The sequence below is a fragment of the Alligator mississippiensis genome, chromosome 6 (assembly GCF_030867095.1).
Source record: "Alligator mississippiensis isolate rAllMis1 chromosome 6, rAllMis1, whole genome shotgun sequence".
NCBI lineage: Eukaryota > Metazoa > Chordata > Crocodylia > Alligatoridae > Alligator > Alligator mississippiensis.
In genome coordinates this window covers 21303903-21880618 of record NC_081829.1, presented here as the reverse complement: position 1 = coordinate 21880618, position 576716 = coordinate 21303903, and the positions used below count along the sequence as shown (strand labels likewise).

Genomic DNA, 576716 nt, shown 5'->3' with positions numbered 1-576716 from the left:
CCACTCTCAGTAGCAGGTTATGAGTGCCAGCTGGTCCACAGCATCTCAGCAAGACAGACAGCTGATCGGCTGCAGTCAGGTTCCAGGCCCTTGAGGGCTGAGCACTTCCTTACACATCCTCCTACTCAAGAGCGGAACCTGAGAAACACTCTTCCAAGTCTAGGCTGCCCGCTTCTTGGGAGAGGAAACTGGCATTTGCATGCACTTTTACAGCATGGTGGCAGGCAGAAAATGCATATAGTTGCTGGGACAGATACCACTGTGTCAACCTGGGGTTTGCCTCCTATGTGTCATGAAGTCACAAGAGTGAGGCATGGTCAATGACGATGATGAGGGGAGCCCCTCTGGAGGCATTTAGCTGGGTTGGTTGTAAACATGCCAATCTGAGTGAATGCAGTGCTGCTTTCATTCCCTGGATGTGGTTGTCCCTGCTGCTAGTGATTATTACCCCATCATCCAGATACATAGCTGCATATGCCCAATGTGGACAGAGTTAATTGAACACTGGAAGGTGGCAAGGGCCCTGTGGAGTCTAAAAGGCAAAATTTGCAACTGATAAATTCCCCTCTAACGCCTGCTTGGCTGGACTGGGATCAATCAAATTCATCTCAACCTTCCAAGCCAACCATAACAGTTTGGTCATTGAGCTCCAATGCTGACCTATCCATTAGAGCAGGCCACAGTGGTGAATATCCTAACTTATTTCTCCCCAGTAGTTAGGTTCACGTTGGTTGTAGGTACTGTCTGATATTCGCAACACGTAGACATGTTGCATCCTTTGCAGTTCCTCAGGGTCCACACCATTCATGTGTACCAGACTCATCACCTATCTTAATTGACACCACATAACTCTTCAGATCTGGGCATTCCCTTGATGCCCCTGATATTTAAGCTTGGACATACTCATAGTCCATTTGGAGACAGTCCCTGTACTGATGGTCCTCCTGACCATATTTAAAACAAGTCAAGTAACCACTCCATTTTACTGTGAGGCTGCTAGCCTGCTCCAAGTTTCCCTCTACCCCAGGCAATCCTACAAGGGCAGTCCACTGAACCATAGTCTTGAAGGAAATCAAGATAGAGACTCAGATAGTGGTGTCCTAAGAAAAGTTCCTTTTTGTTGCAGGTGGTCTCTTCCATGGTCCCAGTCTCATAAAACTTGGGCCCTGCTGAGCTTCCAGGGAATTCTTACAGTCCAAGTCCACCTCCATAGCAGTGACCTCAGCATGGACCGGAAGTGTTCTAAAGCCACCAGCTCCACTATTTCTGAGGTTGAACTTTACCCAGGTTTTTAACCAGCAGGTGCAGAACTCTTTCAATCTTTGGACAACAGCTCAGGGCTGAGAGTCAGAATTAAATGTCTCCTGTTTAAATCTGCACCAATGTGCCTCATCCATTAAACAGGAGTCCAAAATAACAGCCTTAAGAGTCTTATAGTCCTGGGCTGAAGCAGCCCCAAGGCTCCAATAGACTGCCTAAGCCTCCCTGGTTAAAAAAGAAACTATTTCAAGAGCCCAGAATTTCTGTGGCCACTGGTAGACCTTGGCCACTTGCTCAAAGTTCTCAAAGCAGGCCTCTAGGCCATCTGCCAGCCCCGTCTTCATAAGTACCCCACCATCCTCCATTTGAAAACAGGGTGACACACCAACTACATGAGGGTCTTCTCGTGCTCCAAGAGATGCTGCATAAACTGATGCTGTTCCTCCTCTCACTGGCACTGCTGCCTCTAGAGCTGTAGCTGTTGGTATAGCTGCTGCTATTACAGGTCTTCTAGCCATTTTAACAGAGTTTCTGACTCCATGGTTCTAGGTAAGTGTACAATGCCCAATTTCTCCACCACATCTAAGCAGGTCACGTACACTGCTGACTAAGGCAAGCCAGCTCCAGTTTCAGGTTCTCAGGCCAGTTTATTCTACATGGAGCAATTTTTTATTCTATGCAATAAACACAACAAATAAACAAACAAGGAAGCAAACTACCAAACCCTCTGTCTTACTTCAGACAACAGGAAAAGGGCATTTTTTTAACTCTGGGCTTCTCACCAGCACAGCAACCTGCCTTCTTTTCCTCTACCATTCCCGCCAGGAGTTCTTAAGCCTCCTAGTGTTTATTGTTCCAGCTGGCTACTAGTTTCCCAGCCAGGCAGACTACTATCCACTGATCAGCTGCAGCTAGGTTAGAGACTCTTAAGCTAAGGACAGAAATTACACATAAACTGGTATAATCAATCAGAAAGCAGTTCACTTCTATAACACAACAGAAGTTCAGTAAACATAAACTGCTTTCAAACTAGGTGAAACCAGTTTTAAGATAAACCTGGATGGATGTAGTATCAGACTTAACTGATTTAGGTTATATCAATTTATTGAACTTCTGTCCCAGATCCCCTCCAGATTCAAGTTAACTCAAAGTCCCCCGGAATCCCAGGATGCTTTGCACCTCCCCTGCAACCCCCACCCCCCTTACAGAGTGGTCTGCTTAGCCTTGCACAAGCTGCCTGCCCCAGCCCACCAGGGAGCTCTAGCATCCCTGGCTTCTGGCCCGAGCCACTGCAGGCATGTGGCTGCATTTCCAGAATCAAAAGTGAATGTCTCTCCACTTGCTTATCAGTTCAATCTGTGCAGCTTAACAGGAGTGATGCATAGGGGGTGCACCCCCTGCAAAAAGGCACTGCTAGTCAGTGGCATTTGTGGGTGGTCCACGATCACCCCTGGCCACCACTGCCGCTGGCACCTTCAGGTGGTTGCCAACCCCTGGTTGGCGCTTGCCGCCCACCCGCCCCTCCAACCTGCTACTGACAGTGCCTGCAGCATCTGCAGGAGTTCCCCCGCTTACTGCCGCCATGCTCCCACCACCACTGCCGTGCTCCCGAGGCCGCCAGCGCATCCGTACCCCCGCAGCTGCTGGGGGCATGTGCCATTCATGCATGCAGCTGAAATTAACCTGTGAAGATTGAATCAATTCAATCTCGCATTTTTTGACTGTCTGTACTTAGCCTTGAGAGCTAAACACATCCTTACAGAATCACTGAAGGAAAAATTGGAGTGGGCAAGATTGTCAGGTAAAAGCCGCATCAGAAATCTGTGTGTCTGCTGCATATTATGGCCCCTTGGACTTTAAGGTTGAAAGAGACAGGCATATTTGATTTGCAAAAAAAGATGATTAAGAGGGAATGTGATAGCAGTATTCAAATACATGAAGGGCTGCCATAAGAAGAGGAAGAAAATCTATTTTCCCTGTTACAGAAAGGAGGACACATGCCATGTGCTTGAAGTTGCAGCAAAGTTTATATTGGATACCAGGAAAAATTTCTTCACTATTAGACTAGTGAGGCAGTGGAACAGACTGCCCAGGAAAGTTGTGGAATCTCCATCTTTGGAGGTTTTCAAGAAGAACCTGAATAAACATTGGTCAGGGATGATGTAGGATTAGCTATGCCTGGAATGTGCTGTAAAGTATAACAGTTGGAACCAAGCAGTGTCCCTCAATCTTCCCCTCCACACACAGATTAGTGGGAGATAATGAAAGAGTTCTACAGTCAAAAGCCCATAGATATTAGAGAGGACCATGCTCAGCAGCAGGAGAATGAAGCATAGCTCCACAACTTGTTCAGTTATGAAAAAAAGATTAAAAGAGCTGGGGTAAGTTTATGGAGGGATACAGAAAGCGGAATTCTGGCTGTCCAGTTAGAGGGTGCGATGTATGAAATTATGCTTGCTGTTACCAAGCTGTAGAGCACAATGGTGGGTGTTTCACTCTTCCCATACAATATCCCTTGTAGTTCTATGACAAGGTTGATTGTTTCATTTTAGAAATAGGTTAGACAAGCACTTGTATGGGATGATTTGGATGGGGATGATCTAATCCAATCCACCACTTGAGGCAGGATGACCTCTGGAAATCCCTTTCAGCCTTACTTTTCTATTCTGATTCCTATGGCTGGTAAATCTAGCCTCTGAGGGAGCCTTTCTGACTCCCAAGTGGTGCCAACATGTGGGGAGATTAAGTTAAACTCATAGGGCATTTTTACACATGCTGCAGGACATGGCACTGGATGCTTTAATTAGTGAGCCACGCTAATAAAAAGTGCCTGCACATCATGTGAATCAGCATCACCGCATATCCCCACGCTGAAAAAATGGAGGTGGGGCACTTTGAACTAAAGCTCATCAAATATGTTTTATTTTTCACAGTGCACTGCCACCATTTTTTTAGCACAGAGACACGCAGCAATGCTGATACATGTGACATGGAAGGCTGCTGAAGCACATCAATGTTTGTGCTGCAACAGACTACATGTGTATAGGAGCCCACAGAATTCTTGGTCCTCCAGTCCAAAGAGTACAGCAGAAGATAGGGTAAGAGGGATTTAGTAACGGATGGGGTTTCAGGTGAGTAGGATTAGTCCCTATAACCTTTTGCCTAGGCAGTTGGAATCCGGTGTGTCTCAGCCCATTAGGAGTGTGCAAAGCAGGCCCTATTCTATTCAGGTTCAGATTCAGCCTGAATCAGGGACAGTGATTTAATTTGTTGATTAGGATCACTGTCCCTGATTCAATTCGGTTGAATCCAAAACTGAAGATTCGATGCTGATTCAGAGAATCAGCGATTTGGGCATAGACACAGCTTTAAATGTCTTTTCTACACACCTTGACATAGCAGGCATGGCTCATGATCGCTGTGATGCTGGGGTGCATGGAGCAACCCACAGGATTGCAGGGGGGCCCTCCATGTGCTCAGCGGCAAGCCCAGAAGTGGACTAGAAGTACTTCCGGTCCACCTTCAGGTTTGCCAGGGAACATGCTGGGGGTCCCCCCGCACGTCCCTGGCTTAGCGATTGGCCGCAGGGAGACCCCGGGTGCCCCCCCCCCGACCCAGGAGGCACCAGTCACCGAACCGGGGGGGGGGGGGCATGAGAGGAACACCCCCACCCCACAGCGCGTTCCCCGGTGGACCCAGAAGTGGACTGGAAGTGCTTCTGGTCCACTTCCAGGTCTGCTGCCAAGCACGCTGGGGAGCCCCCCATGCTCCAGTGGGATACTCCATGTGTCCCAGCACTGCAGCATTCACAAGCCCCTACTACCTAGAGGCATGTAGAAAAAACATTTAAAGCTGTGCCTGTGTCCAAATCTTTCCGAATCTCTCTGAATCAATTCAGAGGGTTACGATTTGATTCAGAGAGATTGAAGGGTCCTTTCATCAATTTGGATTCGGAGATTCAGCCACCGAATCAGGCCGAATCTCCGCTGAATCGAATCAGGGACCAAAGCTTCACGTAGCCCTACAGTCCATGCTACAATACAGTCCAGAGTTATGCAAGCTATACCAGAGTCCCTATGCCTGCTGCTCAGAGGGGACAATGAAGGCAAGGTTCTCCCCCTCCAGGGGAGGAAATTCCAGGCTGATCCTTATGGGAATTAAAAATCCCTACCAAAATGTGCTTTTGAGATTCAAGAACAGATGCATCAACTCCTGTTGCCCTGGGCTCCTTAATTTCTGTAAAGGTTAGTCAAACCTCTAACACTAACCTCCCTTCCACCCAAAGTTCAGACCTGATCCAGGCTGGCTAGGAAAATTAATGACTAGATAAACAAGCAATCAATCTATCCTAATCTCCTGAGCTGTTTCTCTCTCCTCTAAGCTGTTTAATTCTCCTCAGAAATTCAGTACAGAGCAGAGTGTGCTGCTCCACACTGAGCCTAGGACCTTCTTTGTCTTTCTTAGAGGTCCATATTACTCCACTGACAAAATCTAGATTGCCCTGACCCTCCTGGTATAAATGTTCTGGTCCCTCTCTCAAGTTGCCCTCTTATTCTCTGGAGCTGTAGCTTTCATTACTTGTTCTGACACTGAAGGAAATCTACAATATGTGACCAAGTGTAACCGATGCAGACACCTAGGAGCTTGCAGAAAGCCTGACATAACAGCTCAGAGAGCCATGACCCATGAATCACAATTGCCTGTTGATTCTGATACCTAACGTTGACTAATTTAGGACAGCCCCTCCCCACAAAGACACCCATATCCACTGTTCTAAACTAGCTTCCTTTACCTGTCCAGGAGCAGCTTATGGCATGGCCTCTAAAGCTCTGCATGATCTGGAACCCAACGGTCTGAGTTTCTGGGCAGAGGCGAACCAGGAAATAATGGAAATAGCATGGAAAGCCATTCCTGTTAGAATTCATGCCCAAGCAATTTGGTGAATTTAGGGAAGCTTTCAAACTCCTAATGTTTGTCCTTGAACATCCAGCTCAAGAGAAATTCTAAGTGTGCTAGTAATTTGTGTTTAGCACAGATAACCCAGTCATATCACCACGTTTAGAAAAAAACTCCCTTCCCTTACAGGGGTGTAAGTGGGGGGCAGTAAGTGGGGATAACAATTATGAAGTTGTTATAATCTGTACCAAATCAACAGCGTGCGGTAGGTACATCTGTCACTGTCTGCTGAAACGGCCCAGTAAATAGGCCATTACACAGAACCTTTATGGATTAGTTTTCTAACCTCACGTCTGTTCAACAGTCTTTCCCATGCTGTCTATAAAGAATTTACCAATATAATCATATTAAGTAGATAATCAGTATTAATTAACTATTGATAACCAGCTACTTAATACATTCCTCATGCCTTGATAGTGAGGCTATTTTATGGTTATAATGTCTTTGAGTACACAAAAGGAGGACAAAATTACATAGCTTTCTAGTGGTTTTTGTTAGACTACAATTCTTTCCCAAATTAAATCTGCTGATTACAAAGATCAGATGTTAGGGGAGTTCCCAGTTTCTTACCTTATATTCAGGGACTCTTCTGTTATTCCTTTTGCCTTCAAAACAGATTGGAATGAACAAAACCTAAAACAAAAGAGAAAAAAGAAATCTTTTTGATCCTTAAAAAGGTCATCACCAATAAAAATAATAATATAAGTTTCTATAGTACCTTTTGTCCTGAAGGGTGGTGATAAAGCATTTTATGAATGGAGGCCTGCCCCTATTCAAGACACCACTTCAAGTCACTGGGACACTTAGCCTGTGGCTAAGGTCAAGTATACATTTGTGTGCAATGACAGCTGAAGAATAACTTCAGCAAGTGCTTTCCTGAATTGGGGCCTCAAAATGATGTACAACTAACAAAGATAGGAACCACTTTGCCCATAACTAAAAAGCAGCTACTTCTTGGGGGGGGGGGAATGTGGCTGCTGATTAGCTGTAAATGGCAAAAAGAGCAGGAGCTTAGGAGAAGTTTATCTTGTCTAATTGAAACCACATTTACATTTTGATTTTAAAAAGTGGGACAAATCTGTATTTGTTATTTAGGCCAGGGTCCATCTATATCTATTGATAGACAGTCTGAAGAGACTATTATCATCATCTAGAATAATAACCAGTCTAAGGTTATAAAATTTCACCTAGCAATTCTGTAGCATGAAGATTTGTTTTGGTGAGGACTGTAGTGAGATTAATCCCAGTGCAACTGCTGGAACTGCAGTTTGGTGAAGGCAGGATGATTAAATTAAACTGACTACTAGAGAACAGTGTGCAAATTATCCACTTTATAGTCTAACTTCAGGAAAGGGAAAATGTCATGTACACAAGGCAATAAGAGGGTAAAAACTCTCCTTCCTAGACAAAAATTCTACTTCTTAAAGTCTGTTAGCTCTGTTTATGCTAGAGAAAATCAAGGTCTGAGAGCCAAAAAGATCTTATTCTTAAAGCATCATGCCACCTCAAATATTGATGGTAAATATATATACATACATACATACATACATATATATATGCTCAAAAAAAATTATAGCTCAACAAGGGGAAAAAAAATCATACCGACTGTGAGTAATTATGTCTTTCTTGCTAAAGGGAAGCTGTTTGAAGAGGAATGATATGCAGTTTTAGAATAAATGATGGCACTGTTTGGGAGATGTATGCACACAGGAAGGACTGGCTGCACAACAGTAATAAATTCCCAGCTGCTGGATCCCTAGTGCCATGTTAAAGAAGGAACTACCTCTTGAAGACAAGTATTTCATCAAATAAAAAACAAGCTGATCCATTAAAAAATATCACCCACAAAATCTTTGCCTCTCACATTCTGTGGACTATCACAGGTACAACATCACTCAATACTACCTCTTAAAGACTTTATTCCTGTCACTGTCATGAAAGACAAGAAACTTGGAGTATCCATTTTTGAAGAATATTTCTAAGGCGATCTCCTGTAAGAACAAACAATTGGCAAGGTGAAGATTTGTATAGCAAATGCTGGACATTTAACTGATGGGTAAATTTGGCACAGGGAGAGAAGGGTCATTAAAAACCTTTTTGCAATGAAAACATGCCTCTTGCCAAAGTTAGAATTAGACTGAAAAGAAATCTTATCACACACCTCTGTCAGAGTAGGGGAAATTTAGTCCATCATTTAGTGAATATTTTATATGATTAACTAAATACTCTCCTCTTATTATGTTGGCAATTTGTCTATAACCTATTATTTATATTGGGATGAACTACCTCGTTTTTTCCAGTCATTCTTCAAAGAGCATCATTTTTACTTGTTATCTGTATTTTGGCTATACCCTGGAGACCCAGTTATAGACCAGGACCACACCGTGCTAGGTGCTGACGAAGCACAGAATAAAAACTGGCCACTACCCAAAAAGACGACAATTGAAGATGTGAAGCAAAAGAAATACCAAAATTGTAGCAAACAATTTGCAACATTTAGTCTAGAATTTTGCACATAATGGACCTTGCAATTTAATAGCTGAATGAGGTTGGGGGGGGGCGGGGTTCATTCTGGGTTAACCCAAAACCAATTTTTAAGCATTTTTCCTGTAGAAAATAATTTATTTTGGGTCAAATCAAACATTTTGATTCATACTTTTTTTTAAGTCAATTTTAAAATAAAGGGCTGGACTCACAAAGTGGACCTAAGTGTTATTTGGCAAGTTGGGAAAATAGAAACAGTTGCTCTGTTTTATAGCACTTACCCAGAACAGGGATGATCCAGGTTCAACATTCCTTTCTCATGGCCCTGTGAATGACTGAAACTTGGATCTCTCATCTGTTAAGAATGTGCCCTAACCACTGGACTATACAGTACTCTGCATTAAATCTCTGCTATTGAAATTGTTCCAATTTGTAGAAGTAATTAAACAGCTATTGAAGCAAGGACTGGAATCTGGATGTCCCTCTCACAGCTGAATGCCTGAAGATAAAGAGACTTGTCTCCCCCTGCTTGGTTTAATGAATCTAAGTGTCCTTGTGATTTTAGTCCAAAAAAGAAAAACATTCCACTTTGGAAATACCAACATGAACTATTCGCACATGTCCAAAATAGGCTTTAAATCTTTTTAACTGAATCTATATGCTGAATTTGTAAAAGGAGCTGCATCCTTCATCAAATAAATGACTCATCTTTTTTTCTTTTTTGTATGAGTCTAATTAGCTTCCATCGCCCTGCAAAGGCCTAGTCCAACGTTCTCTAAGAGGCTCTGTCACAGCTCCAGATGGGATTGTTTGTGATTCTCATTGCAAGAACACTACATAAAGACTAAGTGGGCACCCTTGATGTAACTCTATGGAAGGCAATTATCCTGAGAGTGCAAGGGGAAAAAGACTGCATACATTGTTTCTTTGGGCCTGATCCAATTAATGACTACTAAAGTCTATAGGGTCCAGGCATAATTGAAAATCAACCCACATATTTGGGAGTTTTAACTGAATTCAGGAGAGTCCATTTCTCAACATTTTGTCCCAATAGTATGGAATTCTTTCCATTAACAATTCTTTCATGGAAATATCAATATGATTCCCAGGGAACCAAGCGCCTCAGTAAGGATGCCAAAACAGGGGTGGGACTGTGACTGCTAGTAAAGGGCTGAGGGAAGAAATCCAAGATCCTGAAGATCTTACAGTACAAAAAATTCCTAGCCATATTTTATCACAGAGCTTGTGGCTCTCGTACCAACAGCATGGTTTATCAATTCCTACCTGCAGAAGAAAGCGTAGAGGGTGTATCTCTTTAATGTCACTGTATGAATAACGAGTGCATGCCTGACCTCCCAGGCTCTGATCTTTGTGGCACAAGCTGAAAATAAATGGATCGCTGATGCTGAAAGACAGAACAACCAGAAACGTGTTTGAAAAGGACAAAGAGTAACTAGCTCTTTGTCACCTCTATAATAGCACAGAGGAGAGCTCCAGCCTTTAGCCTATGAACAGCTACCACCACATACTCCAGGAACATCCTTTGTGAACCTATAAGCAGTTTTATGTGCATTTCTACAAGGCCTTGTAGAAAGCATGTCAGAAACACCAGTAGGTCAGTGACAGCAGCCAGAGCACTCCGTGTTTCAAACTACTGCAGGTAATTTTGTCCTGGACCCTGAAATAAACAGGAAGCTGGTGCAGTCTGAGGGTGAAATTAATGTGATCAGGCCTCGCAGTGCATGCACACAGACTGGCAGCAGCACTCTGCACAGGTAAAAGTCCCAAAGACACTGACATGGGGAAGGCACAGAGAAAAGGGCTGCATCCATGAGGGCAGGAGAACATGAAGGTCTGGATGAAGTACGGCCATAGCCAGGGCACGTTGCTGAGTGTAAAGGGCAAAGTGTGATATCGTAAATCCCAATTTGCAGCATTTTATTCCTCAAATAGTCCCATTGGTGACAAAGGCGAGGTACCATGAGGCAAGCTCGGGTATGAAATTAAAGCACATTAGTTGCTATGCGATAATTACTTGTGTACATGCTTTTACCTATGATAAATGTAAGGCAGCCTACCCTATCTTCACGAAGAAGCAACTATCTCGCATTTGCTATGGGGTAAGAGAACAACATGAACACCCAAAGCTGCCCCATGGTAATCTGCTTGTTTGCCTATTCCCTGACTTCTATGGGGCCTCTCTTATTACTCAGTGAGCACATTTACACATGCGATTATCGTGCAGAAATAAACTTCAGAGCTCATTACTCCAGAGATTTTTGCTCCTGAGTGAGCAGTTTGAATGTGCTCTTGGGAGCAAAAATCTCTGGGCATATTGCTATGGAGTTTATTTGTGTCTGGTAGGAGCAGCCTGGGGGGTCAGCCTGCCAGCTGAGGGCTGCTCCGATGGGGCTCCATATGTAGTACTTGTATTTTACAAGTACTACCCTCTGCTGTGGAATTTATTAGTTTCATGTGCCCTAATTGAGGCGCACAGAATTAGTCTGTAATGTAGACATGCCTAGAATAAGTACTATGTAGAATCTGATCCAAAGCAATCAAACTTTAAAAAAAAAACAACAATTATTGCATAAGACAGAAGCCAAACCAGTCACTCTCTTATTCATCTGACCAGATTAACAGATACAATCACTAAAATTTGATCTAGTGAGAACTGGATGTAAAAGCAGACTGTCACTAAGTAAAAGTATTAAGTTACTCACTTCCCCATGGACTTTGTGTTTGTGTGCATATACACACATGGAGTATAAGCAGAAAGCCAAGACTACAAGCCCATTTTCAGTATTGATCAGCATCAATAAAACATGAGTCATAAAAAGGTATCAGTGTGCCAAATATTAATTATGATTCCTTTTCCCTTGGAGAAACAAACAGGAACTTATCAGCCAATGAAACAAAAATCTTTTATAATGAATGTTCTTTATGAATAAAAGATGGAAGTGATACAGAAGAAAATGCCAACACTTAAACTATAAGCAAAAGAGAACAATTTCTGTCTATAGTGGGACTGAGTTTTCCTCAGTGTGTCTACTATAACTAACATATTTTGGGTGCTCTTGCAATACATGTGGTAGCCATATTCTTTAAAGCCACTGTATTAGTTGTATGCTCCTCCATGTAAAAGAAGTTTGGAAAATACTTGCTATTGATAAGCAGGTAAAGGTGAACACAGCAGAACTCCAGTGTAGGCATGAGCCCTTCAGGTTAGATTGTGATGGTTTAACTCACACTGAAAGTAGCATTGAGGTGAACCTTACAGCCTGACAGACTCACACTGAGCACGTCTACATGAGACACTAAAGGTGAAGTAGACTAATTCTACTGCGTATCAGCATAAACAGCAAACACCATGCTAATGTGCTAATGCACAACAGAATTAGTTTACTGTGCATTAGCAACACAAAAAAAGCATGCACCAGAACTACTGCGCAGTAGTGCCAATTACGGTGCATTAAGTTAGTACTTGTAAATACAGGTACTAAACTTCATGGTCTGTAATTATGGCACGATAATGAACATGTAGATGTGCACACTGAGTGCCAAGTACCTGATTCCCAGAGCAGTCCTGTTGACTTCAGTACAACTAGCTCTAGTGTATGTAAGATCCAATTCAACATGACTAAGGATATCATTATCGGGCCCCTAATAATCCAAGGCTGTAAACTGCTATCCTTTATGCCCTGTTAAACATCTAATATAAACCAGGGCATCTTTGCTCACTGCCCAAAGGTTTGTGAGTGGGACTAGAATATTTCCAGTGGCAGGGCATGAGAACTCCCAGCAAAGTCTATCTATGGATTATTTCAAGACACAGAAGTCCTTCCTTTTCACATTATTTTATATCAATTCTTCCTTCTTCTGAATCCAGATGAGGGTTGAGCTAATGGGAGTCTGTGCTGGGGTTTCATTCTTGGCCCACTGCACTAAATTAATGAAGTGCTGCATTGAACAGTAGAGAGCCCTGTGACTTTGCTGGCCACAGCCACCCAAAAAGTATGTTGACTTCAAGCCCAAAGCAGAGTAATCACTATGCTGTGTCTCATGTGAATCAGAAGGATGATGGGAATGGTGAGTCCAAAAAAACCCAATTTTGTCCACACTGGCCACATCCAGATGAGCAGGGACATGAAGTACAGACCTCTTTGTGGCACCACAAATCACATGCATGGAATAATAAAACATGTCCCACATGGCAAATCTGCTGCAAGCACACGCCCCTGCACATCTGGATGCAGACACTCATCCAGGCAATCCTACCTTTCTGTTAGAAGAAAAACACAGCGGGCTCCACACTATGCTAATGTAGGCCTTTAAAGCCTTCTGAAGTTAGTGAGGGTCTGAAGGCCTTACTGACTCATACTGAATCTGACCAACTGTACCCACTGGTAGGAAAACATGACTCACCTCGATAAGCAGTGCCGGGTGCAGTAAACTTCCTCCAACTGGGACAAGGTAAAGTGTTCGCAGATGTAAAAGTGCTCTTTCCCAAAGAGAAGCACCCCCTCTGATGCCACATGCCCTTGCACAATTACAACAGAGTATTTAGATGTAACCTAACATGAAAGGAAAGAAAAAATGTAGCCAGAATGTGCTAATACACTATAAACCTACAGTGTCTCCAGTTACTAGAACCACATTGGGCAGTCCACTTTTGCTTTGAATAACTAGCAATTCTAACTAAGTAAAGAGCCCATGCAGCCTCCCCTTGAAACAGTCTATACAGTTTTGGTATTTCACTGGATTTCAATAGCCAGAAGGAAAAAAGCTTGTCCTCACAAATTCTAGTTTAAGATTTTTATTCTAATAAAGGGCTGGTTCTATAAAGATACTAATACAATGACAATGTTTTTGGAATTTGGTTTTGTGGTTTTGATTCTAATATGAGATTCTAATAATGAGCAGACACTGCATATGTCTGCCTCAGTCATATCTGGCTTCCTTCTCTTGTATCTGAAGACCCTGAAAACAATAAAAGCTTCACAACATTCTTGTGAGGGAGATCTAAGTAACAGAAAGATGAAATGATTTACCTAAGGTCATACAGGATGCCTGTGACAGAGCTAGGATTAAACCCCCAGATCTTTTATGCCTTAACAAGGATGCCTAATAGATCTTCCTTCCACCATAAGCAAAATCAGCTATTGTGAGAGTGTATGTATATTGAGTGCTGGTGAAAAATGATGCATAGCCTGAAGGCTGAAGTCTTCTGTTCATTCAACTGAACGGATATAGCAGATATTGCCTTATAGCAGGCATCTCCCTCAATGCCCAGCTAATGTTCCTCACCTTTGATTTATAGGAACCATCTAAAAAATTAAGAGTAAAGTTCTGTCTATATGGTCCATTTAATCCCTGGTCTTCCACTTTGGACTGTCAATAAGGGGATCAAATAGCTTGTGGCACTAATTCCTGCTCTATAGATAGCCATCTACTGGGCACTGATCTGAAACCACTTCCTTTCATCAGGACCTCCAAAGAGCAACTGGATGGTAATGATTCCTGGTAACCCTCAAAGTAATGTTTGGCATGCAGTGCACTCATATGTACTGTATGAATGAACAGACTAATATTACAAAAACATAGCGGGGAAAATCTCTATGAAAAATGTGTTTTAGTTCAGCATCTTTAGATGGATGGGCCAACAGAACAGGAAAACAAAGTTGTTCATGTCTCCAGAACTGAAGCCAACAGTTTTCTATGAAATTTAACATGGATCTGACCCAGTTGTTACAAAGGGTACAAAGGGCAATTAGCCACATACTCCACCGACACAAATGTGAGTTTCACACAGAAATCCTTGAGAGTTGTGCCGAGGTTATAAATCATTCTCATTCTTATTTATATCATAGAGAAAAGGTACACACTCCCATCTGGATCAGAGTGAAGTACATTACTCAAAAAACATTGCAAAAGAATTCCAGCACACAATAAATTAACAGCAAAAGGACCAGATGTTCCAGATAAGTATTCCAACATTAGCCAAATGGCATAGCTGCCTGAGTAAGGAAACCATGGATGGAAATCCTAGGAGTGCAGCTTTCCCTACTGTAGTGTAGCATACCTTTAGGTGTGTTATGTACAGAGCCAAACATGATGATCGTGCTGACCTATTCCAGTCACACACAAATAAAATTTTAGCCAATCTGGAGCGTTTAAAAAGCTTGTTTGAACTTGGTTCTAAAACTAGGCAGAATGTTTTGTTCTCTTTTCTTTTCAACTAAACCAATTAATTTGGCCCTCATTTTAACCAGAAGAGGTCTTCACACACAACTGGAGGTTGTTGGGATTTTGGGCACCTCCCCATGAGCACACACGTGCATTACCCTGGGGACAAATAGCAGCAGTACACAGTGCACTCTGGGGCACAGCAATTTGCCTGGGTGAGGTAGGAGAAGCTAAGGCCAGCACCTGGGCTGGCCTTAGCAGCCTTACCTAAGATCCTGGGGGCCTCCTGGGGCTGAAGTGGCAGCAACCCAGGCATGCAGAGCCTGGCTGGCAGCTGGAGTGTGGTGCTGGTCGGCTAGGCTCCGGTTTAGGACAGAGCCCCACTTTTTTTTTTTGAAGCGTGTTTTTTTAGACACTGGGATTTCCCCATATCTAATTTTGGCTCCCCACTGCCAGTGTGCAGTGCAGAAAACCTTTTCACATGCGCTGTGTGCATTTTGAGGCACCTCAAAAGCCTTTGAGGCACCACAAAGTGCACGTTCCCATTCTTGTAGATGCAGCCTTTTTGGTGAAATAGTTACTCATCAAAAAATGCTGACCCACTGAAACTTTTCATGGGAATAGATCAGTTTCAATCCAACTTTCATTGGAAACTATTTTTTGGGGTCAGGACAGACTTCCAGGTCAAAATGAGAGAGGGATCCCTGCCAAACCAGAACTGCTTAACGGATGGGACACTTACATAAAATGTGGGAAAACCAGGTATAAGTCCCTAATTCAGTTACAACTTTTGAGTTTTGCTTAGGTGTTTATGCATATGTGAGTCAGCCTGGGCGGAGTAGTTGAGTGTATGAGAAGTTAAAAGGTCCCTGAGCAGCATTGGGGGAACAGTTGTAGCAGACCAGAAGGAGTAGTAGGCAGAACTGGGACACAACAGGAAGAGAACTGGGATACAGGTAAGGAGGGGACAGGAACATGACTACGCTTTGGTAAGTGATGATTCAGGAGTAAGGAGGGTCAGGTCTGAAGCCAAGGGGCAGCTGGAGCAGTGGATGACAGAATGGAAGCAGATGGTGGGACATTCAGAAAGGTGTCCTGCACGGTCAATACTTGACTGTTGTGTCAGTAGAGCTGTCAGTGAGGGTGCGAGCACATTACTGCTCTAGTTTTACAGGTACAAGTTGTAGCAGGGATGCATCAGGGCCTCTGATCAGGCAGGCCCAGCCGGGCTGAGCTTTTGAGCTTCCACACCTGCCCTTCATCCTGGGGTAATGTGACTGTCCCAATTCTCTGTACCTGGATTGGCTGCTGAGAGCACCACTGAGCCCTTCTAAACATATCTGCAGTTTTAGGCTGCAAGCACACCTTAGCAACAGCCTCAGTCTGCTCTTGCGCAGCAAGCCTCACAGTCGCTGCTTTTTTTGGTTCTCCTGGCTCCTGTCTTAGCTTTGGCTTTTTGTGACTCTGATCTTGGATCACCCCTGGAACTCGGCACCTGCCTCTCTGACTCTCCTGGTTTTTGACCTCAGTTTGCACTCCAAACTACGTTTCTCAGATCTCCATCTTAGCTTTCCTGGAACCTGATCCTGCGTTCCCCGCTCTAATGATCCAAAGCCTAACCTGACACTCCCATAACCATATCTATCTGACCTCCTGGCTGCCCTTCAGGGCCTGGCCACCTACATTCTGGCCAAACCCTCACAGGATGCAGCTCCCTCTCTGTAAAAGTAAATGAAAATTTATTTCCATTCCTACATCTATTCTGGTATAAGACACCAGTCTAGGTGCTAGGGTTCGAATACTCTGGTGGTGCAGTTAAAGTGGTGCTACTCTCTTGCGTAGGCTTATCCTTGGACAAATGGAAAGAAGTGAAAGAGCTGACTGGCTGGCATAAGGAAGACACTACAGTTGGGTGCCAGTCAAAGCTGGGGTGGGAACAAGAGACAGGAGAGGCCAGCTGGCAGCAGACACATGCAGAGCCAACCTGTGAAGATCTGAGCATTGTTTAACAGTGGCATCAGGACTGAACCCACTGGGAGTGCTGCATCAGACAACCAAGATGCATCCCTGCAGGCAAAAGGGCAAAAGCTGGAATCCTCTGGAGCTCTGCCATGAACAAATGCCTTCCCACTTATGCAGGCAGGTCAGTGTGACACATAAAGAGGCTCAGTCTGCAGGAGGTCAACTAAGAGATCCACCCTGAAGCATGGGGCAGGCTCCATGGCCTCCAAATTGTCCCCAACTTCCACTTGAGTAGTAAGTGGATGCAGACTACAGAAATCACAATTACTTGTGCATGTGCATGCATGTGCTATGAGGGTTTACTGGTGGTCTCTGATTTGGCGTACCTCTACACAATTGCATCTAAGGTAGGACAGAGGCACACTGGCCAGCCAGCAGGATGGCATGCGATAGAATGGAATCTTCCTCAGGCACTGGGCCTGTGTTACAACTTAACGCGTGCATTCTGCCTCCCTAGCTCTCCAATGCCTGTCACAAATGTTAAACCCACTTCATTTAGAACAGTGGGTCCCAACCTCTGTGCCACAGCACACTGGTGTGCTGTCACACACACCCAGGTGTGCCGCAGCATTTTGGGTTGGAGCCACGCCCCCTGCCTGGCTGCAGCCACATCCCTCCCCCCATCACCTGTTGCTGCTGCAGACACAGACAGATGGGGAGTGTGGCTCCAGCCCAAAATGCTGTCCAGCTGGCTGTGCGCCACCCCCCACCATCGGTGTCAGCTGGCTGCATTGCGTCCAGTGTGCCGCGGTGCTTTTTTATTTAGGTAAGCGTGCCATGGGGCAAAAAAAGTTGGGAATTGCTGATTTAAAACAAGTGCCCCCTCTCCAGGAGAAAAACATATATTTATAGACAACTGGAAAGAAATCAAACTTGTTTTTTTAACTCAGTTGGTTAGTGTATAATGCTAATGACACCAAGGTTGCAGGTTCAATCCTTGGTTGGACTAGATGAGCTCTTGAGGTCCCTTTCACCCTTACTTCTCTATGACTGTGTTAGCCCTTCCTATTCTAAGCTCAGAATGAACCTCATTCCAGCTGAGTAGTGACAGTCCAACAAACAGAAAGTGTACAAGAGACTCTTCACCAAGCCACTCCGTACCTACAGGGTCTCAATCTACTGAGACACCAGCCAACCCAAAATTAACATAAATTAAATAAGCTCTTCCTCTGTCAGAACAGAACAGATTCCAGTTCACCGGTTGCTAGAATCATTAATCAATGATGAAAGGTGACATAAAATAATTGAATAATTACCTTCTAAGGTATTGCCTAAAGCAATATATTTCTGGATTGTTCTACCCATTCAGATGCAAGAAGGAATTGAAGTGAATGCCATTTTCAGGATGAAGTTTGTCATCTTACTTTTTTGGAGTAGATTTATTTTTCAAGTGTATCTTTTCAGTTTGAATAGACACCCACAAAAGGATCCCTCATTGCAAACACAGGGGCTCACATTTTTTGCTGCTGTGACTCCTCTTCAATCAATGCGGATCCCCCAAGGTCAGATCTGGCCCATGGACTTAGCTCTCCTTCCTCCCTTTGCAATGTAGGAGACTTTGGAACACCCAGAAAACTACAAACTGGGCATGTCTACTCAAGACACTTACTGTGAAGCTACCTAATTAGCTCCACAGTAAGGCTAGGGACAGACATTCAAAAAGCCTGAGCCTGAATTGATTCAAGCTTTGCAGGTTAGTCTAACCTGGCTAGGCTAAATCAGTTTTGTAACCAGACAGACACCCCAGCAATGCAGGCACATGCCTGCAGTGGCTCAGGCTAGAAACCGGGGGGCGCTAGAGCAGCCCTCAGTTCCCCAGGGCTGAGCTGAGGGGGCATGGCCAGGCCCCAGCAGGAGGCTGTGATTAGGCTCTTCTTAAACAGCTTTTTTCCAAAGGAAGGAATGTAGGGACATTACCCTCTGAGCTGTCGATTACCTCCAAAAAGCCCTAAGCAGACACTGGCCTATGTGCCTTACACAGCACTAGCTAGCATAGCGTATGTTGGCTACAGTCCGGGCTGTGGGAGAGAGGAGGAAAGGATTTCTACTTAAGCAGCAAGTGGTGAGGCTGAGGGAGGGGAGCATGGGGAAGCCAGCAGACCCTGGGGAGGTCTGTTATTCAAATTTCTGTTATTCCAATTTGGGGGTTTTTGAGCCTTAAGAAATTACAGAACTAAGGTTGCTTATACAAACTTACTCAAGTTTTCTGGTGTAGATGCATCATGAGACACTTCCTAGTTTTGTGATCAAATGCTAGTTTTTCCAGAAAACCTCCCTCCTATGGTGTGCAAGATGCACCTGCTCTGGGGATGAATTGGGTTTTGCAGTGAAAGAGGCTGTGGCTTGCCAGATCCCTGTCCTAGTTTCTACAGAAGTTGAAAGATGTATAGGCAATGAGGCAAGTGACTATGAGAAAAGACAGTATCATGGTCCAGGCATTAAAAAATGATGGATTGGGAAACTGGATTCTATCCCTACCTCTCCCTCATAATTATTGTGGGAAGCCAGACAAGTCCCTCAACCAAACTTTTCATATGTCAGCAGGGGTCATACGATCCCAGCAAGATAGACATCCAAATGTCTCTTGAAGGCATTCAAAGAAGGTGCTTGAAACATCTCCAGTGGCAGTCTATTCCAAACCTTGGGGGCTCGGACATTAAAGAAGTTCTTCCGTATGTCCAGCCGGAAATGGTCACAGAGGAGTTTGTGACCGTTCGATCTTGTCATCCCTTGGGGGGCTCTGGTGAACAGATGTTCCCCCAGATCCTGATGAGCACCCCGATAAACTTATAGGTGGCCACCAGCTCACCCCTGAGCCTAAGGTTTTTCAGGCTGAAGAGTCCCATGGCTCTCAGCCTGTCATCGTAAGGTCTGTTTTCCTGACCTCTGATCATGTGTGTGGCTCTCCTCTGCACTCTCTCAAGCTTTTCCACATCCTTTTCGAATTGTGGAGACCAAAACTGGATGCAGTACTCCAGCTGCGGCCTCACCAAGGCCGAGTACAATGGGAGAATGGTGTCCTGGGATTTGCTCGAGAAGCATCTATGGATGCAAGCCAGCATTTTGCTTGCTTTACTAGCTGCAGCATCACATAGAAGGCTCATGTTCATCTTGTGGTCAATGATGACCCCCAAGTCCCTTTCGTCCGAAGTACTAGTCAGTGTAGCACTGCCGAGCCTATAAGCATGCTGTGGGTTTTTCCTCCCAAGGTGGAGAACCTTGCATTTTTTGGTGTTAAACGCCATCAGGTTAACATCTGCCCATTTCTTGAGCCCGTCGAGGTCAACCTGGATTGCCCTCCTGTCCTCAGGTGTGGACGCTTTACCCCAAAGTTTGGTGTTGTTGGCGAACTTGGCCAGTCCACTTCTAACGCCAATGTCCACATCATTAACGAAGATGTTGAACAATATAGGCCCAAGAACAGAGCCTTGAGGGACCCCACTGGTTACAGGGCGCCACAATGATTGTCTTCTGTCAACCACCACTCTCTGGGTCTGACCACGTAGCCAATTCCCCAGCCAGTGGATCGTGGAGAAGCCGAGGCCGCAGTTGGCCAGTTTTGCCAAGAGGTGATCATTGGATACCAGATCGAAGGCTTTTTTAAAGTCAAGATATCAATCTCTTCCCCCTCATCCAAGTGGTAGGTCACCTGGTCGTAAAAGGAAATAAGATTGGTCAAGCAAGACCTACCTGCAACAAACCCATGATGGCTATCCTTCAGGATTTTGCCATCGGCCAGTCTGTTGAGAATGGTCTCTTTGATAATCTCTTCTAGGACCTTCCCCAGGATAGAGGTCAGGCTGATGGGCCTGTAGTTTGCTGCATCCACTTTCCTCCCCTTCTTGAAGATAGGCACCACATTGGCCTTCTTCCAATCTTCAGGCACTTCACCAGAGCACCAGGAGTTCTAGAAAATCCATGCCAGGGGCTGGGCTATGATGCTCTGTAGCTCCTTGAGTACCCTGGGGTGTAAGCTGTCCAGGCTGGCTGACTTGAAGGTGTCCAGCCTCTCAAGGTGTTCCTTCACAAGGTCAGCATTGATGGAGGGTAAGGAATCTCCCTCACCCAGGCTTTCCCATTCCATAATGGGCAAGGGCATCCCTTGGGACTGGTGAAAGTACCCGTTTAGCAAGTTGGCTTTTTCATTGGTGTCGGTTGTCAGTGGACTCCTGCTAAACCAGGTGGGACAAATGTTGCCCTTGCTTTTCCTCTGGCTGCCCACATATCTAAAGAAGGACTTTTTATTGTCCTTGATACTTGTAGCCAATTGGAGTTCATTCGCAGCCTTGGCTTTCTTTGGTTTGGTCTCTGCAGGTCCGGATCAGTGCAGAATATTCCTCCTTGGAGGTGGATCCCATCCTCCATCCTTTATAGGCCTTTCTTTTTAGACACAGGAGATCCACTAGTTCCCTGCAGAGCCACAGGGGCTGCTGTGCCCTTTTGCTACCTTTCCTCTGAGATGGGATAGACTTTGCTTGTGCATCGAGGATCATTCCCTTGAGGAGCAACCACACATCCTGAACTCCCCTCCCCTTTGGGCTGAGTCCCTTTAGGGTTCAGAAACATGGACTATGTATGCTAGGGACATCAAGAGACTGAACAGCTTCCACATGAGATGTCTGCATAAGATCCTGACTATAAAGTGACAAGACAGAATATTAAACACAGAGACACTAGAGTGTACAGGACGGACACACTTAGAAACCACTATCAAAAAGAGGAGGTTGTGATACATCAGACATGTCAGGAGAATGGGAAAAGTCTCTATCCCCAAGAATATTTTATATAGTGAGATTCAAGATGGCGTTAGAAAGTGGGGTCACCTTCTATGGCAGTACCATGATGTGTACAAAAATTATATGGAGTCATTTGACATCAAGGTAGAAAGCTGGGAGGAGCATCCTCGTCTGATCTGAGGGGAACATCTGGCACTGGGTGCAGCTCAACATGAAGCAACTTTGAACCAGAGGATAGAAGCAAAGTGAGAAAGAAAAAAACAGCACGTGTAGTGTTAAGCACTATGAAAAGTGAGGTCCTAACTTTCCCAAATTTGGGTGCCCCAAATTAGCGAATACTAATAACTTTAACTTCTCTAGGCTTCAGTTTCCCATCTAGCAGGGATCCAGTATTGACCCACCTCAGAGGAAGACAAAGTAATGCCTGAGGCACTCAAATACTAGTGCCATACACCTTTGGAAAGCCCATGAGGAAATTAATTGTTCTTTTTTAAGTGCAAGGCTTGAATACTGTACAGTTAATAAGGCCTGGCAACACACAATAAACAATGAGAGGAAAGCAACATACTGAGTTAACTATCTATTCAGTGAGCACCAGTTATTCTGTGTACTGAATGATGCCAGGGACCTATGGAAGAAACAGCACATTATAATTTAAGCACAGACCACAGTATGAATATGAGTCAGCAGTGCAATGCTGTAGCCAGTAGGGCAAATAATACACTGGCATGCATCAATTGATACATCTCCAGCAAAACCAAAGAAGTCATTCTTCTGCTATACTTAGCATTGGTGAGACCACAGCTGGAGTACTGTATCCAATTCCGGGTGCCACACTTTAACAAGGACATGGACAAGCTTGAGAGAGTCCAGCAAAGAGCTACCTGTATAATCAGAGACTTGCAAGGCAAGCCATACAAGAAAAGGCTGAGGGATCTGGGACTTTTCAGCCTAAAATAGAGAAGGCTCAGAGGGGACTTGCTAGCAGCTTACCGCTACATTAGGGGAGTACATCAAGGGCTCAGTGAACAGCTTTTCACCAGGGCACCCAAGTGGAAAACCAGAAGTAATGGCCACAAACTCCTGGAAGACTGTTTCAGACTCAACGTTAGAAAAAACTGCTTTACAGTCAGGGTATAAAGACTTGGAATAAGCTCCCTCCAGAGGTGGTGCAATCGCCTACTCTGGACATCTTCAAGAGGAGACTGGATGGTCACCTTGTTGGGGTCACTTGACCCCAGTTGTCTTTCCTGGTTGGTACAGGGGGCCAGACCTCATGATCTTTCAAGGTCCCTTCCAGCCTTACAATCTATAAATCTATGAATAAACACTTGATCATAATGCATATGGATAAAGGGGGTGAATTAAGGCTGAACAGGTGACCTCAATTTTGGAATTTCCTAGCTTTGGGATACCTAACTTTACAACCTTAATAATGCTCTTTTAATGTAGTTCCTGTGTTTCATTTAACCTACCTATTACAGTAGTGTTTAGAAGCCAGTTAGATTCAGACCCTATTGTGCCAGGTGCTATACAAAGGCCCTATCTCAGACAGTTTACAGCCAATTCTCCTCCCTCATTCTTCCTTCCTACACAACTGCTGACACACCACCCCCATCTGCTTCTATTCCATGTCCAATCCTCATCCATCGGGTTTTTCCTATCAGGTTCCTTCCTCTGGGCATTCTGAATGAGAAAGCCATGTAAGCTGTTCATGTAATTTATTTTAACATGTACAATTAATTCACATAATGCATAATAGCCTCAGCAATCTGTGTGTTGTATGCAATTTGACAACAGGATAAAACAACAAATCAGACCTAAGGGAGAAGATTCTGCTTTCAGCTACCCTGGTTTGACAGTTCTGTAACTACACTGACTTCACTGGTTTTCCTTCTGATCTGAACCAACAGAAGCAACATCTGAATGACCAGGCTAACTGTCCTTTGGGAGTAATATCATTCACTTTGTTGGTACTACATCAGCAGAGAGTTTGTCAATTTATCTCTCGGTAAAACCAGTACATGTAACTGGATAGTTACAAAGGTTTTTCTTTGATTGTATTGCAGTAAAATCCTATGCAACATTATAAAACAGCAAGTACTTTCCAGAGCCCTGGCAGTCTTGTGCTACGGAAATCAATCTACTAGCTGCCAAGGCATCGCAATGACATCTCTGTTCAAGGCATTAGGTAAGCGGGTTCCAGTTGTGTGGTTAGAGTGCAAACAGCTCACGAGGCAGTCATTTACAAGGCAGGACTGTGGTGCACTAAGTGAGCACAGGACAGCTAATGTCACCCCCTACTGCTTTTTTAATACTTCTGTCAGTTCAGCAGTACAATGGCTGCTGCTGGAAAGACGTGTCTGGTATTTCTGACAGCTTCCTGTGGAGTTACATGGAAGACAGAGAGAGCCTGAAGACTCGAAATGAGACCAGGGCTATGTACGGGAAATACATGTCACATTTTCATGCCCTTCTCTTTCTGCTGGGGTTTGAAGGAAAGGAGGCAGAAGTTTAATTATGATGCCTTGTTGTACACAGTATCAACAGCTCTAACGGGACAAGGAAGCCATCATGTTCAAGATAAAGAATGCGACCCCTGGACATTGGAAAAGCACCAAGCAAATCTGGCAGCACTAATAAGACATAACAAATAAAAGATAGAGCTCACTCTCTCATACGTTCATGCACAGCAATTGAAGCATTGTGAGGACAGAGACCGTAAAATGATGTTCTCACTATTAGAGTTCGGTGGAATGCTAACCCTTGGGGTTCCCTATGGCCAAACACTCTGATCATGGACTATCACCCTTCTTAGGGTTTGGAAATGACTTTTGTGAGAATGATCTAGCAAGAAAGTCCCTCTGGCTGCTGGCAAAAGGGTCAGGTCAGAACTGCTGGAAAAGCCAATTCTGCCTTAATTCTCCTCTGCCACAACTTCATGTTTCCAGTCTATAGGCCCTGATTCCCTTGTCTTCTGGGTTTTACTGCAGGAAAACACTATAGGGGAAGGTCAAGATTGGAAGCAAAGCCATGTGAAGAAAGCAGGTAACACTCGGCACTCAGAGGGTGGGAGTCTGGTCCAGTGATCAATGGAAGGAGAGGAAGGGCAGATGAGAGCAGGGGAGAATAGAAAAGTCTCCTATTGCATCAGAAGTAGAGGAGAGCATTTATAGGGACTGTCACCTCTACAAAACTGGTGGGTTCTTATGGAGGTGGTGAGTGACATGTACTGAGGACACTGCTCAGGAGGTCAGGAAAGGTTTCTGGCAGTGGAAGAAGAGGGCAGGAGCCTTGAATGAGCCATGTCTGGACCTAGCCCTGACCATCCTATCTTGCAGCTTTTGGAACCTTCCTTGACTCCTGAGATGTACACTCCAAGTCCTTGGTGCTGCCTCAAACATTGTGGAACCACACACTCTGCATTTGGACTACATCTAGAAAATTGTGGATGCTGCCAAAATGCAAGGGACAGATCAGTATTAACAATGCTGCTTGCTGTATACTCCAAGTCCTTTGCAGATTAAAAGAGCAAATTTCCCTGCCCCTCTTCATCCTGAAATGCCACCTCCACAAAAAAAAAAAGTTCACTGTATGCTACCTTTTCACTCTCCACAAATTCCTGTAGGATAATTTGTCTTTCTATACACAGTTCCAAGAAGTCTTCGGAGTGGAAACTTTCATGTAGGGCAGGGAAGAATGTTAGCTGGTTACAATCCGTTTCCTTCTCATCCATCTCCCTTTCTGCTTCATTTACCATCAGCTCCTCTACATCAATATAAAAGAGAGCACAGTGTTAGCAGCAGCCAGATGACATGAACAGCAATGAACAGCAATGAACAGCAGCAACTGAGACTTTTACCCAATTTGTACTACCTTGGGGAATGGTATAAATTACTAGCAAAAAGATGAAATTGGTTAAAACTCAGGAAGAACAATGTAAAATCTGCTAATTTTTAATTTCAGTAAAATCTGCTAATTGCTAGGACAGGGTGAACCCATTCTGATAAACTAAAACCTGGCCCTAGTATTCAAACTTTAGTCACAAACTGAGCTCCAATATTTGTCAAGAACTGAAAAACACTGAACAAACTGGATTATTTTGCAGGTCTGTATGAGTCTGTGCTGAACAAGTATAAGAAATAAATAAAAGCTGTTCACATGCACAGATGAGATGAGGAAGAATTGGAAACTGTAGTGTCTGGGGACATCCCAGTGTCTGGATAAGATTTTAAAACAGCCACAGAAGGGTCAATACCCTGATTATTTATCCCAGCACTGAGACCACTATATGCTACTGTGAGACTTTAGGAGGTCACGTCGTGGTATGCTGATATTCCTGCAGTGTAGATGTCATCTGCTGTTGTCACATTCCCTTTGCCAATTCTGTCCAGCTTGCCTGTTTCATCTCTAAACAATTTGATGCACAGGCTAATTCATACTTTAGGGTTTTTTTGTATTTAGATGTAGAAACTATTTAGTACCATTTTTAAGCATTTAGCTTGTTGCAGAAACTAGTTAGTACCATCTCCAGCATAGTAAGGCCCCATTCTCAGCTGGACCCAAGACCCTACAATAATAAAAGTGATTTATAAATAAGGATCTACCTAACTCAAAGAAGTGACCGGATGATTTCATGGGGAGATGCCATATTCGTAAGTTGATCGCAGCGGGGCCTCCCCACACCTCTGGTTGGGTGCTGATTAGCTGCAAGAGCTGTTCATCAGATGTCCCCTCCCCCCCACCCCGCTGATTGGCTGCAAGGGCTGTTTGATATGTGGCCCTGCCCCCTCCACCTATTGGCAGTGAGGGGCAGGGCCACATGAGAGACAGCCCTCAGCCAATCAGCAGTGAGGGACAGAAGTGGCAGCCATCCTGGGCTGCCCTTGGTGCCAGCAATCCTCCCTCCCCACTTTGCCTCCCAGCAGTCTGTAAGAAATGCTGTACCCCCTGGAGAGCCAACATTTTATTTTCAATAAGTTGTCTTTTTCGTTGTTTTGTTTGGTTTGGTTTGGTTTGGGGTTTTTTGCAGATTTTGTAGACATTGCAGGATTTCACAATTTCAATGACATTGCGATTTTGGTAGGTCCCTATCTATAAATGTAGTTTTCCCTGATCTAAACTATAGTTTTGCTACAGTGTAGCTGAATAGGTGGCTAAATTCATAGCCTTAGAACTGACTTAGAAATCAGAAGTTCTTTACAAAAATATTTCTGTAAAAAACAGTTCATTTTGTCCCTTTTTGGGGGGGTTCTTTTGATACAAAAAAGTCTAATTTTACTAGGCAAATTTGCTTTTTGGCAATGAAAGATTTTGGGAAAGAAATTAAGGACATAAATAACTCTTAAATGTCTTTTTTTTTTTCCTTCATTCTTTCCTACTCTTCCATTTTTTTCACCAGTTTATTGAAAGCTATCATATATATCACATTAGCCTTAGTCTCTGCCCCCTGCTCCCCTGGTTTTTTTTAATAATAATTTCAGAGTATGTCCAGAGAGTCAGAAGTCTGGGAAACAGGTTGAGTGCAACACAAGAGCTTCTGCACAAGATGGGAAAATTGTGCAGAAGATTCTATGTTCTCTTGTTGGGTACATGCCACAATAACATGCTCTCCAGTCTTCTCACCAAGGCATCTAAATGTTCAATGTAATGGCTTGATTTTTTGGCCTCTACTTTTTTCCCAATGGCAGCAAGAAAATAATGAAATTAGAGACTTAGTATATGGTACAGAGATATCCCCAATTTGACCCTAAAAACATAAGGTGATCTGTAGTCTAGAACACTGTCAACATGTGCTTCCTGGGCTAATTATCACTTGAAGTTATATTTACTTACTCCAGCTGTTTCGTCAGCCCTGTGTACCCATTTTCTCCTATGAAGCATTTTAACTCTAAACTATTACCTTGATTTCCTTCCTGACTTGAAGTAGATTCATTTCTGTGAACCTGAAAAGAGAAATTACATGATTAAAACTGCATGCCAAGGCAAAACATCAACCACCGCCCTGCTGCAGTGGTAGTTGTCTCAAGATATATCTATGCTGCACTGTCAGCCCTCCCATTAAGCATCGCTATCAAATACACCAGACCCATCAACTCTCACTCACACATGCCAAACCTAAAAATGTGGCAGTGAAGCCCTCCAGGAGTGCCTTCCACAGCTGCTCTTGAGCTCTCAGTCTCTTCTGTAGTTACCTGGATAGGGTAAAGATATACCCTGAGGCCAGACACACAAATAATTCATTGGAAAGGATCCCAAAGGAGCAAAATAACAGCTATATGTACACTTTAACATTATAAAAGACTAAGTTTGTCTCTCTCTCTGTCCAAAATACTTTATTTGCGTTCTGATTGGCTACCAAACAGCCAATCAGAGTGCGAACAAGCATTCCAAAATGAGCTGGCAGCGGTGGAGTGCCGCCATGATGGTAGGGATACAGGGGATGGAGTAGGAGGGAGGCCCAGGCCAGCCCAACTGGCCTGGCTCCCCCCTGCCCTGTTCCCTGGAGGCAGAGGCAATGGAGCAGATGGAACAGGGGTTCTCCCCTGTCCTGCTCCTTGCAGGCCATGATGATGCAGTGTGGGGGGCAGACCACTGGAGCTGGCCTCGTCCCCCCACCTTACTCCTTGCAGGTGATGGTGGCGCAAGGGGGAGCAGGGTCGGGATGCCACAAGGGGTGTTGTGGCCACCAACTCTGGCCTTGACCTACCCCTCCTCCTTTCTATCATCACCGCATACAGGGCCCGAGGCAGCAGCAGTGGTGGGAATAGTGGGCACACCATGGTGGTGGCAGTGGGGGATGGGGAGGAGTGGGCCCAGGCCTGATGCGGGGCAGGACCGGGACCAAGGGTGGGCAGAAGCCGGGATACCACGGCAGTGTGGGCAGTGGGCCGGGGCTGACCTAGCAATGGCGGGGGGATGGGAGGAGTGGGCTCTGAGCCGATGTGGGGGAGTGGGGGGTGGAGGAGGAGTGGGACTGGGCCTGAGGAAGGGAGAAGGATTGAGCCCAAACCGGGGGAAAAGCCAGCCTGCCATAGCGGTGGGGGGGGAGCAGCAGGCCTGGCCCGACATGGCTGCAGCAGGGGGAGGGGAGGAGCAGGCCTCCTTCTGCCCATGGGCCCAGTCCCACTTCTTCACCCCCCCGGCCGTGTCAGCCCCAAGCCTGCTCCTCCTGTCCCCCTACTGCCGGGTCGACTTGGGCTCGGGCTCACTGCTCCCCCCGTGGCAGTGGCCTGGCTTCTACCCAGCCTTGAGCCCACTCCTCCCCTCCCCCCACTGCTGCCACGGCAGGGGAGGATGCAGCAGGTCCGGCCCAACAAGGCCTGACATGGCAGCAGTTGGGGGGAGGGGAGGAATGGACCTCCTGCCCCGCATTGAGCCTGGGCCCATCCCCCCCTCTCCCCACGTTGCCCCTCCCTCGTTCCACCCATCCCCCGCCCACTGCTGGTTTTGGCCCAGGTCTGCTGCTCCCTGCCCCCACTGCAGTGGCCTGGCTTCTCCCCACCCTTGGGCCCGGTCCTCCCCTGCACTGAGCCCAGGCCCACTCCTCCCTTCCCCTGGTCACTGCAGTGGGGAGAGGGTAGGGAACAGTCCCAGATGGGGAGGGTCATGGGGCTCCATCCCCACCTGCTCCTGCCCCCTGTCATTCTTGATGGGCAATTGGCTAGAATATATATAAAAGCCATATTGGCTGATACCAATCTGATTGCTGATATGCAGCCCGGCTGCTTGGAGAGCTGCATCTGGGCAGTAAGTCTGTGGGGGGAAGAGGCATAGGGGAGGGAAGGAGTGGGGCTGGGGCAGGTGCAGGCACTGCACAGCTGAGGCGAGGCACAACATGGGATAGAGCTGTGGGTGGCTTGTCCAGAAGGCATGGGGGGGCTGCGAAGGGAGGGAGGCTCCCACCACTGCACACACCCCTGGGGGAGGCATGGGGGGCATATGCCCCATGGATTTGTGCACAAGGTGAGGGCAGACTGCCTGTTGTGGGCTGGGGCCGGGGGCTGCACCAGCCTTTCCTTGGTGGTGGGGCTGGGCTGGGGCTACACTTGGGGTGAGTAGCGGTGGGGAGGGGTGGGGTGGGCAGCAGCAGCAGCAGCACTCACAGGGGGCTACAGGGTGGTCTACACCCACCCCAATATTCACTGTAACCCCCCCAGTAGCTCCCACTCCCACTGCACCACTGTCTGCCCCACCCTGCCTGCCCCAAGCACAGCCCTGCCCCAGTCTCCCCACCAGAAAAAGGCTGACCCCCAGCCCCGAGCCCATAGCATGCAGCCTGCTCTCGCCCCATGTATAATTCCAGAGGCCCACACCTCCCGCAGGGTGCACACAACCCTCCCCCGCCCTCCCCTCCCCCCCCGGGATGAGCCACCTGTGGCTCTGTCACATGCCCCATTCCAGCTAGGCAGTGCCTGCCCCTGCCCTGCCCCTGCTCCACACCATGGGGGCCCCTCCTCACCATGAGGGCCTTGATCTGCCCCCACATGCCCCTCCCCCACAGACTTGTGTCTGTGTGTGTGTAATATAGATAGATAGATAGATAGATAGATAGATAGATAGATAGATAGATAGATAGATAGATAGATAGATAGATAGATAGATATTCAAAGGGGAAAGAACCCTGCTCTTCCTAAAAGAGAATCTTATAACTTTACCTTAGATGAGGCCAATTCCAGGAGAAAAAACACATGATCTAGTGCAGTGAAGGAATTCTGAATTTGAGATCCATTTATAAGTCAAGCAATGACAAGCAGGGCCAATCCTGTTTGATACTTATGCTACTGAGAAGAGTTGCCTCTCAAACCACAGTGATAGGAATCAGTATAGAGTCCTAAAATAAGACAGCTGGACTCCTGGTTGAACTGCTCTTCAGCAGATTAGTCTAATACATATATAAGATAATACTGCAGGCAGGAAACATATCTCAACTGCAAAGTCTCGTTGAAAAGGAATGCGAGTACAGCATGGGCAGAAAACTATCCCATGACTACTAAACAAGTAACAGTCTCTTATTCCATTTATTTCCCCTATTTCCCTCAGTAGTCTTCTAACCTCAAGGACCATGGTCCAGTGGGTCAGTGGGATCAGGAGCTGAGAACAAGTGGCAAGATGATTAGAAAGCCACAGAACTCTGCAATGTGGGCAGGTGCTATTGCTGGAAGTAAGAATGAAGGATACAGAATTTGTACCTCATGCAAATATTTGTTACCTCGCTCATCATTCGCATCATCGTCCTATGGGCACCCTGCTGCCGAATCCTCTTCCTCATCCGTGCAGGCCCTTCATACCAATCAAGTTCACTGTGTGGGGTAGACAACCCTAATACGGACCCCCACAAGCCTCCTCTGGAGAAAAGCTGCTCCTCGAGTGCTGCCCAGTCCTTTGCTGCTTTGCTATAACTGCACTGTAGCATCTGTGGGACAGAACCACTCATGTCACTGCCAAACACTCCACTACTGCACCGCCCCCCCGACAGTTAGTCCAAGATCTCAGTAATCCTAACAGATCTAAATCACCCTGCTGAGTCACAGCCAGGAGAGCTCCCACAAAAGGGAGAACCACCAATCCAGCAAATGGTGCTCCTTACTGAGCACAAGAGGGTGCTGTGCTGCTAGAGGTACCATCAAAGAGACTAAACATGGAGTGGGATTTTAGGGATCCCAACACCCACTATTTTCCAGTGAAATTGAAGTGCCTAACTCTCTTAGGCTCTTCTTTGAAAATCCCAACTGAGTTCTAACACTCATAGGTGTTCTAAAACTTCAGACTGCTTATAAAACTTAAAATGATAAAATCTAAATACTGAGATGTCAGGAAGATACCCACGTGGAAATATTTACAGTGCATTTAATGTCAATATTCATCTGCATATCTTTGATATGCTCTTCTGCAACACACCAGAGGGAACTAAAATGCAAAATAAGTTCACAAGAAAAAAAAACTACGTAATATGGAGCAAACTGGAGAAACTGACATGCCACAATTTCTCTCAATCCCCTTGAAGGTGAGTGCCTTGCTTGGAGGACTATGGTCCAGACCAGGACCTCGATTGATAGTTCCATGATAAATGTCAGCATTTATAAACCTGACTCTGTCCCAGTTAGTGTTTATCACAAATGAAAGCAAATTATTACATTCTGAATGACTCATCAGAAATGTCTGGTAATCTCTCCGCTGTGGCTATGGATTTAAGTACATTAGAAAAAGAAACTCTACCTTTCTAAAGGGCACATGAGGTTAGAGTTCCAAGGGAAAAAGAAAGACTCTTTTGACCTTTGCTTAGTTTATCAGCAAACAGACATTTGTATGTAGGATTCTTCTGATTGTAAATCTGAGTGTCATGAAAGCTAATATTAACTGATGAAGAAAATAGCCAAATTCTCACTCTCATTTGCACTAGAATATTTCATAGATTCCATAGACTTTAGGGGCTGGAAGGGACCTCATGAGATCATTGGGTCCAGCCCCCCATAGGGAGGAAGTCAGCTGGGAGCAAGTGATCCCAGAAAGAAATAAATCCACCTGTTTTTTGCAGGAGTCCAGAGTAGGTGCTTGCACCACCTCTGGGGAGAGTTTGTTCCAGACTCAGGACACACATACTGTAAAGAACTTTTTTTCTTATGTCTAGTATAAATCAACCTTCCTGGAGTTTATGGCCACTGGACCTTGTTATCCCTTGGGGAACTCTGGTAAACAGGTGTTCTCCCAAGTCTTGATGTACCACTCTTACGTAATTCTAGGCTGCCACCAAGTCCCCCCTGCACCTTGTCTTCTCAACACTGAAGAGTCCCAAGTTCTTCAGCCTCTCCTCATACAGCCTTCCCTCCAGGCCTTGGATCATACAAGTGGCTCTCTGAACTCTCTCAAGCTTCTCCACATCCTTCCTGAAGTGGGGGGCCCAATACTGGACGAAGTATTCCTGCTGCGGTATCACCAGGGCCGAGTAAAGCAGGAGGATGACTTCCCTGGTTTTGCTTGAGATGCATCAGTGGATGCATGCCAGAGTTTGGTTAGCTTTGCCAGCCACAGCATCACATTTGTGGCTCATATTCATCTTGTGGTCTATCAAGACCCCCAAGTCCCTTTCAGTCATGGTGCTAGCGAGCGTTGCGTATATCTGAAGCAACTTCACTGAAATGGAAATCAGGATTCCTTGAGGACAGAACTAGAGATATGCAATCCAACTGACTGATAACATTGTTCTGCAGTTCATGGATTAAATATACAATAGGAACAAATTACTGTTTCCACCTGATTTTAACAGAGGATTTTTACAAAAATATCTCAAAATCTGTAGGTAGAACAGGGGTCACTTAATTCAAGCGTGAGACAATGCTAAATTGTCAGAGCAATCTGGCAAGTTAAAACAATGTTCTCTTCATGATAAAAGGAAGTCATGAAGTCTTCAACTCTTACCTGCACGTGATCCTTGTATAAAGATGCATACAGCTCCTGCCCACTTCTTCTGTACTTTTCCATACATGGCACAAACCCCTAAAGAAAACATTGCAATGTTCAGTAATAAGCACTGCATTTGCAGACTTGAGCAGTGGGCACAGTTGCCAACTGTCAGTATATTTCCTGACTGTCAGGAAAAAAATCAGGTTAAAACACCTGCCAATGAAGTCAGTAAAAAACTATAGTTATCAGTCAGTGGTCACGTCTACACGAAACACTAGCTGCACAGTAGCAATGAGCTACTGCGCAGTCAGTATCACCAAGAAGTTACTCAGGGACACTAGTGCACAGTAATGCTGGTACTTGTATCAGCAAGTAGTAAATGACTGCACAATAATAACTGCACAGTGTTTCATGTAGATGCAGCCAGTAAAAAAACAAAATAGACAACTGCTTGATGGCAGCTCTGACAGACAAGGCACAGCAGCACCACCCGGTGTCCAAGTGGGAATGCAGCACCCTGCAGGGAATGTTCTCCTAGCCATGTGCTGCTGCTGCTCCTGTGTCCTAAGCTGCCTGTAATACTGCTGGGTCACAGGGTTATTTGGGGGTCCATGCCAGAACAGGGGGAGCAGGAACTGCAGAGGTAAGGCGGGGTGGGGGGGAATATAGTAGAGGGTGCAGCTAGGGACATCATGGCATGAAGTAAGTAGGTGGCTTCTGGCAGGGGGCAGGGGACACCACAGTGTAAAATCTTCAGTGCAGTAATGCAAGGTTGCTAACCGAAGAAGATTTTTTTTCCTGCAAACTTTACTGGCAACCAAACTTTTTGTTTTTTTACTATAGTTTATGTTTATACTTAAATTTGAACCCATCCCTTTTAACTGGGGTCTGGAAGTAGGACAGGACCTGGCAGAAGAGTTACATTTACATTATGTAGGCACATAACAGTGAAAACTTGCATCATTAAACAAGTCTGGCTCTTAGTAAAAAAAAAAAAAAATGTCCTGGGTTGGCAGGAGGGCAGGAGCAGAGTTTAACGGCCATTGGTTACCCTGGCTTTTGGAAGTACAGAAAGGATTTTAAAAGTCAGCTAGGATGGGCTTGGCGGGTCCCTGGGATGTACAGTGATGAAGTGATGAAATGGGCTGTAAACAGAACTCCTGAGAAGTAACTGCAGGCACACCAGTCAAAGGATCAAAGGATCTGAGAGGGAATTAAATACAGTCATAAACTTGGCACAGGGCATTGGCTCTGGAATCTTTTTTTTAAGGAGAAAATAAATCAGACACAGAAACTTTTAAACAAAACACACACATGCACACACCACTGTGTGGGGCTTCATACATTTGAAAAGTGTTAGATAATAGTGCAACTATAGTATAAGACCACTATTTTTTTCTATTTCAGCAGCACCAACTGAAGTCACAAGGGTGACACTTTGCTAAGGAGCAGTAAATACAAAAGACAGTCCCTGCCCTGGAGAATATACAGTCTAAGAACAGCAAGAAAGGCTTATTGCTGCCACTTAACAGACTGAAAGTTGAGAGACAAACGGTAAGATTTGCCAGAGCACCTTAGTGATTTAGGTCTATTGTCTAACAATGATGTCAGTCTTAGGAACCTAAATCTCATTCGAAGTCAACAGGACTCAGATCCTAAATGCCAAAGTTATTCTTATAATATATAGTGCCTCTGAAACAGAGCTGTCTGAAGGTTACATGAGGTGTCTGGTACTTGAGAAGGGAATGCACACTTCCAGGAAAGCTTACCTTTCAATTTGCACTAGGATTTTGCACTCCAATATGCACTAGGATTGTGCATATGTAGCAGTGAATCCAGATAATGTATACATATTTCATATGAACAAGTATCTTACACTCAGGGCTCTGTGCTAGTCCTATGAAAGGACAAGTACAGTCAAGCAATACAGACTGCATTTCCAGGTCTTTCAATGGGTTGTCATGTGACCTTGAAAAAGGCATGTTACCACTCTGAATCTCAGTTTCCCTGTCTATAAATGGGGACAGGTACCAGCATCACACCAGATCGTGATTCTAAATTCAATAACATTTGTCAAGTGCCATGACAGCCTCAGATTCAGGGCGCAAGAGAAATACAATGGGCCTAGCTCTCATTTCACTTACTCCACTCTAAATCATACAGGCAAAATGCACGAGGCAAGAGAAGACTACTATATTTATCTAGACTAGCCATCTGTATACCACAGACACAGAATTTCATCCAGTGATTCTTGTTTAAGGTACAGGATCTCTTTTAGAAAAATGTAGGAAGAAGAATGCCTTGAAGAAGTAATGCCTTGAACTTAGTGGAATTACATGGGTGGAAAACTGGTATCATATATAGAAGGCAACAGAGTTATTACTATTATTGCTATTATTACAAAAACTCCTCAAACTTTTGTATTAAGCTCAAACCAAATCCAAACTTCCAGCTGTGAAAAAGCTAGGTGAATTTTTTCCCAATCAACCACTGAAGTTCTGGCACCCAGAACAGACTAAAAAGACTGCCTCCACTACATTTCCCATCTGACCAGAAGCATTAAGTACATTAGATTTCCTGGGGAAGTGGATCTAGGGTTTAACACTGAAGAGTCAGTGGGAACTATTCTGGAACCTAGTGGCTTATTTTCCATATCTGGTGAAAACAAACAATTGACCAGATGAGGGTTCATATTTAATAAGCCCCCACAATAATCCTGGAGCTGTTTTCAAAGGAAGGGCTAAGGTTGTGACTCCTGCCTTTGAATGAGAATGAGATGGCTTCCCTGTTCATTTTCATTTCTTAGTCAACCTCTTACCATATGATTCCAGCAAAATTCCAAAGTTCCTGTAGAACAGATAACTGTATTTGCCAGTCACATAAATAGAATTGATTGTAGATTGTTTTACGCAACTGGAGATTTTTTTTTTCTCTACTTACCAATTATAAAAGTCAGCTTGGGGCTATGAAATAGCATGGAAAGGAAACAGGGATTTTCTGAGAATCAGAAGAAATTGCAGAGAGTACTACAAGCATCAACTTATTTGAGAAATCTCTGGGGATCAATGGTAGAGAAATGTGGAATAAAATCTCAAGAGATCTTTCTTTTAGTTTGGAAGGTACAACATGCACAGACATTATACAAATGGGGTTAAGGTGTGGTCCTGGCTTTCACTGTTGTAAAAATCAATCACTGTCTGTCTGTAGGAAGAACCACTGTCATGCAAAAACCTTCCTCCAATCAGAATCCATAGACCAGAGTCCAGGTAGGTCAGATTGCCATTATCCAAGGCAACAGAAGAGACAGCTGTGAGAATCTAGTGCCTCTCTACCTAGGGCCATGGATCAGATGGGTAATCTTTAAATGCATTGACTCTGTGCCATGCATGCCGTGATTGCTCACAGCAAACTGCCGAGTTGCTGCTTGTGCTGTGCTATAATTAAGTTAACACACAAGGTCTATGTGGTGTGCCGATTGCTGCTGGCTGACAGCCAGCTCTGCACCCCTGCCGTGAAGTCACATTTATTGGTGTTTCCCTGCAGGAAGCTCCTGTTTTACACTGATGAAAGTCATTACATTTTGTTTGTTTAAAGCATCATTAAACCTGTAATCACAGTTGTGGCTACACAAAGCTATTCCATAATTCATATAAAAATCCCATAAAGACTGACCTACAAAGCTAGTAGCAACCCTCTGCTGGTGAGTTGGGCTCTGCACAGAAGTGGAACTTAGATTCCAGCTTCATAGCAATAAGCCAAAAGTTGCTTGGAGGAGACAATAACCTGCTTCAGGGATGAGCCCCAGGTACAGACACCCAGCATTTCAGAACCCCTCAGCTCTAGCCAGGTCAGAGCACCAGTGGCAGCAATTTCAAAGTGTTCCATGCTGGGCATTTTAGTTGTCAGCAATTAGATCAGACCTTACCAATTTTTGGCAAGCTGTCGAGGGTCGCATGGGTAGCCCCACCATTTGACAGGTGCCCTGCCCCCTGGTTGCCATCTTGTAACTGGAAGTCCTGGCTCTAACTCCACAAGTACTCCTTTCAGCAAGGGGTTTTGCCATCTCGGAACCAGAAAAATACCAAATTATATTCTAAAAAATGAACATCTAAAACATTCATTAATTTGATTTCAAAAAATATTTTTGTCCTGATTTACATGTGTTTGTGTAGTGTACATAGAGGTGATTGCAAAATAGCTTAAAATGAAGTCTTACTCTTGTATATTGTGGGAGGGTATATGTTTGTGGGGGTGTGTGGGTGTGTCTGTGGGGGTGGATAGGTGTGGGGGGTGTTGCTGGGTGTGAGATTTGTGAGGATGGGGGGCTGGAGGGCTGGGGTGCGTAAGGGGATATGAGTATGGCAGTGAAAGGGGGGTGTGGGTGAATGTCTATGGTGGGATGTGTATGTGGGACACCCTACAAACACACACATACAGTCCCTCCCTCCCTCCCTTCCTCCCTCCACACACACACACACACACACACACACACACACACGCAGAGTCTCTCCCTACACACACCCACACACACACAAACAGGCAATGCGTGGGGGGACACAGAGGGGCATGTACCCCCCTGGAAGCACTGGTTCCCCCCCAACAGTGAGCACTCTGGCTGGTAGGGGGGCATGGAGAGCACTAGTGCCCCCCTGAAATTGGCTCCACCAGCAGCATGTTGGCAGCAGAAGCACTTCTGCTGCCACTGTGCCACCAGTGCGCTTGGCGACTGGCCACTGGGAAACCCCCCACCCCCTCCCAGTCACCAGCTGGCTGGGTGACGCCCCCCCCCTCCCCCCAAGTTGTGCCCCCTGACACTCGGGAGGCCCCAGTCACCCATGCATACACACTCCCTCCATATACCCCTCCCACCCTGTGTACTGGCGTGGGCCCCATGTTTCCGCAGTCCAGGGATGCAGCCGGGAGCCACGTAGTCCTGGAGCAGTGCAGAGGCAGGAAGGCAGGGAAACAGCTGGGGGTGGGGCAGAACTGGGCTTCTGTACCCTGCGGCCAGCTCCCCTTGGGTCCTACTGCCCCTGGCTCCTGTCATTTTTGACAGGCAGTCAGGAGGAGATAAATACTAATTTTCTAATTTTTTAGGGTCCCCATGTGCTGGACAGAAATGCCTTAAGGGCCAGATCCAGCTTGTGGGCCATATTTTGCTCACCCCTGGCTTACGTTCTGCTTTTCTTTAAAAAATATTTCTTATTTCCCCTTTGCTGTGTGAAGAGTCTGTGGAAACAACAGGAGAAAGTGACTATTACAAAGGAAAGGTAACACTGACAGAACAACAGGGGCATGTCTATCACTGTGGCCAGGTCTGCTGGCAAGGAACATCCTCCTCTTCCCCTGCCCCCTCCATCACACCTACTCAGCAGGCACCTCTACATGTTCATTAATTCACCACTGTTACTGTGCATTAAGTTTAGTACTTGGATAAACAAGTACTAAGTCAATATGCAGTAACTTGCACGACTGCACAGTAGCATCAGTGCACAGGTTTTTAGTGATGTTAACTGCAGTAGCCTAATACTACTGCACAGTAGCATATTAGCATGTTTTTTACCCAGCATGCTATTGTGCAGTGTTATTAAGCTACTGTGCAGTTAGTGTCTCATGTAGATGCACCCACTATCTTCATTTTTGTGCACAAAAGAAGGAAATGGAGAAACAAAAAGGCTGATTTCCCCTCATATCTGTTTTAGAGGAAACTGAGATGCTACTTGCAATAATATGTAAAAGTGTTCAGAGAAAAGTGAGGTTTTTAAGGTAAACTGTTGAACTCTGGAATGTTTTAAGTCCGATTCTTTTTATATATAGATATGACTTTTACCACTACCACATTCTGTAAAATATAGGCCCTCCATAATACTCTGACACAGGTGATACATCATTTTGTTCCTAAAGAAACATCATGCTACTGCAGGACTGCACTTCAAAGTTTTCTTTAAGGAAGTTATAGGCCCAAGTATTATATAGCGCACACATACACAAGAATGCATGCATACCTTTGGCCCCTGTTCTACCCCACACACCCCTACACACACAAATTAGGTCCCAAAGTTCTTCCTAAAGAAAAATAACCCAGAAGAGTTAACAGAAAGAAGCCCCACATGAATTAACTCCCTGGGAGATGTGCCAGGTCAACAGGGCAAAGAAGCCAAAATCCCTTATTTGGGCTAATCCCACAAAATGCTGAGCATTCTGGCCCCAGCCAGCAAAGTACCAAGGCAGATATCTGACTTTGCACATGAGCAGTCTGACTGAAGTTAATTGAAACTAATTATATCCTCAAGTGCTTTGTTGAATGAAAGCCTCAAACTATTGATATGTCTCTGCAATTTTAATTCTTTTTTGAGGGAATTTGCACAGCAGCTTCACATCACAGTACTAACCTAAGTGCAACACCACCACCATTATGTACCTTCTGTAGGCAGTCTCACCCATAGATCTCAAAAAGCTAGAAAAATTGATACCAGCATCATTATCTCCACATTACAGATAGGCATAGTGAGACACAGTAGCTTGTGCCAGAATTCACCCAGCAGGGTAGTAGCATAGCCAGGAAAAGAACCCATAACACCTGAATACCAGCTCAGTACTCTACTGATTGGAGCACATAGCCTCCCTTGTGTAGCATTCCCCGCCCCCCAATAGAGCAGCACATTTAACACACCGCTCGATATGGAAACTTTGATCAGGTTCTGTGCAAATGCCCTGCTTTTCTGAAGAGTACAAGGGGACCTCTCAGGATATTAAAGATCTAAGAGATCATTTGAAACTCTCCAGATCACCTGCTAGGTAAAACTAGATCTGTGTGAAAGGGTTTTTTCCCTTTAAAATTTCAGGGAAACCAAAACATATTTGTTTTACCAAAGCTTTGATTTTTCATTAAAAAAGACAAAAAACAAAACCTGACAGCTGGACACCAAAACTTCTGAGGAAAAAACTGGGAAAATGTTGCTCTCAAATCAGGGAAACAAAGGTCTAAAACTACCAGAAAATGAAGGGGGAAACAAAATCACATTTCAGTCAAAAATTTGCTTCTCAAATATACAAAGTAGCTTGTGATGAGCAGTGAGTTGCCACAACTAAACAGCTGCTGATCCCAAAGTTAGCTGATTTAAAAACTACTTTGATCAGTTCTACCTTCCCACTAAAATGTCCGGTATAAACACATAACTTGAAGAGGTTGTCTTGTTTAACATATCAAAGCGAAAGCTGAGCAGATGCAAGGGCTCTATCAATACATCAGAAGGAAAACAGTAGGGAAGATGAAAAGCTATCAGGCTTAAGAACAATGTTGGCATTAGAACAAATAAGGATAAACAGGCCATAACTAAATTCAGACTCAAAATTAATAAATGATTTCTAACTATTTGAGTAGTGAAGTTCTGGAGTAGCCTTTAAGTGAGAGTAGTGAGACCAGAAACCCTAACCAGTTTTAAGACTGGAGAGGTAGTTAGCTGTGCTAGGGTATTGTTACTTTACACTTAGCATATGCTAGCTGCACTTACAATGCCAGTGTCTGAGCGTTCAAACAGTGAAGCATGTGCTGTGCCCTTGTAGTGTAGTAAAGTTAGGCCTTTTCTGGCAAGAAGCATCTCCAGAATGCATTACTTACCAGGTGTTGAGCTAAGGTCAGACTGCTCCAAAGAGGTAATTCAAATCAGTTTTGTTGGGCTCCCATCCCCCACCACAACAGAGCCTTGCAGGTTCGAGGCTCCAGTGCAGTGCAGGGGCCAGGAGTGACATCAACACTGCATGGGAGCTTGTCCCAGACCTCACAACATACAAGAACCAGTTCAAAGCTCTCATACAGAGCTGTGCTGTTGCTCTTAGCCCCCACTCAGCACTGGAGCCTTTGAACTGACTCCCATGAGATGCTGGGGCTGGATGCCCATGTCAATCCCAGCTACTACACCTCACCAGAGCCTTGAAAATCAAGTGATTTTTGCTCTCAGCCCTGGGACTGCACCAGAGTCTTGAACCAGCTCAGCGTGATCCCAGGGCTCAGACTGAAAATCAGCTGATTTTTGGTTTCACCCCTGGGACTTCACTGGAGCTCAAGGTGCAACAGCAGCAACTAGGGATATTTTTGAGTCCTCAAAGCAAGTAAAAGTTCCCTGATGCCCCCTCCCCTGCTCTCAGCACCCCCTTCCCTCTAGCGCTCAGTGGCACCTCCCCTCCACCCTGCCAATTACACCTGAGTGCAGGAAGGTTGGATCTGCCTGCCACCACTGCTGTCCTCAGCTTACCCAGGGGCTCCAGGTGCAGAGACCAGCTGCACAAGTTGCTGAACTTTGCCAGGGACAGCAGCAGTGATGAGAGTTCCCCCTCTTTTTGCATCGTCTCCCTGCCTGGTCCTCCCAGGTGTCCCCTGTACACCAGAAGCAGGCACAGGAAAGATAAGCCCACATACAGGCCCCATCCCAACCATCCCAACCAAAATGAGCACCCTGAGCTCCAATACAGTCTGCTCCAGAGCAGTTCCTACAGCCCCCAGCGGGAGTGGGGCAGAAGCAGCCCTGGGGTTCCCCTGACCACCCTGGGAAAACCCTGCTGGAGAAAGGTGAAAGGAGGGAAGGAGAGGTGCTGCTGAGTGCCAGAAGGGAGGAGATACTCAGGGAAGCGATGATAAAATTTTTACCTGCTTTGGAAACTCAAAAAATCACCAGTTGCTGCTGTGGCACAATATGAGTGCAGCAGGGGACCCAGGTGACTGGGGCAGTGAGGAACAGGAGACATGGGGACAGGGGTTCTGCTCTATGTTAGTTGCAGAGCTTATGGTGCAAACTCAGTAAAGCCCCAAAGCACACCTGTATATACATTCCCAACAATAAAAGCGTTTAAGCATACAATTACTATTAAGAATATAACAAAAATATTTTGTATTTGAGTCTGTCTCTGGAAGAATTCAAATATTAAACTATTGTCTAGATTAACTGATCTGGTTAGGCATAAAACCTTTCTAATAGTTGCTGATATGCTTGAAAATAATATATACCTCACCTACTCTTAGATTATAAACCACAGCCTAGCCTACAGCTTTTCTGAGATTTAAATTATGGTTGCATGAGGTCTGATGAGGCAGGTGATGAGGTCTATCTGGGATCAACAGAGTATACTGCAGCTCAGGCATGTGTTTCCGTGTGGAGTAGGTGGCACTGGATTTTTTATTTGGTCTGCGAAACACTGTTTATGCCGCTCCTGCTTTTCCGTCCCCTGTTGTTATTGTGAGGTTTCAGAGTACTTAGATATCTGCAGCAGACTCTTCCTCCATTTGGGACAGTCCTGAGCAATAGTCTCCCATGAGTTAACATTGATATTGCATTTTTTTAAATTGGTCTTGAGGACATCCCTGAAGCGCTCTCTGCCATCCTTCTAAGCACATGCCTTGGCCGAGCAGTGAAAATAAAACTTGCTTCAGGAGTCTAAAATCAGACATCTGCATAATATGGCCGGCCCAACGAAGTTGATGTCGGATGATAATTGACTCACTACTCACGGTGTTTGCTTGCAGGAAAACACTAACGTTGGTACATCTGTCTTTCCACTGGATTCAGAGGATATTCCATAGGCAGCACTGACGGTACTTCTCCAACAACTTTAGATGTCTCCTGTACCTTGTCTATGACTCATCTCTGTACATCAAGGTGTGGATCATAACTGCTTAATAAACAATGAGCTTGCTTTCAGATCTGATGTCATGATCTTTGAACACCCATTTCTTCAGGCATCCAAAGGCTGCCCTTGCACATTTGAGGCAATGTTGGATTTTTTCATTGATGTCAGTCTTCTGTGAGATGTGGCTTCCTAGGTATGGGAAATACTCAACACTCTCCAGAGTCTCACTGTGGATCTAGATTACCAGAGCTGGGGACTGTTCATTAGGAGCTTGTTGGTAGAGGACCTTAATCTTCCAAATTATTAAGCATCAGTCCCATTTTCTTGTATGCCTCAGTAAACACATTGATTACCTGAAGGTCTGCTTCCAAGTGAGTACACACTACAGCATCATCAACATACTGGAGCTCAATGATTGTGGTCGGGGTGATCTTGGTTTTGGCTCAGAGTTGGCTGAGGTTAAACAGCTTATCATCCATTTGGTAATTTAGTTCCACTCTGGCTGGAAGTTTGTTGGTGGCCAGATGTAACATCGCAGCAAGGAATTTTGAGAAGAGTGTTGGAGTGATGACACACTCATCTCATTTTAACCTCAAAGAGATCTGTGAGAGATCCATTACCAATAACCACAGCTCGCATACCATCATGGAGCAGGCAGAGAATGCTGACAAATTTCAGCAGGCATCCATATTTCAGAAGGATCCTACACAACACTTCTCAGCTGATGGAGCTGAAAACTTTTTTGAGGTTAAAGAAGGCCATGTAGAGAGGTTTACGCTGTTCCTGACATTTCTTGTGCACCTGGCAAGTTGTGAAGATCATGTCAGCTGTGCCTCTTGATGCCCTAAACCCATGCTGATCCCAGGAGAAGCTTTTCATCAAATGGAAAGAGATGGTTCAGAAGGGCTCTCGCAATGATCCTGTGGTGGATAGCAAGGCAGTCCCCATCTGTAGTTTCCAGTTGGACTTGTTTCCTTTCTTGAAGACTGTCACAACCATGCCATCCCTATAATCATCTGGGATTTCTCCGTCATGTCAGATCTCTAAAATGAAGGCATGAAGCTGTGAGGTGAGCTCCTCTCCTCCCTGTTTTAAGATTTCAGTGGGGATTCCATCCACTCAAGATGCCTTGTTGTTCTGCATCTGCTTAATGGTCTTCCTCATCTCATCAAAGGTTGGAGGGATTCCGATATCATCTCTGACTGGGCGTTGTAGAATGGAGTTGAGAATACTCCCATCAACAGCAGAGACTTGATTGAGAAGGTCTTCAAAATGCTCCTTCCAATGGACATTGGTGGCTCCCCTTTCCTTGATCAAAAATCCTCCATCCTTAGGTCTCAATGGGGTTGGTTCCCAAGTGCTTGGACCATAGATGGCTTTGGTGGCACTGAAGAAGCTGCACAAATCATGGATGTCAGCCAGATGTTGAACCTCCTTAGCCTTGTCTTCCCACTATTTGTTCTTCATATTGAGCGTTTGTCTTTGGACCTCTGCCTTGGCTTGCTGGAGATTCAATTTATTTTGCTTGGAGTTGGTTTCATTTTGCCAAGCACAAAAGGCCTTGCACTTGCAATCAATCAACTCTTGGATTGCCTGGTCATACTCATCAAACCAGTCTTGATGTTTCCTGGTCAAGAATCCAAGCATCTCTTCACAGGAGCTGAAGATGGTGGCCTTGAGGGCACCCAACATACTGCTGATATTCTCCCATTGTTGCTGATTGGAATTCATCAGTTTCTCATTGAGGTACTAGTGGAAGAGGTCTCTCTCGCTTGGGTCCTTGAGGCCTTCAACACTGATCTTCCATCGTCATTGCTTCTGCTGCAGCCATCATTTGGGAGCCAATTTGAATGACATAATCAAGTGGATTAGTCAATGATCAGTTCAGCAACCATCAGCTCCTAGCATAGCTTGGGTGATGCAGACATCCTTGTGATCCTGGGAACGGATGATGATGTACTTAAGCAGGTGCAATGCTTGGATCGTGGGTGTTCTTATGATGTCTTGTGCCTTTTTATCTGATGAAACAAGGTGTTGGTGATGGTAAATCCATGTTCCACGCAATTGGTCAAGAAGAGGATGCCACTGGAGTTAACCTTTCCTACTCCTTTGCTGATGGTTCCATTCTAGGGGTTAGGTTACAGTCCTTTCCGACTCTGGCATTGAAATCACCAAGAAGAATGAGTCTGTCTCCCTCCAGAATGTCAGAAAAGACTTGGCCAAGGTTGGCATAGAATTCCTCCTGGGTTTCATTGGCAGCATCAAGAGTCACATGCTGATGACAGTGACATGTTGGCTCTCTACCAGTTTAGGATGGAGAGTCATGAGGCACTCATTAATTCTGATAGATTGAGTTGGTTTATGAGTTCATTCTTAATGGCAAAAACCAATCTTGTAAAGTCAGCATTCTCCTTCCTGTTTACCTTTCCAGAAGAAGGTATAGCCATCTCCACATTCTTTGAGCTGCCCATCTCCCTCTCACCAGGTCTCGCTCAGTGCAGCTACACTGATGCTGTGTTGTCTGAGTTCTCAGGCACTGATTGCAGCATGGTGCTCTGGGCATTCACTATTATGGTTGTCCATGAGTGTCCTGATGTTCCAAGTCCTGAAAATAATGGTCCACTTTTGCTGATATTTTTGACCATCATAAACGTGATCCCACTAGATGCGGTTATCCAGTCAGGAAGAAATACAGAATACTGTATTAGACAGGCTATGTTTAGGACACCTTTTCTAGCCCCCTCCCCATGTGGGGTAAGCAGAGTGGATCCTGAAGAGGGCTGCTCAGTTACAGTTACAGCTGCCCAATTGCACTCCTGTCTCACCCAAGTGCTAGATGACCTTCTTGTAACTGCCGCCTTTGTGCCAATTCAGCTTTCAGACCTTGCAATCCTGCTCCTGTTGCCATTAGCTGGTCACCAAATGGCTTGAGGAATGTGCTAGCATGGAAGACACCTGTGCATGACTTCTTTTGTTTTGGAGAAGCTGCTGCACATCAGCTCTGCCTCAAAGGGTTCTCCTAGTAATTTGCATGCTGTAGCATGCCATTTAAGTTAAACAGAGGCTTATACATGTAAATGAGAAAAGATTTTGGTTCTAACCAAAACTGTATCCTGACCATTACTGGGGGGGGGGCATTGCGAAGAGGCACAGGGGAGATCAAATTTACTGTTCAACTAATCAGTGTATAGTCATTTCTTATGGTCTCTAAATCCAACTAACACCTTCACAGAATCATAGAAAAATAGGGCTGAAAACCACTGAAAGAGGTCATCAAGTCCAACCCCCTGCTTAAGAGTAAAGTAATCTCTAACATGTCCCAAGGAGATGACAAGGGGAAGCTAACCAGGAGGTCAGTAGGAAAAGAACCAGAATTTTAATTAGCAACATGTAAGAGTTGTGAATGTAAGTTTATAGTTTTAAATGGAACAAAATGAAGATTTCTGCCCAGAAAGTAATACTGATATTTCATCTTTGTTTTCATCTCAAATCAGGCAATACAAATAAAAAATATCAACATTTTCCATGGAATAAAATAGTTTGAAAAATATCAGTTTGAAGATGCAAATTTTGGGCCAGATCTATTCTACTTTTTAGGCACCTAAGCAGATTTAGGTAGTTAAGTGTGATTCTATGCCACCCTATCCAAGTCCATAAACATTAATTAATACATCTACTTTTGTAACACACCATTATCTGACACTCAAGACTGCATTATAAAAAAGCAGTGAGGAAGGAGAGAACTCACCCACCACTTCAATTACTTTTTTTTCAAAGACTCAAGCAGGGTGGAATACAATGACACTTAGGAAGCTAAGTTCATTTATTTGCCTAATAGGAGGAACAAAATGGGTGTGTCTACACATTGCCATGCCTTACTACTTCCTTTTGGAAGTACTAACGCACAGCACAGTACAGGTGGTTACAGCGCTGTGCATGTGGCATGCGGTTAGATTTTGCCACTATGCTGCCATAGCAGCATGCTATACCCATGGAGCATGCTGCTACAGTGACATAGCTGGTGACCATGTGTAGAGACAAATGATCGCTACATTGCCATAACATGTCATATGGCAACATAGCGCATCAATACATTGCCATAGGGCGACATGTAGATGAGCCCAATCTGGCCCAAAGTACCACCAGAAGTGCATTAAACAAGATGCTGATGACTACTGGACTGATTCTCCATTCTCTTACAGGAGTTTTATGCCTACATAAGCCTCGTGACTTCAGTAGAAGGGAAAGCAAAATCAGGCATGGGCACAAAGCTGATCTAAACACTTCAACAAGGAAAGCTCGTTGGATTTATATTGAAGACATAGTGACAAAGAATCTTCAGGCCTTGGAAAGATAATACTATTAACTCAGCAGGATGCAATGGGTAATTAGACACAAAGTTGCAGGAGAAAATAATTCCAAAGACAAAGGTGAGAGGAGAACTATTTGCAAACATGAAAATGTGGGAGTGACCGTGGCAGCTCTAATCCTAAAGTTAACTGACACTCTTTAGGAAATATCACTGCAGCTGATGGGGTCATCTGTGTGAGGAAGGGGTGCGCAGTGAAGAAATGCTTTGTAGGACCAAGGCCCATTTCTTGATTTTACTGATGCATCAGGAATCTGTCTGAAAGTACATAGCGCTAGTACTTCAGAAGGATTGGCAACAGAGTATCCTTTAAATATACCCTACACTGCCTTTTTTACTGTGGATTGTGCTAGTCCTCTATTTGTTTGAGAATTTTTGTTGTAAGGAATTATTTTAGTAACTGGTCCATGAGCAATGTAGCAATGCCTGAAGGCAGAATAATGCTTAGTTTTGTGGTAGAATAAGCATTTCTATTCTAAAGCCCCTAAAAACCTACACTATGTGTTTGCCTTACCTACTTAGGGGCAATCAACATAGGTTCATTAGAGGCAGGTCCTGTCAGACCAACCTGGTTGCCTTCTACGACCAGGTCACAAAATCCTTGGATGCAGGTGTCGCGGTGGACATAGTCTTTCTGGACTTGAGGAAGGCCTTCAATACTGTCTCTCACCCCATTCTCTTTAAAGAATTAGGCGACTGTGGTGTCAATGCCTAAGCAGTCAGATGGGTCACAAATTGGCTGGAGGGCCACACCCAGTGGTGGTGGAGGGGTCATTTTCAACCTGGAGGGATGTGGGCAGTGGGGTCCCTCAGGACTCGGCCCTCGGGCCCACACTGTTCAACATTTTTATCAGCAACTTGGACAAGGGGGTGAAAAGGACCTTGTTCAAATGTGTGGATGACACTAAGATGTGGGGCAAGGTGGGCATGCTAGAAGAGAGGGACAGGCTACAACTAGATCTGGATAGGCTACAGGGGTGGGCGAATGAAAACAGAATGGGTTTCAATACTGACAAGTGCAAGGTACTGCACCTAGGGAGGAAGAACCAGCAGCACACCTACAGGCTGGGGAACTCCCTTCTCATCAGCACAGACACAGAAAAGGATCTTGGAGTCATTATAGACTCCAAGATGAACACGGGCCACCAATGTGAGGATTGTGAGGTCAGGAAGGCTAACCGCACCTTGTCATGCAGCCACAGTTGCATCATAAGCAGATTCAAGGAGGTGATCCTCCCCCTCTGTGTGACATTGGTCAGGCCGCAGTTGGAGTACTGTGTCCAGTTCTGGGCACCGCACTTCAAGAGGGATGTGGTCAGCATCGAAAGGGTCCAGAGGAGGGCCACTCGCATGATCAGGGGGCAGTAAGGAAGGCCCTACGAGGAGAGGCTATGGGACCTGAACCTGTTCAGCCTCCACAAGAGAAGGCTGAGAGGGGATCTGGTGGCTGTCTATAAACTGGCCAAGGGAGACCAGCAGGCAATGGGAGAGTCCCTGTTCCCCCAAGCACTACCAGGGGTAAGAAGAAATAATGGCCATAAGCTGACTGAGAGTAGATTCAAGCTAGATATCAGGAAACACTAGGGTGTTAGGGATTTGGAACCAACTTCCAAGAGAAGTGGTGATCGCTCCTACCCTGGGGGTCTTCAAAAGAAGGCTAGATAATCACCTTGCCAGGGTCATCTGACCCCAGCACCCTTTCCTTCCCACGGCAGGGGGTTGGACTTGATGATCTGCTCAGGTCCTTTCTGACCCTACCATCTATGAAACTTCAATATTAAGTGCTTAATGGATAGGATTTTTAAGGGCTACAGCCAGTGAATAGCATGGAGGCATTGTATAGTGATGTTGGACATCAGACATAAATCCTTCAGTGGGAGTTAGGCATATACATAGCTTCAAAGATCTGTAATTGCCTTTCTGAACAAGAAACTAAAGGGCCTGCCAGTCCTCCTTTCCATTTTAATCTTTTACTTATATGCTGACATCAGAAACACTTGTTTCCAGCCTTAACTACTAATAAAAACCATGATATAGATGCAAATAACTGTGAATAGCACTTGCATCACAGTTTTGGTCCTTTGGTCACAAGCATATATTTTATTGGCCTCAAAAGCTAGTTGGACTTGTCAGCACTGTAACGAGATTCCTGACGGCTGCAGGCGAACATTTAGTGTCGGGCCCCGCTTAGCCAGAGATAATGATAATAATAATTTTAAAATTACCATTTTCAGGCCCCCTTTCTGTCCAGGCCCCAGGCAACCCTGGTACTTGTTCAGAGTTATACTGATTTTAAAAGATGCTTTAGCCATGGGGATACCTACTTTTGTAATATTTTTTAAAAATTACAGTATCCTATTGGCTTTCTGCATGCTTTAGATATTATAATTACTCTCTATGTATATGGGGATAACACCTTGATGTCTCAATCATGCAGCAGAATCCCACTGTGTTAGGCACTGTTCAAACAGAAGAAGACAACAGCCCTCCCTTAAATGTTCCTTACAATTATACACACATACATATGCATATATTAACCAATTACTTCTCTGCCATAGTAATGTCCTCATCTCCCCTGCTTGTTTCCTATGGTTAGGAAACTACTAAATACATAGAGGAAGTGGGCCGCACAGCAGCTCCATTTATTTTGCAGGTTCTCCCATGCTTCTCTCCTCCCCTCCTATTGCTAATTGGCTGAGGGGTCCTAGTGGCTCTGCCACTTATTGCAGACTGGCCAGGAGGCAAAAAAGAAGCCATACTTAATACCATGGTTTTTGCCTCCCTGCCAATCAGGAACAAGCGGCAGGGCCCCTCTGCCAATTGGCAGGGGGGGCACATGTGGGAACCTGCAAATTTAAAGAAGCTGCCACACAGTCCACTTCTGCTGTGAATTCAGTAGGTCCCTACCTATGGCATAGTATAGGTGTTCTTGGTGTTTTCTGGCTTTGTGATTTATGGTTATGTGTGAAGGGTTGAAGTTGTGATTTTTAGGAATCTCTGGGTACATGGTTGCCTGAAAATGCAAGGGACTGGATTCAGTGGGCCAGGAGACCCCTTTTGGGCCTACATTCCTAATGACTAAAGGAAATGACAGCTTCTTTTAGCAGATCACATTGCTGCTAGCTCTACTCCAAGTAGATACACTAATCACTGAGAGCTGTTTGAATGTCCTTATTAATCACAACCTTGTCGCTGCATAGATTTCAGTGTATGTTACTTAGCTAAAATTCATTTAGCTTTTCAACAGGGTATAGTTCAGCAGTTAAGTGTTGCGTGCAAGCCTTGTGCCTCAACCCTCTAGGAGGCTAATGTACCACCAACTGCTCCTCTGGATCATGGATAGATTCCTGGCATCACAAGTTGGTTGGGGAATAGCAAACTTAATGGGAAAAAGCCCCATATTTCAGTGCACCACACACCCAGGAGCAATTTTTGAAAGAAAAAAACAGAAGCATGGTGTATGTGTGACCTTAACTGAACAGAATTTCATAGCATAATGCACAGCTAAACACAAACAGCATAATATCAGCAGTCCCTTTATAGCAATAAAAATCACTAAGGAAATGAATGCAGTGAGCAAGGAATAGGTGTCCTTCTACTAGGAAGAGAACAAGTAGGAAATCAAGAAACCTGGGTTCTCTACTCCTGGCTCTGACAATGATTTCTTATGATTAAGGGGTGGTTGTTAAACCTCATTTTCCCAATTCTGAAATAGGGATAATAGCTCTCACCCCTTTCTAGCAGGTAGAAGTAAGTCTTTTGATATTCTTGGGACTAGAAGTCAAGTCTCCTGAGTTTCTCATTCATGCTTTTTCATCACATAATCCTTCCTATTAAAGACAGTGGCTTGACACAAAACACTTCAAATAAGTAGGGCTGCACAATTTGATCATGAGTCTAATGATACTCCAATTTTTTCTTAAAGACCGTGGTCCTGGAATTCTCTAAATACATGAACATCTTTCCATTCCTACTCCTCCTTGTTGTGGGAATAGGCCTAAAAATGGTGACCCTAAGGGTGGGTCCCAGGTGCAGCAGTGTGCAGTTTGTGCTGCCACAAACCACATGTGGGAAACATGAAAACATACACCACACTGAAAATTTGGAGCGCAGCAGCAAATTTTCTACCAGGAAATACTAATAGCAAAAAAAACTCCTAGGAAAAAAGTGGTGTACAGCAGTAGCATGGACCACAACAAATGGAGGGCAGATTAATGCTCTGGCTGCTGGCCAGGCTCTAGGCTGCTGGATCTGCACCCCTGCTGCACCAGGACACCATGTAATACTGCCTCCAGTAATTACACCAGATAATACCCAGCCTCCCTACCCCTACTCTGGACAATTTGCTGCACACAAAGAACACATGCAGGGGGATGATATGGGCACAAAGCAGTGGCACAAATTTGCCATTGTGCCTCTACAAGCACACCCCCCTGCACATGGAGATCTGCATAAGGGTTCAAAAACCAGAAGGCAAAGAAAAAGAGCCCTAAACTTATCATTTCCTAAAATACCTTATAATCTCAGGACTTTTTGAGCCCTGTTTCCTAGTTTTTGAGTGTGTGGGATGGGAATAGAGCATAGGCAGCATAACTCAGACCATTTCTACACAGCAATCAGAGATGCAATTGCAAGGATTGGCAAAAGCAAAGTACATAATTTAATCTAGTTAGCAGGAGTAACAGCAGCAGCAAAATCACAGTGGCATAGGCTTCAGCAATGGCTAGAACCCTGAATACATACCCAGGGTGCTCAGTGAGCCTGTAGAGCCTTCACTGAAGTCTGTGCTATTGCCTCTTCCTTGCCATTCATACTTTTGCTAGCTAGATTAAATATAGATCAGATATGACTACCAAAATGTACATGCACCTTCAGTTGCATGTAGATGCACCCTGAGTGAATGATGTCGGTCAGATTCTTACATTACAACCATTGTTGTGGTATTTAAGAACTGTAAGCCCTTTCACATTGGGATTGATGGAGTTCTGTGGATTTAGATTCTCCACTTTAACATTCCATTAGTGGGATTCTTTTAATTGCACTTGGCACAAACTTCAGCAGTCATCCTAAAATCAAGCACTTTCTTGTCTCTCCTGATGGCTCTACTCCCCATCTGATCAGCACATTCATTGCCAACCTGTTTTCATTTCCCAGGCTACTTCCAGCTCCCTCACAGTCCACTGCAACTTTGTGTCTAGGTCTTGTGACAGCACCAGATCCTACATACTCTTGGCATAAGGCAAATGCACCCACATACAAACCAATATCTTCCCCAGATCAAACTTCTGCCACATGGAAACATTTTTTTCCATGGCAAAATGTAAATTACAACATAAAATATTATAAAGAATACCAAGGAAACAACATTTTGAAATAAAAAAAAAATAGTAAGTTTCATTTTGACCTTAAAATATCATTTAGTTTCAATTTTTGGAAACCTGAACAGAAAAACAAAATTATATTTTAAGTCAAAATGAAAGCAGCTACTTCCCCCTGAAACATCAATTCAAAATGAAACCAGTTCAAATTTTCCTTAACCAAAATGAATATTTCCTAAGCAAAAAAAGAAAAAAAGAAAAAAAAAGAAAGTCAAGCAATGAAATTTTGACATTGTTTTATTTTCTAAAATACTTCTAAAAATTGTGGTTTTCCAACCAGTTTATCCACAGCATAACATAAGTATCAGTACATTTCCTGAAGGGAGGACTTTTCTGATCTGAGTAGGATCTGCTGTTATTTGCACAAACACTATTCGGCTCATCAGGCATGATTCCTGCCATCTGGGACTAAAAGGGAGAGCAACGTTCAAGATTTCAGCAACATCAGCTCTGAACTTTAAGCTCAGTTTGGCTCAGACCTTGAATCTCAGACTAATCCTGATCCAAACACAATCTGTGGCTTAAAAATAAGAATACTCCTGTGGGGAGGGGGGAAATGCCCCGCAAAATAAAAATAAAAAGGACTGCATATTGCAATGAAAAACTTAATAAGATTGAAATGGGTTTGGATACTTATGAATAACAAGCATATACAGAACCTATTACCATAATTAAGGACAGCAATAATTTTGCTTTAGGGCTTAAGCTGATTTCTAACTATTCTGGATCAGGACAAAAAATACATCAGAGGCAGATTATGCCACATTTTCTGCTCCGTGGATTTTAAACATTTCTCTAAAGCAGTTAGTGTTGGTCATTGTCAGATCTGGAGGCTAGCTAGACCTTGAGTCTCATCCAGCATGATGACATATATGCATTTTAAATGCAACTTGCATATAATCAGGTTCTCAGTGGGTGCGTCTACACAGGACACTTTTCTGCGCATTAGATTAATCTAATATGCAGTAAAACATCACCATCTATACATGCTCAGGACTAACTGCGCAGTAAATTACGCTAATTTGCCATTTGCTAGTACCAGGAAATACGGATGCTAAATTAACGGCACATTAACTAGTGTAGATGCTGGCTGAGAGCAATTTGCTCCTAGTCAGCCCAGATAGCAAGGGGCCTACTGCTGCCTGGCTTAGCCACGATGTGTGGGGAAGCTGCAGAGGTCTGGACCCAATTTACACATGGCTGGGATGCAGTAATCCCAGCTGCTGAGGAAGCTCTCCCACCCACATGGAGATCAGGACCAGCCCCAATGCTCCCCACCATCCCTGGGCTGGCACCTGGGGGAGCCTGGAGCTCCCCCTGGCTGCTGTAGAGAGACAGAGCCGAGTAGGAGCAGCCCTGGAGTGAACTGCTCCTGCTGGAAGCAAATTTGCTCTCAATGGTCACATGTTCACGTGTGCAGGTACACAATTTAATACGGGGGTGACATGTAGGGGGTGCATGTGGGTGCACGTGCACCCCAAGCATGGTGGTGCACCCCCTACAAAAAGGCACCGCCAACAGTGTCAATGGCACCTGCGAGCATATGCTGTTCACCACCATGCCCCCCTCCCCCTCCTGCTGCTGACACCGTCTACAGGCGGTATGTGATTACCACTGGCCACTGCTGCCAGCGACATCTTCAGATGGTCGCCACCCTCTGGTCAGTGCTTGCCACCCCTCCCCAGTGCTGACAGTGTCAGCGGAGTCTGCAAGAGCTCCTGCTTACCACCACCATGCTCACACGACCACCATGCCCCCCAGCAGCCAGGGGCACACGTCATTCATGGTTTCATTCGCCTGAATTTTCTGCAAAGAAAATCCAACTGCATTAAGTGTACATGTAGACACATCCAGTGTTGCAAAGGAGACTTAGTACATGGTAAATCTGTGGATGTTATCCAGTATTAAATTTAGAATGTGTTCTGAGCAGTTGCATGTTTACTATGAACCTTACATGCACAGATTGCACTCCACCATTAGAAGGTCAGCAAGCAGGCCTCTCAAATGCAGACAAAAGTGTGGACTGGCAGAGGTGAGGTGAGATGAAGATGCAAGTTCCAGTCCCTCCTTGACCAACCATTGCAGCTGGCATCAGTTCTCCAGGGGCTTTCTGGACATAACAAGTGGTAGAACTGAGCAAATCTTTATCCTGGCTGCTCTAATCCATAGGCACTTCATACTTCAGTGACATGAACTCCTGGCCCTGGTGAGGCACTACTTTGAGGACTATAATGATGCCATGGGCATCATGCTAGCCCACTTGCAGGTACAACACCAAGTAAGCCAGGTGCTGCAGGCCTGGTATCGAATGCCACTTTGTTGCTCCCGGACACTACCAATGATCTCAGACTGGTGGGAGCAGCTCATGCTTAGAACCTAGGATGATGAACAGTGGTGGGAAAACTTTAGGATGTTCCATGGCACATCCATGGACCTGTGCTGGCAACCCTGCTCCAGCACCAGGCTTTGGACTTTGGTGCCTCGCGTCCATCAAGAGACACCTAGTGATTTAGAAGGTAGTGAACACTTACAGCCTCCATTTCATTGCCAACCAGTTTTGCATGGGGTGGACAATGATGATGAAAGCTGTACAGAAACTGAGAGACATCATACTTGAGGAGCTTGGGCCTTAGTTCACCCAGCTAGGAACCCAGAGGAGGTCATCACTGGGTTTGAACAGCTGGTCCCCACATGCTCATTCTGTGTCCCCATCACCATGACTCTGATTACATAAATCATAAGGGATTCGTTTTAGACATGTTCCAGGGAGTTGTGGACCACTAGGGATGCTTCACTAACACCAGTGTTGAGTGGTTGGGCCAGGCACATGACATCTACATATTCAGGAACTCCAGTTTCCCAGAGATGATAGAGTGGAAAGAATTTGTCCCTGGCACTCCCACTGTAGATTTGGGCAGGCTGATCATTCCCACACTTGATTGAGGACCCAGCCTACCCACTACTCCTCTAGCTCATGAAGCCATATACCAGCCAGCTAGATCCTGGCTAGAAAGGAGTTCTTCAGTTACTAGCTGAGCAACTTTAAGATGGTAATAGAGTGCACCTTTAGACACCACAGGAATGCTAGAGGTCCCCCAGGCTCCACTTCGTTTCTCAGCCTGAGTTCATTCTCAGGTTCATGGCTGCCACTTGCATCCTCCACAATATCTGCAAAGTGAAGCAGGTAGCCTTCCTGGAAAATGGAGCTGGCTGTGGTTGGACCCATGCTGGTGGACACCCATGGCACTTCGGATCATGCCCAGGCTGAAATGGCACTCCCAGCTGAAGAACCCAGACAGAACCGTGCAAGCTTTATTTCTTCAACTAAAGTTAAATGTTCTGTGGTGTAGTTCCACCCAAGTCCCTTATCTCCAGGTGTCTTTGCTGGCTGGGAGAGTCCCTGGTGATTCTGTGGCATGGAACATGGCTCCCCCAGTCTGAGCCAGATAACTCCAAAGAACTTGATAGCTGCATCTCCATGGGCAGGTCTGAGTCCACACTGCTGGGGAGCTGGCTGGGGATAAATAGGCCCAGGGACAATCCTCTCATTTTGTCATCAAAGTTCAGGTATCTTTTTGTGGTGCTGCCCTTTGCTGCTGGAGTGTAGGTACTGGGGAGAGTGGAAGCCTTTCCCACTGGCTGCAGGAAAAGGAAATGCCACCCCTGCCATGGCATCTGGTTGGACCTGACACTCACACCTCCACTCCCTGCTTGGCATCCAGCCACTCCAAGGGGTGCAAGACTCCAGCCAGCCAAGGCAGTTGGTGTATGGGGTGGTGTGCATGTGGAACACCTGGCCAGCTCCCACTGGTCACCTAGCAGTGCTTGCTACCCAGGAAAGGGTAGGAGAAGAGAGGCAGAATGCACGGTAGCCCAAGCTAACATGATATTGGTAACATGGCCTCTGGTTTGTGGGGGTAAGTGACTATAGGAGCCTGCTGCCTCTCTATTGTGGCATGGACATACTCCTTCAGAGTGGTGACCACACTGTGCAGAAAGGACTTTCATGACTCCATGGCAGACTAGAAAGATGTAGGGATATAGAGGATCAATTCTTGGACCCTCTCTGAGCCCCTCACCAGTCCTTGCACCAGTTCCTGTGTTACACAAGTCTGCTGAAAGGGGTGTCTCTTCATGCCCTTGGGGCAACATCAATACTGGAATCTCCCAGGCAACAGGCTGCACCTAACTGAAAAGTAAACATAATAGAAACAACCTTGATTGTGTTTCCATAATTAGCCAATTTTGTATCTTGGTTCTAGATTTCTTCACATTCTCTGCAGCTGTCCATTCTCTACGGTCTGCCTCAAAGATCCTTGATAGCTTCTTGTGGTACAGGACCATGTTCCTCATAGTGCTTGAGACTTTGTTGGCTTCCTTGCCCCAAATATACTATGACTTTATGTACTTTAGTGTATATCTGATGCCAGTCCCACTAGAGCCCCTGAGTCACCATCTAGGCTGCAATGCACTCATAGACTGCCTGGTTTTGTCAGCTGTCCATCCCAGGTGTGACATAGTTCTTTCATTGCTCTAGATCACAGTGAGAGCCAACACCTCACCATGGGACCAGTTCACAAACTTCTTGCGGAGGTCTGAGGAGGACACTCTCTGGTTTAGTTTTGTTCATGAAACTAGGTGTTCACTGGAGCACTCAGGCGAAATTGGTAGATCTTAGTGAACCCTGAGGCTTTCAATGAGTGCATGGGGAGATGTCTTGAGGACTGGGATCATGCCCCACAAGGCAGGGGTGTTGTCTTGGGGTTGGTGCCACATCCCTGGGCAGTAGAGTTCAGGTGGATATACAGACCAACCCTTGGAGCAGGAATGAGAGTGCTGGGAGCAGTGCATCCTGGGATGCAGAAGGACTGCAAATTGCTTGTATTTTTTCTGTGGAGTAAGCCAATGGTAGCCTATAAATTTGTTATTCAATATGATCTGAGATAATCCATGCCCAAAAAGTTGTAGGTTTGCGACAACACAAGTGTACTTAACATAGCTGTTTTGCTGTTTGAACGCACAGATGCTCACATTCTAAGTGCATTTAACATGTACTAAGTGTCCCATGCAACATAGTCCCTAAAAAAATTGTTAATTTAACTGAATATAGAGCAACTTTCTAATATTTAAAATGTTATTGCAATTGATGTTATATCAAAACTAGAAAGCCAGATACCTACATATATACTCTATTAACCTATATAACATATCGAACTTGAATTATTGCCCTGAAAATAATTTCTGAACACAGAGAGACAGACATCTCTTCCTTAAAGAGGGCATGAAAACTTTTCTTGGTTCAAAGTTAAAGAAGCTTTCTCCAGCTTGCTACAGACCAGTTTAATTTAGCTGTGAAGCACTTATCAAACAAGACAATAATATTATAATGGAAATTGTTTAATACACATCATTAATAACAAAGTTCCTGCTTTCAGGGAAGGAAAAAAGTATGTGCTAGAAGCAGTTTTGAAATGAATATCTGATTTCAAACTTCCCTTGTGCATTTAATGGCATGCTAATTTACATTTTAATTACTTCCTAAGAAATCAAAGCATTTGTTGACAGTAGAACATAATGTCAACTTCACGGTGCACTGTTGGTGGATGCTTAATGAACTTAATTAGATAATTAGTGATGTTAATTATCCTTCTATTATGAAGATAAAGATGCTACACAAATGATGCACTTCACAAAGAAATACCATCATTTTATGTTTGCTTATTTTAGTTTGGTTTACTTGAAATAACTGTAAAAGAACAAGGAGAGGCCCCCTCTACACCTACAAATACAGCGCAACTAACTGGTTAACTGCACAATTTCCTTGAGACCAGCTACCTGTGAAAAATAGCTATCATACCATAAAAAGCTCCAACCAGCTATAAAGTTACACATCAAAAAATGCATACCAACTTTATAGCTGGTTGCTATCAAGCTTTAATGTAGCAGGGTCACCCCTGTGGCTGGGAGTCCTGCAACTGAGGGGACTCAGCCCCAGGAACCAGCTAGCTCAGTTTCCCTGCAATACAGGGAACCCAAGTCCTGAAGCTGCAATCCCCCAGCCTCAAGGGTGCATGAAACTCCCAGAGCTGGGAGAATCACAGCAGCCATGATCTCTCAGCCCTGGGGGTGCATGGATGCTGTCAAGGCTAGGAACCCCTCAACTAAGGGGGCTCCCAGCTGCAGGAACTTGCTTCTTGCTGGGCTACCCCTGCACTAGCAATAAGGTGCAGTAGGATCTAATGTTTCAATACGGACAAGTGCAGGGTGCTGCACTTGGGCAGTAGTAACCGGCAACACACTTATAAGATGGGAAACTCCGTTCCTGAGAGCACAGAGGCAGAAAGGGATCTTGGAGTCATCGTTGACTCCAAGATGAACATGGGCCAACAAGCGAGGTCACGGTCAGCAGAGCTAACCGGACCCTATCGTGTATCCACAGGTGCATCTCAAGTAGGGCCAAGGAGGTGATCCTCCCCCTCTGTGCGACACTGGTCAGGCCACAGCTGGAGTACTGTGTCCAGTTCTGGGCACCCCACTTCAAGAGGGATGTGGACAACATTGAGAGGGTCCAGAGGAGGGCCACCCGCATGATCCGGGGACAGCAGGGCAGACCCTACAATGAGAGGCTACGGGACCTGAACCTGTTCAGCCTTCACAAGAGAAGGCTGAGGGGGGACCTTGTGACCGTCTATAAACTCACTGGGGGGACCAGGTTTGGGGGAGACCTTGTTTCCCCTAGCGCTCCCTGGGATAACAAGGAATAACAGCCACAAGTTGTTGGAGAGTAGGTTTAGATTAGACATCCGTAGGAACTACTTAACAGTTAGGCCGGCGAGGATCTGGAACCAACTTCCAAGGGAAGCAGTGCTGGCTCCTACCCTGGGGGTCTTTAAGAAGCGGCTCGATGCCTACCTGGCTGGGGTCATTTGAGCACAGTTTCCCTCCTGCCCAGGCAGGGGGTCGGACTTAAAGATCTACAAAGTCCCTTCCGACCCTACTTCTATGATTCTATGAATGTGTGATTCCACAATCATGGTTCCTGCCATGCATGTGTGATATGGCAGAAGGCATAATTGTATAGATTACGTTTAATTCCTTGGGGATGCTGAGGCAAGACACAGGGTCTCCTTCTGTGTCCCCATCTGTCAAGTGAGAAAATAGGTATCTCCGTAGTGGGATGCTGCATGGTACTCAGATGCTATGACAACAGCAGACAATGTAGCAGGACCAGGCCCCAGAGAAGGCTGTAACACCCACTGGTGGCCGCATAGCTCCTGCACTCACCCCAGCTCCCTGGGTCTCCTTTCTTCCTTCTTTCCTGCCATGCCTTATTGCATTTAGTCAAATTGATAGAAAGAGAGTCTGACCTAAGATCGCAGAGCGAGCCCTTATCCATGCTCATCACCAACAAGTCCCTCCTGGATTCCACGGGTCTCAAACTCGCCCCTCAGGTGCTAGGCGGGCTCTCCTTGCCCATCGGTGCTCTAGTACAGTAATCATCTTAAGGGCTAATTCTATGGTCTCTGACCTTCCCTACAGCTACACCCAGTCCCACAGGTGTTACCAGTCATCACAAAGGTGGGACATTTTGTCCCCTAGTCAATACCTGACTTTGTTTGGGCTTTGGCCTGCTCAGCTTTCACCCCTTTTCCCTTGCTGGTCCACTTTAGTCTTGGCTCAGTGCCAGACTTGGCTGCTGGGTTCCAGCCCTCATCTTGTCCTGATGGGCTCTGCTTTCACCCTTCTTGGCCTGCAGGCCCCTGGCCCTGGCCCTCACCCCCCTTTAGCTATGTTTCCACCCTTCTTAGGCTTCAGGCCACCCCTTGCAGGGTTGTGGGCTGGCACTCTTAGCCTCAGGACTGCTGTTGCCCCTCTCAGGCTTGCGCTGTGGGCCTCTCTGCCCGACGCTCTGACTGCCACAAGTCCATGCCCCTGGTAGGACTCAAAGTTGACACATGCCTCTCAGGCACCACTGGGACCTGCAACTTTCCATGACAGTCACTTTGGGTAAACCAGTATAACTTTCCAGTCCACTGGCATAACTTAACCAAATAAGTTTTGGCCCCCTGGCTCTCCAGGGACCTAGCAGACCTCCTGAGGCTAAAAAGAAAGGCCTACAAAGGATGGAGGATGGGAGTCACCTCCAAGGAGGATTATTCTGCACTGGTCCGGTCCTGTAGGGAGCAGACCAGGAAAGCCAAGGCTGCAACTGAACTCCAGCTAGCTTTGAGCATCAAGGACAATAAAAAGTCCTTTTTCAGATATGTGGGGAGCCGGAAGAAAAGCAGGGGCAACGTTGGACCCCTGCTGAACCAGATGGGGCAACTGACAACTGACGCCCAGGAAAAAGCCAACCTATTAAATAGGTACTTTGCGTCGGTCTTTCATCAGCCCCATGGGACGCCTGTGCCTGCTACAGGGCCGGGAAGTCCGGGTAAGGGTGATCCCCTGCCCTCCATTAATGCTGACTTTGTGAAGGAACATCTTGAGAAGCTGGATACCTTCAAGTCAGCCGGCCCTGACAATCTTCACCCCAGGGTACTCAAGGAGCTGGCGAGCATCATAGCCCAGCCTCTAGTGCGGATCTTTGAAAACTCTTGACGCTCTGGTGTAGTGCCCGAAGACTGGAAGAAGGCCAACGTGGTGCCTATCTTCAAGAAAGGGAGGAAAGTGGATCCGGCTAACTATAGGCCCATCAGCCTGACTTCTATCCCGGGGAAGATCTTAGAAAAGTTTATTAAGGAGGCCATCCTTAATGGACTGGCCGACGCCAACATCTTAAGGGATAGCCAGCACGGGTTTGTTGCGGGTAGGTCTTGCCTGACCAATCTCATTTCCTTCTACGACCAGGTGACCTATCACCTGGACAAGGGAGATGAGATTGATGTCATATATCTTGACTTCAAAAAAGCCTTCGATCTGGTGTCCCATGATCGTCTCTTGGAGAAACTGGCCAATTGTCGCCTTGGGTCCCCCACGATCCACTGGCTGGAAAATTGGCTCCGGGGTCGGACCCAGAGGGTAGTAATTGATGGAAGTCACTCATCGTGGTGTCCTGTGACCAGTGGGGTCCCCCAGGGCTCTGTCCTTGGACCCATACTGTTCAACATCTTCATTAACGATGTGGACACTGGAGTCAGAAGCGGACTGGCCAAGTTCGCCGATGACACCAAACTTTGGGGCAAAGCATCCACGCCAGAAGACAGGCGGGTGATCCAGGCTGACCTGGACAGGCTCAGCAAGTGGGCGGATGAGAATCTGATGGTGTTCAATGCCGATAAATGCAAGGTTCTCCACCTTGGGAAAAAAAACCCGCAGCATCCTTATAGGCTTGGCAGTGCTATGTTGGCTAGCACTATGGAAGAAAGAGACTTGGGGGTCATCATTGACCACAAGATGAACATGAGCCTGCAATGCGATGCTGCGGCTAGTAAAGCGACCAAAACGCTGGCTTGCATCCATAGATGCTTCTCAAGCAAATCCCGGGACGTCATTCTCCCCCTGTGCTCGGCCTTAGTGAGGCCGCAGCTGGAGTACTGCGTCCAGTTTTGGGCTCCACAATTCAAAAAGGATGTGGAGAAGCTTGAGAGAGTCCAGAGAAGAGCCACGCGCATGATCAGGGGTCAGGGAAGCAGACCCTACGATGACAGGCTGAGAGCCCTGGGGCTCTTTAGCCTGGAAAAGCGCAGGCTCAGGGGTGATCTGATGGCCACCTACAAGTTTATCAGGGGTGATCACCAGTATCTAGGGGAACGTTTGTTCACCAGAGCGCCCCAAGGGATGACGAGGACGAATGGTCACAAACTACTACAAGATCGTTTCAGGCTGGACATAAGGAAGAATTTCTTTACTGTCCGAGCCCCCAAGGTCTGGAACAGCCTGCCGCCGGAGGTTGTTCAAGTGCCTTCATTGAACGCCTTCAAGATGAAACTGGATGCTTATCTTGCTGGGATCCTATGACCCCAGCTGACGTCCTGCCCTTTGGGCGGGGGGCTAGACTCGATGATCTTCCGAGGTCCCTTCCAGCCCTAATGTCTATGAAATCTATGAAATCTATGAAATAACAAGCCATCTAGCTGTAACACAAACCTTTCAATCTGAGCAAACAAACACTATGAAAGGAAAAGCACACTCCCACTTTAAGAAGAAAACTTCTTTCTCTGCCATCAGAGCAGCCATAACTCTAGGGGCAGCTAGAGGTTTCTAATCAGAGTCCTAAAATAGATCAAACTGTAATCTCCCCCTTCTCTCTCTCTCTATATATAGAATCACCTATTACAATGCTCCCTGCTCTACAGTAGGGCATTAGGGCAGAGCCCTGTTACAGGCAACAAAGGCACCAACAAAGCCAGAACAGTGGTTGTAAGCTGCTCAGAGACCTATCCATCAGACTCTGATTAGAAACCTCTGTGGGTGGCTGGGGAACCATCTCACCAGAAGAGGTGGGGTTTGGGGAGGTTTATAAACACAGGAGCTAGAGCCAGGGGGGCAGTCTGGCCATGCTGTGACCAGGGAGAGGAGCTCCCTGGACGGAAGAGCTACCTGAGGGACCCTGAACCAGAGCAGAGCAGCAGTGAGTGGTGAAAGCCCAGGGTGGAGGCTGCCCCCAGAGTAAGGGCTAGAGAGAGAGAGATTACTATATATGTATATAGCATTCCTCATGTAAATGCAAGCAGACCTTGGTCCGTGTATTCACCTGGAGTTCCAAAATGTCCTGGGCACAATCTGACTTTTCCCCACAGACACAGTTTTGGATGCCTTATGTCTGTTTGCCAACACAGATTTGGGCAAATCATAAAAAGAGCATACACAGGAATCCACGGGAAGTCTGAACTTTCGGCATCAGCAGGACAGCTCTGTTTACAGGTTTTAGTTGTTAAACATGCCTACAATTGGGAAAGGGCACTTAAAAAATGTATAGAGAGTCTGATCCAATGCTCATTCAAAAAAATAGAAAGACTCCTATGGGATTAGGATCAGTCCTTTGTATGTCAAACAGCATAAATACAATTATACCCCTCTGAAGTGCTCCTTTTTAATGCCAATTCTATTGCTATTCTAGGAAAGAAAAATATCCTAGGATATTATTTCAGTACTCCCTTTTCCAAGGATTGAATCTGCCTCTAAAATGGCACCTCTTTTCCTAGTAATCTGAAAGTAAATGCAAACCAGTGCCAGAAGGTAAGGTTTTGTGCCCCACTAGGATTTGTTGAGCCCCTGCCACCCTTCTCAATGGCATATTTGCTTTAACGCTTATGTTTTAAAAAGCTTTGTGCCTGCTGCTGAAGAGCTGGTATTTTTGTAAATGTTTACAAGGCTGAAATTTTGGCTTTCCCATCTTTAAGGCTTCTGCTTGTTGCAAAGATAGTGAATTTGTGTATTTGCCCTACACTTTTTAGTTCTGGGCTGAAAACATTTTTTTGTTTTCTAGTTTACTTTTCCCCACAAGTGAAATACAAGGCAAATCTGAGGTGACAATTTGAGACAATGCAACAGACAGATAGCAGTGTATGTGGCACCAAAGCCTTCTATTGTATAGAATTAAATTTACTTATTCATGCCTCAGTTTCCTACATAGTAGGAAAGGATGCTCCCCAGTAAACTCTAACACATGAAGTCCTAGTTGGTTCTGTGATTGTGATGCATTGCCCTCTCATGGCTGAAGGAGCTACAGATAGCATTGTAACTAAGATGCTATGGCACACAAATCAAGGATCTCCTAGAACTCATCAAGCACAGAAGAAATGTTAGTCCAGATCCTTAAGGGAATTTATGGAACTTACCATCATTTATCTCAAATACCTTTAAAAATCTGACCTGTAATTCCTGTTATACAAGTAAACCGATATAACTTTTGAGCTTGCTGGTTACATAGTCAGTAATTGGTATAACAGATAAAAATAATGTCCTGCCTTTCTGACAGCTGTGACAATTTTACAAGAACTTTGCCTTGGTAAGTCAAAGTATATTTGTGCAGTAACAGCCCATCTGGCAATGGGTCTAGAAGAAAACCCTGGATGACTAAGACTAGCATGGAAATACTGACAAAAAGTTTCTGCATGTGTGAAAAAATGGGGCAGAAGGGAATTCAGAATTTCAGGCTGTTTGAAAAGCCAGGTTCACAGAGGCAGGCAAAAATTCCCAGTACATGTTTTAAATGCAGCAGCCTTTGAATTCCCAGGAATTTAGGATTCCAATTAGGTCAAAAGAAAGAGATAAGTAACTACAGCTAGAGCCCCAGAGAAACTTTCTGCCATCTCAGTGCAAGAACCCCGCATTGGATGATTAAACTGATCTCATGTTGATATATTTTTTTCCAAACTCAATTTCATTAACTCCCAGATATGCATATTTCCCCACAGATGGCCCTGAAAGACCAAGATTCTTTCCTTGAATGACAAAGGGAAAATATATAACTTGCTAGTACTGATTTACAGATGTACTTATGTACATGCACTTTGGGTTAAAGTAGGCAACATCAAAAATGCTGAAGACATGGATAATACAGAAACTTTAAATATATTGAATAAAATTAAAAAATACAGGATTTTCAAAAGGATACAAAGCATTTAGGCAGACAAGGTTCCTTGGGTGAATTTGATATCTTTTATTAAACCAACCCAAATAGTTGGAGAATAGTTATTAAGCAAGCTTTCGAGTTCAAAAACCCTTCGAAAGCTTGCTTAATAACTATTCTCCAACTATTTGGCTTGATCTAATAAAAGATATCAAATTCACCCAAGGAACCTTGTCTGCCTCTGTCCTTAGACCAACACGGCTACAACCTACACCCCTAAAAAGCATTTGTGCCTTTCAACAGAACTCAGAATCCTAAATCATACAGATGTTTTAGAAAATCCCTTCTCCTCTGTAAACTGAGTCCTCTGAATTGTAGGAAGCTGTCCATTGTTAGCACACTGATGGAAACAGCTTGTTAGCTTGATTTTGTTTTATTATTATCCACCTGTTGCTTGCAAAAAGAGGTTTGATGGCTGTCTTCATACCAGAAAGCCAGCCAAAAGAAACTGATCCATCTGAACATAAACAGATTAGCAGCTGGAACTCCTCTAAACACTTTTCTACCTTCTGACCTATAAGGTTCTAAATGGCCTGGGCTCTAAAAGGGACTACTACATTTTGAGGGCTCCCTGGAAGCTCAAAAATATCCTGCAAGAAAGAGAATGCAGTGTTTATCCAGAGTACTAGATAAACCTTAGCGTTTAAGGGTTTAATGCTCGTCTCGCAAAGACCATACATTCCCTTGCATTTGATGCAGTGATAACACTACTACAAGTGAGATCAGAGTGCGTTTTAAAATGGCCACAGGGGCACTTTATCTAAATTTCATTGAATGAGGTTTAGATAAAGTGTCCCACCACCATTTTTAAATGTACTGGGGTTTAATGCACATGATGGTGAACTGTTTTAATTAGAACAGTTGTCCAGGAACCGCTATAATTAAAATGCCCCACCTCCAGCACATGTATAGGCAATCTAGATCTTCAGATTCCTTTATATGTGCTGATCCAAATGAACAAAAACATCTGTTGTATCAGCTTGCTCTCAGCCATGTATGAAAGCAATGTTCATCTTATGCCCTTCATTCTGTAGCTTAGAATTAAAAATAAATCTTTTATTTCCATCCTTTCAAGGCATGTATGTACCACAGAGAAAAAAAGATGTAAACAATGAACTAGCAAAAAAGAGAAAAAAGATAGGAAAGTCTAACTGTGAAACTTATTTTCTGTAACACAGAAAAATTTACTAGAACATATACCACAATGAAAGCATGGTGTTCTCCAGCAGCGAGAAGCTCTAGTGGCTGAGATCTTTGTCTACCCTGCTTGTCTCCTGAAAGCATGCCAGTATGCTTGCTTCCTAGCATGTTTGCATAGGTGACCACATAGGGTGACCATATGTCCTGGACTGGCTGGGACAGTCCCAGATTTTGGAGGCTGTCTCAGTATCCCAGCTGTTGGAAAAAAATAAAGAAAAAGTCCCAGATTGACAGGAATCCGCCCACACAAGCAGCTCCTGAGTCAGGAGCCAGACACATGTGGGTGGGTTCATGTCAGTCCAGGACTTTTGCTTCCATGTCCTCTAGGGACCCCAGTCAATGAACTGTTCCCTGGTACAAATCCAGCTGGGCTGCAAGCACAGTGGCTCGTGTGGTAGATTTGGGGTTGGAGGACGGGTATACACATGGAGCCACAGGAGTTAGGGCTCTGCGTGCGTGTGTGTGTGTGTGTGTGTGTGTGTGTGTGTGTGTGTGTGTGTGTGTGTGTGTGTGTGCGCACGCGTGTGCACTGGTGCCCCCCAGTATCTACCCCCCAACCTGAATTTCCACCAAATTATTATGGTCTTCGTAATAATAGGTGTTATCAGTCAATTCCTGATTTGCCAAAATAAGACTAATACAGTAGTCTCTGAGTGTCCATGCACTTCGTTTAAGCAGCCAGATATAGTGAACTGATTAATCCTAACCCCAAAATCAAATATAAATGTAACCTTTGTGTTACTTCCACCAGCAGCAAAATGCTGAGAAAAGATACACTAAGTGTCAATAAGTGGGATCTGACAAACAGAAAGGACAGTAGAGGAGATCCCAGAGGAACCATGCATGGTAGATAAGCACTCATCCACCACTGCCCTGGGAAAATTGTCTTGTCACCCCTCCAGTTCAATGTGTATATAAGGACACTGGGTTATACTGTTCAAAGATTTAGAGTGAGGTGCTATCAGACACTTAGCTCTATCTCTTTTTCTCATCTGACCTATGCCTCACAGTCTCAGTCCTTTCCAAACAGCTGGATGAATCTGGGGATTGGATGCAGGTGAGCCAATTGAAAATGAATCCAGAAAATATGAGGTGATGGTGGTGGACAGACTGCTTGAAGTGGGGGGTAATGGGATACCGATGGGATTCAGCATCCCCTTGTCACCCAGGTTCACAGCCTTGGGGTGCTCCTGGATTCTCTGCTGCATCTGAATCTTCATATGGCAGCAATGGCTAGCAGTGCCTTTCACCAACTCCATCTGCTGAAAAGGCTTTGACCCTTTTTTCAGATTCAGTTCTGGCCACCACCATCTATGCCTTTGTAACCTCAAGTCTATACTACTGCAATGTGCTCTACATGGGGTTGGCCTTGAAGACTGTCTGAAAGCTGTTCCTGGTGCAGAATGAGCAACATGCCTTCTGATCCCAGGACTGGGGGGAGGGGGTTGCAAAAGGCATATAACTTCAGTGCTCCAGAGTCTTCACTGGCTCCCAATAGCTTTCCAGGTGAAAACCAAGGTGCTGGGTTTGACCTATAAGGTTCTAAATGGCCTGGGCTCTATATACTCAGGGACTGCTTTCTCCCTTGTGCCCCAATGTGATCCCTAAGGTCAGTCAAGAGCAAAATCCTGCAAGTATCATCAATGCACCAAGTCTGCTTGGCAAAAACACATGGGAAATCACACTCCAGTCATTCACCAGCTCTGGAACTCCATCCCCCATGAGGCCCGCAAGAGCCCAGGCCTAGACATCTTTTGGAAGCGCTGTAAGACCTTCCTATTAGAGCAGGCATTTAGCAAACAAAGCTAGGCTGGGATATTGTTTAGGAGTGTCTGTTTTATGTTGATATTTCAGTTGCTTTTTAAAGCTATTTTGTTCTTGTTCATTCCCCTATTTTATAAATGCTTCTGTTTTCTTCTTCTAAACCATCCCAGGCCATTTCAGTAAGGGTAACATATAAATCAAATCAACTTAAATAAATAAATAAATAAATAAATACATATTATTTTTTCAGCTTACATTGGCTACTTTTGAGTCAGCAGGGGAATAGATTTAATGAACCAAAAAAGAGCATTTTCACCTCTGATGTTTATGGAGCAAAATCTGAGCTTGTTCTGATTCATCCAAATCATCCCTTGATTGCAAAAGAGTTTTATTCAGTTAGGGACCACAGAATTTTGCCCTTCACGAACACATAACAGTACTTTTGTATTTGGCCCTGGGAATCTAGGGTTTTTCCTCTACTATTTAGCAAGAGAAGCAGGACTCTTGATTGGAGAATATTTTCTAGAAAACAGGAAGAGGTGGTTGGCTGTGCTAGTCTGAAGTCAGGCAGAGGGTGCCACAGGGTGCCACCCTAAAGACAAATTCATTCAGAAAAGCATAAGCTTTTATAAATTTAAGTAGCCATTTTTAAATAAAAATATGACCCTAAATTTAAACTGTTGGCTTAATTCATTGCATCTTTAAACCAACCAATCAGTCAAAACCAGGTTTTGAACACATGCAGTTTCCTTGAACCTTGATTTCACCTTCATAAAGTGCCATATAAACCTATTAATTTCAACACCTTAGGTGGCAACTTATCATCCTGACCAATGGGCTTCCCAGACTGAGAAACGAAGTTCATTTCACTTATCAGGAAGTGAAGGACTTCACCTAAAGCAAAACACAGTAATGAATAAAGTGCCAAGATAGGCCATTCACCTCTTTTCTTCTCCACATACTTTATTTGTCAATACAAAGAAAAAGCCCAGAGGTTGGAATCTGACTTAAATTCCAGATACTGTCTTGACAATTCTATTTTTCCCCATGCAATATTTTGATAGTATTTAAATTAAGCCTTAATAATTCCCATTCACAAATATTTATAATCACAGGCTAAGTACACATGTTCAAAAAACCCCTCGTGGAATCACTCTAACCATTGTGCTTTCCTTAAAGTGCTATACATTAGAGTTAGAGTGAACTAAACAGATGTTTGCTATTCAGTGGGGATGGGAGCAGGGGGCTCGGAGCCTGCCCACACTGACTGAGGTCATCAGCCTGGGTGTACTCCAGCACGGCTCCCAGGAGGCTGTCCCCTCTCCCCAGCCCCACCTCCACCAACTGGCGACTGTCAGCAGTGTCCGGGGGGAGGAGAATGGAGCCACCATGTTATGAGGGCCCCCACAAGCTTGCTGGGCCAGGTCTTGGGGGTGGAGCTGGGCCAGGTCCACATGGCAAAGGGGCTCCTTTCTCCCACCTCCAGTTCCTGGTGCAGCGAAAATCTGTGTGTGACTCGTGCTACAGCTCCACCCTCCCACCTGGTCATGCGGAGAGGAAACAGAGCCTTCTCTGTCTTCTCTCTTGACAGGCGGGGGGAGGGGGCTGAGCTGGTGAGCTGAGGCTAGCAAGATGCTCAGCAGCCCCTGGGATACCAGGGGAGTGCAGCCTACCTTAACTCAGGATGAGATGTGGTACAGATATTTGATAAAGTGCTCTCATCTAAAGCACATTAGTCTGATACCACATCCATCCAAGGTTAACTTAGAGTAGGACCCACCATTTTTAAAGTGCTTTATGCTCCATGAACATCTGTTCTGTTGCAGCTAGAAAGCGCATTCTATGCACTTAATGCATGGTAATTGTAACTTCTGTACAGGCCCATAAATATTTTGGCCAGAAAAGAAAGGCAAAGGAAATTGTGAGTCTACTGTTATATAGCCAGAGTCAGCTTTTAACTGAAGATGCAAAGAAGGCAGAGCTGCTCAATAGCTGCTTTGCCTCAACTTAATGTGCAGCAGCAAAAGCACATTAATGAATGTGTAGACATGCCCCTTGGGAATAATAATCAAAAACACAAATACAAAATGGATGACAACTGGCTGGATGGCAGCACTACAGAAAAGGATCTGGGAGTTTTTGGTAGATCACAGACTAGGTGTGTCTACATTGTGAGAGAACCTGGAGAACAGGCACAGGCAACAAAAATGATAAAGGGCTTGGAAGGCAAACCATATGAGGATATATTGAAGGAAACAGGCATTCTCAGCTTGCAGAAAAGGCAATTAAGAGGGGATATGACAGCAGTCATCAAATATCCAAAATGACTGTTATAAAAATAGGGGAAATATCTTTGTTTCTGTTGCTGCAGAGATAACACATACCAGTGGTTTGAAGTTATAGCAAAGTAAGTTCAGATTGGTTAGCAGGAGAAACGTATTCATTGTTAGAACAGTGAGGCAGTGAAATACACTGCCCAGGGAAGTTGTGGAATCTCCTCCTTTGGACGTTTCCAAGAGGTTGGGTAGGCATTCATCAGGAATGATCTAGGAGTAGCTATGCTTGGCATGCTCTGTAAAGAACAACAGTTGGAAGCCCAGGAGCTCACCCCATCTGAACAAAAACACAGGTTACTGGAATACAGCAAGAAAAGCTCTGCAGCCTAAAACAGATAGATACTGAAGAGGACAATGCTCAGCAGCAGGAGAATGAAATACAGCTCTATAACTGGCTTAGTTATAAAAGAAGATTAAAGGAGCTTGGATAAGTTTATGAAGGGGATGCAAAAAGAGGAGTTTTGGCTGTCCATTTAGAGGGTGTGATATGTGGAGCTATTCTTGCTGTTAACAGATTGCAGAGTGAATGGAAGCTGTTTGGTTTTTCCCATGCTACTGAGCTTTGCTGGCTGCCACATGGGGCAAGGAATTTTTCCCTTCCTGTTGCTAAAGATGTCAGGGAGTTTTTTACCTTCCTCAGAAACACTGGGTGTTATCTGTAGCCAAGGCTGGAGATTTTGACTGGGGAGTGCCAGTGCTCCTTCTGGGACTAAAACCCAGAGGTTACTGGTTAAAGGGTCTTGCTCTTCCATACCATGCAGTTGGGATCAGGAAGAAATTTTACCTTCTGGTTAGACAGCTATAGACTGTGGCAGTGTTTGCCTTCCTCTGTAGCAGGGGAATGGACCTCTTCCTTGGATCTCTGAAGCACATTTTAACAATTCTTGCAGTGGATGCTAACAGCCCTCATCCCCCTGCTTTACCTGTGGGAGGTTAAGGTGCTTTTGGTGTCTTTGGGCAATATGCCTTGTTCAGCAATAATTGTGTAATTTTAGGAATAGGTTAGACAAGCACATATATGGGATGGGTTGGACAGGGATGATCCTGCCTTGAACAGGATTTTGAATTAGAAGACCCCCAGAAGTCTCTTCTAGTCCTACTTTTCTATGATTTAGCTAAGCCTGCAAACTTGAATTGTCATTCCAATCAATGGCCAAATCCTGCATATCTTATTTATTTGAGTGATACCACTGGAGACAGCAAATTCCATTGAGAACAATCTAGGCCATGAAAAGTGTATCATATCTGTAGAAAACCACCTCCTCCACTTAATGAAACCAATGGGCACTTTGTCAGTGCATTCGAGGGAATCAAGTTCATGGATAGGATTTACAGAAACATCTAAGTTTGTTTTGAGTACAAGTCTCAATGACTTTCAATGCAATTCATACTTCCAATTCACTTAAGTGCTTTTGAAAAGTCCCTCATTTAGGGACTCCAGGAAGTCCAGGCTGAAGACTAAGGACAAGCTAGGAAATTGGTTCCCTCTCACCAAGATACATCTATCTAAAAAGTGTTGTTCACTCTTACACTCAAAAGAAATGCCGGGTAGAAGGGAGGAGGGAAGAAAAGAACATTTGGAATTGTAGTTTTGCCTCTCACTGAGAGGAACAATTTATCAGAGCTGCAAAGCTGTCAGCTGCTGACATGATAAGGAATAACACCAAATGAGTAATGTTTCCTCCAAACCCAGCTCCTTTAATTACAAGCCGCTCCCTTGCAGAAGAGAGACAGAAGATGCAGAAACACCAATTTCATGCACTTGTGCCTGAATAATATCTCCGTGCTGCCTTTTCCAGATGGCAACCTTTTCACTGGAGGAACTAATGATGTGGGCATATTTAGGGAAAAACCAATAACGGAGTCTTTAACCTTCAACAGCAAAAAGCATGTTGTACAAAATGTTCCTTGGGATACATTAACAAATATCAATTACATTGCTCACTGAGGTGTAATCAGCTGTAATAATCAAAATTAATTTTAAAAAATAATTAAACAGACCCCAGGGCAAATAGTTGATGCTCTTGCAGTATGACATCACAGTCTACACATGTACCTGTAAAGAAGTCGCTCACTTTGTAACCACCAAAGGGATCTTAAAGAGCAAGGAGGATGCCATAGGGTATTTAAAAAACCCTTGCTATACAATAGGCTGAGGTGCAGCTTCCACTGCTGGTGAGACAGCTGCCATCTGGGTCAATGCACCAGGGAGCAAACTACTGACCTACAAAGCCAAAGACATGAGCTATTATAGTTTGAGTTAGAAAATGATAAGACTCTCCATCTGGTTACGTGAAAAACCCATGTTGTCCCCAGATCTGGACAGAGAGAGCCCTGTAGCACATGCATCAGCAAGTTAAACCCAGGATGTCTTAAGGCTGAAATGGGCAGAGATGGCCTATGCATGCTCCAAAGCAAAATAACCCACATTTTACCTATAAGCTGGGGACAGACATTACACATAACCCGGTTTAAGTGATCAGAAACTGGTTTAAACATGTAATAGAATATAAGTTCAGTGCATATAAACCAGTTTGAAAATGGCTGAAACTGGTTTCAGATAAACCTGGTTGAATGTAGTATCAGACTTAGCTGATTGAGCTCAAACTGGTTTATGCAATGTCTGTCCCAGACCCCTACCTGGTTTAAGTTAAACCACAGTACCCAGCATCCTGGCATGCTCTCTGGACTGGGCTCTCTGCTCCAGTCCAGCAGGGCTGTCCCCACCCTTCTGCTCCCTAGCTGGAGCAGGAACAGGCAGTGACAGGGGCCTGGCCAGACACTAGCCCCAGAAGGGAGCAGGAAAGAGGTCCATTCCCCACCTCCCTCCTCTGTCCCATAAGCACAGACCTGCATTTCTCCACTGGCTTCTCCAGCAGCAGGGGCATGGCCAGCCCTGGCAGTATCCTGGGTGAACTGGCCAAGGAGGGAGTTGAATTCCCCCCTCCCTGTCCCACCGGCACAGACTTGAATCAGGTGCTTCTCCCTCACTGCCACAGTGGTGGCAGCACGGCTGGCCAGCATGGCCCCCTTAGGCCAGGGGGAGGGGGTGGAGAGAGAGGTTATTCTCCCCTCTGTTCTCTCTGCCCCCAGGGAACTGCAGCCAGGGTCTGCCTGCCCCAAACACTGCTGCCACTCACTTACTGCGCAGGGCAAGCGATGGGACAAGCCCCCTCCTGCCCCCTCCATCAGATGCCAGAGGGAGGGGAATACCCCACTTCTTGCCCCCTGCCTAAGGGGGCAATGCCAGCTGGGCTCTGGCCACACCCCTGCCCTGCTGCAGGAGTGGCGAGGGAACAGGGCCCTTGATGAGGGCAGCAGCCTCTACCATGGTGTCCGGGGAGCGCGAGCCTCTTCCCAGTGGTGGGGGCTGTGAGCAGGGGGTCAGAGCTGCCATGGACTATGGGGGGTGAGCAGTGGCACCAGGGCTTGAAAAAGGCCATAGCCCTGCAAAACCCTCTAATGCTGTTGCTACTGCTCCCCCCACAGTGTCCATGGTAGGTTTTCCTGCCCCACTCCAGCCCACACCACAGCCCCACCACCAGGACGAGGCTCGCGCTCCACGACACCATAACAGGGGGTGCCACCCCCACCTCAGTTGCTTCCCCCTCACTGATCCAGCAGGGACAGAGGCTAGCCGAAATGGCCCCTTATACAGGATGGAGGGTTATTCCCCCCTCCTTCCAGCATCTGGCAGAGGGGGCAGGAGGGGGCTCATCCCATGGCTCGCCCCACGCAGGGAGTGAGTGGCAGCAGCGGTAGTGGTCGGGGCGGGCAGACCCTGCTGCAGTCCCCCAGAGGCAGAGAGGGGGAAGTGGTACAGTGACTTGGGTTCCCTCCCTGCCTCCTCTGCTTCAGGGAGCCATGCTGACTGGCCTCTGGCCACACCCCCGCCACTGCAACAGCAAGGGAGGAGTGCCCAGCAGACCCCAGCTTGAGTCTGTGGGACAGGGAGGAGGGAATTAAACCCTGTCCCTGGCTAGCTCACTGCAGGCTACTGCCGGGGTTGGCCACCCCTAGCACAGCTGCCCTGCAGCCAAGGGCATGCTCTAGTGCCCCTCGGCTCCTGGCCTAAGCTCTGCAGGCACGTGCCTGAATTTTCTTAGTCCAGAGGGAATGTCTTGTCAGTTGAAAACTGGTTCAACCTAGGCAGATTAGACTAACCTGCAAAGATTGAATCAATTCAGGCTCCAGGAGCTTTTTGAATGTCTGTCCCTAACCATACTGACCAGCAGAGCCCACCTCTAGTCTGGCCCTGTTCAAAAACTGATTGCTCATAACAGAAAAGTTATGCTCTTTATTCATGCTATGGATGAACGTCCACCAAGGATCTGAAAGAAGCCATCATGTTCATCCAGAAAGGAATGGGATATTTGGCTTATATGGGGCTTTTTAAATTAAACCAACTCACTCTTCTTGGGGACTATATGGAAAAAGACAGTTTAGCTGCATGGTCCCTGTCAGGGAATACTTATGGAACTAGTGGGGCACTGCTAGGCCATCCATACTCTCTCTGCACCCAGCCCTGCTTTCTGCACTCTTCCTGCCAGCCTACCCAGCCCTGCAGCCTGAACTCTCCACGGTAGGCAGAGGTAGTGAGGACAGAGCCATGGAGACAGCTCACCATCCCAGAGTCCATGGCAGAGGTGGGAGATTAATATGTGTTCTTCAAACCCTGGTAATGCAAATAGAGCTCAACAAGCAACCTCAAATATTTCTGCTCAGCTTATAAGATGTGTGTCGCAAACATGCATGACAGGCTTTGCTCTGAAGACTTTAGTTTTATCACACCCTGACTTTTGTGACCTTAGCCCTGCCATCAGAATGGTGCAATTTTATTTTTATTTTTCCACTGGCCCCCTTTTCAGTACGGTGCTTAACTATAAACCATGACCTTACTTTAAGGCCATTTGCTTAAATTGGGGCCTTTTAATAAAGAAATGTTTCCTACAAACAGGATATGTACCTAAGTCTCCAGAGAGGAAATGAGAGCACAAGGATCAATAGCAAAAGGTGTGCTTAATCTCTACAGCAGCAGTGTAAAACCCAATTAATTGGTGGGCCAGATCCAGAACATGAGCTGGATGACACACCTCCATATCTGGCCCGTGAGGTCTTCTCTCTGTGGCTGTCAGTATTGTTGTGTCAGTACTGGCAGTCAAGGAGCTAATGCTGTCACTGTGGCCGCAGCTGCTGGAGCTGCAGCATCAGTGCAGCAGCATCCAGGGGATGAACACCACTGATTTTCATTGCCAGCAGTGACTGAAACCACTTAATTCAGTGGCAGAATTCATCCTCTGGACGCTGTCCATGCTGAGAGTGTAACTTCAGCAGTTGTGGCAATGGGGCATCACCAACAGTGGTATTAACCCTTGGCTGCTGGCAACTGCAGTGAAAAGCCCTGGAGACTGGATGAGCCTCCTCCATGAGCCAGATTCAGCCCACAGGCTGTGTCTGACACCCCTCTTCTAGGGTATCTATGTGGTACAGTGACTTGGGTCCAGAAGTAGTTTAACTTAATTAGTTCTTCTAAGAAGCAGGATATTTTAGTGTGGGTAGAACAATGACAATTTTAAAATTGAGGTTACCTCAGATTTGCATCCTGTTTCCTTTGTATTTCTTCCAGGTATCAACCTCATTGCTGATGACCAGCTTTCTGTCCAGGAATTGTGCTTGCTCTGACCTGACATTGTTTTACTTTGGAGTGCTTTCTTTTCAGAGGCTGTGGAACAGAAAAAAATGCTTAGAAAGTAAGAATGAATCCTTGTCCTGAGTGTGGGTGGGAGGCTAGCATCTGTTTTAGACATCAGCCAATACAGTGGTAGAGACTCACTACATCTGGTCTCTGCATTTGTGAGAGTGGGAATGCATCCATATGTGCTTTGGAGTTGTACTACCTGCCTTTACAGGTCCTATAACCCTGGAAGCATATTATCAGTTCTCCCCACTACCTACTCACAAGCAAAGTTGCTGTCCATATCTAGTGTAATGCCATATTTTAGTACCTATATAATGCTGGTTTGGCTAAGTATCACCTCACCCCTCCAAACCCCCATATTACTCTATTTATAACTAAAATAATGGGGTTTGAGGAATCCCTTGAGTACCTCCATTGACCTCAAAAGAGTTAACTCAGGGCAAACTTAACCCAGGTTCTCCATGTGTTGCCTCCCAAGGAGGCAGGGAGTACTACGAGTAAAACTGTTAGATAGACTCTTCAGGGTTTTAGATGCTGCAGCAAATGGCAGAAATCAGGTGTTGTTTGTGTATACCAGATGCTTGCCCTACTTACTTCTTATGGGGATTTTTTAGTTCAGCCCCTTTCCAGGTGTTAATCTAGGAAGCACAGAAGGTGCAGCTTGACATGGGAGATAATGGTAACTGTAAGCCACCTTCATGTATTAAAGGTTCTGGGCTTCTCCAGGTGCCAAAATATCCCCTTGGAATGAGTTAAAATGATCTAAGAATACTCTAATGGATGGTAGCTGCAGTATAGTCCATCAGTAGCCCATGGAAAATCAGGAGAAAGCCTGAACCTCTGCTACTGAGGTTCCCTCTTCCAACCAGGACATGCACCATTCTTCCCCTCCATACTAGAGCTTGTGAGGGTCCTGTGCTGCATGGCTGTGCCAAGGAACTTTTCTCCCAGCAACTTGCAACAGAAAGTCAGACTTTACACACCACTAGATAAGTGTGAAGTACCTAACGAAATAGGAATGTAGGACTGAAAGGGGCCTTCTGTGCTGTCAAGCTCAGTCCCTGGAACTGGTGGGACAAAATTTGCCCTCTAGGGCTACGTCCAAATGAGTGTGGATGTTTGGCTTCCTGGGGACAAGCAGCAGCAGCACACCTTGTGCCCCAGATATTTGTCCCCGGGGAATGCCCAGGTCATGCACGCTTTGGCATGTGGCAAGTTACCCCAGAAGTGGTCGGGGAGGCTGGGGCCAGCACTGTGCTGGCCCCAGCAGCCTTACTTGGGGTCCTTAGGACCTCTCAGGGCTGCAGCAGTGGCAATTCTTCCAGGCACAGCTTGACTGGCAGCTGCAGCGTGGACCTGGGCAGCCTGGCTCCGCTTTTTAGCAGCGTGTGCTGCCCATGCATGCACTGCTCCAGTTTTTTTTTCCATGGTTTTTTTTGATCCCTGGTTATGGGGTCAAAAGAATCCACGGGAGGAAAAAATAGAGTAGCGCATGTACCGGCAGTGCACCCTTGCAGTGCGGAGAACACTTGACTGTGCGGTATGTGGTGCTGCAGACATGTTTGTGATGCTACATACCGCATGGCTGCACTTGTCTGGATGTGCCCTAACTGAGTAATTACAGAGTAAGGGTCCATAGTGTCTGGGCTGGAATGTGTAGTAGGAGACTATAACTAAGAAATCAGTGCCCTTTCAATAAGTGTTACAGTTACTGCAGTGCTACTGCTATCTGTGGTAAGCACTCCATTAAAGATCAGAGACCTATGAAATTCTGCCAAGCCTTTGCCATCATTTCTTCCCACAGAGGAGTGATCTCTAGTATCTTCACTTCCCTCTCTCTGTCTCCTGCCTTTACAGAGAGGTCCATTTTGTAAGTGTCTTCTAGAACCTGCTGCCTTTGGGAGATGAGCTGCCTCCAGATGACATCAATGATTTTCAGAATCTCTTGCTGAACTAGAAAACAAAGAAAACTACAAATGAGGAAAGGGCTTTTTGCTTGATAAAAGTGAACAACCAGTAATTGAAGCAAAACCTTCACTCAATTATATTGTGGCCAATCTGAAATAATTCTATGGTATGCAAAGGAGCAGCGTAACAGCAATCCACCACTGTTAGGGAGGTAACTTTTGGAAGATAACTCTGGTAAAGTGGCTTGGTGAGTGGGCAAAAAAACCCAAACAAACCCTGTCAAGTTTCCTTTCTGATGTTGAACCATGTTAGAGTAAGGTAGTTACTGGGGTATGTCCAGCTCTCTCAGTATGCTGGACTGCCAAACTGCTGTTACAATACTGTCATTTTGCAGAAATGATGGCAGTTGGCAGCAGGAAGCTCCCAAATGCCTATTTTAATTAAAAACCTCATTTTCCATTGTAATCCATTTCCCAGCCCCATGCACAGGGAGAGGTGCTACTGCACAGGGAAAGCTGCTACTCTCAGTGGGAACTTTCATAGACTACTCTGTGGTTCAGAATGAGTTGCCTACCATATGGTTACCTACCATAGGGAGCAGAAAAGCTCTTCAAAGTGAATTGCATTGTGAAGCTGCTTAAAATACCAAATGAATGATTGTGAGCCTTAAACATTGCAGATAAAAGTTAGACCTCCTGAAAATCCCTATCCTTCCTGGATGTCAGTAGGGGGTCAATAGAGAATGAGGTGCTTTTCTCCCCACCACCCAAGCTACCTCCTCCATTTCTGCTCTAGGATGATACTGTGAAAGCTGCAGACATACCCTTTCTAGTTTACTTATAGAACCATTTATATATAAAATATTCCCATAATGAAAAGTTATTTTCCAGCTCAGAACAAATGGAGTGAGCTCTAATTACTAGAAAAGGAAGCCAGCCCTACTTTGCCTGCTACTTTAGTAACAGCAACAGTAAGATTTTATATTAAACTTCTACACAAAGCCACTCACACACTGATTACTTACAACTAGCGGGTCCCTGTGAGTGGTATTCATTGCACATGTAGAGAAATTAAGGCATAAGAAGACTAATAATCTGCCAGCACAATCAGCATCAAAAGAACAGATCAGAAAACCCTTGCTCTCACCTTCATTCTCTGGCCGTTAGATTAAATGTCTTGCTGGATTTTGAGATGGCAGCTACACAAAAAACTCTTTGTAAGTCTAAAAACCTGTCTATCCTGTCCTGAAAAGATTTCTTTTGGACGAGGGATTGTTTTGCTTCTCTAAGAATGATGGATCCCATGTGCCATGCATTACCTTCATCTGGAGCAGGGAGATCATCTCTTCTACACTTCTCCTCTTCACTTGGGGCCAGGAAAATTTGGCGATAGGATGCTAATCTTGGTTTTGCATCCACTCCAAAACCCTCTGGATAGCTGTTAGCAAACAGAATAGCAGAGTGAGTTAGAATTCAAACACTCTCCATATTATGTCAATGTAACTGAAATAAACAAGAGCAAGGTATTTTTACCCAATCTTTCATGCTTTAGTTATTCAAAACTCCTAGTCCCTGTAATGACCACATTATCCTTGGTTCTATTATTAATACAGAACCACAATGCTGAGTTTTCACTGACAGATCATGGACTAACAGGGTTTTCAGCCATCGTACTGATCTCGCTGCTTCTGCGCTATATCTGTGGCTCTTCCCTTTCTTTAGCTTATGTAGACTAATACCTTGTGATGGTGACTGTCTACTACTTTGTTTATATAACACCTAGAACAAAGGGGCCCTAATCATGGTGGTATCTCAGGGTTATAGGATGATTATGGTTGGCCCATAACAACTAGTATTCATAGGATTAATGGCAAGGGTGCCAAAAATACTGAGACTGTGAAAAAAGGGCCTCTGATTGTAAACTTTTGGGTAGTGTGTTTATCATCATATGGGCAGAAGATACCAGGACATTCAGAGTTAAAGTTACATTTAAAAGAATCTCAAACATGGATATGTAAGAAGTGTCTGGTTACAATACCCATCCAACCTTAAGCCTGCCTGATCATGATGCCATACAGAAAAAAATAATGAAAAAAAACTCTAATCTGTGTAATAAAACTATTTTAATTAAATGTAGGACATAATCACTACAATGCTAAAGCAGCCACGGCAGGGTTTTTGCCTGGTACTACTACATGGCAAAAGGAAAGCTTCTTGGGTACCTTTAAGAGTGAATTTATTTTTTATAAGTGTAACATGAATTCTGAATTTCCTGGATTGTGGTGCTTGCTTTCAGAATAACTGTAACTACACTCTAATTTTTTTAGGTTTACATTATTGCTATATATACTCAGCCTTAACTCCATCTCAACAGCTTTTTGTTTTTGAATTATTGTTTGAATTGGAATAAGAATAAATGCAGAGCCAGCTCTGGAAGAGTGGTATATCTTAAACAGAATCCTGTTTCTCTGGATCCAATTTAGAAAGAGTACATTAATGGATTCCTGAACCTCAAGGGAGCACAGACGGATTTCACTGACCCAGCAAACACAATTCTACTGACTAAAGCTCTGCCAAGCAGTCACTTCTTTTGCCAAAAAACCTCCAAAATTATTCCATAACTAATGCCAGCAAGAATGCCCCTGATGCGTCACCTGTGATAAAAGCCAATATATGTGGGTGGAAATTCTGGCCCAGTTGAAGTCAGTGGTAAAATTCCAAATGATCTCAATTAGCACCAGGATTTCACCCTATGTGCCTAAAAAACAGCTATAAATAGCAGCAACCTTCAGAAACATTTCAAAAGGTCCATGTGTAGCTTATCTCCTTTAAATCTAGCCTCAGAAAAACTGCTCTGCTGGATCAGAACAGTGATCCATCTAATGAAGCGGTACATCTAATGAAACTTCCCAAACTGTACCAGATGTCCCAGAGAATGGCCACCCACATGCATATGTAGTGTATCTAAGTGATACTACTATATCAGAGGGAAAAAATATTTCCAGGCCCCCATGTACTGGTGGTCTTGTAGGCCAACACCTATGAAGCAAACTCAAGCAGCTGTTATTCTTACCTGCAGAGCACAGCAATGATGTTGTTAGGCATGAACAGTGGATGTTTGAAAATGCTTAAAGCTACTTCTGAATAACAGTTAAAGAATGTACTGTTTCCAGCTCTACAGGGTATTCTCTATGTATCCTCAAAAGCCATAGCTGTTTCTTCAAGTATCTAATCCAGTTTTGCTTGCTAAACTGTTTGCCTCAATATTATCAAGCAGCAGTGAGTTCCTCAGATGAATTGTATCTTGTGTGAGAAAGCATTTCCCTTCACCTTGCTTTAAGTGCTGTGTTTTTAAATTCCACCCATATTTCATTAAGGTCCTTGCTGTATAGAGAGTGAGTGATGATACAAATGATGTGGTACTCTGCAGCTTACAAGATTTGCACAAAGGAATGGAAATCAGAAAAATGACTCAACCTGTGCAAATCACTTTACCTATTTGGGAAAATTCCTCATCTGTAAGTTGGGGTTCTTACACAACCATTTCTTGGTTCCAGCTCCCCTACCACGCCAGTCTCCTGACTATATTACCTCCCTAGAGCAGCCTGACATTAGTTTAAGCCATGGTGGGTGTGTCTGCATGTCACCCTACACACTACCTACACACTACTTGCCATATGGTGCGCTATGGCAATGTAGCGATCATGTGTGTCTACACATGATTGTCAGCCACATCAGCATAGTGGTGCGCTTCACAGGTATAGTGCAAAGCTATAGCAATGTAGCGGCGAAATTTAACCACGCGCCACATTCACAGCACAGTAACTGCTCATACTGTGTTGTGCTTTAGTACTTTCAAAAGGTGTAGCAACGTCGCTGTACAGTGATGTGAAGATGTGCCTGTTAGATAATAGAATGTGGAGATACTCCTTGCCAGACAAGTCTTAACTTTGATACCTAAAATGGTACTTGGCACATTTTAAGACTTGAGACACTCAGAGGATAGCATTTTAAGTGTAGTTAACATGTCCTAAGTGTAACATGCAACAGGGCCCTAACAATGCTCATTCATGTAAAATATCTAGACCAAGGTCTGACTTGTAAGAGATTTCAGACAGGCCAGATAACATTCAGATCACTTTGTCTGAAACCAATTTTTAACTTTACCCATACATTTTCAAATTAAAGAAAATAAAAAGCTGAATTAGTAACATCTGGTGCTTACTGTACACTGTATACATAAATACTTTCCTCTATGGCTGTAGGGGACAAGACTAGGGCAATGGACTCAAACTACAGCAAAGGTAATTTAAATGGGAGATTAGGTAGAACTTTCTGACTATGAGGATGGTCAGGCATTGGACCAGGCTACCTGGAGAGGTTGTGGAACAGCCATCCAGAGAAATTTTCAAAGAGTACGTTTGACAGATACTTGGCTGGAATGGTTTAGTCAGGGATGATCCTATTTTGAGCAGGAGACTGAGCTAGATGAACTCATGAGGTCCCTTCCAGCTCTAATTGTGTAGGATGTAACTATCTGATGATACCTTTATGCAATCTGTGTAAGCAATATGGCTAGTGGAAACATTTTAATCTAACCATCTTTCTGATTTAAAAGAATTCTTTGGTGGGGGGATGTTTTAATTGACAGTGAAGGTTCTTACTGAGAAAACAAGCATTTTTGGTTTTCAATATCACAAAAACCACACTCCCCAAAATGAAAAGAAAATGAAAGTAACATATTTTGCTTCTTTAGAAACTATTTGAGGGGGAAAATGAACATTTCGCAAACAGCTCTACTTAGCAAACTTAACAGAAAGCAAATCAAGAAAGTTGTTTTTTTCCCCTTTTCCTATGTGGAGCAGTGCTGTCCAATCCCTGAAGCGACAGGTGTAGGTCAAGAACCTGTTTGTTTCTGGTATATGCTAGCCCTCATTCTTCCTGAGTCCTCCCAGTTTCTACCAGCCACGAGGGAGGGTGCTTAGCACTTCTGAAAGATCTTGCTGAATCTTTCTCTCTTCTACACGCACTTTCCATTGAAGAAACTACCAGGAGCAAGTGAGATGATCAGATGTTACACCAGGAGAAATAATACATATACCTTCTTGAATTCAGCTGACATAGACAATGCATAAGACAGATGATGAAATTAATATTTGAGTTGTAAGTTGCGCAGGTGACATCCCATTTTTCCTGAAGGACCTTGAGGATGTTCAGGAGACTAAGCTGTTCAGGCAGCAACTGCTGTGGTCTGGACAGGCAATACAGAATCACTCGGTTTAGACTGCTGTACAGGGTGTTGAGGATGGTTTCCTTTTGAGAAAAAGTGTGCTTCATGACCTGTTCAAACACAGCAAAGCACAGTCTAGTATTTTGTATTGGCCATGACATTCTCCCTATTGTCTACAGTTCTCCCACTTAGGCTGTGAAACAAAATCATGTTGACTCCCACTCAAGTCTCTGGAATTTGAGAATTATTGACTCTGTTAGACACTGCAGACTTCAGCATAAGGTAGAGATACCCAAGTTAGTTGCTGTCTTCACTGGACTTGGAGTCTCAGACCAGCAGTCTCCATATGCCTGAAGAAGGGTGTCTCCGCCCAAAAGCTTGCCAAGAATTTTTTTCCAACTACTCGGTCTAATAAAAGATATCACATCTATTCAAAGAACCTTGCCTGCCTATATTCTTAGACCAACACGGCTACAAGCAAAAACCCAGCTGTCTTCAGTGGAGACATTTTGAATGACCCCTAGCAGACATTAGATTTATCACAAAGATTAAAACTTTAATAGCACCAAAAAAACTGTAACACGATACATATTCAGACAATATATCACGTGATAAAAATGGCAAGTCACAAAAATGGCAAATCAGCCTCAAAGATGTTACTCCTTAAATGTGAAACAACCTTGTGGCCCATTTGTATCATGCTTTAATTTGAAGGTGTGGCAACTTACACGTTGACTGATAGGGCTTTCCCAGGTCCTAAGGTGCACTGCCTCCTCCCTCCCCCCACACCAACCCTACAGCAGCAACCTCAGCTGCCTGCAAGGGGGAGTGGGCATATTCTCCAGTCCCTCATTCCTGTGGGTGAACTGGGGCTATGTTCACAATTCTAGCTATTGCCCTGGGTCTGTGACTAAGTCAGTCACCCTCACTCCACTTCTGTGCAAGGAGAAAGATCCCTAGCTCCTGCATAAAACTGGGTCACCACATGCTGAGCAAATGGGAGGAGATGGCATTCCTCCACCATTCAACATGGCACAGGGATCCCTGGGCCAAGTACAACTGAACCAGCTCTCCCAGACTTGGTGCAAGGGCTGGGGGGCATTACCCTGCTGCTTGACCTGGGCAGTTCCCAAGCCAGGTCCAGTAGCATCAGATCTTTTCCAGTGCAGCTGGACCCAACCTGGGAAATCTCTGGTTCTTTGCAAGGGGTAGGAGGGCAAGGAATGCACCTCTCCTCCTCCCCCGGCCTTGTGAGCCTACAAATTATCTGATTGGTGGAAAAGGAGAAATATCCACACTGCCAAAGGGAAGAGAGGATTACACCAGCTCTCCAGCTCCCCTACCTGGCAAGCACCAGCAGCACAAACCAGTGAACTGCCTTTCTTCCCCCCTGGACAGCATGGCCCTTGAACAGGCTGCTCCAAAAACTGATCTGTCATTTGGTTATTTTGGGGAGTTATTCAGTAATATTGTTAATTTTTTCAGAGACTGAGAAAGCTGCAGATGAGCAAGACCATGGTCTCTCTGGGAAAGAAGCTTGCATTTTCTGTGCAATTCCTTTACATTTTTGTGCAGTACCTTGCACTACATAGCTGTATGCCATGACTGAAGCCTTTAGACACTGATACAATACAAACTGTAAAAATAACAACCTAATGAAACATGCCTTTCTGTTTGGGATACTCCAATCTCAGAACTAGCATGAAACAAGGAACATCAACAACAGCTGACGTACCCAGGGACATGACTTACCTCCATGATTTGCTCTGCAATGAAGATCAGGACTTGCTTAGACTCTTCAGCAAACATTCCACTGTAAAGCTTATCCACCAATTTCTGAGTAAAACAGACAACATTCACCACAGAAGTAGGTGCAGCTGCTTCCAAACCACTGCGAGGATCACTGTTCCCTGCAGGGAATACAACAGTGTGGTTCTTTAACCTGTTGCCATTTAAGAGACACTGCCATCAAGCTGTCCCTAGCTCCATCTGTGATCCATTCAGGTCTCATAAACTAGGAAGACAGAAAACTCAGCCTTGAGACCTGACAAAATGCAGGTGCTGTAGCAATGAATGCCTCTGGATCAGTAGTAGTGCAATGCCATGGAGCAACTCCATGTGATGTTGCTCCTTAACACAATGCCAAGTTTCTCAGAAACAAAAGAAACAACCATGGTCACTAATATCACTTCCTAAAGGACTCAGAAGCTTTAAATTACTTCCTTTTAATACCTAATTTTAACCTTTCAAATCTCTTTATAACAGGGTAAAAATGGGGAAAGAAGGCTTCTGGTAATGCTGCAAAGCAACAGTGGTTCCAGCACATGTGCCTTTAAGGCAGAAGTGGAATACACTATACTGACTGACCTGCTAAAACAGGGGTAGGCAACATTTTTGGTCAGAGTGCCAAAAAAACCTCAATGTCTACCTTGTAAGGTGCTGGAGTCCCAGCATTCCAGAAAAACAAAACCGGGGCAGGGAGTACATGGCAGGACACACTGCATTTTAAAACAGTTAATAATAAAAATATTGCATTTTTTTTTTACAGTAAATACCAGGTTTTCTAAAAATTCTAAACCTGGTGACAATAAATACAACTTCATATACTACCTTTGTTGTTGTGTATTCTTTTTTTGTTAAGCATGTTGTGATGAGAAAGAGAAAAAAAAGAGAAAGAAGAGAAAAAGAGGTGAGAAAGAAAAAAGAAAAATAAAAGGAGAGAAGACAGAGAGAAAAAAGGAGAGGAGAGAGTGAGAACCAGACACATATGCACACACATAGAACCACATGCATCCAAACACAGAGAACCAGACACAAACACATACACAGAACAGACACATGCACATCCAGAACCAGACACACATGTGCACACCCAGACACGCAGAACCAGACACAAACAGGCAGACAGAACCAGGTACACAAAAACACATACACACGCACACATGCACACATGCATGCGGCCAGGCTCCTGGGCCACAGGACACAGATTGACCCAGCAATGCCCTGGGCCTGCTGCAGTCCTTGTGCTGCCCTGTGAAGCCGGCCCCCTGGCTGCAACCCCCAGAGTTGGCCCATCAGCCAACTGCCTCCTGCCTGGGGCAGGGCCAGGGTGACCTGGGCTGGGGCTGCAGCCATGCTGCAGTGGAAAGGAGGCAGCGAACAGGCTGGGAGTGGGGGCTGTGCAAGCTGGGCCCTGCTGCTCTCACACCTCAGGCTCTCCTCAGCCAAGCGGCTCCAATGCAGCTGCAGCAGCCGCGAGGAGCCAGGGCGCTGCTGCTGCTGCTCCCTGCCATGTGGCAACACTACGGGAAGGCTTGGGGTGGGGGGGAGGGGGCTATAGTAACCCTAAAATTCACCTTGTCCCCGCCCTGTAGCCACCCCTCCCAGTGCCATCATGCAGCCACCTGCCCACCCTGTGCAGCTGAGCCCGCAAAGGTGCAGTGCTCCTGGCAGAGACGGCGCCAGCCTCTTCCCAGTGTGGGGGCTGGACCAGGGCTGGGCTTGGAGTGGACAGAAGCAGGGCAGGCTCAGTTGCATGGGGTGGGCATGCAGCAACAGTGGCGCTGGGAGGGGTGGAGCCTCTCAGCCCAACCAAACCCAGCCTTGGCCCAGCCTCCCCACTGGGAAGAGGCTGGCCCCGCCCCTGCTCTGCAGCCCTGGCCTCAGCTCTGTACCGCCAGTGGGTGCACATGGATGGTGGGGAAGGGGCAAGGGTTCCACTGCCTCAGGCCTCTCCCCTGCCATCCACTCTGAGGCAGCCATGTACCCGCCGGCAGTACAGAACTGATGCCAGGACTCAAGCCTCGCACAGCTGTTTGCAGCCTCCCAGCTGAAGCTGGCCCAGGCTCTGGGTAGTTGCTGCCAGCCACGGAGCCCAGGATGCTTGCAGCAGGACTTGCAGTCTCCCAGCCTCCTGCTAGGAGCAGCCCAGGCTCTGTGACTGGCAGTGGCATGCTGAGCAAAATGCCCTCACATGCCAGGGATTGCCACCCCCTGTGCTAAAACATCAGGCTGATGTTTCACCTAGTGTTTCTAAATCCCTCCCCTAGAGACAATGGTATATCCCATCCTAAATATTAACTGGTCCATGGTCTGATCTGCACTGCTCACCTCTTGGTCTTGTTTTCCCAGCTTCCTGGCTGATAACGTGGAAGATATCCATAGCAGACAGTAAGACCTTTGTCTGGAAATGTCTCTTCTGCTCGCTGGTGGAGTCTTCTGAAGAAGCCTGCAGAATCACAGCAAATTAAACATGAGTACAAAAAACAAATATTTTCTTCAGTCCATGCTCATGCCAACCTTAACCTTACAAGAAACAGACCTCTTTGATTGTTCTGATGAGGCTCTAGGCATTTCTGTTGTGACCTCCTTATCCTGAAACCAAACTGGTAAGAGAGCCTCAAGAGAAGACTGCCCTTTCAGTGAACAAATTTAGATTCATGGGAGCAGAAGAAAGACTCTCAGATAGCTCCCAAGAAAACCTGTTCTCCAGATCCATCAGCAGATTCAAGAGATTCAGATAGGCCAGAGAAGCATCCTCATTTATGATTTCTTACCTAAATTAAAGCCAAGCTACTATGTGAGAGCCTGGACCTCTCATGAGTTGATCTGACCCATGCAACATGGATGACAATCAAATTTATTTTGCCCTTTTCTACCTGTCTTAAAATGATGTCCTTTACTACTTGTCTTAAAAACAGAAGTACATCTGAACCAGATATAGATACACTAGGACTTTGGTGTGGACTCCAAAACTTGAAGTCAGATCCTAAACTTGTAATTGCCTTCATTTTTATAATGAGCTTATCTAAACAGTCTTGTTTTGGAATCTTTGAACACTGGGTCCAAAACTGTCCGCTGCAGGTGGCATCTATATGTGTTAAAAACATGTTTTACTTTTTTTAGATGTACATTAAAGTGAAATTATTTCTTAAGTACTAATCAGCACACAGGAAAATCCACTGTGGGTTCTTACAGTATTTAGAGAATGACCTGCATACATTGCAAAGTGCAAAAACTCACTCCAGGATTAGGCATTTCTTTGACAAGTTATCATCACTGTTGCCTATGGATGGCATCTTGCCCTTGATTACCTAAATACAGAACAAGCCACAAAGAGCTTCCTCCACACAGGGCACCTAGGATTTCTACTCTAACTGGTTTATCTGGATAACACACCTGGGAGATGCCCTATAGCCCCTATAAGGCATGAACTGAAACTTTTGGGGTGAATCAATACCTCAGGCCCTCCTGATCTTCTGGTATCTTATATGGAAGGACTGCTGGATATAACCCTTTAGCAGCAATAGGGTCATTGCAGAAAATGTGGGCTGCAACCTCCTCTTTAGTCCTCCATGTACTAGGTAAGCAGCAGGATGTCTCCTGGCCCTTCCCCCCACCTCCTGACCCCACTGCAGAGCAGAGCAGCTATGCCTGGATTTTACAGCTATACAGAGACCTCAAGAAACAGTTCAAATGGGTGCCCCTGTTTGTTTGCTGGGATGCTGAGTAAACTCTCCATGAGAAGGATGCGCACGAAGTCCCACACTTGCTTCTTGGCAGGGTGCGGAGGCAATGGGGCTGCTGAGGGATCACCACAGCCATTTTCTTCAGCAGCAACTGAACCATCAGAAGCTGAAGAGCTTTTGCAGGTGCCCTATAAAGAAAGCAGGCAGCAATACTCAGGGGAAAGTGCTTTACTTTCATCTGTCCTTACAGTCATATTCACTGCTTACTGTAAATTCCTTTCCTGCCATAATTAAACAGAAGTGCTACAGGAAACACACGGGCAGGAACACAATCTGGCCTTGAGAACAGGGGGTTGAAAATGAGAGCTCCTGGGCTCAATTCCTGCCAATGTCACAGACTCACTAAATATATCTAAACTGAGCTCTAGAGCACACCCTTTCCACCCACTCCTATTGACATGCTCATAACTAAGAACACTACTCTGAGTCTGTCTTCCTTGAGCTCTCAGTCCCCAGTTGCTGGAGTGACCGTTGTGGGGTACCAGAGCAGCTTCATTGCTGCATTAAGTGCTTGGGATATGTAGGTGGCAGGGGAACGTTCAAGAGAGTCCTTTCTGGGACATGCTACCACTACAGAGTAGGCATATCCACTGCAACCCTGGGCAAATCCTTTCACTACTTTGTGCCTCAATCTCCTCATCTCTAAAATGAGATTCATACACAAAACTTATATCAACATTTCATGAAGCCACACTACTCCAAGACTCAGGGATAGAAGAGATTGGATGTAAAAACAATAAGAGCAGCAGAGAAGCTGGACATCTAACCAAGAGGTCTGGTTATAATTTGTATATGCGCAGCACTGTTAACTCCCTCTCCTCCAGCTGCTTTAAAAGTAGGAATGCGAGAAAGTGCTGGCAACTGAGTGTGGTTGGTGACAGCAGCAGGACTAAGTGTAATTTCTGGGGGAGGGATGGACAGTGATGGGAGAAACAATGATGAAGATGGTTTTCTGTGGGGGTAAGGGGAAATGACAACTGCATGCTTCAGCCGAGATATGAGAGTAGCCTGAGGCGGGAGAAGGAGGCTCAGAAGTGGGCAACAGGAGGCTCTCATTCTTGCTGAGGAAGCAAGGCAATCAGTTAGCTAGCTCAGAGGTCTGTATATGAATGCGCGGAGCCTGGGAAACAAGCAGAAAGAATTTGAAAGTCCTCACAGTCACAGAGCTATGATGTTATTGAAGTAACAGAGACTTGGTGGGAGCTCATGTGACTGGAGCACTGTCATGGATGGATATAAATTGTTCAGGGACGACAGGAGGGGAGAAGAGGGGGAAGAGTTGTGCTTTTGTAAAAGAGCTGTATGGTTGTTCAGAGCTCCAGTATGAAACTGCAGATAGGTCTGTTGAAAGTCTCTGGGTTAGGATCAGAGGGGAGGGCAACAAGGGTGATGCCATGGGTGTCTGCTAAAAACTACCAGACCAGGAGGAGGAGGTGGATGAGGCTTTTTTCAAGCAGCTAGTGGAAGTTTCCCAGCCACAGGCCCTGATTCTCATGAGGGACATCAGTCCCTCCGACATCTGCTAGGAGGGCAATACAGCAGTACACAGGCAATTCAGGGAGTTTTTGGAGAGGGTTGGGGACAACTTCCTGGAGCAAGTGTTGGAGAGACCAACTAGGGGCAATGCTCTTCTTAACCTGCTGCTCACAAACAGGGAAGAATTGGTGGGGAATGTAGTAACGGATGGCAACTTGGGCAGCAGCAACCATGAGATGATTGAGATCAGGATCCTGAGGAAAGGCAGGAAAGAGAGCAACAGAGTATGGACCCCAGACTTTACAAACGCAGACTCTGACTCACTCAGAGAGCTGATGCACAGGATCCTCTGGGAAGCCGGTCTGAAGGAGAAAGGAGTTCAGGAGAGCTGGTTGTACTTTAAAGACACCTTTCTAAAGGTGCAAGAATGAATCATCCTGATATGCAGAAAGACTAACAAGTATGGCAGAAGACCAGCTTGGCTTAGCAAAGAACTCAGTAAGCTAAAACACAAGAAGAAACATTACAATAAGTGGAAACCTGGACAAAAAACTGGGGAGGAGTATAAAAATATTACTAGACAAGCCAGAGATGAAATAAGGAAGGCTAAAGCACAACTGGAGTTGCAATTAGTTGCAAGAGACAAGAAGGGTTTCTGCAAGTATGTCAGCAACAAGAGGAAGATCAAGGAAAGTGTGGGTCCTTTACTGAGGAAACCTAGTGACAGATAATGTGGAAAAGGCTGTAGTATTCAATGCCTTTTTTACCTTAGTCTTCACAGGCAAGGTCCGTTCCCAGACTACTGCACCTGGCAGCACAGTTTGGGGAGGAGGTGAGCAGCTGACAATGGTGAAAGAACAGGTTAAAGACTATTTAGAAAAGCTGGACATGTCCATGTGGCCAGACACAATGCACCAGTGGGTGCTCAGGGAGATGGCCAATGTGATGGATTCACCAAGATCAAGTCATGCCTCACCAACCCAACTGCCGCCTTCTATGACAACATGACTGGTTCTGGGGATGCAGGAAGATCAGTGGTCATGATATACCTTGACTTTAGCAAAGCTTTTGATATGGTCTCCCACAACATTCTCACAAGCTAGTGAAGAAAGTACAGGTTGGTTGGATGAATGGACTGTAAGATGGACACTGGCTGGGTTGTCAGGCTCAAACAGTAGTAATCAATAGCTTGATATCTGGTTGGCAGCCAGTATCAAGTGGAGTGCCCCAGGGGTTGGTCCTGGGGCACATTTTGTTCAATATCTTCATCAACGACCTTGAGGATGGGCTAGAGTGCACATTCAGCAAGTTTGTGAATGACAGCAAGCTGGGTGCAGTAGCAGATATGGTGGAGGGTAGCGTTCAACAAGGACAAGTGCAAAGTCCTGCACTTAGGACAGAACATCCCATGCACCAGTACAGACTGGGGACCAACTGGCTAAGAAGCAGCTCTGCAGAAAAGGACCTGGGGGTTACAGTGGAAAATAAGATGAATATGAGCCAACAGAGTATCTTTGTTGCCAAAAAGGCTAATGGCATACTGAGCTGCATTAGTAGAAGCGTTCTTACCTGATCAAGGTAAGTAATTATTCTGCTCTATTCTGCACTGGTGAGGCCACATCTAGAGGATCATGTCCAGTTTTGGGCCCCCCACTATAGAAAGGATGTGAACGAATTGGAGAGAGTCCAGTGGAGGGCAATAAAATTGTTAGAAGGCTGGAGCACATGACTTATGAGAAGAGGCTGAGGGAACTGGGCTTATTTAGTCTGCAGAAGAAAAAACTGATTGGGGGGTGGGGTTTATAGCAGCCTTTAACTACCTGAAGGGTGATTACAAAGAGAATAGAACTAGACTAAACAGTCGTTGTAATACTTGGTTTAAATAAAAGGGTGAAGAACATCCTACCAAGTGTAGTTTGATTACACAAAACTCTTCCCCCTCCTCCTCCCACCCTGACTCCCAGGGCAGTATGGGTTGATTCTTACATGCATTCCCGAATAGAAGACAATCATTGCCAAGGCCTTCAGGAAGTCGGAAGAACACCATACTGGGTCCTGAGGGTAGCTGTGGTATATCAGGCAAAGGAACTGGATGACATTCCCAGGATAGACCATCTCCCAGGAGTTCTCTGTACCTGCACCAGGCTAAACACAAACATGTGTGCATGTTGTTGGAGCTATGCTTTACTCATATGCATCCTTTCCATTGCTACTGTCAGCTTGTTCACAAAGACTTGAACAGCCTCAGTATGACCATTCCTGGAGAAGCCACAAATAATTGTTCCTAGGCTCACAGAAGTCACTCCTCTTCTGAGCCAGAACTCTACTGCAATGTCCATACAGCTGGTACATCCTCACTACCAAGAATGAGCAGGGGCAGGAGGGATGGGAAGGATCTAGCTCCAAACATGCAGATCCTGGCCACAAGCCCAGACAGATATAATCTGAAGATGCCTCTTCCCCAGCCATAACAGCACAACCAGGCCAACAGACATGTTACCATCAACTCTGGCTGCCACCATCCCTCCACCCAGCATCATCACTTAACAGACTGTAGCAGGCTTCAGTGCTGCCTCAAACAGAACTAGTTCCTTCCCTTCCTCTACAGTTCCCCCAGCATACGCAAGCATGTGCTCACCTCGTTCACCATGCTCTTCACCATTTCCAGCAACAAGGCTGCTGCCTCCATGCACAGCCCAGCCGTGAGGATGTTTTCTCTGCAGTGGTTCTGCAGGAGCCACTGCAGCATGGAGTCAAGATCTGACTAAAAAAGGATGAGATGAATTGAAGAAGAGGACACTGCCAGGGACACAGCTGGTCTTAAAATCTTCAGGAAGGTTTCTGCTCTCTTCATCCAAGGATATGAGTCAGTAAGAGCTTTAATCAGCACCACCTTCCCCTACCCAGGTTCCTGAATTTCCCATGATGGAAGCCAATGATTGCCCCTCCTTGGATGGTTGAAGCAATTAGGAAAAAGAGGCTTAGGGACTGTCTAAAGAGGGACACTCAGGAAAGTTATTTGAGATTAACTTTTAGAGTTCATTAGTTAAACTTGATTAAAGCAGTATGTGGACAGTCTTAAAGTGGCTTTTGTCTGGTTTATATCCAAAGTGACGTTTAACTAATCTACTTTAAACATTAATTCAGATTAGTTTTCCTGAGTGCTCTTGTGTAGACAAACTCTTAGGATGTATGAGGGGGTAAGCAGCATTATTCAGCTAACACATACGGCAAACTCATTCACATTACTAGCCTTTCCATGTCCTTACCTTGGCTGCTTCGGGTGGTTCACACTGTGGGGTTGCCAAGAACAGACCTGCCACCAGGAGGTAAATCTCAGGGATGTGTGTGTGTTTACATAGAGAGGTCTGTAATACTGTAAACCCAAAAATCAAGTAGGGGCCTGGGTCAGGCATTGGAGACCCAGTTTTTAGATTATCTAAAAGCAAAGAAAAAAAATCATGCTTAGAAAATCTCAGACTGATTCCTGCATCAGGATGGGACAGGGATCAGTGATGACCAAAAACTACAATTCCTCTGCACCATAAGCCGTTCTGTTGTCCCCTCTACTATAATGCCAGTTGCTTAAATAATTCCTCAAAATTATAAAATAGAAAACTGCTTTCCATCATCACATGTACTGCAGGAAATTTTCCCTCCAAGCTCCCCACACTACATAAGATAATGAGACAAGAAGGATTTGAAAGATCTCAGAAAGAATATAAAGTGATGACCAGAGCAAAAGCTGACTGACTGTAACAGGGAGCTTAAGGATCCTGTTACTTTAAGGCAGTGATTTCCAACCTTTTTTTCTGCGCCCCACTACTAGGAGTGGAGTGCAGGGGCAGTGGTGGCACCCCAGGGGTGACGGAGCTCTCGGCACATAGTGCAGCTCATCTTTTCTGTGCAGCACCACCGGCATTGTCCCCACGACCCTCATTTGGGTCACCACCTGTGGTTGGGGACCGCTGCTTAAAGAGAAAGACTGCAGCAACTATAGCCCAAGCATCTAAACAGGGGCCAGCTGTAAGAAGACCCCTGCCTAGGCAATGAACTGGGTAGCAATGTAAAGGAGCACACCTGCAGCCAGCCCAAGGAAGTCACCTGATCATAAAGGGGCAGGGCTTAGGGAACATATAAGCCTAGGGCCTGAGCCAGGTTAGGGTAGTCTGATCATAAAGTCTGCAGGGGAAAAAGCTCCTGGGCAGGAGAGCTGCAGAGGAGCCTCTAGCTGACACCTGGCCTACCCTATGAATAATACAAGTAGAATACTGCTGATTTGCAAGGGAATGTGACCCACGGCAGGGGGAAGGTTTGTGATGCAGGCACTGTATGTAGACCCAGTCAGGAGTTTGGATTATAGCCTGAAGGCTTATTCCTGTGTTACAGTTCTGTGCCGGTGGTTTGAGGCAGAACTAAGGGGTGATGGAAGTCCCAGCAGAGCCTGAGAGCAGGGAAGGACAGAGACAGTGCCCAAGAGCAGAGTAGAGACAGAGGCTGAGAGCAGGGCACAGTAGGCTCAGTGCCTGGAAGCAGGGCAGAGACAGAGCCACAGCTGGCTCAGTGCCCAGGAGTAGGGAGGAGGCTGAAGCCCAGAAGCCAAGTCTGATACAGTTGGCATGGGCTAAAAGGCCCAGTGAGAGGAAAGGAGCAGAGGCTGAGAAGGCCAAAACCCTTACAAAGCAGACTGATTGGATGGTAACATCTGCAAGGCATGAGTGTGGCTACAGGGGAGGTCAGAGGCTATGAAAGCAGCCCTTAAAGCAATTAGTGCCCAGGGGCCACAGATAGGCCAGGAAGGCTCACCTAGCACTTGAGGGACAAGACTGAGACCAGCAGGATCCAGGAGTGACCTGCCAGTTGGCAGATAGATGGGGGCTCATTCAGGGACTAGCACGCATCCTCCCTTTTTACCAATTAACCAATTACATCAAGGTGCAGCAGATAGAAGAAAAGGGAGGGTACCCGTAGACCCAAAGTGGGGTAGGCACCACGTGGTCAGCAGGGGACATCACAGCCACTGCTGGGGCCTGGTGGATGCTACATGATGACTGAATATCTAATAGACTTTAAAGGCCAGTGTGACCTCTGATAAAACACAGGGCAAACACCATCTTCCCTCCACTGCTGACCCTGGAATATGATGCAGAAAGCAACACTTCCCTTCCACCAGTGCAAAAGAGCCTAAATACCAAAATCCCAGCCCTTCCCTTTCTTCAACCTGCCCTTCATTTCAGCCCACACTAAGTTCCAGTTAAAGTCAGTGGGAGTTTTGCTATTACTTACAAAGGCAACTGGATCAGGACTTTTTCATACTATGGTCAATACCTTTTTCAAGAAACTCCCCTGCTGGAAAAGAACAGTTTGGGAACAAGTCTTATATCTGGGACATACCCATTAGGATATCCAATCCCTTGGAGCTGTTTTCCAGCCAATGTCCAGCTACCACTCCCTCCTTGAACATGTTCAGCAGGGTGTGGTTGTGGAGGAAGCAAAGAAGCAGCTTCACTCCTAGGACTACTGTGCTTGAGTGCAGATGGCTTTGTGTGAACAACAGGAACCAGTCTGGCCCCAGTGTTGAGAACATCTCCTCTTGCAGCCTGGAAGAAATAAGGATATGAAAAAATACACACGTTAAAAACAAAGGACATTTTTCAGAAATGTTCTAAGTGATTTAGGAGCCTAAGTCCCTGAGGGGAAATCTTAATTGAAATTTTAAAATTTGACCCATAGGCTCAAAACAGGGATATTAATTAGCATGTTCATTCAGCTAAATAAAAACATCAAATCCCTAGCAGGCCCCAGCTATCATTTATTCCCAGATAAAAAAATTTAACATGAAATTATGGTTGAGAGGATGCATCAATAATTTAGTGTAAAATGCATTATGGGGATATTGTAATTACCCCAAGCATTCTTAACCCAGGACACTCAGAATAAAGGCTTAAATTTAAAAGAAATCCAAACCTATTAAGGGATAGAAATGCACAGTTTGGGCACTTAAGTTTGGGCACTCAAGCAACTTTAACCCAACACTACAATGATGTAAACATCATATGGTTGATATTAAGTGACTGTAGTGTTTATAACTAGAGTTTGGATTCAACTCATTTTTAAACACACAACAGATTTATTTTCCCTGCGCAATGTAGAGGAGACAGCCATCATCTCTCTGAACTTGGCCTTTAATAAATGCAGAGAAAATATTGCATTTTTAAAAGGAGATCACTGTAACCCTGAAATACATTCACTGGAAAAGGTCTTCAATTCCAGCCTCTCTCACTGACTGATGAGATTCAGATATTAATAGTGTGTTCAATGATGGTCAATCACAGACAAAAAGGCATTTTAAAAGACCTAAACCCTACTCTACTCCACTCTGAAATGGCCCTACTTACTTTGAGGACAGATGAAGTTTGTCTGAATGCATTACATCTAACAGCGTCTTCAGTAACTGATTTCGGAGCCAGATTGTCTTTCCAGATGTTTGGCTTAAGGCTACAAAAATCAGAAGAAAATATAAAGTAGAGAAGAGACAAAACATGTGTTTCAGTGCTTTGATGAACAACCTTGTTTGCATGAGACTTGCCCAGGAAAAAGAAAAATCTCACGGGTGTTTAGCAGGCTAGAGAAGTTCAGACAAGAACATCTGGACATGGGCTGTATGGTGCTATAAGCACTAGTAACTTCTGACATCTGTTCCCCAAGCCCTTTCTTTAGAGAGATTTAAATCTAGACTGGGAAAAATGCTGAAGAGTAATCCATAAGGAACAATCCTGGACTCACCAGGAGAAATAGTTAGATGGAATAACCAAAGAGATGTTTTCAAACTCCAGTTTCTGTATATGGAGATTCAAGCTGTATCAGTGTATATAATGTATTACAGTGTTTACATATGTGAGATCCAACAAAATTGCTGTCAGGACCAATATAAGATTTTAGATTGCAAGAAATCTGGACATCCAACTCTTTCAGCAGCTATGTCAGGCTCAAATAGCTTAAGAGTTTAAAAGATGCTTAATTTAACTCACTAAGGTGTACACACTCTGTAGGACTAGACTATAGGGTTTGCTGTCATAATCATGTCAGCTGAGATGTGAAAAGATCATACCCTGTAGAAAACATTGCTCTGTCAACAAAAATCATAGTGGACACAATTCTGGCAGCAAGAAGCAGCAACTACAGATAGTGCTTTTGCATTTAAGTGGAGTCATTGTATCTCTGGCAGCAGAAAACCTACTTTTGCCAGTACAGCTGCACCTACAACAGGGGGCTGGCTGCCCCCAGGTATACCCTAAGGAGACAGACAGAAGTGACAATTTTTCCCAATCTGGCCCCTGAAAGCACTCTACAGCTGTGACCAAACAGAAATACATGGCTGCAAAGCACTTTGAAATGGCCTGATCCTGCAAAAATCTGAACACTCATTGCAGATGAAGACATTTCAAAACATAGCATCTATTGTAACTTGTGTCTGTCTGCCTGCCAGCCTCTGACCTGTTGCTAGAATAGGCGGTGGGGAAAGGGAGCAGAGGGAGTTTTGTCTGGGGGTTTCTTCAGTTCCTATTGGAGAGTGAGTGTATTGGAGCCCCCACAAGGTGGAGAGGTTTCAATCCACCCACCCCATCCTCCAGTGCCAGCTACGGAACCCCTAAAATGAGTTCCCTCCACTCCCTTTCTCCCCTCCCAATCTGAAAACAGCAACAGGCTGGGAGGGAGAGCCTGGGAGGCAGGGGGTGCCATTGCTAGGGGAATCCCAGCAGCTAGATTCCCACCCCCTGGAACCAACAGGGAACTTCTGTTTGGTGGGGGTACTGTTGTAACTTAGAAAGTTTCCTGCAAAGCATTCTGTGTTATAGCAGGGAGCTGCACTTCTGTCTGTGCCCTTAGAGCATTTAACCTGAACTACATGGGTATTTCCACTTACATCCCATGAAGATCTCCCACTGTGTCCCCTGAGGCATCCAGCCCTCCCAGTGCCTCACAGCAGTGCTCTGTAGCCTCTAGGAAGAGGGGCAGTAATTGGCCATCCATCAGAAATTGTTCAGAGGGGCTCCTTACCTTCTTCCTGCCCATCAAAAGCACCTTCCAGACCAATCTGATTTTCATCCACAGAAGATGGTTTTAAAGTGTAAACAAGGTACAATCCAATCCTTTCAGAGAAAGGAAATTACCTTTGGTTAGCAGTGTTAACAACTCTCACAAATGCACAGTATGTTCATAATATTCTGACTTTTTTTAAAGCCTCAGTTCCTGAAACCTTTCAATTGTGTGAGAATCTCTACTTCCATTCAGAATACATGTAAGCTGTAGCCCTCATGATTTCAGGGACACTTGAAACATGAATCCTAAAGGCTCATAAACCAGAAGGCAAATAAAAAGGATCTTTCAACTTTGGTTTTAAAATTCTGTAGTTAAAAAAAAACCCTCAAAATGTTGAGATCCTAACCTATGTTTGAACCACTAGGGTTGGCAACTCTAGGGTAGCACTGCTACATATGTCAGGTCTGTATCTTCTTGGGAACTTTATTCCAAGTGACCCAACACTGTGATCACCATCTGGTCTCCAGGCAAACCAAGACTGGTTAAGAATCTGCAGCAGCTAGCCATGAGACAGCCATGGCAAACTCATTTTTACCTATATTTTGCTCAAATATGTTTTCCAATTTTCATAAAAACTGGATAATGCTATGCACATAAGTGGCATTTCAGTAGTGTAACCATCATTCCCACAGATTGAATGGAGTTCTTTAAAGGATAAAATATCACATGTTTTGAATGATGGCTCAGAAGCTGTGATGTACAATAGTGTCACCCAAGTTATGGGACTAATGAGGGTCCTGAAAGATTTTAGTGATGATGAAAGCCATGGACACAACAGGTCCCAGCATATAATGCTGCACCTGGAGCTGGGATTATGTTAGGAATCAAGATGGCACTTTGAACACTGGGATATATAATCATCTCTGTAGCCTACATCTCCATGCAGGATGGCTGCAGTACTGTCTGGATTACCAGTACTCCACAGGTTGGCTACTATGCTGACCAATCTTGATTGAGCTACAGAATACAGCACTATTAAATTTCAAGATGTTCTTTTATTAGCTCATAATTAATGCTTTAAATTTTCTGAGCCAAGAGATCCCTGCAAAAGCCACAAGTGGATTCAAGAATAAAATGGGCAGTGACTTAAACACTGACCAAATAAGGCATTCAGATAACACACTAAACTGGGGCAGGTAGTGATACATTTATTTACCCTGAATACTACCTCAAACTTTGGGTAGACCCATTTAAGTTAAGTTATCCATACCCACCATGAGTATGGATCACAAGTCTGGGCTATGGTAAGTCTCATTCACATGAGCAGGGCTGATCTGAATGCTGAACTGGCTTGTAATAAACAGCTTTCCCTTTCGGTTTATTGGCAGGAATCAATCTATACTCACTCAAAAATGCAAAGATAGGGCCAGCAGAATCCCACATAAGCACACCCCTGTGCTTGCATGGGAACAACTCATTTACAAGTTGAGAATATATTGCAGGGTTGTCTACCTTAGAATATCTTTGGTGTTGAAGCAGCCCTGCAGCAGATGGGAGATGATGGAACAAACAATGGTGACTCTTGAGCAACTTATCTCAGTGTCGTTGAAGAGGAAAATCAGCTTGGGCACCATCTGCACTTGGTAGGCAACTTCAGCGTTCCAATTTCCATCTCTGCATGAAAGCAATGGGAACATTAAAAGCTTTTACTGGAAAAAGCCAAATCTGCTGAGTTTCTGCTAAAAGGATTCTCAGATTGCGCTTACAATTTGTACCTTTGACTTCTAATATTGTCTTGGCAACTGATCAAAACACTGTCAGAGAAATTGAATATGTGTCAGGGATAGAGATCTGAAGCCTTCTTCATGTGTTTACCTCCTTCCCCCACTGCTCCCTTCCCTGGAAGCTGCCATGTTTCAGACAGTTCAAAGGAAACAAAGTTATTGACTTTAAAAGTGGTGCACTGGTAGAAATAAATACTGTTCTTGTAAAACTCAGCAAGAAACACCAGACAGGATTATGAGTGTCTTCCTAGTGCCAGAAGAGTGGAATCCATAGGCTTGCTGTAGGCAGCCACTTCAGCCTTGCCAGATCTTTCCAAATCTACTTAACTTTATGTTGGAACTTGTTACCAATATTCTTTTCCCTGCACAAGTTTGAGGGCTTTAAGGGGTTGAAAATCAAAACTCTTTAGTCTAAATTTCAATTTAAGTCTTACATTTTTCACCAAACATAATTTTCTTTCAAAATATGTAATCCTCAATTTTTCTTTTACAAAAGTAATGTCATACCATCCCTGATAAAGGAATAGAAAATGAATAAACAAAAACCTTTTTTTCAAGTTAACTTTCTCTGTAAAGTACTCAGCATGATATAAGCAATGAATAAACAATTAATAAATTACAACAAATCATCCTCAGCACAATCTAAAGGTTGAATACCAAAAGGAATTCCAGACTAAATTCCTCTCACCAGTGAAGAGACTTGTCTGCCCAAGAGAAGAAACTGTCTACCCACTGTTCCAGTCAGCTCTTCTAGACTCCTCATTGCTCTAGGAAAAAGGCGTACATAGAGCTAGACTGCAATTCCAACTCTAGTCAGTCTGGACTTGTTCTCATGCAGCCCACAAAAAATGAGATCTGGTCAAATCACTAAAAATGACTTAACAGGCCTTTTCTTTCTCTAATACTGGGATGTTCAACTTCCAAGTGACCAGAGTTCACATGCTGCATGAGCTAAACTAAGGAAGGCTGCATCAAGGTGAGCTGTGGGCCCCTAGGCCACAGACCATATGAATGCCTTTGCTGCTGCAGCCACCTGGGCAAATCTCAATTCTACACTGAACACCCACACAGGCACTGCACCCCACACTGGTGGCATTGGGATTTACCCTCCACTTCTCATGCTGCGCAGCACTGACTGCCCCTACAGCAGGGGTAGGAAGTCACAGCTGGTGGAGAAAGGAAGAACCCAGAGCCCTTGGCTGCTGTTGCAGCTGGAACAATAGGAGGAGCAGCAGCCAAGCAGGAACCTAGGGGGTTGCAATCAACCCAGTCAACTGATCAAATCTTCATGTGGTGAGTGAGGTCTTTGCATCACTGGCAACACGTAGGGGGTTCACACGAGTGCACATGCACCCTCTGAGATTGGCCATGCACCCCCTGGAAGTGCCAGCCACGAAGCCGGAAGTGCCGGTGGAAGTGCACTTCCAGTTTCACCGTTTTTGCCACTGGTGGTTCTCCACTTGGCAACTGGCTGCTGAAGGACAACCCCCCAGTCTGTGATCAGCTGTGGGCCCCCCCCCCAGATTCTCGATAGGCACCAGTCACCCAAGTTTTGGATCCTGTTACTTAACTAACAGGATCAAGTAAAGAGATTTGGTTAGCCATGTTAGTCTAAAGCCAGGCAAAAGGCAGGGTGTGATAGCACATTAGACACTCACTGCAGAGAGGTAGTAAGATGTATTAGGGACTAACTGGTTCACAGAGCCACAGGCTTTTGTAGGAAACATCCTACTTCCTCAGATGCTATGAATGGATTTGCAAAAAGCAGAGGTTCTAAGTAGAAGGAAATGTAAATACAGAGGACAGAGGAAGGGTACACTCCTGAGAGAGGCACTCCTGAGACAGGCAGTTAACCCACTAAGGGACAAAGGGAATAAGAATGCATAGTCTCTGTAGAGACCATAGTTTGCAAAGTCCAGTCTGTGGATGATTTCTTGTTCCACAATTTCACATCCAAGTCAGTTTTTAAAGTCTTGTTGTTTAAGAACAGCTCCCCGGAGGTCAGTGAAGGAACATTCAAGGAGGTTGAAGTGTTCTGCTATGGGTTTCTGTGCCTTTCTGGAATTAATGTTAGATTGGTGCCCATTCATTCTTTCATGTAACAATTGTCCCATCTGTCCAATGTAGACAGGAGAGGGACGCTGTAATCTGGTGGTGGCACATAACATTGACAGAGGAACAGATGAATGAGCCCTGGATGTTATAATCTGTGTGTTTTGGTCCAGTGATGATGTGGTCTGTGTTGATGAGAGAACACAGCTGGCACCTGGGTCTCTGCCAAGGCCTGGTGGCTTGGTGGATGTAGCCTATGAAAGCTTACACCTCTAAACAGTAACTAAGGAACAATCTTACCTTAGTCTTACCTTAGTATCTAAGGTACAATCTTGCTCAGGATCAAGGAAGTTAGGGCTTGGATTTTCAAAGGAACACAGAAGATACAGTTGCCTTTGTCTCCCATAGGTTTTAAGTATCATTTGGACATGCAATTAGATCCCTTTGAAAACCCCAGCCACAGTTAATGATAATTAGTGATAAGCATAATTCATCCCATCTCAGTCTTAGATTTGGGTATATACCTGGAAGACTTCAGAATCTCCATGAGATGTGAAAAGACAGCCAGGTCGAGATTTTCTGGTGCATTTAACCAAAGCTGAAAGACAAATGAACCACGAGATATCAAACTTCTTGAGTTCAGCTTCTTTATTAAGATAGGACAAAATAAGTTATTTCTTTTTAATACATCTTTACACTTTTGCAGCATGTTGCCCTCACCCTGGTCTCTCAAAGTACTTTTCATACATTTGCTGGTCCTCATACAACTTATGGAAGGTATTAGAAAATAACCCTTTAAAAGGTAAGGGAAACTGAAGCACATTGAGACTGCCCCCAATGACTTGGTAGCAGAGGCTGACAGAACCCAGAAATCTGATTCCCATTTCTTCTGCTCTGAGCAGTGACAACGTCCTCACTAGCTCCTTCACATCTGAAATAACAAGAGAGGGAATGTGCAATGCAAACAATGAAGTCTGAGCCAAATGGCTTGGGGCAGCATGGGTCAGGGGTTAGAGCACTGGACTGAGACTGAGCAATCTGACTATGTTAGTCCTCTTCTATGTCAGCACAGGCAGCCAAGTGTTTTCACCTCAGTTTCCCCTTTTCTTCCCTGCAATGGAAACAATAATATCTTCCCTTGTAAAGCCTTATGGCTGAAATTAAATAACACTCCTTTGTGGCTTGCTGCATGCAAGCATAAGGAGGAACTCTGGAGAACTTTTGTATAGGCTCAAGCCATGTTTGAAACCACATTGCAAACAGCCCCAAGTCTGAAAGGTTTTAGTTCAGACCTCTCTCTGTTAAGTTCAGCTTTGCACCAGACAGCAACACAAAAGGTATTTCCACAGAACTATGTACATACCCTATCATCATCTTTAATCACACAAGCAGCTAAAGCATATTAATAGGTTTACCTCAAAGTTGCAGAGAACATATTGGAAGGCACCACAGTTCTTGATAGCTGAGGACTCAAAGCCGAGCTCAGCCGTGCCTACTATGGAGAGCACCAGCTGTAAAATCCTGTTGTTTAACAAGTGTGTCTTCCTCTTAAGTAAGTATGCCAGCACCTGGAAAGTTATTAATGACTTCTTTTAATTCAACAGATGTAGTGAGCACAGGAGAAAAAGTCTTCTCCATTCAACTTATTGCATGCTTTCCTGTACAACACTATCAGCTAACAGGATTTACATATGCACGTGCATCATCCAGACATGCACAGTACTTGATGCTTATAAGTGAGCTTCAAGCAGTGACTGAAGTGTTTAAAGTACATCTAAAGCTTGTGGGAGCTATACTTGACAAAAAATTATATATAATTGACGTTTCTTGGTTGCATTTGAAAAGAGCAAAATGAATGTCAATTTGTGGAGTATGAAAATTATAGTATCTGATGTCTAAATGTTATGAACAAGCAAGAAGGGTTCACTGCACTATTACTCATGGAGTTACACTGAGTTATTTGTGCATGGAGCTGGTAAAAACCAATTGTTAATCTTTTTGGATGAAAAAAGATTAATAATAAAAAAGATTACAATGTAAAAACTATGCTATTAATGGCATAGTTATTACATTTTTGTAAAAACTATGCCATTTCTCAAGTAAGGTCTATTAATGAGACAACTGCTGGCTGATTTGCAGAAGTGTCCAAAACTCACCATGTTTCACAAATGGTAGAAAGAATAATTTTTCATGTGAAAAATATGTCAGAAAACAGCTAAGTAGGAAGTACTCTTGAAATGAGTCTCCTGGTTAAAAGCCTTAGCCATCCAATCAGAGAACAAAACTACCCCCATATGACATAGATAATTATATGGACTGGAAAAATGTATAGCAAAGAATCAAAGGATGCATCTAAGCTGCTTGCTCAGCCAAGAAGTGCATCCCCATCAAATTGCTCTAGCACCATACATACAAAACTGGAAGTGAGGTTAATGAAGCAAGTCTGGGGGCAGCCCCTGCTGACACTCTGGCCTGCTCTGTCTCGTGTATGCTTGAGTTCCCAGGTAACTATACTCACCAAAAACAAATTATACCTATCCTCCTTAGTTTGCTCAAACCTGGTACAGGTTTCCCCCAAAGTCTAAGCCAAGTAGAGTTTCAAGTGTGAATGGTAATGATAGCCAAGTTTGGGATAGACCGAAGTCAGTATACATTTCAGAATACAGACTGTTCAACTCAGTTCCCAAAAGACAGCATTAAAAACCCATCACTGTCAATTACTGGAAGCCTCAGCACAAAGGAGTCACAAGCTGGGTGGGCCATGTGGACCATGTGCCCTGCAAAGTAGTTTCCTGGATGAGAGTTAAAGAGCTTTGGCAGAGAGATATGCATGAGGGCAGCTTGCACATAAACTACCCTCTCTGTCTGCTCTGTGGCTAAGGTCTTAACAGAATGGCCAATGAAGTACCTTCCATTATTAGAATGTGTAAAGAAAGGCTTCTTGTGCCTTGCTAGCTGTGTCTGGAAGTAAGTCTTCTCTGGTCACTCTCCATATCATTAACTGAGCTGTTGTGGCATATTTGTGAGGTTATGGGCCGAAGATTTAGAGCCCACACCTGCAGCCCTCATTCTCAATTGTGTTACAACTCACATGGGACTACATTAAGGGCTACTGGACTGGACTTTTAACATTTTACTCCCAATGGCTTCCATGGGCCAAGTCCTCAAAGGAGCTAAACACACACAATGTAAATGAGGTAAGTGGCAAAAGCAGGTTGGCTTGTTCTCACCTGGTATCCTCCTATATGCCTCATCAGCTTTTCACTCATCGGGTTGCTATTCAAGACAGAGTTCAGGACTTTGACAGCAGCATACATAGCATGGTCATCACGGCCCATGGCAATGAGACCTAGTAGAATGGCAGGGCCCCCAATGAAGTTCAGGCTGTTAGCTGCTGGAGATGACTGGAACACTCGCACCCCTGAAGGCAAGTCAAGAGTTAATAAACCCTGAAACAGCATGGGCTAAATCTGCTATAACATGGGGAGGGACATTACTGGAAGCATGACTGCAGTACAGACAGGCAAAATTACAATATCCTGTTGATATGTGTGATCTCATCACAGGAAGGGCATTTGTCCTGGAAGTGGAAACTGGGAAATCTTTTATTTCTCTTGCATTTAAAAGTGAGTCTAGAGCAGGATCTGAGCAGCTATGCTGGAATCTGGGTCAGAGCTTGGAGAAGTCTAATTTGCAATCTGAATCTTGGCCATTACTGTTAAAATAAGGCCCAGCCACAAAGGTCAGTTAGAGGACAGAACCTCTCCAAAATTTAAGGCTGTTCTTATCCAGGGTTATGGTTTAGGATCAGTTTGAAGACATCTACAATATTTACATGAATCAAAAAGTCCAAGAGCAGTGAGCATTCCCATAAGACAGATGAACAGAAGCAGAACTACAAGAGGAAAATACAGTCTTAAACAAGGACTCAACTTCTATAGCACATTTCTGATGTCACCTACAATTATACCAATTGATATACACACACAAATATATACACACATACTTGTGCGCGCACACACAGGAATAAAATAACAAGTGCCTTGAAGCTTAATATATCAGAGGCAAGTTATGCCCTCAGACACATATACATGTGGGTTTACTACTTATCAGGTTGGAAGCCCTGTAAGTATTTAAGGACAGAAGTCTTAAATATATTTATACATCTTAAAAATATCTTGGTACTGTCCTTTATGCTCCATTTTTCAGTTCCACAATTTGCATTTACCATATTGTCCCACAGCGACCGATCCAATAGTTCGTAAGGGACCAGAGAGGTGCCCAGTGACATTTCTAGCCAGGAAAACTGGTGTTGAGCTGTCACGAGACATGATCCCCATCTGAAATAGACCAAAAAGACTTCCTATGAAGAAATTGTTAGAAAGTGAGTAGGAAGCAAATAATCAGGTGTTTTATTTGTTTGGGGCTCTATCTTTTTTTGTTTTTTTGCTTTGGTATTGTCAAACTATTTGTCCTTGCAAGCACAGACATGTTCTCAAAGGGCGTTGTCTACACGAGATGCTTTACTCAAGATTAGCACAAATTCTGTGCAGTGTCACCATCTACCCATGCAGACACTCACTGTGCAGTAATTTGCTCTATCACGAGTAAATTTGCTACCTGGAAATGCAAGTAGCAAATTTACTTGAGATTAGTTACTGCATAGTACGGCATGTGTAGATAGCCAAGCAGCAGCATATTTGCTCTGGTCAGCTGGGCAGCAGGAGACAGAAGATTGCTCCTTGCCCCTGGGAGTTGCCTACTGCTGGGGCAGGCTCCACCACCAGAGCCTGGGCAGGGACAATGTCCCCCTGCCCTGGCAGCATAAAGCATCTAGCCACCAATCACAATTGTGGAACTGGGGCTGGGAATGGACTAGGAACAGGCTGTGGATTCCCCACCCAGCTGGGGGCTTGCTGTTAGTTGCCCCACTGGCAGATCAGAGCAGGAGACTGGGACCTGCCCCTCTCCTGAAGCTCTTTCCAAGTCCCCTGCCTTCGACTGGGGAGGTGGGGACAGGAACTCCCTGATGCTGGGACAGAGGGACGTTGTCCTGGCCATGGTTCTGGTGGCAGAGCCCGCCCTGGCAGCAGGCAGCTCCTGGAGGCAGGGGCAATCTCCTAGCCCTCACCATGAGACAGCTGTCTCCTGGCCTTGTGCTCCCTGCCAGCCCCTGTGCTAGCACCCAGGGGAGGCCCAGAGCTCCTCCTGGCTGCTGCAGGAGGGGGTGCAGGACAGGAGGGTGTGGGAGCAGACTACTGCCAGGAACAGCAAATCTGTTCCCATATCCCCACATGTATAGATAGCTGCCTGGGGTGGGTTTACTCTAGAGTAAACCCCACAATTAATCGCACATGTAGACATACCCAAAAGTGATCCAAGGAAATTAAAAGTCATAATGGGTCATCCATCCCCAATGCCCTCATGTACCCCCATCACACACACACACACACACACACACACACACACACACACACACACACACACACCACTTGTTGTATATGCAGCAGGTACTGCACTGGCAGAGGTTTTGGAAATATGTGTAGATGGGGACTCAGCTTTTGTCAAGTTCCCTAATTACTAGACTAAAGATGGGAAAGGCCTCCTTCATCCTCAGTCAGACACAAGCAGAAGGCAAAATAGGATCACGTACTGTGTGGAAATGTCAAAAACTATGGTTATGTTGCCACATATGTGCCATTTAGGCTCCTACCACATGATCGCTTAATGGTGTGATGGAATCTGTTTCCTGATTCTAACAAATTGCACCACTACTACTTGCCAGTGCATGGTGCACGTGGGATCATGATCCCCAGCTCCTTCTGAACCAGAAAGTAGAAAGTCAGGTACTGAGTGAACAATCAACTGATTGGCAGTCCCAGCCCTGGGAATTCACTGGAATGCCACCCTGATGCAGTCATTCTGATGCAGTCCCAGGACTGGGACCACCCATCAGCTGACTTGTTGATCTCAGCTTTGGGACAGCACTGGAGATGGTTTCCAGGACTGGGACCAATAATCAGCTGATTGTGGTTCTGAGCCTCAGGACCCTGCTGGGGCATGTTCCAGATTCTACCATGCAGCTTGCAACAGGCTGCATGGTTGGGACCCTGCCACATGATCAATATAACAATGTTTCTTAACCCATGGGTCATGATCCAAAAATGGGTCACAAGAATATTTCAAACAGTTGTAAACAAGTGCCAGAAAAATGCACAGAAGTGCACATTTCCCCTTGCGGGCTAGCAGCATTCCAGCCTGCAAGTGGCTGCTTGGGGCATGGCCATAATGCAAGGTCATGGGAGCAGCCCCTGCAGCTAGATGAAGGTATGGGGAACAGGGGTTGGAGGGCCAGGGCTTGGGAACTGTTGGTGTGTGTGTGTGCACATCTGTGTGTGCATGCATGTGTGCATGTGCACACACACATACAGAGAGGATGGGGAGGCAGGTGCCTGCTGGCACTGGGGGAAGGTGGCCGGATGCCAAGACTGTGGCAGGGCAGGGAGGATGGGACATTGTGGGTCAGGCATTGGCAGGGCCAGGGGGGTGTGGGTCGGGACAAGCCATTGATCTTTGCAAATGGTTCTCAGTATGAAAAAGGTTGAGAACCACTGCAATATAAGGTGTGACTGAAACCAGCCACAAAATTATTACATATTTTGTGGAATAATGTTGTGGCTTATTTCCCATTGAATCATGCTATTAATTGCATGAACATGTGGCTGGGTAACTATTTCAAGAATCAGTTAACTAGTTAACCAAATCTTAAGTGTAATGTCTGCCAAGGCCTTAGGCAAAGAAAGCAAAATATGGCTCACAGCACCCTTGGAGCCCCAACTGGAGTTCCAAGGGTAGGGTGTGGCTCATCCGTTCTGGGGTGAATTGCCCTTGCTGCATTAAAGTGTTTCCCATCAGAGGGATGGAACTACAGAAGTTGAGTCCATTGTAGGGCATTGGATATACACTGTTGCTCATGGTGTACCAAGTGCATGGTCTTATAGATTGGCAATTAGTTGGAAAAGAGAGTAAGAAACCTCTTTGGCAATCAGCCGGCCATCCACTTCATTGTAGCAGCACTTTATATCTTGGATTGTTGTGACGGAAGAACACACAGCATTGATCCCAAATGAAATTTTCTCTTCTGCCATCAAGGCCATGACATGAGGTTGGCTGGACTGATCCTCACCTAAAATGAGAAAGCCTTTAAACCTCAAAAGAGTTATGAATTCTCAGTGCATGATAATAAGACACACAGATGAATGACAATTAGGGGCAATTATTTTAAAAAGAAAGGGCCCATCTATAGGTTAACTAGAACTGAACCTGGACCTTAAACCTTTGCAACCCAGTGACAGCAACATTCCAGCAAGTGTGTTTCTTGAGGATGTGCTCAGCTGTCTCCATTAGATACTGTTCTATGCAGCTCATATAACCTCCTAGTATTTCCATGAATGATGAGTCCATAGCCACAGACACAGGGAGGAGGTGCCTGTTGTTAGCTAATTGCTATCAAAGGGTGAACTTTTGTCTGCACACATACAACAATCGAATAGTTGAGCCACATTAACAAGACCTTCCCATATCCACATGATGACAGGCAGGGGATGGTTTACCCCAGTGTGTTTATACCACTTTCTCTATGGTTTCTCAAGCCTTGTCCCAAAAAGCCAATGCAGGTTACTGAATATAAAGCAGTGGTCAGTACTCTACAGTGGCTGCTATCCTGCTGTAAACAGATAACTGGAGTACATCGCAGGAATGAAAGGCCAGCTGGGGATCCCAGGACAGACAGGAGACACTGACATGAAATACCTGAACTATAACTTCTGCAAGGCACTATAGCAGTATTTCAAAACCAGGCATCCTGTTTGTCTTTGAAAAGCCAAAGCTTTCTATAGCAAGCAGACATGTCACATCCAATTTTCATTTAGCAAAGACCCCACGTTTTCAAGTTTGGATAGAAAACTTTCAGCTGGCCCTAGCCCTTTTGCTTTAGGTTGCAGCCTCAGCAGATAGATTTCATTTACTCTTTCCAAGTGGGAGATGACCCCCGCCCCCACCATGTCCACCCCTCATCACCTAATACAGAGGTAGATGGGCTTGTTTGTTGAACAAGCAGCAATCAATAAATAAAATGTACTGGAGATGCTTTATCTGGCTGTTTAATAATTGAAGCTAACAGTATGCTTTAGTTAAAAAGCTTCTTCATTAAATGGAATGTAATGTAGTTTTCCCTTCTTCTCTCTCACTCTTTCTCCCACCCTGTATTGCACTACCCCAAAGTCCTCTGCAGTGAAGCATATGTCTGTTTCTTTTTCTGCTACACTTTGAGTAGCACCATAAATATGTATTATCTGGTCACATCTACATGTGCACTTTATTGTGGAGTAGACTAATTAGTTCTAAAGTATCATTATTGGCACATGCAATGGCATTAGGCCACAGTGAACTAATTTACACTGGTGTAAGATAGTACTATCTCACAGCAGGGTAATTTACTTAAAGTAAACGCATGTGCCAGGCACATATGTAGACATTGCACCAGGAGTAGTTTACTCTGGCTCAAAGTACTCCAGAGTTTATTGCTTCACATTAATTGCATGTGTAAATGCACCCTCTAGGTACTAAGATTCTTCCTTAATGTCTAGCCCATGGAGATTTCAGCTTTCATCAATAACTTGATATCCACATAAAATAAAGACAATTGGTCTTGTGATTAAATCACTATGTTGGGACTCAAGAGATCAGGGTTTCAGTGTTGGCTTTGCCATAGATTCCCTGTGTCCCTTGGGCTACCTACTCAGAAACAGGTCCTTAAAGGTATTTAGTTACCTAAGGTGCAGACAGATATCAGGGGAGAGTTTCAAAAGCACCTAGGAATCTAACTCCTGAAGGACATACACCTCCTTGCCTCAGTTCCCACCTATAAAATGAGGACACTATTACTTGGTTTCTCATATCCTTGGTCTGCCCTATAAGGCTATGCAGTTTTCATGGTAGGGACAGCCTCTAGCTGCATGCCTGGATGCTGTCCAGCAAAATGGGACACAACTGAAATATTAATAATACATATTAGTAACACAGTAAAACACAGCCCTGGCAGATGCATAATGTTGCAGACCTGAGCCATCACGTACCTTGAAGCTGCACTGCTTGGAAACTACTGCAGTATCTTGGGCCAAGCTTGTTAATAACCTCAAGAGTTTCCAGACAGACTGGCTCATCAAGCAAGTATGTAGGGCCAAGGCGCCAGGTCAAGGAGGACTTCTGTTTCCAAACCTGTGGGGTCGCTATGTATCCATAAACATCGACAAAGGATGATGATTCCATGGAAATACAGCCACCAGGTAAGGGTTGTAGGTACTGCATCTGTAACAGAGAGGTTCTCTTCTTGAAGCAGTTGTGTCTGGGAGCTTATTGACTCCTCCTCACAAGGTGCTGGCTACCCTCTTCTACTGAAATCAACAGATGCTAATGGCACCCATCACTTTCCAAGTTCTAGTCCTTACTTTGTGAAAATCCCAGTTATGTAAAGACTAAAATTAACAGGAGCAAGCTTTCCTATTACACAAACATTAAATTCATTCCTTGTGAAAATCCAATGACAGGAAGTGATAGTACCACTCTACTAAACAAAATCACTCCTACCCTTCAATTGGATAATCCAGAGTTGGTTGCAAGGTGCCGTTTGATTGCCCATTAGGTCAAATAGCATTCTGCCCTAAAACTAGTTATTTAACTGCATGACTGTCCGCATGTCCTCACCAGAACTAGATAAGAAGTAGATCTCTAACAGGGAAAGTGGTGCCCAAAATGTGCTCTTGTGCTTGTAGTCTTGGACTACTGCACAGTAGCATCGTGCAGCAGCAGCCATAAGGCAATGCTACTCTGCAGCAGTCTCAGGCTACTGTGCAGTCAGCATCACGAAAAAGCCATTTGACAGAGCTACTGTGCAGTAATGCAGGTTACTGCCCAGTCATTTAGTACTTGTTTATACAAGTATGCTGTCTGGTAATGACTGCATAGTCAGCATCTCATGTAAATGCAGCCTTTGAAGAGCATCTTTCTTACTCCCTTTTTGTAGATGTGCCACAAAATCACCTCTCTATTCACAGATGCTAAAAAGCATCAGAGGCAAAATCTAGGTTAAATATTTTCCTACTGCTGCTTTATCATACAAGTATTTAATATAGTTGCAATAGTGCCGTTTAAAAATGGAATTTGGGCTTCTCTCTCACTTAGCGTCCTTTGATAATCCCACCATCAGCAATAACCTGTTACACTGTAACTAAAGTTCCAATCCCACAGTTTACTCAATACGGCCAGATCCCTGCACCCCTAAAGACTTCAGATAGGGCTTAATGCAAGGTCATGTGAACGAATTTTCAGGACCGCTGCCTGCCATTTAATAGCCCATCTTTTTTTTTTATTTAATTTTAATTAAATCAGCCTTGTGGCTAGTTACTAGGAAAATCTAGTAAACAGGGACTGTGTCAGGAATATGACCAGGATGTAAGAGCAGCAGGACAACAGAAAAAGCTGCCTGGGGAAGTTGGGAAATTTCCTTCATGGAAATTTTCAAGAAGAAGGTAGAAAGGCATCTGTCTGGAATGTCTTAGAATCAAAGCCTTAGAAGAGACCTCAAGGGTCATCTAGTCTAATTCCTAGCACAGGTGCTATTCCTATGTTAAATGGATGAAATTTTCAAAAGTACCGAACTCAATTAAGCATTTTTTTTTAATTCCCACCTACCCAAGTTCCTATCTAAAGAACTCCATGTCCAGTTCATTTCAAATGTAGTATAAATGAATTCTATTGTGACCCTGGGCTTAATCTTCCATGCCCTTCTCCCCCTTCCCCCGCTCCCGCCTTTTTTTTTAATTCCCTTCCTTTTTTTTAAATTTTTTTTAAGAGGGGCTCAGACTTATAATGTGAATCCAGCTGCATGCTTAACTATGGAAAAGATACTGCTCTATGGCCTTCTAAAAACAAAAGCCTAAATGTAAAAGTCATCTTCTGAAAAGTGTGGAGCACTGAGCCACTGCAGTTGATTTCAATGGGAGCACAACATTTTGAAAAATACAGCTACCAATTGAAGAAATACAGATTTAGGCTCCAAACTTCAGCCTGCTATTTCTGAAAAAATGTCTTAAATTATAATAGAAAATATGTTTACATTAAATTTGGAAGAGATATGTTGCCCTGCACCGTAATGAAACAGGGATGAGACATTCATGGGGTAGATCTCCCTTCTCCTCCCTCCCCCTTGGCCTGTTGTGGGATTCTTGCACCTTGTCCTGAAGCAACTGGCTCTAGTCACTGGACAGTATGTAGGGAGTGTTATATAGGGAGTGATGGGTCTAGCCCACCAAGAAAACAATAAGCCTCCCTCAGTTAGGGAGGCCACTAGGTACATGACAAGTGATTCCTTAGGACAACAAAAGAGGAAACAGATGGGTGTGATTGTCACAGGACCATAATAAGGATTCTGAAGAAGAACACCAAGCAGAACACACCAATTAGTGCTCACTGCCTCTCAAACAAGGCCAAAGACCCTGTGGACACCACCTAGTAAAACTCTGCACAGAGACATGAGTGGAGGAGTGACAGGAAAAAGGCCCCACAATTGCCTGGGTTTCTCACAGCCAGAGCTTCCTTTCTGGTCTGGTAGATGGCAAGTTTGGCCAGAGCTAGAAGGAGGTTGACCAGGAGGTCCTTGGTGGGGTCTTGTCACTGGACATGGGACTGGATTGGATGGAATACAGGTTCTGCATTCCTGAAATCCTACTCCTAGATGCATCCTTTGCCCCGGTGCTTTCCACTTCCCTTCCTGTGTCAAGAAAAAAATCCTACAGCATTTTCTTACATAAGAGACAATGACTGGGATGATTTTTATTTACTAAAGGCTTGTTTTATTTATTATGGGTTGTTTCACTATATAATAAACACATTTGCTGTGAATTCTGTAATCAATTTCAGTGTTCAAGTTTTATTGATGACTTTCAGTCTCATCTGAATGAAATCTTAATTTAATTTGCCTTCATTCATGGAATAGATATAGGTCCCACAAGGCATTAAAGAGACTGATAGTATTGGGAAAAAATATTTGGAAGTGAACAGATTGCTTTTGCAAGCATAACTCAGAGCACTTCACATGCATTACAACTGATTTAAAATTTAAGAAGAAACCAAAGTTAGGAGGACTACATGACAGTTCAAAGGGTCTGCATTAGAAATGATTTTCATTTTCCATACTGCCAGCCTGAAAAACTCAAAAATCAAATGTGCAGCCTGAAAGCATCTTGAAGTGACTAAAAAGCATGAAGTGAAAAACATAATACATTTAAGGCTTTCTTTATTTGCCTATAGTATCTGTTTTTGGGGTGTGTTTGGGTCACTTTTCGAAAATTTGTCTCACAATCAAGCAATCTAGAAAAAAGGAAATTACTTACCATTAAGTATGTGAAAGGCAAGAACTTCTTAGGGTGATATCTTTTATTGGACCAGCTATGTATTGGGATAAAGCTGGGATAAATCCTTGCATTGCACCTAATTTCTGGACCATCACAGCTACAACATTACTCTTACACTGCAATAACCAGTACATGGAATTCTTTGAGATGTAGTGTCCACATAAACAGTCTCCCTTGTGGATGTGACTCAGCCCCCAAGCCCTGGAACAGATATTTTTTGTCTTAGCAGTACCGATATGGCACACACTGGCCCTATCTTCCTTCCCACCTCGTGCTGAGTGAATAAAAGACAGAACACACGTCCCGCTCCTTGGTTTCCTCTCAGCTACAGAGTCCTCTCTTGCATTTGACTCCAAGGAAAAGAGTATTGCAGTCAGAATTTGAATGTTGGGACATCACATCTCAAAACACTCCAGCTACTGACAAGTAGGTTCATTTTCTCTTTTGAGTAACACTATACAGACACATTTGCTCTTGTAGGTGACTCCAAGCCAATGTCCATATATACCTGGAGGTGGCCATTGGAGTCCTGAAACAAATAGCAAATGGAGTGTCCACCTGCATATGAGAAAGAATCTCATTCTGCCCTACCTGTTGATATAAAATATGACAAAGGTGTTATCTGCCTTCATCTGGACATGTTATCTTTGACTGTACAAACTCTCAGCACCACTCCAAGTTCTAATACATTGATATAAAGGCTCATCTCCTCCAGCAACCAGAGTCCCTGCACCTGGTGATCACTGGAATGTGTTTTGCACCCTCAGAGAGACATATTCATCACTATATTAACAGACAGGTGAAGAAAGGTGAACAGCATTCCTCGACATGGGCCCATATGAGGGAAGACAGTGCCTAGATTAGAAGTGTGATAATTTTGTCCAAGGAGTCACTGGAAAGTAAATTTCATACATCCCAGCTTGCAAGCCCCTAAAGTGAAGTCTAACATGAGGTGTCACAAAGTTACAAGAGGCTATGTGCATATGGATGGACAGGCAAGATCTTACTATCTTCATAGGATTCTTCCTGACTCAAGGGATGAGCTCTGTTGGCAACTGGAATCAATCCTCCAGGAGGTAAGCCTTCATTTTCAAAGAATTCAGAATAGCTCCTATGAAAATGTCTCTGCCTTGGGACTAAGGAGTGGGCTCAAGTATACTAGGGGTGAAACAACTAAGGTAACTAACATCATTATAAGAATGATACTCTGCCAATGCCAATTCTAAGCTGGGTACCTACAGAAGCTGTGCCAATGGGCTGGGTGACAGCATGTCAGGAGACAGTGCTGAATAAAACAGGAAAATAGTCTTCATTTGAGAAAGAGAAGGATGTGCAGAACTTGACAGTGTATCAGCCATGGGCTCTTACACTGAGGTCAGCAAGTACCAAAGAGAAGGACATGAGGAAACTACCCTACGAAGGACAGACATCTTTTAAGGTCTCAGGAAGCTTCAGACTTAGCACAGAGGTGAAACACTGCTTGGGTGCAAGAGGATGAAGGGACATGTGTAGACAAAATGAGAGGTGTGTGCACACGACACTTTAAAACAGGTTAAATGCTTTTGCACCGCTTTAATGGTGTCAGTGTTTGCACGTGTCAGCAGCATATTGCGCATTAATTCCAGCTGCTATAGGAAACTCGGTGGCGTAATGCACCTTAAATGACTTGGGGCACAGCAAACTAAAACTCCTTTCTAGGAGTTTTAGTTTGCTGCCCCTACAGCTGCAAAGCAAAGCACGGGGCTCTGTGCAGCTCCATGGCTCTGCAGGAAGCCCTGCAGTCAGCCTGGCAGCGGCCCAGGAAGACAGGCTCCACCCAAGAAAAGCAGCGATCCTGATCTCTTGCTTTCCCCCGCCCTGGAGCCTTCTGCCTGACTGAGCTGCTCAGGGGCCCGGTGCTTCCCTCCACGGCTGCAGTGCCCCCCAGGACCATCTGAGCCAGGTGCCGGTGGGCAAGTGCCACCTTGGGGGGGAGCCACCGCTGCCACAGAAAGAAGCACCAGCCTCCCTTGCAGCCCAGGGGCCACTCTGCCCGCCAGCAGCTTGCCCTCCCCTCCCCGCGGGAGAGGCAGGTAAGTCAGCAGGGTGTGTGCATGACATGGGGTTTTAATCAGCCCTAAATTGAAGTGGTGTTTTTTAAAACCCACCACTTCAATTTAGGGCCCCTGTTTCATCTACACATGCCCAAGACCCTCTTCTTATTCACAGCTGATAAGGGGCTCAGACCTATTTTCCTTTGGCCTTATGATGGCCTGTGAAGCTAGTGCAAAACCAACATATCTGACTCCTAGATTATGTGAGGTTCTGCATTAAACCCATGGGTCTGAGAAAAGAACTTCCTGAGGCAAGATAGTGTGACAGTCAAAGCACCCAGGTCTTTTTGAACCTCAGCTATCCATCCTGTCAGCATTAAGGTCTCAGGCCCTTTTCTCTCCTTCTAGAACCTGATGGGTAAAGGAAGTCAGCTACGAATCAATGAGCCAAAGATGAGCCGATTGCATTTTGGATCTGCTTCCGATTGGCAATCTCCCTTTGAAACACTGGAGGGAACTTTTCCAGTATCAACTTTTCCAACACCAAGGTTGACTCAGGTCAGCACAGGGATCCAGCGCTGGCTGTTCAGTGCTACAAGGAAGATCTTGACCATGGATCTAAGGTCAAACAAAAAGGACCTCTGCAGGAAGATCCTCAATTACTCCTCCTTGTAGCTTTGGTCTGAAGGATCAACATGAGTCTTTCCCAGACAGAGGAGACATCTCATACAGCCATCTGTTGCCAGAATCAGACTGTCACAGGAGGGTCACGGAGGAAATCATAGAGAACATGAGGAATCAGAATTCTTGGTTGAGGTGATCTCTTTTATTAGACCACCTAGATATTTGCAAAAAAACAGTCTTTATTTGCAAGCTTTTGGACACACGCCCTTCTTCGGGCATAGCAGAGTACAAAGATTGTAAAATTTCTCCTAGATGGAAATAAAATTCATATTTTACAGGAGAGCTGAAAGGTGTTGTAAGCTCTCCTGGCTGGAGAAGTTAATTTTGTGCAAATTAGGCTCAGATAAAGGTTAGACCAGTCTTCTATTTACCTCAAAGTTGTCTGATGGCAAGCAGGATACTGACTTATGCTTCCCTCTGGTTATGATGTTTCATATTTCACAGGAGGATGGGCTGATGGAAGGCTGTCCTGGGCAAGGAATTTATCTTGTGTTGAGGCAGCTCTGTGAACTTGCAAATTTGGCTCAAAACAAAAGGCTGGAGCAGCAGTGTCAGCTTTTAGTTTTCAAGATGTTGAATTTTGCTTCCTTCTTGTAAAATTATGAAGTTTATGAGGAAGCTTAAGATGAAGACAATGTCAAGATCAACTCACCATATGCTCAGGAAGACTGGTTCCAAAGTGGAACCAGAAAGCAGTTAGGACACCAGCCTGAAATGGTGGTGCCCTGTGGCATTGTTAGATTTACATGTTTATGCAAAAAGTGATGGGCCACCTGGTTACAAACTTGAGGGAAAATTCTCAGTTTTTCTTCCTAGGATGGTGAAGCAGAAGCATACAAACTGAGTAAAAAGGGAGGGCGGGGGGAACCTTACGATTTAGAGAAGGTTTCTTACTACCTGGGTATCTGCTTTGACCTAAGCTGCTCAGAGTCTCACCAGCACTCTGTCTTTCACAGTGGTTGAGAATAACTGAGAAATAGGAACAGTGTACTGCCTTTTGCCCTTTTAGCATGGGGCATGAGAGCAAGAGCTAGAGGACACCCTCCCAATACTGCTAAGGCAAAGTCTTGAATTGAGGACCCAAGATGCGAGAGACACCCACAAGTGAGAATGACTCTGTGGACAATTAATAGAAAGAGAACTTACTTTTTTAAATTAAAAGCCAAGATTCTAATATAACATCAAGACTCCAGGAAGTGGTGACCTATTAAAAACACTAAGCACTGCAAGTCTTGTAATGAAATTACGAGAATTAGTACTTGGGAAGTTTGTAAACCTCTTTTTGAGTAATCTGACACTATAGCAGACTGTTTCACTGCGAGAAGCAGGCAGAGGATGAATGGAAATCACTGGTGAAGAGATTTGATAACCTCAGCACTTGAGGATCTTGATTTTCAAAGCTCAGGTGCTCAACAGTCCCAAAGATTGTCCACTCTTTTTAAGATTTCTCACATTTTACACCCAAAAATCACTGCACATTTTTTAAAAATCTGGACCTAAGGGTACATCTACACTGTAATCCAAAAATGTGGCTGCAGACCATACCATACCCCTGGCAGCTTTATGCTACCTAGCATGGGTGCTGCTAACACAGTAGTCAAAGCAGCACAGGGCTCAGCATGGGCTAGGTGCCTAAATATCTGGCTAAGTTCTTGGGAGGATTTTTTGGAGTCTGCATTGAACCCCATATTGTTGTGACTACACTGCTTTCAGTACCCAAACACGCCAATGTACAGCTAATTTGGGTGTAGTATGCTCATTCAAACTGCAATGCAGGGATATCCTAAGGTCCTGGACAGATGAACACAGCTCCCAGAGTAATTTACAACAGTTTTGTACTTCACTGAAAATTGCAACAGGATAAGGAATAGACAGACATGCAGCCACTATTCAGTAGGTGGTTATAACTGTGCCTGACTGCTAGGTGGCAGGGAGTAGGTAAAGATGCATTGGCCTTAAACTGCTATTCTGGGATAGGTGCAGACAGACTAAGCCTAAACCAGTATAAATTATACCAGTGCAGTTTTACCCTTGATTCTTTGAGGGAAAATTCTCTCCCATTTTGGTTAAAGGGGATGCATCATATTTGCTACTTGAATATGCTGGCATATTACTGATTATATCAAAGTAAATGCATTGTCTAGCCAAGCCCAAAGTGTCTAAGTATTCAGGCAATTGCCAACTTTAGTTTAATACCATACCCTCTGGTGTATATGGAGAGCATACAAAGCACATGGAGTTTCCTAGCTGGAGCAACCAAAACAAGAAAATTCAAACAATCACCTGTCAAGAATATTTACCTTAGCAGAGCCAAGCATCTGTCCATTTATATAAGCTGATACAATGCAGTTCCTCTTCATTTCCTTAGCAACGGTCACTACAAGGTGATGCCATTGCCCAGTGACTAGCAGTTTGCCACAGCCAAACTGGACTTGGACTGGGACCACAGAGGGAGCTGGGACTTCACCTTCAGGTTCCATGATATCTGCAAAAACCAAAACAGGGGCTGTCAGACAAATCAGGGGCTGCCTCTTATTGTGTGTTTACCCAAGACCTGGCATCACTGGACCTCAATTCTGACAGGTGCCTTTGGCAATTAATGGTGGTAATAATAATAACAGTGAAATCTTTTCATTTGTAGAGTTCAAGATTTTTTAAAAATAAAAAATAGATGTCAATATCTTTTTCTCCATTTCACAGTATCATTTTCCCCTTTCTCTATGGGAAACTGAGCCATAAAAGTGACTTGTCAAGGTCACCCAGTGGACCAGTATCAAAGCTAGGAGCAGAGCACATTTGCAGACTCCCAGTCAACATTGCATTCACCAGACTACACTGACTATGGAACACAATTAATAATAAAATTGAGGCATAGAAAATCGATGCAACTTGCACAATGTTGTATATGGATTGAGCAGAAGAGCCAGAAGTAAGACTGGGACATTTCTCTTAAAGTTTGCTAGGAAAGGGAAGGGATGAATAAATATACACACACACTAAAATACTGGAGTTCTGTCATCAAGACCTGAGACTTGGATCTGAGACAGGATCTGCCTAACAAGAGGCTATTCACATGCCATATATTCAAAGTGTTGCTCAGTGCTTTTCTAGCAAATTGAGGAGAGGAATACAGATACTGTAAATACACAAAATACCCATTTCATTTGCAATGACGTTTCACTCCAAACAACACAGAGTACTACCAATTGCAATTAGTGCTGCTGTTCTGCAAGTACAGCTCTAAAAATTATGTACAAAGACTATAAATGGAACACCAAACAGAATCGATATAAATTTTCGTGTGAGTTCCCATCAATCAGAGCTGGACAGGTGATAATTCTCCAGGTTTTAGGATATTCCAGCTGGTGAAGTATAGTGTGCTTGGCCTCTGCACCAGCTCTGGTACAGGAACTGGGAAAAGGGGTTGTAGTACTTCCATGCTTGTATTAACCCGGTTGAGAGGTACAATGATAGTTGAATACATTACTGATTACCATCAGATAGATACTCCTTCTACAAAAAGGGCTAACTTTATGCTATGAGTGCACTTAGCACATGTTTTACTGCTTGAATGTGCAGCTACTCATGTATTAAGGTAGTTAACACATCCTAAGTATCACATGTGACAGAACCCTGAGTGTTGGACAGCAGTGATCCCCTACCTACCCCACTTGCTATATCATCTCACAAAGCAGATTGTTTTAGTCCACTCTGCAGGACTGGCTTGGGGATCTGGGAAATATCACTGATTGGGGCACATGCCAAGTTTCCCTAGCCCATATGACATATCCCAGCTAGTAATCCCAGCCCATATGACAATCCCAAGGGGTGATTTGCACTCTGAGCATGCCCCTCTCCCACCTCCTATACCAGGGCTGAGCTGGAGCTAACACACAAACCAGACATTCCAGTTCCACAGCAGTGGGTAGTTACCTCACTCTGAGGAACACTGGCCTATCCAGTTATTGCTATTCAGATGACATATAAGATGCTAAGATACTGTGTTACTAGGTGGCAGCATGAAACCCCACAATAGAGAGACAATAAGTTGTAGGAGGGGGAGCACAACAGTAGAAGAGGTCTTTCATCTCCCTTACCTTCTCCCTATTTGTCCCTTAAGATCAAAAGTTTTCCACATTTTTGACTCAAGGAACTGCTCCATAACTTTTTCTGAATTTAGCAGCACCCTCTGTGGATGCAGGCAAATGGAGCTGCTCCTTTTCTGCATGCAAGGGAGACATACCCCCCACACCCTTTGTCTTGATGCATGAAGCCCACCAGGCACCCCTCACCCACCAGGAAACAGAGGCAGTGAGGACACTTACTTTATCTTGTCTGCAGTGGTAGCATTGCCAGTATGGGCTCTTAGGCAGACCAGCAGCAGCCTCATGGCAAGCATTCATTAGGGCAGGCTGCAGCAGAGTGCCCCTTCCTGCCACAGCCACCTCCAAGTCTGGCCCCACATGGTGTCTCCCAGTAACAGAGGTGCAACAGGGCAGTTCCACTTGGTGGCACTGGGAGGGCAAAACCCTTAAAAGGATCTTACGACACCCCAGTGTGTCACAGCACCTCAGCTTAGGACCACTGTTTTAGACCACAGCAACTAGTTCATAGTAGCTCTCAATTCCCAAGGTTCTTTGCAGAAAAAGAGGCTGCAATTTCCTTTTCAAATCAAAGTGGAAATTCAATCTTTAGAACCTCTACTTTTTTCTCCAAATGATTGAGACCCTGTAGGGACCACAGAATGGCTGAGGAACACCTTACCCAATGGCTGGAACGCCGTTTCCTCTGTAGAGATGATTAAGGAACGGTTTTGGGGAGAAAAGCTCACTGAAAAACATACAAACTCCTGCTCTGTCCTTGACATATGTCGCACCACACTAAGGAACCGGATTGGGTGGGTATCATATGCCAAACCAAACCTGCTGACCAGGAACCAGGAGGAGAAAGTCAGGCCACCAAGAGGAGGAAACAATCGGGCACCTGTGGTCAAGAAACAAAATCGATATAAGGGCTCTGGTTCCCCCATTCCCAGCAAGACCTTGCCTTTTTTATCTGAAAAACTCAAAGAATATTGGTCCAGTCTCACTGCAGAAGTTCAGAAGTACCAAGGCATGTTTGTGGAAGAAACAACCATGAAATCTATAAGTGCTTCAAATCCTATTTCCCTGCTCCAGTAATGAGCCCTTTATCCGAGACAATACTGGAAAAGTATCTCACAGAAGCATCCAGATCCAAAACTGAAAATAAGCATTCTCTAATTTACCAAATCCAGATGTTCAGAGATGGAAAAAAGGTTCCTACCCACATTTCCAATAATGTTGTCCTATCTGGTTCTAAATGTCTCAAGAGATGCCTGGTTCTAAATGTCTCTTTTCCCCTGGGACACTACTGTGCAATTTAACAAAATTCACTAGGTAGGACATTCATTTATCCTTTTAACAACTGGCTCTCATGTTGCAGCTTGGTCCATAGTAGAAAAAGGCTCAGAGCTGGGTCTGAGCACAGAGGTGGAAGACCGTCTGTGGCCACCTCTGGCTAACACTGAATGCCTGAGGTTCTCAGAGGGGCATAAATGAAACAGAAGGCACTTACCTTTTCCAACTCCTCCTGAGATGGATTGTTCGGTATTGGGGCCCAAAACAGTGGCAAGCGTGGGGAGGAATAAACAACTACAAAAGACAAAAAACCTGCTTAGCAGAAATTCAAACACTTCTTAATGGGCCTCCACTAGCCTGGTCCTGAACTCATTTTACCTGCAAATGTCCCAATTAACACAATCCAGTAGGACTGGATTCTCGGAAAGTAGGGCTCTAAATGGAAAATTTTAAGAACATGAACAAATTTTCATGGTAGGGTTGGAGTGTTGTTGTAGCTGTGATGGTCCAAGAAATGTCCAAGAGGCAAGGCTTTATACCAGCTTTCAGACATAAGGGCTGCCTATACATATGTCAGTTGGTGTTTTAATTAGAACACTGCAGCATCACATGTATTAAGCCCCCACTCATTTAAAAATGGCCACAAGGTACTTTAACTAAATCTCATTGAATGAGGTTTAGATAAGGCATCCCATGGCCATTTTTAAACGTGTGGGGACTTAATACATGTGGCGTTGCAGCATTCCAATTAAAGTGGGCACCAGGGAACTGCTCTAATTAAAATGCCCCTCTCAACCCCCCCACCCCTGAGCATGTGTATAGGCAGCCCTGGTGCCCTTCCTCAGATCTAAAGAAGTAGCAGACACAGGCTATGCTAAATTTAGATCAGCCTTTGTCTGCTTCCCTTTCAGAACTGAGGAAGGATACCAGATGCCCAAAAGTTTATCCAACAGCTCTTCAAACTTTCTGTGCTATCACTGAAGTGACAGTGGGCAGGCAGAGTTGTGTACCACCACTGAGGCCACATGTGGAGTGTGGATAGGGGCATAAGTTCAGCTCAGAGAACAGCTGAAGGACTCTCTTTAGCCCAAAACAGAAGCTTGAAAACACAGCAGAGCAGCAATAAAAGAAGGAGCAGTGATACCCGTAGCCTTCTGCTGACATGTCAAACTCCACAAAGGATGGAGCCAAGGAAGTGTTGTGCAGCTGGAAGTTCCGTGGTGATGTCATGGAAATGAGACTCATCGCTGTTTGGAGAGCCACAGCAGACCCCCTGCGCACCCAAGATGAGTTGGTGGCTGGTGGAGGAACTACACTTTTGTCCATTGTGGCTACTTCTAAACCTACAACAACAATGCACAGCATTACTTGGTGCGCACTACTACACAGTGGCTTTTTTCAGCAGTCTTCTTCTCAACTTTGTATCCAACATAGAAAAGATAGGATACCCTGGGTATGTCTACATTGTGTCCCCAGTGTGTCCCAGAAGGGATTCCCCCAAGCATGCCTTCCTAGCAGCTCCCACACATATATGTCAAATTTCAAAATGCAGAGGTGGAGCTGCTCCAGAATGTTCAAAAGTGGCCACTACAGATGCCCCTGGAGAAACTGCACCACCAAATTTCCCAGTTTGGCATATGCAAGCAGGAGGGGGTGGTGCTGCCTTGGAGCTAAGCAAAATAAAGCATTATAGTACAATGGGAATCGGGGCTGGAGGCACAGATGGGGGTCTGTAAGAGGAAACGGGTATGCCCCCTGCTCCAGCCCAGGAAGTCCCCTTTTTGGGTTGTGGAGAACTACTGAATGTGCTAGTATAAACTACAGCTCAGTGGCTGTTACACACTTCTTCCTCTGGCCATTCCCCAGACACTGGCCCATTCCTTTAACCGGCCTAGAGCCTAATGTCCTCAAACACTATATCTGTGTTCTGTCTAGCTCCTAAAGCAGCATCCCATTAACATGTGAACAGACCATCACCTGAGTATGGACAACATGCTCAACACTCTTCCTTACTTTTATTCCAAGCTGCTTTACCCAAACCATCCTCTTGACCTGATGGCACCAGAATTCTCTTTGTGCTGCCTCCTGACACTGCTGGCAGAGAGGCTTCGAGCCAGAGAAACTTCCTGGAATGTGTAAACCAAAAAAGAGGAAAATATTCTTAGAAGGAGAATTTTTCAGCATGCTGACATCAGTGCAAATACAGCACAGCCCCAATATCACCAAATTTTATCTTGTGAAACAACCCTCCATTTGAAAAGAAAAGCTAGGCAAAATAAAACAAAACAGCAATAAAAGACAGTTTTTTGACAGTATCAATACTTTTCATGGATTTTTTTTATTGAAATTGTCAATTTTTTCTTAAGTATAAAAGTTATTTTCATTTTTAAATAATGTTGCTTTATTTTATGCTATTTTATACATGTGGTGCTCAAAGCACAACCCATGGACTGAGTCATCCACCCATGTTCTGGGAGCCCTGCAGCAAGTAATACTGCCACTGCATCCTACCACTAAACTTTTAGACCAATAAAGTTCCCCATAGGGTAAATGTCAAGATCCCATGTGCTGGATCAGACTGGCGTTCAGGTTCAGGCCTGGCATATATGCCAGGACCTGGCCCAATATGTTGCTTCTCAGCCCCAGACATGGTACATGAGACCAGATCCAGCACATGGGCCTGGGACCACGCACCAGATCCAACCTGCGGACTGCCTGCACAGCACTCATCTGGTCTTGGTGCCTGAAAGGTTGAACAGCACTGTTATATACTCCACTTTCAGACTTTCTTCCCTTTGGACAAAGTGAAACCAAAATAAATTTTAAGCAAAACTCTTCTCACTTTTAATTAAAATTATTCCTGAAAAGATATTTCAAATAAATTGTGTTCTTTTCTATTATTTTTGGTAACAAAATTAAATATTTTCACCAGCTTTACTGAAGAGCCTATCTGTATAGCAGCATGAGATTGGGTTATAACGCAGATGTTTAAATCACTGATGCCACAGATCTCATCTGAAACAGATGTTGATCAAGAGGGCACTGATTTTAAACGGTATTGTGGAGATACCAAATGTATCTTCAGATTAGGTGTTTCTAAGAAAAGATATTTCCCAAGATCAATTATAGAAGTATTGGCCTTTTGAACAACATACCACTGGAAAACCTGGACAAATTCCTGGACTACATGAAAACCTGATATTCATACCAAGTTGGCCTTTGTTAGCATTAAGACAATTTTATCTAATGATGGGAGTAAGGGACTGAGAAATAAGACTGTATGGTTAACTTGTGGGTCTGTTATTGACCCCGAGTGACTGTACAAAAATCACTTAATCCCCCTGTGTATCAGGTTTTCCACAGGTGACTGTTAGCGGGGGCATGAGGTGGGCACATGCCTCCCCTGAGATTGGCCTCTGACTCGGCACTGCTCAGGATAGGGCAGTTTTTTTGCCACGCAGGCCCGGGGGGGGGGGGGGGGGGGGGGGGGAGGGGCACTAAGCCACAGCACAGAAGTATAGGAGTGGATAGGGGGCTTTTGGCCTGCCCCTGGGCCCACCCACAAATTGTGCCCCCCCAGACTCAGGAGGCACCAGTCATCCCTGAGTTTTTCCCATCTGCAAACCAGGGAAAAACAATCCAGACCTTTCCTTCCTCTGGCTCTAATAAAAAAAAATTGTTCAGCACATGGATGAGCATGACTTTCTTGGGAGAAATCAACATGGCTTTGTCAATGGGAAATCATGCCTCATCAACCTTCTAGGAGATCTTTGAAGGGGTCAATAAGCAGGTATACTGGGGTGATCCAATTGACATAGTATAGCTGGACTTTGAAAACACCTTTGATAAGGTCCCCCATCAGAGGCTCTTAACTTGAGCAAACTGATGATCTTTGCGATCATCACCTGCTGGAGCGATCATCACCTGCTGGATTTCACTATCCAACGCAGGGCGTCTAGGGCTCACACCAAGGCTAAAGCCCTTGACTTCAGAAGGGCCAACTTCAATGAGCTTAGGAGACTAGTGGGGGAGGCACTAAGGGCCCAGAAGGTAGAGGAGATGGGAGCCCACGAGGGATGGTCGTACCTTAAGGGGGCAATCCTCCAGGCCCAAAGGATAACAGTCCCTGAGAGAAGCAAGGGGGGTAAGAGTGCTCAGAGACCCCCTTGGCTCAGCAAGGGCATTCAGCAGTGCCTGAGGATTAAAAGGGAGGCGCACAACCAGTGGAAGGGAGAAACTGTCACCAAGGAGGAGTACTCCTCCTCGGCCCATGAGTGTAGGAGAGTTAGTAGGAAGGCCAAGGCAGAACTGGAACTCAGGCTAACATCCAGGATTAAGGACAACAAAAAGTCCATTTTCAAGTACATTGGGAGCAAGAAGAGGGCACCAGGCAATGTAGGGTCCCTGCAAGACACAAACGGTAATCTGGTGGCCACGTCAGACAAGAAAGCTGATATCTTTATCAGTCTCTTTGCCTCTGTTTTCCTGAACAGGGACCGGGATATCCCACCTACCAGAGGTAGGGACAATCTTGGGAATAGCTCTATCAAGCCTTTAGTCAGTGCAGATGTAGTTAGGGATCTTCTGGAAGGGCTAAACATTTTTAAATCTGCAGGTCCAGATGCCCTCTACCCAAGGGTGCTGAAGGAGCTGGCAGGGGTCATCACGGATCCTTTGGCCCCGCTGGATGAGCATTCGTGGTCATCTGGCCAGGTGCTGGGGGATTGGAAACTGGCTAATGTGGTCTCTATTTTTAAGAAGGGGAGGAAGGAGGACCCAAGTAATTATAGGCCTGTAAGCCTCACCTCAGTGCTCGGGAAGCTCTTGGAGAGGATCATCAAGGAGCACATCTGTGGAGGGCCTGCAGGGGAGATCATGCTCAGGGGCAATCAGCATGGGTTCACCAAAGGCAGGTCCTGCCAGACCAACCTGATTGCCTTTTACGACCAAGTAACTAAATCCTTGGATGATGGTGTCGCTCTGGACATAGTCTTTCTAGACTTTAAGAAGGCCTTTCACACTGTCTCTCACCCCATCCTCATCAATAAATTAAGTGACTGCGGCATTGATGCCTGCACAGTTGGATGGGTAAAAAATTGGCTGATGGGGTGCACCCAGAGAGTAGTGGTGGATGGGTTGTACTCAACCTGGCGAGATGTGAGCAGCGGGGTACCCCAGGGCTCGGTCCTCGGGCCCACACTGTTTAACATCTTCATCCGCGACTTGGACGAGGGGGTGGAAAGCATGCTGTCCAAGTTTGCTGATGATACTAAGATGTGGGGCGAGGTGGACACACTTGAAGGGAGAGAGAGGCTGCAAATAGATTTAGACAGACTACAAAAGTGGGCAGACGAGAATAGGATGGGGTTCAACATAGACAAATGTCGGGTACTACACCTTGGGAGAAGGAATCCACAGCATACATACAGGCTGGGGAGTTCCCTTCTTGAAAGCACAGAGGCAGAAAGGGATCTTGGAGTCATTATTGACTCCAAGATGAACATGAACCACCAATGCCAGACCTCAGCCAGCAAGGCCAGCCATACCTTGTCATGCATCCAAAGGTGCATCTCAAGTTGGTCCAGAGAAGTGATACTCCCCCTCTATGCAACTTTGGTCAGGCCACAGTTGGAGTACTGCATCCAGTACTGGGCACCGCACTTCAAAAGGGATGTGGCCAGCCTGGAGAGGGTTCAGAGGAGGGCCACCCGCTTGGTGAGAGGGCAGCAGGACAGGCCCTGTGAGGAGAGACTAAAGGACTGAACCTGTTCAGCCTCAGCAAAAGGAGGCTGAGGGGGGACCTGATGGCTGCCTACAAGCTCATCAAGGGGGGGATCAACAGCAAGTAGGCAGAGCTCCTTTCTCCCCAGCACCACCTGGGGTGATGAGGAACAATGGTCATAAACTGATGGAAAATAGGTTTAGGGTGGAGATCAGAAGGCAGTATTTTACAGTTAGGGTGGCCAAAATCTGGAACCAACTTCCCAGGGAAGTGGTCCTTGTCCCTACCTTGGGCATATTCAAGAGGAGGTTGGATGATCACCTGTCTGGGGTCTTGTGAACCCAGCATTCATTTCTGCCTGTGGCAGGGGGTCAGGCTAGATGATCCCTCCTGACCCTAGCTACTATGAAACTATGAAACGAAATTAGGTAGTCATGGGATTATAGGGAATGTCCATTCATGGACTAGAAATTGGCTCAAGGATAGAAAGCAAAGAGCAAGTATAAATGGTTAATTTTCAAGATAGTAACAAGTAAACAGTGGGTCCCCCAGGGATCTGTGTTAGGACCAGTGCTGTTTAACATATTCATAAATGATCTGGAAAAGGGGTTGAGTAGCAAGGTGGCCAAACTTGTCAATGAATTAAGCAAAGTGGCAAAAACCAAGGCAGACTGCGAGGAACTACAGAAGAATCTGGCATGATTGAGTGAATGAGCAACTAAATGGCAGATAAGTGCAAAGTGATGCACTGGGGCAAAACAAACTCAAACTATCCTACACTATGATGGGCTCTACATTAGCTGTTACCACACAGGAAAGAGATCTGGCATTCATGTGGACAGTTCCATAAAAACATCAGCTCAGTGTTCAACAGCCAGCAAAATGACAGGAATTATTAAGAAGGGAACTGTGAACAAAACAGAAAGTATCATTATTTCCTTTTAATAAATCCATAATCCATCCACATCTTGAATACTGGGCCCAGTTCTGGTCCCCACACCTCTAAAAGGATATAGAAAAACTAGAGAAGATACAGAGAAGGGCAACAAGAATGATTAGCAGTATGGACAGGCTTCCATATGAGACACTAAAGAGGCTAGGCCTATTCAGTTTAGAAAGAGATGCTTGAGAGGAGACATGATAAGGGCTTACAAAATATCAAATGGCAAAGAAGAAGTAAATAGGGATTTATTATTTACTAGCCAACTGCCTGTCATGAATGATGAAGCGTTTCAGGGAGAGCTTAATGCTCCCCACCACTCACCCTTTTGGGCCGGCCATGTAAACCAGGGGCGGGCAGTTCTTTTGGGAGGAGGGCCACTTACCGAGTTTTGGCCAGCAGTCGAAGGCTATGTGGGTAGCTCTGTCCCTTGGCAGGGGCCTCTCCACCCCCCCTCCCCCCCCAGTTGCCATCTTGTGACCGGAAGTCCCACCCCCAACCCCTGACCTTTGCCACCAGAAGTCCCTCCCCTTGCCCCTGGAAGTACTCCATTCAGCAAGGGGTTGTGCCATCTTGGAACCAAAAAAATACCACATTAAATTCCAAAAAGGAAACATCTACTTCATTAATCTGATTTCAAACAATGTTTTTTTTCCCCCGATATACATGTGTTTGTGTCATGCACATAGAGGGGATTGCACAATAGCTTAAAATGAAGTTTTACTCTTATATATTGTGGGGGATGGGTATAGGTTTGTCAGGGACTGTGGAAGTGTGTGGATATGTGGGATGTGGGTCAGTATGGGGTTTGTGTGGGGCTGTGTGTGTGTGTGTGTGTGGGCGGGGGGGGGAGGTTGGCCTGTGTGACCTGGTATAGATGGTGGGGTCTGCATGTACAGTAGCGCGAGGGGGGTGAGGGTGCATTTGTGGGGTGTGTGTGTGGGAATAATCCTATGAACACACACACCCTCACCCACTCTGCCCCTGGCCACACACCCACACCCACCCATCCACTCTGCCCCTGGCTTCACAACCACACCCACCCACCCACCCACCCTGCCCTTAGCTGCACAACCACACCCGCCCACTGTGCCCCTGGCTCCAGAACCACACCCACCCACCCACGGGGTCCACAACCACGCTCACCCACTCAACCCCTGGCCACATACCCACCCATCCACTCTGCCTGTGGCTGCACAACCACCCACACCCAAGCACTGTGCCCCTGGCTCCAGAATCAGGCCCACCTTCTCACAGGGTCCACAACCACACCCACCCACTCTGCCCCTGACCACACATCCACACCCACCCACTTCCTCTGTCCCTAGCCACACACCCACACCCACCCACCCACTCTGCCCCTGGCCTCACAACCAGACTCACTCCCCGCCCCCCACAGTGCCCCTAGCTCCAGAATCATGCCCACCCTCCCATGGGGTCCACAACCACAGCCACCCACCCTCTCTGCCCCTGGCCTCACAACCACACCAACCCATCCAATCTGCCCCAGGCCTCACAACCACACCCACCCTCCCACTCTGCCGTCCACTGCACACCCACCCCCATTCACCCACCCAGGCAGCCCCTGGCTGCACACCCACCCTTCCCACTCTGCCCCAGGCTCCACAACTGCACCCACCCATGCTACCTCTGGCTGCACAACCACACCCACACAACCATCCACTCTGCCCCTGGGTCCACAACCACACCCAGCCACTCTGCTCCTGGTGGCACACCCACACCCACCTACCCACTCTGGCCCTGGCTGCACACATAAGACACGCCCACACTTACCCACACCATACCAGACACACACGCACACACACCCTACCGGCAGCTCCGTGCTCCCTGCTCCTGCAATGCAGCCAGGCCATGTGGCACCAGCAGTGCTGGCAGGCAGGGAGTGCAATTGCTGGGGGTAGGTCGGGGTGACCTGCTCAGTCCTGCTGAGGCTCCCCCTGGGTCCTACTGCCCCTGTCTCCTATCAGCTTTGACAGGAGCCAGAGTAAGTCAATACACTTTTAAAGCCTAAGGGCTCCCTTCACCTCTGGCTCCCTGCCTGAAGGGGCGGGGCCGCTCAGCCAATTGCCACTCGCCCTCTCCAGGGCACATGTGTAGTTGGCCCCCAGCATTACAAACAGATAGAGGGAAGTACTAAGCCTTTTATTATAATTATCTTTCACAATATAAGAACCAGAGGTCACAAAATGAAACTAGTAGGTAGTAAGTTTAAAACTAACAAAAGGAAGTTCTTTTGCACACTGTGTTCTTACATTTTGAAATTCATTGCAACCAAATGTTGTGGAAGATGACATTTTAGTTAGATTCAAAAAGGGATTGGACAAATTCTTGGGAGGAAAGGGGCATCAGTAGCTATTGAGCACAGGAGTTAGGGACATAGCCTCTGAATCAGAATTTCCTAGATCTTAAACACTGGAGGCAGCAAATGAGAGAAGAACAGTAGGAAGAGGACCCTGGTCATATCCAGTTCACTCTCCCTTTCTGCATCCAGTCTCTGCCATTGTGCAACATAGGATGCTGGGCAAGATGGACTTATGCTCTGACCCAGTAAGGCTAGGGACAGACATTCAAAAAGCCTTAGCCTAAATTGATTCAATCTTTGCAGGTTAATCTAACCTGGCTAGGCTAAATCAGTTTGTAACGGTGAAGACATCCCAGGAAATGCTGGCCCGTGCCTGCAGTGGCTCAGGCTAGAAGCTAAGGGGTGCTAGAGCAGCCCTCCCTTCTTTTTCACAGTGCTCAGCTGACGGGGGGCATGGCCAGGCCCTGGCAGGATGCTCTGATTAGGAAACCCCTGCCCCCACACCCCCGCTCCCCCCAGCCCATCAGGGAATTGATAACACAGTATTTATCACCCCTAACTCAGTGTTTATCAGTCCATTAAGAAAACAACAGAGGGACATTACCAGCTACCTGTTGATTCAGCCTTTGCCCCATCTGCAACAGCAAGGACTGTAGCCAGCATGTGGTCTGCTAGCTAACGCTGAGAAGTGTCTGTATAAGGCAGAGGGGAGGAGAGGGGAGGGGAGGAAAGGAGCAAGGGGAAGCCAAGCAGATGCCTGTAGTCTCTGTCAAGTTCCAACCAGGGAGCAGAGGGGAGGGGCCAGCTGTTCTGTGGAGCAGATGCCCCGTGCAGTCCAGAGATCATGCCGGGATGCTGGGGGACTCTCATTTTACTTAAACCAGCAAGAGGTCTGGGATAGACATTGAATAAACCTGTTTAACCCAAATCAGTTAAGTCTGATGCTACATTCAACCAGGTTTATCTCAAACCAGCTTCAGCCATTTGCACTGAACATCTGTTCTGCTATGGGTTTAAACCAGTTTCTGGCACTTAAATCAGTTTATGTATAATGTCTGTCCCTAGCCCTCATGGCAATTATTATGTTTTTATATTCCTTAATTACCAGTAATTAACACTTGTAGGATGCTTTAAGTCCATTGTCTGAAGGCACTATGAAAGTGTACAGAACTGTCCTACTTCGGCAAATCACTTAAGTGCATGTGTGACACTTCAAGGACATTAGTGGTCCCAACTAAGACTTAAAGCACAAGATTAAGTATTTTGCTGAACTGAATCTCAAATTCCCTAGTATTAAGTTAAGAAATAAATCAACATCCTAGTATAGCAAAACACCAACAAACCACTCGAAGTCCTTTAAATGCACATCCCATACCTGAGTACATCTGGCTCAATTGACTGTGATGCAAGCTTCTCAAAAATTCTAATGAGAGGAAGGTGTAATGGGTTGCCGTCATTGATCAGGGCTGCCTGACAAGAGTTTATGATAGCGCTCAGCAAGCTGGACCCACACATCACTTGGCGGCTTTTTTCTGACTTCACCAGAGACTGAATGTGATCTGCCACAGCACACTGGATCTCCTGAGAGAGCTGAAAGAAAAAGGGCTGAGGTTAGCATCTGTGACTGATTTGGCATGCTGATGGATTTTTTACTGCGCAATAAATAATGGGGATCTAAGGCTATGTCTCCCCGCTTCCTGGTGCTTACAAGACTGCTTATTCCACGTACCTAGTTCTATTCTGCATGTGCAGAACTCGGATAGGAAGTAGTAAATTATTAGGGAATTGGTGAGGTTTTACGGAATTGGTGAGGTTTTATTCACCAAGGCGCCCCCGGGGGTTACAAGAAATAATGGCCACAAGCTAGCAGACAGCAGATTTAGACTAGACATTAGGAAGAACTTTTTCACAGTTAGAGTGGCCAAGGTCTGGAACGGGCTCCCAAAGGAGGTGGTGCTCTCCCCTACCCTGGGGGTCTTCAAGAGGAGGTTAGATAGGCATCTAGCTGGGGTCATCTGAACCCAGCACTCTTTCCTGCCTATGCAGGGGGTCGGACTCGATGATCTGTTGAGGTCCCTTCCGACCCTAATGTCTATGAATCTATGAACCTCCACGAGGGCATCATTCCACCCCCCGCCTTCCTGGATACACTACTGGGGGTGGGGCTGCGCCTCTTGGAGACTCTTGGGGGGGAAGGGGGCCATGCTGTTCCCACCTCTAAATCAGTGCCCGAGCCTGGGACTTTGCTTGCCCACCCTAACTTACTCTATTGTTCAGACTCTTTATGGTGTGGGCCAAGTTTAGAGGAACCTGAGACCTACATTTTTCGCGTCTGATACCCATAATCAAGGACATATTTACAGAGAGGTTAGCATCCAGATTTCCCCATTCCCACTTATCACAAGATTAAACAGTTCAAAATGTGGCCACTTAGTTTGGTTCCTTAAGAGTTCTCAGGAAATGTTTGCCCTGAATCTCAATTGCTATGCTTTTCATATTACACAAGCAGAAGTGTATACTCTTCCACTACCCTTATTGCAGATTATAAGTATGATTCTCCTAAAAGAAGCTTCATTGACCTGCAGAAATAAATAGCTAGTTTTTAACTCTTTTTCATTTTTAATTCTATTATTTTATTCACTTCTACTGGATGCAAAATACATTGAAAGTCTGTGAAAAGTTTAAAAAATAAAAGTGAAAACTACAAATCCTGAGTAAGTGAAATGACAGATTTACTCCAAAATAAATCTAATGTGACCATAATGGAGTACAAAAAATTGATTGTTCTCATTATCATAGCAGCTCTGTCAATAACAATATTGCCTTGTTTTAAATAAAATGTGATGTTTTCAGGAATATTAGTTCCAGTAAAATGGTTTTTTAGTGAAAATATTAATGGTGGCAGGAAACCAGTCTGTGTTTCCCCATATATATGGATTGATTTTCATAACACATATTACTTGCACCATGAGTCAGGATACTGGAGGTTCAATTAGAATACAGAAAGGTTTGCAGTTGTGCATCAGATTAGTGTCTAAGGTCAAAATGTCACCTAGCAATTTGCCCAACATTCTTAAGTAGTTCCCAGCTTCCTCCAATTTGGTTGCTGAATATATATCACTGTAATTCCCCTTCCAAATGAGAGAAGGGGAGCACTTCAAATAATCTGCAGTGTAGATTCATTTTAATCAGGTGCAATTCTCTCTCCTGTGAGATAGCCATAGTTCCATATGCTATTCTAAAATACAAAATAATAAATGAATCCCACAGCACCTTCCATTCAAGAAACTCAGTCTTCATTCATTAATTTAACTTCCCCACACCTCCCTGATGTAAGTACCATTTTTTCATAGCAGTGGAGAAGCCAACACACAGAGAGTAAAATTTTCAAAAGCTCTAAGTGACTTAGGAACGCAGCTCTCATTTTTGAAAGCAAGTTGGGTTGTTAGGAGCCTAAATTCCATTTTGTTGTAAGACCCTAGGTCGCTCGTGTAAATGTGAATTAGGCTCCTTAGTCACTTGCATGCTTTTGGAAATTGTGTCCAGAATGAATCAACAAGAGAGTAACTCCTGAGGTAATTGGAAATGGCCAGCCCTTAGTGCGTTCTTTTTCAGTGGCATTAATGAGTAAAAACTGCATGGGTGAGGGTTTGCAGAACTGGGTGGTATAATATATTCCGATATAAACAAAGCTCTTGTGTTTCTAGTGTCCATTTCTCTTTGGGGTAAAAACTAGGGGAGGGAAGTAGATTTGATAAATTGCATATAGTACACTCATTTCAGCTACAGCTAATGAAGGCAGAGATGGCCTGTCTGACTGGAAGATGTAGGGAGCAGGAGTAATGGACAGATCATTCTGAATGTGCCCTGCGTAAAAATACTTCCCCTTAGCAACCCCACTCTGCCACTGTGACAGACAGGATACTGGGCTAGACAGACCTGTGGTCTGACACACTACAGCACTTTTTATATTCTTAGGACTCCTTTGAGGGAACAATCTAAACCAAGTTTTTCACACATGGTCTCTCTTTCCTGACCTATACAATTTTCAATCGTCAGAAAGTTCACAAGCAGTTCTGGAATGAGAAACAGCGTGGTTTGTGGTTTGTACTACAGCTACTGCATTGCTGGCCTCAGTATATGGAGCATCTCTGAGAAAGAGTTGCTAGTATTTCCCAGCTGCAAGAGGAACACTGAATAACAGATCAGGCAGGCATAACCCACTTTATGGTGGTTAGAGCCCTTTATTAGGAAGCAAAAATACAAGTTCAGCCCCATTTTGGGTGAGGGGAACTTAGAGGCAACAACTCTTGCTCCTTGAATAGATGCCTTAACTTGTAGGTCTTTGAGATACTTTACTTCCAGCAGGTATATATGTGCCTGGGTCATTCTATTGCACCGCAGGTGGAAACAAAAACCAAATTGTTCAAATAAGTTGAACTGTTCATTTAGGCATATAAACAGCTCACCAAAACTCCCTAAGTAGCCCTCAGACCCAAATAATTGCCCACCCCTGACTCAGCCCTCATTGTAAGCTATTAACCCCCGGGGAAATTCTAACTCATTGAATTACATTCTTATTCTGCAAGTCAACCTAATTTCAGATGCTTTTCATTTCTTTTCCCAAGTACTGTGAAGCATTGTGATATCCCAAAGCATATGATAAGATCCCAGTGCAGACTTTTATGAAATACCATAGGCATGTCTGAAAGATAAGGTTTCTGCACAACTTACATGGAGTGTCAGAAGAATTCCCTATTTGAGGACTTTTTAAAAAAGCAAAAACACAGTCTGAGAGTTTGGGATATTCCACATTTTTGTTAATAGTTTGAAGAGCAAGCTAAAAAACACAAGGCTAAAAGGACAAGCTATGTGGCAGGCAAACAGAGAGGAGTAAGAGGCCTTGCTCTGCATAAACCAAGTGAAAACCTCCACTGCTGCTCTTTGGTGAATAAATGAAGCTAATTTTCTGAATCTGAATAATGACATGGCATGCAGATAGGCTGCAAGTTTTCTGTTCTCTTACAAGCAGGATGCATCAGCAAAGAAAAGCCTACAATCACTATACTCTGAGATATGTCAGCTGGGCCTCTCCGTGGGGGAAATTCAATTGGTAAAAGTTCAGGGGGGAAATCTGGCTGCCACATCCCAGAACTAGCTACAGAGCATGCACCCTGAGCCTCATATATCTAACAAGAACATGCTTCTGCTCAACTCTATTTCATGCATTTCTACCCTCAGTTTTGAGAAGTACATCTCTAAAAATGGCATGGAGGCCTGACCAAAGGTGCCTTGAGACCCACTTACAGCATATATTGCCATAATCTCAGGTATGTTGTGGTACTAACAAAAAATGGTCTTTGACAGAATTCTGTTTCACCTAGTGTACAACCCAAAGTGTAGCTTGTGACTAACTCTGAGTTACCCAACTGAAGCACAGGAGTGCCCCTCTCTGGACACATAATGTGTCCACTTCATACGGAGGATGAAGGAGACTTCAGTGATTCCCTGGAGGACAATTTCTATTCTCATAAAAAGCTCATTTACAAAAATCTCTCCTGCACTTTAGTCAGGTAACTCAGTTGATCAACAGAAAAGCATAAAATTTTACATGGTAAGATTCACGTAGGTATTAAAACAACCAAATGACTCTCGCTTTGGTCCTCAACGTATCTGCAATGAACAACTGAGCAAAACATTTTGCTATAATACAAAATGTTTTCCTCCTGTTCCTATAGTGGGGTCGTACACAGTAGCCGGGTCTACACAAGATGCTTACTGCACAGTAGCTTGTTACTACTGCATAGCAGCATCACTAGACACAAACCATGACACAATGCTACTGAGCAGTAGTAATGAGCTACTGTGCAGTATCGTTGGTTACTGCGCAGTCATTTAGTACTTGCCTATGCAAGTGTGCCTATGCAACTACTAAATGACTGCTCAGTAGCCACTGTGCAGTGGGCAGCTCATGTAAACATGCCCAGTATCTCAGACATGACCTATCAAAAGGGAAAAGTTAAAGGGGAATTATAACAAAGGGGTCAAATCCAGATTGAGATGATAAATAATTCTTATCAACCAGATTACTTGAATAATTTCCTGAATGGACCATGCCCTAATTTTTTAATGAAATATACAGCTCAATCTTTTCTCTTCTTTATTTGCTGAACAATTCCACAAACCAGATCATGAAAAGCATTTGGAATAGAAATGTGTCTCAATTTGCCCTGTAAAAATTCTCATCATAAGTGATATATGTCTTTATATTTCCAGTTCACTAAACATATGCCAGAATGCATGGTTTTGTAACATCATAAAAATTAGGGACTAAAGTGTGACATGAGTGAGAGGCAATGTTCTGGGATGTCATTAATTAAGAAGGAAATTCCAAAAGAAACAGCTTTTAAAAGTTGAAAACGAGTATCCTACTGTGAATGCTCTTATCCACATTGCTTGGCTAGAGAGAACATGAACCCAGTTTATTCCAAATAAGTGTCAACTTTTTTCTCTTTTTTTCACTGAAGATTTTGCATTTAAAGGAAGGAAATATGCCTCACACAAATATAGTCATTACAATGAATACACTGATGGGAACATGCTTAGTTTGCAAAAGCTCTCGGTTTCTGAAATCCCAGGAGCAATTCCCTATATATATATTTCTCTCTCTCTCTCACTTAAAGAATCAAACAGCACTTTTGCTTCGTTTTGGTTTGTTTTTTTTATGAGGGCTTTTAGCAAATTTTCATATGTTGCATTTGACATCCAAGTGTTTTTTTTTTTTTATTGCATCTAGAAATGGGGGCAACATACAACCACAGATCTATTCTCATCATCTTTTAATTGTCATTCTGAAGGAACAGAAGAAAAGCGTTGTGTCAAACTGAGTTTCCTCTCTAAATTGTTACCTATTACTGCCCTTAGTACATTGACACATTCAGCGTTAGTTGAGCACATCACTGCTTGGGGCTGAAAAAGGTCACTGAGAAGCAGCAAATCCTACAGGGAATGGATTTTATTTCCTTAGGTCAGAATCAGGATGCATTAGCTTTTACTAATGTCCACTAATGCTTCTGCACAAAGCAGCAGTTGCTGTTTTCTCTCTTCAGTAAAACTAAAAGACTTGTACAGTATACAGAGCTAAATTGACCCTGATGCTCTTCGAGAGAGAGAACTTCATGCACAGATGTGAGATGTTTTTACCTGGCATTAGGTGTAGTCCAGTTCCCATTCATTGCTTACCCCTGCAATTGAAGAACATTCTATTTCATTCAAACTCAGCTCAAACTGTGCTGGTCCCAGAAGCCTTACCAGGACACCAGGTAAGGCCGGCAGCTGGAGTATAGCTCCAGCCGGCCAGGCTCTGTTTTGGGTGGCACACACTGCCGCCACGTGCACTACCCCACTGTTTTTTGATGTGGGATTTTTTTGACCCCAGGATCTCCCAGGGTCAAGAAAACCACCCACACTGCAAAGTAGCAGCATGAGGAATGCCTACATATGTGCTGTGTGGCACCGCAGAAGTGTCTGTGGTGCCACATACTGTACCGCATATCCGCGCTCATCTGGATATAGTCCACTTTTTTACCCTTCCTGCCCCTATCATTATGGCATCCAGCGCTGCATATGGGTCTAAAAAGCATAGAAAAAAAAAAAGACAACCTTCCCTGTTACACTCCTCTGTGCATTCTTGCATCAGTTGCAAGATCAGCAAACCTAGAACAAAGCAGCTGGATCTTCCTACCCTTTCCTGGCCCCTTCACTACAAAAGCAAGCATAAAAGTTCCTTTCTTGTTTGAAAAGAGACTAAAGGGAGCATTCAGATGGGCAAACAAATGCCAGATCCCTGTTCCCTTCTGCCCATGTACAACAGGGATTTTTTAGGTCTAGGAGTCCACAGTTGGAAGGCTCTATATAGAAAGCATTTGATATGCCTTCATCACAGCTATCAAATACCAATGCACTAAAGGGCAAGGAAAAACAGCAGGTGTAACAAGTACACAGATTGGGAAGGAAAAATCCTCATTTTCTCTATGTGTTATTACTCAATGAGGAAAGCTACTCAACTTTCACTGTCACCTTTTGTACCAGATCATGAGTCCATTATGTAAAGTGAGTAGCTTCACACTCCACAAGTGTTCTCTTAATGCTATTCAATATAAGAAAAGGTACCAAGCCACTCCTTAGTCTCACTACTTGGTGCTGGCATCACAAACCTAACACAACCACAGAAGAGCAGATTTCAGTCTATTCTGTCTCACCCTCCTCCAAACAGAATCAGCAGCTAAGTTCTGGAGACCAAACTTTTACTGTGACCATGAAAAAGCAGCAAAAAGACTCCAGAGTGCCACAAGATTCCCAAAGCACTAACAGCTAGTAACATTTGCAGGCTGAGCAAGGAGGCCATCAAAGAGGACATTACAGTTTTCTGCTACTCTCTCCTCTGTGCTCTATTGATACAAAACCAGACATCTTTATGTCCTCTATTTTTCTAGAGGACATAGAGGCATCCGGTTTCGTATCCATAGAGGACAGAGGACAACCAGACTGTCCTCTTTGATGGCCACCCTAATGCTGAGCAAACCTGGCCAAGACATCTGAGGGAATCTGCACTCACAGTATCTGCATTCGAGAATTAAATGTGAGATTATGAAGATACTAAATCACATCCCTTAGCAAGGTAGCACATTCTGACGGACCCAGGCAGTAGATTAAGATCTCTGAGAGACAAAGGACCAGATTCTATTCCACCTGTTAGGTGCAAAGACAGACTTACACATCTAAATGCAATCCTATTCCATTCTGTTCCAGTTCATGAAGACGCATATCACATCTAATTTTGCAATGAACCGTCATCTGACCCATAAGTCACAAAAAAAAACAGAAAAAGGAGGAGAACCCAACCCATCTTTTGTATTAACCATTTTCATGAGGTCAGGCAAAGTAGAATAGAATAACATTTAAGCCCCTAAATCCACTTGCATGCTTGCTTAATAGGTTTAATGGAATTTGGCCCAAGGTCCATCATAGGCTCTATTGTTGATGGGACCTTTAGCAAGTCACTTCTCTCTCTGATCCTATTTCTCCTCCCATGCTTTCTCTTGTCCATTTGTACTATACTCTCTTTTGGGACAGGGATGTTTCTTATCCATAGTAAGAGATAAATGGAGCTCCTATCTCAGAGGGGACCTCCAGTCACTGTGGCCATACCAAATAAATACTGCTAATCATTTTTATCAAATGAGAAAGGAGTGAAGAAGAAAATTAAAAAATGAAATAAAGATTAATAGATACAAATACGTTACTGAGATGGATGGAATATGTGTCCCAGAACTTTATATTTTTAATAACACTGCCATCTACTGAAAGTCTGTACAGTTTTTATTTTTCTCTGCCTCGTACGGCAGAGCCCTAGAGCCAACTTTACTACAGCAAATTTCTTGATTGCTATTTCTCTCATCTAATTAACTGTTCTACTTGTTTTTCAGAAATTAATTACAGTCATTATCAAAATTTTAATAGATGTTGGCTTGGATTGCTACAAAGACTCAAGAAATGCCAGAAGTTAATTATGCTCCCGCCTTCCAAAGACGTAGATGAGGAGTTCTGATGTGATTGCAAATCTCCAGTTTATATGTTAATTTGTATCCAAATATTTTAGAAATGGAAGACAACATCATTTGAGTAATCTATTGGGGTGTGTCAAGGGAGTGTTTGACAACATAAAATTTATCCAAGAACATTCCTATTTGCACTGAGGCTAAGAAAATCTTGAGACTGAAGCACTAAATTCCTGTTGGTTGATGCACCAGTTTGTAACTGCTACAGACAGTCTGCAGGCTTGATCCTGCTCTGATGCACCATTTTACACTTATGTCACACCACTGGCTCCAGTGATTTACAACAACAGAAGAATCAAGAGCAGAACTAGGACCCAGGACCGTAAACAGAAAATGCATCATGCACTACCCACAATATAGGAAAATTGTACATTGCTGGGGGCCAAGTAACAGCTGCTGTGTTGCAGATGGATAAACAGAAAGCACAAGACAGAATATCCCCTCCTTCCCAGACTCCTAGGAGTAAAAGGAGGAGGAGGAGGAATGGCCAGCTCTCTCAGCAGTCTATCTTACCCAAAGAGTATATTTCTGGATCAAGAAGATCTGTAGTCCTTCCTGTACACTGACCAATAAGAACTGTTCTGGGTGGGAAAATTTCAAGTAAAATCAGCAAGTTTCAGAAGTCACAAGTGATCATATTCCTTCCCTAATGTCCCATGCCCATGCCTGTTCTCTGCAGATATTAGTAAGCAAAAGGAAGCACACATGGGACAGTAGGGAAGAGCTTGGGACAGGTACTAGGAAGTCAGTTAATATGCACATGGTTTGAACACAAAACTGTAGTGACAGCCTCTCTTTAAATATTTGCTTTACTAAAGAGCTAATTTAGCGTAATAAGAATAGAGTCTAATTATCAAGCAGACAGTATATAAACGCAGGCACAATGTCTCTCAGAGTGCTTGAGGAGGTGACACCCTTTCTTTTACTTCTCTTCAAAACACCCCCTAAGGAGGTACCTGAAAAAAAGGGTCCTTACACTCTAAAGCGGGGGTGGCCAACCTGCGGCTTCGGAGTCCAAACTTAGAAGTCCAAACTGAGTAAAGTGCTCACTGCGAGCAGCTGTATCATGTGACGTGACGTGACAGCAATGGAAACTGGTCACCGTGTGCTTGTGCAAAGAGTCAAGGAGACGCATATTAACTTCTGAAGAGCTGCATGTGGCTCCAGAGCTGTGGGTTGGCTACCCCTGCTCTAAAGCCTTTAACGGCCCCCTCTCCCATTATAGTATACAGTTAATGGCAGAAGGAATGGTATAACCCATTTGATAGATCCGGCCCTTCATTTGGCCCTTTATATTTTCTGAATTTAATATATTAACATTCTTTTGAAACAATGGCAGCAGCAAATTTCAAGATGGACATTCCTTAGCAAGTAATGGCCCACTGTGCAAGGACTTGTGGCCTCCATTCCCATTAATATCATCAGTTACTATATGAGCTGCCATAGCGACTCATATATCACATGCACATTTTCCCCAAAAATCAGCCCTCCAAAATTGGGGTTCATGTCTTAAGATTGGGCAGGGGCATTTCTTCACTGGAATAGAAACAGGACAATGCTATGTCCAAAATGGCTGCCTGTTTCTCTCAGTAAGCAGGAGGGTGAGGTTTGGTGTCAACCATTTCTCAGCTACTTCCAGCTCACTGGCTAAGAGAAGCAGCAGCCATTCTGTGACATAGTCTGTCCATTAAAAAGTTGGCTCCAGGCCATGACTCTGGAAGAAACTTTTTGTTACTACATTCTGCTTTCCAAAAACAAGGTGTGCAACTTATTTGGGGGCATGTGCTATGCAAAGAAATTAGGTACCTGTATTATGGTAGAGCCTACTAAATGCCCTTCCCTTTATATTAGGCACCAAGAGCACCTATACACATGCATCGAGGCTGCCGGAGCATGGTAATTACCAATTGTCTTTATAATAATACAGACAAATACATATCCAATAAAATGAATAAATAAAAAGCATGAGTTCACACTGGGATTGTCAGGCCTCTTATTGAGCCTAGACTCTGAATATTATTCACCAGACAGCAAGCAGAGATCCAACATCCAACCCACAAAGGGTCCCAAAGACTTGCTGTGGCCTTATATAACTGTTCAGTCCTGAATATGATTCACATTTACACTTTCCTAATGCTGACAGTTATTGGTTCACAATAACAGTTAACAAACTTGTTTTTTAAAATCCATCTAAATACCTAACTTTCTAAAAATTACAGTCTCTCTCTTCAGTGTTCTTATAAATTAATGCTTAATATATGTGAGCACTATTTGATAATATTGACCATTATTTGACAATATTTGATGAGTCAATTGACAAAGTTTTTTTTGACCAGCCAAATTCTCAACCTTAAGTAAAACTAATTCTCCTACCCCCTGATGCCTGTGCAGTTACTCTGGCCAATTTATACAGAGGAATTGGAACCAAAACCCAACGCACCCAGCCCCAGAGCTGCAGTGGGCTGCATCCAGAGAGCAGATGCTCTGCACCAAAAAAGGACCAAAGTGTACAGTCAACACCCCACCCCCCAATCAAGAACCTTTAGTATGGAAGGTACTATACTGATAGAGGTCATTATCAATCTACAGGGCACCTTTATCCTAAACACAAGACCCCGTTAATGCCCCAAATCCTATGATCTCTCTAGAAGACAATCTCCTAAAACTATTCAAAAAAACCCCCTCCGCTTTACTTTTCTCTGATGAGCACAGCAAAACTTGCACTACTGCTTTGCTAGTATTTTATACTGATGCCAGCAACATTTTTATGCAGGAGGGAATGATTCTTATAGTAAGAGCCAGGGCCAAAGAGTGGGAGAAAAGTAAATGACAGCACCATCTAACCAGGCACTCACCTGAGCATGTTCCTCCCTGTAGAGCTTTGGAAGCAACCTCACCATGACACAGACAGCGCCTGGGTGCACAATTGAACAGTTTCCCCCTTCCAATCTGCAGGAAATAGACAACATCACTATAACAGCATCATTGACAAAGATATGCAAGGTTGGTTAATATTATAGCAGACAACAGCATTATGCTCTGCCTGAATTTGCCAGATTCAGCGTTAGCAACAAAACTAATGGACCAGCAACCTGGAACTGTCATAGATAGACTTGGAGCAACAAAGCCGAGGAATGCTTGACTATAGGTACTGGAAACTACAATTCAAGCTCTAATCTGACCTTGTGTATGATGAAAGTATGGCTGCACAGACATGAGAGGCAGTGCTATCACCTAGCTTGGAGGTCTTCAAGAGGAAGCTAGATAGTCACCTGGCTAGAGACATCTGACCTCGGTCCTCTTTCCTGCCAGGGGCAGGGGGTCAGACACAATGATCCATTGTGGACCCTTCCAACTCTACAATCTATGAATCTATGAAATGGCACTTTGAAAGCATGCTCTAACTTGGAGAATTTGCATCATAAACAGTAAACAATAAAAAGTCCCTAATGCATCAGCCCAAACCAGGTATTACATTCTCTGTTACCCTGATGTTCCAAGGAACCATCCTGTTCTCAAAAGGTACTCAAGTCCACCTAGACCTTAGGACTCACCCCTAGTTGAAAGGCACCAGCAGGAAAAAGACCTAATCTTGATAAAATCAGTCTCTCTCCCCCTCTCCCACCCTTCCCTGAACATCAAACCAAATCAGAACCTCCCCAGAGCATTACACGGTTGGGTTGCCTGTTTTTCTTCACAAATTTTTCACTTTTAGCATACAGCCCTGCATATTTAGGCACCAGGTAGAATTACATCATCAACATATCACAGAGAAATCATCTCATGACATCCTACTGGTAAGATGGACACATGCCTGAGAGAAAATCTCATGAGAGCTGCTTTCTTGTTTAATTTCTAAGCTAAAACTTTGCATGGAGAGTATTCAGAAGTACCCAAACCTCTGGCTGCATCTCTGAACTAAATCTATAACCTTCCTTCTAGAGCAGTGATTCTCAACCAGAGTGCCACAAGATCTTTTCAAGGGTTCCCCACCACCATGGTCACAATGTGGACCTGCCCTTCATGCCTCTGTTTCTGGAAGATGTTGTGCAAGGAAGCCATTAGGACAGGATGGGGCTCACTCGTGCAGCCTGGACTGAAGACAGGTCAGACAAGATACTGATTATTGCCAAGTATAGGGAAAAACTGAATGCAGACAGGTACTTGAAATTATCTCCAAGCTTGTCCTGGGACTTTCACAATCTCAAGAGTATTTCAAGTCTAATAACCAAGATTGTGTAGCAGGCTTTCCCTGTGTAGCTGGCTCACAGTTCCCTGTGCAGGGATATACAAGACACTAAAAAAATAGTGCCTACTCCAGAGCCTAGGCGAGGCTCACAGCCACTGAAATTAGACCCTGTATAGCAATGGTGTGAGTGTTCACTTGATCATTTGGGACAGGGGTTGGCAACCTATAATCCTTGAACCAGATCACGCCTACAGATGTGAAGCTTCAGCAGCATTTAGTGGTGGGACTTCAGCTGCATTTGCTTTCCCATGCTTACCAGCTGCGAGTGCTTCTCCCTGTGACGCCACAGGAAAAAGCAACATCAATGTGTGGGTTCTAGCATTAATCCACCTGTGACCTGAACTGGGTCAAGTCCAGTCCACAGCCTAAAATGGCTAATGAACACTGATCTGGGGAAATAGAAAATAGGTTTATTATTGAATAAATATATTGTGGCTTTCCCCATTATTTTAAACAGTGATACTTCATGCTGATTTCTTAAGTGTGTGTATCAGGGCACATCTACAGCCGATACGGTATTTTTATTATGTATGATTTTTATGCACTTTACTAATAAAAATACTTTTTAAAAATGTGGTGCCACTACATTCAGAAGTTATGGAGGGGTGCCTTGAGTCCAGAAAGGCTGAAAACCACTGTTCTCCGGATGTGGGCTGTCCAGTATCATCAGACATGCCATTCTTCTCAAATAAAACCCAGAGAGAAAACTTCAGACAATGTCTGGCAGCCCTAATGGGATGTAAAAAATAAAACAGCAAGCAGCAATCTACTGTATAAAACAGAAAAATAAATAACAGAATGGTCATAAAAAGGCCATTACAGAGAAATTGAAAGAGAGCAATGTCTATAAATAAACACCTGTTAAGTCATTTCCAGAACCCCTTGCTCATATATCAGTGCAAAGTAACTAACATGTGGCACACTGCCCCACTGTGACAGATGAATATTACTGCACCCTCAAGGCAAATATTGCTTCATTAAACAGTACTTGCAACAAAAAAAAAAAAATCACTTGTTTGCTACTCTTTATGTTTATAAAGTTAAATTCAGCATCAGTGTAAATGGCTGCTATTCTACTGACATCCGTGAAGCCGTGACAGCTTATCCCACTGAAGAATAAGCATCTATAATTTTTTTTAATTTCTATATGTAACAGGCAGTTTAAGGGGCACTTACCTTCTATGTGTCCTACATCAGGCTCTGCTTGAACACTTGAGGAAGATTGTCTCAACAGGGACAGCATACTTTGTATTACCCCCGGCAAAAGGATGCACAATTGTCCCAGCAGGGACACCATACTTGTACTTTAGTATGATCTCCAGCAAGGGGGTGCAAGATTAAAAAGCAGTTCAGGAGCCTGGGAAAATTCCAGCCCAGGGATTGGCTGGGCGGCTCCCCTTAAAACTGCAGTGTCTTCCCACTTCTGGGGTGCAGAGAAAGGTGCACAGTATGAGAAGGGCTGAGAAGAGCCTGGAGTGTAGTCCCACCCCGCAGTTGCCTGCTGGACCCCTCATGGGTGGGCCAGAGGCCAGCAGAGCACCTAAAGGGTCAAGCAAGAGAGAGCAGACCCCTAGATTGGGCAAGTGAAGTTCTTAAGTGAGCTGAACAAACTCTTTAAGGTGGGGACACAAGAGTGGGATGGCTATTCCCCACTGGGCTTGAAGACTTGGGGTTTGGTAAGAGTGTGATAAACCCCCGGTGTGAGTGGCTGCGGAAAGGACTGTGGCGGGACTGGGACAGCTTGGCAGAAAGAGATGCCAGCTAGAGAAATCCCTAGGACATCTGTGTGGGTTGAGACCCAGGAAGGCATGATCTGAGGGGAAGCCTCAGTGTGCCTGAATGCCTTAAGGGAAAGTGAGCCCAGAGGTGCTGCCAGGTCTGCCAGCAGCAGTTTGCTCTCCCACTGCGTGTTTAACTGTGTAAATAACTCTGCGGGCTTGGGGAGGCCGTGCCCAGGCAGAGAAGAGTGCATGGAAGTGCGTGGGGGAGAATTTTTGTTTTGCAGGAGTCTGGAATGGAAACAGTTGCTGCAAATTGTGAGACGCCCGGGCCTGCGTGGATACCCCATGGCAGGTGGAGCCCTGTGGCAGGGCACTGTTTGTGCTGCCACTTTAAGGGCCAGAAGGCAGCAGCCAGCAGGTGCCTGATGAGGGCAGCCATTTTGAATCCAGGGCTGCCCACATAAACAGGGCAGTTCCCCTGCTGGGGGAGCAGGCAACAACACTGCCTGGCCAGAGGGCTGCTGGTATCATCTGGAGGTAAGGGAGGAGCTGAAGAGGATGGTTTGGAGGCTCCAGGTCCTAGGCGTGACCTAAACCTGCACCCTGCTGGCAGTGAGTGGCCTAGTGGAGCTCTCAGTGGTGCGGGAGCCCCCAGGAAATGCCAAGCCAGTGACCACCCCGGTGAAAGGTGGGTCGAGGTGCCTTAACCCCTAGCCCCCACCACCGGGTGGGTGACCCCTTTGTCTGGAGGGCGCAGAGGGTGGACCCTCGGAGAGTGAGAAAAGGGCCATAGGCTCAGGCCTGTCTGAATTTCCCCTGACTGGCCCATGCTGGGGCCAGGACCAGAAGGGTCGAAGGGCCAGAGGCCCACTGCAAGGAACACCCAAGAGCTGCACGCCTGGGGTCCTGACTGGCCTGGAGGTGGGCCAGGGCTAGAGAGCCAAAGGTCCCAGTGGAGGGATCACACCCGGAAGGGGAATCAGTTCAGGGAGCTATGGTGCCCGATATGATGGCGGAAGAGACTGCCTGAGGGGAAGGAATCCAGGTGGGGTTCAATAGTAGGATTCTGGGGCCCAGTGTGGGGTCCGGTGATGATGAGAACTATAGATGTCATCACTGAGGCTTGGGCTGTGGTGTAGGGGAGGAATGGAGCTGCAGATAGCGCCCCCTGGCATTGGGTCAGGAAATAGGCAGCCTCCCACTTATTAACATGTATTAAATAATTAACATCAAGGCGTGGCGGACGAGAATGCGGAGGGTTGGCCGAGGAACAGGTGGGCAGGCCACAGTTTGATCGGCCCCGAGTACCCCCCTCCCCCCATTACAAGCCCGCAAGTGTGTGATGAGAGGAGTGAGGGACTGCTCCTCCCACCATTCGTTGGGCATAAGTTGGGGTAATTGGCTATTGGTTGTGAATAGTTAATTAGGGATTTAATATAATGAGTATCTAACATGGTGCCTAAGTTATTAGCTATGTATTCATTGATTTGATCATTCTTTTAGTGTAAATAGTTATCAAGTTATTTTTGTATAGACTCAACCCTGTGTATTGTAAATAGAGCTCCAAAGGTTTTATATTATTTAATGTTCATTAGCATGTAGCAATTACCTCCTGTATATAATTAAAATAGTGAATTGCCCATCAAGAAGGGGGGGGGGCAGGCAGGGATGGAGTGCCGCTATCCATTTCCCTGCACCCCACAGCCGCCCAGGAGCAGGGATGAGGGGGAAGCTTGCACGCAGCAGCTGCCACCCACCACCCTGCACTGCTGCTGCTCCTCATCTGGCTGCGTGCCACTTCTCCCCTGCCGCACCCCCCCCCCCCAGCCACTGCTGCCACCCACCGCCTTACACTGGCATTGCTCTGCATCCAGCCGCATGCCACCCCCCACCCCGACTGCTCCACGTCCAGTCCTGTGCCCCCCCAGGAGCGGGGGGGAAGCTTGCAAGCGGCAGCCGCTGCCACCATCCACCACCCTGCACTACCGCTGCTCTGCATCTGGCCCCACTTCATTCCCAGACCGGCAGCAGGGCAGGGCAATGTGGGCAACAGTGACCGCATGCAAGCTTATCCCTCTCCCCGTGTCTGGAGAAGCTTGCACACGGTGGTTGCCACCACCCTGTGCTGCCGCTGCGCTGCATCCTGCCTCATGCAATCCCACCATTCCTGTCTGGCCTTCCCACTGCCCCCTCGCTCCATCCCCGCCATCATGGCTGCACTCTGCTGTCCCTGTGTCTGTCTGTGCGGAGCACTCGGATTGGTTGTTTCAGTAAGCATTATGATTGGCTGCCGAGACAACCAATCAGAGTGCTCCAAGAGCATTACGGGCAGACGGACAGAAAGATGGACTAAGCCCTTTACATATACAGAAGTCTGTAAATAGTTATTTATGAATCTGCAAGGTCTTTCCATTGTAAAGGGAGCCTTTCCTCTCAGGAAGCCTCTGGCCACTCCTAGGTAAGCTAAGCAGGAGGTAGAGCTACCTGGTACCCCAGGTCCCAAACAATTGGCCATGGCCGCGGTTAGCACCGTGCGCCATGGGTTATATATACAAGATGAGGAGGCATGCTGCAAAAACCTCCAAGTAAAATCCTGGCCTATCAACATCTCTGGCAAAACTCCCACAGAAATCAACAGTATCAGGAGCCATACCAGGCAGTCTTGCTTGTGCTTAATGGACAACTGAGGTGCAGCAGGCTAGTCGCTCCTAATTTTTTTGAGGGAGCAGCAGCAACACAACACAATGGTCTGCAAGTTGTTCAACAGCCTTGCTTACAAGTGCCAGCTTACTTTGATTTAAGACCGTCTGTTCCCACCTTAGTAACGCTTGACCCCTGGCTCGCTGGCTTCCTTCAGGACTGTCCTCTGGATGCAAGACTCCAGTTCCAATCTTGGATCTTATCATTGGGTCTGACAGCCCATGTGCCAGTAGAATAACAAATGGAAGGTGAGTTGTATTCTGTATTTTCTGTTCTTTGGCTATGCTCCTTGAACAAATCATCTTCTATAGTGGAAGTTATAATTTAGAGACACTGCCATACTTAGACTGGAGAAATTGGGAACTGGGAGATCATTCCTCAGTTAGGTTAGTTAGAGATACACAAAGGGTCTGCAGAGGTTATCTACCACTTCACACTTGAAGTTTATTTTTTAGTTCTCATTCATTGTATGCCTGTATTTACTGAACCCAATGATGACTACACCTTCAACATAAGTTCACTCAAATCAAGGGAACTAGCTATACAAGGAAGGAACTTGGCTTCTCATTCTGGAATATTAAGTCATGATATATGTCACTAAAACTACAGAGACCGACTCTTAAATTTAGTTTCTTAAAGCCCCATTTCCTATAGTCCTGTGATTATCTGAACATTTCAACTTTTATTTAAGAGGGGGGAAAAAGAGAAGTGGCTTGTAACCCTCGTTACTGCTGAGAAAAGCGAGAAAATGTGTTGAAAGCTCAAACAGGAGAAGGCAAATCAAAAGACCTAAAATATCATTTTTAAAAACTGATACGTTTAAGGCAGTCTCATTATTCTGAGATAATTCTTATTTATGATTTCTGAGTGCCTGTCCACATGCCTGCCTGGTGTTATAAGGAAGGATAGGATACAAAAAAAGCCCCAGCCAAAGTCTCTGTTCTTCCTGGAACTGTACCTCAGCTTTTTCTGTAAGGTTGGAATACAGCTCCCCAATTTCCAGAATCCCCAACAGGCCCCACGGCCCACCGTCCCCATGACCTTGCAGTTAGGGTTGCCCTGGAGTCTCCAGGAATTAGAAATAAATCTCTAGGATATTGCTGAGAGTCCCTCAGGAGATAAATGATAGGGCATTCATTAAAATAAATATTAAATGTTGAATCTGATGTATACAATAATCCAGTGGGTTTTTAAAATGTAATAGTAATGTGCATTTGCCTTCCTGACATACACACTGTAATCCATAACTGATATATGCAAACATGCAGGCACATTCACATTGTGTGTCATGGGTACATTGGCATTCTGGAAGCCTCCCGGAACAGATTCAAACAGAGTTGGCAACCCTACTTTCACTAGGGCATATCTTACTGCCTGGCACATTCCAGCAAGCTCCCTAACACTGGTCTTCACTCACTCCTTCTGGGCTCTGAAGTAGGCCTCAAGGTCATTCCCTGCTCACAGAGCTCGGGTGTTATCAGGCTGTTGATCCCAAATCCAATCAATGTAGGCTGCTACTTAAAAATAAGACAGAGGAGCCTACAGGGATGATGTGTGATGCCCCAGTAAATCTGAAGAACTATTATCACTGTGAATCTGTGCCACAGCAGCTGTAGCAGCCCTTCCACAGCAGGGGAGAGCCTACCTCCCAAAGAGGGATCAGCCTCACTTAACACACAGCTTGCAGCAAACTATTTTCTCTAATCACAGAAACACAAGGAGAAGAGAGCCAGTCTGTCACATGAAGAGCACTAGATATTTGCACTAGAGCCATAAACCACATTCAAGAAGGCAGGGCTGCACTTCAGATGGGAACAAAGGACCCATAACTGGTGCCCTGCACCATGTATAGCAACTGGCAGGGCAACACACAAGAGACTGCTACCACATCAAAAAAGTAGCATTTTACATCCTCTAGGTACCAAAGTGACTGCAGGAATCATCAGACCCTAAGACTTTAAAATCAAGTGAAGAGGAAGTCCTTTAAAAGGGCAAGGATAAATATTCACCTGTCTGCTAGGGTACCTCACAGGCCTCCGTCATCTGTTGCACTTTGGTTTCTACTTTAGAACTGCATGGCCAAGGAGTGCTCTGGGAGAAGCATCCTTTCTTGAGAGGAAGTGTGACTGGAGAAAAGCCACAAAGAGGTAGCTGTGATAGACGGAAAGCTACAGGTTCTCAGGAAGCCTGGCTCTGTGAACTAAATGATGTTTTTATTTTCAGAAAATGCAGCACTCAGGACGGTTATCACTTTCAAGTCCGGCAACTCTAGCAGCATAATAGTGGCCCTGCAAACTTCCCTGCCCTCTTGGTATTCCTCAGTGCTTTTGAGGTCCAGCTCCCTTGCCTGCTGATGCCTGAGCTCAGCATGGCTCCTTTTTGTGTCTACATGTTCAGAACCGTAGCACAGAGAGCACTGGTGAAAAGCTCACTGTGCTTAGACCACAGTTCCCCTGGTAGGTAGTACCACAGATGGGAGCAAAGGTAGATTGAGAGAGCAAGGGGGAGATCTAGATAGGGTGCAGGGGCTGCACTCCCCTTTTGGACTGGACCATGCCATGAAAGCTTTTGGGGACTTTTTTAAAGTACCTACAGCAGATAAGAATCCCTCCTCCCTTCCCCTTTCCTCCTCCTGCCACTGCTACTTTCCCTGCTGTCCTAGGGATGGAGGAAGCTTCAGAGCTGCTCCTGCCCGCTCCAGTCAAGCTGCATGGGGGCTGGGATCAGCTGGGACAGAGACAGCAGCAGCAATGGGAGTGTTCCCTCTCCCTGAGCCTGCTCTGGTGGGACCAGGAAGAGTGGGGTAACACACCTCCCCATCCATCCCTGCTTCCACTGTCCTGTCAAATTTCCAGCTGAGCCCAGCCCCTGCTCAGTTTGGCAGTAGCGGGAAAAACCCAGTCTGAAATTTCTCTGCCCTGGGACAGCAGGGAAATCAGCAGGAGGGGGAGTTGGGGGGGGCGGGGGGCATGGCTGTGACCACAGAGGAGAAATGGGGAAAATCTTGCCTGCTTTCAAGACTTTTAAAAAGTTCCAGAAGGCTCCCCCCACTTGGTCTGCCCACACCAGTGGGTTGGGGGTGGGAGGAGAGGCTGGGAGTGGTGGGTACAGCCACTCCTGCAGCCGGGTTGCTGCTCCTGCACCCTCCTTTGCCAAATCTTGGATGGATTTGCCCCTGACCACACCCCTCAGATTTCTCAAACCTAATAATCTGAGATAGGCCTTCTAATCCAACCTTTACTTAGAGGAAATTAACTACAGGTGAGTATGATTCACTGGGCAAACCCTCCCATCTCTGGTGTGTTGGGGCTCAGACCTGTCCGTTGTCCTGTCATCCAGGTGCAGCTAATGCATCATACCTCCTTTAGTACAGCAGATACACCAAAGAAACCCAGACCTGATTTTTAAAAGATCTGTGGAACAGTCCTGACAGTTCCTTACCTCTGACCACAGCCCAGTCCTTCTCACTTCCATACATGTGATCATGTCTGCTTCCTCTTTAATTCTCCTGAATTTAAGTTGTTCGTATAGGGCATATATAGTAATTATTAGTGAGGTATTACTTATTTAGATTGCTTCAAGGTGTCACTTTGTTCTACTGCAGGGATCAAGCCTGATTTGGGTGGTTTTAAGCTGATGGTAAACTAATTTTAAATTCTTAAAATTTATAGCCATTCCTTGGTATTTGATCAGAGTACTTGCCTGATATTTACAAAATTCACACATCCTACATTCCAGACTTCAAAAGACAAACTGAAAGCCTCTCATAGACACCCATCCCGCTACTGAGTTCTACAAAGACACCTGCAACAACATTTGCAATCATTTGCCTTTTATAAAGTGGAAGTTAGAAAGTAAGTTCCTCATTCTGCCATAGACTCACTCGGTGTTATACTGCAAGACATGTCACATCTGTGCCTCAGTTTACTGTAACCCTCCCTGTAAAATGCAGATAATATTACTAGCAGCTAGCTACCCAGTGGCTTTGCAAAGCTTCATTCACCACAGCATGTAAAATGCAACACCGTCTTCCATTAAAGAGCTGAAAAACTTGCAAAAAAACCCAAGTAGTGCTGCTTCTGTATGTGTTGGTCTTTTTATACTAAAGAACAACAATGAAGACCTACCTTTCTTCAGAGTCTGCCCATGGCCTGTAGTCAGAAACAGCTAATTTGTTATCCAGCTGTTTGAAGCTGCCACTCTGAACTTCTTGTTGCACATACTGTCCCTCCAAGGAGCCTGCTGATGACCCTTCCACACCTAACTTTATATCCATAAAGCAACTTTCCAGGTGCAGGGTACCTTTGACCATATGGTCAAGGAATCTCAGAATCTGTATGCAGTTCTTCAGCCATGTTGGGAAAGACTCTGATGAGCAGAAGGCTGCATTCAAGAACTCCATAAATGTCCTTGTCTTCTCCAGGCACGTGGAGATTTGTTTCCCCTCCTGAGTCCAAAAGCAACCAAGCAATCCAAGATCCTCTGCCATCTTCTCAAAGAAACCATTCCTCTGGAAGAACCTGCTGTTCACAGGGTCCAAGTGCAGAGCAGCTGCTATTCCCTTCAGTGTGTAGAAAATAAGCTCCAGGATGTGGCTGCGTCCAAGTGTAGCCCACAGTCCAGAGGGAGGATCCCGTAATGCACCTTCCATGTCTGCAAGAAGGGACAGGAGCCCATTGAATCCACTGCAGGTTCTGAAAGCTGAACGGCTCTTGGGGTTCTCCAGTATCCTCAGGAGAGACTGCAGCACCAAAAAGAAGGAAGGCCAAGTAAGATTTATAATGTAGTGTTATGCACAGTACCAAGTAGGGGCTATGGAACAATATTTTTAATTAAAACTTTAACCTTTGAGCAAAAAGTTGGGAGCATGTGAAACTGACACTTTTGGCAAAAAAACCTTCCTCTTTCTTTTGAAAACTTACACAGACCACAAGGAATTTGAGATGGTGTCAAAAAGAGTCTACATAGTCAAGAAACAGATGTTGCTGGATTTAGCTGTGCTGCAATGTGTCACTTGGTGGTGCAGGACAAAGGGTGATGTGATCTGCCTGCTCTCCCAGGGGTGTGGGGCAGCAGGGAAAAATGGTTTCCCAGTCAGCCAGCCCTGCAGGGCTAGCTGGACAGGGGAGCATCCAGCATTCCCTGCTGCCCCAGACCTACAGATCAGGAGCAGTAGGGAATGGTGGCTGTTCCCTTGCCTAGCAGAGGGGAATGCTAGGTGTTCCTGTGCTCAGCCAGTGCCACAAGGTTAGCTGAGAAGAATAACACTTTTTCCTGTTGCCCCAAACCCATGGCACAAGTCTGAGGCAGCGGGGAAAACAGGGTTTCCCCCTGTCCAGCCAGCACTGTGGGGCTGGCTGAGCAATGAAGCACTTTTCCCCCTGCCCCAGATCCAAAGTGCAGGTCTGGGGCAGTGGAGAAAGCAGGGTTTTCTAACACTGATTTTTCTGTCATGTGAGTCAATAAAGGGTAGGGACATCTATTTGCTCTACATTTGTGTTGCTTTAAAAATGTTTAAGGTGGCACAAGCAAGAAATCAGACAACAGTCTGTTTTCACCCTATGGCAGCTCTCACAGGATGCTAACAGGGATCAAACCAGGAAAGCAAAGTTCCAGGCCTAGGCATGGTACATCTCTTTTGTGATGGAGACCAGGCTCTAAAGTGGGGATAAACAATTGCCAGGAAAAGGGAGGCTTCCTGCTGCTCTCAGGAAACCCTAGGCAACCTTTCAAATTGACCGTAAGTCCTGTCCATCCAGTTTCACCTGTGTTCTTCTTTAAAAGACATTGTGCCCCTAGCCCTATGCAGCTACAAGGAGTCTCCCCTCTTACACAGGTGGCAAGCGATGGTAAAGAGAGGTCCTTTTCTGTCCCAGGACCCTTCTCTCCCTCACTCTGGCTGCTGGTTCAAAAGCTGGTATATCTTCTTTGTGAGGAAGGAGGGTTAATCTAAATGCCCACCTTTTTTCTGCCACAGACACTCCATTCGGCCCAATCACTCAGAGAAAGTGGATTTGGGGTTATCATCAGGAAGGGGTGTATGAGGCACTTTGCACCTCTCAGAACTATTACTTCAGGCAGTCTGCAGACCCAGGCACAGGTCATATGCTGGTTACAAACTATTCATCTGTATAAGAATTTTTCTGCAAGCAGGAGGCCTAGAAACTTACTTTTGCCTAAAAAATGAAAACTGATATTTCTGTGTAATCACCTAACTCCAGGAACTAGAGCCATAGGCAGAGTACTACCATGCATAAACCTGAAACCAAGCCATGTGCATGTGAGAGGCCATACTGGACCACATGCACAAGAGGAGCAGTATTGGACCACACTGGACAACACGGCCCAGAGAATACTACATACAAAAGGCTCCCTCAGAAGTAAATCAGTTATAATGGTTTGTTGTCTGACAGGGACAAGCCTAATTAACATTTATAACAGTGCACTGGAAGAAAAGAAATACAGGTCTGATCCAAAGTCCAGTGAAGTCATTAGGAATATTTTCAATAGCTGATGGGCTTTTGAGTGGTACTCAGCTATATGTATCAATATTAAGTGTACATGGAAATCTATCCCAACTTTTGGACTGTTTCAGTACTTTAAATCTGGTTCTTATCTCACTTATACAGGGTAAATCTAGCAAAGTGAATGGGCCATTGTAAAAATCAGTAAGGGAGAACAAACACCAGCATATTTGCCTCTAATACTTGCATAATTTTTCAATATTATGCAATTTATTAAATGCAAATAACAGTCTAAATGGGCAGTGGAAAAGCCTTCTGAATTTAGTTTTGTCTTCTGATTCTCTCAAGAGGCTAATCTCATGTTGGCCAAAAGTAGTACAGAAAAGCTTCTCAAATCAAATGAGAGGTTTAATTCCAAATCCGCTGAAGAGGAACATTTCTATCATAAATATCTTGCTATAATGGGATCTATTACTATGAGAAAGGTTTGCCAGAACTGTAGGAGGGGGGACTCTATTACTGTCATTCAATTTTGCATGATAATGTATCAAACCAGGCAGAGCCTCTGAACAGGGAGTAAATTTAATAAGTCAGAGTTGAAGTTATCAGGATGGCTTTGACACATTTCAGGAAAGGTCAGCAGTAACCACATTTCCTCCAGCTCTAACTCAGTTACAATTAAATTGCCTATGAGTTAGTATTCCTCTGCCTTGAATATATAAAACTGATGTCTGCTGGATATCCTTAACTTGGTTATGGATAACAGAATTTATTTCACATTCCATTATTTGTTATTCCTCATAATTGTCCACGTGCCATGCTGGAATACTATACTGCTAATCACATTTGGGCTCAGGGTTTAACAGCTAAATATATATTAGCAAATCAATCTGAATTTGTGTGTAACACAATCACAGTCCCAATGGGGGCAGATAATAAATTCATTTGCTTATATTATGTTTTAACATTGTTATCATTTGTCAGAATTAGGCACCAAAGCCACATTTGTTTTTATATTAGTTCAGGAACTGCTATCAACTTCCCCATAAACTCAAGCGAAGTTTTATTTTTCAGGTCAGAACAATCATCGTTGTTCTTTGGTTTATCAGATTTTTTTTAAATGACCACAGTAACTACAGTGCAGAGATCAATTACTTCAAATTTGGCCTGGTAACTGGTGTGAAATGCAACCCCAAACTAATGCTCATGCCTCTGTAGTTCGGTAGTTTACCAACCAAGGGCTGTTTCAGAGCAAAACAGAGACAACCTTTCCATTGATTTGGATCAGTTTCAGATGGAGACCTCTTTGAATTCTTTAGAGAGTATATACCAATCCCTTTCGAACCTTCAAATATTAATTTCTTTGCTTCTCTCCGGGCTTTATTATATGTTGCACTTAGCACATGCTAACTGCACTTAATGCTAGAGTCTGAGGCCATGTCCAGGTGAGTGCAGCCATTTGTTTCCCTGGGAACAAGCAGCAATGGCATGCCTTGTGCTGCTGCTACTTGTTCCCAGGGAATGCCCATGCCACGCACGCTCTGGCACAGAGCAGGTTACCCCAGGTGGGATAAGGGAGGCTGGAGTCAACAACTGTGTTGGCCCTAGCAGCCTCACCTGGGGACACAGGGGAGCTGCAGCCACGGTACTTGTGTAGCTGGGAGCCTGTCTGGCAGCTGGAGCATGGATCTGACAGGCCAGGCTCCTGTTTTGGACAGCACATACAGCCACCCTATGCACCACCCTGCTTTAAGGCACTGATCTCCTGGGGTCAAAAAAAACCCTGCGCTGCAAGGTAGCACATGGGAAATGCCGGCGTGTGCAGGGTGTGGCACCAAAGACAGGTCTGCAGTGCCACATACCACATATCCATACTCATTGGGATGGAGCTTGAGTGTCCAAGCAGTAAAGCACATGCTAAGTGCCTTCATAGCATAAAAAGTTGGGCTTTTTCTGGTGAGGAGCATCTCCAGACCAGATTACCTAACCCCTCCCTGTTGAGCTAATGTCCAGCAGCTCCAACACAGTATGGTGGGGGGAGCCTGACAAAGCTGTTTGTTGGGCTCCCTGCCTCCTTACTGCATGGGAGCCTTGCAGTAGCAAAGCTATGGTGCACTGGGGGGTTGAGACCTTAACAAACAGCTGTTTGTTAGGCCTCCGCCACAACATCAGAGTCTTGCTGGGTCATAGCTCCCATATGCTGCGAGTGCCACTCCCAGCTCTCACACTGCACCAAAGCCAGTTTATGGTTCTGGTGTGATCCTAGGGCTGAAATGAGAAAATCAGCTGATTTTTGGTCTCAGCCCTGAGATCATCTCAGAGCCAGTTCAAGACTCTGATGTGGTACTGTGATCTATATTTAGATCCCAGTAAGCATTAACTTGTGACTTCACAGAAAACTTTTTAAGTCGTATTAATCCTTTTTCTGATCTAAATATAACACATACTAAGTGTAATGTGTAACTAAGTCCTAAACATTTTCCTACAGCAGGGGTAGGCAAAATGCAGCCTGCGGGCCAGATGCGGCCCACCAGGCCATTCTATCCAGCTTGCGGGGCCCCTAAAAAATTTATAAAATTAGTATTTATCTGCCTCTGGCTGCCTGTCACGAGGCCTTTGATTGCTTGCCAAAACTCGGTAAGCAGCCCTCTGCCCAAAATAATTGCCCGCCCCGTCCAACAGCCTTGCAAGTGAAATCAGAATAAACCACCATGGCAATATCACCTCAGCAGTACCAAATCAGAATAAAGCCATTTGTTTCACACCTACCCTCACCGTACAGCTAGCGCACCCCTTCTACTTCTTACATGCTCACCTCTACCCACCATTCTTTTCTTCCAGATTTATGCTTTCTCCTTTCTCTATGCCTCTTTTCTCTCCCTGCCATATCTCTGCACCATAGTACTGTATATACAATTGCATCATATTATTGTAGAACCAAATTTAATTTTCTAAAGCAGGGCTATCCAAGTTCTGAGTGGCTGGGGGCTGCAAGCTATGTGGCCTTGCCCAGTCTCCATCCCCCTGTTACACAGGCTGCACAGTCTCTCTGGGCTCTCCCATTGCCCTTTCCACCCACACTCAGTGCAAGAAGTGGAAGCCGGAGGAGGGAGGGGAAGCCTGGAGGAGACCCTGGCCACAGAAGGAGTGGACACTAAGCAGGAGGCTGTTGTCTGCAAGTTAACCCCTCACAGGCCATGAGCTGGACATCCCTTTAAATTCTGCAAAACATCATGGAGTTGCTGCTGACATTTTGGCAATTAAAGATTAAAATATGCAGTGACCAATACTGAAACAACCTTAACTCTGCCGCTCCATTTGACTTCACTTTTCTAAGTAAGAAAAAACAATACTACCACTTTAGAGAATAGGTTATGCCAAACAGGAAGTAATGTTAATCACCTTAAGCAGATCCAGTTTCAGGTTCAGTTCCCCTTGTGTGGAAGAGCACAGGGCCCCAATAATTATGCTCATGTATTCTTCAGTGTTGATGACTGACAGCTGCTCCAAAATGCTGAGGGTATCACTTCGGTAGCACTCAACATCCAAAAATATCTTGATGTATGGTACCATCCCATAATCTTTCAAAACAACTAGGGACCAACCACATACCGCTCATTAGTTTAAGTAGTATAGTTAAACACTCACATGATGTTTAATTATAATATAGTTTTCAGTACAGAGTTACAAAGTTGGGTGCATACTGCATCTATAATACATACAGAAGAGAAGAACGGGGGAAAACACTGGGGGAGGGGGAGAGCTATTTAAGCTGAAGGACTATGGCAATTTGAGAAAGTTTTTAATTCTTAGAGCAGTGAAATTTTGGACTAGCCTCCAAACTGGAGTAGTGTGGAAAGAAACCCAACTGGATTTAAGATGGAACTTGACTGAAACGGAATATATGACATGGTAGGAGGGTGTTGGACCTAATGATCCAGGAGACCCTTTCCAGATCTCCATCTGCATACACCTAGCTTATGAGTGCAAATATCTGTTGTGCGTGTATGAACCATCATGTGTTTGAATATGCAGATATCTAAAATGAAACACTGTAGAAAACAGTCCAGATGGGAGTGGGGGGATTGCACCATAATAAAACTATAAACACTGCTTTATTTTCCCCAGTATACCATTAAGGCATTATATTATATAAAATATTTTTGTTAGAATTTAGTCTTTTGGGATGTCCCAGTAAATCACAAACAGAGCAAAACTAAGAATTATTGGAGGAAAAAAGCTAATTTTAAAGATGCATGTACCTTTAAAATATTTCCTTCTGGGCATCTAGGAAACAGCAGAGCACTGGACTTGGACCCAGGAGACTTGGGTTCTATTCCTGGCTGTGCCACAGATTGGCTACATGTCCTTAAGCAAGTCCCCCATTCTGTGCTTCTCTTTACCTTCCTACCCTTCATCTGTTTTGTCTGTTTAGAGTGAGCCATTAATGGCAAGGACTATTTCTCTATTTTGAAGTAGCTTTCACAGGGAAGTCCTTATCTTGGCTGGGACCTCTAACAAAATGTAAAGAAATAATAATTGTGCCTGGATTTCTAAGACAAACTGCAAAAAAAGAGAAAAAGTGACAGCCCTCAGACTGAGTCCATGAGCAGGCATTACATTTGTGCTGGAAGAAAGCTCTTTCTCCCAGCACAAAAAGAAAAGAGTACAGTGGATCAAGAGATTTCTTGTGAAAGAGAACTGGCTCTTCTACAAGATTGAAGCAGATACCCATGAGGAATATCTCCCTCGTCCTGATCTAAATTGAATGGTTATATGCTTCTCGGTGTAAAGGACACTTAATATCCCACAGTCCTTTGCTCTCTCCCCCTCCCTGCAAGGGAGATTGAAGGAAGGAGAGCACTGGTTACTTCAGTCCACCCAAAGGCAAGCTGTTAGGGAGTCCTACGGGGATTCTGCCCTGAAAAATTCACCCACCTCCAGCCACCTTGCTCGGGGGTAGGTTGGGGGTGGGGGCGGCATTCTCCTGCAACCAGAACCCTCCACCCTCGTGGAAGGGGTTCCCACTATAGCAAAATGCTCCTGCCTCACTCCCACTGCTCTGGGCTGACCCAAGGCAGCGTGGGAAGAGGCAGTGGCAAGCCTTGCGGAGCTTTGCTGTGAAGCTCTCCAGTCGGGAGACTGGAATGCATGTACACTCTAGCTCCTGAGATGTTTTTCTACCATTAAGAATTTCAGAGAAATTTCAGAAACATTTCAGAGAAATTCTTACCAGTAGAAATGAATGTTTGTCCATGGCTTGAGAAGGGCATTTCTATTTTGGCCTGAGGTATTATGGAGTTACTTTCCATTGCTGCTTTGATGCATCAGCAATCAGGCACTGTTGGAATCCAGAAGCCATAGCAGATGGACAAGTGGTCTCAAGCAAGATGGTCATTTCTACACCTCTAGCTCTCCACTTCAGTTAATGGATGAAGCGTGCAAAAATTGGGACCATGCTGATGCTTATTATGCTGTAGCAGAGCTACTTGCTATTAAGTACCCCAGAGGTGAAGCTTGAGTAGTCAAAACTTCTTCGCTTACCAGCATTCCTTACAGATCCCACAACTAGGGCAGACACCATCTTCAGCATTACACAGGTTAGCTCTTTCTCAGTGCCTTGTTCAGGACTGGGCGCCTCAGTCCCAGCTGTGTATCAATAAGGACAGACATTTTCCATGAGACACCTGGCTATTGGGAACCAGAGCTTTGCAAAGCAGATAGAGAACACAGTTTTTCAGCAAATACATATTCCTCAAATGCTGTTCACAGCCTGTGTCGGAAACCTAGAGTTATTGATAAAATACAGCATAAGAGTGATAATCTAGTGGTAAAGAACCAATGAGGTATCTGGGAAACCTGGATTCAACTGCTGCTCAGCCAGTCTTCCTGTGTGGGACAAGTCACTTAGAGCCAAATCCTATTTCACCATTATGGACCTAAGTGGCAAACATATAGCCATAAAAGCAATTTTTGGCATTTATGCAGAGTTTGTACTTGCATAGCTATGTCTTCTGAGGAAGCTCAGCAGACTGTACTCTGTCTTGATAGGCTTCTACACAAGTATACATTTAACACCACATGAGTCTCCCAAACTTCACTTGCAGAAAACCCACAACTCAGTGCTAATGAAAGAAAAAGTACCTGTTTTCCTCAGTATCTTAGCTTGCTTCCTCAGCTGAGCCAGTAGCAGACCCAAGAGCCCTGAGTCCCTGAATATGTCGGTGAAGAGCAAATCCCTCTTGGTAATGCTACAAAGGCACCGCAGAGCGGCTAAGGTGCATAACGGCACAAGGTTTTCCTTTATCAAACACTGAACTTTCTTCAGAATTTCATGGGGGATGTAGGACAGTTCTAGGACCACTGACTCCACCAGCTCAAAGAACTGGATCTGAACCAAATCAGTTTTGAGGTGGATGATATCAACAAACTGGGAAATGGGCTGTAGTGTCCATTCCAGAAGGAAAAAGTTCATTAAATCCCAGGTCCATATTGTTTTCATAGCTGATAAGATTCTCTTACAGAGGTTTTGCTTGTTGGTTTTCTGGAAGATGGATTGCAACACCTGAAAAGCCTGTAGGTTTTTTACTGTCAGTCCTGTGAAACAAAATCAAGCTAGATCATTTTAACAGCAAACAGATGCTTATTTGTAGCACTGAGGCATACTAAGGAGCAAAAATAGAAGCCATGGGTACAGAAACGCACGCAGCATACACTGCATCATTGGAGGAATGCGGGGGGGGAAAAAGAGGCATTCAGTGGGTCCACACCACTTCCCCACCTACCTCTGGCTCCATGCCTTCCCCTATGAGGGCTTAAGAACTATGGCAGTACATCTCCTGACCTATGTCAGCTTGGGGGAGGAAAACTCCAGGGAGGAATTCCAAGAGTAGGAGAAAGTAAAGTTAGAGGAAAAAGCATGGGAGCAGCCTCAGTGAATACCACAGCAAAAACCATCAGACACTGATGATATCACTGGAAGGTAGGATTCTGACTGGCCGCTGCCCCTGGCTCCTCTCCTCCCTGCCTCCTCGTTAGAGCCTTCTTCTTCCCAGTTTTGTTCCTCCTTCCTCTTCAGATCTGTTCTGTTCCCCTCTCCATTTACCTTCTCTGGCCCCTCCTTCTTCCCAGGTCTCTCTGATTTAGCTAACCCATTCCCAACCAAAAGGCCACCCCCAAAAAATTAAATAAAAACAACAAAGCAGTGACACGAACACAGTGTTGTCAAACCATTTGCTCTGCTACTCCCCAAGCTTTTTGTCCGTCTTGTCCCTTTAGATTGTCAGGGCTCTGGTGCAGGGGCCATTTACTATTTTGTGACTATACAGCACTTAGTACAACGGGCTCCCATTCTCAGTCAATCTCTCACCACTAAAATCATTATAGTTGAAAATTTGTTAAGGAAAAATTACCCTTGGGAAAAAATGGCCTTCCTAAGGCCAGAGGAAAGGTACTGTGATACCCAAAAGCTTGCCTATGTCTATCCTAACCAGGCAGTTGGCTGAATAAAAGATATCACCCACAAACATTTTTACCTCTTGTATAGTTCCAGGACCTTCACAGTAACAACATCACCTAATTACTACCATTTTTTATGCAGACATTTCACGGAGGGAAAAAAACTGTGAGAAAATGAGTTGGAACATTTTTGTAACATTGTTCCTATTGGACAATCAAATTTATTGGCTGTGTTACATGTACAGCATGACTTCTTTAATACTGATCACCTGTTGAATGGTCACCTGTCTGGGGTCTTGTGAACCCAGCATTCATTCCTGCCTGTGGCAGAGGGTCAGGCTAGATGATCTGTTCAGGTCCCTCCTGACCCTAGCTACTATGAAACTATTACCTGACTTGTGTATTTAAACCCCCCACATTCACAATGCATGAAAATAGATGCTATCTCATATAGGGTCAGAGGATCATAGGAAAATTGGACTGGAAAAGATCTCATGAGGTCATCTAATCCCACCCCCTGCTCAGGGAAGGAAGCAGCCCTGACTAAATTATTCCAATCAAGTGTCTGTCTAATCCGCTCTTGAAAATTCCCAGGGATGGAGACTCCACAACTTCTCTTGGTAGCCTGTACCAATGCTTAACCATCCTCATAGTCATAAAATTCTTCCTAATCTCCAGCTAAAATTTCTCTGCTGCAGTTTGAGGCCACTGCTCCTAGTCCTGCTCTATACAGCCACAGAGAAATTCTTGCTTCCTAGGCCTCCAGTCATTTTTGTCACTCTCGACAGGACTCTTTCCAAGCTGTCCACACCTTTCTTGAAGTTTGAGGCCAAAAAACTGGGCGCAGTACACCAAGTAAGGCCTGACCAATGTCAAATAGAGTGGAAAAATTACTTCCCTTGGTTTGTTCTACTCTTCTTAGTACAGGTCAGAATTCTGTTGCCTTCTCTTCAGTACTGCAATCTAGTCAATGATTGCCTGTCTGTATTTGTCCAGGAAGTTATTTCATCCCAAGTATAAGACTTTCACTTGTCCTTGTCAAATTTCATCTGCTTGATTTTGTTCCACTTCTCCACTTTATCCAGGGCATTCTGGATCCTAGCCCTACCTTCCAGAGTGTCTGCAACTACACCCAACTTGGTGTCACCGCAAATTTGCTAAGTATGCACTCAAGGACATGGAGAAGTTAGAGAGGATCCAGATGCACGTAACAAAAATAAGAAAGTGTTTGTGAAGGTTAGTTTACAGAAAAGGCACTTAAGAGGGGACATTATAGCAGTCTTCAAATGTCTTCAGAGCTGCCATAAAACAGGAAAACACCTTTTCTCTTTTGTTGCAGAGAACAGGATGTGGACCACTGACTTAAAATTGCAGCGAAGTAAGTTTAGACTCAATATCAGGGAAGGCTGCCTATGGAAGCTGTGAAATCTCCATCATTAGAGGTGTTCAAGAAAAGGTTAGATAAGCATTGATCAGGAGTAGTTATGCCTATGTTGTACTATGAGTATTTCCCATGCTTTTAGGCTTTGTTTGTTGCCACATGAGGACAGGAAGGAGGTTTGGGGTGGGACTTGCCTTCCTCAGAAGCATTGGGTGGTGGCTGCAGCCAAGACTGGGGAGTTTGACTAGAGCGTGCCAGTGCTCCTTCTGGAACTAAAACCCAGGAGTTCCTGGCTAGATGGTTTGCCCCTCCATTCAAGTCAGTCCAATCACTACATTTGGGCTCAGGAAGGAATTTTACCCCATGGTTAGATTGATACTGACTATGGGGGAGTTTGCCTTCCTCTGGAGCATCTCTTGGGCATATTTTAACAACCTTCGCAGCAGCAGGACACTGGCCACCATGGTCCCCCTGTTTTACCTGTGGCAGGTTAGGGTGCTATGCTTTGTGGTTGTATGACAGGGCTGCCTGTGTAGTTTTAGTAATAGGTTAGACAAGGATTTATATGGAATGGTTTGAACAGGGATGATCCTGCCTCAGGCAGAGGGTTGGATTAGATGACCTTTAGAGGTCCCTTCCTACCCTACATTTCTATGATTCTATGATTTAATCCCATCATCCAAATCATTAATAAAGATGTTAAACAATACCAGACCAAGGACAGGCCCCTGGGGAACCCCCTTGATACGCCCTCCCAACTAGATATATTTACATCCCTTTGCCATACACACATAAAGTACAGTGATTCTTTATTTCCTAAACTATACCCACACTGTTATATGTAAATATATATACTGTACCAGATGACTGCCTCTGTTCCAAATCAAAGTGTGATAACTGAGGGTGAGCAATATTGCCAGAAACTTTCAGTTCAGTTTTCCCACAAACTGTGAGGCAAGTCATTATGTCCAGCACCTCTTCCAGATAGAGCTGTCCTTCATCATGGGGTAAATCCTCACACCTAGAAAAAAGACTGAAGGACTTAGTCATATGCTTGTAGCACAGTAGCACATATATTGCATCACCATGATGTTTGGCACAGCCAATATTGAGTTTCCCTCTCCTAGCTTACTTTGCTTTCTGTTCAACTGTTTGACTTAATTGCCCTGCAGCCAGTCTAATGACCTAACCAACTACACACATTGTAACACCATATTTTAGATCAGCACAGAAGCACAAACTGAACTAGACAATTAAAGTGCTTCAGTCAATAGGTGACTGTCAAAGAGAAAGAGTCTCACTTGAAATTAAGTCTGATTATATGTAGTACAAAAGTATACATAATACAGAAGTATTATGTAATCCATGGTGGTTTGTTTCTGAGAAAATTTGGAAAGTCTCTCGGAATTTCACATTTTGACAAAGGTTTTAATTTTAAAACATTGCAAATTCTGGTGACCTCCACCAGTTCTACTGATCCAGACTAGAATTCCAGCATCCCGTTTCAGAAGATACACAACTAGCAAATGATAAACCTTACTCTGCTGGAATGTACAAATCTCTGGACAAGGGCCAATGGCAGGGAAAGCTATCAATGAGGATTAGGAAAGCCTCAATACGAAGAGACCATGCTTTTTAACAAACTGATATGAAATTGAATTGGGGCTCTCCTTTCTTCCTCAATAAGGTAAGCCCTTAGGGTCAGGAGGTCTGGCTTTAAAAGATTGGGGGAGGCCGAAGAGGAAAAACAGAACTAGATGATTCCTCTTTACCTAGAGAAGAGAGTGTAGGGGAAGTCAGCTCATTAATAAAGAGGAGAGAAAGGAAGCCTGCTTATCAATCATTTTTGAACAAAGCATACTGGGAAGGTGAGGAGCCTGGGGCCTTATACAAGGCTGGTTCCTTTGCTTCTTAGGCATAGCAAAATCTTAAAAGATTTTTCTCTATAGCATTCTCAATTGAGAATGTAAAATATACCCCTCATCCCAACTGACACAGCTGTACCAATTTGCTCAGTTACACTCACAACAAAAATCCTTTTCCCAGCACAGATTCGTTTGTTCAGAGAACTGGCATATGTTTTATCAGCCAAAGAACTCTTTTGCCACCACAAGCTGCATTTCTACCAGGAATGCCTGCCATATAATTCTACATGGCCTTGGCAGTGAAACAAAATGCTACAGTGGGAGGGATAAATGTTAAAGTCCTAAATGCTAAAGTGGGAAGATAATGCTGGATAGTAAAGACAGAAGCTCTCAACCTGAAAACCTAGCTAACATTGTCAGAACACCACCACGGAGTGCTTTTGACAAAACTGTTCATGTATACTCCACTGTTTGTCAATGTGGCAGATTCAGGGCCTTGTTGATAATGCCAACAACTAGGGGATACATTAGGGAGTGTTGCCTGTAGGCAGAGGCTGATCCAGTGAGGTAGGGCAGTGAGGCTGCACCCTTCAGTTAGGCAATGCACATGCGGTGGGCTCTCTGAGCTCACCAGCATATCACTGCAGCCCCTTCCAGAGCTCCATGTATACTACAAACTCCAAGCTCATCAGCAGGTTGGTGCAGGCTCTGGGCAAAGCCCCAGCTGTCACTTGGCTCAGGGAGGCCAAGGGGGTGAGTGCCACCACTGTTTGCCCCCTCCCCTCAGCAAATGAATTCAGTGGCAGGGAAAAAGAGGAGGAGTGGTGATGGGTCTCACCCTTGGGTTCCAGAGCTGCATCATGTGGCCTACATGCCATACAGCTAAAGGGGCATGTGGCTGCAACCTCTTGCCACGATCCTGGATCCACCAATGCCTCTAGGTCTTGTTCAGTTACATTCATATTTGTCCTAGCTTGGCACAATGAGTCCACCAGTTTTAAACAGCTTATATTTAAAATTGTTTTTAAATAGAGCAGTCAAAAGTTCTACTTGCTCTGTGTGATAAAATACTTCCTCTGGATTAAGTGTTCACAACTACTAATGATGTGGGAGTGGAGGGTCTCTAATCAAGGTCTCCCTTCAAAGTAGTTTTTGCAGAAGAAAACCTAATAGGTTTGGTAAGTCCCTAGTCCATCTCTAGACTAAGTTCTCCAATTGCCGATTCAACCCATGGTTTCTACAGAAGAAGTTAGGTGTTGCTTCCCCTATTAAAACAGCAGTGCAATGTTGCTCTTGGTTTGCTATATCAGACTCCTTGTTAACAACAGTTTAGTGCATTACATACCCACAGAGCTATCTGGATTTTTCTAAAACACAACTGAAATTTTTAAGTGAATCAGCACAGCCTTTAAAAATTGTATTTAAGCCCTTGCTTTACCATCCCCTAGAAACCCAATAAAGACTCTACTTGCCTGAGTAAAATTTTTAGCAGAAGCTGGTATCCATCATTATTCTCAAATTCCAGAAGCAAAGCAGGGGAAATAGGATAAGAATCCTTCACAAAACACAAGACGATACTGACTGCTTCACACATGTCACAAGCAGGCAAGGTGTCAGCCAGTTTAAACAGATTCTGAATGGCTATCTTAATGCAGTCCATAGCTGTAAATTTAAAAAAAATGTGGTGGTTAATACTAAGAATTCAACTGCAAAATCACTGACAAAAACATAGCATCATGCTCAAAATTACATTTCTCAAATAAAGGGTAATTAATTTCTCTCTGGCCTCGGGGAAGGGAGAAAAGAGGTACAGTAGTAAAGTGCTGACCTTCAGGTCAGAGTAAAATGTCTCTCGTATATCTTGACAAAATACTGTTAGACAACAAGAACTGGCTCAAGTCTCAAACACGTAAATGTTTATCACACTACCAATGAAACCTACATGCTGTAAGCCCCGCCCTTTTGATATAAGGTAAATGGATGGTGAATAATTTAATTAGCTTGTACTCAGTTAATCATGTACTCTGAACAATGTTTATACAAAGATTAATCCCTAGTTCAATGATGCAAAGTATGGCGTATACACATCTTGCTGTGAAGCTACCACTGGAGACTGGCCTCTTTCTTCTGTTCTAGTGGCCTGTCTCAAATGTGGCCCCAATCATAATTCTTAGACAGCATAACTACTGTCAAGACTGCCTCCTGCTACATGACTATTTAATCTTACAAGCAATGTGAATGAAGCGCCCATGAAATCATGTGTCAGACACTATTGTATAAAAGTAAAGAGCATAAAGAATACCAAGACAGAGTGTTGACACCAAGGTGTTGATTACAAAATTATCCCGATTTTTTCTTCTGAGGGGTAGAGTTTAGTAACCTGTGCATGTTCTTCTAAAAGTAAAACATGCTCCCTAACAGAATATTCCATTTAGGAAGAAACTAACTGTTACTGGCAACCAATCCTACTTCTCCAGTGTTTTGAAAGCTGCGAAGTATGAGGGACTAGCAAAGGAAATACCTTTAGAGTAGTAGTTCTCAACCTGCGGCCCATGGACCACAGCCCATATGACATCCTGCATTACTATCAGATAACAAATACAAAACATTTTTAAATGGATACACAGGAAGTAAGTTCTGTGGGTGCAGCCCACATAATACACTGAGAGCTGCAAGTGCAGCCCACTATAGCAAACAGGTTGAGAACCATTGCTGTAGAGCAAGGGAGAATTGTGTTCATTTGGGTCAAATGACTTATAACTAACTATTTTAATATATCTCTTGGTTTGAGTAGATTGGTAGGATGAACTTTGACATTTAGCTGTCGTTTTCTGTTTCATAGGACTTTCGTTTCCACATTCAAGCAGTATTAAATAGATCTTCAATGCGAAAAGCCAAAATCCATTCTTCAGTGAAAATAAGGGTGTTGCAGAAAGTAATGGCAATTTCAAAATAAAACTACTTTGTGTGCAATGAATGAGAAACTACACAGCAGCGAGGAAGACACTGATGACAGCATTGTTGAATGCACCCATTGTTTATGACTACGCAGAAGAGCGATGTGGTCCAGTTAATGATCGTGGTACCCAGAATGGTTTTATTTTGAAGTTGCCATTACATTCTGAAACACCCTTGTAGAAAACCTATCCAAAATAAACATCTCTGGAGGAGAATTCACTTCACAAATGCACAGGAAAAAAGTTACTAAAAACAAACCTTGTAGATACATGATGCTGTTTTTAGTCTGGGCCTTTGAAATTGCCCGAAGCACACGGCCTGTGGGTGCTTTCCATGAAAGGCTGCAATTGTCCCAGAGGGAGGCTGTTGCTATAATTAAAGACTGAAGCTCAGGGGCTGTCAGAAGTTGCTCTACACCTTGTTGTTCCCCGTACATGCTGAGCATTATCTGAAAAAGAGAATCAGTTGCAATTCAAAGAAAAATGCAGATATTTGGGAAAGATAGAAGGGCCCCACAGACTTGAATGCATCAAATCAGACTTTGGGCTGCTGGATACAGATCCACTGAAAACAAAAGCAGCTTTATACTTGATGCTTTGTAATGACACAGTCCAATAACCATTGGATGAGAGCCCCTCCCAAGTTTCTTAACATAGAAACAACAGTATATTTCTTTCTTCCCAGGCAGCAGAATAAACAACATAATTAGTTTATACTCCAGGTAGGTGGAAACATGGGTTACTTGTACAGAAACTGGTGAGAAAGCCAAAATTACAAAACAAAATCTGTGTTTGCTTAAGTATCCACTTCCACATTCATTCTTGTTTCTGTAGCAGTGAATTGTACCAGCGAGCCAGCTATCATGAAAAGCCAATTACTGACATCACTATTTTGCAAAGTTCATGAATTATGTGACATCTGGAGTTGCCTGCAAAGTCTGCAAAATCCACAGGAAAAAAAAAAGAAAATTATGGAAAAAAAATGCTGGCTCCCCAGAGGGAGCCAATAAACCTTAGGGTGCTGTTGTTACACCGCCAGGAAGGGGTGGGGGGGAAAAAGGGAGTAGGGGGCTGCCCAGTCCAAGCTCTGCCGGAAGGATGGCTGTCGCCTCTGTCCCTCACCATTGATTGGCTATGAGGGCTGCCTGTCATCTGGACCTGCCCCTCTCTATCATTTGGTGGCAAGAGGCGGGGCTGCATGACAGACAGCCCTCACAGCCAATCAGCAGTGAAGGGTAGGGCCACCAAGGCCTGTTGGCCAATCAGCCTGCGAAATGGCTGCTGGGCCCCGTTCTGCCTGCAAAATTGGGGGCAGCCACCTCGAATTCAGCAGGTCCCTAATCATAAAGGGCAATTATACATGTGCTGTGGGAGTGGCAGGGGGCACTTTGATTAGAGCAGCTCCGGGACCTGCTCTAATTAAAGTGCCTGGAGTCTCTTGTGTATCAGCATCTCTGTGATTAAAAATGGTGGTGGGGGCACTTTATCTAAAGCTCAAACAAACTTTAGATAAAGCCTGCATTTAGATAAAGCCTCTGCCCGCATTTTTAAGGGTGGGGACACTGATACATGAGATGATGGAGCCTGCTGGAGCGTGGTAAAGTACCATGCTCCAGTGGACTAGATTAATCAAGTCTGCTCTACCGTGCTGTAATTACAGTGTATTAGGAGCAGCCTTGCTGCTCATGTATAAACACCCCAAAATTCCTCTTCCTGCAATCACTGGCCTCTGATAGGCTGATGTTATCCTTGTTCTGGTGGACCACAGCTCTCATCAGAGCTCTCATAGCTGGAAGCTAAGTAACCCCCTTAGGAAACTGCAACTTCTGTCAACTTTAAGCTCTTCTTATTTTCATATTACTCTTTCTAAAATCCCTTTGTCCTACTGTAACAGGATGGTCTGTTCCCTTAAAAAGAGGCAGCCAGCCCTGTTAAGGACATTCAGCTGTGGGACCTTCTGATAATGAGGGAGTGTCCTCCTGGCAGCTTAAAACCCGAAAGGGAGAGAAAAAATGGGAACAGTAAGGGGACAGTTTGCAGGAAAACAGCCAGCTGTGAGCAGAACGGCTTCCTACAGCAAGGGGCGGGCTGCTTTGCTGGGGACTAGATCTACAGGGGGTTCTTATCCTAGTGTTCATGACAGGGCATAATGATTTAATTTTGTTTGCTTATTAGTCTGCTCATTTGCACCTTAAACACTGTGTTTTAGTTGGGAGGAGTGGCTGAGTAGCTCCTCAGGAACTGAACCTGCCTGGAGAAGACAGCAGGTTAAGGAACGCACTTATACCTATCCTACAAAGGATCTCACTATGCCTCCCAAGATCTATGGATGGTTGGTATTCTGTCTTGGTCAGGTTTCATAATTAACTCTGGTCTGATCCATAATTAACTCAAGACAGAACTCTGTCCTTTTTATCTCCCTCCTCCTGTGGCAGTACCATAGTGCAGACTGACTCCTTTGTGCAGACCCCTTGTGCAGAATGACTCCTTCCACTGGCTTTCAAGCGGGTTAAGGATATTTGATACTTTGCAGGTTTAACCAGAAGTGATCGAACAGTATCACCCCAATTTCTTCACACCTGTTACCCTACTATACTCTCCATCATTACAATGATTCTAAACAGCAAATGGGCTTTTCAGAGCTAACATTTACCTTTAATGTGGTATGCATTTGGAAAATGCCTAACTGGCCTTTGGAAATTTCAATCAATGCACACAGGAAAATTAAATGCCTTGATTATTCTGCATGATATAAAACTCTAGCCTAGTCTCTACAGGGAACTCTTGGGCAGGGGCCAACATTTTAAGGTAAGTAAAAAAAATTCAACTTAGCTTAGTATATATAGTTATGTAAAGGTCAGCAGAAGTCAAAGACAGAATATCAGAATTAAGTTCAAATGCAAAGGCCCACAGAAGTAACTCAAGGACTGTACAGAGATTAGTGTTCTATGACAGACATGCAGGACAGGAAATAAATTGACAAAAATCAGGAGCCGGAAATTAGACTTGACCTGTGAAAAAAATAATGAGACTATGGAACTACTCTACCCATCATCCTTTTTGAGGATCTTACTTTCATGACCCAGCTAGGGGGAAACATAAACATGACACTGATGCCAGGAAGCGGCTCAGTGAGCTCACCATGATGTGAGGGTGGATCTAGCGGCCGTTTACAAACGAGTCGGGAGGACCAGCAGGCATTGGGAGAGTCCCTGTTCCCCCGAGCACTACCAGGAGTGACAAAAAATAACAGTCACAAGCTGGCAGAGGGTAGATTCAGACTAGACAGCTGGAGGTGCTACTTCACTGTCAGGGCGGCTAGGACCTGGAACCAACTTCCAAGAGAAGTGGTGCTGGCTCCTACCCCGGGGGTCTTTAAAAGGAGGCTGGATGAACACCTTGCCGGGGTTGCTTGACCCTAGTACATTTTCCTGCCATGGCAGGGGGTTGGACTTGATGATCTGCTCAGGTCCCTTCTGACCCTACCAACTACGAAACTATGCCTGCCACCCCACAATCTCCTCAGACCCTGGGATCTATTGTGACATCTCTGAGCCTTCATTTTCCTGATCCTGAAATGTGCCCTGATCATCCCAAGCCAGAGAAGAGGACCCAGATGACATCAGTGCCCGAAGTGGTATAATCAAGTCCTGCTCAATACCTAAGCAACCCTTCCCCTTCTACATCCCTCTAGCCCACATTTTTCCTTCATGTTTTTTAAGGGACAGGGTCGCGTTAAACACCTTTACCTCTTTGGGCCTATTTATTCCATTGCAATCAACAAAACATGCTAAGGACATAGTACAGTTCTACTCTGGATATAGTGAGGATTTTTTTCTTGCCTGCTGAGGAATTTTATTCTTCATGTTCCTTACTTCCTCATGGAAAAGGGTTCCAAACTGTTATGGAAAAGCCCTAAAGCTGTTATGGAAAAGCCCTAAAGAATTAAGTAGAAATTAAACTAACAGGGCCCCACAGAAAATACTCAGATTCCATTTGATTTAATAGACAATGAGATCCTTTCCCAAGAGTTTTTAAACCACTTTATAAAATGCCATAAATATTAAGTTGTAGCTCTGATGGTCCAGGAATTATGCAAGGCAAGAATTTGGTGGGGAGAAGGGGTAATATCTTTTATTGGACCAGCTGCAGAGTTGAAATAGAGTAAGACAAGTTTTCAGATTGTCACCCAAATAACTCCTTGCCTCTTGCTTATATAGTGACAGAAGGCAGGGTAGACCTGCATTTTATAGACTAACTAAATCAGAGATGCATAGCATAAGCTGAGCCCAAGCTCACTTCATCAGATGCTGTAAAAGGATAAGTTTTACTCTAGAATTCTATAGGATGGCTTAAAAATTCTCTGGGAAGTTACAATTCTCCATTAAATCCGGTGGGATTTCCTATAAAGGATGAATCGGCTGTTCAGAAACCCTTGCTCATTCCTTAGTCTCTCTTATCACCTCAGTAAATTCAGGCAACCGAAGACATCTATAGGTGTAATTTGAAGCCCTATTCTCATAAGTCAAAGTTACTTATATGCTGCCTAACAGCTAAAGGAACTTTATCCTCCCAAACTGTGTAATGAATGCTCCTCAAGATGCTGTGGAAACCATGCAATGAGTTAGCTTCTGGAGCAGCCAGCAATACACTTAAATCACTGTAGTCATAGGTAAAAAAGACCCCCTCACAAACTACCAGGACTTTAAAAGTAATACCTTTCATCCAGCCATTTATGACTCACAACATTTAACAAGCAAGCGCTAAAGCACAGAAAGCAGAACTGGTCAGAATCTTTCATGTAGATAATATTTCCACTGCAAAACACGGCTTCATATCAACTGAATTTTTAAAAGCAGAAATGTCAATTCTCACCAAATAAGTTGTCTGTCCTTTCCCCATCCCCCCGAGGAAAATTTGAAACTGAAAATTCATTTTGAATGAATATTCATAAATTATTGCCTCAACTTAAAAAAGCTATATTTTTTTTTAAAAAAAAGAAAGAAAACTAGTGCTTTAAGTCAACATATTAGTTCCCAACAAAAAATTAATTTAAAACTGGTTCAAACATCCCATGGAAAAATGACATTTTGAAACAAAAAGTTTCAAAATAATGTTAAAAATAGCAAAATAAAAGTGATTAATTAAACTCCATCTGATCACAGGGACCAACAATTTATTCCTCTTCCAGGGTTCCTGAGCACTTGAAACAAAGAATCACAAAGATGGATACCTCACCTGAATGAGCATCTCCTGGACTTCAGGGTCATCTTTATTTGCCTCTTCACTGCAGGCTTTTGTTGGAAGAAAGGTAAAGAAAAGGTACAAGCATTGCATCAGAGCAACTGGGAGACCAGAACTGATGATGTTCCACAGAGTCCCCTGAAAAAGAAAAAGCAAAGTTAAGCATGTTGACTATTGACTATCTCCTTCAATGTCTACCCGCTGATCTTGCAGCCTTATCTAGTGATGAATGTACAAGGCTATAAGCCAGAGACTCAAGTATTTTATTCCTCCAGTCATGCTAAAATTCTAGTGGCAACAGTGAACAAGCATAGTGACAAGAGGCCAGGGATGTACAGTTTCTGTCAGGGGGCAACACACATTTTGATAAGAGTTCCTATACCTTGAGGACGGGCTTCCTTATATTTATGTATATGGTGCCTAGGCTTACATGATACAACCTGCACTTTGAAGTCTGCAGTGGACTCTTTAAAAAAATCTAACCTGCAATCTTACTAGCAACTAATATAGAGCAATAAGAAATTCTGTGCTTTGCCAATTTTAGCCTTGGGGACAGTCTACAGCGAACCAGGCCTGTGAGGTAAAAGGTGCCTGTTTTGTACTAAAAGCAGTATACATACAACTCAGCTATGGCAACTGCATGTTTGCAGCCCACTGAGTCAGTGCATGTAGTTTCCATATTCGTTCAAAAGGCAGGAGACAAACTGTCTGAGGGATTTGCCTTTTGAGACAATAATGAATCAGCTTTAGCCCATCTCCTGCAAAGCTTTATACTAGCCCACAACGGGAACAAGGAAGTATCAGTGTGTCTGCTTGGCCTTAAAGGAAAGTGACCAGAAATAAGCTAAATAGAGGGGAGGAGGGTTGCAGTATAAAGCTCTGTGAGACTGTGTTCTAGCAAATATCAAAGCATTTTTTAAATCTTTGAAAAGTACAAATCTTACTAAAAACATTGCAGTGACTCTATCAACAAATCACTGAAAGGAGGCTCCTAACGTTAGGTGGATAATTGTTTATTAACAACTGGTGATAGACTTTAATTTACTATACTTGCATGAGAACAAATAGCATCATGCTGTATGAATAGTAAACCCTCAAATTTGCAATGGGATCCTGGATCAAATAGTACCCTGCTGTTGTGCAATGCTCCTACTACTACTCGTCATTCCAAAGGGCTGCTCTGTTCCAGTGCAGCTGGGTGTATTAATGGAGCAGACAGAAGTGACAATTTTCACCCAATCTGGCCACAGAAAGCAGTTCATAGCTGTAACCAAACACAAGTGTATGGCTGCAGACAGCTTAAAAAATGGCCAATCGGGTGAAAATCTGACCCCTCATTGCATGAAGTATCAGATAAAGACGCTTCAAAATGTAGTGTCTTTTGTAAGATGTGTCTGCAGAGCTCCCAGACTGTTACTGTTTTCAGAATGAGAGGAGGGAAGGTTTTAGTGGAGTGAGTTCAATCGGCGAGGTGGGGGGGGGGGGAATGTTTCAGGCCCCCACCCCCTCCGGAGGATGGGGTGGTTGTATTGGAGCCCCCCCCCCCCCCCCCCCCCCGAGGTGGAGGTAGAGCTCCAATTCACCCACCTTTCAGCATCAGCTGAGGAGTCCCAAGACCGATCTACCTCTGCTGCCTTCCTCCCCACCCCATTCTAAATACAGCGGGCACTGGTAGAGAGGCTTGCCATTGCTATGGGAACCTAGCTGCAGGCTCCCAGGGCAGCTAGATTCCCCTGCCCCTGGAACCAACAGTGAACTTCTGTTTGGTCTGGGGTAAGGTTACAACTCAGAATGCTTTGCAAAAATCGTTCTGCATTGCAGCTGGGAGCTGCACTTCTGTTTGTAAAGCATGTTCTACAGAAGAGCAGATGCTTGAAACAAGGTGAATAGTTCAAACAGAGCCACCAATAATGAATCACTTCTGGCTAGTGTTTCCCCCAGTCCTATAGGTTGTAGCCATGAAACTGGGCCAGAGGTTAAAGATTTATTTCAAGGAAAGCCAGGGAAGCTCTACCAAAGCCAGAGTCAGGAGGGTATCTAAAATCTTTTGGCTAAGTACAGATACTCATAAAGCCCGAGCCTGAATCAATTGAATCTTTGCACAATAGTCTAAACAGTGTATATTAAACTGAGAACCAAATGAACAGACATTCACTTTTGATTCTGGAAATGCAGCCACATGCCTGCAATGGCTCAAGCTAGAGGCTGGAGGGGCTAAAGCAAGCCATTCCTTCATTTTGGCAATGGCCAGAAGGCTAGAAGAAAGCTGGGAGAGAAACCCTCCAGGCTTTTCCGCACTCCCTGCTTGAACTGAGTGAAGGACATGGCCAGGCCCCTCCAGGCCACTGAGTATGACTGGGGAGGGGTTTACACCCACACCCTGGCCTGCATGGTCCCCAAGCAGGGTGTGCCTGGAGGGGGAGGGGGGAAGCAGCCCCTGGCAGGTGTTTCTCCACTCAACACTCAAGTGGCAGAGGATGTGGCCAACCCCTGGCCCCTGGTTGGCACTCTGAGGCAAAGCGGGGGTGGGAGGGGAAGGAGAGAGGTTTAATCCCCCCATCTCTCCCCCCTCCCATGGGCACAGGACCCCAGCTAGGGTCTAACTGGCAGGGGCACAGCATCTTCTGCCAGGCTTCCCCGCCTTCCCTCCCCCCACACACACACACTTGAGAAGCGAGGGCAGGAGCAGGGGCAGAGGCATGGCCAGATGCCGGCCCTGGGCCAGCAGCCTGAAGCAAAGAAAGGTAAGGGAGGGGGGTTTAAACCAGCTGAGGTGCGGAAGGACAAGATTGGGAGGGGCTGCTGCACCCCTGCCAGGCAGACCCCAGCTAGGGTCCTGTGCCAGTGGGAGAGGGGAGGGAGGGGGCCTTAAATCCTCCTTTCTTCCCTCCACCTGAGCACGCTGGCTGGGGTCTGGCCATGTCCCCCAATCTCAAGTGGAGAAAAGCCTGGCAGACTCTGGCTGCAGTCCCAAGCAGGGCTTCCCACCCCCACTGCCACCCCCTTCTCAGCCAGCTGGACCAGTGATAGTGCTACAGCTAGGAAGCAGAGGGGTGGAACCAATCCTGTTCCACTGGAGCAGACAGCACAGCACAGCCGAGGGCTGCAAAGCATCCTGGGATGCTGGGGGACTGAGAGTTAGCTTAAACCAGGAAAGAGTGAAAGGGCCAGAAGTTCCTTAAACTGGTTTGACCTAAATCAGTTATGTCTGATACTACATTCAGCCAGGTTTATTTTAAACCAGTTTCAGCCATTTTGAAAGCAGCTTACATGCCCTGAATTTCTGTTCTGTTACAGGCTTAAATCAGTTTCTGATCACTTAAATCAGTTTGTGTGTAACTTCTCTCCCTAGCCTAGAGGTTCTATGCCAGGTTATTACAGGCTGTGTGACAGAGTAAGTTCCTCTGCATACTACAGGCTGGACCTTAGTTAATGCTTAGTGGGCACGTCTACACACGGATTCATGCACTTTTCCTAATGCACATTAAATTCAGAACCTCAAATGAAAGGTACTAAATACACGTACATTAGGGTGCCCTAATGCTCAGTACCAAAACCAGATGGTTTTTAAGTGACACTTAATGTGAAGTAGTCTATTTTATTATGCATTAGCATAATTGCATATTTTTTTACTTGAGGCCTTAGTGCACAGTAAAATAAGCTAATGCACATTAAAGCGTACATGTAGACATGCCAAATGTATTCTGTTTGACTTTATACTTGGGGAATAATTTCTTGTTAAAAGCTGTACATGATGATGTCCAAGGATAAAACCATGCAGACCAGCTTCACCTAATAGAAGCTGGGTGTTCTGCTGCTGGAATGGCATCTTCACTTTTCTGAGTGTAAGGAAGAAAACAAACTTGCTTTTTTTCTTACCGAGTCAGTCTGTGAGAGCAAGTGTACTGATCTCAGGAGCATGGAGTCATCTTCTGCTTCCCCTTTCTGCTGCAGCAGCTGCCCCACAGCCAGCCGAGCTTCCTCTATCATCACAACAATATTAGACTTTAATACCATTAAATGACAACAGCACTACATTGAGTATCTCTTAACAGATTAAGTTAAAGTAGCAAAACTACATTAACAAATCGCCTGATCCAAACCCCACTGAACTGAATAAAAGGAGTTCAGTAAGTTTTGGTTCCTGCACCAAGCATGCAGTTAGTCAATGCAAACGAGATGCTCTGTGTAGCTTAAGACCTCCCCTGGGCAAGGCTGGCAGAACTTTATATTTACCCAGCTGAATAGCTCCAGGAGTTTTCAGCAGCCACTAGAAAGTTATATACTGCTAGTAGTAGTATTTCCTTTAAACTAGAAAGCCACTCAGGCAATTAAATGTCAAGAACCATTATTGCAATCTTCCACAATTAGATCAGAGTGTACAAAAGGTTCCAAAAGTAATGTTTACTTGGCACATACGGGGCCAGCTCCACTAAAAATAATGCTAGTTTATGCCAGGTAAAGATCAGGCTCACTACATTTATTATTTTCTGTTCCTCCTTTTTCTCCCTTAAATGTACAGCATAACATATTACAGGGGACACTAAATCTTAGCCCATGAGAGCAAAGACAAGCATATTCCACTGCACATGTTCTGTGACTGTTACCTGCAGGTTTGCCATTTAGTTTCTTCCTGATTTCTTTTGTCAGAAGTTTGGAAACTTCACTTGCTAGAAGTTGAACGGGAAAAGAAACTATGCCAGCTGATTGTTCCCAGGCCTGAAATACAGCAAAAAGGAGCAATTTAGTTGTCTCTGATATAAGACGGCCTGTGTAGATGGAGATGTCCTCTAAAATGGTGAGAAGAGCTTAAAGGATAGAAACAAACTTTTTTATTTTTCATCTCCTACCAGAACAGTTTATCAAACAGCATTTGCTAGACTGAGATAGGAATCTAAAATTAAACAAGTGTGCAAGAGCCAGCTTAGAACTACCTTATGAAAAGTGTAATGAATTGGCTAGAGAAATGGTTCTCAGCCTTTCTGCACGCAAGGCATCCCTCACTGGATTCAAGGCTCTCCACAACTTTTATGAATTGAGTGGCATCCAATTTAAAAAACAAATTTATATATTATAGCACCCTCTTTGCAAAGAGGTTGGACACAGAGGCCACATCCAGATAAGCAGCAATTGTTCACACATTCAGCTGTTCTCTGTGCTGCAAGATAGCAGTGAAAGGGGGTGGTGGGGGAGGTTGACCCCAGGAGATCCCAGGATCAAAAAACATGGTACCAAAAAAAAATAGTGGAGCAGTGCACACAGGAGCAGCCTGCACTGCCAAAACCAGAGCCTGGCTGGCCAGAGCCACACTCCAGCTGTCAGGCAGGCCCCAAGCAGCAGGATTGCCCCAGGATAAGGCCCCAGGGTAAGGCTGCTGGGGCCATCCCAGTGATGGTCCTAGCCTCCGCTACCCCATCCGAGGTAACCTGCCATGCACCACAAGGTGCATGGCACAGGCGTTCCCTGGGGACAAGTAGCAATGGCACAAGGTGAAACAAACATCCATGCTCATGTGGACACAGCCAGGGTAGGCAGTCATCCAGGGAGGGTCAAGCCCAAGCCTGTGCTTGTTTAGTCTATCTGTTTATCCCCTCACACCTCACTACACTCTTTAAAGGATATGGAGGCACCCTGGTTGAGAATCACTGGGCTAGAGCCCATGTGACATTCAATTTTCATGTGGCATTGCATAACTTGGCCCCCAAGGAGATGAAGGTGACAGAAATACAATTCCCACAAAACACTGCAGAGGCTCACAAATACCAAACCTATTGCTGATGCCCGCCCCCAAATTATTTTAATTCTATAGTCACCATGCTGCTCAGATTGAAACTAGCAAGCAGTCTTTCCAAAACAATATATTTTATGGAAAGTTTCAGCATTTCACAGGCTATTAGATTATCCCCCAGGAAATAAACGCTGTTTTTGCATCAGCTCCTATATGGAAACCTGGGTGGGGAAGAGACAAAATATTAATTTTCTAGATCACAAGTTGATTGATCATGCTTCTTAAGTAGAAACATGAACTCCCTGTGTCTTTCCATTAGGAAGCTGAGGCCATTGTGTGCAGCAGAATGACAGCTGAAGCTCTTGGAGGGCTAGGGATTTGATACAATAGCATAAAACAAGTTGATTCCTTGGCACTACTTAGATCCTGCTAAAGGAAATATTTAATTTCAGTAATATTGAAATAATGACAATAGACACTTACAGCCCAGTATCTGTAAATATTTTGTAGAGCATGAGGAAAAGACTGTCCCAGACTTATACAAACAGCAAATCATTTGCCCTGCCCAAAGCTGGACAGTTAATCAGTGGCAGAGTTGGCAGTGAGTGTAGGAGTTTTGATACTTAGTTCCCTGCTTTGACTGCAAGCCAAACCCTTACTACATTAAATGCTTATTCACTGAAAATATGAGAGAGAAAACAGTAAAATTTCATGGGCTTCCTTATTTTTTCTTGAGCTATTCAAAAGGCAGATTCTCCAGGACACTAAGTAGATTCATTGCCATTTAGATCTACATAAAAGGTTCCTTAATTCAGACTTTTAAAATCTGTTTATTCTCCATAAAAATTATCTAATGGAACAAGGAAATTTCACTGAAACAATATCGGCAGGACAGATGCTGCTACTTTCATACATAGTGCAAAGCACTGTTGATTCTGGCTCTTGAACCTTTCTGTTGAAATACTGTCTACAAACTAGATTTAGGATAAATCACTCAATATACCTATAAAAATGACAGTCCCTGATACAAGATTACAGACAAGATCTAAGAGCTGGATGAGGCAAACAATACTGTGCCCAGTTCTGGTCCCCACACCTCAAAAAGGATATAGAAGAATTAAAGAAGGTACAGAGAAGGGCAACAAAGCCAATTAGCAGAATTGAGGGGTGTTCAGGCTAGGCCTGTTCAGTCTAGAAAAAAAGATACTTGAAGGGGGACATAATAAGGGTCTATAAAATACTAAATGGCAAAGAGAAAGTAAATAAGGATTTATTATATACTGTCTTTCACAATACAAGAACCAGGAGTCACAAAATGAAACTAGTAGACAGTAATTTTAAAACGAACAAAAGGAAGTTCTTTTGCACACAGCGTGTAATTAAAGTGTGGAACTCTTTGCCATCAGATTTTGGGGAAGCTGACAGTTTAGCCAGGTTTAAAAAAGAATTGGACAAATTCTTGGAGGAGAGAGTCATCAGTAGCTATTGAGCATGGGAGTTAGGAGTACAGCCTCTGAATCAGAACTTCCTAGAATTGCATTCTAGAGGCTACAAGTGAGAAGGAAACAGTGGGGAAAAAAACCCTGGTCATACCCAGTTCACTCTGCCTTTCAGCATCCACTCTCTGCCACTGTAACGCAGGATAAGGCCAAAATTAACCTATGGTCTGACCCAGTAAAGGGCAATTCTTATGTTCTTATGCTCCCAACAAGTGATGCAGGCCTGGGGGTGAGATTCTATTCCTCTGTTAGATGTGTAAGTAAACTAAGGACCTCTGTGTGACTTTATGTCACCCTACTTGAATCCCTGAAAAATTGTGGGTGGGTCTCCCTCCTTCTTGCTGCTTTTTTGTAACTCAATCTTAAAGGTCAGAGTATGGTGTATTACAAAAGTAGGTGCAGGAATGGATTTTCAAGGACTTTAAAAAAGGTGGTATGGAATCACATGTAGGCATCTAGAAGTGGGTCTGACTGCTCAGAAATTTTGGCTGTCATGTGGAACACTTAGTACTTATTAAATCTGTACAGTGTTAAAGTCAGAACGTGTTCTGAGAAGTCACATAACACTTACTATGATCTCTAAGATGCACAGCTTGCTGATTGCCAGTCCCAGCCCCAGCATTGCACTGGGGTCTTGAACCAATTCTGGTACAATCCCACGACTGTGACACACTGGAGTCTTGAACAAGCTCCAGGTGTAGTGGCAGGGCCGGATCCATCTGATTTTCTGTCCCAGCCCCAGCAACACACCAAAGTCTTGAACCAGCTCTGATGCAGTGTAGTCTGGGACCTTCAATAAGCTGTGGCCACATCTACACAAGACACTGACTGCTCAGTAGCTCAATACTACTGCAAAGTAGCATTGTGTGGCAAAAACTGACGTGACACTATGTGCAGTAGTATTAGGCTACTGCATAGTAGCATCACAAAAAAGGCATTCGCCAGCACTACTGCTCAGTAACTCAGTTTACTGCACATTTATTTAATGTTCATATAGATGCAACCCGTCAGTCCCAGGCCTGGTACTGGAGTCCCTTCACCAAGGCAAAAAAGCAGGATCAAGCCCCTGATGTACCGTAATACCATCTGCATGCTGACTGTAAGGCCCAAAGAGAGGTGGGGGACTTCAAGAATGAGCCCCTCTGCTTGTTGTTCTAACTTACAACTTGAATGCATGCCTTGGGGTACCACCAATAGCTCATATTATTTCTGAGAAGCTGTACAATGATAACTAAACTTGTTACTTAAAATTATCTGGAAAGACTCCTCCCACAAAAAGTCCGAAATTTGTTACAATAGGATGGCACTTAGCACATGTTTTACCATTTGAACATGTGGATACTCATGTTTTAATTGCAGTTAACCACAACCTAAGTGTAACATGTGACACAGCCCTGTGACTTCTTGGTGCTCTTACCAGTTCCTTTTTAACCCAATTTTAATCCAAGTCAAAAAAGGCCGTGAGGGTGCAAACTCCCCATAAGGCGATGTATCCAAATATAAGACACCCAAATTTAGGGATTAAAAAATGCCAACTTTAATAATTAGGGAAAACACTATAACAGAACTGTGGAAGATGAAATATAAAAATAAAGGCTTAAAACAAACTCTCCCCTAATGCTATTCACTCTCACACCTGGCCAGTGCTTTCTTCTCAGTCCCCAGCTGGTTCCAGTGTTGGGGAGGAATCATCACTGTCTCTGCAGCAAACTCCCACCTTGTCCCCAGAGCTCTCATCTAGCAAAGGGGCAGGCAATTATTTTGGGTGGAGGGCTGCTTACTGAGTTTTGGCAAGCCATTGAGGGTCACATGACAGGCAGCCAGGGGCAGATAAATATTACTTTTCTAATTTTTTTAGGGCACCCACAGGCCGGATAGAATGGCCTGGCAGGCTGGATCCAGCCTGTGGGCTGTATTTTGCCCACCCCTGATCTAGCACCATCCAGAGGGCACAGTGAAATTAGTCAGACCAACTCCAGCCCTTCTGCATTCCGCCATTATTTTTTTTCATGACAGAACAAAACCCACCCAGAAAAGAAAAAGCAACACTTTCATTACATAACATCAAATAAGCAATACAACCACATAATCATAACACCAGTCAACATAAACTGTCAAGCTAATTTTATTTAGATTTGGCAAGGGGAGAAAAAAAGGTATCTTGCAGGATCTGAGAGATTGTATCTTCATTTCTAGCACATCTTCCTAAAATGTAAGATATGGATGAGTAATAAAAATGACAATTTAGCCCATCAAACTTGACTTGCAAGAAAGCCAAGGTCACTTAAGTGATCCAGGGTTGTTGCACTGCTACTTTAGGGCAATAATTTAGATCATTCTAATCTAAAAACATACGCCCCCTAATTTTTAGGAGAATGCTCCTGGTGGCAAGCAGATCAAGGCCAAGGATACACTGAGCACAGTTCTGACTCATAGAATCATAGAAAATAGGACTGGGAGATCATGTAGTCTAAACCCTTGCCCAAAGCAGGACCATCCCAACTTTATCATCCTAGCCAAGGCTTTGTCTAGCTGGGGTCTTAAAAATCTCCAAGGCCAGAGATTCCACAACCTCTCTGGGTAACCTGTTCCAGTGTTTTACTACCCCACTAGTGAGAAAGTTTTTCCTACTATCTAACCTAAACTTCCCTTGCTGCAACTTGAGACTGTTGACCGTTGTTCTGTCATCTGCCACCACTGAGAACAGTCTAGCTCCATCCACTTTGGAACCAAATCTGGTAGACAGCAGAGCACTCACATGTTCATTGTAATTCTGTCTTAGGGCAAAACCTTTTCTGGATGACCTTACTACCTACCTTATACAGGGTTAAAGGCTCTGTCAGACTGTTGTTGGGAAGATCATTATGTTCCTCAGGATTCCTGGATAACGCTAAAGGGGACCATAGTACCCCAATGGCCAACTATGTAATAAATTACGGATATTGTTATTGCTATCATTTTGAAGAGTCACAGAGGAAGCTGGGAGGATTATGACACAACACAATGGCTTCTAGTCTGGGCATGATTCACAGGCACACTGGATAATGTTTTCCATCTAAATGCGTAACCCCAAATGCGTCATAGATGCCATATGTTCTCTTTGGGGAGTCACCTATCACCTCCTACTGCGGCCAGAAGCAGAACCAAAACAGTCTCTGAAAGGAAAAGCTGTAATCCACTGAGTGACACAGAGAGATAGGATGAAAGCCAGAGATGTAAGTCTGAACAGGAACACCACTACAGCCATCTTAAATATAGGGGTGGCAGTTAAGTCTTCACCCATATCTAGTGACAATTCCAACATATTCCACGTGAGCTGAGATTTTGTTTACCAAATAGGAATTAGGGGGATTTCAAAGGAAGGATAAGGTAGAATTTCATTACATGGTGAAAAAAAATTACATCGTGAAAAAACAGCCTTCTCTTCAGAGTTAATTAGCTGGAATTTCTCTGGTACAAATCAGCACACAGACAGTCCTCAACTTACAACGTTTCAAGGTACAACATTTTGAACTTACAACATTTATAAATTGACGCCCTGTTTTAACTTTCTGATGTCAGTTTCGACTTTACAACGCTTGATCCCACGCCACGCCATGCCAGTGAACAAGTTCGCTGCGTCGCCCATCTCCCTGGAGAACATCCGTCCAAACTTCCTTGGGCACTTTCTTTAAGAAAGCAGACAAGACTCCAGAAAAACCTGCAGCCAAGACTCCTGAGAAGACTCCAGTCAAGAACCCTTCAAAAAGTCCAGCCAAGAGCCCTTCACAAAGTCCAGCAAAGTCACCTCAAAGAAGTCCTTCCAAATCAATGTGATTGCTATTTACAATATAAGTACATTAATGTAGGTATATTACTCATCTATAATTGACCGAGTACAAAATTCTGGGTTATTTTTGGTGAAAATAGGGTATTGGGCCTCGGTTCAGGAACCAATCCCCCATTTATAGCATTGTTTCCTATGGGAAAATCAGTTCTGAGTTACAACATTTCAAATTAAGATGAGGTTTTCAGGAACCAATTGTGTCATAAGTCTGAGGACTGCTTGTAGTTCTAAATCCCTGGAAACAGGCTAACTGATGCTGGCTATACAATTTTGCACAAAGCTCCGGCGATTCATCCCAACAAACAGGGGAAATCCTTCACCATAAATATCAAACTTGTGGCCAGCAGGAATCCAGAGTGCTCCCTGTGTGCTGTGCAGCACAGTCATTTGAGGTCTTTAGGAATTTAAAATTCACTATAAGGGTGTGTTAGCTGAATTTTGAAATTTGCTTTCCACAAGCAATCATGTTGAAAAAACAAGACAAGACTTAGGGGGGATTTAATAACAGCCTTCAACTACCTGAAGTGATTACAAAGAGAATGGAGCAAAGATGCTGTCAGTGGCCACATTCACACTAGCGTGGACATTTGGTTCCCTGGGGACAACTAGCAGAGGCACACCTTGTGCCACCACTAGTTGTTCCTGGGGAACGCCTGTGCCAAGGACCCTCTGGCACATGGCAGGTTACCCTGGGTGGTGTTGGGGAGTCTGGGACCAGCACTGGGCTGACCCCAGCAGCCTTGCCTGGGTAGGGTTACCACATTTCCAGGTGCAATAAAGAGGACACCAGTCATGCAGTGTGGGGGGAGGGGAGGCAGTGACATGTTGGTGCCCTGCCCCTGCCCATTTTGTTGCCCCTCACCGCCAGACCACACAGTCCCAGCCCTGCTGCTGTCCCTCACTCCCAACCCACTAACCCCAGCCATGGGCGACTGGTGCCACCTAAGTCGGAGGGGGGGGGGCACATGCCCTCCCAGCGAGCAGACAGCAACCAGGGGGGATCTGCCCCCACAGCCAATCTCGCTCATGGTGGGAGGGGTCCCCCCAGCCAATCCTGCCAACCAGGGGGGTCCCCCCCTTGGCCAATCTCACTGACCAGGGAGGTTCCGGGAGGGGTCAGGGGGTGTTCCGGCCCTGCCAGTGCCCCTCACTCCCAAACTACAGTACCCTGCGCACCCCGCCCCCCCTCCGTGCTGGTGCCCTGCAGCCCCCTGGTGCTGCCAGTGCCCTGCATGCCCAACCCAGTACCCCCCACCCATACTTGTGGCATCCCCTGCCCTGAGATGGGACTGCCATGTGGGCCAAGAAGCCTGGCCACAGCCCCCCTCCTCTCCCCCTCTCCCCAAACCCCAAGCATCTCCTGGCCGCTCCGCTCCTGTGAGCACAGGCACTGGGCCTGCCACAGAGTTCTCTGCTGCCCTCAAAGGGCCCCCCACCCCTTTCCCCTGCTGGAGGAGTGGGCAATTCCCCTGTCCCCCTACCCTGTCGCAGGCCCAGCCCCAGCCCCCGCCCTGACCAAATGTCCAGGATTTTGTTTTGTTCCAGTGCTGGGACCAGGGGGAGGGTGATCAGAGGCAGGAGGGAGCACCACATGGGTCTGCACGCACCTCTGTGGCTGCAAGCACATATGTGTGCGCTCCCTGGTGCCTTCGATTGCTCTCCCCCTGCTCCCACCAGTGGAGAAAAGCAAAATCCCGGACATTCAGTTAGATTTAAAATACCCACCCAGATGGGGATCAGAGGGCTCAGGAAAACCTGTATGGTAACACTATACCTGGGGTCTTGGGGGGTCTCCTGAGGCTGCAGCAGCGGCAATCCTGCTCCTTGGAGCCTGGCCAGCAGCTGGAGTGTGACTCCAGTCTGCCAGGCTCTGGTTTTGAGTGGCACATACTGCCCCTACACTGCTCTGCTTTTTTTGCATGGGTTTTTTTTACCCCTGGATATCCAAGGGGTCCAATATCCCACCCCGCACTGCTTCCTTGAAGCGCAGAGAACAGCTGAATATGTGGTAAGTGGCACTGCAGATGAGTCTGAGGTGCCACAGACTTCACAGCCATATTCGTCTGGTGGCAAATGACAAAACAAGGATCAATGGTCTCAAGGTGCTGAAAAACCTCTCTCACTGGGAGGGTAGTAAAGCACTGGAGCAGGATACCCAGAGAGTAGTGGAATCTCCATTCTTGGAAGTTTTTAAGACTTGGCTAGACAAAGCCTTGGCTGGGATGATCTAGTTGGGGATGACTCTGCTTTGTGCAGGGGGTTGGACTAAATGACCTCCTGAGGCCCCTTCCAACCCTAATTTTTTCATGATTCTAATAAAACTCAGTTTTACAGGTACAATTAAAAATTCAATTGAAAGACTTCTAACATGGCCAAAGAGAATTTGTTGAACAAATGTAAAATACCTCTGCAATACTAGGTATGCCTCTGGGGAAATAGAAACCCTTACTCCCAGATGTGCTAAATTTTTTATTTTTTTTTTGACAATGGTAAATCATAAACAAACATGACTTCCTGCCTGTCTGCATAACTCTAAATTCTTAGATTTCTAGATCTGCAAAGGCTCTGCTACCTCCATTTTACAGTAGTGAACTGGACAGAAAATATCCTCAGTCCTGGAAAGTTTTCACTCCAAAATATATCCTAACCGGTGAAAGAAGTCTGCCAGTAAATACCTATTTAAGAAACCGCCATGAAGAATTGATAATGTTCCTACTGGCTAATCCAGTTTATTTTGGGTTAATTGCATGGCTAAAAACTGCTACACAGCATTATGCGAAACAGTTGAAATAGAGTCTGAAACCCTGAGGTTTAAAGCTTTCATATTTCATTGCAAACTTAGGGAGAAAAGCTCCCAACTTCATATGAAACCTGCAATTTGTTGTGCAAAAACAAGGTCAGTTTGGAATGAACATTTTCTCACCGAAAGTTAGCATATTTGGGGTGAAGCTGCCAGCATAAAAATGTGGGGAAATTAAATTTTCACCATAGCTGAAAATCTGCTTGAAATATCCCAAGAAAAACCTAGTGGTATTTCAAGGCACTTTCACTTTCCCATGTCTTTATTGGCTAACCTGGTATTCCCCTCTCTCAGAAGGCAGGGGAGTTAGTCACAGACCTAATGCTGGTTCATCATTGTCCTGGGCCTGCTTCCTCCCAACTGGGCTTGTGCAAAAAAAGCATGAGGCAAGCAATACCCCAATGCTTACCCTGGGGTGCAAAAAGCCTGTCTGCCGCTTGCAGGGCCAGTTCTACCAACCCAGTACTGCTCCCCTGCAGCTGAAGGCACTCGCAGAGTACTGGGATAGACAGGTGGGTGAGGAAGCAGCAGGTCAATGGAGCAGGAAGAAGTTCAGGTGAATATGAACCCCACTGCTTCTAAACTACTGCACAAGCCAATGAAGGTCATTGCAACAGAGGTCAGGGCCTCCTTGGCCTGTCCCAGGGACTAAACCAGCCCTCTACAATCCTGAGTCAAAGGCAAGGCATGGTGACACCCAGGGATATAACAAAATCCTTCAGTGCCTGGGTGCAGGTGGTGGAAGGGCAGGGAAGATGCTGTATATGCTGACCACTAGGGGAGGAAGTAGGTTCAGGAGAGGGAGCTACAGCAGTTTTGGCTTGGCTAGCAACAGCTCTGTGGCCAGGCTCTGAGAACTGCCCCTGGTGTCCCTTTTGTTATTCTCCCTCCCTTCCCCTCCCCACCCCCAAGTTACTGGGAGCAGAGCTGCTCCTGCTATGGCAAAGATTCCCCAGGAACGGCAGGGATCAAACACCATTCTGTTCATCCCCTGCCACTTAAATACATTGCTGGGTGCTGTATTGCCCTGTCCAACTCCTATGGCTGGGCTGGGCAGGGCTGCACATGCTATGGCAGAGTCTTGGGGTCAGGCAGCAAATCCAGCACCCCCTCAATAGTCAGCACCTGGGATTGTTGCCCTACATGCCCCCTTCTGCCACCCACTCCCACCTAATTATGTACTTTAGAGACTAGCCTCTCATTCCTGAGTAGAAGTGTAGTGGAATCTACTGGCATAAAGGGTCTCTATCCTCAAGGGACAACGGTTACACCGGTAGTTTTGCAAGACTTAGTTTTAACCTCCTGGAAGAGAGCAGCTACTTTTTCCTTTTCTCTACTCAGCTGCAAAATGTACATATCAATGCATCTCCTCCCTTATTTCTTCCTCTTCCAAAACAGAGAGTATGTCTTTCCCTCAACAAATGTGATTCCCTGATTTTCTCTGAGGCCAGGCCAGAATGAATAACTCCATCTGAGAACATTTCCTGACAAAGCTGAACTCAAGAGTGTTCACTAAGCAGGTTGGAGTAGGAAGGCAAGGTGCCTAACAGAAATACTCATAGAGAATGGACAATAGAAACTCAAGGCTATATTGTGCCAGAAATTCAAAGCTAGACTCAGCTATGGCAACCTGTCCTGGACAAGAGACTATATCTCACTACTGCACTACTGAACTCTCAGACAGCCTATGCAGGGTTATACACCCAAGGGTATGGAAATATCAAAAACTTAAGTGAAAAGATAATTGAGGGTTTTACTGTGCACCAGCTGCTCCATAGTGACTGCCTGTGTGCACAGTCTTACTCAGCAGTAAGTAAGCATAGCTCTTTCACTGGGTTAATCTACATGTGCAATTAATGTGACTGAATAAACTCTGGCACCGTTTGTACCAAGGTTTATTGTTCCTGGGCACCGTGTTTACACATGTGCTCAGGACTGCAGTACACTGAGTTGGGTCAGAACAGCCCCAGCTAGCAGGGGGCCCAACGGTCAGCCTGCCAGCCCAGGGTTGCTCCCCACCACGTTTCAACATGTTGCAGAGGGGCTTGCTGGGGCACAAAGGTGCTCCAGTGCAGGGCTAGCTGGCAGGCAGCCCCCATGCTGAAGCACTCTCATGCCCCAACCAGCCCCGTCAGCATCTACACATGCATTGCAGCGTACTAAATAATGCCATCATAGGACAGTACTTGTGTTGACAAGTTACTACCCTACAGTGGCATTTATTAGTTGACTGCAGCCTAATAGGGCTGCATGCATAGATGCTGAGACTTAACTGTGAAGCTAATTAGGCAACTCCACAGTAAGCATCTTATGTAGATGTACCCACTAAAGTCTAAGATGCTCCAGTTTAGCTTTTATCTACCCCAGGGTAAGATTATGCCCCAGGCAGTCATTGCAGGGCAACCTATAAACAAGAAAGCCCAACCCTTTCTACCTCAATTGAATGTGACATAATAGGATGGCTACTGATAGCTATGGCTATTGAAAACCACCTAAACCATTTTGAGCCAAACAGTTCAAGAGAATGTCCTCTCAAGGTCAGGGCTGAAATCATGGTCCCCATGAAGTTAATAAGAGTTTTGCCAATTGACTCAGTAGGGCCAAGTTGTCCCTTTCAGGACTGTTAGGTAGGTTTCAATGTTGTAAATCTTAGCCAGGAAGAATGAGAGGGATTCTGCTGCGTCAGTTATATGGGCACTCCCATGGGGTAGGACTGATGTTCATGAATACAAGTAAGGCCTTCAACTCAGGAAAGATGTATGACTCAGGAGACTCCTATTTCTAGGCAAACAAAGCCAAAGGCAAAAGAGGAAATGTCAGCCAAATAAGACTTTCGCTTTTCATCTTGTAAAATATTAGCAGGGCCGTTGTTCTAAGCCAGTGGTACTCAACCTTACCTAACCACAGGCTGGATGGACAGTGCATCTGAGGCAGGCATGATGGGTACCAATTAGCCCCATGAAAGGGGGTGGAGGGAAGCCTGGGCCCAAGCCAGCTCCTCAGGGAAGGGGCCATGGCTTGGCCCTGTGGGGAAAGAGGAGGCATGGCCCAGTTCCAACCCAGCCCCTGGGCAGGGAGGGGAAGAAGGGGGCATGGCCCAACCCACGGGAGGGGAAGACGGCACGGCCTGGCCCCAACCTGGCCACACAGGGGACAGGGGAGAGGTGTGGGGGTGTAGAAGAGGGCATGGCCTGGCTCCAACCCAGTCCCATAGGGGGAGGGGGCATGGCCCAGCCCCAAATGAGACACAGAGGAAGGGGGCATGGTTTGGCCCAACTGGGGGGAAAGGGGGCACAGCCCAGCTGTGACAGGCAGTGCAGGGCTTGGGGTTTGTGAATTTGGTGGAGCAGGGAAGGTGGCTGCATTAATGGCCACTGCTCCCCTGCCACCAAATTTCCCAACCCAGGAGAGCCCTGCAGCATGGGTGCCAAGGCTCTATGGGCCACATTTCATAGACATTAGGGCTGGAAGGGACCTCAGAAGATCATCGAGTCCAACCCCCTGCCCCAGGCTGGAGGCTGAGCACGCCTGTTCTAAGCAAATCTTAGTGGAAGGGAAGCAACAAACTGTTAAAGCTTGTTAAAAAGGTACTAAGTGTCATTTCATCATCTCAAAGTTATGCCACTTCAGGCAAGGATTAACTCAGGGCCAGGCTACCTAGCTCATGCTAAAGTAATGTCAGTCTGCTTCACAGAGATAAATGAGAAATCTACAGTCCAGGATGCATCATTCCCAGCACCCTCTCCTCCAACCCAGGGTGTCTTGACTCCTAGCCATGCCCTTACTTGCCAGCTCTCTACTAGCAAAGTCAGAGCTGTGCAGGCAAGAAACAGTTTTAACTCTTACCATGTGACTACATGCAGCACTTTCTAACTTTAACACTGCTTAATATTTCACAGATTTAGTATTGTCCAAGTGTAACGTGTAACTTCACCCTAAGTAATTGTTTCTCCGGAACAACACTGAGCCAGCTGGAGGAACATGGATATGGAATGTGTGCGTTCATAGACGTTAGAGGCCATTACTCTCACAATAGTTGGCAGAACACTAGAAAGGTGGTACATGATTGGTCACATTGGTGATTGTTAAGAGAGCCAGGGGAGTAGTAGTAAAATGAAAAGACCAAAGATGGACCAACACAAACAATTGGCTCTTTTGCTAGTGGGGCCATATTATTTGCTGCTCATTAGTGTTCATACAGTTGACATGTTATTGGTGAAAATATGAACTAAACCCTAAAAAAATCATGCATTTCACCACCAATGCTTGTTCCCAAGAAGCTGGATCAGAAAAAAAAAATAATATGATTTATTAGCCACCATGTGCCTAGAAGTATCAAATGAACACTTACCAGACTTAATGGATACAAAGAACTGCAATGGGAAGAGAATCCTGTGCATTTCACATTCCCTTTTAGAACATCCTAGCCTACAGGAGAAACCATACGCATATTGCACAATGCTCCACTTTCCCCCGCAACCCCTTTACAGCTATCTGACCCCTGAAGGAAAGCTCTGATGCTTTCCATATGCAATGAACAAGCCAGCTCTATGATCCACCCCATTGCACTCCTATTTAAAATTCTTGGCTTGTGTTGGCAAAGAGCAGCAATGTGAGATTTTGTCACTTAAGAACTGAAAAGTCATTGTTACAGCTAGTCAAAAGATCTCACCCAAAAAAAGTTGTTTTCAAACACATTTTATTTTTGCAGAGAATTTGATTGCTAGGTGATGTCTGAAATTTGCGTTAAAATGTTGAGGCCCCAATATGCATCTTAGGACAAGATCTTCATATACTGTGACTCCCAACCAGATGGAGTTAGAAAATATACAAGGACTTTGTATATGTCCTGACATCTATCCCTCCCCACTAGATTCTTATATGGGATCTATTGCCGCAGTATGACATCATTTGCCATCACCTTGGCTACTGATAATTGCCAGACACTGCCTTATAAAAGCACCATTCTGGGGTCCCATCAACAGAAGAAGTGGGCAGTGTGCATGGCCCTTTTCCAGGATCAGAGCTCATTGAGGATATCCTGAAAGCTTGCTGAAAAATAGGAGTTGTGAGGAATCATAAGTTTAAGACAGGCAACATGATCTAAATAAGTAGATCTTTCAACCTTCTCAGGCTCAAGGCACCTTTCCATAACTCTTCTGAATGGCATCTCAGTTGAGAATCACTGGCCTAAATCAGCAAGTATTTGACCAGACATGTTCAGGACTTTATACTGGGTCCATTTTTGTCACAGAAATAGACATAATAAAAGGAGAGAGAAACTGAAAACTATTGGCAGGGCTAATACCACTTCAAAAAAAGCATCCCTAATGCCAAACCAAGGAGCAATCTAGCATCCCAGAGCACAGCCAGTTATTTCTATGCCTTGGGTAGGGAAGGGGGAAATGGGTGTTGTACTCAGTGTAACCTGGGTAGTGTGCAGAAAGGTACCCACTCTCCAAATGAAGGGATGGTCAGCAGGTGCAGGTATGCTGTGGGAGGCATGGCTGCCTAGCTATATACAGCTCCCCTCTTCTTCCTCCAGAGCAGAGCCAGGACATTCAGATGGATCTCTCTCCCTCTTTTATTTATTTATTTTAGATTTATTAATTCACCCAACACACTCCAATTTACTGTAAACCCATGCACAGGCCTAGTTCCCAGTGGCCCTCAGGTTAAACTGCAGCCCTTCCCCTCCTTCAGTGCCCTTCAGGCCTGAGGAAGAGGGGCACTCATGGATAAAACAGGAGTTAGCTGATGAACCAGTAACAAAACAACTAGCAATGATGGGTCAATAGTTAAATATTCGCATAAGGAGTTACATCACATACAACACATTTGCATAAAACATTTCATACGATAAATACCAATACCGGGCAGCCTAACACTTTCCTAATACAATAATAAAGGTGCAGGGTTACCCCAGGGATCCCAACAGCATAGAGGAGGAAAAAAAACCAAACAATGCAACAGTTCCTGGATGGTTGTAGCCATGCTGGTCTAAGGACATAGGCAGCAGGGATGTGGGGCAGACAATTTTCCACTGCTTTATTTTTCAATAGGAAATTTTCCCATTTCTAAAAATTCATTGTTTCATAAAATCCATTAGTAACAATGAATGGATGCCAATAAAATATTAGGCAAGCTTGGCAGTTTCAAAGTTGTAATTAATGTTTTTCAGGTGATTATCTCTAGGAAGTGTGTGAGAGAGTACATACATGTTTTATTGATTTGTAAACAGGAGGGTAAATACACTCACATTATAATCCGAACCAAAAACCAAGTTATGAATTCACCTAATTGACTGTGCAGGTCAAACCAAAACCAAATGAACACTGCTAAGCTTGTTTCTATTTCTAAAATCTCTTGCTTCTGGAGAATCAGTCACTAGCATAATTAGTAAAGAAAATGCAGCGTGATGATGAGTTGCTCTTGCCCATAGACTTATTGGTAAAACCATCCTTTAGCAAAAGAGAACGTGGTCCAAGTAATTCTAAAGCAGATTTCCTCAATCTGACTCTGAAATGGAACTAATATGTAGTGCAAGTGATTCTACAGATAGTGACAGTGAAACTGGAGGTGCAGCAATGACCTCAGCAGACGAGAGTTAAACTCTGTTGAAGTAGATGAGTGGACAACAACAGCATATCATGCACAGTTCTTTGGGTGTGCTAAAATTAGTGTCCCAGTTTTCAGTACCTTCGTTTTTTTTCCCCCTTAAATTTAAACAAACAATGTAAGGATAGTACATGCTATTGTGTATTGTCTTTACATTTTTACAAGTATTCAATATAAACATTGGAACCTGTGCACTGTCACTGCGGCTCTCTCTATGGCAGGGCTGGGATGCAGCCACTTGCTGCTTCCTATCTGACGAAGACTTCTTCTGGACACTTCTGGGGCAACCACTCCACCCCACTAGTCAGCTACGCCAGCTCTTCCTCAGCTCTCTTTGTCGTCCCTCATTGAAGCCACCCATGTGCTGGGCACGCTGGCTTTTTATCCCCTTAGAAGGCTCTGCCCCTGGATTGGGACGGACCAATAGGAAAGCCTGAAGGTTTAGTTCCCCCTCAGGTCCTCATCTTCACTTTGCCCCTAGGTAGGGGCAAGGCAAGCCTCTCTCTTTCCATTTCCTGATTGGTGGGGAAGGGGAATGCTCCCACCAATTGCTCTGAGCCTTTCAGCTCCAGCCGGCAAGCCGGGCTTCTACTGGCAAGCCTGCCATATCAGCATAGGAGAATGGGGAGTGGGGGAGCTAGGCAGAGTCTTAACTGCAGCCATATGGGCTCACCCAGGGCCTGCAGGTTCTCACCCTCACTCACCCTCTAGCATGTTAACCCTCTTGCATGTGCATGCAATCAGGGCCGTAAAAGACTTAATTTGGCAGTGAAAGGATTAACAAAGTAACAGCTGCCATAGGAGAAGGAGGTGGGGGAGAGAGGCTGCAAGGGGAATACTGCCTCCTCTCTGTGCTGCCCACAAAAGGTCTATGGTAAGAGAACATGACTTACCACAGCCCTTCCTGGTCTGACCCCACATCCTTCTCCCGGAAACAGAGGAGTGTGGGACAGTCCCACATGCCATGCATGCCTCTGTTTCTGGGAGGAGTGTGCAGGCTTGGACAAGGAAGAGCTGTGGCAAAAGCACGCACTCTGGCCACAACTGCTTCCCAATCTGCCACTGTAGGAAGCATACTGGCATTTAAACTTACCCTCAGCAGCCCCACATCGCAGCAGCCCAGTTGGGCACCAATGGTCTAGAGCTCAGGAAACCTGGGTACTATTCAGTTTTATCACTGACCTACTTGGTGGCTGTTAAAAAAAATAATTTCTTCTCCCTGTCCTTAAGATGCCTCATCTGTGGTGTGGCTAATGATGATACTGGAGCCCCTTTGTAAAGGATTTGAGGCACAGCTTATCTATGAAATGGGCTCTATGAGAGCTAAACATCATCACTGCTGTTCTTATCATCATCACGCTCCAAGAATTTGATCTGAATATCATCCACTCAGCATTTTTTATCCACTCTCCATTTGTCCATTAGGTTATGTACACTAAAGTGTTTACCCAATCCTAAAGTGTACCCAGCTATGATATCTTTCCCTGCTTAAATAGGATTATAGATAGTGTTACCCCTCTCAGACCAGATCTAATTTGAGACATATCTTCCTAAATACACAGACACAAACACACCAGAAGAATGTGTCCATCCCCTCACAGGACCGTATAATCACAGCCTCAGGAAATATCATCAGAAGGATGGAAAGAGAACAGAAGGATCCCCTGGTTCCAGCAGAAGCCATGTTCCCTCCTCCATAAAGGAATTAAAAGACCCACCCACCACAGCTTGCAGAGACAATGCAAATACATGTTCTCAGAGTGCAACAATGATGACCGCACGATGTGCATGGCAACAAAGATTTAGCCCAGAATTAGTACAAAAAATAAGAAGAGAGCAAACCTTTAGGAAGTGGGGAAGGAAGTCAAGCAGCCTCCTCTGCTGCTCTTCTGGGATGAGGAAAGGAGCTGCCTGCTCATACTCCAGAAACTGTTTGGCTAGCATCTCCCACAGGAGTACAGAGCACTGGTGCTCCCCTTCCTCATGGGACTCAGGCTGCACAGTGGCATCCACATCACTGCCATTGTCAGGGAATTGCTTTTGTTTTGTTCCATCAAGTAAATCATCCTGCTGAGTCGGTAACTCTTCTCTTACATCCATGATATAGGCAGACCTGAAGTTAAAAAACAAGTATTACCTTCTTGCAGAATTTTCCACTAACATCTTATTGGCTGCTTTCCTTGACCGAAGAGAAGTTGGAGACTCATGGATTTCCTTTCAACTTACATGCAACTGTCTCTCTAGGACAAAGTACATTGTATGTGTCCAGGGCCGGATTCAGGGGGTGTACAATGGAGCTTTTACACCCCTCCGATTACTGCTTTACCCAAACTTTAAAACTGCCTAGAAGGGGCATTTCTTTTCAGACCACACTGACAGAGTTAATTGATTTCAAGGGTTATTATTATTTCCCTGATTCCTGCTAATCTCTCTTTATTCCACAGGTGTTAATGGCGCTCTTTATTTTTCAAGGGTCTTGATATTTCATTAATCAAGGTATCCTTTCTTCTGCAATTTTTCTGCTGTTTAGCTATTCCTGGTAATAACTCTCTTCTATTTCACAGTCCTGCAGGCTAGTTTTACTTCTAGCTAAACACCTTAACTTAGGTGTGGTAATATTAATTCAGGTGAACATTAACTCAGGCGTGCCTACTGTATTTTAACTTCCACAATTGAAGGACTTTTAAATTTTAACCTAAAAGTCTCACATTGGCAAATCACATTAATGAGCTCTCTCTCATACGTAACATGCAAATACTATATAATTAGCATGGGCCTTTCATGCTCAACATGACAGAGTCATGAGCTAGGGCTTGTGAGACTCAGATAATCCTCATGACTTGTGAGACTCATAATCCTTGCTCAGCCGCTGCCTGCTGGGCAACCTTTGGCAAGTCACTGTGGTCCCCATGCCTCAGCTTGCTATGTAAAAAAGGGAAAATAATGCTCTGTAAAATCCCTTGAAAGCTACGACATACTCTTTGAGAGCAGGGACTTACTACTAGAGAACTTGCATACCAAACCATATGTCCCTAGGTGTCACTGTCTGAGCTATGGTGGGCTCACTAGGATAGAAGCACAGTGTTTGCTGCAGGGACCCAGGTGAGGTAGACCTAGCTGGAACGGTCAGGGCCAGGACATGGTTAAGATGACTGTTCGGAATCCCATTTTCGCATCGAACTGGACAACAGGGACATGCCAGGCAGGCTATTTCTGCTTGCTGTCGGATCTAGCTTAGGGGTGGGCAATTATTTCAGCCCGAAGCCACTCAATGAGTTTTGGTGAGCTGTTGAGAGCCACACACATAAAATTAATGAGGAAGATATTGTTTTAACAAATTATAGATAAAGAAAACAAAAAAAAATCTAAACATGCTAAAAATCAAACATCTACTATAAAATATTTTAATTTATTGCAAAATATAATTTTTGCCCTGATTTATGGTTTTTTGAGTAGTTTATATAAAGGTGATTGCATAACAGCTCAGAATAAAGTCTTATTCTTGTATATTGAAAATTAGGTTAAAGAAAAACAAAGGAACACATTCAGTGGGAAGAAGGATCAACTCATTTCCAACTTGGACTTTGGGCATTCGGGCAGCCTCCCCGTGTGCTCCCTCAGCATGACCACAGGCTCCCAAGCTGCAGGTAGGCAGGGCACCATTGGCCTAGCCTGACCAGGGATGGCAGGGCCTGAGTGTCACTCACCCAGGGCCTGCTGCATGCAGCTGGATGAGAGGGCTGGGGTTGCTTCTGCCCAGTATCGCCTGCAGTGCCAGCAGAGGCTGGAGCTGCCAGGACCCAAGTGTGGCTCCCCCAAGGCCGCACAGTGCTGGGCAGGTGAGTGAGCCCTCTTCCACCCAGTGCCCCCTGCAGTGCCAGCAGAGCCTGGAGCCAGAGCTGCCAGGGCACAAGCACAGCTTGTGCAGGGCCACCACCCGGTCCCACCTGCCTATGGGCAGAATAGAATTAATTGGTGGGACCTATCCCATGGCCCATATTTTGCCCACCCCTGGTCAAGCTGAAGCCCACTTGTGGCAGTTTACTGAAGGCTGGTCTATACTGAAGCCTGTAGCTCCTGTGCCTCCTGGTTCCTTAACCCTCATCTTGTCTCCTGGTTTTTGACTTTCATTCCCAACCTTTTGCTCCTTTCTCCTCCAGTCTTTCACCCTAATTACTGGACTGGACTAGTTAAATCCTTGTTTGTTTTCTGTGGACAACAGCACAGCTAGTGGGAGCACTGAATGGAGTAAAGGATTAAGAAGCTTTCAGTAACCTAAAATACGGCCCAGTGAACAACCATTTTCTGCTTCAGGTAGATGGAGGTCATAGCATCTCACCCTTGTCCCCCAAATCTAATCTTTGCCCCTATATCCAGCTTTCCTCCCACAGCCTTCTGAGGTCCTTCCTTCATCCCTGTACTCCAAACCTATATAATCATATTAATTGGACTGGTGAAATCAGGCTTTTCCAGTTGTACAGTTTCTACCAAAATCCTGCCTCTTGATGCCTAGAATGTTCCCCAAGTGTCTGGAATTGACAGGATATACCATATTTAGCCAAATCCAAGATGATATTGAATTTAACAATAATTAGATTCTTCACATGGAAAAATTATATTTTTTTTAATTTCCCTGTCTGGAACTTAATTTTTGCAGGGTTGCCTTAAAGTTGTCCCTTCCCCTCACCAGCACCACCTACCACTACTGCAAGCAGGCAAGCAGCAGCAGTGAGGCAGGTGATGGTGGGACAAGCAGCAGGGGAGTCAAGTGGCCTCACCTCTGCCCCTTGCCACCTGCCCCCACTTTCACTTGGTCCCCTGGTTACATACCACCCAGTGCTTGCATAACCCCAGCTTGATCACACAGCAGTGACAGCAGCTCTGGCTGGGGCTGGAGGCAGCATGGGCTCCATGCATCCTGTCCCCCAGGAAGAGCAGGGCCCTAGCAAGAGCCAGAGCTGCAAGGAGAAGGTAAAGCAGCAGCGCAGAGCAGAGGAAGGAGAACAAGCTATAGTGGGCAGGTGGTGGGGGTGGTAGTAGCTGTGGCTCCAACTCCGACTCTGAGATGCAGCCACCTTATACCTAAACCTAAAGACAAGGTGCTCCCCCACATGTTGAATGGGGAAAAAAAAACCCTTTGTCTTATATTTTAGTAAATACAGTAGTTATCAAAAGTTAACATGCTGCAGACAGACACACAAGTTCCATCCACTGAATGTTAAGGCTTTGGTGGGCTCAGCCAGTTTATTGACAGTCACAAACCAGCAGGGCCAGCAGCAGAGGTGGCAGGGCAAGCAGGCTCAGGCCAAGGGGCCACTTGCCACAGAGGTGGCAAATGAGCCAAACAACTTCAGGGTGAGTGAGGCTTTGCTGGACCAGCCCTTCTGCTGCCGAGGGCCATGTCCACTGGAACCCAGGGGCCCCAAATTCTGCAGGAAGCCCTGTCCTACCCTAGCCAAACCCCCAACTTCTCTAGTCCTTAAAGCAGGAGTGTCTAATGTACAGCCTAACACTATATTGCTTTGCACACAGCATATCTACAACCAGTGCTCTGTGCATATTTAAGGGATCTATTTTCCATACAAGCTTTTTACTTGCTATTCCTGGTTGCTGATGGATGCTAAAGGCAGTGCCGCCAGCCCAAGTATTCAAAACTCATGGAGTCAGCACCCCCCCGCTGAATTTAGCAACCAGTTTATAAGTCATGAGATTAAAACATACATGGGGACTTTGGCCTGTGTACTGTTGTTCGCACTTTGCCCATCTCAATCCTGCCTCTCAGTTTCACTTCCAGATTCTCACTAGTAGGCTAACGGTTCTCAGCCTTTGTAGGGGATGTAAAGCTGTTACATCTAGATTGGCCTAACTGGGTTATGTCGATCTAAATGCCCATCTGTGCTGGCATTCTGGGTGGTTTAAATTGCCCAAAAATGGCAGGCTTGTTCTAAGGTTGGTTCTCCTGAGAAGGCAAGCTAACTTAGATTGGGCACAGGTTAACCTGTACTCATTCAGAGCACAGCCCTGGGGCTGGGGAAGCCCTCTCACTCTCCCCAGCCCTGAGGCTGTGCTCTTCCTACCCTTCCCCCCCAACCTTCCCAGGCTAATTTTACTGGGAAAAGTTACTTACACCCCGCACAGCTGCCAGGAGCAGCAAATGTGTGTACATGCTACTCCCACTCTACATTCACATGGCTAAAAACAAGCTGCAGAACCAGACTGGGTACAGCAAATAGCCTAGACTCCATGCACCCCATGTTAGACTCAAGGCACCCCTCAGAAAATATGTCATCTCATTGCTTCCACTTTTTGACTGCAGAAAAATAGTAGAGCAATTCTGTTGCAAAGAACTCAGAAAGATCACCATGGATTCAAATATTTTTTTATATAATAGATTCCTATTTAAAATCTCTGGGTTCCTCTCATGAATCATGCAATTGTTTGCATAGCTAACTATTGTGCAGTACTTCACAGTGCCCTTAAAAGGCTGCCATAGCACCCCAGGGTGTTGCAGCATCTTGATTAAGAATACCTGTAGTAGGCAATGAAGAATGTAATTGTCCTCTCACAACTATTCACCAACCCACCTGGAATGCACTGATGGCCACAACACTATTCTTAGTGGGATATGACTGGCACTATCCAAATCACTGACCGCTGGAACAGGGAGGCCAAGGTTCACATAGACACAGAGAATAAAGTATCAGATTAAGTCTATGCCTAAAAAAATCAGGGTTGAGGCACAGTGGCCAAGCACTGTGAACAAACTACTTCTGTGGAGAACTAGGAGACTTCACTCTAGGAGCGTTTGTAGACGACACTTTAAAGCAGGTTAAATGCCTTTTGCACCACTTTAATGGCATTGCTGTTTCCACATTCAGCAGCATATTGCATGTTAATTCCAGCCGCTGTAGCACCTTCAGCAGCATAATGCACCTTAAATGACTTTGGGACGCTGCAAAGTAAAACACCTCCAAGGAGTTTTAAGGGGGTTGTACACAACACAGTGGTTCAATTCTCCCTAAATTGAAGCGGTGGTTTTTAAAAAATACCGTTTCAATTCAGGGCAAAGTAAGTCCTTGTGTTGTGTACACCCATGTTAGGACTGTTGGTCTGGCATTTCTCACCAGCACCAAGATTTCTAAAAAACAGATAATTAATGAAGGCAACACAGTAACTCAGCAGAACACATGTTAGGACCACATTATACAAAATAAACAGGAAGGGCAGGTTCCTCATGATTCAGTGGGAAGGGTATTTGTCAGAATTTATATTTAGCCCTGGTAGGAGGACATTGCTTGATATCAGCCCACTGCTGAGCTGTCACAGATCTGTACATTGCACTGAGAGTGATCATGCTAGATGAAGAAAGTCAGTGAAGGCCTTCTACAGAGCCAGCTCTTCATTAAGGGAGGCCTCAGCTTTGGCAGGGATTCTGAAGGGCATCTCTTTATCACAAAATATATTAGATGCCTTGGTGTCAAATATTATCATGACTGCAGTGCACAGAGACCACCAGATTTAGGTATTTTTCCATTTCTGGAGCCTCATCCAGCAAATACTTATTAAAGCAAGTAAACCTAACTAATACTTACTGTCCAACGGGACCCAGCATGATCCCCTATCTGAGTAAGGGTGGGTCAAGTCCAATAATGAAGATATGGCCTCACCCTTATCTAGAGTATTCCATCAGGAGGTCTTAAAGCACTTTTACAAAGGAGGTCAATATTGCTGTACCCATTTTATTGATGGGGAAACTAATGCCCAAGGAACTGAAATAACTTGCCCAAGGGCTCCCTGCAAACTGAACTGCTCTAATTATTTGATAATAGACAAGTTATTTGTCTTTTATTTTGCACTAATAATTTATATAGCTAACCTATTCTTCTAATGTGGGATAAAGTTGACTTGGGTTCTACTTGATGGAGTGAGACACTGCACTCCAGAGGGTGACATTGTGGCCATAATAAAATCAACAGCAAGAATCTAATCTGTGTTGAAGAACTGAAAAAAACACAGTCTTAGAAACATTAAGATTATGTTGTAGGTGAAAGGGAATGCGACTATCTCAGGAGTTGAATTTATGTAAGAAAACCTTCAATATATAAATCTAAGTGTAAACACCATTCCCTCATAATGGAGGCTACAATTTATTCTGCTGCTAATTCCAACAGCCCTGAGGAAGATGCACTGAACTGCAAACTAAGGCCTCTGAATTAATCTATTCCCAATCCAGATTGACCTGAGTATATTTCCTTACAGTGGTATCTACTATCTCCTAACAGTTCCTTCCAAACCCTTCAAGCTTACCATCTTCTTTGGAAGATAATTATTTGCCTGGACATGTCAGTGCACTAGGAGGCCATGGATAGAGGATCTTTATGCTTCGAATAACTGATATATTTTCAAAAGGACCAAAGTCCTTATATCCCACCATCAGTATTGATCTTGGTCATTAAAGTTTAGTCAAAGTCCGAGCACATTTATAGACTAACTAAATTAGAGAGAGAGAGAGAGGACAAGGTTTTGTAAACCCAGGTTTATTTCCTTAGAAGTGAACTTGGGTTCACAAAATCATGTGCTCTCTCTATATCCCTTATTTGGTTAACCCAGAAATGTACCTTGCATTCTGACCACCTTAAGGCTAACATGGCTAGCTACCTCTCTCTACTTATTAAAATTCAACTACTAAGGACTGTTTACTGTTGACAAGTTTGTAGACTATTTTTGTGTCTGATAATGACAGATCAGAAGTCTGAATAAAAGAAACCTTTTTTTAAAAGGACACGAAAGTAAAAAATATATATTAGGCCCATTGTTGTAATTTAGAAAGTGGCAGTAGGTAAGAAAGGGGAAGTGAAACTCACTGGTAAGATTTTCCCCATGTTCAAAATGAAATCTGTGAGACCACATTACAGGGGACCCTGGCCCTTATCTGACTGATAAAAGAAAAGAGCACGGGAAACAATCAAAGACCTGAAGCTAAAATCCTTTTGGCCTCTAGAACTGAATCACTAGGTGCATCTACATGTGCATTAATGTGCTTTTCCTAATGCACATTAAATTTAGTACCTCTAGTATAAGAGCATTTATACACACACTTTTCCACACTGTGATGCACCGGAGATCTGGCAAATCGGGGCAGACTCAATTAATTGAGTCGGCTCCGCACTACGCTGTGTTGCTTGCAGTTCTATAAGTTGCGAAATGTGCGTCAGTGTGGAGAAAATGGTGGCGATGCGCTTTTGAACTAAAACACCTTCGATGTGTTTTAGTTCAAAAGTAGACTGCCACCATTTTCTGTACACTGATGCACATTTTGTCATGTATACAACTGCATATGTTGCAGCACTGGGCACTTTTCAAAGTACCCATGCTGTGGTGCATGCATGTGTAAAAATGCCCTAAGGTACTAAATAAAGGCACATTAGGCTGCCCTAATGCACAATAGAAAAAGTGCACCCTTTTCTTAGTGACGCTTAAATGCGTAGTAGCATATTTTACTGCACATTAGTGTATTTGAATTTTTTTTACGCAATGCTTTAATGCACAGTAAAATAGGCTGCTGCACATTAAAGCACACATGTAGATGCACCCACTGTGATTGATTTTAATCAAGAATAAACTGGATCTACACAGACCAGTCCCACCAAGATGACCCATATTGGCCCCCTATCTACCCATATTAGCTCCTTTTCTTCCTTTCAGTTATATATAGATTTCTGAATAGATAGCTGGGTAGAGATGCACCTTATGGATAAACTACATCAGAGATGCATAAACTTTTGAGACCCCAGACTCACATAAGCTTTCTTGAGCCCAGAAGTTGATGAAGTATCTCTGACGTAGCTAATCCATAGGATGCAATTCTCCCCTGCCATCTGTGTAGGCAGTTGTAGTGTTCCCTGATAAATATTATTTGCCCGAGTTCAATATATTCTATATAATGGACTTTCCCTTATTTCTTCATATAGTCAGCCTTCATATCAACCCCTAATGATCTCTGTTGCTCTTCCCTGTTTTTCCTCTAGCCTGCTCAGTTATTTACAGCATTCAAAGCAGGAATTATATGTTATGTGAAGAGTCTGCAGTAATGTAGATTTAACAGTTTGAGTTCAGTCATTCTAAAAGTAAGGAACTAGTTAAATTACAGTTAATATTGCTGTGTGCAATTCCCTTCCCTCCCTTTGTCCTTTCTGTTTAAATCATAAACATTTTGGGACTAAAATGATGCTTATGTGCTCGCACAGTACACTAAAGGCTCTGTTTTGGTTGACATAGGTTCTATCTTGCACACTACAAGCAAGAGAACGTGGCCTTTAAAACACATTGCAGATTTAGAGAGAGCTGCATACTGTTCAAAGGACACATATCTTTTGCTAGGTTAAGGTGCTTGGTTCTTTAGCAACATCAGATTCAGATACTGAGCAGGAGTCACTCCAGTAAAGGCAGAGTCGCACGAATTCATAGCAGGATTAAATCTGCCACATTCCAGCAAATCATTGATTCATCTCAGATGCTTACCTGCGTTCCTGTTTACTTTTGTTTGAAAAGCCTTTCTGCAAACTACAAACCAGGCAGTTATTAAACAGGCACACCTCCTCCTCTCCCACACATACATTTTCAGGTAAATTTCATTTTCTTTCTCTTTTAATGAACTACAATAGCTTACAAATACCTACTTAGAAAAGAAAGTCTTCACTGATGTACTGCTGCTGGACTCAAGAGTAGCAGAGGTGAATAACACTGAAAAATGAAAATTTTAAGGTCCGGTTCAATGATCAATGAAACGTCATTTCCAGCACCAAGGAAAATATAGAATACCTCTATCTACTCAGTAGCCGGATGACCATAAAAAATAAACTCAGAGAAATCATCAAGAAACACAAAGTGAAAGCCAGGCCATTACACACCTGATCACTTAAAAAAGAAGGCAGAGTAGGGCACCTCAGAGTCTAACCAGTTCAGAAGCTTTTGTAGGCAACAGCCTACTTCATCAGGTGCTAGTATAAATGGACTTGAAGCATGTAAGAGGACAGAGCTATATCAAATCAAACAGCTATGAAACTTGCACCTTTGACTCCTCTTCTCCCCTTAAGCCAAAGAACATGATTAACTTGTGTGCCTCCCTTATTCACTTCTTTTCCCAACAGCACAAGCATGGGCTACATTTTCATTGAAGCATCTACCTTTTGAAAGCAACTTTATAAAAACAAATTGCTAAGTCAGGCCAGCAGAGGCCACGTTCTTTGGACGAGCAGCTAGCCAGTTGTTTCCAAAATAAATATAAAAGGCAGACAACATACCTGCACCCAGATTTACTGACTTCCATAGCTGGCAAAAACTATATCCAGTGAAACCGGCTTTTCTGCTTTTGTCTGTGATCCGGCTGTCCTACCAGGCATCTTAAAGCCTTCAACTGCTCCAACTCTGCTTTTTAAACTTTCCACTGTGAATCACTTGGTTAGCTGCTGCACTTATTTCCTGGGGAAAGCAGAAGTAGAGAAGCACAAATTAACCACAAGCTAATGGAGTCAACAGGCTACTGTAGTCAACAGGCACCTGAAACAGCTCAGATCACATGGAGCAATTCAGCTAGGCATTGAGCTGCCTGAGAGCTGGGGTTCTCTCTGTACCAAAGGATCACCAGGGAGTTTCCCTCTCTCTCGTAAGGTTTTTTCCTTTAAGATTTGCTGCATGGTGAGTAAAATAAACAGGAGTTACAGTTCCAAAGCCATCTAGATGCCCTCTTCATGCACCAGTTATGTACCAAGTATGAGCAGCAACATGTCTGTAAGCAATGTGCCTCTGATCTGAGACTCCACCTGTAAAAGTGCAGGGATTGCTGAGATCACTGGGGGATGCCTGGTGCTCAGTGGTGCTGTGAAGCAGAAAACATTATGGAAAACATGTGTGACAAGACATCCTAGTGAGCTGGACTTGAATAAAAAAGTGATACAAGCCTGAAAGATTTATTTTTCTCTTTAAGCTTTTTGGCCTTTTATATATTTACATTAAAAATTGAGATATTTCCCAACCTGGTTCTTCTGAAAGCTTTTATGAGAACTGGGAGGAATATGCTATCACAAATATAATGGAATTGAAGTTTGACTAACTGAGAGAGGAAGGGTTACACTATCTGCATACAGGTGATCATAACCAATGGTAAGAGCCAAGTTTTGAAGGGAAGTTGCATGGCCAGGGGAGAAACCAGGACACAAAAGCCAAGAGCCAGAATCCATGGTCAAGAAGCCAGAAGCTCGTTCAAGATGCAGAAGCCAAGATCCAGAGTCTGGCAGTCAGGAGCAGAATGTCCAGAAAGAAAAACAGCTAACATTTTGAGGCAAATCTATGGAACAGCTTGCAGACCACTCAGCAAATCAAAAGAGCAGGCAGGGCAGTGGGCCCACCCAAGAGGTCCCACCATTCTTCAGAAGCTGCTTTTATAGCAAATAACTACCCCAAATATCATTGATGCCCAGGAATAGTAGGCATATGCCATTCTTTTTAGGATCCAGCTGGTAAGGTAATCCCATGGTACAGCTTCATGCATCAGGTTCTCCTGTGAACAGTTTGGTAGCATCCAGGTGCACCAACATGGATGTGGAGGTGAATGCTTTGTTAAACTCCTTAAAAGCTGTTTGGGCTTCCAAGGATCATTTAAATTAGGCATGGCCAACCCAAAGCACACATGGCACATGCTATCAGTGTGTAAAGCATGCAAGTGCTGCTAGGAGTAAAGGAGAGATGGCTGGAGAAGGAGTAGGGAGTGGAAGATGTGGGCAAGGTCTAGGCAGAAATAGCCCTGCATCAGCCTCTGCTTCCTGGTCTCTGGGGTGGCATGCAGGACAGAACTTTGCTTTCCCAAGAAAGGTAAAACTGACCACCCCCTTCTCATCACAAGAGGAGGCTGGGAATTTGCCCAGGGTGCAGAACTAGTTAGCTACGTCTCTGCCCTTGCCCAGCCCAACCTAGCAGCCCCAAACCAGGGCCCACACGCCCAAACAAGAATGAAACCAGCCCTTCAACAAGTCCTCTGTGCCAGGTGCCTCCAGAAACAGGTCAGGGCACCCCTCATGCAGTGCTACATGCACTGGTGCTGCTCTGCACTGAGCCCTCCATCACAAGCACCCCCAATTACATCCAGGCTAAGGTGTGAGGCCACAACCCTGAGCCTCAATTCTCAACCTAGGTTCTCAGCTTGACCAACACAGCCATTCATACCCACCTGCCACCTAATAGCTGGTCCCACAGGTGGGTCCAGGCTGTCCTGGAGTCTTCAGCAGGGCCTAAGCCTCTACCAGTTCACTGGCACTGGAGCAGAGATGTGGATTTTCTAGAAAATTTTCCAGTGCCCTAAATAGAGCATGATCTGATTTAGCATGTTTATTTGACTTATATTTACTAAACAAAACTAAAAAAGTACCCCCATGTTAATTTTATGTCCCAATAGCCATAAGTATTTTAAGTGAAATATTTGATTAAGAAAAAAATTAAATACAGTACGCTTAATGTGGTTTAAATGTTATATTCAAATACATTCAAAGCTTTATGTGGAAAGAAATTATTTTTATTGGAATACTTTTAAAAATGTAAAGACAATACACAATAGCGTGTACTTCCCTTACATTGTTTGTTTAAATTTAAGAAAAAAACTAAGGCACTGAAAACTGTTGACACACTAATTTTAGCACACCCAAAGAACTGTGCATGATATGCTGTACTTTGGTTTTGAATTGCCCTGAAAAGTCAATTAGGTGAATTTATAACCTGATTTTTGGTTTGGATTATTATGTGATTGTATTTACCCTCCTGTTTACAAATCAGTAAAACATATATGTGCTTTCTCACACACTTCCTAGAGATAATCACCTGAAAAACATAAATTACAACTTTGAAACTGTCAAGCTTGCCTAATATGGTATTGGCATCCATTCATTGTTACTAATGAATTTTATGAAACGATGAATTTTTAGTAATGGAAAATGTCCCATGGAAAAATAAAGCACTGGAAAATTTTCTGCTCCACATCTCTGCACTGGAGCCAACCTGGGTCAGCTGATCCTCCACTTTCCCCATATAACCCTGGCCCAAAACAGGGAGGGTCTGGGCAGTAGTGCTTCACTTGACTCTAAACTGCTTTGCTGTTCCTTCCAGCTTGCTCTCTGCCTCGGCTTGATATCCTGGCTTCTTGACTCAGCTTGTTTCTAGAGTAGACCCCAGTCTCAGATTGATCCCCTGACCTCCTGACCTGGCCTGGTCCTAAGCTCTGCTTGTTCCTCCGGACCCTGGCTGGCACCTCAATCCCTCAGTGGCCCCAGATGTGGCTGCCACAAGCCAGCATGACACCAGGGCTCCAATATCAGTGCCCTACAAGGAGCCCTGAGACCAAGATACTGGGGATACTGTGTGCTGCCCCAGAGCCAGCCCTCAGCAACACTTCATCACACTGTCCCATGGAATAGCCCAAACACTGAGGGTATTGCACACATGAGCCAAGAGGGTGTGACTGGGAGCAACCACATTAAGAGAGTTTGCTGAAGGAGCTGCCCAGTGAGGGGGGAGCAGGCTGTTCCAGGAGACCCCAGTGGCACCCTGCAGACAGTCTCTGGCATGCAGAGTGCAAGTCATTCTGTCAGTGCCAGTGCCACATCGTGAGGCTTTCCAGCTACCAGAGTGCTGCTTCATCCCTGTTCCCCACTTGTTCTGTCCCATGGGAAGTGTAGGGCCCAGAGCCGTCACTGGGCACATGGCAAACCCATCACTGAAAGTATCTTTAGGGGCCTCAACTGAGCCTGACACAGGGTAAAGACACCTCTTGCAGCTGTGGCCATGAAGTAATAAACCTGTTGCACTGGTAAGAGACATGAAGCTGCCACCCCACCCTCTCAGCCCTGAGACTCCTTTATCAAAGACCCTGTGCACAAGTATAGTGCACAGCATTGGTCTTCCACACTTTAAAATATTTACAAGAAATCTTTTTACTTGAGTTTTCTTTTAAATTCTAAGCCAAAGCAATGCAAGGTACTAGAACAGGGTGGCCAATCTGTTCCAGAGGGCCAGAGACATGTATCTCCTGATGCTATTCTGGCACCCCAGGGTGCAGACTCTACCAGGCATGCCTCTGGGCCAGGGGTGGGGGAGGAGGGAGGGATCAGAGTAGCATTTCGGGTTGTGGGGAGGAAGAGGGAAATGTTAACTAGTGGCATACCTGCCAAAAAGGTGTGCCACCACTGCCCTAGACAAAGCTACAGAAGCAAGGAACAAGATAGAGGCACAGGCAGACAGGGGAGGGAACTAACATAGCCTCAAGGGAAAATGTCAATTTGCAGGATTCTCCAGCTTTGACATAAACCTAAATGCTACCATTTGTGCTCATTTTTCCCCTTGTTGGTGTCATTTTAGAAACACAAAACAGAAACTCAGCCCTTGCTGTCAGCTCCATCCATTCTGAATCTGGGGAAGTTTCCTTCTCAAGGCACTTTCTCCTACAACATGTGGAAGCCCTTCTCTGGCACTGCCCAGATGTCAGAAAGTAGCAGGGTCTGACTGGTAGGTCTGTGCATCAGCAAGCCTGAAGCAGTCACCGTTGAAAAAATCCAAGCTGCAGAATAATCCCCATTTCTCTGTCCACTTTGCATAAAAATAAAAACACAGAAGGAGCAGCAAAGTCCAGAAACTTTTGCATTATCTCTGGTTCACTGAAGCAAAATGGCTATAACCAAATAACTTGTGGCAAAAAGAGCACAGGAAGGAAGGATGAGACGGTGGTTACGGCATCAGCCAGAAACTCCCCTTGTGACACTGGCAGCTCGTTTATTAACCCTTTCTCTCAGGAAGGTTTATAAATCCCATTTATGGGGGGAAGGGGGGACTTTCTCCCACCTTTGTCTGTTTATATTGGGACAGAGATTGACGTGACACACCTAGACTACTGACCCTAATCTTGATTGGGACTTCAAGACACAGCCTCAGATGAGGAAGGTTACTGTGGTAATGGCTCTAAATTTTCTTCATCAATGTGCATAGGAAGATTCAGTTTAAGAAAGGTTGGCATTCTGAACCGAAGGAGAGAGGGCCCAGTCCGAACGGTTGTACCCAGTGAAGTCAGTAGGTATTAAAGTGAAGGAACGGACCTCAAAGCTAAGTACAGACCTTTGGGGGAGATTAAAATGGTTCTAAATGGCTGCCCGATATCAGGTAAGTCAGGATGGGAGGGCTAGTGGGGGGGGCTGAGGTTACAGCAGGCTGGAGGGAATCGGGGGTCGGCTGGCAGATTGGGTGGCAGAGGCACAGCCTGTTAGGGGTGGGGGTGGCAGGCACAACCTGTGAGGGGTAGGGTGGGGATAGGCCTGACCCATGGATGGGGTGGGGGCACAGGTGCAACCCACAGGGTTTTACTGGGGTTTGGGAGTATCTGGCAGGATCGGGGGGGTTGTAGGGTCCATGGGGGGGGTGGGCCCTGGAGAACCTACACCCCCATCATTTCTGCCCTTCCTTGCACCAGGACTTACTTGCTTGGCTCCAGCAGCAGCAAATACTCATAAAAGTGGCTGCACCGGAAGTGGCTTGTGGGATGGGAGTTGAAAGAGCTGGCTGGTCTGGGAAGGGGGGGGGAGCAAGAGGCCAGGCAGGAAACAATAGCCCAGCGGGGGAGGTGGAAAGAGCAGCCCTGGGGCTGGTGCCAGTGGCTGGGTTTTACCAACCCCAGGGCTGCGCAGGGAAAGCATACAGAAGTTCTATGCACCAATTTGACTTAAGTCGAATAAGTTGGATGTTACATAGATCCAGATTTATCTTAAAGGGGGTCTGCAGTTTTTAGATTGGTTTGTATGCATGGAACTTCTGTACAGTTAGAGGTTTATGCTGATTGCTGGTCGCTGAGACCAGGTTAGTAAGTGTGTGCTAAGCTTACCTGCTCAAGCCCCGGAGTATCCCGGGCTCAAGAATTCTCAGTTCCAATTGGTGGAGCCTATCCACCAATCAGGGGACAGTGGGGAGGAGCTGGCACTGCCCTTTTCCCGAAGGGAGGGGGCGAGGATCAAAGATAATGGAAAGTGCTTTTTTAAATATATAGGGAGAATGAAGAAGGCACTGGGTAATGTGGGGCCCCTGCAGGATATGCTTGACAATCTGGTAGTCACACCAGAGGAGAAAGCAGACCTCTTTAACAAATTCTTTGCCTCTATTTTCTTGTGCAGGGACCAGGACTCCCCGACCAAGATTCCAGATGGACTCGGGAGAAATGTCGCCAGGCCTAAGGTCAGGGAGGACCGGGTTAGAGAGCTTTTGGAGGGGCTGGACCTGTTCAAATCAACAGGTCCAGATGCTCTTCACCCCAGGGTGTTGAGGGAATTGGCAGGGGTTATTGCGGGGCCCCTGGTATGGCTTTATGAGTACTCGTGGTGCTCTGGCCAGATGCCAGATGACTGGAAGAAAGCCAACGTGGTCCTCATCTTCAAAAAAGGGAAGAAGGAGGACCCGGGCAACTACAGGCCCATTAGTCTTACTTCAATCCTGGGAAAACTCTTTGAGAAGATCATCAAGGAGCACATCTGTGATGGGCCAGCAGCAGGGATGATACTCAAGGGCAACCAGCATGGTTTCATTAGGGGCAGGTCCTGTCAGACCAACCTGATTGCCTTTTACGATCAGGTCACATAGGCATTGGATGCAGGTGTCGCCGTGGATTTAGTCTTTCTGGACTTCAGCAAGACCTTTGACACTGTCTCCCACACCATTCTCATCAAAAAACTAGGTGACTGTGGCATTGATGCCTACATAGTCAGATGGATTGCAAATTGGCTGAAGGGACGTACTCAGAGGGTAGGGGTGGATGGGTCTTTTTCAACCTGGAGGGAAGTGGGCAGTGGAGTCCCCCAGGGCTCGGTCCTTGGGCCCGCACTGTTCAATTTCTTTATCAGTGACTTGGATGACGGGGTAAAAAGCAGCCTGTTTAAATTTGCTGATGATACCAAGATTTGGGGTGAGGTGGGCACGCCAGTAGGGAAGGACAGATTACAGCAGGACCTAGACAGGTTATAGGGGTGGGCTAACGAAAATAGGATGAGCTTCAATACTGACAAGTGCAGGGTGCTGCACTTGGGCAGTAGGAACCGGCAGCACACTTATAAGCTGGTAAACTCCCTTCTCAAGAGCACGGTGGCAGAAAGAGATCTTGGAGTCATTATTGACTCCAAGATGAACATGGGCCGACAATGTGAGGTCACGGTCAGTAGGGCTACGTGCCTTGTCATGCATCCACAGATGCACCTCAAGCAGGGCCAAGTAGGTGATCCTCCCCCTCTGTGCGACACTGGTCAGGCCGCAGCTGGAGTACTGTGTTCAGTTCTGGGTGCCGCACTTCAGGAGGGATGTGGACAGCATTGAGAGGGTCCAGAGGAGGGCCACCCACATAGTTTCATATTTTTATAGTTGGTAGGGTCAGAAGGGACCTGAGGAGATCATCAAGTCCGACCCCCTGCCATGGCAGGAAAAAGTACTGGGGTCAAATGACCTCAGCAAGGTGTTCATCTAACCTCCTCTTAAAGACCCCCAGGGTAGGAGCCAGCACCACTTCGCTTGGAAGTTGGTTCTAGGTCCTAGCCACCCTGACTGTGAAGTAGCACCTCCTGATTTCAAGGCTGAATCTACCCTCTGCCAGCTTGTGACCGTTATTTCTAGTTACTTCTGGTAGCGCTCGGGGGAACAGGGACTCCCCCGATACCTGCTGGTCCCCTCTGACTAGTTTGTAACAGACCACTAGATCCCCCCTCAGCCTTCTCTTGTGGAGGCTGAACAGGTTCAGGTCCCTTAACCTCTCCTCGTAGGGTCTGCCCTGCTGCCCCTTGATCATGCGGGTGGCCCTCCTCTGGACCCTCTCCATGTTATCCACATCTCTCCTGAAGTGCAGCGCCCAGAACTGGATGCAGTACTCCAACTGCGGCCTGACCAGTGTCGTGTAGAGGGGGAGGATCACTTCTTTGGACCTGCTTGAGATGCATCTGTGGATGTATGACAAGGTGTGGTTGGCCTTCCTGACCACATCCCCACACTGTCGGCCCATGTTCATTTTGGCATCAGTAATGATTCCAAGATCCTTTTCTGCCTCTGCACTGACAAGAAGGGAGTTCCCCAGCCTGTAGGTATGCTGCTGGTTCTTCCTCCCCAGGTGCAGCACCTTGCACTTGTCAGTGTTGAAACCCATCCTGCTTTCATCCACCCACCCCTGTAACTTGTCTAGGTCCAATTGCAGCCTATTCCTCCGTTCTAGCGTGCCCACATCCCCCCACATCTTAGTGTCATCAGCAAATTTAAACAGGGTGCTTTTTACCCCCTTGTCCAAGTCACTGATGAAGATGTTGAACAGTGCGGGTCTGAGGACCAAGCCCTGGGGGACCCCACTGCCCACATCCCTCCAGGTTGAAAGTGACCCATCCACCACCACTCTCTGGGTGTGGCCCTCCAGCCAGTTAGCAACCCATTTGATTGTGTAGGTGTCGATACCACAGTCCCCTAGTTTTTTAATGAGAATGGGGTGAGAGACAGTGTCGAAGGCCTTCCTTAAGTCCAGAAAGACTATGTCCACTGCTACCCCTGCATCTAAGGATTTTGTGACCTGGTCATAGAAGGCCGCCAGGTTGGTCTGACAGGACCTGCCTCTAATGAACCTGTGTTGGTTGTCCCTAAGCATAACCTCCCCTGCTGGCCCCTCATGGACATGCGCCAGGATACTTCTCTCAAATAGCTTACCCAGGATCGAGGTAAGACTAACTGGCCTATATGATCCGGGGACATGATCCGGGGCACAGCAGGGCATACCCTACAAAGAGAGGCTACGGGACTTTAACCTGTTCATCCTTCACAAGAGAAAGGTGAGGGGGGACCTGTTGGCCGTCTATAAACTCACTAGGGGGGACCAGCAAGATTTGGGAGAGACCCTGTTCCCCCCTGCACCCCACGGGGTAACAAGGAATAACGGCCATAAATTGTTAGAGAGTAGGTTTAGACTAGACATCCGAAGGCACTATTTCACAGTCAGAGCGGCTAGGATCTGGAACCAACTTCCAAGGGAAGTGGTGATGGCTCCTACCCTGGGGGTCTTTAAGAGGAGGCTTGACATCTACCTGGCTGGGGTCATTTGAGCCTGGTTTTCTCTCCTGCCCAAGGCAGGGGGTCGGACTTGATGATCTACAAGGTCCCTTCTGACCCTACTTCTATGAATCTATGAGGAGCTCCCGGACCAAGTTTGGACCTGCAAGCTGCAGGTGCACTGGACTTCAGGGGGTGGATCCCCCTGAGGGTATAAAAGGAGTGGCATGAGCCACACAAGGGAAGGTAGCAAGGGACATCAGAGATAGAAGGGCCCCAAAAGGACCTCCACCAGGATCCCTTCTTTGCCCCAGTGGTGTGCAGATCGGCACACAGGGCTCAGGCTCTGGGAGCTGCGTTGAGGCGGCTTGAGCATGCTTCCCCAGCAGGGGGCCAGACAGAGCTGTGTGCAGACCAGCACATGGAGAGTCGGCCCTGGGAGCAGCTCAAGGCTGCTCAGGCCCCACCCGGTGTGCAGATCAGCACATGGAGAGCCAGCTCTAGGAGCTGCTCAGGTTAGCCTCAGCGCAGGCCAGATACCCAGAGCCCTGCAGTGTGGCCTGGCCAAGGAACTAAAAGAGCCCCAGAGCCTAGAGCAGGACCTGGGAAAGGGAAGGTCCAGGCGTAAGGCTGGGTAAACCCATCCAGCAGTGTCTAGATTCCCCTCCCACCCCCCCACCCCACCCCCCGAGAGCTGGAAGAATCCTCAGTGCCCAAATCGGGGCACAGGGCCAGGAGGGGAAGTTTCGGCATGAGGCGAACAGCGCAAGGGGCCTCTGACTGAGCGGTGGACCCTGAGACCCGGTCGACAGCTCCTTGGAGAGGACTGTGAGTTGCTAGACGAATCGAGTCCCGCAGCACTGAGATGACCTAAGTTTAAATTGGGCGGCCATTTTTAACCTAATTTAACCTCCCCAAATGTATGTACTTAGCCTTTGAGGCCATAAAAACCAGAGATTCTTTCAAATGAGATTTTGGTGCAACTCAGTCTTAATTAACAGTTGAGTAAGTTGTGGAACAAAGACTGCAGAGGCAAGGATAGGACCCAGAACTCCTGATCACCAATCCTCTTCCAACATAAAAGCAGCCATTTACTGGGTCAGACCATCGATCCATCTTACCTAGTAGCCTGTATCACACAGTGGCAGAGGGTGGGTCTTGAAAGGAAGGGTAAACATGGTGCTTCAGTGCAGGGGTAGACAGCAGGCAGCCCCCACGCTGAAGCACCCTTGTGCCTCAGCCATCCCCTCCACAGGATGTGGAGCCTCATCAAAATAGCCCTAGGCTGGCAGGATGACCCCCTGGTTCCCTGCCAGCCCAGGCTGCTCCAACTGGGCTCCACATGCTGTGCACAAATAAACTCTGGAGCAATATGCCCCAGAAATTTTGCTCCCAGGTGCAAAAAATGGCACACCCGGGATTTCCTGGGACTTAAGACAGGAAGAAAGAAGAAATGGTCTCTTTTAGAAATGTCACTCACCACATTCCTTCCCCTGCCCCTCCTCACCCTACCTGTGCTCTCTTCCCTACCCCCAGCCCCAGATGTTGGCTGGCCTCAGCACCTCCCCACCTCACCTCCCCACTGCAGGAAGCAGGAGATAGCCCACCAGTGGAATCATTTACCCTTGGATAGGCCTGACTGGCAGACCATTGAAAGAATTATAGAATCATATAAATCATAGACAAAGGGTTGGAAGGGACCTCTGGAGGTCATCTAGTTCAACTCCCTGCTCAAAGCAGAACCATCCCCAACTAGATCATCCCAGCCAAACCTTTGTCTAGCTGGGTCTTCAAAACCTCCAGAATGAGCTGATAATGATTGATATTACTCATGCAGCCTGTACAGGATAATAACTTGGTGCTCCTGCTCAATTCCTGGAGTGGGAGGACAATTAATATGTGTTGTCTGTAATCCCTGTTCCTAGATATCTCAGCTATGGACCCTAACCCTAAGCCCTCTCTCCCTCCACAAAGGCCCAAGGCCACCCCCAAGCTCCAATCCACCCCCCTCCAAAGCTCCCAAACTACACAATGTTCCAACACCAGCCACTCTCTCCTACCCAAACCCTGACCCTCAGCCCTCTGTCCTCCCCCAGCCCTGCTTGAGCCCCTCACTCCTGAACCATCTCTCCTGCCCCCTTCAACGGGGCATGGTGAGGTCCCCATAATTGTACTCATGGCCTGTCCTGCTGTAGCCTGAGGAGAGGCTGAACATGCCTCCTCAGGCAGGCTACAAACCTGGGCCCTGCTGAGCTGCTATGGCCTGCAGCCATGAAGGTGAGATGCACCCAGAGGCACCCTCAGGCTGGGCCCTGTGCAATCTCGTAGCTCAGAAAAAGTCGGGGAGACTTCTTGCTCCAAAAATGGCTTTATTGCAACTGCTAGCACACATGCACAAAGATGGTGGCAACTTCCTGTTGATGTTATCTTGTCAGCCCTCAAAAAATGAGTTAACCCTTACTACTATATCCCCCTTTCTCAGGAGAAACTTGAAGGATTTCCAAAGAACTGCAAAATCATCTTGAGCGGAGAGGTTATAAGCACATCATTCTCTTGTAAGTCTTTACCACTCACTTCCCTATAAAAAGAGAATAATAAAAACAGTAACATCAATAAGCCTTTTCATTTAAAGCAGATAGGTTTACAAATCTAGTCTATATGGTGGAACTGATGCACATCCTCACCTAGTGTAGTAAGTAGGTGGAATATGATGGAGATGCTCTCAAATCTTAAAGAGACCTCTAGGTGTCTCCACCCAAAATGAACACAGGATATCCCCCTAGCCTGGACAGTGCCTTGTACTCTTGCATTTGAAATTCAAACTCCCTGCTGTGGGGAAAGAACAGGTACATTTCTTGAGTCATGCCTGGTGTTATATTCTGTCTCTGATGGTCCTTTATCAGTTTATCTTTCTCACAAAATTCCTATGCATCAACAAGTTTTGGAACCAAGTCATCTATTGTAGTTGGTAGAGTTCTACAGAGTCATCAACTCATAAGCAACTCAGCTGGACTCCATCCATGTTCTAATGGTGTTGAATGGTATATCAGAACAGCCTTATAGAGATCTTCATTCTTCTGAAGCAAACTCTTCACAGTCTGCACTGCATGTTCTGCTTCCCTGTTATTACATGGGCAATGTGGACTGATGTTGATATGCTGAAAGTCATACTGGGTTGCAAACTACTTAAATGCAGCTCCAGAAAATTGTGGATCATTATTTGTTCTTAAAACTGAAGGTATGCCATGGTGTGTGTTATATACTCAACACCATTATAACTCTCTCAGTTATGGTGGTCTGCAGAGCCATCCCTTGGGGGGTGGGGGGGATTGGGGCAACTGCCCTAGGCCCTGTGCTTGGGGGGGGCCCCATGGATAGTGCCATACAGGCCCTGCGGACAGTGCCATTGGCACGTGCCAAGGGCGCCACCACTCCATGCGGCCACCACACACCACCGGCTTCACACTCCAGCCAGTCCTCCCCCTCCACACACACACATAGGCCCCGCACACCCCTAGGGTTGGCTCTGCTGGTCTGTAACTCTGCCCTCTTCAAGTAAGGGCAGTTATAGTCGATAACAATGAGGTAAGCGTAACTCTTCCAGGTTTTAAATATGCTGCGTTTTTGCCTCCCACTGCTGATTAGCAGAGAGGCCCTGGCAGCCCCACCATTTGCTGCTGACCAGATGGGAAGCAAAAACTGCAGCATATTGAAAATGAGGGGTTTTGCCTCCTGGCCATCAGGAGTGATCATCAAGCAGCAGGGCTGATGGGGCCCTTCAACCAATCAGCAGGGGGGAGAAGGGGGGGAGTGGTGGAAACTGCAAGATTAAAGTTGCTGCTGCACAGCACACTTCCAGCACAAATTCCAGTGGTCTTTAGCCATGGATAATCTAGTAATTCAATCATAAGACATTACAGGGACTGGTCAGTGTTGAGCCCAAACCTTACAGCTAGCCACCTAGTTCTATAGGTCATCATTGATGGAGGGACACCAAACTGTCTGACGAACCCTGGCTTGACATCCTGTAGTATCCTGATGAGCTTCATAAATCTTCTCTAGGATATCCTGGCATAGAGCAGAAGGTGTCAGAACTCTGTTACGGAGCACAGCTAAATCCCTGACAATATGGAGATTAACTTTCTATTGTTGGTACCTTGTCAGCTCACAATCTTTGAATCTTACTTGAGGCCATCCTTCTAAGCAGCCTTCTTTATCTTTTGACAGAAAGGATCATCTTCTTGAACTTCCTGAATCCTCATCTGCAATGAAACAGATATGGATATCTTCTCCACAGCGAGGTCCATGTAAACAGCAGCATCTCATTCTTGGCAGAGTTCTTCCAGAGACAGTGGTGTCGGTAATCGTGTCCTAGAAAGAGTATCAGTTCTTTTCCAGGAATACGTACAATATAGTAGGTGAATTTTAGGATGCTGAGATGAAATCTCTGGATTCTCGGTGAGAGTTCATCAAAAGGTTTGTCTCATAACAGGGACACAAGTGGTTTATGATCCATTTGGTAAGTAAAAGTCAAGCCAATGAGGAAAGTTCTGAGTTGCTCACATGCCCGTGTAACTGAAAGTGCTTCTTTTTCTATTTGTGCATATCAAGCTTCAGGTGAAACATGTGCTCTTGATACAAAAGCAATAGGATTCCAATGGCCAGCTTTTTGACATTATAACACTCCTCCAAGTCCATAGGATGAAGCATCTGCTGCAATACATGTTTCTCATGACAGACCACACTGGGCTAGTATCAGGGATGAGTTGAGTATTTATTTGATCTCGCGGAAGGCTAATTGTTGTAGTGGACCCCTGAGCCGTATATTTTTATCACTTAAAAGGTCTCCTAATGGTTTTATTATTCTTGCTAGGTTTGGCACAAAACGGCCTAAATATGTGGTCATTCCTAAAAATCTGTGTAATTCTAAGACATCCTTGGGTTCTGGTAACCCCTTAATAGCTGCAACTTTTCTGGATCTGGTTGGATTCCTTGTGGTGTAATCCAGTGTCCCACAAACATGAACTAAGAGTAAAGTAGCAAAAGTGCACTTCTCATTAAGTGTAAATCTGTCTTCCTAGAATTTTCTGAGTGTTACATTCAGTCTTGTATCATGTTGTGCCTTGGCGGTCCCAAAAACCAAAATGTCATCAGCATGATAAAGAGCACCTTCTAGGCCATCCAATATCTGTAACATCCAAAGCTGAAAAAATTCAGGAGCTGATGAGATTCCAAAAGGTAACTGTTTAAATCAGTATCATCCAAATGAAGTAATAAAAGTTATCGTCTTGGATGATTCAACAGCTGGAAGAATATGCTACAATCCTTCCTTAGCATCCAATTTTGTGAACACCTTCACTCCTGCAACTTGAGCCAAGGTATGTCCAACTGAAGGAAGAAAATGACTTTCTCAATACACGTATTTGTTCAACTGTGTGAGGTAAACACATATCCTACTCTTACCACTGGGTTTTGGCATAGCCACCAGTCTAGAAGACTAAGTAGGTTCTTCATTCTTTGTGATTACTCCCGTTTCTTCCATTTGTGCTAGTTTTTCTTTTACTTTATCCATTAGTGACAAGGGTACTCATCTTTGTATAGTTAATGCGTCTAGAACTGTATCAGCTTTTAGGCATATCTTATATTCACCTGACATTTTTCCAAGATCTGAAAAGATGGATGGGTATTTGGTTCTGTAGTACTGCTCCAAGGATTTCTGGTCCACTATTTCATCCAGTCAATGGACAAATTGTAGTGCCTGTATGGCCAGTAAGCCAAACAAAGGCACCGCAAGATTACAGATCACATAGACTTCTTGGTCTATAGTTCTCTGCTTCGGTGTCATTTTTGCATTAAACGATGCCAGCACATTGAAGGTAATGTTACCTGGCCCCTGTAACCTTTTAGTGAGAGGAAGGAGGATCCTATCCCTGTGTTGGCTTTAATAGGTATCAGATATAGCTGAAACTGCCACTCCTGTATCAATTTTAAATGGAATTGACTGTTCATTGAACTCTGTTTCTGTCATCCAGACTCCTGGGTCTGATGAAGACTGTAAAGTTATCTAATAAAACAGTACAATCCTCTGAGTCCTGTTCTGTAACTTCATTGATTCCTGTCACTGAGTGACAAACTAAAGCATAGTGACCTTTCTTTTTACATTGTCAACATATCTCTTCCTTAACAGGAATCATAGGATAACCATGTCCAGGAATTTTACCACACCTGTGTCATTGGGAGTGGTTCTCCTGAAGGGCTAAGACCCTACAGCCAAGGCAGGGTACGAAGCTCCAGACAGTATCGAGGCCAGAAGCCAGCAGCTAAAGGAGAAGAGACCTAGACAAGGGTGGGTACTCTCAAGCTCCAAAGGGCACAGCGAGGCACTGGCAAGCCATTGAGTCCAGCTCGTGATAAGAATACATTATCTAAGAGCATATCCAAGCAGAGGCTGGACGTTAGAAGTTTATGTTATTTTCCTCAGTTAATGTTTAAAGAACATTGTTAATGCTACGTCGTGATGAGCCTAATCATGAGGACGCTGAGTCGAGATCTCAGACAGCTAAAGAAGAGCCAAATGCCTTAGAGCACCCCTCCCTGTCTCTGTCAGTGGGAGGCATGGGTGAAAAGCGATCACTTGTAAAGGGAGAGCATCAGAACCACAATACCCATTCAGGCCAGGGATATGGTAAGGGTGGGGTAAAGGGGAGGTTGAAGCCCCACAAAGAAATCAACAGAGTGAGATCTCACTAAACACCTGCAAGTACTGTCTCCCAGCAAGAACATCAAGACATAGCAGATGAACGAGAACAACTAACAGGACACGCAGGTAATTCCATTTTGGAGGTCTCACCCTGATGTCGCAAGGGGGTAGGTCGCCAGGTAAGAAAGGACTCAAGCCCTATAATACCCACCTGCAACAGCTCCCTTTCCCACTATGTTGTTCTTTGGGTGCCAGTGAGACCACTCCCATTGTTCATCATGCATGTCAATTCTATTTATTTTTGGTTATAGTTTCTTGACAATGTTCATTTCATCCTTATTAGCTCATGCCGGATAAAGCTTGGAATCACTGCTGATTTCTGTTTGTTGCTGCTTAACTAACTCTGATTTGCAGGCTTGTGTGACAGCCTTCTGGAGTGTTAAATCAGGGTCCAAATTAATCATTGTCAGAGCTCTTAATTGTGAAGACCCACAACTAAGCAGTGCCTAATTAGGTCTTCCTTGAGATCCCCATATTGGCAAGACTCACCCAATGTATGAAAGATGTGATAAAGCTGTCCACAGGTTCTGAAGTCTCCTGTTTATGAGATTGAATTTAGCTTGTTCATAAATCATTTTTTGTCCCCAAAAAATGGTCAGTTAGTGCCTCTACCACATCAGGATATTGTTTTTTCTCTGCATTTGTAAGAGGCAGTGACATCAGAATTTCATCAGCCTGATCCCCAATGAATAGATGAGAGTACTTGGTAAGGTTCATACTTTTTATTCAGACCGGACACTTCCCTGCAGCGGTTAAAATACCTGATCCATCTATGACACATTTCAGGGGATTGGAAATACAACTGTTCTGGTGGTGTAACTTTACCAGCCTGCATTGTCTCTGTAGCCAGCCTCTGCCCTGAGCTGGACTCAGCTGCTGCTGGAGCTTAGTCTGTCATTTATGAATCACTCAATTGCCAACTCACATTTGTGTTCCTGTTCGTGGCAGGATTCAGCCACTCCTGACACCATATGTTATTTCGTAGTTCAGGAAAAGGCTTCTTGCTCTCAAAAGGCCTTTGTTGCAACTGCTAACACACGCACACACAAAGATGGCTGGCAACTTCCTGCTGATGTCATCATGTCAGCCCTCAGGAAGGGAGTTAACACTTACTGCTACAGGGTCCGCTCTCTGTGTGGGGGCTGCCCAGAGACCCCAGGCAGGGGCAAAGGGACAAGCAGCATGGCTCTAAGGCTCCTTCCTCTGATACAGGGGTCCTGTGTGGCCTTGGGTGAGGCATCCAATGCTTGTGCCTCAGTTTCCCCATCTGTATAAGTGCTGGGGCTGCCCAGAGACCCCAGTTAGGGGCAGGGGCAAAGGTAGGGTTACCATATTTCCAGCAGCAAGGAAGAGGACACCTTGGAAAGGGAGGAGCAGAGAAAGGGCATATGATTGTGGGGGGTCAGTGATATGCCTGTACCCTACCTCTGCCCTCACACCTAAACCCCTGCTCCCCCAGCCCTGCCAGCCCCCCTCACTCCCAACCCACAACCCCCTGTCCCCCCAGTCTTGCCGGTGCCCCATGCTCTGGACCCGCAGACCCCTGCAATCCCAGCCCTGCCAATGCCCCTCACTCCCGACCCACAGCCCCACTCCTCACAGCCCTGCCGGTTCCCCGCACTCTGGACCCACAGACCCATGCCCCTCTAGCCCTGATGGTGCCTCCCACTCCCGACCTGCAGATGCCTGCCCCCCCAACCCTGCTGCCCAAGCAATGTGTGCTCACACACACACACACACACACACACACACACACACACACACACACACTTTCTCTTTACCTGGCTTGCCGGGGCCCATGCAGGAGGCACATAACCCCAGACAACCAATCACTTTGCCCACGGCTCCCCGTCCCAAGCAGCCAGCCCTGGAGAGCAGAAGGAACAGCAAAACACCTGGACATTTGCTCTTATTTTAAAAACCTGCCCAGAAGCAGCACAGGGGGCCAAAAAAGAGGACATGTCTAGGAAAACCCAGATGTATGGTAACCCTCGATGGGGTAAGCAGCATAGTTATATGGCTGCAGAATCCTCTGCTACAGGGGTCCTGAGTGGCCTAGGGTGACTCACCCAATGCCCATACCTCAGTTTTCCCATCTGTGTAAGTACTGTCAGCTACCTGGTTTTTGTTTGTTGGGTTTTTTTGTGGGGTGGAGGGGGAGGAAGCACATTTGGGATAAATATTTCCAATTCAGGCCCATTTCAGGGGCTCTTTGGGGACACTGGGACTCAGGCTGAAACCTGTATGGGTCCCAGGAAATGCAGACTGGCTTGCCCCAGATATACAGGCCATGGCTGCCAGTGCCCAGTCCCTACGGAGGAGAATGGCCCCTGGCATGGACTGGCCACCTCTGTGGGGAACATGTGACCCCAGACCTGTGCTTGGCCAACTGGCTGCATGAGAGCTCCAGGTGCAGAATGGCATGGGGGGGTAGATTCACGGGAAAACCTTCCACCTCCCATTCGTGAACCCACTCTCTACCTCCCAGTTACACATTCCTGTTCCCCACTCTTGCCCCACAACCCACCTTTCAGACCCCTGCCCATAGAGTAGGGATAGAAGCCTGTCCTGGCTTACCAGCCCTGTAGTGGCAACTCACAGCTACAGCTCCTAGTCCCACCTCTGGTCGCAAAGCCTTTAGGTGCAAGTCAGCTGTGCAGGCCAGGGACAGCCAAAGAAAGTTTTTTAGCCTTTTGTGTGACTGCTCCAGTAAGCTGATTTTCACTAAGCTGATTAACATTTGTGTAACAAGCAGTAAGGTTGTGATTACCTAAAGGGGGAGTGTCTCATGAGGAGCACAGCTGGGCAGCAGCATGGGAAAGATGCCCGGCTACAGACAATGTGCTGAGAAAGGGGGAAGTTTGTCCCAAGGAAGGCATCATAGTGTGAGCAGATGAAGTCTGCCTGGAGGGACCCATTCTGGGAGAGGAAAAAGGAACAAGGGTCCTTGTGGAAGCCTCCAGAAGAAATCCCTGGGGGGGGACTGGCTAGAGAGGTCATGGATAATAGGGTCTTCCTTCCCCCTCCCCCCACCTCCCCCCAGGCGACAAAACCCTCTCCTGATTACCTGGCGGGGCATGTGTATACTGGCCACGGGGACTGCCAGAGCCAGAAGCCCAGACTCTGTAGCCAGCTGTGTCAGGGGACGCAGATCAGGGGAGAGAAGTGTATTGCAGAGACACCAGTGAGGGAGCGATGGCTGGCAGCGTGTGACACCTGAAGCAAGCACAGAGGGACCCAAGCCAAGGAGGACCTGCCCATGCTCCAGTGAGAGGGGCAAAGAAGTGGCTATTTCTTTCAAGCCATCACCCCAGGCTGCTAGGTGTGCAGAAAGCCATCATATTCATCCTTGTGTATAAAAATTATTCACTGGATGTGTAAATAAGTATGGGCAAGCCTATAACACTGTAACTCAATTGATTCAATGTCAGTACCTTAATATCTATCTGTGATTAGTACTCTCCTTTTAGGTTATGGGTATTCAAAGGAAGAGTTATATGTTGTGACTGTCATTACTGGGCTTCTGGGTGTGTATTGTATGTTCTCTTTAATAGCCTTTATGTATTAAACCTGTTTGATTATTTGTAATGGATATTGTATATAATTAAATCTTGTACAGGCAGTCCTCAGACTTATGACACAATTGGTTCCTGAAAAATGCATCTGAAGTTGAAATGTAACTCAGAACCAATTTCCAATAAGAAACAATGTTATAAATGGGGGATTGGTTCCTGAACCAAGGCCCGATACCCTATTTTCACCAAAAATAACTCAGAATTTTGTACTCGATCAATTATAGATGAGTAATATAGCTACATTAATGTACTTATATTGTAAATAGCAATCATATTAATTTACAAAGACTTCTTTGAGGTGACTTTGCTGGACTTTTTGAAGGGCTCTTGGTTGGACTTTTTGAAGGGTTCTTGACTAGAGTTTTCTCAGGAGTCTTGGCTGCAGGTTTTTCTGGAGTCTTGTCTCCTTTCTTAACGAAAGTGTCCAAGGAAGTTTGGACAGACGTTCTCCAGGGAGATGGGTGACGCAGTGAACTTATTTGCTGGTGTGGCATCACATTGGATCAAGCATTGTAAAGTCGAAACTGACTTCAGAAAGTTGAAACGGTGTCAATCTATAAACCTTGTAAGTCACCTTGTAACTCAAAACTTTGTAAGTCAAGGACTGCCTGTATATAGTTAACCCTGTTTGCAAGGCTCATCCTCTGTACAGGGAAACCCGCTTCTTGAGGAACCTGCTGCAGCCACTAGAAGGGTTGGGCAAGGTTGCTGGCTCCCGGGCACCCCAGGATCCCACTATTCGGTGGTCGCCACGGGCAGTGCCGTGTGCCTGGGTTACATTTGTTTGGCTTTCGTAAAGTCTGACAAGGCCCTAAGGTTAGAAAACTTCTCTGAATGTTTGCAACCGGCACAGCTGTGACTTGCCACTAGAGAGCTCGTAAGCAGGGGCCTAACTAGGAGCTACAGCTATGAGTTGCCACTAAAGAACTGGCGAGCCAGGATATGCTTCTATCCCTGCTCTATGTGAGGTGGGGTGACAGATTGGGGGGCGAATATGAAACTGGGAGGTAGAAAGTTAATGAGATGGGGGTGGGTAATTAAATGGGAGGTGTAAAGGAAATGGGAGTCAGGCAAGGGAGGTGAAATGAGGGAAGTCAGCCACTGAACGATAAAATTAAAAAATAGTAAGAAAAATCCATTTTAAAAGAAATAAAGAAGTAAAGAAAGACTTGTGTTTTGATAAATTGGGATTAGAGTGGGGTGATGGGTGCTGGTCATGCTTCTTGGGGCAGCTGGGAGCAGTGAGAGAAGGTACTTTTGAGGGAGCTACTGCCCCTGCCCCTTGAAGTAAGCCCCAACTCACTGGGACCTGATCTGGCCCCCACAACCTTGTTCCCCCCACCTATAGCACGGGGCTCACCAGAGCCTAGCCAGGTCTGGGGGCTGTCTGGGGCCAACCACAGCTCCCCACCTGCTCCCCAGAACTTGTGGGGCAGAGGGTTGGACAGTGAGCACCTGCCTGGACAGACTCAGTGCTGCAGAGGAAAGGTGCCCATGCCAGTCACTCCTGGACATCCCAGGGTGAGAGACCCCAATTCAGCTCCCAGCCTTATTCACCCTCCCAACCCCTTTCTGTTCCCCCTTCCCAGCTAGCCATGTCCTGCAATCTGGCCAGCTAGACTCCAAGCTACCTGGAGCTGACATGGGAAATTTTCAATTAATTGCAGGTAGCTCCAGTTTATTGAAATTGATGAGGCTGCCTGCTGGCTCAGAGCACAGGAATTTGCCAGAGCCCAGCCAGGTCTGGAGGCTGTCTGGGGCCAGACATGACTCTCCTCTATTCCTCATGGCCTGGAAGAGGTTGGGCGGTGACTGCCTGCCTGGATAGGCTCAGCAGTAGCAGGGAGAGGTGTCCCCACGGGCCATTCTTAGGCAGATGGCTGGGGGTGGAGGGCAGGGGGAGGGGAGAAGTGGGAAAGGTCATGGCTGCAGTCCTGCCCCACCTGCCCTGCTGTCCCACAGCTCCAGGGGAACAAGGGGCCCTTTTGCTTCCTGTCACCAAGCTTAAAGGCTCCCCTTCAAAGAGGAGATTTGCAAACAGACCTGCAAATAGTGGTCATGGGCTGGTGGGCAGGAATGCAGATGTCCTTTGAATAAAATTATTAACCCTTGTGTAGGCCTGGCTGGCTGGCCATCAGACACATGATTGACATGCATTTTGCACAGCCCAATGCCCTCACCCTCCTGCTCAGTTGCTGGGGTGAGGGGGCAATCAATCAGCATCTCCTGAAACCCCAGCACCTAGCTAGCTTAGCTAGCACCAGCAGGCAAATGTGCATCCCCACCCCCAAGTCAAGGCCCAGACACACCCCCAGCCAAGAATCTCTCCAAAGCCCCAAGCCCCCATCCATCACCATCCAAAGCTCCCAAATATGACACCAGTCAAACACCAGCCACCCTTTCTCCCACCCAAACCCCAACTTACAAGAGAGGTTTTCTGCAACATTCTCAATCTCTGTGTTATCTGAGCTGCCACCATCCTGTCCTGGGTCCACCTCCTGGGTCTCCTGTGTTCCAGATTCAATGATGGGGCTCAGGAAGAAGGTCACAGAGGACACCAGGTCCTCATAACTTTCTGGGGGGGGGGCAGCAGTTTCTGAGAGGAGGCTGCCTCACTGCTGTTCCCTTCTTGCTGGTCATGGCAGACCAGCCTCAAAACTGTGGATTGGACCATGTGGTAAGGAGCCACAGCATGATCCCTCTCAAGGATCTCTGGGAGCTTATTGCATAAGGAAATCAGGGTCCTGGCTGCCCTGTTGGGAGTCTCTGCCCCTCACTTGAAGAGATTTCAGGGACTTTATCTTGGTCCTGACCTGGAGCCAGTTCCTCTGATGTCCGTGTGGCACTATCTACACTGCAATCCTCTCATAAACAGCCTGATTCTGCCAGGTCCCCTTATTTCTTTTTCCTGTAGTTGCAATGGTCCTCTCCTCTTCCCATATCACGATAAGGTCCAGCACCTCACCCTGGCTCTAATTAGATGCCCGCCTGATGGGTCCAGGGCAGGCATCCTTTGGCTCATGCTGTCTGAGTGAGTTGGAGGTCAATTGACAAAATGTTTGTGCTTGCTAGCCACCATGTGCTCGGCAAGCTGTTTTCACAGGGCTGCATCCTGCGGGGTGAGAAGGTCACACCCCGAGGTGAGAGGAGGACTTGACTTGGTGCTAGAACCAGCCCCTGGATAGTATAGTTCAGAGGGTGGAAAGTCTGTCCACACAGAACAGTGGGGTAGGGACACTGCATCCTGGGATACTGGAGGACTTCAACTTGCAGGGACCCTTCTGTGGTGAGTAGCCACACATGAGGTGGGTAACATAGACCAGAGAAAATCCTGCCCTGGAGTGGCATAACTTTGAGCCATGTAACAAGCGCTTAAAACTATTTTCAGGTGTTAATGTGTGGACAATCCAAGTGTTAAGAGCTCCAGGAGCCACCCAAAATTACCGTGTAAGAAAAGGCCCATTAAAAAAGAGAGATGTTTTCACTGACCTATCATAAGGCAAAGTAGTGCTAGGGTAAGACTAATGGTACCTGAAGCCCCAAAGAGGGATGAAGTTTGTGATACAGCTGAGAAGCCCTATCATCAATCATAAAATCCCTGTGAGACCACGGAGTGGACTTGCAAGATAGATCACAAGTACAGCTGGGTTCTAGATTGTCAGTGCCTGAAGCCCAGCAGGAGAATTTCAGGTCAAACAGACAAGATAGTGAGTCAGGACAAAGTAGCCTGATAGTCAGGGTACAAGGATTGTCTAATTGTTTCTATACAATAGAACAGCTTTGAGGAGAGAGATTGAGAGCGCTCTCAATCTTAAAGCAGGCAGAGACTCTTATTTTAAAGTAGCAGTATCAGGCCAAAACCTTAGCCTGAGTCTGAGCCTGAGCCTGAGCCTGAGCCTGACAGGGCTAGGAATTGACCCTGGCTGGATTTTCCATTAAAAACTCTGAATTGTCTTTGTTTATCCTGATGTGCAAAAAGAATTGAAATTTCAAAAAGTTTTGCTGGCTGGGAAAGCCAATACCTTCCCAGCTCTATTTAATTAGATAATCAAACATTAAGAATTCAGTTGCTGACTTTTATCATCAATCCCCCTACTATCTGGGAATCAATTCTCTTCAAAAAAAGCCCTTGATTGTGAACTCCAATTATTTCTTTTCAAACATCCTCTCACTTCCCCACCCCAGACATGCCGATAAGGTTCTGTAGGCAACACAGTAGTGTTGCCAGCTCCTGCAATGTTATCTCATAATATTTGATACTTTCTTAAAGCCCTACCTCCTAGAGTCAAGTGATTAGGGATCCTTTGGGCTTTCCACCCTCTTGGTTATGGGCAGAAGCTTGAACATGTAATGCGAGTGCAACCTAAAGCCAAGGAAAAGAGAATTTAAGTGCATTACTATTTTTAAAAATCTAGGGCAATCCTGACATCTAGTGGCCAGCATGATCAATTACACCTCTCATGCAAGTTCTGCCCCACAGCCCTAACATTTAAGATCAGTATAGACAGTCAAAAAGTCAGAGGCTGAATCAATTCAGTCTTTGCAGTTTAATCTAAGCTGAAAAGATTGAACCGATTTGCAAGTGAATAGACATTTACTTTTGATTCAGGATATGCAGGCACATACTTTCAGTGGCTCAAGCCAGAAGCCAGGAGACACTAGAACACACCTCCCAGCCTGCCAGCTCCAAGGATTTCCCCTGCTCCCTGCTTGAAAGGAGGGGGCATGGCCAAGCCCCAGCTCAGAGCTAGCTGGAGGGTCTGCCTGGGTGGGGGGAAGAGGGAGGGGAGGAAATGCTTGCCAAGCTGAGAAGTGGGTGGGTGGGAGAAAAGGTAGTGGCACTGAATTTATAAAAGCTTGAACAAGAATAGTCCTTTCTCTGAAGCAAGCATGTACTGAACAGAATGGAACAACCCTGTGGAGTCCTGCCGGCTGTGATCATGGACTACAAATCCCAGAGGTACCTGGAAGCAGGAAGAGGAAGTGATGAGCAACCCTGCAGAGTCCTGCTGCTGTGGATGTGGACTGCAAATTCCAGAGACTTTGGGGACATCAGGAAGAGGAAGTGAACACACAGCCTATGCTGGGATGCTGGGGGACTCTGATTTAACTTGAACCACAAAGGGGTCTGGAACAAAAGTTCCATAAACTGATTTGACCCAAATCAGTTAGGTCTGATACTACATTCAGCCAGATTTATCTTAAACTAGTTTCAGCCATTTTGAAATTGGTTTATGTGCACCAAGCTTCTGTTTTGCTACAGGTTTAAACCAGTTTTTGAAGACTTAAACAGGTTTATGTATAACTTCTGCCCCTAGCCTTAAGCATCTCCTGTTCCATGTAATCCAGGGGCGGGCAATTATTTTGGGCAGAGGGCCACTTACTGAGTTTCAGCAAGCCATCAAGAGCCACATGACAGGCAGCCCAGGGCAGATTAATATTAATTTTCTAAATTTTTTAGGGGCCCTGTGGGCTGGATAGAATGGCCTGGCAGGCTGCATCTGGCACCCAGACCGCATTTTGCCCACCCAAATGTAATCTGTTTCATCACGTACTGTTCAGTTTCTAGTTTTGGGATGCTCCTAGGTTGTGATGGGTATGGTATTTAAAATTAAAGGGAGGCAATTTTTTACATCATAATCCATATGCTCTTCACCTCAGCTGTGTGTATTAAGGAAGCCACACAGTAACTGAAAGGTGAAGGGCAGAATGCAGCAGCTGAGTTTTATTACTTGTCCCCAGACATGACAGGATTAATAAAAGTTAATACCTTGGCACAGGACAGAAAACAATGTTTATGCACTTTAATGGCTATTGTTACATGAGATAGACAGATAGATCAGCCAATGTGGTCCCCATTTTCAAGAAGGGGAGGAAGGAGGACCCAGGCAACTATAGGCCAGACAGTCTCACCTCCATCCTTGGCAAAGTCTTTGAAAAAATTATCAAGGCTCACATTTGTGAGAGCCCGGCAGGACAAATTATGCTGAGGGGAAACCAGCACGGGTTCGTAGCAGGCAGATCATGCCTGACTAATCTAGTCTCTTTTTATGACCAGGTTACAAAATGCCTGGACGCAGGAGTAGGGGTGGATGTCGTATACTTAGATTTCAGGAAGGCCTTCAATACGGTATCCTACCCCATACTGGTAAACAAGTTAAGAGGCTGTGACGTGGATGACTACACAGTCTGGTGGGTGGCGAATTGGCTAGAGGGTCGCACCCAGAGAGTCGTGGTGGATGGGTCGGTTTCGACCTGGAAGGGTGTGGGTAGTGGGGTCCCGCAGGGCTCGGTCCTTGGACCGATACTCTTTAATGTCTTCATCGGCGACTTGGACGAGGGAGTGAAATGTACTCTGTCCAAGTTTGCAGATGACACAAAGCTATGGGGAGAAGTGGACACGCCAGAGGGCAGGGAACAGCTGCAAGCAGACCTGGACAGGTTGGACAAGTGGGCGGAAAACAACAGAATGCAGTTCAACAAGGAGAAATGCAAAGTGCTGCACCTAGGGAGGAAAAATGTCCAGCACACCTACTGCCTAGGAGATGACCTGCTGGGTGGCACAGAAGTGGAAAGGGATCTTGGAGTCCTAGTGGATTCCAAGATGAAAATGAGTCGGCAGTGTGACGAAGCCATCAGAAAAGCCAATGGCACTTTATCGTACATCAGCAGATGCATGACGAATAGATCCAAAGAGGTGATACTTCCCCTCTATAGGGCGCTGGTCAGACCGCAGTTGGAGTACTGCATGCAATTCTGGGCACCGCACTTCAAAAGGGATGCGGATAACCTGGAGAGGGTCCAGAGAAGGGCCACTCGTATGGTTAAGGGCTTGCAGACCAAGCCCTATGAGGAGAGACTGGGGCACCTGGACCTCTTCAGCCTCCGCAAGAGAAGGTTGAGAGGCGACCTTGTGGCTGCCTATAAGTTCATCAAGAGGGCACAGAAGGGAATTGGTGAGGTTTTATTCACCAAGGCGCCCCTGGGGGTTACAAGAAATAATGGCCACAAGCTAGCAGAGAGCAGATTTAGACTGGACATTAGGAAGAACTTCTTCACAGTTCGAGTGGCCAAGGTCTGGAACGGGCTCCCAAGGGAGGTGGTGCTCTCCCCTACCCTGGGGATCTTCAAGAGGAGGTTGGATATGCATCTAGCTGGGGTCATCTAGACCCAGCACTCTTTCCTGCCTATGCAGGGGGTCGGACTCGATGATCTACTGAGGTCCCTTCCGACCCTAACATGTATGAAACTATGAAACTATGTGATAAGCATCTGTTGGAACTCAGTATTGTGCCATCACCATTATATAGATACTAGCAAATTGCCCGTCATGAATTGGGGGGGAGGGGAGCAGGGACAGAGGCCCCTGTCTGTCCCCCCTCCCCACATTGGGCCAAGGCTGGGGATACTCCCTGCTTCCCCACCACTGCTTCGGGCTGGGGCCAGGGCTGGTGCCTGGGCCATTTCCCCCCTCCCCTTTGGGCTGCAACCTGGGCCATTCCCCACCTCCCCCCGCCACTTTGGGCTGGGGCCAGGGCTATTTTTCCCCTCCCCTTCGGGCCGCAGCCAGGGCCACTCCCCACCTCTGCCCTCTCCCCCCCACCACTTCAGGCTGGAGCCTGCGCCCAGGCCTGGGATTGGGCCATTTTCCCCCTCCCCTTTGGGCCAGAGCCTGAGGTGTTCCCCAGCTAGCCCTGCCACTTTGAGCCGGGGCCAGGGCCGGGGCCGCTCCCCTTCTACCCTACACGGCATCAGGCTGAGGTTGGGGCCAGGGCTGGGGCCGCTCTCCCCGCCACTTCCCTGGGCCATTTCCCCCCTCCCCTTCGGGCCAGGGCCTGGGCCATTCCCCAACTCCCCCCACTGCTTCAGCCCAGGGCTGGGGCTGGGGCCATTCCCCACCTCCTCCCACCGCTTTGGACAGGGGCTGCTCCCAGTCTGGCCCCCCAGTGCTTCAGGCCATGGCTGTGGCAGGGTGCAGCCACTGCTAACCGCCTCCCCTTCCTGCCCCCCTCCTTCCCTTGTTCCCCACTGCCTCCCCTCTCTTCTCTGATGGCTGTTGGGGGGGGGGGCAGACCAGCTCCACTGGCTTCACGCCCCTCCCCACTAGCCCCCCAGTCCCCACTGTCATGGTGGTGCTTCACCATCTGTCTCTGTCTCTGTCTCTGTAGTGCACTCTGATTGGCTGACGAGACAGCCAATCAAAGTGTGAATAAAGCGTTATGGACAGAAAGACAGACAGACAGACAGACTAAGGCTTTTATAATATTAGAATTTCTTCTTTAGAATGGGGCTTATGATCACCATATCATCTCATATATACTGTGGAGGGACAATGCACTTCATAGTGGTGCTCACTGGGTCCCTGCAAGGCACCCAGGTTGGCGCTGTACACCACAGGAGACTCCAGCATTAGGACCTATACTGAGACAGGGCTCTGGGTGCAAGAGTGAAGGGGATAGGGGCTCAGGTGGTGTTCTCCTCAAGCCTTCTGGTCAAGGGGCAGTGGCTGAGCAGCAGGGGATGCATCCTGCAGATCAACGCACGACTGCACAGACAGTGTCGCTAGCAGGGGTTTGGCTTCTTCGACCACGGAATTATGTTCCAAAAACAGGGATTGCTAGGAAGAGATGGGATTCACCTGACAAAGAGAGGGAAGAGCATCTATGTAGACAGGTTCACTAACCTAGGGAGGAGGGCTTTAAACTAGGTTCGCTAGGGATGGAGATGAAAGCCCTGAGGTAAGTGGGGAAGTGGGTGACCTAGTGGAAGTGCAAGCAGAAGGGGCAATTGGCTAGTTACCTCAGGTATCTGTACATGAATGCAAGGAGCCTGAGCAATAAGCAGGAAGAATTGGAAGTCTTTGCACAGTCATGTAACTATGCTGTTTTTGGAATAACAGAGACTTGGTGGGACAGTTCATGTGGCTGGAGCACTGTCACGGTTGGGTATAAACTGCTCAGGAAGGACAGGCAGGGGAGAAGAGGAGGAGTTGTGCTTTATGTAAAAGAGCTGTATTATTGCTCAGAGCTCCAGTATGACACTGGAGATAAGCTAATTAAAAGCCTCTGGGCTAGGGTCAGAGGAGAGAACAACAAGGGAGATGTAGTGGGCAGAGCTGACCTGAGCAGGGTGCAGGGCCTGGGCCAAATCAGCCCAAGCAGGGCCCCACTCCCAATCCGATCCGGGCCCTGGACCTGAAGAAGCTGCCGCTGCCATTGCTGGCAGCTGCATCAGCGGTGAGGCGGGGAGGTAGCAAGTGGCTGGACGCAGAGCTGCCACTCTGCCCGGCTCCACGCTGCCGCTGCTCCACCCCACGCCACGGGTCCCTCCAAAGCGCAGGACCCACGGCAGTCATCCCGATTCGCGTCCCCACCCAGGGACAGCCCTGGTGGTGGGTATGTGCTATAAACTGCCAGTCCAGGAGGATGAGGTAGATAAGGTTTTTTTCAAACAGCTAGCACAATTTTACTGAACACAGGCCCTTCATGGGGGACTTCAATCATCTGGTGAGATGGCAACACAGCATTGTGATGTCTAGAAAATGGTAGTTAGAGGTTTGGTTTTGGGAACTGGCTTATAGGTAAAATAGAAACATATTAAAACAATCTCCCAGGGCAGCAGCAAGGGTTAATTGATTTCTAAAAGCCTGTTTAAGACAATTTCTTCAAGGCCCACTGCGTCTGACACAGGCAAGCAGCAAGCAGACACAGGCTAGGAGTTTGAAGACATGTACCACGCTGTTTCATAACATGAGATAAGGAACTCTGCCATGTTAATTAAGGGAGTGAAAAACCCTGCACATGGCTAGAAGAAAGGCATATGATTGAAAGGTGGGAATACTTGGCACGTAAGACCACTCCTTGTGCCTGAGCAGGCAGTCAGGCCCTGCAGGCTGCAGGGAGAGAAACATCACAGGGAAGCAGACTGCAGGAAGCAATGCCTAGGGCAACAGAGGCTACCCAGAAGGAAGAAAGGGGGCCTACCCCTGGGAATTATAATTTATGGGAGGCAAACTTTGTGAAGGCGGTATGCATGTGTTTTAGTTGTACTAGTACATGTTTGTTTATGTTCCTTGTTTGACTGACAGATTAGGTGTGGCTGTAGAGGGGTGACAAGGAGGAAACAGGGGTGCCTGGGGGCACATGGTGTTTGAGCCCTGTCAGACTGATCCCAAGAAAGCCAAGGACTGACCCCCAAGAGAGGCAATGCAGTCTGCCTGAAGCTGAGAGAGCAGGGGCTGAAGCCTAGAGAGGGGCAGCACCAGTGGCTGTGGGTCAAGAGAGCTGGAGCCTGATCCCAGAGCAGGCAACATAGTCATCTGGAGGCTAAGGGGGCTAGGACCAGAGGTAGGGAGGGAGGGAGAAAGAGAAGGGAGAGGAAGGGATATGCCTCTGAGCTGGGTAGGGGGGGGAGAAGGTTTCATATGTGCTTTGGGGACTTAAAAAAAGTTCCCAGAGGCTCTCGGGATCTGATCCAGTCTGAAAGTGGTGTGCTGCCATGCCACTGCGCTCCCTCTGGATCCACCCCTGCAAGGACACCACTAGGTCTATCTGAACTTATTTGAAAGGGGTAACCAAGCAAGAGAAGAGGCACCAGTGGTGCTCGATGCTTGAGGTGTAGGTCCCAAGGCATGACTTGCAATAGTCCTTAATGTCATAGTAAATCCCTTGCCAAAGAAACTTATCCTCTTATGTTTTTTCAACACCCAACCCCCAGATGGTCATTTGGCACCCATCACTGGGTGCCAAATGAGCTACTGGGACTTACGGGTCCCTGTAGCTCAGTATCTAAGTGACCCTCCTTAGAGCACCCCTTTGCAATTCAAAGTGAGGACCCTGACCATCTAGGTCAGGATCTGCCACCTTGCCATTTGCCTGGGCCAACCAGCCATAGCGAGGTCATTGCATCAAATCAGGCCCTTCCCCTGGGGGCACTATCTCTCCATTACTTTGGCTGCCAGAGGAGCTCAGCCCTATGGAGTTTTCCCTAGGTCCACCTAGTTCACATTGTATGCAGACTTTATCAGACCTTTTACTAGATCTCACACCTGCTGAGACTGCTTCTCTTCTACCCTATTGGCATGTTCAGCATGATGTAGGCTGAGGTTCAAGTAACACTGGATCAAAGGGGACTATTTCATCTAGTCAGCTGTCCAAACATTCTTGATCACCCCACTCTTTCCTACTCTCTTCTGCAAGATATAACAATTTAGTTATTGGGCCCCAGTCCTGGCCCAATACCACCAGGTGGGTAAAATGTTGCACCACGGTCACTGGCATTTCTGCTGTCTGGACTCCAACCATCAGCTTTACTTTTGTGGTAGGATAGGGCCTGACATTCCCATAGATGCAGATCACATATATATACCCTACAGTTGTCAGCTGGTCGGGATCCCTTAGCTATTTCTGGATAAATGTTGAACCAAAGCCTGAATCCACTAGGCCTAGGACCCGGGTTTCCCCTATCTTACCTGGAACCACATAACCCCTCTGCTCTGTGGCCTGTGGCTGGACCTCAGAGATCCAAATCTGTAAGTAGCTGCAGTCCACCAATGAGCAACCTTTGTGCCAGTGGCCTGGTTCTCCATGAGTTAAAAAAAAAAGAGTGAGTTTTCCTTGTTCTCATACTGGTGACACATAGCAGAGGGGATCCTTTTTAGTTATCCAAACTAAAACTGTTAGTCCTGTGTTGCTGTGCCTGTCCTTGCCTCCATGGGGACTGGTGCAGGATTCCAGGACCTGGGGAAAGGACTTCCTGCCAGAGACCTCCGAGTCATAGGAGACCCTCCCCTTTTTGGGTTCAGACTGTTCAGTCCAGCAGAGTATTTTGTGCATCCCAACTGAGCCTCTAGGAATGTCTCAGCAAGGCAAACTGCCTCGTTGATATTGCTAGTGTTGCAAAGCTGTTTCCTAGACCCTATAGGCAATGTCTGGGAGAACTGCTCCAAGGTTATTAACTCCACTATCCTGCTGGGTGAGTGGGACTCCAGTTCAAGCCAGTAAGAACACAAATTTTTGAGGCGTTCAGCAAATATTCAGCATCGGGAGTTTCAGTTAAACAGTTCTTCCCTGAGTCAGCATATGCAGGTCACATCTGTTAGACTGCCATCTTATGCTGTCTCAGTCTTGAGGATTTAAGTCTCATGCTGCCACAGCCCAGCATGCTGCCTGAGCTTCTCCTGTCAGGTAAGGGCCCACTGTCTCCAGAGCCATTGGTGCACACTAGCTACCTATTTAAAAATTTTGGAAAAGGCCTCAGAATCATCCCCCAGCCCCACCTTTGTGAGGGTTGTGCTCCCCTCTGTCTGGGCTTGAGTACTGACACCAACCTAGAAGCAGCGTTCCCTCTAAGCTGCGCGGTGTGCACGGCCGTGCAGGCACACTTTGCAGCACGGCATAGGTGCACCTGTACAGCCACGCGCGCCACACAGCTTAGAGGGAACACTGCCTAGAAGCTGGACTTCCCTGCCTCCAGTAGCTGAGGCATGAACAGCTGCCTCTACTCCTATAATCGCTGCTGAAATTGCTGCTGCTGGAGCTACTGGAACACTTACTGTTACCAAGGCTTCAATATCCATCAGATCTCTACCATTTGAGCTAAAGAAGTAACCAGTAGCAGAAGGAAGCTGTTATCTCTTACGTGGGCCAACCATATGAGGGGGCTGCAACACATTTTTTCACAAATAGCTGATAAATAGGAATCCTTTCAGCTCTGATTACTGTGTGGTGTTCCTGATTCTGGGAGAGGATTGTGGGCTAGCAGATACAGCCTTTCCGAAAGGCTGAGATGTGGGCATGCCATGCCTGGGTTTGGCTCCAAAGCCTAACATAAGTTGCTATATTTGTAGACTGAGGAAATGTGACTGTAGCATGTCGGGATCCCAGGGGTGGCTGTGATACCCCCTGGTGGCTCTGCAACTGTGCTCCGCTCCACCCCTAGGGCACCCTCCTGTCACGCCTGCCACGCCTAGATGGAAATATAAATTAATATGGAGGCTGCCCCCAAGCCTTTGTTAGGCCTCAGTCCCACTGGTCCCAGGCTGTGTCTCTAGTCAGCTGTGCCTGGCAGGGCACCCAAAGCCTTAAGGGCTAATTGCATGGCTGCAACTCCTCCCTTTTACCACGTCCCATGCCTTGCAGGTCTTACCAGTATGGCGTTCCTTCTGTTGGGGTTTCAGCCTCCTCAGCCTCTGCCCCTTTAATGTCACTGGGCCTTCTAGCCCAGACCCACTGAATTGGACCTGGCTTTAAGGCACTAGCTTTGTTTGTCCCTTCTAGTCACTGGGCTCCTGGCCCCTGCTTGCTGAGCCCCTGGCTCCCGTGTGGCTGCACCCTCTCTGGCACCAGGCCCCTGGCCCCTATGTGGTTGAGCCTGCCTCCTGTCAGGGCTCAAGGTAGTCAAGTGCCCCCTGGGCATTAACGAGGCCTCCTTACCTCCCCTTCTAGCCTCATCCGTAACCACTGGCAGAAACAACAACGTAAATCATAAGCTCATATCAAGCAGCTGCACCATGGCCTGAGTAATGGACATAAATTGCATTGTTTACCTCCTTGCCAGGCAGGGTAGAGCCTAAAATACAACCACTTCCTTCATCAGACTCTCCAGGCAGGGTGGTTATCAAGCCACCTTCTAGTCCAGCTCTTTGCTTCTCTCACTGCCTGCCAGTCATTGTTTCTGCAGGAGATACCAGAGCCATCCCTGACTAGTCAGCAGTTCTGGCTGTGTAGACAGACCACTGACTGACTAACATCAGCAGTTCCTGCCAGGTGTCAACAACCAGGGCTCAGTGTAGAAGGGTAAGCTCCACCCTAAGCAACAATTTTATGTAGTGTTGTGTGTCATCTTATTTGATTGTCACCAGATGGTGCTACAACAGTGCTCCTTACCTGGTCTGTTGTCAACTGAATGATACAGACCAGGAAGAAACCCTGCTTAGTTGCTGGGATGCAGTTCATTGTGAAATCATGTGTCAATCTCCCATCACAACTCGGAGATTGGATTAATAATCATTATTTTAACATATAATGCATTTTACCTTGTGCTTTTTTGGCCTCCATGTTTCAAAGGAAATACTAGCCCTGGAAGCTGGAACATCAGGAGTTACAAATGTTTTTTATTCCTCCAGTGTCTGTTAGAAGAATCACTTCACAGACTACATTGGGTCTGATCTGTATAGTTTCCGTTCAACCTAGCACAGCTTTCCACACACACTCTTGCTTCCATTTTTGTTTTCATCTCTTTTGGCAAAACAGATTGCCATTACTACAGGATTTTTACATCTAATTCATAGGCTGGATGTTTTACTAATGACTGTGAGCTACTAGATGCAGACCCAGGTTATCTGAATGTCTTCAAAGGGGAACTTGGATCCCTGGGTTTGGCTGATTTTAAAACTGATATTTAGATCCGGCATTACTAGTTACCCCAGTATTATACCCAATATTTCATGTTTGCTACAGCACATCTTCCAGATGGGTATCCAGTCTTAATATAAAGACATCATGACATGGAAAATCCACCATGCCCTGGGTTTCTTGTTCCAGTGGTTAATCATTCGCACTGTTAAAAACCTGTAAATTAATCTTTGAAATATTCCCATAATAGGGGAATGAAAAGTTGCAAATTAACTGTTTCCCCAAGGAAGCAATACTATTGAAAAATGACAGATGTCACATAACTAAGGGCCTTGCTCTTGCCCCAAGGGGGATAAAAAGTTCTTGTGAAACTCAAAACTTTCCCTTTTCTGAGGAGTTCAGGGGGGAGAGAGGAGAGAAGGCTTCACACTTAAGCAAATGGATCCTCCCTTTAGGAGGATCCATGGTATGATAGGAAGGGAAGGCCTCCTGGAGCTGCCCAATCTTAAAAAAATCCTATAATTAACCTTAAGGGATTCAGTATGTGTAGCCTAGACAGCTTGTTTCACAATGTAGCCATTAAATGTGTGTGCGCGGGCCTGGGTACATCACTAAGAGATATCAAAGGCTGTAGTTCCCTGGTGTGTTTACTTTCACAATCTCTGCAGAAAAGATCTAGGTGAATCACATGGAGACTCTGAAATAGCCAGAAGACAGATGTTCCCTGATGTCTGTCTAGAACAGGTTGGGTTGCTGGCTTGTGGCACCACTTGCTCTATTTGGTGCTGTTTGAGCAGAAGCATCCCTGAATCCTGAGGATACAATCACTAGGGGATACATTTATTCCATATCAAGTTAGCAATATGGACCTGTCACAGCTCTCACTTCAGCAAAGCGGCTCTTCAGACACTGGACAACAAACATTTTTTAGCAGGCACTAAAACCCAGCCGCTGCCACCACTTTTCCTCATGGCAGCACAGGGAAAAGGCCTACTGCTATCACTTTTCCCTGCAGCAGCATGGAGAAGGTATCTGCCACTGTCACTTCTTCCCACAGTGGTGACCACTGCCAAAGCCAACTGCCACCAAATGTCGCCAAAGCACCAGGTCCATAGGCTGGATTCACATGGCTCTGTGGGCCAGATCCAAGGTGAAGGAGTAAGGTAACAGCAGGATTGCATTGCGCTGCCATAGTATCGTACTAAGGCCATTCTGTAAAATGCCTTGGATTACTAGTTAGGAATAAGAAAAACTCTTGCCAAGAAGATAGTCCCTGACTCTAATGGCCTCATTGAGTTTATGATCCACATGCAGAGTTCAGCCTATGTATATGTCCATCGCATGATAGTGGCTTTGAACCTCTGTCCCTGAAAGCACTCACTCCCTGCTGAAGTTGATAGGAGCCAATGCTGTGCAGCCTCCAAAGACAACACTTGCAACAACAAAAAAGATGGTTGGGTTTTGTGTGCTTCTGTTTCAGAGGGACCTGACTTAAGCAACCTGGGGCTCCCATTTTAGTAGGATGCCTGTCTGTCTCCTACATATATCATCCTTGTGTACCCAGTTCACAGGATAGGACTTTGCTGCAGTTCCCACTTAAAGGGCTACTGTTTTTAGCTCAAGCTGTAGAGGCCCATGCACTAATCCAAGGTTGTCAAACTCATTAGGCTCTGCAGGTTATATAAGGGGGTCAGGGCCAGTCCAAGGGCCAGATCAGGCCCATAGGCTGGCCCCATGCACCACATCTAGCAGGCAGGGTAGGACTAGTGTGGGTGTCATATGCAGCACACAGCCCAACCCAGCCCCACACACTGTGTGAAATGTGAGTCTCACACCAGTAATATGCATAACATGCAGTGCATGTGCCAGCTGCAGCCCTGAGTGCCACATGAAGCACATGCCAGACTGGCTCTATGTACTACATGCAGTGCACAGGGACCAGGTAATAATACTAGGGTTGGGTATTTGATTGATCAAAACATACTTAGCCAATTGACTAATCCAATATTAATAATGTTAAAGTACTTTAAGCATTAGCTTATTAAAATAATTATGAGAGAGACTTTAATCTTCAACAGGTTTGAAACTTCTGTTAATTACAAAAAAGTTAGCTATCTGTTATTGTGAAACATTAAAATACAATTCTAAAAAACTGTAATGAGTTATTTTAACTAACAATATTAATTAAGTATAAAATGTAAAAATATTCAGAACTAAAGAGTTTTTCCTCTCCTTGGCTTTAATTCTGGAAACCCAGGGTCAATCCAAACTGTGACAAAATAAAAACAACAAAAAAAAGAAATTAAAGAGAAATAAAACATACATGGCAACTATAAAAACAAAGGTTATTTTTTAAATGATGTTAAGCTAAGTAAGCAAAAGGCCAATTTTTTAAAGCATTTTGCTTTGTATTATCTTCATTAGCTTCAACTGTTTCACCTACATCAGCAGTTCTAAACCTCAGGCCCCCCCTTAGAAATTGCCAGCTGTTAGTTATCACTAATTTTTTTGACTACAGAAATATAATAGAACAATTTTTCTATTGCAAGGAATTCAGAAAGACCACAATAGGTCAGACTATATTTAATAGTATGGATTCCTGTTTGAAATTTCTGGGATTAGCTTGTGAATCATGTTTGCACACCTAACTGCTAACATTGTGTGGCAACCTTGAAAGCATCTCAAGCCACCCCAGGGTACCACAGTACCCTGGATAAAAATCACTGATCTAAATCTTCATCAACTCCTTATTCGTCTTCATCTGAATATTGAGTCAACTCTTGTCATGCAGAGGCTGAAGATCCAAGGGGTAACCAAAGTCAAAACCTGAATCAAGGCCAAAATACTAAGCAGAGCAAGGTCAAAGTGCAAGCTGGGGCAGGTACTTGTGAGAGCTGAGTGCTAACAATCCAATACGTGAGGCAGAGGTCAAAGTCCAAGCAGGGCCTCAATGGGCAGGAGGATCCAATAAGGGGCTGGGAGCCCCAGACTAATCAGGAGCCAGTAGTGGGAGACCTTTTTCCAGTAGCGTCCTTTCCTTGCTGCTCTGCCTTCCTCCATGAGTTGCAGTCTTGTGGAGGGCCAAGCACAGGGCCCTGAACCCCTAGGTTAGGGGTTTTCGTATACATTTCAGGCCATGTTCTTGGACCTGGGGCCTCAGACCTGCCCGATGCAGCTGCTCATCCCAGTCTGTCACCTCAGCTGAGCATTAGGGTGGACATAGGTGCTCATAACTTGCTATCTAGGCCTAGGAACCTCCCTGCAACTGGAGTGACCAGTCAGGGCCAGCTGACCATTTATTGCCCCTTCCTATAAAAACTCCTGACCAGGAAGAGTAACAAGTCTGGGTAACAAGGCTCAACTTTGTACTCAAGCTGTCTTGCCCTCAGTTTGTGCCTCTACTGGTTCTCTGATGGATTTTCTGGCTATCTGTCCACAGACCCTGAGTTTGGCTTGATGCTTTGGCTCTCTAACCCAAATCTGCTTTTATCTCCTGAATACCCAGCTAAGCTGGGCTCCTGACCCCATGCTCTGCCTACCCCCCTGGATCTCTGACTTGGGTCCCCAGATGAATCTCCTGGCTTCTGGCTTCCTAGCTCCTGGACATTTGGACTCTACACACCCCCCTTGGATCTTGGTTGCTTCTTCTGCCCCTGGCTGACCCCCAGACCTGTCAGCCTACAACCCAGCACGATAGAGTCACCAACTTCCCAGCAGTGAAAGTCATCAGTCTATTTCTGGTTTTTGAGTGGAGACTTTCTCACACTGCACAAACAGTACTGTATGAAAACATTAAACATATTTCTGGTGATGTAATTAGAGTGCATGGAGGACACAACCTTTTCTACCATGATGAAGGAGCAAGTTGTTTTGATTCAACTAATGGGGTTATACTCAACATTGTTGTATGACTGAATGGACTGCTTCTTGCTTTATAGTTTTATACCACTAGCATTTTCTGAGGCATGACTCAAGTGTACCGCAGAGTGCCTGGAGTTTAAAAATGTTGAGAGCTACTGCTTTAGTCATTGAGAAGGAGTTGTAGTTCCTAGTGGGCTTAATCCCAGTGTTGCTGCACAACAAATAGGGTATAGCTGCACATGGCTTAATGGTGGGGGGAGAAAAGAAACTCAGGAGTAAGAAATAGGTCAGGGGGTGCCTGCTCTTAAATGGAGCGTGTGTGTATGTTTGCCCACATATGCATGCATGTCTGTCCTGAGCCCTGCAGGACTGAACAACAAGAAACCCTCACTCCTGCCCTAACAGATGACACTAATGATGCAATAAAAAGACAGACTGCCACTTGCCACCAGTCTTGACTTCATAGAATATTTGACAATTTTTGACTGTGACCAAATAATACTTGACCTGTCAACTTGACCTGTTACTTGACCTGTCAACTGACATTATTTGACTGGTCAGTTGACCAGCTTGACAACCCTATTCAACTTCCTGTTGCAACCAAGATTGTGGCTGTCTCAAAATGTGTGCTATTCTCTGGAATTCAAACTACTGTAGGCCTTGCCATTAATTCCAATCTGACCCACAGGGAACTGCAAATACTTGGCATACACATAAGAAACTATGTTTTAAAATGGTGGCTTTGGTGGCTGATGGAGTTACCTCTGCATCCACAGGGAGTGGTGCTGGGGGATTTTTTTACAACTAATAATAAATTCAACAAAAAAATGGAGTTTGGCCTGAAATAAGTGGGGGATTTTTTTTTAAATATTGTTTTTTCTTTCAGATATCCTGACCTATTGCATTTTGACATTTCAAAATGAACTTTTTTTCCCTCTTATTGTTGTGAAACAGCAATTTTCATTTATAACATGACCTAAGTTAAAAGGAAGGTTAAAAAGGGTTAAGAAACCCCTATATGGAACAGAACATTTCCTTTCCGGGTGAACAAAATGTATTGTGCTGACCCATAATGATTTTTTTGGTTTTGTTTTACTAAACAGAACAGAACCAAACCCTTTACAGCAGGACCTAAACTAAACTTTTTCTCTGATTTCACAGATCACTTAACAGACTGAAAAAAATTATTTTCTCCACTCTAATGAGGGGGTCTAGTAGGACCCTGTAAATATAACAGTAGAAAATACTGTAGTGTTCCATGTTTTGTTTCCCAAGCTATACATTCCCTCCACAGTAATACAGGCCCAGGGTTTGCACCCTTTAGGATTTAGTGCTATGTATTTTTTATTATATAATATTTCTTTGCTTAAATTGTAACGTCCATATATGGGCTCACTGTGCTGAACTCAATGTTAACTTATAAACAGAAATTACTTCTTCAAGAGGTCATGGATGGACAGCTTGTAAGACCCTAAGACTATCCAGTCCTTTAATTCAACACTTGTAAAGTTTTGGTGATCAGCATTTTAAGTGAAGCATCTCCTTGAAGGGTTTCCATCTCTCGGACAGATTCCCAGAAATGGAAACCCTTTAAGGAGATACTCCACTTAAGCTGCTAATCACCAAAACTTTAAAAGTATTTAGATTACAGCCAATTTGTTTCCCCACCAAAATGTTTGTTTTTTAAAAAGCCTTTACCCCAAACTATCTTCCACAAAAAAATTGACTTTTTCAAAGAAAGATGCAAAAATACTTTGTTACATTTTTCACTGATATTCATATGCAAAACCATGCTGAATGTTTTTTGCTTTTAAAAATGTTTTTGTTTACCAAATCATAATAATGTGACTGACACCCCACTATTATATAGTGCAATTCATCTCCAAGCACACACAACAAAGTCAGGATCATTATTCCAACTTTAGCCATGGGAAAGTTGAGGTCCAGAGTGGCAAAGGACTTGCCTAAGGTCACCTTGCCAGCCAGTGGCAGAAACCAGAAGAGGACCTAGTTCGCCAAAGGCTCTGTCTGGTGTTGTAGAGATTAAACAAACGATATCAACAATGTTAATGATATTTTTAATAAAAATGTTCCTTTAAAATATTTGAAATAAAAAAATGTTTTGAAATTAATACAGCTTTGAAGTTTTAGGCTCAATTAATTTTTCATATTTAAACCACTTTTCACCCTAAATGTGCTTTGTATCAGTCTATTTTTCCCTAAGACAGCAGAAGAGTAGCTATTCTTAAGCATTTTAGAACCAAGCGTTCTAGTTTTTGTATATTCTTAAGCATGCCACCCTCACCCCCTGTGTTCTGAAGTGTGTGCGCGCTGCTTGCAGGCTATCACTGCTTAAAGAAAAAAATACATCCACTCTAGGTTGTCTCTTTAAATTCTAAATAATACATTTGTGTGGCTTCTCTCTGAAACAAGGACCCCATTTCTTCCAGTGCCATAGCTGACACATATGGGATAACTGACTGCCCAGGTTATTGCTTTTTGTAGTGGCTGAACCATGAGAGGCTGCAGCTGCTGACTAAGGAATACATTGCTGTCACTGTTTTCTTCCAATTACAGGGGATGAATTAAAATTACTGATCTCACTAGATTTTCATATATCACCCATCAATTAAATATCTGAGCACCTTACAGATCAGAAAAATAAACCCAGGGGAGTGGGGAGACACTAGGCTAGATAATCTGGGAGGAACTCAGTAACTCACAGGACACAATGAGTTTACTTTCCTAGCCTTGATCTTTAAATCATATGAGAAAATTTAAAAGCCCCCAAACCTGGACCAGCACTGTACCAATAGGCCCTAATTTGTTAGACTACTTAAGCAGTAAGCAAATGAGTAGTTTGATTGGTTTCAACTGGGAAACCTAGCTGTATGTCATAGAAGACTATTTTCAGGAGAACAAGCATTTATTCAAAAAGGAAGCACAGTGGGAAGTCCTTACATTTTGTTCTTTCTCCTTTTCTATGCCTGATTATAGATTACCAGGCTAACTAGGCAGGATTTGCATTCTATTTCTGTATAAAAGGCCTCTATAAGTTGGAGGTGGGTAAGAATCAAATTCATAGAGGCTCTAGGCTAAACTTGGGAGCTATTGGTAGAGAATCAAAGATGTTACAGAAGGAAGTGGATTTCTGTCTGCCTACCTTCTTCCTTTAATTCATTTAACAGTAATCCTGTTTGTTTCCCTGATGATGTCAAACCAAATCTGGTACTCATGGCCATATGTCAGTGACCTTTGAATTTGCCATCCTTCCCATGGAAAACTTTATTTGGCAAGTTTGGGAGTGCCGCTCCAATCCCCTTCCCCTGCCCAAACTGCTGCTCTGCACTCAATCCTGTGCTCCCTGCCTAATCTGCTGCTCTGCTTCCTTCCCTGTGCTTCCTACCTAATCTGCTAATTTGCTTTCTGCCCTATCTGTGCTTCCTGCTCCCTCCTCCATCTGCTGCATGCCACACACAGAGCCTGTCCATTAGACCTGTGTGAATTGGCTAGTATTCGCTTTGGATTCGGATTCGGCTGATTCAGGGGACAGTGATTCAATTTGGTGATTCGAATCACTGTCCAGAATCGATTCAGCCAAATCTGATTTGGAGATTCAGCTGGTGCCAGATCAGCCAAATTTCTGAAGCAGACAGTCCCCATCCCCTGCCTGCTCTCAATGGCTGCCCCGCCTGCCCCAGCTCCCGCTCTGAAAAAAGAAAAAGCCCCCACACTGGCTGCTACCTGGCAGGGGGCGATCCCCACTGCCTCCCACACCATGTGGGGGCTCTGCCATGAGCCCCCTGGCCCCCACCTGCTCTCCCAACCCCCCCATGACTGCCCCAGTCGCCCCAACTCCTGGTCCTTAAAAACAAACAAACAAAAAGCCCCGCACTCACCAGTTCTTGCCAGGTGGAGGGTGATTCCCCACTGCCCCCACTGCCCATGCTGTGTGGGGGGCTCTTCCATGAGCTCCCAGAAGCCTTGAGGCTGCTGCAGCAGCTGGTGAGTTTGGGGGGGGTTGTGTTTTTTTTTTAGAGGGCCAGAGCTGGGGCAGGTGGAGTGGCCATGGGGGATGGGCTGGGAGAGCTGGCAGGGGTCAGGGGGCTCGTGGCAGAGCCACCCATGCAGTGTGGGGCAGCGAGGATTGCCCCCCCCCCCCCCGGCTGCACCCACTAAGTAGGGGCTTTTTTTTAAACAACCAGAAGCTGGAATGGACGGGGCAGCCATGGGGGGGCTGGGGGAGCAGGCAGGGAATGGGGCCTAGCAGGGGTCCCCCCATGGTCCCTTACTCTCTCCTCCAGTCCCCCCCTCCCCAGCCCCCTACTTACCAGCATGGAGTCTAAGTCCAGCACCCTGCTGCAGCCAGCGGGGACTTCCCAAATCACTGAAGTTCTCCAAATCTTTTCTAAATCAATTCAGAGAGCTTCAAATTGATTCGGACCTTTTAATTGGTCCCCTGATTCAATTCAAATTCAGAGATTCGGCCACCAAATTAGGCTGAATCTCCTCCGAATCAAATCAGCACCCGAAGCTTCACACCGCTCTACTGCCCACGCCACTTCTGACATTTGCATCGTAGTCTGGCCACCCTTGCACTTGTCATTTACTGGCACCCAAGGCTGTTATAATCACTCCTGGAACTATCCTATTTGAGGTGATGCTTGTAAGATACCAGTTAAGGGACAACACCAACAAGATATTGGTACAATGTTAAAGGTGACTTGCAAGTGTAACCCTAGCCACCATGCTACCCGTGGCCACGTCCAGATTCAGGGTCCTGGGGTGTCAAATAGCCTCAGTCAACCCTCTCAGCCCCCACAAGGCGGAGGCCACCTTTCTGTGGAGTGCTTTCTTGTGGTTTCCCCACACACGGGAGTACATGCAGTCTAACTGTTTACACAGTTTATTATTTACAAAACAATCAACATATGAATGTAGTTAATAGCAAAACAGGATATCAATAATCTGATTGTCAAAGCCAGGGTATCAATGAACTAATAACACTTTATACAAAATGAATAAAGAACATCCTCAGTACAAGTCCCCAGTTTAAACCTTGAGAAGCCAGTGAATTGCAGCAGGAGCACATCTGCCAGAGTTAACAAAACATCAGCTCTCCTTTACCTTAGCAACACAATAACATTGGCTAGTGCGGCAGGGCTTCCTTCAGAAAAGAAGGTACCTTTCTGCTTTTTGCTAGAGCATGCATGGGGAAAAGAAGCTTTCCTCTAGTCCAGCTGTCTGTTGTACCTGCAAAAGACACACACGCTGTCCCCCCTCCCCAAAAGCCAAATGTTGCAGACCCATTCTCCAATTCCCAGACATAGCCCCCTTGTGCTGATAACTGAAACAACCCTTGGGCTGATCACCCACCTGGCCCCAGGCTGTTTTCTCAGCTAACTCTCCCCAGTGGGACACCCTGCCGTCCTAGGCAAATCTCACTTACAATCCTTACCCTCTCCAACAGCATCTCTGCCTCACCAGGAAAACTGAGCTCATGCCCTTTCTTGCTATTTCAGATGTTTTAAAAAGGATGGAATCTTTGGTTTTAAAAAGTACTTTTTACTTGTTATTTTACACTAGAAAACTAGGTCTCAGCCTGTGTTGCCCAAGTCTTACCCTGCTGTATAAAGATCTGGTGACATCACAAGGGACTGAAAGTTGAAAGGAGAGTCAGTTTTGATTAAATGGTTTAGAGTTAGTTGTTTTGGCTTTTTTTCCCTTTCATTTAATTGCAGTGCCTAATGGACCTTTGGGAAAAAGGAAATCTTTGTTAAAGATTCAACCTCCCTGCCCTTCTTACTAATACAGGGCTATCTAACTTATGGCCCATGGGCTGGGCTACATACAGCCTGTGATGGGCCAGCATGTGGTTCACAAGAGATTAACATGCAGTTCACAGCAGCTGCCTCTTCCTCTGCTGTGCAACCCACAGAGGGGGAAAGGAATCTGGGGAGGCAACCCAGCAGTGTGTGGCCTGTGCGGCATGCCTGGACACTGTATGTGCTCTGAGACTATCAAGTCCCCTAGCAAAATCAGAGAAAAGCTGACTTTAGATTCTTGATATTTTAAAGGTAAAAATGTGAAAGAAAACACCTTTAAGTAAGTCAGTCCTTTTTATCCATTCAAAAGAATCAAGGGCAGTTACTGAGATGCTTTTGCAGATCAGCTCTAAGCAAGCAAATCTTTTCACTTTTCTCTTGTACATTGTCATGACAAATGGTTTTCAGGCACTACTTTTGGCTTGAATGACTAGCAGAGTTGTCACAGGTAGTTAGAGCCACAAGTTGTGGGTCACTGTAGTATAGGAGGGACTGAAAGCAGAGCCCTCACTGTCCATCCACACAGCCTTGGACAGATAAGCTTCCCCCAGCTACCTGGGGCTGCTGCAGCTTTGCTAAACTCCTATGGGCTGGTGACTGTTCTTTGGAGACTGTATGACCATCCCAAAGTCAAAGATACCTGTACAGTCTATGAGGCCTGGTGAGACAAAGAGTAACAACAGCTACAGAAGATCTCTGTGAACATACTCTGCAACAACCTAGCTTTGCATATCTGCAAACCATCCAAGAGTTATTCTAAGTGGGTAATCTCCAAATTCTTCCTCTTCCTCCCAGAGCTGTTTTGACTCATTGCTATGCTAACTTTGATTCTAAGTAGTAGAAGCTGTCCCTAATACACATACAGTCAATGCATAAATGATACCTCTATGGATACTATTCCTTCTGGAGGAAGATCTGAATTCCAGAGATCTTGTCTATTATTTTGCTGCTGTTAAGGTGGGCTATGGGATCAAAAAGGCTGAGAATGATTGCCTTGTGGGAATGCACTTTTCATGATCAGTGTTTTTCTTGAGACAACTGTAGCAGGCTTGCCTTTCAGAGCTGGGGTTGAGTCCAGGGCTTGAGATTTTGCTGTTTTGATTGGTGGAGCCCATCCACCAATCAGGAGGCAGCAAGAGGAATTTAGTCACGCCCCTTTCTCAAGGGGGAAGGGGAGAGTAGCTTCCCTCCAGACCTGACTGTACACTCCAACACTGTGGGGCAGAGCCCCAAAGAGTATAAAAGGATCTGTGTGCCCAGCATGAGGGAGATGTGCTGGGGATGGAGAAGAGAGGAGAGCAGGGCGTAGAAGAGCTGAGGACAGCTGCTCAGCAGGGTGAAGCAGTAGCCCAGAAGTGCCCCTGAAGACTTCCATTGGCAGGGAACAGTGGACGGCTCCAGCGGTTAGGCTGTCAGTGCTCAGCACGATGCATGGCATCCAAACCCTGGGAGCTGTGTGCGGTGGCTCAGGTCCGCAACCTCTGGCATGCGGCCAGAGACAGTGCACAGGCCGGTGCGCAGAGCAGGATCTTTGGAGCACTTGGGCAGCTCAGGTCCCCAACCTCCAGCACGAGGCTGGGAGCTCGGTGCAGGAGGTGCTGCACAAGGATCCGTGAGCAGACCGAGCCTGGTGCTGCGTGAGGCAGCCCGGGCTTCCAACCCATAGCAAAAGGTTGAGGCCAGGGAGCCAGACAGTGCTTGGGCTACTGAGCCAGAGGCCCAAGAAGCCCTGCATAGCGGAGCTCTGTCCCAGGGGACAGTGACCTGCTGAAGCCCACTGCAGGTAAGAGAGCAGCTTGGCGCAGAAGATGAGGACCACCCGCCAGGCCTGGGAGCTGTGAGTCCCCCCCCAGTTAGTTAAGGGCTCCTGAAAGTGGAGGTCCCACTGGGAGGGCCCCCTGAATTTACCAGCTTCTTTGAAGGGTTTGAGGAAAAAGCCCAAGGGCATTGGGGTTTCCCCTTGGGATTAAATTTATCTTTGAGGCTCTTGTGCTATAAGTGGTGTGATGTCATGCCTTGTATATTGTGAACCCTTGTGTTTGTAAATGAGTAGAGTCCTAGGGCTCTGCTGGGACCCCCTTTTGCTATTATTTCACCTGTTGTTTATTTGTATTTATTTTTGGCTTATTTATTCCTTGCCTATACTTACCTATAGTTTATCTGTTGATTATCTATGTTTATTCTGGGGTTTATCTGTTTCAGATCAGATACTTACCTGTATCTGGAGCACTGGTATAAAGTTTTGTAGCATTTACCCAGAGGGTATCATTTATGTTATTTGTTTAGATATATATCTATATAGATAGTACGTATATTTATATCCATATTTCTTTTCCTTGTGATGATAAATTAATGTAAATATATTTGTATATAGTTAAGTTCCCTGACTGTCCTGGCCTGGTTCTATAGAGATGGAGGGAAACTGCATGGTCTGCAGTTCCCCAACAGCTGACAATTCCTTTCAATTGGAGAAGGGGAGTATGCCTGGGCTACACTACCAACAGAGGGACTGCTGACAGTGCCAGCTGTTACACCAGCAGGCCATTTTACATAGATTACCAAACTGCCTTTGCATGAGGAGGAAGAGGGCTACTCCAGGTTCTCTATTAATTCTAAAGCAAGAATCATGCCACATTGGACGGAGAGACATTCAGATACAAACAGTTTCTGGCTGTTGGTTACCTGATCTAAATGTAAATCTTTGTGCTAAAGAATCAAATCCTAGAAACATGTCCCATTAGCCCTTTGTAATCAACTAGTAAATCTTTTTCAGTGAAAAAGCACCAGGGATCTCCATATGCACAATTACATTAGACCCTCAACTGTCCTTGCTAAAATTGGTACTGTTACTGATTGATACTACTGGTAGGTACCTCCCAAGTTCTTGGTGCTTTTTTGGAGCCTTTCCAGTCAAAGTTCTTTTTCCAAGTATAGAGCAGATTCAGACTGGAGGAAATGTCTAAGCAGCAAAAACTGACTCTGGATTTCAGCTCTGCCAAAGTCTAGGGTGATCAGGTCCTGGGCTTTAGTCCAGGACTGTCTCTGCTGATGAACAAAAATATATATGTCACCTTGTGACAACAAGTCCTTGGCCTGCTCATAGAAGCAGAAGATGAAGAGGAGGGAAAATAAAAAGACAAGTCTTTTGGTGACTGGCTGGTGACAGCATTTTGCGTGCAGCCTGAGACGGTAGAAATCGATTCTGCTCTCTAAACACAGATTCAGCAGCACTGGCCCACTCATTCTTCCCATTGAAGCTCCCAACATGTTATGTAGCCTGCAGGCATCAGAGCTGGCGCCGACTTATGAATCATGCATAAGTCATCACTGCTGTCTTCTATACCAGTCATCTTCCTTCGCATTTAGACAACAATCCTCATCCCAAGATTGCAAAATACTTTACACAGGTAGGTGAGGCATGTGTCTAAATGGCTAGTTTGTGAGAGTGGCAAAAGCAGTAGCAGCTGTCCTTAATGGCCAACACTTGTACCACGGGCACTAGATTTTGTCCATTAGAAATAGGTGGCACAGGGTTATTAGATGCATTATTCTAGGAAATCCATGGGAGGGAGAGTGGCATCTCTAGCAATTATGTTTATGCTCTGTCCCATCTTCAAGCTTTCATTTGACAGTATTCTATAACAAGAGCAACAATGCAGGACTTGGAATGTCCCTGCAGTAGTTTCTGTAAGTGGAAACCCTTATAGAAGTGTTTCCTAGCAGCTGGGATGTGCTAGGACATGGGTTACCCTAATCAAGCAATTAGAACTGCCCCTTTACACTTCCCTTGAGACAGTGGGTGACTCTTAGCAAAAGTTATCACCCTAGGTTATTTGTACAATAGTGAAGAGCTCTTGGGTTGTACGTCAAGTCACTGCTACTGCCCTTCTCCCAAATTATGTTTGTGCTACAACTGGTCTCCTCCACATCAGAATCTATCATTAACACTATTATTCTTTGGAAGTGGAGCCTCAGCTATGTAGAAACTGTAGGGTGAATTGGCTAACATGTTCCCTAGGAGCATCATTCTTAGGATAAGGTCATAGTGCATGGGGACTGCACTAGGTATAAACACACCCCAGCTAGGTTTAGATTAGCTACCTAGGGTACTGCTGCAATGTAGCAGCACCTGGAAACTACCTCAGGTATATCAAGCAGCAGCCACAACAGTGACTGTAGTGTAGAAAAACTCTTAGCGGTGGATTCCTGACAACATTTTGTTCTCAGTGCAGGGTTGCTCTTAAATGACCTACTACTATGCTCAAAGCTTGCCTTTCTTAGGACTAGCCCTTAAATTGAGCAGAGAAAAGCAGCCATTTTGAAGCTAGTAGCTGCTGGCTGCCTGGCCTTGTCTTCCTGTTAATAAGGGCCCCTTATTAAACCAGGGCATTCTTTTGGGGGGGAAGAAGGGAGAGGTAAATGTTTTGGGTCATCCAGAATAAACTTATTGACTGAATATGATCTGAATTTGTGAATAGTTTCAGCTGAAGAAAAAAGTGCTCTGAAAATCCAAGTCATTTTGTTTTGAAATGAAATGTTTTTTGATTTCCATTTTAAAAAATACTCCAAATGCTGCCCCCCACCCCCTGGTCACCTTTCTGCTGGGGGAAACAAAATAGTTTTGGGCTGACCCTAAATGATTTTTGTTTGTCTTCACTCCATTTGACAAGTGCATCTTGTAGTTAAGTATTTGCACAGGTCTACCTACATATCATGCCCTTTTCATTCCCTTGGTTGCTACTGTGAAGGCAGAGTCTCATGCCATATGATCAGTTGGGATTGAGAACACTGAGTTTCCCATGAGATTAGAAGTTGTGTTTGCTTTATTCCTTGTGTTTTCCTTCACAACCTTCTGTGCTTCCTGCTTCTAGCTGTGAGCTGAAGGGTCTACAGAGAACAGAACAGTTGTTTTTTCAGCAACTCAGTCTGACTGGAAAAGTAAAAAATGTTGCGAGAGAAATGGCTTTCATGAACTTTCCAACGCCAGGAAAACTAGGAGACTGCCAGACTGAAATATGGAGGTTACTAAAGAGTAAGCTCAGAAAAACACAGCACACCTGCAGCCTGAACTCTATGCCTATCACTAATAGGCTCTCCAGGGCCAGGACACTAAGTTGGGATTTCCCAAGGAAAACATAAGGTTAATGTTCAAGACAAGGTTTGTGCTGCCTCATACCTTCTACGGACAGAGTTCTTGGGGAGGACAATCAGGTACAAGTCTGAGTTACAGGATTTTGTTTCTACACATTGGGTGCATCTACACAAGATGTTTACTGTGCAGTAGAGTAATTAGCTGCATAGTAAACATCTCCGTGTCTGCCCGTGACTGTCTATTATGTTGTAGTAAACTAATTTACTCAGCAGCAGGCTAGTACTTGTATTTACAAGTACTAGCCTGCTGCAGAGTAAAAAACTCTGCAGCAGTGTAGGTGTAGACATTGCCCCAGGTGGCTGGGGCACAAGGGTGCTTCAGTGCAGTGTCTTCCTGCTGGCTAGCACCCTTGTACCCCAGCCAGCCCCTCCGCAGCACATTGAGCCAGGGGGACCAGCCCTGGGCTGCCAGGCTGATTCCCTGGGTCCCCTGCCAACCGGAGCTGCTCCAACCCAGCTCAATATGCTGCACTCCCAGGCACACGTTCAAATGGCAATAAACTCTGGAGTTTATTGCTCCTGAGTTTATTGCTCCCAGTCACCTGTTCAAACAGCATGCCTGGGAGCAATAAACTCTAGAGTTTATTGCTTCACATTTATTGCATGTGTAGACATGCCCAGAAAGAACAATTCAGATCCAGATGGGTTCAGTTCTGTATTCAGTTACACCTGCATAGATCCAGAGTAACTCCACTGAATGCAGCAGGGTTACTTTGGCTTTATACTAGGGTGCATGTGCTAGCCCAGCTTGCAGCAATGTATATAGGGTGGGGTGACTGGCACAGCAACCCCAGGCACCAGCTTCAGGGAGGGAGGGGACAGTACTGCTGCAGGTGCCCACTTATGCCAATGGGACAGCAGCAGCTGGAAGTTGCTGCTGCCCACATGTCACAGCAGCTCCAGGCATCCACCTTTGTGGTTCCACATCTGGGCCCAAGGCCTGTATCTTCAAGCATGGGTGACTGGTGTCGCCTTAGTCGGGGGGGCACCCCCCCCCTACGCCCAGTCCCGATGTGGGAGCGGAGGGTCCCCTGCGGCCAAACCTGCCGATCGGGGGGGGGGGGGGGGGGTCCCCCTGCGGCCGATCTCACTGGGAGTGGCTGCAACAATCAAGCAGCGCGCACAGGGAAGTAACTGGTGCTCCCATCGCCTAAGTGGTGAGCGCGACCAGTTAAGGGGTGCACGTGTTGCCACTGTCCTCAAGAGCAGTAGTTCTCAATCTTTTTTTGGACCAGGACCCATTTGTACACATCTATGGCCAGTCTAGATCCAGTGCCCCTCACTCCTGCCCCGTTGCCTCCTGCCCCTAGGCCCTAGTCCTCCAGTGGTGGGGGGGCATGAGGACCCCAAGCAGCCCCTCACAGGCTGGAACGCTGCCAGTCTGCAAGAGAAAAGCCAGAGTTTTCCATGTTTTTCTCCTTCAAAGGAGAATCCATTTTTCAAGTTTCTTGATCTGTTTTTAAGGTTTGTTTGCGACCCTTTCATATATTCTTGTGACTCAATTTTGGGCTGTGACCCACAGGTTGAGAAACACTGCTCAAGAGCACTAAGGCACTCAACTTCCAGTAGATCACCGGGTCTTAAGCACCTGAACACTTTGAAAGCCCTGAGCCCAGGCACTTGCAGGTGGCCTGTTCCCACAAAATCCTGAAGGTGCAGAACACTGAGCACCCCCTTCTCCCCTGCCCGCCCGCCACAGCTGTGCAGTGCGCCGTGCACACAGCAGCTAGAGGCCGCTTGCGGGGTGGGGGCTAAGACAGCTGCCTCTGTGCTCAGAAGCCTAAGTGGGAGGGGAGCTGGGAGAAAGCGGCTACCTGGTGTGGTGCTTTGAGAGCATCAGGCATTAGACCAAGCGAGAGAGAACCTAACGTCATTGCTGGCAATAGATGCAAGAGATGAGGAAAACCACCTGCTGCATCACCTATTAATTGAAGCACAGAAGAGATGAAGGCTTACAAAGCTCGCACATGAAGCCCACAAGCTCCTGGAAGACATTGGGGATGCAGGGCCAAACCCTACAGGCAGCAATGGCGTGGGCAGACCGCAGGAACAGGTCAGACCTATTCCTACAGCGTTGAATCCAGACACCCAGCCCTGCAGGGAAGCGTGGGTCAAGTTGGACAGACGGAGAGCTGGAGCTTCAAAACAAGATGAACATCTGGGCCCGCCCGCGCGTGAACGCGGCGCCCAGCACAGCCCTCGCGGGCAGCTGCCGCCTGGCCAGGTGCCGGGGGCTGCGCCTCGCAGGCTCCTTCCCCGCGCCGGGCAGGCGGCAGCGCCTCCTTGCGGCCCGGGCCAGGCGCTCGGCTCCGCCGGGCAGGGGGCGGCGCCCGGGAGCAGCTGCAGCGGGCCCGGCTCCCGGCTCCCGGCTCGTGCCGCCGGCCGGCCGGCAATCCTTGCGGCGCTGCCGCGGGGCTGAGCTGGGGCCATGGGCGCGCGCTGAGGGGCGCCGCCGCCGGGAGCATGCTGAGCCCCAGGGTGCGGCAGGCCCGGAGAGGTGAGTGCAGCCGGCGCGTGTCCCCGCGCTGCCCGTGCGCGGCACCTCGAGGCGCTCCCAAAGCGGCCGCGGGGCGGCGGGCAGAGCCCCGGGCGGCCCCTGGCTGCGGCTCCGGCTCCGGCTCCGCTCGGCTCGGCTCGGAGCGTCCCCGGAGCTGCGCGGATCCTCTTGTGCCGCCGCTTGCTCCGGGCGCCCCGACGCCCGGGGACGTCCACAAGGTGCTGGCCTCCGCCCCGTCCAGCCGAGGGCACAGCGCTGCCTGTTGCTGGCCCAGACGGAGGCAGGTGGGCAAACCCTGCGTTGGAAAGGGCTGTTTCGGCAGGGAAGGGAGCTCGGATCTGCCAGCCCCGGCGAGATGCTTTTTCGGTGTCACCATAACCCGGTCGCTCGCGCCGGGCTCGGTTTCTGCCTCTGCTCCACGAGGCAAGTGTTGTTGCTGTAACAGCCCTGGGCTTGCCATCCCTTTGCTCTTCGCAACCTCGTGGGGATCTCTTTTTGAAAGAAAGGCTAGAGGAGCGTCACTGAAGCAGAGCGCAGGCAGTCAGCATGGGAGAAAACCTAAGTATTAGACACTTCTTCATCCACACTGGCCTTGTTAAATAGCAAACTGCCATCTCTTCGTAAAGAAGTGGCAACCCTCTAATGCAGTGGTTTTGAACCTGTGGTCCATGGACCCCTGGGGATCCATGGGCTAGGTCTAAGGGGTCTGCAAAAAGATGGCTATGATCAGTCAAAAGTATGTAAATACCCACTTTTACAATTCAAAGGGGTCTGCACCTCCATTCGCAATTTTTTAGGGGTCTGTAAATGAAAAAAGGTTCAAAGCCACTGCTCTAATGGCTTGATGTTAGCTGTGCTGATTCTGAGAGCGGTGCTTCCAGCTGGATGTTAGTGCAGACGGTGCAGTAGCACATGCAGTGCTTCTCTTCCATGCCCTTCTTACAGCGTGAATAATACTGAGTTCCTTGACATTGTCTCTGTCATTTGAGGCTCCAGGATTGTAAGGATCCTAGTAAATGCTTATGTACGTGCATTTGATTTTCATTAAACAGTTGCTTTTCTAAGAGTTTGGAGAGTTTGGATCTAAGTTATAGGGCTCCATTGCTGTGGCATACAAGGGCACCAATAACGTGAGGGACCTCTGCTCCAACGCATGCTAATTTGGAACAGACTCAGCTGCGAGTGTGCTGGTGCTTGGTAATTAGCAGGCTCTGTCTCACCTTTATTCAGTGTCCCTGTGTTCCAAAATGGCAGCAGGAGCGCTTTAACTAAAGCTCATCAAGTGAACTTTAGCTAAAGTGCCCCTGCCCGCCACCATTTGGAAGTGCAGGGACATTGAATACACGTGACATTGCTGGTGCTTTAGTTAGAGGAGCTCTCAGAGCCTCTCTGACTTAAAGCGACCTCCGCCCCCACCCCAGAGCACAGGTATAGACACCCAGAGCATGTTATATGTAATGTATTTACTCTCACAAAGCCCTTGTGAATTATTATATTTCCACTTAGGGGGGTGAGCCACAGAAAAGCAAAGTGGCATGCCCAGGGTCTCATAGGAAGTCTCTTGCAGAGCAGGGAAAGAAAACAACTTTCCCTAGTCCCAGGCTAATACCCTAGTTAATAGGCCATCTTTCTTTCCTTTCATTCAGCTAGCCTTGAAGAGAGTTAGTTGTGGGCAGACTTGACCAGAGCTCTAGTTACAGTCTGATTTTGCACAACCTTGGGGTTGTGACCTGCACAGCTGAGCTGATTGTATTGTCATTCTATGGCTCAAATGCATGGGAAGTGGAAATGCAGTTTCAATTGAAGATGGTCCCAGACCCCTTGTCTGGACAACTTCAGTCTCTTAAGGGTGCCAAAGCTGGATCTGGTTTGACACTTTGAGTCTAACTTTAGAAAAAAAAGTGGCATAGGAAACAAGGATGCATTTTTATACTAGTGGGTATTGCCAATCATGTGTCTTTGCCTTTCTGTCAGTTAAATCAAGTCTGTATAACATGAACATTTGCATTCAGATGCACATTATATTTTCATAAGGCTCAATAAGGATTATATCCTGATAGACTGAAAACCTTAATGTGCACAAATGGGTCTTTTGGAAAAAGCACTCATTGGTTAAGCCTGAATGGTTTTTGCATTTTTTTTTTTTCGTTTAGAGTTTTATATAGAGTAACTAGCAGAATCCAGGATTCTAAAATCAAGAGCCTGCGGGGGGAAAATGTCTCCTACGTATTCTTTACTTTGGTTAATTACCCCGTGAGGACATGGAAAAGACTGCCTTCCACCTAGAGGGAAAACTCTTTCAATACTAGAAGCAACAAAAGCAGATCTCGGACAAAAAACCTCAACGTTGAGAAAAGCAGTTTCCTATGTTCTTCACTGTACTACTTCAAAAGATGTGAGAAATACCCAAGCAGGACTTTTGGTCACTGGTTTGGGCATTCATGAGTGTGTTATATATGGCCTGTCTTTTTCAAATGGGCTGTGTGTGAAATGCAAGCTGGTTTGATTTCAAGCTGCTGCTTTCTGTTTCTAATGGATTATATGACATTAAAAACAGAAGGCTGGATTAGATGACCCATGAAGTCCCTTCCTGTTCTGTGACCGTGTCTTCAGCAATATTTGTCTTAGTAATATAGATCCTTTATATGTACCCCACCATTTCCTGGGGCTTCATTCTTACAAGTATCAGTATTCAAATACCATCACATTTTGGGTGCCTTACTCTGAAGCCTGGATCTTCAGCCAGTCGTGTCCTTCCTGTAATGGTTTCAGCAGTTTGAAACATGCTACTTCTGTGTGAGTTGTTCTGTTGAGCCCTCACTCCTATAAAATCACTAAATCTTTAATTCCCTCCCCCCCCCACTCAAGGGGCACGTCCAGACAAGTATGCATGTGCCTGTTGCAGTGTCTCAAAGTTTGAGACACTGCAAGAGGCATGCTGAGAACAAAAAAATGTTCCCCATGTTGTATATTTGCAGTACAGGCTCTAAATTTGCTACCTGGTACCTCCCTCAGAGCACCCACTGTTGAGGGGGAGCGGGGCACCAGCACTCTCAGGAGGGGCACATGCCCCTCCGTGCCCTCCCTATACGTCGCCTATGGTCCTGACACCAATTGGCTGGGTCACAGAAGCTCCTGAGAACAAGTAGTCCAGAGCTGGTTGCCAGGGCAGCTTTTTATACTGCTGGGGTGAGTGCAGGTGCCTGCCCCAACCTCCAACTCCCCTTGGCTACAGATCAGGGCGGAGCTCAGCAGGGTCACTTTGCCCCAAGGCCACACCAAAGTGCATGTTCAGACATGTGTGCTGAGGCAAAAATCCCTGGTACAAATTTGTGCCCCTCTTATTTGAGCTGCTGCAAATGAATTAGCCTCCATGTGTGGACATGCCCAAGGGGTCTGATTGAGAAGGAAAAATGAGTGGAGAATGCAGCTGCTGTCAATTGCAGTGAACATTGCAGATCTTTATCATACGATTATCCAATTGCCCCTCAAGAATGACGGGCGGTGGTCGGGGACAGAGGCCTGCATCTGGCCCCACCCCCCACCTTCGGGACCTGCCCCCCCTTCTCTTCCCCCCCCCCCCCCCCTTCCCAGCCGCTTCGGGGCTGGGGCCAGGCCGCACCCCCTCCATTTGCTGGCCATGCCCCCCCATGCGCTCCGTTGCCACCTGCAGGGGGGGGGGGGGCATGGCCAGCAGTGCAGCCCAGGGGACTGGTGGGGATAAAGTCCAGTGTCCAGACCTGTGCCCCTGCTCCTCTCGTCTGGCCCTGCCCCCCCCTCCCCTTGCAATTTGGGCCTGACTCTGTTGTGGCACAGTAATGAGCCAGAACAAGAGCCTCAGGTGTTTGTCAGCATGACCACGGTGGGAAAAAATATTATTTCTATCACTCTTTCCCACCCCCCCATTAAACATTTTATAATTTAATTTTAAAGAGAGGTGGGTTTTAGTATATATTTAGAAGTGGATTTTAAGGATAATGTACAGCAGCCTTGGCAGCAGTGATTTCAGAGCGTAAAGTACCATTATTGCATGCTTACAATAATGTGTCCTTGTTCAGTGTACCACATAGTTACAATGAGGCACCTAATTTTTAATGTTTAGTTTCTTTGCAGTGGCGTCATTGCATGTTTAATGAAAATGGTGCATCATAAATTACAGGAGAGAGGAGAATCATATTTAAAAAAATAGGTTATTTTGTCTTTTCTGATACAAAAATTATTAGAGTAACTTATGCTTACAACTGGCCTACAGTAGTATATTTAACTTTGGCACGAGTTTGCCACAGAGCCAGGAAACAATACTTGTATTCAGAAAAAGTAATTTGATTTCCCACCCCTCAATCCTTTTCGTATCTGGCTGTCATTACCACAGCAGCTGAGGGCCTCACAATCTTTAATAGACTTACCTATTTTCACTCATGCCCCACTGCAAGAACTAGGGAAATGTTATCATGTCTACTTTACTGATGGGGAATTAAAAAGGCAGCAAAAGGTTAAACCCCACATCCAGTTCCACCATCAAGCATTTGAATGCCACTGGTGTGATACTTAGATCCTTTTCCTACCCATGTAAGTACACATGTCCTTGTGAGCATACTTAGAAAGTATCCTTGTCTACTCCATCCTCCTCTGGATTTCCCTGTCTGCAGAGGCAGGCCCTGAGTGGGATTTCTGGGCGTGCCCCTGCAAATGGGGAAACCTGGTCAGGTGGTTGCTGGGCTTAAGGGCCTGATCCTGTGTACCCCAGGAATTCCCCTAAGGATTTACTTGGGGACACAGGAGCAGGCCCTTGAAGCTTGGGGAGCACAGACTTTTTTGGGTTGCCTGTGCTCTCCCACCATAAAGCAAACCAATGTCTACTGCAAAATAATGGCACAAAATAATACTACCTTTTGTCACAGCTACAAGTTTGGACATCTGTGGTGTGACAAAGGGTATGGACCTCTGTTTGCTTTTTGCTTTGTGCCTTCATAAAAAATTTATGCTGGCATAAAGGAGATGGCTGTTTGCATTTTCAAAACAATTGGCTCCAGAGGAACTATGCCGATTACAACTGCCTGAAAATGTCCCAGGCAGCCAAATTCATCCACATAACTTTGATGCAGGGTATTAGGTTTGTAAAAAGAAAATGCACATAGTTGCGGGATGCTTGAAGAAGCTCTTCCATTATTTTAGATATATAGATCTGACCTGTCAAGTGACTGGAGCTCATCTGCCCAGAGCTTTATTGCCTAACTAGAGAAGTAATTTTTTAAAGGCACAGTCATAATTAGTGCAGAATGCTATTGACAACTCTTGGTCTTGTGAAATTCTTATCTAGGCTGAGGTATTCCAGTTCATTTCTGGACCCTAGGGTATATTTGGTGATGTTTCCTAAAATTAGGGAGAAAAAAAGTTAGGTTTTTGGGTGTTGAGTGTTACGTATGAGTTTGGCTGGGGACACTGACTGTCCAAAGTTGACCAGTTAGATTTTCAGTGTCACAGCTACGCAGCAGCTCACAAGTAGTCCCTCCTTAGAATTGAAACACTCGCACCCAGAGATGTGGGTTTTCTGGAAAATTTTCTGGAAAATTTGCCTATGCCCTAAATAGAGTGTGTGTTCTGATTTAGCATGTTTATTTGACTTATTTTTAGTCAACAAAACTAAAAAAAGTACCTCCATGTTAATTTATGTCCCAATAGCCACAAGTTTTTGAACTGAAATATTTGATTAGGAAAAAAATTAAATACAGCACACATAATGTGGTTTAAAAGTGATATTCAAAGCTTTATGTGGAAAACAATCACTGTTATTGGAATACTTAAAAAAATGTAAAGACCATACATAATAGTATGTGCTTCCCTTGCATTGCTTGTTTAAATTTAAGAAAAAAAATGAAGGCATTGAAAACTGTTGACACACTAATTTTAGTATACCCAAAGAGCTGTGCATGATATACCGTGCTTTGGCTTTGATTTGACCTGCACAGCCAATTAGGTGAATTCATAACTTGATTTTTGGTTTGGATTATTCTGTGAATGTCTTTACCCTCCTGTTTACAAATCAATAAAACATATATATGCTTTCTCACACACTTCCTAGAGATAATCACCTGAAAAACATTAATTACAACTTTGCAACTGCCAAATTTGCCTAATATTGTATTGGCATCCATTCATTGTTACTGATGAATTTTATGAAACAATTAATTTTTAGAAATGAAAAATTTTCCACGGAAAAATAAAGCACTGGAAAATGTTCTGCCCACATCTCTGTTCGCATCATCCATAGCTAATCCTGCTAGTTTGGACGTTGAGGGGAAGCAAAGAGAGCAGGGTTGTCTCTGGGATGGTGCAGAGCTGAGCTGGAAGTGGTGGAGCTGAATGTGACCTAACTGGAGAAATGAAGAGGTAGACCTCCAGGTTAGAGTAGCTGTTGGCCCAAACAGGGTGGGGTAAGCTGGATGGCGAGTCAGTCTTCCACACTGAGGTTCAATTTCTGCCAGATGTTCCTTGTCCATGAACTGATCTTTTTCTAAGCCCTCGACCTTGTCGGTGGTAGTTGAGTGATTATATTTGTAGAAGGATAGTTAGAGATTTTCATCATCTGCACGCTGAAGGTACTTGTATCCATATTGTCCCATCAGTTCATCTAGTAGCTACAGATAGATTTTGAAAAGGGCTGCAGAGATTCTCTTGATTGTTTGGGAAACTTCTTCAATGAAGGATCTGGTGGTAGAGGTGCATTTTTCTATCACTACTTGTTGAATCCCTCATCTTCCATTCACCTAACACACTGCATCCTTCCACACCTGAGACAAACAGCATTTTATAGGCTGTGTTCCCCTATAAGGGGATTTTCTCCTGCCTTGGTCAGCTCAGGACAGGTTACATCAGAGTCTTTGTGAGAGAAGACCTCCTTGGCCTCTGCCCCTTTAATCTATCTTGGCGTTCTAGCATAGACCCGGATCGGACCTGCCTTTGAGGCACTAGCTTTGTTCGTCCCTTCCAGTCTCTGGACCCGTGGCTGGCCCCCATGTGCTGCACCCTCTCCGGCACTGGGCCCTGGCTCCTCTGTGGCTGCACCCTCTCTCTCTCTGCCCACTGTGGGCTCAATAAGTGTTCAAGTCTGCCTCTGGCAGGGCTCAAGGCAGTCGAGTGTAATGAGGTCTCCACCTCCCCTTTATAGCCTCATTCCATTTTGCTGGTGGAAAAAGTAACATAACATAAGCCCCTGGGCTATAACATACACAAAGCAATAAAAGCAACCCTCTGTCCCTTTACGAGGGCAAGGCTTCTTTCATTCCTGGGCCAGCCTGGCTCCTTGTGAGCTCCTCAGGCCTACATTTCCCTGTGAGCAGCAAAGCAGGGCTCGACCAGTGTCCCTGGACACTTCTCCTGGGCATGAGCTCCTAACCCTGTAGCAAGCAGGGCTAGACTGGCTTATATGTGCCTCGGGTCCTGCCTGCCTGTGGTCAGCTGACTGTGTGCAGGTGCCTGTTGCCCCGGCCTACCACCCAGTAGCTTGTTGCCCCAGCAGGCTGCTGCTGCTGTGTCCTGCCTGCCCTGCAGTGCTCCCTGGCTAGGCCAGGCTGCATTCTTGCATCTTCCTTCAGAGGGAGGGAGGAGAGAAATTTCTCTTCCAGCCCAGGCATCTCATAAGAACATAAGTAGCACCATACTGGATTAGACCATAGGTGCATCTGTCCCAGTGTCCTGTGTTTGAGTGGCAGAGAGAAGAGTTTTTATGCAGGGCCTGTCCGAACTAATTTGGCCCATACCCCTATTACCCTACAACTTCCAGCATTCAGAGGTCTAATTTTGAGATCTACTACAGTGCCATAAAGACATTTTCCGTGTCGTTTCGCTTCCCTTCTCAATAATTTTTCTCTCTTCATAGACTCTGGCCTTTTCATGGTTTCTCTATTTCATCTCCATCATATCTGATGCTGAAGGCAGTTTACGGGTTGTGCTCTGCAGAGGGGGAATTTTAACCTTTCTGGGTCAGCTCAGGACAGGCTGTATCAGAGATCTTTGTGAAGTAACTGCTTCAACATCTCTGACTTGGACGAGATGATGTTAAGTGGACTGGCTTCACAGATGGCTGGGATACAGCTCTAGGAATTAAGGTTTGAACAACAGGACAGTTTTCTTATACAAACTTGAACAGGGTAATGTAAGCAAAAGAGCTTCATCTAGTTTACAGCTTAGCCCCACCCTGTGAGGACTGGTAGGGATCCCTACACAAGCATGTTCCTCTTGAGTGTCCAGCAGCATTTTGTTTTGAACAGGAGATAAAAGAAGAGGGAAGAGGGAGCCAGCTTTAACCCTTGTGTATTGGAGGTGTGGCAGTGCACTTGTGCTGTGTTTTCAGGACTTTGTGGGGATGACTGGCTTTTACCTTTCGTTCTGAATCAGATCAGTGGGAGGAGCAGCTCACCTACTGTGGTTACTGTGCCCTGAGTATTCATGTTGCACTGTGAATGGGCTTTGCATCACCTTAGTGATAGGATGTCATAAGAGAGAAGGAAATAGAAGTATGTGAGAAGATCCTGTTGCAAGCCAGCCCAGAACCGGACAAATGAATGAATGAGGGGACATCCTTTTGATCCTCAACCCTCTTCCCTCATCTTTTTTTAGGGGAGCTTTTTTTTTTCCTCTGAAGGTGATAGCTCAGACTCCCCCTTTTCCTTCTTTGGGGCACAGTGGGAGCATTGCTCTTTCTGAAGAAGAAGGGGGAAGTGCAACGGGAAGTTCCTCCCATTATTTGAGGCTCTGCTGCTTTCTACACTGTCAGGTAAAGTTCATCATCTGGACACCAGCTTTTTTGCTGCTTCCACCTCACATCCCTGTGCTTAGTGGGGACTTATTTCACTTGCAAGCAGGAGAGTGAGGGAGGGGAAATGGGAGAGAAAGCTCTTTATGCATCCTTTTTATCATTGAAGAGTGAGCTGGAATTCTGTGCACTGAACAGTGGGGAAGAAATTTAAATTATTCTGATATTTGGTGGTAGTAGCAGGCTCTTAATTTCCATGGGAAGCAAGCAACCAGAGGGGGATATGATACATATAGCCAAGGTGTTAAGAGTGCAGCAGTTCTCTGCAAGCATTTACCCTTGAGGTGAATGTGGTAGTCTGTGAGTATTGTTAATATGCAGGTATAGGTGGCTTTTTGCCAGGACTTCATAGTTTCATAGTTGGTAGGGTTGGAAGGGATCTGAGGAGATCATCTAGTCCGACCCCCTGCCATGGCAGGAAAGAGTACTGGGGTCAAACGACCCCAGCCAGGTGTTTGTCCAGCCTTTTTTTAAAGACCTCCAGGGTAGGAGCCAGCACCACTTCTTTTGGAAGTTGGTTCCAGGTCCTAGCTTCCCTGACAGTGAAATAGCGCTTCCTAATGTCTAGCCTGAAACTACCCTCCACTAGCTTGTGTCCGTTGTTTCTTGTAACTCCCGGGATTGCTCGGGGGAACAGGGACTCTCCCAATGCCTGCTGGTCCCCCTTGACTAGTTTGTAGACTGCCACTAGATCCCCTCTCAGCCTTCTCTTTTGGAGGCTGAACAGGTTCAGGTCCCTCAGCCTCTCCTTGTAGGGCCTGCCCTGCTGACCCCTGATCATGTGGGTGGCCCTCCTTTGGACCCTCTCCATATTGACCACATCCCTACTGAAGTGCGGCACCCAGAACTGGACACAGTACTCCAGCTGCGGCCTGACCAGTGTCGCACAGAGGGGGAGGATCACCTCCTTGGACTTGCTTGAGATGCATCTATGGATGCACGACAAGGTGTGGTTGGGCTTCCTGACTGTGTCCCCACGCTGTCGGCCCATGTTCATTGTGGCATCAATGATGACTCCAACATCCTTTTCTGTCTCAACACTGGTGAGAAGGGAGTTCCCCATCCTGTAGGTGTGCCGCTGGTTCTTCCTCCCCAGGTGCATTACTCTGCACTTGTCAGTGTTGAACCCCATCCTGTTCTCATCCGCCCACCCCTGTAACCTGTCTAGGTCTGCTTGCAGCCTGTTTCTTCCAACTAGCATACCCACTTCACCTCACATCTTAGTGTCATCTGCGAACTTGAACAGGATGCTTTTCTACCCCCTTGCCCAAGTCACTGATGAAGATGACTTCTTTCCCCACTTGTTCTTCTCCATGCCAATGGTCATAACAATATAAGCACCATAAGTTTTCAGTCCTATTCTTTCACTTCCCTGCCATATGAACACACATCCGCCCTTCAGAGAGTGCGAACAAGGGGATAATTGGTGACAATTTTGATGGGGCTTGGAAGACGCATATACTTGTCGTCTGGGAAATGGACTAAGCCTCCAACAGTCTTTTTCACATAGGCGACTGCAGGGAGATGAAAATGTAGCTAGTTGTATGCAGCTAACTCACTGGCTTTTATACGTGTTCCTCCTCTTCCTTATTTTTTACTTTTTTTTTTTCTTTTGTAAACATCTGTTTAATAATCCCTTTTAGGAGAAGACCTTTAGCACTTAAGTGATGGAAAAAGTCACTGATTATAACATCCTGCTTCCTAATTGTATGCGGTAAGAATTATTTATGTTTCAGTGAGACGTGGTTGCTTTTAAATTTAATTCCCAGAACGGCATCTACATCTTCACTCTGTGAAAGGGGCTGAATGAGCAGACAAGGAGTGTGCTGTTCAGTACTGATGTAAGATTAGAATAATTTCCCTTTCAGAAGAGTGGTTCATGTTGCTTTGTGATGTGTCATTACTGGGTATCTTGCTTGTAGTCTGAGAGCATGAGAGGCTTAAAATCTTCTCTCCTTACTTGGTCAGAATGGGAGTCAATAGGAATCTCTTTGTGCATTATTGAGAAGAAGTCATGTTTGTACATTCTGAAAGAAGACAAAATGAATCGGAGAATGTGTTTTACATTAACAAGACATTAATGGTTGGATTGACTAAACTGATTTCTCTGTGTACACTGTGCATGCAAGTGCTGGATCTGGTAGATGGGACTTCTGGATTCTCTTACTCACTTTGCCGTACATTTACTGCATACTTGTAGCCAAGACACTTAATTCTCAGAGCCTCAGTTCCCCCTTCTATGATAAAGGGATAATAAAGTACTTCTCGATGTCACAGAGATGGTAATGGAACTGGATGTAAAATGCATAGCTGAAAGGAGTAGAAGTAAGGGATGGACAAACTAACATAACTGATCTCAGGGCAGGGTATCATTGCTGTGGCATACCCTTTTAGCTGTCTGCTAAATTTAGCATGCTCTCTGGATTGCAAACTCAGAGGTGATGCTGTAGGTTAGGGGTGGCCAACTTGCAACAGTTGTCTCAATTATCATGGGCAGCCCCCCATGTGTGGCATGTGACAGATAGTACAGGGAACAGAAAGCAGAGTAGCAGATCAGGCTGGGGAAAGGTCTCAGAATAGCACTCAGGGAGGGTGTGGGGTTTAACTTGCCTACCAAAAATGTTGTCCTCTGCTGTTGTAGGTGCACATGGATATCACTAAAGACTCACATCTCCAAAGTGAGAGGATTCTTTACCATCAAGTAACAATGACAACGATGGTTGTGAATCTTAGAAATTACCTTGGAGATTCTGACCAGGAACCTAAAGGATGCAGAAATCCCAAAGGATGCTCTTTTAGCCTAGTTCAAACTTTCTCCAACATTTCCACTGGGAGATGACTGGATCTACTGCCCAGGAGTTTCTTATATTTTTGCCTCTTCCATTTCATACCTGGGTGGCTGCATCCTAGGACTATCTCTGTTCATTGCTTGGAATAGCACTTTCCTGGGTTACCATTTAGTTCTTCCTACTTATCCTTGTTTTGCCTGCCATTCTGTAAAGTGTCTATTTTGATGTGGCTCACACCTGTGGTGGTCAAGTTCTGCTATGTTCACCACTTGTGTACCATCAAGAGCTGCGATATGCACAAGTACTGCAGTGTCTGTAGTAGGAATGTCCATGTCAGCTTCATGGAGGCAAGGTGGCCATTTGGTGGTTATTCAGTGCCTGTGAGAGAGGAGGTACATGTTGTTATACTTGACTCCAGGGTAGAATTTCATTGTCAGAGCCGTGGAGCACCTGCCCCAACTGCCTTGCCTTCCATAATATCCCATGTAACCTCGCGTAAGTGCTGAAGCACCCTAACCATAAATCAAGATACCATTCTTTTAGGCACTGTACCAGCACAAAACAAAAACAGTTCTGGCTCTAAAGAGATTGCTCTTGAACAGCAAGAACAGTGTTTGGAGCTTATTTCTTCATCAGTCCATTGTACAGACATAGCTTTGCCATTATGGTCTACAGCATTTTTCATATGAGGACCACCTATAAGTAATTTGCAAATACTAGTGACCAAAACCTAGCAAAACTTCCCCCCCCCCCCCCCCCCAAATTATTATCATGGTCCTAAATTTAGAAATGGAGAAACTGAGACATGGACCAGTGGAGTGAATTGCTTTTAAGATCAGAGATGAATGACAGACCTGGAAATGGAAATCTGGATTTGTGACTCCTTGTTTCTTCCTAGCAGACCGTACACCTTTGCTCTTTAAAAAAAAAAAATATATATATATAATTTTAGTTTATAGCTTCTTTTGTTGTGTTCGTAAGAGTGCATTGAGTTTGGAACATGATAGCTGCGAAATACTTTATCTTCAGAGAAGATTGCATAATGGACTAAGTAGGAAGGGGCCCAAAACCTCCAACCTGGCTGCAGGCTGTGAACACAGTCTCCTTTGTCAGGAATACTTATCAAAGCAAGGGATTCTGTATTCATGATCTTGCAGTAACCAAGTACAGAACAGATTTGAAGCTAGACCCTGACCCACTGGAGGCTGAATTTTACTCGTGTTCAGCAAAAACTTATGGAGTGGGAGAGAAACGCAAAAATATTCTCAGTTATTGATTTTTTTTTTTAAGCCATAAAATATATTAAATGTCTGTCATCTGAAGATGAAACCAACCAGAACCTGCTGTCTACTGGAATGGATTAGCATGAATTATCTATAGTAGAGTAGCCCAGTAGCTATCGTGTACTCTTTCCTGTGCTTAACAAATAAATAAGGGAAGCAAATAATACCAGTTGAGTCACTACTGTTATTTATGGCAGGAACTCTGTGACCTGCCCTGGAGTGAATAAGATATTACTTCATCAGTCTCTGCCATTTGTATCTGCATGTGTTAGAAATGTCCAGCCAGAATGGCACATATTTAAAATATGACTAGCACAGGCCTTGCAGACTTCATTAGCATTGTTTGTTTATTTCTCCCTGTGATGTATTATATTATTATTTTGAGGATCTGCAATTTTTTTCATTTTCCCTATACTCAGGATCCAAGTTGTTTTGGGGTTGAACAGAGTACATTGTGGCTGTGGTGTCTAGGAGGGGCTGGTAGGGAGAGAGTCTTGTGGACTTCTCTGGGCAGATGTCTGTGATACGGTTGCCTGCAATTGCAGGGGACAGAATTCAGTGACCCAGATTTATCCCATTCCTATGTTTCTATCAAATTAATACTGGTGAAAGGTGGTGAGAATGCACTCATGCCCCTGTCTCAGTGCGGTGATGCTCTCAGCCTGGCCTCACTGAATCTATAAACCGGAGGTAGGCAACATTTTTTGGCCAGAGTGCCGAAAAACACCACAATGCCTACTTTTGGAAGGTGCCGGAGTGCTGGCATGGCAGAAAAACAAAATGAGGGCAAGGGGTACATAGCAGGATGCCCTGCTTGTACACCCCAGACCTGCTGCCCTATGCCCCCACCCAAAGTCCCTGCTCCCCAGCCCAGGCTCTGTGGCTGTCAGCAGCTACCCTGGTTCTGGGTAGCTTCTGGAGCCCGGGCTGCTCCCAGCAGGGCTTGCAGCATCCCAGCTGCCTGCTGGGAATAGCCTGGGCTCCTGGCTGGCAGCAGCTCCCCAGAGCTGGGGCCGGCTGCAGCTGGGAGGCTCCAGACAGCTGTGCTGGGCTCCGGCATCAGCTCTGCACTCGCACATCAGAGCAGGTGGTGGGGGAGGGGCCTGAGGCAGCACAGCTCTGGTCTCTCCCCTGCTCCTGGCACAGGGGTGATAGCAGGGCTCCGGAGCCCAGCGCAGCTGTTTCTAGCCAACCCAGGCTGTGGGCAGCTGCAGCAAGCAGCAGGCAGGCTGCAAACAGCTGTGCTGGGCTTCACAGCTCTGGCATCTGCTCCATGCTGGTGACAACTGTGTGTGCACCTCGGAGTGGACAGTGGGGCAGAGCAGCCCACTCTGAGGTGTGCGCGCAGTTGCTGCCAGCACGGAGCTGATGCCGGAGCTGTGGAGCCCGATGCAGCTGTTTGCAGCCTGCCCACTGCTTGCTGCAGCTGCCCAAACCCCAGGCTGGCTACAAACAGCTCTGCTGGACTCAGGAGCCCTGCCATCACCTCTGTGCTGGGAGCGGGGGAGAGACAGGGGCTGCACTGCCTCAGGTCCCTCCCCCACTGCCTGCTCTGACGTGCAAGTGCACAAGCCGGTGCGGAGCTGATGCCGGGGCCCGGCACAGCTATTTGGAGCCTCCGGGCTGCAGTCTGCCCTGGTTCTGGGGAGCTGCTGCCAGCCGGGAGCCCAGGCTGCTCCCAGCAGGAAGCTGGGACTCTGCAAGCCCTGCTGGCAACAGCCCAGTGTAAGGTTTTAGTCCCAGCAGGAACACCAGCACACCCCAGTTAAACTCTCCCGCCTTGGCTGTAGCCAATACCCAATGTTTCTGGGGAAGGCAAACACTCCCACACTCTGCCCACCCCAATATATATTGCAACAGGAGGGGGGGGAAATTCCTTCCCAGCCCCATGTGGCAACCACAAAAACCCAGAAGTGTGGGAAACACCCGTAGTAGAGCATACACATAGCTACGATTAGATCATCCCTTACGAGAAATGATCCAACCTCTTCTTGCACACTGCCAATGGTGGAGATTCCACAACTTCCCGAGGCAGTCTATTCCACTGCCTCTGAAGAAGGTTTTTTTTCCCTGATGCAGCAAAGTAGGCTTAGATTGGACAACTTCAGGCCATTGGTTCACATCCTCTCTGTAGCAAGAGAGAAAAGGTGCTTTCCCTTTTCTTTATGGCAGCCATTCAGGTATTTGAAGGCTGCTATCCTGTCTCATCCTAAGCACCATTGTTCCCCAAACAGAACGTGCCTATTTCCTGCAACCTAGCCTCATATAGCTTGCCTTCCAAACCCTTTATCATTTTTGTCTCCTGCCTCTGGACCCCGCTGTATCCTTTTTAAAAAGATGGACCGCAAAACTATACATAGAGGCCTATCTAGTGCCAAGTAAAGAGGTGTTTTGCAACTAATGTTCTCATTGAAGCAACCCAAAACTGCATTCACCTTGTGTTGCAATTGCATCACACTGCAGACTCATCAACTCTGTGATCCACCAGGACTCCAAGATCCTTGTCTGTAGTGTTGCCATCCAGCCAGTTGTCACCCGTTTTGTGTGAAAACAAGAGACGTCCCAAATGCAGTGCCCCTTAGTATAGTTCAGGCCTTCCTTGGGAGTTCTTGGAGTAGAGATGGAGGCAGAGTGCCTTGCTGTCCCATAAGGCGACCCTCTGCCTCTTTAGGCTCCTGCTGGCAGGATCTCTCCCTCATTCCTTACTACACTGGATCTTAATTTGGATGGTCCAGGATCATTCTTCTGCAGTGCAGGGTTCACCTGTCCTTTATAGGTCTTTCAGTCCAGCCTTACTTTTCTACTTGTGGCTGTGCCAGACCAGGGATTGTGATGTACCCCTCTATGCACATAAATGTGGTGGATTCTACACTTATACTGAGACAGTCAGTTGAATAAGAGTAACAGCTTTTCAGTGTCGAATTTAATTTACTAGCTCTGCAGGCAAATCACTCAAATCATCACTGACTTGTCATAGGGTTGAAATCTCCCTCCGTCTTCACAAGCTGATGTCATCTATGATGCATGCTTTCACCTGTGGGGACAGTAGAAGTTACTACAAATCTTTTCTCCCACTCCCGTTTGTTTAGTGGATTTTCTCCCATCTTACACAGACACTGTTACAGGTAATGAAATATATCGCTGTCCAAGACACTGAATGGATAGTTCAAATTGCTGCTTTCTTACGCGAAACTGAAGTTCTCTCTGTTTTCATAAATGTTTTATTTTTAAACTTTCCCCAAATTAAGCCACTGGTCAGGGATGATTGGGGTTTAGCTATGCCTATGTTCTACCATGGTTATTTCCCATGCTTCTAGGCCTTGATGAATGCCTCCACCCCTCTCCCCTTTCTGCTGCATGTGTCAGGATGTTTTTAAGACTTTCCAGAGGCAGTGGTTGTTGGCTACAACCAAGGATGGGAACTTTGACTGGGGTGTGCCAAAACTCCCGCTGGGAGCAAAGCTAGAGGTTCCTAGTTAGAGAGTCTTGCCCTCCTCTCAGAGTCCGACAGATCGCCATATTTGGGTTCAGGAAGGAATTTTACCCCGTCGTCAGAATGTTATGGACTGTAGGGGGTTTTGCCTCCCTTTGTAACAGGGGCATGGCCCTCTACCCAGGATCTCTTTAGTGTTTATTGACATTTCATAAAGCAGGACATCGGCTGCCGTGGTTCTCCTGCTTTATCTGTGGCAGATTAGGGCATTAGGTCTATGTTGTATCAGAGCTGAGGGTAGTTTTATGTACAGTTTAGATTGTGAATTGTATGAGATGGTTTGGATAGGGATGATCCTGCCTCAGGCAGTGGTTTGGGCCAGATGACCTCTAGAGGTCCCAACCCAGCTCTACTTCCCTATGATTCTATGATAAGTTGTTGTGTTACAATCCTATGGTTATCCTGGGAAACTTTGTTCATGCAACTTGGTTCATCCAGATTTTTGTTTTGGGTGAAGAGAACAAGATGAAAGTGTAGACTCTCCAGGAAAGAGCAGTGTGTGTGTTCCTTCTTTTGCAGTAGTGTGCCCCAGATGGAACTCGGATCACCGTCAGTCTCTGCAAGCTGCAGCCTTTCAGGGTGTCTATACACGTGGTCCGAGGTGGGGGGGGCGCTTTAATTAGAGTGGCTTTGAGAGCCTCTCTATTTAAAGTGCATGCAGTGTTATGTGTATTCAGTTCCCTGTGGTTCAAAATGACATTGGGGTGCTCTAACTAAAGTTCGTTTGATGAGCTTTAGTTAAAGAGCCCCTGCTGCCATTTTGAAACATGGAGACACTGAATACATGTGATGCAGAGGCTGATGGAACGTGCTAATTAGCATGCTACAGCAAACTTGATTTAATTGAGTCTGCTTTGATGTGTGCTAAGTAACACGTGTCAGAGCAGAGTTTGGTCACGTGTATAGGTGCCCTCAGATAGGAACATAGGGTTCCTGTACATGTGTGGGGTTTCTGCTCCTACATGCTGTCAGCATCCCTGCACTTCAAAATGCTGGTGGGAGCACTTTTAACTAAAGCTCATCAAACGAGCTTTAGTTAAATTACTCCTGCCGACATTTTGAAGCACAGGACGCTAAATACATGAGATGCTGCAGGCGTTTTAATTACAGCTCCTCTTGGAGCCACTTTAATTAAAGCACCTCCCCCTCTTCCCTTTCTTCCCCCCGATCCCGGAGCAAACGTAAGGATGCCCATAAACATTGCCATTTAGTGGGGTAGACCTCAGGTCCATATTGCCTGGTATCCTGTGTCACATTGGCAGAAAACGGATGCTGAAAGGGAGAGTGAATTGGGTATGACCAGGGGTTTTTCCCCTCTGCTTCTGTATCGCTTGTAGCCTGCAGCATTTACGGTATATATAAGGTGGTCCATCTATATCCCATATATAATCAGTCCAGGTATGAAGTAAGTAATTTCTGTGTGTTTACAGGATTTCAAGATGACAAATTCTCAAATTTTACTTTCAGGAAGTGCACCATGGCTTCACACAAACGTGGATGAAAACAGATCAGTATCTTATCAGTCATATCCAAAGACAAATACAGATGTGTGTAGTAGTTTCTACTTCTGTGAAATCTAATCTGGAGAGAGTATTTCCTACAACCTGACCATAATATGAAATGCAAGTCTCTTTTAAAGTTTGAAACTTCTGTAATCTTATATTGTATGTGGATTCTTTTTCTTTATTGCTTTCAATATTTGACCACAACAAAATAATCAAAAATACTGCTAGTAGTACATTGAGTTACTTCCTTTTATGGCTCATAGTTGTTTTTTTTTAAAGTCTATACTACAAATATTAATCCTCAAAATAACACTAAACCAATAGACGAGAGTGCCTTCATCAAAGGCCAGAAGTTTCTCAATGAAAAATCAATTGTAACGAGCTTATTGATGTAAGTTGTCTATGGAATTGCAAAAGATTACACTTTTAATTGCTATTGAATTATATTGATTTAATTTATACCAATATCCCTGATTTAAGTAGGTTTCCATTGATTGTACAGGATCTATACTGAAATTTAGTACTCTAAGTGGGAAGAGAAAAGCAGAGGAGTCCCTGTGATGTTGTTGAGCAGAGCTGAGCTGGGTTGGGATGCACAGGAAGTGAGGGAGAAGTAGGCGAGCTTGGGCAATTGTGAGGAATTCTGGGAGGGGCTTCCATAGATACTGAGACCCCTGTAAAGGTGCAGCTTGATCTCCATCGGCCCACTGACTCCTGGGACTTCTTTGGGTCACACGTCATAGGTCAGATGATGTCAGTTATGTTGTTTTGTATGGCCTCTAGAAATTGATGTTGGGCCTGGAACTGGTTTTAAAAGGCATGGCTGTCTGTGGGGCAGGAATGCAGTGAGCCTCAGAAAACCGGATGTCTTTGAAACCACCATTGCTAACTCGTGAACCTTAGCCATAGTTGGGTGGCTTGGGTAGAGAATCACTTGGAGATGAGAGCCAGTGACCTGCAGCAACATTAACTCTTGCAGCAGACAGAACAGGGTAAAGCATGGAAACTTAAGAGACATGTCCAGCCCCCATTGAAGCTCTCTCTCTGAGTTTCCTGCCTAGGTAATATGTCATCTTTTAGCAGGGAAGGTAATAACCATGTGACCTGGCCTCCTCCCCCAACCCTTTATGTAGTAAAAGCATAAGCCTGCAATTCCATCAATTCCTTTCTTCCTTGGGTAGACGTGGTCACACTTGCATCCACCTGCATTGGTTCAGTTGTTTGGTCCTCCGGGAGAAGTTGATGACTTTGGGACATGAGTGGAGGAGCCACACCCTGCTCCACCATTCTCTTAGGAAGTAGTGTATGCAGATGCATAGACCCATGTGGGTCTAGATGAACGAGACCCTCGATTCTGTCTAGTTCATCTTTTACCTCATCCCTCAATCCCCCATGGAAATGGAAGGGGTAACTTTATTCCACTGCACGTTACCTGTCAGAGAACAAAATTCCATTGTATACCTGGCCAAGGTTTAAGAGACACACTCAGGGCCTGCAGGGCAGTCACTGCAACAAAAGGGCATTACCACACAGTCCATTCATGGCCTTGATTAATTTCTCTAGGGTGTCCAGCAGGAAACCGTAGCCTTCCAAGAGTATAGAAACCCAGGCAAGAGCGTTGGCCATCAGGCCTGCCCTCTGGTCATGGGGTTATTCTGAGGGCACAGGGGGAAGAGGAGCTTGCACTAATTCAATAAATCCTTAAACTGCCCTGGAGTCGCATCAAATTGCTTGGGCCAGGAGTACTTTGGTTCAGGGGGATGTGAAGGAGCCAGATATTAAAGGGGCAACCATAGTAGCAGCTTGTGCCTCCTGTGCCTGCCAGAGCCAAATTTACCTTCTTCAGCATCACAGGTTGGTCCACAGGGCTGTATTCTGTGCCTGCAGAGCCCCTGCTTGGGCCTTCAGGTTCTGTAGGCTGACCATCAAAGCCTCCATTGGGAGTGGGGCCAGGGGCACATCCAGATGAGAAGTAATTACATGCTTTCCCTCAGGGATAGTGGGGAAGGATCTTTTTGGCCACTCAGACTGTAAGGATTGGAGCATAAATAGTTCTGGGGAGCGTGGGTTTAAACAAGTACCTGAGTCTGTGGGGAATCCAGATGAGGGGCCAAGGCTGCACAAAAGTCAAAACTACAGCATCTGGGTCGCATTCCTAGTCCATAGCAGTTTCTATATCAGTAGCCTCAGCCAGGCCAGGGTCAGGACTTGGGGAGTCTAGAACACACACACAACAAGGTTAGCAGGAGTGAGGTACCAGAGTCCAAGGCAGAGGCAAGGTGGGAGCAAAGCAGAGCTTCTGGAGGGTGTGAGGCACTGAGCAGCAAAGCCCAAGTGAAGGGCCTGGGCTGATGTACTAAGCCCAGCCTATCCAGCTGGCAGTTAGGTTAAGCCTTGAAGCTGGTGCTTCCCTAATACTGGGTGGCACTGCTGAGGGTACAGACTGCTGCCTAACAGTAGCTCCCTGCAGGCTGCATCTAGGCAGTATTTTAGGAACCTGTGCATTGTCCCAGCATACCCCATGCTGATTCATGGAAATTTGGGGATCCTCTCTGTGCTTGATACTGTTCATGTTTTCTGTGAATGGCTGGATCAATTATATCTTCAAAGAACATGCAAAGAGCAAACCAAACTAATTGGGGCTGCTTAAAGGACTTACTTGCATTTAGAACTCCAGAGCATGTGAAGTATTTGCCATCCTGAGAAGCTGTACAGAAACAGTCTTGCTTTTCTGTTTACTTTTCCTTTATACTCTGTTGATTCCATCACTCATTTGGCAGGCAAATGCAACAGAAATAAGTAACCGCTCTTAAAAGCACAGGGTTTGACATACAGGATCATGTTATCAAGTTCAGCTTCTTGCTTCCAGCTGCATCAGACACCTGCTGTTTCAGAAGAAGGTAAAAACTTCCCTTAACCAGCTGTACAGTGATGTTCATGCAAGAAAGCTTTTCTTAATCAACTCTATGATAATTATGTTATTCTTTCTTTAAAGCATGAGAAGCAATTACTGTTCTTTTTTCTGCGTAACAACAAATGTTGCTGATATCCATAAATTATTAGTATCCTTTAAAATTTCCACCCAAAAACTTTGCTGACTTACAGATAAATCTGCTAAGTACATTTCATATCAAGAGGAACCATTATACGCATGACTAGAAACACCTAAATATTAGGGACCAGAGTGTAGGCAGTTGGGGAAGGTCACCTGGTTAGTAGGGCAAAGTCCAGAAACTGGGTTCACGGAGAGCCAGAAGTTGAAGCTGGGGTTCGTGGTAAATCAGGAGTTACACAGCCAGCAGTCAAGACCAGTATTCAAAGTAAGCCAGGAATCTAACATGAACTTCAGGGTAAGCCAGGAATCCAACCTGGAGTCAGGGTAAGCCAGGGGCCAAACCAGAAGTCAAAGCCAGAGTATCATAGGCAAGGCTGTCCAACCTCTTAGCAGCTGGGGGCCACACACTGCAGGGGCCGCATGCCATGGGGGTTGCACCAGAAGGGTTCATGCCCCATATCACCTTCCTGTCTGTAAGCTCCCCTGACATCACGTGGATAGCTTCCTCCCCCAACCCTCCAGCTTCTGTACTGTGTGCCCAAGGGTTCTTCCTCCCAACCCAATGCACTGCACACATGGGTGGGTATCCCTTCTTCACCCTTTTGGCTGCAGGCTCTCATGCTGCCACAGCACTGCAAGCCTTACTGAGCTATGCAGCCCTGCCTGTCCTACCCCATAGGCTGGGGACAAGAAGCGAAAACCAGAGAAGAGAGGGGGAGCCGGGAGACCCTGGCTGCAGCAACAGCCGAAGTGATGAGGGGAGCAGTAGCCGGGGGGAGTGGGGTGGGTCTAGGGCCCACAGATTAACCCCTTGGGGCTGCATGCAGTCTGCAGGCCACCAGTTAAACAACCCTGCTGTTTGGTATTTGCAGGTGCCATCACTATAATCTGAGTACCTTAGTCTTTAAAGGATTGATCCTTACAGCATTCATGCATCTTCCCATTTTACACACAGAGAAATGAGGCAAAGAGGAGGGTAAGGGCAAAATTCTGTTTCAATATGTGGCCCTTTCATAGGTTTTAGACACCTAGCCACAAAAAAAAGTTCTGCTAATACATCCACATTTCTTACATATCTATGTGACTAAGATTGCCCACTTGCACATGCTCAGAAGTGATTCATTACAGTCACCAAAGCATCCGATTCCATTTACACTTTGTTGCAATTCATTTTCACTGTGGAGGTGTAGACATGTTGCATGCACTTCCAAAAGTGAATTCAACAGGTGATTGTTTGATACAGCTGGCAGTATTACAGTATTGCCAACTCTCATGATTTTTGGCATTGTTCTTAAAGTCTATGTTTCAGGAATGTGGAAAAAAACTTAGCTCTTTCATGTTTATATCTATCTATCTATCTATCGATATATAAACACACACACATTATTTATATAAATAAAAGAAAGGTCTAACTTTTATACATTCCTGAAATGTAGACTTTAAGAACAACACCAAAAATTATGAGAGTTGGCAATACTGATATTAGCAGCTATTGTGAGCTGTCTTCTGCCTAGTGGTTAAGGCACCTGTCCACAACATGGGAGATCCAAGTTCTAGGCCTCTTTTTGACATTCAGTGAAATCTTTGCTGCAGTTTAAACCCATGGCATTGTGTTCTGCAATGTGTGGCAAGGGAGAGCTTTAGTTCTCTATCTTCCTTTTGGCAAACTTTCAGATATTGGGAAAATTTTATCATCCACCCTTAATTTCCTTTTTGCCAAACTAAACATCTCTCAGATTTTTCCCATATGGCTTGTATTCCAACCTTTTTATCATCTTTGCTCCCCTTTCCTTGATCAAGTCTCTTTCATCCTCAGATCCCAAGTGGGTTGGTCTTCAGGTGCTTGGAGCATAGATGGCTTCTATGGCAATGAAAACATGCATAGCAGGGATATTAGCAAGATGTATAATCTCCTTCCTCCTTGTCTTCCCACTATCTGTTCTTCATATTGTGGGTCCTCATTTGGACAACTGTCATGGCTTGTTGGAGATTCAATTTATTTTGGTTGGAATTGGCATCATTCTGCCAAGCACAGAAGGCCTTGCACTTGTGGTTGATCAACTCTTGGATCTCTCAGTCATTCTCATCAAACTGGTCTTGGTGTTTCTTGGTAAAGAATCCAAGTATCTTTTCACAGGTGCTAATGATGGTGGAGTTGAAGGCACCCCAACTCTTGCTAATATTTTTCCCATTGTTGTTGGTTGGAATTCACCAGTTTTTCATTGAGGCACTGGTGGAAGAGATCTCACTTGATTGGGTCCTTGAGTCCTTCAACACTGACCTTTCATCTGCATTGCTTGTGCTGCAGTCATTGTTTGGGAACCAGATTGAGTGATCTAACCAAATGGATGAGTTGATGTTCAGTCTAGTGATCGTCAGCTCCTAGCATAGCTCAGGTAATGCCAATATCTTTGTTCATGCATGTGATCGCAATGATGTAGTCAATCAAGTGCCAGGGCTTAGATTGTGGGTATTGCCATGATGTCTTGTGCCTATTTTTCTGGTGAAACGGGGTTGGTGATGGTGAGTCCATGTTCTGCACATTTGGTCAAGAGGAGAATGCTGATGGCTAGAAAATGCTACTTAGAGGCTTGCTTTTGGGAATTGGTTTATAGTTAAAGCAGGTATATATTAGAATAATGTGTGGCAGAGCACCTTTGGAGCCTAATTTAAGGGCTTAGAGCTAGCAGCAGAACAGCCTGCAGGTAGTTGCACTCCCCAATCAGGAGTCACATGGCTGGCAGGAGACTGCCTGCTTGGAGAAGAGGGCTCAGCTGCTTGTAATAAGATAGGCCTGAGCAGGGGAGCTAGCAGTTTGTTGGCTGCAGCTGTAGGGAGAGCATTGCTTGGCGGGAGCTGCTGCTCATAACATCTTGGAGGTAAGAGCAGGAGCTATAGGTATGGCAGGAAGCTCCTGGAGAATGACGTAAAAATACATCCTGCTAGGGTAGGATGGTGTGGTGGGGCTGGTCCCTGGGAAATGCCACACCAGTTGCCTCCCTAGTGAAAGGTGAGAATGAGGTGCCTTACAGCCCCAGCCCCCGCAAGCTACTAAGTAACCTGGCAAGGAGGTCGGCAGGACCAAGGGGATCCAGAGTGGGGCAAGGAGTCCAGAGCGAGTGAGGGCAAGGAGCCCAGAGTCTGGAAAAGGGCACGGAGCCTAGTGAGAGGCTAGGAGCCCACAGTATGAGTGAGGGGCATGGAGTCCAATGAGTGTGGCTGAAGTTAGGGGCCAGGATGGTAATCTGGATGTGATCTGCAAGGCATGGGACATAGTATAGGGAAGGTCGGAGCCATGTATAATGCCCTAGGCATCAGGGCACTTAATGGGCAGCCTCCCATATTTTATAACAGTTATTTTTTCATCAACACATGGCAGGAGAATGAGGGCAGACTTCTCTAGACAAGTGGGAAGGCCAACATTACAACTGGCCTTATGAGGGTCCCTTGTCACATAATAGTCTAGGGCAATGGCAAGAGTTAATTGATTTCTAAAAGCCTGTTTCTGAAAGTTTCTTCAAGGCCCGCTGTTTTTTAAGCCAGCAGACGCACAGGCTGGGAAATTAAAGACATGTACCACACTGTTCCATAACATGAGATAAGGTGGCACCAGCTCACAATGCCCAAGTGCAGAGCCCTTGGGCTTTCCGGATTTGCAAAATAGACCAAATTAGGAGGACATGGGTAAAGTCCAAATTAGGATGTGTGCACATGATGGGCTTGTGAAACAATGTGTTGACAGGACAGAACGTGGAAAGTATGACGACCAAAGAAAGACCAGTCAGTGATGCCCATGGATGAAGAGTCATCCAGAGGGGAAAAGAATACAAAAGAAGGGATTTCAGAACAAAAGGTCCCTGAGAGGGGAACACGACGCACCATGGACAGAGGGCATACCACCAGCCTGTCTCATGCACCCCACTGGAGTGGGTGTGGGCCTTGGCCTCCAACCTCTGGGCTGCTGACATTCAAGAGAGAACCTAAAAATGAAGCTTGCGTCCTAGCCAGACGTACCTTGACTCTGATGACAGCCCTAGGACTAGTAGATATAGAATTGTCTGTATTATTTTTACCTGCTATCACTGTATATCAATAAAATTTGCCTGTTATTGAATGGAAAAGTCATGGTTAGTCCAAGGGTTTGGGTCCACCTGGAACAAGGTATCTGGATCATAAATCAAGTGCCAACAATTGGCAACTCTGCCAGAATGGTGACTCAGGGACTGGGACCGGGTTCAGTGCCAACAATTAGGTACTGTAACAATGGGACCAGGACTTGAGGGCAGTAATCTGACTGATCAGAGAATTTGTTGATACAGAGTGAACCTCTCTAGAGGGGAAGGTAAAGCCAATTAGGGTTGTAAGCTAAGTAACCATGTTTGTGTCAAAGTTTTCGTGCAGGAGGTTGGTTTGTTGCAATGCTGACGAAGGGGACGTTGTTTGTCCGGATCAGCAAGAGTAGTGACAAGGGTACATGCTGTGGTCTGCTTGAGTTAAGTAAGGTACCCTCCTATTGCTGGTTTGATAGGAAGCTAGGAGAGAGCAGAGAAAATTGATCTCTCTGCTAGAGGACTAAATGAATGAACAGGCAAAAAGTCCTTGGTACTCTGAGGCATTTGTAAGTGATTACAGGAAGGTGCTGCTGTGCATATTGTTAACACGCATGTGTTGCTGGTTTGAGCAGAGTTGTAAAAGACTGCAAAGTGGAGGATACAGGTGCAGGTTATGGCAAGACAGAATGTTATCAAGGCAATGAAGCTTCAGGGAGCTCAGAGACAGATAAAGGATGAACAGGAAGTGTCCAGCTCCACCCTGAGATTAGGGGACGGGGGAAGTAAAACGGATACCTTATGATCTGGTGTGCCTCTGAGAATAAATAGTGCCACAGAAATTTGATGTTTGGAGGCAGCTTATCTTAGGAAGGTAGGAGGGGGCACAGGGAGAGACAAGGCATGTTATTGGACACCTGCTCATTCTTTTTGCTATTGTGCTAACATGCGTTTGTGTTGCAAGGCAGTAGCCGAGGATCTGTGCATTGGCGAGGTCGATCCTAGAAGGGAAAGTGTTAACAGCTTGTTAGGGCAGGAAGGTGTTTATGAAAGTTCAGAGTGCAGCTGTGTAAACAAAGAGTCAGTGCTGAGGAGTTTTTCTGAGCAGGAGGAGATACCCTGAGCCAGAGGGGGAAAAAATGGGTCTTATCAGAGGTGTGTGGTTGGGTTTTTTGTTTTGTTTTGTTTTTTTGCAGATGCATGGTTTGAAAGTTCTTTGTAGGACTAGAAGCTTTCCTGAAAGATTGTGAAAGATGTAAAAACAGGGCTTGCTGTGGTAAATGTAACCAGGATGCAGAAAGAACTGTAACTAGACTGTCAGAAAGAGAGAGAGAGAGAGAGATGTGCTGGATTGGTTTGCAGAAAGCAAAGCTAGCATGGGTTGTGAAGCCTGTAGTCCAGGAAGGATATGGCTAAGGTCTATCAAGGGAAAGAGAGATTTATGGAAGGGTTTGAGAGAACGAAGCCACAGAATCTGGAAAGGGACTGAGTGTGAAGGCTAAAGAGCAGAGCCTAGCCAAAGTTTGTGAGAGCATGAAAAGCCAGGGACTCAGTCTGAAAGGTGTGAGAGGCAGAGTCAGTGACTTTTGGCCCAGGAGAGGCCAGGAAAGAGTGAAACCAGATGGGTCCAGAGGCTGAGTGGAGCTGAGAGAGACCTGATGAGAGGTCTGCAGGGCCCAGAGGAGTCAAAGTCTGGGAGACATAGCTGGAGCTCAAAGGGGTCCTGGAGCCCATGGCCCAACGGGGTCTGGAAAGGCCCTGAGAGACCAGTGGTCTGACAATCCAGAGGAGGGGCCCAGAGAGGTCAAAAGGTTGAAGGAGACCACTGCTGAGACTGCCAGAACTGGGAGCCCGAGATCTCAATTAGCCCAAGGAAGGGCCAGGGAGCCCAAAAGTGAAAGACTCTGCCCATGAGGAGTGAAGATGACCAGAGCAAGAGAATCTAGAAATTGGTCTTGGGCGAGACTTGAAACTTATGCCCTCCTGGGACTGGCTAATGTGGCAGAGCACTTGTGGCAGGGTAGTCTCTACAAAATGCACATGTTGTGCCATGCCAGGGAAAGGTGAGCATAGGGCACCTGAAAACCCTACCTCCCACTACCTTGTGGGTTACTCTCTGATGGGAGAAGGTTCGGGGGAGCATGCCCTGACAGAAGAAGCCTTCATAAAGGCCAAGGAGGAAAGATGTGTGGCAGGATACATCTCGGAACACCTATGACTTTGAGAAGAAAATACTGCTAAAGAAGCAGCCTCTGTAAGGAGCAAGAAAGGAAATCTCTGGATGAGCATCAGCATGGCAAGGGCCAGAGCAAAGCAAGTCACAGTGTATCAGCTGAGAGTGAACTAACCTAGAGGGGGTTGAGCCCCTCCCTTTTTGTCTTTGTGTTTTGCAGGATGTGAACCACCACTGAAGCATCAACCAGTTTGCTTGGTACAGAAAGGAATTGAGCTTGACTGTTATGCATAGTAATTGTGTTTCGCTGTGTTTGTAAAATGCTATTGCTGTAAGTGGTTGTGATATTAACGGTGCTAGACAGTAAAATGTAAAGAAAAATGTCTTGATAGGCTATGAAGTACCTGCGGAGTGACTACAAAAAATGGTGTATCACATGGAGCATTGCCTCCAAGGCCTCAAAGAGTTCAGCCATGCCAAAGTTCAAGGCCAGATTGACTGTTTTATTGTCATCCTTTGCTTTTTTCTTGTTTTGCTTTGCTTGTGCTAGATATATATTTTAAGCTTTTTATGTTGGAAATAGTAATGCAATGTAGTTTTATTGATTCCCAGAATTTGTGCAAAGATCTAGAACACAAAGTAGAATGGTGGGATCCCGATGAAAACAGGGCATTCTGTTTGTACAGGAAGGGCCTGACCTTTGGTATTTCTCCAGCCTTTTACAGGATGAAGGGGCACTGGTAGTATTACGATGGCACAAAGCATCTAGTTGGGATAACAAGAAAAGCATTGCTGATTGTACAGGAGGGGTCAAATTGCCAAGAACTTGTCTGGTCCCCAGACATTCAGACCATGGGATGTTTATCTGATATAAATAGCCATCTTGGCAATCAGAAAAGACACTGATTGCTGAGTGGAATGCTACCTGGAATGCTGAGTAAAAGGTTTAATAGGCATCTTGAGCTGTACGTTCCCCAGCGCCAGTTTAGGAGGCCTGTTTCAACCTGATTAGCTAAAACTTGGCTACTGGGCTAGGGAATGCTGAGACAAGAGACCAAGTCAGAGAGGGTATGGGTGACATTTGAACAATGGTTTAAGGGTTCATTACAGCGTCCAGCTCATTGGAGCCCCTGACTACGAATGCCATCATACATTTTCCAGGATGACTGGAGGAGCTCTTCCCACAAATCTCATGAACATTCCAGATAATTCCCTTGATTATGCTTCATTTATGATGTGAAGGTATAGAACTTCAAGGAGGGGATTGATGGCTAGAAAATAGTATTTAAAGGCTTGTTTTTGGGAATTCACTTACAGGTAAAATAGATATGCATTAGAATAATGGTCCAGGACAATGGCAAGAGTTAAGTGATTTCTAAAAGCCTGTTTCTCAAAATTTCCTCAAGGCCCACTGTGTCTGAAGCCAGCAGACACACAGGCTGGGAAATTAAAGACGTGTACCATGCTGTTCCGAAACATGAGATAAGGTGGCACCAGGTCACGATGCCCTTGGGCTCTTCGGATTTGCAGAACAGACCAAATTAGGAGAACACCAGTAAAGTCCAAATTAGGATGTGTGCATGTGATGGACTTGTGAAACGAAGGAATATGCTGACAGGACAGAATGTGGAGAGTATGACTGCAGAAAGACCAATCAGTGATTCCCACAAATGAAGAGTCATCAGGTGGGGAAAAGAATACAAAAGAAGTAATTTCAGAACAGCAAAGGGTCCCTGAGAAGGGAACACGAGGAACCATGGACAGAGGGCATACTACTAGCCTGTCTCATCCAACCCACGGGGGTGGAGGTAGGCCTTGGCCTCCACATCCAGGCTGCTGACATTCAAGAGAGAACCTAAAAGTGAAGCTTGTGTCCTAGCCAGACGTACCTTGACTCTGATGACAGTCCTAGGACTGGTAGATATAGAACTGCTTGTATTATTCTTACCTGCTATCACTGTATATCAATAAGATTTGCCTATTATTGAATGGAAAAGTTGTGGTTGGTCTGAGGGTTTGGGTCCGCCCAGAACAAGGTATTTGGGTCATAAATCCATTGCCAAAAGATGCCATGAGAGTTGACTTTTCCTACTCCTTCCTTGCTGAGGGGTCTATTCCAGAGGTTTCTGTCCATTTCAACTCTGGTGTTGAAACTGCTGAGATGAATAAGTCTGTCTCCCTCCAGAACATCAGCAAGTACTTGGTCAAGGTTGACATCAAATTTCTTCTTGGCTTCATTGGCAGTGTCAAGAGTTGGGGCATACGCACTGATGATTAGTGGTGTTTTGGCTCCCCTCCAGTTTAAGACAGGGAGTCATGAGATGCTCATTCATTCTGATAGGGAACTCATTGAGTTGTTTTATGAGTTTTTATTCTTGATGGCAAAACCAACTCCATGAACCCAGTGTTCTCCTTCCTGTTTAATCTTCCAGAAGAAGGTATCGCTACCTCCACATTCTTTGAGCTGCCTATCTCCTGCTTACCAGGCCTTGCTCAGTGCAGCAACATTGATATTGTCACTTGAGCCATGGTTGTGATGCCGTGCTTTGGGCATTCGCTATTTAGATTGTCCATGAGGGTCCTGATGATCCAGGTCGCAAAACTGATCGTGTTTTCTTTGATTTTTTTGACCACTGTAAAGACGATCCCATTGGATGCAGTTATCCAGACAGGAAAAAGATAGGTTATGTTTAGGGCACCTTTTCTAACTCCCTCCATGTGGGGTAAGCAGAGCAGATCCTGAAGAGGGCTGCTAAGTCACAGTTACAGTTGTTGAATCATACTCTTGCCTTGTCCAAGTGCTGGACAACCTTATTCTAACTGCTGCCTTTGTACCAGTTCACAACTAGGAGCTTTCGGACCCCAAATTCCTGCTCCTGTCATCACTAGCTGGTTGCCAGAGGGCTTAAAACCATTGAAAAAGCCGTTTTTCATGAAAGACACCTGTGCATGATTTTTATTGTGGAGAAGCTGTTGCACATCAGCTTCCACACAGTTCTTGACAGATGGAGGCCTTAATCTTATGGCAAGAAGGCCAAGGCAATTGGAGATCTCATTCTGCTGCAGCCTTCATCTGCCTTTGCAGCCATGGAGTTTCTAACATCTTCCACCTGCTCCACCATTGAGGACTTGTAGACCCATGGCTTGGGATTGAGCTGGTTTATTATAGTGGCATCCTGTACTCACCCTGTACAGCACTGTCAAAAGATATATGTGGTTTCTCGGAAAGGAAAGCATTGCTATCTGCTGTCCCCAACACATCTTGGTGGTGGTGCTGCTGCCGCTGGTTGGTCTGTCTGAGACTGTTTATTCATCAGTTACGCCTGCTTATTTTTCAGCTAACCTTCCCTGATGGTCATTCCTCTATCTGCCACCTGTGAACCTGCTGCCTCCAGACAGGCATCACAAGCAGGGGAGCCCCAAAGCCCACTCCCACCCCACATAAACCTAGAATCTCTACCCTGCTTTTCTAGTAGGGAAGTGAACCTGACACACAGGCTTTCTGCTTCCCACCCCTACAGACTATGATCTCTGTGGGCAATAGGTCTTCAGGCAGTGGATTCCTGGTTGCATCCCAGGGCAGCCCCATTGCCTTGCATGGATTTGTGTGGGGGGGCAAGGAGCAGTGGAGTTTAGGATGCCGGTGGAAAGACTTACACTAGGCACAGAATGCTCTTCATCTGCATATATTGTTGAACTGGTTCGAGGAGGACTGGGTCAAAATTAGTATTTGATTTTCCTGGTGTGACTTGGAAAAACTTTCAGGAAGTATAAACCTGTCTAAAGTGGCCTGTATGTCTAGACTCTTGGGGTTTAACATATACTTAAAATGTTCTGAAAATTACGTCTGTCCATACCAGGCATGGCTGGTGAACTCAGGCTGGTGGGGCAGTGGAGTGTCCCATGGGAATGGGTTGGGAGAGGGGGGATTTGGAGCTGTCTGGGAGCAGGGTGGGGTTTGCAGCCAGCTGGGAGTGGGCAGGGAGGAGAGGGGTTGCAGCTGGCCAGGCACTTCAGCTGGTAGTGGGGAGACTGCAAACTCTCAACACTCCCAGCTGGCTGCAACTCTAGCGCGGCTTGCTAATTGAAGTGCAGCCTCCCTCCATCCTCCTCCAGCATGTGTAAAAATGCCCAAAGGGACCAAAATGTTGGTGGCAGAAGAGCTGCGAGGTGTCTAGTACTTTTAAGAACAGTGTCACTCTTTTCAGTGCTTAAATTTGGATGTAGGCAGCTTTCCTCTAATTATTTGAGGGAAATAACTGTCAATTTCGCATTCCCATTTGAAAAAAATAAAGCCTTGGGTTTGATTCTAGAAGGCAGCTTTGAATGTCAGCACGGATGTGGATCTGGAACTGAAATTCTGTTGTTTTTTAAGCTGCAAATAATCAAGCTTGGCCCCTTGGGCTGCTTACAGATTTTAAGCCTTTCCCTCCCCCCCACCCCCATGGCGCTTTACTTTAAATTGCCAAACCCAGTGCATGTCCAGAAAAGGCTTTGTGTTAGTTGGACTCGGCTTGCCCAACGTCTGTATCAGTTACTGTACTGGGGCCTTTTTGGTGCCTTTATCTAATAGCTGATTGAATCAGCTATTAGATAAAAGTGCCAAAAAGCCCCACTGAAGAGCCTGATCTATACAGATGCTGTGGAGCTGGGTTGAACTAACATGCTGCTGCTTCTGGTAAAGCAGTTTGTTTTTTAAACATCTGTAAGCAGCCATAATGTGCATCCTTGACCAAGTCAAAGAGGTTAGTTAGTTCACCTAACTGAATCTTTTAAGATTACTTTTGCAATGTAAATATAATGCAGTGTTAATCAGGTGTTCCTCGCTGAATGCATGTATGGAACAGTGTTTAAAAGAAGGAAAAAGTTAGCACTCATTCTTTTATAATTGACTGCTAGAGGACAGAGTTGTGATAGTTGTATAAAGAGTAGTATTGATAAGTGATAACAGAGTCTTGTAAAGGGTCAATGGTCTCTTATTCTGCTTTCTGGAGTTTAGGACCTAACATGAATTGGCAAGAAAGGCAGCCCATCCTTACCCTGGTACATTTGAGAATGGGATTTTGTGGCTAATTGAAGGGGATTCCATCTGAAAAGGGCTTATGATTCCTTTGGATGGGGAAAAGAATAAAATCAATGAGGACTAGAGTTGGATTTGATTTGTTTATCAAATATTAAATTTGATGAAAAATATTGTTTTTAAATACTGTGTGAATGCAACAAGTAGTTTTCTAAAACGTTGGTCCCTTTTTTTGTTGTTGGCCAAAACCATCACATTTGTTTGAAACTGCTTGTTTCTAAATGAACTTTTACTTTAGAATTAACTGATTTTTAAGATAAAGAAATGCAACATTTTTGGGGGGGTCAAACAAAACATGCCACATCAATCCAAAATTATTTTTCCCATTTTGAGTTGGGTCCCAAATGAAAACTTCATTATGTACACAGCTCTAATGAAGACAGTAGTGCTTACTTTGGAAGTGGCTCTGGATTTCCTAGAAAAGTGAAAGAGTTTCCATGTCTGTGTGTGACTGGAAGGGCTTTACTGCATGCTAACCACTTACATGGATAATGAGGTGATAGCATTTTCTCCTTATAGAACTGGGAAATTAGCTGAGATCATGCTGGCTGCATTCTATGCCATTGTAAATGACATGAGCAGTTCCCTAAGCCAGGGAAAAGCCCCATCCCTTCCCATTGCTGCATAACTGGGGAATAATATGATTTAGAGTTTTCCAGTAAAGAATAATAGGGAAATCAATCGGATTATTACTCTACCATGACTACACTTTGTGGAATGACTTTTGGTTTGGCCATATAAATTTGTTGTTGTCACATTATCATATAATCATAGAAAATTAGGGTTGGAAGGGACATCAGCAGGTCATCTAGTCCAACCTGCTGCTGAAAGCAGGATCATCCCCAACTATATCATCCCAGCCAAGGCTTTGTCTAGCTGGGTCTTAAAAACCTCCAAGGATGGAGGTTCCACCACCTCCCTGGGTAACCTGTTGCAGTGCATTATTATCCTCCTAGTGAGAAAGTTCTTCCTAATATCTAACCTAAACTTCCCTTGCTGCAACTTGAGACCATTGCTCCTTGTACTGTCATTTGCCACCACTGAGAAGTTTAGCTCCAACCTCTTTAGAACTACCTTTTGCATAACTGAAGATTGCTATCCCCCCACAATCTTCTCTTCTCTAGATTAAATAAGCCCAGTTCCCTCAGCCTCTCCTCAGAAGTCATGTTCTCAACCCCCTCACCATTTTCATTGCTGTCTGCTTGATTCTCTCCAATTTGTCCACATCCTTTCTGTAGTGTGGGGCCCAAAACAGGACACAATACTCCAGATATGGCCACACCAGTGCTGAATAGAGGGGAATATTCACTTTCCTCAGTCTGCTGTTAATGCTCCTACTAATGCAGCTGAGTATGCCATTAGCTTCTTGGCATCAAGGGCACTCTTTTGGCTCATGCTCAGCTTATTGTCCACTGTAACCCCCAGGTACAGCTCTGAAGAGCTGCTGCTTAGCCAGTCAGTCCCCAACCTGTAGTGGTGCATTGGATTGTTCTGTTCTAAGGACGGTTGTTCCGTCCTAAGTGCAGGACTCTGCACTTGTCTTTATTGAAGGGTCAAAGTTACCAACAAAATGTTCTCCACCTCTGTTTTCTCTGGAGTTTGTGCCAAGCTATTGCCAACATTATGTTATGTGGTGGAGTCAAAAGCAAGAAGTACAGAGAGGCTCGTGTGGATGTCACAGAGGCAGATGCTTTATGAGGAACAATCCTGAAGTGTCAAAAGTAGAGAGAAGTCTTTCTATGAGACCTGCAGCCTGAATGCTACTTGCTGCAGAGGAGGGACTATGATACTGAGATCCAGGATAGTACATGGGACCGATGAAACAGGGAGGAGCTCAGAAATACCATGTGATAATTTCTGCTCTCTGCTTATAGCCCACAATGCCGTATGCATCTGACTTGCTTCCATCTTCAGTGAGATCATACCTACTGTGCTGAAGGAACCTTCTGTGGTTTCTTATTATCAGACTCCAGGAACAAGAAGGGAAGGCCAGCTGCCTCTTCAGACTGGCTGCAGGGCCCCACTGGTTTTTGTGTACTTTTGAATTTCACCCACTAGATGACAAGTCTGATGGGATACATGATAAATGGACAGGAAGCACTTTTAGCTGCTTGCTGTGCAGCAGACCAGAAAGGGTTACATTGTCTATACATAGTTCTGATAATCCATTTAAGACTAAGGAAATGCTGGGAAATACAATTAGCCCCCTAATGTTGGAAGAATGCAAGATAGAAAGGGAAAGGAACTGAATCAGGTTAGTGCAGATGAAGGAGAATGACTGAGGTAGTGAATAGCAGTTCCTAGTGCTGTGTGCCTCATAAAAACAGGGGGAATAGAGATGGAAGAGACCTATTAGAGTTTTTAGTGTATCCTCTCCAGGGCACTGGATTACTCTCTGCAATATATTATGGTATCTGTTACTTCAGGATAGTTTAAAATTACCAGGTCTGTGCGGCTCTTCCTGCTTCCCTTGGGGAAAGTATTCTAGTCCAGAATCTTTTCCAGAGTTCAAGCCTAACATTTCTCATTTAATTTTGTCCTATTGTGTCACACCCCAGTGACCCCAGGCAGCTTTGCACATTTTCATTGATGATGACATGTTGGAATGGGGCTTGGGAGGCTTAGGACAGTATCATTTCAGAAAGAGGAGGAGTTTCCTAACTCATTAAGAACTCATAAATAGTGTAGCCTTCAGTTTACAGCTTAAACCAGTTAAAGTGCCAATGTGTAAGGTGGAGAGTCATATAAATTGCACAAAAGGCACTTGCTATTTGCTAAATGCCAGTGATTTTGGTGTTAAAGGTACCACCCAGGCAGATTTTTGAACAGGTTTGCTGGGGGAGCAGCCTACACTTATGTTTCCACCCCTTGTTAATAGTCTTTTTGCTTTTCAGAGTCTGCTTTTAGCCTCTGCACAGCTGTTGACACCTTACTGAGGCAGGTTACATTGTTACTCCGAAGGACTTGCTTCTAAGAGCAGTCTTGCATCCATGGAACCTAGCACAGCACTGGCAGTAGTTGAGATGGGCTAGAAGGAATAGCCTGGATGTCAGGCAATTGTCTGATGGCTTAATGAGCCAGGTATATAAGCCTAGACTGTATGAGAGATCACCTGGAGGGTTGCTAGCATGTACAGTGCTATGACAAATGTTTAGTTGGTGTTTGAATAGTATGGAATTGATATTGATTTCTGGACAAGCAGAGATTCCCTGAAAGAGGAAGGAAACGTGGAAAGGGACATCCATGCTGGGAGGAGGGGGCATTAGAGGAGGTTGTCCTTGCCTAGGAAGCAAGGGTATAACAGCCAGACTCTGTTGCTTACATTCTAAAAATGTCTTTTCCTTGGACATTCTCACGTTTCATTTTGTCTGTGCTTGTCTTTCAGCCCGGTCCAAGAGTTTGGTGATGGGTGAACAGCAGACTGGGCTGCCGTTAAGACCATCTTCTCCTAGCCCACAGGAGCGAGTGCTCAAGTGCGGTTGGCTGAAGAAGCAGAGGAGCATCATGAAGAACTGGCAGCAGCGGTGGTTTGTGCTACGTGGGGACCAGCTCTTTTACTATAAAGATGAGGAGGAAACCAAACCTCAGGTAAGGCTGTTCTGAGATATGGTGCACTAGTTTTGGCTTCAGGGTAGGTCAATGTCATGGGGCTGTCTTAGAGCCCTTTCTAATTGCACCAAATGCTGGGAAGGTTTGATAGCAAGAGAAATGGCATTGATAGGTGCCACTAACCTAGATAGTAGTCCTCCCACAGATTGCAGTGGGTGGTGACTATCATTGAATAGATAAAAGACCTGTTTGGATGTACAGGGCAGTCCTGGGGCATCATGCTATATTATCTCTGCTACCTGGAGGCAGCTATCTGTGTGTAATTAAAGCTGTTCTGGTTTCTTTATGCCTCACCAGATGCAAGAGAAGACAGTTTATATAGGTACTATTTACACCAGGAATGCTTAACACCTAGCCTGCAAGCTACACCCAACCCCTGAAGCCATGTTATCTGGCTCGCATGGCTTCTAATAGGGCTGATATTTGGTGGCAGGGGTGCAGTGGCAGTATTAATTGCCACTCCCCAGCTGCCAAATATCTGGACCTATGAGGAGCTTTGTGGGCAGATGGCATGCCCTATGCACTAGATCAGGCACACAAGGCCAGAACAGTGTGGGACCCAATCTAAGTGGCATGGGATCTGATGAGGGCATTGCAAGACGGGATCAGGGCAGTCTGGGGTAGGATCTGGGTACACAGAGTCTGATTCAGGTAGTGTGAGGCAGGGTCTGGGCACGCAGGGCCCAATCCCATGCAGTAATGCTGTTCGGGATCCAGCCCACAGACTACCTCTGTGTCACTCATCCAGTCTACACAGCCAGAGGTTGAGTACTGCTGATTTACACAGTGCATCACTGCCTGCTCCATAAGAGCTAGTAAGAGACTGGTGTTCCAGCTAGAGGGAGCAATGACCAGTAGAGGGAGACTATCCCATTTCTATCACAAACCTCAACTCTGCAAGGCATGGTACTAGGAGCAAGGGAGCTTAGCCATGGTGGTCAGAGAGCTGAGGCATGGGGGAAAAAAACACCATGGAGGACTACTTCAAACTATTTTGCTTTAGTAGAAACTGTGCATTTTCATGACTTGGAATCACTGTAAATATCAGAATCATTTGGATTCTCTGTGACTAAGTTCACATCAGAAGCTATAATTGGCAAGAAGTTCTACTAAACATATGGAACTGGTGAGTCTGTTGAACACTTGCTGATGGCACATGAAGGGGTTCATTTAGAGGTACTTTTTTCTGAGTATGCTTCATATTTAGTAGGCAACCGTCGATCCACTGGATCAATGGTGTACATAAGAGGTCTAGTCAGATGCCTGATGAATACATTTTGTGGCTGACAAGCCCAATTCATGAGTGAAACAGGTTGTTACATGTTTTACAGATCCATGTGCTGTTTGAGTCCAAATTTACAGAATGCTGCTTTCTTCCATCCTCTGGATCAAAGTCGCTCCATATTGAGCGCACCCAGTACCAGATATTCCCTCCAAATCAGACTGGATTCTACATGCTCCTCCCAGCTTTCTACCTTGATGTTGAACAACTTCATATAATTTTTGTATGCATTATAATACTGCCATAGAGAGCAACCCCACTTTCTAGAGCTATCTTGAATCTCACTAAACAAAATATTCTTGGGAATATGGTCTTCTCCCATTCTCCTGACAAGGCCAGTCCATTGCAACTTCCTCCTCTTGATAGTGGTTTATAACTGTCAGTCCTGTGCACTCCAGTACCTCTCTGTTTGGTATTCTGTCTTCCCACTTTATTTTCAGGATCTTACACAGAGATCTTATGTGGAAGCTGTTGACATGCCTAGCATATGTAATCCACATTTCTGAGCCATAAAGCAGGGATGATGACAAATCTTGTATACTTGCATTTTCACCTTAGCTGATTTGCTGTTATCTTGTGCTTGTTTCTGTAATAGCCCAACCTTCTTAGCTGCTTTTCCAATTCTGTTAGTCAGTTCAGTTTGAAAGTCAAGATTCATGTTGATCGTAGAACCTAAGTAGCAAGCACTGTCAACAACATCAAGAGATTCATCTTCCAGAGTGTTGCTAGGTTTGGTTCTTTCACCCCTTGGTACATGATCACCAGGGATCTGGGTTTTTATTTGCTGTGGAATAATGTGGATTTTCTCCTTTAAAGGCGAAAAATGCAGGAAATGGTGGGTTTTCCTTTGCAGACTGGCAGAGTTCTAGTTTGCAGGGAGCTGGTTGGGGCTGGAGGAGGAGGGTGATCAGAGTCAGGGGGCATGCATGCATGCACATAGCAGCCAGGCAATGTGGTGAAGAGGAGCTCCTCACCAGTAAGTCTATAGCGGGGGCATAGGCAATACAAGGGAGGGGCGGGGGGACATAGGTGACGCATTGGGCAGAGTGGGGGGGGCACATACTTCCCTCAGATTTGTGCATCCACAATAGGTACGGGGCTGCAGCCTGGCTAGATGGGCATGGGCAGGAGCCACCTCTGCAGCCCAGTGGATGGGACCCCATGTGGGAGGGTGAAGTGGGGTGGTGAGACTTGCCACCACTGCCAGGACCCCTGCACCATCTGCCTCTAGCAGCATGAGGAGTAACGGATCAGGGTAGAGGCCATGCTGGCCTTACCATCTCCCGCCATCAGCCACTTGTGTGCCAGGCTGTGGCTCCACCCTGGAGGGGAGGTGGAGTGGGGGGCAGCGCATGTGGCCTGAAAGGAACAGTGGTGGCTGGGCTGTGGTGGTGGGACAGAGCTATGGCCCAGAGTGTGAGCAGTTGGCAGCAGAAGGAGGTGAGGGCAGTGCAGCCCCTATTCCGTTCCATTACTCCTCTCACTGCTGGCAGCGTGGCTGGTGCAGAGGTCCTGGTGGTAGAAATCACTATAACACTCCACCCTCCTGCACTGGGTCCTGCCCCCTGGGTTGTGGAGGTGGCTTCTGCCCACGCCAGTCCTGCCAGGCTGCAGCCCTGTGTTTCACTGTGGGGGCACAAATCTAGGGGGGCCATGTGCCCCGCTCATGTCCCCTTGACACGTCATCTGTGGTGTTGCCTATGGCAGGGCACCCCCTGACCTCACACTTCCTGTCCTGCCCCACACACTGGCCATGGGGGTGAGGGACTGCAGGTCAGGAGCGAGGTACATCGGTGGAGATGGGGGGATTTTGAGTTGGGAGTGAGGGGTGCTGGAATGGCTGAAGGGTCTGTGGCTTGGGAGTAAGGGGCACTGGCATATCAGGGCTGCTCAGAGTCACAAATCAGTGTGGGGAGCAGCTGCAGCTGGACCTGCATCCTGGTGAGCAAAGGGGTAGGGGGAGCTCTGATTTTTCTATGATAAAAAACCAAAATCAAACACCAAAGTATATAGGTATTTATAATTTATTTTACTATAATGATTGAGGCACTGGTAGGCTTCCAAATTGCTTTCACATTGTAAGTATATCAATAAAACATTGTGTTCAATTGAGAGAGATATATAAAATATATTATTAGAGGTGCACCGATAAATTGGTCCATATCGTATTGGCACTGATAAAAGGAAAATTGACATTATCGGCAATTGGCTTTTTTTGGCTGATGTGGCCTGTAATGTTGCAGGTAAATGCCGTGTGCATGTGCACAGCCACAGCACGCATGCGGCCAACCTGGCAACTTGGAGAGTAGCGTCCAGCTGTTAAGTCTGTTGGGGGAGGAGGATGGGGCGTGGGGGGTTCAGATGGAGGGTCCTGTGGTGAGGAAGGTAGTGGGCTGGGGCAGGTGCTGTCCAGCTGGGATGAGGTGCAGGATGGAGCCATGACTGGCCTGTTTGGGGGGCATGGGGAGGGGTGCAGGGCTGCTTGTGTCACTGTGCACCCCCCCCAGAGGAAGCACAGGAGCATGTGCCCCGCAGATATATGCATGGGACAAGAGCAGGCCGCCTCTGCAGGCACAGGCTGGGGGCAGTGCCGGACTCTTCCCCAGCCTGTAGCAGCAGCCCACCCTCGCCCCATATACAGATCCAGGAGGCTTGTCCCCATCACTTTGGCGAGGCGGCATGCAGTGGCAGGAGCCATGCCACTCCCTCCCTGCGCCCCCTGGACAAGTGTGTCATGGCTCCATCCTGCACACCGTCCTGCCATGGCTCCACTCCCTCTCACTGTGGGAGCCTCGATTTCTTCCCCTTCCCCCAAACAGACTTACCAGCCTGACACTGTTCTCCAAGCTGCCAGGTTGCATATTGGCAGTTGGACCAGCATCAACCCGTGTGGTTCATTAATAATTGGCCATTGGTATCAGCCCCAAAAATCTTTATCAGTGCACCCCTAATATATATATAGTGGCCTTTCATTTTAATTGTGGAAAAACCCAGATTTGGGGTTTTTTCTTTAAATAAGATAATTTGCTATTTTAAAACAGAGGACCACCATCCCTGCTGATCACAGTCTTCTTGAGACTAGTTGCCATCTCAAAGCTCTTGCATGTTTCAGAAAATCTGCCCAAGGGATTTTGCAGGGAAGATTCACTGTGGGCAACCAAGACCACATCATCTGCAAACTGGAAAACTCTCAGAACCAGTTCTTTCTCCTTGGTTTTTGTTCTAAACCTTGTGATGTTAAATAAGGCTTTATCTAGCCTGGTTTGAAGATAAATGCTGTTATTGTTGTCCTTGAAGGCATGAAGAAGTAGGCATGAAAAGCTGATGTTAAAAAAACACAGGGGCTAAGACACCCCTGTTTCACCCCATTGTTGATGTCAAAGGCATTTGATTCTTTGTTTTCATAAGCTACAGTTGCCTTCATTTTTTGATGTAATGAAGGAATGATGTTCAGCTGTTTGCAGGGCAACCCAGTCTCTTCAGAACACTTAAAAGGTCTTATCTGTTGACTGTCAGAGGCCTTCATCAGACTGATGAAGGCTAAGCACAGCAGTATTTGTTTTTCTCTACACTTCATATAGGGGATTGGCAAACATCCATTATGACTGCTTTAAAAGGGATGTGGGAACTGCCACTTGGAGTGAGCGTCGTCTGACTCTTACAACTGCACAATCATGTAGCGATACAAATGAGCTAAATCACCCAAATTTTGACCTTGAATGAAGCAGGATTGAAGTTCTTAGAATCATAGGAAAGTAGGGCTGAATTGGGACTTCACAAGGTCATCTGTCTAGGCCAGTCCCTTGCTCATGGCAGGATCATCTCTGACTAACCCATCCCAGCGAAGTGTCTGTTCAACTACTGTTCTGTTTCCATGCAGAATGAAAGCAAATGTCAAATCCCCTGTGAAATGGCATCCCAAACAGTGACTAGTTCTGTGTGTCGTGATTAAAAGAAGGGTTCTTGTCAGGAGAAATATAAAGGTGGCAAGTTTAATTTCTAGATCTGTTGCTGCTTCTACATTTAAGCAAAGAAAGGCAAGTCACTTAACCTACCAGCTCATCTTCTGGAAGACCTGTACTGTGCATTAGTAATTTGCTTCCAGTTTCAGATTCCTGAGTTTCCATATAATTTGCAACAAAAGTATTTGTACTGCAAACTCCTCTTAATTATGTGCAGCATTGACTGCTCCAGACAGTCAGGGAAGGGGTTGTTTAGAGTGGTCAGTTGTTCCATTGATCCTTATGTTAGGTTTTTGCTCATAATATCTGCAGGCCTTCTGCCAGGCAGTATTGATTGTGACTGGTAATTCTCTTACAGATATGCAAATAAACAAAATATCAGCTTTGATTTTAAACTGATGATGATTTACCAATAACTTTAATAAAGGGGTTGTTCCCTTTTACTCAGGTTGTCATGGAACCAGGATTGCATAAGTTTGAAGAGAAGAGGAGGAAGGAGGAGAGGGACAGAGATTTGTGCGAGCCGGGAGCGGTCCGAGGCCCTCGGGGGTTTGTTTGTTTTTTTTCGCGCGGCGGGCTGTGGCCAGCAGCCCAGACACGCCGGGTCGGGGAAGGCAGGCGGCACGCTAGAATTAGGCACGGAAGCTTAGTGGTTGATTAAAGATTATTTTACTTACACCGAAGATGGTCGCGGTGCAGGCAGGAAAACTTGCTTGAGTTGCAGTTACAAAACAAAACAAAACTCGAACCTGCAGGGCACAAGAGTACGTCGCAGGGGGTTTTCGGCGACGGGAAGATGCAAAACACAAGAGTTCGTTGCAATGGGTTTTCAGCGACAGGAAGATAAACCTGCAGGACTCGAACCCGGACAGAGCTCTGGATACACTCACATGAAGTTTGCTAGGCTCCGTGGAACTTGCGCGCAGGGAAGGGTACGTCGAGGGATCAGGCGGTGACGGGGAGAGGCTAGAGGCTGATCAGACCTCTATAGCCAGCTCTAAGGTACACGCGCTGGGTCCGATAGGCTCCGCAGCGCACCTACAGTTCTTCTTAAGATGTTTACGGAGTCCTCCCTTGCGAGGTTCTCCTCCGGAGATCTCCAACTTGGGCGGAAACTGCTCAAGCCTCTTATACGGCTAGCAAGCCAATCGCTAGCCGCCATGTGGGAATAATTTAGAACTGGCCAATAGTGGGACACAAATTTGTATACGAATGGCGGGAACTCCTTTGCACCATGCGTTTCTCCTTTTGCAACTAAGAAATGCACCCTGCAAAGAAAGCTACGAGTGGCGGGAAATAATTTAGCAGTGCCGAAGCGCGCACAAACAAAAATCACACCCTTGGGTTGTGACAAGATTAATTTGTTTTTTCACAAAAATAAGACTGTTTTCTTCTAATCTCAATTATGGAGGAAGCAGGAAAGGGGACTCTGAGCAAAGTATTATGTATTAATCTGCTCTTTGTTAGAGAGATTTATACTTCTCTTCTGAAAAATACTGCCTCTATACCAGTGGAGGCCAAACTTTTTGGCAGACTTGCCACAAGTTAAACCCTTTCAACTCCCCAAGTACTACTCCTGTGTGATGCTTGAGTGGAAGTTTTCTGGGCCAGGGAGCTTCTTTTTGTTTGCTGCTTAGAAAGTGCCCATCAGGAAGGAGTCAGGACAACGGCTCAGAGGGACTGTGATAATGAACCTAAGATTTCTGAAAAAGTTCTTCTGGCAAAGACATTGTATTTAAATAACCTGCCATTTGGTGACCAACAGGCTCTTCAACAAAGACTTTGAGTCCCTAGTGCCAGCTATTTCTAGCAGGGTTGCTGCAACATAGTTCAGAGAGAAACGATTCCACAAGACAAAGAGAGATTGCACCTAGTCACCCTGTAGCACAGTGATGGTGCTCCTTAAGGTTTCCTACCAGCATTATCAGAGATTGTCTCATGTAATTGTTTGCAGTCCCCCAATATGAGAATGACTGACTGTTTTCCAGTAAATGGGGAAGTTGATGAGTCGGTAAATGACTGAGGAGGACAATCTGGTACCTGTATGTTTGTTTGACTGCAGGTGCGGCAAATAGTTCCAGAAGGAAAGAGTAGGTCCTAGTGATGTTGGATCACAGCTCTTCCCTTTGTCTCCCTTGTCTGTCTGCCTCTGTAGTGAGGTGAGTTTGCTCAAAATGATCAATGCCTTGTACATCACGGTGCCACTGGAGATGACTCAATGCTTGAATCTCCAGGATATCAGCATTAATATCACATTCTTCAGATTGGTCTTCAGGGTGTCCTTGAATCTCCACCTCTAGAGTGGTGACCATCAGTGAGTTGGGAGTGTAGGATCTCTTTTGGGAGACAGTTGTCAGGAATCTTTAATATGTCCTGTCCAACAAAGCTGGTGCCATATAAACATGGCTTCAATGCTGGTGGCATTTGCTTGGGCAAGGATGCTGACATTTGTTCTTCTATCCTTCCCTCCAACTGATATGGAAGGTTTTCTGAAGACATCACTTATGGTCATGTTCCAAAGCTTTTGGGCGTTTCTGATCTGTCATCCAAGTTTCACATTCATGCAATAGGGTAGGGCTGACAACAGCCTGGTAGCGGAGAAGTTTGGTTTGGGTCTCAAATCATGGTCATCAAACCTGGTTTCTGAGATGTCCAAATGCAACACTGGCAGATTTTATCTGGTGTTGAATATCATTGTTTATGTTTACTTTTTGGGAAAGGTGACTATCGAAGTAGAGGAAATATTCAACATTCTCTAAGAATTACCCTGTAATTCTAATATGTGGAGAAGTAGCTTGTTGGTTTGGGATGAGTTGGTAAAATATCTGAGCTTTTGTAAAGATGACAGTGAATGCAAGTATTTCATGCGATTCCCAGAAGCTACGAAGAAGAGCTCTTCAGCTGCATGAGCACAAACACCACAATCGTCCCCTTCTTGAAGGTTAGTAATGGAGGTGTTAGTTAATTTGGATTTGGATCATAACTGATGTTAAATTGATTCTTGCTCATGCAGTACTGGATGCTGACTATAGATGGTAGTCCTAGGAATCTTCATTATGGAAGCGGCAATATAGATGGAAAAGAGTGCTGGTATAATCGCATATCCTTGATTGACTCAGTTCTAATAGTGGAGGGATCTGTTTCTGAGCCATTGCTTAGGATAGTTGCTGTTGTGTCATTGTGTAGAAGTCTGATAATGATAACAAATTTTGGCTGGCACCATAGGTGGAAGGAGAAAAATTTTGTGGGGGGCCTGAGCATGCATGCACGCCCCTCCCCACCACTCCCACAGGAAAGTCTGCTGGGAAGGGGGAGTGGGGTTGGGGCCAGGCAGGGATTGGGAAGGAGCAGAAAAGAGCCGGGCATGGGATCGGGATCGAGGCCAGGGCCTGCTGCGCCTGTGCAGCTGCCCCTTCCCCCGCACCTGGGGTTTTTGCCTGGTGCCGGCAGCCCCTGCAAAACTGCCACCCCCCAGCCCTGCACCAACCGTGGCCCCACACCACGCATGGTGGTGGGGAACCGGAGTGGGGACAGCCTTGACTGCACTGCCAGGCCAGAGGGGACAGAGCCCCCGGGACCCCCGTGCCCACCCCACCCTGCTCCTAGTCGTCCCTGGGAAGAGTCCGGCACAGCCCAGTGGTTCCTCCAGAGGCACAGCCCTGGCGAGCCAAGGCAGGGGGCACATGGCCCCCCATTTTTGCATGCAGCTGCGGGCTGGGCTCTACCTGCTCCCTGCCTCCACACCTTACTGTCACTGCTTTGGAAGTGGTGCAGTGCGGTTCCATGCGAGTCCTGCTGCTGGGTGGGCCAGACAGCGGGGCACGTGGTGCTGTGCTACTTACAAAGCGGTGGCATCGAGCACAGAGGCAGGGAGCAGGCAGATTCCAGCCTGCAGCTGCAGCCCGCCCTTGCCCCGTGCAAAGATCAGGGGGTCACGTACCCCCCCCCCCCATACCCCCCAGCACTTCACCTTTAGAGGAACCACCGGGCTCTGATTGTCCCATGACCCAGCCTGGCTGGGGCCTCCTTCACAGTGAATGGGGCCCCGGCCAGGCTGGGTTGTGGGACAATCCCCACAGAGCAGCAGGGAGCAGGGCAAGGGCAGGGATGAATGATTTGCCCCTTCCCCTACCCCACTCCCTCCTGCACTGTGGGGTCTCAATCCCCCCCCCCCGCCCCAGCCAGGCAGTCATAAAGAAAGAAGACTGAAAAAAACTTACCTGTCTGCTGAGCCGGCTGCAGTCCTGGCTGCAGAGGGTATCTCCCTGTGTGTACCCCTTCCCCCTGCTGCAGCAGCCTGCGACCGGGCTTCCCTACGGCCATACCTGCTGCCCTGCATTTGTGGGGGCTGAGCCCTGTTAGTGCCCACTTCTGCTGCCTATGGGGGGTGCACCCACATCTCATCAGGGTCTTCTACAGGGCCTCTCTGTTGATTGAATCAGAGGCCTTAGTTAGGTCAATAAAGGCCCTGTAAAGATCTCATAGTTGCTTGTGACACTTGTCCCCCGGCTGTCTAGCAATAAAGATCACATCTATTGTACCTCTGAGTGTTCTGAAACCAGATTGGGAATTGAGTAGAATCTCCTCAGTGTGGGAAGTGAGTATATTGAGGAGAGTGAAGGTGAGGATCTTCCCAGCTATGAAGAGGAGTGTAATATCATGATAATTGCTACAATCTAATCTGTCTCCTTTCTTGAATATGGTAATGATTCTAACATCTCTCAAATCCCTGGGACTATGTTTTGTGTTTCCAGATTTTCATAGTAATGATGTGTAGTTGATGAGAGAGCTTTTGCTCTACCTTGCTCATAAATTTCAGCTGGAATTCCATCAGGACCACCTCTGTGAGATTCAGTCTCTAGGCTGAAGATGATTGAGGCTAAATGAGTTCAGGTAGTTGGGCTTGTTTGGAAGAGGGAGCCTGGGACTGCAAAAAAGGTGCTGCTTTTTAAATGTACAGTAAGTTCTGTTGAAACAGTTGGTTGGTGGACATATATGACTTTTGTGATTGAGGTGGCCCAAATTAACTAGCCTATGGGGAACCCAGGATATGTTTGAACTAGCCTTGTTGATCTAGACTAGGGATGGAGTGGTTCGATAGGGGGTTTAGGAGTTAGGATATCTGGGGTCCATTTCAGGCGTGGCCGGAGTTTTGCTTAGTGTTCGTGGGCCAATTATTTTGAGCCTGTCTTGGTATATCTCTCTTGATTATATCTTACTGAAGTCTGGGAGAATTTCCTGTACAGGACTACTAAGTACAGTCAGCTTTTGTATCTGTTTATCCATTCGTAGAGCAAATGTTAGCAATAACCTAATGTCTGTGGAAGCATGGGACTCTATTTGTCTGTAAAGTGCCTTGAGATTATGAACAAAAAGTTCTATACAAGTTCAAAGTCTTGGTAAGGACTGTTTTGACCCTGATCCACTATTTGGAAACAGCAGTATCTGATTAACATCTTCATGCAGCACTAGTGCTGGACAAGTAGTATAGATGTGAGACTGATCTTTCCTGTGCTACAGGCATCCCTTGCTTGTGCAAAAGCCAGGAACTAAAGTAAGTGGGAATTATTACTGCAGCTACTTGAAATTATTGCAGAAGACAAACTTTGTCCTGGTGGAAACACAATCCAAGTTAATTAAGAGGTATTCTCACTTGAGTTCTGAAGGAGTCAAAGGGCAGTCCTGGGAAAAATGAGGTGACTTATGGGAGGCCTGTCAGTGACACGGGAGGAAGGACTCTAGGAAGGGAATGATGATGAAAGAATGCTAAAGAACGCAAAAAAGTAGAAAAGAACCAGCTGGTGATTATGTGGGGGGGGGGGCGGGGGAGGAATGATTTAATGAATTTGAAGCAAGGCTACTTAATTTAGCGGGGAAGTTAAGATCAAATGATTCAGTTCCTCTGTCGGACAACAGATGTGTGGTGTCCAAGGCACTCTTGTTTTGCAAACCAGAGCTCATGAAGTTCTAATTTGTTACAGGGCATAGATTACCAATCCTGCAGGATAGTGGTTAATTAGTCACATTCCAAAAAACAGATTGTCAATGTGTGTAGTTTCAAAATGTAGCAGTTTGCCCTCGACTAGAAAGCCATAGTGATGACTTGAGCACTGTTTGCTGCCTAAGCATGAATAGTTGCTATGAATTTTCAGAATAGGTATCTTTACAAACATTTCTTTTCATTCCAACATCTACATAACTGAGTGCGTTAACATGATGGTACCTTCCAGTGATGCTTGCATTCTGGCAGGAAGTCTCTTAGGATGTAGTCTGAGACATGGGGAAATATAGGTCATCTCACTTATCTCTTTTCTATGCTATTTTGTTCAAATTTGGCCTTGCTCAGAAGTTCTGTAGACATCTATTACAGTCTTAGTGACCATCATGGAACAGCTTAAATGGTTGCAACCTAGTTCCAGTGAGCCAGGGCATAATTCTGTTTCATTTTGTCCAAATGACACGCACCTACCTGCATAAGTATCAGTCCTATTCCACACGCCCCCCACCCATACCTACTCAGCAGCTGTGTGCATGCTTGTGTGTCTATCCTGTAGTTTGATTAGGATTAGGCACTGTGTTGAAGTACCAAAACCAGCATTTATATGGCTGGGGAAGTGCTATTTGGTTGTGTAAATTGAAATAGGATTGTACCTCAAGTGTCCACATCACGCTAATTGGCAGCCTTGTGGTGGTTTGAGAAGTTAAGAATCAGGCCGACATTGATTTAAACCTTTATTAGTTAATGTTAAAGATTATAGCTACAAGGGGACATTGTTGGTATATGTTGACACCATCTAAAACAGGGGTGGCCAAAATATGGCCCACAAGCCAGATCTGGCCTACCGGGCAATTCCATCTGGCCCGTGAGGCCCCTCCATAAGCCCTGGTCCTTGCTGCCCCTCTGCAAGCCGGTGCCTCCATGCAGGAGGTGTGGTTTTAGTTGCGAAGAAACCATCCCCCCCAGTCTGGCTTGACCCGCTCCAGCCTGGAGCCAGGGGGCATTGGAAATGAGAAGCCTCTGCCTGGCCAAGGCTTTTGCCTGGGATCCCGCAGCTGTTTCTAGCCTCCCTGCCTGTGTGAATGGGAATTCAGGTACAGCTCCACTAGGCTGGGCCAGGGGCTTCCCAGGGGAAAAAGAGGCAGGAGTGCAGGGAGCCACTTGGCATGGGGCTGGGTGGGACTGGCCCCTCATGCTGCAGCAGCGCAGGTGCTGTGGCTATGGGGCCAGGTGGGTCTGGCCCTGCATGCTGCCACCACGTGCACCCAGGGACTGGAGTGGAAGCACAGGTGCCACATGTTATAGGGCCAGGTGGGACTGGCCCACATGCTGCCGCCATGTGTGGCAGGGACTTGGGGTGGGAGCACAGGCTGCATGCTATGGGGCCAGATGGGGCTGGCCCGGCTTGCTGCCACCATGTGCAGCTGCAAGGATGCCAAGGACCACCCCCCACCCCCGCACACACACTCCCACACCGTCATACACCCCGACCCCAACTGCATACCGCACATTCCCCACACATGTCCACACCCCAAACACACCTCCTCCAGATACACCCCATTACCCACCCCACAAACACAACATATAAGAGTAGAAGACTGTATTTTGAGCTACTATGCAATCACCTCTAGATACACAATACAAATGCACACAAATCAGGACAAAAATCCATTTTTAAATAAAATTAAAATAAGTTATAGTAAATGTTTGATTTTTTTATTTTTTTTTTTTTTAGTATACGATTTGATTTCTTTTTTTTCCAGTTTCAAGATGGCACCCCCTCCCCCACAAAAGGAGCACTTCTGGGCCAAGGAGAGGGACTTCACATGGCAAAGGTCAGGGGTTAGGGACAGGACTTCTTGTCCCAAGATGGTGACCCCAAGATGGCAGGGCACCTGTCAAGGGGTGGGGCTACCCTTGCTGCCCTTGACAGCTCACCAAAACTCATTAAGCAGCCCTCTACCCGAAATAATTGTCCACCCCGGTCTAAAACATGTAGTCAGTCATGCAGCCTACATTAGCCCAGGTTAAAGCGGGGTAAGAAGTTGTAGTGTATACTAGGGAGAGTAGAGAAATGAGACCGCATGCATGTGGTAACCATGTTGGTACAGGGCTGTAGGGTAGGAAGAACTCTTATACCACGGGTTAAGCACGCAACGTACAATTTTGGGGTAGAGAATGCTGAAAGGCATTAACTGTCTTTGTGAGTCTATGATGTGTGTGGTGGGGGGTGGGGTGGTTCAGTCGGACTTACTTCCAGCAAGTCATCTTGGCTGGCTGTCTCTGTATTGGTGATGGCCTGTGATATATATGCTTGATGTAGATGTCTCTTGTCCATCATAGTATCAGATACCATGAAGTGCCTCATCAGTGTTAAACAGTTCCATAAACCATAGGTATGGTCCCCAAAAGAGGGTTTGGACATGCCCTGGGGCAAGTTGGCATTGCTACAGGGCTTGTGGATAAATGCAGGGCCTCATGTATTGCAATTGTCAATCTAGTCTTGGCACTAAACTCACATTGGCTTTTTCTGATGGTCACTCCTATTTCTGTGACTCTGAACAAGGAGAGAAGGCTGGGTGTGACAGACTGCTGTGCAGCCTATATCTTAGCTATGTATTGTCATATTTAAGGTCTTTGATAAATTGACAGGTGTATTTATCACTTACAGTGTTTAGGTTCAATGCATTTGTAGCTACTCTAACATATTACATAGCATATTTCACATTATCTGAATTTTGTCCAGAAGTCATAAAACCAAAATCGTCAAATGGAGATAAGATACTTGAACAAGCTGCATGACATGTCTTTGTACTGCTTCCTTCTGCTAAGTCAGCAAAAGTATCCCAGAATGACAGGTGGAGCACCCATGCCGGACCAACAGCAGCCATGCATTCATTATTGGCTATAATTAAAATGTTTGTTATGGTTTCACAGTGAGGTGCTGCAGATACTTCTCAATGAGTTTGTCATTGCAGAGTGAAATAGTCAATATGCTTCTGCAGTCTGATCCTGCAGGAATATCAGGACATTTGCATAATGGTTATCCAAGTTATCTTCTCATCCCTTGCAATTGAAATAAAATCTATTGTGTTCAAAATTTGTTTTGCTGCATGGAGCCCTCATTGATTAATGTCTAGATCCTCAAGGGGAATTGGATGTTGTGATGCTGAGTGTCTAATATCTGGACATTTGGTTCACAGAACAGAACCCACAGCTCTGAGCTGGGTGCCCAGACCCTAGATTCAATGCATAGGGAGAGTTACACCACCTCAGAGATTTACAGCAGCCAGTACACTGAACGAAGCCTGACTAAACTAGTCTATAGGAAAGGCTGAAGAGAAGGGTAAATTTAAGCCCTGATCTTCTTGGGATTCAGATTCCTAGCTGTAATCTGTAGGGAAGTATCTACCTCCTTTTGGGATGTAGAGCCCTGAACATTTTCCAGGATTTTGGTGTCTGAGCCATTCTACCAAAAGCAATGAACAGGTCACACCTTTCTATTAAAAGACAGCTTCTGGTAGTGATGCCCTTATTTAATAACCTAAGGCATGGCTGTCTAGCTTCTAAGCAGCTTGAGGTCATGTGCCCTATGGGCATGAGGCTCCCACTGGTGCAGCCCTTTGGGCCACATCCAGCTAGACCATGGTCCCCCAAGGCTGGACACAGTGTGGGCATTCCCTGCTTCTGTGCCTGCGTAGGCATTTCCCCTTGCTGCCCCACATTCCTGTGGGCACCCTTCTGCTGCACTACCTGCCTGCACAGCTCCAGGCTCACCCTCAACTCCCTGTGCCATGCCACATTGCACCAGCCCACCAGTGTATACCACACCTTGCCCTGCCTCCTGGGGTGGGCACAGAGAGCAAAAGCCGGAGGAGGGAAGAGGAGCTCAGGGACTGCAGCTGCTGTTGCAGCTGTAACAATAGGGAGAGTGGCAGCCAGGTGGGAGCCCAAAGGCTGCAGCTTTACCTGGCCTGAAGGCTGCCAGTTAGACAACCCTAATGTAAGGGTTAGACACCCAAGTTCAATGCTTGCTTTGGCCTGAAGTGTTTCAAAAGCATATCTCAGACTTCTCAGCCAGGATAGGGCCTTAACAGGCAGGCCGCCCTGGAGTGGGGACATTCTTCACTGTTGAAACTGTTCCACTCTTAAAAAAAAAAAATGGTGGGACATAGAGAGAGAGCATGGCTTTGTAGACTTCTGGTTATGGTACTCACCATTGGACCCACTAGATGCGTGTCTGGGCAATTGCAAAGAAGGACATTTTTTTGCTACTATTTAGTTGGTCTAATAAAAGATATTGCCTCTGTCCCAAGAGTGTTGTCTGTCTTTGCCATAGCAATTTTGCTGATTTTTTTTTTTTTTTCCTTTTTCAGACTTGCACAGTTAGACTTGGTTCAAGTATTTTCCCGATTATTCAATCTATTCCAGTGCTTAGTTCTGCTTATTATAGCGGGTTTTGTGACTCAGACCTCCATCACTAATTGTCACCCTTCTTGGTAGTATTAGTGAACAGTAGGATTGCATGGGTGACAGGGATCACATGAACTCTTTTGTCTCTAGAAAAGGCAGAGGTAGTTCAGTATTACAGCATGGGAATAATACCATATTTACTCACCTACTACACACTTTTCCCCCCTAAATCAACACCCCCCCTCAAATTGGGGTGCGTGTTTTAAGCAGGAAGCTGATTTCTGTACAGGATAGAGGCCCCTTGCTCTACAGTGGCAGCAGCAGTTGTATTTCTGTTCAGGAAGCTGAGGGAGCCAGTTAACTTAATGGCTCATTGTTCTACATTCCAGAGGTGTTAATAACCATCTCTCCCTTTCAGTTATCTTGATATTTCATTAATCAAGCTAACCTTTCTTAGGCCAGTTCTGCTGTCTGCTAGCTGCTCTTGGTCTTCTCCTGTTTCATACCCTGGAGACTCTTTAGTTCTTTTCACGATTGTAGATCCACCCATGGAGACCAGTCTTTAGCAGCAGCTAGGGTTTCAGCTATTAGTTAAGCAGGAAGAGGAGGGTGAATGAGCTGAAAATTAGGTTCTGTCTCTGCTGTATGCAGACACTGCTTAGGGAAACTCTTTTTTTCCTTCATTCAGCCTTTCCCAAATCAAGATGTGTTTATTGTGTGCCGTGTGTTGCATGCAAGAAAATGTTATGTAGATGCTGTTCTAGGCACCCCTTCTTACACAGAAATCTTTAAAAACTAGGGGGTTGTTGGTCTTTGTAAAGTAGAGTTTGGGCCAGAAAAAAGCCCAGCTGTGTCTAGCATAGAAAGGAAAACCTCTGAACTGTTACCCTGCCAGTTATGTTGTCCCTGGAATGCTAGCACTCTGTTTATGATAACTTTTCCTGGACAGGTATGTAGTAATGCTGTAAGATTCATTGACTACTGTGTCTGAACCTGGTAATCATGGTGGCACTGCTTAAACTTGAGTGTTAAACACAACAAAATAGTGAGTGAGGAGAGACCCTTCTCATGCAAACAGAACAGATTGCTTCATGTCTTGAAAGTTCTCTGGCTTCAGCTTTTTAACTACTCTGTTTTGCCAGTCACTTTCAAAATGAAGGCAGCTGGTTGCATGACATGCCCACGCATAACTGCAAATGTCTACACTGAGACTACTGCTCCTGCCCATATGTTGGGTATTTAATTCACAACTCTTCCTTGTCTCCTTTCCAGGCTCAATACTGTTCATGACTGGGAACCTTTGCAGTTTGGTCCCCAATATGAGAGGTGAACCTGCACACACCTCTGGTGCACATCAAAGCATTAAATTTATCTTTCTTGTTCTTTATTTTTTAGCCTGTAATTGAAAAAACTTGGTTAGGGTGTTAAGTGTTCATGTGTTTAGTTCTGTTTGTGTGCATACCTGTGAGGTGTATAAACCCTGTCTGATAGGCTCTCTCTCACAGCATCCTCACAGCCACAGCATACGAAGACCATGCAAGCATGCGTTAAATGATGCACCTAATATCTGAGGCACATGGTTCCATTTCTATCATCCTCTGCCTAGATTCAAGATAACATGTGCCACACAGGGAGGGAAGGGGTGGTTGTGTCTTTCCAAATGCACACTACTCTCTGTACCAGAAAACAGGTTGAATTGAGCCTTGCACTTTGAGCATTCTGGCTTGCATTTTCTGATAGTCTTTATTAACTCCTGAAAGAATTTGTTCCATGATACTGGGGTGGAAACAGACATTGCCTTTGTGCTGCCATAAACATTTGTATGGAAGTACAAAGGCCAAGCAATGTCTACACCCCTTGTTGTGTCACAAATGCCCCAAATCTGTAAATGCTTTTTTTGCTTGATTTGTGGCAGGAGTGCATTGGCGGCCCAGATCAGCCACCATTCTCCAGCCACCCTGGGCAGGTGCTTTCAAAGTTTGTGGGGCCCAGTCCTGTGTGTCTTGGGAATTGCCCCACAGGATCAGGTCCCTCAAGCCCTGGGAATACCTGCCTGGCCTTCCCTGCTTACAGAGATCTGCCTTAGAGATTCCCCAGGGAAAATCCCTTGTAAGCAGAGAAAGTCAGGGTTCCCCATTTAGAGATGCACCTCTGGAAATCTCTGAAGCGGGTCTCTGTAAATGGGGAACATTGTCACTTGTTCCAAATGATCGGGCACTTGCCTGATGTGGAACACCACCAAGCAATGTGTTTTGCTCAATGAAGCAGATCAGCTGTGGCAGGGTACCTCCTGCCACAGCTGATCTACATCATTTGGTGACATCTGTTTAGACCTTCAAGCTAGTACCTGAGAAAATTCGCTTATACTACCCAGCTTTACACTCAGTGGTAGAAAGACTCTTTGTATGAAGGAACAGAGTCTGTCACTAGAGTCTTCACCTTGAAACTTTAGGCTTCTATATAAGCTGATCTCATCCATTTAGTGCCTTGAAGGTAAGAGACTGAGACCTTGGAAAACCAAAAAACAGGAGACAAATGTGATTACTTAGGACACATGCTGCAGCATCCTGTACCAGAGCCAAAGGAGCAAGTAAGATCTGCACACAGCTCAGGGCATGATGAGGTTCAAGGTAACTACAGCATCTTGCAAGAGCAAGTGTTCTAGTCTAGGTCTGGCTCAGGAAAATTCTACATCCTCCTCTTTGTGGACAATTTTCTTGTTCTGGTAGAAAGCAGCTGCTGTGAGAGAATTGTGTTCTTAGATAGGTAGGGGTCATCTCAGCAGACTTTGAATAGCAGCATGGAAACCTTATCCTCAATTTATATTTTCTGTGGAATTAGTGGAGAGAGTGGAGCAGAATGTGGAACATCAATTTAACATTTTCACAGCAGGTTGCATTACTATGTGGAAGCCCATCCAGGATCAAGTTAGACTCACACTCCCTCATTATTTGTCTAGTGGCAGGCACACTGTCATTGCTTATCAAACGCTTCTAGTTTTCAATAGACACCTGCCACCTTTTTATACACTGACACCCCTGCATCAATTGGATCTTTTTTGTGTCTGTTTCCCTACAAAGCTCATGGCACATGACTTGTCTTTTCAGGGTCCCATTCCCATGAAATGGTATTGAAACAGACAGGAAGGTATTCCTGCACTACTTACATTTATAGAAGTTGCACCTGTTTACACAAGAGCTGAATTTGTCCCTGGAAGTGACTGATTTCTCAGAGCTCTTTAGACCAGGGCTGCCCCACTTCTAGGCAGCTGGGAGCTGCACCCCACACCTGTGAGGGCCATCTGTCCTGTACCACAGTGGTGAGAGCCATGGGTTCTACAGGCCACTGCTGCCAAGCAACTTCCCCCCTGCCCCACCAATGTACCACGGTCAGACCCCGCTCCTGCCAGCTTACTGACTGCAGGTTCCCCAGCCCCTTGGGCAGGTGCAGGAAGTGGAAGATGGAGGAGGAGCCTAGAGTCATCCTCTGAGTAGGAAATGATCCTTGAAAACTCAAATAACTTGGAACCAGACAGTTGGGTCCCTGGGAGAGCTTTTTGGTAAGGGCCAGGTAGTGTGAGGTCAGCTGATTATTTCCAGCTCTGAAGTCACTTGTGTTGCTGATTTTAATATTTGTACTCCTACCTGCATTCACTAAAGAGCAGTCTGTAAGTCTGCCCTATATATATAATAAATATATATATATATAAAATCTCTGGTAGAGGGTCAGATACTGATTGTTTATCTACTAACCGAATTAGATTTATTAGTGCTGGCTGTAGCATTGCAGGAAATAATAAAATTTGAGTGATGCCTCTTATATACTAGCGCAATGGTCTCTAACCTTTTAAGGTGAAAATCACTTTTTGAAGTACTGGGGCAACCCAAGATCTACAGAGCCCTCCCTGCCTGCCTCACCCCCGCCTCACCCCTTGCCCAGTAGGCCACTTTGTACAGGATGGAAGAGGTGGGGGGACGATTGAGGCCCTTACGGTGAGGGAGGGAGTTGGGCAGGGGTGAGTGGGGCTTTGGCCTGTTTGGATGGCCCCCCACGAGGTCCCAGATGAGCCAATCATCCCAGCACCCAGCCCAGGAGTGGCCAGGCACAGTGCATGTTCCACCACTGAGCCGAGCCCCATTTCTTGCCCTCTCGGTGGTGAAGCGCGCATGACACCTGGCTGCTTCTGGGTCGGGTACTGGAAGGATTGGCTCATCCGGGGCTGCGTGGAGGGGGGGCTCCCACCACTGGGCTGAGCCTTGTCCCCTGCTTGCCTGGCAGCAGGACAATTGGCCCATCCAGGGCTGTGTGGGGGGCAGTGGCAGAAACCCCGCCCCCACGCGGCCTTGGATGAGCCGATGGTCCCAGCAGCTCACACTGTGCATACCCCACTGCTGGGCTGAGCCCCTTCCCCTGCCCGCCCTGCATCAGGACACATGTAGTACTGGGCCCAGCGCTGGGACAGCCGGTGTGTCCAGGACAGCATGGGTGGAGACCCAGCGGCGAGAGGCCCCCCCCCCCAGCCCTGGATGAGCCAACTGCACCAGCCCCCTGCCCCATGTACAGATTGGGGTGCGGGCTGCTGCTATGGGCTGTGGCCGCCCTGGGCTCTTTCCCGTGGGGGTGGGGGTGGGGCTGGGCCCAGCTATGGTCAGCCACTTGATTTCCCCCCTCCCAGCACCACTGCCCACCCCGAGCATAGCATGGTCCAGCCCCCACCAGGAAGAGCCTACCACAGCCCTGGCATCAGCCTCCACCCTGCCTCGTGTGCAGATGTGGGAGCATACATCCCCTGTGCCCTCCCAGGGTGCACCCCCAGGCTCAGTCCTCCCACCCCCTGGGGTCTCACTTATCTGAGCCCTTTCTCCTGCCTCTGCCCTGCTCCCTCCCTCACTGGGGGCCTCGATCTGGCCCCTGACCCTTCCCTCCCTACCTCCTGGGCTGGGGGGGTAGGCTCAGCCCCCCAGCCTCAGATTGATTCTCTGAGTCTCTGGGATCAACCAGTGGATCGTGATTGACCGGTTGGTGACTGCTGCATTAGCATAAGCAAACAATGCAGCACCCAGAAAGAAAGTCTTGTCTTTCCAGATCTTTACAGGGAATTGTTCAAATATTCTCTTCTCACAGGGAAATGACAAAGAAAAACTCAGGGCTTGGTGTTAGCAATATTATATAAGGGACTCTGTCTTGCACCGCACCCTGCCCCGTTGCAGTGTGGCTCAGTATGGAATGTTTGGAAGTCAGTGCTTATCTTGAGCCCAGACAAAGATCAGGAAATCAGGGCAAAGATAAAAAATAAAATTAAAATGTTATTGTGGATGTTTGATTTTTAGTATATAATTTTTTTTTATTTTTTTTTTGGTTCCAAGATGGCAAACCCGCTTCCCAAAAGGAGTACTTGTGGGGCAAGGGGAGGGACTTCTGGTGGCAAAGGTCAGGGGTTAGGGGGTGGGACTTCCAGTCCCAAGATGGCCACTAGGGGGTGGAGCACCTGTTAAGGGGTGTGGCTACCCTTGTGGCCTGCCACAGCTCATCAAAACTTGTTAAGCAGCCCTCCAGCTGAAATAATTGCCTGCCCCTGCTCTAGGGAAAACTCCACAGGACTGAGCTTCTTGGGCAGCCAGCCTGAGAAGCAGCAAACAGACATTATGTTTATCCTGGGATAAATCTTTTTTGTCCCAAGCTAAAGTGCACGTGGATAGATGTCCATGTCTATTATCAAGGGACAAATCCTAAAAATGTTTCCTAGATAAGAGGTGGTAACAGTTTATCCTGGGATATTAAAAAGTATGTCTATGGAGTTATCTCAGGATTGTAACCTTGAAGTAAGGGCACAAAAGTAACACTGTATTCAGCTGCTCACTAAACCCTGATTAGAAGGGTGCTCTGTGTAAACACCAGTCCTAGGCTATATCTGTTCTGGGACAAACACAGGCACAACTTATCCAGGGACAAATGAAATGTCTGTCCCTAGCCATAGAGAGGTAATTCCATAGGAGTAGGGCCTTATTTTATACAAAAGCAGTGGGAAGACACTGTCCTTGCTCTGCTTTCTAGGTGGTTGGCCCAGGGAAATGGCAAGGTGGACTCTCGCCTAGACACTAAAGATCTCCACTTTGAATTACAGCAGGATGTCCTGATGAGGGTTACTTAAGAACAAGGGCTAGGGATCTGAAAATCCCAGCTCTTGGTGCCAAAATCACACTAGTCAGATATAGAAATGACTCGTGGCTGGGAAAGCCATCGGGGAGGTGAAAAATCTCAATAGAGGGTACTTGTCATGTTTTTTGGCCAGGGATTTACCAGGACATTAAGGATTACTGCGAGTCATGCCGTGAGTACCAGGTGGTGTCCCTGTGCCCAAAGCATCAAGTACCAGTCATTCCACTTCTCTTGGTTTTTATTCCCTTCAACTGAGCTGAGGTAGACCTAGTAGGACCCTTAGAATTGAGTAACATTGGGTTCTGTTTTATCTTGGACCTAATGAGTTATGCTACCTACTGTCCTGAGGCTGTAGCTAGTCATAAATATCTTGGCCAAATTTGTGGTTACAGAACTGTTGAACAGATCAAGGCCCTGTGTTTTGTCCTGATTATTACAAGGGGTATAGGCCCTTTTAAGGGCTCCATTGATTAAAACCACTGTTTTCCACCCAGAAACAGATGGGTTGGTAGAGAGATTTAATTGGACTTTGAAAGGAATGCTGAGGAAGTTTGTGCCAGCAGCGCCTTGGAAATGGGATCATTCCCTACCCTATTAGTTGTTTGCAATTTGGGAGGTTCCCGTCATCAATGGGGTTTTCCCCTTTTGAACTCCTATATGGGAGACAATCCCAGGGTATATTAGATATCCTTTAGGAGGCTTGTCAGACACAGGGCCTAACATCTCAAAATGTAGTACAGCATGTTTTCTAGCTATGGGAATGAATGGATCATGTGGGAGCATTCACCCAAGAGGATCTCTGAACAGTAAAAGAGACCCAAGAGTGCCACTACAATAGGAATGTACAACTAAGGGATATCAACCTGGGAACTGGGTCCTGTTGTTACTCCCCTCAATAGAAAGCAAACTTAGCCAAATGTCAGGCTTCCTTTGAGGCTGTAAGGTGAGTTGGTGAGTTAGAAGCATGTGTAGTAGAGAAGTGGCACATGTCTCTGATACGCCACACAAATCTGAAACCACGGAGTGCCTGAGAAACACAATGCCTCTACCTATTTGTAAAAAAATATGGGAAATACTCAGGAAACTTCAGCTCTGGTTAGTGGCTGCCCCTGGATAGAGTCTGCACAGGTACAGACAGAGGAAGAACTAGCAGTGGCAGAGATTTGGGCATTGTTGCAGCTTTAGCCATTCTTTTAATCCTCCTGCCAGCTCCTTCTTCCTCTTCTCAGCTGTTACGTTCTAAAAAATTCTCTCTTCCTCATTTGCCTGCCTCTTCTCAGCAAGCTTGCAGTGAAGGAAGGGTAAGAATGTGTCTGGGCAACCTCCGTTCAAACTTCCCTATTTGCTGCCTGTTCATTGGCTCCACTGTTGCTGGGTTCTGGCTAGTGTAGCTATTTTTTTGCTTAGGCAAGTCCTGCCCTTTCATTCACACTGCTATCAGCTGCTAGGCTCAGTAGCTGAAATATCCTCTCTGCCCATCCCTCAAGCAGCCATCCCAGAATGGCTCCCAAACTGAACCTCTACCACTATGCCCAAACCAGGCAGGCCTTCCACCTATCAGCATTCACAAACCTTGTCCCTAGGCAGCCAAGACTTCCTGCTCCTCTCCTAAGCAAGAATCCCACTCAGATAATTCTGTTTGCTGCCCTGTTTGCTAGTCCTGGCTCATGGGATGATGCAAAAGGAATCATGGGATTTTCACAACTTGATCCTCTCAGGGGTGGCTTCCAGCTTCCTTCTGGTAGGTACCCCACCACATACAGCAAAAACAACTCCGCAGTGCACAGCATGAAACAAATAGAGTAATCTGAGCAAGTGATGCAGCAGGGTTCATACCACTTTTTTTTGAGAGTGCACTTAGACCCTTGGTTTGTTTGCTATCTATGCCTTGTCTAAAGCCATGTCAGCAGACATGCTGTGCAAAGAAGAGGGACAACTGAGATGATCACTTCTGTGATGTGAATGCAAAACTGGCTGTATGTAGGCCACCAAGAACTGAGAGATGGTAGCTGCTTTAGTCACTACCAAGCTAAACTGAGATTGAACCCCTGAATCAGCAGTGAAAACACCATACCACTGTACCCGTGTGCTGATCTATGCAGTCTCCTTAGCACTGGTGTCTGATTCCCAAGGAAGTATGTTTAATTAGAAAGGAGAAGGGGAAATTAGTCAGGGTTTGGTGTTTGTTTCTGGTTATGCTTTGATATATAGAAAGTTGGACTTGGGGGCATTAACTGATTTAAACTGTCATTAATATAGTTCCCAAGCAAAATTGCTAATGCAGTCTGGGTGACTAATGGGCAAGGATGCATCTATCTGTTTGAATTTAGTAATGCTTCACTAACAGTGACAGCAGCTGTCAGAATCAATACACTCTGGCTGCTAATAAAGATTCTTCCTACATTTCCTACTTCCCATTAGTTATCTAGAGGGTTTTTTACAAAGTGCAGAGAGGTTGGAAAGCAGCAGGCTAGGGTCTTTTATCCTCTGGAGAAAGGTCCTTTTAAACCTTTATGGGAATACCAGTTGGATAGGATAGCTTCACACAATTCAGTCAGGTAATAGGCACATGGGAGAAACAGAGAGGATGCTGCTTTGACAATTTTGCTCATATACCCATGTTGTTAGAGTCCTCTCTAGAGGCAGACCAGAGTAGCAAACTTCAGCTTTTGATTCAAGCTTCCCCTAAATTCAAAGGTATTTGAAAACTAGATTCTGATCTCTCAGACCTTAAAGACTGGGCATAGATTAAAGCAGGGTTGGACAATTATTTCAGCTGCAGGACCGCTTAATGAGTTTTGTTGAGCTGTCAAGGGCTGCAAGGGAAGCCCCACCTCTTAGGTGCCCCAACCCCAGGTTGCTATCCTGGGATCACAAGTCCTGCCCCTAACCCCTGGCCTTTGCCACTGGAAGTCCTTTCCCTTGCTCCCAGTAGTACTCCTTTTTGGAGAGTGGGGGTTAACCATCTTGAAACCGGAAAAAAACAAATTGTATACAAAAATCAAACATCTACTATAACATAGTTTAATTTTATTTCAAAAAGTATTTTTGTCCTGATTTACATGTATTTGTATAGGGTATATTGAAGCGATTGCATAATAGCTCAAAATAAAGTCTTACTTTTCTGTGTGTGGGATGTGGTTGCGGTATGGGGTTTGTGCAGGGGTGTGGGATGTATGTGGAGTGGTGTGGGGTGTGCATGTGGGTGGGGTTTCTGGGGGGATGTGGGTGCGTGTATGGAGAGGGTGTGGGGTTTGTGGGGGTGTCAGGTCTGTTTAGAGGTGTGGGGTGTCGGGGCAGGTAGAGTGTGGGTAGGCGGTATGTGGGGTGTGGAGGAGGATGTTGGTGTGTCGGGGTATGTTTGTGGGTATGGTGGGGTGTGCATGTGGGGCCCCTGTACACCCCTCCTTCCATGGCGCACAGCCCCTGCTGCTGGTGGCAGAGGCAGGCGGTGGGCCCTCAGGGTAGTCATGGCCTGTGCAGATGGAGCACCTCAGTGGCGTGTGGCTCTGGCTAAATCCCAGGAGCTGCACATGGTGGCAGGGAGGGGGGCCAAGACAGCCCAGCTTCATTGCACAAGGCTCCCCACAGCTCATGTGCAGCTGCTGGGACTCATCCAGAGCTGCGCATTTCCGGTGGGGGTGCTCCACAGCCAGTGGTCTGGCCCTGTTCCCTGCCGCCACATGCAGATCCCGGGACTTGTTCAGAGCTGTGTGCCACTGGGGGGAACCCTCTGTAATGGAGCCAGCGGCTTGGCCCCACTCCCTGCTGCCATGTGCAGCTCCTGGGACTCAGCTCCATTGCATGGGGCTTCCTGCCATTCCTGGTGGAGTCCCAGGAGCTGCACATGGTGGCAGGGAGCAGCGAAGGCTGCTGACTGCATCACATGGAGCTCCCCACAGTGACCCGCAGCTCCCACCAAGTCCCAGGAACTGCATGTGAGCTGTAGGAAGCCACCCCACACTCCTGCTGACCTGGGCCCTGCACACAAGCCCTATGCTCTGGGCTCTGTGCTCCCACTAGCCCTGGCCTCAGGCCCCGCGCTCCCCCCAGCCTTGGCCCTGCACTCTGGGCTCCTGCCCAGTTGCAGCTTTCCTCTGCTCGCCACTGCTTCCCAACCTGCTGCCCAGAGCACTGCAGCAGTGACAGGAGGAGGAGCTGCTGGAGGTCTGGAGAGCCAAACAGTTCCCCAAACAGCACCTGGAAGCTGTGCGTGTTGGCCAGGGCCTGGGCTCTCCTACGGCTGAAGGTGGGAGCATAGTGCTCTGTCCTGGTGGGAGTGAGTGGGGCTTGACCCCATGCAGACCACAGCAGGGGCAGCCATAAGCCTGGATACAGTTAATTGGTGGGAGCCTGCCAATGGTTCTGGATGAAATTGACTGGCAGGCTGGATCCGGCCTGTGGTCTGTATTTTGTCTGCTCCTGGATTAAAGACTAAGTATCTGTAATGAGATCAGATCAAGACCTGGGGTCCAGATGATCCTGACTGAACAATCAGGGTAGTCCTTCCCCTGAAGTTGCAGGGAAACAGGCCCAGTCTTTAAAAACAGTCCTCAGAAAGCAGTAAGGTATCTGGGGAACTACTCTGCTGCTTGCTTCTGATGCTACAGTCCCTAGCAGTATCACCATTAGTCCATAGCAGATCTCTGTCAGGTGTCCATAGGAAACTGGGCAAAGATCAAGGCTAGAATTTTATCTTTAGTATCTGATCTTCCAGTCACCTACACAACCTATTCATTCATCACCTCAGTGTCCTATATCCCATCACTCATTTGGTTTCCTTTGCACCTGTTGCTATTTTTTTTGTTTATTTCCTTCCCCACCCTTTTCTGTGTTCCTTTTCCTCAGCTTGGTCTCTCCCCTTCATTCTTCCTTCTGCAGTGGAGCTGGTTGGAAAATAAACTTCTCTTTCTGAGGAAGAAGTTTGGTGATGTCCCCTACCTGCCGCCCCCCTCCCCCCCAAGCCTCCCCTTCCTCTAACAGGGGGTGTGACCCTCTATCCTGGATCTCTTGAGAAAATTTTGACAACATGTCATAGAAGCAGGACATTGGCCACCATGGTTCCCCTGCTTTACCTGTGGCAGGGTAGGGTATTCGGTCTGTGTTGTGTCGGGGCTGACAGTAGTCTTATGTCGAATTTAGATTATAGATTGTATAGGGTGGTTTGGATTGGGATGATCCTGCTCAGGCAGGGGGTTGGACTAGATTCAGCGTTTCTCGACCTGTGGGTTGCGACCCAAAAGTGGGTTGCAAGAACATTGTAAAGGGTTGTGGGGAGGTCCCAGGGAATTGCATGGTTTCCTGTGCAGGCTGCAAGGCTGGCAGCCTGCATGGTGCCAGCAGGCAGCCGGAGGTGTGGTGAGCACACAGCATTGTGAGAACAGCCTCAGGAGCTGGGGAGGAAGGGAGGAGACTGGAGAAGGAGAGAAAGAGAGGCTGTGTGCGTTGGGGCCAGGGGGTTGTGGGTCATGGGTCACGGCAAGCTGATAATTATGCTAATGGGTCCCAGTGTGAGAATGGTTGAGAACCACTGGACTAAGTGACCTCTGGAGGTCCCTTCTAGCCCTACTTCTCTATGATTCTATGAAAATGGAGGGAAGTGGCAGGATGAGGATCACTTTCATTAAAACCTTGCCGTACAAAAATTAAATGTTTCTCCCAAAAACAAAAATAAAATAAAACTTAACAGTTCTGATTTTAAAATGCTGGTACATCGTGGGAATTATAGGTTGGGTGAGTCATGCTTCCGTTGTCCTCTCTACACAGGCTCCCTGGTTGGATAGCATTGTTCATGGGGCACCATGTTCTCCCATTAATGGGAGTGGAGGTGACTGCATCATGCTTCCTAGCTGTGATGCATCACAGAAGATGTAATTCTGCTGATACTTCCAGTCAGCTCCAGAAACTCAATATTGATCATTTAAGAGAAGAAAAAGAGGAGATAGTAGAAATGAAGGCTAGTAGTTAAGTGATTTAGGAATGGTTAGAGGTAAAGACATGTAAAAAAATGGGGCTGGACCAACATTTTCAATCGCAACTGATTTGAGAGGAGTGTTTTTTCATCTAAATTAACTCTCTCATGAAAAGCATCTTAATGTAGAAAATGTAGATTGTTTCATCAAACCAAAACATCCTATGCTCAAAATATTTCAACCAACATCTAGGTCTCCTGCTATAGTGCTTGTCCCCAGTCTCCGTTGTCCCCAAAGGCGCCTAAAATTATTACTTTTTAAATAATCTTGTAATCTTTCAGGGCCTTACTCATGACTGTGGAATGCTTGGGGAGGGCAAATCCCTTCCTGAGTAGCTCAGCTTTCTCTGTCTTCATGCTTGTGAAATTAATTCACTCATTCTCCTGCATTCCATACAGTTTTCAATTACACTAAATGTGTAATATAGGGGGGGAAATAACCTTTTCCCCTGTTGCCAAATATCTTTCCTAATTCCCTAGTCTCCAGGGTTGTTCTGTCAAAGGAGCCTCAAGCTACTTCCATACGAGATAGGTAGGTATTTTAATTCAAGGTCCTCCTTGTATTCCCAGTTTTGGAATATGGTGTCTTCTGTCATGCCATGCTATGGATCTGCTCAGCTAAGGGTATGTTTTTGTGTGCCTGTTCCCAGTTCTCAGCCTTCTGTAAAACAGCACACTTTTTCTTCTCTCTCAAATGCCTTTTTTTTCAAATCCACATAAAATATGTCATAAAGAATTTAATATGTTTTGAAGCCCACAGGCAAATCCATCTGTTGTAATTACATTAAATACAGGATTAAAAAAAAGAGGAAATTAAATTAGAAAATGATGCGAAGGCACAGTTGAACTAACAAAAAGACAGGGACTGTAAAAGCAAAGGTTCCAGTGGAAAGTCTCTTTGGGCTGACTGGAGGATGTTGATAAGTGTTTTCTCTTTCCCTTTTTCTAGTTCAGTATTCCTTTTACATTCTGCAGTACAACCAGCAATAATGTTTATCATCAATTATTTAATATGTGGACATATTAGCCACTCTTAGAACTTTAACTTTTACATTTCCTGCTTTTCTATGTTTTTTAATGGTTCATATTACATTAACATAGGGTGAGCAGCATGTATTTGGCAGGTGCAGGGATGGCATTTTCAATTCCTTAGACTAAAAGTTACAAATTTTAAGTCAACTATTAGTCCACAGGACTTCAGTTCCTACAGATTCTGCATTGGTTTGTACCATGTCAGTCATTGGAGTGGCATAACAATAACTCTTTAAAGGACTGCTTGCTCAGTGGCTTGGGAGTCCTTACTCTAGATTTTTCCTGATGTTCCTTGTCATGAACAGTCTTCTAATGCAAGTCTAATGGCTGGGTGAGCGAGGGAAGCTGTTTGCCATCCCACCTCACTTTGTTAGGTGTGGAGCTCTGCCACACTTTAGTGAGGCTTTCCTTGTCTACAACATATTGATCCATTCAAAGGAGCAAATAATTTTAATGAAGTGGATTGTATGGAGGTGAATCCTGAAGAGGAATCAAAGCTTAATTTCCACCTGAAAATATTTTCCAGTTCAAGAACTACTTCAGTAATTTATGCCTGGTAAATTCAGTGTTCTATGCTTAAAGAGAAGAATAAAATTTAATTCACTTACATTTAATGCCAGCTGGCTCCTTGGTTTATTATAGTAATTTCTTCAATAAAGTGTCTGTACAGAAGACATTATTTGGAAAGGCAATGATAAAGCAAAAATATACAACAACACAGATTTAATGGAAAAATTAATTTACTGGCTTTCCTGCTTCACAAAAAGCAAGACTGCAAAGATTACATGGAAGATTTTATTCCTTTATTTGAAATCCTTGCTTCCCTCTTCTGCCATCAAATACCAAAATTATGTTACTTCAATGGCATGAGCCTGGAAGCAGACAAGAAATTTAATTGGGATTGATTTCAGTTACCGATATTCTGTTTGTTCCAATGTCTCTTGGGCTTAGCAATTGTTAAAGTGATTTGAGAAAAGATAATAATCAGGCATGTGTACTGGGAATGTGCATGAATATAGATGACTCATGAAGGGTAAGTGTTGTGTTGTTTAGTGTTCTGGTTTGTAGCCTGATTGTTGGGTGCTGTCAGGAAAAAAAGAAAAAGAAAAGTCCTGTAATTCAGTCACTGTAAGTGTAGTTTGGCTTTCTGGAGACTGGAATGGGGACTTACTTGGGGTCCCTTCCCCTCCCTACCCCCAGCCCACCTTGCCAGTCCGTTTTGGCATTTTCCTACCCACTTCACCTTACATAGATTCCTAAGAACCTAAAATGGGAACCCCTTAGCTAGCACTTAATGTCCCTTGATCTCCTGCAAGTAGACATCAAATGGGAGGGACCTTCCTTTGCTTAGTGCAGGGATCCAGCTGGCCAACATTGGCAGTTGGCCATACGTCCTTCTAAAAGCCTATTGGACAATGAGAAGATCTTTTTAGATTATCACTGTCCCTACCCAGATGCTGATAAGCCATGGTGGGTTGGTCTTTATCACTAGTCCTGGTTGGTGATCTGGTCTGGAGTCTGAGGAGAGTGGTGACTCGTGTATTTTTATCCTAGCCAGAGGATGACTACCTGGAGCATGAACTTGCTTAGGTGAATCCTATCCAATACAATCAGTTGACTGATATTGCTTCCTAAAGTTCTTTTTTTAGCTTTCCCCTGAAGAAGCCTTTGATTTTTGCAGGTTAAATTGCTTGAAATCTGGGGGCTCTTGTTTAGCCTACTCCAAAATTCCTAAATCTGAGCTACAATATGCTAAAGCTAAAGCTAGGCTCAAGCAAAATCCCAGCTACAAACAATCATGAGCTCTGGTGGCATTTGCCTCTGAAAGCAAACTGGGGGGTTTAACCCTGTATAAAGCTCAAGGTTTACAAATTAGAAAGATGTCCATATGGCATTTGACTTTTGGATCTAATGGCCCTCCCTCAAGACTAAAGGGAACTTGGATCAGTTGTTCTACCTGGTGACTTTGTGGGACTTTCTCCATGCTGCATTTCTTAAAATTAGGCCACTTACTCAGATGCTTAAATACGGATGGTAGGTGTTGAATTTTTAGCTATCTGATACTGAAAAGGTTGGATTTGGGGCCACAACTGAAGTGAGAAGAAAAACTAAGAGAACGGATATGTTTTTAGATGAGAAGTTAAGAAGAGGTGGTGCTAATGAGATTCATAGATACAGGGATAGTGTTCCACATGGAAGATGTGGTGGTTGTGTGCCCAATGTTGAGATCCTTGGGGAAGCAAATGCCTCTGTTCATACAGCATTGAGTATACTGGGGCTCACTGAATAATTGTGTTTACCGTAGAGGAGAAGGCTGTCATATCCACGGTGATGAGGTCATGAGAGATGACAGAAGAGACGGGTATATGGCAAATTAACTTGGAGAAAGAAGGAATGACATACAAGACAGAAGTGAAGGAGGTGCAAAATGTGGAAAGGAGAAGAGCCATTTTAGTGGGGGAGAGGGATTTATATCTACCAAACTTTGCTATGTGTTATATTCCTTTCCTTCCCCTCTTCCTGGCCTTTCCCCCTTCACTGGTATTTCTGTGTCCCTTACAGGGTTTCATTCCACTACAAGGCAATCAGGTGAGCGAGCTGGCACCTAATCTTGATGAACCAGGAAAACACCTCTTTGAAATTGCCCCAGGTAGGCCAGCATTTCCTTCTCCTTCATATCTAACACTGGGTTGCCCTTCAGCACACATTTCAAACGGCAATAGACTAGCAAGGCTTGCTTCTGTTCTGGGAAATCTAATATGGTATGTTCATTATCCAAGCATATATGTGTATCTAGGACTCACTAGGAAATAAGTTTCCACAGGTGTCTCAAGGGAAAAAAAATATTTTTTAAAAGCAGGAAACTGAAAAAAATTAATGAGCCACCACAGTAGCACCCCCTGGGAGCTGCAGTTCAGGTGCTTCAAGCCCCATTTTCCTCTTGTGTGCTGGGTTACTGACTAGATTACATCTCTTATAATATACTTGCTGTGACAAGAAAGTGCACCATGAGTATTATATTGCCTTTATGGATGCTGAGAGATGTGCTCAGTCTGGGCTTCTGGCCCATAGAGGACAAAACATGAAGCAGCTAGCCTATGACTCCCATTAGGCATCCAAGCAACACTTCCAAATGGAAAATGTTCAAGTTATGGGGATGTGGTTTTTACAATGGAAAAACAAAACTTGTCCATGGAAAGTAAATTGAACTTTTGGGGGAAATTATTGTTTAGTTTTAAAAAAATAAAATTTTCAAGCAAAATAATTTGAACCAGACTATTTTATCTTCCATTTTAACAGTTCTGATGGCGTGGCTTGGTAGCTCTGAGGTATAAGTATGGACAAATTCTGCTCTCTGTCATATCTGCATTAGCCTGAAGTAACTCCATTGATCTCCATAAACTTACCTATGTTGTGATGGGGCTCCTGTGAAAATAATTTTTAAAGTTTCTGTTTGAATTACATTTTTTTGGTAGGTGTAAGTGGATCTGGGAGAAAGGGGTAATATAGATAGTTAGTGGTCTTTTTCTGAGCATGTCAAAAGGGGCCTTCTGGAAATCCAAGCTTTAGGGCTCTGTGATAAATGTTTGTATTGTAGTTATCCTATTGCTTAAGTGAATCTTCTTATGTCATCTTGTATGTGTCTCTAGGTTTTACAGACACTTGCTGTACCTTCAGCTGGAAATTACTTGCCTCTTCTCATTTCCTAGAAAAGAATCTTGACTTCTGTGGCTTTACTTTGTCTAGTGTTCTAATATTATAAAAGCTTTAGTCTGTCTGTCTGTCCATAACACTTTATTCCCACTCTGATTGGCTGTCTTGGCCAAGAGCATTTGGACTGCAGGTGCCAGTGGTGCCTCTGAGGAGAGCTGCCATGATGGCAGGGACAGAGGGGATAGGGGGGCACTGAGGCCAGCTATGCTGGCCTCGGGGGGGGGGGGTGTCCCTCCCCTGCTCTGCCCTATATAGGAGGTGGCGGCGGTGTGAGGGGGGTGGGGAACAGGGTTGTATCCATGGTGGTCATTCTTGATAGGCAGTTGGCTAGTCTCTTATATAGGCCCTATCCCAAAACGCTTTTTCCAGATTTCAGCAGTCCCATTACAGAAAGAAATAGGATAGAAGAAGAAAGAACCTAGAGACATAGGCTGTGAGGAAGACAGAAACGTACTGCTAGGATCTGAAAGGGATGGGGGAGATTCAGAGGCTCTGTGCTTGGGGCAGGAGTTGTAAAGAAGGCTTTTGCAGCACTAGCAATGAAACTGAGGTCAGCCTTGGTGGCTAGGGACAGACATTCAAAAAGCCCAAGCCGGCATTGATTCAGTCTTTGCAGGTTTGCCTAACCTGCAGAGAGTGAACTGGTTTGGAAGTAGATAGACGTTCAGCATGTGCCTGCAGTGGCTCAAGTCAGAACCCAGCACAGGGAAGCTGAGCTGAGGGGGAGGGAGGGAGACTCTATTAGGTGCTGGGGAGGGCTATTCTCCCTCCTTCTCTTCCTCCCCACTTGCTGCCGTGAGGTGGGGAGAGGGGCACTTCAAGGCTGCTTGACCCTGGAGGAGACCTCTTTCCCCTGCTTCTCCCCCACCACTGAGGGGTGAGAAGTGGGGGCTCCATGCAATGCTGCCTAGCCCCAGATGGGGACTCTTCCTCAAAAGGGTAGCAGGGTCTCTGTTCAGTGCTGAAGGGGAACTCTTTCCCTTTCTTCTCCTACTCCTCCTCCCCCCCTCACTACCTGCTGCCATAGGACAGGGAGGGGAGGCTCTTGCAGTGCTCCCTGGCCTGGCCCAGCCGGGGCACAGAGAGCAGCTTTAATGGAGCTGCAGTTGCCAGGGGTGGCCCCAGCCCTGTGGCTCAGCCTGGCCTGGCCTCTCTCATCCCCAGCTAAGGCAGCTGCTTGGTGGGACCAGGCTGAGGGGGCGGGGCCACCCCAGTGGGTGTAGCTCAGTCACCAGGGAAGCGACCACAGCCGGGCAGCTGTTTCCCCTGTCAGTGAGCACAGCCCCCGGCATGTGCAGCCAATGACTGGTTGGGCAGCGGCTTATCTGGGCCCACTTGGAGGCACTGCAGGGGCTCATGGTGTTATCTGATTAGCTCAAGATGGAGTGAGACCTTTGTAAGAGGGGGCAAGGCAAGACACTGCATTTATTGGTTAAGCGCTTAGTGTGTACACACACACACACACACACACACACACACACACACACACACACACACACACACACACACACACACACACACACACACACACACACACACACACACACACACACACACACACACCCCTTCTGTTTTGCACTGGTATATGTTGCCCATCTCATCAGGGCTCGAGTCAACTTAGTGGCCAGCTAGGTTGATCATGAGTAGGAGCCAGGCTTCTGTCAGTTCATCTCATCAGGCAAACTGATGCTCCAGAATGTTATGCAGAACAAGACCCAAAATCAGCATGTCTCGCCCCACGTTTTATAGTTTTGTTAATTCATCCAGTGCCCTGGGCTTTTGCCGTGTTATCACTGTGTTTCTCCTTGAAGGTCAATTTATGTTGTTCTCTCATTGTTCTGAGGCAGATTCTTCTTGTTTTGGTCTCTTATTTGTCTGCATTCTTCAGCCAGTCACCACCTGGTGTTTTCCTTTTCCACAAACACACTCTTACCCATACCATCACACACATACAGCATACGAAGGAGTGAAAGGTTGAGAATTTATGTCCAGCTACAGAGTAATACAAAATGGAGTTTCTTAAGAGCAAAACTCAGTAAGTACACAAAAAAAGCACCAACTTAATACACAAGATTAAGGCAACAGGCAAAAGTCTATCTCCATGTTGTTTACCTAACATAAAGCTGGTATTTATGACATTTGCATAACCATGGAACCTCAGCAAGCCTCCATGGTGGGTGGCTGCTGGGCTCTGGGCCTGCCGTGCCTCTGAGTGGGCCCAGATAAGCCACTGCCCGGCCAGCCCTGCTGGGCTGTGCTTGCTAACAGGGGAAGCAGCTGCCCCATTGCACTCACCTCTCTGTCACTGAGCTGCAGCCGCCTGGCCCACCTCCACCAAGCGTCTGCTTTAGCTGGGGCTGAGCAAGGCTGGGCTGGGCCCTGGGACTGGGGCCACCCCCAGCAGCTGCAGCTACATTAAAGCCACTCCCTGTGCCCTATCTGAGGCCAGACAGCATTGAATGGATGCTGTCCCCTCCCCCCCCCCCAACCTCTTGTGGTGGGGAAGACAGGAAGGGGGTTCTGTGCAAGGCTGAGTGGCCCTAGCCACAGAGGGGGATTCTTCTCTCTGCTATTCTCCTCCCCCCCCCCCCCCCCCCACGGGGTGAGTGGGGCTCTGTGCGGCACTGCCTGGCCAGGGTGTGGGGAGTGGCTGTAACAGCTGCGGCCACAGGGGGTGAAGAGAAGGGAAAGAGTCCCCGAGTCCCCCTCTGTCAGGCAGCTTTGCATAGAGGCTCCACCTCCAGCCCTGGCGGGGGGGGGGAGGGGAGGAGGAGTAGTCCCGCTCCAGTACCCCACTGACCCCCCCCCTTCCCCATCCTGGGGGGAGGAGCAGGAGGAAGAGTCCCCCTCAGCACAGAACAGAGCCCCCCTCCTTGCCCTGCAGGACAACCATCCTGGCACAGTGCCTTTAAGGTGAAGGGGGCAAAGAGAAGGGTTAATTGCTCTCTCCGTCCCTTCTGCCCTGCAGCCAGGGTTTGCCAGCCCCAGAGGCCACTGCCGCAGCCCCCTCTCCTCTGCTCCCTGGCTGACAAGCAGACCCGGCTGCAGTGGGGGAGGAGGGGAAGGAGGGAAGAATTAATCCCCTCCCTGCCCACTTTGCCTTAACCAGGCCATACAAGCTGGTGTCTCGCCATGTCCCTCCCTACTTTGGCTAGAGAGCAGAAGGGAGGGGCCAGCCCATCTCTGGAGCAGAGCAGAGCCCTGCCTAGAGAGCATGCTGGGATGCTGGAGTACTCTGGTTTGTCTTAAACCAGCAAAGGGTCTGGGAAAGACATTGCATAAACTGGTTTGATCCAAATCAGTTAAGTCTGATACTACATTCAACCAGGTTTATCTCAAACCGGTTTCAGCCATTTTCAAACTGATTTATGTGCACTGAATGTCTGTTCTGTTACAGCTTTAAATCAGTATCTGATCACTTAAACCAGTTTATGTGTAATGTCTGTCCCTAGCCAACAAGAGAGAACAGGGAGATAGATGAGCCTGGTGAGGGCAGCTAGAGCTAACTGGTGTGAGGCATTGATACATGGGTTCTGGAGAGCATGGTGAGCCAGTGAAAGTGGCTCAGGATACAGATGATTTGGGTCTACTGTTTCACAGTGGTTTACAGAGGGTATAATCACACATGACACTTAAACCAGTTTAAATGCAGTTTAAACCTGAAGCAGACAGGCATTCAAGCCTGTTAAACTGGTTTAAAAGCTGCCTAGAAAAGTATACCTGGAAAATCAAGTACTCTTTTTGAGTGCTCTGTTTACTGAACTGGTTCCGTGTTATATGTGGACACCAGGCATGGATCAGTCAATTGTGCAAGCATCCCACAGCGCATTGCTCTTCACTTCCCTACCTCTTTTTCCCACAGGTACCTCCACTGCTGCATTTGACCAGTCTGGTGCACAGCCAGAACCCACTGTCCTTTTATTCCCCCCTTTCTTGGCACTTTATCCGTATACTGTGTTTTCAATAAAAGCTATCTTTCTAACAACCAGCTGTGAACTCACTTCCTGCTCAACTGCAGCCTCTCATCATGGTCCCCCCAGCCTCCTAGCAACCCAAAAGCATGGGTCTAAGCATTTATTTTTCCTCCCAGCGACCCCAGGCCAGGTGAGCACCCTGCAGACTTTGGTTGTCATTTGAAGGCTACTGAAGTTTTCTGAACTCATGTGAGAAGGAAAAGTAGAAATCTGAAAACACTCCCAGCCACAGGTCACCCATTCTCTGGGACTCCCAAAGCATGGGTGGTAGCACTTTTCCTCCACTTGCCAACTTTGGGGCATGCTGGGATGGGTGCTCACTTCCATCCCCTATTGTTGGAACTATAGTACTTCACACACGGTTGTGAACTATTTCTCAGTAAGTGACATTTGCAGATGTTTTAATTTTTTGATGTGTGTCTATACCCTATTGCGTGACTATTGTGATCCGGTTCCCATACAGTGATATTTTTGGAACAGTTGTTATATGTATCCATGCCAGAGGCAGTCTTACACGTGGACTGCTTGCTTTCAGTTCACATTGCCAGTCTCCTCTGTATAGGCTTACCGCCTCCTTCCTTGTTATCTAATAACCTGCAGAACTGGTGCTGCTGATAGGGTAGGTCAACAAAGCACCAGCCTAACACAATTACATCTAAATGGACTGACTCTCCAAGGTATGGCATATTGTCCATAGTTGTGTGTTAGTGCCAGAAGTAGACAAGCTTTTAATGCTATGTAGGAGGGTTTTTTCATGCTACCTAATCAAATTGGACTTTAAATGCCTGTGTTCTACACTCTTCATGGCATAGTATTAGGTAACATACAACAAGTATACCAGCTGAAAGGCTTTCAGTTCCTGCAGCAGTGCATACGTTGGAATAAGTCACTGCAACAGGATTCTAGTTGATTGCTGGAAGCTACCTGAAAAGAAGGGAACATTTCTTCCTCTCCCATCAGTGTAGATTATAAATGATCGCTTCCTTTCCAGTCAGGTAGGCTGCATCATAGTCAGGGTGCACAATCGTCTTAGGGGCTGCATTTCCATAAGCCATGGTGTTGGGCTCAGTCACTACTTGCACAGGAGAACTCCTTGGCAGTGTCCTGAATGGCCTGCATTTGGCACTTCTGTCTCCTGAGCCAACTCTTCAGTTAAAGGAGGACCTTTTTATGTGAGACCTGAAAAAGTCTGGCTGCTTGCAATGATTCACAATCCCATTGAATCTTTCTTAGAGCAGTGTATTTATCCTGTTGTCATAGCTGCATTTCTGGTTCTTGTATATGTTGGTTTGCCATGCAATGTCATCTGGGTTTAGGAGTATTTTTCACTTCCTGAAATGTTGCATGTTGTTGCTGTGTGCTATAAAGCAGTTCTGTCTATGATCAAAGTGGCTGCTGTGTCTGTGGGGTATCTGAAGCAATCTCTGTAGCTGTTTGCAAAGATTCCTAAACAGCTTTGCATACAAAAACTACTATTGCACAAGGAGCTTTTCTGCTTCTCCATGGACAAGTCTACATGAGACGCTAAATGCACAGTAGACTAATTCTACCGCACATTAGCATGACAGACAAAAACCATGCTAATGTGTGGTAGAATTAGTCTACTGTGCATTAGTGTTACAAAAGCGCGTGCTGGCTCTACTGCGCCCTAGCGTCTTTTATGGTGCATTAAGTTAATACCTGTTATTACAAGTACTAAACTTAATGCATTATAATTGCGGTGCGTTAATTCACGTGTAGACGTGCCCCCTAAGATACATTGGCCTTGCAGGAGTGGCCTGAACCTCAGACGCTCTGGGTTCAGTTTCTGGTGCTGGTAAAGGGATTTTTTTGTGCTCTCGAGGAAGTCACTTAATCTCTCTGCACTCCTGTCCCCATCTACAAACACTGAACAGCACTTCCCCACATAGTGAGGGGTTATGAGGATAATTCCATTAATATTTGTGAGGTCAGGAGATGGCAGAAAACCTGTAAAAAGCTAATCATTGCACGTTTACAGAATATGATGGGGAACAGTAACAGAACTGGTGACTGGCTCAAGGATGACCATGTGCTGCTTACAGCATGTTTATTCCTGGCCAAATTTGTCCCCAATGCTATTTCCCCTCTGAGTTATGGACAAGTGTTGCATTACTAGCAGAGAAATGCCTTTCTCCTGCTAGAATCCAGCAACACACTGGCTGGCGGTCATGCACTTTCTCCCGCGGGAAACATACTGAATCTGATCTGCTGTTTTCAGTGTGGAAGATCTTCCTTGCACAAGAGTTTTCTGGCAGGAATGAATGCCTAGTTGCTTCCATTGCTCCACACCTCCCAGGGACTGGAAAGAGCCCGACCCCCTGTACAAAAGAAAGAGTGGAGCAGAGGAGTAGTGCTCTCCCACTTCCCCAGACTGGAGTGACTCCAGTCTGGGCACACATGGGGAACAGGGGAGCAGAGCTCTCCCTTAGGTAGGGTGAATCAGGGCGAACGCCCTGGGCTTTGGAGGGGGCCCTGCAGAGGCAGACAGAGCAACCATGGCCCCTCCCATGGGGCCTGCCTGGAGCTGGTGGCTCAACCCCATGCCGCAGAAGAAGTGTCCAGCCGCTTGCCTCTTCCTCTCCCCCGTGCACGCTGCTGGCTTCATGTCTGCTGAAGAGTGGCTTGTCTGGGGTGCGTGGGTTCTGCTTGGCCCCAGGCACCAAATTTCATTGCTATGGCACTACCATGCCCTGCCTTTGTGGGAATCCCACAGCCCCTTGCAGTGTTAAAGGGGCCCTGCACAGGCTGTTTTGGCCCAGGCCCTACACCCCCTTAGGGTTGGTTCTGCAGGGGAGATTCAGCAGCTGCAGGCTGCAACACCTGCACTTGTTACAGGGGAAAGATGATGAGGTCAAGCAGCAGTACTGGGAGACAGGCTACGACAGCTCCGGCTGTTAATCCCAAGACTCTTTGAAGGCACCTTGTATGTTAGAGATTTCACAGCCTCAGCATTTCCTTGCTGCCCAGATAAGACAAAGCTTCTGGAGTTTCTCTGGGTTGGACACTGTTTTTTTCAGGCTCCTGGTAGCTGCAAAAATATCGGTAATGCTAGACTTTACTCTTATTTTTTTTTTAAAAGCCTATGGGTCATGCGGACTGCACTTGTCATCTCAGACACCATTACAAACATAAATCATCTTCTTATCTCTACGGGTATATAACCTTGTTCTTTAATGGGGAAACGGAGGCTAACAGAGTGGAGAGATGAAGTGCCCATGGTCATATGATAGTATGGGCCTGAACCCACATCTCCTGATACCAAGTGCCTCAAATTTCTCAGAAATTTCCAGTGCTAGAAATGAATGCCTGTCCATGGCCCCTGTTGCAGACTGCTCTAAGGTTGGCTATGGTAACAGCATCCTAAAAGTGCAGGGACTGTAGTAACAGTGTCCCATAGTATAACCAAGCTGTTATTGATTTTTTTTTTTTTTTTCTGCTGAGAAACAAGAATTAATGACAAACAGTCTGCATTATTTATGCTCCATTGAGTCCATGTCTAAGCAGCGGGGGGAAGGGCTAAGTAGGAGCTTGGGAGAGACTGCAAGATTACAGTCCTGCCAAACAGATGTTAGATTTCTGGCTCAGTAGGACACTGGGCCTGGGAGGTTCCTTCATGTTTTATTTTGCAGACCTGCCTGCATATTAGGACACTTCTTCCCTGAGCTTCATAAAAGGGAAAAGAATGGAGTGTATATTGAGATGCAGTGATACTGATAAATAGTGATCACTTCTGAGTTACTGTAAAGCTGCAGGTTATAGGCAGTGCTCTTCTGTGAGGTTGTTGGTTAGGTCTGACCTAATATAGAAACTATAATGATGCTGGGTCACCTGCAGGAGTTGTATCTGGGGTTTCTATCCAGAACAATTCACTTCCGCTGCTTGATGTAAGGCAGGGGTGTCAACATACAGCCCGAGAGCTGGATCTGGTTTGTGGAGCCTTATGATCTGGCCTGTGGATCCCTAGACTGGTCCTGTGTGCTATATGTGGCACTCAGGCTGGGCCTAGTGCTGTGTGGCCTGCACATAGCACATGTATCAGTCTGGGCATGCACTGCAGGTGGCATCTGCACCAGACTGACCCTGCCTTGCTCTGGCGCCAGTCCAGATCAGACCATGCCAGGAACAGTGCAAAGGGCAGGTCCAGTGGGGGTGCCACATGCAGCTTGTGCCCAGTACTACCCTCCTGTGCTGCAGGCTACATATGCCAGCCTGGTTCTACCCCCTAGGTTGCCTGCAATGGTGGGTCCAGCCCACCCCATGCAGGTCCCTTGTGCACAGCAAACTCCAGGGCTGGTGAGTGCTGCATGAAGTATTGCGGCTGGACCTACCACCACAGGATTTGTACAGGGGGTCGGGCTCTTTCCAGTTTGCAGACTAGCCCAGCAACCAGATAAGTGAAAGCAAACTGATCCACTAGGCCGGAGGACCGAGTGAAACCTATATATGTGGTCTAGTCGTTAGGCAAGACCATGATGTGTTAGCTTCAGCTACAATTATGTTACAGGGTGATAAATTACTGACAAGTAATGCTGGCATGCAAAGCAGTGATATGCTGAATTGTAGGGAATGGTCTTACAGATGCCACTGGGAATATTGCTCCAGAGTCTGGATTCACAGAAGAGATGCATTTATTGCCCTCTGGTGAGCTGCCAGGCCCTCTGCAGTGGTGTGCAAGTTTGGAACTGGTGACATGCCCAGATCCTTCTTTTTATTCTCCTTCCCCACTCTGTTGAGTTCAGGAGATTTAAGCTGTCACCATATCCTGACATAAATCCCTCAGTAGGCTTTGTTTATCTTAGAAGTTGGAGGCTAATGGACAGTGGCTATATTCACTAGGTTTTTATAACCAATGAAAGAGATATGAGGGAACTTAAGAAGGTGTTTGGACTGGCTGTGGGAAGAGGATTCCTCTCACGGCGCTCCTGCCTGCCCCCCTGCCCATCGGCTAAATAGGGAGTGTGGCCCGACAGGGAGTGCACCGGCGCTCAGGGGGTGGGGAAGAGGTTATTGCACGTGCCCGGTTGTGTTGCCATTGGGGAAGAGGTTATTGCAAATAGATCTTTGTGTGAAATGATTTCTCTCCCAAAACTCTTGGGGTTTCAAAAACTCTCATTCCACATTGGTGTAAATCCACGGCTTTTGAAGGTAGTCATGAAAGAAACAGGGAGAAAGCAAGAGAGAACAAGACAGCCATCCTAGAGCAGCCAACAGCCTAGAGCAGCCTTGGTTGCCAGGACACACTTCTGCAGCCGAGGAGATGCAGGTTCAAGCTCCTGATCTGCCTAGTTCAGATGAAGAACATGAATTTGAGTCATCTACATGGTAAGGCAGGGGCGGGCAGGTATTTCAGCTGGAGGGCCACTTACCAAGTTTCAGCAATCTGTTGAGGGCTGCATGGGTAGCCCCACCACTTGACAGGTACCCTGCCCCCGGTCACCATCTTGGGACCAGAAGTCTCCTCTTCCATTCCTACCCCCCCAACCCCTGACCTTTGCCAACAGAAGCCCCTCCCCTTGCCCCCCGAAATACTCCTTTTAACAAGGGGGTTTGCCATCCTGGAACCAGAAAAGTACCAAATTACAGTCTAAAAATCAAACATCTACTACAACATTCATAAATTTGATTAAAAAAAATACTTTTGTTGTGATTTACATGTGTTTGTGTAGTGTACATAAAAGTGATTCTATAATAGCTTAAAATGAAGTCTTACTCTTGTATATTGTGGGGGGGGGAAGGGGGCGCCTGTGGGTATGTGGAGTGTGTGGGTGTGTGGGGCAGGTTTCTAGGGGTGTGGGTGTGTATGTGGGGTGAGGGAGCGTGTGGGTATGGGTGGGCATGGGGATTGTGGCAGGCTGTCTGTGGGGGGAGGATGGCTAGGGGGTGGGGGTATGGTGTCTTGTGTGCAAGGCAGTGCAAGGAGGGGTGTGTGTGTGTGTGTGTGTGTGTGACTCGCCCTACGAACGCATGTGCGCACATGCACCCTCTCCCTCCCTCATTGCCCACAGCCCCTGCCAGTGCTCCTTCAAGCCTGGGCTCCATGCTTTTGCTGCCCCAGGGCACCAGTGCAGGCCCTGTGCTCCCACTCTCTGCCACTTCCCCTGCCATCTGCCACTGCTGCCCTTTTCCTGCCACTTCCCTATCTTCCCACCTGCTGACACGGCTTCCCTGGTCCCCCCCGCCTTGCCTGCCACTCCTGCACCATGTCTAAGCTACAAGGCCCAGACAGCAGGACGCAGCATAAACTGGCTCAGCCCAGCCCAGCCAGCACCACACAGACCAGCCCAAAATCACAGGGGCTAGGCTGACTCCTGCTGAGTGCTGCGGTCCAGTGATGCAGCCAGGAACCACGTGGTGCCGGAGTGCCCGATGGGCAGGTAGGGGGGCTGGGAGAAGCAGCAGTGGCAGGAAAGAAAGCAGGGAAATGGCAGCGGCAGGCATGGAGGCAAGTGGCAGTGAGTGGGCAGGCAGGCATGACAACAGTGACAGCTGAGCAGGAGCGTGAGGCCCGTGCAGGTGTCCTGGGGCCAAGGCCGGAGGGGGTGGGGTAGGGCAGGGAGTGGCAGGAGCGCAGGGCCTGGGCTGGCAAGGGCTCTATGGAGCCAAGTCAGCTCTGCCCCTCTCTGTGCTGGTACAGCCTGGTCTGAGAGCCCCTGCCAGCCCGGGCCCCATGCTTCTGCTACGCCGCTCTGGGATCCCGCTGACCCTTGCCCTGGGACACCACCATGGACCCCACGCTTCTGCCCAGCTGTTGCTGCACTCGCACCTGTCTGCCTGCCCACTACCACTTGCCCCCCTGCCTGCCACCACCATTTCTCTGCTTTCCTGCCTGCTGCTGCTGTTTCTCCCCACCCATCCACCGGCCACTCTGGCACCATGTGGTCCCTGGCTGCATTGCCAGACCACAGGACTTAGCAGGAACTGGCCCAGGCTGGCCCTGAGGACTGGGGCAATTGCACGTAGTCCTCCCCTGCCTCCTCTGCGTTCTTAGCTGAGATTCCCTCTCAGGCAGAAGGAGGTGGGGAACAGTCCCAGGGTTGCCAGGCCAGAAGTGGCTTCTGGCTGGGGGTGTCTTGGGGCCAGGCGGGCCTTGGTGCTTCAGCTGCTGGGTCCTGCCATTGGCTCCCCTTTCTGTCTTACTGCCGCTGGTGCCTTGTCATCTTTGACAGGTAGCCAGGGGTAGATAATAATTAATTTTCTGAATTTTTTAGGGGCCCCACAGACCAGACAGAATGGCCTGGCAGGCTGGATCTGGCCCACGGACCATATTTTGCTTGCCCCTGTGCTTGGGGGTAGCTCGCTTTTTCTGTCTGGTTTTAACCAGGAGTTCCATCTGGTCCTTTGACACATCTCCAGATTTCAGCTTTGTCAGAACTGATGTATTCCTGAAGAGAGTTTTGGTTTTAGAAAACCAGCATTTTCTGATGAAAACTATTTCACTGAAAAATTTCCAGACAGCTCAAAATGCAAGTGATGTCAGAACTTCAAATAGCCCCTGACAGCAGTCTGCTGCACTGCCACATCCCACCACAATATCCCTGGTTGAATCCACCTGCAACAGAGAACATGGTCCTTGGTTCTTTCTACTAAAATGATACTTGACAAGGTTGCTTTTTATTTCAAACCAGTGGCAAAGAGTTAACAGCCCATGAGATGAATAGGGTAGTGTTCGGGCATCAGGGTCTTACCCTATATGGGTAGGGTTCCATGCCTCTGACGTAGTCACTTGGCCAGCTAGTCATAGGGAACCTTGGAACATCTGTATCTGCGGTTGGATTAAACTCTTGTGCTCTTGCCCACCATGACTTGATGGTACGCTTAAACTGGGAGGAAGCATGTGCAAGTAAACTCAGCTCTGATATTCTCGATTTGTTGTTCTGGGAGGGGCTCTTCCTTCCTCTGCACCTCTTACCCACTCCACACCATGTTATGGTTGTCGTCTTGGTCCTTAAAGATAGTGAATGCCCCAATGACCTGCACAATAAACATTAACAAAAAGATATTAAATGTCTTTGTCTTCCAGAAGCATCCATTACTTTATTTTTAATATCACTGATATCCAAACCCAAAGTTCCTGCACATAGTTACCAGCCCACTAGGGTGACTGGCTGGGTGTCTTTCAGGAAAGGACAAAAAACAACACCCCTCTAATTGGACCTGCGGCCAGGTCCTATTTGCTCATTTTTCCCTGAGCGGCTTTAAAGACTTGAGAAAGAGAGAGAAGAAATAAAACACCTCTTTGGAAGCTAGTGGGTCTTTCTGCTGGGCAAAGGCTGGAGCCCATGGCAGCCCACAGCTCAGTCCCATAATGCTGTCAAGTACATCTGCACCGCCAGGCCCTTCAGAGCAGTGTTAGGCCAATAGAGTGTCCAAGGTAATAAACTATCAAAAAAATCTCTTTCATATACACAGAAAAAGAAAAGAAAGGCAACTTTACTCACCCAAAGAGCATAACGGTGGCTTATGTCTTCCTTTCCCTTGGGCTGCAGAATCAGACTGGTTTGTAGAGGGCAAGTATCTCTCTGGCTGCCCTGCCCAGACTCCCCATCAGCAGGCAGCTTTTCCTTAGCAGCTGTCTGTTGGGTCTGCTGAGTTCCCCAGGTCAACTGATCCTGCCAGTTCAGCTGTTTCTGGTCCCAGCTGTTTCCTGAGTCTTTTGGCTTCTGGCTTCTCTTATCCTGTTCCCCCTGAACGTTTGTGGTTAGGGTTTTTCAACACTGGTGCTAGGCTCCTTCCTCCAGTCTGGAGGGAGCACTGGTTAGAAAAATGTTGCTCTGCTGCAGCTTCCAGCCACAATGGAGCAGGGCTCACAGGTAAGGGAGTTTTTTGGCCTGCCACTTCTCCTACTGGCTTGCGCTGCACCCTCACTCCCTCAAAAATAGTTCATACCTTTTTTAGAACTGTTTCAGACTGTCTTCAGATTCAGGGTGAAATTGCTGTACCAGCTAGACTTGCCTCATGTTTGGAAGATTCTCTTCAATATTAGAAAGGCTTAAAAAAAAACTTTTTTCAAAATAAAAATGTCAATTGGCATGTTTGATTTTGGTACTATAGGACTGCTGGGATTTTCACTAACTCAGAGGCATGAGCAGATCTAGGATTTTGAAAAGGGGTACAGGTGGTGTGGTGCGTAATCACATAACACAACATATATTTTTCTTTGGTTAAAGAGAAACAAGATTTGCTAATATACTAGGGGCCCAGTGCTATATTATTCTATTCAAGATCAAAGGAAAAACAAATAGAACTGTATTGGAATTTGTATTAATTTTTCTAGTTTATAAAATTTTAATGTATAAAACAATATATTATGTTTTAACACTAGGCAAACGCTAGGCAACAGTAGTCCAAAGATATTGTTTATTAGTTTTGTAGTTGTTATAGTTAAATGTACATCTCTTCTTCAGATTAGTAAAACAAAATCTAGCCTCCCTGAACATCTCAACATTGCATCCAATACTTCACTATCAGTCATTTTCACACCTGAGTTAATATTCACTTGACTTAATATTACTACACCCAAGTTAAAGTTTTTTGCTAGAACTAAACTAAAACCAGTCTGTAGGGCTGTGAAATAGAAGAGAGTTATTGCCAGGAATAGCTAAAAGTCAGAAGCATTACAGAATAAAGGATATTTTGATTTATGGATAGGGGTCTATCCAGCTTGAGGCAGGGGCTGGCCAATTTCACAGGCAGATCATGCCATTTTCATAGATTATCATGGTGTCCCCCCAACCTCTGATTCACCCAGGGGCCCTGATGCCCCCCCCCAATCGCTGATTGGTGGAAATAGCTGTCCATCATATGGTCCTGCCTCTCACCGCTGACTGGCTATGAGGGCTGTTCATCATGCGGCCCTGCTCTTTAGCACTGATTGGCGGACAAGGCATGGCAGGCAGCCCTCTCAGCCAGTCAGTGGTGAGGGGTGGGGGCAACAGCTGTCTTGCCTGCAGCGATTGTGTGGTTTTGTGATTTCTGTGAAATTTGCAAAATTGCAATTTGAGTAGGTCCTTATGTATGGAACATCAAGATCATTAAAAAGGGAAGAGGGTTGTTAACACTTGTGCAGAAATTAGGGAGATGATAACAAGCCATGAAATCAATTGCCTGTCAGTGCTGCTGGTGGAATAGAAATGCTGCTGCCCCTTCCAAGCAGTCTGTTTTAAAGTTTGGGTGTGTAGCCAAATCTAGCTCACAGAACCCCATCATCTGGTCCGCAGTACTGCCTGTGAGATGTGAACTGGGGTTGCAACGGCTGGAGCCAGGATATGTACTGCATGCAGTGTGCGGGGGCCAATCCAAGGCACACATTTCATGTGGTGCTTGTGCTGGGCCAGCCCTGCACACTGGATCTGGGGCTAGTCCAGATCAGGCCCACACATATGCTCCATGCACTAGATCCAGCATGCAGAACCAATTTGATACCAGCACCATCTGCACTGGACCAGCCATGCAAGCTGTGTGCAGTGTGCTCCCTGGACTTACCCCTTGCGTCACATGTCAGGCTAGAGCTGGTGAATGCTGCATGCAGTGTATGGGGCTGGATCCAGCACTTGCGCTGCATGTAGCACACAGAGTTGATCCAGGGTACATGTCACATGCAGCATCTGCCCCAAACTGGACCTGTGCACTGGATCTGGCACACTGGCCAGCCTGCAGACCAGCCCTGTGCCCTTTATTCTGCCTACGGGGCCACATGAGTTTGACCCCCCTGCACCCCCTGAATTTCAGGTTTTGTGCCTTAATTTTCACACCAGACATATGGATAATGGGTCTAATTCTGGACACTTTTTATACATGAATAGCCCTTTCCTAAGAGTACAACTCCACTTAAGGCAGTCCTTGTGGCTAGGGACAGACATTACACATAAACTGGTTTAAGTGATGAGAAACTGGTTTAAACCTATAACAGAACAGATGTTCAGTGCACATAAACCAGTTTGAAAAAGGCTGAAACCGGTTTGAGAAAAACCTGGTTGAATGTAGTGTCAGACTTAACTGATTTGGGTCAAACTGGTTTATGCAATGTCTGTCCCAGACCCCTTGCTGGTTTAGGTTAAATCAGACTCCCCAAGCATCCCGGCATGCTCTCTGCTCCACAGCAGAGCTGGCTCCTCCCCTCTGCTTTCTGGTTGGAGCTTGGCAGAGACTGCAGGCTGCTCTTCCCTCTCCCCCTCACCACTCCTTGCTAAGCAGGAATTCCCCCCTCCCCTCTGCCTTGCTGAGAGGGGTCTGTGTATTAGCTAGCAGACCACATGCTGGCTATGGTCCATGCGGTGGCAGACGGGACAAAGACAGAATCAGTAGGTATCTGGTAATATCCCTCTGTTGTTTTCTTAATGGAGTGATAAACACTGAGTTAGGGGTGATAAACACTGTGTTATCAATTTCCTGCTAGGCTGGTCAGGAGGGTGGGGGACCCATTCCTAATCAGAGCATCCTGCTGGGGCCTGGCCATGCCCCCCTCAGCTCAGCCCTGTGGAAGGGAAGGGAGGACTGCTCTAGCACCCCCCCGCCCCCCACGCTCCCGTCTCCCTGGCTTCTAGCCTGAGGCACTGCTGCATTTCTGGGATATCGGTGCAGTTTCAAATAGATTTAGCCTAGCCAGGTTAGACTAACCTGCAAATATTGAATACATTCAGGCTCAGACTTTTTGAATGTCTTTCCCTAGCCTGTGAGACCAGTTCTTGTGCAGGGGGAGCAGCAGGGAACCTTTGTTTTTCTCTGCCTCTCAGTTTCTAGTTAGGACTGATGAATCTTACTCACCAGTAGTGTGCATGCCCCAAAAGAGTGGGGAGAAGCAGAGTTGCAAGGAGACTGCCCCCTCTCCAAGGGTGATAGATTTTTCTGCTCTTGTCTATGCATCTTAAGAGAGAGAGTTTACCTATAGCCACCACAATCCTTTCTGTAGCCTGTTGTACAGTGCAGCACCAGCAACAGTCTTGTGACTGTTGTGCTGAAGGCTGCTGTATGGAAGCCAGGACATCCCAGCCACAAGCTGGAAAGGTGGTTAATTTTTCCCTTGTCCCAGCAGGTTTAGTATCACCCACAGCACAATCTGCCCTGAAGTTGAATGCTGTGTCCTAGGTCAGTGTGACTCTTAAGGTGGCACGGTCTCTCTTCCCTGCTCTTGAATGAGACAGCATTTAATTAAAACAAGCAGAGGAAAAAAATGACTAATTCACATATTCCACATTCCCCATTTTCCAATGCAAATTGCAGTTTTAATTACAACAAGAAATCAAGATTAAAGTTGTTAATTAAATGTGCTCCACAAGCCCAGTGTTGACAGCCACCACTGCCTTTCTGGATTTGTGATATGGGGCTTTTCATGCCTGTAGACAATAATTGGTTAGAAAAAAAAAGTAGAGCAGGGACTGCTCCACATCCACTCTTAGTTTACACTACTGGGCTAGGGCATAAGGAGTTCTGGATGGAACCCCAAGCTGTGCTACAAGACAGCCCTTCTTTATGTACGCCCTTATGCATTTACTCCTCAGACCAAGGTGGGAGGCTGAACCTATGCTGCAGCAGGAGCTGAGGGCTAGCTGCTATCTTTCCCCGCTCATCAGGTCCTAGTGTCCTCGAATCAACTTAGTGGGGGAAACAGAAGAGCCACCTATAGCAAGTGTACTGGGCACTCAGGAGCGTCCCCTACTGAAAGGAGTGTGGGGGCAGGAGCCTCTAAGAGGTCTGCTGGTTCATAGCTAGGGACCTGTGGAATTCGAGGTGGCTGCCCACTGATTTCACGGGCAGAACACGGGGCCTGGTAGCCATTTTGTGGGTGGGACATAGTGCCCCCCTTCACCTTTGGCCAAGGGGCCCTGCCCCTAGCCACTGATTGGCTGCAAGGGCTCTCCATCATGCAGCCCCGCCTTTTGCTGCTGACTGGTGGAGAGGGGCAGGGTCACGTGACAGGAAAGGGATGGGAGCAGGGGCAGCAGCAATCTTGTCGGTAGCCTTTGGAGCAGGCAGTCCCTCTTTTCCTGCCCTGGCAAGCTGGTGCAGCACCCTAAGAACTGCTGGCTTGCTCTGGGGAGCCAGCATTTTATTTTCAGTAATTTTTTCTCCCTACCCCTGCGGATTTCACACGCTGCCTGCTTTCGTAGTGCTTTTGCAGGCAATGCCAGATTTCAAGAAATCGCGATTTCAGCAGGTCCCATGGGGTTCCAAGCGCTGTGCAGAGAAGGGGTTGACAGTTCTGCCTTTGTAGTTTACCAAGGCAGTTCCAGTCTGAAACCTGCCCTTGTTTTAACCCTTCTGCAGGCCGTGACTGCAACAACCAACACGCTAAAATCTAGTAGCTCTCCTGCATTATTAACATTATCTTTTGGGAAACTAAATCCAATTTTGTCCTCTTAACAAGCATAAATCTTTAATGTCTCCTCCACGCCATCTCCCCAGGTAGTGCAGGGGTAAGGATTGCATAATCTGCCTGGAGTTAAATAGACCGAGCCTGGGGAACACGCTTCATAGCCTGACAGATTGGAACAGTGCCATTGCGAGCCACCTTCTGAAAGTGGCAAGAGGATAACAAGGATTTTGAGCAAAGACTATGTGAAGGTTGGTGTCATTTCTGTTGAAATGTTCAGAACCAAGATCCTCCACAAACCTTTTCATGAACAGAACTGAACTGTGTGCTGTGCAAGTTAAAATCTGGCACTGTGACTGTCTATGACAATGTGCATCCAGAGTTTCTGAAACATCTCGGTCCTTGAGTTCGTAACTGACTTCTCTTCTTCAACTGTATTATGCATGAAGGACGAATTCCATCAGCATGGCGCCAAGCAAAAATCAGTGGCCTACCCAAGCTTGGCAAAGACTCACAATCAGCAGCAAGCTACCGACCAATCTTCCCTCCCGAATGTCTGCTACAAGACACTTGAAAGAGTAGTTCTGCAATGTATTTCTCCAGTAATTGATTCTGGCCTAAGCCCAGACCAAGCTAGATTCTGCCATGGCTGGAGCCCTTGTGATCAAGTTCTAGCCCCAAACCACCTTCATTGAAAACAGCTTTCAGAAAAACCTGAAGACTGGTGCTGTCATCCTTGATTTAAGAGCAGCATTTGACACTATTGGGCATACTGGTCTTCTGGCAAAAATCTTATGAATTCTGCCACACTGGGCCACTCATCTTGTCAAACTATTACTACATGAGTCCACCTTAGAGTCCACCTGGCCAACTGAACTAGCTTTTGGAGACATCAAACCAGTGACCTCCTTCAGGGATCAGTACTGGTGCCTCTCCTTTTCAATATGTAAATTAACCACCTGCCTGCGACCGACTCACAAAAATGTGTTTACACAGATGACAGGACCTTTGCCACCCAAGCTCATGACTTTTCAAATGTGGAACTCACTTGTTGGAAACATGAGACTGATGTCAGAGTGCTGCCTAAAATGGCATCTCAAACCAAATTTCTCAAAGCCTGTCTCAAGTGTTTTTCATCAACATAATGCCAGTGCTAATTGTGAACTCACTATCACCTTAAATGGTCAGCCTCTCTAATTCAAAACCCACCAAGTTTATCTTGGAGTCACCTTCGACTGAACTTTAACTTGTTAATCACATTTCCAGAAAACTGCTTTAAAAATCAAAAGAAGGAATAACTTACTTGCCAAACTTGCAGGTTTCATTTGGGATGCCAGTGCTTCCATGCTATGTTCATCTACTCTCGCGCTGTGATATTCAGTTGCATAATACTGTACCCCCCTATGGGCTTCTTCAAACCACAGCAAACTAGTGGACACACAAATGCATGGTACAGCATGTCTTGTGTCAGGCACATTGCGCCCCACTCCACTCCCATGGTTACCAGTACTCAGTAACATTGCTCCCCCTCACCTCTGTCACACAATGCTGAAGTAAACTTACTAGCCAGACTCCATGATAACCCTACACTGCCAGCGCATTGGGACATATTCCATCCACCAATAGCTCAGCCCCCCTCAGGGCGTCCATTATGATCGGCACCCTTTCCAAACCCTTTGACTTTTCTTTACTTACTCAATGGCATGAAGAATGATCAGCACAAGCACCAATCAATCACCACATCATCTCTGACCCTAACCAGGATTTAACAGGCCATCCCATTTCTGGACACTTCTCAACTGTTTTTGACCTGAACAGGGTCACTGTACCTCAAACCTATACCAGTGGGGCCTTTGCAATGGCAACGAATTCGCTTGTGGACAAGTTCAAACCATGTACCACCAGGTAGCGCAGTAAATGGACACAAGTCAACGATGTGGCCATTGTTGACTTGTGTCCATTTACTGTGCTACCTGGTGGCCCTTGAGTTCTTCATACTGGTGATGACATAGCCTTAAGATAGCTAAAACAATATGCCAAAGCTGCACATGCTAAACAAATAAATTGGAACAGTACTCCTTAAGATCATGTCCTGGCCTCGTCTGATGCATTTAGCTGGCTTTTGTAAACTACGTTCTTTTATGTGCAAGATAAATGCAGTCTGAACCTGTTTGAATGCCTTTGTTGGGCTAGCACTTTACAGGTTGGGTGTGCAAAAAGATTTCTCTGTTGCAGCTAACACTGCAGGACCTGCTCAGCTAATCTTGCTTAAGACTCCTACAAGTCACGAACACTAGATGGCACTGCTCGGTGCTGCTGAGCTCTGCCTCTGAGTCTCATTATCAGTTATTAAGTGCTCTGAATTTTTCAGCCTTGGGTCTTTGTATAAATGAAGCTTAACCACGCTTGTTGCTGTTTGATGCCTCATCTCCAAATGCACTTCCCCACAGCCTGGAAAGCTAACACAACACCATGAGCTGCGCATGCAGCCCCCTATTTCATTAGTTCCTCTGGATTTTCTTTTATTTGTCAGGAATTGAAATGATTTTGATATAGCACCAGTAATTGGAGTCACTCAGAATAAGCAAAGGGTTTCAAGAGGTCCCCACGCTGAGTGATTCAGTCGAGATGTGCTATATAGGATACATTTAGAGCTCAAGAGAACTACAGGCACTTGGGTTTAGTCACAGGATCCAGGACTATTGCTGTTTTCTTCTGCGGTGAAAACTGGAGATTTCTTCAGAGATTTTCCATTATTTTTCAGGAGGATACCAAGACCTGTAGGCAAGTTCATGAACCCCTCCACCCCCACCCTTAGTCCCCAAATCACCTTTGTTCCGCTATGTGTACTCAATCGATCATTAGGTTACACTGCCATATCCCTGTGGTTAGGGCCACCTGGCCAGTGGAAGGTGCACCTGGAATGAACCTGTAATAACACCTGACTCCTGTAATCCTGGAATCTGTTGCCTCAAATAATGGGCATAGGTTAAGCTGGCTTGGCTGCTTTTAAGTCACAGCCCCCAAGTCAGAGCTACCTCTCTCCTGATGGCAGCCATAGACAAACATACGTAGCTCCTCTCTCCTCATAGATGAGCCAGCCATGTGGCCTCCAGTAGCTGGGAGGGTGGTTTGTCTCTATAGCCTCAGCCCCATAGTTCATTTTACTCATATTACTTTTAATATGACTGCATGCCTTTCCCAAGTACCCATTTTCCCCTTAGTAGCCTAAAAGTGTGCATGCTGGGTCTCAGCAAGAAGGGGTCTTTAAGTTCAAATGCAGCAACATGTGACTTGCTGACAGCATTAAGCTGTTTTTTAAAACCCACTGCTTCAATGAAGGGCCTCTGTTTTGTCTACACACGCCCCTACACTTCCAGTCCTGTTACTGCACAGTGTTTGGTGCTCAAGGGATTAAACTGTGTTTCAGGCTAGAGAAAGCTGTACTCCATTGCTGGATGAAATGAAATCATTTGTGCAGGTTTCCATGTCAGTTTTATGAAGCACTTTGGGATCCTCCAGGGTAGGAAGTGCTGTAGAAATGTAGGTTAGTGCTACAAAATACAGCACAATAAAAAAGCACACTGTTCAGGAATAGAAGTAATAGAGCACAACATACTGGAGCCTCTATAGATGGAAATGCCATCCATATCTGAAACAAAATCAGCCTGTATTAAAGGCTTACTGCAGAACCCTATGTCCTGTGGACACTTCCTCATTGAAAAGAGTTGGACTCTATTTGTAATCAGGTATTTGCAGGATCAGCATCTTTTATTTATAATTGATCCTGTGCGCCTCAGCCCTGAATGGGTTAAATAGAAGGCGGCATTTCTGTCCCTGGCTGCCTTGACATTAAGTTACAGGTGTGATGAATTTTGGACTTGTGCCTGATTACAGGGGCACAATTAGCTGGGACTGCAGCTTGGTTTGCTTGCCCCGTGTCCCTCAGTATTCCTGCTGACCTTTTCTTCTTGATCTTGAGTTTTCTACAGTCAGCATTTGCTGAGCTTTCACATTTTCTTTAGGCTGATACCAAGACAAGTAAATGGATGGGTCCCTGGGGAGAGATAACGTTTCAGGTGCAGCAATTTAACACACCTTTGTCTTCCCTGGGTTTTTTTAATACTCAGTTTATAGGATGCTGAAGCCAAGCAGAGGATTCAGGCACCTGCCCATGCATCTCACTTGGGTGACTTTTCTTTTGGCAGCTGTTTTCTTAATCCAGGCCCTTCTGTTGTAGATTTGAAGGCCAGAAGGAACAGTTGTGATGTTCTAATTTGACCTCCTGCACAGCATTGGGCAAGCCTTTCACCCAGTAGTTCCTATACTGAGCCCACTGGGTGTGGAAATGTGCAGTCCAAACAGAGGCCTGGAGCTTGCAAGCATTCTGCAGGGGCTTTACAGGGGTGCTGTGAAGTATATCTGGCCTGAAATGTTGACTTTGTGGAAAAACCTAAGGCTTTTAGGAGCCTCTGCTGGAAAGACAGGTGTGTGCTAGGTGCGGCCATAGGATCTGTAAATTGTTGTCCTTTCTAAAACTATTCGTGCTAATGCCATGCCTCCCCTCCAGCCCGGACCATAGAGAAGACTACCATCTCACCAACATATATGAGGCTCTGCATCCTCTACGTGTACTTTAAATAGCACCATTTCTGTAGTGCTAGGGAGTCTGGTGTTCTTCTTCCTTCCACCCTCAGACCTGTATGTTCCTGTTGGGGTCTTGTCCTCTCTGCTCTGATTGGCTTTGCTCTGGCTGCCCAAATGAACTCAGCTCAGATCACCTAAAGCCAGCCACCCTTCCTCCATGCGGAAATCCTCCTACACTCCAGGAGGATAATTCGGAGGAGATGGGTAAAGCTGGGTAAGTTGACTTGCAGCTTTAACCATTTACCTTGTGGAGGAGTTCATTTCTAGAAGCTACGTGGTCCTGCCCACATCTAGGAACTCTGCCCTGCCCTTCTGGTAAGGCAGCCAATGCAAGCTGTCCTGACTACTGAGTTATTGGGCATACGGAGACACTTATGCATGCCCGCCAAGCTTGCAAGCAAGAAAGATTGGGTGGGGAGGGGGCACCTGTTTTGAGAATCATTGCAGGACTTACTCATGATTTAAGGCACCAAGAGTCTGAACAGTGTTGTGATATAAATGGTTTGCTCCATGCCCAGTGGTGGGCATGTAGGCACTGAAGGACTTTATGCCCCTCTAGAGTTAAGCAGTGGTCAGTGGTTCTCTCCATGTCATGAGGCATAAATGCTTGTAAGGTCCCCTAGTACCTCTGTTGATGTAGCACCTTGTCTCCCTGTTCCTCAGTTCCCCATCTATAACATGGTGATAATAGTGTTGCCCTGCCTCATGGAGCAGGAAGAAAATCCTGTAGCAAAAATCTCCTTGTGATCCTATGGCAATGGGGGCTGTTTCTGTTCCATAGACCACTACTTTCCATGGCTCTTTCTCTTCCTCCAGGACATTGTGCAACTTCATTTCAGTTTAGCTGAAGTAATTTTATTCTTAAACTCAATTATCCTCCTAATTTATTCCCAGGCTGCTCTTCCCCTTATTCTAGCCATTGTTCTGGGCATAAGAGGCTATTTAGCAGCAACCTATCCAAGGAGAGCATGGGGCTTCCTGATTAGTCAGATAAACATTTGATATCTGTCAGCCACAATAAATAGCTCATAGTATTCACCCAGGAAGATTTCCCAGTCCATCACTGAGAACATTCAGTAGCCTGACTAAAGCAGGATGTAATGACTGTAATGATCTTGATAGTATTTAAAAAACAGCATTGGCAGGACTTTGACTGTGCCCTCGTTCCTCTGCTTTACCTATGGCAATGTTGGCCATTCTTGGCATTTTAGGGCATTGTGCCTGGTAGTTGGGAGAGAGTGTTTTTGGTTCAGTTTTAAGAAAAGATTAGATATGCACTTGTCTACAGTGTTTTAGATAGTGATGATCTTGCCTTGAGCAGGGAGTTGGACTAGTCAGCCTCCTGCAGTCCCTTCAGTCCTACTGTTCTCTGATCATAGAAACATAGAGAAGTAGGGCTGGAAGGGACCATGAGAGGTCATCTAGACCAGCTCCCTGACTGAGACAGGATTATCCCTGCTCAAACCATCCCGTACAAATTATCCATTGCTGGTTGTCTGGTGTGTTGTGGAAGTACAGGAGCCTGCCCAGGTTTAGAAGGGAACTGGCTGGCTAATCAGCCTGTGGCTACGGAGACACAGAGCAACAGCAAAGAACGTCATCTACAGTGGAAAGCGGCCAACTTTGCAATCTAAAAGGTAAGGGGTTTGGTCTTACAAGAAAATACCAAGCTTTGAGTCCTTAAGCCAGGGGGTACCTCCCCAGGATACTCATGACATTCTCCTGCAACAGGATCCAGTCTCTTTCCTTCAGGGACAGGGTTTCAGTTAATTAAAACTAACTTGTTTTGCACAAGTTCAGTGTAACTAGTATGTCTTCTGCAAGCTGACCTTCCACAGGCATCTCCCAAGTGGTCTCATTGCTTGGGTTTTCCTTGCGGAATTTGCAACTCCTGCAGGATCCATTCTACTCCTGTGACTGTCATGATCAACCCAGCAACTTTTATGAGGACCTAGTGAAAAGCTATCCCTCGATTCCCTGGCCTGGCTGCATCAGCAGGGAGACACCTGACAAGTCCAAGGTGGTCAAGCTTCCCTTTAAAGGCCTGCCATCTGATGACCGGCCAAGTTTCCAAATGTTGGCATTAAGATGCTGCATGTCCTATACTATTGGTCTGTATAAAAGATCATTTGTATAGGGCAGGGGTTCTCAGTCCCCGGGCCACAGCGGGTCAGCTGCTGGTCCTCAGCACAGTCGGCTGCTGAACCGGAAGTGGCTGCGGACTGGCAAACCACGGCCCCACAGAGCCGGGTGGAGAGGCTGCGGCTCCTTTTGCAGGGCCCATGGCAGCACAGGGTTTGGCCCACCTGCCTGCCCCGGGTATTTGTACCTGTCTTCCGGCTGGAAATTCTGGCTGCAGTCAGCTGTGACTGCTGGGCCACGGTTTGCCAGGCTGCGGCTACTTCCGGGACGCAGTTTGCCGGGCCACAGCATAAAAACTTTGGGAACCCCTGGTGTACGATAACTAGAGGCGACTGCATAATAGCTCAAAATACAGTTTTACTCTTACATATTGTGTGGGGGGTAAGGAGTGCATGGGGAGCGTGTGTATGTGTGTGCAGTGTGTGTATGGTTGGGGGTGGATGTAGGGAGGATTTGTGAATGTGTGGGGGGTGTGGGTGTGGGTTTGTGGGGTGGTTATGTAGGGATGTGTGGGTGTGGGGGGTTGGGCAGATGTGGGAAGGTTGTGAAGGGGTATGGGTGTGTGTGGGGAGTTTGTGGGCAGGTGTGGGGTTTTCGGTGCACAGCCCCCACCGTCGGCAGCTCAGCAGCAGGCAGCAGGCCCTCGGGGTGATCGTGGCTGCAGCAGGTAGAGCCTCTGGCATTGCATGCCTGTGGCTGAGTACCAGGGCCTGCATGTGCTTGCATAGAGCTGGCCCAATCCTCTGGTGCACACTTTCAAAGCAGACTGGGCTGGCTTCGTGCCAGCACATGAGGCTTGCAGCCCTGCAGGCAGGAGCCATGTGCCACTGGGGCAGGAGGGCTCCATGCCCTCCAGTACAGATTCCTGCTGGAGTGCTGGAAGCCCCACGTGGAGGCACACGGACTAGGAGGCATGCACCATCAGGCCAGGTGAGTTCCCGTGCCTCCATGTGGAGCTTCCAGCACTCTAGCTTGAAGCTGCATGTGGAGTCAGCAGGACCCCACCTGGCCCAATGGCGCGTGACTCTATGCCTCCATGTGCAACTTCCTGCTCAGCCCGATGGCATGCAGTTCCTGATCCATGCACTGCTGGACTGGGTTGGCCCTCCATGTGGGGCTTCCAGCACTCCAACGGGAAGCTGCACATAGAGGCACAGAGTTGCGCGCTATTAGGCCATGTGGGCTTCTGCTTGTCTTCACATGCAGCTTCCTGCTAAAGTGCTGGAAGTCCCATTTGGAGGCACAGAGACCATCCTGCCCGATGGTGCCTGGATGGTAGCAGCAGCTTAGCACCTTCCCCAGCCTCTGGCATGCCACAGTCTCCCCTGAGCTGCAGCTCTTTGCTGTGGCTACTGTCTACTCTTGTGGGAGCAGGGAGCAGAGCATGTGCCCCAGCTGCTCAACACCGCTAGGCACCTGCCCACACATCCTCACCCCTGTTGGGGTGCAGGGATGCTGCCTGAGTTCTCCTCAGTCCCCACCCACACACCACCACCCTGCCCCCCATCTGGCCCGCTGGCTCTTCCCACAGCCCCCAACCCTACCCCCCTATCTCTAGTATTCACCCACACCCAAACCATAGGGCCCCTCGAGCCCCCCTGTTGGAGGGGGCCCCCAGCTGGCCCCTAGCCCCCTGCGAGCCCTGCTTACCCCAAAGGCTCCAGGAGAGAAAGTGAGCCTGAGCCAAGCCCTGGCTGACTGAAAGGCCAGGGCCCATCCCTTCCCCCTCTCCGGACAGGGTTTAGGGTTTGCTGCCCTTTTTGCAAGAAGCTCTTGCAGGCTGGAACTCTGTCTGCTTGCAGACAGCTCTTTGCAAAAGTGGAAAATCCACATGCTTCTCCCTTAAAAAGCAAAATCTGCTTTTTTCTCTGTTAGAAGGGAAAATCTGTGTTTTTTTTCCATTTTTTCTGTGGGAAAGGGGAAACCTGGATGCCTGGTTAACAGGAACTCAGCATAGTTCAATAGAACTTGCTTTGCAGGATAGAAAAAAAACTCTTAAGTAGAGCAATGAGCATCCAGATCAGGTGCAGTCAATTATTTTGGGCAGAGGGCTGCTTACCCAGTTTTGGCAGGCTGTTGAGGGCTGCATGGGTAGCCCTGCCCCGCGACAGGTGCCCCACCCCTTGACAGGTGCCCCACCCCCTGGTCACCATCTTGGGACCAACGTCCCAATGTCTTGGGACCAATGTCCCAGGGCCAGCACCAGTGGGGCCCAAAGTACGGAGCAGGCTGGCAGGGGTCCGTGGAGCTGGGCTGGGCTGCACCAGCAGGAAGGGGGGAGCTAGCCTGGCTCCATAGAGCCCCTGCCGGCTGGGACCCTGTGCTCCTGCCACCCTGCTCTGGGCCCCACCAGCGCGGGCCCTGTGCTCCCACTGACTTACACCCAGTGCCCCCCAGCCCCACTGTATAGGCAGGGAGCAGCGCACAGCCCTGACCCCCTGCTTGTCAGCAGGGGAGAAGCTGGTGCTGAGTGTGAGGAAAAGTGTCCCTTCGCCTGCCCCATGGCCGGCGCTCCCTGCTGCAGCTGCTCGCAGCCCGTGCGGGGCTGTCTGGAGCAGGCACAGGCAACCCTAGCCAGGCTGCAGGTGACTGCAGCGCGGGTTGCTGACCGTGGGACGGGCGAAGGGTCACTTTTCCCCGTGCTCAGCACCAGCTTGTAACCTGCCCCACGTCCAGCCTGGCAGTGGGGCCAGGTTACAAGGTAGCGTTGAGCGCAGTGCGGTGGGGAAAGCAGCCCCTTCCCACCCCATGCCTGGTGCCCTGTGCTGCAGCACTCTTAGCCTGCCTGGGGCTGCCTGTGCCTGCTCCGGACAGCCCCGCATGGACTGCGAGCAGCAGCAGCATGGGGCGCCAGCCATGGGGCAGGCGAGGGACCGCTTTTCTCCATGCAGTGAAGGAGCCCAGGGAAAAGCTGAATGTGGGGGGGAGAAGTGGCCCCTCCCCCGCCCCACGGCCCGTGCCCCACGCTGCAGGCACTTGCAGCCCGCATGGGGCTGTCTGGAGCGGGCACAGGCAGTCCCATGCGGGATGCAAGCAGCTGCAGCACGGGGCACCAGGCGTGGGGTTGGGTGGGGAGGGGAGGGGCCTTCCCCCCCCCTCCTTCCCTGCCCGGGGTCCTCCCTGCCCCCACTTACCTGAGCTTACCCTGCTGGGGCAGCCACCTGCTCCCAGCCCATAAACCCTGGCTTGGGGGGTGGGGCCAGGCAGGCCTCTGTTGTTGGAGCCCTCTGGGCTTCTCCTGGGTCCTACTGCCCTTGGTTCCTGTCATTTTTAACAGGAACCAAGGACAGAGAAATATTAATTGTCTACATTTTTTTAGGGGTCCTGCGGGCTGGATAGAATGGCCTCATGGGCTGGATCCGGCCCGCAGGCCGTATTTTGCCCACCCCTGATCCAGACACTTAGAATGGCTATTGTCCTCACCCCAGCATAAGCAGCCATGCAAACTCTGTTAGTATGGCTCTTTTCATGCATGGATTAACATTGTGATAATCCCTGCCAGACAAGGTCTTGAGTGTGACAGCCTCTTCTGTGTAGTAGTTTTAAAGCAGATGAATAACATCTCAGCCAGCAAACACCAGAGCCCAAATAGAGAACTATGTGATGTAGAGTGGGGAATGGAGGGACCTCAAAAGCAAGGAACAGCTGTTCCTCCACAGCCCCATGCAGTATTTTCTCTGTACCACTAAAGAGTGGACTTCAGGAGAAGGAGGGTGGGGCTGTCAGGATGAGATGACTTGTTGAGCTCAGCCTTAAGGCAGCACAGGGTTTCTTTTCATATTAATTCTGCTTTCTCCAACTGCTTCTGCTCTGGCCAAGCTTCCCTTTCACTGCCTCACTACCTTGTTTGCTGTGGCCTTCTACTCCCAACTTCCTGTTTGCTTTACATGCTTCTTCTGCTCAGAATAGCATCCTGCTCCTCCAGAGCTCTTCCTTCTCTTTCTCTTCCCTGCAAAACCTTTTGGTCATGTTGTTCTCGTATCACCCCTTTTTTTCTTCTCTTTGTTATCTTACTCTCATGCCTTACATTGCAAAATCTTTTCAGATACTGAATGCGCTGGGTATGCCATGGATGGTCACTATCCACCCACGCCTTGCTGAAATTTGTCATGCTTTATGTCCTTCCATAAGTGACAGTGGTTAGTGAATCAAGTCACAGAGCCTCTGCCTGCTCCCTTACTGAGCTGTGACCAGAGTAGATCCCATTGATCTAAGTTCCATGGCCTTCAGCTGGTGTGGACTATTTGAGCAGTTCTGTACAGTGTTGTGTACAGTTTTCACTAGCCCCACCACATCTCCAGAGAGGGATCAGAGATGCTTTGTGGCAAGGGTGCTCAACCCTTGACCTACATGCCAGATCCAGCCTGTGGAGCTATGTCATCTGGCCCCCAGGGTTCCCCAGCATCCAGAAATGTGATAGCAGGAGAGCAGTGTTAGTGTGAATTGCCACTACCCTGCTGTCAAATTTCTGAATGTGTGGGGAGCCTTGCAGGCCAGATAATGTGGTCCTGTGCACCAGATTGTACCTGCACTCAGCTGGAACCTAGCACATGGGATTGGGCCAGCGTGTGGCCAGATCTGGGCATGTGAAGCTGGGCCAGTGTGCTGGCCTCATACCCATGGACTGACCCCATGCACTCACCTTGCATGGGATCTGGCTCATGAGCTGACCCTGTGCCACTCATCTGGTCCACATGGCCAGAAGGTTGGACCTTACTACTTTGGGGAACGAGGGGACACAGATGAAATGGGAACCAGGCAGTTTGCTTCGCATAGCTCTGCAGAAGGAGACTCTGGGTCAGAAATTATAGGTATTGCCAAGGTAATTATTTAAGGAAAAAAGCCAGACAGCTACTCAGTGTAGTGATAAAACCCAAGAGTGGTGCTTTTGATGCCATTTGCGTGCCTGTTAGTGCTGGTAGCTTAACTGCTCTGTAAAATATGCTGACTCGAAAATACCAGCTGGGAATCATTCTTAAGAGTGAAGGTTGGAGAAAGAAAACAAATTTCTTTTGCACACGGCCCACGCTAACGTGTTTTGGGGGAGGGGGGATGCAGAGCTGATATTATGTCTGCCTGGCATCTAAAAGGAATTCTAATTGGAAAACTGCTATCAGCCATGTTTATGAAACCATTTCTTTTGAATGATACACTAATGTTAGGTTGAAGTGACAGCTGGCCTGCTGTCAAACAGCTGTGAGGATTTCATATGCAAACCGTCTTAGTGTTTACATCTGAAATTCTCCAGGAATAAATAGCATACTATCAGTGGGAACTGGCTTGCACGGAGCTTCCTAAACAAAGGTGTTGCTGCGTGCATGGAGGAATAACTGACAAGGACCTGACATGGCTTCAGGGTGCAAAATCTAGGATTTGCATTTTGTCAAGTAAGCGTTTGCATCATAAAATAAATGGAAATGTTCTGGGAATTAGAATTGAATTTTAAAAGCCTTATTTCACTTTCTTACCCTAAGGATTCCTATTGTGACTTGTTACTTGGGGAGGGTATTTTTAAAGCTGCTGAATGCATTTTAGGTGCTCATTTTCAATCATTTTAATGAAGATCAAAGTTCTTATTCTGCAGATGTGCCTGTGCCCTTCACTCAGCTGCATGGCTCTGCTGACTTGCTCTAGCTCACCTAGAAACTGGTTTGATATAGGTATTGGTAAGGGAAATTTTTGGCCTATGCTATACAGGAAGTCAGACAGCATGGCTAGGGACAGAAGTTACACATAAACCAGTTTAAGTCATCAGAAACTGGTTTAATCCTGTAAAAAGAGCAGAAGCTCAGTTCACATAAACCAGTTTCAATATGGCTGAAACTGGTTTAAGATAAACTTGGTTGAATGTAGCATACAGTACAGACTCATAAATCCGGAAATCTGAAAATGCCAGATTTTTTTAAACTGGCGTGGCGGCCAGTTGCAGAGCGGTGCGGGGGGAATGGGTAGTGGCGGTGCGGGATGGCAGCTTCCTCCTCCACACCTGGAGGGGGCGAGTGGCAGCTGGTCCTGGAGCAGTGGGGGAAGTGCTGGATTTTTGGTAATTCCAGATTTTTGGTGTCCAGATTTATGAGGTTCAAGTTAAATCACAGTCCTGCAGCATCCCAGCTTGCTTTCCAGCCCTGGACTGGGCAGTGCTATGTGCTCCAGCAGATACAGGTGTGTGTGTGTGGGGAGGAGGTAGAGGGGGCAAGGCAGGGACTGCCCCCCCCGCCCAAGGCAAACCCTGGCTGGGGTCTGGGACCAGGGATGGGGGCTAAGCTTCCCTTCCTCTGAGTACAGAACTCCCCTGCCCTGATAAAAACTTACTGCTGGCTGCGACTGTGGACTATAAATCCCAGAGGTACCTGGAAGCAGGAAGATATGAGCAAACCTGGAGAGTCCTGCTGTTGTAATCCTGGACTGCAAATCCCAGTGACCTCAGAGGCAGCAAGAAAAAGAAGCAAACACATAGCCCATGCTGGCTGTGTGTCAGAGAGGCATGCTGTAGCACCCCCCGGCTTCTAGCCTGAGTCACTGTAGGCCTGTGGCTGAATTTCCTGAATTAAAAGTAAATATGTGTCCATTTGTTTCTCAGTTTAATCTCTGCGGTTTAGACTAACCTGCAAAGACTGAATCAATTCAGCCTCAGGCTTTTTGACTGTCTGTACTTAGCCCATGACAACGGTAAGCCCTGTTGGACTTAAATCCTATTTATGAAGGGCCTATCCTGTATCTGTACCTCTGCAGTGTTGGATTTGCAGACTCAACAAATTGAGCTACTCTTTAAAACCAGAAAATAAAACTGACAAGAAATAGGTACTTAAGTGACAGCCTAAGCTGAATGAAATGCAAGAATTAGAGACCGCCAAAAGATGACAAATATAATTGAAAGAGGATGCTTTAGTATTGCACAGTGTCACTAGTAAGTAGAACTTGCAAGTTATAGGATTAATGTTGTGATTTTGACCAGTAAATTGCTCAAACCATTTGTAGCATTTTAATCTTGCTCTATAGCAAATTAGATGCTATTATTCAAATAATGTATACATCAAATAGGAGCAAGGTGGGCAGAGTATAGAATGTGGGGTTTTGTGATTTAGGAAGTCCTATTAATAGAGGTAGCCAAGATAATCACATTTTTAAAAATGCTATCTCATTTTAGTGGCTTGGAGCCCCAGAGGAAGTTGGAGTTCTTAATCACAATCCAAGCATCAATTGGCATGGCTCTATGGGTGTAGCTCTATTTGACTTGTCGCCTTGTGTATATTGATTTATTCATTATTCTGGGAATAATGTTGTAATTCACTTCCTCTGCCAATAGCTCACCACCTCCAGACTCTTTAGGCCAGGGGTCAGCAACCTACAACTCCTGGCCCAGATCCAGCTTGGGAAGAGGTTGGATCTGGCCCAGGAAGGTCTGACCCACTCTAGGACAGCACAGAGGATCAGGTGGCATATAGCTGTGCCAAGCCTTCCCTCTGGAGCACCCTCCTCCACAGCCCTCTCCATTGCTCTCTCATGCTTGTGTTAACCTTGTTGCAGAGGGGTTTGGTATCCACAGTGAGGGAAGTACAGGCAGTTTGAGGTCTCAGAGGAGTGGAGGTTTTTAGCCTATGGCAGAGGCAGGTTCCAACATGTGGCCCAAGATAGCAAAATGATGCCCATCCTTACAATAGGTTATCCATAAACAAGACATTTTGCAATTTCTTGTCATCATTGTAGTAAACCTATATTCCCATTTTAAGTGTCCTTGATGCTCATTAAAACAGTGTTTTCTTGTTGGTGGTTATGGGGAGAAGACATTGCATTATTTCAGATATTTCGGTTTATAAACCAATAGTTATAATGCCCCCAACAGTATTTAGGCCAGCTCTTAAATAGTATTTCTAAGAAAATTACAGACTATTTTAGTTGTCCTATTCTAAATGCAAACTCTTGAGTTTTCTTTTTAACAGAAAGGAGGGTTCAGAAAAATGCAGCATGTGACCACTATTGAAAACAACTTTTGAAGGCAGCATCTCCTCATCTCAGCAGCATTGCACCTGGTTTGCTAATGCAAAGTTTTCCATAGAACCATAGAGAAGTAGGGCTGGAAGGGACCTCTGGAGGTCATCTAGCCCAACCCCCTGCCTAAAGCAGGATCATCCTTATCCAAATCATCCCACACATCCTTGTCTAACCTATTAGTAAAACTATACTATTAACCCTGTCACAAAAACACAAGGCATAACACCCTAACCTGACACAGATAAAGCAGAGGGACAATGTCAGCTAGGATCCTGCTACTGCAAGGGTTATTGAAATATGCTTCAGAGATCCATGGAAGAGAGCCATGTCCCCTGCCACAGAGGAAAGCAAATCCCCCCATAGTCTGTACCAGTTTGACCATGGGGGAAAATTCCTTCTTGATCCCTAAGGTGGTGATTGGTCTGACTCTCAGCGGAGGGGCAAGACCTTTTATTGAGGAACCCCTGGTTTTTAGGGCCCAGCAAGGATGCTGGCACACACAAGTCAAAATCTTTCACCTCCTGACATGTGTAGCAACAGGAGGGGGGAAAAATATTCCTTCTTGGTCCCATGTGGCAACCAGCAAAGCGCAGACATAGTGGGACATACCCGTAATAAAACATAGGCATAGCTACTCCTAGATCATCCCTGACCAATCCTTATCCAACCTCTTCTTGAACACCTGCAAGGATGGAGATTCCACAACTTCCATAGGCAGCCAATTCCACTGCCTCATTGCTCTAACAGTAAAGAAGTTATTTTTGATATCCAATGTAAACCTACTCTGCTGCAACTTCAAGCCATTTGTCCATGTCCTACTTTCTGCAGCAACAGAGAAAAGGTGTTCTTTTTCTCTATGGCAGCCCTTTAGCTTCAGATATTTGCAGGTGTCATTATATACAGTATATAAGGCCTGTGCGAAGCGGCTAGTATTCGCTTCGGATTTGGCCGATTCGGGGGACAGTGATTTGATTTGGTGATTCGAATCGCTGTCCTGAATCAATTCAGCCGAATCTGATTTGGAGATTTGGCTGCTGCCAAATCAGATGAATCTCTGAATCACCCAGGCCCATCCCGCACCCACTGTCCCAGCCCGGCAATGGCTGCCCCTCCTGCCCCAGCTCTTTGGGAAAAAAAGCCCCGACTCAGTGGGTGCTGCCAGGCAGGGGGCGATCCCTGCACTGCCCCACGCTGTGTCGGGGGCTCTGCATAAGTCCCCCCCGCTGTCCCAGCTCCCACATGGCTGCCCCGTCCACCCCAGCTCCGGCATTTTAAGGAAAAAAAAACCCAAACCCCTCAGCCTCACTGGCTCCTGCCCAGTGATCCCTGCTGCCCCCTGCTGCCCCACGCCATGTGGGGTTTTTCCATGATCCCCCCTGAAGCCCCAAGGCTGCTGCAGAAGCTGGTGAGTCTCTAGGTTTTTTTCATTTTTTTCCCCTTAAAGGGCCAGTGCTGGGGCTGGGGGAGTGAGGGGAGGGTTGAGGGGCTCGTGCAGAGCCCCCCATGCAGTGTGTGGCAGTTGGGGTCAGCAAGGATCGCTCCCCGCCCAGCAGCACCTGGTGAGTGGGGGGTTTTCTTCAAAGGACCAGGAACTGGGGTGGGCAGGGCAGCCATGGGGGGGGCCTGGGGGAGCAGGCAGGGGATAGGGGCTGGCAGGGATCCCCCCATGGTCCCCTCCCCCACCCCCTACTTACCAGCGCAGAGCCTGGCTGCAGCTCCCTGCTGCAACAGGTAAGGACTGCCTGAATCATCGAAGCTCTCTGAATCTTTTCCGAAGATTCAGAGAGCTTTGAATCGATTCGGACCTTTTTATCGGTCCTCTGATTCGTTTTGGATTTGGAGATTCGGCCTCTGAATTGAATCAGCACCCAAAGCTTCGCACAGCCCTAATATCTATACAGAACTTCCCACAACAGGTTCCCAAGCTGGGTTGATCTCTCCACACTACTGTCATGTTAATAAACAGTAATAAAATAGCTGGGATCAGAATTAGACCATTGCTATGGTGTGCTTTTAATAATTGTGACTTTCCTTGTGTCCTTCAAGAACCTCTTGATATGAAATAAATATGATTTCTTTTCTTAAGCTAAAGTTCAGGCCATACTAATTATAACTTTAGATTTTTAGCCAGCTCTAAACATTTACTGTTGTTTCTCGAAGCTTATTTCTTTCTCCTACATTTTATTTTCTAGCGCAAAGCCCACTGCACAGACATACTTTCAAAGGCTGGCTTGAAACCGAGCTAATGTCGACAGATTACTTTGTAACTATAGGATTAGGCCATGCTCTTGACATCCATAAACCATTGCTGATCTAATTGAAATCCACTTAAAAATATGTTGATATCTGCGCCCCCTCTTGGTACAAGATATGCTGTATATAATGCTGAGCTGATATGCTGTTTATTAGCTTTTTTGTGCAGTGAACGCACCAGGTGTCTGGCACAAAACAAGAATGAAAAATATAAATGGGGGATTAACAGAGATAAGAGCTTTAGACATGGAAGAGTCCCAGGTTTCAGGGGAGGGTCTGTGAGCCTATAATGATAGGCAAGATGTAATAATGGCAAGATTCCCTCATATAGGCAGGCCCTGAAATGCTGATGTTTAAGATCTTTTGTTTTGCTTAAGTGCTGGACAGTTTGGGAACCACAGTGATGTGGTTGACTGGCCTATGTTGCTCCGAGAGTGATGGAAATAACAAGTCATAATGAAAATGCCCCATCTTTCAGGCCTCCTTTCTAGGCAAAACAGGGACGCAGGGCCAAAGTTGGGCTGTCAGTACCTGTCAGCCTACAAGCAGCAGAGAGTTGGGCACAGAAACAAGGCCTCGTGTAACCAGCTTGACAGCCACAACAGCTATCTGACAATGTGAACCCCAAATGCTTTGGGCAGGGAAGCCTGGGGTGTGCCTTCTGCTATAGGTCAGGGCTGCCCAACTTCTGAGGGGCCAGGGATTGCAACAGCAAAGGCCACATCCAATGGGAGCCACATGAGCTGGGAGCACCCTCCGCCCCCGCCCCCTCCACTGCACTGCACCATGCACAGGTGGGGGTGGTGCCCCCCATCCTGCTGCACTGTGCACATAAGCAGGCGGGTGACTCCCCTGCACTGTTCATGGGCAGGTGAACACTCCCCCACCCCTCTACACTGTACACATGGGGCAGGGCACCCCCATTCACTGCAGCTCCTTGCCTCACCTGCAGCTCCTGGGCTCCGCTGTGCGCTACGTCTCAAAGGTGGCCCAGACTGTTGGCTTACCCAGCAGTGTGGCTGTGTAGTACTGTGCTGTCCTGCCCCCCCAGTGCTGGATCAGACAGGAGAAGCTGGGAGATGGAGCCACAAGACCCTGGCTGATGCTACAACCAGAGCAAAAGATAGCAGTGGCTCTCTGGGGACCCAGTGGTCACATGTTAACTCGTCACAGGTAACATGTGGCCTGCCATCCGGCAGATGGACAGAATCACAGAATCGTAGGACCAGAAGGGACCTGTAAGCTCATCAAGTCTGGTCCCGTGCCATGGGCAGGAGGTAGTTGGGCTCAAACAAGCTGAACAAGGTGCTTGTCCTGTCTCCTTTTGAACATCTCCAGGGATGGTGACTGCACCACCTCTGCAGGGAGCGTGTTCCAGATTCTAGATACCCTTATGGAAGTCTTTCCTTATGCTCAGCCTAAATCTTCCCTCTACTAGCTTTTGCCCATTGAACCTCGTCCTTCCAAGGGGTGCCTTTCTGAAGAGTGGCTTGGTGTTTGCCCTGACATGCTTGTAGGCAGCTATCAAGTTGCCTCTCAGTCTTCTCTTACTCAGACTGAACAAACCCAGTTCCCAGAGTCTCTCCTCATAGAGCCTATCCTCCAGGCTCCTGATCATACGGGTGGCCCTTCTCTGTATCCTTTTGAGCTTAAGTCGCATCCTTCTTGAAGTGTGGTGCCCAGAACTAAACACAGTACTCCAGCTGTGGCCTCACCAATGCCAAATAGAGGAGGAGAAGCACCTCTCTGGATCTATCGGCAATGCATCGGCTGATACACGCCGGAGTTCTATTTGCCCTGCTGGCGATTTCATCGCACTGATGGCTCATATCTATCCTCTGGTCGATTGTCACCCCCAGGTCCTTTTCAGATGCAGTGTCAGCCAGTGGATCACCACTCATTGTATAGTTATGATGAGAGTTCTTCTTACCCAGATGAAGGACCCAACACTTGTCCCTATTGAACCTCATCTAATTGTGTTGAGTCCATAGGACCAGCCCATCATGGTCATTCTGGATCCTTAACCTGTCCTCATATGTGTCCTGATTTCCCCACAGCTTGGTGTCATCCACAGACTTAATCATTGTGCTTTCCACTGCGCCATCCAAGTCATTGATAAAGATGTTAAAGAGGATGGGCCCAAGCACTGATCCCTGGTGGACACCACTCGAGATGGTCCTTCAGGATTTGTCCATCCCATCAGTTACAACTTGCTGGGATTGGCCTCTGAGCCAGTTGCCAACCTACCTCACTGAAGACTGGTCTAGTCCTGTACCCTCCAACTTAATTGACAGAATCCCATTGGACACAGTATCAAAGGCCTTGCTGAAGTCTAGGTAGATGATGTCAATTGCAAGTCCCATATCCAGCTGGTTAGTTATCTGGTCATAGAAGGACACCAGATTTGTTAGGCATGACCTCCCCTTGACAAAGCTGTACTGGTTTCTTCTTAATACTCCACCAGTTACGAGCTTGCGGTTTATGGCCTCCTTGACAATTTATTAGAAGATTTTTCCCAAGACTGAAGTCAAACTAATTGGTCTATAATTGGCAGGGTCATCTCTCTTCCCTTTCTTAAAGATGGATACCACATTAGCCCTCTTCCAGTTGTTCAGGACCACTCCTGAGTTCCACGACTCTTCAAACAGCCTTGCCAGAGGCACCACTATGAGGTTAGCCAGTTCTTCCAGGACTCTCGGATGCAGGTCATTTGGCCCAGCAAACTTGAAAATGTCCAAATGTTCTAAGAGTATTTTCACCTGTTCAGGACTGATTTTATGTGGACTGCTGTCTTCCTCATATTCTCTGTGCCTCTGGCCAGGTGACGAGTTCCTGTCTGATTTCAAGAATACTGATGCAAAGTAAGTATTTAGGAGCTCTGCCTTTTTGCGGGGATCAACTGTGGGCTGTTCCTCCATATTTCGTAGGGGTCCAACAGTGGAGCTTGATTTTTTTCCTTGCTCCCTATGTACCTATAGAAGGACTTTTTGTTGTCTTTTAATTTGGTTGCCAGCTTGATGTCTATGCATGCCTTGGCTTTCCTTGTCTCGTACCAGCAGACCCAGGCTGTATGTATATACAGGCAATCCTCAGACTTACAACACAATTGGTTGCTGAAAACTGCTTCTCAAGTTGAAATGTTGTAACTCTGAACCAGTTTTCCCATAGGAATAATGCTACAAATGGGGGATAGGTTCCTTTACCACCCTGGACACAGCTGCTTCCAGCTCATGTTGCGGTAGGGGACAGCAGGGAGGGAAAGGGTGTGGGGGGGCAGATCTATACCCCCACAGTGAGGGAGGGGTTTGGAGCTGGGGCTGGGGCAAGCTCTGCCCAGGGAGAGGGTGGGGTGGCTCGTCCCACTGTGCATCACTGGTCTGGGAGCTGCTCGTGTGGCGGCTTGTCTGGTGGTTCACACCACTGCTCCCGCCACCGATCCATGAGGGCGTGGGGGGGCAGGGGCGTGTGTCCCAGGATCTGCACGAGGCAGCTGGGGCTGTGCTGGGCTGTGCTCCGGACAGAAGGCGGAAGGCACTAGAAGTGGGGGCTGTGCCCCCCCCCCACACTGGTTGCCCAGCTGGCACAGGACCAGCGCAAGACAGCCGCTGCACTGCCTCCGGACAAGCAGTGCACGGTGGTGGGAGCTAGCCCGGCCTCCCCACACCTCCCAGACAAGCAGTGACTTCGCTCTGGCTGGTTAAATGGTGGCAGGGCATGGGGAGGGTGTGTGCCGCCTGAAACCTCGCTGCAGCCAGCCCGCCCCCCCAGCCTCTGCTCTGCCACCTGCCCTGCCCCAATCTAGAGGCACATATCTCCTCCCCCCAATGCCCTGCCGCAGCTCGCCCAGCTGGGACACAGCTGCTGCTTGTCCAGGAGGCCAGGCCAGCTCCCGCCGCTGTGCGCCATTTGTCCGGAGGCAGTGCAATGGCTTAGTCTTGCGCCAGCCCTGCACCGGTTGAGCAAGCAACGGGGCGACATAGCCCCCACTCCCAGTGCCTTCCACCTGAAGTGCATCCCCAGTTCTGCCTGCCCCACACGGATCCTGGGGCGCATGCCCCTCCCAGACTGGCAGTGGGAGCAGCAGCGAGAGCTGCTGGACAAACCACCACATGAGCAGCTCTCAGACTGGTGATGCACAGTGGTGCGAGCTGCCCTACCCCCTCCCTGGACAGCGCTTGCCCCAGCCCCAGCCCCAATCCCTCCCTCACTGTAGGGGTGTTGATCTGCCCCCCCACATCCCTTCCCTCTCCCCTCGCCCCCACCACAACAGACTTACCAGCAGGACGCAGCTGTGTTGACTGTCGTAAAGGCAAAAACAGTGTGGGAATCTCAAAACAGGGTATCAATTTACAAATGTCATAAATGCCATTTGTCGTTAACTCAAAGACGTAAGTTGAGGATTGCCTGTATTCCTCTCCGGCTGCTGCACCGTTTTTCCATTTCACGTACTCTTCTTGTTTCTTTCTGAGAAGTTCTCTAATGTCCCTGTTGAGAAGTGTGGCAGTGAAAAGCCAGCTGCCCCTAAGATCAACTTACTGGAAGCAATCCTTGTCTAACCTGTTCCTAAAACTACAGTCAATCCTTTCACACAGTCACAAGGCATAGCACCCTAACCTGGTACAGGTAAAGCAAGGGGACAATGGTAGTAAGTGTCCTGCTTCTGCAAGGGTTGTTAAAATATGTTTGAGACATTAATCGTGTTTGAGGGGGATTTATAGATAACAAGATGATCAGCTTGAGAAGGGACCCTGGAAGTGCTTAGATTCTATAGTGAATATGTAGGGCAGGGATGCTCAATCCCTCATACTTGGCTCAAAGAGCCACGCTTTCTGACCTGTGGGGCTCTTCCATGATCCAAAAATCTGGGGGCATGGGAGTGATGTCAGGTAATTGCTGTGCCGCTGCTGCCAAATTTCCAGACCTAAGGGGAGTCCTGGGTGGTGGTAAGGCTGGCTGGGGTACAAGGGTGCTACAGTGCAGGGCTAGACATCAGGCAGCTGTAGCATCCTTGTGTCCCAGCCAGCCTCAGTCACCATCTGCACATGTGTTTCGTCGCACTAAATGACTCTACTTTGGGATAGTATTTGCTCGGGACAGTACTATCCTACAGCAGAGTTAATTAATTTACTGCACACTAATATGGGCAAACTTGTAGACATCCACATGTAGAGATGCTTTCCTGTGGAGCTAATTGGTCAGCTCCACAGTAAAGCACATGTGTAGATGCACTAATTGAGATGTAAAATGGGCTTGAGCCCAAAACAAAAGGATCCTGGATGACCTAGAGCATTGAAAATGGAATGTTTGCATTTTCCTAACTCCCTTTGTCCTAACATGCCAGATGTGTGTGTGCATATCTGCACTTGTGTGCACACACACTTAAAAAATGTGTGAACACTTTTATATATACAGTGGCCTTTCTCTTATGATCTGGATGGATTTGGCATAAATATAGGTATATGGATGGGCCACACAGATACACACACCCACACACATTTTGGGTGGTATTTCGACATATTGGCTGAGCTGTGTTTGCATTGAAGTGGGTGAGAGTAAACTCCCATTGTCTTTAAAGGGAGAAATGTTAAACTACTGCCACGTGCCCAGCCTAAGTGCAAATAATCAATGCCCATTTTAAAACCTGTACAATGACAAAAGTGCATTCAAGTACCATGTGGTTACCACATTAGGAGATTTCCCTTCCTTTATGAGCACATGTGAAAATGAGTACTTTGAAATCGTTTCTGTTTTTAGTGTATCATAGCATCTCACTGTATCTGAAGCCCAGAGGTGACCATTTAAATTAACCACATGTAGTTTCATGTTCAGTAGGAACTGAGGAAAAGCTTCTCATCACTTTCTCAGTATCTTGTGACACTTCAGTAGATTTAGGCTGTAAATATTTCATAAATAGAAAAACAAAACTTCATAATATATTGTTCATTTCTTAATAAGTAGCATGTATGATTTAAGATGGTTAAAAGCTTAGCAACTCCTAGAGAGAGGCTAAGGGCTGCTCTGAATTGTGGCAAGTGATAGCAGCCCCTCTCAGGGATCACAACTGTGCGGGCTGGACCCCGATCCCGCCGCCAAGTGCGGGTCGGGAGGGGCGATCCGCGGCCTGCCTTTGCGCACGCGGGCTGTGGCCAGCAGCCCGGGCACGTGGGGTCGGAGAAAACCGGTGGCGAGCTAGAATTAGTCACAAACGCATAGTGGTTGATTGAAAAGATTGTTTACTTACACCCAAAGATGGTAGTGGTGTAGGCTGGACAGGTTTCCAGGTGCAGCTCCGCTTAAATACTCGCTAGAGGACTACGACAAATTCGGTTGCTCCCACGGAGTTGTTTAAGCTCCGTGGGTTTGGTTTGGTTCCCTGGTCCCCCGGAGTTGTTTAGGCTCCGTGGGTTCAAAAATTGGGTTTACAGGAAAGGAATACGTCTTGGATTGCGATCGGCGACAGGGAGAGGCTAGAAGCGAAAGCTCCGTGTGTTCGGTTATTAAGCCTCTATTGCCCGCTTAAGAGAGGCGCGTTGGGTCCGCAAGGGTCCGCAGCGCTTGGAGATCTTCACACAGCGCGAAGTCTCCTCCTCCTGGCGAGTTCTGTCTCTCTCCAGTTTTCTCTCTCTCTCTCTCTCCTGATGTTCGTGGAGTCCTCCAACTTGGGCGGAAACCACTCAAGCCTTTTGTACGGCTAGCAAGCCAATAGCTAGCCGCCACGTGTGCCTACATTTGGAACTGGCCAATAATGTGGCACGAATCCAAATACAAATGGTGGGAACTCCTTTGCAACGTGCATCACTAGTATGCAAAGAAATGCACCCTGCAAAGAAGCTGTAATTTGGCGGGAAATCCCCCGTTGCACCAGAGTTCTCTCCCGCAGCAGAGACCTCTATAGTGCAAAGAAAGCTACAATTTAGGCGGGAACGTAATTTAGCGGTGCCAAAGCACGCACAAACAAAAACCACAACTTTGGGTTGTGACAACAACCAGGTAGGAATTGCTGGTGTACAGAGTGCCTTGCCACAGCGTCTCTCGGCTTCTTTCTGACTTTGCAGTGTCACTGCTAAGACAGTGTATCTGGAGACTGGCATTTTTATGTAAATATTCCAGCAGGGGAAAGCCTAGCCTTTCCTATAGACAGCTTGGACTTTGGTTTTTTGTTCAGTTCAGGGAATGTTGCCAAAATAATACCCAGATATTGCTAACAGGTGGCTTGTATGTCTACCCTCCCACTGCTTGGCTGGAAAGTGATCTCAGCAAATGGATTTTGTTATGGAGGAAAGATTTGGTTCTTTTTTTTTTTTGTTACTTTCATAAGGAGAAAACAGGAGTTTGTGCAAATGAAATAATCCTGAGAAGCCATCTACTAACAGGCATTTTTAAGAGGATTTTCCTGTCCACAGAATTTATTTGAGACTAGCTTGCATTTGTCCTTCAAGTAAGAGAAACAAGTAGGTACCAACAAAGAATAACTAATTCCTTTGCAGCAACCAGTTTGGAAGAGTTGGACTTGGATTCCCTGGAAGCTGGTATTTTGTGAATGCCGCTGCTGTTTGTCGATGATTAATGCTGACATTTTGGTTAGCTCAAACTAACAATAACAGAGTGCCAAGCAGAGACCTCTTTGCAAGGAACTACCTAGACAACAAACCTCGAGTGATAAGGCAGCAGGAAAACATCTGCCCCTTAATTCAGTCTGTTTGCATTCTGGTTTTATGACACAATCTTGAGAGCTACTGAGCATTTGAAATTCCCATGGAAATCAATATGAGTTGCATGTTCTGGACAGCTTCCAGGATCAAGCTTTTCCTGCATATTCAAATTATTTTTCAGGACATTAGTCCTCTGTAAGTTTGTCCTATGTGTTTGTTGTCTCTTGCTGTCTCTCGCTGTCAGATCCTCAGTATGTTTTCAACAGTGTTATGAATGAAACTGGGCCTTCCCCTCTGGAGCTGCTGCCCACTAGGACAAATTTTTGTCTCTATCTCATCCTATTTCTTGTTTGTGCCTCTTAAACTAATTCTCATTATTTAAGTCTGCGCCCCTAACTCTTTAAATCAGGGGCGAGCAATTATTTTGGGCAGAGGGCTGCTTACTGAGTTTCGGCAAGCCATCGAGGGCCGCATGACAGGCAGCCCAGGGCAGATTAATATTAATTTTCTAAATTGTTTAGGGGCCCCGTGGGCCAGATAGAATGGCCTGGTGGGCTGCATCTGGCCCCTGGGCCACATTTTGCCCACCCCTGCTTTAAATCGACCCAGAGGGCATGTCTACATGAGATGTTTAATGCTGACTAATTAGCTCCACAGTAAATATCACTGTCTGCATGTGAAGTGCTATTAGGATGGAGTAAATTAATTAACTCTGGTGTAGATTAGCACTGCCAGACACGCGCACCGTCCTGTGGTGGTCTTATTTACTCTGCCACAAGGAACATGTAGACACTGATCCGGCTGGCTTGGTCATGAAGGTGCTTCAGTGCAGGGTGTGCCTGCCGGCTAGCTCTACACTGAAGCACCCTCATGCCTCAGCCAGCCCCTCCATAGCACGTTGAGCTGGGTTGGAGCAGCCCCAGGCTGGCAGTCTGACTCCCCAGGCTGGCAGGCTGGCTTCCCGTGTCCTCTGCCAATTGGGGCTGCTCCAACCCAGCTCAATCCTGGGGACACATGTAAACACTGCACCCAAGAGCAACTAAGTCCATCCCAAACTGCATTGGAGTTTATTCAGCCGCATGAATTTTACATGTAGATGCACCCAGTGTGCATGAAAAGCACTGGACAAAACAAAGCTACAGTATTGCATTGTAAAGCATGCATCAGGGCCTTATTTGACTAAGCACTGAATCTTCAAGAAACAGGGGCTCACTGCCTGTTTAAAGCTGAGTGCCTGAATGGCCTAGAACAGTGGTTCTCCACCTTTTTTCTACTGGGACCTATTTGCAAAGATCCATAGCCTGTCCTGATCCACACCCTGCTGGCCCTGCCAGTGCCCAGCCCCCAGTCCCCTGCCTCCCTGGGCCATGCTGGTATCCCTCACTCCCGACCTGCAGCTCCTTCCTCCACCAGCCCTGCCAGAGGGGCCCCCAGCTGTCCCCATCGCGTTTCAGCTGGAGCACAGTGGCTGCGGTGGTTCCAGCTCATGCGGGTGGCAGTGAAGCAAGTCTGGCCCCAGCACGGGCTGGGGGGAGGAGGAGGAGAGGCCTGTGGCACTCCCCCTGTGCTGGGCTGGGGCTGCCCCATGCCGTGCCAGGCAGCCTGGTCATGGCCCCTCCCACCCCCAAAGCAACATCTCCCAGCCCGCTGACCTGCGAACCCAGCCATGCAGCTTCACCTGCTCTCTTCCCTTGCTGGAAGAGCCAGGCGCCTCCCCACCCCCACCCTTGCTGTGCTGCAGCTTGCAGCCTTTTGAAATAGTCTTGCGACCCACTTTTGGGTTGTGACCCATGTGTTGAGAAACGCTGGCCTAGAAAACAAGCCTGAGTCTAGAGCACCAGCAAGCATATGCTTGATGGATATTGTTTATCCTTGATCCCAAAACAAGCATCAAAATGCAATCAGCATCGAGTCTTTGCGACTTGTGTTTCAATGAGTTAATGCCATTAGAATTGGGCATTTAAACAACCCCCACAGAAGACTGCCACAGTAGCGCTGGCCTTTGTGAGACGCAGGGTCCCAACACGCCCTGGATGCTTACCAATCTCTACGGAGATTCTCAGAGATACGCAGTTAAGGTTTTAAGCTAAGTAATGGGAGTGTAGTAATACAGCCCTTTCTTCTCCTGACATCATTTTGCATGAGGTTAAATGGCCTTTCTAGTGTTTTTTTTATGCATGTAGGGTTTACATTCAGAGTCTGTCTGCTGCCCTCTGGCTATCTGAGAACAAGCATCTGCTGCTCACATAAAGCCCCCTCTTGTGGCCTTTCACTCCTTCAAAGAGGGCAGAGTATAATTAATAAGCACTGGAAGTTTAATAGGCAAGTGAGGCAGTGAAATTCTGACATCTATGCAGGGTCAGCCAGAAATATAGGAGTTAAAGGAGGGGAGACCCAGGGCAACAATCTGCTAGTTCTCAAATTGATTAGCAAGGTCTGTTTGTGTTTGGGATGTTAGCGGTACTTGGCAGGGAATGAGGCTGGGCTGCACATCTTAGAGGGTTGGTGCTAGTTGGGAAACAAGCAGGGAAAACTGTCCAGTCAATAGTTACAGACCTGAAGGGCAGACGGAGAGAACAGCAGGTCTTAACATCAGCTGATGGCCTGGGAGAACTCTCTTTGAGTGCAGCAAGGTAACTGCAGCCCTTTGCACCCTCCCCTGGCACCCACTGCATAGGATGCTGGTTTCGGTACCTGCCCAGTGAAGAGCAGTCTTGCTTGAGCAATGAAAGTGCACTGCTGCTGTGGTTTTCAGAGACGTTTCACTTGAGATGGGGCTGTGCTGCTGCAAGGACTGGAAGGGCTGCTCTCAGGAACCCAAAGGTAACTTTGCTTTTCAAAGGTTGTACAGGAAGCTTGCTGGCAGGGTTAAGACCAGTCCCCCTCCTCCCCATCCTACTCTACCACATGCCCTTTGGCAAGCTATTTTGTACAGAATAATTGCTTCTGGAATAGCATTACCTTGACGCTTTGCTAACCCCCACTGTCCTTGCAAAGACTCTTCTCCGTGAAGTTCGGTTTTTAATGTCTCGATGTCCACTTCAGTTGGGACGGAATCATTCCTTTTGTTTCTCCTTTTTACCATAACTCCGAGCTGCATGAGCAATGTTATTTGGCTGCTAATGCTGAACCCTTGCTAAGTGCCAGCTTCTGAACTGGAACAAGCAATTGGGAGATGTTGGCTGAAGGTGGGAGGAGGCAGTTGTTGCTTTCATTTTCTTTGAGCTCAAAGGTCAATTGGCATTAATGTATGACATGAATTTCGCAGCTTCTGAGTCCAGGATGCAATCTATGTTTTGCATATTTGCTTATGGGTCAAAATTGAGGATTAAAGTTTGGAGTCCTCATATTATTGCTAGTCCAGTCCTACCTACCTTAGCCCGGTTTGAATGTGACCTACGTTTCAGCAGCGCAACTGAGCTGATTTTCCATATTTTCTGATCACCTCAAATCCCTTGAAAAGTGCAGTTATATGTAATTGGTACATCAAATAGCAGTAGTATTATATCTCTGCTGGTGTGAATTGTATTTAGAATACAACTTAATCTTTCTTCTTTTTCCCACTGCAAAGTGAATCCTGACAAATAAACTGTGAACTACACCCTGAAGGGTCACATCCAATGAACTGCATTTCCCATTTTTTTCCGTTTATGTCCTGTAAGACTTACACTTCCTGAAGATTCAGACCTCTAAGGGCTTCACGTGGGAGGTATGGTGTCCTCCAAGCAAAGTCCTAAATGGTCTCAAATCCTGTATCCCCCCTAAGGAACATAAGTGCTTTCTGAATGCTCGTCTATCCATCAGGACTGGAACTAGATATTCTTTTAGCAAAGCTAGAAGGTGATGGCTTAGTTTAAATTTATCAATGCCTTTTTGGACAACTTACAAACAGAGACACTAACAGCAATTTTATAGCTGTATTTATATATTGAAAAAAGCAGTGAGATTTGGCATCTAAACAGTTAATATAGCTAGTCAGATTTCTTTTCATTGATTTTTTTAGATTGAAAAATGTCTTTCTGACAAGACAGAAAACTTCACAAGAAAACTATCTTTTTTTAATGAAGATTTTGGAGATTTGTTGAAAAAATAATAATGTGGGTAGAATTCATAAGAAAGCCCAAAATATTTTAGTTTTTTTGATAGTTGAAATGACATTTTTTATTTCTGAGCCACTGAATATCAAAATGTTGGTGGTTCATATTAGAAATCAAAAAGTGTTCACTTTCTTTAAAAGTGTTCACAGTAAATGAAATACTCATTTACTTTTCAGCTTTAACCTTCCAAGTCATCATTTTAGCTGTTGTGGGTTGCTAAAAGGCTTTTGTTTTATTTTCTATTTTCATCCTTAAAGTAAAATAGAAATAGTAGTATAGAAATGTTTGGCTTCTATATATATATCTCACCACAGTATCACTCCAGTGAGTTGTACATTAGTGTATGGAAGTTACTTTAAATTAGATAAATGGTATTATATGAAAAATAAAGCTAAATGAAGGATGCACCGATATCATGAGGTGATGTCTATCAAATCAGCTACTGTATAAAGTAGATTGGCACTGCAATAGAGTTTAATTAGAACCAGGTGAATAACAATTTATCTCCCTGCAACCTCTCAAATGGGAGCTCAGAGTTAAGGAGGGTCACATCAGGATGATCATAAACCTTGTTAAAATTAACTCAGAAGCACTTGACACAATTAACTCAATTTTAGGAGTGACTGTCCCGTCTGCAGGGTACCCAAATCGGACCCAGGGTGAGACCTCTTAAATTCTTTTCTGGAGATGGGCCCAAACCAAAATGCCAGCTCCAAGCAACCCTGAGCTCTGTATCTTAATTAAGGGAAGGTTTGAACCCAGGGGCCAAAATCTTTGACCTTAGTTATGCCAGTGTGAATCCAGAGTCACTCCTTTGACTTTGGTTAAGTTACTCAACTTTTATGCTGGGGTGATACTAGAATTCTGGCTCTGGGTCTCCAAAAGGCCCCCATGGCCCACAATGCCACTTCCTTTCTGAGTTTCCCACCTTCTTTTAATATAGTGGTAACCATCGATCCTCCTGGATCATGGTGTATACTTGAAGGCCACACCAGACCTTCGATGCATATGCCTGGGCAGGAATATTTTTGGAGGAGTGAAGGCTGCCCAGACCTTCCATTTTCCCTTTAAGCCATTGAGACAGAATCCAAAGACCAGATGTTTGGTGTCTCCATGGCTGTAATTGTATAAGTGCCTGGGAATTGAACCCAGGTCTCCTGCCTGGTAGACAAAGATGCTACCACTGGACCATGGGGGACTTCTTTTTTTAAAAAGAGAGAGCATTTTAGCTGACACATTTCTTTGAGGCTCTGACACATCAAGGAGGTGTGTCAGAGCACCATTAAGCCTGCCACACATTTCTGCCAAATGGAAATGAAAGTCCAGCATTAAGTTGTGCTTTATATATAGAGTCACCTAATCAATCAGCATTCGGAAAGTGAGTATGCAGTACTCTCACAAATTCAGGGATTACCTTCAAGTCTAGCCCACTAAAGGCCCTGCCACCGGTTAGCTTTTATTTTGAAAATGGCCTTGGTTGTACCTTCTTCATGATCTGAACCTTTCCTACTGTAACAACTCTTTTAGACTGTGTCAAGGGCACCATCAATTCTAGTTTGCTGCCCAATATTGATTGTGGACAAATGAGATTTTTACAAAACTGAAGACTAACACATGCTTTGCTACTGTGTCAACCCACCCTAAGAAGAGCTGCATGGTTCCATCTCTGTCTGCACTGGGGAGAGGCGTGACTTACAGAGCTGTGATCCAGATTTTGAATCTAGGCATTTGAAGATGGATTGTCTCACAGCATTTTGGTGCACTTATTTAGGAATCTTAAGTAATCTTTAGGATTTCAGATCTCTCCACAACATGGGGGTGTTGGCAGCTAGGTTTATATAATACACACAGGTGTATCTATATGAGATGTTTACTGCAGTTGCCTAATTAGCTCTACAGAAAACATCTCGGCATCTACATATGCAGCCCTATTAGTCTGTAGAAAAGTAATACGCTCTGCAGCAGGGTAGTACTTATATTTCCAAGTACTACCCTGTTGTGGAGTTTTTCTTGTGCACAGCACAAGTTTTTTCATGCACAGCAATGCATGTGTAGATGCTGACCCAGCTGGCTGGGGCATGAGGGTGCTTCAGTGCGGGGGCTGCCTGTGGGCTGGCCCTGCGCTAAAGCACCCTCATGCCCCAGCCACCCCTCCGCAACATATTGAGCTAGGTCGGAGCAGCCCGGGGCTGGCAAGCTGCCCCGCCCCGGGCCCCCTGCCAGCCAAGGCTGCTCTGACACTGCTCAACATGCTGCAGCCCCAGGGAGCAATACATTCCAGCGTGATATGTGCCAGAGTATATTGCTTTGAATTAACTGCACATGTAGATGCACCCACAAAGAAAGCGATTCTCATCTTCCATGCTGCTTTACACCATTGTATCTCTTTGGCCTCAAGGGAGGTTCTCTTTGCTGCTGCTGCTGCTGTGGCAGCACAATCTGTCAGGAAGTCTTTGTGTTGTTGGCAAATGCATTCAGAGCTTGCTTTGTGCTACTGTTCCTTTGGCCTTTTGCCCATGTACTTCAACAGATATAGTTCGTTGGTGAGCTATGAAAATCTTTAGGGTAGATGTAGGTGGGTGGGCATGGTTTGGAGTCAGGGAGCTAATGGTTGCGCTTCTGCTTCATCCTACCAGCTTTTGCCTTGGCGAAAAGAATATCTGGGCCTGACAGGTCAGGCACAGGCAGAATTGGCCTGAGAGTAGATTACTATTCTTAGGGAGCAGTTTTATGTAGAACAAACCATATGATTATCTATGGTCTCCAGGATACTGGAATAGCAAGAGACCAGTATGGACATTTTCTTTGGCCTAAAATGGTTGTGAACAAACTTATTGTGCTTGCCTTGCATATCAGAAGGGAGGAGAGACCTAAAAGTGCTCTTTGTTGAATGGGAACCTCTTCAATGGAAAAGCTGTAAGGTAGAAACAAGTAACAAATGTCATTTTCGGCAGCGGTTATATGATTGGGTTTGTCCTGCTGGGCAGAGGCACTGAAACATCCCCATAGCCTATCCAGTACCAGGATGTGGGTTTGGATAATTTGGTCGTTGTTGTCAGTAAAAATTATGGTAAGCCTTTCTTTTTCACAGGAATTTGAGTGAAAAACTACTGTCTACCCTTTCAGTAATACTGCCGGTTTGTAGTCCCTCACTGATTTCCTTCAGCCAGCTGATATTCAGTATTTCTCTGGATCCTGTGTTTAAGAAGGTGCAAAGTCCTGAGAGGGACTGGAAAGAGAAGCACAAGAGAAGACTGGGAAGAGTAGCACAATGAGGGACTGGGGTTTATTTGAAGAACTAAAGATAATGGGGGTTTCCAAAGAGAAGCTGTAATCTGAGGCAGGGAGAGGGGTAAGCAGCAGGGAAAGCTGTTAAAATAATAAATGTATCCCTAGTGGGAGTCCTAGTGGACTCCAAGATGAACATGAGTCGGCAGTGTGATGAAGCCATCAGAAAAGCCGATGGCACTTTATCGTGCATCAGCAGATGCATGACGAACAGATCCAAGGAGGTGATACTTCCCCTCTATCGGGCGCTGGTCAGACCGCAGTTGGAATGCTGCGTTCAGTTTTGGGTGCCGCACTTCAAGAGGGATGTGGATAACCTGGAGAGGGTCCAGAGGAGGGCCACTCGTATGGTTAAGGGCTTGCAGGCCAAGCCCTATGAGGAGAGACTAGGGCACCTGGACCTCTTCAGCCTCCGCAAGAGAAGGTTGAGAGGCGACCTTGTGGCTGCCTATAAGTTCATCACAGGGGCACAGAAGGGAATTGGTGAGTATTTATTCACCAAGGCGCCCCTGGGGGTTATAAGAAATAATGGCCACAAGCTAGCAGAGAGCAGATTTAGACTGGACATTAGGAAGAACTTCACAGTTCGAGTGGCCAAGGTCTGGAACGGGCTCCCAGGGGAGGTGGTGCTCTCCTCTACCCTGGGGGTCTTCAAGAGGAGGTTAGATGGGCATCTAGCTGGGGTCATCTAGACCCAGCACTCTTTCCTGCCTTTGCAGGGGGTTGGACCCGATGATCTGTTGAGGTCCCTTCCGACCCTAGCATCTATGAATCTATGAATGATTGCACACTTAATTCATACAACACAATTTTATTTTAAAATTCTTTGCTACACGTATAATACTGCTTAGCTTTAAGAAACACCACAAACATTAAGAACACAATAACTACATATATTAGAAACAATGCTCCAAATGAACTTCCTTCCCAAACAATGTTATAAGAATTAGTATTACAAAAACAACTACAATTACAACTAAAAGTTAAGTTTGAGTTAATACTATTATTTTCATAATATACTTACAATTCTAGAATTCCAAGAAGCCAAACACCTAAATATGGTTTCATTCCTCAGTAGTACAATTTAATGGGTTGGCCTCAATAGTACGATTCAATGGGCTGGCCTCAGTAGTGATAGGAACAAGTCCCCTTCCTTCAGTCCCACTCAGGCACTCTGTGGCTTCAGCATGAACTAAGAGATTCGTGTTAATGGAGAGGGTGGTTCAGGCGATCAGTCTGATCCAGCCTACACTTGCGATTCTTCCTTTGTTGTTCTGCAAGTGAGGTTACCTCCAAATTGGGACAGTAGGTTACAATATTTCTTGAGTGATTTGCTGTCTTGGGCCCCTCCTACCCAAACCTGTCACTACTCCCAAATTTGGGCTCGGATCTTTCTTAACAGATTTCTGGTGGGTTCAGTTTTTTTTGTTGACCATTTAGTTACTTTGGGGAATTTCCACACCACTGCAGTGACCTTTCTTTCCAACCCTTTCAAAAGCCCCTAGGGTTTTATCTCTTGGGATGTTTGTTTAAGGGTCGTTTTTAGGTTAACTTTGTTAAAGGCCTCTAGAGATAAAATTCAAGAGTTAAGACTTTGAGCAAGGCCAGGACCTTCCACACGTAGGCCAAAACAATGGCCTAGATAAGAAGATGAATCTTGTCTTTTTCCTAAACTGGGTAATGGGCATTTATTATAAGCATTCAAATATTACATTCAATATGACAACTTACAAAAAATTTATACCCACAATCTTAGCCCAAAAGCCAGGTCCTTATTCAAGCCCATATACATAGTAAAGTGGGGGACTGTCAGTTGGCAGCCTGGCAGGAGCAAACCGCGCTTTGGGTTGGGCAAGTCTCTGGTCAGAGATGTCCGGGAGAGTCCCCTGGTACCACAGAGTCATGGTGTGGGTTGGGCCAAGAAGGATTTCCTACCATAAACCCAACTGAATCTGGTTCTTTATTCGAACCCATATACTTAGCACAATGAGTATGGGGGGGACTAACAGTTGGTAACCTGCGACGCGCAAACCACATTTTAGGCTGGGCAAGACTGGTCAGAGAGGTCTAGGAGAGTTCCCCAGTGCCACAGAGACACGGTGTGGGGTGGCCCAAGAAGGATTTCTAGACATAATCCCAGTCCAATACCAGTTCCCTATGTGAGCCTGTATACTTAGTACAGAGCCTGGCACGACCAAACCATCAGTATTCTTTGGGACAGTCCCCAGTGGCATCAACAGGAAATCTGAGGTGGCCCAAGAAATATTTTGCCCCATACTCCCATCCTAAGATGGTCTTCATTTAGAGCTCTGTACTTGATGCAGGATATTATTTTACATATTAATTAGTAAATATGCATAGCTCATGAAATTCTCTCTCTTTAGGATGTGTAATTCATTAGTAACAAGCTTTTACTAGGTATGGATTAGCTTTGAAAAAAGGAACCAGGAATAAGAAATAAGGAACCGGAAATAAGCAACCAATAGTTTTCTCATACTCATAAGCCTCATAATTTTCTCACACTCAGCACAACCCCCTCCTCACCCCCTCTCTGTGCCCAAGGTACAGAAGTAACTAGCTAATGCTCTGGTAGATAACTGAGGCAGTCATCAAGGGAAACCCTAACTGTTGTCTGGAAAATCTACCTGTGAGGTATGTTTTAACAAGAACAAATACTGACCTTTATCCTAATGTAGGTAGAGCATATCTACATCAATAGAATATAAAAGTACTGTTAACCTTTATGGTTGCTATTACTTACGTAGGGAAGGGGAAGGGTATTAACCAATATCATTTCAAAGATATCACATGCTTGTTCATATGTTCAGGCTTTCGCTGAGTCACAGTCCATGTTCTGGAAATAATACTGAAAGCTGCTGATTATTTGCTAAGATGAGCTGCTCAGAAATTTTTCATCGAAACATTATTTTTTGTGTGAGAACCTGATTTCTCATGAGAAAGTTGTTATTTTTTCTGCTCAGGGTTTCTGAAATTATGGGCATTTTTTTCCTAGAAAATAACACCTTTTTTGGATTGGGCCCAAAATGTGTATCACTAGGGGTGCATCTACTTGTACATATTAATGCAACACAATGAACTCCAGCACATATCGCAGTGCAGTTTATTGCTCTTGGGCACTGCATTTACACATGCACCTGGGATCATAGCATGTTGAGCTGGGGTGGACCAGCCCCAGCTGGCAGGGGACCTCGGGGGTTAGCCTGTCAGCCTGGGACAGGACAGGAGTAACCCTTCAGTGGGCCCTAGTCAAATAAACTATGCACCTAGTTGTTTTGCATACGGCAGCAGCAGCAGCTGTCACTGGGGCTTGGAGCTGCAGACTTCAGCCCTAGAAGCAAAAAGGAGCCAGGTGGCATTGCAGTGGCACGGCAGTGGTACTGCTGTGGCAAAATAAGCATAACTGGGCCCCTTCTTCACTTAGGGCCCTAGGCATATGCCTAGTTTGTCTATGCATTAATCCAGCCCTGCCTGGGGCTGCTCTGGCCCTGTTCAGTATGCTGCAGAGGGGCTGGCTGGGGCACGAGGGTGCTCCAGTGCAGGGCTAGTTGGTAGGCAGCCCCCACACTTTAGCACCCTCATGCCCCAGTCAGCTGCATCAGCATCTACATGTGCGGTGCTGTGGAGTAAAAAACTGCAGCACAATAGTACTTGTTATTTACAAGCAGTACCTTGTTGCAGAATTCATTAGTTTCCTGTGACCTTATGGCTAGGGTCAGACATTCAAAAAGCCTTAGCCTGAATTGATTCAATCTTTGCAGGTTAGTCTAACCTGGCTTGGCTAAACCAGTTTGTAACTACAGGCATCCCAGACATGCAAGCACATGCCTGCAGTGGCTCAGGCTAGAAGCTGGGGGGCACTAGAGCAGCCCTCCCTTCCCTTACATAGCACTGAGTTGAGGGGTGCATGGCCAGACCCTGACAGGATGCTCTGATTAGCCCAGCAGAGAATTGATAACAGTGTTTATCACTCCTAACTCAAGTGTTTATCACCCCATTAAGAAAACAACAGAGGGACATGACTAGCTACCTGTTGATTCTGCCTTTATCCCAGACCTTAGCCACCATGTGGTCTGCTAGCTAATACATAGACACCTCTCAGCAAGGCAGAGGGGAGGGGGGAATTCCTGCTTAGCAGGGTGTAGTGAGGGGGAGGGAGGGGAGCAGCCTGCAGTCTCTGCTGGATCTGCAGCCAGGGAGCAAAGGGGAGGTTCAGCTCTGCTGTGGAGCAGAGAGCCCCGTCCAGCCCAGAGAGCATGCCAGGATGCTGGGGGTGTCTGGTTTAACTTAAACCAGCACAGAGTCTGGGACAGACATTGCATAAACCGGGTTGACCCAAATCAGTTAAGTCTGATACTACATTCAACCAGGTTTTTCTCAAATCAGTTTCAGCCATTTTCAAACTGGTTTATATGCACTGAAAATGTGTTCTGTTACAGGCTTGAGCCAGTTTATGTGTAATGTCTGTCCCTAGCCAATAAGACTGCATGTGTAGAAACCATGAGGTTTACTGTAGAACTAATTAGTCAACTCTGCAGTAAATATCTCATGTAGATGCTCCTTGGGTCTGGTATAGATAGGAATAGGATAGAAATGCCTCACAGTTTGATTAGTATATTGACAATAGCTGCGTTTCTGTGGCTGAGGACGGTTATGTGAGGCAGAAAACAAGGATAGGCTGGTGAGATCAGCAGAGCAGTAAGCCATGGTTTGTAGAGAAGTGGGAAATGCTGAAGGAGGAAACGAGGGTGTGGCTATGTGGAGAGCAGATGTACAAGCACGATGAATATATAATGGCTATTTTCTTTGACTGTGACACTTGCACACTGGCTTCTTTTGCATGTAGACAGTCTAAATGCATTGTGGATGAACTTCCATTTACTTCATGCTATGTTTAACTCGGGCACAACAGAAACTTTATACCTGAAGACTTGATAATGTGTCCATCATATCCAGAAGCTCTTGTTTGTTTAATTAGTTGTAACTGGTGGACTCAAATTACTTGCTAATCTGATTTCAGCCTCTCATTTTGGACAGGCTTATGGAGAGAACATTGACACCTGCAATGACAGTTCTTCTACATTCTGTTACAACCTCACATTGCCAGAGCTCAGTGTCTTTAATGAGAGTAATGTGAGTTGGTTGCCCCGTGCTCCACCTTGCCCTTTCTGAGTTTCATTTTTCTGTTTTGATAATATCTACTTAGGTTTTTTTTTAATCCCTTCCTCTCATTTTTCTTAAAGGCAATGTTCGTGTTGGTCTGAAACCTGCATTACATTGTCCTAGGCCCTCAGCTGATATAAGATAGTATATTTACATTGACTAAAAGAGGGCTGTACAACTTATGCTAGTTAAAGGTTTGGCTCATTGGATTTTTAAAAAGGTCCCTGTCTTCCCAAGTGTTCCAGTTGCTCTAAAGTTAGAAAAATCCAGATTTTAAGGGCCTGATATTTTCATCATAGAACAAGTAAAGCCCTACACCCATAACTCAAGCAAGATTGCAAATTAGCTTAAACCCAGTTAAAAGTGCCCTGGTCATGGGTTTTGAAATAGAGATTTAAAGGGGCCAGGTTTGGGGCCATGCTCTCTGTTAAATGAACTCTTGTACCACAAATCTGTATATGGAAAATTCTCCTCCTGTTCCAGCACATCCCATATATCCTGCACTCATTCAGCCCTGAAGAGATCCAAGAATATCTAAAGAATTGGAAGAACAGAACTACTCTCTAAGACAGTGGTCTCCAACCTTTTTAAGGTGAAGATCACTTCTTGAAGTAAAGGGCAACCCAGGATCTACTGTGCTCCCTCTGCCTCCCCCACGCCCAGCAGGTCACCAAATGGGGTGTGGGGCAGAACACCTGGCATGGGGAGGGAGGGAGGGTGGTTCCCGCCACTGTGCGCACCTCAGGAGGACATGGGGGAGCGTGTGCCCCACGGATCTGGGAGGGGGGGACCAGGCACTGGGCTGGGCTGCACTTGGGGCTGGCGGCAGCAGCTCTGGGAGGTGGGATTGGAGGGGCTACAGCGAAATTTGGGGTGGCTGCAGTCCCCCCCCCCGTAGCCCCTACCCACCCCGAGCGCAGCCCAGCTCAGCGCCCCCTGCTGGGGAGAGCTCGGCTTAGACCCAGCCCTAGCCCACAGCTGCAGCCCACCTCCCCTGCACAGATCTGGAGGACACATGCCACCCTAGCATGCCTTCCTGGGTTGCACATAGTGGCAGGAGCCATGCCCCAGGCCCAGCCCTGCTCCCACTTCCTCCCCACCCCTGCTGCAGCCACTGGAAGCCCATGGCTGGGCTGCCTTGTGGCCCTACTGCTGCCCTGTGTTTGAGGGGGCTAAGCCCCATTAGCTCCTGCCTTCTGCCGCCTATACCTGGGGGGCATGTGCCCCCCTGATCTGTGGGCAAGGTGGTTGCCCCGCTGCATGCTGGGCTTTGCACCGTGAGCAGCTGCAGCGGGGCTCAGGACACAAAGCCCAGCATGCAGCAGTAGCCATCTCACCCCGGACACAGATTGGGGGGGCACATGCCCTTCGGGCCTCCATCACAGTGTTTGCAGTGGCGGGAGCCCCCCCGTGCACCTGGATGAGACACCCAGGCTCCAACCTTCCCCGGCCTGGCTCTGATGGGGCCCCACTTACCCGGTGGCAAGGGGCAAGGAGGGGGATCGTCCCACTCACCTGGCCTGTCCCCAGTGGCAGGGGGTGCAGCTTCTCCTAGGCACATGTGTCCTGCTGCTCCTGGATTGCATCCCGGCCGCTCCCCACGTGTGTCCCACCACTTCCGATCACAGGGCCTCTGACAGCCAATCTCAATATGTGGGGCCTGATCCTTCCCCCCCCCTCCGAACTGAGATCGACTGTGGCTCCCTGATTGACCAGTCAATCCCGATCAACCAGTTGGTGACCACTGCTCTAAAGATAACACTAGTACCCAGTTCTCATATTTTGCCATGCATCAGTAGATGTTAATATGCATTGCAAAGAAGATCAGTATCATTAGTCCCATTTTTCAGAGGGAAAACTGAAGCAGAGGACAGTGAAGAGACTTGTTGTAAGTTAGTAAGCAGGCCGGGGTAGATGTGAGGTTCTGCTGTGATTTCTATGTCCTCTTTACAAATATTTACTTTGTATAAAAATAAAATTTAGATCATAGATATAAATTGTGCTCCATGAAAGAATTCTTAATGGAAATAAATTATTATTCCTATATGATCCTCTCCCAGCTCTCGGCCTCTTACACGATTACTTCATTTGTTTGCTCTCTATCATCAACTCTCATAGATATTTTACTCTGATATTTTACTTTGTACTTGGAGGGCAATCAGAGTTACACAGGTTTTAGAGTTCTCATTTCAAAGAGATAAACACAGCCAGATAAGGGCTTGATACAGATATGAGTGAAAGGCTTCACAGAGATTATGTTGTTTTGCAATACTAACCTCTTCCTAGCCTTTGGCTTCACCTATGCATCCAGAAAAGTAGGACTGGAAGGGACCTCAGGAGGTTATCTAGTCTAACTCCTTTAGTAAAATGTATGTTCATATTCAAGTATAGACATTATTCAGATGATTTGTACTGAGTGTCAGGTTTCAGCGGGCACATCTACACGTGAAATTAATTTGATTGAATAAACTGTGGCACAGTTTGTGTCAGAGTTTATTGTTCCCAGGAGCCGCATTTACATGTGTGCCCAGGACCTTAGCACTTTGAGCCAGGTTGGAGCAACCCCAGCTAGCAGGGGACTCGGGGAGGTGGGGCGGGGGCGGTCAGCCCGCCAGCTTAGGGTTGCTCTGATCTGGCTCAACGTGCTGCAGAGGGCATGGCTGGGGCATGAGGGTGCTTCAGCGTGGGGCCCTGAAGCACCCCACACTGAAGCACACTCGTGTCCCAGCCAGCCCCGTCAGTGTCTACATGTGTGTTGCGGCTCAGTAAATAATGTTGCCATAGGATAGTACTTGTGCTGACAAGTACTAACCTATGGTGGCATTTATTGGTTTCCTAATAGGGTTACACATGTAGATGTAGAGACTTTACTGTGGAACTAATTAGTCAGCTCCGCAGTAAACGTCTCATGTAGATAAAAACGTTTGTTATTAGTCAGTATACATGGCATATCTTTAATTTGATTTGACAGGACTTTCTGAGAGCCTGGTAGGGACTATGTTAATAGCTGCATCTTGTGCCATGTTAACCATATCACTATTAACTACTAGTATTACTGTAGGACCTAGAGGCCTTGCTTGAGATCAGAGCCTGACTGTGCTATGTGGTCGACACAATCCTGTATCACTTTATGCAGTCAAATGGCACTTACCCAGTACTTACCCTTACACACAGTTTGTAATCCCTTCCATGTACAGTGTGGACATGCCGATATCCACATGGCTACTCAGAATGCACAGGAAGCTGTGCTCTGGCTAAGCAGGTATGCAGCTCTATGCATATTTGGATAAGCTTAAGTCCTGAAGCTGTAGCCAGAAAAAAAACAATGAGTTGGGGTAAGGAGGACCCTATAATGTTCTACTTTGCTAGGCTGGGAAGTGGGAGATGCAGCATCTAGGTCAGAGGTTGGCAACATTTTTGGGCAGGGTGCCAAAAACTTGTAAGATGTTGGCATGACAGGGGCAGATGGTATGGCAGCCATGAGAGGCCCAATCCTTGTTGTGACGCCATAGCTCTGGCCTGTTTCCCACTGTCTGCCCTAAGGTGACATGCTCTGGCACCCATGCCAGGGGTTGCCTACCCCGATCTAGGTTTTCCTTGGCCAGAAAGAGCTCAAACCTACATCTTCTGCTGCCCAGCACAGTCCTCTAACCTCTCAGTACAGGTTAAATGCTATTTAGTAGGGCTGTGCAAAACTTTGGTCCCTGATTCGCTTCAGCGGAGATTCGGCCCGATTCAATGGCTGAATCTCTGAATCTGAATCAAATCAGGAGATCCTTTAATCTCTCTGAATCAAATTGGAGCCCTCTGAATCGATTCAGAAAGATTCGGAAAGATGCAGCAATTCAGATATAGACACAGCTTTTAATGTTTTTTTCTACATACTTCTAGGTACCAGGTGGCTCATGAATGCTGCAGTGGTCGGGTGGATGGAGCATCCCACAGGAGCATGGGGTCTCCGCAGTGTGTTTGGCAGCAGACCTAGAAGTAGACCAGAAGCATTTCTGGTCCACTTTCAGGTCCATCGGGGAGCACGCAGGGCTCCCCCCCATGGTCCCCCACCTTGGTGATTGGTGCCTCCTGTGTCTGGGAGGGCACCTGGGGTTCTCCCATGGCTGATCACTGAGCCTGGGGGGTGGGCCCTGGTGCACTTGGCAGCAGACTCAGAAGCGGACTGGAAGTACTTCTGGTCCACTTATGGATTTGCTGCCGAGCACACAGGGGGGGCCCTCATGTTCCTGTGGAACACTCCATCAGCCCCAGCATTGCAGCGTTCATGAGCCACGCCTGGTACCCTGAGGCATGTAGAAAAAAGATTTAAAGCTGTGTCTATGGCCGAATTGCTGATTCTCCAAATCATCATTGAATCTTCAGATTCGGATTTGGCAGAATTGAATCGGGGGCAGTGATCCGAATCAACTAATTGAATCATTGTCCCCAATTCAGGCTGAATCCAAATCTGAATTGAATACAGCCTGCTTTGCACACCCCTATTATTTAGTATCCTCTCCAGTCCTTCTCCTGAAGCTGAGCCACTGCACCTTGCTGTTACTATTCATTGCAGAAAAAAACAGTTGGGAAGTTCTTTTGTCTGGTTACAATGTCAGGACGTATGCATGCCCAATGTGCATACATAGAGCTGCGTGTCTGTTTGGTCAGAGTGTAGCCTAATGAGCATACTCAATAGCTAGAAGGATGCTTAACCACAGTGCACTCATAATAGGATTGCTAGCTGTGTGTAAGTGTCCAAAATGGTTGTTACATGGCTGGGTAAGTGCTATGTGGGTGTATAAGGTAAAATATTCTGCCCATAGTAAGAAGCAGGTTTTGCCCCAAAGATGTTACAGTCACAGAATTATAGAAATGCTGGGTTGGAAGGGGACATGAGAGACGGTCTAGTTCATCCCCTGCTCAAAGCAGGACCAAGTATACTTGGACCATCCCTACCAGACATTTCTCTAACTTGTTCTTGAAAATCTCCAAAGCAGAGGAAATTATAAGTTGGTGCAGGGCACAGGGCAGGGGTGTGGGGCATGCCCCACACCCACTTACAGTTTCCTTCGCTTCTTGAAAATCCCCAGTGGCAAGAATTCTGTAGCTTCCCTTCATGGTTTTTTCCAGTATGTAACTATCTTGATAGCTAGAAACTTCTTCCTAATACTGAACTTAAGTTTCAGCAACAGCAAAATATACTGGTTACTCAATGTTTTGTCCTTTGTGGGTCTGAAAAAACTCTGGAGCTAGAGACAGACATTCAAAAAGCCTGAGCCTGAATTAATTAAATCTTTGCAGGTTAGTCTAACCTGGCTAGGCTGAACCTGTTTGCAAGTACATAGGCATTCCTTCTGGACTGAGGAAATGCAAGCACATGCCTGCAGTGGATCAGGCTAGAAGCTGGGGGTGCTAGAGCAGCCCTCCCTTCCTTTCTAGAGTGCTGAGCTGGGTGAGGGGGCATGGCCAGGCCCAGGCAGGATGGTCTGGTTAAGGAGGGGTTCCCCCCATCACTGCTCCTGACCAGCAAGGAAGCCAGCAGAGAATTGTTAACACAGCATTTAACACCCCCAACAAGAAAACAAAAGCCTCTCTCATCAGTTCAAGCTCTTATAAACAATTTTTTCCAAGGACGGAATGGAGGGACATTACCAGCTGACCTGTTGATTAGCTCCAAAAAGCCCTAAGCGGACACTGTCCTGTCTGCCTTTGTCCTGTTTGCCATACAGAGATGCCTCTCAGCATTAGCTAGCATACCACATGTTGGCTATGGTCTGTGCTGTGGGAGAGGGGGTTGCGTGGGGGGGGGGATCCCTGCTTGAGCAGTGAGTGGAGGGAGGGCAGGGGGAAACCAGGCAGACCCTGCTGTGCCTTCAGTCTCCACTGGAGCTCCAGCTAGGGAGCAGAAGGGTAGGCCCAGCCCTGCTCTGGAGCAGACAGCCTAGCCCAAGGCTACAAAGCATCTAGGATGCTGGGGGACTCTGGTTTAAGTTAAACCAGGAAGGTGTCTGGGACAGACATTGCATAAACCAGTTTGACCCAAATTAGTTAAGTCTGATACAGTATAACTTCATAAATCTGGCATGTATCCTAGCAGCTACTGGAAATGTCTCAAATTTGAAATTGTTGGATTTTTGAATGAGTAAGGCTGGGGCTAGAGAAAGGGCAGAGAAGGGCTGTGGCTGCAGGCAGGTGGCGTTGGCTGCTCCTGGGGCTGCAGCAGGGAGCAAAGCAGAGGAAACTGTAAGTGGGTGCAGGTCACAGGGCAGGGGTGCAGGTCATGCCCCACACCCACTTACAGTTCCCTTCGCTTTGCTCCCTGCTGCAGCCCCAGGAACGGCCAGTGCCACCTGCCTGCTGTGCCAGTTTTTTGAGAATTTCAGAGTTTTGAGTGCCGGATTTATGAGGTTATACTGTAGTACATTCAGCCATAGATTCATAGATTGTTAGGGGCTGGAAGGGACTTTGTAAGATCATCAGGTCCAACCCCCATGCACTAGGTAGGAAAGACAACTGGGGTCAGGTGACCCCAGCAAGGTGACCGTCCAGTTTACTCTTGAAGATTTCCAGGGTAGGTGATTGCACCACCTCTGGAGGGAGCTTATTCCACAGTCTGGACACCCTGACTATGAAGAAGTTTTTTCTGAAGGCTGAAATGGTCTTCCAGGAGTTTGTGGCCATAACTCCTGGTTTTCTCCAAGGGTGCCATGGTGAATAGTTGTTCACTGAGCCCTTGATGTATTCCCCTGATGTAGCAGTAAGTTGCTACCAAGTCCCCTCTCAGCCTTCTCTTTTTAGGCTAAAGAGGTCCAAGTCCCTCAGCCTTTCCTCCTGTGGCTTGCCTTGCAAGTCTCTGATCATATGGGTGGCTCTTCTCTTGACTGTCTCAAGCTTTTCCACTTCCTTGTTGAAGTGTGACGCCCAGAACCGGATGCAGTACTCCAACTGCGGTCTCACCAGTGCTGAGTAAAGCTGAAGAATCACCTCCTTGGTTTTCCTTGAGATGCATTGGTTAATGCATGCCAGAGTATTGTTTGCCCTGCTGGCTACAGCATCGCACTGACGGCTCATGTTCACATTATGGTTTATTATTACCCCTAGGTCTCTTTCAGTCGTGGTGCTAGTCAGTTTGGTGCCACCAAGCCTGTAAGTATGTTGAGGATTGCTTGTCCCCAGATGGAGCACTTTACACTTCTCAATGTTAAACTTCATCTGGTTCCAGTCTGCCTAACTTGCCAGCCTGTCTAGGTCCACCTGTATCTGCAGCCTATCTTCAAGTGTAAACCAGGTTTATCTCAAACTGGTTTCAGCCATTTTCAAACTGGTTTATGTGCATGGAATGTCTGTTCTGTTACAGTTTTAAACTAGTTTCTGATCACTTAAACTGGTTTATGTGTAATCTCTATCACTAGCCCTGATCTCCAAACTCTTTAAAACAGTATTCTACATACTTCAAGATTGTTACCACGTCCACTCCATCTTTTCTTTTCTATGTGAACTATACTGAGCTTTTGCAATCTTTCCTCATAGGTCGTATTTTCTAAAATAAAATTGGAAGGGTTGTTAGGAGGTTATATAGTCCAACCCCCGCACAAGGCAGGAAGATTCTTGTTTAAATCATCCCAAACAAATATTTGTCTTACCTGCACTTAACTGCCAGTGATGAAAATTTTACAACTTCTCTGTAAAATCTGTTTCAGTGCTTAACAACCTCCGGAGTTAGTAAGTTCTGAATATGCAATCTAAATTTCCCTACTTGTAAGTCCCTTCTTTCTTTCTTCTCCTGTCCTTAAAGGACACAGAGAACAACTGATTGCCATTTTCTTTATAGCAACCTGTTTCGTATTTGAAAATTATCATCAAATCCCCCCTCAGTTTTCTCCAAACTAAATAATACCAGTTTTTCCAATCTTTACTCATGTCATTTTTTCTAGACCTCTAATTTTTTCCTGTTCTCTTATGGACTCTCCTTAGTTTGCCTACATCATTCTTAAAGTGCAGTGCCCTGAACTGGATATGGTACTCTGGGTGAGGACTTAACCAATGCTAAACAGATTTTCCTTTTGACACATCTCTGAACAACATATTCCTTTTGTGCCACAGCATCATAAATATAACATAATTAATATTTTATACTTGATCCATATTCATTGTGTGACCTGTGATTACTGAAAAGGTAGACAAAGGGTGGGAGAAAAGAAGTCTCATATCCCTCATTTTGAAGGACACTTATGCAAGGCAGAAACTGAGGAGATGGACTAAGGCCCAGCTGGAGCAGCTTCAAAAGGGGAGGAGGGTCTGCAGCTCAGTATGGCACAGTAACTATTAGGGGTTTAGCTGCTAAGTGTGCATGAGCTGGCAGCTATACAAGTGAGTTAAATTGCCCCAGCTTTGACCCTGGGTGAAGTTGGGAGTGGTCTTGCCATACATATATCACTGCAGGTTCATGCATCCATGGCAGTTAACAGAGTAACAGCTACTGCATGGTCTGAGCATCAGCGACCCTTTCCCTCTGGAAACCATTGTCCATACCCTCAGGGCAAGAGCTATAACAGGCTGCTTATCTCAGCTTGAGGAAAACTGCTCTGTAAGCATGCAAAGGATGTGAACAATGTGAGGGGAAAGAAGTTGTTAAGAGTCAGTGGCTTAGATCCAGTCATACCTGGGCACTAACTGATAAAGGAAAATGTGACTATCAGGAGAAAATTCCTGGTGGTGAGGTTTGAAAGACTGGCACAATCTCCCAAAGAAGTGATAGAAGCCCCATTGCTTGGAGCATGTAAAAGTGGCTTGAAGAGCTAGTCTAGGCAAGGAGGATCCCGAGCAGTCTTAGGGGTGATTGTACAGGATGACTTTTGAAGTGTTCTTCCCTGAGAGAGGTCTCTGATTCAGCAGATATCTTTTTAGAGCCTGTGCCAGATCATGTTCACTAACTTAGATGGATTAACACTTTTCAACAACATACGCTGACAGTGGTTGCTTTGCTGTTACCAATCAACTTCATTATAATTAATATTTTATACTTGATTCAAACATTAACGTTGAATTGCTTGCATCTGTTGTAGGTGATTGTGTTGCTCTGAGCCGCTGCCATCAAGCAAAAGAGCTGTTCAGATCAGTTACTTTGACTGCACCACTTATGTTGTTAATCACTTTTGTTTAAAAAAGGGGCTTACTCAATATTGAGTACTGTTGGGTGAACAAACTGCTTTATTCTTTTGACTGTGTTTTTGCCTTGCAAAGTATAATGGTTACATTGGAAAGAAGTCATGTTTTTTCCAACTCTCTGTAATGCCTGAACATTTCTTTCAGGGTTTTCTAAAGGGCCATCACTGTGGCATCTCAGTGCTGTTCCACGGTTAGTTCTGTATTAATAGAACTGCTCTTAACAGAGATGGGTCCAGGAGCTAGGGTTCTTCAGAGTTTGGATGCTTTGAGATTTAGGACATTGGTTTGACTCATTATTAAGAATCATTTTTGAAGCAGGTGCAAATCTTCCTTATGTCAGCTGTTATTATCAGTTCTTTGTTTGTTACTTGTGGTGTTAAAGCATTTAGGAACTGTGGTCATGGATTAGGACCCGATGCTGCCAGGCTTCATCCAAACACACAGTACAGAATGGCAGTCTCTGCCCCACTTAACTTACAAGCTAAGTATGAGCCAAATATGGGTATGGACAGATGAGAGATCAGAAAGAAACCGAGACAATATTAGGCAATGGTATCAGCGCAACAGTGCTAATCATGATCACATGTTTGGTTGGTACTATGATAACAGCTAATTCAGGAATTGTTCAGGGTTTCTTTTGGCTTCTTCCTTGTGTTCCTGATGGCATTAAGAGTGGATGAATCAGAAGAATGACTGTTAAGGCAGTGACGTCACTCCAGTATGCACCTTAACCAGGAAGTCAAACAATAAGCTCCACAGTTTATTCATGCACCATAACTGCATGTGCAAACATACCCCCCTATCCCCACGTAGTAAATCAGTCCAGCATCTTGCTCCTCATTGAAGGGCAAAGCAGGAGGCTCCTATCACTCTTCGTAATGATACTTTCTAAGGAGCTAGTAGTCAATAGATAGGGAACAACTGAGGAAAGAGGCAGGGATCTTGTGCATCAGGGAACTCTGACAGTTATCCTAAGCCAGTGGTTTGCAACCTTGTTAGACTCAAGGCACCCCTTGGAAAATACCAGCTCTTAGTTTTAACTCATTTTTGACTATGGAAAAATAATAAAGCAATAACTCAGAAAGACCATACCAGGTCAGGATGTTTTTAATACTATGGATTCCTATTTGAAATCTCTGGGTTTATCTTGCGAATCATGCTTGCATACCTAAGAGTGCTGACTTTTCATGGCACCTCACAGCACCCTGGAAAGGACCTCAAGGTACCCCAGGATGCTGCAGTACCTGCTGAATCACTGTCCTAAGTGTTCCACTTAATTTATGTAGTTTGGCCATATACAAAAGGAAAGGAGATGAGCTTTGTCCTCTCATTGCTGCCTGTCATGATTGCAGAACTACTGGAGTAGTTACATCCAAGCTATGCTGACTCACCATGGACTCTGATGGTGGCATCCCACCATCAAGTCCCAGTGTTAGACTGTAAGTGATGCCAAAGAAGCCCAGGGAGAAGGAGAGAGTAACATGGATGCTGCTTGCACCCCGAAAGTGAGGATAAAAATGCCTATGGTAAAGGATCTATTCCTACAATGTAGTTTTATGTTGTTGTCTCTCAAACAGGCACCAGTCAAATTTTCCTGTGGTAACGGCTGCTGTTGAATTTCAGCAATCCTTGCAGTTGGTGTATATTGCTCCAGCATATTCTAACTGCAAAACCAGCTCAAAAGAATAGCAGAAGGGCAGTTGGTAAGGAAAGTCATTAAACTTTCATAGTTTCATAGTAGCTAGGGTCAGGAGGGAGCATCTAGCCTGACCCCCTGCCACAGGCAGGAATGAATGCTGGGTTCACAAGACCCCAGACAGGTGATCATCGAACCTCCTCTTGAATTTGCCCAAGGTAGGGGCAAGGACCACTTTCCTGGGAAGTTGGTTCCAGATTTTGGCCACCCTAACTGTAAAAAATAGCCTTCTGATCTCTAACCTAAACCTATTCTCTATCAGCTTATTATCATGACCTGTCCTTTCCTGACCTTTCCTTTCACCTTCCCAGCTGGCTCTCCTGTTTTGCCCTAAGTTGTTGGCATTGAGGTTGTGACAACCCCTTGGTGAACTGCTGCCTGTTTAAGAAATGAAAGAGACAATTCACCCCAGAATTGCTGTCAATGAGATGAGACACCATGCAGAACTGCTAAAAATGGGAGGAGAAGGATGGGCCAGTGGTTAAGGCATTAATATGGGAAACTCATGGTCGATTCCTTGCTTTGCCAGAGATATTTTTGTGACCTTGGGCATGTCACTAGGTCTCAATGGACCTCACTCCCCCATCTATAGAGAACAGAAACATTGCTTTGCATCATACAAGATGCATGAGGGTATAAACACATTAAATATTGAGTGGAGCTCAGATACCATGGTAATAGGTGCCATATATTAATACAGATAGAAACATAGTACAGTCTGGGAGATCCCATTTAATATGGCAGGTTTGCATTCAGTATGTAGGAGGTAATTCTGTATGGAACAACCATCAAATAGCGTGTGTAGAAAATTGACATCGTACCTGCTATTTTCATTATTTGGATTGAATGTGGGAAGGAATTAATAATTCATGTAGGTAATGCAGAGTGCAGTGTTTGAGAGGCACTGGTAATGACACCTATTGCTGAGGTTGCATGATTATTTCCATTCTAACGTCCTGTCTTCAGCCATTCATAAATTTCTGAACTGTTCTCCTTACAGACTAACAGTTTTAAAGGCTTCTCCGCTGCCTAAAAGTGAATTTGAAGTAGTGATTGCTTGAAGTCTATGTAAAATCATTCCAGCCTTTTCAGAGCACGAGATGAATGTAAATTAAAAAGAAAATGTCCCTATTTGTACAAACATTTTTGTGAAATGGGTTGGAAAGTTTCTGGGGTATATGAGTAAGAGTGGAATATTGAATTCTGGCAGAGAATCAGTCCTCATTTGAAAGATATTGATCAATTTTCCTGCTGTAAACCAGTAGAGTTGTAGAGTTGTGACCTGTTGAAAAATGTGCATGTGAAGTACATGTTGCTGTAGAGGTATTTGTCAGCTTGTAAGGTGAGCTTGTAGAATGTGGGTCCCATTGGAATCAGCGGACTCTATCCCCTGGATCTGATGCATTAGTTTGAGCCCCTACAGATGACACTTATTCCCGGGTGTGAATTGCTGTGCATTGAAAAACTGTGTAGCAATACCAGGTGGCTGGCTCAGAGGGTCCAGAGAAACTTTTTAGAGCAGAGGGCAGCTATGCATTTAGTATGGCAAAGAGCTGAACAGAGCCCTTGATTTATTCCCAGGATGGAATATGTACAGTGCTTTGGGGTCTACTTGCTGTATGTGCATTTCTTCTAAGATATCAAAAAAAAATCACTGTTCAGAGCTATGTCTCTCCACACACATTCTCATATGTAAGTACACGAGTGCTGAGAAGATGATTAAAATGTAAACTGGGAGCAGAGAACTGGCCATATAGATGTCTAAGGACCACACATGCTGGGAGCTGGTGAGTGTTTGAAAGTGTCACTGAAATAAAGGCTAGTTACTTGAGTTGAGGATTTGGCCCAAAACTATTAGAGATGTTTTTCGATCATCAGGGCAGTGAAATTAAGGTCAACGTGCAGCAATGGGAAAACAGTGACAAGATGTTATATGTGGGCGTGTAAAGTTGTGGAAGAAAGAGCACAAACTTGTACTGTTTGAGAATTAAAGGGTAGGTCCTGTGACAACACTGTTTCCCCTCCTGAGAAGATTTTCTGCTACATAGCACACATTCCCCATGTTAGTCTGAAATCAGGCAGAAGGTATGGTAGAGCGGCACTTTAGGCTGTCTTCACATGCACTGGGTTGGGGAGATGCTTTAATTAGAGCAGTTCTTAGAAGCTAATTAGAATGCATTGGAGCAAGTGTCAGGCATTTGCATAGGTGCCCTTAGAAACTAACTGATTTGTTCTTAATTGAACCAGTTAGTCTCTAAGGGCGCATTCACACAAGTGCACACATGTGCTTTGTGGTACCTCAAAGGCTGCCAGCTAGGCTCCAGGCACCTGGATCACCACTGTTGCAGCCCTGGGAGGCCCCAGGACCCCAGGTAAGGCTGCTGAGGCCAGCCCAGGTGCTGGCCCCAGCCTTCCCTACCGTATCTGGGGTAATTTGCCCTGTGCCAGAGTGCACATGCAGGGGTGTCCCCAGGGAAATGTACATGTGTGCTCATCTGGACACACCCTAAGGTGCTACCCTGCCCTATCTTTTCCTACATAGAGATGATAGTTTACACCTGTTCAGCTTAGAAGAGGGCTTGGCACCCACTGGCTTTAATTAGGGCTTGCAAGAGTCTTGGGATCTGAGACCAGCTTTCAGCCATCATATCTTTCAGCAAAACTAGATTGGGAGAGTGTGTTAAGGTGACTATGCAACTTACCCTTGGCATTCTCTGGCTTTTAGACATTCAGCAGTGCAGCGTTGGCATTTTCAACCTATGGTTTTGAATGGAACATGGGAATCACTTCCTTGGAAGGGGACAGTCTCCTTGGGGGTGGAAGAGCAGGAGTGAGGCTGCTAGCAGCACACTGCACAACTGTTTTGGGAGCTGCTGTACAGAGCAGATGTATAATCTCATGCAAGCTGTCATGGATTTTGTAATGCCCAGGTAGAGAGCAAACAGATCTGCAGGGTTTACAGGTTGAAGGACACCTGCACAAGCAGGCAGCTAATTTTGTTGGTGGCAGTCCTAGCATTGGGAGGTAGGCCGTATAGACATGACCTTGCTATCTTCCCCTTCACTAAACTGTTAAAAATAGTGTTTTCAACTTTTATATGTGGGAAAATCTCCCTGTGCCCTTGCACATATGCCTCGTTGTTAAGGGCCCCAGTCCCAGCCCCCCGAGGGGTGAGAATTAAACTGTAGGATGGAAGGAAAGAGCTGTTTGTCCACAGCTTGCAGGAATGCTGAGAAATCATATGCAGCATTGTTCCCTGCAACTTATTCTGTAGTGTTTTGTCCAGCCTAGCTTCTAGTGATTCAAGTGATAGGCCTTCCTGTTTCTCTAGGGAGGGTGAAAATGTAGCAATATATCCATTGTAAGGAAGAGAATGAGAGTTGAAGGGAATGACAGGAATGCACTTACTGACAAGAGCAATGGGGCACGTGAAGGGGTTCTCAGTTAACTGGTCTTAGCTGGTTTAGTGTGTGCCATAGACAGTCACAGGCCAGTTGAATGTCTGCTGTTAATGCTGCTGACTTCATAAGAGTCTCATTGTCTATGCCTCAGTTTATATTTATTTTAGACCTTGTCTTCCTGTAAATTAACGGATAATTGATAGAGGTGGTGGGGGTTCATTTAGGAATTCATGCTGAAGCAAAGAGGTGCGGTGCAGAAGGTGCAATCTGAAATCTTCCCTCGACAAAGGGACTTAATTGGTGAGGTATGCTGCCATGGCCGTGGGATTACGTCCTGAGCACAAAGCTGGCAAGCTGGTATGTATGTTACTGCTCTTAACAAGCCTCATTGTGCACCCCCCGAGAACCCCATGTTTCTATACTGTCTTGGCTACACGCAGCTGAGCCACCCATGAAAGTTCATGGCCTTATAAACATTCCCCCCCCGCCCCCCGATTCCTGGCTCAGCAGACCGGTATCCAGATTGTTTGACCATATTGAATTATTTAACCTGACAGAGACCTGAGCCTGCATTCCCAGCACACTTAGCTAGTCCTGTGAGGGCTAAGTGCCTCTCCCTCCCACTGGGGGCATGACAGAGCCCTGGGAAGTTCCTAGAACAGGGGCAGGGATCAAATGCCCAAATCCATGGATATGAATGAGCCTTTTTCTTTGTCTAGTTTTAAGAAAGTTCCACCCTTAAAAATCTGAGAACTGGTTTAGGTTGTATTCTGAGCTGAGTGCTAAATTTCTCTCAGCTAGGATGCTCATTCATACCTGTCATTCAGATACTGCTTTCCGCTACTCATCAGCAGGGATTCTGATTTTCTCTTTTTAATCCCAAATTCTCTTGGTTAAAAAAAATCCCAAATCTGCATTTTTTGTGATTAAAAGGAAACACCACTATATATATAGATATCAGTTGAACATGTTTTCTTGATATATTTACAATTTTAAAGCAATTTGGAAGACTACCAGTGCCTCAATCACTATAATAAAACACATGCTAAATATCTATATATTTTGGCGTTTGATTTTTTTTTTTTTTTATCATATTAAAATCACAGCTCCCCCTGCCCTCTTTGCTCACCAGGACATGGGTCCAGCTGTGGCTGTCCCCCCAGCTGCTTTGTGGTGCTGGCCAGCCCTAATATGCCAGTGCCCCTCACTCCCAAGCCACAGCTCCCCATCCCCACCAGTGCCCCTCACTCCTGACCCACAGCTCCCTACCCTCCCAGCCCTGCTGGTGCCTGTCACTCCTGACTCACAGCTCCCCATCCTCGCTGGTGCCCCTCACTCCTGACCCACAGTTGCCCACTCCCCTCAGCCCAGATTTGCCACTGATGGCACATGGGGGCAGGGCTGCTCAATGGGCAGCCCTCTTAGCCAGTCAGCAGCTGGGGGGGTGGGGGGAGAGGGAGAGGGCAGCTGCCATTTTGCTGCTCCTCTTCATGCCAGTGGCTTCCCCCTCCTGTCCCCTTGTCCTCCCCTCAGCAGGATGCACGCCTGGGCCACAGTGGCCTGTGCATTTTATTTTTAGTAAGTTTTTTTCCCCTTGGTGATCCTGTGCCAAACTTGCAGGGATCACCGTTTTTGCAGAGTTTGCAGAAACCATTGTTTTTTTTTGGTTTCTGTAAAAAACGCAGAATCACGAAAAAGTAAATGCCTATTTATGAGTCTTTAAATCCAAGTCACTAAGAGGAAGCTTGGTCACACTCTCCCTTCCTATCAGTTTCCCAGATCACTGGCTCTTCCATCCCCGGTACTATCCTGAGTTGGAGCGTAGGTTAAAGTACCATAAACAACAGTAATTCTTGGCATTTTCACCACAGGATCCTGTGGCAGGAGGTTTGGTGCTCCTGATACTTTACGAGTAGGCAGGTTAGGGCTGAAGCAGCCTGCAGGTGCAACCTGGGCTGACTACAGTCATCTGACCCTGGAGAAGGATATAAGCCCAGGCCCTGAGATGATCCAACATCTTGGAGCCTGCAGAGAGAGCACCTGGAGCTGCAGCCATCCTGCTGAGGTGAAGGGCTACAGCAACCTGTCTGAAGGTTTGGGGAGGATCTAAGGGGAGGAAGAGGCTCCTAGGGGCCCAGGGAAGGGTCTGGAGCCCAGATTGAGGGGCTGAGCATGTGGGACCAGTGAAGGTCCAAGAACCCCCAGACGAGGGGCTAAATGGAAGAGAACGTCAATGAGGATGCCAACTGTGAGGCATGGAAAATGGTGTAGGGGAGGAGCAGAGTCATGCAATTACTCCATAAGGCAGTGACAATGGGCACCTGGTGCTCATTTGAGAGAGCAATTTGGAAAGCCCTGGTGCAGCCTCCCTCATGAAAGTAACAGACATAAAGGCATGGCAGGTGAATGAAGGGGTGATTGCCCACAAAGTGAGGTCCGCAGTGACTCCAGGGGCTTCAAAGCCACCCCTGGAGAGGAACCCTGTCACAGATCTGCAAGAACTTTCTACATTGATAGTTGTCTTTCACCTTGCCGGGTGTGACTTACCTGTTGGGGAGGCGCGCCCCCAAATAATTTTTTCTGCCTCTGCCTTGATCTGCCCCTACTTCCCTCTGCACAGACTTACCTGCTGGGTGTGGGGATGGGGAGCCGGGGAGGGGGTGGCAGCGAAACACAGTAGATCTTGGGTTGCTTTTAAATGCCAAAGGTGATCTCCTACTTAAGGTTGGAGACCACTGCACTAACAGGAGCTTTCAGCCTTCCCTTGGACCCTTCTGGCTTGACTGTGGAATTATTTGACTCTTGTGTTTTACAGGGAACAGAGGGTGGAAACTGACATCACCTGATGTCTCATTTGCACTGCCATACATTTTTTATAGTGGCAGAAATACTTTCCTTTTCTTTTTAATCTCCTTGTGACAAGTTGTTTAGCAGAATTCATAGCCTCCTGTTGCTGCTTTCGGGTTCCCATCATACCTTCTTGCTTGCAGTGGGAGAACATCCACGGGTCCCATGGATCCCATGTGTTCCACCATGCTTACGCTCTGGATTTAAGATGCCCACACATGGAGGTGTGCAGGAACTTACACCTCCTTATCCCCCTATATGGCCATCTAGGTATCAGTAAAAACAATTCCTCTTGTTCAGTGGCATTACCCACATTTTACAGCTAGGAAACCAAGGTATGACATGTATAAGTGACTTGCTCTTGATTGTGGAGTGAGTCAGAAGTTCATCTGGAAATTGGATCTAGGATTCTTATCTAACATTTGTGGGCTTTAACTGCTAGGCAACACATCCTATTGAAAGAACTTTCCAGGTATGTTTTCCAAGTACCTTTGCTTTGTGACTGGGCCTGACTGGAATAATTAGAGGGTCTGATTCAAGATTGGTGTCTTTAATTCTGTACTAGAAAAGACAGCTTACAAATTAAAAAGCCATGAGTTCCACTAAAGCCTCATGCATATTTAGCCACAAATTTCCCATGGAAAGGCAACGTTTAATGGACTAGCAACTCAGTAGCTCAGCTCTTTCAAAGGGCATGCTGGCTGTTCGATTCTGCCATCTCTGACCTATTGTTCATGTTCAATTCCCAGCAGAACCCATTTTGTTGAGAACTCCAAGCAGAATAATTATTTACAGTTTACTAGTGCATTTCCTGGCACGTGCAGCTACAACAATAGCTTGTTTTCCCAGGACTGTGCCGCTGACAAAACCTAAGGCAGCAATTGTAAATCACCAGCCATTGCGGAATGGTTCACAGAATCAGAGCAATGTAAAGGTGGACACTAAAAAAAATCCTTCATGTATATAAGACATTTTAATCCACTTCCTAAATACACTTCCTGGGATGTTAGTCTTATGTATTCCCATTTTAGAGATGACAAACCTCAGTTAAAAAGGAGCTGAGGGTCTACCTTACAAATGTGATGATGAGCAACTGGCAGACAAGGTTCCTTGGGTGAATCTGATATCTTTTATTAGACCAACCCAAATAGTTGGAAAATAATTATTAAGCAAGCTTTCGGGTTCAAAAACCCTTTGTCAGGCTAAGGAAGTTTCAGCAGTTGGTGTGTGCTCTTCCTGGATGGAATGAAAAGTAAAGAAGCCAGCGGCTGGGCTGGTGTGCATATAAGACAGGTAGTCAGTGAAAATGTAGATTGAGGAGTCAATGGGTGAGAGACAGGCCGGGGGGGGGGGGGGGGGTGGCGGCGCAGGGGAGATAGAGAAGGGGGATGAAGGTGGAGAAATACCTGGAGAGAAGGGGGATGAAAGTGGAGAGATACCTGGGAACTCATCTGTCAGGCAGGTTATAATGTGTCAAAAATCCAATGTCTATATTTAGTCCATGATTTTTAGTATCCAGCAGGTTGATGAAATGGAGCTCATAGGCTCGTCTCTGGGAAGTGTTGTGTAAGTTTCCTTTGAGGATCAGGACTGAGAGATTGGAGAGAGAGTGGCCCTCCTGTGAGAAATGTGCCCCCACCGGTAATTGGGTATTTCTGTCTTTGATAGTTTTCCGATGTGCTTTCATTCTGGTGTGCAGTTGTTGTTTGGTCTCTCCTACATATCTTCCATCAGGGCATTTGGTGCATTGGATGAGGTATATTACATTTCTGGAGGTGCAGCTGTAAGATCCTGGGATGCTGATGGCTCTGTTGTGGGATGTAGTAATTGTGGGGGTGGTGGAGATGTGTTGGCAGGTTTTGCATTTCTTGTCCTGGCATGGTCTGGATCCTTTTGCTGTGTTCTGGGCTTGAGGAAGTTTGCTTCTGGTGATGAGGGTGGCGAGGTTTGGTGCTTGTTTGAAGGCTAGGATGGGTGGCTCTGGGAAGATCTTTTTAATAATAGGGTCTCTGTCTAGTATGGGTTGCAGTTGTTTGAGGATTTTCCGTACAGGTTCAAGGGAGGGGTGATACGTCATAACCAGCGATGTGCGATTTGTGGGGGGATTTTCTTCTGTACTGCAGCAGTTCTTCACGTGGTATCCAGGTGGCTCTTTCAAATGTGCGATCTACCTCTCTGGAGGAGTGTCCTTGCTGGGTGAAAGCCTTTTTAAGATTGGTGAGGTGGCAATCCCGGGTGTTCTCTTCGGTGCAAATGCGGTGGTATCTGAGGGCTTGGCTGTATATCACAGCTTTTTTGGTGTGTTTAGGGTGATTGCTGGTTCTGTGCTTTTATGTATGTTGGTCTGTGGGTTTCTTGTATAACGTAGTCTGTATTTTATCATTCTGGATACTGATCATCGTGTCTAAAAAGGAGATGCTGGTGCTGGAGTATTTTAGAGAAAGTTGGATGGAGGGATGGTGATTGTTGAATTTCCGATGGAACTCAATCAGAGATTGCAGGTTCTCAGTCCAAATGATGAAGATGTCATCGATATATCTTAAGTGTAGCAAGGGTTTGATGGTGCAGTTCTTGAGGAAGTCTTCTTCCAGGTGGCTCATAAAAAGGTTAGCATACTGTGGGGCCATTTTAGTGCCCATAGCTGTTCCCATCATGTAAGGAAGTGTTGATTATTAAAAGTGAAATTGTTGTGTGTGAGGATGAAGTGTATAAGGTCAGTAATATATTTGGGTCTGTATTCTGGGTTGTAATCTTGTTCCTGTAGATATGTAAGGCAGGCTTGGATGCCATCCTGGTGTGGGATGTTGGTATATAGGCTGGTTACATCCATGGTGGCTAGGAGTGTGTTGCAAGGAAGGTGGTCTATGTTTTTAAGTTTCCGTAGAAAGTCTGTAGTGTCTTGTACAAAACTTGCTCTGTGGGTGACAAGCAGTTTTAGGATTGATTCAACAAAACCTGATATTTCCTCAGTTAGGGTCCCATGGTTGGATATGATAGGTCTGCCAGGGTTCCCTTGTTTGTGGATTTTAGGGAGCATGTAAAAAGTCCCTGGGTTAGGTAGTGGGGGGATCAAGGTCTGTAGTTTTTCTTGTAGTCTTGATGGAAATGATTTGATGGTATTGTTGAGTTTTTTGGTGAAAAGGGGAGTAGGATCTTCTTGTAATTCTTTGTAGTAGGTGGTGTCAGAGCAACTACCACTTCAACTGAAGGTCTCAGGCAGGAGAGGGGACTCCCATCTCTGAAAATCAAGAGTTATGTGATTTGTTCAAGGCTGTACAGCAAATCAGTGTAAGAGCTGGGGAGGGAAGCTGGGGATCCTGCCTCTCAAACAACCACTGACTTCAGCCATTATCACAAAATCACAGAAAATTAGGGTTGGAAGGGACCTCAGGAGGTCATCTAATCCAGCCTTCTGCTCAAAGCAAGACCATCTCCAACTAGATTGTCCTGCCCAAGGCTTTGTCTAGCCAGGTCTTAAAAACCTCCAAGGATGGAGACTCCACGGCCACTCTAGGTAGCCTGTTCCACTGCTTTACTACCCTCCTTATGAGAGAGTTTTTCCTAACATCTAACCTAAACTTCCCCTGCTGCAACTTGACATCACTGTGCTTTGTTCTGCAGTCTGCCACCACCAAGGGCTAGTTCCATCCTCCTTGGAACCTCTCTTAAGAAACCACCTGAAGGGTGTTGAAGGCTGCTGTTAAATCCCCCCTCAGTCTTCTCTTCTCCAGAATAAATAAGCCCAGTTCCCTTAGCCTCTTCTCAGAAGTCATGTGCCCAGCCCCCTAATGATTTCTGTTGCCCTTTGCTGGACTCTCTCCAGTTTGTCTACATCTTTTTTTGTAGTGGGATGGGGGGGGGGGGGGGGGGCAAAACTGGACACGATACTCTAGATGTGGCCTCACCAGTACTGAATAGAGGGAATTAATCACTTGCCTCAATCCGCTGACAGTGTTCCTACTAATGCAGCCCAGTATGCCATTGGCCTTCTTTGCAATAAGGGCACACTGTTGGCTCATATTCAGTTTATATTCCACTATAACCCGCAGGGACTTTTCCTCAGAGCTGCTGCTTAGCCAGTTGGTCCCCAGCCTGTACTGGTGCATGGGGTTGTTCTCTTCTAAGTGCAGGACTTTGTACTTGTCCTTATTGAACCTCATGAGATTTCTTTTGGCCCAGTCCTCTAATTTGTCTAGGTCACTCTGAATCCTACCCCTACCCTCCAGCATAACTACTATTCCTCCCACCTTGGTGTCATCTGTAAACTTGCTGAGGGTGCACTGTATGCCATCTTCTAGGTCGTTGATGAAAATATTGAACGCAACCAGGCCCAGGACTGACCCCTGAGGCACTCCACATGATACCAGCTGCCAAATAGACATGGAGCCATTGATGGCTACCCTTTGATCCCAATGATCCAGCCAGTTTCCTATTCACCTCACAGTCCGTTCATCTAACCTGAACTTCCTTAACTTGCTTGTGAGAATATTGTGGGAGACTGTATCAAAAGGCTTGCTAAAGTCAAGGTATATCATGTCCACTGCTCTCCCCACATCCACACAACCAGTCATCTCATCATAGAAGACAACCAGGTTGGTCAGGCATGACTTGCCCTTGGCAAACCCCTGCTGACTGTTCCTAATCACCTCTTCTGCCAAGTGCTTGGAAATGGATTACTTGAGGACCTTCTCCCTGATTTTTCCAGGCACTGAGGTGAGGCTGACCATTCTGTAGTTCCCTGGATCCTCTTCCTTTCCTTTCTTAAAGATGAGCACTATATTTGCTCCTTTGCAGTCATCCGTGATCTTTCCTGATCACCATGAGTTTTCAAAGATAATGGCCAGTAGCTCTACAGTCACATCCGTTATCTCCCTCAGCACCCTCGGGTGCATTGCGAGGTTTGTTGTAATTTGTTTTGTGCAACATGGTGAGGATTTCACAGAACCGTTTTGTACCCTAAATGAACCATGCATATGTGTGTCATGTCTGGATTGTGTTTGACTACTTGTCACCATGCCATACAGCACCATAGCTGAACCTTTTACTCCTGATCTCTCCCTCATCACCAGATTTTCATAGCAAGAAAAAGTGTCCCGCAAAAAGCTGCTCAAGCTTCCCAATGATATATGCACAGAACCCAGTCCTAAAGCACCAGTTAACCCTCAAACCTGCTTCCCTGAGTTCATTGCAAATGTATTGACTCCCTCATTAGGGCATTCAGGTCCCAGGTACTCAGCATAACTTCCTCCCACGATCTGCACAGTGGCAGCTGGGGCAAGAAGCAGAAAGTAAAGCAGCAAATAGGATGGGGAACACTGGGAAGAAAGCAGAAGGCAGAACAACAGATCAGAGAGAGAGCACAGGGCTGGAAGCATAAAGCAGAGCAGTAGTTTGGACAGGGGAAAGGGATTGGAGTGGTACTTGGGGAGGTTGTGAGGCTAATTTGTGGCATGCTTGCCAGAAACGTTGGCTCCCACTGTTTTAGTGGTGTGATAGTGCGGGGTTGTTTTAGAGTAGAAGGACCAATATTCCTCCCACCTTGCTGTTGCTGTGAAGTTTCAAATAGTCTTAATATGCAGTATCATAATATAGATGGACTCAATCTTAGGCAGAGGGATACTTATTAATGAAATACATTATCTGAAGTACATATTCTTGAGAGATCTTCAGCCTTTTCAAAGGGCTGATTTTCCTACCAACCCTTATGACTGGGACATAAGATTTGCCAGAAATATTCAGATCCTGCTTTACCTTCTGGCACAGTTGTGCATCTCTGGTATCTCCCTGGCTCTGAATAAATCTACCGCATGGTGGATGATGGATACCATATGGCCAAGACCAGACCCATACAGACTGTTTGCAACAGAACCTAGATCCATGAAAGATGCATCTGCCATTGTGATCTAGGGCAGACTAAGGTCATCTTCACCCAAAAGCTTGGGTAAGCAAATTTGTGCCTTTTTCAGGCTCATGGGTCACTGAAATCATTAAATGTCTGGGAGTTTTTGTGGTCTTAACAAAAAAATCATTCAGTTATGCTATTCTGACTGAGTTTTGGTTTAAAGCATGGAGGTTTTTCAAAACCAAGGTTCAGAGAGAGATGTGAGATTTGGAGAGACGCTGGACAAGGAGCTTGGAGGAGTGTCTGTGAAGCCAAATGTCTCAGAGGCTAAAAACAGACATTGGATTTCTCCTGGGACAAAGCCTTTTATTCTGGGATCCTACAGGTGTACTCACTGTCCCACTTTAAATACTTGTGAAGTACTGAGATAACCCCCTCACACACACATGCACACACACAATTGGAGCTAATTCTAATTAATGGCCATTCAAGCTTCATGTGTAAACGACTGTGTTAATGACTGTGCCACACCTGTGGGACAGTCAGACCCTGGATAAACCCAATATGATCAATCCAATATAAACCTAATATGAAGAACAAATGGGAAGACAAGGCTAAGGAGATTCAACATCTTGCTGACATCCATGATATGGATGGTTTCTTCAGTGCCACCAAAGCCACCTATGGTCTGAGCAGTCAGGGACCAACCCCCTTGAGACTCAAGGACGAAGGAGACCTGATCAGGAAAGGGGAGTCATTAATGCCCATTGGAAGGAGCATTTTGAAGACCTTCTCATTTGAGGCTCTGCTGTTGATTAGAGTGTTCTCAACTCCATCCTCCAGCATGCAGTCAGAGACTATTTTGGAATCCCTCCAACCCTTGACAAGGTGAGGAAAGCCATCAAGTAGATGAAGAACAACAAAGCATCTGGAGCAGATGGAATCCTCACTGAAATCTTCAAACAGGGAAGAGAGGAACTCACAGCTTCATACCCTAAGGATCTGGAATTATGAAGAAATCCCAGATGACCTCAAGGATGCCCCGATCATGACAATCTTCAAGAAAGGAGACAAATCTGACTGTGGAAACTACAGAGGGATTACCTTGCTGTCCACCACAGGGAAGACCATTGCAAGACCCCTCCTGAACCATCTTCTTCCACTTGCTGGAGAGTTCCTCCCAGAATCTCAGTGTGGGTTTTGGGCACCAGAGACAAAAGTGACATGATCTTCACAGCTCACCAGCTGCAGGAGAAATTCCAGGAATAACACAAACCTCTCTACATGGCCTTCTTGGACCTCATGAAAGCCTTCAAGTCTGTCAACCGAGAAGCACTGTGAAGGATCCTTCTGAAGTACAGATGCCCACTAAAATTTGCCACCATTCTCTGCCTACTCCATGACGGTATGTGAGTGGTGTTTCACCGTAATGGATCTATCACAGATCCCTTTGAGGTTAAAACAGGATTTATCATCATTGCTCCAACACTCTTTTCAATATTTCTTGCTGCAATGCTACATCTGACCACCAACAAGCTTCCAAATGGAGTGGAGCTAAATTACTGAATGGATGGTAAGATGTTTAACCTGAGCTGACTCCAAGCCAAAACCAAGACTACCCCAACCTCAGTCATTGTGCTCCAGTACACTGATGATGTATGCTCACTCAGAAGCAGACCTTCAGGCAATCATGGATGCCTTTACCAAGGCATACAAGAAAATGGGACTGATGCCTAGAATTCAGAAGACTAAGGTCATCCAGAACAAGCTCCTAATAAACAGTCTCCAGCTCCAGTAATCCAGATCTATGGTGAGACTTTGGAGAACATTGAGTATTTCCTGTATCTCAGAAGCCATCTCCCGCAGAAGGCTGAAATTGATGAAGAAATCTAACATTGCCTCAAATGTGCAAATGCAACCTTTGGACACCTGAAGAAATGGGTGTTCAAAGATTGTGACATCAGATCCAAAACCAAGCTCATGGTTTATCAAGCAGTTGTGATCTCCATCTTGCTGTATAGATCTGAGACATGGACAACAGACAAGAGTTATTTAAAGTTGTTTGAGACATATCAACGCTTCCTGCAGAAGATCCTCCAAATCCAGTTGGAAGACAGACACACCAATGTCAGTGTCTACCTGCAAGCAAACATCATGACTATTGAGGCAGTCATCCAACATCAACTTTCTTGGGCCGGCTCTGTCATCTGGATATCTGACTCCAGACTCCCAAAGCAAGTTTTATTTTCCCTGCTTAGCCAAGGCATACACTCAAAAGGAGGGCAGAGAAAGTGCTTCAGGGACATTCTCAAGGCCATTTAAAAAATGCAACATCAATGTCAACTTGTGGGAGACTATTGCCTGGGCCTGCCCCAAATGAAGGAAGAGTCTGCTTCAGGGATCTAAGTCAGGGGTTGTCAACCGGGGGGTATGCGTACTCCTGGGGGGTACTTGGGAAGGCCCTAGTGGGTACATGTGGGTGGGCAAGGATGAAGCACCACCACCCACCACCCTGTGCCGCCGCCTCCCAGGAGCGGGGCTGGGAGGGCGAGGCCAGCAGCTCCCCTCTGCAGGCTGCACAGGTATTGCCCAGCCAGCTGGACATAGGGGGTGGGGAGGGAAGATTGCACGTGGCTCTGTGTCTGGCTGCGTGCTACCCCGCCCCCCCCATGAGCCACACCCCCAACCTCCCCACTCTGCATCCGGCTGTATGCCCTGCCCCCCACACTCAACTTATTAAAAAAGGTTGAAAACCTGTGATCTAAATATTTTGAAACTTCATAACTGTCACAACCCAAGGGTGTGATTTTTGTTTTGTGTGTGCTTTGGCACCACTGAATTATTTTCCCGACAAATTGTAGCTTTCTTTGCAGCGTGCATTTCTTCTTTGCAGTTAAGAAATGCTCGTTCCAAAGAGTTCCCGCCATTTGTATGATAATTCGAGCCCCATTATTGGCTTGCGTGAAATTATTCATACGTGGCGGCTAGTGATTGGCTTGCTAGCTGTATAAAAAGCTTGGGTGGTTTCCGCCCAAGTTGGAGGACTCCACGAACACCAGGAGGAGGAGACTTCACGCTGTGTGAAGATCTCTAAGCGCTGCGGAGCCTATCGGACCCAGCGCATTTCAAGCAGGCAACAGAGGTCTGATCAGCCTCTAGCCTCTCCCCGTTGCCGTTCGCAATCCTCAACGTATCCCTTTCCCTGCACGCAAAAGGATCCACAGAGCCTCAACAACTCTGTGGGAGAGACCCGAGCTTGTTGTAGTCCTCAAACGAGGATTTAAGCGGAGCTGTGCCTGGGAACCTGTCCAGCCTACACCGCGACCATCTTCGGTGTAAGTAAACAATCTTGAATCAACCATTACGCATCTGTGCCTAATTCTAGCGTGCCGCCTGTTTTCTCCGACCCAGCATGCCCGGGCTGCTGGCCACAGCCTGCGCGGCGTGAAAAAGGGCCCGGATCGCTCCCGGCCCACACAATAACAACAATGGGAGTGGCAGAACCAGCATGTTGTAGACCAGATCAGGAATCCAACACCACCCACTTCACATGGAAACATGTATCTGAGCTGCGGTAGAGTGTGTTGATTCTGGATAGGCCTCATCAGCCACCTTCAGATACACAGGTAAGCAGGGATCCTGGTTTTTTCTAATTTAAAAAAAATCCTGAGTTTTCCATTTAAAAAAAGTAACCCCAAATCTACATTTTTCCGTGATTTAAATGAAACACTGCTAAAATATAGATGTGTATATATATAGTGGTGTTGCATTTTAATCATGGAAAAATGTGGATTTGGGGTTACTTTTTTTTAACTGAAAATTGGGGATTTTTTTAAATCAGAGAAGACCAGGATCTCTGCAGATAAGACAACCATGAAAAGCGAATCATCCTCAACTCTGAGGGATTGCTGAAGAAGAAGGAACCGTACTTCTGTTTGGGTAGACTTACACATTACAGTTAGCACCTGTTAACTCTAAGGCAGGGGTAGGCAACATTTATTGGCTGGAGTGCTGAAAAAACCACAGTGTCTATCTTGGAAGATGCCAGAGTGCCAGCATGCCAGAAAAACAAAACAAGGGCTGGGGGTATATGGCAGGACTCGCTGCATATTAGTATAGTTACTAATCATAAATGTTGCCTTTTTTACAGTAAATACCAGATTTTCTAAAAATACTAAACCTGGTGACAATAAATAAAACTTCTTATACTACCTTTGCTCTTGTGTACTTGTTTTGTTTATCATTTTGTGATGGCAGTGAGAAAAAGAGAGAAAGAAAAGAATGATAAAAGAGAGAAAGAAGAGAAAGACAAAAAAGAGGGGAGAGAGAAAAAAGAAAGAGACAGAAGAGAAGAAAAAGAAAAAGGGAAAGAAAGAAAAATATGAGACACAAAAAAAGAAAGAGGGTGTGGCCCTCACCACCAGTGTCTCCCACCACTACCAGCTGTGGCTCAGGCCTCTGGCCCAGGGCAGTGTCCAGTGGGGGGAGTCAGCAACACCCCAGCAGCAGCCACCAGGGCTGCGGCACTCAAGCCTCCCTGATGGTCCTGGAGTGGGGAGAGGAGGGGCCTAGCTGGGGCTCAGGCAAATGGATGCCCCATCCCACAGCTGCTGTACCCAGCCTCCCATACCCCATCCATGTCACTTTGCTACGCGCTGGAGTTCAGGGGCTTGCCCTGAGACAAAAAGCAGTGGCACAAATATGTACTGCTGCTTTTTGTGCCATGGGAAACGTGCACCTCTACATATGCACGCTCATCTGGACGCAACCCTTGAGGGCACTTAGCACTTATTAACGAGTGTAAATATATGGTAATACTTGTTTTAAGTGCCCTTAGCAAGGTTTAATTGTAATGTTTAATCTCACCCTTATTCTGAACTTTGGTTTCATATCCTTTTTTTGGACAGGACAACCCAACAACCCTAACACCGTGCTGGGATACTTGCTGCCTGTTTGATTGATCAGTTTTTCTGAAGAATTTTTCTTTTTCCTTGCTAACCTGGCCATGTAATTTAGAATCTTGAGATATAGCAGTATTAAGTATTCAGCCAGGAGGTCCTTCCTGAATTGCATATCCAGTATTATTGCTCTCATTAACAATGCCTGAGAGTATAGCTGAGTGCATAAAATCTGCCTTTCTATCAGTATTCCAGACTGAGGAAATAGTTTAGATTAACTGCTTTGTTAAATGTTTAGGCACTAAATAATGTAGCCCTTGAGAAATGCATGGCATATTTGTTACTTTTGTTCATCTGATTATTAAACATTGAGAGGTGCGGAAAGAATTGTAGTCAAAACCCAATATCAAGTTAATAAGCTTCCTTTACATTGTTCTTTAATATTCATGTTGTCAGAAGTATCTCCTAAAGAAACTAGATAAGCCACTTTTTAAAGAAAATGGGGCTCGCATTGGCATGAATAAATTGTTCTATTTAACCGTATTGATGTGACGCTGTTAATATTATTAACCTATTCTATACCATGTAAATATGAGAGAGACATTGAGAACTGGATAATAGCCTGAAAATGAAGTATATTATCCTTCCTTACAGAACAGTCTCTTGGCCTATCTGTAAAACAGAAGCAGTGATAATGCTAGTGAAAAGATAATCTGGCCAAAATAAGGTTGGCCAATATTTTCAAATGTGAGTAATTAGTTAGTTAGTCACAAAAGCTTATGCTATATATAATATATCTGATTTAGTTTATGCAGTTCAAATATACCCTACCTTCTGTCTGACTTCAGACCAGTGCAGCTAACTGCCTCTTACAAGACTAAACCAGAGTTTTCAAATAGGAATCCAGAGTATTACAAACATTCTGACCTGTTGTGGTCTCTCTGAGTTCTTTTCAGTAGAAGAGTTGCTATATTAATTTTCTGTAGGTAAAAAGTGAGTGAAAACTAAGAGCTGGCATTTTCTGAGGGATGACTTTCATCTAAAAAGGTTTAGAACCACTGAGTTGGAGACCAAATAACTCATATCTGCATAATAAACTCCAGGGAACTAGCATAGGGTTGTCTTCAAAACTATATTTTTCAGGGCTTTGTCCATCCTAATTTGAGCACTCTGGGAACTTATCCAACCACCTTACACTGAATTGAAGACGTCAAGCTGTTTAGCTTAACTTTTTTATTTCCATTGATCCATTCCATTACTGTTTATTTTATCCTTTTACCAATTTGCTCCTTCCTCTCTATGGTGTTATACCTTTCATGTAGATGAGTAGATCTTAAGGCCAGAAGGGTATATTATGAACATTGAGTCACCTTGTGTAACACAGGCAAGAAAATTTCTCTCAGCAATTCCTATATTGGGCCTAATACTTGTAGTTGAGCTAGAGAAAATCTTTAAGAAAGAGACTTCAAGTGATGGAGAATCTACCACACAGTATGCAAAGCTCCATTCCATTTCTGAAATCACTCCAGTGGGCCCTGAAGAGATGGTAGGTAGAACCCAAGGTTTTCCACTGCTTTCATTGCAGGGCCAGGTAGATCTTCTGGGCCAGGGACAGACATTACACATAAGCCTATATAAGAGATCAGAAACTGGTTTAAACCTGTAACAGAACTGATGTTCAGTGCACATAAACCAGTTTGAAAATGGCTGAAACAAGTCTGAGATAAACTTGGTTGAATGTAGTATCAGACTTAACTGATTTGGGTCAAACCAGTTTATGAAATGTCTGTCACATACCCTTTCCTGGTTTAAGTTAAATCAGAGTCCCCCAGCATCCAAGATACTTTGCAGCCTTGGGCTGGGCTGTGCTCTCTGCTCCAGAGAACAGGTCTGACCCCTCCCTTCCCCTTTGATCCCTAGCCAGAGCCCTGGCTTCTCCCTGCCCTCCCCTCCCCATGGCTGCTTGCTGCTCAAGAAGGGATTCCCCCTCCTTTCCTCCCTTCCACAGCATGGACCCTAACCACACAGACCCTCCACATGTGGTATACTAGCTAATGCTGAGAGGTGTCTGTGTCTCCTATTTCACTGGGACAGGCAGACAGAACAGTGTCTGCTTAGGGCTTTTTGGAGCTAATTAACAGGTCAGCTGGTAATGTCCCTCCATTCCTTCCTTGGAAAAAGCTGTTTAAAAAGACATTGAACTAATGAGAGAGGCTTTTGTTTTGTTGATGGGCTGATAAACGCTGTGTTATCATCTCCCTGCTGGCTCCCTCCCCTGTCAGGTTTGCAGACTATATGAAGAAGCGGGGAGAGGGAGATTGAAAATCTCAGTATCATCAACAGATGCATGAACTGCACACCCTCCCTTTGCCTCGGAGTGTTAGCTGGAGGTTGGGGGCTGGCAACATTCCTGCTCCTTGAGCAGCGAGTGGGGAAAAGCCTGGGACTGTGCAGGCAGGGTGTGAGTCTATTGACTTGCAACTTGCTTCCATCTAGGCAGGTTAGACTAACCTGCAAAGATTGAATCAATTCAGGCTCAGGCTTTTTGAATGTCTGTTCCTAGCCCAGGGAGCTTTGGCCTTAATAATGCATGGGCAGAGCATGTACAGCATCTAATACTGCTAACATGCATGTAGTTATGGGATGGGAGTATGCAGTTGTTAAGGGCTAAACTTATTGTAGGGATATGCTTGTTCTGTTTGGAGATATGCATTGTTAATTGTCATTGTAGTCACTGCTGTGGGCAGTAATGAAAGATTCCGTATGGTCAGTATTGCCCCCACAATCAGCTTGTCTTTCTTTGATTACATGGCATGCTGAGTGACAGCAGACTCAGTGCTCCTCACTCCTTGTCATTTTTAGCTCTTTGAGAGGGAGGCAATTCCATTTTAATTTTGCCGCATCTTTGTGTTTATGACCTTAGACCAGTGGTTCCCAATCTGTGGTACGCAGACAACTTGTCAGTGGTACGCATTAACAGATTTTGTATAATTACTTTATATGACAAAAATTTGCTCGTGGTACTTACGGTTGAACTGAAAAATTTGCTGGTGGTACTTAAGGTTGTATCATTTTAAATTGGTGGTGCACAATCTGTTGTAGTTTGGGAGCCGCTGCCTTAGATCAACAAAGAGGTTATACTTAACAGGGGAAGTATTCCTTTATTCAGTCATTTGGTTACATGGTATCCAGAACCTGTGGTAGTCTGCAGGATCTGACCTGTTCAGCCACACCTTAACATATCCTTACATATCTACTGCTGCTTTACATTCACAACACACAGGGTCATCTCAGTGAAGGGACTGGAAGCATAGGGGATAGTGTGTTATGGGTTGAAGAGGACATTTACCAGTCCATCCCACCAGGGGTAGAAGGATGTTAAGGTGGAAAAAATGCATGGTCACAAGAGAAGAAATTCTGTCAAAGTAACATGGTGGAATCCTAGATTTACAGTCTCAGTGACATTTATATCAGTCTTTCATTGCAAATCAAAAAAGTCTCTTCTTATTCCCAGAGCTACAGACTGAATTGTAAGGCCAAAACTATGTTCTGTCCAGTCTACATCTTAAAAGATTTTTCTAAACTAAGGTTGTGCTTTGGCATGTGAACTTCTGTTCATCAGACATATGACTGTGCAATAGTTTCCCAGCATAAAACATGCACTATACCCCTAATTGTTGTGGTGCCAACAAAAATTGCAGCCCTGCATCCTGCATGTTCAGTGGTAATCCGTGTGTGTTACTTCTGCTGCGGAACTGCACCATCTTCACTTGCAACTCTGTGTGCTTGATTTTCATAAGCTGCATATATTAAATGAGGGGTTCCCAAAGTTGGTTCATGTAGGGCACTTAATGAGCAGGACATCATTCTGAAGCGTTGCATAACCAAAGGAATCTGCACTGCAGTTCAGTAGATACATCATAATATTATATGGTGTACTTTCCTTTGATTCTCTCATATCTTTTACATATGCAAAATTATAATGAGAATCAAGCATCATTCTATTACAAAAGACATCCATTATCCTTAACAATGGATCACAGAGCTGCTGCTAAGCTTTTTCAGTCAAATAATACTGAACAGTCAATGGCTACAGCTTTACCAATCAACTGGGTCTCTTGAGAAGATGGACCATTAAAAATTCCTTTGTGAGCTACAGGTGAATCATAGGCCCAATTTTGGGAAGCCCTGCCTTAGACCTTTAACTAGTGGGAAATTCCTACTGCTTAAAAGGTACCTGAACAGAACACAGAGAAGAAAATCTTCTGTTTAGCCACAGGACTGGAAAAAGCAGACCATGCTTTGCTTGAACTACTCCCACAATGTGCTGCCTCAGAAATATTTACTTCTCGAGACAAAAATATTACTTAAGAAATTTTCCTAGGAAAGAAAACAGCTTTTCCTGCCACAAGGAGGAGCACAATAGCAAGGCTTCATAAAGTTCATACTGGGGAGAGCTGTGTTGTTTGGACTGAGATAGCAGGTCCCTCTCCCTGAGGGAGAAGCAAGTTGGTTTTGGCATTGAACTCCTTCAAGCATTAAGCTCCTTGTTATTGTGAAGCCTGGAGATAAGAGTGGGAAATTCTGCAAAGCCACGTCTTGCCGGTTGCATCCTTCAGGATTTTGCCTGATAGTGTTTAAATAATTCAGGTGACCATATCACCACCTGGGATAAATGTAATAAAGGATTTGTGAACCAATCGTCACAGGAGAGGCAGTCATAGAGCCCATCTGCTGAAGGAGCTCAGGGCAAAAATAACTTCAACGATGAGATTACAGCATTGCTTAGTCCTTCTCTGCACTCTCTGTTTGCAGCCTGTAACTCAATGGATATTGATTTAGTTAATTCAATACCAAAACAAGCCATGCTGATGTACAGTTGTCATGCTGTACCAGTGGCCATGCTAGGGAGCTGCCCCTATTTAACCAAATGGCATTTTAGTTTGCTTAAGATGCTGTCAAATGTAAGTGTCAAGAAGCCCTTGGTGTTACATGATGGGATTCCACACTGCAAGCCCACTTGCCCAACACGTTAGCATCTTTCCTAATGTCTACTTCTTCAGTTCCCTTTACAAGATAACAGATTTTTGGAAAAATATTTTAGTTTCCCTGCAAAGCCCCTCAACTGAGAGAATGTTCCCTTTGTATTAAGCATATGCATTTGTCATTACCCAATGATTGTGTGTGTGCTTCGACACTGCAGAATTATTTCCCGCAACATGGAGTTTTCTTTGCACGGTGCAATTCTCAGCTGCAGAGAGAAAACCCCAGTGCAAAGGAGTTCCCGCCGCTCGCATGCAAATTTGTTCCCCATTATTGGCTGTTTCTAAATTATTCCCACGTGGCAGCTAGCGATTGGCTTGCTAGCCGTATAAGAGGCTTGAGCAGTTTCCGCCCAAGTTGGAGATCTCCGGGGAGGAGCTTATTTAGGAGGACTCTGCATCCATCTTGTGGAGAACTCTGGGCCACGTGGTAGAGCCTAGCAAACTCTGCGCGTGTCTCGGAGCCGACCGGTGGTTTGATCACCCATCAAGAGTCTCTCCCCATCACCAGACGATCTTTGACGTACCCCTGCCCTGCGCGCTCGTTGAGAGTCACAGCTCGGACTCTCGTATCGGTTTAGAGAGCTCTCATCATGTTTGTTTTGCGGAGCCTAGCAAACTCCGCTCGTGTGTCTTCGGTGGAGCCTAGCGAACTCCACGTGTGTTTATCTGTAACTGCAATGCAAGCAAGTTTTCCTGCCTGCACTGCAACCATCTACAGTGTAAGTAAAATAATCTTTAATCAACCTCCACGCGTCAGTGCCTAATTCTAGTTCGCCGTGCCGACTTCCCCGGCCCACGTGCCCAGGCTGCTGGCCACAGCTCCTCGGCCCCGACAGCATTAAGCATTTTGAAATCAGGAAACAGCTTCTTCAATAGCCTTACCTCTGCTCCCTCATTCATATGAACTATTAATTACATTTGACACTTACAAAATATGGGCTATTTCTAAAACACAATTGCATTCTTTTTTTTCTATGCCCTTTTTATACAATTGTAGTTGCCTTTAATACTGTGATTAACTTGCAAAGTCTATGAAAGTTGCTTGCTGAAGGTTGCTGTGCCAGTACACAGATCATCTAGTACGTGTGAAGTATACCAGACAGGCTAACAGTATCTAGGGGTTCACAGTGGAAGTGCAATGTTTACTTTTGTCTGTTTTGTCTATTGAAATTAAACTTTTGGGGGTAGGGATCGTCTTCTACTGTGGCCCAAAACCTGCATCTCCCCCTTAAGATCTGTGTTTCTTCCAGCTACTTGTTACATTTGGGCAGAATTCTCTTGACCTTTGTGTACTTAAATGACAGTTTTCAAATCATATGATGGCATTTTTGGCACTTCCACCCAGATTGTCGTTTTGTTACCCCTGCACTGTGAACAAGTAAGCCCTCATCTTTCACATAAGCTGTTTGGGAGAGTGACCACCAGTTATGCATTTGTACAGAACTTAGTACAATGGGGCCCAGCCTGACTGTGTAATAATCATGCTGGTAATGTGTAATAATAATGTAATAATAATATTGGTAACAGGAGAAGGTAGGAAGTGATGGATGGTGTTACCCATTGGCAGATTGAAAGTAATGACTGATGATGAAGATGATGATGATGATAATTAGGAGCCTATCAAACTTGAGGAGGCAGCTGGAGAATTTCATGGGCAGATCCTGGGACCAGCGCCCATTTTCATGGGCTGAGCAAGGCAGTCCCTCCATGTCTCTCTCCAAGGAACCCTGGCAATCCTGCCCCTCCCTGCAGATTGCTAGATGGTCTGAAACAATAGTTTAACTACCCTGGTTAAGCCCAGGGAAGGTATTAATCCATACATTATTAATCAGGGTACTTGAACTATGGTTTCAAGCCATCCCCAAGAGGGGAGGCTGCACTGGGCTCCCGGGCTGATTGTGGTAGGCATCTGGGAGACTGCACCAGGGCCCACAGAGCCCCAGCCTGGCTTGCTGGTGACAGGAAGTGCATGCATGCAACGAGCTGGGCTAGGGCTCTGCGGACCCCAGTGCAGCCTCCCAGCTGCCTGTCACAGCTAGCCCAAGAGCCCGATGCAGCTGCCTAAAGCTATTCTACTGCCTGGTGTAAGCAGCTCTGTCTTACCCTCTGCCCTCCCCCTCCCTCCTCCTCATATGCCCCCCTGCTCCAAATTTGTGGGCTTCTTGCCCTTTTTCTTGGCTTCTCTGTTCTTGCCAGTAAGGTTTTTTGGGGGGTTTTTTGCAGTGAGCCCACCAAAATCATAGAGCCTGCCGTTTTTGGTGAAGCCCATTCAATTTTGCATTTTCCACAGACATCACTCAATGGTGGATTCAGTAGGTTCCTAATGGTAATGATTGCAGAGCACCTAGCACAGACCTGGGTGAAAACCAGCCCACAGGCCAAATCTGGTCCATGGAGTGATTTGGCCCAGCCTGCAGGAGGTCCCTTGGCCCCTGCCAGACAGCACTGGGACACCCCCATCCCATGTCAGTCTGCAGCTTGCTCTGGAATGACTGTGTGGCGCCAGCAGCCCCCAGCCCCACCAGCTCAGCATGGGGCATAGCAGCACAGAGTGGAATGGCATGCGGGCAGCGGCAGCAGTGGGAGCCCTGGCTGCGTCTGGGGCCAGGGCAGACGGCCAGTCTCCATGGACACTGGCTAGGACTCACATGGGCAGGGTGCACAGCTAGGTGGGGAGCTGCATGCTGCCACTGCTGCCACTCCACGCCGCTATGACCCATGCCGAGCTGTTGGGGCTGGGGTCTGCTCCCACCATGTGGACTTCCCAGGGCAAGCTGTGGACTAGCACAGGACATTGGGTGCCCCAGCACTGCCTGTCTCCCCCAACCCCGGCCTTAGCCCACCGCTTCCAAGTGCACGGAAGGGCGTGGAGTAGCTGTCAGGACCACCCCCTCCCTTCCCCGCCTGCAGGCTCAGGTAGGACAGGGCAGGGAGGCTAAGTTCCCTCCCACTTGATGGTCTTGGTGGTGACACGTGGCCATTCCCTGCCTCTGCATTCCCTCTTTGGTTTCCCGAGCCTCCTCCATGGGGTTTGCAGCCTTCCTCTTCCCCTCATGGGTGCTGCAGTCCCCCAGTGAGGCTCAGCAGTGGCTTCCAGCTCTGCCCCGGCCCTGTGCTCTCAGCACCCCAAGATCTCGGCCCTGAACACAGCTCTGGGGAGCCGTGTGAGGAGCTGGGGCCAAGGCCAGGGATGGGATCATGGGGCAGTGGCAGCGTGGGGCCTGGGCAAGGGAGAGCTGCAATCTACTTCCAGCACGTCGCTGCCTGTGGAACCTGTGCCTGCTGCAGGGGCATGCAGGAAGCTTATTGTGGCTTTGGCCCAGCCCTGGCCCCACAGTGTCACTTCTCCATGACCCTGCCCTGTAATCCCGGCCTCTCCTGCCTGCTCCGCTCCTGAACATTGCTGCCTGGGGCGCTATCCCACATAGGGAGTTTTGGTGAATTGGAGGGGGGTGGGCAGGGTGCTGACCTGGCCTGCAACAGCTTACCAAAACAGCCTATGTGGCCCTCGAACCCAAATAATTGCCCACCCCTGACCTAGCACACCTGAGTCCTATTCCTGGTTGAGGTTTTTATGTACTTCTGTAATAGCAGTAGCCTGTCAGTGGCTAGATTACGCTCAGCTGCAGTTTGTCAATACATCTTAGTACCCCATTATTTCTTAATCCTTTGCACCTGAGTCACCCAGACATTTTCAGGTCAATTTATGGGAAATTCAGCTTCCTACTGACTTGTATGTGCCCAATCAAAAACATATTTAAAACTTACAAAATACTGCCCCCCCCCCCCCCCCCATTTTAAAGGAGAGCTGCTGGACCAAAGGCTGCCCTGGAGCCCCATTGGATATTGCAGCTGTGGTGTGAGAGAGTCAGAGATTCCCCAAGGTCCCAAACTCTGTTTTTTCTTGTCCATCATTTCTCCCACAGCTGTGGGAATGCTTAAAAATACAGTCAACTAGGAAAAAAAATAAGATCACCGCAGCTTTCAAATGTTTGGCTGCAGTCCAGAGACATTGCTGCGGGAAACACTGTGGGGGTGGTAAGAAGGGCATTGGGCACATGCACGCACACATATGGCCCCCCACCCCCTTAGAAAATAACTGAATTTATTTTAAAGGGTACTTAATTCTAGGAGTTTCTCACAAATTCCAGCTCCAGCTGGCACCCCACAGTCCATGCTCGCATTTTTACTTGCCTGGCCCTTAACCAGCCTATCTCATTCATTCCATTGGGTTGTTATTAATAGAGGTCATTTGCTTGTTTATTTTTTCCCCTTTATCCCTGCTATTTTCCAGCCTGCTTCCATTTTTCAGGAAGCTCTAGATGGATAAGAGAGAGGGGGCAGGGAGATTACTGACTGTGGTACAGGCCTTGAAAGAGACACCCCAAGTTTTAAGTCCAGTCTGACACCATCTCCTATTGGGCCTTTTTGTAGGTGCCTTATACCAGCATTTTTCATAAGCAAATAATGAAATTGAGAGCACAGTGTGAGCAGCCTGAGGTCTGATTTTTAAGGTGTTGAACATCTGCAGCTGCTAGTGACTTCAGTAATGTCACTACGAGTATTCCCTCTCCCAAGGCTGAACATGTGGCTACTGACAGTACGTATTGTATGGAGCTGGGGTGCTCAATCCCTGATCTATGAAGCCATGTCATCTGGCACACCAGGCTCCCCATGGATCCCAAAGTTTGGTGACAGGGAGCAGTGGCAGCATTAATTGCACCTCCCTTACTGCTAGGTTTGGGGACACATGGAGAGCCCAGCAGGCAGACAGAATGGTCTTGTGTGCTGACCTGTGAGGGATCTGGCCTGTGAACCAGCCCTGTGCCACTCATCTGACTCACAGGGCCAAAAGATTGAGCACCACTGGTATAGACACACACCTCTTGGAAAGCCACTGGTCCCCAGTTCTCCATTCTGCACTGTGGGTGTGGGAAGCCTCTAGTCCCTCTCTTCTTTTGTTTTCTCCACAAAGAATGGAAGCAAGGAAGCCAGTGAGTGGGAGGTGGACAAAAATAAAGAGAAGGAGGGAACAGTGCAGACAAGGCAGCAATGAATGAATGAAGGGAGGAATGGGTAAAAGAAGGATACTGGTAAGAAGCAAGGAGTAGGGGAGGCTGCCTGAGGCTTAGGTCCTTGTTATACATTAATTTTAGGTGGCTCCTGGAGCTTTTAACCTCTGGATTGTCCAAATATTAACACCTAAAAACAGTTTTAAGAACACTTTAGGCAGTTTAATGTTACATCACTCCAGGGCAGGTTTATCTCTGATCCCTGTTACCCAGCTCGTGTTCCTTTAATATGTGGCTACACCCCACAGATGAGCTGCCCAAATTGCAGCCCTTCAGCATCTTAGGATGCAGTGTCCCTTCTCTCATCCTCCTGTTCTGTGTGGACAAACTGTCTACCCCCTGAACTCTACTGTTTCTGGCACCAAGCCAGCTCCCGCTCCTGCCCTGGCAGTGTGGCCTTGCCACCCCCACTGGTGCAACCCTGTGCAAACAGCTTACAGAGCACATGCCGACCACCCAGTTCACAGGGCATGGATGAGTCTCAGAGTGGGATCTAAGGGAGGTTGGGAAGGAATAAGTTAGTAGGTCAGATTAAGTCCCCTTTTGCTGGGGCTGCCTTCCCAGGACAGAGGCAAATGCTCCCTCAAAAGTGCCTTCTATCATCACTCCCATCTCCTCACCAAGCCAGGGAAGCATTGTAGCAGAAAGCCCCCTTTTCCTCTTGCCTGCATTTGCTCTCCCCTCTTTGAATATGTTTTTCATCTTCTACCTTTTCTTCCTTCCTCTTTCTTTCACTTTAAGATAAGGAATTGTGTTTTAAAATTTGTGTGTGCATTTTGTATCTCCCCATGTATTTTGGCATTTTTATCTATTTGTGTGCCATGGCATTTGTAGCTTATATTTTATACTCCTCACTTTTCAACTTTCAACTATAAATGTGTTTAGTAACAATGTTAACAAGGGCAGGAGTCAAACTGCCGCTTCCTTGTATCAGGTGGGCCCCTGAAAGAGCTAGTGAATCAGTGATTGAATGTGTAACACAGTAGCAGGCAGCAATTAACACCTAAAGAAGCTGCAGGTCAACCAATGGAAGAAATCAATAGTAGACAATGTAGCAACCAGGACATCTCTAAATGTCACTGATCAAGGGCTAGAAGCCCTGGCCTGAGTTAATCAACGCCGGGGACCAACTTTTGGTCTGAATAGCTCCAGATCGGCCGCTCCCAGAGCCCTATTCAAAATTCATCAACGGACTCCCAAACTTGCACGTACATGCGGACGACCCCTGGGGCTGACAGATGCCATCCAGTAGCCACTGAGGGGGAAGTCCCATGAGGGTCAACAACCCCTGGATTGGGCAAACCTGAAAACTGGGGAGTCACCAAAGTCTGCCAAGGACAAATAAAAAGCATCGAAAAGTGATCCTCAGCGGCGCCCTCTTGATCTCCAACTTGACCAGCACCCGACCTGTCCAGCCAGAAGGACCAGCCGGCAACTCCCTTCTGGAAGATAACACCACGCTGAAAGAACCCTCAACGGCAGACTCCAGCACCTGTGGGATTGGTATACCTGACTCTTGTAGCTTGCTACTGTGTGTGTGTGCGTGTGTGTGGGGGGGGGGGGGGACCAGCCCCAAGGTTTATGATTTAACTTCATTACAGTGTTTCAATCTGCCTAATAAACCAGAATTTTAAGGATCCCAAGTTGGACATTTGTAGCCAACAGCATGACCATTAACTCCCACCCGAATCTCAAATCCCAATTTTTTAAAACAAGAGACTTTAAAAAATATATATATTTCCTCTTTATTCTTTTATTTTTACTACTTTTTTTCATTTGTGACTGACTTTCTTCATTTCGCCACCCTTCTTTCATTACCTTTCCACCTCATTACCTTTCCACCTCCCATTTCATTACCCACCCTGATCCTGCTAACACTGTGCCTCCCAGCTTCATATTCTCACCCCCTCCCAACCCATCTCTCATACACCCCCACCTAGAGCAGGAGTAGAAACTTGGCCAGGCTCACCAGCCCTATAGTGGCAACTCACAGCTGTAGCTCCTAGTCAGTTCTCTGCTTGCCAGCCCTCCAGTGACAAGGCAGCTGTGCAGGTGGGGGACAGTAAGAGGTTTTTAGACTTAAGGCATGACTGCTAACTCCAAGCTCGAGCTAGTGCTAACATTGATCAATATTTGAGTAGCTCAAAGTGCAACATGTAACAAGGCCCTTAGCCAGCTCTTTGTTCCCCACAAGGAAAAGAATGACAGGGTGCATTGCTTAGGCTTTCTGCAAAATCAGGCCAAATATGCTTTTTGCTTGGTGCCCAAAGCCACTGGCCATATTTGGACTATTGGTCTTAACTTCCTCAGCCTAGTTTATATATCTGCATCTGTGCAACACCGCACGGTATGTGACTGGAGCTGCTCTGAACTACCACAGTACAAATAAAAGGCAATACCTGCCTGTTTCCTAGTGGAGTGCCTGGGCTTACTTGTGCCATGCACAGTGTACTGGCCAATTTTCAGTATTGGAGAAAATAGTAATTCTTAACCCCCAGGATGGCGTTTGCTTTCAGAGATGTCACTGTGCTCTCTGTCATGTTGGGAGTGTGCTTTGTTATTTTACCTGTAGCAGTTTGCTTCAGAATCACATTTTTGAATGCAGAAATTTGAGCCTCTGTTAATCTGATGGAGATAGTTAGGGTTAGTTTTTCATGTTCAAGATCCACTTTATTGGGGTGGGGCAAAATTATTTGGCTGAATATTACATTTGAAAAATATAGTTTATGAGGAAATGAAGCTTTTCATGAAATCAGTGCTGAATTGGTGAATTGTTTCATAGACATTAGGGCTAGAAGGGACCTCGGAAGATCATCGAGTCCAGCCCCCTGCCCAAAGGGCAGGAAGTCAGCTGGGGTCATAGGATCCCAGCAAGATGAGCATCCAGTTTCATCTTGAAGGTGTTCAATGCAGGCGCTTGAACCACCTCCAGTGGCAGGCTGTTCCAGACCTTGGGGGCTCGGACAGTAAAGAAATTCTTCCTTATGTCCAGCCTGAAACAGTCTTGTAGTAGTTTGTGACCGTTCGACCTAGTCGTCATCCCTTGGGGTGCTCTGGTGAACAAACGTTCCCCCAGATACTGGTGGTCACCCCGATAAACTTGTAGGTGGCCATCAGATCACCCCTGAGCCTGCACTTTTCCAGGCTAAAGAGCCCCAGGGCTCTCAGCCTGTCATCGTAGGGTCTGCTTCCCTGACCTCTGATCATGTGCGTGGCTCTTCTCTGGACTCTCTCAAGCTTCTCCACATCCTTTTTGAATTGTGGAGCCCAGAACTGGACACAGTACTCCAGCTGCAGCCTCACTAAGGCCGAGCACAGGGGGAGAATGACATCCTGGGATTTGCTTGAGAAGCATCTATGGATGCAAGCCAGCGTTTTGGTCGCTTTACTAGCCGCAGCATCGCATTGCAGGCTCATGTTCATCTTGTGGTCAATGATGACCCCCAAGTCTCTTTCTTCCATAGTGCTAGCCAACATAGCACTGCTGAGCCTATAAGGATGCTGCGGGTTTTTTTTTCCCAAGGTGGAGAACCTTGCATTTATCGGCGTTGAACACCATCAGATTCTCGTCCGCCCACTTGCTGAGCCTGTCCAGGTCAGCCTGGATCACCCGCCTGTCTTCTGATGTGGATGCTTTGCCCCAAAGTTTGGTGTCATCGGCGAACTTGGCCAGTCTGCTTCTGACTCCAGTGTCCACATCATTAATGAAGATGTTGAACAGTATGGGTCCAAGGACAGAGCCCTGGGGGACCCCACTGGTCACAGGACACCACAATGAGTGACTTCCATCAATTACTACCCTCTGGGTCCGACCCCGGAGCCAATTTTCCAGCCAGTGGATCGTGGAGGACCCAAGGCGACAATTGGCCAGTTTCTCCAAGAGGCGATCATGGGACACCAGATCGAAGGCTTTTTTGAAGTCAAGATATATGACATCAATCTCTTCTCCCTTGTCCAAGTGATAGGTCACCTGGTCGTAGAAGGAAATGAGATTGGTCAAGCAAGACCTACCCGCAACAAACCCGTGCTGGCTATCCCTTAAGATGTTGGCATCGGCCAGTCCATTAAGGATGGCCTCCTTAATAAACTTTTCTAAGATCTTCCCCGGGATAGAAGTCAGGCTGATGAGCCTATAGTTAGCCGGATCCACTTTCCTCCCTTTCTTGAAGATAGGCACCACATTGGCCTTCTTCCAGTCTTCGGGCACTACACCAGAGCACCAAGAGTTTTCAAAGATCCGCACTAGAGGCTGGGCTACGATGCTCGCCAGCTCCTTGAGTACCCTGGGGTGAAGATTGTCAGGGCCAGCTGACTTGAAGGTATCCATCTTCTCAAGATGTTCCTTCACGAAGTCACCATTAATGGAGGGCAGGGGATCACCCTCACCCGGACTTCCCGGCCCTGTAGCAGGCACGGGCGTCCCATGGGGCTGATGAAAGACTGACGCAAAGTACCTATTTAATAGGTTGGCTTTTTCCTGGGCGTCAGTTGTCAGTTGCCCCATCTGGTTCAGCAGGGGTCCAACGTTGCCCCTGCTTTTTCTCCGGCTCCCCACATATCTGAAAAAGGACTTTTTATTGTCCTTGATGCTCAAAGCTAGCTGGAGTTCAGTTGCAGCCTTGGCTTTCCTGGTCTGCTCCCTACAGGACCGAACCAGTGCAGAATAATCCTCCTTGGAGGTGACTCCCATCCTCCATCCTTTGTAGGCCTTTCTTTTTAGCCTCAGGAGGTCTGCTAGGTCCCTGGAGAGCCAGGAGGGCTGCTGTGCCCTCTTGTTGCCTTTCCTCTGAGATGGAATAGACTTAGTTTGTGCATTGAGGATCGCTCCCTTGAGGAGCAACCACTCTTCTTGAACTCCCCTCTCCCCATGGTCATGGTCCCTTAGGGCCTCACTGACAAGCCTCCTGAGCTTGTCAAAGTCAGCTTTCCTGAAGTCAAGGACTTCCGTGTTGCTGACTGACTTGCCAGCTTTTCGGCGGATGGTGAAGGTGATCAGCTCGTGGTTGCTGTCACCCAGCTTCCCATCAATCACTATGTCACCGACTAGGTCATCCGCAGTAGCCAGTACCAGGTCGAGCAGCGCTTTGCCTCTCGTTGGCCCATAGACTTCTTGAGTCAGGTAGAGGTCATGCACGCACGAGAGGAAGCTCTGCGACTGCTCAGATTTTGCTGAGCGATCCTCCCACGAGATGTCCGGGTAATTGAAGTCACCCATGACAACCATGGTCCTGGAGCAAGCTGCCTCAGCCAGTTCCTGGGCAAACTCCTGGTCAAGCTCAGGACTTTGGGTGGGAGGTCTGTAATAGACTCCCACTATTGTGTCCCCTGTGCTGTGTTCCCCATGGATATTAACCCAGAGGGTCTCCAGCCGTCTACCCTGGTCGCCAATATCGGCTTGCAGGGACGCGTAGCTTTCCTTAACATAGAGAGCTACACCCCCGCCCCTTTTCTCTACACGATCCCTCCTGTACAGGGTATAGCCATCTATACCCGTGGTCCAGTTATGGGTGGAGTCCCACCAGGTCTCCGTTATCCCTATGACATCGTAATTGTTTGCACTGAGCAGGAGGATGAGCTCCTCCTGCTTATTCCCCAAGCTCCTGGCACTAGTGTACAGGCAGGCAAGTGCCCCCTGGGGGGCTCCTTCCTTGCCCACAGATTTTACCAGGGCTGGGGCCGGGGTGGGCTCCCTTGAGTGCCGTGATCCGCTGGCTTTGCAAGGATTGCTCAGCAGGCTAGCAGTGGCGGTAGTCCCCCCATCCCCCAACGGGCTTAGTTTAAAGCCCAGTGGAGCAGGTCAGCCAGTCTGGCTGAGAAGAGCCTCCTCCCTAGGGGAGAGAGGTGGAGGCCATCTCTTCCTAGCAGCTTGCTGCCTCTCTCGCCAAAGAGCGGGCTGTGGTCATGAAAGCCAAAGCCTTCCTGACGACACCAGCGCTGCAGTCTTTGGTTGACCACGTAGATCCTCCTGTCCCTTCTCAGCCCATAGCCTGAGACTGGGAGGATCGACGAGAACACCACCTGTGCCCCCAGACCCTTTAGCCCTGCTCCCAAATCCCTGTAGCGCCTCATGACCCGGCTGGGAGTGCTCCGAGCAGTGTCATTGGTGCCCACATGAATAAGGAGCATGGGATAGTGGTCTGTGGGTTTGAGGAGCTTTGGGATCCTCTCCGCAATGTCCCGGATGCGGGCCCCTGGGAAGCAGCAGACTTGACGGGCTAAGGGGTCGGGGTGGCAGATTGGCCCTTCAGTCCCCCTCAGGAGGGAGTCTCCCACAACAAACACCTTACGTTTTGTCTTGGGGAGAGCAGGGGCGGGAGCTGCAGTTGGGCCCATGTTGCCTGTGGGGGCCGGCAACTCAGCAGGCTCTGCTTGGGCAGCAAGAGGTGCATACCTGTTGCTCAGTTCTGGCGGGGGAGGGGCCTTGGTGCGGCAGGCCTTAGGGCCCTTGACCACCTTGGTCCATGCCCCTGGGTGGACACAGCAGGAGGTCCCAGAGTCCTCCTTTGGTGTGGAGGGAGACTGTGGTCTACCCTCCGCCTCCCGGGGGAGAAGGGCCTGGCAGTAGGAGTCTATCTCCTGCTCGCAGTCCCTGATGGCACACAGTCTCTGGACTGTGGCCGGGAGCTCCTCCAGTTGGCGCGCCAGAGACCCAAAAAGGGAGCAGACCCCACAAGGGGAGGTCACCATGCTCCCAGGCCCCAGAGCCTGAAAAAGGGACAGGCAGCCCCCGCAGCCGGGAGCCAGGGGCTCTGTTTGCGTGGAGCCCGGAACCAGGGGCTCCGTCTGGGTGGCCGTCTCTGAGGTGCCAGAGAGGGGGCCCTGGCGCCCGAGGGGACCCTCGGGGTGCGGCGCGTGCCCATCCATGTCATGCCTCTGGTAGGCTGGCTACGGCTGGGGCTGTCTACCCTGGGGGGTGCGCTGGCAGGGTCTGGGGCCCTCCCGCGCGAACTCTGCGCTAACTTACACGCCGGCAGAGAATCACGCCTGTTTGCGCAGCCTGTTCACGCGGCTCCAGTCGCGTGGCTCCCTGGGGGGCTGGGCAAAGTAGGGGCCTGGGCGGGACTTGACCTGGCCCAGCTCCACTCAGCCGCCTCTTCCCACACACACACTAAGGGGTTAGCCCCCTCTCTCCACGGGCCCCGCTTACCCCTGGCTGTGCTGGGGGTCGTCAGGGGGCTCCGCGGCTGCTGGAGGGTTTCTGGGGGGCTTCAGGGGAGCGGGGGAGCAGTGAGCTTTCACCTGCGCATCTCTTGCTGCTTCTGAGCCTAACTGGGCTTTTTCCCGGTCGACGGGCCCTTTTCAACTGCGCACATGCGCAGTGGGCCTGCCGTCGAGGAAGCTGCTCTTAGGGCAATAAGGGGGCCCTGCCCGGGATTTGGGGGACCCTGCCCTACTGGAGGGAGGCAGGTGAGTACCCCCCCCTCCTCTCTCTCTCTCCCTGGGGGGGCTGGGCCAAGTAGGGGCCTGGGTGGGGCTTGACCCGGCCCGGCTCCACTCAGCCGCCTCCTCCCACACACACACTAAGGGGTTAGCCCCCTCTCTCCACGGGCCCTGCTTACCCCCGGCTGTGCTGGGGGTCGGCAGGGGGCTCCGTGGCTGCTGGAGGGTTTCTGGGGGGCTTCGGGAGAGCGGGGGTGCAGCGAGCTTTCACCCGCGCGTCTCTTGCTGCTTCTGAGCCTAACAGAAAAAGAACAGGGAAAGGAATTTGAATATGTCAGATACTTCATTATCTTTTATTAGACCAACTAAATAGATGGGAAAAGGTTATTTTCAAACTTTCAAGCACCCAAAAGCTTGTAAAGAATTTTTCCCCATCTATTTAGTTGTTCTAATAAAAGATATGACATCTACCCAAAGAACCTTTTTGACAGGAGGTGGTCATGAGGCTGGTCCCAATGTTGGCTTGCCCACATGTCTAGGGAAGTCTGCCCTGTCTCTCCTGCCACGTCTTGATGCATAAATAACGGATGTAAAATATGGGAGGCTGTCCATTTTATACCCTGATGCCCAGGGCATTTATATATGGCTCCAACCTCCCTTCTACCATGTCCCATGCGTTGCAGATGGCATCCAGATTACCATCCCAGCCCCTAACTCCAGCCACGCTCATTGGGCTCCATGACTCTCATACTGGGCTCCTTGCCCCCTCACAGACACTCAGGCTCCTAGCCTCTGGGCTCCTTGCCTCTTACTAGGCTCCATGCCCCTCATTAGGCTCCATGACCCCTCCAGTCTCTGGGCTCCTTGATCTTTACTCATTCTGGGCTCCTTGCCCCACTCTGGATCCCCTTGGCTCTGCCAACCTGCTTGCTGGGTAACCCACCAGGTTGTGGTTGCTGGGGCTATATAGTGCCCCATACTCATCTTTCACTAGGGAAGCAACTAGTGTAGCATTTCCTGGGGACCACCCTGCCACAGGCAGTCCCACCACACCATCCTGTCCTAGCAAGGTGTAGTTTTAGGTCATGTCCCAGGACCAGGAACCTCCTACAGGTCAGTCGCATCTTATGCAGGGGTTAGGTGCTGAAGTCAGCGCATAAGGTGAAAATCGTGTAAGGCAAAAATTGTTGACTATATGCGGTGTGGGAGGGGGGACAGGGCTTGAGTTTGCATGCGGCGCTGTGCTGAGAGCTGTGCGGGCAGCAGCAGCAGCTCAGCGTGGGGTGGGGGTGGGGATGGCTGCGTGCCGCCCGGCCACCACCACGCTGCTGCTGCCACCCGGCGACCAGCCGCACAGCTCTGGGCACGGCTCCATGGTAACATTGGGAGGTTTTGGAGGCAGTGGCCGTCACCTCCATAATGGGCCTCCAGGTAAGCGGCAGCGCAGCATGCAAGCCCCGCCCCCTCCCACCCCGCGTATAGTTGAATTCACGCAAGTTAAATGCATATATGATGCAACTGACTTGTACCATCCCTTTAGTTCCTGCCCCGTACCTCTAAGATGTTAAGTGAACAGCAGCTCCAGCTGGGCAAAGTTCACCCTCCGGTTGCTTGCAGCAAACTGCTGGCCCTAGTACTCAGGGTGTGTCCTTACATCAGGCAGCTGGTCCTACTTCCCAATCAAGAGGCCTTCTCCTGGCCATGTTACTCCTGATTGGGAATGCAGTCACCTGCAGGCTGCTCTGCTGCCTGTTCTGGCCCTTAAAATGGTATGCACCAAAGGTGCCCTGCCACAGCATTGCTTACCTGGGCCTTTGACTAAGACAGCTACAACCAAAAACCCTGTGACATGGAAGATATTGAATGTTGCCATTTGAAATGGAAACTTCACAGCATGAAGAAAAAAAACCTAACCTCAACAGTGACAGAAGGGTGTTTGTGCCCCAAAAGCTTGCAAAGAACTTTTTTCCAACTATTTAGTTGGTCTAATAAAAGATATCACATTTACCCAAAGAAACTTGTCTGCCTATGTCCTTAGACCAAAGCAGCTACAACCAACAACCCATTTTCAGAATTAACACTTTTAAATTTTTTGGTTTGAAATTTAAAAAATTACATTTTTGGTTGCTTCATTTAAAAACTGTTCAAAATTTTAAAAAGATAAAATGTCTTTAAATAGGGTTAAATGAACTGAAAATGTGACACACAGTTCCAGGTCAAGCAGAATGTTTTGGGTAGACCAAAAAGGATTTTTTTCTTTAATTGGAAAATATAAATGTGACGTTTTCATTTTGTTTCAATCTAAACTATTTTTTTCCTGATTTCTCAATTTCTCCACCAAGCCAAACATCCATTATTTGTTTAGCTTTTCTCATTAAAGTCTAGGAAGCAAACCCTCAGGTTATTTAAACAGGCTAGCTGCGAATGTGGTACTGAAATTAATTCAAATAGCTTATCAGCTCTTAGTTTGGTTAATTTTTGTGCATTCTGTTTGACAAATTAAGATATCTCTGTATGTGTACATCAAATAAGAGGTTAATCTACATCTTTTCTTCTGCAAACCAAATGAGTGATTACTCAGATGTCAGATTCTTATAGTTGTGGCAAGCAGGTGTCAGGAATGAAGCCCCACCTGCAGATAATAGCCTTTTGTGCCAGCTCTGTGAAGAGCCTACATTTCTGGTGCAGCCATCTTTGTTTTTATGTGCTTTGGATGGGGTAGGGTATTAAGTCCCACTGCCTCCAGTGCAGTTCTTCTTACGGTAGCAAAGGCATGGGGCACTAACCTTAGCCAGTGCTCCTAAAAGTGTGTTGTATAGATCTGTTGTCAGAGCATGGTCAGAAAATAAGTAGTTAAAATATCAGTGTCTGGCTATACTAATGCTCTCATTGTCACTAACTGATGACATTTCACCAGCAATAGTACAACAGTGAGAGATTACTTAAGATTGGGTGAAAATATGGCCCAGTGGCTAGAGCTATGGGTCCGGGATTGTGGGACTTGTGCTCAAATACCAGTTAAGCCACGGACCCCTTTATGGGATACTCTTGTACCTGTTTTTTGCCTTATTTCCCCATCTATAAAATGGGGCTAGTATTTTCCTACCTTACAGGGAATTGAGGGTACAATCCACTAAAGCTACACTGCAACAGTGATGGTGGCCATATTAAGTTAGTGGGATAAAAAATGAAGGTGGTTCAGATATAGCCCAATAAATGAGGTACAGCAGTGGTGCTCAGCCTCTGGACCACAGGCCAAATCCAGCCCACAGAGCCATGACATCCAGCCCATGGGACTCCCCACAGATCAGGAAATTTGGCACTGGAGGAGCAGTGTCAGTTAATACTGCTGCCCTCCCCTGCTGCCAAATTCCCAAGCCCTGAGTGGTGGATTGGAACTGGGCCATGCCAGCTTCCATCTGCCACAACCAGGTTGCCAGGACGTGCTCCCTTCCCCCTGTGGTGCTGGATCAAAACCAAACCATGCCCTCTTCTCCCCCACCCCACCTGTGCAGCTAGGCCAGTCCCCACACAGCTGCCCCCCACCTCCCTCCATGACTGGGTGGGTCCTGCTGCACTACTCCTAGATGCCAAATCAGGACAACCAGTTGGATATGACCCATGGCTGGACTGGGCACTGCCCATCTGGCCTGTCAGGCAAAAAGGTTGAGCACCACAGAGTTAGAGGACAATGAGAGGAAAAGGTTTGTTTTTACTAGAAAGGTTAGTTTTGTTCATTGGGGCCTACTGATTTGTTAATAGCATGAGAGTATTTGCTTAATGGGATGCAGTTTTGCTGTCAGAAAGAAGTAAGTGGGGGTGCACATTGTAATGTATAGTTTTAATCAAATCAATTAGATGTGTGCTTGCCCTGGTGCTAATAAACACAAATCCAGCTGGAAAGGTTGTTGAGATGAAGACCTGTCGTTGCAGCCTTCAGCCCATATTCCCTGAAGACAGTGCAAGGATGAGAAGTGGGGGAGGGATGGATGTGAACCAGTTTTGGGAAGGATTGCGAGCTGGTGAGGAAAGGGCTGGCAGAGTGGAAGGGAGAAAGAAAATCTGTTCTGAGTCATACTCTTCTATTTCTCTTTGCTCCCTGAGGGTCACTTAGCATATAAGCCATACAGCTCCAAGCAAGCTGGGTCTTGCCAAGGCAAAAACCACACCGGTTTGTGTCTCTGATGCTCACAAATATTCTTTAATATCCTTTTTTCTCTTGTAGCTAACCACATCTCACTGACTTGTTAGCTTTGTTAAATGGTTGCTTCTTGTCAGCTATTATTTTCCAGTCAGGAGCAGGGTCCTATTAACCAAATAATTTGTTTGATGTCATCCCTAAATTAAAATGTGTAAATGTCATAGGTGTGCTTTCCCTGTGCTTTTCCAGATGTCCTGTGGGACCTTGACTAAATTTCCAATAAAAGGCTTAGGAATGTAAAAGTTATGTGTTGCAACATCTAACTTTTAGGCACCTGGCCTCCAGATTGGAAATCAAAAGAGGTTGCTATTTTGCGCCCTTAGGTGTCCTGTGCAGCAGGGGTGGGCAAAATACAGCCTGAGGGCTGGATCCGACCCGCGAGCCTATTCTATCCAGCCCGGGGGGAGAGGTGGGGCCTAAAACATTTAATTTATCTGTCTTTGGTTCCTGTCAAAAATGACAGGAACCAGAGGCAGTAGGACCCAGGGGAAGCCCGGCAGGTTCCCACAACAGCAGGGCCGCTTTTCCCACACTCAACACCAGCTTGTAACCCACCCCCGCAGTCAGCCTGCGCCCTGTGCTGGCTCTGGGCTCGCCCATCGGGGCCGTGCTGGGGCGGCGGCAGCAGCTGCAGCCCTGCTGCTTGCTGCACCGGGCAGTGTTTGCTGCTGCTGCCTGACTGGAGCTTGCACACTGGGCAGCCCAGAGGTGGTGGTGGCAAACACTGCCCCGCATGGCAAGCAGGGGGGCCGCAGCTGCTGCTGCCACGGAGCAGCCCTGATGGGCAAGCCCAGAGTCAGTGCGGAGCCCAGGCTGGCAGCGGGAGTGGGTTACAAGCTGGTGCTGAGCACGTGCCACGGGGGGCTGCTTGTGCCTGCTCAGGACAGCCCTGCATAGGCTGCGAGCGGCTGCAGCAGGGAGTGCTGGCCACAGGGCGGGGGAGAGGCTGCTTGCCCCCCGTGCTTCCCACCCGCTCGTTCCCTGTCATGGAGCAGGGGGTCAGGCTGCATGCTGCCCCGGCCTATACCACAGGGAGGGGGGCACTGGGAGTGAGTGGGTGCACGGGGCCCCCACTGGTGTCCTGGGGCCAGCGCCAGTGGGGCCCAGAGCAGGGTGGCAGGAGTATAGGGGTCCCAGTCAGCAGGGGCTCTATGGAGCCGAGCCAGCTTCCCCGTCTCCCTGCTAGTGCAGCCCAACCTGGCTCCACAGACCCCTGCCAGCCTGTGCCCTGCTCTGGGCCCTACCGGTGATGGCCCTGAGACGTTGGTGCTAAGACATTGGGACACTGGTCCTAAGATGGTGACCCAGGGGCGGGGCACGTGTCAATGAGCAGGGCTACCCATGCGGCCCTCGACACCTTGCCAAAACTGGGTAAGCAGCCCTCCACCCGAAATAATTGCTTGCCCCTGCTATTTAGTGCATAGTGAGAATTATGTGCATCAGAGTGGATCCAAAAAGTCAACGTGCTGAATGTGGAGCTGCCTAGAGCTAGCCAATGGAAAATACTGAAGGAAGGTGGATATCTGAAATCCTGCCCCTCTATGGGCTATATAGTGGAATTTAAGCACAGCTCAGTCGGGTTGATGGTTCTGGTGCCCACCTTTTATACAAATCCAATGGCTAGAGCACTTACCCAGAAATTGGGAGACCTGGGTTAGAATCACTCCCTCGCTTGAATGAGTTTGGATGTTTTAGGTCAGATGAGAAATGTGGAATGCAATCTATAGGAAAGGGACTGTGAGAACGGTGAGGACTGCCCAGGTGGGAGTACCTACCTTCTGACATGTCAGTTGGCAAATCTCATGTTTTGCATTAAAAGAAAATGACTGCCAGCTCATTTTAAGAGAAGGCCACTCCTGTTGCTGCATGTTATATGTGTTTGGAGAATACTGACTGGACTGAGCTGCTCAGGTGGAGGAACATCTAGCTTTTGAAGCCTGGTTGGACTTAACTATTAATTATTCATTGAGTTGGTGAGCCCTGGCAAAGGCTGTGGCAGTTCTGGGCATGTGCCGAAGAGCAGGTGCCTGCAGAGTACGAAGCAAAAAAGGAGGCACCTATAAAGTTAAACAGCAGCAGAGTAGGGTTATTTTGCTAGTAGTTTTGGACTTAGGCCTGTATTGGATTTGGCCTTTGGTTTCTCTGTGCTTCAGTTCACTTATCCATAACCCAGAGATAATGATATACCAACCCCTGATATTACTAAAAGGCTCCTCAGATAGTAAATGAGAGAACTTAAGTTCTCCAGTCACTTTAGTTTGCGGCTTGTATCAATCTGATTCCCCACAAGCTACTTCTCACCTAAGAGACAATGTTCCCTTTTTAATATTTCTATCATCATTTTGACCATCTCATTCACAGGCCTTGGCTCTGCTTGTCAAAACCGGTTATATAAGATCACTGAAGCTAGGAGGTAGACTCTTCGAAGTAAAAGGTTCAGGCATTTCTTCTTACCGGTCAGCCAGTGTTTCCAGAAGAGTGTCTTAAAAGCATAAAATTTTATAAAGCTCACCACAAAATCTGTTTTCACAAGGTTTGTACCCTGAATGAGGCAACCTGAATTCCTCCTGCATCACATATATATATGTGCTAATATTTATAATATATAAATATTACCATATATATATGGTAATATTTTTGGTATATTAGGAGAGCAGAATGAGGCTCTAATTTGGCAGGTTCAAAACTTCTAAGTGCTGATTAGAACTGACTAGGAATGCCAGTTCTTCTGAGGTGATATCTTTTATTAGACCAACTAAATAGTTGGAAAAAAATGTTCTTTGTAAGCTTTCATGCACAAACACACTTCTTCAAGCATGTAGAGAGTCTGCTGGTGAGTTGTGTGTTCTCCTGGGTAGAGTAGAATCCATAATGCAGATCTGTGAAAATGCAAATGCATGGCAGTGCGGATCAGAGGGATGGAAGACAATAGGTGTGAGACAGGTAGGGGTGGGGGAAGGGGAAATGTTGAACTGGTATAGAAGAATGTAGCTGATAAAATGCAGACAGGTTACCTAGGGTTATCAGATGTCAGGCAGGTTATAATGGGTCATAAATCCAATGTGTATATTTAGTCCATGATTTTTTGTATCTAGTAGATTTATGAAGTGAAGTTCATAGGCTTGTCTACAAAAGGTGTTTTGTAAATTCCCTTGTAAGGATTAGAACTGAGAGAATGGTTTTCTTGTGAGAAGTGTACCCACACAGGTAATTGGATATTTTATCTTTCATAGATTTGTGGTATACATTCATTCTGGTATGCAGTTGTTGCTTGGCTTCTCCTGCCCTGTTGAAAAATGTGTATTTAGTGAGATATATTACATTTATGGAGGTTCAGGTATAAGATCCAGGAATGATGATGATTCTGTTGTGGGGTGTAGTTATAGCAGAAGTAGTGGAGATGTGCTGGCATGTTTTACATTTTTGTCCTGGCATGGTCTGGATCAATTTGGTGTGCTTTGGACCAGAGGAAGTTTGCTTCTGGTGACGAGGTTGCTGAGGCTCAGTGCTTGTTTAAAGGCTAGGATGGATGGTTCTGGGGAGAACTTTTTAAGAATTGGGTCTTCTTCTAGTATGGGTTGCAATTGTTTAAGGATTTTCCATATAGGTTCTAGGGAAGGATGGTATGTCATAACTAATAGCATGCGATTCATGGGGATTTTCTTTATGTACTGCAGCAATTCTTCATGTGGTATTTGAGTGGCTCTTGCAAAAGTGCAATCTATCTCTCTGGAGGAGTCTCCTTGTTGGGTGAAAGCCCTTTTGAGATTAGCGAAGTGACAGTCATGGGTATTCTCCTCAGTGCAAATTCAGTGGTATCAGAGGCCTTGGCTGTATATTACAGCTTTCTTGGTGTGTTTAGGATGCTTGCTGGTTATGTTGGTCCATGGGTTTCTTGTATATGGTGGTTTGTATTTTACCATTCTGGATATTAATCACCCTATTCTACCTCTTGCCAGGCTGGAGGGGGAGCCGAACAGCAAGACATAGTTTGAAAAAAACATGCCAAAAACATTTATAAAAACAATTCACAACACACCTCCAAAAAGCTGTATGTGAGGCACTACACGAACAGATTGACAGTGCACCTGGCCAGGGAACTGGAGGGTTTCCCATTGGAAACTGTAAAGAAGATCAATGAGCTCAGGAATGCTGGGAAATGTAGACCAAAATAAAAAAGCAGAAAAAAAAAAGACAGAAGACCACCAACATATAAGCAGAAGACCACCAACATATATATATAGGCAGCAATTGCCTATCAACAGGGCAGCAACAAACACCCACCCAATTCTCTTATGATAAAGGTAGTTATTAAGCCACTGTATTAATGAAAAATTCCATGGTTGAAAAGAAATGGAAAGGAACGAATGGGAGGGAAGAATTCACATGCGCAGCTTGTTTTTTGGGATTGGGAAGGGGTCCTTGTGGTTGTGTACTGATGGAGAGAGAGACCAGAATGAACGAGCATAGGCGGGTACGAGTGACAGGGATTTTGGAGTGGTGATGACTGTGACTAGGGGAGACTCCCAGACAGTCAGGACTGCCCAATGAGAGTCCGGGGACTGGGGAGCCTCGCTGACTTATATGTGCCTTCTGCTGTAATATATTAGGAAAGACATTCTCGGGGGTAAAATGGTATTGACTCCCTCTACTGACATCTGCAGGAAATGACACACAGGGGCTTAACTTACTTAAAAGCTCCGTTCGTGCAAACAAAAATGCAGTGCATCAAAAAAAAGCTGCATTTAAATTTTCAGGTGATCTACATTAACTCCCGGTGTATGCTTTTTTGGATTTTTTGTTGATCTTTTTCTTGATGTTGTCACAGGATGAAGTATTGTTGAAAGTAGATTCATTTCCTTGAATGCAATGGAAATATTTCTTGAGACGGAGGTGTTGGAAAAAAATGTCTAGTTCTCCACATTGTAGTGTTATATTAGGGTATTTTTCCAGGCAGAAATTAAGGCCTTTAGAGAGGACAGATTTTTCAGCTTTGGTAAGTGTGTGCATGGAGAGATTGATAATATTTGAGGGTTGACTGGTTCCTTCAGTTTCTTCAGGTATGAGGCTGGACTGTTGTACAGTATTGGTGTTGTTTTTCTGATGGTTGTTTAGTGACTATGTTGTCTACAAATGTCCAACTCCAGATCCTTAAAATTCTAGTTTATTAGGCGGATTGAAACACTGTAATCATAAACCTTGGGGCTGGTCCCCCCCCCCCCACACACACACAGTAGCAGGCTACAGAGTCAGGTATACCTATCCTACAAGCGCTGGAGTCTGCTGTCGATGGCCAGTCAAGGCTTCTTTCAGCATGGTGTTATCCTCCAGAAGCGGGTCGCCAGCTGGTCCTTCTGGCTGGACAGGTCTGGTCGAATTGGAGATCAAGAGGGCACCACTGAGGGTCACTTTTCACTGCCTTTTATCTGTCCCTGGCAGACTTTGGTGACTCCCCAGTTTTCAGGTTTGCCCAATCCAGGGGTCATTGACCCTCATGGGACTTCCCCCCCTCGGTGGCTACTGGATGGCATCTGTCAGCCCCAGGGGTCGTCCGCATGAACGTGCAGGTTTGGGAGTCCATTGATGAATTTTGAATAGGGCTCTGGGAGTGGTCGATCTGGAGATATTCAGCCCAAAAGTTGGTCTCTGGCCTTGATTAACTCAGGCCTGGGCTTCTAGCCCTTGATCAGTGACATTTAGAGATTTCCCAGTTGTTACATTGTCTTCTATTGATTTCTTCCCTTGGTTGATCTGCAGCTTCCAGGTGATAATTGCTGTATGCTACTATGTTATACATTCAATCACATTACACATTCAATCACTGATTCACTCCCTCTTTCAGGGGCTAGCATGATACAGGGAAGGGCAGTTTGATTCCTGCCCTTGTTAACATTGTTACAATGTATAATTTACTTATGAAACTAAACACATTCAGTTGAAAGTTGAAAGGTGAGGAGTATAAAATATAAGCTACAAATGCCATGGCACACAAATAGATAAAAATACCAAACTACAAGAGGAGATACAAAATGCATACATACAAATCTTAAAACACAATTCCTTATCTTAACGTGAAAGAGAGGGGAAGGAAGAAAAGGTAGAAAAAGAGAAACATATCCAAAGAGGGGAGAGCAAATGCAGGCAAGAGGAAAAGGGGGCTTTCTGCTACAACTGAGAAAGTTGTTCCTATAGTAATTGGTTCCATTTCTTTTTTAATGTTGGATGGATGTTGTAAAAAATCTTTGGTAGTCTTTTTCTATATGTTGTATTAGAGGGGCTGCTTCCGCAGCCCTCCCCGAACGCAGCCTGGCCCAGCATCCTGCAGGAAGAGCCAAGTGCCGGCCCCAGCTCCAGCCTGCCCTCTGCCTGTGCACAGATCCAGGGGGCACACCTCCCACCATGTCCTCCTGGGGTATGTGCAGTGTCAGAAGCTGCCACCCCTCCCCGTGCTGTAGGGAAAGAGAGGTGCAATGCGACAATTCAAGTGCTCCTCCTTGAGGATTCTCAGCCCCTAAGGATTAATTTCCTCTGCGCATTGAGCTACAGTCACCCAACGGTGCAATAAACCATAGTCCATTCAGTCAGCAGTTAGGTTAAACAACTTGTATTAAGAAAAAGACTAAAGAACAGCTTGTAACACAGTGCTGTTAAGAACAGCATTAAACAAACAGAAACCAGTAAGAATATACATGTACAAAACCACAACAACCTCAGCTCACCGTAAGTGGCGACTTGTCCTGTCACAGCTCTCTTCCCCTCAGAGACGATAGAGAGCTGGTGAGGATTTCTAAGCCTTTCTCCTTGCCTTGGGTACTTGGCACCTCACTTATACAGCATAAGGTGATATGTTACCAAATCCTCTGTAGAAGAATGAGTGGGCAGTCACTCAGGACCACCTCTCCTCGGGTAAGTCTCCCCAGTGACCAAATCCATACACCACTCAATTTACAGGAATGAAAGTTCAGACCCACGACTAACTCCAATCAGTCCAGGACAGACAACTCCACGCTAGTCTTCCTCACTCCAAGTCACCACGAAATCACCGCACAAAAGACTCTATGTACCTGTCTCTCAGGTACCTTTTATACCACACCCTTGTCAATCTCCGTCACTCAAAACATACACCAGTCTCAATGCTGTGCACACATCCCATCCACCTCTGCACTCATCACTCTCACTCTGCACACGGCTCTTAAACTCTCAGTTAGCACTTTACCTCAGGCAGTTTTTCTGCCAAAAATTATATGCACTGCACATGTCCCCTAGTCATGTCAGGCAATGACATCATCAGGGTGGAAAGTTCAGATGTTCTAGAACTCTCACACCTCTAGTCAAACTGCGCATGCTTGGGAGGGAGTTAAGGCCAGGAAACCATCTCCAACAGTGCTCCCCGGACGAGTTGCTCGTGGTTCTGTCCCACATCCTGCCCCACCCTACCCCGGCTGTGCAGTGCCTGCCCCTGCCCCAGCCCCACTCCCTCCCTTACTGCAGGGGGCCTTGATCTGTACCCCTTTCCCTTCCCCCACAACAGACTTACCAGTCAGATGCTGCTCTCCAAGCTGCCAGGCCTCGTATCAGCAATCAGATCGGTATCACCCAATATGGCTCATTAAAAATTGGTCATTGGTAACAGCCCAAAACATCTCTATCGGTGCACCCCAAGGTTGTTTAATATTGGGGGAGATATCCGGATTCATCTCTTTTAAGTTCTTGTAGCATATGTTGATTTCCTACTGGAGTTGATCTCTTTTGGAATAGGTTGTGTGAAGGAGATGATTTCTAAGTTTTCCTGAAGTTCTCCTGAATATTTGGAGTTGTGTGTAGTAATCAGAGGATTCTAGATGGTCAGTCCTCTGGGACTAATGTTGTGTTTCTTGCATAGGCTTAGAAAATATATGTCGCTGTTGAGTTTGGCTTCTTTCTTCTTCATGTTGTGTAGTTACCATTTCAAATAGCAAAATTTAATATCTTCCACGCTTTAGGGCTTTAGGGTTGTAGCCGTGTTGGTCTAAGGGCATTAGTCACTGACTTCCACAGTTCTTTGGTGTGATGTTTTTTAAAGCATTGTCAATACATATGTAATTTCCACTTAAATTTTTTTTTTTAATTTAGTATAGCACAAGGCAAGAATTTTTGTGGGTGTTATCTTTTATTGGACCACCTGTATTCTTGGTATAGCCAGAGGCAAGCTTTTGGGTATCACTATCCTTCCTCAGACCTCTGAGACAGAAGCAAACTAATTTAGTGTAGTAAATTTAGTATCTGAAGGCTGTTTATAGTAGAGGTGCACTGATACATTGGTCCATATCATATTATCACTGATAAAAAGAAAATTGACATTATAGGCAATCAGCTTGTTTTTGCTAATGTAGCCAATAATGTTGCCGATAAATGCTGCATGTATGTGCACAGCCAGCCCAGCAGCTTGGAGAACAGTGTCTGGCTAGTAAGGGGCGGGGATGGGGGGCAGTGTCGGGTTTTTCCTAGTTTTGCCGGGGGGGAGTGGGCAGGGTGGCTGGGCCGCTGCTGCATTTGGGCCTGGCAGTGGTAGCACTAGGAGGGGGGGCTATGAGCTGGGCTACAGCCAGCTCCCCATAGCCCTCCTCACCCAGCACCAGCATTCCCTTTAAGCTGTGTGATGCGGCATGAGTGCGCTTGTGGGGCGCACCTGTGGGCCTGCACACGCTGTGTAGCTTAGAGGGAACACTGCCCAGCTCTGCCACCGCTGGCTCCGAGTACAGTCCCAGCCCAGCCCAGTCCCCTGCCCCTGCCCAACAGGAAGAGCCCAGTGCTGCCCCCAAAACTGAGTGGGCAGCACTAGCCCACCATCACCCCATGCACAGATGCAGGGGGAGCTATCCCCTCACTCCTTGTCCCCCCAGACAAGTAGCTCGCTGCTCCGTCCTGTGCCCTGCCCCACCCCAGCCGGGTAGCACCTGCCCCAGCCCCCTTCCTCCCTCGTGGTGAGGGCCTTGATCTTCCCCCCCCATGCCCCTTTCCTCCTCCCCCCGCCCCTTTCCCCCCAACAGACTTACCAGCCGGACACTGCTCTCCAAGCTGCCAGGCTGCATATCGGGAATCATATTGCTATAGGCTGATATGGCTCGTTAATAATCGGACACCAGTATCAGCCAAAAAATCAGGCCATCAGTATCGGCCTCACAGCAGTGCCTGATCCCCAGCTGCTGCCTGGTGGAGGCAGCAGTTGCTGCAGAAGAGCAGAGCATGGAGCCTGGCTCTCCCTCCCCCACGGGCAGTGCAGCCAGAGAGGAGCCCATGGAGTGGGTGGATGTGGGCTGCTCATTGTGGACTTGGGCTTCCCACATTTCTGCCCTCCCCCTAGGGGTGCCGCACCCCAGCAGGTGGGATCCAGCATGGCAGGGCAGAGCGGGGCCAGGTGGGGAAGCTTGGTACTGCCACCGCTAGCCCCACACTGCCATGGCGAGGTGCTCCCTGCCCACCTGACAGCAGCAAGGGACACAACTCTGTTTTGCCATCCCCGCTGCTGCCAGGCAGGCAGGAGGCACTTTGCTAGGGTGGTGTGAGACTTGCAACAGCAAGGAGTTTTCCCGCTCTGCCCTGTTGTGGTGGGTCCTGCCTGCTGGGCTGTGGAGGCCCTGGGGGGGGGGAGGGGATATGTGCTATCCATGCCCCCCCAGGAGTGTGCACAGCAGTGGGGAACCAACCCCACCTCCTGCCCCCAGATGAGCTGCCCACAGGCCCATACCACTCCCTGCCAGGTCCCTTCTGCTACACATCCCAGCCCCAGGCCCCAAGCCCCACACATCGCCCAGCTGAGCACCAGCCCCAACCCTGCCCAACTCCCTCCTTTCCTCCCTCCTTCACTGTGGGGGCTTCAATACCTCCCACCCCCACCAGACTTACCTGTGGGAGTTGCTTTCCAGGCTGCCTGGTGGCCATGTGCCTGACCTCCCTTCTCCTGCTCCCCCCAGCCCTTGCAGGCTGGAATTCTGCCACTGTGCAGAGAGCTCTTTCCAAAAGTGGAAAATCTGCATGTCTCTCTGTTAAAATGATACATCCACATTTTTCTCAGTTAAATAGGAAAATCCGTGGTTTTTCCATTTTTCCATCCAAAATGGAAAACCCATTCCCTGGCACAAAGTAACACCTTTACAGTCAAATGTGCTAACAACACTTCAGCCTAAGTATCAGGTCAATTGCACAGCACTTTAGGTAAGTGCAACAATGTAGCAGTGCATAAACAGGCTTATTATCCCCCCCCTAATTACTTTCAACTGCATAACCTCACACACAGAGGCTCCAAATATGGTATGCACAGAGGCTGCAATCTGGGTCTGTAAAGGGGCTGTTAATGATTGTGTATTAATCCTTAATTGAAATTGAAATTTCATTCGAACTGTGTGATGCGAATTAGGTAACATGGTTTGGAAAGCACTGAGCACATCAACAAACAGCCTAATTGTCATAATTTCAATCAGGTTTATTTTTTTTAATGTTTTAAAATATAAAAAATATTTTAATCTACTAATACAGTGGTTCTCAACCTTTTAGTACCAGGACCCATTTGTAAACATCTATGGCCAGTCCCAACCCAATAAATAGTATATGTAGAAAACAGCCCCCTAGCCCTGCTGGCCCCTCACTTCCAACCTGCTGCCTCCCACCCAGGCCCCAGCCCCCCTCACTCATGCACTCTATGAGTTAGGGCAGTTATAACTTTTGTTTGTGTGTTTAATCAGAGAAATTAGAGATAAAAATACCTATTAAATTGCCCTGTTTGTTCCTAGGCAAATAAATGGGTGTTTCTCCCATTTTGTAGTTAACTGTGCAGTCTAATTCTAAATGTTCTGTACAGGGCAGTTTCTGTCTCTACTTCCTGGGAACTATACATTTCTTTCCTGGTTAGGAAATTCAGGTTAGATCTTCCCTTAGCCCACTATTGTATTCACATGCAGATTTAATAACTTCTCTGGCACCTTATTAATTTTTCATGTCACTTGTTAGTCATTGCTTTGCCATCTTCTTCATTCTCAAACAAAAACCCTCTGTTAAATTGGTCTTAAAATTTAATATTTATATTAATAATTATTTATGTAGATTACACTACAAGGATTTTTTAATTACCCTAAAACTGGGGGGGGGGGGGACACCTGAACAAGCTTTAGTTTAACATCTTCATCAGCATCTTGGACGAGGGCGTAGAAAGCACGCTGTCCAGATTTGCTGATGACACTAAGATGTGGGGCGAGGTGGACACAGTTGAAGGGAGAGAGAGGCTGCAAATAGATTTAGACAGACTACAAAAGTGGGCAGACGAGAATAGGGTGGGGTTTAATGTAGACAAAAGCAGGGTACTACACCTTGGGAGAAGGAATCCACAGCATACATACAAGCTGGGGAGTTCCCCTCTTGAAAGCACAGAGGCGGAAAAGGATCTTGGAGTCATTATTGACTACAAGATGAACATGAGCCGCCAATGCCAGACCGCAGCCAGCAAGGCCAGCCATACCTTGTCATGCATCCAAAGGTGCATCTCAAGCCGGTCCAGAGAGGTGATACTCCCCCTCTATGCGACTTTGGTTAGGGCGCAGTTGGAGTACTGCATCCAGTACTGGGCGCCGCACTTCAAAAGGGATGTGGCCAGCCTGGAGAGGGTTCAGAGGAGGGCCACCATCTTGGTGAGAGGGCAGCAGGACAGGCCCTACGAGGAGAGACTGAGGGACCTGAACCTGTTCAGCCTCAGCAAGAGGAGGCTGAGGGGGGACCTGGTGGCTGCCTACAAGCTCATCAGGGGAGATCAACAGAAAATGGGTACAGCCCTTTTTTCCCCAGCACCACCTGGGGTGACGAGGAACAATGGTAATAAGCTGATGGAGAATAGGTTTAGGTTAGAGATCAGAAGGCAATACTTTACAGTTAGGGTGGCCAAAATCTGGAACCAACTTCCCAGGGAAGTGGTCCTCACCCCTACCTTGGGCAAATTCAAGAGGAGGTTGGATGATCACCTGTCTGGGGTCTTGTGAACCCAGCATTCATTCCTGCCTGTGGCAGGGGGTCAGGCTAGATGATCTGTTCAGGTCCCTCCTGACCCTAGCTTCTATGAAACTATAAAGTGTCCCGTTGCCATTTTGAAGCATGGGATGCTGAATATACGAGACACTATGGACGCTTTAACTAGAGCGGCTCCTGAGAGTCACTCTAATTAAAGGCACCTCTCCACCCCGCATCAGAGCACGAGGAAAGATTCCCTATGATTCTGAATTAGATTGAACTTTTTAGAAGATATTTTCCCTCAGGTATTTATTTTTCATAGTGTCCCTTCAAAACAGTTTTATCTACCAGTGAGAACTCTTTGAATCATAGAAAAGTAGGGTGTGAAGGGATCTCCAGAGGTCATCTAGTCCAACCCCCTGCTCAAGGCAGGAAAATTAGAGATGCTGGGGATTGAACTGAGGGCTTCATATACACAATGCATACACATTACCACTGAACTACATCCCTAATAAATACAAAACATATAGCCAGTCTCCTTTAGGCTGTTAAGTCATTATACCCAGTAGAATTTTCTTCATGCAGATTACTTTTAAGTAAAGAGTTGTGACTGTAACATCCAAAGTCAAAATTACCATACTGAATGGTTGACCTCCCCACCTGTAACCTATATAACAATTCAAACTGTCATTAGCTGAATCACAACACAGTTTCTTCAAATGTAGTTTGTGCACAAAATGCTGACTAATTTTAACTACCTAAAGTGTCTTTCTTTGTTTTTTAATTTGTTTATCTGGAACACAGAAAAGACTTCTATTGAGGCTATATCTCGTACAGGACTCTATTATATATTTTACTTTAAAAAAGAAGTATTAACTTGTATCTTCAGCAAATTCACTCTGTATTCAAAGTGAAAGGACTGTGAAGAAGACACTGTAGTCTACAGACATAAAGGGTGCCTAAACAGGAGTCAGGAGGCTGCTGTGATGCGCTGTAATTACAGTGCATCAAAGCAAACTCAAATCGAGTCTGCTGGAGCGTGGTAATTACCATACTCCAGCAGCCTTTGTGTCTTGTGTATTAGCATCTCTGTGCTTCAATATGGTGACGGGGCGCTTTAACTAAAGCTCGTTCGAGATGCTTCAGGTGCTCTAATTAGAGCACAACCCCACCCACCCCACTCCCAGAGCATGTGTAAAAATGCCCAAAGAGATTGAATTCCTGCTCTAAGTACAAATCCAATAAGTGGATTTCCCAGTAGCAGATTCTGCCCGAGTTGCAAATTTGCAGCGTGGGACATGTGATTTGTGGCACTGCAAACCAGTTTACGGCACCACAAACTGCATGTGCCTGCACATCTGAATCCAGCCATGGGCTGTGGAGTGTAGGTATGGAATAAGGTAGATAGTATGTAGGGCCCTTGCTGTGACTTCTGGACCTGAAATGAATGGTGGAGGTGAAGCTTGGAGGTAAGGCACTCACAAACATAGACCAGGCACATTTCTGCAAAATGATCCAGACGCTGACAGTTAGCGACAGTGGCTTCTGCCTTGCTAAGCTTAGCTGCTAAGTACAGAGGAGACAAAACAGTTCTCAGCACAACACATTAAGCATGACTGGCTCTTGCTTTCCATCCCATTCTGCAAAGGTGGTGGGAGGGGTTTGTCCTATCTCTGCTAGCATTGTTAGCCATGGGACTTTTTCCCGGTGTAGAAACATATCTTAAGAGCCTGATTCAAAACTCACTGAACAACTGAAGCTGCACTGCCTTCAGTGAGCTTTGGGTTTGGTCCTTTAAAGGCTTGTTGACTCTAGAACTGTGAAGATAATGGTTTTTTCCTTTTTGATGGTTGAACCAAAAACACTGCCTGTGGGCAAAGGGGAAACCCAGGTCAGGTTAAACTGAAGGAAAATTGTTTTGAAAGTTCCAGCAGAACAAATATTTAATTTGTTAGACTTGAAGCGAAATACTTTGATTTGAGGTTAGTTAAACCTTTTGTTTAGTCTCTTGAAATTCAATTTTTTTTATTAAAAGTGGTATTTTGAAACTAAAGGTCAGAGTTCTATTTTGAAAAAAACCTTCAATCAAAATTCAAAATAAATAAAATTAAAATTAAATTAAAAATACAATTACATTAAATTTAAAAATAAAATAAAGAATAACATTTCTTAATAAAAGAAATGTTGCCTGCTTCTAGTCTATGAAGAATATGTTTCCAGTTATACCAGTACTTTTAAATAGGTGTAGTTACACTGGTCTAAAGCTTAGGGCTACAATGAAACTTTCTGCTGTACATGAACCACCACTGATATAGCTGCTATGCTAGCAGAATTTCCCAGTGTATACATGGGTATATACCAGTAAACCTGTACTTATACCAGTATAGTTTGTTTTGCTCAGGGTGTCAGGTATTGGAAAAATCTCTACAAGTTAAATTTTAACTTCAGTATAATTTACATTCATAGTAGGGACATTTACCAGTATAGATGTGCCTTGTGCTAGTGTTCCTAAGCTGTACAGCACTCATAGCATGGAAATAGCTCCTCAGTCTAGCTAGCATGCACAAAGCCTTCTTTAGTACTTGTGCAGTGCTTAAGTAAATAGGGCCAAATCCTGAGAATTGGATAAATCATCAAAGCTTCACTGACTGACTGAGAAGGCTCAACTTACCTGGCAAAATTCTCAGTTGGTACATCATCATTTTAAGGGGTAACATAGGAAAAATACAGAAAACAAAGAGAGCTTTTGTTTTGATGCTCACTATTCTGGTTGGGACAATGCTGACAGTTATTGTTCCTATGGAGTGGGGTTTACCTTCCACTCTTTCCTGTTTGAGTGAGACAGATACTGCACAGTCCCTCTGTTTTATCCCCAGCTGCAAGCAGAGTAAAACATAAGTATTCCAAACAAACTGTTATGATATTTTAGTGTTGAGCATGTCCTAGAATTCAGCTTAGCAGTTCATTTATATATGGGAACAAGCTTAATTTGATCAGGAATGTGTTTGCCAGCATAGCTTGGAGCAGCACCTGCAACCATAAGGAAACAGGAAGAGATCGTAATTCAGGGGGCTTTGAAATTCAGTGTGCAGCTGATTTGCATTTTGTCAATTCTTTCCATCACTTGCTCTATTCCTGTAGTGGCCCTGAGAGGCTGCCTGGCAAGACGGCTGAGGAGCAGATTGGCATAATTGCATTGTACTGGGCACGTCTATATGAGACGTTACTGTGCATTTATTACTTGTATTAGGAAGTACTAAATAAATGTGCAGTAACTGGAGTTACTGTGTAGCAGTGCTGGCAAATGTCTTTTAGGTGACGCTACTGTTCAGTAGGCTAATAATAATACTGCTCAGTAGCCCATTAGCACTGTCTGTGCTGTGACTCGCTACTACGCAGTATTTTTTGGCTACTGTACAGTCAGCTTCTCGTATTTTGGCTAGCACCAAAAGCATTTCACTGCTTTTGGCACTAGTTCTCCTGAATCTTCCTGTAAGGCGTGTACCACAGAGCACCTCTTCCCTGGTGTTGTCACAAAATGCTGTCTCTGACCACACGCACAAATCTCTGACTCAGCATGGTAACCCAAGCTAGCTGACATGTCTGTGGCTATGTGCTGGAGTCCAGGTCCTCTTTTCACTCTGGGTGATGCCCCATCTTCTTTACAATGAAGGTGCAGTCTAAATCTCTCAAGAGCTAATGCTTCTCTATTGCTTTCCCACAATACCCAAAGGGGGCCCATGAGGATGGCAACATTGTCCCACAGTTCACTAGGAATGATATACAGAGAACCATGCAATGTGCCCTCAGAAGTCCTCATAAGGGAGCGCAGCACCAGTAATGACACAGTAGTTCAGGGTTGGGCTGCAGTATGGCTGCATGTACCAGAACTAAGCTAACCTGGGTATCAATCAGCCAAGTCCACTACAGCGAAGACACTGCCATAATACAATGACAGTCAAGAGGTCAGCTTCCCCAGTCTGTAACCTTGTTCACAAATCAGCTTGAATTAAAACTTCAGATATGATCAGTTCAGAAGAGAATTCAGATCCATCCTTTCTGGAGGGTATGTTTGTATTAAGGGGCTAATTTAGCTGTCCAGACCACACCCTGGGCAAAGGAGAAGTTCACTCTGAAATGCTGCTGCTCTGGTTAAAATCTGCCTTTAAACATTTTTTTCTCAGTATCTGAATGCACAGACTGCAAGAGATTGGTCAGAGAAAGCAGCATGGGGCAGCCCAGAAATAGCAACTCTGGGATTCTTGGGATTATGTGAGAATCACATTCTTTAAAAAAAAAAAAGAAAGTTGTTTCCAGCTTTCATGATTACAGCTTGAAAATGTGAGACCCTTCCCTCTCATCTCCCTGCCTCAGAAGCTCAGAAACAAGGAGAGAGATTGAAAAAAAAGCCTAGGGATCCCCAGGCCAACCCCATGATGTTTCAGGGGTTGACTGAAGATAGTTGAATGTTCAAAAATAGCTATGCTGCAAAAGCTGGATTTGATAATAGGATAATAGACTTTCGCTTGTCACTATTAGTTTAGGAACATGCCATTTAAATAAGGATCAAGATAAAAAATGCCTTCTGAAAAATTTCAGTGCACTTCACACTATGTCCTAATCTTCTGTATCAAAGGGGCTTTCAACACATCATCCTCTTCAGCTCAAGAAGCCCTAGTGAGTGGAATAAAGCGAATAGGCCTGTGTTGGGGAAATGGCTTACATTGCTTTTATTCTTTAAAATTTTAAATAGGCTAATTCTCGCATTACTTATTCACAGAAAAACTCCCATCATCTAAGACTCGTCTTTGCATGGAAAGCAGGAGTCGGTCCAAAACAATTTTTCCAGTTTTCAGAGAGATGGAGTCATACATTGGACTCACATGAGCTTGATAAAAGTTGCTCATGAAGTTGGTAATTCCACTGGAATTCAGTGAAAGTTGGGTACCCATTCCTGACAATGCAAGTCATTATGTCTTGCAGATCACTCCTGGCTTTGTAGCTAGTCAAAAAACAGTGGCAACCATGGATTTACACTGGGTCCGGTGCCTGCTGGGGTATGACTTTGGGGATTTGGTCAGTGCTGCAAGAGCACACATACGCAATGCAGATAGGAGCAATGCTGCCCTTGCATGTCAGCCTTGCTAGTCAATCCACACAGGACTACAGGATCCAACTGTGTGGATCCCATTGCAGGATCAAAGGCATACTTATGTAGTATGTGTTTCAATCTAATGTGCCTTGATTTAATGAAGCACTAATATATTAGTTCTGGAGCACAGCAGTAGTATTATATGGAGCCAGGGAAAATTGCTATGAACTTTAAGGACCCAAAAATAAGGAATGGGATGAGCTGAGGATTGAAATAATGAGAGTCATAGGATCATCACAGAGAGGTTTTTTGTGGAGACCCAGAGGGGCCTAACCTGAGCTTGACACTGCTCAACATGTTTATTAATGATATGGATGCTGAAATATAAAATTTTTTGAGCAAATTTGCAGATGACACAAAATTGGAACGGATTGCGAACACGCTGGAGGACAGGAACACAGCTCGGTAGAATCTTGACAGATTGGAAAGCTGGGGTGGGCAAAATGCGGCGGGGCCCCTAAAAAATTTAGAGAATTAATATTTATCTGCCCCTGGCTGCCTGTCATGTGGCCCTTGTTGGCTTGCCAAAACTCAGTAAGCGGCCCTTTGCCTGAAATAATTGCCCTCCCCTGGACTACAGCCAACAGGATGAAGTTCAGTGCTGACAAATGCAAGGTGCTACATTGAGGTGGTCAAAGTCTGGCCCACAGGCAGGATTCGGCCTGTGGCAGACTCCATTTCCCAGCAGCTTCTGCCCATGCCGCTGTGGCTAGTTTCCATGGAAAGCCCAGTAGCGGTGGTGCCTTGACAGCACAGGGCTGGGGTTTCCATAGAGACCAGCTCCAGCAGCACTGGCAGGGTCCGCAGCTGGGCAGGGAACTGCTCCAGGACTGGGGCTGGGATCTTGCAGTGGTGACAGCGTGGTCTGGAGCTCGGGCAGAGCTGTGATCCGCCTGCACGCCCCTGCCCGAGGTGTGCTGGCAGTGGATCACAGCTCCGCCCCAGCTCCAGACCACGTTGTCACCGCTGCAAGATCCCACCCCCGGAGCAGCTCCCCAGACTGCCACATGCCCTGCCAGTGCTAGTGGAGCCAGTCTCCATGGAAATCCCAGCCCCATGCTGTCATGGCATGGCGCCACCACTACAGGGCTCTCCATTGAAACAGGCCGCAGCGATGCGGGCAGGGACTGCTGGGAAATGGAATCCGGCTGCCAGCCAGATCCACCATTTTGCCCACCCCTGTTCTACACCTTAGTAAGAATAATCAAAACACAAATACAAAATGGGTGACAACTGGCTGGATAGCAACACTAAGAAGATTGATCTAGGAGCACGGTGGATCACAGACTCAATATGAGACTGCAGTATGACACAGCTGCACAAAAAACAAACACGTTTTGGGCTGCAAGTCATGGGAGGTGATAGTGCCTCTTTACTCAGCATTGGCTGGGCCCCATCTAAAGTATTATGTGCAGTCTGGGGTTCCAATTTTAAAAATGGACATGGAGAAGTTGGAGGGTCCTGAGGCAGGAAACAAAAATAATAAAGGGCTTGGGAGGCAAGTCATAGGGGAAGAGACTGAAAGAAATAGGCATGTTTCTGCTTGCAGAAAAGGTGCTTTGAGAGGGCACATGATGGTGGTCCCATCTCAAAGCACCTTTGATAGTGGCCTTCACATATCTGAAGGGATTCCACAAAGTGGAGGGAGAAGACCTTTTCCCATTGCTGCAGTGCCTTGAGGTTACAGTAAAGTTGGTTTAAATTGACTATCAAGAAAACCTTTGTCACTGTTAGAACAGTAAGACAATGGAACAGACTGTCTAGGGAAGTCTAGGCAGTTTCTGTCACTGGAGGTTTTCAAGAAGGGATTGGATAAGCATTGCTCAGGGATGATCTAGGAGTAGTTATGTCCAGAGTATAAAGAGCAGGAGATGGATTGCTGGGAGGTAGCGAGAAGAGCTCTGCTGCCTAAAGAGGTAGATACTGGAGAGGATCACACTCATCAGTAGAAGAGGGAAGCAGAGCTCTGCAACTGGATTAATTATGAAAGAAGATTAAAGGAACTGGAATAAGTCTATGGAGGAGATACAGAAAAAGGAGTTCTGGCTGGACAGTAAGAGGATGCAATGTGTGGAATTAAGCTTGCTGTCCCCAGATTGCAGAGCGGAATAGAAGGTGTTTGGCTGTTCCCATGCTTCTGGGCTTTGCTGATTGACACATGTGGCCAGAAAGGAATTTTCTCCCTTCCTGTTGCTACTGGTATCTGAGACTTTTTTTTTTTTTGCCTTCCTCAGAGCATTGACTGTTGGCTGGAGCCAAGGCTGTGGATTTTGACAGAGGCATGCCAGTGCTCCTTCTGGAACTAAACCTGGAGGTTCTGGATTTGAGGGTCTTACTCCTCAGTTTACAGCAGGACCAATTGCCACATTTGGGATCAGGAGTAATTGTACCCCATGGTCAGATTGGTATGGGCTGTGGGGGGGTTTCAGGGGTGGCACTCTTCCATGGATTTCTGAAGTGCATTTAAACAGCCTTTGTGGCAGCATGAGAATTTTCTGCTGTCCTCCCCGTGTTTACCTGTGGCAGTTTAGGGTACTTTTGTGTCTTCGGGCAGTAAGCCTTGTACTTGTGTGATACAGTTAACTACGTAGTTTTCGGAATAGGTTACACAAGCTGTATGGGATAGTTTGGATAGGGATGATCCTGCCTCAAGCAGGGTTTTGGCCAGTCCCTTCCACCTCTGCTTTTATATGGTTCTGTGATTCTAAGGAACAAAAGCCACCCAGCGCCCTGTACTGCAGCCACTGTGCGTCCAGGAGCATGCAGCCCTCTTCCCTCCCCCCCACCCCAGCTCCCCACTCTTCCTCCCAGCTGTTCTTAGGGCCCGGTGGCGGGACAGCGCCACTGTGCCCCCCCCATTCCTGCTTCCCTTCCCCCCATCCTCCCTGCTGCCTCCCCCTCCCTGCCAGCTTTTGTTGAGACCTGGTGGCAGCAAGGCCAGAACAGCAAGGCAAGGCCAGTGCTGTGCCACCAGCACCCTGCGCTGCCGCCTCCCAGGAGCAGGGGGGGCAGGAAGCTTGCTTTGCCGTCCCTTCCATCCCGCTCGGCCAGCACCCCATGCTGCTGCCACCTCCAGGGAACAGGGCGGGGGGGCAAGGCCAGCGGCGCTGGTCCGCTCTGTCCCCACCATCATGGCAGCACTCTGCCATGCCGCCACCTCCTGTCTGGAATGCTCTGGTTGGTTTCACACAACCAATCAGAGTGTAAATAAAGTGTTAGGGATAGAGAGACAGACAGACCAAGGCTCTTAATATATTAGAATATATGTATATATGTGTGTGTGTGTGCCATCTATGTATGTATATACAGACACACAGAGTAAACCTTCTTTACTTTGACATCAGATGCTGTTGGACATTTTGAAGCTATTGTCAATCCCCAGCTGAAAGGATAGGCTTTTGTATGCTTTTCCATATGGATAATCCAAAATATGTCTATTTTGAAATTCAAAGCTGGTTTCTTGAACCAGGAAAACCTCATTAATTTGAAACGAAGGAACCAAAAAACACTGACTTAAATACTGTAAACGGGTTTGGTAGTAATTTGCATGTATCTACATTACTATGGGGATGTGCAAACTTAGTTCATCCATGTGTAGACCTTACAAACTGATAAAAACAAAGTGAGGAGTTATCCCAGTGGTTAATTAAGTACATTTAACGGGATGTAGCACAAGGAGTTTCTAACGTAGACCTGCAGTAATGATCTAGGGGCCCTTCTGCCTAGATGAATCTAAGTGCACAACTGTCCTGCCAAACCCTACTGCTCTTGACCCCACCAAACATCCCCAATCCTGCAAAACTGCTCCCGATCTCACCAACCCCTCATTCTGCCCCCAGTTGTGCATTTAGCTGGGACTGCTGCCCCGACCTCCTGCTTCTGCAGACTTGCTGTCTCGAGCCCCGGCTGTTCTGCATGCCCCTGCCCCTTAGGCACTCCCAGGCCAATTCCTGATTACTCCAAACTGCTCTCAATCGTGCCAACCCCCAGTTGTACCAAACTGCTGTTTTTGGGGCTATGTATGGACCACAGCACAGTTCCAGTGGGGAGCATCATACAATAAGAACCAGGCAAGTGATGGCCTGAGGGAGGGCGGGGACTGTATATCCCCTGCCCTGCAGTATAAGGGTGCCAGGAGGGCACAGGGACCTGCCTCTGCAGGCAGCACACAACAGGCCTGGGGACCTCCAAGCCACAGAAATCCCTGGAGCTGGGAGTGCCCAAGTGGGGAGGAGCACATGGAGCAGTCAGGGCTCAGGACAGTAAGTGCTAAGGCAGCGTTTCCAGATTGGTGCACTGTGGCATGGTGGTGTGCCATCAGACATGTCCAGGTGTGCCACAGAATCGAGGAGCATGGCTCCAGCAGGGCGTGGGTACAGCCAGTGCTGTCATCGCCGGCCCATGCTGCCACTGCACCCTGGCCAGCCCCATGCTGATACTGCCCCCACCCCGCTCCGCTGGTGTGCCGTGGGATGGAAAAGGCTGTGTAAGTGTGTTGTGGGACAGAAAAGGTTGGGAAACATTGTGCTAGGGTACAGGAGAGTCTGCAGGGGCAGGAGGTGGGGGCAGCAGCCCCAGCTACTTTTTTTTCTTTTTTTTAAGGAAAATTTTTCATATTCCAAGCCAAATCAATTCCAAATCTGTGAATTATTCAAGAACCATATGTGGCCCTGCTACCGGCAAGCATCCTGCACCCCACCTGGGGCTTCAAATGCTTCCAAATCCTTTGGCAGGTGTCCTACTTACAGTCCCAAGCCCGGAGACTTGGGGTTTGGATGCCCCTGAGATTTGCTGGCCCTCAATCATATGACTGAAGGAGCAAATTAAGGAAGAATGTCTCATTTCCATGAAGTCAGCATATAGCCAAGATCTTCCCACTGGAAGTGAAAGTGGGAGGCTATCTATGCATTACCTCAGACAGGGTACTGCCCCCTGCCAAGAAAGTGGTCTTCCCCTGCAACTAGGAAAGCCACCTTGTTGGTCATGGTGTCTCCCCTGAACAGATTTAACTTTATTAAGCATCATAGAACAAGAATGACAAGGCCATAAGGGAAATACAGAGTGCCCAAGTGAGGGACTAATATAAGAGGGATGGGGGTGAGGAAGGGAATGCAATAGGTTACATAAATACAGTGTTAGTTGTCTAAGCCCAAAGGTGGGGGGTGGGGTGGGGTAGAGGAGGGTTGGGGGTCATGACACTGAGACAGAAAAGAAGATAGTTAAAAACAAACCTGTACATAGGTCTGCAATGGTGGAGGGGGTGAGTTGAACAACGAAGTCACTCAGTCCATGGAGTCCTATTGCGGGAGTCCTTGCTGGGTGGGGTGGAGTATCCCGTGGTTGAGAATAGCTCTCAAAGTCCATCAGGTGCAGAGGGGGTTCAGTCTAGTGGCGGTCAGTCTGATGGGGTTGGCATACTGGCGCTGGCCCATGTTGTGTTTGATGTAGATGTTGCAGGACCAGCGGATGGTGTCGGACACCACTTGATCTTAGCCAAAAGGCCAAGCAGTCCCAGCTACATGCACAATTGGGAGCAGGATTGGGGGCAGTTTTGTGGGACCAGAGATGGCAGGTCCCCAGGGGGGAGGGGGGATTAGCAGGATCAGGGGGTTGTAGTTTGAAGGGATAGCTCTGCACTTGGAGTGATCTAAGCAGAAAAAGGGCCCCTAGATCATTGCAGCTGGTCCACATTGGGAACTTCTTGTGCTATATCCCATGAAATCTGCTTAATTAGTAACAGGGATAACCTCTCACTTTGTTCTTATCAGTTAGTAAGGTCTGCACATGGGTGAACTAAGGCTGTACGTGCCCATAGTAATTTGCATCCATGCAGATTACTATTGGTACATTTATTTCAAGCCCACTTATTTCAAAGTTGGTATTTCTTAGTTCCCTGTGTTCTGAATTAATGAGATTTTACTGTAAGTATATATAATATTGTGTATGTGTTTGTCTCTAATTTTACTTACCTTTCAAGTTCTTTTACTTGTCCTAGACAAGTGGGTTTTTGCAAGCGTGTAGTATGGATGTATTTAGATTGAGCCTTTGCTGAAGTATTCTGTAGCGGCAGGGGTGCATGGGTTTTTTAATGGGATCTAGAATTCCTTTGTTCCATCAATACAATTGCATTTTAAATATCATGCTTAATACAGGGAGCACATTGTCAAGATTACACTGGAGGCAAATAAGATGAAAGGAATCCACAAAATCAGTTGCAACTATAAAATGCTAATTCATTATTAATTATTATTTTGGGAGGTGAGAAATCTTTACAAATGAGCATTCCCTCTGCCTCCCCTGTGTGTTCATTCCATTCAGCAAGGTATGGCTGCCAGATGATGTGAGAGCAATCGTCTTGTATCCTTGTCTCAGGGCTGGCTTAGCACAGCAGCTTTCCCACAGCATTGTGCCATTATCCCTGTACCCTGTCAAGTACATCGTTCATTTACCAGTCATCCTGCTTAAAAGGCTCTTTTCCTATTCGTGGGTTCAGCTTCTCAGGCTTCAGAAATAACTCCTGTTTTCCCCCTCTCTCTGCTGGCCTATAAACACCTTGTTGCTGGGTGACAGAGGGGAGTTTGTCTTTCCTTCTTGCCTTTGCTCCTCCCCTTTCCTTTGAAGCTCCTTTGCATCCTGAAGTTGCATTGGAGGGGGTATGAGGCAGAGAGGGGATTCACATGGACCCTGCACAGAGCATGCTCAGCTGAAAAAGCACCAGGCTGGGTTTCCCTCTGTCTGGAACCTTTAGTTTCACACTGACTTTGCAGAGGTGGAAATGACACAAGAAACAGCCCAGTGCTCTATTTCAGTGAGACATTCTGACATGTGACCAGTGGGGCTGTCCAGAATAGACAGCAACAATCTTGATATCTAACGATGCCCACTTCTCCATCCTCTAAGGCAGTAGAGTACTCTTGAGTGGTGACTGCTTCATGGACAATGGGGACTAGGGCACAATACTGCCAAGTGGGTAGAGCATGGAAGTGTGAAGACCTTAGTGCTTTTTAGCTCTACTGCTATCTTACTAGATGATCCTGAGCAATGTCACTGTCCCTCCCAATGCCTCAATATCCCCACCTGTAAAATAGGATTAATACAGCTGATTTCCTTTTTAAAGCATGTTACAATCTAGCAAAACAAATGCTATGTAAGTGCTAGCTGTTAACATTAGGATTTCTATATGGGGTTAATAGCTCAACTAGTAACCTGCTGAGTAACTGGAGGCAAATAATGACACTCTTTCATGCTGTTGTTTTTCTATCTGTGAAGTGGGGTGCAAGGAGTGGTGACTCAAAAATGAAGGGCTGATGGGGCTTTATTAATGAAAGTGCTGAAAGCAGGGATGGGCAAAATACATCCTGTGGGCCATCCTGATGAGGGATTTTGTCTGGCTTGCAGTAGGTCCCTCGGTCCCACCTGGTCCAGGCATGGGGTCAGGGGCAGCCTGGGCTGTGGTGCATGTGGCCAGTCCCGCTGCCCCCAGGTGCACATTGGGGCTGGAGCAGCACAGCAGCTGGACCCCATTTCTTGGCAGCATTGGTGGTGACAGTTCCTTCGAGGTGTTGCACCTGCTAGACCGGGCCCTGCTGCCCAGGCATCCTGGCCCATCTGCCCCACACCCACTGCCGGAGATGGGATCTGTGTGGGCAGGGTGCCCCTGTAGACGGCTGGGATGGGGCCACAGGTGGGTGGGGAGCCACATCCAGGAGCAAAATGGGCATGCAAGACAACATGGGGCCAGGCCTGGGCACAGGCCCGCGGCAGAGCTGCGATCCACTGTCCACATGCTTCCTTGACAAAGTCCATTTCCATGAGCAGGGGCATGCGGGGAGTGGATTGTGCCCATTGTCACTGCCCCAAGATCCCGGTCCCGGCCCTGGTTGCAGCTTCCCACCTAGCTACAGACCCATCCCTGTCTGCACACCTTGCCTATGTGGCTCCCAGCCTATATCCAGGGAGACTGGGCTTGGGGGGTGATGACAGTGTGGGGCTGGGGCAGAGCTGCCATCTGCTCCCTGCACATCCTTGCCCACAGAACCAGGGCTCTGCCTCAGCAGCCCTACACTGTTACTACCCTGCGACCCCAGGGTCTCCATGGAGACCAACTGGGAGCTACGGGCGATGGGCGCACGGCCAGGTCAGGATGGGATGTGATGGGATGGGATGGGATGAGATGGGATGGGGCCAGGGCTGGGCAAGGAGCTGTGTCTGGGGTCGGGGCCAGGATCTTGGGGCAATGACAGTGTGGGGCCAGAGCAGAGCCACGATCTGCTCCCTGCACGACCCTGGCCACAAAACCAGCACCTGTTGCAGGGACTTGAGGGCAGCAGATCGTGGCTCTGCCCTGGCCCCAGCCCTAGGGTGACCACCTTTTAAAAATGGAAAGGTGGGACACAAGCCTACCTCTTCCACCCCCTCCCCCCCAGCAGCACAGCTGGAGCAGAGCTGAGCCAAGCCTGTGGGGGGTGAGGGCATGGGGCTTCCCATCCTGCTGCCCTGCCCCCAGGAGCCCCATACTGCCATGGCGAGGCACTCTCTGCCTGCCTGGCAGCAGTGGGGGGCACAGCTCTGTGCTGCTGGCATTGCCTCTGCTGCTGCCAGGTGGACAGGGGGTGCCTCACCATAGCGGTGCAGCTAATGCAAGGCTCCCAAGGGTAGGGAAGCACCAAACTTCTCCACCTTTCTGTGCCAGGTCCCAACCACTGGGCCATGGAGGCCCCAGGGGGAGCGCAGCAGGGTGTGAAGGTCCAAGCCTGCAGCAGGCAGCCTGCATCTGCTCCCACCCTGCAAACAAGCCTGAGGGGCACCATGCCCCCCATGCCCCTTGGGAGTGTGCACAGAGGTGGAGAGCTGACCCTGTCACGAGCCACCTGTGACTCCGGCCTGTGCCCCAGCCGTGCCCCACAGCTCTGCATTCCCACTCCGATCCTGGGTCCCATACACTGTGTCATTTGGGTAGCACCCCCAGCCCCAGCTGCCAACCCTGGCCCACTCCCTCCCTTTCTCTCCATGGAGGCCTCAATCTGCCCCCTCTTCCATGTCTCGCCCCCCCCTCCCCCCCCCATGGACTTACCTGCAGGCATCTGCTGTCCATGCTGCCTGGGGCTGTCTTGCTGGCTACGTGCATGTGTGCAGGCATGCACATGCACGTGGTGCCCCTTGCGTCCCACTTCCATCAGCCTCAAGCAGCCCCTTGCAGGCTCAAATGCTGTCAGCCTGTCAACTCACTGTTTCCTGTGTTTTTCTGCAGAGAACAGAAAACCGAGATCCCTGTGCAACATTGCGAATCCAGGACAAATGCTGTCCTGGTGTCATGCAGCCTGGGACTGGGACTTGAGATTCCCATTCTGAGACTGTGCTACCCAATTAGAGATGGGTGGTCACCCTACCCAACCCTAGCCCTGCACTGTCACCACTCGGTGACCCATCCCAGCCTCTCCTGCCTATCTTGCTCCTGAACACTGCTCCCTGCATGCCTGTGGTCCCATCCCACATAGTGGGTTTTGGTGAGCTTTCGGTCAGGGGAGGTGCGGGGAGGCTGACCTGGCCCACTACAGCTCACCAAACTCCCTGCGGGCCCAAATAATTGCCCACCCCTGGCTTAGAGTGATGGTAGTGCTAAGATATTACCCACAAAGATCTGTGCTTCTCACATAGAGTGATGGTGCTAAGCAAGGGACTGATCCAAATATGGAGCACAGGAATATTCAGATGTCTATAGGATCCTGTAACACTGTGCCTCTTCTAACACTGGGAGCATCTGCAAGTGAATTGGACTAGGGGCAAGCGAATCATGCAGAGTTCAGGACCCCCCTTGCCAGTGACCCCTGGTGTAACCTTGGCAAATCACTTTGTCTTTCAGTGCCACGTTACACTTAGACCATGCTAAATCTGTGGAATGGTAAGGAGTGGTAATGTTAGAATGTGCTGTGAGCAGTTACACATGAAGGCTAGGGACAGAAGTTACACATACGCCAGTTTAAGTGATTAGAAACTGGTTTAAACCTATTAAAGAATAGAAGTTCAGTGCACATAAACCAGTTTCAAAATGGCTGAAACTGGTTTAAGATCAATCTGGTTGAATGTTCATTTACTAATAAAAGTCAATCTGTTGAGACTTAACTGATCTGGTTCAAACCAGTTTATGAAACTTCTGTCCCAGATGTCTTCCTGGTTCAGGTTAAATCAGAGTCTCCCAGCATCCCAGCATTTTGCAGCCCTGAGCTGGGCTGCTTTGTCTGCTCCACAGAGCAGGGCTGGCCCCACCCATCTGCTCCCTAGCTGAAGCAGTGAGGGCTTGCTCACTGGCTGGCGCACCTCCTGTGTCAGGTGGAGGTCCTGTATACAGGTTAGAAACCTGCGTGAGCGATGGGACCTTGCTGTCTGCGTCTCCCAGCAGATGTCCGGGTAGTTTAGGTCCCCCATGACCACCACCTCTTTAGCTTTTATGGTCTCCGAGAGTTGCCTCAGGAGCCCCGCATCTATTTCTTCCCCTTGGTGTGGGGGTCTGTAGCAGACCCCTACCACCAAATCCCTTTCTCCTTGCCCCCCATGTAGCCTAACCCACAATCCTTCTACTTCCTCAACCTTGGATTCTGTCTTGATGAGGGTTGATGTATATTGCTCACTGACATAAAGTGCAACCCCCCCCCCCCTTTCTTCCCCGACCTGTCCTTTCTATACAATCTATAGCCCTCAATATGTACCGCCCAGTCATGGGATGAATCCCACCAGGTCTCTGTTAGCCCCACTAAGTCATAGGTGTTTAGTGCAAGCAGGAGTGCTAATTCATCCTGCTTGTTCCCCATGCTCCTAGCATTAGTATATAGGCACTTGAGCCCTGCGACTGGTGCCTTTGCTGCCCCCCCCGCTCCGAGTCCCAAGGGGCCCATTGTTTCTTACCTTCTTGTTTCTTACCTGTTCTGTAGTGCTGGTCTCCCCATGGCTTTCAGGTTTCCAATGTTCTCCTTCTTCAGGCTGGGCTGTCCTTGTGGGTGCCACATGGTTTGGTGGTCCACAGCTTCCCCTGTCCTTGTACTCCCCTCCCCCCGACGAGCCTAGTTTAAAGCCCGCCGGAGGAGATCCGCCAACCTAGTAGAAAACACACGCTTACCTTTGGGGGACAGGTGAAGCCCATCCCAGCTGAGCATGTCCCTTGTTGTGATGTGCGGGTCATTGTCCAGGAATGTGGCTGCATTTCCTTAAAAAAAGTGAATGTCTGTTCATTTGCTTATTGGTTCAATCTTTAAAGCCTAGACTAACCTACAAAGACATAATCAATTCACCCTCAGGCTTTTTGACTGTCTGTCCTTAGCCTAAGGGTTAGAACTGTTTCTTGCCTGCACAGCCCTGACTTGCCACTGAAGCTAGGACCTAGGACACCTGGGCATTAACCTGGGGGGGCGTGGCTGGGGCTGGGAATGATGTACCCTGGGATGCTGGAGGACTGTAAGTTGCTCATTTTATCTCCATAGAGAAGACTGAAGTTACCCTAACATGAGCTAACCCTAACCCTTACCCTAACCCTGAGCATGGCCCAGGGTTAACCCTTGCCTGAAATGGTGGAACTTAGAGATACTCAGAGGACACTTAGCTTGAGTTAACAAGCTTGAAAGTGCAGACCCTCACATTTTAAGTGCCTAGTCTAGGTGGAACATGTAACTTCATCCTCAGTCTTCCCTCTGTATAGCTGAGATAGTAGTACTGCATGACAGCACAATGACGCAGTGAGATAAAAATACTTAAAAATAACTTTGTGGGGAGCTCCTTTATTTCAGTGATAAAGAGCCTGGAAATGCTGTCAATGGATTGTGTGTATTGTTTTTATGTGGCTATGAAACTGGTGCTTTTGGGGAAAGAGGTGTACTATACTTTTAAATTTCTAAGCAACTAGTGTTTATGTACAAAGTTCATCAGACATCCTGTTCTTAGAGCTTAAGGCAGATGCATGCATGTTGCTCTTTCAGAAAAAAACTTTATTGTTAGTTATTCTTGTCTAAGATAAAAGCCATTGTGGCTGAAGGTCTTGGGTCAGTCTTTACGTACGAAGAAGCAAAGTGGGGAACTAGGGTAGCTCCCAGTTTAAAACTGGTACAGGAAGACTGATAGACTAATAGACAACCTCAGTCCAGCACACATCTCAGTATCTTCATTAGTCCTAAGGGAGACATTACCATTGTTGCATATGATCTGATCTTAACACAATGGGTGTTGTGAGATGTGTCTAATAATGAAAGGCTGGATTTTTCATCTGGGAAGCGGGGGACAGTGGGCTGCCACTAGTTGTGGGATTCTGCCTAAACTAATGCTCTGTTCCAGGATAGTCTGTCCTATAAGTGTAGGGACAATAAATCCATCTTAAGCACTTCAGGCTCCCCCAGACTCAGGATCCTGCTGAAACATCAGGAAGATATGCTGAAACAACAGGAATATATTTAAATTTCTCACCACAAGGTTTTTCCTGAGATCCTGAAACTTGATTTTGGTATATAATACATAAGAAGAGCAAACAGATCCAAAGGGCTAGCATTAGCTGCCTGCTTCTGTAATGAGTATCCAAATAAATGGGTTATATGGAATTTGTGCTGTGTTTGAGAGTGGCTTCCAACAGATCTTCTGCCTTTCCACTCTGGATAGAAGGGTCTTTAGGGTGATTTTGGCTGTTGAGTTTGATAATAGCTACCAGATGCTTCCACCTCCAAGTGCTTGGTCTAAATTCAGCATAGTTCGGTCATCAAAGGCTCAATGTCTAGTAGGGAAGAGACATTAAGTGGGGGTCCCTGGGGGTCTGTTTGATATTTTCATTCATGTTTTTGATGATGGGACTGAGTGTACTCTTAGCAAATTTGCAGATGATACCAAGTTGGGTAGAGTTGCAGATACTCTGGAGGGCAGAGCAAATATACAGAATGTCCTGAATAAACTGGAAAAATGGTCTGCAGTCAACCAGATAAAATTCAACAAGGATAAATGCAAAGTCCTACACTCATGACAGAATAACTACATATACATACAGACTTGGGAATGATCGACTAGGCTGGAGTACTGCAGAAAAGAACCAAAGGGTTACAGAGGCATGTAAGCTGAATATGAACCAACGGTGTGGTTTTGTTACAAAAAAGGCCAGCAGCATACTGGGTTGTCTTAACAGGAGTGTCACTTGCAAATCAAGGGAAGTGATCCTTCTACTCTATTCACAGATAGTGAGACCGCACCTGGAGCGCTGTTTCCACGTTTGGGCCCCACACTTCAAGAAGTATGTGGACATTTTAGAAAGAGTCCAGAGGAGAGTGACAACATGTTTTGAAGCCTGAGAAACATGGCATACAAGCAGCAGCATAACTGGGGATTGAGGGTTACCAAGGAAACAGCCACAGGTGCTACATTTGTAGGGGGGCTCAAAAACAGCTACTGCTGCAGCGGTGACTGATCACACCGCTGTCAGCACAGTGGCTGCTAGTACTGCCTGGTGGGTCATGGCTGCCCCTGGAGTGGAGCTGCCCTGCTGTACCTCTGCATTCAAGGAAAGGTTGGAAGAACTAGGATTATTTAGTGTGGAGAAGTGAAGACTGAGGAGGGATTTATTACCAATCTTCAAATACCTCAAGGGTGATTATAAAGGAGATGGGAATAGACTCTGTGGCTGTGGGGGCCAGGACTAGGAACAATGGTCATGTAGAAGAAAGCCCCCTTTTCCTCTTGCCTGCATTTGCTCTCCCCCCTTTGAATATGTTTTTCCTCTTCTACCTTTTCTTCCTTCCTTTTTCTTTCACTTTAAGATAAGGAATTGTGTTTTAAAATTTGTATGTGTGCATTTTGTATCTCCCCGTGTATTTTGGCATTTTTATCTATTTGTGTGCCATGGCATTTGTAGCTTATATTTTATACTCCTCACCTTTCAACATTCAACTATAAATGTGTTTAGTAACAATGTTAACAAGGGCAGGAGTCAAACTGCCGCTTCCCTGTATCAGGCAGGCCCCTGAAAGAGCGAGTGAATCAGTGATTGAATGTGTAACACAGTAGCAGGCAGCAATTAACACCTAAGGAAACTGCAGATCAACCAAGGGAAGAAATCAATAGAAGACAGTGTAGCAACCAGAACATCTCTAAACATCACTGATCAAGGGCTAGAAGCCCTGGCCTGAGTTAATCAATGCCGGGGACCAACTTTTGGGCTGAATATCTCCAGATCGACTTCTCCCAAAGCCCTATTCAAAATTCATCAATGGACTCCCAAACCTGCATGTACATGCAGACGACCCCTGGGGCTGACAGATGCCATTCAGTAGCCACCGAGGGGGAAGTCCCACGAGGGTCAACAACCCCTGGATTGGGCCAACCTGAAAACTGGGGAGTCACCAAAGTCTGCCAAGGACAAATAAAAAGCAGTGAAAAGTGACCCTCAGCGGTGCCCTTTTGATCTCCAACTTGACCAGCACCCGACCTGTCCAGCCAGAAGGACTAGCCGGCGACCCCCTTCTGGAAGATAACACCACGCTGAAAGAAGCCTCGACTGCAGACTCCAGCACCTGTGGGATTGGTATACCTGACTCTTGTAGCTTGCTACTGTGTGTGTGCATGTGTGTGTGTGGGGGGGGGGACCAGCCCCAAGATTTATGATTTAACTTCATTACAGTGCTTCAATCCACCTAATACACCAGAATTTTAAGGATCCCGAGTTGGACATTTGTAGCCAACAGTCACAGACTGCAGTGGAGGAAATGTAGTTTGGAAATTATGAAGAACTTTCTGATGATGAGGGTGGTTAAGCATTGGAACAGGCTGCCTAGAGCAGTTGTGGAATCTCTGTCCTTGGAAATCCTTAGCATTTATATAGTACTTTTCAGCAAAGAGCCCAAGAAGTGGTATTTCATGAAGACAGGACAGTATTAGTCTGCTTATTCTGATAGGTAGGAAACTGAGGACCAGAGAAGTTAAAAGACATGCTCTAGATCACAATCAATCCCATGGCTACCTTGCCTCTCCTTGGAGCTGACATTTATTCTGTGACTGAAGCTATGAGGAGGATGTTGTGTCCCAGGGAGAGGCCATTAGGTCTAGTGAGTACCAGGTAGATGGATGGGGTGGGTTGTGGGAGGGAGAAACATGTACTGTCCCTTTTTTCTAGAAAGAGACGGTTTGAGTGTCCATGGGGGGATGGTGAGAATAAAGCTTCAGTCTTTTAGATTTTAAGATAAAGGACTTAGGTTGAGAGAGGACAAAAAAAGCATGTAAGTGGCCTTTTATTTAGAGGGTTAGATGTTGGATGGAAACAAATGACATGATGGAGAGTAAACCCCATGGATTTATTGTTAATGATTTGTACTCCAGTAGCACCAAAGATTCCCAAAGCTTTCATGAAGATAAATGAACTAAACAACACAGCAAACCCATGAGTTGGGGCAGCAGTATTATTTCCATTTTAAAGATGAAGAAACTGAGGCATGAAGATGCACACAGAGCAAACTGGCAAAGTCAGAAATTGAACCTCAGTCGACTGTTTCTCGGCTATGTCCTGTAATCATTTGATATCCCTTCCTGCATGGAGAGATTGCTAGGAACAAAGAGCCCTAGGTACCCCAGTGTCATGGCATGTTATGGTGGCATGTTTTCCACTGTAGACAAGAGGTGGTTAATAGGCTTAATTTTTACACTTCTCAGACCTGATGTCATCCACCCCTCCTCCCCATATCTCTGGTTGCTGTGGCAGCTGAGTAATGCAGAAGTTCTGCCTGAAAAAATGCTTCCTCCTTATATGATACTGTACATATTGTCATGGAAATTGTCCTCATTTCCCCGGAGCACACTTTAAATAACACGAACAGCAGTGCTAATGAGCAGAAAGATAGCTGCAATCCTGCCGTACAACTTGACATACTTTATCCGAGTCTGAATTCCCTTTGCTCATCATTGAGCATTTTAAAGATCCACTGTAATAATTTGCTTTCTCTCTTTGGTCCAGTCATATTGCTCTTAGCACTTGGTAATATAAGGTTAGCTTTGACTGAAACCTTGATATTGCAGCTATGCCATTTTTCACTGCCAAATATCTTAAGAAAAGCAAGTGTCTCCGAAAGGGTAAGTCATGATATTTTTAGTTTGTTGTGTTGTCTGTCTAACTTGCAGTCATGGGAAAGGATTTATTCTGTATTAACATGCAAAAGGAAAGGGTCTATTCATGCTTCAGTTTGGTTAGCAAAAAGGGTTTTATTATGATCTGTCCATTTTTTATTTAAGATTCCAATGTATATTATTCTGCATTTTACATTCAGCAAGCTGACTAATCAGGAGAATGCTTAACTTTAAAGGCTGCATGCATTTTCTGCTACACATATTGATCTCTTATTGGAGAACAAAAAAACCAAACAGGTATTTTTTATATGAGTTAGGTATGCTTCTGAAAAATACTCTATCATTTTCATTTGCCTTAACAAAAAGGACTTGCGTGTTTGTCTGAACTTAGTTGATAACCTACAACAGATAACAATGCAAAGCTGAAAAAGAACATTTCCTCCTTGCATCTTTCCTGCACTGGGAGAGATGAATGCACAATTTTACATAGGTTTTTGGTGGTTGTGATGTTTCCATTCAGAGTAGCCGTGTGTGCTTCCCTGGCAACATAATTGTCTTGCATTCAGATAGATGTATAGCTGTTTGTGAGAGCCTTTTGCCTCTAGCATTATAAAAAATAGCATTGCTTTAGACTTCTGTATGAGAAATTCCATTAAAATTGTGTTCTATTTATTATTTCCCTTGTTCTACTGCTTATTTCTGTATTGTAATATTAATTACCTAGCCTTCAGTCTGGACACAGATTCTACACCGAGGAGAATGATTATTTCTCCTAGCAGGGATCAACCATCAGTTCCACAAGACCTGTTTAATGTACCTATCAAAGTGGTTATAGCAGACACATCCTCATACCAACCCTGAGGCTGTCTTCCCCAATCCATTACTTGAATGAATGTGGGCTCCAAGGAAAAATTAAGAAGCAGAATCATAGGTTTTAATAGGTGATTTAAAGTTGAACAAAGGATTTTTAACAAATGAAAATTCTCCTTTTCACCAGCTGCTACTGTTTCTAGGCAGGTTGGTACTGAATAAGAGACCACGCCGTTAGAATTAGACAAGTCACAACATGAGAGAGAGAGCTAAGGAAACCCACTTCCATTTGCTTGGTCTGATTTTGTAGTGATGACTTTAAATTCTGTGGAGATCAAAGCTTATATACAAGTGTGTCTGTGTACATGTGTGTGTGTATACATATTCAGAAAGCTCTAAGACTTGTGATAACAGAGTGTATATCTGTTAGAGAGAGAAAGAGAGGGAAAGAGAATTATTACAGTTAAATTATTACCTAAATGTAGTAAGTGTTTTGATCCAGGTGCTTGCTCTAGGTGTTAGGGGGAGCATGTATGTGCACGTGTGCAGAAGTCCACAAAAGGACACAGGGTTTTTCTCCTCCCTCTTTCCAACCTGTGCTGGGGACAGACAGACACCTACTGCTTGTGTCCCAACTTCACGGTGGGTGGGAGTGTTTTTGTAGTCAGAACCTAAAAAGAGAGAGCGGGAGGTCCAGGCCCTGTTTCTGGATGTCCTTTTTGGTAGTTGGAGGCTGGCACTGAGGAACTGGACAACCCCTCCAGGCAGGTGCCAGGGCTGCCCTGGTGTGTGTTTCCTACAGAGGTTTGCCCAGCTCAGCTCGCTGCAAGCACGCACTGAAGGGTGTTTAGGCATTCACTACATTACAGCCCCCCCTTTGTGACAGGACAAAGTTGCTGTTTTAGGGAGGCGAGAGATGAGGTTACAGCTAACACTCCCAGACACAGAGATACATCATTAAATCTCCTGGGTGGTGTCTCTGGGAATGGGAGCCCTCCACTGAGCATCTGAGTTTGACGAAAGAGCTGGTGTGAGGGCTTGGGTTCGTTCCTCTCTTAGTTATGTGGCCAGTGCTGTTGTCTCCTGTGCTCTTGGGTGGACAGAAAAGCAAGCTGAGCCTTAATGAGCAGGTAGTTGTCCCAGTGCCCTCAGCAGCCACCTTGGCCATGCAGTTCCTATAGATGTGAAAAGATCAGGCCCTTCCCAAACGTCATGGGAGCAGTGTTTGTGGTTTGGCTTAGCGCCCAACCTTGTGCAGCTATGAGGAACTGTGAATAACTGGGGAAGGTTAGGAAGAACCCTTTTGAAAGAGCGCTGTGCTTGCAGCACCAGCTATGGAGGGCTGGGTATGATTTGGGCTTTCCAGAACTGCAAAGGTCACCTTAGCTAATGATGACAGGTCTCTCGTCCTTAGTGAGTCAGTAACAATACACTTATCTTCAGTCAGCGGCATGCCAAACCTCACTCCCTCCATGTGCAAGTACCCTGCTGTTACCTGGGCCACATCCCTGATGGCTCTCCCCAGCCCCCAACACACATTACATTTAAAACAGACCTTTTGGGAGGTTCAGTTTGCTCTCTCACTCCCTACCCTTCTGCACTGCTTCTAACTACTTCACTTTCTGGGGAGACTGGGTGTGGAGGTACCAAAATCAAATAGGAGAGCCTAAATCCCTGCTCCACAGTGACTGTACTAGCTGAGTTTCTCTCCAGACTGGTTAAGGGAAGCTGGGCTCCTGGGAGTTTTGAGTATCCCCATGCAGTCATATTAGGCATCCCTGCTACATCCCCCTGCAGCAGGCATGTTGTGTGTAAAGGGGTTTCACTGTAGTCTGAGGAAAGAGGGTGGTTTTTCCAGTAAGCAAATGTGATTGTTGAAAGGCACTGAATGACTGTGCAGTTGCATTCAAGTGAGAGTAGCCTCAGGCTCCGTTGGGTCCATCCGACTCCACTGGGTCCATCCTTATGCACTGTTTTCCAAGTATCTAGACAGAAACACATATAAGAAGCCAGCAGGAGCAGGGTTGGGTGAGTACTGCCTGACAGGACTTGAAATGCCTGAGGAAGAAAGGACTGGATCAGTCAGGTCCAGAGAGGGGGAGGCCAGGGTAACCTCATTAGTAGAAAGGTGGAGGGATAGATATCATGATTGACCTGGAAAGGTCAATCCACTGTGGAGCCTAGCAAGGGGCAGGAGCAAGGTCCCCATCTCCCAATTCAGTTCTGTGGATGGAGTCTTGCTTGAGGTTACACAAGTTAAAACTTAAACTCAGATCTTCTGGCTTTCAAACCTGTGCCTCACCTATGAGGTCATCCTGCTTCAACTTGGTGCCACAGGGATCATTGTAGGATTGTCCCCTGTAGTGCATATCCCAGGGCTTGGGCAGGATTGTTCTAAATTACGTTTGAGTTTGTGCTTGCCCCAAGCCAGTCCTTCTCTCACTTTACCCTGCCCACCTTGACAACACCACCTCCTTTCTCCTGTCAGTTTCGTTCCAGCTGTGATGATGAGAGCCACGGTTACCTTGCATTTCTTGGGATCCAGCCCTTTGTCTTTCCTCCTTCTTGGCATCATGTCTTTGTTCCTGTTTGTACTAACCTGCCATCCCCATCTACCTGTCCCCTTCAAAAGGGAACTACAAAGCAAGAGCTCTATGGCCTGTTTTTGCTCCTCAACCCCCTCCCACAGCCATGTCTAGTGAAACTCTTTCCTGGGTCACAGGCTATGACATAATTTTAGCTCTCCATGTCAGATATCTGTAAAACCCAGGACTTTAAAAATTTTAACAGAAACACTCAGTGAACAGGCCTCAAAATGTCTTTACTATTGGGTAATAAGTGACCATTCCCTGCAATCCTGACCAGATATGTCCCATCGACCTCTAACAGATATACCCAAACATTTCCTTTCACCAGCTATCAAGGTCACGAGCAACAACAATTTCTTCTTTCCAGTTTGTCTCTAAAACCCATCGCTCTTTCACAAACCCTTCCACATATCAACCTCAGTGACAGACTTGGTATGCTTTTTTTTGCCTACACTGTGTTAATGAATTATACAGCATTTGCATGCTCTTTTTGGTGAGATATGTCTGTCTCTGTCTGCATCCTGTCCAGTGTTTATGGTCCAAATCCTGAATAGTGCTGAGTACTTGGCTCCTAAGATAGCCAAATCCTGAAAATCATTGATAGCATAAAAGCTCCTATTGATTTTATCTGTCTATTGATACCAAGGGGAAAAAGAAATTTCATCTCCTTTTCTTCCTTAATTCAAAAAATGAATAATGCACATTTTATTGCCAAGCATGCCCAGTACTAGCACAGCCATAGACTTAGAAGACCTCAAACCTGGATGACTGAGGAGCAGTTTCTGTTTCTAGGCAGACAAGCCAAACAAGTGTTACTTTAAAACTAGGGAATGCATTTACTCATGCATTTACGAGTGTTGCTGGTGTGATCAGCAAATGAAGTTTATGGGGAAATACTATGTGCAGCAGACACAGGGAACAGCTACCACTGACAGCATCTCTGGCTGCTACCTGGGAAGAGCAGTTCTCGTGATGGTCAAGTACCGTCACTCTACCACAGTGCAGGTTTCCCTTGCCAACTGCTGGGGTTAGGTTCCTGACAGGTTGGCAAAATCATGGTTGGCAAGACAAAAGGCTTAGGGGGAAAATGGCAGGTGGCAGGCTTATGTGCGGCCACAAAAAACCATGGTTACTTAAAACTGTATACCATAGTAGCCAACATGGTATATAGAATATTAAGCGTGGATGCTCAAAACCATGGTTGGCGACAGAAACCTGTACAAAAATGACGACTGTCACAGGGCACCATCACATGGTCAAGGGCTGGGAAATGCAGAATTCCATCCTGATGGAGACAAAGGGGAGTCAGTGCCAAAGTCAAATTAAAATACAGGGGCTCTTGGGCATGTTTCATTCCCCTCAACTGTTGCCTTCTCCCCCTGACTCCTAGGTGGACATGTTGCTCCTTTCCTTGTGTATGTGTGAGAGGGTATGTTCAATGAAGGGAGCAAGTGAGAGAGCTTCTGAGAGAGGAACACTGCTTCCATTTATGCCTGTGGTTGGCCAGGGCTGGGCCTGGGAGAATTTTGGAGTAGCCATTGTGATCTTTTAGGAAGGGGGCCAAAACTTCCCTTCAGTGTAATACAGTTCTGAGCGGCAGCATGGACCACTGTTGTGCATAGATGGGATGGGGACCAAGTGGAAGTGTAATATCAATGCTAGTCCTGTTTCTGGGGAGGTCTGGGAGGTACCTTTCCCCTTCCTCTGGTGAACCACGTAAAGAAACCAGAACAGATCATCGGGGCTGGGTTAAATTTGTCTTGTTGCTCCCTAAGGTATTGCAGTTCTGTGCACAGGAGGTTCAGTTTCTGAAGTTGTTGTCTGACTCCTCTCGCCAGAAACCAGCTTCGAAGCCCACAAGGTGCATTCCAGCACAACCAAGCACCCGTCAGTGGGGCTGAAGTACAGGCTGGCATTTGGCAACACAACTGGAGCTTAGTACTGAGCAAGCTGGGATGGAGACCGGGCCCCGGCTGTGGGGTCCTGCAGTCTGCTGATCAAAAGAACAGAAAGGGCAGGAAGCAGTGCACAGCTCTCTTCCAGTCCAAATAGTATGCAAGGGCTTGGCACGGGCACCTGGGAGACACACTCATCATAAAGTAAACAGTTTAGGAAGCCATGTGGCTCCAGCGCAAGGCTTTGCCATTCACATTGCTAAAATATAAGCAGTGTCTGGTATTATCCAGCCAACAGGCTGTGTGGGCTTCAGGCCACTGCCTCCACAGGGCTCCATGACTCGAGTGCCAGTGGGCCCAGCACTGCCAAGAAGCACAGTGTTTGGGTGGGAGTGCTGGCAACACGCTCCTGCCCTGCTCAGCGAACCATGCCTGTGCTGGTGAGAGGACAACAATGATTTCAGCTCAAGAGTTAGAGTACTCCAAGCTGCCTGCTCCCCAGAAGCAGGAGCAAGGTGCTGTGGAGAGATGGAGGCCTTAGAGAGAAGCAGTGTCACAACCTGCACCTGACTGGCAAAAACACCCCTTGCGCAGCTCGAAAACTGCCATTCAGATGCCTCAAGGTTAACAGAATTCTATCTCGGTGCAGCAGTGCCAAATTAAAGCAAGTTGTGCTATAAGCACCCCCAGCTTTATTCCTACCCTGCAAGGAAGGATTGGTTAAAATAAGGCTTTAATTCCCAGCTCTGCCACTGATTTCATGGACAAGCCACTTCGCTTGTTTGTGCCTCAGATCCTCATCTACAAAGTGAGGGTAAGATTTTCCTGTTGTGAGGTGAAATCCATTATTATTGTTAAAGTACTTCCCTACCGAGTCACTTTGTAACTTGGGGCAAGTAATTTAATCTCCCTGTGGCACATTTTCCCCATATCTGAAGTGGAGATACTAATACTTAAAACTAAAGGACTAATTTTTTCCATATGTGCAACATAACTTTCCTGTCTTTAATGCTGCACAAGCAGTTTATAATTGCCTCAGATTTATTCATTATTCTAAATTTTTACCCAAATTGTTTCTATATTTGAATCTTGATTTTTAGGTTATCTGCGATGACCAGGCTGTCAATAATTATTTTCTAACACATGGAGTTTGAACTGGGTTGGCATTTTTGATTGGGCATGTTGGAAACAAAGTATCACTCATATTTGTGAGTCCCAAACTTAGTAAGATTCTGTTGTGAAGACCTGTTATTGATGCATGACTACTCCTGAGCATCGGGCTTTACTTGGAATGAAAATTTAACAGGTTATCAGCACTTTGGGGTGTACAGGAAGATTTCTGCCCACGCAAACTACTGAAGTGCTGTAATCTATGCTTATTTCTAAACAATAGTAATAATTAATAAGTAATGCTTGTATCCACATTTGCTCAAACCCAGTAGGTTATAAGAAACAAGTTGAGATGACTGTTAAATCCTCCTCAGCAGGACTGTGGTGTTGCTGTCCCTGTTAAGTGAGGATGTAGGGTGTAGCTCCAGGTGCCAAAGGTTAGTCTTCACGTTTGAAGGTTGGGGCTCTAGATTGCAGAGCAGAACTGATTTTGGCAGCATAATCTCATTGCTGGGTTTGTATGATGTTTGAATAAAAATACTTGTTAAATACAAGCTCTCTGCTATTTCTGAAAGGCCAACACAGCTGGCTGCAGATGCATACAATAAAAGTGGCTGCTTGTGGCCTTGCCATTTTGCTTCTTCACTTTAGTCACATATTCTGTCAGCTGCTTGTAGGCTCTATGGATTTCCCTCCATTAAAGCGATACCAGAAGAGAGTGGAGGAGAAAGCAGTTATTGGAAATAGCATACAGTATAAGTGTGGAGCTAGTGAATTTTCACTAAGAACATTTACTGTTGGTTGAATGTTTGCTTATACATAAGATTGTTTCTTGTTTAACTCTTGGCACCTAATTTCTTTGGCAACTGTGAGCTTTCTGAAAGTATAAGGCTAGAAAGTGATTTAGATTGTAATGCAATCAAATATGACATGCTGGTGATCAGCTTGTGCTTGTTTAATTTGTTCTCACAACTTCTCTTCTTCCTTCTATTGTGCTGCAATTTTTCCTTTTAACGTTGTTGATGTTGTGAATTTTGTGTTGATCTTCAAGCACCACCAGTAGGCAACAATGTGGAAAATCTCTTTTCTGAAACTGGATAATGTATATGAATTACTTAACTTCACCAAATACTGTGTGCCTTCATTCAGTGATATGATGAGTTTTTTTTATTTTTACAAGAATCCCTCTGGCTAGCAGGACTGTCTGTGTTCAACCTTTTGGTAAAGTTGGAGGCTGGCAGTGATATTACACTGTTTAGGATTGTAAGTAAAAGTGATGAATAGATCTGATTTGCCGAATTTCTGCACCATGGCCATAGCATCTTTTTAGATTTACTGCATATTCCTTAGCCTACCAATAAATGTTGAGGATACAGTAACAATTCCTGCTCTTAGATCTTCTCCTTCTGCTCTACTGTGCAGCGCATCTGCTTATTTCATGTAAGTGTCAACACAAAGTGCAGCTTGGTTTTCTCTCACATATTGCAAATTATTTGTCTCTGTCCTACAGTGCATATCCACAAAGTACTGATGCATCAGTTTGTCAGATGAATGCAATAAGCTGAACTACAGTAAAATGCAAACTGAAGCATAGTAACTTTATTTCGCACTCTTAATCAGTTTTCCTGGTATTCTAAGCCAACACAAAAGCCAGGCTTGCCAAGAGGAAATAAGAATGGATACATTAATGGATCAAGATTTGGATCTAAGTACAATATAGTTTTAGTGCAAGGGAAGGCTTTGCAGGATTAGGATTTCATGGATAAACACCACTTGCATGTTAGTTGGTAGAGCATCCTCATTGAAAGCAGAAACTGCTGCAACTTCTGATGCCCTTACTGGATTATAACATTGTCTGTCGTAGAGTTGGCATTATAAAATTAAAGAGCAGCACTTACTGGTTTTTTGTTTTCAGCATTTGTTCTGGCATTTTTTCCTGCTCAGCTTCTTGCAGTTTTCCATTCAGCTTTCAAAGGCATTCCATTCAAGTCCTGTAGTAAGCATAGCTTTAGGCCTTCATTTCTAGGTCTTGACATCCTCTCACTGAGTGCTTTTTCAGTGGCCCCTGCAGTTGACCATAACCACCTTTCATTGTCTTGCGGCTATAGGTCTATGATACTGTGTGATACACAGCACCATGAATTTCAAAGCAGTATGGCTCTGGATTTCCCTGGGCATTTATGTTTGCTCCAAATGATGCAAACACTATTGCATTATTGTAGCTTCAGATCTTGTTGAGGGTAGTGCTTTGCAAGATCGCTACCTGGGGTAATCAGTTTCTCAAGGGAAGTTGGTGCATGCAAATCTGGCAAATATACTTTCCCTTACAGCAACATCTTTGAAGTGCTCACCAGTTTTCTCACTAATAAAGTGTCTTTTACCACACTACTGGCAAACTAACAACATATCACTGTTCTCAAATGCAGTGGTATTTAAAGTAGCTGAAGCGCAAATATTGAAGAAACTGATGTCCTCTGGACAGACTTTCGTTGTGCAATTTTTATGTTGTCCAAATGTGCATGAACAGGGTCCACATCTTATCCTTTCTTCTTCTGTTCATCTTTTCCTATTTGCACAGTGCAATTCATTATGAATAAAGTGATTTTCTTTGTTTTCATAATATTCAGCAGCAGCTTGCTTGTTTTGCTGACTTTAGTAACAACTTGGTAGCATTTACCATTTGTATGATGATGGATGTCCTGCTGGCAGAATTTTTGTTCTTGGTTTTCTGTTTCAATATTTTATGCAAACACAGCAAGAGTAAAGATAGATAATATGTATTTAAAATTTTAAAATGTAGTCACCTAATCAGCTACTTATAAATTAGAAATAAAAATGTAGTAACTTGAGCCATTACTTATAGCCTAAATTATTTTTTTTAAAAATAAGAAAAACAAAAGAATTGCAGTTAAATTTGCACACTTAAATTGCAGTTAAATTTGCACACAGTTTAATATGCTTAAAAGGCACAGATGCGAGTTTTATTTGAAGTAGGTGGTGGTAATGTGTCAGATGATCCAGTGGATTTAACGTGTCAAGACAGTTCTGTTTTGCATGAAAACTCTCAGTGAACTAAACCCTAGCACAGCCTGCTTGCTTAAGAGTTCATAGGTGGTACACAGGTATGTGTACTGCATTGCATACTACTTTTTCTATGGCTGTGTCTTTATTTGTCACATTTTTCAGACTTCGTGATTTTTGAATTTTGTGCAAATCTATACTCTCTAAGCCTTAAAATGGTACATAATGTGTGGGTTTGCAGTAAGCACAGATACCTTAAAATGTTCTTAGATTGTCTACTCCTTAGCTTATTGGTATATAGATTTAATCACCCCCACCCCTGCACCCTCAGTGTGGCTCAGATGAATCCTACAGCCAGTGGAGATTTTTCTCTCCAGTTGTACAGCACCCTGAATGCAAACCGTTCTATCTCAAGAGCTTGTTCCTTGAATGCCAGCACTGTGCTGCAGATGCATAATTCATTCTCCAGAAAGCCACTGTTTTAATGTAATATTAAAGAGGCAGAGGCTCAGCAGGTGTCCCCAAGAAGGAAGGCAGCACCCTGTAAGCAGCTGCTGCTGTCTAAAGGCTTATCAGGTTCTCTTTGTTTTGAAACAGAACCTGGAAGGCTTTTTAATATACTGAATTATTGGCTGTGCAAATGTGCTCTCCCCATTGTCATCCGGCTTTAACCATAGAGACAAAAATCTTGTAACAAGTGCTTTCCCTCGGGCAGGAGACTGCATTAAATTCTACACTCTTGAAAGGGATCAGGCATAGCAGGGGGAGAAATATCCATGAAGATATGCTCTGTTTCTTTCTCACAATGTGCCCAGTAGACCAAGGAGCCCACCTCCATCTGGGACAGTCCTATGGTCTTCAGTGGGTTTACACCAAGGGCTTTTTGCTCCTATGTCTATATAAACTGCTGAGATTCGTAGACATAAAGATAGCATCCCAAGTTCCAGAAAATCTAATTTCTCACCCAGGGCTGGAATTCTCTGATGTCATTTGTACAGCTGATCCGTTGTATGCTAGGTCATGATTATTAAAGATACTGACCTTTCAGCCCTTGAGGGTTTTTTTTCTAAAGAACTGGCACAACACAGGAAGCAAGGGGCAAGACAGGGAGCTCCTGAAGTGAGGACTTTGTCTGTTTCCATGTCTGGATAGCACTAAGCATATTGGTGGTACTACCAATTGTGCATGATACTAACCAAGCTTCATCTCCATTGCCTTGCAAATGTATTTTAAACCCAACCTGGAGGGAGTTCACCTTCCATGGCTGCTTACAGATGTAAACCCCCCCCCCCCCCCCAAGGCCCTTTACTTCAAACTCTTCTCACTCCCACACCAAGCCCAGTGCATGCCCAGAAAAGGCATCGTGTTAGTTGGACCCAACTGGCCCAATGTCTGTATAGATTGGGCACTGCAGGAAGGCTTTTTTGGGTCTTTTATCTAATAGCTGATTTAACCAGTTATTAGATAAAAGCACCAAAAAGCCACACTGAAGCACCCGATCTATACAGATACTGTGGATATATGTTCAACTAATGTGCTGCTTCTTCTGGTAAAGCCCCTTTTTTTTCTTCCACATCTGTCAGCATTTCATGGCGCATTCATCTTCTGTTCTCTTTACTGAGATTCCCTGCCAGAGTACCAGACATTAACCCAAGGCTTTGCACCTGAGCATGGGTCTAGGCCAGGGGTGAGCAAAATGGTGGATCTGGCAGGTGGCTGGATTCCATTTCCCAGGAGCCCCTGCCTATGTTGCTGTGGACAATTTCCATGGAGGCCTCAATAGTGGTGGCACTGTGACAGTACGGGGCATAGGTTTCCATGGAGACCAGCCCCCAGCAGCGCTGGCAGGGCACGTGGTTGGGCAGGGAGCTGCTGTGGGGCCTGGGTTGGGATCTTGCAGTGGTGACAGTGTGGTCTGGAGCTGGGGCAGAGACATGATCCTCTGCCTGCACACCTCTGCCCAGGGCATGCAGGCGGTGGATTGCAGATTTGCCCGGGCACCGGACCACGCTGTCACCATTGCAAGATCCCAGCCCGGAGCAGCTCCCTGCCCAACTGCACTCCCTGCCAGCACTGCTGGGGCTGGTCTTCATGGAAACCCTGGCCTTGCGCTGTCACTGTGCTGCTCCTACTGGGGCCTCAGCAACATGGCCAGGGGCTGCTGGGAAATGGAGTTGGCTGCAGGCCCATTCTGGTCTGTGGTCCAAACTTTGCTTGGACGTGGTCTAGGCTAACCCAGGTGTGACCATCCACACTGTAGATTCACAGTACACTTGCTACATCCACCCTGGGGCCATGCTGATATGTGCGAGGCACTAGGAGTCCTGTGGGTACATCCCAGGGTTCTCAGCACAGCAGTAAGCCTCAATGGTCTAGGAATTCTTTGCAGTGTATTGTGGGAGAACTTGTCTGTCTTTTATGGGCCCCTGTGTGGAAGCACTGTAGGTCTGCAAAATTAGTAAAATGAACAACTTTTGGCTTGGCATGCTCTAACCTTCTGACCACAGCATCCATTTCAGCTGTGGCCAAGACATAGATCTAGCTCAGGACAGTGACCACTTCCAGATATTTGCATTCATGCAAGTCACACTTCAGTAAAAGGAAGTTCATACAGGGCATGATATGTAGTACAGAGTGTTCTGGCAGTGACTTACTTGTTGGACTGAGAAGGTGGAGAGATTCTTCACTCTGCATGTAGGCATAGCTGAGTAGAGGCAGCCAATGCAGGTGTTAACAGCTTTATATTCCCTGTGTGCTCACCAGTATTTCTGGAGCAGTTCCACAAGCACACAGGGATGGGATTACATTGTTATACCAGACCAGGGATGACCAAACATGGGTCCAGAGTTTCTGCTAAAGGAAGACCACCTTCTTGGAGCTGTGTGAGAGGTTTGGTTCAACACATGAGCATGTAACTGAGAACATATTGAGACAGACTATCCCAGTCCTGAAGTAGGTTGCTATTGTCACTTAGAAGCTGTTTATCCTAGCCTACTAAAGGTTGGTAGCTCACTGCTTTGGCATTCGTAAGTCAATTGTCACCACTGCGATGATGGAAACTTGGAAGGCAGTATTGCAGTATTTGTCCCATTGGCTAAGTATAAACAGTCAAAAAGCCCCAGGTTGAATCTACTCAATCTTTGCATATTAGCCTAAACTGCGTAATTGAACCAAGAAGCAAGTCAACAGACATTCACTTTTGAAACCACTGCAGCGGCCCATACTAGTAGCTGGGGGGCGATAGAGCATGCCTGCCAGCCACTCCTGAAGGCTTATCCTTGATTAGCTGCCCAGCATTCCCCCCCCCCCCATCCTTGCAGCCCCCTCCCCCTCCCCCAGAGGTGGAGATGGAACAGCCCCTCTAGCACAGGGCTGGCTGGGTTACCTGGCAGGATCCCCCCAGCCCTGTCCCTGTTCAGAGAAGGGATACCCTCCTTGCTACCAGTCTTAATATTAGACTTTGGTGGGGGGGGATAAAACACCCCCCAACACTGGACCTCCAACCAGGTGCTGACCTGCACACGTGGGGGGAGGGGGGGGGGAGAGGCAGAATGGGGACTTTACTCCTCGTTCCAGCCCAGGGCCAGGAATGATTCCCCTAGCCACGCCCCCCAATCCCAGCTCAGGCAGGGTGTGGGGTGGTCAGATTTGATGCAAAGTTAAACTAAACACAAGTTTCTTACCATATGGAAACTTTATTCCAAAGGTCCTTGCTTTCAGTTTTGCCTCAGTTGATCCCAGATGCCTTCTTCTCACACAGTTCCCACTGACTCTCAGAGAAGTTTTGAGTATGGAAATCACAGGGCACATCTATTTGAGATTTTTACTCAAGTAGCAAATTTACTTGAGTAATTACTGTGCAGTATGGCACATGTAAACGGCTGACTGGGAGAAAGTGTGCTCCCGGTCAGCTGGGCAGTAGGGGGTGGGAGATTATTCCCTGCCCCCAGGAACTTTCTGCTGCTAGGGCAGGCTCCACCACTGGAGCCTGGGCAGGAACAACATCCCTGTGCCCTGGCAGCAGGGAGCTCCCAGCCTCCACTCTGCAAATGCAGTTGTGGAGCAGGGGCTGGGAGCTTCTTATCTTCCAGCCCTGGCTCTGTGATCATGGAGCAGGGGCTGGGAGCTCCTTGCTGCTGGGGCAGGAGGCTATTGTCCTCGCCTGGCTTCTGGTGGCAGAGCCCACCCTGGCAGCAGGCAGGTCCCAGGGGCAGGGAGCAATCTCCCAGCCCCTGCCAGGAGATAGCTCTCTCCTTGCCCCATGTTCCCTGCCAACCCCTGGACCCCTGGTGTTTGTGTTTTTGGAGATATGTGAGTGCTCTGTGGTCTGTGTACACTACATTTGTATGGATGGGAAGGTTTTTTTTATTGCATGTAACTGGAGTGTTTGCTTAGCAAACTTGATATCTACCTTTACCCCCTGTTGACTTTTGTGCTGCATCACATTGCATGTGCTGTTCCATTGCTGAGTACCATATATTATACTGTGTAGCATTTAAATGCTAAAAATATAGGAATTCAACACCAAACTCACACAGGCAATTCTGCTCCACCTTATTATCCAGATGATGAAAAAAAAAGGATTAAACATCAGTCTTTAATGACTAGCACATAAACAGCCTTGACTCTCCCCCATAAAAACCCTCACCATAACTACCGTATCTAAATAAAGCTTTCTCATTCATCATATGGTTTTGTGCTTTCAAATGACTTTTTTTATTTAGTAGTATGTTTCAAATGCGTGCGTGTGTGCGTGTATACAATACATAGCAAATCTGTGTGTGTGTGTCTGTAAGTAAACCAATATCATTTTTGTTTAAACTGATATTGAGGCACATACTTTAAAAAGTATGTTTTAATTCTGCTAGAAGCTGACTGGTGTAAAGAACCATTATGATCTGTTAGACAAATGTGTTTACAATTTTTTATAATTACATATTGTAATGGACCAGTAGGTGTTTATTTATCCAACAGCCAGCTTCTGTAGAGGAGCAGGAATGATCAACTGCATGTCCAAGGCATTGGAATGAAACAGCTGATGGGTAATTGTACTGCAGTTTAAGGAGCTGGATGCTGCACTATTGGTTTAGGAGACTGATTTCTCTTCCCATGGTCTCTGTGCAGTTGTCTGAATGTCCATCTTACTCAACATAGTGCTAAGGATGAAGCGGTATTATTACTCTCAGAATTGTTACAGTGGAGCTGACGTCATCCATAGCATCTGTTATGCAAATTCAGGCTTGGAAAGGATTCATTAATTAACTTACGCACAGCACATGGTAAAATTATACTGCAGTAAAAGTGCTAAGCAGATGTTGGCCTGAGGCCAAACATTTGGGTTGAAACATCCTGGAACTCTGGCAGAGTTTGGTTCTGGGTCAGTAGTATTACAACAACATAATCTCATCAGCATTAAGACATTTTCCCTTAATTTTGAAATATTTTACATATTTCAAATATGTTTCTGGATGTTTGGCCCTCTCCTGCACTTTGCTTTGAAATAGCTTCATTTTAGCAAAAATGAATTTGGCAAGTGTTGTATCTTTAATGACAGTCGACTTTGTTTTTACTGCAAAATGAATTGGTAGAGCTGTGGAGTTTTATTTACTTTGCTCAGAAAAGCAACAGTGCTCCCAGTGAGCAAACCGGTGTTTTTGTATCCTCCTGTCCTCACTCTACAGAGAATAGGGTTAGGGACAGAAGTTGCACATAGACTGGTTTAAGTGATCAGAAACTGCTTTAAACCTGTAACAGAACATAAGTGCAGTGCACATAAACCAATTTCAAAATGGCCAAAACTAGTTTAAGATAAACCTGGTTGAAAGTAGTTACAGACTTAACTGATTTGGGTCAGACCGGTTTATGCAGCTTCTGTCCCAGACGCCTTCCTGGTTTAAGTCAAATCAGGGTCCCCCAGCATCGATGCTTTGCACCCCTGGGCGGGGCTGTAATCTCTGCTCCAGAGAGAAGGGATGGCCACTCCCCTCTGCTCTCTAACCCCAGCAGGGGCGGGGTTTGGCCAGACTCGTGGTCCCCTGAGGCAAAGGGAGCAGGGAAGGTGTTTATGCCCCCATCTCCCCTACCAGGGGACTGAGTCCCCTGTCAGCCATTCCCCTCCTCCTCACTTCAGAGGCAGGGGAGGGAGCATGGCCAGAGCTGGCTGGCATGGTCCCCACAAAACACCTGCCTTGCCAGCAGCTAGGGCTGCAGGGCTGAGCTGAGCTGGTCTGCAAGTGCTGCTGAGGGTGGAGGCATGGGGACCAGCCCGGGCTGGGCCACTGGGGCTAGGCCCTTCCCAGTGGGCTGCAACTTGGGCTGTGTGGCTCCCCATGTCTAAGCCAAACAGGGCTGTCATGGAGCTCAGCCCCGCAGGCTGGGAAAGGGCCTGCGGGGACAACCCGTGGGTGCAGGGCCCTTTGCAGCCTGCTGTCAGCTGTGTAACAGCCCAGCCTGGCAGCACAGGCAGGGGTGGCTGGGGAGCAGGCTTCCTAGGCCAGCTCAGAGGCACTGGCGGGCCCTGAGCTTGGCAACTGCCGCCATGCCCCCTGTCCTGTGCAGCAGCCCAGGGCTGCAGTTGCATAACCAGGTGTGGGCTGGCCGGGACTGAAAAGGCTGTTCTGCCCCCCTCACCTCCTGCCCCCCTCATCTCCAGCTGCCGCTGCTGGGGGAGGGGGGGAGCTTCAGTCCTGCGGCTTTTGCCTAGCATGTGGAGCTTGGGTTCCAGATGCCTTCCACCTTCCAAAGTGTCTGGGGGCTGCAGCCAGAGCTCCACGTGCTGAGCAGAAGCTGCCAGACCTGGCAGGGCTGCTTTTCTCCCCTCACCTCCAGCTGTGGCTCCTGTTGCACTGCGCAGCACTACTCAAGGCGGGAGGAGCTTCCTTCAGCCTGGCGGCTTTAACCTGTGTTGGGTTGAAGCAACTGGGCTAAAGGAAACTCCCCTTGCCCCTAATGGTGCTTTGTGGTGCAACAGGAGCAGGAGTTGCAGCTTGAGAGGAGGGGAAAAAAACAGCCTTGCCAGGGTGGCTTCTGCCCAGCATGTGGAGCTCTGGCTGCAGCCCCTTGATCCTTTCTACTGGGATGCCTTCTGAGTTCAAAGGCATCCGGGGCCTGGAGCCTGAGCTCCACGCGCTGGGCAGAAGGCACAGGGCGTAAGCTTCACACCCCCTGCTCCTCACCCAGAGAGGTGTGGCATGGTGCAGTATGGTTCAACTGTGGCAGCTGGAGGTGAGGGGAGCAGAACAGCCCCCCCCCCCCTCCCCCCCCCCCAGTCCTGGCCAGCGCGCAGCTGAATCAACGCCTGCAGCCCTAGGTGCTGCATGGGGCAAGAGGCACAGCAGCAGCTGCTGAGCTCGGGGCCCGCCGGCACCTCCAAGCTGGCCCTAGAAGCCCACTCCTCAGCCACCCCCCACCCATGGTGCCAGGCTGAACTGTCACACAACCAGCAGTGGGCTGGGAAGGGCCCTGCCCCAACAGGCTGTCCCTGTGGGGCCCTTCCCAACTGGCTGGGGCTCCATGACAGCCCCATCCAGCTTGGGTGTGGGGAGCTGGCACCAATCCAGCTGCACAGCCCCCAGAGTCCCATCCCGGGCTGCCCCTCTGTCTCCACCCTCACCAATACCCACAGGCCAGCTGGGCTCAGCCCTGGAGCCCCAGCTGTATCCACAGTCTGAGCCCTAGCCACAGCCCCAGGGCCATGCTAGCCAGCTCTGGCCAGGCCCCCTGCCACCCAAGCGGGAGCAGGAGTGAAAGTTGGGCAGACCCGAACTGGGGTCCTGTGCCCACCCAGAGACAGGGGACTTTAATCTCCACTCCTGCCCTGCTTTGCCTGAGGCGCTGCCCTGGCTGGTATCTGGCCTCAGGGACAAGCCTGGCAGGGGCTGTTTCCCCCTATGCCTCCAGGCACAGCCTGGCTGAGGTCCCTACAGGTCTGGGTGGGGGTTTAAACCCCTTTACAATCATACTTAGTTCATGTGGGGGCCTGGCTACGCCCCCCAGGTCAGCTTCCCTCCAGCCTTCTGGCTGATGCACAGGGAAGGGAGGGCTGCTCTACTTCCCCCTGATTTCTAGCCTGAGCCACTACAGGCATGTGCCTGCATTTCCCGATTTAAATGTGAATGTCCATGCACTTGCAAATCAGTTCAATTTTTGCAGGTTAGAGTAACTTGCAAAGATTGAATCTATTCAGGCTCCAGCTTTTTGAATGTCTGTCCCTAGCCTAGAAGTCTGTTACGGAACTAGATAAGCTTGAGCTTCTGCTTTAAGCCCTTGAGGTCCAGGTTTACAGGCTGGGGTGGCAGCTAAAATGTCTACTGTCACATGTACACATCACTTAAGAAGCTGGGGTATATTTTTGAGAAACTGTATGGTCTAGACAGTCTTGAAAATGAAAAGTTATGAATATAACTGTAAAAAAAAGATGTAATCCTTCTGCCAGGGCACCAGTTAACAGCAAAAAGGGCCAAGTTCAAATTTTGGAGTACCTCATAAATTATACCCATGGTTCACGCCCCCACCCAGAACATCTGGGAACACTAAACTTGCTGAGACATCCCATGTAAACAAACCCCCCTTTGTCAGAAGAAGTATAAACACAAAACTCCAAATTTATTACAGAGAATAAAACAAAACAAAAGAAAACATAAAATATAATTTTAAAACACTATTAACTACAGAGTAAAGTCTATAGATGGCACCCTTGTGGGGTGACTTCATCCATACCCAGGCAGTCTGGGATTTGGGACTCCCGAATGGGTAGTTCCGGGGGCCTGCACCCCTATACTTGCCCTTAAGAAGTGGGCTGGAGAGGGGGGCCCACACCGGAGAGAACTGAGATGCATATGTACACTCCTGGGTTCACTGCGCCGTGGCATGGGCGACTGGTGCCTCCCAAGTCTGGGGGGGCACCAGATCACTGACAGGGGGGAGGGGTGTCCCCCTGCTGCCAATTGCTGAGCCAGTGGCGAAACCAGAAGTGCACTTCCGACGGCACTTCCAGTTTCACGGCTGGTGCTGATCTCAGGGAGTGCACATGCACTGCGTGCACCCCCTACATGTTGCCAGTGCGCTGTGGGGAGCTGCTTGAGAGTGTAGGTCTTTCTGCATTAGAGGGAGCCCCTTGTTGCTTCTAGAGAAGTAGCAGAGTGCCAATCTTTGCTCCCACGGAGAGTCTGAGTGTGTATGTGGGGAATAACTATGGCTTCAGCCAGCATACATGCACCCCAAAACTTCTGGGCTGAATTATATGGCCCACTGAAACAAAACTGCAAGACAAACTCCAAAAGAAGTCAGGTTGATTAATGGCTACAGCTGGCCCAACCACACAGCACAAAGGACCATCATAAGAAACAAAGGGGAAAAGCCAGGCCTACCCTCTAGGTCTAGGCTGAAGGAAGGTTGGGTCCACCACTTCTCTGGGAGCAAAAAAGTTGCAAACCTCAAACCGGGTCCAAAGCTGGCAAGATCAGAAACTCTCAGGCTTCAACCCTATTAGAACTGCCAGCCCTCATTCATGGTTAGCCAACCCAAGAAACCAATACTCTCTTCCCTAGTATTAATCCCTGAAAACTGCAAAAAAGAGGAGGAGAGAGGAGTTCCCAGGCATTAGGACAATTCTCCTTCTCTCTCTCCCCCACCTGAATTTCCCTTTTTGCTATCTGCAAATTCCTTCTCCCTCACTGGAGACTTCATTCTTTACCAGCCCCTAGCACAGGACTGGGCAAAATACGGCCCGTGGGCTGGATCCTGTGTGCCAGGCCATTCTAGCAAACCTGTGGGGTCCCTAAAATTTTTTGAAAATATTTATCTGCTCCTGGCTGTCAAAGATGCCAGGTGTGTGCATGTGTGTGCGCGTGTGTGTGTAGAGAGGGGCTGTGTGTGTGTGTACTTGTGTGTAGGGAGGGGCTGTGTGTATGTTCATGTAGGGAGGGGCTTTGTATGTAAGGAGGGACTCTGTGTATGTATACGCTCTCTTATATGCCACCCACCCTCCCCCACAAACCTCATACCCACCCACATACCCAGGCACACCTCCACATGCACCCAAACCCACACCCACCACACCTATCCACCCCCACACAGACACACCCACACCCTCCCCCACAACCCACACATTTACATCCTCGCATAAACCTATACCCACCCTCCCACAACATACAAGGGTAAAATTTCATTTTAAGCTATTTTATACAGTCACCTCTATGTACAATACACAAACATATGTAAACCAAGACAAAAATATTTTTTGAAATCAAATTAATGAATGTTGTAGAAGTTCACTTTTTAGAATATAATTGGTATTTTCCTGGTTCCAAGATGGTAAAACTCCTTGCTGAAAGGAGTATTTCGGGGGGAAGGGGAGGGACTTCTGGTGCCAAAGGTCAGCGGTTAGGGGGCAGGAATTCCAGTCACAAGATGGCGACGGGGGGGCGGGGCACCTGTTGAGGAACGGGGCTACCCATATGGCCCTCGATAGCTTGCTAAAACTGGGTAAACAGGCCTCCACCCAAAATAATTGCCCGTCCCTTCCCTAGCAGCTTCTCACCCTCCCCAGATCAGCCTAGCTCACCTTATATCCCGCTGCATGACATCCTCGGGGCCTTGTCCAGCCAGGAAGTGCCACAGTCCAATCTTTCTCCTAATCAGTCTGCCTGGAGGATCTTCTGCTTCCTCTGGCTGATGAGTCCAGAGGGTTTGACATACTTTGCCCAGATACAGGCCCCAGCTTGACAGGTACTGAGCACATGGCCAGAACAATGGGGGCCATATTGCCCACATCAAACACAATATACAACAACTAAAAGCACACACTTTACCATACACAACCCCAAGTGTGTGGGTGTGTAGTCTCCCATGCCTTTTCCCTGCATGCTGCGGGTATGGGTTCTTCTCGAGACCCACTGTGACTCCTAAGACTGCACAGCCTGACTATTGGGACGACTTCAGGTCAGTCCCCCAGGGGTCTCTCCTACCACATCTTTGATGGTGGTAATTGTTGTATCGGGAGAACAATGTTTGATTCCACCTCCCCTGGTGTCTTCCCATGGTCGTTCCCATTGCTCCACCTTCCCTACACCCCGCCTACCACCAACCGCGATGTTGTTACCTGCGTCATCGAGGTCGATGATATGAACCTTATTGGCGCTCAGTCTCTCAGTCTTTGGCTGCAGGCTAATAGTGATGTTTCTTTGCCGAGCGCCCCCTGTAGCCTCCTCTTTCCGTGTCTATATGGCGTCCGGCTTTGGCAGCGTTCCATTCCCTGGCGTATTGCCTTCTCCCCAGGTTTGGTACCTGCCTTCTAGCTGTGGCATCTGGATCCTGGCCCTGTTAGGTCCAGCCGTACTATAGTCACTACTGCTGCTCCTTTTGGTCCACATTGACCCTGCAGCTACCTTTTTGGGCCCTCCCTGGCCCTGTGCCTCTGTCGAAGCCCCCATCTGGGGTCTCCACCAGGTCCCCTTGCTGGAACTGCCTGAGTGCTCTGGTCTGTCTGGGCCGGTTGAGGACTCCGCTAACAGTCCCCCCGGCTTCTCTTCAACTGGGTCTTTTATGCCAGTGTCAGGCGTCTGCCCGACCAATCGGCCCTGGCACACCATTATAAAATGTGCCCAGGGCAACACAGGAGCCACTTCTGCCTCCTCCTGACTCTGCAGCTTTTTTTTTGTTTGATCTTTTTCTGCAGCAACTCCGGCTGCTGTGGTTTCGCTTTTGCCACGATCAGCTCCCGGCACAGCGTCCCACCGCCTTCCCGTCTCTTCAGATAAGTTTTCACAGGGTGTTACAAAGACAACACTTTTTTAAAGTAAAGCACATTGAAATAATAACTTCTTGATGTGCAGAGGTTGAGGTAAATAGGTCAGGGCCAGATTTTGATATCCTCAAGCACATTCGGTGATAATTTATCCCTACTCATGGCAGAAAGTACCACTCAGATCTGGCATTCAGTTTCATTTTTTAAACAAGATGGCTGACTTGAGTCCATGACAATGTCCTGACATTAATGTGAATAAGAAAATCACCTGTGGTTGCATAGTAATGGATAAAAATAGCACACTCATGAACATTCACATACTTCAAGGCGTAAGAGATGAGTGTCTAATAGGAATTTCTTCTCTTATAATAGTGTATGAAATAAACTACAGTGTATGAATTGAAATCGCTGCTGAAATATGTGATTTGACTTAATCCTCTCAAGTAGGGGTTGGCAACCTATGGCCTACAGAGCTTAGATTCATAGAAGTAGGGTCGGAAGGGACCTAAGTAGATCTTCAAGTCCGACCCCCTGCCCTGGGCAGGAGAGAATACTGGGCTCATATGATACCAGCTAGGTAATTGTCAAGCTTCCTCTTAAAGACCCCCAAGGTAGGAGCAAGCACTGCTTCCCTTGGAAATTGGTTCCAGATCCTAGCCGGCCTGACTGTGAAGTAGTGCCTTCTAATGTCCAGCCTGAACCTACTCTCAAAGAACTTATGGCTTGGATCCAGCCTACAAAGATCGGATTCGAGGTGGAGTGAGTGTGGAACGACTCCTGCTCTGTGCTGTCACCACAAAATTTGCTGTTCTCCGTTGGCATTTGCCATGGCTTTTGGTAGTACCCACTAAGCAGTGGTGGACACAGAGCAGAGAAGGGATTGGAGTGGTATGGGATTGGAGGTGGAGACACGGGATCGGCAGCCAGCAACAGCACCTGGGTAGGTGACAAGCACCCAGCCTGCCAATCTAAAAGGTTGCTGATCACTGCAGGCATCTGATAGTCACCTCTTGGAGACATCATCCTGGATCACATCAGGCTGCTCTGTGTAGCTGTTCCAGTGTTCCAAGGGTCTTTACATTACTTTTCCAGATACCTCGTTGAATATTCAGATTAATAGCCATGCTATTTTAGATGTACAGTATATCCTGCCTTGCAGTGGCAGGCATATGCCTTCAGTCCAGGAGACTGACATCATTTTCACCACACCTTCTTGTGGTTTCTCCCAGCTGAGAAAATCAGCAGCAGCACATCTGGATCAAAGAGAAGTTGGAGTCTGCATTTTTTAAAGAGGCAATTGCACATATTATTGCATCTGCAAGCCGGGCACATTATACACACTAGAGGTTCTAGCATCCCTCCAGGGGTTCTTCCATGCCCCTGGAAGCTTCCACCATGCCAAACTCCAGGGCTACTTCAGGGCTTCGCTGCAAGCCTCTCTCCTCCCTGTTTCATTCCAGGACTTTGTATGCCACATATTCCCCTCTCCTCCCAGGGACCTTGGGTGCCCTTCCCTTCTCTCCACTCTGTACCAATGTTTCCCATACAAAATATTTTCTGAAATGGAAAGCCTGTTGAAAAGGATCCCTTCTTGCAAAGTTTTACTTTCACTAAATTGGCATTTTTTTCCAATTAAAAACTTTTTTTTGACAGAATTCCTGACAGACCACAAAAAAATTAGCTCTTTCTTTTTGATATGCAAAAAGTACCACACAGCAGTCGATACTTGGCTTGCTTGAATGGTGTGGCTGCATAAAGTTCAACAGAGCTATGTCAATATTGGCCCAAAAGTCTGAACTTGCCAAACTGCTTGAAGTTGCAATATTTAGCAGATTTTCTTTAGAAATGCTTTGCATATTCAGAAATGCTTTGTCAGTATTTTGAGTGCTTCCTTGCCATACGTTCTGGGTGCATGCTATTGCTAGCCAGGCTGGGAATCAAAATTTGGCAGGAACAAGACTTCTTTATTCTAGCCTTTGTTTCCTGCTCTGGTCATAATGAGGAAGTTCAGCAGTGTATGGATCCACAGCTGGGATAGCCACAGTGTGAGAAAAAAGAAGTAGAAACTCTTTCCATTTCATCAATATGATATTTTTCTCAGGACCATAGCTTTGGTTTGCATCCATCTTTCTTTCTTAGAATCACTGAGCTAGCTACTTCTGGAATGCAGCCACTTTTTCAATGACCTTCTGTAACAATATCTATTTTCAACACCCTTTGCAGGAAAACCTTCTCCAAGTGGAACTACCAGGGGGCCTTTTCTGAGTTTGGAATTTGAGCAGGGCACCAAAGTTAACACTTCTCCTTTTGGCATTTATGTCAGCTATAAAAAGGGTTAATCACTTCAGAAAGTTGCTAGTAGATATAGTGATCTGGGCTCAGGGCACTATCACCCTGTGAGAGACAATGTTCTGATGAGGTAGTATCAGTTTTCTGATGTAGCACTGCTACGTGGATACTGTGGTGCCATTCATTACCCCCTTGGCATGATGTAACTGTAAGAGACATGGCAGGGTTGCTTACCTGACCGGAGGGTGTCCTGCGACAAGGCTTGTCTCTTCCGAAACACTGTACTGGGCCAAAGGAAATTGGTTCCAATGGCAACCTTGTACTGAGGTCAAAATGAAGCTGTCCCGGACAAGAACATCTTGGAAGAAGAATGGAAAACCCCCGGGCAAGGGTTTGAAATGGGAGAGGAACAGTTAGGGAGAGCCTGCGAAAATCCCAGCCTCAGTATTGGCTGGAAGGGTTTTTTTGAAAACAGGGAGTTTTCCCCACCTAGAGAGAGGGAGAGGGGGAAAGAAAGGCGCGCGCTGTGGGGAGAAGGCTGAACGGGCCCAGTCACCGTGACTCACTCCACGGAGCCCACAGGAGCAATGGTGAGCTGCCGATGGGTCAGAGGAGCACTCACAGCCCCGGACTTGAGCCAGGGCCTTGGAGGGAGTGGGCTGATCCCCTCAGGCAGCTGCCTGAGGAGCATGTGAGTTTGCTTGTTGGGGAGCAAACCCTGGTTAGTGTGTGTGTGTGTGTGTGTGTGTGTGTGTGTGTGAGATTCAAGGGAGGGGTGCGTGGCTGCGGAAGCCCGGCCCAGCATGTCCCAGTGCTCAGACAAGGGGAGGCGAGCACCAGTTTGTTGGTGTGTGTGTCCTAAACACGTGGGAGCAGCTCCCAGCAGTGTAGTGACACCTGGGTCAACATGGGAGGACCCCAGCCACAAACGACCTGCCACGATCCAGTGGGAGGAGCTAGGGATTGTGTGTAAATTCATTGTGTACAAAGATCATTAGTAGTGCTTGTAAATAAGTATCCAGTAGCTCATGTTGTAACTATTAAGCAATTTATTTATTATTTCTTCAATGTTTAATTATTGTTCATGCTTCTCCTTTAATTTATATCACACCTGAGAGGTTATCAGTTTGTGAACCCCGTAGGCATCCAAGTGCCTACCACCAGTGCTCCTTTTGTATACTGTATATAGAGTTATTTTGGTAGCAATTTGTAATTTGTATCTGCTTTAGTTATATCTTATACTGTATATAATTACATTGTATATAATTACATATTTGTAAATAATTATATTGGTGGTTGCAAAGGGTTTGTAAGTGTAAAAGGGGCTCTGCCTGCCAGAAAGCTGCGTTTCAGCTCCTAGGAGAGCCAAGTGAGGCTTACACTACTGGGCACCCCCGTACTCCAACACTTGGACATGACACACGGGTAGCACCATGTGCCAGGGTTACATTACTACTGTGGTAAAACTGCAGGGAGACTCCATCAGTCTGCATCTGGTGTTAGGCTGTCTTAATACATCCAATTGATTTTATTCATAGAAGGTATTCTATTCTTTAAGGCCAAAGGGAACCATTATGATCATTTAGTCTGAGCTACTGACCTATTCAGGGCAAGGACTGTCTCATAACAATTCTTGTAGCAAGCCTATTGGTTGAGCTAGAGGAGATCTTTAAACACAGTCTAAGGGTTTCAAATGATGGAGAATCCACCACACCCCAAACATAATAGCTCCAGTGGTTAATTACATTCTCTCTTAAAAGTGCACACCTTGTCTCTAGCCTGAATTTGTCAATCTCTAGCATCCAGTCATCAGATCCTGTTATACCTGTCTGTTAAATTAAGGGCATGTGTATACTTTTCTCCCAGTTTTCCTGAAAGCAATGAAGAGAAGCATTACCAGTCTCACACCAAACCTGAAATGAGGCTGTGAAGCCCCCCAAGGAACACACTTGTTGCTCCTCTTGAGCTCCATCTCTAGCATGCTGGAGACCAGGAGTGGGTGATTGGGGTGTGCTTCTTGCCAGCACTTTCACAAGTGCTGTAAATGTTGTACCAACCTGTCCTAAATAGGTATCTATTATCAGAAGTCTCTTTCCCATATTGGTACTTGTGGACTATGAACAAGTCTCCTTTTAGTCTTTCCTTCAGTAAAGTAAATGAGTTGCACTTCCTAGCTCTCCTACTATAAAGCATGTTTTTTCCAGATATCAGTCATTCTGGTAGGACTTTCCAATTTTACAGTAGGCTTTTGGAAGCATTGACCCCAGACCTGGATGCAGTGGTTCAGCAGTGGTCTCACTAACATGAAATACAAAATCAATCCCATCTCCACACTTTATATTCCCTTGCTTTTACAGCCAAGTTCTGGATTCACCACCCTCTTCTCTATAGTGTCATGCTGGGAACTCATGTTCAATTAGTTATCTGTCAAGACCCCTCATTGATTTCTGGACTCTTAAATACAGCTTTTCTCTTGCTCTTGCAGAGTGCCACAAGGTCTGTAATGATCAGGACTTGTTAGGAGGTCCGTCTTAACACAGCAGCCGAGCACTACGCAGTAGCATCAATTGAAAACTGACTTATAGCTGCTACACCCTGACATTTCCCTAGCCAAGTACTGATTTGTCCAAAACCTGATTAGCTAAAGATCAGAACTCCAGAAACATTTATTTTTTTGGTGATTCTTTTACTTCAGGGGTGGGCAAAATATGGCCTGCAGGCTGAATCTGGCCTGCCAGGTAATCCTGTCCAGCTCGCCCCTAAAAACTTTAGAAAATATTTATCTGCTCCTAGCTGCCTGTCAAAGATGACAGGAGCCAGGGGCAGTAGGACCCAGGGGAGCCTCAGTAGGAACCCAGCAGCCTAGCGCAACCCCACCCCAGGCCATTTTCCTGCCCTCCAGCTCCTGCACTGCTCCAGCACCACATGGCTCCTGGCTGCATCACCAGACCGGGGAGCACAGGGCCGCTCTGGTACCCAGGTGTGGGTGTGTGTGTGCGTGCGTGTGCGTGTTCACAGGGTTAGGCCCACACACACACCCCACCATACACATGCACCCACACCCCTCCTTGCACTGCCATACCTGCAGACCACCACCCCACACCCCCTCAAACACCTCAGCCACCCTCCCCCCACACACTGCCCTTCATAAACTCCATATCCACCCACACCCCACATATCCACACACACCCATATGCTCCCTCACCCCACACCCATCCACCCCCACAGACACACCCATGCCTTCCGCCACACAGCCCCATACCCGCACACCCACAGCCCCCCACAAACCTATACCTACCTCCCCCACAATATACAAGAGTAAGACTTCATTTAAGCTATTGTTTACAATCACCTCTATGTACACTACAGAAACACATGTAAACCAGGACAAAAATATTTTTTGAAATCAAATTAATGTATGTTATAGATGTTTGTTTCTTAGAATATAATTTGGTATTTTCCTGGTTCTGAGATGGCAAAACCCCTTGCTGAAAGGAATACTTCTGGGGGTAAGGGGAGGCACTTCTGGTGGGAAAGGTCAAGGGGTTAGGGAGCAGGAATTCTAGTCACAAGATGGGGTGGCTACCCATGTGATCCTCAATAGCTTGCCAAAACTGGGTAAACGGCTTTCCGCCCAAAATAATTGCCCATCCCCGTTTTACTCCCTTTGGGCACATAGGGAATAATAGTAAGGTATCTTTGCATCTCTGGAAGGCAATCTTGTTTCTATAATGGGGACACTTAACGGATCCAGAAAGGACAGTAGAATCACTCCTACATTTTATTTGGGTAACTCATCGTTGGTCACAAGCTGCACTTTCCTCATCTACTAGTTGAAAGAGAACTCTACCCCAGATGGCTGTGTTACATACCTGTCTACACCACAGTGGCTGCCTGTCCCAACTGAGCCATTTCAGAGTATGCTGCTCTCAGCTGCACCTACCTATATGCTTCAAACCTAGAAACATTCAGTGAGGCTACTCTGGGGTATGTCTCTGCAGCCATTCTTAAAAGAACCAGAGACCAACGTCACAAGAGCAGTCATGAAGAGTCTGAAGCATCTTCACCAGCACAGTTCTGAATTTGGAGTGTGCAAGCAGGAACAGGCATAAGAGGTGAGTTTGGGAATAGCACAGCCAGGACAAGCTACTGCTGTACTGTAGACACATCCTCAGTCCTTAGAGCTTTTCTTAGTGTTCTAGGGAGCTTTTAGTCTTTGAAGAAATACTGAATTGTAGTTGCAGGGTTTTTCAAGAAGACCCATAGCAAGCAGAAAGTTTGTTCTCTGCCTTTTTCTCTCTAACTAGAGAGTTTTTTGAGACAAGTTGCTCTCTGCTACTCCCTCAGCACGTGGTCATAGGCGCTGAGGGAAGGGATTGCCTGAATGCTGCAAATGATGACTGTTCCAGGGCTGCTATACTGAACAAGTATATGCCCAGTCTTTTCCCCTCCAGTGGGAAACTGACTGAGAAGGCTCCAGATATCTGTCACAGCTTGGCAGAGGGGCACTACTGGTATGAGGAGCAGGCTGCTACATTTGGAAGAGAGGCACTAATATATTTTAAGCCAGTCTAATTTTTTAGCAGGTGTCACTAGCCAAGATTGACTGTGTTCAATCTGTATCTAAGTGCCCCATGCTGCCAGTTCCATTAATGACCTGGGTTTTGAAGTGAACACATTTGCATTGTGTAGTAATTTCCCATCAGGAAACACATTATTCCAATCTTGAGCCACAAAGGCTTAATTGACTTGAGCGAGCCATCACTTATTTGACAATCCAAGCCCTGAAGCATCATTGGAGATAATTAGAATATAAGCATGTGAGTGCTTGTACTCAGGATGAAGCACTCAAGTCACAGCAGAGCAAAATGGTGTCATGCCGCTTCCCATGAATGCTGCCTTTGCCTGCCTAGCAGTTGCTCCCGGTGTTAATTAGTATTGTTTGGTTTGTATTTGGAGCAAGCTCTGTCTGGCTCCCTTAATTAGCTATGTCTGTGTTTGTGAGATTTCATCTCTTGCTGCTAGTTAACAGTGCTTGATATAGACAAAGGCCAGAACTGTAACAAAGCAGTTCATTAAAGGGGCATTACCCACAGCAGTGATGCTCAATGTTTTTCTTCTTTAGACAGCCAAATAGCTGGGGAAGTGGCCAACTGCATCATCGCTGATATAACAGCTCCCTACTGTTACTGCTGTTGAAGGAGAGGGGGTGGCCTTGAAAGGGTAGACAGCTTTCTCTCTACTCCCAAAACTGGACTAGGAGGCAGTGGAGATGCCGCACTGTTGCAAGGGGCATAGTAGATAGACTGGGACGACCTCTGAGAAATCAGCAGCCTAGGCAGCAGCACATGTCAGCTATGTCAGAACTCTTGACCTGACTCTTCAGATGATGCAATAAAAATGGTCTTTCCTTTATTGCTAATCATATTTGGCCAAACAAGGGTGGTTCTTTATGGGAGCAGCAAAAGCACATTCCTGGTCCCCTGGAACATCCCTGCCAAATATCCCTTTCATTCTGCAAAACACAAAGACACTATCATTTCTTAGGGCAGTTGTTTTTTTTTTAACACAAACTGAACAGCTGAACCATTTTTACAGACTATTTTTTAACAAAAATCCAGCCCATGGCAGATCCCAAGCCTGAAACACTTCAGTCCAAATGGTTATAGTTTTGCAAAGGCAGAAACAGCTGAAGACAAGGTCTTATAAGTCTCAGGCAACAGTAACAAGAGATGATTTTACTGGCTTTACCTATTGTAACGCCTACAGTTACTGTGAATTATAGAGCGCTATTTTATTGTGCACTCCTTTTGCTGCTTGGTTATAATTTGCATTCTGTATTCACAAATGCAGGGCTTGGGTTCATTATTAGAGGTACACCAATACATCGATCCCATATCGGATTGGCACTGATATAAACAAAATTGACTGTACTGGAAATTGGCCTGATGTGGCCGATAAATGGCCCATGCACGTGCACAGCAGGTAGCATAGACAGTTGCGTGCAGCTGGTAAGTGTTGTGGTGGAAGGGGGGGGCAGATCAAAGCCCCTACAGTGAAAGAGGGAGTGGGGCTGGGGCAGGTGCTGCCCAGCTGGGGCGGGGCATGAGACGGAGCCATGGCTTGTCCAGGGGGTGTGGGGAGCAGGGGATGGCTCCCAATGCTGTGCTCACCCCAGGAGGGCATGGGGAGCATGTGACCCTGGACCCGTATGGGGCGGGGTGGGTTGGGGCTGTGGCTGTGCTGGGCTCTTCTGAATCTGAATTACTTGAACCATGTTCTCTTTCACTAAAGGATGGTTTTACCAATAAGTTTATGGGCGAGGGCAACTCATTATCACACTGCTGCTTCTTCACTAATTGTGTTTCTGACTGATTGTCCAGAAGCAAGAAATTTTGAGAAACAGGAACAAGCTTAGCAGTGCATTCATTTGGTTTTGATTTCACCTGCAAAGCCAATTATGGTGAATTCATAACTTGATTTTTGGTTTGGATTATTATGTGAGTGTATTTACCCTCCTGTTTAGAAATCAACAAAACATGTATGTACTCTCTCACACACTTCCTAGGGATAATCACCTGAAAAACATTAATTACAACTTTGAAACTGCCAACCTTGCCTAATATTGTATTGGCATCCATTCATTATTACTAATGAATTTTATGAAACAATGCATTTTTAGAAATGGAAAATTTCCGATGGAAAAATGAAGTGCTGGAAAATTTTCTGCCCCACATCTCTGGCTGTGGGTTAATAAACAGCCCTGCGGGCAGGTTAACTGACAGGACACATGCCTAGAAGAGGGCAGGTCTCTGGGCATATAAAGCTCTGACTGGAGCCAAAGCAGGCAGTTTGGCCCTGTTAGCTGAAGGGGTAAGAGCTAAGTTGGAAAGCTGATGGGGACTGCCTGGCTGACTTGAGACGCCTTGAGCTCTGCAACTGAGATGTCTACAGCTTGCAGGGAAGTGGTACCTGGTCTGGGGATAAAGCTTGTAGGTCCCTCCAGGGAGCTTCTGTTCTGTTGAAACCCAGTAGCAGAGAGAGTTGTGTTAGAGGGCTTTCTGGTTGTGTTGTGATTTATACGGTAGTTTGGGTTGGGACTGTGAGGGGTGGTGTTTGGAGGTCCCATTAGTGTCCTAGGGCCACATGATCACCTTGAGCCCTCCTGAGGGCAGACTCAAAGTATAGCAAGGGAGCAGCATGCGCAGTGCCCAGACCAGGGCAGAGTTTGGGGCCGCTGAGTCCAGAGTCCGGGATGGACAGGACTGAATTTAGGGGCCGGAAGGCCTGAAGCCTGAGAATGACAGGGACTGAGGCCAGAGGGTCCAGTGTCCAAGAGGGGCGGAGATGGGAAGTTGGGAACCCTGACGCTTGGTTCAGTCGGTGAACTGGAGCTGGAGGGCTCAGTGAAAGGAAAAAGGCAGAAGCTGAGAAGGCCAAAGCCTTCTGAAGCAGGAACAACAGACGTATTTGAGGCCTCTCAGGCAGCCTCCGTCCTAATTAAGTTTAACATCAAAGGAATAGTGGGCAAGCCCAGGTGGTGAAAGGGCACCTGAAGAGCTAGAACTGGGGCAGAAATTGCGTGGCTACCAAGGGGTGTCATGACCGCCCCTGGAGCATGAATCTGTTACACTGCTCTTCTAAGCATAAAGCACTCTGATGGTACTGCTTTAAAGAAGTTTCAGGGAGTTTGGTATTCACAGCAGCATTGATCTGAAACTGCTGGAGTGAGAGGTCATTGTCTTCAGACTGGCGAGCAATTTACAGATAGAGCACTCTGAACTGGGTGTTCGCATTTGCCTTGTATCCTCTGGGAACTGTGTTCTCTGGGGATTGGATCTGGGAGAGTCGTGCTCCTTTATAAAGTGCATGGGAACACTTGAAAGTTCTACTCAGAGACTAAAGACGGACGATTTTCCGTTTGTTAATATCAACACTGAAAGCCTCGTTTTTTCAGAAGTGCCCAATGCACTTAGGCTCTGTTCTGCAGAAAGCCAGTCAGAGCCGAGCAGCCAAGCTCTGAAAATGCCAGCCCAAGTAAAATTGAACTGTGGCAAACTCAGCTGGAGTTCCTGAAATCTCTCACAAAATAAAAGGTGTTTAACGTTCCACAACATATTTTTTCCACTGTCGTCTGCAAAGTAAAAATGCTGTTTAGAAAACCCATTGCACCCATTCTGAACTACAAGAATCATGAATTCCTCCCTATAAGAAATATGTTGCTGTAGCTTTTCAGTAAATCTTCCAGATAAGAAAGCAACTTGCTTAATTTTTTTAAACAAGGCCACAGCTCAGTTACCTAGGAGAATTCAGGCAGACAATGATGTTTAAGAGTCCCTTGCTCATTTCTCTCACGCAACATGTTTTTTACATTGAATCCCAAAGCACTTACAGAACATTTTTTAAAACTTTTTCTTTGCATTGCAAGATTTCCAAAGTGTGCTTGAGATGAAAAAGCAGCAGGCCAATTAGCTCCCAGCTGAGCTCAGTGTCCAAACTGCTTCAAAACAAGGGCATGCTAAGATATTTGCTGTAGCCGTTTACTGTCATCCTAAGCAGAGTTCCTCTTAGTTCCTCACAATCTTTCCTTAGTACTATCCAGTCTTCCCCTACTTGTTCCCTTGTCCTTTCACCTTCCTCTTGTCTTTCCCATTACTGTTAATACCCATTTTTAGATGCTGTCAAACTGCCCAAATGAAACATTCAGACATCAGTTTCCTGTTCCCTGCATCCCATGGAAGCTTCTCCTCCCAGCAGTCCTCCTCCTCTGTGAAAGGGCCAGTATGCCAAACAGACAGAGAGGAAAGGTCACCCACTCCCCCATGACCATCCTGTTTTGGTTAGAGCTGGGCCCAAGTTGCACATCCCATGTCTCAGAGTGGGGTATCTAAGATCTGGCCTCTGCAGCCTGAGTCCATTTCTAATCAAACTGTGTATTAGGGGAGGTGTCAGTGTTAGCCAGCATCAAAGCCATTGAGTGGGGAATTAAAGAGGCTTGACTGAAGTAGATGCTTATGTGTCCTCCACCCAAATGCTCTGGCCATCACTCTAAGTAATAACTATGCACCTTCCACTTGTGCTGTAGAAAACAGGTACTTTCATCTTCTGGAGCCCAAGATCAAGAATAGGCTAGGGCAGGGGCGGGCAATTATTTGGGCCCAGGGGCCACATAGAAAGATTTGATAAGTTGCCGTGGGCCAGGTCAGCATCTCCTCCCACAGCAACTCACCAAAATTCTCTATGTGGGATGGGGCTGCAGGCAGCTGGGGAGTATTGTTTGGGAGCGGGATGGGCAAGCAAGGGTGGGATCATGGGTTGGGGTCGCAGGACAGTGGCAGCATGGCCAGGGCTTGGGACAGAGCTGTGATCCACTGCTTGCGCGCTAGGGCTGTGCGAGGCTTCGGACTGTGCTTTGGATCCGGAGAAGATTCAGACGCTTTGGACACTGACGCAGCATGTCCAGATCAAAACGCTGGCTTCTTTAGGTTTTCCAAAGCGTTTCGGAGCTTCTGAACCGCTTTGGAAAAGCCTTGGAGCCACTTCGGAGATCTGGCCAGAGGGTATAATTGGGACTCAATGAAATATCTATAACTTTGTTGTTTTTTGTCTGATTTAGATGAAACTTTCAGGGATGGTAGCCTCTGCTGAGAGCATGAAGCCTGCAAAGTTTCAAGAAGATAGGTTCATGGGTTTGGGGGGAACTGCACCCCAAATTCTTGAAAGCAAAACTTATGCACCCACAGGGGGGTGAAAACTGCAGGGGTGATAGCCCCTGGGGAGGCCACAAAGCCTGCCAACTTTCAAGGTGATAGGTGCAGGGGTTTGGGGGGAACTGCACCTTAAGCTGCTGACAGGCAAAACTCGTGACAGATGACCCTGTGTGTGTTAAGGCGCAGTGCGCTGAAAACTGCAGGGGTGGTAGCCCCTGCTCAGGCCACAAACCTGCAAAGTTTCAAGGAGATAGGTGTAGGGGAAACTGCACCTCAAGCTGCGGACAAGCAAAACTCATAACATGGGTAACACTGTGTGTGTTAAGATGAAGCAGGGTGAAAACCACAGGCCTGCTAGCCCCTGCTGCAGCCACATGCAATTGTGGTGTAACACATACACGTGACATAAGTTTCGCTTTCAAGAATTTGGGGTGCAGTTTCCCTCAAACCCCTGCACCTATCTTCTTGAAACTTGGCAGGCTACATGCTCACAGCAGAGGCTACCACCCTGGAAGGTTTCATTCAAATCAGCCAAACACAACAAAGTTATAGATATTTCATTGATTTCCTCATTATACCCTATAGGCGGATCTCCAAGGTGGCTCCAAAGCTTCGGAGCCACTTCGGCTGGATCGAAGTGGGAAACTGATCCGGAGCTCCAAATCGGATCCCTGGCATCCAAAGCAGCTGGATCCGAAGCCGGATTGAATTGCTGCCTACTTGCACAGCCCCAGAGGCAGCTCCCCACCTGCCCAGCCAGGCGCCCTGCCCATGCAGCTCTCAGCCAGTCTTCATGGAGACCCCAGGACGGCAGGGCTGGGACAGCATGGGGCTGGGCAGAGCCCTGGTTCAGCAGGCGGGGACGCGCAGAGCCAGGGCCGAGGGTAGAGCTGCAATCCAATCCCTGCACACCCCTGCCCTCTGACGGGGGAGGAACTGGGGAGATGTGTGCACATGCATGTGTGGGGTGGGGGAGTGCCCGGATGCTAGGTCCCAGGAGTCAGCCGCGGGCGAGGGGAGAGAGGAGGGGGCAGGGGATGTTAAATCTCACCTGGGTGGTTTAGCCCATGGCTGCCCCTGTGGCATTCTGCATGGAGCTGAGTCCCACCTGTTCCAATTGGCCCCAGCCCTGGCCAGTGTGCACAGTTTACCAGCAGGGCTGCTCCCAGTGTGGCTGTAGCTGCTTGGGTGCTGCTCAACAACCCTCGCTTCCAGCGGTGGCTCCTCCTCCTGCTCCTCTTCTTCCTGCTGCGCCACTCCAGGTGGGGAGGAAGCTGCAGTTGGGCAGCTCCTGCCTGATCGCATGGGGCTCTGGCTGCAGCTCCCAATTGCCTTCCACTCATGCACGTGTCGATGCTGCCCTGGCTGGTGGGGCACAAGGGTGCTCCAGTACAGGGGCTGCCTGCCATCCCCAGCCAGCCCCTCCACAGCACACTGAGCGATGGGGAGCAGCCCTAGGCTGTCAGGTTGTCCCCCCAGGCCTCCTGCCAGCTGGGGCTGTTCCGATCTGGCTCAGCATGCTATGATCCCAGGCACGTATGCAAATGACACACCTGGAACAATAAACTCTGATGTGATAAGCACCAGAGTGTATTGAATTGCATTAATATGTGCATGTAGATACACCCAGTCTCTAATATGTTTCTCCTGTGAGGCTGAGCAGAATTATTATTCCTCTTTTACAAATGGGTGATTGAGGCAGAGGGGGACTAAGTGACTTGTCCAGAGTCACACGGGAAGTCACTGATGGCGCAAGGAATTGGACATGATTCTCCAAAATCTAAGGGCAGTGCTCTAACCAGTGAGCTGTCCTTTATCTTTCTTCGCCATCCTGGTCAGGGCAGGTCAGGCTTCACAACCACAGCCTAGTCTAAGACTGTGTTTGTAAACAGGTTTCTTTTTAAATATGGGAGTCTCTTGACTGAAGTGCCAGAATGCCTGCATCAGCAAATCAGGGCAAAGTGGAGATGGTTAAGATTATCTTGGGAGGCCAAACTTGTTTGGACAGATGCTTGATTAAGGATGTGTGAGGAGTTCTGTTCAGGTAGGAATGGAAAGCCTCTTTCTGTGTTTACAGATATTGAATGATATTTCTCCCCCAGCACAGTGTCCTGCAGCCAGGGAACTGTTAATTCTGTACAGTGATAAGTAGTTGCTGTACTCCATCCTTTAAAGCCTCCTTTAGACCCAGGGCTAGACTGTAAAAATGGCTAACCAGGACTGTCTAACTTTTAAATGGCTGGGGGCTGCAGGCCCCCACGACATGCCACATAGGCCACATGCCCCCTGGACCATGTGTGGAAAAGGCTGCATGCACATTGCATGGGCCTCTCCTTGCCATCCTGAATAGTGGGCATCCCTACTGCACTGCACCAATGTTTCTGAGTTTCACTGTTTAGGACCCTAGGCTGACCTTAGCCTGCCAACCACAAGATCCTTTAGTCCCATCGGGCATGTCCAGGGGCATTCATACCCCCCTGCAGCAGTGTAGATCACTTGCTGGCAGCTCCAGTTTCAAAGATGAGAGGGAAAGACCAAAGACTGGCAGGAGCCCTGGAGGCAGCAGGACGGTTTGGGAGCCTGGGGCTGTAGTTCAGCCCATTAGGGTCCACATGCAGCTCACAGGCCACCGGTAGGACAGCCTTAGACTAGACTACAAATTTGAATTAATGATTTGGTGGTTGCAGTTGTGCATTAGTTTGTATTTGCAATGGATTAATTCCATTTTATCCAGGACAAAGTGCAGTCTTTCAGGCATTCATGTCCGTTGTCCCAGGATAAATCCTAAAAAAGTTCACAGGATAAGAAGTACTAACAGTTTATAAGGCGTACTGACAGTTCACAGGATGAAAAGTACTAACAGGACATTGCAAAATGCATCTGAACAGTTATCCTGGGCTTGCATCATTGAATCAATGGCAGAAAAGTGACTGCATTCAACCCCTCATTAAAACTTTATTAGAAGGGCAATGTGTATACACATCGACCCCAGAATATTGGAACAGGCACAACTTGTTCAGGGATAAATGCAACATCTGTTCCTAACCTTAGAGACAGAGATGGGGTTGCATCCAACCTTCATCTCTCTATGAGTAGAACACAAACCTCAAATCCAAACTTTCCCAAGTGAAGAAATTTGAAACCCAGATCCTAACCCAAGTTTGCCCAAAGACCAGCATGTTTTGTACCATTATACAGATGCTTTCGAGCTACACACTGGTGTCGGAATCCCAGAACTATATCCTGTTTCTTGATGAGGCCCAGGAAAAGCTGCAATCATGAATATCAGGCAAGGACCTGTACTTCTCCAAACTTTTTGGATCATTAAATCCTTGAGTTTGAATTCAGCTACTGTTTCTTTTCTCATAGATCCCACATCTCACAAAAGCCAATGGCTGCAACAAAATGAAAAGACAGGTCTGAACCTGGCCCTTGCTAGGCAGAATTGAGTGCAGTGAAAGGAACTAGCTGTGAGTAAGAAGCAAGGGAACATGTTCAAAAAATCTTGACAGAAAAATCCCCCATAGGTAGGTCAGCCACTGTGCATCAGAGAGAGCATATGCATCTCTGTCTAACAAACATTTCTGCTTCACATTCTTTTTTCCAACATTGATGTTCTGTATATACAGTTGTATTTATTCTGCCCAAACACATGTGACTAACAACTTTTGGCTCTCTCTCAAACAGCTGTAGGTTCACAACCTTGTTCCTATTTAAAGTACCAGTAGCGGAAGGACAACCACAGAAAGCACAAACATGTATTTTTGGCCATATGTCAGCCCCAGGGTCTGCAGCCTATGTAGGATTCTTTTTTCCCACCCTGTAGCTCCTCCTTTGGTTTCGCCTATTTATAATTCTACTAGATTCTGGAAAAAAATCTCTTTTAAATATCGAAGAAGAGGTTATGGAGGCAACTGGATGATCTGTTGTGTTGCTTCCTGGAGAGCTCTTGATGATCCTCACACGAGACCATTTGGTTGCTGCAGAGTTTGATGGGGAAGACTTGGTCCTGGGACAATGTCAGCATGACTTAGTAAGGAGTGCTGTGCTGGTCAGCCTTTAGCCCAAACAAGATAGGCTCCATAAGTGTCTGCCAACTGAGTCCAGACACTTCATGGAAAAGAGGTTTCCTCTTGAAAGTGTCTGCTATCTTGCCACAGGGCCTTAAACTGCTAGCAAACAGCCCTGCTACGACTCTGGTCCCATTCAGGGAAACCAAGCCATTCTCAGCAACCTCCAGACCCTTTTATTAGTGGTAGGGGTGAGGGGATGTAGTGAACCTTAATAGTAAGGGGCAAATGGTTATGCTCCTGCTCCTCAGGAATCAAGAACAAATGAAGGGACTTACTAGGGCCTAGTAGGGCTGAGGCTGGGCCCAGGAGATGGACAGTACTGAACCAGAAGACGGATCCTTGTGGAGGAAGGGTGATGCTAGCAAGCTTGGGATGGGAGATTTAGTTTTTGTTTGGACTCAGTTCATGGTCCAGAAGGAGTGGACCTCTTAAGTGGATCTCTTAACTGGGGAGATAGCACAGCTACCAAACCCTGCTGGTAAAAACATCCAGGGAGGGAGTGGGGAGCCTAGAACTGACCTATGTAGGCATGCTGTTATAGGGCTTATGCCGAAAGCTCAGATCCAACCACCTCCAAAATTGAGAGGAATAAAAACAAGAGCTGGAGTCTGGGCTTGGGATCTGGGGCACTCCTCCCATAAGTTTCTTATTTTGTATATTGACTGGAATGTAAATCACCTGAAAATCCATCCCTTCAGGCTGGCTGGGAGGATGGCATGAGAGAAGGGTAAGGATTAGGATGCCTACAGGGAGACGATCCCTGCCTTTTGTTTCCTAGGCAGTATCTGGAGCCATATGGTCTTTTATTCTACATGATAAGATCCCGCTGGCTTCTCATTTCACATGAATTGATCTTTTGAGAATAGCAAAACCCTAGGAGCCTTGCTTCATGTTTCCTTTTGAAAACCAATGCCTGGTCTGTGCATGTGGTTAAGCTAAGCAGCAATTAATAAGCAAGAACAAGCATTTCCTTGGCTTTCGCACTCCCTTCCTGAGATTAACAAGGATTTACTAAGTGTAAATTCTGTTTATATTAAGGCAGTTCCTTAGAAACAACCACATACCATTGTCCCTATTATTATCTTTGAATTCAGTGAACAAGCAATCTCAGTAGCTCAGCACAAGGCAACAGTTATTGCTTGACCAAAGACAAAGCAAATGGGAAAATGGCGGAGACCTAACAACGAAGACATTATCCACAGTGAAGTTAAAGGCAGATTATGTGGAAATGGGGATGCAGCTCCTGGGTAGACAGTCTCCTCAGCTTCTTGGTAGAGGCTGCTCCAGTAAAACCATTTTGTGATTCTTCATGCTGGGCCCCATGGGATTGCATCTTGCCCTGGGTCACCAGATTATGATGGAGAGAGAGATTTATATGCACTGTATGTATCAGTGGCTGTCCAGTGGTGGAGAGGCCACAACTTCCCTAGACAGTCTATCCAGCTGCCTCAGGGTTCTAACAGTGACAAAGTTTTTCTTGATACCCAGCCAAACTTAGTTTACTGCAACTTCAAGCTATTGGTGTGTGTCCACTGTAGCGGAGCTTTCTAAACTGCATGCTGGTGTTATAGTGCTAAAGGGAATAAACCTGTATGTACAAAGATTTTGTGCACTGTATGTATCGCTGGGATAATCATAGCCAGATACCTACATCATGCTTCCTTTCTTTTGCAACATTTGAAGCCAATCATTTTTTCTTCTACAATACTTCTAGGGTTCAAGAGGGTGGAGACAAACCCTTCCATACCTCAGCCTAGATCTCCAAAGCTTGCCATGTGCCTTGTCCTTTAAGATAGTGTAGCTTTCACTTTGGCACTACATCCTGGTGAGCCTGAGGAATAGCATGGCTTCTCTCTGGCCCTTACTCTCCATTGAGTTCTGCTTTGCATCGTCATGTATGTGAATCCAAAGAGGGTATGTAATTCCACCCCATGAGGATACTTGTGTAGGCTGGGTTTGTTGAGGTCAGCAGTGGTCACTTATAAGCTAGATGCTAACTGAGGTGTGTGTTTTGTTTTTCAGGTGGTTCTGGGGACCGGGAAAAGATGCCTGTCAATCACGAGGCTTTTCTGCTCATGGCTAATTCCCAGAATGAAATGGAAGATTGGGTGAAAGCCATCCGACGGGTCATATGGGCTCCGTTTGGTGGAGGTATTGCAAATAGCTCACATGCACATAAATTAAAACATTTTCCTCAAGGTAAAACATATTCTTGTGATACTAGGATATGCATAACAGTATCAAATCACTGAGATGCCTAGATAAAAACTCTTTGTCTAAAGCTTTTTTAAATCCAACTTTTTGGGATGTTGGGGGAAGAAAGGGGATGTTTTTTCCTTCTCTGAAGTATGTACAATTAACAGTGAAAGAAGCTGAGTACTGGTGGTGGTAATTGTTAATTTTCAATGCTTTTTAATTATCTAGTCTCTGACACCTCCTTATCTTTCCTTTTGCCATGGAGATTGTATACTTATCTCCATTCTCCACCTCTAGGCCAGATGCCCAACTTAAAACTTTGGGACTTCTGACAACATTCCTTTCTACTTGGACCAATTTAGGACTCAAGCCTGTAGTGCTTATGCAAAAAAAGCTTCTGTTATCTTCAGTAGGTGTTTTGCCCGAGTCAAACTGCAGGGTCACCTTTGGGGCAGCTTTATTGTTGCCAGCTCCTCTAAATTGTTTTAGATGTTTAATTTTGAAACATATATCAGAATATTTGATGTTTAATTTTAATCCCCAGCTTCTCAGGTCATGCTATTATGTACAATTTATTTTGTCAGTGTGGTTTTACAAGGGTGGCCAACCTGGTGTACAGGTACCACAAGTAGTATGGGAAGCTTGTATGTGTGGCATGCAGCAGGTTGGGGAGAGGTACAGGCATCACAGTGACAGATAGAGCAGGAAGCAGAAAGCAGAGCATTAGATCAGGTAGGGAGCACAGGGCAGGAAGCAGAAAGCTGAGCAGCAGATGAGTATCAGAATGACATTTGGGGAGGGTGTGTGACTAATTTGTGGCATGTCTGCCAAAAAGGTTGGCACCACTGGTTCAGAGGATAGGACAGCAGGCTGGGATTTTGATGAACTGGTTCTATCCCCAGCTCAGCCACTGGCCTGCTGAGTGACAATGAGTAGTTCACTTTGCTCCTCTGTGAAAGGAGGATAATGACATGAAATGTGCCAGACAAGAGACAGTTATTCTTATTAATTTTGCTGACATTAAGCTTCTAGCACATGGAAATGTGGAGAAAAACATGAGACCATGACTCTAGTGCACCTTAAAGGCATTGACATCACCAGGCCAATAAATATCGTATTTTGGTTTGGTTTTTTTTAAAGCAGTTTTATGGTTTTGGGGATCCCAGCTCATGATTTTGAATGTCCGTATTTGGCAAGACTGAGATAGGTCTGGAAGGAACAAGAGTTTCTATGTCCCTTCCTTAGGCTCTATCTACACTGTTTAGAAGGCCTGATAGCCAAGCTACGGTCTGTGCTTATAACATTTGTTCTGTTTTGCAAAAGCCCTGAAAGGCTATATGGGGTGTGAGTACTATGAGACTTAGTTCCAAGCAGCTGGAATGGAGATTATTTTATCAGGGTTTCTCCACAAGTAGCCGGATAGTCTTCTCCAGCTGCTGCCAACCCACACTGTAGTTCATTGCATCTGCACACTACAAGAGTCGGAAGTCCCAGACCGCACTGCTGCAGCCACAGCCGTTGGTAGAGCCTTTGTGGCTCTGTCAGACAGCTTTGTGGTGTGTCAGACAGCAAGGAAAACTGATGCAGCTATTCCAGACAGTTGACATCCCTCCAGCATACTACTCCTTCAGGGCACAGCCTTGTCAGTGCTGCTGCTGTCAACATATGTTTGAGGTTTTTTGTCAAAATGCCCAGGGACTTGTCAGTTTGTTGAAATAGCTGCAGGCCGACTTCTACAGTTAGGGGAAACTCATGCTGCTAAACCTGTAATTCTCTATCAGGGTGCCAGGGCACCCTGGGGTGCCTCTAGATTTTTTGAAGCAAGCTATGAGGTGTGAGGGGATAAATGACATGTGAGGAGATAAGCAGATAAGCTAAGCAGATAAGCCAGGCTCAGTCTTATCCTTGCCTGGATGATCCCCCATCCCTTCTGCCCAGCTCCTGTGTAAGGAGGTAAGCGCTACAGTATTTAATATATACATTATTTTATATTTTTGGGTGCCACATAATTCACTAAAGTTATGGAGGAATGTCTCGAGTCCAGTGAGGGATGCCTCAAGTCCAGTAGAGGGTGTCTCAAATTCAAAAGTTGGGAAACACTGTGTTAAACTGAGCCCAAGCTTTCAAAAGTGAGGGGTTGACTCAAAATCATGAGATTCCATGTGTGCATGTGAGATTTTTTTTCTCATTTATTACTTTTGGGTCCTTTTTCTCTGACCGCTACTTTCTGAGTGTTTTGGGTGTCCTTATATACAGTTTCAAGTTCTACTCTGCAACCATGATGGCTTCAAAAGTCACATGGCTCCAGGTGCTGGGGCTTTCAGAACAACTTCAAATGTTGCAAGACTTAGGATAAAATCAGGAGATCTGGCAATGGGTGCCATGTAATAAGGAAGGAAAGATAAAACGATTTTTCTTTTACTGTTTTCAGACACTGTGGGTGCATCTATACATTCTGTTAATGCTCCTGAATCAACTCTGGTGCAGCTCACATCACAATTTATTGCTCCTGGGCTCAACACCTTCATGTGTGCCTGGGACTGCAGCATGTTGAGCTAGGGCAGTGCAGCCCCAGCTGTTGGGGGTCTGGGTCAAAGTGCTGTGGAGGGGCTGACAGGGGCTTGAGGGTGCTACAGTGCAGGGCTAGCCAGCAGTCAGCTCCTGCACTATAACACCCTCCCCTCACACCCCAGCTGGCCAGTCTTTGTCTACACATGCATTGCAGTGGTGTAATTAACTCTGCTGTAGAATAGTACTTGTGCCTGGCAGTGTCTGTGTGCTTTACTGAGGAACTAATTAGGCAAATCTGCAGCAACGTGTAGATGTGCCCTGTGGACCTGATCCCAGTCCTACTGTCAGTCTAAACCTATCACTCACGTATGTCAGCAAGAGCTGGATCACCTCTGTAAAGAGATGAATTGCAATTTCCCATGTAAATCAGTTGGAAAAGAACTGAAGTTGTACATCCAGCCTTTTAATTCTCCTCTCACTTCATCTTATTGACTGGATTTACTGATAATTCAACTAGTTTACCCATATCTGACTGCTTTGCCTGCCTGTTCTAATCCCACTCATCGATCATATAGATTCCAAATCATCAGGAGAGAGAGTTTGTCACTACATTCAAACACGTTTCCAAAGTACTTCATTGCTTTTAGGGAAAGCAACCAGACACACTCTCACCCCCACAGAATCAGAGCAAGGAGTTTGGTGTGGGGAAGGGGAAGCAGGGCAGGCGCTTTCATGGTAAGGGAAGACAGTAAACAGAGCTGTCTTTGTATTTTAATTGAATGGTTTGATATGTACTTCCCTGCTACTGCTGCTCCTAATTTAAGTGCAGAATCTTATCTATCGACACTTTTTAATATTTGAAGATGGGGTGGGAGAGGGGGAATAAAAAAAATATATTAATATGTAAATATCCAGCCCTGGAGAAGGCTGATATGATGTGAAAATGAATTATGCCAAGTTAAAAGGGGAGGCTTAGCCATGCACTTTAATCTCTGCTGATGTACTGAAGAAACTCATCAATCAAAGAGGATGGGTATCTTTTTACATGTCCATGCAGCACGAACTATGTGAACTAGTTTAAAGGTGAAGTGCAAAGCCTTTTAAAAATGAAACAGAAAACTTCTGAAAGCTGTCAAGACTTCCAGATCATAGCGGGAGACATAGGCGAGCTTAAAAGCCACACAGAATTTATGCTTTGAAATACACTTCAAATTAGGCCTTAAAATCCATCAGCCTCTAAGTCATTTGAAGAAGGGCTGTGTTGCTTATGGGGGATGTCGTTTCTAACAGTTTCCATAGCTTTCAGTGCCCTGGATTCTTGAGTCTAGTCAGTTTTAATCAGAGCAGAAGCTTCTGTGAGCCCAGATTTAAAAATTAGGTATATGTATGGGATTTGTTATTTCTTTTCTTTTCCATTCTTTTTTTCTGTATGAGCAGAGATTTTACAGTGGATTGATAGAGCTGGTTTGTGGGTTGTGTTGCTGTTATCAGGGCTAATTGACACTCTGTTGCTGTCAGTACTGACTCACACTTTCCTAAATTACCCTTCTAAACTCTGTGCAGTTATTTTGCATTTACACTCATGAAACCAAGAACAGAATGTGGCCCTTTGGGGCACCCATGTTTGGTTTCACAACAGGTATGGGATTCATGTCTTGCCTCTGATACCACCCCGGATTGGCCCTTCTTATTAGTTAAATGAAGAGTTGCCTCTGTGCTGTACAACCATGCTGACCTTGCTGACTATTACCAAGTGATTGCAGAACAGGGTGGCATGGTGCAGTACTTAGAGTAGGTTCTGAGTGGTAAGGCTCCTAGATCTTATTCCCAGGTCTGCTAGTGATTGTTCCACCTCCCAGCATCCTCAAAGGCAACTGTGTGATGCTGGCAGAGTGAAATAAAGGTGATGTCATAAGTACACCATGAGTCAACTGTTAGGCAATTCCGGCAAATGTTAGCTAATCTAAGCAGAACTCATTCTTTTGGTTTACTTCTACATTGATTCCTTGGTCTTTATTGTTTTATTAAGGCAATGCCATCTTTGGTTGCACTGCCAGCAGGGATTGTATTTTTGGCCTCTATATGTGAAACCAGTGGCAACTGAAGTCACTTACTCCACCATGGGAGAGTCTACATGAGATGTTTACTGCACAAGTCACTAATTAACTATGTAGTAAACATTTTGGTGTCTACATGTACACTCCTATTAGGGCACACAAAACTAATAAACTGCAGCAGGATAGTACTTGTAAATACAAGTACTACTCTGCTGTGAAGTTTTTTTGTGCACTGCAGTGCACATGTAGACACTGACCAGGCTGGCTGGGGCATGAAGGTGCTTCAATGCAGGGGCTGGCTGCCAGCTAGCCCTGCACTGAAGCACCCTTGTGCCCCATCCAGCCCCTCCGCAGCACACTGAGCCTTGGCTGGAGCAGCCCTGGGCTGGCAGGCTGACTCCTGGGCCCCCTCCCTGCTGGGGCTGCTCTGACTTGGCTCAATGTGCTGTGGTTTGGGTGCTCCTGGGAGCTTCCTGGGAGCAATAAACTGCAGAGCAATAAGCTCCACAGTTTATTGCTGAACATTAATGGCATGTGTAGAGACATCCCATGATACGCACGTGTGCTTCTCCTGAAAGAGAGAGTCTGCCTGCAGAGCTATTTGGCAATAGCTAGCTCTACTCAACTTGAAACACATAGACACTGCTTCCCTGTGCTGCATCCCACAAGAGAATCTGGGGCCTGTAATTTCCTATGTGAGATTTGCCCAGAAAAATCAAGGACTCCCCTTAAAACTACAAAAGCATTGAGAGAACAGAAGGTGACTATACACGAGCAGCAAGGCTGCTCCAACGGGCTGTAATTACAGTGCCTCAGAGCAGACTCAATTAATTGCACTCCAGCAGACTCCAGCATCTCATGTATCAGCATCCCCAGGCTTAAAAATGGTGACAGGGGCACTTCTAAGTTAAAGTGACACTGCCACTATTTTTAAACATGGGGACACTGATATATGAGGCACTCCGTGTGCTTTATTTGGAGACACTCTAATTAAAGCACCCACCTCCCCCACTCCTGCAGCACGTGTATAAATGCCCTGAGAGGTTCGCACATTGAGCCCACTGTGTCAGTGTTCTCTTTGGTAATACAGGAGTAACCTACACAGACATAATGAAAGACCCTAAGCATGGCTTTGGGGTGATTCCATGAAAGCTGCTAAATGAGAACACAGCAGAGTTGTTTTGAAGACAAACGTTACTGGCAGCCAGAAGAGTACAGTAGGAGGAAACTGTACTAAGCTTGAGAAATGGAAGGACCAAGTCCTAGCCCAACCGCAGGCTCTGCACGTGACTGTGGGTGTTTGTTTAACCTGCCTATTGCCTCCGTTCCTCACTCTAATTGGGAGGTGCCCATACACTACAGCAGCGAAGGCCACATAGGTGACTCCTGTTATCTGCGTAGTCTTGTGACAAAGAAATGGCTCCCTGCCTTCTCCCTCATTTGTACTGATCCTTTCCTGTCACTTCCCCACAGGCTCTGAGGAGGGGTGTGTGTGTGCTGTGGGGCCTTCCCCCAGTGGGTGGTACTGTGGGCCACACCTGTGGTGCAGGATGAAACCAGGTGTGCTCCTGAAGCACATGCCAGGTGTTTGCCTTGCCCTATGAGTGCCTCATTGTTATCTCTGCATAGATACAACTGGCGCCCCGACTAGTGTTATCAGTGTTTGTTCTTCCACCCTGGAGTCAGTATTGTCTCCTGGGAGGTAGGCCCAGCCAAGGGGAGAGAAGCAGAAAAGGCGATAGTCGTAGGGGCTTGTAGGACTGCAGAAATCAATCAAAGATGAGGGAAAGAGCAACACGTGGTGAGGAAGACATGGTCAGCTTCATCCCGTACAGTATCCACACCAAGTGCTGTCGCAGCACCCTTCTTAGCTAGGAATACTGAGGCACAGAGATGAGTGATGGTGAGGTAAGGAAGAGGGTCCCACTGTCTGGAAAGCCCCACAGACAGAACCATCTCTGAGGTCTGGTCCTGAGCAGCACACTTCTCACGTCCCTTACCTAGGATAACTCTATGGTCGTCACTACCTTATCAGAAAAATTCTCACTCTAACCATATTTTATTTTTGTGTCACCCCTGTGCAGTAGGGAAGGACCATTCTGCTCAGTTTAAGGGGAAATGGAGGCAGAGAGAGAATAAAGGACCCAGGCCCCCACAGAACATCTGTGGTAGAGTGGAGCTCTTCCCAGACCCTTGCGATGCAGCAGGCACCAGTCAGTTTGCTGGATCCACCACTTTGCGGGATCTGTATGAGAGAAGGCAGAAAGATGGGCCTATTAGCTAGATGCCTTGGAGTGCTTAGGCAATCAGGACTTGTAACAGAGATGATTAGACCAACAAAATTTTTGCAAAAAAAATTATTTAATTGCAAACTTTCAGGTACAAACACCTTTCATCAGGCATTGGAGAAAAGATTGTAAAAGTTCTCCTGGGTAGAAATTAAAGTTTATATTTCATGGGATTTCATAGAGAAGTCAATAGATGGAAAACTCCTCTGGGCAGTCAGTTCATAGCTGGTATGAAGCCTCTCACTTCCTGTGAGGATCTGTGATGATGCAAATTACCTTGAAACAAAGACAGGAAGCAGGATCTCAGTTTCAGGTGGTCACAGTTGCTTCCTGCTTGGGAAAATACGAAGATTCCATTTTTAAAAATCGTCTCAAATTCAATATCTTCCACGTGTCAGGTATCCAAGTTGTAGCCATGTTGGTCTAGAGGAAAAGGCAATCGGAGCTCATAGCAGAGCTGATATCTTTAATTAGACCAACAAGATTTTTGCCAAAAATAAATTTAATTGCAAGCTTTCTGGTACAAACATCCTTCATCAGTCATTGGAGGAAGGATTTGTTTAGGAGTTTTGGAGCTGTCCCTCTGTCAGTTATTTTAATAGTACAAGGAATCCCAGCAACTGAGGAAACACCGAGACAGGTCTGAGGGGGAATGTTAATGGGATTTTTGTTCTCAGGCCATGGCAACACAAATGGAGCTACCCTAGAAAGGGAACCTGGAGGGAAAAGCAAAAGCCAGGGATGTAGTGGATGGCTTGCACACAAAAGCTGTTATGGATGGCTTGAACACAAGCAAGCAGCTTCACTGAGAAGAAACTACCCTGCTTTTGGAACAGTTTACCTTAGTTCAGGGACTTGTGTCATGTGACTGCAACTTCACTTTCTTGAGGGCAGCTGGTGCTTTCCCAGGACATCCCATTGGTGTGTCCCTAGCCTAAGTGACCCTGAAGCTGCTTCAGCCCCTTCCCAGAAGACACACTGGAGGTGTGGGCCATGTCAGCTCCATGAAGAACCCCGCTCTCGGGAGTTCATCCCCTCCATGTTTTTTGACTTTAAGCTTCCAACAGTTCCCTCCATGGGGCTGAATGGGTGGGCAGGCACCTACCATGAAGGATAATGTTGTTTAAGATCCTTCTTCAGTCCAGCAGGAGAGAAAGAGCCTCCTCCCCCTTCCCCTCCCACAGTATCTAGTGCCTAGGGCAGCAGTTCCCAATCTTGGGGTCGCGACTCCATTTGGGGCCACAATGACAAACAAGGGAGTGACACAGTCTCGGGAAGGGAAGCATGGGGAGGCACTTGCCCCCCAGATTTGTGCATGGGGCGGGGACGGATGAGGGCTGCCCACTGCCTGCTCAGGGCTTCCTGCCCTTCCCGTGGGGTCTCGGCGGCAGAGCAGGGTGGGGAGGCTTGGTGTCACTGCTGGGAGCCCCATGCTGGCCATGCCGCCGTGGCGAGGCATCCCCTGCCCACCTGGCAGCAGCAGGGGGCACAACTCTGCGCTGCCACTGCCACTGCTGCCGGGTGGGCATGGGATGCCTCACAATGGCAGCATGGGGCTCCCAGCAGCATCACCGAGCCACCCCACTGTCCCACACCACGTCTCACCTGCTGAGCTGTGGGGGCTCTGCGCTCTGCTGTGGCCACAGCAGCTGCACAGGTCTCTGCAGGTGGCATCTGGGGCTCAGGCACTCCTGGGGGGGGGCAGGGGGCTGCAGGTCCTGACCCTGGTCCTGTAGCCCTGGTAGCAGGGGGCCCCTGTCAGCAGGGCTGGGGAGGATGGGGGCTGTGGGTGGGGAGTGAGGAACACTTGCAGGGCCAGGAGGCTGTGGGTGTAAAGGGAGGGGCACCTGGAGTGGGTGGGGCGCTATGGGTTGGGAGCAAAGGGCCATACTAAAGAAATGGGGTCATGCTCAGGAAAAGTTTGGGAAGCACTGGTCTAGGGAGTTTGATAAAGGAAACCCAGGTTCAAATCCCTGCTCTAAGTGTGACACAGCTGTGTTCCCTCATCCTAAATGGTGCCCTACTTGGCTGGCTGAGTGAGGTCCTCTCTTGTTCCACCATGGAAAACTTCAGAGGTCTCTGGCTGATCCCAGTGTGGAACAGAATTTTTTTTTCATTTTGCAAAAAGCTTTGCCAAATGTGAAAACTGCTTCCTATTCAGCTCAAATCCGGAATTAGTAGAAATCAAAATCTCCCTCTAGTGGCTACAAGCATCAGTAACTCACTATGTGCCATAACTAGAGTCATACGAAATTTAGAGTAACATGAAGTGTGCACTACAAACAAGCTATCTATAAATCTGGAAGTGGTTAATAGAGCTGGAGCCAGTAGAGGGGGCTCAAGGATACATAGCATAGGTCTAGAGTGCTGTTGGGTCAATAAACCTTGTGCGTTGCATCTGGCTTCCATTTCACATGGAGCTCTTAACAGTAGTCAACGTTTTGGAGCCTCATTTGCTAGCAGTCTATAAACCCAGAACAGCGATGGTCTCTGTTCTGAAGGATAGTGGTCTGACAGAACTGCATTTCTTTCCAAAGGAGCCTGTACTGCCTTACAAACTCTCATGACTAGGTGATTGTGTGTGTGTGCACCTTGGCTCCCAGCAGGAGTCAATGTGAACTGCTCAGCTGGGTTTCACATGTATTGTGCAGATGAGAGTAAGCCTACTATAGATTACATATTAGACCTATGCTTTATGAAATCCTAGGAAGTCACAGATTTATTATATTTTAACATCTGTCTTCAGCATCACAGCACCTCCTCACCTATGGCTGGAACAGGGCTAATGCAGAAGGGCAAAGGCCACCCACACCAGCTCCTAGCCTGCCCTGGGTCTCTGTGAAGATCTATCCCATAAGAACCAGCTAGATTTGTGCTTGGTATATGAAAGTTCACAGGCTCATAGCCCTTGTGGTTCTCACTGCAAGTCATGGCTATGTATGATTAATTGGACAGACATATTCCCGTGGTGTTTCCCAGCTTGGAGGCAAGAATTTTAATTTATTTGGATTATTTCTTTGATGAATGTTACAAAGATTTGTGTTTATTAAAGGGGGAAGGTAGTCTCACTCCCTGCAAACTGCAGGATTTTAACCCTTTGATACCTACAAAGAAAGAAGCTCATCTCCTGTCTCCTCCCTGTCTCTCACCTATATCTGAGGGACATTTCTTCAGCTGCCCCGGTCAGTTCTAACACTAGAAGTCATCCAGGCCTACTTACTCCCCACTAGTGGGGATTCACTTCTGGATGGGCTGCAAGTTCAGAGTCCATGATCCCTCTGTTTATGACCCCATCTCAGATTATTCTGAAAAATGTGGTTAACTTCTTTAAATGTAACTCCTAGTGTCTTGGTTTAGGAGGATCACAGAATCTTACCAGAAAGATTTGCTCCCTGGTATTCTTCAGCGCTGTCACGTTCCAGTAAGCCTCTAAACTTTCCAGTGTTTTTCCAGTAATTTTTGTGCAGGCCGGGAGCAGTTTGCAGCCCTTTTTTCGCGTGGCGGGCTGTGGCCAGCAGCCCGGACATGCCGGGTTGGGGAAGGCAGGCGGCACGCTAGAATTAGGCACAGACGCTTAATGGTTGATTTAAGATTGTTTACTTACACCGAAGATGGTCGCGGTGTAGGTTGGAAAACTTCCAGGAATACTTCGCTTAAGTCCCAGTTTAAGGACTCGGATAGAGCTCTGGATTCACTCACAATTCACTCACACAAAGTTTTCGAGGCTCCGTGGAACTTTGCGCGCAGGGAAGGGTACGTCGAGGGATCGTTCGGCGACGGGGAGAGGCGAGAGGCTGATCAGACCCCTTATAGCCTTCTTGATATACACTGGGTACAATAGGCTCTACAGCGCTTAGAGATCTTCACGAGACGTGGAGTCTCCTCCTCCTGATGTTCGTGGAGTCCTCCAACTTGGGCGGAAACCACTCAAGCCTCTTATACGGCTAGCAAGCCAATCGCTAGCTGCCATGTAGGAATAATTTAGAACTGGCCAATAGTGGGGCACAAATTTAAATACAAATGGCGGGAACTCCTTGCAACGTACATTTCTGTGTTGCAACGAAGAAATGCACCCTGCAAAGAAAGCTACAAACAGCGGGAAAATAATTCAGCAGTGCCGAAGCACACACAAACAAAAATCACACCCTTGGGTTGTGACAATTTTCAGGTTCCCCACCACTAGCTGCTAATGGCCCAAGTTGCTGCTTTAATATTGAAGTGTGCAGGGTATGTCTGTGCTATCACTTTCTGGAACCATCCAGGCTCTGTGTGTATTTGGTTTAAACTTCTGGAAATAGGCCTTCTTTTTCCTGATCCAAGTTAAGGTTGGACCCTCATGCTATGATCCCCTGGCTTGAGGAGGGCAAGGAGCTGCAGTCAGTCCAACTCAACAGTATACAGCTGCTCCAGTGGGAACAGAATTGAACCAGTTTTACTGATTTGATACACAGTTCAGAAACCATGGTGCCTTACCTGTCCATTGTGTCAGACCTGAGTCAAGATGGCAGTGTCTTGTAACAAGATTTCGGTGTTGTAAATGCCACTGGGCACATCTACACAAGATGCTTTACAATGCATTAGACTAATCTAATGTGCAGTACAGTGTCACCATTTATACTTGCACATCAATTACTGCACATTAAATTAGTCTAATGCACTGTTTTCTAGTACAAATACATACAGTGGGAGGACACTGCTGCCTGGATAAGCCCTGATCTCTGAGTTTGGGAAAGCTGTCCCAGCTGCACAGCAATCAGGACCAGTCCTGATCTCGCAAGCCTGGGAGAGCTGTCTCGGCTGCAAGGCAAGCTGCCTTCCAGCCACATGGAGATTGGGACTGGTTGTGATCTCTGCAGGGCGGGGAGTACTGTCTCAGCTGCAGGGCAGCTCCCTCCCAGCTGTGCAGAAATGGAACTGACCTAGGATCGGGACTGGAGCTGTAGCTGCAGCCTGCCCCACCCTACCACTGCCTTCCTACTGTCTGCCTCCACTACCGCCTGCCTCCCTATCATTGCTTTCCCTGATGCAGCAGTGGGTGGAGGGATTTATGGAAACCCTCCAATGATTAGAATTTATACATGAAAAATTATAACAAATTTATGAATTTTCCATATAGAGAATCTAACTATTGGGAGCTCTTCTTAAATTCAGGGTCATCTTGGATTTGGGTAAATATGGTACATAATGGGAGCTCATATTCTAAATAGACCAAGGATGGGTCTGCAGAGACAGAGGGAGTGGCTTGCCTGAGATCATACACCTGATCCATGATGGAGCTGGGATGAGAACCCAGTTTCTTAACCCCAAAGCCAATACTTTACCTAGAAGGATCCTCTGCCTCTGCCTACCTTTTTCCAGACATCACCTCCTGCCCTACTTAATCTGTTGTTTCCCAGCCTGTCATGCGGGAAAGGGGGCAAGGTGCTAATTGTGTGCATGCTGTTACCCAGAGCACTGATAGGAGGTGATTACAAGGGCACTGAGGCAGAGACTGGCTCTCCTTTTCAGCACTGGGCAAGATGCTGCTGATTAGCCCTTGCAACTTGCCCTATCAGCAGACAGTGAATAGATTCAATTATTCCAGGCTCCTTGACAACAGGACTTGTCCTAGCTGGATGTAGAGTAGAGTTGGGGCTGCCCACAAATCCCTTCAGAAAAAGCTGTTTCTCTTTTCCTAGCACTTCCCATCAGAGCATCTTACCCCGAACAGATGGTGCCTTCAGTAAATCAGCTCCAGGCTTTCCCTGTGACCCAGGGATAGTCTTGCTCCTGTAAAAACAGATAAGTAAAGGAAGCATGGAGAAGTCAGGTGGCAGAACTGGTAATGGATCTCTAGTCTAGTCTCATGACACCCACTCTGTCTTTCCCACTTGGTTTAAGGCAGGGGTGGGCAATTATTTTGGGCAGAGGGCCGCTTACCGAGTTTTGGCAAGCTGTTGAGGGCCACATGGGTAGCCCCGCCCCTTGTAAGATGCTCCGCCCCCTGATCTCCATCTTGGGACCGGAAGTCTTGCCCCCTAATCTCTGACCTTTGCTACTGGAAGTCCCTCCCCTTGCCCCTGTAAGTACTCCTTTGGGGAAGTGGGTTTGCCACCTTAAGGGAAAAAACAAATTACATACTAAAAATCAAACACCCATAATAATATATTTTAATTTAATTAAAAAAAAATACTTCTGATTTGTGTGCGTTTGTGGTGTCTATACAGAAGTGATTGCATATGGGGTTTTGTGGGGATGTGTGTGTGTGGGTGTGGGAGCCATGTAGTGCAGAGTGGCCATCTGGCGGGCAGGCAAGAAAATGGGGAAAGTGGCGGGGGGCAGTGGAAGTGAGCGGAAGCATGGGACCTGCATCAATGTCCCAGGGCCGGTGCTGGCGGGGCGTAGAGTGGGTAGAGAGGGGCCTAGAGTGGTAGGAGCGTGGGGTGTGGGCTGGCAGGGGTCTGTGGAGCCAGGCTGGGCTGCACCAATAGGAAGAGGGGGGAGCTGACCCAGCTCCATAGAGCTCCTGCCGGCCAGAACCCCACAATCCTGCTGCCCTGCTTTGGGCCCCGTCGGCACTGGCCCTGGGACACCCATGCAGGCCCCGTGCTCCCACCCAGCTGCCGCTGGCTCCCACATGCCCACTCACACCCAGTGCCCCCACCCCAGCCTTGCAGTATAGGTGGGGATCTGCGCACAGCCCCGAACCTGCGTGCCTCACGCTTGCCTGCGACGAAATGCATTGCAGTTCAGCGCAGGGGAAAAGTGTCCTGTCGTTCCCCCCCCCGTGTGTGGCTGGCACTTCCTGCTGCAGATGCTCACAGCACACACGTGGCTGTCTTGCCTCTCCACTGCAACAGAGAGCAGGCACGTGCAGCCCCGTGCGGGCTCCGAGTGGCTGCAGCATGGGGTACCGGCCACGGGGAGGGAGGGGCGCTTTTCCCCCCGCGCTGAGCACCAGTTTGTTCCCCGCTGCCACTGCTAGCGTAGGCCCTGTGCCAGCTCCGGGCTTGCCCATTGGGACTGAGCCATGGCAGCAGCAGCTGGACAGAAGCTGCTGCTCGGTGCAGAGGAAAGCGGCCCCTCCGCTTGCCGCCACCGGGTACTGTTTGCTGTGGCTGTCTGCTCGGAGCTTGCACTACACTAGGCTATGGTGTAGCTGCTTCACCACCACCTCTCTGCTGCCCTGTGGCTGCTCCACCCACATGGCCACTGCTCCTGTGCTGGGCAGCACAGAAGCAGCGGTGAAGCAACCACTCCACAGCCTAGGGTGGTGTGAGCTCCAGGTGAGCAGCCACAGCAAACACTGCCGGGCAGCAGCAAGCAGCAGGGCCGCTTTCCTCTGCACCAGGCAGCAGTTTCTGGGCAATGAACCGGTGCTCAGCATAGGCGAAAAGTGGCCACTTCCCTTCCCATGTCTGGTGTCCCATGCTGCAGCTGCTCAGAGCCTGTGCAGGGTGCCTGTGCCTGTTTTCTCTTGCCCCGCAGGGTAGCGGTGATGCGGCGGAAAGGCAGGACAGCCCTATGTGGGCTGTGGGTGGCTGCGGCAGAAAGCACTGGCCACAGGGAGGGGGGACGCTTTTCCCCTGCACTGAGCACCAGTTCATTCCCCGCGGGCAAGTGTGGCAGGTACGCTGCTCCCCACCTGTACCATGGGGCTGGGGTGGGGGCACTGGGAGTGAGCAGTCATGCAACAGCCAGTGGCAGCTGGGTGGGAGTGCGGGGGCCAGTGCTGACGGGGCCAGAGCAGGGCGGCAGGAGCGTGGGGTCCTGGTCGGCAAGAGCTCTATGGAGCCAGGTCAGCTCCCCACTCTTCCTGTTGGTGCAGCCCAGCCCGGCTCTGCAGACCCCTGCCAGCCCATGCCCCATGCTCCTACTGCCCCACTCTGGGCCACACTGGCGCTGGCCCTGAGACATTGGTGCAGGGCTCTGCACTCTCACTCGCTTCCACTCTCCCCCTCCCCCTACCACTGCTTTCCCACTTGCCTGCTGGCTTACGGCTGCATGTCTGGACCATGAGGCTCAGCAGGAGCCTGCCTGGTCCTGAGGGCTGGGGCAATCCCCGTGGTCCTTCACTGCATTCCTCTCCCTCCTTACCTGAATTTCCCACACTAGTGCAGCCACGCACAGCCCCAGAGTCCCAGGCCAGAAGCCTCTGCTAGGCAGGGGGCTTCCAGCTGTGGGGGTGGGGCCAGGAGGACCCCAGGATGGGGGTGGGGCCAGGAGGACTTCCCTGGGGTCCCACTGCCCCTGATTCCTGTCATCTTTGACAGGAGCCGGGGGCAGATAAATATTAATTTTCTAAATTTTTTAGTGACCCCGCGGGCCAGATAGAATGACCTGGCGGTTTGGATGAGGCCCGTGGGCTGTGTTTTGCCCATCCCTGTTTTAAGGGAAGGATGTCAAGCAGCTCTTAATTCAGACACGTGGGAGACGTTCAGGGCTTCCTTTAAAATGTGGATCTCAGAGGGCTTTTTTCCACAGCAATCTCTTGGAAATTCAGATCACCAAGTGGCAGTTATTCTACCCTCCCAAACAGTCATAGCTGGGAGAAGTAAAAGTGTCATGGGTTAACTACTGCTAGGTTTTTGACTCTGACCTCAGCTTTCACAGACAATCAAAGTTGGTATGGCTAGTAAAATTATGCTTGTATTCATTATGATGCATATTTAGTAAAGGGGATTACTAGATTGGTTTGATTCTCTAGGTGATCTTGAGGCAGCAGCAAGGTGATGCAACAAATGTGAGGGTACAGGTTTCAAGGTGGGACAGGTGCAGCTGCTGAGTTTCTATGCTATAGCTTGGATAAACATCCCAAAACTCATTGTCAATCCCTTTTGTTTCCCAAGTCCCCAAGATGTTTAGGCGAGCAGTCTCTGGCTGCAGGTCTGGCGAGTGTGGCAAAGGCATGAATTTGACTGGTTGTTTGGTTCTATGTGTTATTGGTTATGAATAAAATGGGCCCACATTAAAAACTTAGGCCATGAACCCAGAATGGGAATCCAGCAGAGTTCAGTCGTGTTCAGGGGTCTGGGGTGTTGGTTCAGCCTCTTCGAGGCAGCAGGTTTAACAGCAACATCTATACCTGGATTCGTTCTAGATCTGTCCACTCTCCTTACAGTTGGATATAAGAGTATAGGTCCAGCCCTTCTTTTATTTTGAGGTCTTTGATGGGAATAGATACCATATCATCATTATTTTATATTCACTCACACCCAGAATCTTTATAGTACATTTCTATGCAGCAAAAAGCTCACAATGAAGTGGATCTAGGAAGGGTGAGCCTGCCTCAGTTTTGTGCAGACAGACCTCCATTCAAGTCCGTGGAAGCTGTTGGGGTTTCAGTGCTGGGCGTTCTGATCTGAGCTAATGGTATCTTTGAAAACTTGGGCCTTCATTTTTTTTCCTTCAGTTTCCCCATCTGTCAGATAGAGATAATGCCATGTGATTTGTTCCTGCATGAAAGGTTTTCTGGACATGCAAACTGTAATTACATTATGGAGAGAATGTGTGTAGAATATTTGCTTGAGATATTTACTCAGAATATTTGCTCAGCTCACTGCTTCCTAATTTGAAAGGCATTTTATGTTGCTCTTGACATTTCATTCTCCAAATTCTTCTTGTCCTTGTTTAGAGAGAAGTAGCCCAATACATGTCTGGTTTTGGCATTGGACTCCAGATGTTGTGGCTAAGTGATGGTCAGGGCTATTTATCATCCTTTTGTTTGCTGCTTATAAACAGTTATAATCTCACTTTGGGGAATAAATTGTTTAGAGTCTACCGTAGTATAATTTACTGTGCTCTTTAGTGTGGCTCTTTCTTCTCATACTTACACAGGACAGAAAAACTGTTTGGGCAGGTTTAGCTGAGTGGCCTTTCCTATGGGAGGGAGATGAATAATGATATTTAGAACCTTTCAACTCTGTCTCATGTTTGTTCCAAATATGGCTGTCTAGCTGCTACTGCTGGAAATCAATACAGTGTGGTGATATCAATCAGTGAGCAGAAAACTGTTTTCATTTTCATTCAGGCACCATTAAATGGTGACTCTCTAATCCAGAGTATCACAATGGGGTGGAGGTGTTGGGGCGGGGGTGTTATGTTATGAGAATCTGTTCCCAAAGTTTAGAGTAGAGAGAGAAGTAGGATTTTTTTCTCTTAGATGCTTTTCTGCTGGGTTCAGCAGCATGACAACTCTTAACCATGTTACTGCTATCTTTCTGTTAGAAGGAGGAGTTGATCTGTTTACCTGAGTTTGGCTTGCATAAGAGATGGCTTTGAATCCAAAATTCGTATATCACCAGGAATAAACCTTGGGGAAGTTCAGATCTGGATTCCAGTTTTTGAGACTGGGCCTTGTCCGTACAGAGAGACAAAACAATCCCCAGGTGTAACATCCCCAGTTTGATAGCGTAAGCCCATCTGTAGATGAACTAGTATATATTCAAGCCTGGACATTTATGTAAGACCTGCACCCCCATGAGTACTCGCTAGAACTGTATAGAGCAAGTAGGTTCTTTTAACAGAGGGATCTGTGGGATTGTGAATTCATGTTAGTTCTCTTAATTTGAATTCAGAACTACTTTATGCTGCAGTCACTACGGGATTTGAATTTGGCTTGAGTTAGATGCCAAACTAGAAACCTGCCTGGGTTTTCAGAGATTTTATGAACCTCAGCATATATCCCACATGTCTGGGCTGGATCTCAAGACTTGTAATGACATGTAGAGACAAATCAGCTTCTCACAGCTCTGGGACGTGAAGAGTAACTGCTGAGGTGCTAGCTCATAATAGCATTGCTAGGAAATCCTACCCCCATAGTTCACAGTGTAGAAACGTCAGGGAATAATATAGCTTGTATCCTAAGCAGGGTGTTCACGCTGGGGTTTTGTGCTAAACGGTCTTACACACCAGGATTCTCTGTCAGTAGAGCTGGAGCAGCTCAGGCACTGGAAGTATTGTCATCCCTCCCAAGTGTCCCATTCCTATGACAGAAGGGGAGCACAGTCTCTGTGACCCGTTCCATCTGTGGTATCCATGTGGAATATGACCTCATGGGCTAGGGACAGACATTACACATAAACCAGTTTAAGTGATCAGAAACTGGTTTAAACCTGTAACAGAACAGAAGTTCAGTGCACATAAACCAGTTTGAAAATGGCTGAAACTGGTTTGAGATAAACCTGGTTGAATATAGTAGCAGACTTAACTGATTTGGGTCAAACCAGTTTATGGAATACCTGTCCCAGATCCTTTCCTGGTTTAAGTTAAATCAGAGTCCCCCAGCATCCCAGCATGCCCTCTGAGTGAGCGGGGCTCTCTGCTCCAGAGAGCTGGGCTGGCCCCTCCCCTGTGCTCCCTGGCTGCAGCTCTGTCAGAGACTAAATGCAGCTCTGTCAGAGACTAAACCCCAGCAGGGTTTGCGGGGCTTCCTCCTGCTCTCCCCTCCCCTCCCACCACTCCCTGCTGAAGCAGGGATTCCCCCTCCCCTCTGCCTTTCATAGACACCTCTCAGCATTAGCTAGCATACCACATGCTGCCTATGCAGAGCTGACCCAAGCAGGGTGCAGGCCACGGGGCAAATAGGCCCATGCTGGGTCCCACCCCTGCTCCAAACCCATGGGCCCTGGACCTGAAGAAACTGCCACTGCCATTGGTGGTGGTGGCATGGGCAGTGGGGGATGGAGCAAGCGGCTGGATGCAGAGCCACCGCTACGCTCAGCTCTGCGCTGCTGCTGCTCTGCCCCACTATGTGGGGCCCCCCAAAGTGCAGGGTCCAGGGCGGTTGCCCCAATTCATACCCCTTAGGGATGGTCCTGTGCCTACAGTGTGTATTGTGGCAGATGGGACAAAGGCAGACAGGACATTGTTGGCTTAGGGCTTTTTGGAGCTAATCAATAGATAGCTGGTAATGTCCCTCCTTTACTTCCTTGGAAAAATGCTTTACTTCCTTGGAAAAACAGTTGAAGAAGAGCTTGAACTAATAGAGAGAGGCTGTTGTTTTCTTAATGAGCTGATAAACATTGAGTTAGGGGTGATAAACACTGTGTCAGCAGCTCCCTGCTGGGCTGCTGCGGGGGGAACCCTCCCTAATCAGAGCATCCTGTCGGGGCCTGGCCACCCCCACTTAGCTTAGCATTGGGGAAAGGACGGGCGGGCTGCTCTAGCTCCCCCCAGCTTCTAACCTGAGCCACTGCAGACATGTTCCTGCAGTTTTTCAGTCCAGAGGAGATGGCTGTGTGCTTACAACCCAATTAAATCTAGCCAGGTTAGACTAACCTGCAAAGATTGAATGAATTCAGACTAAGCTTTTTGAACATCTGTCCCTAGCCGTGGTGTCAGTTAGTGCCAGTTGTGATGGTAGTTGACATGCATTCTTGCTAGCTTCCTGTAGTTTTTTTGTGAGTCCTGTCCTTATGTGAGAATATCAGGTTTCATTTAAAAAAAAAGAAAAAAGGTTTGTGGTTAATGAGAAGATGTTGGACCTAGAGATATGACCTAGAGTCAGAAAATACAACAGGCAATTTAAAAGAACAACCTCTTGATTTCAAAGCCAGTCTCGTGATATTTTGTGACCTGGCTCAGGATTTTTCACTGTACTGGTGTGACAACGCTGTTCTCAGTCCTGATGAAGCAGACTGACACATTTCATGTAGGCCCCGAATGGAGATTAGATGGTAACAGGGAACTAAGTAGCTGTGCAATACAATCTTGTCAGGCTGTTCCCATATCTTGGTGCTACACCTTCAACTGTACGGTTGCCATCTGCAGGGAGCAGCTGTGAGGCAGCTGTCATTTTGTGTTATGACTGAGAGGTCTGTGTGAGCTAGTGTGCTCCCTCCCTCCTCTTTCAGGGAGGCTGTATTGTTCTTTCTTGGATTGATAAAGCAGGGAGATTCCCGTGCCCAAGTACTGATTCTCCCTATGCCTGAAGAAGGGTGTTTGCACCTGAAAGTTTGCAAAGAACAATTTTTCTAACTATTTAGTTGGTCTGATAAAAGAAATCACATCTACCCAAAGAACCTTGTCTACCTACGTCCTTAGATTAACACGGCTGCAACCAACAGCCCTAAATACTGTTGAATTCTTCTGTGGATAGTCTCATTTTGAGTCCTTCCGAGGTTCTGGCCTCAGCTGTATCTATTGGCAATGTAAGTTCTGTAGGTTACTTACATGTTGTGTACAAAGGTATCTGATTTAAATGTGTTGTCCTTCCATTTCATTGGCTGCCCCTTGCTCTCATGCTGTGGGTGGAGGTAGAGAGAAAGGAAGAGCTCAAAAGGGAAACGAGAGTTTTTACAGGCCATTTGCTATCATCAAGGCCTCCCTCCAGCCATTGAGCTTCCAGCTGTCTCAGGCTGCTAGCGGATGTGACACATTTGGAGACAGTGTTCCAGGGAATGGTGCCAAACAATTTGATGTCCCCAGAATTACTCATAAAGGAATCATCTTTGACCTGCCACTGGCCCCCAGCTATACTTCTGGCCAGGCCTTCCCTAACCTATCACCTACTGTATGGATCCAAGAGGACAAGAGAAGGATTAAAACCATGGGCATAATAATACCTGGTTCCTCAGTAATACCTCCCCTTCAAGCATCTTAGTCATTTAGCAAATAGTGATTTGTGTCAGTTTTTTTTTAATTCATTAGTTGTGTTTAAATAGTAGTTAGATACTCTGGACAAGATCAGATTCCTGTTGTACTGGGTGCTGCTTATGCAGAGTGAGACACAGTCTTGACCCCAAAAGTTTGCTGTCTAAGTAGACAAGACAGACAAAGAATGGGAGGGGAAATAGAAGCCCAGAGGGGAAGTGACTTGACCAAGGTCCTACAGCAGAGTGGTGGCAGAGCTACAACCAGAACCCATCTCCTAAGTCCAAGTCTATGGCCCCGTTCTCAGTGGTTGAAGTGTTACAGCTGAACTGTGCAGACAGTCAATATACTTTCCTTCATGTTTTATATGAGGGAAACTGAGGCACAGAGAACAACTTGTCCAGAATCACCCAGTGTTAAAACCAGGTTTGGAAGTCCCCTGCACCAACAAACTACTCAGTTCAGATGAATATAGATTGCATGAATGGTGAGTTACGTAGTATTTTGACAACAGAAATCCAGAAGTGAGCAACTTCTGCAACTTGGAAATCATTTTGGAGAAGGTAGAATTTAGGTGGACTTTCTTAACCTCACAAAACACAAGTCAATGCAGAATAGCCATTCCTTCCTCTCCTCTCACCCAACAGCTGGATCTGTAGGCAACATACTCCAGCTAAGTTTGCTAGTCTCATGAGAGCAGTCCCCTAACTTAAGCTGTAGCAATTTATTCTTCTAGTCCTAAAGGTCCTGGGCTCAGCTGCTGGTGCCTGCTGTCCCATTTACAACCCACTCCTATGTAGCAGCATTGCTCATTTAATTCTGTCCAGCATCATCATTTCACAGTAACCTTAAAGAAAGAGGCTCAAACTAATATACTGGTTGGGGAAAAAGACTGAACCAGGCCTGAGATTTCTACCCATGTGAGAATCAATGGCATAACCTTGAGCCCTGTGGCTGCCGGTGGAGGCTGGAGCAGCTTAGATGATAGAAAACGCCCCTCTGACCCTTACTGGGGCGAGGGCAACTGATTGTCTGTAGGGCAGCTAACACTGCCTGTGGCTAAAAGGGAGCGAAGAGTGTGGCATGCAGACAGAAACTGTTGCTCCACGCTCCGGCTATCTGGAATAGATCTGACAAGCAATTAGAGCATGAATATATTACATGTACTATGGGGGATGCCTTTGTTAAAACTTGCGACCCATACTTAGCTGCTGTTTACACTGGCGGCAGCGTCAAGGGTGGGCAAGATCCTACCTGCCTGTCTCCCTTTCTTTCTCCCTTGCCGACGGAGCTGGCTAGCTCCACGTCTCATTGGATATTTCAAGTTCTTTCTGCACAAGTCATAATTAATGCTGAGTCGTGGAGCTGAGACCAGATGTGCTGCTGAGATTATCTCTCAGGGCAGCTTGGCTGTTCCCTGCTCTCCAACGCTGAGTGAATGGAAAGCAGCCAGTGCTGGGACTCAGAATGTGTCTGATGCCTGAAGTCAGGACTTTCTTCCTCTGCCGCTCATGCTGTCTGACACTGCCTGGTTTCTGCTTGAAGCTCAGTGCCTGCCATGTAGCTGAGTGCTGCACAAAAACGCAAGGTATGAGATGATTTTCCACAGTGTACAGTTGTTATGGTTTCCTCTTGCAAAGCAAAAGCGTTAGTCCTTGGGTTAGGTCAGACACTGGCTAAACATAGCTTCAGTCTTTACAGAGGGAATGGAGCAAGGAGCACTCTCTTTTAACTGGCCAGACCCCAAGCTAACTTGTGGAGATATTTTGGGGGACGTATTTTGCAGAATATTTATACCATGTGTCTATATGCAAGTGTGCTCAAGGCTGAATACGTCCTAACGTGTGAAGGATTGACCCTGTGGAGAAGGACCTCTGGAGATGAAATTTCAGTTCCCAGCTCTGCCGCAGATTTCCTATATAAGCTCGGGCAAGTCATTTAATCTCTTTTTGCCTCCGTTCCCAGAAGTCTGCCTACCAGTGATACCTCTTCTTCTCTCCCGCTCTTTGTCTGTCCTGGCTAGTTAGATCATAAGTTCTTAAGGAGCAATCATTGTAGTTTAGCCTATGTGTATGGCACCTAGCACAATGGAAACCTGCCCTATACTGTAATACAAATAAAATATGCCTCTGTGTGTGTGTGTGTGTGTGTGTGTGTGTGTTCACACATATGTACATGTGTATGTTTGTACATCTGAAGAGTTATGTGTTTATGGTTTATGATCCATGATTTTGTCTATGTGAGCATTTTCAAATGTAAGAGGGACACTTCTGTCAGTGGGAGAACAGGTGACTGCATCTGTAGGTGAGCTCTAGGGTTGGTGTGTGTCAGCACATGTGTGCTTGTGGTCATATGTGTGAGCTGGAGGCTGACAGATATATGCATACACATGCATCCCGTGTGTGTGTACAAGTGTACATGAGGAAATGCCAGCATATATGAATCTCAGTATACATGTTTTTATCCATGTGCTAATGGATATGTGTATTACCTACACAAAAGCAAGAGCCCTTTTGCTTGTCAGCCTGAATGAAATAGAATCTCAGACTGAATTTACTGTTTCTCTCTTTAATTCCCTTTGTTTGAAATCAGAGCTGTGATAGGGAAAAATGAAGCAGGGAGAGTATCCCTTCCTGCCCACGGCATGTCTGAACAGTATGGCTGAATATACATTCATTGTATGCCTCAAGTGGGTGGGTGAGCTATTCAGGCCAGGACAGAAAGCCCGTCTGTGTGTGTTAATCAGTTCACCATTCCTGATTTGGGTTTTCTATAAAGAGCCAGAGACAGTTTGTTGCAGGGGGGGAGAACTTCCTCCAGCTGTGCTAACCCATTTGTCTAGTATCTATTGAATCTGCCTGAGATGGAGGATGTGGTCCCAGGCATGTTATTTTACTGCTTTGAAACCAAACACAGCAGCCTGACTCTAGATAAGGATAGGACAGGAAGATTTAACTCTTCGGCAGCCAGTAGCCTTGTGCTTTGTTTCCAGCACAACCTCGGCTGGCAGTTAGGCTGATGGCATTGGCTCCTGCTTCTGCTGGGACGGAAATGAAGAGCAACCCAGGGCAGTAACGTCTTCCAGCAGCAGCATCAAAGGGAGCCGAGGCTGCCAAGTTCAGTCTGAGCTGCAGGCACCAGTGATTGAAAACAGGCCCGTGCCTGGAGGAGCCAACGGATTGGATCAGGCTGCATACAACCAGCTCCTTGTTTGTTTTTAATTTCAAAGGAGGGTACAGCCAATCCAGCCTCAGGACTGCTGTCAGCAGGGGGCAGGGGTGGGGGTAGGCAAAGGGGAGTGTAGCCACCTCAGCTACACAGACCTGTCAGGCAGAGCAGAAGGCAGGGCAACGTTGGAGAGGACACTGTCTCCGCTCCTAAACCTGCTGCTGCTCAGCCTCGGCAGACCAAGCCAGGAGGCGATGCTAGTTACACTAGGTCTGCCCTAAAGACGCCTGCCAGCATAGCTCTGCCAGCTAAGGGGTATGATCCTTGACTGGCACAGCCATGCTGACAGTCTCCTACACAACAGTAAACCTGTGCTTGGACTGGCATAGCTTGTGCTGCCTGGTGGTGAGAGAGGCTGGATTAAAAGTGCAGCTTCCCCCGTATAAACCTCATCCACATTACAAGTACTTCACCAGCATAGTATACTGATATTCCCGCACTGGTAAGATGTCCTGGTGTCAGCAGAGCTTCAGTTTAGGTGCTGCAATGGCTGGAGGACTTTTCTATGCTGCATTCCCCACAGCGAGCTGTCTTGGTGGAAATGTGTTTATGGGAGATTCCAGCCTTTTCCCAGCTTGTTTTTATGTGGATTTAGTTCCAGTGGTGTGAGCACTGAGTGAGGAGCAGGTTTATTGCAGTGGGGACATGACCCTTGAGTTAGAATTGCATCTGTAAATGGAAACCTCTGTCATCAGCATTTGTTTGTTGTTAACTTGAAAGGGAAAGATACTGTTTTGGTGACCGGATTAGGATAGTGTCTCCCTCCAGTCATGTATAACGCCACAAGCACGGCTGGGCCTTCAGCTCTGACATCTGGATTGGAAGCAACATGACTTTACAGCTCAGTCTCTTACCTTAAGGCTGGTAGCAGGCTCTTACATCTCTGTGTGGTCCAGCTCTTGGAAGGGGAGAGGGCCTCACTGTAAGCAGGGTCCCCTGTGCTGTGAGCTGGGGTGTGGGATGGGCTGTGACCTGGAGTGCCGGTAAAGAAAGCCTCACCTCCTCCAGTCACTCCACTCCCATGTTCTCAACTCGAGGAGTGGAAGAATCCCTCCCTTCTCAGTTTTTCCCATTATGGCTCTCGCACACAGGCTTCCCTGATGCATCTATCATGTCCTCTCTTCCTCCCAGCCCAGTAAGGTTAGTGAGAAGGAGAAATGGGTTTCCGAGTCACTTGTGAGGGGGTTGGGGATAGAGAGGGCCTGTGTAGGCATGGAGAAAGAGAGGTTTGAGGAAAATTGGGGTGGTGGTAGAGCACAGTTCAGTTCCTGATGGGCCTGGAGGTTGCTAATGAGGAGGCTGCTGTGATCTTTCCATAACTGCTGAAAGCAATTGCTTCTGAAGACTAGGTCCTCCAAGGGGAAGAGGAATCAGTGGCTTAGACTGACTCTAGGACATGCAGCCTTTTTTCTCCAAGTCCCTTGGTTTGGCCTAAGCCAGCAGTGACTAAGTAAACTGGAGACTGGCTGAGGCTGATTTTGGACTTGCTCAGATATCATGGCCTGTGTTCAGAAATGAGTCTGAAACCTAGAAGGTGCTAGGAAAGAGGAAAAGGTTGAACAGACAGAATGAAAGATGGGCAGAGGCCAGGAGTGGGCAGAGGCCAGCAGTGTGCGGACAGAGAAGGAGGAGGAGGAGACTCGCAGCAAATAGGTCTTCACATCTCCTTTGAGAACCCCTTAGTTTCTGCATTAGCAATGAGCCCCAGCCCTGGTACCCAGTCAGAACTGGGAAGTCCACTCCCCTGTGCAACTCACAGCAAACCCATTCTTGAGAGGCAGCCACAGCAGAGAGGCCCAGCTCAAGTGGAGCTCTGTAGGCCTTGCCATCTCAGCTCTTGTGTCAGGGTGGAAGGGAAGTGTGAGACAGTGCAAAGAAGTTTGTACTGCTGCTCTTACCCACACTGCAAGTGCCGAGTACTCCAACAGCTCTGAGACAGCAAGGCTGTTGGCCTGGCCCCTTTGCCAGCATGACATTTGCTTGAAAAATTGTGTAGTCTTTTTTTTTAATTTCAGGAAAACTTCTGGTGGAACTGCACACAGGCTGAACACACAAGAACAAGGGGCACTTGATTGGTTTAGAAAGCAGCATGTATTCACATATACACACATTCTTTCTTACCTAACTTACCAATAGCCTACAGAACTCCCTGCTTTGGGCTATTATTGAGGCATACATGTGTTAGGACTCACATGTAGATTGAACACTGATGTGCATGGGAACGTAAATCTGCAAGAACACTAACTAGAATTTGCCTAAGGATGATTGACTCTCAGCTTCAGCATACAAGCTGGTCTCCAGATGTGGTCAGGAAGGGAATTTCCCTCCACCATTTTCCCAAGTACTTGGTTTTGGGATGGATTATGCCTCCCTTTGACATAGCAAGGATTGGCTTCTGGCAGAAAGAAGATGCTAGACTAGAGGCCCAGTATTTCAGAGGTCAGACACATCTCACATTGACATGAGCATGAATATCTCTCAGCAACGAAAGTGCAGGCTTAGGAGAGATAGGGAGCACAGATCTGACCTAGTACAGCAATTCCATTGTGTGATAGCAAATGGTGGCTGGGAAATTTCCTTCCTTATCTCCTGTGAAAGCAACACTTAAATGGAAATGCAAAGTGTGTCCGATTATAGTCTGTTATATGTGACACACAGTATGTGTTACTCATAAATTGGCCAAGAGTATACTATACACCCAGCATTATATGGAGCAGTATTTTCAGTGATGTAAGATTAAATGATGGGCATTGGAGGTCTGACCCAAAGCCCACCCAAATCAATGGAAAGCCCCTTTTTGTCTTCAGTAGGCTTTGGATCAAACCCCATTTTGCTATCATCTGGTCACATGTAAAATTGAATAAACTTTGGCAGTGTACTATTTGTCTAAAATCTTCACTCCCAGAGCAAGTGACTGTTTTAATGCTATATCTTCTGCACTGCCTCAGTGATACTCTGTAGGACTGTTTCCTCTGGATGGGTTCATGGGGCTCTTCCCTTAGATTTTGGATCTAAGAACAGGCATCTCTTTGGTGTGTACTGAAATGTCGCAGTAAACCTGGAGCAAGTTTAGCAGCTGCTCCCACTAGCTCAAGCCCCAGTGGAGGGAGAAGAAGCACCACATTCAAGAAGTTACATAGAGTAGGTGCAGCTTACATGAATGTGTGAGCCCCAATCAGACTTTGGGGGGAACATAAAGATGCATTCACATTATATCAAGGAAGAAAGAACTGAAAGTGTGAGCGCTTTCATGGTGTGTGTGTGTGTGAGGGGGCAAGGCAAGTTCTAGGAATGCTGGTGAACCTGGGATGACTCTGTTTTAATTAATGTTATTAATCATTTTTTATTAAAGAAACTGAAATATAAGGCAAAAGGCCACTAGTTCGTAAACATCTTTTACACCAGATGATTTGTTGCTATCAATCCCTGGTCTGTTTTAATGTGGATAATTGCATTCTGGTTTCTTAAATCTTCCTCTGGTGGTTTCAGTGGGATGAGCTGGCAATCAACAGCTCTGCCCCACCCAAATAGAGCTGTGCCCAGCGGCAGATGAAGCAATTCTGATATGGAAAGTCAGGGCACCCATTTCAGACTGGTGCTTCAGGGCCCTTTGGGTGAGATGAGATATAGAAGTGTAATCATTCAGGCAGTCTGTTGGTTATTTGTACAGTCAGAACAGCTGTAGGCAAGTATAATCAATGCCAATCTCTTTTGTACTTTTCTTGGGGCCAAATATTCACCTCATTTGAATAGCTTCCCCAGTGGGAGCTGGATAGAGGTCAGCATCTCATACTCTGCATTCAAAGCAGAACAAAATTATTAGCTTGTAATTTTTCTTGATTTATTTTTGCTGATGCCGGTAGAAACAGAGTCCATTCTTCCTTCATGTAACTCGCAGCTCCCATTCCCCCAATCCTACCCTGGCCTACTCACAGGCTTTGGGAGGAATTAAAATGAACTGAAATAAAAGTTAATGCCATATGGTGTCTCCCATTGGCAGGGATCTTCGGGCAGCGGTTGGAGGACACAGTGCAATATGAGAGGAAATATGGCCAGCGGCTAGCCCCACTGCTTGTGGAGCAATGTGTGGATTTCATTCGGGAACGAGGCCTCACTGAGGAAGGGCTCTTCCGAATGCCCGGCCAAGCCAACCTAGTCAAGGACCTTCAGGATTCCTTTGACTGTGGGGAGAAGCCCCTCTTTGACAGGTGAGTGGGTGCCTTGGTCACTAGAAGTGAATGAGCATCAACTTCCAGTGTTAATCAGTGGTGTGTGAAATGCTGCTGTAACATCCTTGCTTCTGAACATACTCCCAGTTGGGGCAGTTTCAGAAGGTGCTTATTCCAGACAGCTGACCTCTTCACTTAACTTGTACCATGTAGATATAATGCTTTAAAGCAGCATTTCTAAACCAGTGGGTTGCAGACCAAAAGTGGGTTGCAAGAATATTTGAAAGGGTTGCGAGAAAATCCCAGAAAAATCCAATCCACGAAATAAGGGATAGGGAACTGCAGATCAGAAGAGAAGGGCACCAGCATGGCCTAGAGGTTCAGAGGGCTGTGGCTTGGGGGTGAGGGGCACCAACAGGGCCAGGGGTCTATGGCTTGGGGGTGAGGGCAGGGTCCAGGGGAACAGGGGACTGTGGGTCGGGCATTGGCAGGGCAAGGGGGGTGTGGGTCAGGACAAGCCATCCATCTTGTTAAATGGCTCCCAGTATGAAAAAGGTTGAGACCCACTGCTTTGAAGTGTGGGATGCTCTCACCCATACCCAGCAAAATGCTTGAGCAAGGCCTGAGCCCTGAAGCAGATGACTTGAGTGGGATTGCTGACATCCTTCAAAGAAAACCCAAGCTGAAGTACTTTGCTGGGCTGGGGCTGGCCGGCCCTGCTGCTTACAAGATCTGGCTGTGTATCCAAGTTGGTATGAATGATACCACAGCTGGGTATGATCCCTGCACAGAGCTGGTTGCCTGCAAATACAGGGTCCTTTCCCACCACATGCTGTCTCTCCAGTGAGACCTTAGCTGCATTCCCCCCATGACACTCTGACTAAGACAAAGGAACCATGAGAAACACCCTATGGGATGTTTCATAATTTCATAGTAGCTAGGATCAGGAGGGACCTGAACAGATCATCTAGCCTGACCCTCTGCCACAGGCAGGAATGAATGCTGGGTGTTCTCTGGACATTACATATTACATTACACGGGGTAAGGAAATGTTCTCTGGACATTAGATATTACATGTGGAGAGCTGGGTAGAAAATTTGTAGCAAAGCATTTTGTGAAGAAAACCGATTATTTTTAAGATGGATTTTTTTGTGCTGTTTCTGTTTTTCAACAGAAGCCTAAAAGAAGCAAAGAAAAATCTTTTTAATGAAAATGGCCATTTTTAAATGGAGAAATTTAATGGAGAAAGCCTACCGCTTCTCACGTAAAAGTGAAGGGCGATGAGGAGGGCAAGCTGCAGTGCGCTCCACTCTGCATTGCCCAGTGCTTTTCCCTTATTTCTAGCCAAGATGGTTCATCCTTGCAGCACTGATCCTCTCTTGATTTCAGCCTCTTATGCCAAACTTCATTCAGAAATTAATCCCAAGTAAGAACCCAGATCCCATTCCCCCCCCCACACACACACTGTTGGTGTTCAGGGGATTCAGAACCAGAGACAAATCTTGGACCAGGCTCATATCTCTAGTGATCTAAATCAAAACCCAGAGGCAACCACTGGAGTGTGTGTGTGTGTTGTGGGGAGGTTGGATCCTAACTTTGTGAGCAGGGCCCTTTGGGTAGTGAGTTTAACAGACAGTTGAATAGGAAACCACCTAAGACTATTTTTACAGGTGACCTAAGCAGCACTACCAGGCCTTATGGCTGAAGCAGTAATCAGTGATACCACTTCCATTCTGGCCTGTGGCTGATGGGTTGTATTGTGCTTTATGTGAATGCTGCACATCCCTGAGTCTGCGATGCTGTTACTCATTCTCAGCCTGGAATGTCCTGAAAGAGTTTATTGGAGACATTCTTCTAATTCTTTCCTCCCTTTCTGTTCCTGGCCACCCATCCTCCTTTCTTTGATTTTTAACCACAGTCAATATTTGCTCAATAAGTGGAATTGTCAAAGAAGAGTTCACCCCCACTGTGGCAGTTCAAGCATTATGTTCCAGCTGATGGTATATAAGCAGCAGCTGAATGTGCATAGCTTCCATTGCTCAACACAGCAGACAGGAGAAATATCTCTGTTGCATGTGCTTGATGGCATTGCTTGGACTGAAAACATGAAACAGCCTCCGCACTTAGCAGTGGTGAAGTCTTGACAGAGTGTGGTTTCTTCCCAGTGAAACTTCTTAGACACTGACAACCCAAACCTGCCTAGTATTTTGGCAGTGATCATGGTTGAGATTTTGACTTCTCACCCTTATTCAAGAGGGGAAAAAATCTTCCTTGGAAAAGAAAATCAGCTCCCTCCCCCAAAGTGTACTACTTACCCCTTTTCAGTGGCATCACATGCCCATGATACACTGAGGATGCTTTGTGCAGTCAGTTGAACTGCAGGTTTCCTCTTCGTGATCTTGGTTTGGTTCCATGTTCTGCTTCAGATTGGCTCTCAAAACCCAGAAAATCAGGTCTTTAGGGAAAGGAATTCAGTTTCTCTTTACCTCTGATCCCTAGTGCTAAGTGCCCTTTCCGTTCTCATAGAATTGGTGTGTGGATAAATGTATTAAGACTTGCAATGGTATATGCCTAGGGGGATGATAATAATTTGAGGGAAATCCAGGATGGGGTAAGGAAATCTGGTACTGAAGGAATGGCAGAGGGTGCCATTGCATGTGTGCGCGTGCGTGCACACACACACACACACACACTCACACACACACCCCCTGACCCCATGGCTTGCAGAAGGATTGCGGGGATGTACATATATTCACCCACGTCCCCCACACACAGTCCTGACCCTGTGGCTCCCAGCTGTGGGCCTGGGAAGGACAGCATACCGTACACACGCAGCCCTGAACCGATGGGTCCCTGCACGCACGCCTCCCCTGACTACCATACAAAAGACTCCCCTCGCAGCCCAGTAGGGTCTGACTCAGGAGCCTCATATGCCAATCTTCCCAATCTGGGACTTTTGCTTCAATTTTCTGCAATGGTTGGGATGCTGAGACAGCCTCCAAAATCCAGGACTGTTCCAGCCAATCCAGGTCATATGGTCACCTTATATATGCCCCAGCAGAATATTGTGCTCCTCTATGGTCCAGAAGTTGTCACACTGAAAAGCTCAACACTATCCTTAGCAGTGTGCTGAGATTCATAACAGGCTGCACAATGTACACAGACACCCATGTACTCCCTGTACTCTCAGGCATTAGACCAACTGATATAGTAAGACAGGCCCTAACATTATTCCTGGTGATAGAAGCAAGAGATGATGAAAATCACCTGCTCCATCAACTGTTAACTGAAGGGTCAAACAAATTGAGGCTTAAGTGGCTCAAAAGTCATAAACCATTTGTATATGAAGGCCACAAGCTTCTGGAAGAGATTGGGGATGCGGAATCAAATCTATGGGTAGCAATGGAGCGGGCTGACCATTAGACTTGTTCCTACGGTGTTTTATACCAACACCAAATGAGTACCCCATTGGGTACAATCTTGGTAGAGAAGTGAGGGTCAAGCTCAACAGATTGAGATCTGGTTCTGGCTACTTCAAAACAGCACTGCACAAGATGAACATCTTGGACAGCCCCCTGTGTGAAGGTGGTGTCCAACAAATAGCACAGCACAGCTGCAATCTTTACAAGTGTACAGACGGGATAGACAGAATCCACACACTGAGCCGTAATACCAGACAGTGGCTCATAGATTTAGAAGTTGCTATCTGATGCCATATGAAAGAGAAAGAGGTGTTCAGACATGCCAGGGCTAGGGGCCAGAAAAGCACCTAACAAAGAGTTGTATAGAAAAGGTATAGCACAGGCAACAATAGGACACGCTTCTCCCACAGGATATGTTTTGGGCAGACCCTGGTTGGAACTCCCAGTGCGTTCAGTGAGAGTTGAGGGCAGGACTTGGCTCTTCATGCTGGAGAAGCAGCTCTTTTTGCTTTTGCAGAATAGATCCAACCCTTGTACTCTCGGCGGGGGGGATCCCTTTTCAATCAGTTTCCTTCTGTGCCACTGACTAAGAATAAAATAGAACTTGCTTCTGGACTTTCTGAGGACAGAGGAGGGAATCCCTTCCCAGGGGTATCAGTTTCCATGTAAATAACTTAGTCGCAATGAGTTTGGATTGACACAGTTGCATCAACAATTCTAAATAACCTAAAAACTGGGCTTCTCTACAGAGCAGATACTGCACGAGCAGAGACAGGGAAAGCTTCCTGAGATTCTCCACCACTGGAGTTCAACTCTTGGCTGGAGGAAACTCCTCTAGACAGCTGTGTCTAAGAGAACATGGAGAAGAGCACCATTCACAACCACTAACCTGCTCAAGCTTGGATTGTGGCCAAAAGACCATCTTCTGGGTGCAAAGTGATAGTTATGTTTTGTGCCAAGTCTGTGCTTAGAAGCAAATGGAAGTCAGGGACTCATTTCCCTTAGTCCTGTGTATAGTTTTCCTTCCAAACTGTAGAAAGGAAAGGCTCCATGTTCCATCCAGTTCTTCTAGTTTGTTGCATTCGGTGGCATTTTGCAGCCACAATAGTTATGGACGTTACAGCCTGTTTAACTACAGGCAGGAACTCTTATGACATATCTCCATACCTCTCTTATGAAATCCATTGTGAGAGTGCACTGAAACTCTGTGGATGCTCTATAAGAGAACTAAGATGAATGTCTAGGAAGGTCAAGGCTGGTTGTAACTCAGAAGAATTATTTGTTATAACAGATTGGCCAGATTCTTGGCCCTGAATTCCACTACTCTGAGGTCTGAGAAATCTCTAGGCTTGAATCTGCCTTTTTGGCTTTGGTTCTGCGTGAGATTCAGAGCCCAAGGAGAGGCATGTTGTCCAGTTCTGTTGGAAACTAATCAAATACTTATGCTATACCCGCTCTTGTGCAATTACTAAAGATGGTGTATGATATATCTTGCAAGATTGACTTAAATGTTGAGATTTCTGCTCATAAGTTTGTGAGGATTTGGTGCTGACAAATTTAAACTGAAACCTGTAGTCTGTTTTGCTACTAAACACTGAACTCCAGTTCCAGGCTAATCTTAATCTGTCCTCATACTCATTGGGCAATCTGTATTACATATTGTTGGGACCCAGAGCAGCTGGCCAGCAGCTCTCCCTGACTCCCACCCGGGCAGTGGTCGGCAGAGGGTCGGTCCGGGGGCCTTAGAAGGCCGTCAGGTGGCCTTGTGACGCTTGGAGTGGGATGAATTAGGCGGACGCTTATTGGTTATAAAGCAAGATTATTTACTCACACCGTCGAGGTGGTGAAGGACGGAGGTTAGAAATACTTGGTTAGTTACAGCTTATAGGTTGTAGGTCGGTCTGCATAAGAGTTCGGTGGTTGGGCAGAGAAAATGGTCAGGCTGGCAGGTCGTTGATTTACGTCTGAGATTGGGTCGAGACGCGAGGGGGCCACTGGCAAGTGATCAAGTTGTCAGTTACTCTGATACGTGTGATCAGAGGTCTCAAAGGTTCGTACGGAGGTCCCCCTTCTTCTTCTTCTTTGCGGAAGTGTATTGGGGTTTTGTTTGTGTACTAGCCAATTGCTTTTCGCCACATCATAAATTAAATTAGAATCGCCAATTATCTAGTGGTGTTCGCTAGGGTGTTATCATAGGGTTACTCCCTGTATTCTCTGACCAATTATAATGATTTATGTACAACACAGAAGGCTAAGTTCTATTTCATGTTGGTGTCGCAGTTATAAATTTCTTTTTGACATGCGCAGCAAAAAAAAGCTGTTATTATCATTTGTTAACCCTTAGTTAACCTAGTGCAGAAAAAAACTGTTTTGAATGGTTTTACTTGCTTGTGACATGGGAACTACTTAATTTGGTTGTGACACATATAAACTCTGTTACTCTGTAAAGAAAGGTTTTATTAGAATATACATGTACTACAAGTAGAATCTCAACTCTGGTGGTGAATGTAGCCTGATCCTATATATTTAAACCTGGTGTAGTTAAACTGGTGTATATCTCTGTTTGGCCATTCATGGCACAAGTTGAAGGCAAATTGGATTAACGCTAAACAAAACAACTTTGTATTATTACGAAGATGAGGGTTCCAGCTGCTGGGCACCTCACCATTAGTTCATCATTATTGCAGACATATGCTATAGACAAAGATATCTCTAAAAAGAGAGGAGGAGCTACTGCTTGGGAGTAATCAACATTCAACCATCTGGGACCTACCACAGGATCATTAATAGTAACCCTGTAACTGTTACCTTTGTATGATCCTGTAGTGATTCAAGTGAGTTAAATTGCCCTAACTTGGATCACTGATGAATGAAGGTTAAAGCTATAGAGCAGGAGTGGGCAAAATACAGCCCGCCAACTAATCAGATCTGGCCCACAAGTGGGTGGTGGCTCCAGCAGCCAGGTTGGGGGGTGAGGCTGCAGCTGTGGGTGAGCTCAGGCTTCCACACTGGTTGCAGTCCACAGCTGTAGTGCTCCCTGCCCGCCCCACCCGCCTGGTGCCCAGAGCACTGATACAGATGCTGCTGGCTGTGTTTGGGCAGCTGTGGACATAGTCAGCAACTGTTGGTGGCCCCAGGGGAGTGGGGGTGAGGGGTGTGCTACATCTGTGGGTGGGTGGACTTCAGCTGTTGTGGGGGTAGGGGTGCTAAAGTTGCTGGTAGGTTCAAGCTTCCACTCTGGTTGTAGTCCTGGGAGGAAGTGGGGGAGAGACGGAGAGAATGGGAGAAAAAGAGAGAGACATGTGATCCTTGACAGGTCATCAAAACTCATTAAGTGGCCCACCAACCCAAATAATTACCCACCCCTACTGCAGAGGTTTTGCTATACTTGTTTTGCTACAGAATCATATAGATGTAAAAGTTAGATAACAGCTTGTACTGATATCTTTTGAAAACAATACAATTATGTCTCTTAATTATTTGAGTGTACAGGTTTCCGTCGATTTATGTTGTATGTGAGTTCCTGGAGAACGGCGCATAAATCAAATTGTCATAAAGTGAATCCACTTTACAATGTAACAAATAGGGATAGGTTCCCATGGTGGTGAGGGAGGGCATGAGGCTGGGACTAGGGAAGGCGTGGGGGGAGGGGTGCCACTCCCGGAGCTGCACAAGGCAGCAAAGTGGCACTCACCCCAGTCCCAGCTGCAGCAGCCCTGGGAGCGGCCGCTGGGCTGTACCATGCTCTGCCTGTCCCCACTCACCTCTGCTCCTGGGCTATGCTATGCCCTGGTGCAGGCAGCTGGTGTCGGCTGCTCCCGGGGCCACTGCAGCTGGGGCTGGGGTGAGTGCTGCACTCCACGCCGCCTGGGGCTCCATTTGTCTACACTCACCCCAGCTCATACTGGAGCAACCCCAGGAGCAGCTGACACCAGCTGCCTGCACCACAGCACAGCGCAGTCCAGGAGCTGGGGTGAACCCAGGCATGGGGGGACAGGTGGAGCACAGTGCAGGCAGCTGGCTCCAGCCAGGGCTGGGGTGAGTGGGGCCACGGCCCCTTCCCCTCCCCCCACAGACTTACCTGCTTGTGGGGGGGGGGGCATCTATGCTGACTGCATAAGAGCAAATTTACCTCGTATATAACGAATTATGGGTCTAAATATGCTCATCGCATAAGAGCAAATATGCATATAAAGGCCCCGCATAAATCGAGGGAAATCTGTATCAACACAGTATTGAAATAAAATAACCAATTAGAATACTATGTACCATACTTGCTTTCCTCCCAAAATTAGCCTTCTAAAACTGGGGTGTGTGTCTTAAACAGGAAAGCTAAGTTTCTGCCCAGATTAATAGCAGTGGCATTTCTATTCAGGCACTTGAGGGAATCAATTGACTTCATGGCTTATTATAATGGACTTGATTTGTGCTAATTGTTCTTCACCCAACAGGTGTTAATAACCCACTCTCCTTGTTAATAGTCTTGATCTGCTAATCAAACTATCCTTTCTTTGGCAGTTTTGCTGAAGAATTTGCAATTTAGCTACTCCGTATCTTGTTTCTCCTACTTCACAGTCCAACGAATTGCATTTAACTCTTTCCAAAATCCTAGAATTGCCCGTGGAATCCTGTCTTAAGCAAAAGATATAGTCTCAGCTTTTGGCTAAGCAGCCAAGAGCTGCTGACAGTTCAGCTCTGAAAAGGTTAAACTAGCTTTTGCCCAAGCAAGAGAGGGAGGATGAACAAGCTGAAGTTCAGGCTCTGCCCCTGTTCTGTGAGGCCATAGCTGGAAAAATCGTTTCTTCTTCATTCTGCCTTCCCCAAAGCAAGGCATGTGATATATTTGGGGCACATGGTACGTGAGAAAATATGGTAATTTATTTACACTTCCAAAAGGCCTCTGGAAAGGACCCCCCAAGCAGTCCTGAGTGAGGGTCACAGTACTGTCATGGAGCAAAAATTGACTGGAGACAGAAAGCGAAGAATAGAATTAGCTTTTCATCCTGGCAGAAGATGAATGATGGGGGCTCAGGGTCCCACGGTAGATCCCAGGTGGTTGAATGTTGTTTGCTAGTGACTTGGGAAGGGGGAGGAGATGTGAAGTAGCAAAATTTGCCAAGGACACAGGATTCTTTAGTCAGGACAAGAGAACAAGGTGAGGAACTCTAGAGAGACCTTAGCAGGCAAGAGGAATGAGTAAGAAGAGGGCAAATGGAAGCTGCTGTCAACCAATGCCAAGTAACACAAACTGGAAGGGGGCATTTAAACTGTTTGTAGACTATACAGTAGTGTCTGTGTGAAAAAAGGATCAAATATCATTGCAGATATCTCAGTTCAAGGTGCTCCTGCGGTCACAAGCTACTAGGATGCCTAAGGAGTGAGTGGGTTGACAGTAATACAAAAAGATGGGCACTGGGAAAGGAAAGGGGGCAAGAAGGTGTCAGGCAATCAGAAACAGCAATGGGATAAAGGTTATTTTATGCCAAATTTTGAGTCAACATGGTATTCAGAAGGCAGATGGCTGAATTGACATGCATCAGTCACAAGTGGACAGAACTTCTCTGTGTTCCCTGCTGTGATTGGCTGAACGCTCCCACCTCATAAGTGTCCCACACTCCCTTTAGCCTTCCCAGGGATTCACCCTATGCCCAGGAGAGAACATGCCATTTCTTTCATTCCTGCAGGGAGCGCTGAGAGATGAAGGCTCCTTCCTCTCAGGTGCCTTCCCTTTACATGTGCTTCCTCTTCCTCTATAGTGGGTGCATTGATTCCTGTGAGACCAAGCCAGAGTTGAATTAGGAAAGGGCTTCCAGAAGGTTTGCCTAGATGGTCTGTCCCCCTTTCATTACTGTTTCTTAGGTAGACTGTCTTGCCTAGTAGCATAACGTGTGGATGGCAACTGGGACACCAGCTATAGGCTCTCACTCAGGAAAGGAGGGTGCATGAATGATGTAGGACTCTCAGGAGAAAGCAGGGTAGATTTGCACTATGTAGACTAAACTAGAGATGCATAAGCTTTGGTTCGCAGCAATTGACTTCTTAGAAAGCAGTGATTACAATACATAGGGTAGGGAAGGGGGAGGAAAACCAAGGGGATACTGCTGGGAGAGGCAAGGTGTGTCAAAGAGAGAAAAGCAAAGCAGTTAACCCACTGAGGGATATAAAAGCTAGCCCAGACAAAGGGATAAGAATCCATAGTCTTGGTTTGGAACACACTTAACACATCCAGTCTGTGGCTGATTTCTTGTTCCACAGTTTCCCATTCAAACTGGTTTTAAAGTGTTGCTGCGTAAGATTGGCTACTCTGAGGTCAGCAATGGAGTGTCCAGGGAAGCTGAAGTGTTTTGCCACAGGCTTGTCTTTTGGGAATTGTTAGATGGTGTTTGTTCATTTTTACACATAGGGATCATCCCATTTGTCCCATGGAGACAACAGAGGGGCACTGTAAGCAGGTGATGGTGTATATGAAGTTGGTAGAGGAACAGGTGAATGAACCTCATATATTATAATCCATGTTATATGGTCCCGTGATGATGCTGGTGTCTGTTGATTAAGGGGTACAGCTGGCATCCGACTCCAAAGCAAGGTCTGGTTTCTTGATGAGAATAGGAGTTAGGGAGTCTGTGGCTGAAGAGATGCTATTTGAGGTTGGGGGGCTGTCTGTAAGCCAGGACAGGTTTAACCCCATGTCTACTTTGAATATGATCATCATTTTCCAGGAGGGGTTAGATGTCATTAGTGGTGTATCTCAGATGTTCAAATGGGGGCCGTAGATAACAACCAGAGCGATTCTATTGTCTTGGGTTTGGTATTGTAACAGTTTAGAGCAGGGTGCAGGTCTGGTCGTGTTTATTTGAGTGGCTATGTGTTTGGGGTTGTATTGTATTGTATTGTAAGTGTAGACCCTGCTCCAGATCCTTGAACTGTACATTGTGGTCAGTGGGATCAGAGCAGATATAATTGTAATGTACAGCTTGTTGCTAGATGATGGATCTAGTGGTGTGCTTAGGATGAGAGCTGCTGGTGTTGAGGTAGCTGTAGCAGTTGGCTTCTGATACAGCATAGTAGTGATGTGGCCACTGTAAAGCTTCACAGTCCAAGAACTGAATTTGGTGTCCAAGAACTGAATTTGCTGGGCGTAGTATTGCAGAGTTGGTTTGATGGAAGGGTGAAGTCCTTAGTCGTGGCAGGTATTTCTTATGCATCTGTATGATGATGGTGTCATCGGTGTACCTTAGGCATATTGTGACACCCTGTTGTATAGTAATATCAGGATTGTCTTTAAGGCTGAGTATGGCTCTCCATTCCACCGGACTGAGGTTGTAACGTAAACATTGGTTTTTGACAATCTCACGTACGGCCTCCCAATATGCCAATATATTTATGACAGACCTTAAAGTCGGCTTTCTCCACAACTGCCTTCTCATCCTCCAGTATATCTAAGGTACACTGATGACACCTGCATGACTTTACAGTTCTTACATGACAAAACTTTAAGAACAAACTTGAACAGGAAATTGGAGAAAAAGAAATTATCCACAGTCTGGATTGTGTTATGTATAGTCTAAACCAAGACCATGGATTTCTGTCCCATTGCCTGGATGAGTTTTTATAACCTCTGTGTCTCTCAATAAGTTAGCTGCTTTTTTTTCTGTCTCCTACCCACCTTGCCTCTCCCATCCTTTGTATTCTAATTTCCACTTTCTTTTGAAGCTCTGCTACCGGCAGCCCCTTCACAGCATCTAATGAAGACACCCTCCACTTACAAAAGCTTATGCAGCTCTGATTTAGTTAAACTATAAGGAGAAATCTATGCTGCCTTCTGCCTGACTTCAGACTAACATGGCTAACTGCCTCTCTCTGCCGATGAACTGTAGGGAGTCACCCGTGTTGTTAGCATGGATTTGTCACTGTTGTTATCTGACTCCATTAGGGTTGTTCAGGGATTAGGTGTTACTGGTCACATTAGGCTGCCTCACTTTGGATAATCTCTGCATGTGCTGTCAGGATACTCTCTGTGATGCTGTGCCCCTAACAATCTCATTATTACAAGAAAGAGACTTCAGGCTTTGGCTTTTAGTGACAAAGAAGGGTGGCAAGGTTTACTGTATACAAATCAACCTAAACACTAACATCCATGGCCAGCCAATCCGTCGTGCTAGCTGGATGTTTGTAGGCATGGCATGGGTGTGAACATAACTAGGGTGGCCACATGTCCTTGTTTGGCCTGGAGAGTCCTGGATTTCAGAGGCTGGTCCTGGCTGGCCTGTGAAAATGGCTGTTAAAATGAGTGTCCCAGGCACTGGGTGGGGAGGCAGAGGAGTGGCAGGAGCTGTGAAATAGAAAGCCCCAGCAGACACAAAAATTGCCCTAAAATAGGTTGACTTGATTAGTGGAAAGACCATTAAAAAGAGGAGATGATCACATCTTTGAAGTAAAGAACAATGGGTCATTAATGGACCATTAACTGCCTTACCTGCCCAAGTAGTATAATACCAGAGCTGCAGAATGCCTCCCGCTCCTGTCTCTGCCTGTAGCAGCACTGCTGATTTGAGTTGGGGGGGGAAAGGTAGTGTCCCAGATTTCACATTATCCTGTATAATCACCCTAAACATAACCCCTAAGCCTAGTATAAAGTATTAAATAGTTCCTGGGCCTCTTTTTATATACAGATCAAAACAACTTCATTTTTATAGCATACATATCCTAGTTCTTGATATTTATTCAAACATATGTAGGTGGCATCATCAGCATCCTCCTTCTTACCAGTTAATGCAGCCTTCCCACCAGATGGGGACACCTGTTTGTCAGGTCATGCTGATCCTTATTATGGTGTCTTGTACTGACTTACTAATTCATTTTCTTTCTGTTGGCTTTGGAGGCCCTTCTAAGGCTAGCAAGCTACTTTTCTAGCACTTCTGTTCAAGAATACAGTATGCCTGGTTATGTTCCAGCAAGGCTTACTTTGGTCCATGCTGTTAGCAGGGCCTCTGTGTGATTTGTATACACACTGATTGATGGTTGTATTAATCCATACTCCAGTGAGGCTAGCAAATGGCAGCCATTTCTGCTGCCAGCCTACCTGCCGCAGCCACTGCAACCAGGCCAGCCCCTGCCACTGCCCCATGTTATGTCTCTGCTCCTGCCTTGTGTGGCCATGTAGGATGAATGCTTTCCTTCACTGCAGAGGCCTGCATTTTTTCCTATCAGCATCAGAAAAGCCATTTAGACACCTCTCCAGGATGCTCTGGGGACAGCAGGTCTTTGGGTTTCTAAACTTCCCTCCTCTCTCTTCTTGTTGCAGCAACACTGATGTTCACACTGTGGCCTCCCTCCTGAAGCTTTACCTCCGAGAGCTGCCGGAACCTGTAATCCCCTTTGCCAAATATGAAGACTTCCTCTCTTGTGGACAGCTGCTCTCCAAAGATGAGGGCGAGGTCAGTGCTCCTCCTAACCCATCTCCTTTTATCCTCAATGCTGTTCTTAAGCTTCCTGACCCAGTGCAGGCCTATTTCACAACTCTGAACCAAAGCCCAGTACTCCCTGTGAATCTTCCTTGAACTTTAGTAAGCTTTGTTTCAAGCTGTCATATGATGAGCTGCAGCATGAAGCAGATGGCTCTTGGAAGTAGGTCTTGAAATCCTGCAATGTGTAACATTCGTAGAGCATGGTTTGATATTCTTTTTGATTATGACTTGTTCTTCTTAGTAGGGCTGTTTTCTAGTTGATGCCATAAAGAGGTGTGAGTCAGGAAGCCTGGATCACTGACTCATTCTGACTCACTGGACAAGTTATTTCACCTGCCTGTGCCTCATTTTCTCCATTACTTATATGGGGATTATAATTTCTACCTCTGAGATGCATTCAGGGAGGTTCCTAACTGATGTCTGTAAGTGGCTTTAAAGAGTTACTCAGAGGAAGGAAGCCACAAAAGAGTAAATTATGTTATTATCCCAAATGGATATGAGGGTAAATAATAATGTTGAGCACTTCAACAGTATCTTCTATTGAAGATTGATTTTTCATATTTTCCTCCATTTTATTCCAAGAAGTAGAACAACCTAAAGGAGCCTTCCAGGTCTTGGGCAGAAGTACAGGTTGGTTGGAAGGTGTCTTTTGGACTCTGTGGAAGATAATGGGATAATTCATCATTGTTGTAATTTATAAATTATTCTCCCATCCCAGTGATATCTGTCCACCATATTGGATTGGACCTGATCTGATGGAGGCAGGAAAGATTGCGTCACCTTCTAGATGGAGATTTTCAAAAGGGATTTGAACCATATTACTTGGGCCCCCAGATGTCTGTGGGTTCTAGAGTAACACATGCAAGGTTCTAGCCTGTTGTGCTATGTGTACAGCCAAGAATGTGCTCCTAGTGTTGCTCTAGTGGTTGGTCCCAGGGGGCTATATCAACCTACCACTTCTTCATGGGGGGCTTTCCTGTAATTTGAGTGTAAAGTTCTGTGTAGTGATGCTAACAATCTCAGAGCCAATCCCTGTTGATATCCCAAGTATGTGCCTGTGTGCAGCCATTAGTAGTTATGCACCATGCAGTAGTAGTGATCCCAGTATCTGTATGCCGATTCATTACACCGTGATACAGTTGCAGCCATATATACAGAGGCAGTACACCAGAGTGTTGATGGAGCATCACCTAGACTGACAAGAGAAAGAGTTTTGAACCCCAGAAGCCCATTAAAGCAAAAGCAAGCAAGCCTAGTGCTACATTGGGCAACGATCATTTTATGTCATCATTCAGCATATTAATTATGTAGCTTGTCAGCAGACTTCATTGCCTGAGAAGCAGCATCAGTCTTGTTTTTGTATGAATGCTAGACCTAAAAGAAATGTATTTCATTATTCTGTTTGCATGGGAGGGAGGGACCTCCCTGTAGTTCTTGTTTGTTTAACCATACTTCACATGTCACTGAAATGAAAGTTTACAAAACACAACATAGTGCTTAAGCCACTGCTGAAAATGTGTTTCTAACAATTTCTGAATTGTCAGATGAATGTGGAGCCCCAAAAGAGCTGTCTCCTTTTGGGAAGGAAACTTGGGATAAACACAGCATGGATGGGGAGCACCCCAATGTCTGTCTGTTCTCAGTAGAGCAAGTAGGACAAGTTCACATAAATCACTGCCCTGACCAATAAAGCTATTTTGGGGGTTTTTTTATGTGGGTAATTTTCTTGATGAAAAAAACATGGTTTCACTTCAACAATATTTGTCACCAGAAATTATCAGCTTCAGGGGATTTTTTTTGCAGGAGAATACAAAAGCAAAATCTTTGTTTTGAGTTGACATCTGAAAACAAAATGCATTTTTTCTTTTAACCTGAAGTGTCTTCCCTAGTTGTGTTTTCAAGTGGAAATGAAAATGTTTGTAATGAATTGGATGTTTCAGACTAAAACTGCTGTTTTTCTTAGGTTGTTCAGACCTGAATGGCAGAAACAATATTACTTTAGTCAAACTATTAACTCAAAACACGTGTTTTAATTATGCCAACTAGAAAAATATAAATAAAACATCATATGGAACTGAATTGAAAACGATTGCTTAGTTTCAAACAATTTATTTTTAATCAAAATGTTGGTGACTAAGCAGTTGGAAATTTCCTATGGGAAAAGCAGTACTCGAGACCAAAAAATGTTGACACAATTTTTTTCATTCAAAGTATCTCTCAGTTAACCTCCGGGGCACTTTACTTTGTGTTGTTGCCTCTCAACCAGAGGTGGTTTTTGTTATACACAAAATTAGTGCAGGGTGATAGGGGCAGCTGCTCAGGCACTGATTGGAGGCATCAAGAGGAAAAACTGCTGTCACTGCAGCTGCACAGTTGTGCTGGCTATAGTGCAGCGGCAGCCAGAAGTTGCCACTGCCTGTGTGCTGCAGGAAGCTGTGCTCTTATATCTCTGGTGCAGGCCTCCCCATATGCACTCTGGAACAGTAGCAAAGAATGCTTGGGATATATCCCAGACCTTTTGCTTCTTATCCAGGTTGCTTGCATACATCCCTGCGTCAATCCTGATCACCTGTTCACAGCAGATGTGGAGCCTTTATTGCTATTACTTGTCTACCAGTATTCATCTTTGTACAGCTGTAATGCTGTCTGTGGGACAGGACCAGGAGCATAATCTCTCTGGTGCAGCTGGCTCTAATCACAGCCAGATCCAGGAAGGAACAAAGTAGATAAAGGTGAAAAATTGTAGAATAAAAATTAAGGAAATATTTTCAAGCCTTTAAATTCTCATTTGACTTCAAGAGATGCCCACTGTCACGTTGGCATCTTTGCTGCTACAGGGAGCCAGATTTTATGCCCAATACTCATGAAAGGAAGAAGGTAGGCAGACTGTTTTAAATCTTTAAATCAACTCTTCTCAACCTTTTTAGATTCAAGGCACCTCTCAGAAAATTCCAGCTCTTAATTTTCACATTGCAAAGAATAGAAAGATCACAAGAGGTCAGAATATTTTTACCCTATAAATTCCTATTTGAAATCTTTGGGTTTATTTTGTGAATCATGTTTGCACACCAATAGTGCTAACATTGTGTGGCACCCTATGGCATCCTTGAAATTATCTCAAGGCACCCCACAGTGCCACATCACCCCGATTGAGAATCACGTCTTTAACGAGAAGGTCAAGTGTGAGGGGATAGAGGAGGAGGCTTGAGTTGCCTTGCTGAACCCTGGGTCTTCAGCCCAACATGGAGACTTTGCTAACACCAATTTCTTCTACACATTTCAAATTTCTGTGCACCAAAAAACCTCCTTATAAAGGAGTCTCCTGCATTATTGGTCTGAAACACTGCATTTTACATTAGTGATGCTACAAGGGGCTGAGTGTCAATGCAAAATATCACAGGGATGGGTGAAAGAGGATATATGTCCCTTAAAAGCTGAAGGCAAATTGATAATACTGCAGTCCTTTCTACTTGATTAACTTTGAGTATTTAGGAAAGTGACCTCACAGTTCTCTGGGACAGCCTTGCTGAGACCCACCTTTCTGTGGCTGGTGTTCACGTTATCAGTGGTCACCAGCCTGCAACAGACTGAAAACAACTCCTGCAATGGTGGCAGCAGTAAGGACAGAAGTTCTAGCTGGCATGTATTTTTACCTTGATGCATTTCTAAGTGCTGTTTTGCTATCTCCAAGTTCATGATTTCCTAGTGACTTTCTCTTGATAACTGGGTTGTAAATAATTGTTTCTTTTATGTGTAAGGTCACCCAATTTGTCCATTCATTCCCTATGGGTCTTACATTAAACTGCCTGTCTACCTACATTTAGGAAGAGGATGTGCAAAACTCCTCTACTCAACCCAGTGGGTCTGTGGCATTTAACACTGTTGTCAATACTTATAGTTAAATTCTGCTCTTATCTGTGCCTTTGAATTCTGTAGAATAAAAATTAGACAAATTTGGCCTGTTAGCTGAATTATTTTCCAACTCATTCACTTTTGAAAATAAAAAAATACCGTGCTTTTTTGGATAAACTAATGATAACTTAAAACTGACTTGAATGCTCCAGCCAAACTGAAGCTGCACCTCAGATGAATCTTCTCAAAGGTTCAAAAACCTGTGGTTAAGATTTTCCAAAGTGACAGGTGAATTTGATGCCTTCAGTTTTGACACCATTAAAAAGACCTGATTTGGGTTGACCCCTAAGTTTGATCCCAGGAAGGTGTCTCTGGACAGGTTTTTAGTCACTTTTGAATGTCTTTTAAGCTTTCTTGTTTCACAGTTGATGGGTTCTTTGTTTTTTTTCTCCTGGATTTCCCACAACTCTGTGCTTAACGGAGGGCTGGGAACAGAGCTAGAAATATGGGAATATTACAAGAAAGGCAGCTCTCTCGGTCTTTCTGTCCTGTCTAGACCCCTTACCCTCTTAGGGATCTTCAAGTAAGTGTCTTGAAATTCTCAGCTCAGTGGCCTCTGAGGTCTGAGCAGTTTCAGATAAATATCCACACATTTTTGTTTCACGTGTGAACCACCAGGCTGTTTTGAAGCTATTCACCCATACATAACTTCATTCCTCCAGGATCACCTTGGAGTGTGTCAACACAGGGGCACAGCCAGTGGCCTCAGGCCCCTTTCCCTGCAGTCCAGGTGCTGCTGGATTCTGCAGTGAAGAGAACAAAACATTACAAAAAGACTTAGAGATGTTGTCATTCATGCCATGGACACATCACTGAGACTCTCAAAATCTTTCCAAGGAGCCAGTAGCTCCTCAGTAGCTTATCTCTCCTCCTGTATTAAGATTTAGACCTTTACCTTAGATCTGGACTTGGACAGAGGTCATCCCAACTCACTGCATCAAAATGATGGGGAATAGCAGAAGTGAGAACATGGGAGACAGTGCAGTCGGTGTGGAATGTGTTGGTTTTCATAAGACGTGCATGCCTGTCTGACCAGCTCAGCATCAACAGGATGTGCTTTCAGCACTGAGACTGCTCTGCTTGATGCTCCCAAACAGACTGGGCACTGAAAAGGCAAATAAGCTGGTAAAATTGTATCAGGGCCTCAGGGAAGATTCAGAAGCGTGGTAGAGGTAACTGGTTAAGGGCCTGCCCAACAGCCATCGGAGTCTAAAGATTACCATTGACTTGAATGAGAGAAAATCAGCGCAGGAGGACTGGCGACTGTTACTATGGAGTGGTGTCATACTTACAGGATTTTGCAACCTTTTCATTTTGGACAATACGTCCTTTTTATTCCTGGGAACAAACCTGCTTACACAGGGAATTGCAAAGCATGTGGTTTCCATTGCACTTCATAAAACTCAACTGGGTTTTTTTTCCCCTTTTTTTATTTCCCCAGCAGTATTTTTTCCAGAAAATCTAATAAGTGTGATTTTATCAGGTTGGACAATAGCATGTCCACGCTGCCTTGTGGGGAGGGGAGGAGACTCCTGCCACCTGCTCAGGAGGACCAAGGCATGCAGCACAGGAGAAGTATTTCTCACAAGGAGTGCCAAGCCTGAGTCATGGGCACACAGTGCTCGCTGTCCTGTGAGGGTCTCAAGGTAGCGTACAGGAAATCAACAGCATTGAGGTGCTGTAAAACTTATCTCATTTTCCCCATGTTTTCATGTTTCTTTGTAAAATGGCCACATTTGAAATAAAGCAATAAACAAGAAACCCTACATACCATTTTTACAGTTACTTCCCCAGAGCAGAAGTGAATGGCACTTAGTGTCAGAACACCTGGGATTCATTTCTAGTTGTTGTGCCTTGGTGTCACCCTGGGTGAGTCTTTTCACCTCTCTCTACCTCTGCTTCTCTGCTTGGCAAATGAAAACAGTGGTACTCCCCTACCCCACACCTTGATCATAGAGCTAAATTTAATAATGCCTGCATGGTTTCTTGAGACCTTTGCATGGAAGTTACCACAACAGGACAAAGTCTTGGTATCAGCAGTATTGAAATAGGCCTCCCAAGTCTTCTGCAAGACAAAAGTGGTTCTGTTGCCAGGTGGCATCTGAAACTGAAAGTATGGGTTGGTAGTGTGATTTGTTTGAAGTCCCCAGCAGGCCGATGGCCCCACTGAGCTCCAGAGGTGCAGAGAGCAAGGGTTTGATACTACCACTTTTGCAAAGGCACATGCCAGACTGGAGTAAGTTTGCAATAATCAAGTTTGCAATAATAATAAAGTCCTGGCCCAACTCAGCTCTGCTTGGACAGATCTCTGAAGGCAGAAAAACTGCTGCTGCCCTGTGGAGGCCAGCCTGAAGTTGCAGAAACCCAGACTCTTCATTTTTGGGATGTCAGGACAGAACAGAGGCAAGATGGGGATAGATGCTTCAAGGTTGACATGCCTTCCCTTCCCAATCAGTTGAGAAGTACACCACACTGACAGCATCACTTATGCTGGAAGCTGTGGGTGATGGTTTGTACCTATTCAGGCTTTCCATAGAGCCTAGCGCTGTGGTTTGTGCACTTAGGTTTGCTTCAGAGGAAAAGGGATTTTCCTCCTTATGCAGTGTCCCATTCACATTGTATCCTTCTGTAAATAACTGCTCTCACTGTTTGTCTTGACCTCTAGGGTACCCAGGAGCTGGTCAAGCAAGTAAAGAATCTGCCCCCAGCCAACTACAACCTCCTCAAGTACATATGCAAGTAAGTGGCACTGGTAAACCATCAGCAAAATCAGAGCCACCAAGTTTTAGATGGCTCTCTGTGTGATATCACATGCTAATTATTTACTGAGCCAACATGCTGAAATTGTTTACACTTAACTCCTGTAACAGTTCAAGTGGTGGAGTATTTTGTCGCCCTGGTGAGGGAAGCTCTGAGTTTGTATCTCCAGAACATTAATTTATATTAATAATAATTTATATTAATAATAATTAATAATAATTTATATTATTAATAGTGATGCTGCTGTTTCTTAAAGCAGTGCTTAAGGGCCAGCCAGGTTCAAGGCGCCACAGTGGTATATGAACAGGGAGTAGTAGCGGGTCCTTGTCCCAAAATGTTTACAGTTTAAACAGGTCAGAGGAAGGGTTGGAGGACTTCAGCAGAGTAAGCAGTTTGACAGCCTGCGACCCTGACCTAGTGACTGGGTGACTGCCATTCATTCCCCTTGGCTTATTCTTTTCTTGGTTTCTTTGCTGACTAACAGTTTGCACAAGGAAGATGTTGAGGGTGGGGAGTATGTGATGTGGGTGCAAGGACTGAGGCTATAATGTCCACAGGAAACAGCAGGAGCTTTGAGTTATATCTTGCTTCCATGTCTGAGTTGGACTCCCCCTCTGGCTCCAGTAGGACTAACCAGTATGGATCAAGGCAGTGAGCTGCAGTGCTAGCATTACCAGTGCCCGTCTCTTTCAGTAGGAGCAGGGCAAAGCCTAAGTGTAGGGGGGAGAGGGTTTTTTTTATATGTTGCCACAGGAACTACAGACCTCACTAAATTTTGCTACAGCCCTCATTACTGGAGTAGCTGAACACCTCCCAAAGGTGAATTATTCATTACAGTGCTCCCATGAAGGAGGAAAATGTTATTATCCACATTTTACAGAGGGGACACTGAGCCATGAAAGAGCTTAAGAAACTTGACCCGTGTTACACAGCAGGTGTAGGTCAGAGCTGAGAACAGCCTTGGCCCAGGGCCCTAGCCACCTATCAAATACAGAGGACTGTACACAAAAGTTACACTGCTGACAGAAACATCCACTCACTCCTGTGTCCCTACTGCTGTAGCACAGCAAGGGCCTAGTTCAGGGGTTGGGCAAAATACGGCTCACCAACTGATTGGATCCAGCCCGTGGGCAGGTGCATACTAATTGATTGGATCGGGCCTGTGGCGGCCCTGCAGCACTCCGCATGGGGCTGAGCCCCACCCGCTCCTGCCCGGAGCAGCTGGCACCAGGCCCCTGCCTAGCCCTGGTCCTGATCCTGATCCTGGTTCTGGCCAGCATTCACAGCTTTCCAGCGGGCCTGCTCCGAGCGTGATTGCAGCTGCCTGGGTACTGCTCACCTCACCTCACCCCCATCCTTCAGTGGCTCTTGCTCTTCCTTCTCCTGCCCCTGCTGTGCCATTCTGGACAGCAGGTAACACAGGGAAGCAGCAGTGGCCATGGAGAGGTGTGCTAGACACCACATGCCCAGTCAGGCAACGAGGAGGCTGCAGCCAGGCAGCTCCTGCCCCAATGTGCAGGGCTCCAGCTCAGTGGAAGCTAGAGCTAGAGCCCCACACACTGGGGCAGGAGCTGCCTGGCCACAGCTTCCCCCAGCCAGCTGGCTGGGCATGTGGTGCCCAGCACACATTCCCATGGCTGCCATTGCTTCACTGCACCACCTGCTGCCTGGAGCAGCACAGCAGGGGCAGGAGAAGGAAGAGCCACTGGAGGCAGGAGGAATTGAGCAGTTCCCCACAACTGTAGCTGCACTGGGAGCAGCCCTGCCGGGAAGTTGTACATTTTGGAAGCAGTGTGGGCTGCCCCCTGTGAGACCAGCCAGAGCTTGGCCCCATGCAGAGTGCTGTGGGGGTAGCCATGGACCATGTCGGGGGGAGGGGGCGCAGACTGAACCTACACCGCATTGCTCCCTGGTCCCCACTTCCTCTGACCAAAACCCCAGCTGGCTCCCAGGGCCTAGTGTATGGGCACCCCCTCACAAACCCCACACACACATACTCTTCCCCCCCCTCAACATCTCCCACAGACCCCCCATGACCCCCCCCACACACATACAATATACAAAAGTAAGATCTTACGTTGCGCTATTATGCAATTGCCTCTAAATAAAATTGGACAAAAATTATTTTTTAAATAAAATTAAAATATAGTATAGTAGAGGTTTGATTTTAGTATACGATTTGTTTTTTATCTATAATTTATTAAAATGACATCTTCTAAAAGATTTTATGTGTGTGGCTCTCGACAGCTAACCAAAACTTGTTAAGTGGCCCTCCAGCCAAAATAATTGTCTACCCCGGCCTAGTTTCCTTTTGTCATTTCACCTCAGATCTCACACTCTTCCACAAAAGGGAGCAGGGATTTAAAAATAAAGTGCTGTGGGGATGACTGTTATCCTGGGAATGCAGAGAGGCCTGCAAGGGACCTTTTGGGTCAGGGAGTCCAGTCCCTTGCTGTCCCAGGCATTGCATTGTAGAATCCTTCTGAGAGTTCAGTCAAACCCCATCTTAAAGCTAGCTAGGTTTTCTAGGGGTTTTGCCCTCACTACTCCCATTTGGAGGCTGCTTTATGCCCTCACTGCTGTGATCATTATGACCCTTTTTTCTAATTTCAGGTGGAATTTACCCATGTCCAGTTTATCCCCATGTATTCTTGTGCTAGCATTGTCCTGTAGCTTAAATAGCTCTTCTCTCTCCTTGATGCTTACCCCTTTGAGATATTTCTGTAGAACTGTCATATTGCCTCTCAGCTTTCATTTTGCTAGGCTAAACAAATCAAGCTCTCTTGGTTGACTGCTTGGTTTCTTGCCATGTTCCTATGTGGGAAATAGCAGGAAATAGCTAAAACTGACTTAAGAATTTGGTCTAAAGAGGAGAGAATCTCAGTTCTCCTATAGGTTGAAGGGGCTGGTGGCTTTGGCACTGGTGGCCATTGGACCTTTCTATCTTCACATCCTTTGAAGGAATAGGGTATATGTGTCATTTGAATTATAGTGACACCTATGAGCTCCTGTCATGAACCAGGATTTAGTGGGGCTAGGTACCATATGAACAGTAAACAGTAAGATGGTTCCTGCTTCTGAGACCTAGCAGAAACAGAAGATGATAGAGGGCACATGGAAAGGCTGAGGCATCAGGTTTAATCTGACACTTCTCTTCTTTTCTCTCTGTTTTCTGGGGGAACTTTTCAAGGTTCCTCGATGAAGTTCAGTCTCACTCCAGCATAAACAAAATGAGCGTCCAGAACCTTGCCACAGTCTTTGGACCAAATATACTGCGACCGAAAATGGAAGATCCAGTGACCATGATGGAAGGTAGGTGCTCTCGTTCCTGCGAGGGTGCTACCTTCTGGACCCACACAGACATTGCATGTAAAACACTTATTATCAGAAACTCCATGTCATTCACCATACTGCCCAATGCAGATGACATCAGAGGGGGCTTGGTCACCCATAGCAAGCAGAACAATTCTCCTCACTCAATGCTTGTTCATGGGACATAACATTTCTCCCAGTTCATGGAGTATCCCCCACATCATCTCTGGCATGAGGAGCACCAAGCCCCACACTGTTACATGGGGTGTTCTTCTGTACTCTCTCTGCTGTCACAGGAAACATCTTCTGAGCTTACCGTTGCTAAGGTGAGAACTTGATTGTTCTTCTGAAGGCGTATAATATTGAAAACTTGAAATATCAGAGAAGTTACTGCTGATCATTATCAGTGCCAACCACCTTTATACACTCCAGTGTCCTGTAAAGGGATCCATAATGAAAAAAAACACAATAAAGCTCTCTGTAATCAAATGGCTCTCTCCTATAGGAACTGTCTGTGGCCATGTCTATCTACACTGCAGCAGATATTGGCTGAGCTTGCTTTAAACTAGCTAACTCTTGCTTCTCTGATGCACATTCAAGAATCAGAAACTTGAAAAATATTTATCTCCTCACATGTCAGCATATCTCCAGGACACTCTAGTTGAAATTAGGATTCAATCCTGGGGATCATCTGATTCCTACATGGAGCTGGAAGATGACAGCTGTACTTCATATTTCAACACATCTGTATAACCAACTTTTAGGTGGGAAAGCATGGGCAGTTTTGATGTTTCCATGTGGTGCCTGAAATGGATGAAAATGTTAAAACCGCAAGATAGTACTTCCTCTGTTCTGTAACTGAATGGGATCTGGGAACATCAGTGGAAGTGGGACTGTACTTTGTGGAATGCCATCCAGATAAAGCTAGGATTCTTATATGCTGAAAGCAGAGATGTTTTCTGTGCACTGTATGAACAAGCTCCTTAATGACATAGTGAGCAGGCATCCAGGTGGTTACAGACCCAGGAGGGTAAGGCTCACCCATCCATGACCCATACTTCAAGACAAGCCACTAGCGTGCATGACAAGTAATAACACTGTCTACTGCCCTGTGTCTGGAGGCCTTCTCCAGAGATATTTTACTAGTGGAATCTCAGAGAGATTTTCCTTTAGGTTACTTAGCATATATGCTGAGGTAGGGTTACCATATTTCCAAGTTAAAAAAAAGGGGACACTTGTGGGGGGGAGATAATATGATTATGGGGGAGCAGTGATATGCCAGTGCCTGCCCCTCACTTCTGATCCACAGTACCCCACCCCCCAGACCATGCTGGTGCCCCTCACTCCCAACCCATAGCCCCACCGCCCCGTCCCCACTGATATCCCTTACTCCCCACCCGCAGCCTCCTGGCCTTGCCTGTGCCCTGTGCTCCCAATCCACAGTCCCCCTCCCCACTCATGCTCCTCACTCAAGTCACAGTCCTCTCCCCCTCATCCCCCACAGCCCTGCTGGTGCCCCTCACTCCTTACCCATAGCCCCTTGCCCCCCACACCCAGCCCTGCCAGTGCCCATCACTCCCAACCCACAACCCTCTGTCTCCCCCAGCCCTGCTGCCCACGCAGCTCCCTGTTGCCCCTGAAGAAGCCCCCCTTCCCCTTCCCCTTCCCCAGCTGGAGGGGCAGGCACCTGCCCTGCCTCCCTGCCCTGCTGCAGCCCCAGTACCAGCAGGCACTTGCATGTGCACATACACACACTCTCTCTCTGTCTCTTTCTGTCTGTCTGTCTGGGCCTTACCTGCCTGCAGCTGCTGGGGCTTGCAGGCAGATGCAGGTGATGCCCTGCTCCCACTCCCCAGCCCCAAGCAGCTCCTGGCTGGGGCAAGCCAGGAAGTGCTGGGGAAAACTTTGATGCTGAGCGGAGACAGAGCAAAATCGTGGACGTATGTTGATATTTAAAAAAACTGCCAGGACAGAGACTGGAAGGTCCAAAAAGAGGACATGTCTGGGAAAACCTGGACGTGTGGTAACTCTAGCTGAGGGGATTGAGCTGTAGGGCTGAGCTAGGTCCCAGTTGTAATATACACCTATCCAGTGTGGTGCTCGGTCTCCCTCTAGTGGTGGCTGGACCACAGACACACCTAGGTGAGACTACTACAGCTTTGGCTGATAAAAGGGTGACTTTCAATGCAAGCAGTACACACTCATGCACTTAGCTCCAGCAGTCTCAGATTCAGTATCTGCCGCTGAAGCCCCAACCCCGGAGCATGGCATGCCATGGTTCAGCTGATACCTTACATGCTGCCTTACAGTGTTGGAATACTTTCCTCATTAGCAAATGAATTACTACTGATTATGCAACTTTCCCATTTCCAGGACATAGCCATTGCAGTTTTGGTAAAAGATGCTGTCTGTTAGTGTCTGTTTCACTGATAGAAAAGAAGCAGAGGCTCCTCATGACTGGGTGTCTGTTAGCACCCTGGTTTCCCATATGGAATATTTTGCCCAGCCAGTTGGGTTAGTAATAACTTGTCAAAAACCAGAGAAGAGTTCAATTTCCCTCAATGGAATCTCACCAAAGGTGACTTTGCCCCAAGTACCCAGCACACAGCTGTGCGGTTCAGGCAGGGGAGAAGACAGACGGCAGAGGGGTGCATCCTGACAAAGAATGGAACTGCAAGGTAGTCACTGAGTGATGCAAGAAGCCATTTGTTCTGTTTTCATGCCACCAAATAGATATACCACCACTGTTGTAAGGACTCCAACTCCCATTGCTTAACAAAAACAGGGTGGTGTACTGGTTAGAGTAAAAGGTCTGGCAGTTGGGACTCCTGGGTTCTTCTGCTGACTCAGTCACTGATTAACTCTGTGATGTTGGGCAAGACAGTGTAATTATTCATTCATAACATTGCTAAAAACCACTTGCAGTGTACTAAACCTTGAAGATATGAGGGCTCCTTTATGTGAGACCCTGCACAGACATTTTTGAATTCATATTCCACATCTGTAATCATGGCAACAATGCTACTTGTCTTTTCCAATCCATTGATGGAAGAGCCTAGAGTTATTAGCATGTATTATTTATACAGGTCCATTATTGTACATTATGCTCCCAGAGCTGCCCCATGGAGTTTCTCAGACCCAGGAAATGAATATCTGAGGCCTTTTCATTTCTCTGATTAAATCCTTGGTTGTGTTTGCTCCCCGCAGGCACCTCACTGGTTCAGCACCTGATGACTGTTCTGATAAGCGAGCAGGGGCGGATCTTTGCTGTTCCACAGGCTGATGCATCAGGAAGCCAGCCCGCAGCCTGGCCTGCACACCTGCGCAGCACTGTGGAATGGATCTCTGAAGAAGACAGCGAGGAAAGCCGATCAGAGCACAGTGCCCCCAGCCCTGGTGACCTGCATCCTGGCAGCGCTGTGGTCTTGAATGCTGTGCCTGGCTCTCTGACTAAAATCACCCCTCAGGAGCGCAGCAGCAAAATGAGCCAGCCAGCTACCAGTCCCAGCAAAAGAGTGCAAACATTGCCCCCCTGGAAATACTCCTTTCGCCAGCAGGGGGCACGGTCTGTGAGCCCCAAGCTGGGCAGCTCATCCTTAGATATCCCCAATCTGTCCTCTGGTGGGAACTGGCTGATGAATGGATTGTACTCTCTCCGAGGGCACCGCCGGACCTCCTCTGGGGAACGGGTAAAAGACTCAGGTTCGTCCCAGAGACTCTCTACCTATGACAACGTGCCCTCCTCCAGCCTCTCTCTCAGCACACACAGCATTGCCAGCACCACATGGTCAACGTCATCCTGTGAAATCTCCGTCATGGACTCTGTCAGCAGCTGCCCAGCCTGTCGGGCCAGCGACACCTCAGCCTTAAGCTCTCTCCGAACTGAGTGGGCTACTCAGGGCTCGCTGTCGCAAAGCGAAGTCAAGACTGTGGATCTGGACAACAGCCTTCAAAGGCTTGAAGCATGCAGCAGTAGCAGTGAGCTTAGTGACCCTGCCACTGCTTCCAGAGACTCTGCCAAGTGCTCCAGGGCCCTGCAGAGCTTGGTGGCAGAGCTAAAGACAGAACTGAGCAAACAGAGGACTGAGTACGAGTCTAGTATGAAAAGGTAACCCCGCTCCTGGCAGTGCCCAGAAATCCTTGTTGCAGTGTTGTCCTTAAGCAAAAATTAATCCCACTTAGGACAGAGAAGATACTTGCCTCTCTAGCAATGGGTCTGAGCTGCATAGTGTGTGGGGTGTTTAGATCTGGGGTTTCAGCTGCCTAAAGGAGAAAGAGGGGGTCAAGTTTAGACACATACCCGGACCTATGTTTCCCAGAGCTGTTTGAATGCAGCTTTGCTCCCATCCCAGGTACTTTATGACTAGAGAGGATTGAAAAAATGGGATTTCCATTCCCTGGGAAACTAGTGTTTTGCTAGTCAGGGCATCCAGTGGAAAAGAAAAAGTGTCAGCATGTCCATTTTTATTTTGCTGACTTCACAATCAGTCTGACCAAGAAGCCCAGCCCAGGAGGCATTATGAGGGCAAAGGGCACCCAAACTACAAATCTTACAAGGCCCTGGGGTGGCTTAGCTAGACACTGGGATTCATTTTAATCCAACCTGACACACCTGCTGTCTTGATAACAAATGCTACTGATGTAAGCCCTTTCAATGTAACCCTTATATCTGCATGCTTCTGTAGTGATGTAAGTGTAGAAAAACTTGCAACTTTAACCCTGTTGCATTCAGGTTACAGCAGTTTAGTTCACCTGCATCCTGACAGAAACATGCAGACTTAACAGTTACAATGTAATTGGCACTCCAGAGCAGCAAGTTCCCCCTCCCCATAAAGTGGGCAAAATATATGTTCACCCATAGTGTAAGTGTTTCATTCTGACTTTCCCAAAAGAAAACTCCACAAAAATTGATCATTTATCTTGAAAAATTGCATGTTTGGCACAACCCTGCAGAATAGGAACATTTCAGCCAAGACTTTGACCAGACCTATTCACAGCTGAGTTTTATACTTTCAGAGTTTAGCTCAGTTCCCATTGTTCAGTTCCCAGGGGGCTCCTCCTGTGTGTGCACCTTCCCCCACCAGCCTGTGCTTTCATACCAGCCTGTGATGGTTCACACAGAGAAGCAAGGGGCTTGTGCACCTGTTTTCTGCACAAAAATGTCGGGTGGGCAAAGCCTGAGCAGATGTGCTGGTATGAAGATGTAGCTCTTAATTTAGTACCCAGTCATTAAGTGTACACAAATCCTCCCACAGTCATCACCAAATGAAGCAGATCAGCTGTACCAGCACAGCTACTCCACTTCATTGGACAAAACACATGTAGCCCATTCTTCCACCCATTCATCTTGTGAGATATGCTCCTCTTTTGCAGAGATGTGCCCCCAGCAATCTCTGGGGTTCCTGGAAATAGCTGGGGTGCACCTGCACAAGCAGGGATCCCCAGCTTTCCTCACCTCCAGAGATTCACCCCCAGTATCTTCACTGTCTAGAAATGGCAAAAACTGGGACAATGGTGAGGTCCAGGGTTGGGGTCAGCAATCAGCTTTCTTTATTTAGCGTATGTGGTTTTGGCATATTGTTTCAGCTATCTTAAGGTGATGTCATCAACAGTATGAAGAACTTGAAGGCCACCAGGTACCATAATAAGTAGACGCAAGCCAACAGTTTAAATTTATCCACAAAGGCATTTGTTGTCATCGCGAAGGCCTCATTGGCATAGGTCTGGGGCACAGTGACCCTGTCCAGTTCAAAAATGGTTGAGAAATGCCCAGTAATAGCATGGCCAGTTAAATCCTGGTTGACTGACTGTAGGGTTGTACATGATGTGGTGATTGGTTGGTGCTTGTGCTGACCATTCTTCGTGCCATTGAGTAAGTAAGGAAAAATCAAAGGGTTTTAAAAAGGTGGACCATATTAGACATCTTGAGGGCAGCCGAGCTATTGGTGGGTGAAATATGTCCCAGTGCACTGGCAGCTTACAATTATCACGGAGTCTGGCTAGTAAGTTTACTTCAGCATTTATGCAGCAGAGATGATGGGAAGCAATATTACTGAGGACTAGTAACCAGGAGAGTGAAGTGGGGTGCACTCCACTCCAGACACATTGTAGTATGCAGTTGGGTGTCCACTAGCTTGGTGTGCATAGGTGTTAGTGTCAGAAGGGACCTCAGTAGGTCATCGAGTCCAACCCCCTGCCCTGGGCAGGAACGAGTGCTGGGGGGTCCCATACAGAAGCACAGTATTCTGCAACTGAATAATACAGTGTAAGAGCAGATGAACATATCATGGAGGTATTGGTACCCCAAGTGGAGCCTACAAGTTTGGCAAGTGGGTTATTCCTTGTTTTTTTTTAAATTTTGATTGGCATTCTCAGCCCCAGAACCATACCACAGTGAGTTTGACAGCCAGGGGTGCCTTTCTGCAAGTGGGGAAAAGCCAGGCAAGTGCTCCTGGAACTTGAAGGGCCTGATCCTGCACATGAGTTCCTAGAGTGCACAGGACTCACACCCTGGAGACAGCTGCCTGGGGTGGCAGGAAAGTGCAAGCAGTCCTGGCTGCCCATGTTCTCCTGCTATAAAACAAATAGAAGTCTGGCACAATAAAGTGGCACAAATTATTACTATCTATTGTTGCAGCCACATTGGGGTGCTGTGAAAGGTATGGACATCTATTTGCTGTTTTTCTGGTGGCACAAAGTTGATGAAAGGTGACATCTGTTTCCACTCACAACTACAAGGGTATTCTCTAGCTACACAGGGCAACAGGATCAGACGAACATTTTAAAATTAATCTGTGAGCATTTGATGGGGTTGTATGCAGATAAGTACACAGGTAAGCAACCCCATGAAATAAACAGGAGTTTGTAAGTTTGGATGTGATACTGCCTACATGAAAAATGTTTGATAGGTAGGTAGTGTTGTCCTAGATGAAATTATATCCATTAACTTGGTGCTGTACTGCAATACCGAAGAATCAGCTTCTGTTTGAGCATTTGCTGTAATGTTTCTAGACAGTGGTAGGTCCAGAAATAGCTAGTGTTTGTTATGGGAGGCAAACAGGTACCTTGGGACAGATTTGGGCACTTCATTGCGGTAAATGTTATTTGTAGTGCGGGATATCCTACAAGCTCCAACTCCAGGCCATGGGCCTGTAAGGCTAGGTACTGGATAGATGCAGGATACACTTTACAGCTATTGCATAATATTGAGGAGACCTCTAAGACTGTGGAGGAAGGGCTGCCAGAGGCAGCACTAGAGAAGGAAAAGGACATGAATGCCTAGGAAGGTGGAAGCTGGAAGCTTGTGACCTCTGGCAGCAAGCAGAAGACTTCATCTCCACTGGAAGATGGGCAGCACAGTTTGGAGAGGAGGTGATCACCCCCCAGGGGTGAAAGAACAGGTTAGGGACTACTTAGAAAAGCTGGATGCGTACAAGTCTATGGGGATGGATGGGATGCACCCAAGGGTGCTGAGGGAGGTGGCTGATGTGATTGAAGAGCCATTGGTCATCATCTTTGAAAACTCATGGCAATCAGGAGAGGTCCCGGATGATTGGGGAAGGGTAAACGTAGTGCCCATATTTAAGAAAGGGAAGAAGGAGGATCCAGGGAACTATAGACCAGTTAGCCTCACCTCTGTCCCTGGAAAAATCATGGAGCAGATCCTCAAGGAATCCACTTGTAAGCACTTGGAGGAGAAAAGGGTGATTAGAAACAGTCAGCATGGATTCACCAAGGGCAAGTTATGCCTGACCAACCTGAATGCCTTCTATGATGAGGTGACTGGCTCTGTGGATGTGGGGAGAGCAGTGGATGTGATACGCCTTGACTTTAGTAGGCTTTTGATATGGTCTCCCACAACATTGTCATAAGCAAGCTAAGTAAGTATGGGTTGAATGAATGGACTATAAGGTAGATAAAAATATGGCTGGATTGTTGGGTTCAAAGGGTAGTAATGAATGGCTCCATGTCTAGTTGACAGCCTGTATTAAGCAGAGCACCCCAGGGGTTGGGCCTGGGGCCAGTTTTGTTCAACATTTTCATCAATGATCTGGAAAACAGGATGGAGTGCATCCTCAGCAAATTCATGGATGACACCAAACCAGGGAGCGGGAGGTAGTAGATATGCTGGAGGGTAGGGGTAGGATTCAGAGAGTTCTAGACAAATTGGAGGATTAATCTAGAAACCTCATGAGGTTCAATAAAGTAGAAGTGCAGAGTCCTGCATTTAGGAGAGAACAATCCCATGCACCAGTACAGGCTGGGGAGTGACTGGCTAAGCAGCAGTTCTGCAGAAGAGGACCTGGGGGTTATAGTGGATAATAGGCTCAATATGAGCCAAGAGTGTGCCTCTGTTGCGAAGAAGGTTAACAGCATACTGGACTGCACTGGTAATTGCCAGCATATCAAGGGATTATTCTCTTCTATTCAGCACTGTTGAAGTCACATCTGGAGTACTATGCCCAGTTTTGGAACCCCCACTACAGAAAGGATGTAGACAAATTGGAGATAGTCCAGTTTGGGGCAGCAAAATGGTTAGTAGGCTGGGAAACATGACTTATGAAGAAAGGCTGAGGGAAGTGGGGTTTTATAGTCTGGCGAAGAGAAGACTGAGAGGGAGATTTAATAGCAGCCTACAACTACCTGGAGGATGGTACCAAAGAGGAGGGAGCTAGGCTGTTCTCAGTTGTGACAGATGACAGAACAAGCATCAATGGTGTCAAGTTGCAGCAAGGAAAGTTTAGGTTAGATATTAAGAAAAAACTTTCTCCTAAGGAGGGTAGTAAAGTAATGGAACAGGTCACCCAGAGAAGTTGTGGAATCTCCATCCTTGGAGGTTTTTAAAATCTTAGTAGACAAAGCCTTGGCTGGGATGATCTAGTTGAGGACAGCCCTGCTTTTTTTTTTTTGGGGGGGGGGGGGGGGGAAGCTAGATGACTTCCTGAGGTCCCTTCCAACCCTAAGTTTCTGATTCTATGATTGCTTTAGATCCAGCCTGTTGTCATTTTTTCTTTTGTGTTACAAGTAGCTCATGGCACCTTAAATGTCCTAGGACTTCTTAGATTGAGCCATAATCTGGTTTGTATGTTCCATGTCTGGTTATCCCTACGTTGTCACCAGTCTCTCGATATGAGGATGACAATTTTCTGTTAAATAGGGAGGTCATCAATGAACCTGTAGCTGACTGAGGAAACCAATCCAAGATCTGCTCAACTGCAGATATAGCAAATAGTTCTAGGAGGAGCAGAGTCTGATGATGTCAGGTCACAGCTCTTTCCCTTTTTCTCTCTTGTCTCTGTCTCCATAGTGAGGCAAGTTTTCTCAAATTGATTGATGTCTTTTCATACATCATAGCACCAGCAGGGACAGTTCAGGGATTTAGTGCCCTAGGTATTGGTGTTAATATCATGTTTTTTTAAGTTGGTCTTCAAGGTGTCCTTGAATCTCTTCTTTTTGTCCACCTCTAGTGGTGGCCATCAGTGAGTTGGAAGTACAGGAACTGTTTTGGGAGTCGATTGTTGTTTTGGGAGTTGGTTGTTAAGCATCCTTTCAACATGTTCTGTCCGACAGAACCAGTGCTATATAAACATGGCTTTTATGCTGGTGGAGTCTGCTGGAGCCACAGTGCTGGTGTCTGTTCTGTCATTCCAAGTGATCGGAAGGAGAAGCAGGAGTCTGCAAATCTTCTTTGATACTAGCCCAATTTGAGTCTGAACCTGTGTCTGAACTGGAGCGGGCACTGTCTGGCTATCATCTGACTTCTGGGCGATTGTGTGACCTGAGATGTCAGTTGATTCTGAGGCCTGGTGCTGTAGACCAGGCTGTAGCACTTAGCACGAGCTCTCTCTCTTTTGTATGGTGTCAGATTTCAACTTCCAAATCTATGAGCCGCTGTCTGGTTTTATCGCTCGATGTGTGGATTCCACCTGCCCTATCTGGACGTTTTAAAGATTTCAGTTTTCGATTACGTGCTGTAATGTTTGTTGGATACCACCTTCACACAGGGCATTGTCCAAGATGTTCATCTTGTACAGTGTTGTTTTGAAGCATCTGTATCCAGATCTCAGTCTATTTAACTTGACCCACACTTCTCTCTCAAAGTCATGTCCAATGGGGGACTCATTTGGTGTTGATATAAAATGCTGTAGAGGAATAGGTCTGACCTTTCCCAGTGGTCAACCCACTCCATTGCTACCCATGAGTGCATCCCTGCATACAAGGGCATGCACTTGCAGTGGCAAAAGTAGTAATAGCACAAATTTATGCCACCACTTTTTGCCACAGCGCACACTCCTGCACATGTGCTTTGGTGTGGGTCAAATTGCCCCGCTTCTGGCAAACTGCCTTTTCCTTGCTCCTCCCAGCCTGCCTGAGGACCCAGGGTACAACTAAATGAGTGGAGACATTCTTGCTGGTAGCCAGAACATCTCTCTGGAGGACCAAGCCTCCATGTTTGCCAGTGCATGCTCCTGTTGCGTGCACTGTACCACTTCTTTTCTCAATGTTTTTTTTTGCTACTGGGATTTCCTGGTAGCAGAATTTGCCCCTGCACTGAAAATTTGCAGCATGGGTCATGTTTTAACATTCTGGGCATGTGGTCTGGGGTGCCATAAAGAGGTTTATGGTGCCACAACCCGTACATGCTTGCACACCTGGATGCGGCCCATAAGTTTAGTTTAGCATCTCCAGTCTCTTCCAAGAGCTTATGGGCTTCATGTATACATTGTTTATGACTTTTAAGCCTCTTAAGCTTCCATCTGTTTGGATCTTCAGTTACCAATTGATGGAGCAGGTGATTTTTGTCATCTCTTGCCTCTAATGCCAGTAATGATGTTAAGGTCTGTCTTCTTATATCAGTTTGACTAATGCCCAAGAATGCAGGAAGTTAATCTATGTGCGTGTAGGTTGTGCAGCCTGTTATAAGTCTCAGCATACTGTTAAGTACAATGTTGAGCTTTCTAGTGTGACAGCTTCGGGCCCATATAGGAGCACAGTAATCTGTTGGGGCGTATACTATTGTGAGTGTGGTGGTTCTGAACACTTTGAAGTTGGCACCCCATGTCATGCTGGCTAAACGTTTTAAGGCAGCTACCCATGCAGAGACTTTACTGATGACCTTCTGAATGTGATGTTTATAGGTGAGACAGCAATCTAATGCAAGTCCTAGGTAGTTTGGGATATGCTCACGGGGAAGGATGTGCTTGAGTACTGTGATATTCAGCATGCTCCTGGCATGGTAATTGTCCAGGTGGACAAGGGATTATACTGATTTATTGATGCTCAATTTTAAGTGTCAGTTGTGGAGATAATCAGCAATGAGTTCCATGTCAGTACGCAGTATAATTTCCAGTATTGTCATCTCTATTCCTTGGGCTCCTATAGCAACATTGTCAGTGTACATGTATCGCTTAGCTGTTGTATGCGGGAAGTCTGAGGACTACACCTTGAAAAGAACTGGTGCTAACACTGCCCTTTGGGAAACTCCAGTCTTCAGAGTTCATACTCTTCTTTTTTCTCTTTGGCTGGAAGTGAGCTGGAATGATCTGCTGAAGATCACGTTCATGATGAAAATTCATAGCTTGTGGTCAGGTATCATAGAGTGCAGTTTATATTTGAGGCCTTAGTACTATAGAGTTTCATAGGAAGCTGTAAGGTTTGTAAAGATCATGCCTGTTTTCTGTCTCATTTCAAATCCATTTTCTATGTCATATGTAAGTAATGTAACTTGGTCAGTGGTACACCACTTTTCCAAAAGTCAGCTTGTTCTTTTGGGTCATGGGAATCAATGATGTCCTCTGTACTATTCAGGATTAGGCATGCTATGACTTTGTTCATAACACAGATTAGTGAGATGGGACAACGGTTCTTTGGATACTCTGGTGGTTTATTGGATTTCAGGATAGCAATGATGTCAACTTGTGTCCAGATTTTTGGAAGACTATTACTTTCTAGACATTTGTGCATGAATTTCTGAAGCCATCTTTGCCTTGTGATTCTGAGCTTGGTAACAAATTCTGGGAATATCTTATTTGTAGGGACAACTGTAAATCATGCTGGAAGTGTCCCCTGCAGTGGCTTCTTTAATGTTTTTTAATTTTGCTACTTGCTCTCCCTGTCCCTGATTTGTGGAAGGGCCCTGTTGGCCAGGCTGTTTGCCGCTGATTGCTAGGGAAGCAAAAACTTCAGTTTTAAATATGCTGCGGTTTTCACTTCCCCAGCAATCAGCAGCAAGCGGGACTCCTGCACCAATCAGAGGTGGGGCGGGGGCCAACAGGCAAAATGAAAAACATTAAAGGAGCCACTGCAGGGGGCACTTACGCTGCGATTTACAGAGATCCCTACTCATCTGCTCTAGCAGTCTTGCCAGTCTTAGGGCACATCCACAAATGCGGGCACATGCACTTGCAGCAGATCAAATAGAAGTGGCACAAATTTGAGCCAGGGATTTTTGCCTCAGTGCACATGCCTAGACATGCATTTTGCTGTGGGAAAAGTTGTGCCATTTGGGGCAAAATAACCCTGCCCAGCTCCTTCTGTATATGCAGCCAGGGGGAGGTACAGCCCAGGACCAGCACCTGTGCTGGCCCCAGCAGTATAAAAACCTGCTCTGTGCTGGTCCCAGCAATATAAAAACTTGTCCTGGTGAACAGCTTAGGGCTACTTACCTTCAGGAGCTTCTGAGGCCCAGCCACTTGGTATTGGACATTACCCCTTGTGCCAGCTGGACTGCTGAAGGAGCCCTAACCTGGAGTGGCTCCTGCATCCTCTACCCACTGCAGCAGTCTGGCAGTGGGGGCTGCTGCCTGGCTGTGACCTGCTGCCACCTGCAACAGCATCCGCCCCCTTGGGCCTGCAGCCACATGGCTGCACCCTTGCCAGACCTGGATGGGGTACCCCCGCTCTGCCATCTGGGCAGCTATCACCCAGAGGATGTGGTCCTTGTGGTAGCCCACTTTGAACTGTCAAAGCATATCCTCTTGGTCCCAAATAGACAAGCGGTCAGCCACCTTGTCTGTCCTTCAGTTGGGTCCCCCGTGCTGACTCTGGACAGGCTCCTCTGCACAGGTCTCGTGACTTGTCTCACCAGCAGAGATGTGTTGCTTGTTTAGGAATTGCAAATACTCTGATAAGAAACCCAAATTCTCTCATTAAAATACCCAAAATAGTGCTCTTCTGCTATTAAAACAAAACACCACTGTATATAGAGAGATCAGTTGAGCAATGTTTTATTGTTATATTTACAAGTGTAAAGCAATTTGGAGGGGGGGAGTTGGGGGAGTTTGTGGGTGGGTGTAGTGTTTGTGAGGGTGAGGTTTGGAGGGGTATGGGGCTTGTGCAGGGGTTTGGGGTTTGTGGCTGGGTATGTGGGTGAGGGGTTTGTGGGGGTAGCTTGAGGATGTGGGTGGATTGTGGGGGGACTGTGGGGAGACTGCTCAGGAGAGGTGGGTCCCCTACACCTCCACAGGGTGCAGCCCCCACCGCACAGTACATGGACTGTCCCCTCATAGGGCCCACAGCTTCCCCCCACAGGGCCCACAGCCCCCCCCCACAGGGCACACGTCTTCCCTGCACAGCACACATGCATCCCCACAGGGCCTTCAATCGCTCCCCGCAGGGCCCCAGCCCCCCTGCAGGGCCCACAGCTTGCCCCTGCAGCAGCAGTGGCTGTGGGGCGCTCAGGGCCCACTGGGGCCAGAGCCCCCAGTGGTGCGGCATGGCCCTGATTGCCTCAGAGCCGGCACCACCTGTGCCGCTTGTTGCAAGACTGGTCTGGCACGGTGCAGCATGGGGCCATGCTGCTTTAGGTAGCACCAGGGCCACTGGTGCTGCTCAGCTCCTAGCTCCCCCAAAGCATGGGTATGGAGTGGGAGCTGATTGGGGTGTATGCTGCATGGGCAGCAGCAGGGCCAAGGGGCAGAGAGCTCCCTTGCCCCTCAGCCCTGCTGCTGCCCATACAGTACATGTCCCAGGCGGCTCCCACTCCCTACTCATGGCTGGTGGGAGCTGAGCAGCATTGAAGCCCTCCCAGTCACTGTCTACACATGCACTACTGCACAGTAGGTAAAACACCATTAATCTAGTACCTATATTTGTTGGTACTAGCAAATGGTGTATTAGCTTAATTTACTGTGCAGTAAATCCTGTGCACATGTAGACACTGATGCTTTACTGCACATTAGATTAGTCTACCCAGTATTGTTGACCCATTTAATCCAATGAAGATTAAATTCAAGATGAAGTGGGTCAGCTTCTAAAGGTGGCTGGAGAGAGGTCTGGGCTAATATCTGACCTAACCTCTTTCTTACGTGAGGAGGATGCTTAACACACTGTGCTTGTACACAGAACAGGCAGCCCTTGTGTGAGCAGGTCTTGCATGAGCAGCCTAGTCAAGACAAACAGGTGTGGCCTCTGGAAACTCTGGGGTGCATCTAGGTAAGCAGGGAAACTCCAACGTTCCCTGCTTTTGCAGACCTACCCAGGAAATCCCAAGGGCGCATCTTGGTGAGGAGTAGGATCCGGCACAGGAATTCAAGGGGCACGCAGTACCGGAAGCCCTAGAACGCATCCCCTGTTGTCCCACAGCATCAATGGGCAGGACAGGGGGCAACACATTTCACTCAGTGAAACAGATAAGCTATACCAGGACATATCCCACTACAGCTCATATGGTTCATTTGGTGGCATCTATTTTTAGCCTAGATCAGATGATTTGACAGGGGAAAGGAGAGGCATGAGGAAGGACAAGAGGATTTTTAAAAGTAATTTCAATTTAAACTAATTGTTGGATTGATCAGAGCACCTCAAAAGTCCTTCTGTGCCCCAAGAGTGAGTGCTATAGCCTGGAGAAGAGAAACTGCATTGTTCCTGTAAAACCAAAGGGCTGAATCCCCACTTAAACCTTAATCATGGACCTGCAATTTGTGCCTCTTTAACCTATTACAAGGTTATTTTGAGAAAATCTTAGCAGTGATATGAAAAGCTGTAATTTTTATGACAGGTACTGTAGCATTCTTTGGTCTAAAATGCTTTTGTTTTTTCCCTTTCCCCCATCCCTGGCTTTAAGAATTGAAGAAAAAAGTGCAGACCTGAAAAAGCAAGTGACAAAATTGGAGGAAGAGTTGGACCAAGAGCAAAAGAAATACATGATGCTGGAGATCAAATTGAGGAATTCGGAGCGAGCACGTGAAGATGCTGAAAAGAGAAACCATCTCCTACAGAAGGAAATGGAAGATTTTTTTTCAACATTAGGGAATTTAACTGTTGGGAGCCAGGGAGCTCATGTCCCCAAATAGAGAAAGCTGACAGGCATGACAGAACATGAGATTAAAAAAAATAAGATTGAAAGAAAGCAGTCCATCTATGCACATTTTGATCCAGTTTACTCATGCATCATGAGTAATTCTGCAGCGATTTCATGGTCTCAGTGACTTTTATGCTGTGGTCTTTGGTTTACATATAATAGCATACTTGGACTGTCAGGGAAATTGACTGCTAAAGGCAATGCTCAAAAACGCAGATACCACATCACAGAGTGTCTGCGGAGGAGATGGAGCCTCTCTCCCCAAAGGTCAAAGGGACTTTCTGGTTTGCCATAGAAATGTCACTGGTTTTGGCTTTATTGCACCATCCCTTTGCTGATCCAGGGACAATAGATATGCACACAACATCAGAAAGTGAATGGCTCTTCAGCCAGCCAGAGCTGAGTGAGCACAGTTTTAGTTTGTCACAGTGTATAGCTCATGTGGTGAATTAGGTTGAACTTGATAGTTATGTTCTCCGTTCATCATGACATTTGTTTAAAAAAATATATGCTTGGTTAAAAATCTTATCCCTGTACTCAGTATCATTTTACAAAGGTGTCTTGCAAAACTAGCCTAAAACCACTTAAAGGCATTTGAAAATCTGACACTTTACTAAGGTTGTCATCTGATTAGCAAAAGCCTATGACTCCAATATTATTTGCACCAAATGTGACTTACTGAAATTGTATGTGATTAATAAACACTTTGGCTGAGCAAACTGCATAGAGATGTAACTATGCAGGTCTTGCTGCAGGTGTCTTTACAGCCCATGATTTCTCTCATTTTTGAAGTAGGGATCTCACAATTACTGGTGAAAACTGATAAAGCAACATGTGAATAAGAGTATCAATAAGGTAATGCAAAAATCTAGAACTCTTGGTTCAGCGATGACACCTTTAATTAAACCAACTCTCAGTTGATCTAATAAAAGGTAACATCTCTGAACCAAGAGCTCTAGATTTTTGGATTTCTTTTTGTCTCAGACCAACACAGCTACCAAATAGATCAATGAGGTAAGGAATTTATATAAAGTGTCTAAATAAAACCCACAGTAAAGATAAAGTATTAAAGCACCTCAAATAGTTTAAACCTAAGGGTTTGTCAGTCCTTGTACATGAGGACCTTAGGTCTTACAATTAGAGAGAGGAGGAGAGAAAGAGAGAGGGAGGACATCCTACGAGAATGTGAAAATGAATACACCTCTACCTGAGCAGGGAGGTCAGAGTTCTTTCCTTGTGGCTACTCACTATGCAGGTGTACAGCTATTATTTTCCACTGTTCAGAAAGGGACAGAAGTCATTACCATCTAGCTTTTAGCTTCCAGTCTTTAGTGAAAAGCACTCAGATCCCTCCAGTGACCCAAGAAAACATTCTGTATCCCATTACTAGCTCCACAGGGCTGGAAGTGTTTCAGGTGAGCAAAACCTGTTTAACAAATATTTCTTGACTGTGCCAGCCCAGGTAGGAGGGGGAGTTATGTATGTAGTCTACCTGTGTGTTTGGTCATTTCAAAATGAGTCACGTTTTGAACAGTTCTCACACTAACACACACCCCTCCCTCCCACCCAGGAGAGTCGATAGTTTTATTTCCCATCAGCATAAAGGTGTGTGGGCGAGGCACCTGCCTGTTGCTTGGAGCAGCCTGCCACTTGCTGGACAAGAAAGGATTAGCACTGCCCATCTTTCTACCATGACATTTGTTTCTCCTCCTATTGTTATGTCCATTCAAGCCATTGATGGCAGGAAGGAAGATGGCCCACTATTTCATTAGCTCAGAGCAGTTCCCGTTCCAATTAAATTTTGAGCTACAGCATCAGGCAGTAGGTTTTGGCCACTTCCTCTACAATATCCACATTCAAAAACAAAGCTTCTAGTGTGCATGGAAAGCAAATGCAGCAGGTATAAATATTTTCATATACTAAGTGGACACCTTCAATTAAAAGTAAAGAGGAAGAAGAAAAGAAGGACACCTCCCCTGCATTTGCCTTGGTCAAGGGATCAGCAATGTGATATGGAGCTTTTCCTCAATGATATATAATCCAGGTAAGCAGCAATTGAATTATCTAAAAACTTCCCTGGCTGCCATCACCACACTATCTGGGCATCCCTCAGCCTTTACCGTATTTCATCCCCTAACAGCACTCTGAGGCAGAAAAGCACTGTTAGCCCCACTGGCAAACATATTTGTATTACCTTAGCATTTGCATGTGCACACCCCAACCACTCACCCCGTAAAGGTAGCCCCCCCCACACACACACCATGAAGGTGGCCCCTACTCCCGTGATCTCATGACTCAAACTTAAAAGTGACAGCAAAGAGGGGTATATGAAGAGGCACAGAAATGCTAAGATGAGCTCCTCAGAAGATGTTTAGGTGCTTGACTCCATGGGAGTTCAACAGGACTTGGATACCTAAGAATCTCTGAGGATTGAGCCATATGTGACTTGCTCAAGTCTGTGCAGAAGAAAGAACAGAATCCTAGCTCCAGGAGAGGCTCAGTCCTTTGTCACTGTGTAAAACTGGACCAGTGGTGGCCTGTGTTAAATGACTCTGTGTTTACACTTCCAAAAATCAAGTTGTGCTAACTTGAGGCAACTTAGGGAGCCACGGCCTTTCCCTTGCAGCCTACTGTGCTCAAGAGGCTTTGGTTTACCATTTAAATCAGGGGCAAGTAAAATATGGCCCATGGGCTGGATTTGGCCCACCAGGCCATTCTATTTGGCCCACAGGGCACCTAAAAAGTTTAGAAAATTAACTTTTATCTACTCCTGCCTGCCTGTCAAAAATGACAGGAACTAGGGGCAGTAGGACTGAGGGGAAACCAGCAGGACTTGGGAGCAAGGCCAGCCCTCCAATGGAAGCCTCTGCCTGCCCTGGATTTCATTGCTTTCCCTCACGCCTGCTCCAGCACCACGTGGCCCTGGGCTGCATCACTAGACCATGCTGGTACCCCACAGCCAGGAGCAGGAGAGGGGTGGGTGTATGTGTGCACAACGAGGGAGAGAGAAACAGAGCAATAAGGGAAGGAGAGAGAGTGTGTGTAGCGAGGGGGGGGTGTGTGGGGTGAGGACTTCTGCCTGCACGGACTTTCACTGCTTCCCTGTACGCCTGCTCCAGCACCACGTGGCCCCAGGCTGCATCGCTGAACTGCGGGAACACAGGGTCATGCCAGCACCCTGCAGGCAGGAGCGGGAAAGGGGTGTGTGTTTGTGTGCCCAATGAGGGAGGGGGAGAGAGTGACAGAAAGAGCAATGAGGGAAGGAGAGAGTGTGTGTGTAGTGAGGGAGGCACAGTGTGTGTTCATAGGGTGAGTCCAACAAGCACACCCCACCACACATGCATCCATACCTCCCCTCGCATTGCCATAGACGCAAACCCATCCTCCCCGCCAGCCACTTCCCCCACAAACCCCATACCCACCCACACCCCACATATCCACACACACCCACATGCTCGCTCACCCCACACCCCCACAGTATACAAGAGTAAGACTTCATTTTAAGCTATTATGCGATCACCTCTGCGTACACTACACCAACACATGTAAATCAGGACAAAATATTTTTTGAAATCACATAAATAAATGTTGTAGAAGTTTGGTTTTTAGAATTTGGTATTTTTCTGGTTCTGAGATGGCAAAAACCCCTTCTGAAAGGAGTATTTCTGGGGGCAGGGGGAGGGACCTCTGGTGGTAAAGGTCGGGGGGGGTGGGACTTCCAGTCCCAAGATGGCGACCAGTGGGTGGGGCACCTGTCAAGGGGTGGGGCTACCCACGCAGCATTCAACAACTTACTAAAACTTGGTAAGTGGCCCTCCACCCAAAATAATTGCTCACTCCTGATCTAAAGCAAGCTTGTGCCCTAACATTTACAAAGGATGCATTCAGCTCAGGGTGAAGGTTTTTCACTGCAGCAACATCCGTCGGAGCCTGCCAGCAGCTTGACATTGTAGAGATGCAACCTGCCTTATGTCTCTGAATGGAGTGTCAACAACAATGTAAATGTTAACAGTCACTGCCAATTAGCGTGTGCAAAATAAGGAAAGGTCTCATTGCATTGATATACACACTTGTAGAAGTGGGTTCTCATTTTGAGGAGCATCACCCTTTTCTTCCTGCCTTCATATGTTCCCTCCTGCTCTCAACACTGCAGTTCCTAGTCAGTCTTGGACAACACAATTAAATGGGTGGGGCATGAGGAAATAAGGGAAGATTAGATTGTAAACTGGTTGGCATGAGCAGCAAAGTTATGGCACTAGAAGCTTGGGCTACAGTGATTTTGTATCTGCATGATTTAATGATACCAAGGCAACAAGTAAGAGTTTGCTCAGTTGTTTTGGTCCATCGCATCAGAAGAACTAGTTTGTTTCCCTTGAAGAGTCTGCAGTGTAGCAACTGTCACAAGACTTTTTGGCCATTCTCTCTCAAAGGCTTCCTCATTCAAGTGGTAATCCTTATTAGGCCTGTGTGAATAGGGAAGTATTCGATTCGGATTCAGCTGATTTGGAGGATAGTGATTTGATTTGGCGATTCAAATCACTATCCCCATTCAATTCGGCTGAATCAGAATTGGAGATTCAGTGCTAATTCAGAGATTCGGATTGGCTGGGGAGAGGAAGGCATAGCTGGGTGGCCGCAGGTTCTCCTGCAGCTCCTCCAGCTGTGCCTGCCTCTCCCTGGATCGGGGGAGCCATGGGAGAAGCCCCCGTGGCTGCCATGCCAGCCCCATTCCCCACCCCACCCCACCCCAGTGTCCCAGCACTTAAAAAAAAAAAAAAAAAAAGACCCGCACTCACTGGCTGCAGCAGCAGGGATCAGGGTCTCTGGGGGCATCTGGCAGAGACCCCTCGCGCAGCATGGGGAAATGGGAATGATTCCCCCTGCCTGGCACCTGTGCAGCAGCTGCCCCATGGCACAGGTGCAGTGCGGCTTATCAGAGTGCTGCACGCTGTCCGTGAGCTGGGGCCACTCCAGCCGGAGCCCAGCACCACTCAGCCCCAGCTCCTAGACAGCGCGCAGCACTCTGCCAAGCCATGCTACACCCACACCATGGGCAATCCCCCCTGCTCCCTGCTGCACAGGGGGACTCTTCCACAAGCACCCAGAGGCCCCAGTTGTCTCTGCTGCAGCCGGTGAGTGCGGGACTTTTTTTTTTTTTTTTTTTTTTTTTTTTTTTTTAAGTGCCAAGACGCTGGGACCAGGCAGGGCAGCCATGGGGGCTTCTCCCGTGGCTCTCCCTGCCTGGGGAGAGGCAGGCAGAGCTGGAGGAGCCGCAGAAGAACCTGCAGCCATCTGGCTGTGACTGCCTCTCCCTGGCCAATTTGAATCTCTGAATCTCTCCAAATCTCGGACCTTTTAACAGGTATCCCAATTCAACTCAGATTCAGAGATTCAGTTGCTGAATTGAGCCGAAGCTCCTCTGAATCGAATTGCCGACTGAAGCTTCACACAGGCCTAATCCTTATTTTATGACAAGCACAAAAGAGAAATACCTGGCTTTCCACTGCTGTTAGCATGGAAGGATGGGACAGTAACTATAAATCCCAAAGGAGCTATGAGATCCCTGCAAATAGGCTGAGCACTTCCCCATCTTCCCTGACCACTCTCCCCTGCAGAAAACCTCCCCCTAATATTCACGCATCTCAAGAGAGTGGGAAGACCAGAAGAGATAAGACTGAGGGGAAAAGCGCAGGAAATGAGAATTCACAAGAAAGCTCATATCCTGGCACAGGAACGTGCATGAAAACATAAAGCTGATTAGCAACATTTGGGGAAGGAGAATGACCTTGTGGGTACCCTGCAAGACTGAACGAACAGTTGTGCAGAGCAGTGTTATTCAGCAATTACCTTCTATTTTTTCCAGTGTACAAGTATCGGCTCATGGCAGTAATAAAGACTGGATAGATTACACAGTACTTAGCAAGGCCATTAGTACTCTGGATCTCATTTCTGGAATTAATGAAATTCAAACTAGTTTATACCCTGGAGAATTTTGTTGGGCCTTAAAAAAAAAACAAAACAGCAAGGCATGCTCTTCTTGCAAGAACAGTGCTTCCGTTTTTTAAAATCACAGCTTATCAGATGCATGCTAGGAATACAAATGTAAACAAATCTAAAAAAGGCACCACCCAAAGCACAAGGACAAATATGTTTTTCTGCTTGTCAAGATTTCTTGAGGGGAAAAAATAAAGGGGAAAAAAAATTCCCAAAACAGGAGACAGGTAAGAATCTACAATGACAGAAAATGCTACAACTGCCAAAGACTCAACATGCTGCTGGCTTGCAAAAGCATTTCAGTGAGAGCATGTTCAGTCTGTACTTTTGAACTATTTGACTAAACATCACCAAAACCAAAGCCATCCTTAGCTAAGGCTTCAGGCAAAGCTAAATATGTCACATTCATTTAACATGCAATTACACGTCAATACATTATTTGGTATTAGCTAAAATTGATGGCAATAGGCCCCAATTAAATAGCAGTTGTTATCACTAAGCTAAAGCCATTTCTTAGAGCAGGTCTGCCCAACTGGCAGGCCTCAGGGGCCCTCACCACTCCCCGCATCACTCCAGCTGCAGCAGCAGGTGGGGTCTCCCAGCTCCCCCTCCCTTCTCTGGTTTCCACTTCCTGCTCCCATCCTAGGGTGGCAGGATGATGACATGGTGCAGTCCACGGTGCTGGAGGAGCCCATGGCTGAGGAGCTACGGGTGAGCCCAGAGTGCCCGCATGGTGTGGTACATCAAGGTGGAGAGCACTCCTGAGGCATGCAGACTATGACTTACGCTGGTGCAATCGCGCTGGTATGGCCTGCAGGGTGTACAGCTCCCAGCTGCTTAGAAGTTGGAGAGCCCTGCAGGAGAGGGCATCTCATTAACAGCTGCCCCCTGCTTTTTGTTTCAATGAAACAGAATATGCTGTAGAAATCTTACAGGCACCTTTCATTCAAAAATTGCTCAGCAAATTGTAACCTGGCTCCAGCGAATCTGAGACCCTCTATTTCGATAAGTCTCCAGGATCGGCTGGAGGAAAAAACGGGGAGCAGCGTTAGGACACGGAATTATTTTAAATCTTTTCTAATACAGTGATACTTAATTTCAGCACAGGGAGAGCCAATCACCCAAAATCACTTGTGAGGCACTCTCAAAGGTTGCACTCACCATCTTTCTTCCTACTTCAGGATTTCAAGGAGCAGGCTGGTGTTCGAGGCTGAAAGCCTGATGCTGTGGGCTTGGACTGCCAAGATTAGAGGCCCTTTGGCTCAACCTCTCGACTGCATGGGGTTCGTGCATGTGTGCTGCTGCTAGAGCCCCTGGAAGTTGTGTTACTTGGCAGCGAAGGGTGGGAGCTGGGCCCCATAATCACTTAATGTACACAGAAGGGTCTGTCCTTTGGGCTGTGCCCTCCAACTGCAGCCAGTGGGAAGGGTATGTGGCTACTCGTGCAGGCTCCAAGGACTCCAGTTCCATCTTCCATCTGGTGGAAGTCCTTCTGACTTCACTGATCAAGGAAATGGAGGGGTGGGAGGAGGTTGTTGAGCCAGCCTCTGCAATCCAATGTGGCTCCATTTCAGTCCATTGGAGGGTTAAGGCAACCATATCCACTCAATAGATGACATTGTTTCCATGCAGAATGCTTGAGAGAGGGGAGTGCAGCAGGAGATGCTGAACTTCACTTATCACTACAACTCTCCGTGTAAGTGCCAGGGTAGTGCAGCTGAGGCAAAATGTATGGCCCTTGTACACATCAGAATGACCAAATACTAAAACAAGCCAACAGGCAGAATTCAACTTCACTGT

The 576716-nt window shown here is 46.4% G+C and overlaps 2 protein-coding genes and 2 long non-coding RNA genes across 12 annotated transcripts in view; 2 read left to right on the top strand and 2 right to left on the bottom strand.

The window, feature by feature from the left end:
- WDFY4 (WDFY family member 4) overlaps window positions 1–207435 on the bottom strand; it is a 287362-nt gene extending 79927 nt beyond the window's left edge. Inside the window, exons 1-47 of the mRNA XM_019499474.2 lie at window positions 207000–207435; window positions 197539–197809; window positions 179833–179944; window positions 179105–179208; window positions 175220–175363; window positions 170241–170430; window positions 168497–168686; window positions 166020–166180; window positions 162465–162917; window positions 161865–161969; window positions 159723–159913; window positions 153984–154597; window positions 144042–144135; window positions 132942–133156; window positions 124595–124707; window positions 123726–123924; window positions 122799–122875; window positions 121968–122186; window positions 119504–119688; window positions 111151–111382; window positions 109048–109199; window positions 106242–106353; window positions 105244–105434; window positions 103429–103581; window positions 102538–102611; window positions 99690–99851; window positions 98196–98287; window positions 96533–96632; window positions 95529–95734; window positions 93404–93573; window positions 92773–92898; window positions 92121–92279; window positions 88589–88786; window positions 87241–87358; window positions 84883–85040; window positions 83002–83240; window positions 79220–79338; window positions 77755–77946; window positions 75884–76017; window positions 33063–33140; window positions 30856–31059; window positions 27547–27589; window positions 25246–25412; window positions 13126–13274; window positions 9985–10105; window positions 8122–8207; window positions 6787–6849 (exon numbers count right to left, since the gene is read on the bottom strand). Coding sequence (XP_019355019.2) covers window positions 6787–6849; window positions 8122–8207; window positions 9985–10105; window positions 13126–13274; window positions 25246–25412; window positions 27547–27589; window positions 30856–31059; window positions 33063–33140; window positions 75884–76017; window positions 77755–77946; window positions 79220–79338; window positions 83002–83240; window positions 84883–85040; window positions 87241–87358; window positions 88589–88786; window positions 92121–92279; window positions 92773–92898; window positions 93404–93573; window positions 95529–95734; window positions 96533–96632; window positions 98196–98287; window positions 99690–99851; window positions 102538–102611; window positions 103429–103581; window positions 105244–105434; window positions 106242–106353; window positions 109048–109199; window positions 111151–111382; window positions 119504–119688; window positions 121968–122186; window positions 122799–122875; window positions 123726–123924; window positions 124595–124707; window positions 132942–133156; window positions 144042–144135; window positions 153984–154597; window positions 159723–159913; window positions 161865–161969; window positions 162465–162917; window positions 166020–166180; window positions 168497–168686; window positions 170241–170430; window positions 175220–175363; window positions 179105–179208; window positions 179833–179944; window positions 197539–197809; window positions 207000–207025 — 7661 coding nt within the window. The 5' untranslated portion in view covers window positions 207026–207435. The remainder of the gene's footprint in view (window positions 1–6786; window positions 6850–8121; window positions 8208–9984; window positions 10106–13125; window positions 13275–25245; window positions 25413–27546; window positions 27590–30855; window positions 31060–33062; window positions 33141–75883; window positions 76018–77754; window positions 77947–79219; window positions 79339–83001; window positions 83241–84882; window positions 85041–87240; window positions 87359–88588; window positions 88787–92120; window positions 92280–92772; window positions 92899–93403; window positions 93574–95528; window positions 95735–96532; window positions 96633–98195; window positions 98288–99689; window positions 99852–102537; window positions 102612–103428; window positions 103582–105243; window positions 105435–106241; window positions 106354–109047; window positions 109200–111150; window positions 111383–119503; window positions 119689–121967; window positions 122187–122798; window positions 122876–123725; window positions 123925–124594; window positions 124708–132941; window positions 133157–144041; window positions 144136–153983; window positions 154598–159722; window positions 159914–161864; window positions 161970–162464; window positions 162918–166019; window positions 166181–168496; window positions 168687–170240; window positions 170431–175219; window positions 175364–179104; window positions 179209–179832; window positions 179945–197538; window positions 197810–206999) is intronic.
- On the top strand, window positions 147657–154341 carry LOC132251134 (uncharacterized). The gene is made up of 3 exons (XR_009462985.1): window positions 147657–147844; window positions 149979–150104; window positions 154280–154341. It is a non-coding gene; the product is annotated as an uncharacterized LOC132251134 (long non-coding RNA).
- A 10707-nt stretch (window positions 207436–218142) lies between the features above and the next one.
- LOC109286160 (uncharacterized) lies at window positions 218143–225356 on the bottom strand. 2 transcript variants are annotated; one of them, XR_002094110.2, is made up of 4 exons: window positions 225122–225356; window positions 224326–224411; window positions 223658–223902; window positions 218143–218362 (listed from the first exon to the last, which is right to left on the bottom strand). It is a non-coding gene; the product is annotated as an uncharacterized LOC109286160 (long non-coding RNA). The 2 variants fall into 2 exon arrangements; XR_002094109.2 differs by lacking the exon at window positions 223658–223902.
- Window positions 222350–569688, top strand: ARHGAP22 (Rho GTPase activating protein 22). 8 transcript variants are annotated; one of them, XM_019499465.2, is made up of 10 exons: window positions 222350–222610; window positions 293435–293637; window positions 325038–325125; window positions 502750–502926; window positions 530580–530787; window positions 543475–543607; window positions 550215–550288; window positions 553500–553621; window positions 556829–557729; window positions 568686–569688. In XM_019499465.2, exons 2-10 carry the CDS (start codon window positions 293455–293457, stop codon window positions 568912–568914), a joined length of 2115 nt encoding a protein of 704 aa, XP_019355010.1. In that variant the 5' UTR covers window positions 222350–222610; window positions 293435–293454; the 3' UTR covers window positions 568915–569688. The 8 variants fall into 8 exon arrangements, with proteins under 8 accessions (XP_019355010.1, XP_019355007.1, XP_019355009.1 ...); XM_019499462.2 differs by lacking the exon at window positions 222350–222610 and adding an exon at window positions 257669–257807; XM_019499464.2 differs by lacking the exon at window positions 222350–222610 and adding an exon at window positions 257670–257807 and having other exon boundaries at window positions 502750–502878.
- The last annotated feature ends 7028 nt before the right edge of the window (window positions 569689–576716 follow it).

What these genes read in the sequence shown, in the direction of transcription:
- ARHGAP22 (XM_019499462.2), top strand. Translation starts at nt 257,774, where the DNA reads ATGCTGAGCCCCAGGGTGCGGCAGGCCCGGAGAG. An exon ending in GGTGCGGCAGGCCCGGAGAG is followed by an intron (nt 257,808 to 293,434) that starts GTGAGTGCAGCC and finishes CTTGTCTTTCAG; the next exon opens with CCCGGTCCAAGAGTTTGGTG. An exon ending in TCCAGTGACCATGATGGAAG is followed by an intron (nt 553,622 to 556,828) that starts GTAGGTGCTCTC and finishes TGCTCCCCGCAG; the next exon opens with GCACCTCACTGGTTCAGCAC.